The sequence below is a fragment of the Muntiacus reevesi genome, chromosome 15, assembly GCF_963930625.1.
Source record: "Muntiacus reevesi chromosome 15, mMunRee1.1, whole genome shotgun sequence".
NCBI classification, from domain to species: domain Eukaryota; kingdom Metazoa; phylum Chordata; class Mammalia; order Artiodactyla; family Cervidae; genus Muntiacus; species Muntiacus reevesi.
In genome coordinates, this window is record NC_089263.1 from 32,902,070 (window position 1) to 33,478,785 (window position 576,716).

Below are 576,716 nucleotides of genomic sequence, written 5' to 3' on the forward strand. Positions count from 1 at the left end.
ACCACAATCAAGGTCACCAGCCCTCACTTCTGTGATGCTGCTAATTCTGATGCATCACCAGTGTCTAGCTTCTCCTGACTCTGATGCTCTGCCCCGGGGCACAGGCACCAGGTTCCTGTGGACCAGAAGTCTGCCTGAGCGATCAGGTCAGGACTGAAGTTCCTGGTGGGGTTTCCATCCTAGAGCTTGTCATGGTTTTGTGACTTTCCAGACAAGTCAGGAGGTCTTCCAAAGCACACAGGTTGAAAGCAGAGTAAGAGATCGAGAGGAACTGTGTTCTTTTGCACTGGTGTTTGGTGTGCAAAATGTTTTCTTGCCAAAGTTCTGCTGCTGAGGTTTATTATTAAGGAAGTGTGCTGAGCTGTGAGAAGTGGTGGAACTGGCTTCTGAAATGGTCATGAAGGGAACTGTCCTCTGGACGTGGACATGGTGAGGGCTGTAGAAATCTTTCCATCAGGGCGGCTGGCAGCAGACAGCTGCCTTGGAGAGCTGACTGGCAGGGAGAGGCTTGGAGGAGAGATGGGTCTGCCCTGGGAGTTTCCTGGGCATTCCTGACCTCGGCGGTGCTTTGGTGGTTGTTCTTTAGTTGCTCAGTCATGTCCAACTCTTTGCGACCCCATGGACTGTAGTATGCCAGGCTTCCCGGTCCTTCACCACCTCCTGAAGCTTGCTCAAACTCATGTCCATTGAGTCAGTGATGCCATCCAACAATCTCATCCTCTTGTGTTCCGTTCTCCTCCTGCCTTCAATCTTTCCCAGCATCAGGGTCTTTTCCAATGAGTCAACTTTTGCATCAGATGGCCAAAGTATTGGAGCTTCAGCTCTGGGGCTCAAAGTAAATATCACACAGAGGAGGGCTTCACGGTGGCTCTTGCACTGCTCTCTCCTCTCCCCCTGCCCCCACCATCAAGTATTCTTTCCATCTGGCAATGCAGACATTTAATAATGAGACTGTTATCCCTGAGAACATATAAGTAAGGGATAATTCATATGGGTATGTGGTATCAAATTTAGAGGAAATGACTGAATGTTGTCAGAGATGTATTGTTAAAATTTTGTGAAAATGACGTGCACTGAACTTTAGGCAAATGACTTTTTGACAGGAAGTACCCATAAACAAAACAGACAAATTTGCCAAAGCATATCTGTGTAGAGCCAGTTGGATTTGATACGTGTGAATGGATCATTTCATGTCAGATTATGGAAACTGCAACAATTCAGGTGGGAAATGAAACACTGCAAGGAGTAGTTAACATTTTGATGGGTGTAGAGCATCCTAGCTGATTCTCTACAGTTACCTTAAGGTGTTAAAAACTTGGGTTTAATTATGTTACTTCAGAAATTCTGTATTTCAATATAATATTGATGCATTAGTCATGGGTAAAAGGGTAAAAGGCATTTTATTTTAGTCAACATATTGTGTGGAGTTTTGTTTAATTTTAGAGTAACAAACCCAGAAGGAGATTCTCATCACAGTGAAAATGAGAACAACGGTCTACAGCACAGTGAGGGAGGGTATGGGAAAGGACTTTGGAGAAAGACTCTGGCTGTCCATAGACACTTGGGTTGTTCCCATCTCTTGGCCATTGTGAAAAGTGCAAATTTGATATGGGTGTTTGTTAGATATTTTTAAGAGAGTGAATCTTCTTTTTTCTTTCTTCTAGTACTTGCATGGCTTGATTTTTAAGAGTTAGATCTTTGATCCCATTTGACTGTTATCTTGGATTATGATAAGAAGTATGGACCCAACTGTATCTTATTCCCCAGTGATTCTGTTTTGTTTCAACGACACTGATTAAAAGTTTATTGTTTCCAAGTGGTTTGACAACTGTTCACCAATCCTTGTTTAGAATTTCAGTTGTTCCTTTGGTTTGCCTATCCAACTCATCCTTCTCACACCAACGGTACGTGGTTTTGGGGTACACTTTAATACCTAGTTTGGAGTCTCTTTATTACTCTAGTGGGTAGAGAATAAAAAGCCATACTCTAGGGAGAGGTAGGTCCCTCCATCCCTCCCCAGGCTGTGGGTAGAGGGGACACAGAGGAATGGGTGGCTGGGAGGAGGGAAGAAGCTCATGCTGACCCCAGGATGGTAGGAATCGGGATTCACTTGTCCTGGGAAAGAGGCCCCATCTTCCTGATGAAGCTCGCCCTCATTCCAGGCACACTTTGTTGTGCACAAATAATGTTTAATGAACACATTAGAAATCAGTCATTTCCACTCCAGACAAGGATGTTTATTAAGGCTCTGGGATCTGCTCTGGAGCTGGGATCTGCTCCAGAGAAGGAGAGTCAGTCTCGTGGGATGTCACTCTGGTCTCCACTCTTAGAAGCGTCTCATTGTTCTCCTTATCCAGGGCAGGAAGCTGGAAATTCTGGTGAAGACTGCTGGAGGGGTCCCCATCCTGTCTCCATAGGAGACAATGCCCTGGGCCACATTGCTACACACGAGGGGGCCTCCGGAGTCCCCCTACAGGCAGAGGAGGGAAGGGACACTCCGTTTTCCAGGACTCCCCACTCCTGTTGCCCTCTCCCAACCCTCAGAGAAGATGGGGGTTGAGGAGAGCTGCTTGCAGTGCTGGCTGTGTGTCAGATGGGAGGGTGGTGGGGTGCAGAAGAAAAGCTTCTGAATGTTCCCATCACTGGGCTTCAGCCCTGACTGTGGTTGCTTCCCCAGCCCAACCCAGGTCAAGGTACCTTCACCGGCCCCAGGAAAACAATGCACATGAACATCCTGTGTGTCTGGTACTTCTCCAATTCTCCCAGAGACCAGATGGATGGGGAAAAGCCCCGCTCCCCACCCCATGTCACTTTGGTGTGGACCCCAGGATGCAGCCACGGAGATGGAATCTGACCCCCTGCCCATTCTGCCCAGGGCCCCCTGTCTCGGGCACTGTCAGCAGATCTTACATTGTCTTACCAGGAAGGTGGACTTCCCCTCTCTTGGGTCCCCCACACAGATCTGCTTTTGGCCAGTGTAGAAATCGAAGCGACTGTGACACTCTCCATCCCTCTGAATTGTCAGCTGCACCTCCTGGAGTGTGACTGCTCTCCTGTTCAGTCCGGTGAGGCCCCAGCCGGCCACAGTGCACTGGGTCCCAGGGTCCAGCATTTCCTGTGTCTGAGGCAGAGCTACCAGCCTCACGGCTTCATTCTGTCTGACTCTGTACGCCAGCTGGCAGGAAGCGTGCGGGCACTCAGGGACTGTATGCTCACCCCATGCCCACCACCACCCTGGGAGTCGGCCCTGATTCCCCCTCCATGGTCCCAGGACACATGAAGCCCCCCAAGCTGGGAGAAAGTCACCCAGCTGAAGAACCAGAGGGTCGGTACCTGCAGTAACATGATGTCATTCCGGTTGTTCTGCTGATTGTATCTGGGGTGGGGGAAGGGTCTGAGAACAGGGATGCGCTGCTGCGTCCATTCAGAAGCGGTGACACTGTGGATCCCCAAGATGACATTTATTTGGCTGCAAAGGAAAGGGAGCCTAGAGGTAGGTTTGAGCTGCAGGAACTGCGGTCCCCAGTACAGGTCAAGTGACTGCCCAGGGTAGTGAGACCTCAGCCAAGGGAACCAGGAGACAGGAGGGCTCTGGGGCTGAACTCGATGCCTCAGGTCTCCCCAGCCTTGAGATGGGGGTGGTGGGATATTCGGTGACCTTAAATTTTGCCTCAGCTACAAGAAATTGAGAAAGAGCTTGAATTCACACTTTGAGCCCCATGGTGTATCTTCCATCTCCCCCTCTTATTCTTTCTCAGATTCTCCTTTCTATCCATTCACACAGGCCTTCTCCTGGTCTTTTTTCACCTGTTCATTGCTAGAACACTGACTTCAGTGGCTCCTCTCAAGAACTCTTCTGGACCTGCTTTGCCGGTGCCTAGAAGATCTTTAATTTCTCACCTTCCCAAACAGCGAGCTGCCGTCATCACAAAGTCTTCTCGCACCAGGAACCCCCCACAAATGGTCAGACCCGCTGGTGTCAGGGTCTGAATATATGCCATGTAGGGGTGGGAATGGGGCCTGGCCTCTCGGCCTCCGATGATGTGCCCTGGAAGGAAGCACTAGGATTATCTCTGCACTGGCAGGTGTGTGGACATCAGCTTGGTGGCTCCAGAAAGACTGGAAGTTGGGGAGCAGGAGAGATGCTGCAGGGGCAGGGTGAGCTGGTGGTTGGTGAGATTGGGGTCTGCAGGGCGCAGAATTGGGGGAGGCTCCAGGACCCTGCAGAAAGTGCTGCTGGCTCTCCATCCAGCCTCAGCACCCTCCCACCTGCTCGGAAGGAAGGGCCAGCTGCAGGCTCCCTCACAGGAGGGTTTCTCTGCTGTGGGGATGGCAAACCCAGAGCCCTCTGGAGGGGCCCGAAACCTGAAGTTCTGTGACACTTTCTTCCTCAGGGAACTTTCCAGACGTCTGTGAGTCCAGCTCATGAATTTAAGGATCTAGAGATGAGCTGATGGGCCCGCTATTGCTGTATGTTGATCTCCTAGGCTCTGACACAGGGGCTGCAAATTCAGTTCAGAGACCACATTTATATAGCAGGTAGTATGTACCAGGGCGGCTCTGAGAGCTTTATGTACACTCTGTCACTTAACTCTCATAGTGACTCTCCAGGTCAGCTTGATATAATTTCTGCCCTCAGAATCTGAAGCTGAGAAACTGTGAACTCATGCAGGCTGCCCAGTGATACAGGGCTAGCAAGTGTCTGGGCAGTCTGGCTCCAGTCTATGGGGTGGAGTTGGGTCCCTGAGGGTGGAAATGGGCACTCACCTGCCCGAGCCCTGGGGAACAGGAGAAAGGCCACCAGGAGCAGGAACGGCCGCATCTTCCCGGCGAGGCTGCCCAGTCAGTTGCTGCCCCTACTTCCTCCTGCCAGACTTTGAGCCCCCAGGAGAGGAAGGAAAGGTGAGGGTGGGGCGTGGGGGTCCAAGAATTCACAGTCCCATCTCCTGCTGCTGTGATAAGTTTCATCACCCAGAGCTGCCCAAGAGGCTTGCCCACCAACTGCCAGGGACCTGGGGGAAGGCAGTAACTGAAGCCTTCAGTGCAATAGCCCGCACAGCTGCTGAGTCAGTGCCGGCCACAGAAACGGGAGCCCAGGGCACTGGGGTGGGAGTGGGAGTGGGGCGTGGCTGGGCACTGTGCCCCAGAACCCCAAACCTACCACATTCAATGATGTCCTCACAGGCATCAAAGCTGGGACCTGTCTACTTCCTCCTTCTCCCTCGGGGAATGGAACCTGCGTGTCTTCACCCCCTGGTCCTGAGCCCCACCTAGGCCCTTGCTGGTCCCACTTCTTTCTAGAAGCTCTCAAGCGCCCTGAGTAGCTCTGCTCCTGGGGGGTGGAGGGCACGGCCAGAGAAAGAAAAGGAAGAGTGAGGCTCTGCCACTGACCATTTCTCTCTCAGGTCACTTGAGCCCCCAACAAGCTCTCAGTGAATCATGACGCTGGGGACGTCTTCTATTCTTCTGCCTCCTACTGAGGTGAATGTTTTTGTTTCCCAGAAGCTTCCTTGCCTACAGAGAAAGCCCAATGACTTGATTTTGTTGACAGCCCTCAGACCCTGTGGAAAAGCATCTCAGATCCTATCCATCCATGATAGGCCCGTCAACCTAAACCCATCTCTGCTCCACGGGCACTAGCTCCTAAGAAGGAGGCACCTCACTGCTGTGCTCCCTCTGAGACATGAAGAAGGGGACACTCATCATTGAGAAAAAAGGATGGGAGAGTTCTGCAGAGTAACACAGGAGGTTGGCAGACACACTTAAAATACTTGGAAGGTTCTGTGTTGCCTTAGAAAGCCCTATAATACAGTAAATGTTTGCTAAAATGTCAGAATTGAAAATCAATACAGTTCTCAACCTTTTATGGATTGTGATAAGCCCACTTGAAAAAATCTTATGAAAATTAATGATCTTCTCCCCATATACAAATATACACATCTTGGCGCTTATTCTCAAAGCTGCAAAGAACTTAATTCCTTACCTATTACATTGTAAATGATTGCAACCTCATGAAATTTCCTTATGCATCTCAAAAAGATATAGGCAGAAAACAGGAAAACAAGCAAAAATAGTATAACTACTTTACTTAGTGTCTTTGGGTAATTTTAATTTATTGTTATGTAAGCTTTCTAACTGTTTATTTTGTCTTTAAAATGTTACTCTAATCTAAACTATGGGGGAAGTATGAAGAACAGAGTGTCCATGTGGAAAAAGGAAAGTAAAATTTATTCAGTATGAATAAATATAAAACTTGATTATTTAAAATAAGGGAAAACACTTTTAAAAGAAGAATTTCTTTATAAACTTAATAGAGGGAAAATTTTTAAGATACAGAAAGTGCTAACCAGTAATAATTACAAAGTAAAAATAGATAAATCTGCATAAAAATGTATTGGGTGTATATGAATAGAAGTGGGGCTCCCCTGATAGCTGGTAAACAACCTACCTGCAATGCAGGAGACCCCGGTTTATTTCCTGAGTCAGGAAGATCCCCTGGAGAAGGGATAGGCTACCCACTCCAGTTTTCTTGGGCTTCCCTGGTGGCTGAGATGGTAAAGAATCCACCTACAATGTGGGAGACCTTGGTTCAATCCCTGGGTTAGGAACATCCCCTGGAGAAAGGCATGGCAACCCACTCCAGGATTCTTGCCTGGAGAATCCCTATGGACAGAGGAGTCTGGCAGGCTACAGTCTATGGGGTCACAAAGAATTGGGCACGACTGAGCGACTAAGCACAGCATAGGATGAATAAAAGTGAAATTCTGATTATCCAAAATATTATTAAGACAGTGAAAATAAAGCCACAGGGTGGGAAAAGATATTTGCATTAACTGAGAAAGGGTTTGTGTGGGGGAGATATGTGTGTGTGTGTGTGTCATATCTATGTTATCTTACACGTCATTGGGAAACCAATAGTTGTGAAAATCTACATGAAATTGACAAATCCCTAAAAAATATCTTATTGAAATATACCCAAGAAGTTTTAATTTTCCTCTAAACATTAAGTAAACTGATTCTTTTTTCAAAAACATTCTATCAAGGACAGCCCCGTGCTCATAAAGCTTCACTGAACATCTCAACAAAATATTCAAAGAACACTACACAATATTTTCTGGAGAGGAGATGCTACCTATCTCCTTTATGAGACTAGCAAAGCCTCAATGCCAAGCCCAATAAAGACAATATGGGAAAGGAATATTACAAGCTAATATCACATGAATATTGAGGTATGTCGAATAAGTCAACAAGGAAAAGTAATATATCATGACTAATTTGGATTTATCCTAGGAGTGGGTGACTTTTTATTCAAACCCAGTTGCTGTAAAACAACAGATTGATTGAAAAAGGGAGAAATGCCATATGATTATTCAATTGAAATAAAACAAATGAACATTGGTGAAGTTCATTAATGAAAATTCTAGCAAAGTATAAATAAAATATTATGTTTTTAACCTGATAAAATGTCTCCATAACAAGCCCCAGCAATCATTATACTAATGTTGAAACACACAGTGCTTTTGCTTGAGAGAAAAACAATATAAGGACATGTGGATAGCCATAATCACCATTTCTCTTTAGTATTATACTAGAGATTTTACATAGTGCACGTAAGCAGGAGATAGAAATGAAAGGTATAAGGTCATGAAAAGCTGGAATAAAACTGAATATTTGAGATGCTATTGTGTATGTAGAAAATGCCCAAGAACTTGCAGCTCAACTATTATAGTTAATAAGGCAGTTTGACAAATTTGCTGGGCCATAAAACCAACTTAAACATTAATTATATTTTGATATATACTATAATACTGTTGCAAATGTTGAGGAAGTTAACATTTCAATCATGAAAATTATCAACTAGATATAAATCTAAGAAAAAGATGTGCAAGATCTCTTTGGTGAAAATATGTATAAAATTATAAGAAGAGACACTTAATAGGACCTAAACATATAGATCTTCCATGGTGGTGTTTGAAAGAGAAAATTTTTTTTAAAGTCAGTTCTCCAGAAAGTGTTCTATAGATTCATTGCACCTGAGAGCTATTTCATAGAACTTAATTGATTCTAAACAGATATGGAGAAAGCAATGGCCAACATTAGCCAAGACAGTCTTGAAGAATAAGAATAAGATGAGAGGTCTTATTCTAGCAAATGAAGTCACGGTAATGAAGATAGTGTGGTACTGATAGGGGCATAGACACATAGATTAATGGACAAAAAATAGAGACCCCACACACATTTAGACACTGATACACACATATTGAATGCTTGGTTTATGATGGAGGGTTTATGTCAGAGAGTGAGGAAAATACTTTTTTTCTTTTTACTCTTCAGTAAGTGGTTCTAGGACAGTAAATGCCTCTATGATGTCCGATAAGAACACATATTTCTATTTGACCCTTATTTCACACCATATTCAATAATCTGTTTTATGTGGATTATGGATCCAAATGTGTATTTGAAAATGTAACAAAAATTTTATGATAGGTAAGTATTTTTAATGCTGTATACAGAAGTATTAATCATTAATAAATGGAATGGTGACTTAGACATCAAAGTAGAAACAAAAGCCAGAGTTTACGGATTAAAGAGACCATTTGGGTAGAGAGGGGATATATGATGGTAGAGAGAGGTATGTATGCTTTTATTTTGTATTTTAATGAAAGGTGACTGAAACGTTAGAAAGTTATTTTCTAACAAATAGGATGGTGATATGTTTCACAATATCCATAGCTGGTTACATCTACTTTGGGCTGTTTTATTACATTTCCGTCAGTTACAATGTATTTTTCCTCTCTGGGATGTTGGGACACTTGATCAGGTGTTCCCCATCTCCTTCCTGGCTCCAAACGCCACCAACAGTCCAAGTCTTCTGGGCAGGCAGTTGTCCGGTGGTGCTGGGTCACCTCCCTTCCCTCTTTTTGCTGCTGCTTTGGTCAGAAACCAACGTAGTTAGTCTTGACTTTGTAGGAGACCCGAGTACTCCTGAAGCATTCTGGAAATCCTCAGGGCTGCCTTAAAATCACTTAGAAGGATGTTTTGGAAGCTCCTTGGGGACAATTTTACTGGTCAGCTTGTGTTGCCCCAGGACTGTCGTCCCACCACACGTGCAATGAAAGACAAATGAAATGGAAACATAGCACTCCAGAATCTGAGATGCAGCAAAAGCAATTCTAGGAGGGAATTTCAGTGCCACACGGGCTTTCCTCACAAGATAAGAAGCAACTCAAATAAGTAAAGCTACCGATCATCAAAAGGCGTTTGGAAAAGAAGAACCAAGTCCAAATTCAGGAGAAGGAGGGAAATAACAAAGACCAGAGAGGAAATAAAGCAGTGAAAGCAAATAATGGAAATAAAATCAATGTAACCAACAGCTCATTTTTTTGAAGGGACAAACAAAATTCATAAACTTTTAGCCAGACTCACCAAGAAGAAGAGAGAGAGGACCCAAGTAAACAAAATAAGAAATGAAAGAGGAGAAATAGCAACTGGCATCACAGAGATACAAAAAGTCATAAGAGAATACCACAAACAGCTATATGCCAGCAAACTGGTCAACCTAGAAGAAATGGACAAATTTCTAGAAAGATACAACTTGCCAAGACTGAGGCAAGAAGAGATGGATAATTTGAGCAGACTGATTACTAGTAGTGAAATCAAGTTTCTAAATAAAAGCACTCCTAGCAATCAAAAGTCCAGGACCAGACAACTTAACAAGAGTATTGTACCAAAAATATAATTAGGAGTTAATACCTATCCTTTTCAAGCTATTCCAAAAGTTTAAAGAGGAAGATGAACTCCCAAACTCATTGCATGAGGGTATCACTGAAAGTGAAGTGAAAGTGTTAGTTGCTCAGCCGTGTCCGACTCTTTGTGACACCATGGACTGTAGCTCGCCAGGCTCCTTTGTCCATGGAATTCTCCAGGCAAAAATACTGGAGTGGGTTGCCATTCCCTTTTCCAGAGGATCTTCCTGACCCAGGGATCGAACCTGGGTCTGCTGCATTGCAGACAGATTCTTCACTGTCTGAGCCACCAGAGAAGCCTGAGAGCACCATTACCTTATTACCAAAACCAGACAAAGGTGCTACAGAAAAGAAAAAAAAAAAGGAAATCTTAGGCCAGTAGCTTTGATGAATATAGATTTGAAAATGCTTAACAAAATATTAACAAACTATATCCAACAACATATAAGAAGGATCATATAATGTGATCAAGTTAAGTTTATTCCAGGGACACAAGGACAATTCATCATTCACAAACCAATGGATGTGATACACCATGTTATCAAAAGGACAGAAAAATCACATGATCATCTCAATAGATGAAGAAGAATCATTTGACAAAATTCAACACCCGTTGATGATAAAAACTCTTAGTAAAGTGGGTATACAAGGAACATCTCTCAACACAATAACAAGTTCAGTTGAGAATGCCCATTTCCATTTAACATAGTATTGGAAGTATCAGCCACAGCATAGGATAAGGAAAAAAAACAAGCATCTAAATTGGAAGTGAAGAAGTAAAACTGCAGATGACAAGATACTTTATATAGAAACCCTAAAGTCTCCATCCCCAAACTATTAGAAACAATAAATGAATTTGGCATAGTTCCAGGATACAAGATTAATACACAGAAGTCTGTTGCTTTTATACACACCAGTGATTATCATAAAGAGAAAATCAAACCATCCTATTTAAAATAGGAAGCAATTTTAATCTATTTAGAATAGATGCAATTCTATTGCATCAAAAAAATAAAATTAAGGAATAAACTTATCCAAGGAAGTAAAGAAAACCATAAAACATTGATGAAGGAAATTGGAGATGATAAAAAGAAATGGAAAAATATCTGGTGCTCTTAGAGCAGAAGAATTAATACTGTTAAAATTACTTTACTACCCAAAGCAATCTACAGACTTAATGCAATCCTTATCAAAATACCCATGACATTTTCCAAAGAACCAGAAAAAATAACCTTAAAATTTACATGGAACCACAAAAGACTCCAAATTCCCAGGGCAATCTTGAGAAAAAAATAGCAAAGTTGGGAGTTACCACCCTCCCTGACTTCAGACTGCTCTACAAAGCTACAGTAATCCAAATAGCATGGTGTTGCATACTTAGTTGTGTCCGATTCTTTGTGACTCTATGGATGGCAGGCCGCCAGGCTCCTCTGTCCATGGGATTCCCCAGGCAAGAATATGATGTGGGTTGCCATTTCCTCCTCCAGGGAATCTTCCCAACCAAGAGATCAAACACAGGTCTCCTGCATCTCCTGAATTGGCAAGTGGGTTCTTTACCACTGCGCCACCTGGTAAGCATGTTACTGGCATAAAAGCAGACATACAGATCAATGAAGGACATAGAGCCCACGCACCTATGGTCCATTAATCTACCACAAGAGAGGCAAGACTCTGCAATGGAGAAAGACAACCTTTTCAACAAGTGTCACTGGGAAAATTGGACAGCTACATGTAAAAAAAAAGGGAGATGAGATACTTCCTCATATCATATATAGAAATAAACTCAAAATGGTTTACAGACCCAAATGGAAGAACTGAAACCATAAAACTCATAGAAGAGAACAAAGGCAGAACACTGCCTATTGTAACAATATTTTTTTGGATTTATCTACTAAAGCAAAATAAATATAAGCAAAAATAAACAAATGGGGCCTAATTAAACATAAAAACTTCTACATAGCAAATGAAACAAACTAAACAAAAGAAAAGGCAACCTATGAAATGGAAGAAAATATTTGCCAGTGATATAATTGACATGGGATTAGTATCTAAAATATACAAACAACTCATAGTGAAAAAACAATCAACCAAATCAAAAAATGGGCAGAAGACCTGAACAGACATTTTTTCCCCCAAAGAAGACATACAAATGAATAATTGTCACATGAAAAGGTACTCAGCGTCACTAATTATGACAGAAATGCAAATCAAAACAGCAATAACATGTCACCTCATACCTACAGAAATGGCTCTCATAGAAAAGTACACAAATAACAAACGCTGGAGGCGACATGGAGAACAGGGAACCCTCCTCCTCTGTAAGTGGGGATGTAAGCTGGTACAGCTGCTATGGAAAGCAGTGTGAAAGTTCCACACCAAGATAAAAACAGAACTTCCATATGACCCAACAGTTCTAATCTTGGGTCTATATCCAGAAAAAACAAAACACTAATTGAAAAGGGACATGTACCTCTGCACAACTTACAATAGCCGATATTTGGAAGAAGCCCAAGTGCTGATTAACAAATGAAATGATACAGAAAATGGGGTATACCTATACAATGGAATATTACTTGGCCATAAGAAGAATGAAATTCCACCATTTGCAGCAATGTGGATGAATCTAGAGAATATGAAGATTAGTGAAATAATTTAGAAGAAAAATTCTATATATCACTTATATGAGGAATCTAAAAAATATTCCAAGTGCATGTATATGCAAAGTTGAAACAGACTCACAGATATGAAAATCAAACTAGTGGCTAGCAAAGGAGAGAGGGAAGGGGAGAGGCATTTAGGGGTATGTGACTAAGAGCCACAAACCACTGTATACAAAATAGATATGCAACAAGGATATATTGTACAGCACAGGAAGTTACAGCCATTATCTTGTATAACTTTACATGGAGTATAATCTGCAAAATACTGAATCATTATGCTATACACCTACAACAAATAATGTAAATCAACGGCACTTCATTAAAAAGATATAAAAATCTAAAATCAAAAACAAATAAATGAAAATTTATCTAATTAAATCTGATTTTTCTATAAAAATAAGCAGAAAAAATGGAGGGCCATGATCCTTCTAAACAGCAAACAGTATTAAGTGCTGGGGTAGAGAAGATCTGGCAGTTTAGCAAAACCAGACCGTATGTCCCTGTGTTCCGGGGACGTGGGTGAACTGTGCCGTTCATCTCCCTTGAGTGCAGCTGTGCCTCGGTCACTGTCACAGCAAACGAGGGGTGAATGAAGTGCCATGAGCCCCATGCAGAGCTGGAGCAACTCCCACGCTTGACCATCTAGTGTCTTCCCTTTCCGGGTTTGGCACAGATGAACATGGGGAGCTTGAAAGCGTCTTTAGGGGACCGAGTCTGGATCCCTTAACTTTGGGCTGACCATGTAATTTATTGCCCAAACCAGGACACTTGAGAGTGAACGTGGGCACTGCTCACCAGGAATGTTCACTTGGGACGGTCACTGAGCAAAAGGGAGGATTCTACTGTGCCAGCCATGATGTGCTAAAAGTGACCTGTTAGAGGGGTCAGTTATCTTAACTAACACATCTGCCAGCTTACTTAACCCTGCCTTTTCTAACATGGAGTTTTTAAAAATACAATTATTTTATGAATGATACATTTTAAAATAGTGAATAAATTAAAAGGAGAAAGAAGAAAAATGCCAGCCTTAATTGCACCATTTAACTGACTACTGTTAACAGATCTATTTTTATCCAGGTTTTTTTTTTTTTTATGACTTAGCAGCTTTTTTTTTTTTACTTTTATGATTCTTGGTATTTCTATGGTATCACAGTAACCGATTAAATATTCTATATGACTTGACATATCATCTTGCTTGAGTAATTAACCTGGGGCCCAGGCAGGAGTGGTCCCTGCGTCTGTGTGGGGCTGCTTCCCAAGTCATCAACCCCTGTGGGTGCCCCCACACCCCCCACTCCCTGACCATCCTGCTGAGAGCAGCCAGGGCAAGAGTGACCCAGAGGTTTCTGTAGTGGAATGAAGGGCTGGTGCGACAGGGCAGGCCCTGTAGTCCACGCCTCCCCAAACCTGTCTGAGCTTTTCAAAATCCAGGTTCCTGGGCCCCACCTCAGAATTATCGATTCTGAAACCACCATCCAGGTTTTTTACATGTTTATTTTATAGGTGTGGTTATAATACGTTCAGTTTTGAATCCTATAGTTCATTCAACAAACATTTTCCTCATTTTATTAAAGAAACTGTTAGTGAAGATCATTTTAGAATCTCATTCATATTTTTAAAAAGACATTTAAGTTATCTAAATCATACATAAATGTTATAGAAAAATTAAATAAATGGTTGTGTAGGAAGCGAAAAAGTCTACAAGGAAAATGTATGTATAAGCAAAAATTGACTGTAGTATGTATGGCTCTTAATCTGCTTTTGACTTAAATCTAGTGACCATTCTTTCATGTGGTCAATTGCAATTCTTTATCATGACTTTAAAATTTCCACTGCATTCAAAGCGATGAAAATTTTTAAAAAGCAAATCCCCATTTAATTCTGGGTTAATTAGTATTTCTTAAGATTTGACCTGTGTAATTTTTTGGGCATTACCTTCTGCACTTTTCCTGGTAGAGTTGGTGGTGACATCAGATTCTTCTTTTCTTTTTTAAAGGATATTTGCGTACAAGGTGTTAAGCTACATTTTCTCAGTGTCTATTCTAAATCTTACTTGTATCGTTTGTGTCAATCCTTTCCAATCATATAAATAAAGATTATTAATATTTAAATTTTCATTAATTAGTGAGCTTTCACTTTTCCCCAAATATTGATTCAGTTATTTAAATGATTTTCCTATTAATATTCTTAGCCTAGTTTACTTTCTTTTGTTTTCTCTGCCTAGTTTTATTTCTTTTGTTTTCTTAGCCTGGTTTTCCAGAGTAGTGGAAAATGTAGAAAATAACGACTGCATAATATATAATGCAAGCATGCTGTATCTTACCATCTCCCTCTTGCAGACTTTAATACTGATTCTAATTTGAGGTCTATTATTAAATAATGGTGTGATGAACATTTATGTGAGTAACCCCCCTACACATACACACACACACACATTTTAGATAATATGTAGGTTAAAGTCCTAGAAATAAAAATCATTAGATCAAAGAAAGAAATCATGTAAAAATATTTGGAAATCATTTTTAGGAAATATACAGCCTCAAGTAGTCCCATGATCATGACGCTACAGCATCGTAAGGTAAGAGTTTTTCTCCCTAATATATCCCATATTATGCTAAATGATTCCATCAGGTGGAAGGGGAAGACTAACGCGTCTGGCACTGGCTCTCAAGGGCACACATCTTTGCCTGGGGCGGGGGACATCCCTGGCCACTCTGCCTGACTCTCTGGGCTTCTGTGGAGCTCTTCACGACTGGCTTTCTGGGCTCTCTACATTCCTTTTGTGAAGACATCTCTGAAGAGTGTCATCATTTACTGCGGGGACCCGAAGTTGTCCCCTGGCTCATGCACTCCTTAGCCTTCTCTGGTTCACCTTCATGCATGCGTTCAGCTCTTTGCTCACCCGTGCCCTTGCTGGTACTGTGAGCCTCAGGGAAGACTTGGCAGGTGGATGTCGGGATGGTCTTGTGTGAAAAATAAGTGTCTATTTGTTTTTCACCTTAGTTTTCGATATGCTGGATTTTACTTCTCATATTCATGTGATTTGTTATTTTTAGTGAAGTTCCTTCTCTTTGCTGTGTTTCTTTTTGTTGTTGTGAAATTTCTTCTCTTCTCACTCAATTCAGTGTTTGCCCAGTTACCATGAATTTGATGTGTTCTATCATCCTCAATTCACTGGTGGCGCTGTTTAAAGGATTCAAGACATCTGGGTCACAATGAACTGTCTTACCGTTTAAATGTGGCATCTCGTAGATTTGCAAACTGAGGTTCATGCTTCCACATGTAAGATAACAAAAGAGGCAGTTCCAGGGGTCTCTTTCCTCCCTCCCCTCCAGACATGGACTCCATGGAGCACAGACTGGAAACCCCAGGACCTGTGGGTCTCCAAGCCTCTCCTAACTTCACACTGCCCTTCTGGAATCAAACAAGATTATGCATGTGAAACTCGAATGTACAGTCCATCTAAAATACAGAGAAAGTAATTATTTTCAAGACAAGATTTCTTCCAGATTCCAAATACAGGAATCTTCTTCCTGTGCCAAACTGAACTTCCTTGTGGGAGGAGAGGCACCACGGAAAGTTAAAGGAAGTTTCTCACCACTAAACGTTTCCTGATGGCAGAGGCAGAGCTTGTTATGTTCTGGCACAAAGAGGAAGATCAATACTTGCTCTACTGATGGGTGGCAACGTGGTACTTCCCCGCCCAGTGGCCCTGCATCCCTGGGGTCACAAGGCTGCCATAACCCGGTTGCCAGCAGGGGGAGGCAGAGGCCCAAAGCCAGGCCAGGCTGAGAGGGCTGAGGCCTCAGTACCCCAACAGGCCTTGGTGGTGGTTGAGCCCCTGGGGGATGTTGGGCTGGACCCAGGCCCTGAGGTGGCCCTTCCCAGGTGGGAGGTGGGTCCTGGCTCCTCTGATAAGCAGAAGTTACTGGTTGGGAGGTTAGGTATGGCAGGGACACGTGAGGAGGAGGATTCTGTTAGGGAGATGAGAGGAAGGGTGGCTAAAAGCCAGGTGAGCTGGAAGGGAAAGGCGCTGGTGGCTGGGGCACTCGGGCAGAGAACAGGGGCTGGTGGTGGTTGACATGCAGGGAGCAAGGTTGACTGCGTCTCGTGTTGGGCCTGGGGCAGGGTGTGGAGATGGGGCCTGGGTGAGGCTGAGGGCCGTCATGGGAACATCTCAGTCTCCTAAGCTCTAGGCAGTCCCGGTGTGGGAGCAGCCTGCCCTCACAGGAGAGAGAGATGCCCTGAAAACAGGAACCCGAGTGCCCATAGATGGCCCCCTGCCCTGCTGGGTCCCTGGAGTTATTCTCCTTCCTCTGACCGTGCTTTGCTAAATTGTTGAGGGTTTGGTGACAGTGCTTGGCTTAGAGAAGGTAAGAAATTTCTAATACCCAGAGAGGACCATTTTGGGGGAGAGTTTGTCCTTTTTAATGAATTGCCCTTAGATTCATCCCTGGTGGAAGGCTAAGCACCAGAGTTTTTTCTTGCTTTGGCTAAGCACCTTATCATTTTCTCAATGATTTCCCATTGAGGAATCAATGAGATTCTATACAGACAGCATGGGATGTAGGGACGAGTGAGGGCCAGGGTGGCTTAGTGGGAAAGAATTCACCTGCCAAGCAGGAGACTCAAGAGATGCAGATTCGATCCCTGGGTCGGGAAGATCCCCTGGAGATAGAAACGGCAACCCACTCCAGTGTTTGTGCCTGGAAAATCCCATGGACAGAGGAGCCTGGCAGCCACAGTTTGGGGATCGAAAAGAGTGGACACGACTTAGTGACTTAGCAGCAGAGGGCGAGGGAGGAAGGAGGAAGTAAAACCCAGAACTGACAGCAGAGGGTGTCTTGGAGCAGCGTGGTTATGTACTGAGGTGTTTCCATGAATAAATAGGAATTCAGTCCCCATCGCTTTAGAGATCCCATTTATTGTGGCCCTGTGATCCCACTGCCAATCCCTATGGGATTCTTGCTGCTGGCCCAGGACAATGGTCAGTGCAGACAAAGGTCAGTCTCAAGCTTCTGTTAGAGGTCCTTCATTGTTCTCTTTATCCAGGGCAGGAAGTGTGAGACCTGGGTGAAGACTCCTGGAGGTATCCCATTCATCTTTCCATAAGAGAAAGTACCATGGACCACTTTTTTACACACGAGGGGTCCACCGGAGTCACCCTGTGGGCAGAGAGAAGGGCTGAGCAGGCCTCCTTGGGGTTCTGTGTTCCCTGCCTCCCGGCTGGGTGGTCTCAGTCAGGGGTCGTGGGGAAGACCCAGGCGCAGGGAGGCCTGGTCACCTCCCGGTCTTGGGGCTCCAGCCTGACTCTGACTGTTCTTAGCAGCTGGACTCAAGTCTACCTTTCTGTCAATTTTGTCCTGGAAACTCTGGTGATAAGACAGCTGTGGGATGACTGATGCTTCCTGACCCATTCAAGGGAAAAAAAAGCAAAACATTGGATTCAAGGACCAGGCTGCCAAAGCTTTCAGCTGAGGATGAAGATACGGCCTCCTGTGCATACCTCCTGGGTCTGTGAGCTTAGATGCGGGAAAACTGACCTTGAAGCCGGTCTTCGCCTTCCTTGGGTCCCCGACACAAATCTGGGTGGCTCGGCTGTAGTGGCTGGGGTAGAGGGTTTCGCACACCCGATCCGCCTGCACCGTCAGCTCTGCCTCCTGCAGGGAGGTGGCTGGAGCGCCCAGGGCCACCTGGCCCCAGCCGGCCAGACTGCACACCTTTCCTGGCCTCACCCGGGCCTTGGTCCTGGGCAGACTAAGGGCCTTCACAGCTGACGTCTGCTTGGCCTTTCTCTCCAGCTGGTGGGAAGAGACAAGAGTCCGGCTCAGCCAGTGGTCCTCTGGCCTGGATGCCATGATGAGGCTGCATGGACCCCATCTCTCACCTCTCCCCCTGAGACTGGTCAGGCGGCCAGGATGGGAAGGAGGAAAGGGGCAGGAGCTCCTGGGAGGGCAATGATCTGATCTCAGGAGGGCAGGGCCAGTGGGGCGTTTTCCTTGCCTGCAGTAGCATGATGTCGTTGGAGAAGTTCTTAGGATTATAGTCTGGGTGGCGGATGGCTCTCCTCACCTGGATGACCTGCTGGGTCCTCTCCTGCTGTTTGATGTTGTGGGCGCCCAGGGTGACGCTCATTGAGCTGCACGGAGGGCAGAGCAGGGGTGTGGGGATCATGGGGTCACCGGAGATACAGCCCAGGAGCTGTGACAGGCAGCTGACACCGGGCAGGCCAGCAGCTGAGGGGGAATTGAGGTGAGAGATGGTCCTGGGGCTGAGTGACCCTGGGCCCTGTGCTTCTCGGTGACATGAGGGCAGGGCTCCCGGGAGCTTTCTCAGCAATACTGTGAAGTGACTCTGAGCGTGGGTTTTGGCTCTCATGCACACTCTCATCCTTCTCTGAAGCTTTATTTGGCCATTGTGGGTCAGCCCTTCTCAACCCTGTCTCTTGTTCTCACCTCCGACCCACTGACCAAAAAACTTACCTGTCCTGTTTCTCAGCCTTTCATCACCCTAGTCCTGCTCATGAAATGGCTTGTTTGATGAGCTCTTGTCCTGATTTCCAGGGTCCTGGGGTGAAGGAGGGGTACCCCTGGGCTCAGCTCCTGGGGAGAGGATGGGTCCCTGTCCAGGCATCAGGAAGGCTGACTGGCTACTGCCCTCACCTCCCTCTGCAGTGAGCAGCCGTCAGAACAAAGTCCTTTTGTATGAGGACACCGCCACACCTCTTCCAACTCTTCTCATCCAGAAACTGAATGAAAGCCATGTAGGGGCGGGAGTGGGGCTTGGCCTCGTGGCCCCCAATGATCTCCTCTGAAAGAAAAGGCTGAAAGATGGGGAGATGTGAGAGGCTATGGTTAGAGGGGAGGTTCGGGAAGGTGGCAGTCAAGGTGGGTGAACGGTGCCCAGCAGACACTAGGGGAGAGTCCCCCGGGGTCTCACTGCAGTGGGATAACCTTTCCTGATCCCCAAACCTCAGTATTGTTCTCCATGCCCTGATTCCCACAAACTTATGGAGGGGCCCGAGACTGCCTTCCAGAGGGTGGAGCCCAGAAGTTCATGGATGGGACCCCCTGATGAGCCCTCATTCTCATGGAGTCTCCTACCCCTCTGAGCCTCTGCTAACATCCTGATTGGTGCCATTTTCTAATAATCCACCTATGAGATTATGGAGTTGGGTTTTCTAAAATCCTCATGTCTTAGGGCATAATGCATCCCAGGATCTCACTAAACATCTGTTGATTGCACGCGTGAATGACCTCCAATTAGCTTTTGGCTGAGGTTTGGTGGTGATAGTATTGGTGGGATTTAAGACCACAGGGATGGGGGAGGACCCTGCCAAAGACAGTGAGGCAGAAAATGAACTGCTTGCAGCCTGGGGAAGTATAACGACACCCAGAGAGCTTAGGGTACTGTATCTAGTCATTTCAGACCAAGTACACCCTGTGGTCCTCTCCTGGGCAGGAGTGAAGGTTGGGGGAAACGGACACGTTTCTCTGGTTCTTAAGCTGGGTCCACTGACAACCCCGTACTGTGGATGGTTAGTCTGAGTTGTCCTTTCCTGGCTGGAGTGAGGAATTTTCTTACTTGTGTTTTGTAGCTTCACATCCTCCACCAAATGCACAACCCACTTTACTGGTGGTGAGAGAGAGGCTGAGAACTACAAAGCTTTTAGTGAAAGCTTGCTTTCTACCATCCATCCTTGCTGAGTGTCTATGCAGGATCGAATGTGTAGTCTTGGTTGCAATGGGAGCTGGTTCAGACATTGGAGCTGAGCAGAAGGACCAGGACTGAGGGAGGTTTAGTGAGATGGGCTAGCCTGTCAGGAAAGGGATGGTCACTCACCTGTCCCAGCCCAGGAGGCAGAAGAGAGGCCATCAGGAGCAGGAGTGGCTGCATCTTCCAGAAGGTCTGCCCAGATCACAGCTGTTGGGGTTTCTTCCTTCCAGACACAAAGTACAGAGGAAGGAAGGAGGGGAGGCTCAGGGCCCCACAGACCTCCCCGAGCTGTGCTCCCCCCAGTCGGGTGTGAGCACGCCACGTGTGCCCATGTTCTCTGCTGTGGGATAGGTGAGAACGACGGTCACCACACTTGCACTCCCACTGCTGAGTCACAAAGCAAGAGGAAGAACAAGAAAGTGGAGGCTGGGGTGCAGCTAGGGGAGGAGCTGGGTCCCAGAGGCCCTCAGTGACTGAAGCAAGAGTGTCTTCATTTCTCCCTTCTTGGGTCTCCTTTGATTCTGGGGAAAGCATGCAGAATTACCCAATAGGTGAGCTGCAGGGATAACAGAGACATGGCTCCTGTACTTGAGAAGCTTGGGGGCCGGAGGAGACCTAGAATCTGTGAGTAGAGATCACGTGGGTGAGGACTATGGCGTGGGGCTCTACTTGGGCCAAGTGTGAGGCAGAGACTGGACTTGCTTTAGGAGCAGAGAGACCTGGACTCATCCAAGTGCCCCAAACATCAACCCCATCTCCTATTTTGCCAGGGTTCTAGCCTCACATTTTTGGAGAATTTAGAATCTCCTGTTTAAATATAAGTATTCTGTAAAAAAGAGAGCCTTTCTTATCCCAAAATTCTGAATGAAAGTCCTGAACTTGATATTCACTGAACCAGAAAAAAACCATCACTGGGTCCTTCGGCAATGAGGGACATGATTGGGTTGTGCTGAGGTATCCAGCACCCCTCAAGCTCACATGGGGGCTGTCCCATCTGAATCAGGGTGTTTGTGAGTCAGGAGGGGCTTCCTCTCCAGAAATGCTGGTGAGTGGTGAAGGGGAAACAGATGCCAGTCATCAAATACTTACTCCCCACTAAGTATTCCCTGTCCAGAGTCCAGAGAGGCACGTCTCAGATGTCTCTGGGCCAGGCCATCCTAAACATGTGCAGATGACCCAAACACTCTCACCAGCATGAGGACAGAAGAAAGAAATGAAAAGGATGGCATGAGGAGCTCTAAACAACCCAATCCCATGTGAGTTGAAGCAAGAGCATCTTATGAATAAACAGAAAAACAGTGGAAGGAAATATGCTTAAGCATTAATGCTGATGACCTGGGGGTGGTGGAACTGCTCTTCGTTTACTTTTCTTACCCATTTGTTCTGTATTTAGTTGTCTTTCTGTGATGAATGTGCAGAGGAGTCTGGAGGGCGACAGTCCTTAGGGTCACAAGGAGTCGGACGCGACTGAAGTAACTTAGCACACTTGCACGCGATGTGTTGAATATGTTCCATTTATGAGGAATATCTTTTGATAAATATGTGTTACTTTCTACCCAGAACCCATTGTGCAATAGTTGAAGCCCCCTCTCCATTCAAATGTTCACCAAGCCACTTCTCTTAAGCCCTCTCTAAGCTGCATGTCTCAAACTGAGGTTGCTTTTCTGAACCTTGTATCAAAACTTCAGCACTTGATAAAAAATACAGGAAGAAATGTACCCAATAACTATAGGCTATAGATACTCTTTGATACTTTCAGATACCTTCAAACCAATGCTTTTCCTTATAGTGAGTTTCCTTTGGAGATAAATATATTTATACACAAACACACTTGGGAATGATGAAGGTGGGGAGCCGCTGGCTCAGCCCAAGGTGGAAGAGCTCCCTGAAGGTCACCTGGGGCTGAAGGAGGATGTGCCCTCAGGACACCGGAGGCTGCACAGAGCCCTGGGCCCAGGACTCCAAGGCAGGGCTGTGACAGGCACTCAAGCTGGGCCTAGGAATACTGAGGGCCTCCAGAAATTTCTCAGGCTTCTGAGCTCTGCCTCTCTGACACAGGGAGGGGACACTGTATGGGGTGAGCTACACCTTTGTAAACTCCCCCATTTCTGTTAGGGTGGACAAGTGCCCCCCTGCCTCAACCCTCAACCTCATGTGGCCCTCCTTCCAAATCTGGATCCTCTTGTTTTCCCCCAGGGCACTGGGATGGGGGCGGCGGGTGGGGGGGAGTAGGTGTGGACGAGGAAGAAGGCATGTGGATGAGACACGAGGGTTGTCAAGAAGAGGGTCGTGTGTTCCTGAGAGGGGTCTCCTTCTCTGATGGAGCTCACGGGCAGCCTGGAGGGCAGCTGGCCCTGGGGACATGTGACTGGAGGGAGCTGGCTGTCAGTGCAGCAGGAGTTTTTATTCCAGAGTTGGAACAGGGTGGTGTCTTGGAGGCGGAAGCCAGTAACAGATCAGAACTATAAACAGGTCAGACACGGCAGGTGCTGAATGAATATGTTTAGGTAAGTAAAGGAGGAATCCTTGATTTCTGCTCAAGAGATGGAAGTTTATTAAGTTTCAGGCAGCCTAACTTCTAACCACTTTTCCCAATGCCACCATCCCAGGGAAAATAGACGGATCAGTCCTTGGAGAAACCTCAGTCTGGTCCCTGAAGTTCGTACTGTTTCATTGTTTTTTGGATCCAAGGCAGAAAGCTTGAGATTCTGGTGAAGACCCTTGGAGGTGTCCCATCCTCTTTTCCATAGGACACAATGCCCTGGGCCACACCGTTACACACGAGCGGGCCCCCGGAGTCACCCTGTGGGCAGAGAGGGCAAGGACTGAGCTCACCGTCTTCAGATCTGTTCTTCCTGCCACCCTGGGGTGGGTGGTCTCTGTTAGGGGCCCTGGCTGATACAAGGCTCTTGTTGGTCCTGAGGTTTCAATCTGGCCCTGACAATCCGCCTCCTCCCACAGGAAGCCTCTGCCCATGTGGGACTTTGAGGCAATGTCCATCCCCCAGGGCCACCAGACAGAGACAGGACAGGAGGACAGGCTGGAGACACAGGACAGAGCTCGTTCCCACGGCCTCGGACCCAAAGACCAAGGCTTTGCATGGATAGTACTGGGAATCTCACCCTAAAGGAACTCTTCCTCTTTCTCGCGTCCCCTGCACATATCTGGGTGGTGGTGCTGTAATTTTCATAGCGAGAGGTGCATTTCTCGGTCCTTTGGACTTCAAGCTGTACCTCCTGCAGTTTATTTGGGCAGTACATATCCACGTCAAGACGCCCCCACCCAGCCACACTGCATAGCATCCCTGGATTCACCGTATCCCAGTCCCTGGGCAGACTGATGGGGCTCACAGCAGTGGTCACATTCGCCTTCCTTGTCAGCTGAAAGCAGAGGAAAGGCATTCTTACCTACTGATGGCCACAGAGACTGCAGGACGGTCGAGGGCCTGCCTTCTTCACAGCCCTGGGACCACAGAAGGGGTCACAGAGGAGGGTCTGGAATGAGGTCATGGGAGATGCAGAACCCAGGAAGGAAGTGTCCTGGGGTCATGCAGCCACATGTCCCACCTGCAGTAACATGATGTCGTTGGTCACAGTCTTGTCATTATAGCGTGGGTGTGGGATGGCTCTTCTCACTGCGATGACCTGCTGGGTCCTCTCCTGCTTCTTGATGTTATGTGCCCCCAGGGTTACATTGATTGAGCTGCACAGAGAGCAGAGAGGGAAAGGGAGTCACAGGAGAAACAGGCCAGGAATCTTAAGGAATGCTTGGGACAGAGCGGGACTTAGGGAGGGGAGAATTCTAGGCGATGCGCCCTGGAGCTGAGCATCTCCGTGCTGTCTGCTTCCTGGCAGCCTGGGGAGGGTAGTAGTTCCTGGAGTCCACATAGGGTGTTCAGTCCTGCACAAGTTTGACTGTGTCTAGGAAAATGTGAATTTTTCACACGTGCACTCTGGGCTCCAGGGCGCAACATTGGCTTCCTTCCATATTGTGTTGGATCAGACCCTCTCTCCATGCGTCAGTGGCACTGACATGTCCCTCTCTTGCCAAAGCTCACCTGTCCTCCGAAGAGCTTCTTACCTTACCTGCTGGCCTAGGTCTGCAGCCCCTGAGAAGAGGGTTCCTGGGAGGGCTCAAAGAGGGATGGGGACCCGGGCACTGCTCCTCACCTTCCCAGGCAGTGAGCTGCTGTCAGCACGAAGTCCTCACGCACGAGGAAACCCCCACATATGTGAGGTCCCCCTGAAGTCTTGAACTGAAGATACGCCATGTAGGGACGGGAGTGAGGCTTGGCCTCATGGCCCCCGATGATTTTCCCTGAAAGAAAGACACCAGTCTGCCCGCTGTGCTCATGGAGCCAAGGCTGGGGAGGGGAGATGGGTTCATATTTGCTCGTCTTTGACCTGAGTTAGAAAAGTTGCTGAAGATGGGCCAGAACGAGGGTGTGCATGAGTGTAGCATCTGAGCAGGTCTGTCCATGTGGGGAGGGACTGGGCCTCTGAGGGTGGGACCGTTACTTACCTCCCTCCCCAGTGGAGGACAGAAGAAGGGCCGCCAGGAGCAGGAGCAGGAGCAGGGCCATCTCTGCAGGAAAGCTGCCCAGATCTGAGAGGCTGCTACTTCCCTCTGGCCTTTTAACCAGTGTCTCCTCCCCATGTTGTGGCTTTTCTCACTTGAGATCTCTGAAATCTCACACCTCTGTCTGATTAGGTCCTGGGGTCTGAGTGGAGTGTGTACTCTGTGGTCACTACAGAAGCGCCCATCAGCTCTTGGCTTAGAGCCATCACTCTGCAGGAAACAAGAAAATCACTACAAGTAGAAGTAGTGAGACCTTGTATCAACAAATACCAGATCTTTGCGCCCCAGCATTCTGGGTCCCATGATGAGAGATTCATGACATAGAAGTCTTCATTTCTGTGGTTCTCTTTCATCACCAGGGTGATTGTGTATTGAGGCCTCTTTGTATGAGAAATTTGGAGGTAAGCTCTCTCACTGCTGGTGGAGGAGACAAAACTATCAGGGTCAAACAAGGATGGTGAGAACCATGGTGTGAGATATACAGGATGGTGTGTGAGAGTGACGCTGAAGAGTTATTAAACAGTTATTAAAGACTGAGTTTGTTTTTTTTTTTAAACAGCGACGTTGCTTTCCCCATGAAGCTGCATGTGGCTCAGGATACAGTGTGGATAGCACTCCTCTGCTCCTCTTAGTGTCAGGGAGGTTTGAAGCCTGGGTGCTGAATTACTTGATGTCTCGCTCACACTTGCCCAGTGGATGGTGCTGGCTGCTCACTGGGCATGTTGGTTTCTCTCCACGAGGCACCTCAAGTCACCTCTGTTTCTGGGATTGTCATTCTCCCTCACACATGACATGTTGTTGGCTTTCTCCCAAATAAGTATCTGCCTAGAAATAAGCCAGGCACAAGCTGGGCTCTTTTAATTTCCTAAATTTTGATGTCCCATGGCTTCTATTCTACCATATCCCTCTGTTTGAGGCAATCAAGAGCTCCCAGCAGATTAAAAAGGAAGGGCCCTAGATTTCATCTCCCAGCAGGAGTCTTGCAGTCAAGGAAGAAGAGCCTGTGGGATGTGAGTTCCACGTGAAGTGAGAATGGATGCCAGGGAGGCAAAGCAGAATTCCCCCACCACTACCCAGAGAGTGGCCTTCTGATGTCCCCGTACAATTTGCTAACCAAATTATCCTGGTCATGTCCCAATAATGGAAAAGGTGGAGAGAGTCATATAATTGAAAACATCATGGGGCCTAAACACCTTGATCTCAAGTGTCTTCTAAAGCAATGAAACCTTTGATTAAGAAACAAAGCCCACTGCTTATATGGATTCTGGCAGGGGAGCACAGTTAACCAGGGCACGGTGTCCAAGCCAAGCCCACGTGGGGTGAGAATGTGTCCACACCTGGCTTCTCTCCTGTGTGGACACACGTCTCACCCTACACCCTGCATTGGACATCCTGGATCAGGTAACAGAATATATGTGAGGCAGAGAATCAATGTCCACGTTGGGTAAGGAGGGTGTTCACAAAAGGGATAGGTGGTTTCTGATCAAGGGGGATTTATGGGCCTTCTTGGGAGTCTGGGCAATCAGGTGGGGTTTATCAGAGCAGGACAAATAGGGTAAGGTGGGCTTTGATAGGAAGGGGCTACCTAATGTGCGTCACCAGATCCTGGGGTGTGGGGATCAGGGGATGCACTTGGGGATGATGGGTGAGAGATTGCTTATATGTATCTCTGCAGATGCTAATCAGATAAGTCAACTTATTAAGACTACTGAGCTAGGTTTTTTACTGAGGATTAGATGATAATTGTGGCATCAGTGTTAATTTCCTGGGTCTGAAGGTTGGATGGTGGCTATGTATGTCCTTGTTTGTAGGAATTACATTCTATAGTATTTGAGAAGCAATGGAGTGCCGTTTCAGTAACCTATACTAGCAAACGGTTCTGGAGAGGAAAACTTCTTGCATTGCGATTGCAACTTGTCTATGAGCTTGAGATTGTTTCCAATTTAAAAGGAAATCTGTACCTTTCACATATATGCCAAAGAAGCTGAAGTTGAATGGTTCTATGAAGACCTAGAAGACCTTCTAGAACTAACATAAAAAAAAAAAGATATTCTTTTTATCCTGGGGACAGGAATGCAAAAGTAGGAAGTCAAGAGATACTGGAGTAACAGGCAAGTTTGACGTTGGATTACAAAATGAAGCAGGGCAAAGGCTAACAGAGTTTTGTCAAGAGAACACAGTGGTTCTAGCAAGCATCCTCTTCCAACAACATAAGAGACGACTCTACACATGGATATCACCAGAGTCAATAATGAAATCAGATTGATTATATTCTTTGTAGCCAAAGATGGAGAAGCTCTATACAGTCAGTTAAAAGAAGACCAGGAGCTGACTGGGCTCAGATCATGAACTCCTTATTGCCAAATTCAGACTTAAGTTGAAGAAAGTAAGGAAAACCACTAGGTCATTCACATATGACCTAAATCAAATCTCTTAAGATTTTATAGTGGAAGTGACAAGTAGATTCAAGAGATTAGATATGATAGATAGAATGCCTGAACAACTATGGATGGAGATTCATAACATTGTACAGGAGGTGGTGATCAAAACTAACCCCAAGAAGAAGAAATGCAAAAAGGCAAAATGGGTGTCTGAGGAGGCCTTACAAATAGCTGAGGAAAGAAGAGAAGCAAAAGGCAAATGAGAAAAGGAAAGATATAGCCATCTGAATGCAGAGTTCCAAAGAATAGCAAGGAGAGATAAGAAAGCCTTCCAAAGAGATCAATGCAAAGAAATAGAGGAAAACAATAGAATGGAAAGACTACAGATCTCTTTAAGAACATTAGAGATAACAAGGGAACATTTCATGCAAAAATGAGCCCAATAAAGGACAGAAACGGCCTAATAGAATCAGAAGAAGTGGCAAGAATACACAGAAGAACATTCCAAAAAAGACCTTAATGCCCCCAGATAACCATGATGGTGTGATCAATCACCTAGAGCCAGATGTCCTGGAGTATAAAGACAAGTGGGCCTTCAGTTCAGTTGCTCAGTCGTGTCCAACTCTTTGCGACCCCATGGACTACAGCATGCCAGGCCTTCCATGCCATCACCAACTCCTGGAATTTATTCAAACTTATCCCGTTGAGTCAGTGATGCCATCCAACCATCTCATCCTCTGTTGACCCCTTCTCCTTCCACCTTCAATCTTTCAAACATCAAGGTCTTTTCCAATGATTCAATTCTTCGCATCAGGTGGCTAAGTATTGGATATTCATCTTCAGCATCAGTCCTTCCAATGAATATTCAGGACTGATTTCCTTTCAGATGGACTGGTTGGATCTCCTTGCAGTTCAAGGGACTCTCAAGAGTCTTCTCCAACACCACAGTTCAAAAGTATCAATTCTTCGGTGCTCCGCTTTCCTTATAGTCCAACTCTCACATCCATACATGACTACTGGAAAAACCATAGCTTTGACTAGATGGACCTTTGTTGACAAAGTAATGTCTCTGCTTTTAAATATGCTGTCTAGGTTGGTCATAACTTTTCTTCCAAGGGGCAAGCGTCTTTTAATTTCATGGATGCAGTCGCCATCTGCAGAGATTTTGGAACCCCCAAAAAGAAAGTCTGTCACTGTTTCCATTGCTAAGTTATTCCCATTCCTAAGTGGGAAGCATCACTATGAACAAAGCTAGTGGAGGTGATGGAATTCCAGTTGAGCTATTTCAAATCCTAAAAGATGAAGCTGTGAAAGTGCTGCACTCAATATGTCAGCAAATTTGGAAAGCTCACCAGTGGCCACAGGACTGGAAAATTGCAATCCCAAAGAAAGGCAATGCCAAAGAATGTTGAAACTACCACACAATTGCACTCATCTCAACACTAGCACACTCACACTCTATCCCCAGGTTGTGTCTTGGTGTCTAGAGGTCCCAGGTCCCCAGGTCCCAGATCTTCAGCAAACACACTTCTCCCCAGATCCAAGCAAAGTAGGCTGTCATTCTCACCTGAAAGGAAGCTTTCTTTGTCTTTGGATCCACCATACCTAGTTGGATGGCATTGGTGTAATAGCAGTGTAAGTGGGACTCACACATTTGATCCTCCCACATGGTCAGCTTTACCTCCAGCAGTGAGTTAGGGTAGGTGCCCATAGAGTCCCTCCCCCAGCGGGCCACAATGCATGTCTATCCTGGCTTCATGCAGGCCATGGCCCTGGGCAGATGGAGCTGCTTCACAGCTGCAAGTCTGCTTAGCCTTTCTCTCCAGCCAGACAAGAGTCTGGCTCAGCTGGTGGTCCCTGAGCCTGGACAGGGCAGTGATGTTGATGTGACTCCCCTCTCCTGAGCCATAGGGACTGGTCAGGTGGCCAGGATGGGAGGGAGGAAAGGGCAGGAGATCCTGGGAAGGCAATGATCTGATCCCAGGAGGGGAGGGCTAGTGGGGCATTTTCCTTGCCTGAAGTAACATGATGTCGTTGGAGAAGGTCTTAAGATTACAGTCTGGGTGGCAGATGGCTCTTCTCACCTGGATGACCTGCTGGGTCCTCTCCTGCTGTTTGATGTTGTGGGCCCCCAGGGTGATGCTCATTGAGCTGCACGGAGGGCAGAGCAGGGGTGTGGGGATCATGGGGTCACCGGAAATACAGCCCAGGAGCTGTGACAGGCAGCTGACACCGGGCAGGCCAGCAGCTGAGGGGGAATTGAGGTGACAGATGGTCCTGGGGCTGAGTGACCCTGGGCCCTGTGCTTCTCGGTGACATGAGGGCAGGGCTCCCGGGAGCTTTCTCAGCAATACTGTGAAGTGACTCTCAGTTTGGGTTTTGGTTCTCACTGCATACTTTCAACCTCTGATGCTTTATTTGGCCATTGTGGGTCAACCCTTCTCAACCCTGTCTCGTTCTCACCTCCGACCCACTGACCTCAAAACTTACCTGTCCTATTTCTCAGCTTTTCCACATCCTCAGTTCAGTTCAGTTCAGTCGCTCAGTCATGTCCAACTCTTTGCAACCCCATGAATCGCAGCACGCCAGGCCTCCCTATTCACCACCAACTCCCAGAGTTTACTCAAACCCATGTCCATCGAGTCGGTGATGCCATCCAGCCATCTCATCCTCTGCCATCCCCTTCTCCTCCTGCCCCCAATCCCTCCCAGCATCAGGGTCTTTTCCAATGAGTCAATGGACTTTTCACATGAGGTGGCCAAAGTATTGGAGTTTCAGCTTCAGCATCAGTTCTTGCATTGAACATTCAGGACTGATCTCCTTTAGGATGGACTGGTCGGATCTCCTTGCAGTTCAAGGGGCTCTCAAGAGTCTTCTCCAACACCACAGTTCAAAAGCATCAATTCTTCAGCATTCAGCTTTCTTCACTGTCCAACTCTCACATCCATACATGACCACTGGAAAAACCATAGCCTTGACTAGACAGATCTTTGTTTGCAAAGTAATGTCTCTGTTTTTTAATATGCTATCTAGGTTGGTCATAACTTTCCTTCCAAGGAGTAAGTGTCTTTTAATTTCATGGCTGCAATCACCATCTGCAGTGATTTTGGAGCCCAAGAAAACAAAGTCAGCCACTGTTTCCACTGTTTCCCCTTCTATTTCCCATTTCAACACCCTAGTCCTCCTTTTAAGATGGCTTGTTTGATGAGCTCTTGTGATCTTGAATTGTCAGTATCCTGGGGTGAAGGAGGAGCTCCCATTGGATCAGCTCTTATGGAGAGGATGGGCCCATGCCAGAGCCTCAGGAGGGGTAGGTTAGCTGTTGATCCTCATCTTCATCTGAACGGAGCAGCTGTCAGAACAAAGCCCTTTTGCCTGAGGACACTTTCTTACCTCTAACAACTCAGCCAAAAATGGGTTGCTTGGGGTCTGGGGCAGAGTTAAGGCACCTGAAGAGCTTTGGGTGCTGTCATCTAGCCACTTCTGATCAATCACACCCTGGGCTCCTCTCCTGGGCAGGAGTGAGGGGTGGCAGACACAGAAATTTCATGGGTTCTTAAGCTGGGTCCACTGACAGCTTCCATACTGTGGGTAGTTTGTCTGAGTTGTTCATTCCTGGCTGGAGTGAGGGATTTTACTTACTTGTGTTTTGTAGCTTCACATCCTCCAACAAATGCACAACTCACTTTCCTGGTGGTGAGAAAGACTGAGATCCGTGAAAGCCTGCCTGCCTGCCTGCCTGCCTGCCTGCCATCCCTCCTTGCTGAGTGTCTATGCGGCATCAGACTTGTAGTCTTGGTTGGGATGGGAGCTGGTTCAGGAATTGGAGCTGAGCAGAAGGGTCAGGACTGCAGGAGGTTTAGTGAGATGAGTTCCACCCTCAGGAATGGGGACAGTCACTCATATGTCCCAGCCTGGGAGGGAGAAGAAAAGCCATCAGGAGCAGGAGTGGCTGCATCTTCCAGGTTTGCCCAGCTCAGAGCTGCTGGGGTTTCTCCCTTCCAGACACAAAGCATAGAGGAAGGAAGGAGGGGAGGCTCAGTGACCCCCAGACCTCCCCGAGCTGTGCTCCCCCCAGCTGGGTGTGAGCACGCCATGTGTGCCCATGTTCTCTGCTTGGGAGAGGTGAGAACGACGGTCACCACACTTGCACTCCCACTGCTGAGTCACAAAGCAAGAGGAAGAAAAAGAAAGTGGAGGCTGGGGTGCAGCCAGGGGAGGAGCTGGGTCCCCAGAGGCCCTCAGTGACTGAAGCAAGAGTGTCTTCATTTCTCCCCTCTTGGGTCTCCTTTGATTCTGGGGAAAGCATGAAGAATTACGCAATAGGTGAGCTGCAGGGATAACAGAGACATGGCTCCTGTACTTGAGAAGCTCATGGGGCTGGAGGAGACCTAGAATCTGTGAGTAGAGATCACGTGGGTGAGGACTATGGCGTGGGGCTCTACTTGGGGCCGAGTGTGAGGCAGAGACTGGACTTGCTTTAGGAGCAGAGAGACCTGGACTCATCCAAGTGCCCCAAACATCAACCCCATTTCCTATCTTGCCAGGGATCCAACCTCACATTTTTGGAAAGTTTAGAATTACCTCTTTAAATGTAACTATTCTGCAACAAAGGGAGTTTTTCTCATCCTACAGTTTAGAGTGAAAGTCCTGGACTTGATATTTATTGAAACAGAACAAACCCCCACTGGATCCTTTGGCAATGAGGGACATGATTGGATTGCGCTGAGGTATCCAGCACCCCTCAAGCTCACATGGGGGCTGTCCCACCCAAATCAGGGTGTTTGTGAGTCAGGAGGGGCTTTCTCTCCAGAAATGCTGGTGAGTGGTGAAAGGGAAACAGATGGGGGTCATCTAACACTTACTCCCCACTACTATTCTCTGTCCAGAGTCCAGAGAGCCATATATCTGGGCCAGGCCATCCTAAACATGTGCAGATGACCCAAACACTCTCACCAGTATGAGGAAAGAAGAAAGAGGAATGAAAAGGATGGCATGAGGAGCTCTAAACAACCCAATCCCATGTGAGTTGAAGCAAGAGCATGTTATGAATAAATAGAAAAAAAGTGGAAGGAAATATGCTTAAGCATTAATTATGATCTGAGAGTGTGAAATTCTTGGTAATTTTTATTTTCTTATACATATATATATAAGTATATATATATATATATATGTTTTAGTTGTCTTTCTGTGATGAATATGTTCCATTTATGAGGAATATGTTTTGATGAATATGTGTTACTTTCGACCCCAAACACATTTGCAACAGTTGAAGCTCGCTCTTCATTCAAACGTTCAGCAAACCACTTCTCTTCAATGCTCTCTAAGGTGCATGTTTTAAAAATGAGGTTGGTTTTCTCAATATGCACCTGTATCAAAACCTCAAGATGGATGAAAAATAGAAGAAAAAATGTACCCAATAACCTATGGCTATAGACACCTTTGAAACTTTAGGATACCTTCAAATTCAATAATTGGTTTATGGTGCCTTTCCTTTGGAGATAAATATGTTTACACACACACACACGTGTGAGCAATGGAGGTGGGAGAGGCTGACTCAGCCCAAGGTGGAAGAGCTCCCTGAAGGTCACCTGGGGCTGAAGGAGGATGTGCCCTCAGGACACCAGAGGCTGCACAGAGCCCTGGGCCCAGGACTCCAAGGCAGGGCTGTGACAGGCACTCAAGCTGGGCCTAGGAATACTGAAGGCCTCCAGAAATTTCTCAGGCTTCTGAGCTCTGCCTGCCTGATGCAGGGAGGGAACACTGCATGGGGTGAGCTACACCTTTGTAACCTCCCCACTTCTGTTAGGGTGGACAAGTACCCCCCTCAACCCCAGAGCTTCTCAGGTGGCCCTCCTTCCAAACCTGGATTCTCTTCTGATGCCCCCTTGGGCACTGGGATGGGGAATAGGGGAGTAGGTGTGGTTGAGGAGGAGGGCGTATGGATGAGAAATGAGGGTCATCAAGAAGAGGGTCATGTGTTCCTGAGGAGGGGTCTTCCTTCTCTGATGGAGCTCACAGGCAGCCTGCAGGGGGAGCTGGCCCTGGGGACATGTGACTGGAGGGAGCTGGCTGTCAGTGCAGCAGGAGTTTTTATTCCAGAGATGGAAGGTGAGGGTGAGAGGGGCGATGTATGTGCTGGAGGGGGAAGGCTGGTGACAGATCAGAAATGTGAACAGATGTTTCCCTGGCAGAGTAGGTACCTAACGAGTATGTGAGTAAAGGAGAAATCAGTGATTTCTACTTAAAAGATAAAACTTTATTAAGTTCCAGGCAACCCTCCTCCACCCAGTTTGCCCAACACCTCTACCCCGGGTAAGATGGAAAGATCAATCCTGGGGGACCTCAGTCTGGTCCCTGCAGTTTGTACATTTTCATTGTTTCTTTGATCCATTGCAGAAACCCTGAGATTCTGGTGTAGACATCTGGAGGTGTATCTGCTCCATAGGACACAATGCCCTGGGCCACACCATTACACACGAGTGGGCCCCCGGAGTCACCCTGTGGGCAGAGAGAGCAAGAGCTGAGCTCACCTTCTTCAGGTCTGGTCTCCCTGCCACCCTGGGGCGGGTGATCTCAGATAGGGGCCCTGGCTGATATCAGGGCCTTCTTGGTCCTGAGGTTTCAATCTGGCCCTGACAATCCGCCTCCTCCTGTAGGAAGCCTCAGCCCATGTGTGACTGTGGGGCAGTGCTCACCCCCCAGGGACACGGGGCAGAGACCAGATAGGAGGACAGACTGGGGACACAGGGATGGGGTTTATTCCCCCTGCCCCCCGTCCTCACAGCTTGGCTGTGCCCAGGGCTTTGCATGGATAAAGGTGTGTTACTCACTTCCATAGCATTCTTCCTCATCCTTGGGTTCCCCACACATATCTGGGTGCCAGTGTTATAATGTTTATAGTGAGCTTTGCATTCCTCATCCCTTTGGACTTCAAGCTCCACCTCCTGCAGTTTGTCTGTGGTGGGGCCATTCACAGAGAGGAGTCCCCAGCCGGCCACACTGCACAGCATCCCTGGTTTCACCGTATCTGAGCCGCTGGGCAGACCGATGGTGCTCACACTGGCGGTCACTTTGGCCTTCCTCTCTAGCTGAAGGCAGAGGAAAGGCATTCTCACCTATTGATGGCCCACAGAGACTGCAGGACATTTGTGGGGTTGACTTCTTCTCAGTGCTCAAACCACAGAAGGGGTGGTACCAGAGGAAAGTCAGGAATGAGGTCATGGGGGATGCAGAGCCCTGGGAAGAAAGTGTCCCAGAGTCAGTGCAGCCACGTGTCCCACCTGCAGTAACATGATGTCGTTGACCTTTGTCTTATCATTATAGCCTGGGTGGGGGATGGCTCTTCTCACCCGGATGACCTGCTGGGTCCTCTCCTTCTTCTTGATGTTGTGGGCCCCCAGTTTGACCTTAATTGATCTGCACATATAGCAGAGAGGGAGGGGGAGTCACAGGAGATACAGACCAGGAGCCTGAAGGACAGAGCACTGCTGGGAACAGGGCAGGACTGGTGGGGAGAGAATTCTAGACGATGGACCCTGGGTCTGGGCTCCTCTGTGCTGCCTGCTTCTGGCAGCCTGGGAAGGCTGGTAGTTCTTGGAGTCCATGGAGGGTGTTCAATCCTGCGCAGGCTTGACTGTCTCTAAGGAAAACGTGAACTTCTCCCATTTGCACTCTGGACTCCAGGGTACAACCTTGGCTTCCTTCCATCTCAGGTTTGATCAGTCCCTTCTCTCCATGCATCACTGGCATTGACCTGTCCATCTCTCCCCAAGGCTCACCTGTCCTCCGAAGAACTTCCTGTGTTACTGGTAGCCAAGGTCTGCAGCCCCTGAGAAGAGGGTTCCCTGGGAGGCTCAACAGAGGGATGGGGACCCGGGCACTGCTCCTCACCTTCCCAGGCAGTGAGCTGCTGTCAGCACGAAGTCCTCACGCACGAGGAAACCCCCACATATGTGAAGTCCCCCTGAAGTCTTGAACTGAAGATACGCCATGTAGGGACGGGAGTGAGGCTTGGCCTCTTGGCCCGCGATGATTTTCCCTAAAAGAAAGATTCCAGCCTGCCCGCTGTGCTCATGGAGCCAAGGGTGGGGAGGGGAGATAGGCCCAGATTTGTTGGTCTTTGAGGGAATTTGACCCAAATTCAGAAATTTCCTTACATGGACCAGGGGCCAGGTTGTGCATGAGTGTAGCATCTGAGCAGGTCTGTCCATGTGGGGTGGGTCTGGACCTCTGAGGGTGGGACCATCACTCACCTGCCTCCCCAGTGGGGAACAGAAGGGCCGCCAGGAGCGGGAACAGGACCATCTCTCCAGGAAGGCTGATCAGATCTGAACAGCTGCTGCTTCTGTCTGGTCTTTTAACCCTAAGTGTCTGCTCTGGTGTGGTTTTTATCACCTGAGACTTTTCTGAAAGCCTCACACTTCTGTCTGATCAGATCTTGGGGTGTGAGTGGAGTATGTACTTAGTGGTCACCGCAGAGGCACCCATAAGCTCTTGGCTTAGTGCTATTACTCAGCAGAAAACAAGAAAATCGCTACAAGTAGGAGCAGTGAGAGGTTGTATCAGCAAATACCAGATCTTTGAGCCCCAGCATTCTGGGTCCCGTGATGAGAGATTCAAGAATGTCTTCATTTCTGTGGTTCTCTTTAGATCACCAGGGTCATTATTTATTTATTTAACAATTTTATTTCATTTTTAAGTGGAGGAAAATTGCAATATTGGGATGGTTTCTGCCATACGTCATAATGAATCAGCCATAGGGATAAATGTCCCCTCCCCCTTAAACCGCCTTCCCACCTCCCTCTCCATCCCACCCCCATAGGTTGTCATAGAGCACTGGCTTTGGATTACCTGCATCGTGCAGCAAATTCCCCCTGGCTATCTATTTTACATAAGGTAATGTGTATGTTTCAGTACTACACCCTCAAATCATCCCACCTTCTCCCTCCCTCACTGTGATCATAAGTCTGCTCTTTATGTCTGCATCTCATTTGCTGCCCTGCAAACAGAATCATCAGTACCATCTTTCTGTTACATAGAAAGAGTCCACACATATGCATTAACATACTATATTTGTCTTTCTCTTTCTGACTTACTTCACTCTGTATAATAGGTTCTAGGCTCATCCACCTCATTTGGATGGATTCAAATGCATTCCTTTTTATATCTGCATAACATTCCATTGTGTATATGTACCACAATTTCTTTATCCGTTCATCTGTTGATGGACGTCTAGGTTGCTTCCAAGTCCCATCAATTGCAAGTAGTGCTGCACTGAACTCTGGGGTATATATACCTCTTTCAATTATGGTTTCCTTAGGGTATATGCCCAGTACTGAGGCACTGCATCATATGATAGTTTTGTTTCTAGTTCTTTAAGTAGTCTGCATACTGTTCTCCATAGCAACTGTATCAATTTGCATTCCTACCCACAGTGCCAGAGGTTCTCGCTTCTCCACAGCCTCTCCAGCATTTATTGTTTGTAGATTTTTTGATGATGGCCATTCTGACTGGCATGAGATGATACCTTATTGTAGTTTTGATTTGCTTTTCTCTAATAATGAGCAAAATTGAGCATCTTTTCATGTGTTTAATAGCCATCTGCATGTATTCTTTGGGGAAATGTCTTTTTAGTTCTTCTACCTTCTTTTCAACTGGATTGTTTATTTTTCTGATATTGAGCTGCATGAGCGACTTGTATATATTGGAGATTAACCCTCTGTCAGTTGTTTCATTTGCTATTATTTTCTTCCAATCTGAAGGCTGTCTTTTTGTCTTGCTTACAGTTTCTTTCATTGTGCAAAAGAATTTACACCAGGGTCATTGTAGATTGAGATTCCCTTTGTGTGTGAGACTGTGGGAAGCATTGGAGATAAGATTGCTTGCTTCTGGTTGAGGAGACAAAACCATCATGATCAGACAAGGATGGTGAGATTCATGGTGTGGGATGGACAGAATGGTGTGAGAGTGATGCTGAAGAGGGCTTATTCTCATTACTAAAGAACTGAGTAGTTTAAAAAAGAACAGCAGCATTACTTTTACCCATGAACCTGCATTTGGTCAAGGTACAGTGTGGATAGCACCCCTCTGCTTCCTTGGCATCAGGGAGGCTTGAAGCCTGGAGGCTGAATATCTTGAAGGCTCGCTCACCTATGCTGAGTGGATGCTGCTGGCTGTTCACTGGGCGTGTTGGCTTCTCGCCGTGAAGGTCTCTCAAGTAGTCTTCATTTGTGGGATTGTTAGTCTCCCTCACAACATGATGTTGCTTTGCCCCCAGATGAGCATCTGCTAAGAAATGAGCCAGGCACAGGCTGGGTTCTTTTCGTTACCTAGACTTTGATATCATAAGGCATCTGTTCTACCATATTCCACTCCTTGAGGCAATCAAGAAGTCCTACCAGCTAAAAAATAGAAGGTCTCTAGACCTCACCCCCATCAGGAGTATTGCAGTCAGGGAAGAAGAGCCTGTGGGAAGGGAGTCCCACATGAAGTGAGAAAGGATGCCAGGGAGCCAAAGCAGAATTTCCCACCACTACCCAGAGAATGGCATTCTGATGTCCCTGTACCATTTGCAAACCAAATCATCCTGGTCATGTCCTCAAACTGGAAAAGGTAAAGAGAGTCATGGAGTTGAAAATAGTGTAGGTCCTAAACATCTTGATCCACCCCCCACCCCCGCAAAAGCAACAACATGTTAAAGAAACAAAGCCCACTGTCCATAGGGATTCTGGCAGGAGAGCCACAGCAAACCAGGGCGGGGTGTCCACACCAAGCCCGTGTGGGGTGAGAATGCGCTTGTGCCAGGCCTCTCTCCTGAGTGGACACACTTCTCACCCTACTCTAGAGGGCAACCAGGATCAGGTAACCAGAATACGTGTGTGGTGCAGAGTGGATGCCCCAGTGGGGTGAAGAGGGGGCTCACACACGGGATGAGCTACAAGTTGGTTTCTGATCAAGGGGAATTTATAAATTCGTGGGTTTTATAAACCCACGTAGGCCTTCGTGGGTTTGGGGGCAGTCTGGTAGGATGTCAGAGCAGAACAAATATGGTGAAATGCCTGTTGGTACCAAGGGACTGGCTGGTGTGGATCACCAGAGCCTAGGTGGGGGCACCAGGGTCTTGCACTTGTGGAAGAGGGGTGAGAGGTATGTTATATATGAATCTTTTTGTAGACTAATCAGAAAAGTCGATATATTAAAGGTGATGAGCCAGATTTCTCTGTCTGAGGATTAGATGATGACATCGATGTTCATTTCCTGGGTTTGATGGTTTGAATGTGGTTCTGTAAGAGTATCCTTGTTTTAGGAATCACACTCTAAAGTATCTGAAAGGCAATGAACCACCATGTTGGTAACTTTATTGCAAACGGTTCTGGAAAACAAAAGTTTTTGTATCATAATTGCAGCTTTTCTATAAGCTTGAGATTGGTTGAGAACTGCAGTCTGTACAGAGACTACCCTGGTGGTCCAATGGATGAGAACCCACCTGCCAGTCTTCCTGGTCCAGGAAGATCCCACATGCTGCAGAGCAACTAAACCTGTGCACCCTGTGCTCTGCAACGAGAAGCCACTGCAGTGAGAGGCCCATGCGCCACAGCTAGAGTAGGCCCGCTCTCAGCAAGTAGAGAGCCCATACGCAGCAACAGAACCCATCACAGTCAAAAATAAAAAAATCTTTTAAAAACTGGGGATGTGTACCTTTCACCTAAACAATAGCCAGTTTGAAGATAATTGAAAAGAAAATCTGTACAGTAGCAACAGAGGAAGACAAGATGCTTAGGAAAAATTTAACCAGAATTGTAAAAAACATATTTGTGCAAGATGTTAAAGTACTTCTGAAAAACAAAACAAATGTTAAAGTACTTCTGAAAAAAGCAGACTTAGAAACATCAAGGTGTTCTTAGTTCTTGGATCGGATGGATCTATACCAAAAAAGGTACTGATTCTCCCAAAGATAATACATAAGTATGATATAAAATAATATAATGTGATTTTAAAAATCAATCCAATTTTTCCCTTGATGTTATACGAGTCCTAAAGAATCTCTGAAATTTCTGAGAAAAATCATTGTGAAAGCATCACTAGGGAAATTATGCCCCAAAGAAAAGGGAATAGTATGGGAGACCACCTATTGGAGTTTAAAAACTACTAAAGTTCTTTCTGGAAGACAGTGTGGAGCTGAATGATGAACAGACAGAGAGACTAGTGAAACAGAATGGAAGAACTCAGAAATGTTCAGAAGTGTATTTGGAAATGTAGTTTCTAATAAGATAGCATTTTGAATCATGACGGGAAAAATGGACTTATAACAAAGATTTTTGAACAAGTCATTTGTTAAGAGATTAAGTTAGAGTAACACGTCATAGAAACCACCAGAATAAAGTTTGAATAGGTATTTGTATATTCAAATATACAGCATAAAACCATACATGCACTGGAAATAAGCACAAGGAAATTCCTTTATAGATTGAGAGTGGGAAAAGCGTTCCTAGTAATGACTGGAAATCCAGAAACATTCTAAGAAAGGCTGATAAATAAACTATGATTTGAAAAAACAACTTGTAATGTTTCTATATAAAAAATGAGTACAAGCATTTACAGGCAGCAAATTTGTGAAAAATTATTGCAACATATGTCACAATTAAGTTCATGTATCTATTATAATGTACAGAGATCTGTAATCCAGAAAAAATAGACCAAAAACCTGATAGAATGAATGGGCAAAAGATCTGAAAGTTCACAGTAAAACATATATAAAAACTAATTAAGAGTTTCAACTTCACTGTTGCTAAGGTAAATAGAAATAAGGAAAAAAGAAAATAATTATTCTACTCTATGTTATCTCACAGATGGCCAAAAATTCTACAATTAAACAACATATACCATGGATAATGCTTTTTTTTTAAATTGAGGTTACAGGATACATCTTTGTTGTTGTCCCATAAGTTTGTCTTCCATCCATGTCTTTATATTCAAGATGTTTCTCCCATACATCGCACAAAATTGGACTTTGCATTTTTTATCTAGACTGACAGTCTCTGCTATTTGGAGTATTTAATCTACTAAAATTTAATGCCTCTACTGCTAAGATGAGATTGAAGAACATTGCATTACTATTTGATTTCTATTAATGTGATTTAATTAGATTAACAATTAAAATTATAATCATTATATAAAAAATTGATAATAAAAACAAGAGAAGCAAAAGGCAAAGGATAAAATGAAAGATATCCCCATCTGAATGCAGAGTTCCAAAGAATAGCAAGGAGAGAAAAAAAAGAAGTCTTTCTAAGTGCACAATGCAAAGAAATAGAGGAAAACAATAGAATGGGAAAGACTAGAGATCTTTTCAAGAAAATTAGAGATACCAAGGGAACACTTCAAGCAAAGATGAACACAATAAAGGACAGAAATGGCATCAACTTAAGAGAAGCAGAAAATATTAAGAAGAGGTGGCAAGAATACACAGAAGAACTATACAAAAAAGATCTTCATGACCCAGATAACCATGATGGTGTGATCAATCACCTAGAGCCAGATATCCTGGAGTGTGAAGTCAAGTGGGCCTTAGGAAGCATCACTACAAACAAAGCTAGTGGAGGTGATGAAATTCCAGTTCCAATTTCAAATCATAAAAGATGATGCTGTGAAAGTGCTGCACTCAATATGCCAGCAAATTTGGAAAACTCAGCAATAGCCACAGGACTGGAAAAGGTCAGTTTTCATTTCAGGAAAGGAAAACCAAGAAACGAAAATGTACTGTTTAAAAAAGGAGCCCAGCCACATACATATTCAGCTAAAGTATAACATTTACTTTGAGGAAATGGTTCTCTGGTTTGAAAAAGTTTAAGAACATTTGTTGCAGACTCTTGTCCTCCTTCGAGAGATGAGGGGGGACAGAGTCCCACGGGGGACAGTGAGCGCCTGGAGGTCCCGCAGAGTGAGGACGGAGCCTGGGCTCAGCCAGGCCCCCTGAGAGTCAGGCCAGCAAGAGGACTTCCATGTTTTCTTCCCCTGCCCACTGATGACTCCCTGCCACCCCTGGACAAGACAGGAGCCTCCGCTCAGATACCTCCCTCCACACACAGCGAGCCCCTGGGCTCCCAAGGCAGCCGTCCTCTGACATGTACTCAGACAGCTTCCTGGGGAGCTGGTCTGTCTGCTCACGGGCACAATCAGAAGGAGGTGGGTAAGCACCTGAAACATGCTGATTTCTTCAGATCTTCTCCATAGAATTATCCCTCACCCCCCACCTTTAAGGAAACAAATCTTTCCTTGCTTAAATATCTCTGTAATGGAAATAAAACATGACATGCAGTAAAACGTCTCTGTACACACCACTAAGGAAATTTCTCTACTCACCAAGGCCTCTCCCATCACTTTTCCTTCTGTCCAGACTTGCAAGAAGAGTCAGGTACCAGCATACTGGTAGGGAATTGACCAGTCAGCTATGGGGTTGATGGGCCTAAAGGGATTCACATCCTTGCTGATTTGTTTTGGGAATGTGCCCTGGAACAGGGATGGCTCTGCCTTTCCAGCCCATGACCTTGCTGCTGCCGGTACCACTCAAGATCTAGACTTGCAGAATATCAGGGTTTATTTCCTATCTCCTATTTCCTATCTTCATATCCCACCCAACACTACTTTTGGTCAACAAACACCCTGCTCCATGAAAAAAATTCAGCAACTGTTTCTTTTTTTCCAGAGGAGTATTGCTAGACTACATTCCTTCTTCAGTCAGGAGGCTCAGTCAGCCTGTGTTACTCAGGTAGGAAAGAAAATCACATCTAAGCATGTAGTGGTCAAATTAATGAAAGTCAAAGAGAAAGAGAAAAAGTTGAACATAGGCAGGGAAGAAAAGAAAATACTTTAGGGGAAACAACAATCACAAGCTTCTTATCAGAAATCAGTTCAGTTTAGTTCAGTCGCTCAGTTGTGTCCGATTCTTTGCAGCCCCATGAATCACAGCACACCAGGCCTCCCTGTTCATCACCAACTCCCAGAGTTTACTCAAACTCATGTCCATCGAGTCAGTGATGCCATCCAGCCATCTCATCCTCTGTTGACCCCTTCTCCTCCTGCCCCCAATCTCTCCCAGCATCAGGGTCTTTTCCAATGAGTCAACTCTTCGCATGAGATGACCAAAGTATTGGAGTTTCAACCTCAGCATCAGTCCTTCCAATGAACATTCAGGACTGATCTGCTTTAGGATGGACTGGTCGGATCTCCATGCAGTCCAAGTGACTCTCAAGAGTCTTCTCCAGCACCACAGGTCAAAAGCATCAATTCTTTGCTGCTCAGCTGTCTTCACCGTCCAACTCTCACATCCATACATGACCACTGGAAAAACCATAGCCTTGACTAGATGAACCTTTGTTTGCAAAATAATGTCTCTGCTTTTTAATATGCTGTCTAGGTTGGTCATAACTTTCCTTCCAAGGAGTAAGTGTCTTTTAATTTCAGGGCGGCAATCACCATCTGCAGTGATTTTGGAGCCCAAAAAAATAAAGTCTGACACTGTTTCCCCATCTGTTTGTTTCCACTGTCTCCCCATCTATTTGCAATGAAGTGATGGGACCAGATGCCATGATCTTAGTTTTCTGAATGTTGAGCTTTAAGCCGACTTTTTCACTCTCCTCTTTCACTTTCATCAAGAGGCTTTTTATTTCCTCTTCACTTTCTGCCATAAAAGTGGTGTCATCTGCATATCTGAGGTTACTGATATTTCTCCAAGCAATCTTGATTCCAGCTTGTGCTTCATCCAGCCTGGCATTTTGCATGATGTACTCTGCATATAAGTTAAATAATCAGGGTGACAATATACAGTCTTGATATACTCCTTTCCCAATTTTGAACTGTTGTTCCTTGTTTGGTCTAACTGTTGTTTCTTGACTTGCATACAGGTTTTTCAGGTGGCAGGTAAGGTGGTCTGGTATTCCAATGTCTTTAAGAATTTTCCAGTTTGTTGTGAGCCACACAATCAAAGGCTTTAGCATAGTAAATGAAGCAGAAGTAGATGCTTTTCTGGAATTATCTTGCTTTTTCTATGATCCAACAGATATTGGCAAAATTTGATCTCTGGTTCCTCTACCTTTTTCTAAATATAACTTGCACATCTGGAAGTTCTCAGTTCACGTACTGTTGAAGCCTGGCTTAGAGAATTTTGAGCATTACTTTGCTAGTATGTGAAAAGAGTGCAATTGTGCAGTACTTTCAACATTCTTTGACACTGCCAAAGAATGGATTCTAATTGCCTTTCAAATAGGTGTTCCTACCATCTGAGCGTGTGCAAGGATGTTCCTGCCTGCTATCTTTAGAGTAAAACAAATAAAGCTGCCCATGTTCCTTCTCTTCCCTCCCTGCTGCCCCCTCCCCCAGGGGACGAGGATGCGCCAGTGAGCAGAGCAGTATCTTCTTGTCTAGAGACCAAATGGCTGATGTTCAAGAGTCACACATAACAACATCCTATGAGTGCAACCAGCAATAAAAATAAACACAAATTTTGTCCCTGTGGACTACCCACAGAGATGTAGGCCACTCAAGTGGACTCATGAGAGGGAGGGAATATGGACAATTTGGATGATATTGACACTGTCAGTTACAGCTGAACTGAGATGATAGAACCCCTATTGTGTCCACTGTACAACCATAATGTCCAGCACTTAGTAGGTGCTCCGTCAGCATTTGTGTTGATGGATGAAAACCAATGGGCTTTTCAGTCCTACTAAAGACAGGATACCTTTCTAACTCAAAGGTCCCAGTGACCAGCAGGGAATCTTGGCCCAGAGGCCAGCAGTACCTAAAGGGACAGGCTGACAGGGACTCAGACTACTGAGCCATCAGAAGTCAGAGGACCCTGAGCACATGGGGGACACTGGGCTACATGTGAGGGGTTGAGCTGGCCCTGCCCAGGTGAGAGATGGGGCCCAGCGATCTGGACCTGTCTGGTACAGCACAGGCCTGGTCCCTCTGATCCCTCTCTGCCAAGGCATGAGCTGGGTTGGCACGTCAGTGGTGAGGCCCTGCTGGGACCTCATGGGGCTCAAGTATGCAGGGTGGGAGGGATATGAGGAAGGGGTCAGCAGAAATCAGTGTGGTCTGGAGGGGACTGGAGCTGGTGGCCCTGCTGAGGATATGCGGTGATGGGCAGGGACAGAGAAGGAGGGGAGGCAGAGGAGACTGGAGGCAGAGCTGGGCCCTGGGCTCTGAGCAGGGCAGAGCAGGACACTCTGCCTGGGTGAGATGGAGGGGCTTCTCAGGAGACCAGCCCTGCTCTGGGCCAGCTCCCCTGGCTGTGGGGGTTACAGGTCAGCTCAGGTAGCCCCCCTCCCCAGTAGGCAGGCCTCTGTCCTGGAGTTGCAGCCCAGGCTGTGCTCTTGGTGTCGGGGCCCCATGGTGTGATCCACTCCCTCCTGCCATATACCCAGAGCAAGGAGTAAGGAGCTCACCCTGAGCCCCAGGACCAGAGAGGTTCATGTTTTCCCCTGACGGTGCTCAGCTTCAGCCCTTGCAGGAGGGCCGGCCCTGGAAGACAGGTGTACGTAAGCAGACCTGGGTGACAGCTTTGCATGGGGTTTAGGGGAAGAGATGGTGGGAGGGGGAAGAGGAGGAAGCAGAGAACAGCAGAATTCTCTCATTTATTTTCCAAGCACAGACTAGATGCCCGTGAAAAAGAGTCAGAGAATAAATAAGCAAGCAGCCCTTCGAGCTCAGCTGAGAGACATTTATTGAGTTATGGACACAGCCGCAGTGTGATTCTGGATCAGTCCCAGGGAAGATGGTCTGGTTCCTGCGGTCAGAGGCTTTTCATGGTTTTCTTTATCCAGGGCAGGAAACTTGAGAGTTTGGTGTAGGCCCGTGGAGTTGATCCATCTTTTCGTCCATAAGACACAATGCCCTGGGCCACATTGCCACATATGAGAGGGCCCCCAGAGTCCCCCTGAGGACAGAGAAGGGGAAGGACTGAGTCTGCTCTCCTCCTGGTCCTGCCCTCTCTCCCACCCTGCCATTTCAAGACCCCTCTCGGAGCAGGCCACTTTGCAAGGCCTCCATGTGCGAGACAAGTGGGCAAGGCAGGTCTATGGGCCCCCCGGCTGCCAAGCCCTGACCTGGATATTGCCCCTGCTTCACTTCCCCCAGGGGGCAGCCCCTTCTCTGCTCCCGGGTCTCTATCCTCTCCCTCTCCAGACGCTGAGGGCTATTGGCTCCAGGCTGCTGTGAGAACAGGGAAGCAGGTGGGAAGGCTGACATTCATCAGGGAGGGGGCATTTAGTAAGCAGGTGGGTTCCAGCTTTGAGCAGGCACCAGGACTGAACCACCCCCCACTCAGGAAGCCTGGTTTTCTAACAGCTGTGCCTCAGTGCCTGGCAAGTTCCCCCTTCTGGAGGAGCACCAGGTTGGGATTCACTGTAGGTCTTGTATGACTTGCAGAGGCTCTAGGCACTCCCAGCTCTGGCTGTTCCCCCTTTTCCTCCTGGATAGAGGTCCCAGCCTAGAGGGTGAGGTGGTCCCCAGGTCCCCAGGTCCCAGATCTTCTGCCAACACCCTTCTCCCCAGATCCAAGCAAGGTAGGCTGTGATTCTCACCTGAAAGGAAGTTTTCTTTGTCTTTGGGTCCCCCACACACAGCTGGATGGTGTGGTTGTAATAGTTGCGTAAGTGGGACTCACACTTTTGATCCTCCTGCACGATCAGCTTTACCTCCTGCAGTGTCTCAGGGTAGGTGGTCATGGAGTCCTTCCCCCAGCCGGCCACACTGCACGTCTGTCCTGGCTTCACCCGGGCCATGGCCCTGGGCAGACTAAGGGGCTTCACAGCTGACGTCTGCTTGGCCTTTCTCTCCAGCTGATGGGAAGAGACAAGAGTCTGGCTCAGCCGGTGGTCCCCGAGCCTGGACACGGCAGTGACACTGACCTGTCTCCCCTCTCTCCTGAGCCACAGGGACTGGTCAGGCGGACAGGATGGGATGGAGGAAAAGGGTAGGCGGTCCTGGGAGGGGAAACGAGCTGATCCCAGGAGGGCATAAGAAGCAGGGTGGTTTACCTTTAACAACATGATGTCGTTGGAGAAGTCCTTATCATTATAGTCTGGGTGGGGGATGGCTCTTCTCACCCGGATGACCTGCTGGGTCCTCTCCTTCTTCTTGATGTTATGGGCCCCCAGGGTGACATTGATTGAGCTGCACAAAGACCGGAGCAGGAGATGGGGGTCACAGCCCCAGGGTTGACAGCCCTGGAGCCATGAAGGGCAGGTGACTCCAGGGCAAGACTGCCACTGAGGGGAAATGCGGGTACCAGGAGGGCCCTGGGGGCTAAGCTGTCTGCAGTGTCTGTTTCTTGGCAGCCAAGGTCAGATTCTGGAGCCATTGTGAAGGGCACAGCTATTCCCCATGGGCAGTTAGCCCTAGGAAAACATGTGAAGCTGCATCAGTTTGCATTCTGATATCCAGGCGTGCCCTATGTCTAGTCTCTCTCACTTCAGCAATGCCTCAGGCAGTGACCTTCCCTCTTTCTCACCCTCTCACTCTCCAGATGCCCTCTTTCTTGCCCTCCCAGGAGCCCTCCTGTTAGCCCTCCTAACAGCTCCTGGAGAAAAAGGCAGGGCTCCCTGGCCAAGGGTGTTCAGAAAGATACCGGCTGCTTGCTGCTCCTCACCTTCCGTGGCAGTGAGCGGCTGTCAGCACGAAGTCCTGTCGAACCAGGAACCCACCGCACGTCATCTTGTCATCCTGAATCCAGTACTGAAGATACGCCATGTAGGGGCGGGAGTGGGGCTTGACTTCATGGCCCCCGATGATCTCCCCTGAAGGAAAAGTGCTGTTCTGCTTGTGTGCACCCACCGAGTGTACCCTGTTGGCATCGGCTTCATGCTCAGAACTCCTGGGCACTGGGGAGTCCAACCTGGAGTTGGTGAGGCAGGAGGAGGCTGGGAACAGGGCTCCCGTTCCTCCTCTAAAGAAGAGTAGCTGTCTGGGTCTGCGAATCTGTCTCCCGCACATAATTGGAGGTGAGCATAGAATCTGCCTGCAATGCAGGAGACTCAGGTTTGATATCTGGGCTGGGAAGACCCCCTGGAGAAGGGAATGGCAACTCACTCCACTATTCTTGCCTGGAGAATTCCATGGACAGAGGAGACTGGTGGGCTATAGTCCTTGGGGTCACAGAGAGTCAGACAGGACTAAGCCACTAACACTTTCACTTTTCATACCTGTCCTAGGGATAGCAAAGTCCTAGAGGCTTCTGAAAATTCCTCTCCCACCTGTGCTTCATTCCAGGCAAGTTTCTAAGGGCCCCATTACCCTATTTTATTCAGGATAGCCCTGTTTTCCAGGGCACAGGAATTCAGAGTAGGGACCTAGATGTCACCATAGCCTCTTTCCCAGGTCCTGACTGGTAGTAAACGCCCAGTGAGTATTTGTTGGCTGCATGAAGGAGTGACCATGATCCTTCTGCACCTTCCCTGCTCACAGTGGGCCTCTGGATGGGGGCCTCTGCATAGGGCCAGTTCTGGTGGGCTTCTGGGAAGCAGAGCAGTTCAGGTCTACCAAACACTGGCTTCATCCTTGAAAGAGAGGAGCCCCTGATGGCCTGGAAAGGGAAGCCAAGTTGGGTAAAAGGCCTTTGGGTCCTGGGGATTGAGCAAACACAGAGGCACAGGTCTGCCAAGCAAATGCTGAGGGAACTAGAAGCAGAGGCTAGACCCACTCTGCCCTCTTCAGGGGCAATTTAGTATTTTCTTTTCTCCAGTTTGCGACCATCTGCCATCACTTCTGGGAAAGTTCCACTTTCCAGATGGCAAAGGTAGGGCTGGAGGAGGGGCTGGTACCCACTGGCTCCTCTTGAGAGCAGGCTTTGCTCTGTTGCTCCTGCTGGCGTTTTATCCAGCATCATACTCCCTGGTATGAGGTGGGTTGGAAGCTGGTGTTCAGAATGTTCCCAGCTGGTGGATAACTGGATCAGGGACGTGCAGAATGGGTGGGACCTCTGTGCCACCTGGAGATGGGGTTGGGCCCCTAGGATGGAGATGGTCACTCACCTGCCTTTGCCCTGGGGGTCAGGAGAAAGGCCACCAGGAGCAGGAGTGGCTGCATCTTCCTAGAAAGACTGCCAAGGTCAGAGATCCTGGCACTTCCTCCTGGCTGTCTTTCAGATCCCCCAGCCTTTTGGAGAGAAGCGCAGAGTTAGTGGACTCAGTGATCTTGTGTGTTCCCCTCTGGCTTTGCGATGCTTTATCCTAAAGGCTTTCTATGAAAGCTTACCCCGCCCCCACTCCATCTGCCTGATGACGTTCTCTGGGTGGTTGTGTGAGAAACATACAGTGACCACACCAGTACCCACAGATGGTGACTCAGAGCAGACCACTTGTTCCAGCCCAGAGCAGGAACCCAAGAGAACAAGGTGGGGACTGTAGGGTGTGGTATCAACCTGTAGAGGTAGTAGAGCCCAGAAACCAGAGTCCCCAGTGGTAGAACCACCAGGGCCTCATTTCCATGCTGCTAAGTCTACAGGATAATTTCTTGAGCAGATATGGGTTTAGGCTCTTCTCTATGTTTTGACCAAACACACTGGAGATGTGTCTCCTGCCCTTAGAGAGCTGACCATCTGCTGGGAGAGAAAGAAACATCCATGACCTGAGTGCAGCATGGGGACGGCCATGGTTCAGGGGTGCACAGAGCTTGACTGCCACCTACTAAGTCCATGTAGTCATCCACTCCTCATCTTAACTTCCTTTCTAAGACATGTGCACCCACGACTGATTCATGTCAATGTATGGCAAAACCACTACAATATTGTAAAGTAATTAGCCTCCAATTAAAATAAATAAATTTTTAAAAAACCCACCATTTAAAAAAATTACAAATGCTCAGAGTGATCGAGTCCATTTCTCTTGTCCATGTTTTGCAAACAAAAGGACTGCACTTGACATTTATTGGCCTAATTTAATGAATCACTATGACTCTAGAAACTGAATCTGCAGATTGATGTAAGCCTAGGTCATTTCTCCTTTGGGTAGGCTGTGGTGGGTTCCACCTAAACCACCTGGACTAAGACAGGGAAAGAGCTGGTTTGCCAAAGGAAGTTTGGATTACTAAGTTGCCTATGCCATGTGAAGTAGGAAAGCATGCTGGGTGACCAAAGACCAATAATGGTCCTTTGAGTATTGTCCGTGCTGTGTCCAGAGAGCCACGCTGCAGATTTAGCAGGCCAGGCATTAGAGCCTCACACTGGCTGAACAAACTCTGCTGAAGAGCTTGCTGTATGGAAATAGAGGACGGTTCTTTCTAAACAGTCCAAGCCCGGCCCTGTTCATGAACAGAGAATCTCTGAGTCGTTAGAGTCTGGGGATGTAAGTGTCCATCTAGACGTATTCTGTACTTTACAGCTTTCTGAGGAATATTATGCATCAGAAGATGTAATTCCAGGGTAAATATCCTCCTTATCAAACCAAGTACCTTATTGAACCTCTACTTATTTGAACTTAGTTTGCCCACCAGTAGAAATTTTTAAAATAAAATTAGCTTTGCTATTTTTGTGTAGTATATGTTCATTAAGAAAATTTGGCAAGTAGAAAGGAAAAATATTACTCATTTGCTTATGTCTCACATATAGACTATTATCATAGGCAGTGCATTTAAAATACTTGGGATGATATTAGGAAGTGTTAGGAAGTGTTCCCCCTTCTCTAATTTTTTGGAACAAGTCTGGGTAAGACTAGTGTTAATTCTTCTTTAAATGTTTTATAGAATTCACCAGGGTAGCCTGGGATTTTCTTTGTTAGAAGGTTTTTGATTTTTGATTCAATCTCTTTATTTTCCTAAGTCTGATTAGATTTCCTATTTATTTTTGGATCAACTTTGGTTATTTCCGTATTTCCAGGGGGTTGTTCATTTCATCTTGATTTTACCTAATTTGTTGGTGTACAAACATTGATAGTATTCTCTAACAATCCTTTTAATTTTTCTTAAGCTGGTAGTAATGTCCCCTTTTTAAAATTTCTGATTTTAGTAACGTGAATCTTCTCTCTCTCTCTTTTTGTTGGTCTAGCTAAAAGTTTATCAATTCTATTGATCTTTTCGAAGAACCAGCTTTTGGTTTGTTGATTTTATTTTGATTATTTAGCTCTAATCTTTAGTATTTCCTTCTATCTGCTGGCTTGAGTTGTTTGATCTATTTTTAGTTTTGCTAGGCTTAAAGTTGTGCTGTTAGTTATAAATGTTTCTTCTTCTTTAATGTCCTCATGTATAGTTATATATTTTCCACTGAACATTACTTTTACAGCATCCTATACATTTGGTATGTTGTATTTTCATTTTCACTTGTCTCAAAGTACTTTCTAACTTTTCTTATAATTTCTTCTTGGGCCCACTGGTTACTTAAAGATTGTGTTGTTTAATTTCCATATATTTCCATGTTTGTGAATTTTCCAGTTTTCCTTTTGTTATTCATTTCTAGCTTCCTTCCATTGTGGTTTAAAAAGATAATTTGTATTATTTCAGTCTTTTAAAGTGTATTGAGAAATGTTTTATGGCCTAAACTATGGTTTATCCTAGGGAATTCTTCATATGCCCTTGAGAAGTATGTGTAGTATAATTGGTTTACAGATGTACTATTTACTACCGAAAGTAAGGTATTGAGGTCTCCAACTATTTTTATAAAACCATTTCTCTCCTCAATTCTCTCAATGTTGCTTCATATATTTTGGAGTTCTGATGTTTGGGAGTTATGTCTTCTTAATTTATCTTTTATCAATATATAACATCCTTTGTCTCTTTTAGCAATTTTTCACTTAAAATCTATTTTATCTAGTATTGGTATAACCATTCCAATTTCCTCTTGATTACTATTTGCATAGCATATCTTTTTCCATTGTTTCATTTTATCTTTGGATCTAAAGGGAGTCTCTTGCAAGCTACATAGTTAGATCATATTTTTAAATTCATTCTTCCAATCTGTCTTTTAATTGGTTAGTTTAATCCACTTACAATTGAAGTGATTGCTGATAATGAGGGACTTACTTTTGCCATTTTGCTATTTGGTTTTTATATGTTTTATGTTTCTTCAAAATTGCCTTCTATTGTGTTTGATCACTTTTTTCCCTAGTGTGCTATTTTGAATTCCTCTTCATTTCCTGTTCTGTATATTTTAAAGTTACTTTCTAAAAAAAATAATAATAATAAAATTACTTTCTTAATGGTTACCATGGTTAATGCCCTAAGTTTATAACAATATACTTTGAATAAAGATCAATTTAGCCTCAACATTATACATTAATTCTGCTCCTATTTAGTTCCATCACCCACCTTGTTATTGTCGCAAATGACACCTCTATACATGTGTGTCCATTAACAGAGGTTATAATTACTGTCTTATGCATTTATCTTTTAAACCATATGAGAAACAAAAAGAAGTTACAAGCCCAAAATACAAACACTAGATTTCACAATTATCTATGGGGTTATTTTGACCAGAGATTTTGTTTTCTGCATTCGGCTTCAAGCTGCCATCTGCTGTCTTTGTGCTTCAACTTAAAGGATCCCCTTAGCATTTCTAGTAGGGCAGGTCTGTCTGCGTGCCGCACTGTACTCTGTCACTTCAGCTGTGTCTGACTCTGTGACCCCGGGGACTGTAGCCCCCAGTCTCTTCTGTCCATGGGATTCTCCAGGCAAGAATACTGGAGTGGGTTGCTGTGACCCCTCCAGGGGATCTTCCCAACCCAGGGATCAAACCTTCAAGTCCTGTGTCTTCTGCATTTCAGGTGAATTCTCTTCTGCTGAGCTGCCAGGGAAGCCCAGGACAGGTCTACAGGGCAGTAACAATGATTAATTCCTCTAGCTTTTGTTTATCTGGGAACATCTGTATTTCTTCATGTTTGGAGGGCAGCTTTACCAGATATATAATTTTTTGTTGCCAGATCTTTTTCTTTCAGCACTTTAAATATGTCATCCCACTGCCTCTATGGTTGTTGATGAGAAATTGGGCATCAATCTCATTGAAAAGTCACTTGTCCATAAGTTATCACTTCTGTCTTGCTGCTTTCTAGATTTTGTCTTTGGCTCTTGACAGTTTGGTTGTAGTGTGGATCTCTTTGAGACTACTCTACTTGTAGTTCGTTGGGCTTCTTTGTTATGTATGTTCCTATGTTTCATCAAATTTGGGATATTTTTAGCCATTATTTCTTCAAGTTTTTTTTTTTTTCTGATCCTTCTTTCTTCTCCTTTTGTGACTGCCTTAATGAATATGTTAGTACATTTAATAGTATCTCATAGATCCCTTAAGCTCTGTTCATTTTTCTTCATTCTTTTTTCCTTTCTGCTCTTCAGACTGAATTATTTTATTTTCCCTCCAAGTTCACTGATTCTTTCCTCTGCCTAGTCATATCTACTGTTGAAATTCTCTATTGAAATTTTTATGTCAGTTATTGTGCTCTTCATCTCCAGAATTTTAATTTATATCTCTTTATAGGCATTTTCTACATTTTCATATATTTTCCTGATTTGCTTTAGTTCCTTTCATGGTTCCTTCAGCTCTTTGAGTATTTTTTTTTCTTTGAATATTTTTAAGACAGTCAATTTAAAATCTTTGTCTGGTATAAACAGTGTCTGTGTGTTCAGTCGCCAAGTTGTATCTGACTGACTGTGATCCCACAGGCTATGGCACGCAGCCTCCTTCTCTGTCACCATCTCCTGAAGTTCATGTTCATTGAATACGATGCTATTCAACCATCTCATCCTCTGTTGCCCTCTTCTTCTCCTTTCAATCTTTCCCAGTATCAGGGTCTTTTCATCAGTCTGTTTGCATCAGGTGACCAAAGTATTGGAGCTTCAGCTTCAGTATCAGTTCTTCCAATGAATATTCAGGGTTGATTTCCTTTAGGATTGACTGGTTTGATTTTGTTGCTGTCCAAGGGACTCAAAAGAGTCTTCTCCAGCACCACAGTTTGGAAACATAAATTCTTCGGCTCTCTGCCTTCTTTATGGTCCAATTCTCACATCCGTACGTGACTACTCGAAAAACCATAGCTTTGACTATATAGACTTTTGTCAGCAAAGTGATGGCTTTGTTTTTTAATACACTGTCTAGGTTTGTCATAGTTTTCCTGCCAAGAAGCAATCATCTTCTAATTTCATGGCAGCAGTCCACAGTGATTTTAGAGCCCAAGAAGGGGAAATCTGTCACTGCTTCCACATTTTCCCCTTCTATTTTCCATGAAGTAATGGGACTGGCTGTCATGGATCTTAGTTTTTTTAATATTGAGTTTTAAGCTACCTTTTACACTTGCTTGTTTCACCCTCATCAAGAGGCTCTTAAGTTCCTAATCTCTTTCTGCCATTAGGGTGGTATGATCTGCATATCTGAGGTTGTTGATATTTCTCCCAGCAATCTTGATTCCAGCTTGTGATCCAGCCCAGCATTTCACATGATGTACTCTGCATATAAGTTAAATAAGCAAGGTGACAATAAACAGCCTTGTCATATTTCTTTTCCAGTTTTGAACCAGTCAATTATTCCATGTAAGGTTCTAATTCTTGCTTCTTGACTCTCACACAAGTTTCTCAGAAGACAGGTTAGATGGTCTGATATTCCCATCTCTTTAAGAATTTTCCACAGTTTGTTATGATCCATGCAGTCAAAGGTTTTAGCATAGTCAGTAAAACAGAAGTAGATGTTTTTCTGGAATTCCCTTGTTTTCTCTATGACAGAGCAAATGTTGGCAATTTGATCTCTGGTTCCTCTGCCTTTTCTAACTATCCTCAAAGATATTTTATATCAAATTCTTTTTTTCCTCTATGAATAGACCTTACTTTCTTATTTCTTTGTATTTACATATTTTCATTGAAAATTGGGTTTTTTTAAATTGGAAGATAATTGCTTTACAATGTTGTGAGGGTTTCTGCCATACAACAATGCAAACCAGTTACAAGTATATATATATATCCCCTTCCCTTTGAGCCTCCCTCCCACCACCCCTCATCCCAACCCTCTAAAACTGGAGATTTTGAAAACAGTACTGTACTCTGGGAATTACACTGTCTCCATCCCCCAAGGATTGTATTATTTGTTGAGTGGTACCATCATCCATCTGTCTAGTGACTTTTCCAAACTATTTTTGCAAGTACTATATTCCTAGCTTGTGCTGTCACTGAATTCTCTGTTACCTTATCTCTGCCTATTTGTGCCGGGAAGGCTGGCTCAATCTCTGTAAGTACAGAGCCATTTGTGAATATTTTTCACGTGGAAAAGAGCATGACACAGGAACATTCCTAAGACCCCCTACCTGGAAAAAGCCTCAGTGAAGAGGCTAAATTTTTTCCTTGATGTGACCAAAGGGAGCCATGGTAAGAGATGGTAAAAAACCATCTGTGGCTTGAAACTTTAAGATTCTGTGTCTAAGTAAAATAAGTAATAATAAAAAAAATATTCTCTGGAAAAGGCAAGCTTCAGTCCACTGAACCAATGAAAGAAAAAATATCTGACGCTATAATGCTGGCTAATGGTTTTGATCACTGATCATAGGTCCTCACTCCAACCCTCTGCATTAGCCTCGGCTATGTCTTTCATGTTACACATCAGAAAGCTAAGATGCTGAGAAGTAAAGGAGCTTTTCTGACTTCACTCAGCTTGAAAGAGTGGAGAGATCTGATTGTAAAGTCTGCGAACTTATCTGTAGCTCTACAAACTTGACCACTTCCTATATTGTTTTTTCCTATATTGTTCCCTTTATATTCTGGGGAAATGTTAAGGGGGTGCTGAATAATAAAAGTTTCTATCTATATCTCTAATGTATGAGTCTGATTCTCTTGGAAATAAAAGGTACGTCAGTGGCTACCATATTGTGATGGAAAGTTCATTTGGATCATACATTCTCTGTGAGTTTATCCTTTGAACCCAGATGTTTTCCCCCAACACACAAAATAATGTCATGCCTTGCTCATAATGGGTAATCCCCTTGGACTTTAACCTCTCATAATTAGTGCCTACTGGAAGTCGGCCTGGCCATTTCTTGCTGGCAGTGACAATGACATGATATTGCCACATTATCGCCTTCTTACATTCATGCATGACATTTGAAGTCTGTTGCTATAAATCAATTTCCCTGAGCCTGATCATTGTCTTGTTATACCTAAAACCAGAACCTATAGGCATAAGGGTTCAGAACTTGGCCTCAACTGATCGACCATGAGTCCAATTCATGTTGGTGAGGAGGGATTCCTGCCTCAGTTAGGAGTTATCCCTGCATTTCTATTAGGAGTCTAGGAAGATAGTCAGAATGTCTGGGGTGTTAGTATAAGATCAAAGACAGTTTTAAGGAAAGACCTGTCAGTGAAGGAGAATCTAAGTTATGTGATAGAGTGGGGAAGGGGTACTTCCGTTTTGTCTCTGTAGTAATGATGAATTGAGAGGGCAGGTTTGTGGAGAGAAAATTTGTACAGGGCAGATATACTTCCATGGGATTTCCAGAGTTTGGGTAAACACTAGAACACCCTTTAATTTTTCCTTGTTGCCTACTCTAATCATTGTTTAACCAATAAAGAGTAAGTTCTGGATTTTGCATTGGAGATAATTCAGTAAAACTCTTGAGTGGTTAGATATCTGGAGTAATGAGTAGGGAGAAGATTATAGAGGAAAGGAGAGAAGAAGTTGACTTGAGTGAGAACAGTGTGCCGGCCCCCAGCAAACTGGGGGGCAAATATAAAAATACAGAACCTGAAAAACCAGTTTTTGTGCTTCTGAATGGGAATGAGACAGAAGAGTTTTGTGTTGTGATGGTGCCTTTGATGTGACCTTGAAACACACTTAAGACTCCCCCCCACCCTCTACTCCCCACTTGAATCTTTATCTCCCCAATATCTTTGTCCACCAGACCATTTCCTTTCCCCCAAAGCATTGTGTTCTCACAAGAGCTAAAGGTCTCACCTCAAGTTTCTGGAGTAAATGGTTTCTTTCTCCTCCCATCTCACTTGGGGTCTCACTTGGGGTTATGCGTTTTCTTACCATATCTGTACGGGATGTGACAAATGGTTTGGTTTGGGGTAGGTAAGAGGGATGCTGTTGAATCATTTCGCAGAACTTCCAGTATATGACTGCAAAACTGTTCAGTCTTTCTATCTCACAGTTCAGGGCACATGCAACTAAGTGTCACATTAGATTTGGAAAATCTAATTCACACCTAAGAATTTTTGTGTCACATCTTCTGTCTTTCAGTCTTGGTATGTCATCTCCTAGTTGGAGATACCCACTACTATCATGTTCTCTCTTTATGACCAAGTACCAGGGAGCCACAGTGGAACTAAGCAAGATGCAGAATATTCTACTCAGCCAAAGTCTGCCCTAGAGAAATCAGGCATTGTAGAAACCTGCTGCTCTGCTGAGAGCACATTTTACCAGTAGGACTGTGGCGGGATGATTTCCTGTGATGCCACACTGCTGTGCGGAGCACACTGCTCTGCCGTGTCTGACTCTTTGCAACTCAATGAACTGTAGCCCGCCAGGCTCCTCTGTCTGTGGGATTCTCCAGGCAAGAATACTGGAGTGGGTTGCCAAGCCCTCCTCCAGGGGATTGAACCCAGGGCTCCCGCTTTGCAGGCAGATTCTTTACTAGCTGACCTAACAGGGAAGCTCAATGACCATATTAGACTCTCTGTATTCTCTATTATTCATTCATCAGAACTTCCAGGATATGACGACAGAACTCTAGATATATTTTACGTTCCCATACTTCAGGTTTCTAAAACTGAAGATGGAGGATTGTTTGTTCCTGGACCATGCTTAATACATCAAGGCATTGAACTCCACCTTTGAGGTGTTCCAGTCCCATTGGCATCATACGCTAAGATTTTGGCTGGGCAGCTATGAGCACCTTAAATACCTACACATAAGTATTCACAAGTGATACTTGATAACTTCTGAAAATATAGTGGGAACCAGAATCAGTGAAATTAGCATTGGCTTGTGTCCTGTGGCTTGACCCCTTTCTCTCAGAAACCCCATCTTTGCTACTGTCTTACAGGGGCAGGGAGGTCAGGCTTTGCTCTTGACCCTATAGAGGATAAAAGAGAAAAGAGGAGGCAAATCATATCCTAAAAGAGTGTCCACCCTGGGTTCTGCTCAGGGTCCAGAAGAGAGGGTCTTCAATGAGAAGATAACTCCCAGTTGACTCATGTCGGAAAAAGTGGACCAGGATATGGGTGCATATCATAGAGATCTTCAAATATTTTGAGGCTACTTGGTGTTTCTTTAAAAATGATTTATGTATGTATGATTTTTGGCTGTGCTAGGTCGTTGTTGCTGCACCGGCTTTTCTCTGACTGCCGCGAGTGGGGGCCACTTTCTAGTTGCAGTGCTTGGGCTTCTCACTGTGATGGCTTCTCTTGTTGCAGAGCATGGCTCTAGGGAGTTTGGGCTCAGTAGTTGCGGCTCCCAGGTTCTAGAGCACAGGCTCAGTAGTTGTGGCACATGGGCTTAGTTGCTCTTAGCATGAGGAATCTTCCTGGACCAGGGATTGAACCCATGTCTCCTGCATTGGCGGGTGGATTCTTTACCACTGAGCCAGCAGGGAAGCCCTGGTATTTTTGTTTTTTTTAACCCTAGTATAGTGTAGGGGAAATCAGGGGAGAGGGAAAGCAAACAGCATTAATAATAATCCACATCATAGTATGTCCCAAAGCATGTGTAATTTGTATATGTTATCCCATTGAATTCTCCACCTTCTGCCTGGGCGTTATTGTAAATCACATTTTAGAATGAAACTGACTCAGAGGTATGAAACGATGTGCCTAAGGTTACATGATTACAGAAAGTGTGTGTACACACACACACACACACACACACACACACACACAAGATGTGTGTCTGGCAAGCTGCACACTTTCCTCTATATCAATCTTAGAAGCGGTGGAAGTCACAGCCGGCAGATTTCAGCTCAGCAAGCGAGAGTGTTCTGACAGAGTTCTCTTGGAATGGCCTCTCAGATGCTTTGTCTGCAGGGTATTGTTGCAACAGAGGCTGGAAAAGACCTTAGTCAGGAGGACTAGGAGGCTAACGTGGACGTGGGCATGCAATAAGTTTTAAGACATTTTGCTGCCCTGAGACTTCATCTCTTAGTAGGAAGAGACCTGGCTTGGGGTTCGGAGCCTTGGTCTCCTGTTCAGTTATGTAGCTCAACTGCCAGTCTCTGGGCCTTATGTCGTCATCTCACAAAAGTGGATTGAGCTATAGTAGAGGCTTCTGAAAGACTGTTAACTGTAGCAACCATTCCTTAGGTGGATTAAATATGTGTCATGGTAGCTTTTTGAAGTCAAATATCTATATCTATACTTATATCTTATATCTGTACCTATACCTATGTATATAGCCACAGGTATACATTTTGTTTCATATACAACACTTTTCAAAATTTTATTTTATTCTTTCAAAATTATTTATTGATTTGTCTATGCTGGGTCTTAGTTGTGGCATGTGGATCTTTTAGTTGTGGTATGCTTTTAGTTATGCCATGTGGGATCTTTCACTTTTAGTTCAGTCGCTCAGTCGTGTCTGACTCTTTGCGACCCCATGGACTGCAGCACGCCAGGCTTCCCTGTCCATCTCCAACTCCTGGAACATGCTCAAACTTGTGTCCATCATGTCAGTGATGCCATCCAACCGTCTCATCCCAACCAACCTGAAAAGCCATTCCAAAAGAACTCTGTCAGACACGCTCCTTTGCTGAGCTGTGGGATCTTTGGTTGTGGCCTATGGGATCTAGTTCCCTGAAAGAAAGTGAGGTCACTTAGTCATTCCAACTCTGTGGTCTGATGGACTGTAGCCTGCAAGGTTCCTCCATCCATGGGATTTTCCAGGCAAGAATAGTGGACTGGTTTGCCATTTCCTTCTTCAGGGCATCTTACTGACCCAGAGATTGAACCTGGGAGCCGCACAGCAGGCAGACTCTTTACGGTCTGACCCACCAAGGAAGCCTCTGACCAGGGACCGAACTGGGTCCCCTGAATTTGAAGCATGGAGTCTTATCCACCAGACCACCAGGAAAGTCCCTATATACCTTTTTATATGGTTACATATACACATGTATAAATATGTACATGTATATTTGTGTGTGCACGTTTGTATAGTTGTATTTTTGTTTGCTTTCTTCTTTTTCTTTTCTGAGCATGATCTCAGTATATTTTAGAAAATTTATCAATAGAGTGCAATGTATAATATAAAGGAATTAGTAAATTTCATAAACTGAACATATGCATGTAGCCAGAATCCAGATCAATAAACTAAACATTACCAGCCCCATAAAACCCCACCAGTTTGCTCTCCATTTGATGCTGAGCAGGGGTCTGTGGGAGTCCTGGGCATGGAGGCCTTTTTGTCCCCCAATCCATGTAGCCAAGACTCCAGGCTCCATGACCTTCTCTGAGTTCCAAAGGGCAGAGCAGTTTGCTAATCAAGGGAGGAGCAGCCAAGAAACCACCTGAGGCAGAAGCTCATCAACATTAGGAGATGGACCACCTAGGACCCTGCTGGTGGCTCAGACGGTAAAGATAAGAATTTGCCTCTAATGCAGAAAACCCAGGTTTGATCCCTGGGTCAGGAAGATCCCCTGGAGAAGGGAATGGCAACCCACTCCAGTATCCTTGCCTGGGAAATCCCATGGACAGAGGATCCTGGGGTCACAGTGCAGTTAACACTTTCACTTAGGACCCTGCACACACCCTGATCTGGTCAGCAATCCCCCCTTTTAAAACTGCAGAAGAAAGAAAATTACAAGACTGTTGCTGGATTGATCCTTACCACATACTCCCATCTGACTGTATAAACTTTCCCTACCCACCAGGAAGGGAGACACAGTTCTTGAGGTGCCAGCCTACAGTGTTCCCCCTTTGCCTGGCAAAGTAATAAAGCCACACTTTCCTTCTCCTCCATAACTCTGTCTCCATATTTCTGTTTGTCATTGGTGCACAGAGAGCCAAGATTTTGGCAGCACATTCCAATCCACTGTCACTCAATCCAAGCATTAACTTGTCTTCAAGAAAGATAGATCAGTTGTACTTATTTTTGTACTTTTTATGACTGGAAACACTCCGTATGTATTCCTCTGTGTCTGGTTTATTTCACTTACATTTTTGAAATGTATCCATATTGTTGCTTCCCTGATAGCTCAGTTGGTAAAGAATTCGCCTGCAATGCAGGAGATCCCGGTTTGATTCCTGGGTCAGGAAGATCCGCTGGAGCCGGGATAGGCCACCCACTCCAGTATACTTGGGCTTCTTTTGTGGCTCAACTGGTAAAGAATCTGCCCACAATGAGGGAGGCCTGGGTTTGGAAAGGTCCCTTGGTGAAGAGAAAAGCTACCCACTATAGTATTTCGGCTTAGAGAATTCCATGTACTATAACGTAGTCCGTGGGGTCACAAAGAGTCGGACGCGAATGAGTGAGAAATTCAGCAACTAAAGTTAAATGAAGTCATAAAGATGGGGCCCTAATCCAATTGGATTAGTATCCTTAGGAGAAGAGGGACCGGAAAACTTGTTCTCTCTTTCTCTCCATACACATACCCCAAGGAAAGGCCATGGAAAGACAGCAGCTGTCCATAAGCCAGGTAGATACCACACCAGAAACAAAATCAGCTGGAACAGAAATTTATTTTCTCAGTCCTGTAGGCTACAGGACCAACATGACTGTGCCAGATGAGTGATTCCTTCAAATGTCTCTCTCCTTGGCTTGGAGATGGCCATCTTCTCCCTGTGCCTTCAGAGTCCTTTTTTTCTATAGAGCTATACCCAAGTTTTCTCTTTTATAAGGACACCAGTGATGGATCAGGGCCTACCCTCATGATCTCTTTTTAACTCAGTCATCTCTCTAAAGAGTCCATCTCCATACAAAGCCACATCCTGAGCTACTGGGGATAAAAACTTTTTAACATGGGAATGCTGGGGCTGGGTGGAGCAGGGGAGGCGATACACCTGCATGGTGCCGACCAAACAGATAAAAATGAAGCAAGGATCAAAGTTACTTATTTGACCAACAATTGATCTGGTTCCTTATTGAAATTCTTCAAGTCTTTTAGAATTCAAATTTAGGAGGTATTGTTCTGACCTCAGATTAATGAAGACTATCTTAAACATGTATTGATAGCCTAATGATAAAAGTTCTAATAAATGGACCAACTAAGGTATATAGATTTTCTAACACTATTCAGTTCAGTTCAGTTCAGTTGCTCAGTCGTGTCCAACTCTTTGTGACCCCATGAATCGCAGCATGCCAGGCCTCCCTGTCCATCACCAACTCCCAGAGTCCACCCAAACCCATGTCCATTGAGTTGGAGATGCCATCCAACCATCTCATCCTCTGTCGTCCCCTTCTCCTCCTGCCCTCAATCTTTCCCAGCATCAGGGTCTTTTCAAATGAGTCAGCTCTCCGCATGAGGTGGCCAAAGTATGGGAGTTTCAGCTTCAACATCAGTCCCTCCAATGAACACCCAGGACTAATATCTTTTAGGATGAACTGGTTGGATCTCTTTGCAGTCCAAGGGACTCTCAAGAGTCTTCTCCAACACCACAGTTCAAAAGCATCAGTTCTTCGCCACTCAGCTTTCTTTATAGTCCAACTCTCACATCCATACATGACCACTGGAAAAACCTTGACTAGATGGACCTTTGCTGGCAAAGTAATGTCTCTGCTTTTTAATAGGCTGTCTAGGTTGATCATAACTTTACTTCCAAGGAGTAAGCGTCTTTTAATTTCATGGCTGCAATCACCATCTGCAGTGATTTTGGAGCCCAGAAAAATAAAGTCTGACACCGTTTCCACTGTTTCCCATCTATTTACCGTGAAGTGATGGGACCGGATGCCAGGATCTTAGTTTTCTGAATGTTGAGCTTTAAGCCAACATTTTCACTCTCTTCTTTCACTTTCATCAAGAGGATTTTTAGTTCTTCACTTTCTGCCATAAGGGTGTTGTCATCTGCATATCTGAGGTTATTGATATTTCTTCTGGCAAACTGGATTCCAGCTTGCGCTTCCTCCAGCCCAGCATTTCTCATGATGTACTCTGCATATAAGCTAAATAAGCAGGGTGACAAGATACAGCCTTGATGTACTCCTTTTCCTATTTGGAACCAGTCTGTTGTTCCATGTCCAGTTCTACCTGTTGCTTCCTGACCTGCATACAGGTTTCTCAAGAGGCAGTTCAGGTGATCTGGTATTCCCATCTCTTTCAGAATTTTCCACAGCTTATTGTGATCCACACAGTCAAAGTCTTCGGCATAGTCAAATACTCTAGAAGTTTATTTTTCACACCTCTAACAGTTTCAGGACAGTATACATGACTGGCAGGGTGGCTTTCCTCTAAGCAGTTAATTTGTTGGCAGCCCTGCCATCTTTAAAATGTGGCTTCCAAGATCCCCTGGGGATTTTCTAACCTAGTCAACTGGAAGAGAGAAAAGAGCTTGGAAATGTGAGAGGGCTTTGGGGGTCAAGCCAGGAAATGACAGTCATCATGTTTATTCACATTTCATTGTAGAACTCAGCCACCCAGCCCCATTTAATAACACAAGCTCTGAAATGTAGTCTAGCTGTGTGCCCAGGAAGAAGGAAAAAACACATTTCTGATAAATTGGTAGCTATCTGCAACGAGACTCAAAATTCAGTAGTGATAAAAGATTGGTAAATATAACTATATTATGATTAGAAAAGACAAAAAAGAAAAAAATAGGAAGGAGTTCCCTGGTAATCTAGTGGTTAGAACTCAGCACTGTTACTACTGTGGCCTGGGTTCTGTCCCTGGTCGGGGAACTGAGAGCCTGCAAACTCTGTGGCATGGTCAAAATTTAAAACAACAACAACAACAACAACAAAAAGGAATTCCCTGGCAGTCCAGTGGTTAGGCTTGACTCTTTCACTGCCATGGCCCAGGTTCAAAGTCGTGCAGCGTGGCCGAAAAAGAGAAACAAACAGTAAGAAGATAGGAAATCCAGTGCAGAAAGATGAAAAGATACTAGATTGCATTAATAATAAGAGAAGTGGAAACTAAGTCACAGTCAGATACATTTCACAGCTTACAGGTAATCAGATCTTTCCAAATATGTCAGTATCAAGCATTGACAAAGATGTAGAGTGGCAGGAATTCTTCATCTATTGCTGCTGAGTGTATAAAAAACCACTTGGCATTGCTTTTTAAAGTTAAAAATATATGTATCTTGTTGCTAGGCCCTTTGACAGGGAACTAAGAAGCAAGGTTGTAGGCAAACTATAATTTTTCCTTCATGGTCTTATGCCCCTTTAAGACTAAAAGCTTTAGCAAGTGGCCTCTGTCTTCTTGTGAGGAGGCTTGAGTAAGAGGTTAAAGCAGCAAATTGTCCACCTTCTGCAACAAAGTAGAATCTTTAGAGAGCTTTATCTTTTCCAGATCTGTCTTCAAGGTTTGTGAGAAATTAGAAGGACCCTCAGTAAAACCCTGAGGCATTACTGTCCAGGTGAACTGATTTTTCTTCCCAAATGAAGGTAAAATTATTGGCTAAGCTTCATCAACTAGAATTCTAAAGAAGGCACTGCATAAGTCACTTACAGCAAAGGGTTTGCTTCTTCTAGTGGGAATGAATGTTAGGAGCTTATGAGGGTTGGGAGCAACCGGGTGTCAAGGGAGAACAATGTTGTTTATTGCTTGGAGGTCCTGGACCTCCACACTCAGCCCTTTTTATTCTCGCCGGTAAACTGGGAGAGTTATAGGAACTAGTACAAGGATGATGAGGCCTTGAACCTTGTAATCTTCTATTATAAGCTCTATGCCTTGAAGGGCTTCCTTACTCATGGGGTATTGATTAATTCTGGGAGGAGGTTTTAAGGAGTCTATTTGAATCATGATGGGGGCTGTGCTGTGAATTTTGCCTACATTAGTTGGAAATTTGGCCCCTTAAGAAGGGTAGTAGCTGATTCACCAGGGACAAATGATAAGGCATTTCCAGAATCAGTTCTAGTATCATCAGAGATGGAGCAAATAAAGATGTCAAGGGCCATTTAATTCAACTAGTGGTGAATTGTCACATTCTACCATGACATTCTAGAATTATTTTACCCCTTTCTGGAGAAAGAAATTCTGGCATGATACTTCTCAAAGAAATCTTTGTCTGATAAATGGATGAGGGTGGATAAATTAAGGAGAAAGGGGTGTGTATCTCTCAAAAGGTCTAAATAAAATAGAACAAGTTCATTTTGAGGCTCATTAGAGATTCCTACTACCTGAATTGTTTTGTACTCTGATGCAATGGCTATTGTTTAGTAGTGGGGTCAAGCACCAAGAGGGTGGCTCTGGTGTCCGTTAGGACTAGAAGAGACTCATCCCCAAACTAGGGAAATATTTCTCTAAAGTGAGGAAGAGGGAGGTTGGGAGGAGCTCCCGTAGTCCCTCGGAGCCTTGTCATTGAGAACTGGGAGAAGATTTGAAATGCTGCTTAGATTGCTGCAGGTGTCTGAAGCCCTTACATTTGTAACAATCTCTTTTCCAATATCCTGACTTTTTGCAATAATAGCAGAAACTAGGAGGGTTTGGTTTCATTTCGGGGCCTTCATCTGCTGGGGTTGAGGATTAAGAATTTCAGTTCTCTTCCTTTTAAGTGATTCATCTAGGGTGCAAGAGAGATGCTTTGCCAGATTAACTGAATCTGGAGTGGGCATAGTTTTCTATTCAATCCTGGTCCTTTTTACTTGAAAGGAAAGGCCCTCAGTTGAGCCCTTGAATCAATATAGACTTAAAGGTTACCTAGGTGGAATCAGTATTCGAAGGAAAATCAGAATTTAAAAAAGAAAATAATCTGAAGCCAATAGTAATAGTCATCAAGAAACTCATCAGATTTTTGTGTGGAAGCCTGAATTGTGTTCCAGTCAACAGGCTTTAGGAAAGCCCCAAGAATTGCCTGACAAAATTACCTAAAAATTTCCTTAGCCTGATCCTATAATAAATTGTTGGGCTATTATATATAGTTACTAATACAATTCCAGAGACCTTCCAGGATTTTTCCAAGTACCAACTTCCATCCAATGCTGGGCCCAGCCCTCTCTGACAAGCATATAATGTAGCTGATAGAAGTCAGAGAAACCAGGTTGATAAGTTTGAAGGTCTATATTAAATTTCTCACCAAATCTGTAAAGATCTTCAGTTGATTCGGAAAAATCTTTTGGTCTCACAGTTCAGCTTTAGTCCAGGGAACATAAGAAATTCAAGGTTTAGCCTCTGGCTCCTCAGAAGGCTTAATTTTTAAGGGGCAGGTTCTCGTAAGTTTAGAGGAAAAGGGAATGGGGAGAGTTTCAGGGGAAAGGTAGGTTTGGCAAGAGAATCAGTAGGGGGAATTGAGGGTATGGAGGGGGCTTAGGTGGCCCAGGAGGGAAGGCGGATGATGGTCCGAGAGGCGAAGCCTGAGACAAAGAAGTCACGGAAGAAGAGCCTGAGGTCAGAAGCCATGTCGTCTTTCTTTACGTGTTGCTCTCCTCAGTGAATCTTAAAATCTTAACTGGCAGGGAGGCAATTTCAGGCTTTAGGAAGCTTTGAAATACCAATGGAGGTAGGAACTCCATTCAGTTTTGGAAATTTTAGAGCTGTGGTTTTCCAATTCAGTTTTTAAAAAAGTTAAGTCTGGGATATCTAAAGGTATTTGTCTTCTAAGCAATCTGGCCTTTGATTTTGGTGCTGTCTTGGGGCAAGAGGGATATAAGTCAAGGCCCGGGGTCCAACCAGTGTGGAGAGTGAAGAGTCCTTGTTCATCTGGGACCCTGTGGGCTGTCCTTTAGCTTAAACATGAAGCAGCATGAAAGCCTTGGTACTGAGCAAAGCAGGAAAAAAAAAAAAAGAAAGAAATAGATCGAGAAAGGGAAAAATAACCAGACTCTGAGGGCCCGCTTTCCTGATGATTTATAGCCCAGGGTGTCACTGGGTTTCAAGCAGCAGTCTTGATTTTCAGGTGGTTCACAGGGGAAATGCCTCCAGGTGCCAGGCAGATGTATTAGTATTCCTCTGTGAACAAGCTATGTTTAGTCTAAGCCTTGGGAATCCTGCCATCTCCTACACTGCCCCCCATCACCCCCACCAAACACACAAATCCTTTTATAATGTAATAAGCTGTACCTTGTCAAGATGCCAAAGAACACAGAAAACATGACAATGTGAATGCAAGCCAGGAGCAATGACTCTTAGAAGGTTCTTGAGGGTTTGGAATTGTCTGGCACATATTTTAGTACAAACTTCAAAATAACTGAGGGAACAGGGAAATATGAAGTGTCAGTACAGGTCTGATAAAGGACTAAGCAGTAACAAAATATGAAATAGGAACATACAAAACTAAATGGATGGTTTGCTCACAGACTGAAGACAGCAGAATTGTTAACTAGAGGAAATATCAGAAGACATTATTGGGGTACAATGTAGGAAAAATAGAACTAGTCTTGCTTTGACCAGAAGAAATAACAGAAGAAATTATTACAGTACAACGTAGGGAAGACAGAACTAGTCTTGCAACTAGAAACTATTAAAGGAGCATGAATACTATTTAGATAATGATAACCACACTTTCTAATAGCACTTAAAAAACAGGGTAGAATTAAAATGCAAAAATTTTGGGAGAAGATAAAAGAGATTAAAAGTCCTGTATTACTTGTATTTTCAGGAAGGGTAAATCTATTAATTAAACTTAATCATTGATAAGTTAAGGAAACATGCTGTACTTTTATGTAACCACTGAAATAATATATAAGTGTATAACTTACAAATTAGCAGAAGGCAGAAAAGGAAAGGTAAAAAGTAATCTATTCAAGGAAAGATAAGAAAGAAGAGGGAAAACAAAACTGTAAAATAGTTGGTACAAATACAACTCATAAAGTAAGAGTAGATCTAAAAGCAAGTATATCAATAATTATTTTAACTATAAAAATACTGACTGTTCCAGTTAAAAATCAAAGAATATCAGATTAGCTATGAAAATAAAACATAAACACATGTTCTGTGCAATAAACAGGTTTAAAAAATTGAGAGGAAAAGCAAGGAAATGGATACAGTGTATTTACAGTAACCACAGAAAACCTTCACAGGAAAAAAGAGGTGCAAATATTTACTATCAGAAACTTAAAATGTTGTGTGTATATATATATTTTTATATATATAAAATATATATATTTTACCAGTGCCGCAGACCATTGAAAGATAAGCCAAGAACATAATGAAAAACTTTCTGCTAATAAATTTGAAATTTTAGACAAAGTAGAAATATAACTATCTAACACCTACTCAATAGGAAATTGCAGACTTTCCTGGTAATACTGGATCTATCAAAGAAAATTACATCAGCAATCAAAAATTTTCCAAGTGACTTTGAAGTCCTTACTGTATATTTCTTTTGGAATTCAAGGAAGGAAAACTTTTAACCTATGAATTTTTCCAGAAAAGAGAAAAAGAAGAAAAACCACCCATCTCACTTGAAAAGACTTCCATAGTCTTGATACAAATAACAGATAAAGAAAGGAAATTTACAGGTTAATCTCATTTGTGATTCATAGACACAAAACCCTACACAAAGTATCAACTCTTGAAAGTAGTCTAACAATATCTGAAAAGGTTAATACATTATGAGCACTGTTAGGTTTACACTGATATAGATCTCATTTAACCTTAGATCAATTAATTTGCCACTCATCTAAGAGGAAAATCATATTATTATCTTAACAAACAGAAAAGCATTTGATAAAATTCAACATCTACTGTTGATAACAAAGATAACCTGTTAGCACACCAAAATGTAGAGAAGTTTCTTTAATCAACACTATCTTTAAAACCTATAGAAACTGTTTAGTCAACTGTTTATCAAGTAAGGAAATTGGGGTTTCTTTCTTTCCCACAAGAATGCAAGAAAGCCCTTCTCTCCAGGCTGTTTTTGCACACAGCATGTAATGCTGATATTCTCCCGGCTCTTTTCCATGGAGACTTCCCTGGGGGTCCAGTGGCTAGAGCTCCAAGGTCCCAATGCAGGGGGCCTGGGTTCGATTCCTGGTCAGGGAAATAGATCCCACATGCTGATATTCTCCCAGCTCCTTTCCTTGGGAAGCTTGAGTTTAGAAAATATCTTAAGTGAGGATCTTTCAGGAAAGTCTATAGATTAAAAAACAATGGGGGGTGGGGGGCGAGGGAGGGTGTTGTAAACAGTAGATCCAAGGGAGAAACAAGGCTGAGAACGAGATGAGGAGGGTTTGCAGCCCCGTAGGCTCACTTTTTGTATTTAATCCCAGGTCTCGGGACTGGTACTCCGACTGTGAATGTGTGCCCCTGCACCTTTGGCCCTGGGATTCTCTTGTTCAGGGGACAGCATCAGAGCACAGAGGCCAAGCTCTGTTCCTGTTCTTTTAGGGCACACCTGCAAATGACCATGGGTTAGTGAGTCTAGGTATAAATTCCTGATGAGACAGGTTATTATGATGGTCCCTCACTGAGCTGGGTAACAAAAAATTTTGCTTCTTCTCCATGTTTTGGACAGCCAGAATCAGAAATTTGGGGGACATCAGGAGGGTAGTAGTTTGGGTTCAAGGGATCTGTTTATTTTTGAAGAAAAAAAAATGAGAAGGAAGGACTGATATTCCCAGTTATCTGAGATATTATTCCCTTTGGATAACCCCTTCTTGGCACTCTCCCCAGGAAAAGTTTGTAACTTCATCCTTATTGTCCAGGGCCAGGCTCTCTAATTCACTCCCTAGCTTACTGATAAAGCCCCTTTCCCATGACTAAGCAAGTTGGGTTTTCTTTTCTCTCTTTTCTTCCTCTCTCAGCCGACACCCTATTTTACAAGTTGGCCCTCCATTTTGAACTTGGATGAAACAGTACCCCATGCGGCTTTGAACTTGGCTTTCTGAGTGGCAACTGAGGGACCAGATGACATTAGCCAGCCAGCTACAACTTCATTCCAATGTCCATGCTGTCATAGCTGAGAGTCAGCCAACCCCCAACATCCCCACTTCTGAAAGTCTTGATTTTGCGTTTCTCAAAATCTATGTAAGACTAGGGCTTTCCCAATGGTGCAGAGGTAAAGAATCCGCCTGCAATGTAGGAGACACAGGAGACGCAGGTTTCATCTCTTAGAAAGATCCTCTGGAGGAGGAAATCTCAACCCACTCCAGTATTCTTGCCTGGAAAATCCCAGGGACAGAGGAGCCTGGAGGGCTCACAAAGAGTCAGACACGACAGCAGCACAGCACACAGCATACGTGGAAAATGAGTTTTTGCTCGGTTCAGAGACACTGTTCTTTTTAAATACGGTTCTCCCTTGCTTAGTAAGCCATAATTCAGATTTTTGCTTCAGACATTGAATGCTGTATCCTTCTTGTGACACTCCTTGGGATTAATTGTTCTGGAGAAGTCCCAGGGTCTGAGTGACCAAGCTTATTGAGCATCTTGTCTTGTCTCTTAGCAACTTGTGAAGTAGTGGCTGGCTGTGGTAGCATCACATATCACAGGTCCCACTGCATTGCATCTTTCCTTAACTCCATTTTTTTTCTTTACTGTCTCTGCCCTGGGCTTGCACCTCCCAAATAAGCTGTTATCCCTGTAATCTTTGCTTTAGGCTCTGTTTTCCACAGGAGTCAGACTGCAAGCGTGTCTGACTCTTTGCAACCCCATGGCCTGTAGCCCACCAGGCTCCTCTGTCCATGGGGTTCTCCAGGCAAGAATACTGGAGTGAGTTGCCGTGCCCTCCTCCACGGGATCTCAACTCAGGGATCTAACCCACATCTCTTACATCTCCTGCATTGGCAGGCATGTTCTTTACCACTAACTCCATCTGGGAAGTCCCAGAGTCAATAAAGTACAATTTGTACAATAAAGTACAATTTGTGGCATTTTTTTTTTCTCTCTTGTATCTCCAGTTGAAAGTTAATACTCAGAGGGAGTCTTTTTGTAAATTACAAAGAAGATAATCCCCAGGGATAAACTTTCATTAAAATCTTTCCTCCTCATGTTATCCCCTCCTGCTAGTCCTTGGATATTTCTCCTCTCTGTTTATACAAAGTTTATGATAGAAGGTCTTTTCTTATTCCTTTTTACGGTCTGTTTCTGGGTGCCCAACCAGGAATTTCACCTAAGTACTTTCTGTTGGTAAAGTCAGCACTGCAGCCTCATAAAGTGCATTCGGAGATTCTCAGCCCGGCTGAGGGATCTCAGCCTGTGTCTTCTAAAGGCAAAGCGTGGCATGGGGAAAATGGGATGTCTACACTGGCAAACACTATTATATTAACTACAGAGTTGGGGCTCAGGGCTATGGAGTCACCGGAAAAAATGGCTGGCCTCAAACGAGGTTGTATTTTCCTCCACGCTTCCCCATTCATTGTTCTTCTTCTTTTATAGTTATGTGATTATTTAATCAGTGACAAAAAGAGGTGAAGAATAACTGAATGTCCACTCTGGTGTGCTCAACAACAGCCAACATGGACAATCCACATGTAAAGCTTTACTTAATGTTGTCAGGGGACAATGGGACGATAAAAAATGAGGCAAAGTAGAAAAGATGTGAACTTTAAGGCTTGGGATGACCTTGGACTAATAAGGAGGGGGGTAGTGAGAAATAAGCTGATAGTTCATAAATTTCTTAGCAAGTACTCAGAAGACAGTTGCAGAATCAGTGAAAGAAAAATTGACTGTCTTTCCAGGAGCTTCTTGGGATCTCCAGGGAGTCAGGCTTGGAGGAATCTCTTAGAAGTGATTTGTTGTTTCCAAGTAATTTTTTTTTTTTCATTTTTCTCAATCCATGCAACAAAAGCTTTATCTCTTATTTGTTCCATCTTTCTGTTGATTGTTTCATTTCTGGCATTTGATCTCATCCTCTGCCTTTTTTGGATTACTTTTAAATGGTGTGAAGTGCAAACCCCATTACCTCCCATTATTAGGTTTCCTTTCTAGGAGGATGACATTCTAAAAGCAAAGACCAATTGTGCAAACTCAGTGTTGCCTTTTTACATGAAAATTCTCATATTTAGGAATTTCACTGGATTCCCTCTTTCCTATGTAATTTCCATCCTTGGTTTTCTTTCATTATATAGAGTACACCATGCATTTGATGTTCGACATCAGTGTTACCTTCTGACATCTTGCTTCTAATCCAAACTCTAGCTAGACTGAGGGAAGGAGAGTACATAAAATGCACTCAGGGAAACCTGTGATGGGCAGACAATGGGAGCATTATGAATGGGGTTCATAAGTGATAACCCTGTATTATAGGATCCAAATGGAAGATAGACATTCCAACCTGACCTAATCAGTTATCATACAGCCTTGACATTCCTTTCTCTGCCCTAAATCTGATTAAAATATTAAGATAATCCCTTGAAAATGTGTCTTAAGAAAAATACAAAATTATTAGGGGGTGAGTTAAGGCTGAGAACTCATCTTCATTAGTCAATAACCACAAACTTGCAATTAGCTTCTGTCACCACAAATCAGCCTTCTTGGTTCATGGTGTCGAAAACACCGTTGACTCTTTGTAGCCATTGTAGCCATAGTGGGAACCTCATGAAGAGTTCATTGTGGGTCTTAGATCAAAGACAGAGATGCTATTTCCTGAAACCTCTAAGGCTTTCCACTGCTTCAACTGACATGGGAAGCCAAATCCTAGGGACACTGTGTCAAACCTCCTTAAGGGAAGGGTTTTAAAATGATACAGGTGAAGAAAGAAAGTTCAAGTCTGAGCAATTCCTTCATTCAGAAATATGTATTAAGTACTATTAAGTACTTTTTCTGTGTATGACATTCTACAAAGCCCTGGGAATCAGGTGGTGAGCAATAACATATAATTTCCCATCTTGAGGAGACATACATTAGCCCAATCAACACACATGTATATGATGATGAATGGTGGCAAATACTCCCGAGGAATAAAAGTTACTGGAGAATATAACAGGCTAACCTGAGCTTTAATAGGTGTTGGGAAAGACCTTCTTGAGGATGTAAGATTTGCCAGACATGTAAACATATACTTGAAGATGGGAAGTATTCTCTGATATGTTCAAGTAATTATCTTGAGGTGGTCACACACCCTGAGGTTATGGAGGGCCTGAGCATCATGAGATATAATGAGAAAATTCACTAAAAGTTAATTTCTTCTGTTTTCAAGAATCTATGTGGAATTCAAAGATGAGGCAGAAATGAATAAATTGGAGTCTTTGAAAATTCAAATCTTCTGTTTAACCAGAGGCATCATAATAGTGCAAATAAGCTCCCTTTGTATTGGCGAATGATGTTTGCAATATTTATTTTAAAATTGATATCTAGAATATATAAAGGGTTTCTCTGGTATTTCAGTCAGTCTACCTGCAATGCAGGAGACCCGGGTTCAATCCCTGGGTCAGGAAGATCCCCTGGAAAAGGAAATGGCAACACACTTCAGTATTCTTGCCTGGAGAATCCTATGGACAGAAGAGCCTAGAGGGCTATAGTCCATGGGTTTGCAAGATTCAGACATGACTTAGTGACTAAACCACAACCAGAAAATATAAAGATGTCTTTAAAATGACTGAAAAAATGACTCAAATGTAAATGTGCAAGGGATATGACAGTTCACAGAACAGCAAACTCAGATGACTAATAAATAGTTGAAAAGATAATAAACCTTACCAGTAGTCAGGGAAGCAGTAGGAAAAATCACCATTTCACACTTGGTAGACTGACAAAATGATTAAGCTTTACAATACCAAGTATTGTTGGGTGTAACACTTGAAACAATAGCTTTGTGGAGCCATTGGGTAAAGTCAAAGCTAAGTGAAGGTACATATACTTTATAACTCAGCCATCCTACATTAAGGATATACCCCAGAGAAATTCTGGCTCATGTAATCTTTACCTAATTCTTAGGTAAAGAATGCTCATGGCAACTTTTTTATCAGCAAAAACTGGAAACAACTTGAATTTCCTAAGAATGGATAAATAAATTTTGCTATCTGCACATGTTGAAATATTATGCATCATTAAAATGAATAAACTATATTTACTTGTATCAACACAGTTAAAATCTCAAAAAAATATATCACTGATTTGTTTCTTCCAGGGAGAGAAACAGGATGACTAGGAGTCAGAGGTGAGAGGAGTATTTTAACTTTTTTCTGCTTTTGGTGCCTAAATTTGGTACCAAGGAAGCATATTTCTTTTTGGAAAAAATACAACTACTCAATAAATGTAATTGGATAGTAAAAAGTATGCAGAGAGCTTTTCTTGGGGTTAAATATAGGATGTATTATTTTTAAAAAATTTTAAAAACAGACACAATGAAAATCAACCAGCTCCCTTCTGCTCCCTACACAGTTAGAACAACCTAGACCGCTCACAGTTTAACTCACTGTTCCTGCCACTTTGGATTCCAAACCTGAGCCACTGTATTGGCCGGAAACCAAAGCTCTTGATTTTCTTCCAATATTTGCTTCTGACAAGAAAGACAACATGGGAAGAAAAGTAAAGTGACCAGTGAGATCCTAGAACCTACACGATCGGGGAGAGGTTGTTGATCGCTGGGTTCTTACTCTCCTTTCCCTGCTGAGGGCAAACTCCGGGTGTGAGAGCAGCTCCTGTCCTGGGCAGCCTCCCTGGAAAGCCCAGCTCCTCTGGTTGACCTTGTCAGCTGTTCTCCTTCCCCCTCAAGCTTGTTTACTTTCTCTGTCTGATAATTATCACAATATGCTGGCTGAGTTGGAACAAGGCACTTTGCTGAAATCTGTTTATATGTTGTCATAATAAGTATAGAAATTGGCTGAGCAGGCTGTGACCTGCTCAGATCTCTAAACCCTGATCTGCGTGAGTTCTGCACTATAGTTGGTGTGTCTTAGGCACCTCTAACGGGAGGATAAAGTTGCACGTCTGTTCTCTATGTCTGTGAGTCTGTTTCTGTTTCATGGATATGTTCATTTATGCCATATTTTAGGTTCCACATGTAAATGGTAGCATATGGTATTTGTCTTTCTGGCTTCACTTAGAATGATAATCTCTATCTAGGTCCATCCACTTTGCTGCAAATGGCATCATTTCATTCTTTTTAATGGCTGAGTGGTATTCCATTGGATATATGTGCCACATCCTCTTTATCCACTCATCTGTTGATGGCCATTTAGGTAGTTTCCATGTCTAGGCTATTGTGAATAGTGCTGCCCTGAACACAAGAGCACTTGTATTTTATTTTTTTGGAATTATAGTTTTGTCTGGATATATGCCCAGGAGTGAGATTGCAGGATCATATGGTAATTCTATTTTTAGATTTTTAAAGAACCTTCATACTGTTTTCCATAGTGGCGGCACCCATTTACATTCCCACCCACCAACAGTCCAGGAGGGTTCCTCCACACCCTCTCCAGCATTTGTTATTTGTAGATTTTTTAATAGTAGCTGAAAAGGTCTGTTTTATTGTTTCTTCCTTCCGGGGAATCATCTTGATCTTTTAATGGGGAGTGGTTTCTCTGCTTCTTTATCTTGCTTGCATTTCTCCTCCTCACTGAGTTTCAGGGAAACAATGCTCTGCTGAGGTCTTGGAGGGCTGTTTTTGTGTGGGAGCCCCTCTGTAGCCTATGTGAGTAGGAGATGTGGCTGGTGGTGTAACCACAGCCCGCCCTGACTGTTGAATGTGGCCTCCTCTTTGCTCTGTGGCTGTCACTGCCCTGTCAGGGGCAGGGTCTGCTCTCTAGTTATTGTCGTAGAAGCCCCCAGATCTGTTTCTGAGCTGCATTTCTGAGCTGCAGTGTGAGGTAGTCAGGATCGTAGGCCTCTCACTGGGAGAGGAGCCACTGAATATTCCTCTGCCAGAGTCACGCTTCAAATTTCTTAGAGAAGCCCATGGAGAAGCAAATCCCCCTTTTCTTAATCCATTGAATGCCTCTGAATGTCCCAGCCTTCTGCTGGTATGTCGTGATGTCTAAGGCCTGGGGCCACTCTATCAAGAACCTTCAGGTCAGAATGAAATGAACCAATTTGGTCAGAACCAAATGGTCTTCTGCCCCCAGGGCCTGCTCACAGTTCCACCTGCTCAGGAACCTGCTCTTGTTTCTATCAGAGCCTATGTGCCTTCTAAATAGGTTGGTGTCCATGTTTCCTGAGTGTCTGACCCCTGGAGGTGATCTTGAACCTGAAACAGAGAAGGTCTAACGTCTCAGGAGGAAGATGACCAAACTCAACTCTTTAGGTGACCCTAAACTGTCCCTGCCCCATTTTTTGTCCTCGTTTCATTTAACAGTTTTGTCATGGTCCCTTTTGGAGTTCATGCCGTTTCAGGTGGGCAGAATCCTAAAATGACCCCCAGTGACTCTCATCCTTGTTTAAGCTCCTCTCCTTTGAGTGTGATTGTGATTATGTTATGTTTTATGGCAAAAAGGAGATGACCCAGGTGGGCCCAACTGAATTACATGAGTTCGTCAAAAGCACAGCGCTTTTTCCATCTGGTTGCAGAGGACAAAGTCATAGAATTCCCAAGTATGTGAAGTGCTTGATGTATCATTGCTGGCTTGAAGATGGAGGGGACCACTTGGAAAAGAATGAGGGCAACTTCTAGAAATGGAGAGCTTCCCCCTGATGATAGACAGCAAGGAGATGGCACCTCAGGCCCACAGGCATCAGGAACTAAGTCCTGCCAACATCCTTAGGGAACTTGGCAACTAATGCTCCCACAAGACATCCAGATGAGAGCCCAATCTGTCTTACAATGTGATTTGGCCTTCAGAGACCCTGAGCACAGAACCAGTTGAGCCCACCCAGACTTCTGGCCTACTGAATGATGAAATCATCATTGGGTGGTATTTTAAGCTGCTAAATTTATGGCAACTTGTTACACAGCAACAGAAAAATCTCCCTCCCGCGTTAGGGGGCAATCCAGCTTTCCCTTCATAGAGAAGCCTTGGGGGAATCAGCAATCCAGGGAGGTATGAGCTGTGAGATCCTTGCAGTAAGAATGGAATAATGATGACCAGATAGTACTTAGTGAACATCTATTCTGCATCAGGCACTATTTTAAGTGCTTGAAATGAATTCCTTTACTCCTACAACAAGCCTATGTAGTTGCACTATCATTAGCACTATTTTAGGATTTCCCTGGTGGCTCAGAGGGTAAAGCATCTGCCTGCAATGCAGTAGACCCAGGTTTGATCCCTGGGTCAGGAAGATCCCCTGGAGAAGGAAATGGCAACCCACTCCAGTATTATTGCCTGGAGAATCCCATGGATGGAGGATTCTGCCCATGTAGCCCATAGGTACAGTCCATGGGGTCACAAAGAGTCGGAAACAACTGAGCGACTTCACTTACCATTATTTTACAGTTGAGAAATCTGAGGGACAGCCAGGTGAAGCAGCTCTTCCAAGGCTGTGGATTTAGACAGGAGGGTATACACTTAATCCCTACACAGAAAATCTTTATCCAAGTCCAAATTCCTTTGGGGAAAATGTAATACATTGTGTGTGTCCTTGCGAATGCCAAGCTCCCTGAGCATTCTCTCTACCACCTGCATGGTGACTGTCCCCTGGTCTTACAGCTGTCCTGATCTCCAGGACAAGGTTGGCTCTCCTGCACCTCCTAGGGGTGGTGGTGAGAGTGAGCAGTCCTACGTGATTTTCGTGTGTCAGGAGTATCCTTGAGCAGCATTCTGGGCTTAACTGGAAAAGTCTCAGAAAGAAGTTCTACACTTCACTCAGGCTCCCACTGGCAACCAGGCTAGTCCAGGAAGGAGAAACATTAGGTCAAGGGATGAAGGAGAAAGTGAGGAAGTGGTGTAGCCTGAGGATTTTAGAAGCTTGCCACTGTTGGGACCTACATCCTGAGATTCTGAGGGAGACTGCTCCCGCTGTGGCCCAGGAGGGGCCAGTCGACTCTGCCAGGTAAGTAGTCCAAAGACTACTTTAATCCAATAAAAAAAACTCCCAAGCAGGGTCCCTACCCCTGGCTGGGGAGATAGCATAAGACCACAGCTCTTTAGGACACTCTGGTGCAGAAGCTAAGTGACAGGTGTGACTTTCCTCACTGACTCTTCAGCTGCCACCACCCAGGACTTGCTGGGGTGGGGTGGGCTAATTATTTCCTGTGCTCAACCTCAAGGCTAGTGCAGGAGTCTCCTCCCTGGTAACACAGTAACCACAACAAAACATCTCCTGCAGCTCCAAGCTCTAGCAGTGTCTCATTACATACAGGTGGCAAACTGAGGCATGCAGTTTCATTTCTGAGTCCAGCCCTGTCTGTTTTAGCCGATAAGTTTTACTAAGATTCCCCCAAGCAGTTCCCAAGTGTTCCTAGCTCCTGCTTATATCTGCATTTTAAAAATGGAGGCTATTATTTGTAACTGGCACTGCGAGTTTCCTGCCCAATGTACATCCCTGCTTCTTCCTCACTCAGTTTAGTTCAGCCACTCAGTCATGTCGGACTCTTTGCAACCCCATGGACTGTAGCATGCCAGGCTTCCTTGTTCATCACCAACTCCCGGCGCTTGCTCGATCTCATATCCATTGAGTTGGTGATGCCATCCAACCATCTCATCCTCTGTCATCCCCTTCTCCTCCTCTGTCATCCCCTTCTCCTGCCTTCAATCTTTCCCAGCATCAGTATTTTTTCCAATGAGTTAGTTCTTTGCATCAGGTGGCCAAAGTATTGGAGCTTCAGCATTAGTCCTTCCAATAAATATTCAGGACTGATTTCCTTTAGAATGGACTGGTTGGATCTTCTTGCAGTCCAAGGGACTCTCAAGAGTCTTCTCCAACACCACAGTTCAAATGCATCAATTCTTTGATGCTCAGCTTTCCTTATAGTCCAGCTCTCCCATCCATACCTACTAGAAAACTCATAGCTTTGACTAGACGGACATTTGTTGGCAAAGTAATGTCTCTGCTTTTTAATACACTGTCTAGATTGGTCATAGTTTTTCTCCAAGGAGTAAGCGTCTTTTAATTTCATGGCTGCAGTCACCATCTGCAGTGATTTTGGAGCCTAAGAAAATAAAGTCTGTCACTGTTTTGTTTCCCCATTTATTTGCCATGAAGTGAGATGGGACCAGATGCCATGATTTTAGTTTTTGAATGTTGAGTTTTAAGCCAGCTTTTTCACTTTCCTCTTTCACTTTCCTCAAGAGGCTCTTTAGTTCTTCTTCGCTTTCTGCCATAAGGGTGTTCTCATCTGCATATCTGAGGTTATTGATATTCCTCCCCGCAATCTTGATTCCAGCTTGTGCTTCATCCAGCCCAGTATTTTGCATGACGTATTCTGCATATAGGTTAAATAAGCAGGGTGACAATATACAGCCTTGACATACTCCTTTCCCAATTTGGAACCAGTCCATTGTCCCATGTCTGGTTCTAAAGAACCCCAATTTTGTTCAGAGCAGAAATACAATCAGCTAAATACATTCCCCCTCCCCAATTCCTTTGCATGTAAGGATTTATGTGTGATGGTCTTACCCAGGAGAGCCACTGAGCGGGTTTTCTAGGAGAAATTATTCAGAGGGCATCTTGTCTTCAGCTTTTTATCCCTTCCTTTCATGCCCAAGAAGTGGCACTACCTATGACACGTGACTGTGAGATGATAAGCTGGAGGATTTCTCCCTTCCCTCCTCTCTCCCCCTTTTACTGGTCCACTCTCTCTCCATCACAATGTCCTGTTTCCAGTCTACCCATGGAATAGCTGCTGAGGCCTGATGAATCACACTCTGGGATTTCCCTCCCATTGTACCTTCCAGACAGTCACCAAGAGAATATGAACACTGCAGGGAACCCTTGAAGAAGACTGCACAATGAGGGCAGACGTGTCCGTAGTGACTCCTGCCCCCTTTAGTGAGGACACGTGACCAGAGAGAGCTCTCCCAAGCCCCTGGGTCTGGCTGTGTTGAAGACCCTGGAACTATGACAAGACCCTCATGTGAAGCCAGTCCCAAGATTGGCTAACTAAGGTTAGATTCCCTGCCAGCTCAAATCAAAATTACATCAATTTATAGAAAGTGAGAGGTGATACATTTCAAATTCTGGAGTTTTAAACTTTTATAGATGTATATTCATAATTTTGAATATCTAGACATGCTTTATATCATACAATACTTTTTAGTGAAAAAAAATCACTGGACAATCTAAGAGGACCTTCAGACTAATAAGAGAGTTCAGCAGCATTTCTAGGTACAAGATGAACATAGAGAAATCAGTTGGGTTCCAGAGACCTACAACAGTCATAAAGTATGATTTTTATAAAGGATTTTAATTAAGATTGGAACAAAGTCTCTAAGGTATCTTGGCATAAAAACAGGTGTGTGAAACTTTTGTGGAGAAAGTTATTTTTAAAAAAGAAGAAAAAATGATGAAATACACTTTATCCTTGAAATAAAAGATTCCATATTCTTAAAGATGTCAGTTCTTCCAAAAGTAACTCACAGATACAACAAAATTTTCATCAAAAGTCTAACAGATAAGGAGAACTTAGTTCTTTATCTGGGTGCTGGTTACGCAAGAATGTTCAGTTTGTTAAAATCCATCACAGTACACGTGTATGATCTGTGTGGTTTTCTCTTTGATGCAGTGCTCCCAAAAAATTGCTAATGAAAATTGATAGTTTTGTTTAAGCAAAACCAATAAATTACCATGACTGATTTTTAAAGAAAAAACCCAACAAAGTTTCTCCAGCAACTTAAGTTGGTTTTAAAATTTCAATAAGAAACTAAATGGCTGAGAATAACCGAGAAAAAATAGGAGAAAAATAAGACAGGAACTTACCTTACCAAATATCAATGTTTGTTACAAGACTGTCATTATTAAGACAATGAAGTATTACACAGGGATTTAAAAAAGACCAGTAGAAGAGAGTCGAAAATTCAGAAACAGGTCTCCTCATATAAGATTCCATAGATGACAGAGACATGAAAAATTAGTGAAGAAAAGATGGACACTGATCAGTGGTACAGGACAAGTGTTATGTACGGGGACAAAAATGAAATTACATCCCCCATTCATACCAAAGATATAAGATTGTTAGTGACCTGAATGTAAGAAACAATTTTTTTACAAGTCTAAAAGAAAACACACAATATATTTATGACTTTTGGGTTCAGAAGTTTTCTTAACAAGACAGAAAAAACACAGATCATAAAAGAAAATGCTAATATATTTGCCTAAGTGAAGAGAAAATTCTTCACACCTGAGAAGCCATTAAGACAGACTAGCCCGCTCAGACCTGTGGCCACCATGGCTCCCGGTAATCAAGACAATGTTAAAAAGGCCACACGCAGGTGCCGTGGGCAGGGCCTGTCCAGGAACCAGCATCCAACAGATGAGGCCACCCTGGGAATATTCTGCAGAGAGTGGACAAGAGCAGCCTGCTCTGGGAAGTTCAGTCTGTAGATGGCGGAATCAACCCTCCTGTCTGTGAAATGTAGCCATGTGATTGAATCCCCCTCCCTCAATATTAATTTAGGAGCTATACAAAAAAGTTCAATTGGTCTCTTGCAGTTAGAGAACGCCTCCTATTCCCAAAATTCTTATCCATGCCAAATTTCACCTTCAGCTCTTATTGACCCAAGGGATAACTGTTAACCACTGTCCTATTACACAACCTTATTTACCGTAGCCTAAGGCTTAGGGTGTTTATTTGGAAAAGGAAATATCCCCAAACTAGTCCATCGCGCAGACTTTAATCATGTCTGAAATTTCCCAGTTTAGTGCTTGGAACAAAACTGAGGCTTAATAAACCTGTGTGAAACTAAATGACTATAATGTCAAAGAATCTTATATTTGAGAATATAATAAATATTAAAGAAATTTATATAAGAAATATAAATATTTATTTTATATTATATAATATATATTATATAAATATATATATATATAAATATATATTATATAATATATAAAATTTATTTTATATTATAAAAATATAAAATCTAAAAATATTTTCTTATTTATATAAGAAAATAAAAATTTCTTACATTTTCAACATGGAAAACTAGGTACAAAAAAATACCCCTATACGCCTACCCAGATTAAACACTTATCAAGTTTACCACGTTTTCTTTTTAAAATGCCATTCTCAGTATTATTCAGGCCCTGAAATTTGTTCCAGTTTTCAAACATCAGAAATAATTTGGAAAAAAAGTATGACCCGGCTTTGTCAGCCACAGCATCACATCTCTTGTGACATATCAGCGGGTTCTCCAGTAAGCCCACCACAAACACCTGGGATCAGATGCCAAGGAAGGCGAAAGAGGACCCCTCTTCACACTTCATCGGGTACAGAAAGATGACATCTCAGCAGCTAGGGCCTGTGGTCAGTCGTTTCGGTGACGCGCTAACACATGTAACATTTTTTACCACTCTGGCATGTTGGAGAAGGCCGGCCACAACAAAGCAAAAGCTTTTCTGCAATGTGAAAATCGACATGCCATACTCCACTTTGATTAAAAACAATGAATGAAGACAAAGCCCACACCCATGAGAAAACTTTTCAAGTAAGAATGATCCAGGGCCAATAACGGGATTTCTTCAGCAGGGGCTTGTATTCCACTCCATTTGTGCCCAGGGCTCTGAAGAGAACATGGGCTTATAGAGTCAACCTCCACCTCCAGCCTGACAACCCTCAAGCCTACAGCTGAAGTGCAGACGTCTCTCCCAGCTCTAACCTGGTGATCCTAATTGATTTCTGGCACCTTCACCTGGATGCCTTAAGGACACATCAGACTCAAAGGTTCAAAACTGAACTAATTACTTCTACTTCCTCTTCAGACAGAGTTTTCTTAAAAATCCCAGTATCCTAAGATTTAACTTTCACAAATGATTCCTAAGTGACTCTGAAAGTCCCGACTTTTCCTACTGAGGCAAAATTTATATAACATAAGATTATACTTTGTAAAGTATGCAATTCAGTGACATTTAGTTTATCCACAGTGCGGTGCAGCTATCACTACTATCTGGTTTCATCACCCCAAAAGGAAATCTCATAACCATTAAGCAAGTCACTCCCCATTTGCCCCTCCCTCAGCCCCCAGAAAACCTTAGCCAACTTTCTATCTCTATGAGTTTGCCTATTCTAGATGTTTAATGTAAATGGAATCAGGTAATATGTGATATTTTATATCTGAATCCCTTAACTCAGCAAAACATTTTCAAAGCTCAACTGTGTTGTAGCATCAGTAGTTCATTCCTTTTTATGGCTGAGTAATATTCTTCTCTATGGATATACCACATTTTGCTATATTATCCACCCATGAGTTGATGAATGGGTTTCCCTTCCTGCTATGGCTATCCTGTGTACAAGTGCTTGTTGGGATACTTTGTTTTCATTCATTTTTCCAAGGAGTGGACCTGCTGGGTCATATGACAATCCTATGTTTAACTCATTGAGCAACTGACTGCCACACTGTCTTCTTCCGTGGTTGCATCATTTTACATTTACGTTGTACATTTGGCACCTCCACAGCAATGTAGGAGGGTTCCGATTTTTCCACATCCTTGCCAACACTAATTTTCCTTTTTAAAAATTCTAGCCATCCTGGTGGGTGTGAAGTGGTACTCATGGTGGTTTTGATTTGCAATTCCCCTAATAACTAATGACCCTGAACATCTTCTCAGGTGCCTGCTTGCCGTTTGTCTGTCTTCCCTGTATCCAACTCCTTTGCCCTGTTTTGATACAGACCCTGACTTTTTATAGAGACCTGGATTTGAATGTTAGGCTGCACGCCTAGGGGTGTGGGGTTGTCACTTATTTGAGTGCCCTGAAGGTGCCAAGAGGGAGTTGTATCTCTCCCATTCTTGTTTTCTTGTTCTCTTTTCAAGAAGGGAGTAGTAAAGAACTTTATTCAAGGCTCTAGTGAATCTTTTTTCCTGATCAAGGCACTACAATCCACATAGCTGTCCAAGTTAAAAATCTGCAGTGACCCTCAGGTCCTCTCTCCCTCACTGCCCTTCACTACTCAGTTACTATGTAATACTAGGAGGAGCCAGATTTCACAACTTTAGAAACAATACTAAAATTTAGAGAGATGTACTCTTGGAATGTAACCTTAATCCTGGCTTCACTTTATATTAAAACCCTTATTTTCCCTTTATTTCTAATTCTTCACATCAACGTTTTGTTTTCTCATACAAAATTTTGCAAGCTACCTCGAATTTGCTTTTTAGAATCCAAAATAAAGGTTAAAAAATCTTATATAGTTTAATCCCTATGCAGTGCTATAAAAACAAAACAACTTTTATTGTTCTGCTAGGTATTAATGACATACATGCTTATTTTGGAAATTTTGAAATTGGACCCCATAAGTAAATAGGTAAGAAGGGTAAAGTAAAAATCTACAAACTCATCATTAACTACCATTAATATTCTGGAATGTGGGTCACAAAGAGTCAGATACGACTGAAGCAACTTAGCATGCATGCATGTATCCTTTTGGTCTTATTTATCATCTATCTAGCTAAATTATTTTTAAATTTTTACTTTAAAATTTGAAAATTTTCAGTTCTTCTTTTTAAAAATACTGAAGTATAGTTGATTTACCATATTCTGTTTGTTTCAATGTACAGCAAAGTGATTCAATTATATATATATATATATATATATATATATATATATATATTCAGGTTATTTTCCGTTATAGCTTATTACAAGATATTGAATATAATTCCCTGTGCTATAGAGTAAATCCTTGTTGCTTATTTTATATGTAGTGGCATATATCTCTTAATTCAATGCTCATAATGTATCCCCCACCCCATTTCCCTTTTGGTAACCATAAGTTTGTTTTCTGTTTCCATTTTGTGAAAAAATTAATTTGTATTTTTTTTAGATTTCACATATATTATTACATGATATGGCATAACATTTGTCTTTCTCTGTCTGACTTGCTTTACTCGGTATAATAATCTCTAGGTCCATCATGTTGCTGCAAATGACATTATTTCATTCTTTTTTGTGGCTGAGTAATATCCCATGGTATATACACCACATCTTTATCCATTCATCTGCTGATGGACACTTCGGTTGCTTCCATGTTTTGGCTATTGTAAATAGTGCTGTAACATTGGGGTACACGTATTTTTTTGAATTGGAATTTTCCTCTCTCTTTGATATATGCCCAGGAGTGGGATTGATGAATAATACAGTAACTCTATTTTTAGTGTTTTTAAGGAAGCTCCATGCTGCACCAATTTACTATTCAACCAACAGTGTAAGAGGGTTCCATTTTTTTCTACACCCTCTCCAACATTTATTATTTTAGCTTCATTATTTTAAATGGAATTTTATTGTAAATTATTTTCTATAACCTACAATTTTAAACTAAAAATGTATCATAACCTTTCCCCTCATCATTAACTGGACTTACATGCTTATAAGTTTTTACAGTGGTGAATATACTATTATTTATTTAATCAACTACTTATTTGCATTTTTCATTGTTTTATTAACACTTCTGCTAGAAACACCCTTATACCTACAATTTTGCCCTTATCCATGACTTAATGTTTTTGATTATATCCAAACTGGGTGGCATGTGTCAGTGATGCTATTTAATAAATGTTCTTCTGATTGTTGAGTGGAAGACTGAAAGGGCAGAGGCTAAAGAAAGACTCCCCAGAAGATATCAGCGCCTGAAAAAAAAAAAAAAAAAAAGATGGTTTGAGAGAAGTTAGGGTTTCTCAGAGAAATGAAAGTGGAAGTGACTGAGTGTGTGAGGGAGCTAGATTCAGATTCTATGTAACTGAGGCTAGAAGCCAAATGGGGTGATGCACCTGGGCCCAGCCAGGAAGGTGTCTTACTCCCCTAAAGACTAGAAGAGGCACGAACACAATCCCTTTTATTCAAAGTGTCAAAGTGGAGCAGTGGATTTTGGCCAAAGGGGCAGGGATTATTGCCAGAAGAGAGAGGAGGTCAGAGAGAGAGCGCAGAGTCTCTGCCCCAGCTCAGCCTGCAAAAGAGAAAAGTCATGAGTAAAGCCAGAGATATTCTTTTCCCTAAAACTTGGAAGGGAGACACTGAGGCCGCAGCAGAATTGCCGCTGGAATATCCAAGGCCTTTACCAAGGACGGGGGTGAGGGAGAGATGCTGACACCAGCGAGCCACGTGACGCCATGGGGTTTGGGTGCTTTCAGAACTTCAAAGAAAACACAGCCTTCTTTCGGTCTCAATGGTCCGTGTCATTCGTAAGACATTAAAGAGGGTGCGGGCTGCGTGCTGACACCACAGAGCGGGTGGAGGTGCCTTGTGTAGCCTTGCAGACGCCCAGGCCAGGCAGGGGGGAAGAGAGCTGGAGCTGAGTGGGTTGGCAGAGCATTAGTTTGGGAGCACTTGCAATACAACTCCTTTCAGGGACATCCAGGGATTATGAGGCTGGAAGGGGGAGAATGTGAGTGAGGTACCTGGAACCTGAGGGTTCTGTGTTCCAAGCCACCAAACACAGCTGCCTCGGGGACCCGAGCATCAGCGCAAGGGCCTGACAGCGGGCACGTGGGGTGCAGGTGTTCCTGGAAATGACGCCCGCCTCTGTGTGGTGTGTGCGCACACGCAACCGCAGGTGGGGGAGAGGCGCCTGGTGAGTCACTTGTCAGAAGCCCCTCGTGACTGATCAGAATCCAGAGGTGAGTTCTGAGTAAACTCAGCCTCTGTTTTCATTTTGAAGTGAGTGAGGGAAGCTGATTTTCCCCTCCACCCCCATTCCTACTGCCCCCCACTCTAAGGGTGGATTCTTGCCCTTGGTTTTGAATCAGCTCTAATGAAGCCCACTCAGCACCCGCCTTCTCTTCAAATTAGAGCATCAGTGAAGGTAGTGAAGAGGAGAGGGAGGGGAACCTGGGGCCTGATCCACTGCTGAAGAGGGGTGTCTCTGAGTATAAGTAAATATAAAGGGGGCTGGTGGAGAGATTGGGGTGTCAGGAGGGGGACAAATGCATTAAGTAAGGCAACAACCTCTAGGGGTCTGAGTTGGTCCTAGAAAAAGCCTCGAAAGCCCAGAACCAGATGTGGTAGCTTCCTGTTTGACATTTCAACACAGCTCCACAAAGAGTAGCAATGCTTATCAGCCACAACTATTTGCTTGAATTTACAGATTAATTGGGGGAGAATTGCAATCTTTAAAATATTAAGTGTTTGAAACTGCAACATTTAGTAATATTTTGGGGTCAAGTAAGAGAAACCTATTCAGTAGGGCAGACAATAATGGTTTAGGTTTCTCATAGGATAAGCAGTCTGGAGGTGAGCAGTCCAGGGCTGATGCAGTGACTGCACAGTATTTCTCACAAACAGAACAAGTTTGACTTCTATCTCTATATCTTGGTTTTTCATCACTATGTTTATTGCTTCCATGTCACAAAATGGCTGCAGCCACTCCAGGCATCATATCTGATTTCTATAAAGAAAAAGGAAGAAGACGGGTGATCCCTGTTCCAAGAAAGGAAAACAAATAAACAATAACAACAACAACAAAACTATTCCTGACACCTATTTACCTCTCAATGGCCAGAACTTTGTAAAAAAGTATGCTTATCTGCAAGAAAATTTAACAAAACACATTTCCATCCCTCTTTCTCTAAATTTTTGAATTTGTTAGCAGAAAAATAAAAGATGGTGAATAGATCTCAAGCAGGTAATTTGTAGATTTGCTATGCCATCTGTCAACATTATATTTTTCAATGGTCTTCCTTAATGTTCTTCATAAATTTTTATTATTTTAACCTTCATATGTTTTACATATCTTTGTTAGATTTGTTCCTAGAAATCATACAATTTTATTGCTATTGTGTTATGTTCTTTAAAAATACACATTCAAATTAGTTTCGGTATATGAATTCATTTTTATATATTGATCTTACCAATTAGTTTTTTTAGTTTATAGAGTCTCTTGTGTCGTCTGTAGAGAGGTAGACTGTTGTATCATTTGTGAAAATTGACTATTTCATTTACTTTTTCAATCTTTATAACATTTACTTTGCTACTCCCCTTTTCAGCCTTATTAAGTTAGGACCTCAAATACAATTTTGATTACAAGGAATTCTGGAGAGGTAAAGCTTCTAAGATTATACCATTCAGAAATTTTCTATTTTTTTGTTAGTTGTCATCTATGCAACTAGGGGTGGTTTGTATTAGGATAGCAGCCACGGAGTTAGAGAAAAGGGACTAGATTGTTGAGCTATTTAGGAAATAGAGTCATAAGGACTTGTTGATTGACTGCATTTGTGGGCCAAAGAAAAGGAAAGAACTGGCGAAAAAGAAATATTTTATTTTGACATAATTTCAGGATTGCAAAAACGTAAGAATAGTACAAGAATTTCTGAATATTCTTCACCAAGATCTCAGATGTCAAAATTTTACTACGTTTGTTTTCTTTTTTCTGTCTCACTTAAAAGTAATTTGTGAATATATTTCCTTTTTATACCTAAATCCTTCAAGGTGTTTCCCCAAAAGCAAGGAATTTTTTTTGAGTAGAAAATTTAAAAATTAAAAATAGAAATTAAAATTAACATTGCCACAATATTATTATATAATCTACAGGGCTTATTCATATTTCTCCCATTGTTTCAATAATGTCCTTTATAGCAAAAAAAGAAAAAAAAATCCAAGATCATGCCTTGCATTTCATCTCCTCTCTCTTTAGTTTCCTTTGCTCTGGAGCACTTTCTGAGTGTCTTTATCTCATGACCTTGACAGTTGTTCAGAGTACCAGCGTTATTCTGTAGAATAGCTCTCGGTCTGGGTTTGATGTCTCCTTGCGATTAGATCCAGGTTATGGACTTTCTGCCAGGATATTGCACACATGATGCTGAGTTCTTTGCAGAACATCACTCCAGGAGGCACATGCGGTCAATTAGTCCCATTACTGGTAATGTCACATTTGATTCTTCAGTTAAGGTCATATCTGCCAAGTTTCTCCAGTAAATTAGTAAAGTTAACCACTTCATCTTTGCAGTATATAGGTTTCTTGTGGGGAGATACTGAAACCATGTCATTCCTCAAATCTTCACCTCAAAAATTATTATTGGGAAGGCTGCCAAATGGTGATTTTCCTATTCTATCATTCTATCTGCATTTGTTAGTTGACTTCCTTATATAAGAAAAAGCTGTTCTTCTCTCCTATTTATTTGTTTGTATATTCATTTATTTACATCAGCACGAACTTATGATTTTATCTAATCCTTTTTGGTCATTTGTTCTGATGCTCAAATTGTCCCATATTTGAAAAGGGGGTCACCTTTAATGTCTAGGTGTTAAATAACTAATGGGTGAGGTTGCATTTAACTGAAACTAAAGAGAAGGGGGAAATGTTTCCCATTGTGGCTTTAATTTGCGGCCTCTCATTATTTGTGAGCTTTGTTTTACTTACATATGCTTATCTTTTTTGGTGAATTGTCTGTTGATATTCCATGTTCATTCTCCTTACTGTTTAGGGATGTTAACTCTTTGTCTGACATAAACTTTACAAATTGCTGAGAGGATACAATAAACTAGGAACTTTATCAACAATACGTTACTTAATCCTCACGACAGCCCTCTGATGCATTATAATTTTCATTTCATAGATGAGAAAGCAAGAGAATTTAGAAATAGGACCCTATGCGTTAGCAACCCAGGAAAAGTCACAACTAAATCCAAGTATGTGCAATACCAAAACTTCGAGCCTTCTTTACTTCTTATTCTGCATGCTGGGAAAATTTTAATTTTTTTAAAGAAACCTAGGAAATCTAAGGTCATCCTCAGAGTCCTCCTAAAATTTAAATCACAAGAGCAGTCATTGAAATTACAACTTAAATTCAGGTCTAGCACCTTAGCCTGAGATGTCTCCTTCCATTGATGACCTGGTAGCACTCATACTGGTACATCACAGTGCATGTGGAACACTGCAAAATAAATATACAAAATAGGTGTGTGCTCACATTCAGTCTTGTTGGGGATAAAATGACACCCGGCAGGCACCTAATGAACTTTATACACTTCATATAAATAACATGGGGGGTTGATGTAGAATACTGGGTGAGAAAAAGCAACCTGGGAAGGCCTTGAACTCCAGGAAGCCACCCAGCCCCTTTACCTGGGACATAGAAGGTTCAAGAGGACGGTCTCTGAGACCCCTTCTGGTCCTGAATTCCTGGGATTCTCCTATTTCCCCATAATAGGCACCTCTTGATTTCCTTTTTGCTTACTTTCTTATTTTACCCTCTTTTTAAATTTTTTTCCCCTTTATGCCTTTTCTTGTTTTCCTTTTTCTCCTCTAATGAATATTAGGACTGACCGGGGTTTCACTTTGAAAAAATCCTGTCCAGCCCTGTTACACTCTGACCAAAAGAGCCACACGACGGTGGCCTGGCGGCTGCTTTCCTGGATTCAAGGTCCCAGGAGCCCCGGTTTACAAATTATGGGAAAGGGACAAGAAGGGACCTGGGAACTCGCTCCATCGTCCTTTTCAGTTCCTCCGCGTATTGACTGTTTGCGTGGCGCCCTCTTGTGTCCAGACTGAGTTATTTCACTGTCGAGTACCAAGCATTTTTTTCCCCCCACACGAGGGAGCAATTCTAGGGAAAAAAGCTATTCATAGAAATTTTACTAATAATAGTTTTTCTGAATTTCAAGAGAAAGGTATATTCTTAAAACTTAGCGTATCGAATTTATTGAGTAGAAGGTCAATTAGAATATTGGAAGAGAGTTTTAGTTACTAAACTATTAATGAGCCCATTGGATACAGCGACAGAGGAAGCGTCTATTCATTCTTTCCTCATGCTCACAGCTCTTGGTGTGGAGATCCCCACGTGTGTGCAAGTGTTTCGTCTCATTTCAGCCCCAAATAGCTGAAGATATTATCTCTAGCCTTGGCGTTTCCTCTGTGGTCCATTTGGCCTGCCCAAACTCTCCATATGTGACCAATAGGCATAAGCATCCTGGGTGAGGTCTTGTGCTCAGTCGCGTCCGACTCTTTGTGACCCTTTGGACTCTAGCCCTCCAGGCTCCTCAGGCCCTGGGATTTTCCAGGTAAGCATACTGGAGCGGGTTACCATTTCCTCCTCCAGGGGATCTTCCTGACCCAGGGATGGAACCCACATCTCCTGTGACTAGCATTCCAGGCAGATTCTTTACTGCTGAGCCACTGGGAAAGCCTTCAGTTGAAGTCTCTCCGTCATGTTTGACTCTTTGAAACCCCATGGACTATAGCCCACCAGGCTCCTCTGTCCATGGGATTCTCCAGGCAAGAATACTGGAATATGTTGTCATGCCTCCTCCAGGGGATATTCCCAGTCCAGGGATTGAACCCAGGTCTCTCACATTGTAGACAGATTCTTTACCATTTGAGCCATCAGGGAAGTCCAAGAATACTAGAGTGGGTAGTCCATCCCTTCTCCAAGGGAACTTCCTAACCCAGGGATCAAACCAGGCTCTCCTGCATTGCAGATGGATTCTTCACCAGCTGAGCTCCCTGGGAAGCCCCATTTCCGCCATACTGGAGCTTGTATGAGATGACTGGTAACTGGAAGCCCCTAGGTAGCTTCAGGATACAGAGTGGTTACCAGGGGAACCAATCATGTGATTAGGGGGTTAGAAGTTTCAGCCCCACCCCCTGACCTCTGGGGAGGAGCAAAAGGCTTCCATTAATTACCAATGGCTCATGGCTTAATCAATCATGCCTATGTGATGGAATCTTCTTAAAAAACCCCAAGTGAAAGTGTTTGGAGAGCTTCTAGATTGGCAAACATAGCCATGTGCCAGGAGGTTAGTGCTACCCAAATTCCATGAAGGCAGAAATTTCTACACTCAGGGACCTTTTCAGACCCTTCACCCTAGGACCTCCTCATCTAGTTTTTTACTTATATCCTTTATAATATCCTTTAGAATAAAATGGCAGTAGTAAGTAAAGCGTTTCCCAGGGTTCTGCAAGACATTATAGCAAATTATTGTACCTGAGTGGAGAAGGAAATGGCAACCCACTCCAGTATTCTTGCCTGGAGAATCCTGTGGACAGAGGAGCCTGGTGGGCTGCTATCCACGGGTCGCACAGAGTCAGACGCGACTGAAGCGACTTATCACGCATGCATGCATTGGAGAAGGAAATGGCAACCCACCCCGGTATTCTTGCCTGGAGAATCCCAGGGACAGGGGAGCCTGGTGGGCTGCCGTCTATGGGGTCGCACAGAGTCAGACACGACTGAAGCGACTTAGCAGAAGCATCATTGATCCTGAAAACCCCTGATCTTTTAGCCAAATCAGAGAGAAATAGGAGTAACCTGGGACCTACTAGTGATTGGATTCTGAAGTAGGAGACAGTCCTGTGGGCCTGAGCCCTTAACCTGCAGGTCTCACTAACTCTGGGTTCTTAGCGTCAGAATGAATTCAACTGCAGAACACCTGGCTGAATGCCACAGAGAACTGAGGAATTATTTCATGAGAAAAACTTACACACTTGGTGTCAGAAGTGTTGTGAGTAGAGAAACAGTCTTCCTTTACTTCGTCAAACAAGAAAAGGGATGAGAGGCAGACTTGGAGCTTTTCATTTCTTTCGACACAGAAGGGACAGAACTCTTACGGGGTTCTGGACACCGTGATAGGTTTGGGGGGCCATTGAGAAGACGGTCCTGCCCTACCTGCTCCCATCTCGTCTCCCCTGCCTTTGTGGCTGTAGGGTCTTCTGTCTGCTCTGATTGGCAGGGAGACATGTACGCTGAGAAACGTCACGGCTCTGTAGAAGGGCCAGTGCCTGGACAGTGTGGACGGCTCCTCGCTGCCTCTGCGACTCCTGGCACCCAGGGGCCCTGCCCGTGGTGGACCTTGATCCTCTCCCTTCTGGTTACGGAGGACATGCGAACTGCCCTCCCATACTCTTGGCTCTCTGTCCATCCTCAGTATCCTCTTCAATGCTGGGAAGCTGGACAGCCCACACGGGCCACCCAGGGCATTTCTGATCCCTCCTAAGGGGGTATGGATGGGAAACCACCCTAATCCCCCAGTTCTTTTCTTTCTTTTTTCCAAATGAATATCTAGCAACTCTTTATTGTCTCCTATTAAGTAAAAATGAAAACTTGAGTCCCCTAAAAAGAATTTTTAAGAAATTTTAATGTTTAAGTTATGTTACCTTTTTTCAAAAACTTATAGTTGCAAAAGTTCTTATTACTATGTATTGGATCTCCCAGTTCTTCTGTGCTCAGTAAACAAATGCCTGGAAGGGCATCTGGAAGTGGGAAGGGGGCAGGCTGACCTGCATCACCTTGATGACAAAGGATGATTGGCGTCAGAAGTCATTTTCCAAGCAGATTAAATGTGCGTGAAACTTTTCTCCTCCAGACTGCTACTGACTGAGTCACCATAGGAAGAGTGGGCTGTAGAAGGGAAGAGGGAAATGAGAAACCATGTCACGGCCTTTTCCCATTTGCCCCTTTCCAAGCTCTCCTTAAATTTTCAGTTTCTCTTCAGTCATTTTCCCTATCTAACATTTTGTTTCAAAATAAGCTGGAAAAATTTTGTTTTTCCTCTTTAACATTTTGCTTATCCTGTAGTTTATTGAGCTCCAGGGAATTTATGCTCTATAAATAAATAAAGGTATTATTATAACGCAGCTCTATTCAGAGCATTCATTGAAGGAGAACAGTGACATTTTTCTTTATTTGCTTAGAAATGTGTTGCAGTCACAGTAGCTCTCCTCCTGCTTTGGATTAATGGCATAATTATTCACAGTGGGCAACAGGGATGGAATGAGTTTGAACTTGGCCTGAATTAATACACTAAAATATGCCTCCTGTTCTCTCTTATTGCCTAATTAATTCTGAATTCTGAAATTCCCTTTGAGCTACCCAAAAAGCATGGTCACTGGATTCTGGTGCAATTATTCTTTCTTTGCAATAAAAATCAAGTGATCTGATAATTATGGGCTGTTTTGAAAGAGAGTATTTCAAACATCCTGGGAGGGAGAGCCAACATCATAAGGGAAATTTCTGGAGGTTTTCTTTTGTGGAGAATCTGTATGTGATGGGTGTGTAAGAGGCTGAACTTGGCATGAGCCAGCCCCTTCTCCCTTGCTCTCTCTTCCACTCTATGGGGATGTATATGTGGATCCAAGATTAGGATTCTGCCTAGTGTCTTTGACTGATTTTCTTCCTGAAGTTTTCTACAGAGATTAAGATCCCAAGCATTAGGTTCAGGACTTGAAGGAGAGGCCTGAGCTATATGGCATAGAGGGCACTTGGGAGAAGGCAACGGCACCCCACTCCAGTACTCTTGCCTGGAAAATCCCATGCACAGAGGAGCCTGGTGGGCTGCAGTCCATGAGGTCGCGAAGAGTCGGACACAACTGAGCAACTTCACTTTCACCTTTCACTTTCACGCATTGGAGAAGGAAATGACAGCCCACTCCAGTGTTCTTGCCTGGAGAATCCCAGGGACAGGGGAGCCTGGTGGACTGCCGTCTATGAGGTCGCACAGAGTCGGACACGACTGAAGTGACTTAGCAGCAGCAGCAGCAGCAGAGGGTACTTGAACACAATTTAAATTATTTGTCATTCTTTGTCTATGACAGGATCCTCAGGAAACTATGGGGGAGAGGATAATTGGCACTGAGGGATCTTAATTATTTATTATACTGTATAATATCAATATAAAATATAAACAATATCAATATAAAGACTAGAATATAAAATCCAGCAATATTCATCACTCACCTGAGCATCAAGTTTCTTATCATATGCCCTTGAAATGATGGCTTCCTATTGGACGTTCCCACCAACATACAAACCTTATCTATTATTTCTTATATGGAAAACAAAATAAAACAGAATTTCCTAAACCTCTCAACTCATTCCAGTTACCTCTCCATGTCTCTGATTCTGTTTATGGAAAATTTATTTTTAAAATGTCATTTATACTTCTGGCTCCCAGTTCTCACCTCCTATTCTATTCAGTTCTTGTCAATTAATTTTTCCACAATTCACTGAGCTCACCTTTGTCAAAGTCATCGATGTTCTCCCTCCTGCTGAATTTAATGTCATTTCTGTCTTTTTCTTTCCTATACCCTCAGGTTTATTTGACATCACGGACTTTGCCTATTTTCCTAAGGCATTTAAAATTTTTTTAACTTGGGATAGCTCTCTGGGATAGCTCTTTTGTGACTTTCCTCTGATATCTTTGTCTGTGGCTTTTCAGTCTGTTTTCCTGGCCTCTCCTCTTCCCCAGGATTAGCCTTTTTCTTTATGTATACTCACTTCCTAAATGATGTCATTGGGTGGTATGGCCTTAAATACATTACTTGTACATTGACGACTCCCATATTATCAACTCTTTCTACAACAGCAAATAACTTCAACATCTCAATGCCTTACAATAGACACGTGTTTCTTGTTAATGTTACATGAAGGCTGTGGGTCAATCACGGCTCTGCTTGACTAGGCTGGACTCAGCGTGACTTCTCATTCCAGGTTGAATAGTCCTTTCCTGGACTGTTTGTTCTTGTGGTGGAGGGCAGAGGTGGAGACAGCAACACAAACCATGAGATCACATTTAAAGCTTTGGCTCAGACATGCCCACACCCTCATGTGACCAAATCATATCTGTATCCAAATATGTAAGATGGAGATGTATTTTCCCCTGCCAAGGGTGCACAGATAACTCACATGACAGAAAAAGAGTGAGGATGAATCATCCTCTTAGAAGACAGGAGCAAGAAATGGAGAACGATAATCCCATCCATCATTGATCATATACATTTACTTCCCTCCTGAGTACATCACATTCTTGACCACAGAGAAATTAGTCTAAGGGTGGTTTTGCATTTCAGATAGTCACAGGCTGGCAGCACCTCTGACAGTATAACTCTCTCAGGCACTTTATTGTGTTTGTTTAATCACCAAGTCCCCTACCTGTGAGCCTTCTAGTTGCGAACTTTCAAACGTGCGTCCACATGTCCAGCCACGTGAGTTCGCGCTTGTGTGTCTGACGTCGTACATTGTCAAACGTGTGCATTCTTTACAGGGGTTGTGCTTTTATGTATTTTACTGTACAGTACTGTCTAGACTCCAGTAGTACAGTATCTTTAGTTCCAACCTAGGATATCCAGAACCAAGCATAACAGCCACGGCATATTGCGTTAGTTGGGTATCTAGGCTAACTCTGGTGAACTTAGAAACAAACTGGACTTATGAATGTGCTCTCAGAACTCATTTTATGTAGAACACTTACTGTATTTGATTCTGATTGGATCCAATAGACACAGCCACTATTTTCTTCAAGCCATCTCTCTTTCTCTCTCTCAACTAGATTTTAGGTACTTTGAGCATATCATGCTTCCATGGGGACATACTCTGATCTCTTTCCCTGAACCATATTTCCCAATGGGATAAAATTACCAGGATCCACTTTAATCACATCAGAAATCTTAACCTCAGTCTGCTGGCAACACCCTTGGTTTGGTCTTTGTCATGTGATATAGCATTACAAGATCTTCTTATTCCAAAGAATATCCTACTCAGTTTAACCTTTTACAGGTGGGATGTAGGCATGGTTTCACTTTCCAACCTCAAGGACCCAGAATTTCTGAGCTTCCTACTTTGCTTTTCATCCATTGAAACAGGGAAATTCTCTCTGAGCCCATCTCTTACTCATGTTACTAGAGTTTCCTCTTTCAATTTGTTAGCCCATATACAGCAATTTGGGGCCACCAGGTGGTCAACAGTAGAGAATCCATCTTCCAAAGCAGGAGATGCGAGTTTGATCCCTTGGTCAGGAAGATTCCCTGGAGAAGGAAGTGGCAACCCATTCCTGTATTTTTGCCTGGGAAATCCCATGGACAGAGGAGCCTGGCGTGCTACAGTTCAGGGGATCACAAAAGAGTCAGGCACAATTTAATGATTAAACAACAAACAGTACAACAATTCCATTAGAAACAGTAGACATCAAACCTTTCACCACTGCCTTTCCTGGGTCTTGCTCTTCATAGCCTCCTCTTCAGACTCCTATAAGCAGAGTACACATGGATGTATCACCCACTTTCCTCCATTTCCATATGATGTGATCCTCAAATAGTAAGGCCTGGGAAATATCAATATATCCATGAAACAATGAACAGCTCTGTCACCTTTATTTTCAGACTTTCTCGATCAGCACTCCCAGCCTCGTCCTCTAGGCAGCAGCTCCTCCCTGCCTTACAGAGCAGCAGCCCAAGCAGGTACTCGAAGCTTAATTGATCTGGATGTTTGGAATCAAACTTCATTAGCTCAAATTACTTCAGTTTGCCTAATTTGTTTCCCTATGTGAGCTCTGATAAGCTTGGTTTAACATCTTCTAAACTGTGGTGTTTATCATCATCAATGCCTACTCAAATTACCCCTGTGGAGTAATGGACCAGGAGAAAAATGGTTTAAAAGGTATAGCTATTTCGTGCGGATCTTTCTACACACATGCATGGAATGTGAAATACAAGTCACAAAAGAAGTATATTTACTTCCACAGGACAACTTTACTTTTAAAAATTGAAAAGCAGTCAGAAAAATTCTTTCAATCATTAATAATTTGGTTAAGTGTTTTGAATTCCATGAATTTTGAGATTTTTTTTTCCTACATGTAGATAGGGATAAGTCCACTGTTTTGTTTTTCTTCCAATCTGTTAAGAGACTTTTGATTAACCTGGGCCTGTTTTTGTGTTTACAAAGACATATTTGTGTTTGTGGGCAAAATATCCATCTGAAAAGAGGTGTGTCTCCCTAAGAATGACTACTGATCCATCCCAAGTGCAGAGAAACTTTTGGCATTGTTCAAAATCCTATCTAGTGTCTGGAAGGAACCAGAAGCAATGGTTTTTAAGGAAGGGTGTAGAGGGGGAGAATTTCTTCTATACATCTATGTTTAATTCCACATCTTTTCCAAAAATTAAAAACAAAAAACTGCATTGGCAGTAACAATCCTAGATAATCAGTGTTCCCTTGGTGCTTAGGCTTGCTAGCTGTGCTGGGTATGCAGCTTCTATATCCCTGGAGATCTAGGTACCTCGATTTCAGTGCATTGTAGCAGACAGGTCGGTGTTTCAGAGTTTATCAACAGCCTGTCCATTTGTTCTTTCTCAAGCACAGACATTGGGAGGGAGAAAATGTGGCCATCACTAAGAACACAGACACCTGCTTTAACATCATCACACTTATCTCAGTAATTATGTGTCCTTCTAGAACCTGGGACATCCAGATTCATTCTGTGCAAATGCTGGAAGTTATGGGCTCCTGGTCAGGTTTACGGTCTCTCTTTTACACCGTCCGGATGATCTTTCTGTGTTGATAAAAATCCTCATTTTCTTGCACTCCATGGGTGTACCCACTTACACTAGAAATGGACAAAAATAGGAAATTCAGATAATTAGGAACATTTCTTATTTTTACAGTTATATAAATAATTGTATTAATTCCAGATGTGGCTTGTGTACCAGGTACCCCTGGATGGACTACATGGGAGTATAAATGATGTCGGGGGTGATTGTGGTCACAATGACGTGCATATTGTGGCTTGGTTGGTTGATAGCCCTTACCAATGGAAGTTAGAGAAACATCTGTCCAGCCCCTTTCAAGCCTCCACTCATAGCTGCTAGCTTAAGGAGCTCCCAGGGGGCACAGTTCTCTTAAGAATCAATCTTGGAGACAGTGCTGACTGTCCAGTGTGATGGGTGAACTGCTTTCAACCCCCCAGGGCACCCTCTGTGCTTCATTTATTCCAAGCCTCTGTCCAGGCACTTCCACAGGTCAATAGGCACAGCCCCGGAGCTCCCACCTGCTCAGGAAATGCTGAGCGCCCTGCTCGTCAGCCCTTGCTGCTACCTTACATGGTCAATGGACAGGGAGACAGCTGCCCTCTTGCTTAGGTTCGACCCTCAGATCCCTCAGCAAAGTTGCATAGGCTCAGGGTTGCCATAGAGCTTTTACTTTTTAAAAAACTGCCTTATTGAGCTATAATTCATATACCATATAATTTGCCAGTGTAAAGTTCAATTTTTTGCCTATTAATTATCTTTTTCACATTAAAATTATTTTTCTAATTGAAGGATAATTGCTTTAGAGAATTATGTTGGTTTCTGCCAAACATCAACATGAATCAGCCATCGGTATACCTATGTTCCCTCTGTACGTGAAACAATTTTCCATCTCAACAATATTTAAGGGTACAATTCAGCGACATTGATTACACTCTAAATTTTATGCAACTGTCACCATTATCTATTTCCAAACCTTTTAAAGTCATTCCAAGCAAAAATTCTAAACTATTAAAAAATAACTCTATTTTTCTCTCCCCTATCCTCTGTTAACCTTTAATCTATTGTCTGTCTCTATGGATTTGCTTATTCTAGGTACTTCATGTAAGTGAATAATACAATATTTATCCTTTTGTGTCTGGATTCTTTCATTTAGTATGATATTTTCAAGGTTCGTGTAGTTTATCACAGGTACTAGAGCTTCATTTCTTTCTATGATTGAATGCTATTCCATTATATGGACATACCACATTTCATTTATCCATTCATCTGTTGATGGACACTTCAGTTGTCTCTACGTTTTGGCTATTGTGAATAATGCTGCTGTGAACATTGGCGTACAAATGTCTGTTTCAGTCCTTGCTTGCAGTTCCTCTGAGTATATGCTTAGGACAGGAACGCTGGATCATAAGGTTATTCTATATTTAGCTTTTTGAGGAACTGCCAAAGTTTTCCACAGCGGTTGCACCATTGTATATCCCTGCCAGTAATGCATGAGGGTCAGTGCTGTTGCTGTTATACAAGTAATATTCCCCATCCTGTGAACCCTCTCCACTCTGACTGTGTGCTTCCTCAAATGCTCATGTGGCAGGATCAGACCTGGAAACCACGGCTCTTGACTTCCCATCCAGTGCATAATTCAGATTGGATTATCATCTTTGGATGACAGTCCACTGTACCCTTCAGCTCTCGTTGTTTGGTTTCTTTCCCTGAAGATTCCAACCTGGCTTGTGATTGCACCCCAGGACCTCCGGTGAGGGTTGGAAAGGAGTCCTTGCCCGATGTGGGGGATGATTTGTCTAGACCATCTCCACTTGTCTATGTATCTTGCTCCTCTCTGTTTTTCCCTTATTAAAGTCTTCACCCTTTTCCTTTGCTCCCAGCATCCTTTCTTAGGTCTAATCACTTACTTTAGCTGTGTTGTCGCTGTTGCATTGGGCTCTCTTCTCTCCCCCCAGGGCCCCACTGGGCAGATCAATCAGAAGCTCAGCCTGGACTGCCCATCCTTGTGCTGGGGGACTCCACCCAGGAAGGCTGAGACTCGCAGCTTGGCTGCGTATCAAGGAGAGAAACATGGATGGGCATGGAACAGGTTTTTGGGTTCAGTGGCCCTAAGATACCTTCCAACCTTCAGAATCCACAAACCTCTAGAACTCTATTCATAACAGGAAAATATACTTCCATGTGGCATTGAACCAAATTAGAGGAAATGCATTGGAAAGGGGACAGGCTTAGGTGTAGCTTGATTAATTAGGGGCCTGTATCATGCATTGCAGTACCCCTTCACTGCTCTTGCTGTGGTCCTACATTAGCATTCCGCTGTTGCAGAGATTTAAATAGTACCTGTTCCCCTGAAGGCAAACTTCAAGGTCCATTCATTTGCTGTGGATTAATATTTTTCCCAGGGGATAAAGTGCTAGACTGTCAGCCCCTGGGCTTGGAGAGACTGCATTTACACAGTACAAGCAGAACCTAAGGCAGTTTCCTTGTCCCTATTTTTCTCTGCACTGGGACGGAGTTTTACACTTCCCATGCTTCCACTGTTTAATGGGAATGAGGGTGATGTGGTCTTTGCTCTTCTGGGAAAACTTCACATAGAAGACAATGGGACATCCATCTCTGTTTCAACCTTGCTCTTGTTAAGAAAAAAAAAAAAATGCATGGATTTCCCTGGTAGTCCAGTGGTTAAGACTTTGCACTTCTATTGCAGGGGGCATGGGTTCTGTCCCTGGTCAGGGAACTAAGATCCCACATGCCTCACGGTGTGGCCCTAAAAAGATTTTTTTAAAAAGGAAAAAAAAAATCAGATCACTGAGATTTTGTTGTTGTTGTCGTTAAGTAAGAGAAGGCTAAAGATTGGAAAGTATAAGCAGCAATGGCAGGACTCCACATTTGTAGAGCTTAATACATGTTAGAGCCTTTTCATACTTAATCATTTATTTCATCATAAATCCATCTTGAGTGGTTTTGGTAGGACAAAACCTGTTATACCTACCTTGTGTGAAAAGCATGTGTCATTTCAGCAAACAAGTATTGGGTACCGACTAAGGTTTTCTTTCTAATGTTTATGGAGTGCTTACCATATGCTAGGCAGGTGCTACTTGCTGCCTCAACTAATGTCCAAAGTGACCCCATGAAATAGATCCTATTATTAACCCTATCTGGCAGATGAAGAAATGGAAGCACAGAAAAATGATGTGCTTTACCCAGGATGTTAGTAAATGGCAGAACTAAGATCTGGGTTGTGGGGTCTGACTCCAGAACCTGGGTCATGGGCTGTTCTGCATCTGACAAATTCACACTATGAATTTCATGAACAAATAGTTATTCATTGCACTTGAGAAATGCTGTAAAGGACGATGTACTGTGAGGAAAGAAAATAAGGGTGATAACTTAGTCTGGGGAGTAAGGAAAAGCTTCCCTAGGAAAGTTAACACTTAAGTGGAAGCCGGAAAGTACAGCAAAGCGAGACAGGTGAGGGGAGAGACAGCCAGACAATGAGAAAAGCCCAGGCAAAGGCTGAGCGGAGGAAGGAGGCTGGTTCTTTGAGGGACCTGAAAGAGCCTGGCTTCTTCACCGAGAAATATGGGGGAGCAGGAAGAGATGAGGTTGAAGAGATACAGCCAGAGATGACTTTGTAGTCCATAGTAAGGATTCTGCTGGGTCTCAGAGCACAGGCCATCAACCTACTGGACTTATCAAGTTCACTGTGGCTGCTGTGAGGAGATACGGGCCAAATGCAGAGGTAGGGAGAATGGTCAGGAGACGGTTACAGTTCCTGCTGGTGAAAGGCTGGAGATGGAGAGAAATGGGCAGGTCAGGGGGCCTTTAGAAGGTAAAGTCTCAGTGCCTGTCAGCAGGAAGGATGGATTATAAGGAAATATTTTTACAAGGCGTTCCTTCACCAAGTAATCCAGTACTAAAGTCATCCTTTTTTCATTTGGGAGTGATATTAAATTCTGATGAGAGTAAAGGTGGAATGGATCAAGATATGACCCATGTAGAACCTCTCTTCTAGTGCTATTACGTCTTCAAAAGGAAGGAGATATATTTTCCACACTTGTAGTGACTCTGAAAATATTCCTTCTGGGGGTGGGGAGGGATCAGGGAATCCTGTAGGTGTTTGGAGGATACAACAAAAAAGTGAAGAAGCTTTGTAACTGTGTGTTGGTGTGTGTGTCTCTGAGTGTGTGTGTGTGTATGTGTTAGAAGCCAGTTTGTGAAAATCAGATCACAGAACTCCTGAGAACAATTACAGGCAGTGTTTCTAGGATGCTGTAAGAGCCCATATGAAAGGAAAGAAATCAACTGCTTGCTTGAACTTAAAGGATGTGCTTTAAATATTTCACTTGAATTTACTAGATATTTTGCCATTGAGTGGATATAACCTAGTCTAATTTTGTCCTAACTTGGCACCCATCTATTATTACATCCTGGCTAGTGATAAAGTGGATCATCTTATATAGTTTTCTAGTAGTCTCATATTTGAGGTTGCTTTGATCATTTCCTTCCAAGCAGTAAAATTTCATTGGTTGCAGGTCCTAGAACTATCCTGACTCTTATTTGTCCTCTCCTTGTGGTAGTGATAATAGCTATAGAATAAACCTAAAATAGCACATCCTGGTGGGAGATGCTGCCACATTCCAACAAAAGCCACCTAAGTTTGAAGGTTTTGGTTCTGCCAAGTGACTACTTATTTGATAAACTAGAAAGGGAGGCAAGTCATTGCCTCAAAAAAAAGTGCAAGTGGGTGTCAGGGTCTTTGTCACCAAGCTGTTGCTTCTTCTTCTTTTTTTGTTAAATTAATTAATTAATTTTACTTTACAACATTGTATTGGTTTTGCCATACATTGACTTGAATCTGCCACGGGTGTACATGTGTTCCCCATCCTGAACCCCCCTCCCACCTCCCTTCCCATCCCATCCCTCTGGGTTATCCCAGTGCACCAGTCCCGAGCACCCTGTCTCATGCATCGAACCTGGACTGGAGATCCATTTCACATATGATAATATACATGTTTCAATACCATTCTCCCATATCATCCCACCCTCGCCCTCTCCCACAGAGTCCAAAAGACTGTTAAATACACCTGTGTCTTTTTTGCTGTCTCGCATACAGGGTTACCATTACCATCTTTCTAAATTCCATATATATGCATTAGTATACTGTATTGGTGTTTTTCTTTCTGGCTACTTCACCCTATATAATAGGCTCCAGTTTCATCCACCTCATTAGAACTGATTCAAATGTATTCTTTTTAATGGCTGAGTAATATTCCATTGTGTATATGTACCACAGCTTTCCTATCCATTCATCTGCTGATGGACATCTAGGTTGCTTCCATGTCCTGGCTATTATAAACAGTGCTGTGATGAACATTGGGGTACATGTGTCTCTTTCAATTCTGGTCTCCACAGTGTGTATGCCCAGCAGTGGGATTGCTGGGTCATATGGCAGTTCTATTTCCAGTTTTTTAAGAAATCTCCACACTGTTCTCCACAGTGACTGTACTAGTTTGCATTCCCACCAACACTAGAAGAAGTTTCCCTTTTCTCCACACCCTCTCCAGCATTTATTGCTTGTAGACTTTTGGATAGCAGCCATCCTGACTGGCATGTAATGGTACCCCATTGTGGTTTTGATTTGCATTTCTCTGATAATGAGTGATGTTGAGCATCTTTTCATGTGTTTGTTAGCCATTTGTATGTCTTCTTTGGAGAAATGTCTGCTTAGTTCTTTGGCCCACTTTTTGATTGGGTCTTTTATTTTTCTGGAATTGAGCTGCAGGAGTTGCTTGTATATTTTTGAGATTACTCCTTTGTCTGTTTCTTCATTTGCTATTATTTTCTCCCATTCTGAAGGCTGTCTTCTTGAATGGTGTTGTTTCCATGTGTGAGAGGAGCTGACCCATGAGACAAGAGAGGTTGCCTTGAACTTCACCACATTAGGCCATGACACAGAACCCAAGATGAGCAAACACATCACACAGCCCATAAAGCCCACCCAACACCTTGAAATCACTTTGTTGAAAGAATCCTTCATTGTGAAATTTCTCCAAGAAATGTGATCTGCTTGATTCCATAATAAATCACTCTGTACTTTTTCAGCGGACAATATTTACTTGATTTGAATAAATGGCTAGTGACAGGCATAAGGAAGCTCCTCGTTAAAGTGCATCAATTGATTAATGACTTAGGCCCGAATCACGTTACAGCTCTTGGCTGCATTATTAGTCATTTCAAAATAATGGCTTCTTGTCACTTTACAATGCAATTTCCTATATGGAAACTCAGTTATAGTCACATAAACTTGGAAAGGTTAGGTAGCAAGTAGGTGACTTCACTTGCTCTGTGACCATACAGTGACTTTGACTTTGCAGGAAAAATTTATGAAGTGCTTGGACAGGGTGCCCTTAGGAGCAATCCCCAGTGATATGTAAAATCATAGAGCTGGGTAAATCCTTAGATCATTTCCTGCCAAAGCCCTTAAAGTTACAGAGGAGGAAACTGAGGTACAGAAGTGACGTCAGGGCTGCCCACCCTGTGTCAGCATTTTCCCAGATGACTCTGCTGTGCCTTGTACTGAGCTAGGTGCTGGAAAAACTTATGACTTTGGTCTTAAGTCTACCCTCTAGCGGGGGAGATAAAACTTCACAAAAGCATTCGAAGATAGCATATGGCAATATATTAAAGCAGAAGCAAGTGTGGCCCAGGTTGAGTTTTGTAGCCGTGCTCCGCACTGGGGTCATTCCACGTGCCAGGGTGGAACATGGAGCAAGTTCTGAGGCTGAGCAGAGCAGTGAGACCATCGTCCCCCCATGCAACACAACGCTGGGCCGTGTGTGGCTTCATTCTGGGTCACATATGCAAAACCGCCAGGAGAGTCAGAAACTCACACTTAGAAAGAGCGTGACTGTGAGATCAGAGAAGCTTGAGGTTCCTTCCACACGAGAGTTTCTTCCTCTTCACTCTGGAAATGTCTCTACAAATGGAAGATTGGTACAGTACACCAGTTAAGAGCATTGTTTGGAAGGCCAGATGGACAGATAGGAGTCCCAGCCCTGCCACTTTGTTATTGTATGACTTTGACCAAATTATCTCACTTGAGTTTTATTTCCTCATCTGTAAATGCAAATAATAATTAATGACTGCCTCACATAATTTTGTGAAGAACAATTGAGATAACGCATAACGCACAGCCCCATGTCTGATAAGAGCTATGCTTATTATGGGGATCCATTATTAATAGACCCAACTTAACTATGCTGTTTCCTCATTTGCTGCTAGCAATGAGAGAGAGGAGAGAGAGGGTGTGTGTATGTGTGTGCTTCCATAAACCATGTTCTGGCTATGCTAGCCATCAAGGAGCGAAATCTGGATGTGAAATCCAACTGGTTTTACAATGAATAGCTCTTTAAGTGGCCCCAAACAGCAAATGATGTTAAGATGGAAACAAGGAACAAGGAAACCATTTGTAAGTGGTCCTGTCTGTTGTTAGATGTTTACCAATCAGTTTCTTTTTTCAGGCCCAGAGGAAGCCTGTATTTCCCAGACTCTCACTGGTGAGTTCAGACAATGTGACACATTCTGTCCAATAAGATGCGGGAAGGGGTGATGTGCTCCACTTTCAAGTTGAACATAAAACCATAGGTGTGATCCCCTACTCCCTCCACTCTTAATTCATCTCCCGTGGTCACGTGTTTCAGATGGAATAACTACTATGTAACTACTAACTGGAAAGAACACACATCCCTGGGTCACTGCGTGTAGGGGTCTCAGCTCCACAACCATGTTAACGGTCAGTGAACCCTCACATTGCTGAAGGAACTTAGAATACATTCCCTAGATTATTTATTCTCTGTGAGCCATTCATGGTCATCATTCAGTAGCATGCTTCATATTTCTGCTAACTCTTTATCCATTTGTGCCTACCAATGAACATTCAAACTTCTCTCTTCTGTAGTAATCCAGAATTGTTTAAGGTAGATGATGAGTAAATATTTTTATTGGGATTAAATAGTGATCTTTTGTGGTTATCCATTTACTTCTTAACTCAGATTAGATTTGCCTTTTCATCACTGAGTATTATATTGGTGGTGGGTTTGTCATAAATAGCTGTTGTTATTTTGAGATATGTCCCCTCTATACACACTTGGGTAAGAATTTTTATCATGAATAGATTGTAAATTTTATCAAATGCTTTTTGGCATCTATTGAGATGATCATGTGCTTTTTATCTTTTGTTGATGTGGTGTATCACAATGACTGATTTGCATATGTTGAACTATCCTTGTGACTCTGTGATGAATTCAACTTAGTCACGGTGTATGATCTTTTTTATATGTTGTTGGATTTGGTTTGCTAACATTTTGGTTGATAATTTTTGCATCTATATTCTTCAGAAATACTCATCTATAATTTTTTTTTTTTTTTTTTTGGTAGTGCCTTTGTCTGATTTTGGTATCAGGGTGATGTTAACTTCATAGAATGTCTTTGGGAGTGTTCCCTCTTCTTCAGTCTTTTGGAAGAGTTTCAGAAAGATCAGTATAAGTTCTTTTTTGTGTGTTTGGTAGAATTTACCTATGAAGCCATCTGGTTCCTAGACTTTTGTTTGTAGGGAGGTTTTTATTTATTATTACAGATTCTATTTCACTTGTGATAAATCTTCAAATGATCTATTTTCTCTTGATTAAGTTTTGGTGGACCATATGTTTCTAGAAATGTGTCTATTTCTTCTAATTTATTGAATTTATTGGATTATAATTGTCAGATTAGATTTGGGAATGATTAGAATTGATGTCAAAGAAGGTTTTCTCTCATCCTCCAAACCCACTTCCAGTATTGAGTAAATGAGAAAGCTGCAATAGTTTTTAGTTGTCTAGGATAACCTAACTCACTGGTGGAAGCATGAGGATGTGACTTTTCAGTTCAATGCTCTTTTCACTGCCGAGTGCTGCCTCCAGTCATCTAATGGGGTCAGGAGGAAGTAGGACACAAAAGAGTAAGTTCTGTAAGGGAAAAAGTGCCAGAAAGTATCAGGAGAGCAAAGTAGACTCTTGCAGGGGAGGGGTATAGAATTTACAGGTAAAGACCACAAACAGGAGGGGAGATATACAGCTAAATTTGCAGGAATGGAGGGACAGTTTCATATAATTTCATTCTTGCTAAGGCCTGAATTGATTATGGCACATGACATGGTCCAAACACAGCAGAAACAATATCACATGTCCCATAAACTCTTCTACAGCGTGACCTTATTATATCCTATCAAGAGATGGTGTCTAAGTCCTCTGCCTTGACTTTGGTCTGCCAGTGACTTTCTAATGATGAACAGAATGTGTCTGAAGTGATGTGTGTGACTTGCAAGGCTAAGTGCAAAAAAAACATGCAGCTTTGTCCAGCTCTCTTTGAATACTTGCTGATGGAACAGCCAACCTTCACATAGTCAACCTCCACATAGGAAATATAGCCACCCTGAACCCATTTTATATATATATATATACACACATATATATGACTCCAACTGAGCTAGTGGAGGTGATGGAATTCCAGTTGAGCTATTTTAAATCCATAAAGATGATGCTGTGAAAGTGCTGCACTCAATATGCCAGCAAACTTGGAAAAGTCAGCAGTGGCCACAGGACTGGAAAAGGTCAGTTTTCATTCCAATCCCAAAGAAAGGCAATGCCAAAGAATGTTCAAACTACTGCACAATTGCACTCATCTCAACGCTAACAAAGTAATGCTCAAAATTCTCCAAGCAAGGTTTCAACAGTACACGAACTGAGAACTTCCAAATATTCAAGCTGGATTTAGAAAAGGCAGAGGAACCAGAGCTCAAATTGCCAACATTTGTTGGATCATAGAAAAGGCAAGATAATTCCAAAAAAAAACTTCTGCTTTATTGACTATGCCAAAGCCTTTGACTGCGTGGATCACAGCAAACTGTGGAAAACTCTTAAAAAGATGGGAATAACAGACTGCCTTACCTGCCTCCTGAGAAATCTATATGCAGGTCAAGAAGCAACAGTTAGAACCAGAATGGAACAACTGACTGGTTCCAAGTTGGGAATGGAATAAGTCAAGACTATATATTGTCACCCTGTTTATTTAACTTAAATGCAGAGTGCATCATGTGAAATGCCGGACTGATGAAGCACAAGCTGAAATCAAGATTGCTAGGAGAAATATCAATAACCTCAAATATGCAGATGACACCACCCTTATGGCAGAAATCAAAAAGGAACTAAACAGCCTCTTGATGAAAGTGAAAAAGGAGAGTGAAAAAGTTGGCTTCAAGCTCAACATTCAAAAAATGAAGATCATGGTATCTGGTCTCATCATTTCATGGCAAATAGATGGGGAAACAGTGACAGACTTCATTTTCTTGGGCTCCAAAATCACTGTAGATGGTGACTGCAGCCATGAAATTAAAAAACATGTTCCTTGGAAGAAAATCTATGACCAACCTAGATAGCATATTAAAAAGCAGAGACATTACTTTGCCAACAAAGGTACGTCTAGTCAAAGCTATGGTTTTTCCAGTAGTCATGTATGGATGTGAGGGTTGGACCATAAAGAAAGCTGAGTGCCGAAGAATTGATGCTTTTGAACTGTGGTGTTGGAGAAGACTCTTGAGAGTCCCTTGGACTGCAAGGAGATCCAACCAGTCCATCCTAAAGGAGATCTGTCCTGGGTGTTCATCGGAAGGACTGATGCTGAGGCTGAAGTTCCGATACTTCGGCCACCTGATGCGACGAACTGACTCATTAGAAAAGACCTTGATTCTGGGAAAGATTGAAGGTAGGAGGAGAAGGGGATGATAAAGGATGAGATGGTTGGATGGCATCACTGACTTGATGGATATGAGTTTGAGAAATCTCCAAGTTCTGGTGATGGACAGGGAAGCCTGGCCTGCTGCAGTCCATAGGGTCACAAAGAGTTGGACACGACTGAGCAACTGAACTGAACTGAGTGACCCCTTTGACAGATACATGTAGTGGTAGTGATGTTTTGGGACTTCTAAACCCAGGAAGAGGACCTGGCAGCTTCTATTTTTGCTCTTTGGAGGAGACTAGTCTTTATGAAGAGAGTCCAGCTATCCTTACCTAGATGGCCATGCCAGGAGAAGCTCAGCCCTGCCATCTGGAAAGGCCAAATGGAGGAGAACCCAAGGCTCTGGCTGCCAGCCCCGGCTGCCAGCCCATGCCAACCTGCCAGTCCTATGAGTAGGGCCATCTTGGAAGTAGATTCTCCCACTGCAGTCAAGCTGCCCCAGTGCCAGCTCATGGAGCGAAGGTGAGCTCACCTATGAGACCGGCTCAAATTGCAGAATCACGAACAGATCAATGGTATAGTGGTACCGTGAATTTTGAGGGGGGCTTGTCGTGTAGAGACAGAGAACCAAAGTAGTAAGAAAAATGAATAGGGCTGGCCCTGTACTTGAGGAAGTAGACCAAGTAAATACCAGGGCAGAGGCTTAGAAATTCAGGGACAGGCCAGAGCATCAGATTCATAAAGGTGGCTGAGAGAGATAAAACAGTTTCCAAAAGGAGAGCCTGTAGCAAAAATTAGACAAAGTGGAAGAAGAGAGAGCAGGGCCAAGGAGACGATTGCTGAGACAATGGTAAATGAAGCAGGTTTGGGATTTTCTTAAGCGTCAGGTCAAAGATTTAAATATTCTTTTCCATTATGGTTCATCATAGGATATTGAATACACTTCCTTGTGCTATACAGTTGTTTATCTACATTTAAAAGTTTACATCTTTTCCCGAGGGGCAATAGGAACATCACGTTCCCCAATTGATCTTGGTCCTCCTATGCCCACGGAGGCTTGCTCCCTCTCATTTTCTTAGAACACCAGCTCATCCTGATAATGATTAAATATTTTGATATATAAATTTTTGAGTAATTTTTATTGACATGGTAAAATGTTCACAATATCATTTATTTTTAAAAGAACCCCAAACCAGCTGTATGCCTGAAACTAACACATCGTAAATCAACTATGCTTTAATTTTTAAAAAGGCTAAAAATGGTTTAAAAAAAGAGAGAGAGAGAAAGAATCCAAAACCATACAATATCCACAATATTTAAATATGTAATAAGACTGGAATTTTCATTATTTTAACTGCTGACAGTAACATTCCTCTTAGGGGGCAAACTACCCTTGCTTTAGAAAATAACTTGACATAAGTCGTTGGGTTAGAAAGGAGATCTGGGGGTGGGAGAGCTCAGAGGAGCTTAAGCAATAGTAGGAAGCAGCTAAACTGTTCTGCAAGAGGCAGGTTCAGGGAAGGATGGCAAGTGAGGTCCTCCCAGGCTAAGGAAAGTAGGGCCAAACGTGGCTGGTGGGGATTCTCTGGCAGAGAACTGTGAGAAGGGCCTGGCTGATGTCCTACTTGAAGCTGCTCCATGCAGTGTATATTTCTCCTCACCAGCCTTCACCTTGACATAGGCACAAGTGTTTCTTGTAAGTGAGGTTGTGCGCATGTGTGTGCATGCACATACACAAGTGTGTGTATCGGGGTAAAGAGCAGAGATAGCATTTGTGGAGGTAAAAGCTGGACCTAAGAACTGACGATCAAGGAGCAAACTTCTCAATCTGCAGGAATTGAGGGGAAGGCATTGGACTTCTATAAGGAGTGGAATGGGGTTGTTATCATTTTACCTAGACCTCAAGATCTGTAGCTATATAGCTAGAAAGAAGAATCAAATGTTAAGATGAGTTGTCTCATGGTAAGGATAATTTTCTTCTTTAAAACTTTCTCTATTATCCATGTTTTCTACAATGAGCATTTATTATTTTTAAAGTCAAGAAAAAAAAATTTTAAACGGACTCATTCTGAACCTCCCTGACGTTAGCCATCAAGTTAGGAAGGATTTAACAAATCAATCTCACAGTGAGAGTTAATGACTAATAAGGAATAAGACCATACTTGCAGGAACACGCACATTTTCGCAGGGGACTCCTAGAGACAGCAATTCTATAGGACAAAGGAATATAATTTCAAGGAGAGTAAGACAAGCATGATTTGAACAAAGCAGCTCTTTGTTCTACCTGCCTGAAGACTAATCTTTTCCTTTAGCTAAAAATGTGGATAAATCCTGAAATTGGAGGAGAATTCTATTTCATGAGTGATGTCTAAGGAAAGGAGAGATCTTCAAGGTCTATATACACCTTCCTGTGGAAATTCTGGCTCTGTTAGGGAGAATAGTGGGTCTTGAACTGTTATGGATTATTTTGTATTGGAATTTTTTATTAGATCTTGGGAACATTAGTCTTCCTTGCCCTCCAGTGTGGACAAAATCCCAAATAACTAGAAGCCCAGGATTTATGGATGTACCATTCCTGAGGCCAGGGACCCAGGTACAGCCCTAGGTCCTAGCCTGAGACATACAAAAAGATTATTATTATTAATGACTATCATAACTACTGATAAATGTTTACAAGAACAGGTCTTGTTCTAATTTATTTATGTTGTGTATGTGTGAACATTTAAATTCTACTCTCTTAGAGAGGAGGGGCAGAGAGGGAGGGAAACAAGGAGTTTTGAGGTTTGTAGTTTTTCTTCTTCCTTGTTAAGAGGATGCAGTAGGGGTCAGTAATTCTTTCAGAATTCAAGTGGGGACCCCCTGGAAGTGAACCAAAAGACTTCATGTTTCTCTAGCACATGAATAAGGGATTGGACTCTTGGCATCCCCACTCCAGCCTCACACATTAGATGGATCTTTTGGATCAGTCTTGCTTTGGGGTTTCCTTTGGAAGCATTTGCACTTGGGAAGCACTAAGAGGTTCTTCTAAGAGGCTGGGAGGCTGAGCCTGTCCCCAGAAAGGCTGCTCCCATCCGGCAACACAAGAGGGCAGTATTTCAACAGGCCTGAGATTTCGCATGCATCATAGCGTGTGCATCCACTATCTTCAGCAAAAAGCCCCGTTGGACTGATTATTTCAGCTCAAGAATTTCAGAGTCCAGGGGAGGATGCATTTTAATGACTCCAGGGAACGGATCAAATTAAACACATTATCCCGGATTTTCTTCCTCGCCTCCTCTCACCCGCCTGCTCCGCGGCGTCTGTCTGCGCTTCGTGGGTCTCAGCCCCCGCCCTGAATCGGCGTCTCTGCAGAGCCACAGTCCTTGCTAAGAAACCAAGGGCCAGAAAAGGAACCAAAGGCCGGAAAAGGTTTCTGCCTCTTGTCTTGGCGCAGATTCTCCAAGGTCACCTTCCAGCAAGATAAACTCAGGAATCCCTGAAAGTGGCCTGCCCGGCCAGTATGTCTGCAGCTGGACAGGGAAAACCAAGCTCAGGTCCCACAGCTGGCGCATACTTCTGTTCTACACACTGTTGTAGGAGCTTTACATATATTATCTCTAATCTTCCCAACAGCCTTGCAAGAAAAATACTTTTGCCAAAAGGCTGGTGAGGTTTAAAAAAAAAAAAAAGAGAGGGGTTAAAAAAAGAGTCCAATATCAGGAAACTAGTAAATGCTGAGCTGGGGCTTAACACCAGGATGTCTGGCCCCAAAGCCTGGAATATACATCTCATTTGTGTACTCAGTCATGTCTGACTGTGCCCCCATGAACTGTAGTCCTCCAAGTTCTTCAATCCATTTGGGGCTCTCCAGCCAAGAATACTGGAGTGGGTTGCCATTTCCTCCTCCAGGGATCTTCCCAATCCAGGGATCCAACACAAGTCTGCAACATCTCCTGCATTGGTAGATGGATTCTTTACCACTGAACTACCTGGGAAGCCCACAGAATATACATAGCATTCTCCTAAAACTGAGTCCCTTCTTATCCTTGGTAAGTTGCCCATGACACTTGGCTGGAACATGAAGTGCACACACTAAATGATTTCCCTAGTTGGGGGCAGAGGGGCAAGCTGCTTCTTTGGGTATCTTGGGTACAAACTTCAAGTTCTTTTCATTCTTATCCTCTGCAGCTCCTGGAATATCCTAGCATTTAATGGGTGCTCAGTGTTGCAGAGACTAACTTGCATTTAAATTCTGTTACCACCCGTTGGATTATTTGACAGATTTACTCATGATTTTAAGTTTTTTGTTTCTCTCACCTATATAGAAATTGTTTTTGCCCAGCTTCTTGTAAAAACACTCTCAGAAACCTGCAAAGAAGTGTTGTATTTGCTTTCTCAGCTTTATTTTCACTGATAAAATATATAAGTGATTTCTAAAAAAAAGAGAAAAAAAAAGAAGCAGAACTAATCAATCAAAACAAACAGCTGTAATCTGATTTTAGAACAATCTGCATGATAAGAGTAGGCCGAGGAGACATAATTTCCTATCACAGTGGGATAACATGCAAATGGAATTTAAACTCCAGGCTCCTTCCCCTCACAGAATGTCAGAGAAGTACCCGGCAGAATGTGTTTATGAATGGAAAAACCAATGGTGTGATATTTTCTCTTAGGTTATTCTCAATCTCGTTTTCATAAAGGGACAAAATAGCTCTAAACATTTCTAAATATTTCACTCCATATGGCCTGAATCCCAAACTTAAAAATATCTACCAACTGCCCACAGGGAAGGTTTTTAAAAGAAAAAGAAAGAATCCATTTTGTTGGAAAAATCTCCTCAGAAAAGTTTTCCCAGGGTGGAATATGGGCTGCCTGCCTTGTTGTATCCGTTCATTTGAAGACTGGACAGTTAGCGGCGGTGTGAAGGTGTTGCAGTAGGTGGAAAGTTGGACCAGAGAACCCCTGGGGAAGGTTCTGAGATTCTTGTGAACGAAGCCCATGAATGGTCATTGCCTGGAGCCTTAACAAATTCCACCATGTTATTTGGTGAAACACCCGGAGCACTGGCCAACCCTTTCTTGTGCTGTGTGAGAGGACTATTCAACCTTCCCCAGAACCATTTTCCAGCTCCTGCAAACCAGGGCAGGCCACAGGCTGTGAATCATACTTCAGAGAAGAACGAGAGAAACTGCAGTCATTCAAAACGGGTCCCCACCGAGAGAAATGGGTTAGGAAAGCGTAGCTGTACTTAAAGCGAGAAAGCTCTGTGGTTCTCCTCACTATCTTGAAAACCAGCTGGTACATGACGGATGCGATTTTTCAGCACAAGCCCTGTAATTCTTTCCTTCAATGTGAACCCAAACCCCGTGTCCCTAGCAAGGGAACAGACAGGCCGATACACTGATGCACTCTTGCAAGGTCTGCAGGGCGCTGCAAGTTTGTGGTCACTCACAGATGAGCAGAGCAGCGGCCCCCACGTCAAGCGGCACCGGACACTTAATTTACTGTCATCCTTTCCTTCACCTGTTAAATACTGCGTGTCTGCGATGTGCCAGGCACTGTGGCAGGTGTGTGGGGGAGAGCAGCGAGCAAGGAAGATGAGGTCCATACATTCTAATGGAAGAGACAGTAAAACAATGAATAAACAATAAAATAGTAGTAATAACTGATATGAGGGAAATAAAACATGGAAGTTGGATAGAGAGGTTCTGGGTAACTTCTTTAGTATGGCCATTGAGGGAAGCTTCTCTGAGGAGTGGGTTGAATGAGAAGAAGCCAGCCAGACATAGAGCTGGGTAAGAACATTCCAGGCAGAGAGAAGAGTGAATTCAAAAGCCAAATGGTGGAGGCCTTCGTGGACTGGAGAAACAGAAAGAAGGCCAGTGGGGCTGGTGCATCACGAGTGGAGAAGACTGGGTGTGAGATGAGGTCAGTGGGAGACGCAGCTGTGATATAACCAGGAAGCGACTGAATCTCGACTGCATTTTGGACTGTGACACCAGCCTTTTAAATTTTTTTTAAACAAATAAAATCTCTTTTTATTATGAGACATAAAATTATTCTGTCAAATTCCTATGAAAGCATCTGAAGACGGGCCCTCAGTTTCTGAACTTGTATGGTTGCAGACAGGCGCCGAGTTTCTGGATCACTCTGAGTACCTGGCACTGGGGAGCTCAGCCTTCCTTAGTTTCTCCCCTGATTCAGTTCCCTAAGTGGTGTGAGGTTGGTTAAAAAAAAAAAAAATTCTTGTCCTTCATCAACTTTGAAAAAACAAACATATCAAGCATCCATTTTCTCTGGGATATAAGTGCAAGGCCAATATTTCAAAATCTCCCCAGCACCGGTAATTTTTTCCATTATATCTCTAAAACCCATCTGAGGGTTTTCCCTCAGAGTCCCATCAAATCACTCTGCTGATCTGAACAGTTTTTAAAACATCATATTATTATAGCTAACTACGAAACAGCCCAGAAAAGGAATGACATCAGTGGTGGGTTTTAGTACCTGCTGAAGCCTCAGGCTCTGCCGCACACAGCTCCACCTCACTAGCAAGTACATTTCCTCCCTGCATTTTCCATATTACATTTATATCCTATTTATAAAGGTACATAGAAAATTATTAGTCTTAGAACACAGCTTTAGATAAGAAACAACCAAAAGACATCTACAGAGAGTCCCTGTGGGACTTGATTCTTTAGAAGGTGGTCTGCTCTCCCATGGGGCTTCCATTGTGGCCCAGTGGTGAAGAATCCACCTGTCAATGCAGGAGATGCAGGTTCAATCCCTAGGTCAGGAAGATACCCTGGAAGAGGAAACGGTAACCCACTCCAGTATTCTTGCTGGAAAAATCCCATGGGCAGAGGAACCTCGTGGGCTCTAGTCCATAGAGTTGCAAAGAGCTGGACATGACTTAGTATGCATGTACTCTTCAACCATGTGCTACACGCATGCTAAGTTGCTTTAGTCACGTCCGACCCTATGCAACCTTATGGACAATATATAGCCTGCCAGGCTCCTCTGTCCATGGGATTCTCAGGCAGGAATACTGGAGTGGGTTGCTGTGCCCTCCTCTAGGGGATCTTCCTGACCCAGGAATCGAACCTGTGTCTCTTATGTCTCCCTGCATTGGTAGGCGGGTTCTTTACTACTAGCACCACCTGGGAACCACACTTAATATAAAATCACACTTAATATAAAAAAATAAAATATTCACATTCCTGTTGGCCTTCATCTTCCACCTTCCTCTGTGGCTCTTTCATTTTAGAAAGAAGTGTCCTCTCTGCTTTGATCTCTGCCCTGCGTCCAAATCTTACTGTGAGCTGGCTGCCAACCAGTCCTATCAAGTCATCCCAGGTGGTGGTTCAGCAGCCTGGAGTTGAATCCTAGCCCTGCTTCTAACTAGCAGTTTGTCTTAGACATGCAGCTTAACTTCTCCCAGTTAGAGATCATTCATAAGACCTCTAGACTTGCTTAACAGCCAGCACGATCATTTGGCTAGACTGGATGGCGAATGGTTATCCTTGCGTGGGGCAACTCTAATGGAATGGGCATTTAAAAGATACGAGAGACACCTTTGACACAGTGTGGGCAAGCCTGTGTATTGACATAGGATCCAGAAATATTCATCTCTGTGCTCGCTGGACTTTGCTGTATGTCTGGACCCTTCTCTTAGATAGAACATTCAAATAGGAAAAGAACGAAATGATTAGTATTCATTTTTGTTTGACTTCCAAACCAAGTGCTTAAGAATTAAAAGGAAGACCGTGAGAGGGGCAGGGCATAGTGTAGGCCCTCACAAAGGTTAGTAAGAGTTGGAGGGTGAGGCTGATGGCCGTGTCTTCCTCTTCAGGAGAGAGTATGAGAGTCATTTGGGGTGGGGAGGGTGAAGGAATCAGAAGGTGATTCTGGACACAGCTGTGGAGGTGAAACCACATACAAGCCCCTGTGTCCTTGTCTTTGGAAGTAAAATGCTCTCTCAAGAGTTAATGACTGGGAAATGTGAAGACGAAGAAACAGATAATTGCTGTTGGGCTAAGGAACTAGTCACAATTTAGACTATAATTCCGCCATGTAACAGAATCACCAAATTTGCCTGAAAGATACAGATAAAGGCCTGATGAACATTCTTAAGTTGTTTTTACCAGGAGATGAAAACTGCTGACCACAAGAACATAGACCCCAGACTGGTTAAAACCAGAAGGTTGATGATGCTTGAAACTTCACCTTGATGCCAATCAATCCAAGAACTGTCCACCAGCTGATCACACCCTGCTCCTTGAACACTATAAAACTCCCCTACCCACTCCAGGGTGGATCACATGGTCTTCAGGGCATTAGCCCATTGTGGTCCCCTTTGCCTGGCAAAGCAATTAAAGCTACTCTTTTCTACTTCACCCAAAACTCTGTCTCCATGTTTCTGTTTGGCCCCGGGTGAACAGAGGCCATATTAAGAAGCAGCTGACTGAGGTGAGGGGGCCCCACAAATGGAAGCAATCACTAGAGAAAGCAATCACAGCCCAGTCCGCCGCTCTGCCCACTGCCTGTGGCTTTTCAGCAGACGGATGCCCACGGGACTCTCAATGTGGCCGAACCTCCCCCCAGAGGTTCCTGGGTGGGACATCTGTCACCCTTGTCATCATTCCAGGACCCTAGCAAGCTCCTCCTTCAGGAAACAAAGCAAGGGACGGAAGCCGAATCTGGCCTCTCTACCTGACACTGAGTTGAAGCTTGGAGGTGGAGTTTTGGGTGAAGTAGAAGAGTAGCTTTATTGCTTTGTCAGACAAAGGGGACCACAGAGAATGAATGCCTTCAAAACCACCTCCGCCCTAGAGTGGGTAGTGAGGAATTTTATAGTAATGGTTCAGGGAGGGCGTGATCAACTGTGGACAATCTCCTTTTCTGGGGGGATGGGGTTGGAATTGCTTTCATTGGGTGTTCTGTCCTCAGAGGCAGCCAAAGCCAGGCGCTTCCACCTGCCACCTGCCTGGGTTAGTGGAACATTCAAAGCTCAGTCGAAGGGCGGAGGTGGGGGTGGAGCTGCTGGGGCCGGGGGGTGGGGTGGGGGGTGGAGAGGAGGGGATGTCGGGCCCACGATGGGTAGAGGCCTGCAGGAGCCCAGCCATTCCTGGCCGGCATGACCGAGAGCTGAGCAGTAGCGAGACTTTCACCAGGAGGTTCAGTCTCCCACCCCAGGTCTGGGGCCTTGAGTACTTGGGATGCAAAAGGGGACAAAAAAGGCACTTACTAGGGAGCTGAGGCTGGAAGGCTGAAGCCAGAGGCCTAGGGTCTGGGGGGCCTGGCCTGGGCTGGCTGGGTCTGCAGGGGGCCTCGTCTTCGCGTGGGGAAAGCCTAGGAGAGCAGCCTTCCTGAGCAGCCTAGGAGAGGCCACTGACCATCCCCACACAGCCCATGGAGCCAGTGGGTGGGTCCTTGAGACAGGAGAGATGCTGGTGTGGACATTTTTCTGATTGGTTGGTGGTGATGTAAGGGGTAGTTACCGTCATCAATCTTCTGATTCCAATTGGTCTGGGATCTATGCTCTTGTGGGCATTCAGTTAACTTCTCCTACCTGGTGTGGGTTTCAGGATTGCAAAAACAGCTCAAAGGCACTATGTATATTCTTTGAGGGGGCAACCAGGACCCTGGCCAAGACGGAACTATTGTTCTTATTTGTTTTTTTCTTCCTCCCTTGTCTCTGCATCGTTTCCCTTCCCTGATTAGCAACTGTTTGAACCTTTTTGTTGGAACTCCGGGAAGGTCTTAAAGGCTGAATGAAGCCCATTTCCTATTATCAAGAAAAAAAGGGGGTACACAAAAAGACGTTTGTGCCCAGGAGTCCCATAGGATCCTGCTGGGTTTCAGGACCTTGACTACAGAGGGGTGAATGGTGTAGAAAAAAAGCAGTGCTGAGACCTGTGTGGGGCTGCGTCATGGGGAAAATTGACCTTATTACACATTCTCTGTGATCAATTATGATGACTGGCGCTGGGCGGGGAGGATGATGGAGTTTGAAGGAATCCAATATATAACATCATTTCCCCTAACATTTGGAGTGCAGATGTATCTTGAGAGGCAGACAAGCAGTTGAATTTGGGGAGCCAGAAACATGAGACTTTGAATAAGAAGTTTTAGGCCTTAGGTGAAATAAACATGAGTCACGTTGTTTTTTCTTGTTTGTTTTGTTTTGTTTTTTGCTCTGGGGGTTTATAGGACTTTGTTGTGACACATGACTGGTTTTTACAGTTACGTGATTGTCTTTTGACCAGTGGGGTTGGACCGGCAGCTTAAGGCTTTAGATTTTAGTAAGCATAGTCCAGTGGGATTTTGACCTAGCAGTTAATGGCAACTAGCTGTTTGTAAACAGGCAGGACAGCAAGTGCCAGCCTTACAAACAGGCCGGAGCTGCACCGGCTTCAGTAAACACAAGGAGCTGAGGCAAGGGTTTTGATTAGAGAGAAAAGAAAATGTTCTTAGATGTCAGCTTTTAAGGTGAGGGAATGAAACAGTTTTTGTTGCTGTTGCTTGCCTGCAAGTCTATAATCTAAGACTTTCAAAAGCAAAAGAAGTTACCTTTCATGTGTCCTAAAAACCATTTGTGTGTGAGGTTCTCATTTTAAAAAATGATGTGCCAGGTATAAACAGGGCTAGATCAGCCACACAGCTCCCGTTCCTATTGTATTTTGAAAACTCAACAGGACTGTAACCAAGTATAGATGGGGACATCATAAAATGATAATGTGGTCACCAAAAGGGCATACCCATTCTAAAAGATTCTGAACCTAATAACAGAGTTCACTCGCTCGCCACAGGCTGTGGGAGGGGCTGCTTTAGGTGGATCTCACCAGCAGGGAGGGGAGGGAGGGGAGGGGAGGGGGGGAGGAGGGGAGGGGAGGGTGGGGGCTGGGGAGGGGGGAGGGGAGGGGTGCTCCCAAGTTTGCACAGGTGTGCTGCTCTGGGCTGCAGGTGGCCGTTCCAGGTGCAGTGGCCCACGGCTGCCATCTTGAAGAGCCAGGGGCAGGGCTTTTGCGCAAGGTCTGCAGAGCTGAACTGTTGGGCGCAGCCGTTTTGGGAGGAAGAACTCTGTCTGGTCTGAGGCCTCGGCCTGGAGCACCCTGTGTGCAAGTGAAACTAGACGGAACCCAAAGGAAAAACAAAAGGTTAGACTTTGTTTTACTACTCAGATGCTATTGTTGTTTCCCCAGGAATTGTTAATGAGCTTTTTTGATTTTAAGATTTTTAAGATGTTAAGATTTTTAAATAAGAATTCAATTCCTTTCATAGGCATAGATTGTTTTATCATCTTTGGTTATCTAACCATGGTCATTTGGTCTTAAAGAAAGTGCCTGTTCCTTTAAGCTGTAGAATTTGACACATGTTGTTCATTATTTTCCTTTCTTATCCTTTTAATATCTGGAGTGATACCCCTTGTGGTTCCTGATTTTTGTAATTTGTATTTTCTCTTGTTTTGGTTTGTCTAGTAAACCTTTGTTAAACTAAAGGTTTGTTTATTTTATAGATCTTTCAAAGAATTATTATATCAGTTTCCTACTGCCACTGTAATAGAGTACTGCAAATATAGTAGTTTAAAACAACACAACTTTATTACCTTAGAGCTCTGGAAGTCAGAAATTAAAAATCGGCCTGGTTGAGCTGACGTCAGGGTGCTGGCAGGGCCCATTCCTTCTGGAGGTTCTGAAGGGAACATCCATTTTGTTGCCTTTTTTCAGTTACTGGAGGCTGCGTGCATTCTCACTGGCCCGTTACCACTTCCTGCATCTTTCAGCTTCTTGTTTCTGTTATCACATCTCTGGCTCTGAACATCCTGTCCTCTCTAATAAGGACGCTTGTGATTCCACTGGGCCCATCCAGATGATCAGGATAATCTCTCTGGTTCAAAGTCTTTAAGTAATCACACCTGCAAAACTCCTTTTACCAGCTAAAATAACATATTCCCAGTTCTAGAGATTGGTTAAAACATGGGCATCTTTAGAGGGCCATCACTCGTCCTGTTACACTCAGCTCTTGATTTCATCACTGTTCTCAACTGTATGTCCATTTCCTATTTTATTGATTTTCAATGTTTCTCTATTATCTCCTTCCTTCATTTTGCTTTAGATTAACTTACTGTTTTCCTTTATAAGGTATAAATTTGGATTTTTTGATGTATTTTTTTATATTAAAACATTTAATGCTATAAATTTCTCTTTAAACACTGCTTTAGGTATGTCTCAAATTTTGGTATGCTGTGTTTTCAACTTCATTCAGATCAAAACCATTAGTTTTTTTGGTGATGTCTTCTTTGACCCATGTGTTATTTTAAAAATATGTTCTTAATTTGGAATTTTCTAGGTGCATTCCTCTTGCTGATTTCTAATTAATTCTAAGTGTGTGCTAATTTAATCCTCTTACATGAATTTGAGCCTTTTAAATTTATTGAGACTTATTTTATGACTCAGAGTTTTGATGAATGTTATATGATTGGAAGCATTTGTTACGCTGTTTTAAAAAGAATATGTATTTTCCTGTTTTGCAGCAAATATTCTACTAATATAAATTAGGTCAATCTGACTGAGAATGATATTTAAGACTTCTACATCTTTACTAATTTTCTGTCAATCACTGGGACAGGTTTGTTTTAATCTTCAACTGTAATTATGGATTTCCCCCTTTTTTTTAGTTCTATACATTTTTGCTTCATGGATTTTGAACCTCTGTTACTAGGCTCACACCCATTTAGAATGGGTATGTTCTTTTGGTGAAGTGACCACATTATCGTTGTATAACATCCCTTTCTGTTCCTGGTTATAGTCCTGTTGAGTTTTCAAAATACAACAGGATCAGAAGCTGTGTGTTTGATCTAGCCCTACCTATTTATATCAGGCACATCAATTTAAAGTGAGAATCTTACACATAAGTGTTTTTAGGACCCAAGAAATACAGCTTCTTCAAAGTCTTGGATTGTAGATCTGCAGCCAAGTGACAACCAAAATTGTTTCATCCCCTTGTTCTTAAAAGCTGTGACATTGGACTGAAAATGCATCTCTGATAGAGATAGTGGATACTAAGTAACTGGGTGGAATCCTGTTTGACTTCAGCAGGACTCCAAGGCAAGTGGAAATTAAGATGTTTTCTGTATATTAGATTGTACATAAAGTAAGACCTACTGCCTAAATGGCCAACTTTATTAGAAAGGAGTTAGGTTTCAAGCTCCACACTCTAATTGCTGGACCAATATTTGTAAATGACCTTCCCATCCACTCCCTTTAACTTGGATAAAATGGTGCCATAATTGGCATGTTCCTCCAACAAAGACACAGAATGAGCAGCATCATGGCAAAACTGCAGTCAAGGTTCTGTCTCATTTCTACTTGCCCTCAGATATCACCGAATCTCTGCTGTGGTCTTTGGCGATAATAATTAAAGGATGGGGGAATAGAATTTTGTCTGGGATATCTGCTAATTCTGTGGGTTGAACTGTTTTCTAAAATAAGTGGGTGTGAGATGCGTACTTTTGGTAATCTTTAGTGTTCTCTTTGGTCTCTGCAAAAGTGAGGTACATATGAGTACCACTGAACTTTTAAGTTCCTAAGATAACTGCACCAATTTTAGTGGAAGAGAATTCAACTGCAACTGCAGTCCTACCCAAAGAGGGATATTCTTCTAGGAGAAGTCAGAAAAATAAGAAATACACAGGAAAGGATTTGGGACTTTAATTTTTGGGGGCTTTTAACACAAAGGAAAGGTAGTTTGATTTTAGACTTTAATATTCAGAAAATTTAATGTTGGCACTGTAACTTTACCCTGGGAAATTTGTGATAAGAGAAGGTTTATATTCAAACTTGGAATATTTTTATTATAGGCATTTTATTGGGCTATCTTAATGTTGTCATTTCATTTCATGGAAGAAGCTCTAGTGAGCTCTTTTGGATGACATGGCTGGGCTTAATTTGGAATGGAAAATAGAAAATAAGGAGTGCTTGCAGCTAGTATGGCTTTTGAGTTTTAAAATTTATGTTATGACCTACTCCGTAGATTTCCAGGGACATAAATCATCACTGTGCATTAACAGTGCTGTGAAAGAACAGCAGTCAATATTGAGAGAGAAGGCTCATGAGCTGAGGGCTACACTATTCCAATAGACTGCTGATTTTTTCCCTGGATGGAGTGTCACATCTCTGCTAGACCATAGAATCAGGGGTTAAACCCAGTGAGTTAAGAAGGGGGGGGAAAGGCTGAGGAAAGAAAGGAGGAAACACTCCTTTTCTTGATTCCACCGCTTGTTCAAGGTTGAGAACCATTGCATTAGAGCAATGATTCATTACCTGGGAATTGTTGGAAATGCAGAGTCCCAGGCCCCACTCAGCCCCTCTGAATCAGAAACTCTTAAGTGGACCCAGGAGTCTGTGTTTAGAATAAGCCCTCCAGATGATTCTGACAACATGTTCTGCTTGTGGGCCGCAGCCGTGGAGTAACTCTGCTTGTCTCTTGCCACCTTCTTGCCTATTCCTAGTGAGTGGGGGGATGGTGGGGGTGACCTAGCAGATTAATATATTTGAGAGAAGAAAATGGGCATGTGAGGCACTTTTGGCACCCTCTCCTTTAGACTGTTCTGTTTCTCTTTCTTTGGAAATGCCTGCCTATGGAGAACATGCTGTGTGAGCCTATCCCCACTCTGTGGGAGGCTTGAAGGTAAGGCAGTACTTGCATTCAGGGAGGCTTGAAGCCTGGGAAGTTTAATTTAGGCAACAGTGATAAGTCCATTTGCCTTTCATGCCAAGCCAAGTGCCCAAGAACTGTTATCATTAACATCATTTCCCTCCATCTGACTCTTGTGTGTCTTTATCTCTCAGTTGGTTCTGAATGTGGGCAGGGAAGAGGGATGATATTTATTAGGCCCCTCCAATTATAGGGCTTCCCTGACAGCTCAGTTGGTAAAGAATCTGCCTGCAATGCAGGAAACCCTGGTTCAATTCCTGGGTCAGGAAGATCCGCTGGAGAAGGGACAGGCTACCCAATCCAGGATTCTTGTGCTTCTCTTGTAGCTCAGCTGGTGAAGAATCCACCTGCATTGGAGGAGACCTGGCTTTGATCCCTGGGTTGGGAAGATTCCCCTGGAGCAGGGAAAGGCTACCCACTCCAGTATTCTGGCCTAGAGAAGTCCATGGACTGTATAGTCCATGGGGTCACAGAGAGTCAGACACGACTGACCGACTTTTCTTCTTTCTCTCAATTATAACCTATGGGAGGTTGTGGCACGTTTGTCATCCTTGAATTAGGCTAATTGAGATGCTTTGATCCCTATTAAGTGCCCTGCTCTGTGAAGGTGCCCGGGTGTGTGGATAAGGAATGGGACACAAACAGAAATGACTTACCATGTTGTGTCAGAGCTTCCTGGTGGCTCAGATGGTAAAGCAACCTCCTGCAACCTGGGAAACCTGCCTTCCATCTCTGGATCTTCAATCCCTGGAGGAGGGCATGGCAACCCACTCCAGTATTCTTGCCTGGAGAATTCCATGGACAGAGGAGCCTGGTGGTCTACAGTCCCTGGGTCACAAAGAGTCGGAAACAACTGAGCACCTAAAGCCAAGTTGTGGCAGAGCATTCCCAAACAGTCCACTGCCATGAATTCATTTGTTGGAACAGAGTCAAGAAAAATATTCACATTATAGGCTGGAGGCTCTCCGTTAGAAATTAGTCAAGAACAAGAAGTGACAAAGACTCAGTTCATTATGTTGTCTGTTACACAGGTGTGTATTCAGAAGTGGGGCTCATGTTCCCTTTCAGATTCTCTGTGGAATATGTATTGAATACATTACTATCCATTCATGATGACAGATAATCAAGGGTCAGCCAAACTTAGATCTAAAATGGAAAGATTTTCAAAATTGGATGAGAGCAAGCAGCTGGAAAGTTTCTTCAATCTTATTTCATGGTTTATGACGGTAAACATGTAAATTTCCCCTCCTATGATAGTATTTTGTGATTGATTATGCAATTACTTTTCTTTTTATAGCCTCTGGGTATCTAAGATTAAGTTATTTACATGTCAATAAACTCTATATATTTTCATTATTTTGACAAATCTGTGCTACTTCCTAAGGTGAATTATTGAAATTCAGAGGTGGACACAGCCTCAGGGAGGAAGATAAAATATCAAGGTAGTTAAGTGCGGTTAATCTTTTCTCAGGGGGTTCGCCCCCTAACTTTTTTGCTAAAGTAAAATTTTTCAAAATCAGGTTTTACAGGGAATTCCCTGGTGGTCCAGGGGTTAGGACTCTGTGCTTTCACCGCCCTGGCCTCCGCTCAATCTCTGGTTGAGGAAATAAGATCTCAGAAGCTGTGTGGGGTGGCAAAAAAAAAAAAAAATCAGATATTATTGTTATTAATATGCAGAACCTAGGAATATAAATAATCTTGCATAATTGCCCATCAGGATTTTGTGTGAATAGACTCAGCACCGAGGCCCACCTTCAGAATGGATTAAATAAGAAGGCCAAAAGCAATGGCAAGACCATTAGGGGTTGACACCTAGAGAGGAAATCAGATCAGAAATTTATGACAATTTGTCCTTGACTTGTAAACATGTTATGCTGACTGTGTTCTAAAACTTCATTTTTGTCAGTTGTTTAGAACTTAAAAAGGGTGAAATTTTATCTACAAAGATGAGGGCCCTGTCTAGTCCACTCAATCCATAATTTGCACATTTATAATGAAATATTATATACTTGCAATAAAAGCAGGGTTATTACTGTAACAGTAGTAACTTAGCCCCCTCCCAAAGGAAATAATGAATATAAAATAGCTGTTGCTTATTTTGGATGTTTTATAGGATAAAGGGATAGAAGAATAATTCTGATAAAATTCTGAACAGGATTTCTGTGCATTTTCAAGTGTTCTAGAATTTGATAACACTGATACTTTCAGGGTAGTTTTCTTTAACTTAAAGTTTCTAGGGAACTTGAAGTAATCGGCTTTTCATTTTTGAAGACAAAGTGCCTCTTAAGAGGGGAGAAAATGTTTCCCTAGGGTAACCATGCCAGAGTTGAAAGAGAGGGCAGAAGGGAGGGATTGAGTTAAAGTGTATGTGTGTTGATGTGACAAATAGAGCTTCTTAGATAGAGTTAACTGGGTCTGCAAGCAGGAAAGTCTAAAGAAAAGTGGGAAGGGTAGCATGGGCAGTCACTTGGAGTCTATTATAAAAGAAAGGAAAGAACATGCAGTTAAATGAGATCGATAGGTGATTTATTAAATTGCCCCTGGATAGTGTCCGTCTAGAACTGCATCTCTTCCTGATTTGGGGGACAACTCAAGTAGTCTCCTGGTGGCTGGCCCATTTGTGCATATGGGAGCTCATATGGAGGATGTTCATAACTAGGAGGATGTTCATAACTAGCAAGCAAATTGATTTGCATATCAACTAGACCAGTCAAGTTTTGGGCATGACTGTTCTTTGTACCCTTGGTTATTATTCAGAGGTGAATCAGAAGCTTCTGGATCTTTATGGTGCCTTAGAGCCTCCACCGAATTCTTGGTCTGTATCGATTCCTCTCTCTCTGTATGGGCTCAGCCAGCATCTCATTGGCGGGGCAGTTAAAGCATCAAGGGGAAGAATTCCTGCCTTCATACACACTGCTCATGAATTTTCAAGTGTGCCTGTTGGCTGCTGATAGTGGCAGCTTCCTTAGACTTCCTACAGGATAATGTTCTTGGACACGGTTGCTAGAGAGGCAGCAAATGAACTGAACTTCTTGTCCAGCACGTCAGATCAAAAGCAAACGGGCAGGGCTGTGCCAAGTTGAATTCACAAAATTGGTCCCAAGGAAATGAATGCAAATAGAAACCTGGCTGCTCTCTGCAAGGAAAGACAGTCCCTATCTGTTCTGTGATGACACCTGCTGCAGAGCAGGTTGTTCTGCATCCGAAAACCAATCTGAGAAAAGGCAGCCACTTAGGAGCCAGTGCTTAGGCAGGTGTTCTCAGTGATAGGAAACTGTCAGTCATAGCCAAGTGTCAGAGAGGGTCTCAGCTGACAGATCAGAATCACTTAAGCATTCACTGCTGCTGCTGCTAAGTCGCTTCAGTCGTGTCCGACTCTATGCGTCCCTGTGGACAGCAGCCCACCAGGCTCCTCTGTCTGGAGGATTCTCTAGGCAAGAATACTGGAGTGGGTTGCCATTTCCTTCTCCAGGCATTCACTCCTGAAGTGCAGAGAGATAAGTATGAAGCGCATGTATTTTTTAGGGATTCATAATTAGCAATCAAATTCCTTTTGTAAATAGAACCTGGCATTCCTCTATGCAATGCTTTAAATTGCCTTTTGATAACCAAGTCTTATAGAGTGGGTTAATTCTGAGTCACTCTTACAAATGAGTTTCCTGAGACCTTCAGAGGAAAGCCTTGAATCCAGCTGAAAGAGGGACAATCATATTTAGATGGAAAATCTGATCTTCCTGTCTGATAGCATCTGTCATTTCTTATTTGCAAATTAAACTTTACAAAAATCTCTTGGAGAAACTCAGTGATAAGCTTTTATTCCTTTCCTGTGAATATCAGCAGAGGTAAAAGGCTTTATCCCAAAAGTAACACAGATAATCTGTCCTGATTAATGTGGCTTCCCAGGTGGCGCTAGTGGTAAAGAATCCTCCTGCCAATGCAAGAGTTGAGGATTCCTTGCCTTGGTGGGGAAGAGCCCCTGGAGGAGGAAATGGCAACCCACTCCAGTATCCTTGCCTGGAAAAATCCCACAGACAGAGGAGCCTGGGCGGCTACTGTCCATGGGCCTGATTAATAGCCAAACAATTTCAGAAACACAAACACACAGAGTGCCTTTTGCTGCATCCTGATTCTAGTCTGCTCTACTGAAGTCAGGGCTCTGGGACACCACTGAGCCATTTTTACGAAGGTAAAATTGTTAGCAGTGCCTTGGCATTTGGGGTTACCAATTATTCTTTTTCTTCTCTCCTGCCTTTTGTATTATCATTCTGCCTTTCTTTCTCCTTAGGAAGCAGGCTTCCAAATCATTCCAGTGATGATTGCTAATTGATGGGACCTGTCCATTTGAGGATTATTTTGTCTTCTTTTCATAAAGTTCCCTAAGGTCCTAAGTCATAGGCCTGGGGTAATTTCCCCACTGTCCTTTATCCTCTCTGAACATCTCTGACATCTAGCTTTGTACAAAAACTCGCTCACAAAATTGGCACAATCACTTTGTAAAGCTGTTTGGAAGTATCTGCAAAAGTTGATCATATGTGCATTCCTTGACCTGGCAGTTCTACCACTTGGCTTGTACCCAACAAAAATGGATATGGCGGTGATGGTGGTTTAGTTGCTTAGTTGTGTCTAACTCTTGTGATCCCATGGTCTGTAGCCTGCCAGGCTCCTCTGTCCATGGGATTTCCCAGGCAAGAATACTGCAGTGGGTAGCCATTTCCTTCTCCAGGAAATCTTCACAACCCAAGGATGGAACCCATGTCTCCTGTGCATCTCCTGAATTGCAGGTAGTTTTTTTTTAACCTCAGTGCCCCCAGAGAAGCCCCCCAAAATGGGTATATGTGCACACAAAAGAAATATACATGAGTGCTCACAACAGCACTGTTCAGAATGGCAAGAAGCTGGCATCAACAAGTTTACCATCATGTTATTGATGAAAAATTGTGATATATTTATAAATAAAATAAAAATATGAGAATGAACAAACTGCAGCTAACAACATGAATTACCATCACAGAAATGATGTGAACCAAGAAAAGTTGGACACAAGAGTAAAGTGTGTGTGCATACCTCAAAAATGGCAAAACTGGTTTGTGGTGTTGGAAGTCAGAATAGTAGGCATGGGGGTCAGAGAATGACAGGAAGGAGACACCACTGGGGCTTCTGGGGTACCAAGAAAGTGTGCTTCTGGATCTAAATGCTAGATGTACAGTTGTGTTCACCTGTGTGCTTTTCCATTTGTATGTTATACTATAACAAGTGTATATATGTGTATGTATACATTTTACTTTTTAAAAATAAAGATTGAAAATCACTTTGAGATACAGTCATCTGTTTCCAAAAATAGAACCGTTTCTCTACAAAACTTAGGCAAACAGCAAGCTCAGTTCCACCACTGAAGAACTTACACTTAGCTACTATCTTCAGAGTCCTAATTATTAGTGTCAGTGTTAAGGCTTTGCACCTAGCTAAAAGCATTTCTAGGATTGGTAAGCATAATACCTACAAAGATTCAAATATTTGAGAGCCTATTGAGTACCAGGTGTTGTGTCAGGGGTTAGAACAACAGATAAGACCTAGATCCGTTGTAGAAAATTCCTTGTCTGGTCTATTTCTAGATTCCCCTACTCTCCTGTTAAGCTCTCCCCAGGCCTCGTTCCACACATTTTGCTGAGCCTACCATGTTTCTCCTACTTCCTCTCTTTTCTGCTGTGAGTACATCAACTTTCTACTCATGGAGCCATACTGCACTGGAGTTGAAACTGCTAGGGCACTAGGGCAAGAAACCAGCTGAGAAGTGGATTCTGGATATCTCTAGAATGTACCTCTCTCCTCTCCACGATGCCCAGATCTCAACCACCTCACAATGCCTGTTCAGCTCCTTATTGCCAAAAACTGATAACCTTGAAAACTCAGCTCTGATATTCACAATTCTGCATGGTATATTAATCTTTCAGGCCACTATATGACCAGTTAACACACCAAGGAAATTTGAAGAATTATGATCAAGTGGCAGAAGACAGCATCATCCAGAAGTGCTTACTAATAAAGTAAAAATTTCTCAGAAATACGCTTATTGTTTATATACTGAATTATTCTAATCCTGTTGTTCCAAACCTAGACCTCTAGGTAGGAACCAGATCTTTAAATTATCTGTAGTATTTTTTTTAAAGCCTCACAGAAGTTGAATTCTCACCCACAATAAGCTTTACAGGCTAGGTAAAAGGTAAAATTTTAGATTTGATTAGAAATAATCTTTTTATAATAAACTTAGTTATTGCATGTTGATCACATATTGGCAGTTTTCAGTGACTATGATAAATGCAGACTGGTAAAGGAGTTAATAATTGCTTAATATATGACGTTTTCTTGAAAGATCAGGGTCAAAATGTGAGTTTCCTGAAGTTAATAAAATCACAAAATGACACATTCTGGTTTGGCAACTACTGATGGAGTTGAAATGACATGCCCTACACTATAGGGCCAGCAGAGGGCGCCGGAATTAAGTGATTCCTTAGAGCCATTGTTTCAGGAGCACCAGGTAACTGAGGAGAAGGGGATTGGAACCGAGGGAGAGGCACCTGCAGGCTGGAGTGTGGCTACGCTGGGATGGCAAGTCCATTTCATGTAAGAGTTTTTAAGGAGTAGGAGACGTAACACGCAACAAGAAAGGAACAGTTTTTTCATGGTGGCATTGTTTTTCTTATGGTCTATAATGCCTCGCAGTTGTTCAGAGACAGACCATCTCTCCTGCTCGTCCATTTAGGGTGTAGCCCCATGGATAAGCCCACGTCTGACCTCCTGAGGTGTCCCTGTCATCTAGAGGAGCAGGTCTGAACATGTTAAAACAGTAGAGCTGTTTTGGCATTTCTGGGCTTGGTTCTTCTTCTTTCTCTCTCTACTCTTCCTCCAGGGATGACCCTGGCAAAATTATTCCAGGCATTAATAAGTAGGAGAGGGAGGTTCTTTATGGTGAGGGAGTATAAATCTCCCACCGCTTCCTGCCCCAAATGTATAAACCAGGTGCAATTTGCCCTGCCATCCTGAAGGAGGCGCTGTGGGAGGGAAAGCTCTCAGTCAGACCGGTCTGGACTCCATCATTTCATTTCCTCTACAGGACTGATTATCTCTTTCTGGAGAAACTGAGCGTGGGTCATCTTGTCTCATTGCTTTTTATAACTGCACATTCCACTGATTACAGATTCACAGCGGGCTTCATTAAGGCACTTAACCTACTTAATTACAAGATTTCTCATACTCATCATTTCCCCACATTTTAAACGTTTGTAGGGCTCTCAAATTTGTTTACTCAAGCTGGATACTTGACTTCGAAACTAATTTTATGTATTTGAACTCTAAAATGTGTTTTTTTCCTCTCCTTTTGTTTTGAATAAGTGCCACATGATTGGAAATGTAACTCTGTGTTCTGAGTCCATGTAAGGGAACTAGAGTGGGCAACCCCTTCTATGGCATCCCTCACAGCTCAGTCATCTTCCTCAGGTTTGAATACTTCCCAGGATGGGGGCAGGGCAGGGTGCTCTCACTCACAGAGCAAGATTTTGGGTCATCTGATATTAACTAGAAATCTGCTTTGAATTGTCTAACAGTAGTAGATGCCACTTCTCATCTTCTTCCTCTCAATTGTACTTCAAATCTTTGAAAAGTATGATGAAAGAGTTAGTCACTCGGTACTGTCTGACTGCAACCCCATGGACTGTAGCCTGCTAGGCTCCTCCATCCATGGGATCCTCCAGGTAAGAATACTGGAGAGGGTAGCCATTCCCTTCTCCAGGGGATCTTCCTGACCCAGGGATCGAACCTAGGTGTCCCACATTGCAGGCAGATTCTTTACTGTCTGAGCCAGCAGGGAAGCGCTATCCAATTTCCCCCTAGTTTTCTCTTTCCTGAAGACTGAACATGTCTAAGATCTTTAACAACGTCTCAGGCGGCATGGGCTTCTTTTCTCCCCTTTGTCATCATGATCAAAAGTTTTCTTTGTCACTAGCTCTTCAGCTCTGTCCATATCCTTGTACTAGACAAGGAGATGGTTAGATTTTTGAGGATTCAAGGAGCTTAGTTTGGTAGAGAGGTGAGTCATAGGGCTGATCGTGGGGCTGTGTGATTTATAGCAAAGAGAAATCCAAAAGTCAAACGACCTTATGCAAAGCTGGGATCCAAGGCCAAGCTGATAATTCAAACACAGCATTTGAATCTAATGTAACTGGACCAAGAAGCAGAAACCAGCTAAGAGGTGGGTTCTGAGCAGAGTGCAGAAGGTCCCTGACAGGCCCTGTTGTGTCACCCTAGGGCGGGGAAAGGTCTCTATGTGCTTGTTTCTGTTACTGTATCCTTATGGGTTTGACCACCTCTCTTAGCTCTCAATGCATCTTCTAAAGACTCAACCAATGGTTGCTGATGATTTCTTAATGATGGACACCTGGTGATAAAGGTGTTCTTTTTATGGTTAGATTTTTCTTTTCTTTTTTTTTTTTAGCTCAGTAAAGATTTGTGGCTTTTCTCTATCACACAGAGGGGTGTGCATGGTGGTTTTACTGATACCACCTATGACATGAAATGTGTTTTACTACTACATTAATTCTTCAACTCTCTGACACCAAGTTTCTATCCAAAAATTCAGTACAGTTTTGACACTACCCAGATCTAGCAAAAGACCCCACAAGTTAAGGGCTCAGTCCCACAGGACTGCCCTCGCTTCACACATCAACTGCTTATGGGGTGCCAAACGCCTGCATTTTTATCTCACTGAATACAAATTTTGGGGTTCCCGTGACCCACCATCAAGATTGATAGTTTGCTAGAATGACTCATAGAACTCAGGAAAATAATTTACTTAAATATTTGCCAGTTTATTATAAAGGACACAACTCCAGAAATAGTCAAATGGAACAGATACCTAGGCCAAGGTATGGTGAGGAGGGGCTTCCAGCTTCCAGTTGCTCTTAGGGCATATCAGTGTGTTCACCAACCCAGAAGCTCTCTGAATCTCTTTGTTCAAGAGTTGTTATAATCCAATCTCCAGCCTCCCTCTCCTCCCCAGATATTGGGGTGGGATGGATCACTGTGTTTGGTCTTTCTGGTGACTCATCCTCATTTGGAAGCTCTCTATGATCCTCCACTGTGAGTCATCTCATTAATATAAAGTCAGATATAGTGGAAAGAAGCTCATTGGAATGACAAATGATACTCTAACCCTCAGGAAATTCCAAGGAGCTCTGGGTCAGGAACCAGGGATAAACATCAAATATACATACATATACATACATACATATATATATATATGTATGTTTATGTATGTATATACATGTATATATATGTATGTATATTTATATATATATAAAACACCATTTTACACCATAGGATAACAGGGCTTCCCTGATGATAGAAGACCTGGGTTTGATCCCTGGGTCTGAAAGTTCCCTTGGATAAGGGAATGGCAACCTACTCCATTATTCTTCCCTGGAGAATTCTATGGACAGAGAAGCCTGGTGGGCTACAGTCCATAGGATCACAAAGAGTCAGGCATGACTGAGTAACTAACATTTTCACTTTCAAAGAAACAGAGCTCCGTTCAGATTAAATCAGCTGCTTATTAGATGGGGAGCTTCCCGTTAGAGGGAAGTTCAGGTAAAGATCGGACCCTTTCGTGCTGTTATGGGGGAGACACAAGCATCAATGGGGATTGGACTTTGTGGTTGTTGTCAGGCTGGTCACGAATGCGCAGTCTCTCCTCCCAGACGCCAGTGTTGCATGGTTTTTTGCCAAAGAAAGGAGAGCAGAAGTGATGTGTGTCACTTCCCAGCAGACTCTCACTGCTTTAGTCCCCATGGAAGCAATGCCAAAGGAATGCCTCTGGTCAGCCTGAGGCTCTGAGTCACCCCAGAGAACAGAGCCCCTCTGCTGGCCTGCCTTGGATGTGTAGTAGGAGTGAGAAATCAGTTTAGTTGTTTTAAATCACTGAGGTTTGTTCCCAGAGCATAACTCACTCTCTTGACTGGTCCTACTCTTATGTTCCCATCCAGGCCCATGAGCCTGATTAAAAATATATATATAACGTGGTTGAAGGGGATCTTTCTGGGAAAAGGGGAGAGGGTCCTTTCTTGAGGGTTCTGGGGAAGGTGATGACATGTGAACATCTCACGGAAACATTATGGAGAGGAAGTCCCAGTCAGATGGTAGGTTCTCACAGCTTCTTGTTGGCTCAGGCCTGTGGGCTTCTAAGGAAACTTTGCTGTTTCAGAAAAGTTAAGATAAATCTCTTTATGAACTTGTGATCAGTAGACCATGCTGAGCAGGGCATCCTGTGCCAGACAAAGGCTCCTGATGAGAGACGGATGAAGGTACAGGCTCCCACCTGGCCAAGCTGATTGGGCAGCTATGGGGTTAGTGAAGAAAGGGACTCTGCCTGGGGCTAAACTCCAAAGTGTGACTCAGAGAACTAGTGGCAAGAGCCTGGGGGCGAGGACTGCTTTTTCCTTTGGATGAAAGTATGTGACTTTGGACCATGACTTAGTCTGGCTGAGCCTTAGCTGTCTCATAAATAACAGAGATGAGAAAACCTTCCCTCCTGCTTCACAGGAATTTTATGGTGATCAGGAGATAATGTGCCTGGAAGTGCTTTGTAAATTGCAAATCACTAATCAGACATCAGAGGCTGTTGCTCTTGTTCTTCCATTAATATTCTCAGCGTCTGCTTGCTCTGCCTGCTCTCTTTCTTTTATATGCCTTGGGTGATGTTCTCTAGATACAAGGCAAAGATCATAGTGGTAAGCTCTTCCATTTAACAGCGCTCTCACATACGCAGTCCTACCCTGCGTACCCCATTACTAATCTTGCAGAAGAAATTTCTCTCTTGGTTTAATAACCTGAATTCCAAAAAGCACACATAGTCCTTAAACCGTTTTTGATTGATGTTTACATTTGAGAAACTCATATTAAATCCCTCCAAATCAGTACATCACGCTTAATAAAACAGCATGGAGGAGAAGTTCCAAATATAATTTGCAGAACCCCAGAATTCTGTGTTTTGGAAAGCACATGCAGTGTCAACACAGCCTTGCTGGCAATGAGGGGATGAGTCACTAGTTACACAAAAACCACCGCTTGTCAGCAACCCTGTTAATCGTTTGGTGATGGGGGAAGGATGCTTAATTTAAGAGCTTCCCGTTCTAACATGTTACTCATAGGTGCTTTAGTTTGGCTTTAGGATAGTGCATGGGTCTCTCAGGTGTCACAGAGGATAAAGAATCTACCTGGCAATACAGACGATGCAAGAGACACAGGTTTAATCCTTAGGTTGGGAAGATCCCCTGGAAAAGGAAATAGCAACCCACCCCAGTATTCTTGCCTGGGAAATTGAACTGACGGAGCCTGGTGGGCTACAGTCCATGGGGTCACAAAGAGTCAAAGAATGAGTGACTGAGCACAGGACAGTGAATGAACATTTTGATTCCAGGTACACTGCTAAGTTTTCCACGTAAAATTTTAAGAAAGAGGCTCTGTATTGGTGTTTTCTTGCAGAAAAGTCCTAAGTAGATTACTAAATCTAAGCAGGAGAAATAGGCATTATTATTATTTGATTTTGATCCTCCTCATTTGCAAAGTTCAAAGCATGAGGCTCATGGGAGTTCAGGAATTTTCCCCAGAGTCCCACAGCTTCTTGGGAAGAATGAACCCTAGCCAGTTGTGTCACAACTGTGCCTAGACCTCGGCTACTGTCTCTCCAGGTCTTGCTGGGCTGGGCGGTGTTCTCCTTGTGGGCTCTGTTGGAGGCCGTGTCTCTGTGCACAGACAGCTCTACAGAATGAATCTCCAGCCACCACCCTGCCTGCACCCAGCCCTGGGAGAGCTCAGGTACCTGGGGGATGACCTCTCGAGTAACGTGGACACGACATGCCATGTCTTAGCTCAGGGCGCTATAACAGTTCCTACAGACTGGGTGGCTTAAACAACAAACATTCATCTCTCACAGTTCTAGAGGCTGGAAATCCAAGGTTAGGGTGCCCACTTGGTTGGATTCTTGATGAGGGCTCTCTTCTTAGTTTGCAGTTGTATCTTCACATGAGGAAAGAGCAAGGTCTAGTGTCTTATAAGCACACAAGTCCCATCATGAGGACACCACCTTCAGGACCTCCTCTAAGCCTAATACCTCCCAAAGACGCCACCTCCTAGTTCCATTGACTGAAACTTAGGGTTTCAGCATATGAGGAGGGACACATACAGCCTGTCACATCCCAGGACAGGTTTGTATCTACACAGATACCAGCTAATCCTCCTTAGTAGCATTTTCTTTGGCTTTCACTCTGTCGGTAAGCCTGAGTTCTCAGATTAATTAGCCTTCGGGAGATAGTAGACATTACGAAAAAAAAAAAATCACACGAGTCAGAATGGTGGAAAGTCATATTTTAGATTGATTGTGAGGGAGAAAAAAGAAACCCAGTCAATTAATTTAAACAAACAAAAAGAGGATTGGTGGCTATGATTTCCATCGACAGGTGAATGGATAAAGAAGCTGTGGTACATATATACAGTGGAATATTACTCAGCAATAAAAAGGAATGCATTTGAGTCAGTGCTAATGAGGTGGATGACCATAGAGCCAGTTGAGAACAGACTTATGGACATGACTGAGGCGGGGATGAAGGAGAGGGTGGAATGTGTCGAGAGAGTAACATGGAAACATACATTACCATATGTAAAATAGATAGCCAATGGGAATTTGCTGTATGGTTCACTGTATGACTCAAGGAATTCAAACTGGGGCTCGGTAACGACCTAGAGGGGTGGGATGGGGAGGGAGGTTCAAGTGGAAGGGGACATGGTAAACCTGTGGCTGATTCATATTGATGTTTGGTAGAAACCAACACAATACTCTAAAACAATTATCCTTCAATTCAAAATAAATACTTTTTTAAAAAAGAGGGTTGTTGGGAAGATGAGGTGATAGCTACAGAGCCCATGGGCTGGAAGTGAAGCCAGGGCTCTCAAAGGATCTAATGCAGGTCCAGCTGGCCAGGCAGCAGCTTCCGCCTCTCTTTCTTTGGTGCCAGTCTCTTCTGTGTTCCTCTGGGCAAGTGTTCCTTGCCTTTCTCTGCTCTATTTGAGCACAGGTTTAGTACAGCCCCCTCCAGCCCTAACTTTAAAAGTTCCTAACAGAAGGTAGTAATGGCCTTTGGGCACCAATTCCAAATTCCTGGGAGGCAGAAGTGACCTGATGTTACTTGGGTCAGATGGTCACCCTGATCTGATCAGTTATTTGCATAGGAGGGGTCATGGATATACATGACTGTGGAGGTCCACCCCTGCCAGGAGGTCAGGGTGGACACACAGGAGCTAGAGATTTGGTTGAATAATGATCCCCCCAAACAAAAAACAATTACAGACATGTTCTAGATTCCCCTCTTGGTGCCAAGGGAAAATAGAAAAAGGAAAGAAAGGGGGAAAAAGGCAGACATGGCTTTTAGTTATATCAGTGTGTATGAAGATACATGTGTATTTATTAGGGATACATAGACATAGCTCTCTAGACCTTTAGGATTATGTTCTTAGCTAAGTAGCAAAATTTCCTTTAAAAAATGTTTTTCTGTGTCTTACATTTTTGGTGGGTGGGCAGACTATGCCGTGTGGCTTGTGAAATCTGAGTTCCTCGACCAGAGATTGAACCCAGACCCTCAGCAGTGAAAGTGCAGAGTTCTAACCACTGGACCACTAGGGAACTCCCAAGACTGTATTCTTTAATAAAGTGAATCCTTCTCTCCACTTCTTTTCTTTATACCAGTTTTATTGCCTTGGGTAGAAGCCTCGTTCATTACTGAAGTTAGCAGGGTATATGTCAGTTTTTTGGGGTGTAGCTGACCCAGATGAAGGCAGTGCACAGGATCAAAGTCAAGTAGGGTATGAGGTGACGCCTGAAAGATAGTCCTGTCGTCTCATTCACTGCGCTGTGTCCCCAGTCCTCAGTATCAGAACTGGACCTGGTAGAGAGTGGGCAGTCAATAATTTCTGAAAAAATGTGAGTGTTAGTTGCTCAGTCATCTCCTACTATTTGCGACCCCATGGACTATAGCCCACCAGGCTCCTCTGTCCATGGAATTCTCCAGGCAAGAATACTGGAGTGGGTAACTCTTCCCTTCTCCAGGGGGGTCTTCCTGACCCAGGGACCGACCTGGGTTTAGGGTGAAGCCTAAACAGTTCATCACAACCAAGTAGATAACCAGAGCTAAAATTAGAACATCAGCCAGAAAGACCACAGAGTGATGAGATGTTAGTCCAGGAACAGAGGTAGCAGTCCCCCAAACTCGCTATGTGCTCTCTCCCTAACACATTTGAGGGTAACGTGAGGGAGGAGGGAGGACAGATTGCATTTAAAGAGACATGGGCCGGGCAGAAACGATGATAACATCTTTTATCTTTAAAGTTGCTTTTATCCTTGTTCATTTCCTCTTTCATTTACAAGCATCTTCAGGGCCAGAATAGTATCTGATTTATTAATCTATCCCCCTAGCTCCTAATAATAATATGCAGACAGCTTACATTCAATAAATATTGGTGGAATGAATTATTACATTAAAATTTTAGGGAGCCAAGGGAAAAAATACTCAATTGATTTGATATAGTATTTTTAGTGCAGAAAGTGAACTTAAATAAATGTTTTTGTCCTCAAGAACTCAGATACTTATCAACAATGTAAGATGTTAGGAAATAATTGTTTAGTTTTTAATCTTCTTTTTAAAAAATATCACCTGTAAACAGATAAATTTTTCTTGAAGTTTGACATGCAACTGATATTTACTTTTTCATGTTGAATGACAGCATCCTCCTAGCTTAATTTCTACTCATCATATTTACCGTATATTTTGTGTACTGTACTTTCAGTCAAATGACATGAAGACTATCTAAATGATAGTATTTCTATCGAAGTTTTGGTTGTAGCCATTACACAAAATAAGCTGCATCTAATATTAGCTGGAGCAATTTATTTTTTATATTGAATCTATATCCTATAAACTTACTAAATTCATTTAGTAGTTCTAGTAGCTTTTTTTGTAACTTCCTTAATATTTTCTATATATGATCATGTTATCTGTGAATAAAGACAATTTTACTTAACAGTCTTCCAGAAAAAAGCAAACACTCTTTAGGGGAATGCAACAAATCTAGGTTACCAATGTTCATCACATAAACTTACAAATGTTCATCACTTAATTAAAAGTTATTAGATATTAAAAGAAATAGGGAAATGCAACACATAATCAGGAAAGGACTCAGTCAACAGAAACCGACCCAGAAATAATAGAGTCAGTAAGCAGACAAGGACTTCAGCTATTATATATCCTCAAGAATTTTAAGGAAAACCTTTACATACTTACATATGTATGTAAATACCTCGTTACATATATAATGAGAAGAAACAAGGAGAAACTGTGTTCAGTTGCTCAGTCATGTCCAATTCTTGTGATCAGCAATGAGTCTGACTTTCTGCAAGCCTGCCAGGCTCCTCTGTCCATGGAATTCTCCAGGCAAGAATACTGGAATGGTTTGCCATGCCCTTCTTTTATATATATATATACAAGAAGCAAGTGAAACTTCTAGAAATGAAAAATATAGTCTCTCATATGTAGAAAAAAAATACTGCATAGGATTAACAAAGGTATTCTGTTGGCCTCTGTTCCTCTAGGACCTTTGCAAGTCTACCTTCTGTCTCTTGAATTCCATCTACCGCCTCTGAACCGAAACAGCCTCAGGCATGACTTCCTTCTGGGATCCAGGAGGCAAGGACTGAGGGAGGTTGGGCTGCTGTCAGACCCACCATCTACAGTGTTTTGTGATCCTTCCTCATTCTGCAACGTTTGGGGCTGCTTTCCACTCTGTATTTGCCAGAGGAGGGTAGGGGAGGCAGTTTAGGTGATATGTCTATAACTTGCTTTGATGTGACACTTTTTCTTGACACTGTTTCTTTATACCAGTTTCCAGTGTTACTGAACAGCTATTTCATGGTCTTCAGTCACTTCTCCTCTAGAAGACGAATGATAGATTCACAGATAGGAGCCTTGGGAGGACTCCTGGTCTCTGGTTGGGGTTTGCTCAAATCCTCTCTCTATATACATTTTTATGTAAAATATAACCATTTGGCTTTTGCTCTTAGAACTAGGGCAATCAGAATCTTGATTACAGACACAATTGTTGAAAATGACCTTGTAATATCGCACTGTTATAGGTATATACAGAGGAGATGAGAATTGGACCATAAAATCTATTTCCCAAATTTCAAAAAAGTTCTTCCAGTATTTCTGGAAAGAGCTTGTGTGACTAATAGGCTATAAATAAATATAACTTTGATGCATTATGCAGCATGTAGTCTGAGACAAATGAGACAAATAGATGCTCTATTCAGAATCATCAGAATCTTGAATGATAAAGTTCAGCTAAAGCATATGTGATTTTTTTTTCTCAACCCTGAGCACATATGAAGGAAGTACTTTTAGATAACCCTTTGTGTACAGTTGTTAAAGTGCATGTATTTTTATTTCTTCCTTTTGTAAGACACAAGAAAAATTACAAATTTACTTTAAAAATTCTAAGAAAATTGGTAAGCATTCCCCAAAATGTGTTATTGGGAGAGGGTTCCCCTTGAGTCATATTATATAACCATATCTATCTTGTTTGTTTTTTTACTAGTGTTTTAATTTAGTTTTAATAGGTAGTGTATTCACATGATTCAAAAACCATACATATGTAATTGTATACATGTGTTATGTGTGTGGGCACGCATGTGTGTACAGTAAAGTGTCTCTCTACCAACCGCTGTTTCCCATCAGCTCAGATTTGTACCACAAATGGCACCACTATTATTAACTGCTTATTTAGCCATCAGGCACATCCTTCTTCAGAGTCAAGCTGTTACCAATATATATTCTTATTTTCCCACCTTTTTACCCAATGGTAACATACTGTTAGACTGTTGTGTACCAGTAGCATGCCAAAGGCAGAGTGGTGGAAGTGTCCCATGTAGTCTAAGAAATGTCAGCACTTGTCTAGAACTTAGACCAATAAGAGTTTTGAAAGGAGTGTTGAACTGCATTGCTTAGAATTATTACTATATGGTTACTTGTTTTTTTAAAAAAGACCAATTTTTACTCCATTGCTTCCCCAATAGCTCAGCTGGTAAAGAATCTGCCTGCGATGCAGGAGACCCCGGTTCAATTCCTGGGTTGGGAAGATCTGCTGGAGAAGGGATAGGCTACCCACTCCAGTATTCTTGGGTTTCGCTTGTGGCTCAGCTGGTAAAGAATCCACCTGCAATGCGGGAGACCTGGGTTCGATCCCTGGGTTGGGAAGATCCCTTGGAGAAGGGAAAGGCTACCCACTCTGGTATTCTGGCCTAGAGAATTTCATGAACTGTACAGTCCATGGGGTTGCAAAGAGTCGGACATGATTGAGTGACTTTCACTTTCAGTTAAAAAGTTGATTTAAAATTTCTACAGGTAGTAAAGCTTGGACTGCCTACATCAGCGACACAGTGCTCCCCCCTACTCTGGTCCGAGTACATCGGTTTTCTCAAAAGTCTACAGACCTTTCCATATTAGTGGAGAGAGAACTCTGTTTTTATAGCTGCATAATATTCCATTGTGTGGAGGAGCAACAATTTATTTACCTAGTCCATCTAGGACAGTGGGTGGTCTTTTAGGGTTGTTTACAATCTTTGGTTTTTACAAAGTATGCTGCAGTGAACAACTCATATGATGTAATTTTGCATACATGTGGAGTATCTGTAGGATAAATTTTCAGTTATGGAAAGCTAGGATAAAGGGCCTACGTGTCTGTAATTTTGACAGAAATTGGTAAATTTCTGTCTCTAGGAGAGAGTAAATTTACTGTCTCATTGCAATATGCAAGACTGCCTGGTTCCCCACACCCTGCTGAGAAAGCATGTTATCAAAAATTGCTCTGTATTTGCTAACCTGATAAGTTAGGAAAGATGCATCTCAGTATATTTTTAATTTAGATTTTTATTCTGATTGCGTTTGGGCATCATTTCATGTCCTAAAGTGGCATTTTATTTATATTCCTCTTCCTGTGAACTCTTTCTGTGCATGCTTTCCTGAGTTTTCTGTCGGCTGATTATTCTTTTTGAATCCATCTCCAGGAGTTCTTTTCACATCACAGAGATTAACCCTTTGTGATATGTGTTACAACTATTTATCCAGTTTATCATTTGTATTTTAACCTCGATTGTGGTATTTTTGATCACGTAGAAGTTGTGTGTGTGGGTGGTTCAGTGTGTATGCAAAATTGAAGTTATCAATATTTTCATTATGAGTTTGGGAGTTTGAATCTTACATTTCTCCTACGAAGATGCCTCAAGGTAACCAAGTAGTTGCTGAGGGGAAAATTTTCTTTATGGAAATACTTCATGTAATAAATAGAAAAGGAGTGACAGAATCAGAATATCACCTGCTGCAAGCCTTAATGGGGACCCTGATAATCAATGGCTGCTAACATCACAAATAGGGAGAAAAGCAGGCATTATTGCCTCCTATAGCAATGATAAAATCACTGATGAGCAGATCTTGGCAAACTAGTAAATCTGAATCTGATCAAGCCTATAGCTATAAGTATCAATTTACAAAAAACACAGATGAGAGTGAAGGATGAACAAAAACATTTCTTCTTCTCCTTGGAAAATTTATACTTGGTGGTGGCTCAGATGGTAAGAATCTGCCTGTAATGCAGGAGACCCAGGTTTGATCCCTGGGTGGGGAAGATTCCCTGGAGAAGGGAACGGCTACCCACTCCAGTATTCTTGGCTGAACAGAGGAGCCTGGAGGGTTACAGTCCATGGGGTCGCAAAGAGTCGGACACAATTGAGCAACTTCCACTTTTTTCACTTAGCTGTGTTTCCTTGAGAACAAGCTTCTCTTCCACCACAAGTCTGAGAGGCCACATCTTAAGCTAACTCCATCCTGGAAAGATCAGATTAGCCAATTGTTGGGTTGTCAAAACATTTTATTTCTTCCTGGTTAATAACAAACTTGGGCCCTATGACTCCGTGGGGGAAAGCAATATCCATTTCCAAGGACTCGTGGGGAAAATTGTCTAATGAATTGCATGGGCCCTATAAGCTCAAGTCTTTTTTCTGAAACCCTTTCCCTCTGTGCCTATAAAGTCTGCAAAGTAAACCCTTATTAAACTGATAGCTTTTATTCAAAACAGTCCACATTTCAGAGCAACTGCTATTCCCCTGCCAACTAAATGCCCAATTAGTCTTTAATAAAAACAGCAACTAGTACAGTGCCCAGTGAGGAAGGTATTTAACAAACCCTTTATTACCCAATTCAGTTAGCCTGGGTGACCTACATAATGTTTATGCAATTTTTTTCTAAAATAAATACTACCCATGAGTTGACTATCATAGGATTATCTTGACCAACTCTTTTGTTACAAAGAAGATTAATCCACAACTAGAAAGGCCTTATTCCTTTTGTCCTCACAGCTATCTCTGTCAAGAACAGGAGAACCGGTCATCGTTGTCATTTTAACATAGACTCCGTTTAGGGCAACAGTTACCCAAGTTTCCCTTCTTGGTCCCAGTTCCTACGTGCCTTCTCTCCAAGGTGTAAGGAGTGCAGGCAGGCAGGGATAATGGTCTTCATTTCAGCATCAGCACAGAAAACACCTGAATGGTAAACTCCACAGGAACACGTATACACAAAACGAACACTAGTATATTGGGCTTCTTAAAATAAAGTTATAACCAAGAGGGTGTCTTTTAAGTGAAATATCAAAATGCATATTCTTCAGTGGATTTGCTGGATTTCTTAAATCAGCATTTCAACAATTTTGAGCTTAACTTTGACCACCAGTTCCTCCTGCCAGAAAGCAGGCAGTAGTTCTTTATCAAGAGGATCTTGGTACAGTGTCCACGTCCTCCTTCTCTATCATTGTGTATTGATATTTTGTCCTTTAAAAATTTATGTTGCAGAGGACTCAGAAGATTCCATCCTCAAGGTATTCAATGTACAGCTCTTTGGTTAAGAGAGATTTGCTATGCTTGCTAGGAGCCTGCACGTGGTGACAGACAGGCTGTTTTCCTCTCACTGTTACTGTCGGCTTGGAGCTTGAGCACAGAGCTCTTGGCTGCGCTCCTCATCCCCATGTGCTGCCTCTGCACGCATTCAGGGCAGACCGTTCCCTACCATCCTGTTGTCATTCCGATCAGACCTGCATGGAGGCAAGTGCATGTTCGTATTTTGGGACACAGCATACTGTCTTGGAAACAGCATGGAATCTGGGATTGAAAGACCTGAGTTCAAATCCCAGTTCTGTGGCTTACCAGACAATTGAGCAATTCAATTCCTGTTTATGGTCCCCACTTCCCAGATCTCTTAAATAGGAATATTACCAACCTTGTAGAATTTTGTGAGGCTCAAGTGGGAAAATATGTAATAGTTCTAATATATGGTCCGTGCTTAACACTATTTTATTGATTATAAAACACACCATTATGGGCTGATCCTGGTTTTTTGGGGAGCAGAATTTAACATTAGAAGTATATGTGCCAGAAAATCCTGTGCATCAAAAGAGAGTTGGTGATTTGGAAAAGTGGACAAGGGCAAAAATGGGAGTATCGAGGGTTCCCAGGGAAAGCTTCACCTAGCTGTGCCTGACCCAGGAGATAGAAGACAACCTGAAATTACCAGTTTTTTAAAACCATGATTTGGTTTCCTGTGTTTCCTGACTTTTTATATAGGGCTATTTTGACTACAAGTTAAAATTAAAAAAAAAAAAAAAAAGCACCATAGTGGGACCATAGTCTGGTACAGAGAGCCCTTCCTCCTGGGACACGGGGCATGGCCGGCAAGGTGGCTGCCCCTCGCTGTCACACATTGCAAGTTTGCGGGGAGCCTGGTGTTAAACCAGTCGTAGACGACCTGCTTCTGGGTCGGGATTTTCATATGAAGCAGAGCAACCTCCCTGGCTGCCATCTACTGAAAGGTAGCCCTTGACACAAGGGTTTGTAAAAAGACAAAGAATTTAAAAATTAAAAGAAAAAAGAAACCAAGAGATTTCAAAGATAAGTCACAAAGTCCAAGGTGAAATTAGACAGCCTAAGACTGCTGCCCTGGTCTGGGACACCTGCGTGGCTGGCTTCCTAGACTCTTCTCCAGACATTGGGACAGATACACCGTCTCTGTACTTCTTCCCTTCTGCATTAGCTGCTTATTCACACTCGGGGGAGGTGGGACAAAGGGGATTGAGGTTTGGGTGTGGACCTAGGGGAAAAGGAACGTGGTAGCCCCCTGTTCTGCTTTGATTCAGGCCCTAGGTCTGTCTCTAATCTAGACAAAGAAATTCCCTGGCCACAAAGGGGCAACATGGACTTGGAGATAGCCACTGATTATGCGATTGATGTACTCAGGAGCCTGTTTCCTGACTTGTTCCAATGCCTTTCCTTTGCAACATCTGGTGTACCTGCATGAAAGAAAAGACAGAATGGAGTGAATCAAAAAGAGTCAGATTAGGAATTTCGATGGTTGAAAGGGACAGAAAGACAATCTTGTAAGTCAGAGACATCCAGAAGCTCTGAAATAAATACGTGCTGTCCCTTAGTTACACTTAGAAGACACGCTACCCCGCTTTCTCTCCTAGCCCCTCCTTTTCCATCACTCTAGCAACACTTTCTTTTATTCTAATTCTTTAAACGTTCAAGGATGTTTCAGATTGTCTAAGAGAGATGCTAGGCATAACTTCTTTTCCATCTTTGGTAGAATAAATGATCTCAGGAGTCTGCTGAGAGAACCTTTGAGCTGAACATCCATCAGACTATTTATATCCATCAAAAACGCATCAAACTGTTTCCACATCCATCAAACCATTTACCATGAGACAGCCTGTGGCATCCCTCACCAGGGGACCTCAGTCAAGAAAATGGAAGAGGGATGAGTATGAGGGCCAGTGGTGGTTCAGTCTCGCCTCAAGAAAGCAATTCTCAAAGAAGAAGCAACTTCTTACCTCCTGAGAAAAGGAATCAACGGGGCTGCACTCAGGAGGAATGGAAACAGGTAGGCATGGTAAATAAGACAGACCAGGGTGCATGGGCTTGGGCCTGGGCCAAGGGTTTCACATTTTAAAGGTCAACATGACAGCAGAATAAGGTTTTTGTCTTTCTAAGGTTAAGCTCAACTGGCTGTATCCTGAAGCCGGGGCACCCCCAAGGGGCATGAGATTCTTTGGGAAGTAATAAAATGATCTCTCTACCTTTCACTCTAAGCTCTGAAAGCTCCCAACTTGCTCACCAAACTGCTGCATTTTGTGTTTGCTGATGCAGAAGAATAGCACTTCCCTATAGCATACCACCAGATGGTAATTGGATCCTAATAATAGAACAAAATACAGAGAATTCCCACTGCTTGGCTAGGTTTTAACTGATGTGACAGCAAAGAGCCAGCCCTTCCATGGTGTGCCTATGTGGGGAATTAGCTGTGAAAATTCTGGCCTGTTAAAAGTCTCTTAGAAACTCTGAGTTGGGGAGGAGTCACACAGTTGCTGGTTGGGGTGGCCCTGGGGGCTCTAGCTTTCTCTTTCTAGGTTGCCTTTAGATGATTGCCTGCTCCTGGTAGTTTCAGAAATCCCCATGTGAATTTGGGCTTCAACATTTGAAGCCAGCTCTTTTCTCTTCTCGGCAGTCTCAGTAGGGGGCAGTTTTCTGGAACCAGTGATTCAGCCTCAGGAAAGAATCCAATTTCTCTCTTCACCACCACCCTCAGACCACATTCCAAGGATGTGGTGATGCCGGGAAGGCCTCTGCCACAAAACATAAAATACCTTGGGTGAAATTGGTTTTTCCCTGGGATCTTGATTCAAATTTCTGGAAAAATGGGAATTGTGTAATTTGGATATTGGAATAAGTGACCTGTTGTTTAGTAGCTAAGTCATGTCTGACTCTTTTGTGACCCCATGGACATCTCAATTTATCTCTGCTACCGAGAGGACATTTTTTAAGGGAAGCTGCTGAGCATGAGTAAGTCTTAAGAAACTTGGACTCCCCTGTAAAAAGAAGGCCACCTGATTAATGCTATCTCTGTTTTCCAGAGATCATTTCTGAAAATACACCCATGATAGCAGTCCGCTAGATTAGGGCCCAACTACTAAAGACCTAGGACTACAAAGGCACCTAAGGCTATCACTGATTTTTTGATTCATCTAATAATATTGAGCATTGGCATTTGCTTGCAGTGGTGCAAAAGCCCTCCTATCCTCCTCCACCCAAAAATCTGGGCATGAGATCTCTGACCTAAAGAAATCTACAACTTGAATCAAAGACTGGGCCTCAGAAATCACATAGACCAGCCTTCTCTTTTTGTAGTTGAGAAAAATAAGGATCAGATAAGTAAAGTGACTGGTTCAGTCTTGAAAATAAGTGGTAAAGAGCCAGGATTGACACTAATAGCTCATTTTCATAATTATAACCACAATACAAATCTAGACTGTATGTGCATACCACAATAAACTGGAAAAGGAAGGAGGAGGTGAGAGCAGGCAGAAGGCCAGAACTCAAATGTCTTCATGTCTGACCTCTGTCGTGAACCTCAGGAGTGACTGTGGACAGCCCAGCCGCTGGTTTGGAGGACTTGAATGCAAACGCTTTACAACCTCTTTACTGTGTAGGTACTGAAAGACCTGTCTAAGCTGAGCAGTGAGGGAAGGCTCCTGGAGGTAGGAACATTTGAACTAGACTTTGAAGGTTGGCTACAATTCAGGTGAGGAGCAATAGTTGAACTAGCAGGCCTAGCCTGGGTCAAAAGATGAGTCCTCAACATTTGTAGAAGGACTGCAGTTAGCATGAAGCCTGGCACCCTTTCAAATGTGGCTAGAGTGAGAGCTAAATGTCTTATTCAAGAAAGCTGTTAAAAGTGCTTAAAGGCATCAGGCATTAATCATCAATATCAAGAGTGAAAAAATCAATTATCTGAGGAGGTGGTAGGAATGACTCAAAAACGTTCCATTTATAAAGTTAAGTTTTGCCCTGTGTCTGGGTGTTGTTGTTGTTCAGTTGTGTCTGACTCTTTGTGACCCCATGGACTGCAGCACGCCAGGCTTCCCTGTCCTTCTCCATCTCCCAGAGCTTGTTCAAACTCATGTCCATTGAGTCGGTGATGCCATCCAACCATGTTGTCCTCTTTCATCCCCTTCTCCTGCCCTCAATCTTTCCCAGCATCAGGGTCTTTTCCAGTGAGTCGTTTCTTCGTATCAAGTGGTCAAAGTATTGGAGCTTCAGCATCAGTCCTCCCAATGAATATTCAGGACTCAATTCCTTTGGAATTTCCTTTTGATCTCCTTGCAGTCTAAGGGACTCTCAAGAGTCTTCTCTAGCACCACAGTACAAAAGCATCAATTCTTTAACACTCAGCCTTCTTTATGGTCCAACTTTCACATCCATACATGATGACTGGAAAAAACCATAGCTTTGACTAGAAGGACCTTTGTCAGCAAAGTAGTGTCTCTGCTTTTTAATATGCTGTCTAGGTTTGTCATAGCTTTTCTTGTAAGGAGTAAGCATCTTTTAATTTCATGGCTGCAGTCACCATCTGCAGTGATTTTTGGGTGTCTATATATATGCAACTATATTCTGGGATCCATTTCTGTGGGACACCAAGACAGTTTAAAGACTGGTATAATAATAGAATTCCTGTGTTGATTCTGGAGACTGAATATGAGCTTAGAGGAAATATCTGGTGAAGAATAGAGGTTAGCACTCATGAAGCTAGATGTTCTTTGAGGGGCTTGTGTTAGTGAATAAATTACTTCGGAAATTACATATACAGATGTTTCCTGCTTAATATGACCTAATATGAGATGTTGGCTGCCTCCCTTGAACCAACCCCAAAGATGTCACATAAACACGTTTGATGCATCTAATAACATGGCAGTAATAAATAAAGGGATGAATGAATAAAAGATCCTGGGGAGGCAGAATGTGATGGGGTTGCAGGCTGTATGGTGGGGCAGTGGGAGGAGTGACTGGGGGAGATGAAGTGTAGGGGGAGAGAGTGTGTAGAGGGAGAAAGGATCTGGTGCCACATTGGAAACAGAAGGTTTCTAGCTGTATCCTGCTCATTCTCTTGCATTGCTGGAGCAGAAAATTGCTTGCCAGGCTGAAAAACAGCCTTGCTGTCCCCACACCAGCTAGAAGCATTAGGGAATATCAGGGAAGTACTGGAGCCCACCTGGATGAAAAGCATAATAATTAGGGCAGCAGAAGACCTGGAAAGTTCCTTTTCCAGGCCTCCCCAACTCCATAATATAAAAGCTAAGAGCTTGAGTTCTAAAGCCAAGCAGGTCAGACTTTAATCTTGGCTCTACCATTCGCTTCTCTGTGACTTTGGGGAAGTTACTTGCTTTCTCCCTGGCTCTGCTTTCTCATCTCTAAAATGGCCATAATAATACTACCTAACTCTTAGGGTGGTTTAAAAGCTGAAACACATGTAAAAGTGCTTAAACCTGGACTGATATGTACCAAGTGCTCAAGAAATATTAACCATTATTTTGAAAACTGAAGGAACTTCCCTTAAGGGTCAGTGTCACTTTGGGGGAACTTGGGGAGTGAATGGGGAATGGTGGAGTCCAGAAGTATGTTCTCCACAATACTGACTGTTTTCCTAAGTTCACCAGAAAAGGCACAGGCAAGAACCTGAACTTTCACCCTTTATTCTGGACACCCACTGTCAGTCAAGGCAGTTGAAATATCCAGGGTAATATGAGTCATGGGGAAGAGATGGCAATAAATGCATACTCTCAAAGAAAAGCTACAAAAGGAAAACATACAGCAAAGGATGTAGAATTAATAAATCAGACAGAATCAGATTTAAAAATAAGCATAGGAAACACCCTCAATAGGATAAAGGAAGATTTTGGAAAACATGAACCAGGAACAAAGAAAAACTGACTGAAGATGCTAAGAGTGAAAAATAGAGTTGTTGAAATAAGGAACTCATTGGATTATTTGGATAACAGAATGGATATAGCTATAAGAATGAACTGAAAGCTAAGGTTAAGAACTCTCCTGGAAGATTTTAAGAAAGATTAAAACAGTTGACACTATAAAAGTGAAAGCCAAGAGACATGGAGGATAAAAATAGAAGTTAAATCTGTATATTAGATATCTCAGAAGATATATTAGATATCTCAGAAGAGAGCATAAATACATATAGGGAAGAAGAAAAAGCAAGAATTTTTCAGAATTTAAAGAAGGGTATGATAGCTTTTGCAGTGATGGTCCCCAGGTTATTTCAACTCGTTATTCCATGGCCTGTGGCATTTTTTTTCCCCTGTAATTGTTGTGTCTGACTCTTGGCAACCCCCCTAGACAAGAATACTAGAGTGGGTAGCCATTCCCTTCTCCAGGGGATCTTAAAACTTTAAAAATGTTATTATCAGAATACTGGGTTTCCCAGGTACCTCACTGGTAAAAATTCCACCTGCCAATGCAGGAGATGTGAATTTGATCCTTGGGTTGGAAAGATCCCCTGGAGAAGGAAATGGCTACATACGTCAGTATCCTTACCTGAAGAATTCCAAGGACAGAGGAGCCTGGCAGGCTATAGTCCATGGGGTCACAAAGAGTTGGACACAACTGAGCAACTAACACTTTTTTAATCATAAAAATGAGGGTAAAATAATCTCAGACAGACCAGGCTCCAGAAGATTTAACACAAGAAACTGCTCGAGAAAACGATTTAAAAATTATTTCAGCAAGAAAATAAACTAAAATTAAAGGCTGTGGATGTGAGGGTGAGAAAAAAACAACAACAGTAAATTTAAGTTTTGTATGAATGAGCACTGAAGAATGAAAGAGAGAATGAAAGTGAGAGAGGGAGGGAGTGGGCATATTTTTAACAATCCAGAAGTAAAATTTTGGATGAGAGTAATAAGAAAAGACTAACTGACATCATGGGTAAGTGGTAGAACTCTAGAATCAGATGCTCTGGGTCTAAATCCTGCCTTGGCCATTCTAGCTGTGTGATTTTAGATGAGTTATTTAGCTTCTCTGGGACTCAGTTGCCTCGCTTGTAAAATAGGATTTATGAAATAGAACCCATATCATAGTATTATCTTGATAATTTTTTTTTTCAGTGGGTTTTGTCATACATTGATATAATCAGCCATAGAGTTACACGTATTCCCCATCCCGATCCCCCCTCCCACCTCCCTCTCCACCCGACTCCTCAGGGTCCTCCCAGTGCACCAGGCCCGAGCACTTGTCTCATGCATCCCACCTGGGCTGGTGGTCTGTTTCACCACAGATAATATACATGCTGTTCTTTCGAAACATCCCACCCTCACCTTCTCCCACAGAGTTCGAAAGTCTGTTCTGTACTTCTGTGTCTCTTTTTCTGTTTTGCATATAGGGTTATCAAAAGAGCTTAGTTTAAAAGTCCTTGGACTCATACCTGGTTTATAGTAAGCTTTCAGTAGATGTTTGATGTCGTTATTAATATGGGGAAGGGGCTAGAGAAAGATGGGAAATAAACAATGAAGATAAATGATCCAAAGAACCATATTAATTTAGATAGAAGAAAACATTTTGAAGAAAATGACTTGAATGATATGAGGATCCTGGATGCAAAGTACCAGGGACAGAGTCTCATTCCCTTAAGGCGTTCCAGGGAGGGCCAGGTTCTCCGTAAGGAATGGCTCACAGTTTCCAGGGAAGTACAGCTCCAGAAATAGGACCCAAAGGTATAAAGGTTCCTGAGCCTGTGTGTGGTACAGTCACAGGAGGGCCTCTCATTTCCAAGGAGAAATGTGATCTTGAAAGATGACGGTCAGCAAGGGTGACCCAGGAAGCATCTGCCAGAGGGGGCTTTCCCTTTTTTTTTTTTTTTTAATTTATTTTTATTAGTTGGAGGCTAATTACTTCACAACACTGCAGTGGGTTTTGTCATACATTGACATGAATCAGCCATGGAGTTACATGTATTCCCCATCCCGATCCCCCCTCCCGCCTCCCTCTCCACCCTATTCCTCTGGGTCCTCCCAGTGCACCAGGCCCGAGCATTTGTCTCATGCATCCAACCTGGGCTGGTGATCTGTTTCACCATAGATAATATACATGCTGTTCTCTCGAAACATCCCACCCTCACAGAGGGGCCATTTCTTAAAAAGAATTTAAAATTAACTTTTACTGGAGCATAGTTGCTTTGCAATATTGTGTTTCTAGTGTACAGCAGAGTAAATCAAATATATATACATATATATATATATCTCCCCTCTTTTTTGGATTTGCTTCCCATTTAAGTCACCACAGAGCAGAGTAGGGTTCCCTGGGCTATACAAAATGTTCTTAATTAGTTATCTATTTTTATATAGCATCAATAGTTTATATATGTCAATTCGAATCTCCCAATTCATCCCACGCCCCCTCTCACCCCTTTGTGTCCATAAATTTGTTATGTATGTCTGCATCTGTTTCTGTTTTTCAAATAAGATCATCTATACTATTTTTCTAGATTCCACAGATATGCATTAGTACATAATATTTGCTTTTCTTTCTGATTTCACTCTGAATGACAGTCTCTAGATTCATCCATGTCTCTACAGATGACCCAATTTGGTTCCTTTTCATGGCTGAGTGATATTCCACGGTGTATATGTACCACACCTTCTTTATCCATTCCTCTGTTGATGAACGTTTAGGTTGCTTCAGTGTCCCGGCTGTGGTAAATAGTGCTTCAGTAAACATTGTGGTGCACTTGTCTTTATGGGTTATGGTTTTCTGTGGGTGTGTGCCCTGTAGTGGAATTGCTGGGTCACATGGTATTCTGTTTTTAGTTTTTTTAAGGGATATCCGTACTGTTCTCCTCAGTGGCTGTATCAATTTACATTCCCACCAACAGAGCAAGAGAGTTCCCGTTTCTTCACACCCTCTCCAATACTTACTGTTTGTAGATATTTTTGTGATGGCCATTCTGATGTATGTGAGGTGTTACTGTTGTAGTTTTGGTTTGCACTTCTCTAATAATTAATAAAGTTGAACATCTTTTCATGTGCTATTTAGCTATCAGCATGTCTTCTTTGGAGCTATGTCTATCTAGGTCTTCTGCCCATTTTTTGATTGGGTGGTTTGTTTTTTTGATACTGAGCTGCATGAGCTATTTGTATACTGAGAGCGGCCTTTCTGAATAACCTGCTCTGCAAAGAAACTTCAGGACTTTCACAGATCTCTAGGTGGAGGGCAGGAGGAGAGAGAAACCTAGAAATTACTAAAATTCGATTTCCTACCCGTTCAGAGAGATGGGAACCTCAGAGCCAGCTTCGTTAAAGCTGACTTCCTGGTTTTTGAATGTTCAAGTTTGTGCAGTAGGAGTCAGATGTCTGTTGGAAAAGCAATTCTTTAACTTCCTTGTTTATTCTACGTTTCTTCCTCTTCCTTCAACCCAACCCTATAATAGTCACATTTGAAGTCATCTCTAGGAAGGAATGCATACTATTTTCACCGGATTCAGGAAATGGCATTAATTACTAAAATATCTTGTGACTACAGCTGAATATTTTAATCACATTAATGTGAGTTACCATATGACCATGGGCTCCAACTTGGCTACTATCCTAAGGTTCCAAGCAGTGTTTCTTTAGAGTGAAGAGATCTTTCTGCACCCTAACTTGAATGTCAGGTAAGAAGATACTTTGGGTCTCAATTTGGTAGGAAAGGTGATAGTGATCAGAATCCACAACCCTCTTAGAGAACTTCTTGAAGAGGTCACCACCACCACCACTTCCACTGTCATTATTCCCCTGGTTGCACCTCTGATTCAAAAACCAGTTCCTATTTTTAAACAATGTCTATTGGCACCAAACACTTCCCTCCTGTATTTATAATTTCACCAACAACTTTAAATCTCTGATCACTTCAATTCCAACCGTGGTTTTGTAGGACTTAGCTCATTTAGAATAGCCACTATTTGAGAAAGGCTCACTCATGCAGAACTTCCATCAGACTTTCAAAATGTGTTATCGTGAATTACCAACTAGTATTGTGTTACACACTGGCCAATTTCATATTATAGCTCCAAAAGTCTATGCTCTGCATATTTTATTGTGTGATTTTGAGCAAATTAACCTCTCCATACAGATAAAGATATAGTTTCTTTATCTGTAAAGTGGAGGAAGTAACAGAATTGATTTTTTACGATCATAATGAGGTTTAAATAAGATAATACATGTAGAGCATTTAGAAAAGTGACTGGCTTCTGGTATTTTACAGTAAGTGCTTAACAAAATATTTTTACTCATAGCATTGGTGAAAAGGGAGATATTTTTATTGGACAGGGTCCAATAGGGAAAATAGAAGTCATGCTAGGTAGCCTGGGAATGAAAAGTCTTAATATAGAGAGTTAGGGGGTCATACAACCACTGGAATTGCTAGGGGAGCCAAGGTTCAATGAAACCATCCCCTAAATCTCAGTCTGAAGCATTTACTGGGAGTGGGGGGTATGCTTCTCATGAGCTCACCAGAAATCATGGCAATTCTCAACAATTTCTGGGGCATCCCCACCAATGATTTCAATCTAAGTCATGATGAAAGTACAAATATCAAGAGCTTGCTGGGAAGATGCAGAGAATCCCAGGTTGCCACTTCCCACAGAGAGCAAGGTCTCATCTTCTCTCCCACCTACATTCTCAGATGGGAGCCTCTAGGATGTAGAACTTCAGCCAGCAACCAGAGGGAAGGGGATTCTTGGATATGTAGTTCCAATGCTTTGTTTACATCCACACTAAAGCATTAACCAGAGTTTTTCTCAAGTGGCCCACTGAACTGGTTTCTCTTCTTTTATATTCACTCCACATAAAGAAGAGAAAGAGTCTAGAAACAAGAAGTCCCAGCATTAACTGAGATTTTACCATAATCTACCTAGACTTCTTTTTTTTTTATCAGAAAGAACTCTTCCCATGATGTAGGGGTATATTTCTTATTAAAATAATGATGGCTTGTATTTATACATCAACTTTTAGTTTGTGAAGAATTTCCATGACTATTATCTTTTACCTTCACAACAACCCAATGAGGTGCCATATATATATTTACACACATACACAGTCGATTTAAAATATTGTGTTAGTTTCTGGTGCATATAGAAGTGATTCAGTTATATCTTTATCTATTCATCTGTTGATGGACATTTATGTTGGCTCCATGTCTTGGCTATTGTGACTAGTGCTGTTATGAACATTGGGGTGCATGAATCTTTTCAAATTAAAGTTTCCTCCAGATATATGCCCAGGAGTGGCATTGTTAGATCATATGGTAACTCAATTTTTCTGTTTTTAAGGAGACTGTACTGTTTTCTGTAGCGGCTGTTACTTTTCCACCAACAGTGTAGGAGGACTCCCTTTTCTTCTCACCCTCTCCAGCATTTGTTATTTGTTGAGCCTTGTTTTGTGTACTAGTATCTACTCTATCCTAGAGAATGTTCTGTGTGCACTTGAAGAGTGTGTATTCTGTTTTTTCTTTATATATAATGTCCTGAAAATATCAATTACATCTAGCTGTTCTATTGCATAATTGATTATCTCTGTTGCCTTATTGATTTTCTGTCTGGAAGATCTGTCCATTTATATCAGTGGAGTATTTGAAGTCTCCCACTATTATTGTATTCCTATTAATTTCTCCCTTTATGTCATTTAGTATTTGTTTTATGTATTTAGGTGCTCCTGTATTCAGTGCATATTTGTTAATGAGTGTAATATCCTCTTCAGGTACTGATTCTTTTATCATTATACAGTGTCCTTTATCTATCTTTGTGGCTTTTGTTTTAAAGTCTATTTTGTCTGATACGAGTATTACCACCCCTACTTTCTTGTCATTTCTGTTTGCATGAATTATTTTCTCCATTCCCTCACTTTCAATCTATAGGTGTCCTTCATCCTAAGGTCTCTTGTAGGCAGAATATTGTAGGCTCTTGTTTTATTATCCATTCAGCCACTCTGTGTCTTTTGATTGAAGCGTTTAGTCCACTGACATTTAAGGTAATTATTGATGGATATGTATTTATTGTCATTTTAATCTTTGCTTTCCTATTGATTTTGTATTTCTCCTTTGTTCCTTTTCATTTTTGTTTTTCCTTTTGTGGTTTGATGGTTTTATTTTGTATTATGCTTGAATTTTCTTCTTTTTGGTTTTTGTGAATCTGTTGTATGCTTTTGATTTGTGGTTGCTCTGTTTTTTCAAGTATTCTAACATAGTAAGTCCCCCACATACTAACCTTCAAGTTGTGAACTTTCAAAGGAATGACTGTGTGTCTGCATGTCCAATCACATACATTAGTTCCTGTGTCTGGCGGATATGGTCACATGTGTGCACCCTCTACAAGTGGTTCTGCTTTTGTCTTTCTGTTGTTCAGTCACTCAGTCATATCTGACTGTTTGTGACCCCATGGATGGCAGTTCACCTGGCTTTCCTATCCTTCACCATCTCCCAGGGTTTGCTCAAACTCATGTCCATTGAGTCGATGATGCCATTCAACCATCTCATCTTTTGTCATCCCCTTCTCTTCTTGCCTTCAATCTTTCTCAACATCAGGGTCTTTCCCAGTGATTCAGTTCTTCACATCAGATGGCCAAAGTATCAGAGCTTCAGCTTTAGCATCAGTCCTTCCAGTGAATATTCAGGGTTGATTTCCTTTAGGACTGACTGGTTTTACCTCCTTGCTGTCCAAGGGACTCTCAAGAGTCTTCTCCAGCACCACAGTTGAAAAGCATCAATTCTTTGATGCTCAGCCTTCTTTATGATCCAATTCTCACACCCATACATGGCTAAAGGGAAAAGCATAGCTTTGATTATATGGACTTTTGTTGGCAAAGTAATGTCTCTGCTTTTTAATATGCTGTCCATTGCTTTTGTGTACTTTAAAGTACTGTACTGTATAGAATACAGTAGTACAGTATTGTTATTTCAAGTCCACGGCATTCAGAAGCAAGTGTAAAAGCAGTGGTGATGTAGCTGGTACTGCTAAGAAGCACCGAGTGATAACAATGGAAACAAAGGTGAAAATAATTGAGAGGGTGGAGTGAGGTGAGAAGATGGTACCTCGTTCTTTCACAGTATTACAGTTCTATGTAGCTGATCATGTTAGCTGGGTACCTAGGCTAACTTTGTTGGACTTACTAACAAATTGGATTTAACAAACGTGCTCTTGGAATGGAACTCATTTGTGCATAGGGGACGTACTGTATTATATCTCTTTGATTTCAACTGGAAGCTTTGTAGACTCAGTATCAAAAAATTTACATTTTCTTAATCCCCTCCCCCATATTCTATGATTATGATGCTCTCTTTTGCATTTTCATGTTCATCCTTTAGCTACTCATTGTAGTTATCATCATTTTCACAAGTTTAAAAAAAAAAAAAAAAAACCTCTCTATGTACTGGCTTACTTAAGTGTATCTCTTTCCAGTAGTGATTTCTCTTTCCTATGGATTCTTGTTTTTTTTCTACTTAGAGAAGACCTTTCAATATTTCTCTTAGGATAGATTTAATATTGCTGCATTCTTTTAGTTTTGCTTGTCTGAGAAATTCTTTATCTTTTCTATTCTAAATGCTAATCTTGCTGGGTAGAGTATCCTAGGTTGCATGTTTTTCCCTTTCAGAACTTTGAATATATTTCACCACTCCCTTCTGGTCTGTAACCTTATTGGGGAGAGAGGGGTTCCCTTGTAATTAATTCTTTGTTTTTCTCTTGCTGCCTCTCTTTAACTTTTGCCATTTTAATTATAATATATCTTTATGTAAAGCTGTTTGGGTTTATCTTGTTTGGGACCCTCTGTATTTTCTGTACCTGGATAACTGTTTACTTCTTTAGATTTGGGAAGTTTTCAGCCATCATTTCTTAAAATACATTTTTTATCTCTCTTTCTCATTCCTCAAATGATGTGGATTTTATTAATCCAGGGACACAAGTGTGAAAACCAAGACTCAGAGATTCCAGTAGCCAAGACCTCTTTAGAATCTGCCTTACCACTGTATTCCTTAGTGAAATAAATGAATAAATAAACAAGTAAGAAGAGCCTATTTGTCCCAAAGATTAAAAAAAAAAATCCAAACCCAAAATTTTAGAACTATATTACTGCTGCTGCTACTGCTAGGTCACTTCAGTCGTGTCTGACTCTGTGCGACCCCATCCCTGGGATTCTCCAGGCAAGAACACTGGAGTGGGTTGCCATTTCCTTCTCCAATGCATAAAAGTGAAAAGTGAAAGGGAAGTCACTCAGTCATGTCTGACTCTTTGTGACCCCATGGACTGCAGCCTACCAGGCTCCTCCGTCCATGGGATTTTCCAGGCAAGAAGTACTGGAGTGGGGTGCCGTTGCCTTCTCCATTAGAACTATGTTGCTAATGTTAAATATGTTTCAAATATATAAGTTGTAAATATCGTTTGTCAAGTTATAATCAGACTGAGAGAATATTAAGTGCAGACAGGATTATACAATCCAATCTCTTTAGTCAAGGAAAGCTAAACTTCTTGCCTAAGACATATCGCTTGAAAATAATGGATTTAGAACTTAAATTTAATGGCCTGGACTCCAAGATTCAGTGATAGTTCTTGACAAGTTGACATAAACTTGGTGTATTGCAATGATGGTTTTTGCTTCTGAGATTACCTCCAAAGTTTTGTATTGTTCTTTCTCCACTTCCCATAAGAATTAAGGATATCAGATTCCTTTATGCTAGACAGTAACTCTGTGATTAAACTCGGAGGCCCAAGCACAAAGTTTTGGCCAACAGTAATATAATCCAGGGCAGGAAGTTAGCCTGAATAGGTTCTAAGGAAGATAGTTAAAATATGCCTCAAACATGCTGAAAACAGCTGCACCAATTAAAAGGCAATTAAATGTGTAATAAATGGAAATGCTACAAAATTGTTCTGTTAAAAAGTCTAAATGAGAATTGCTGGGGTGTACTCACTGAGTGAAAAATGTGTGTGAAGAAGATGGTTATACCCGTTTTTTAGCTGATGTGCTTGCTGCTCCACAATACCAGTGAGGTGGCTTTCAAAATGACGGCTCAAAAACAGTTCTTTCCAGAGTGTGAGAGAGTGGTGTCATTTCTGCTGGCCCTGCCCTATAAAACACACAAATGTGAGTGGGGTGGAGAGTGGAAGGAAACAGTGAGAAGAAAACTGCTTGGCAATTCTGCCTTGACACAAAACCTGTGAATCTGAGCATTCAATGGTTTGAGGGGTGGGACAGAAGCAGAAGAACATGAAAATGATGTTTTGAACCAGGAAAATGAGCTAATAAGAACTTTACAGATTGAAGCAATCAATACTCCTTTTGGAGTAGTGCCATCTCATCTTTTCTGTCTGATTTCATTACTCCATAGTTCAGGGGGGAAATGCTCAGGTTAAATCCTGATATATCAAATATTTATCAACCCGTTGTATATTATAGGCCTCTCTTGGGCACCAGATAACAGGCTGAATCAGTCATCATTCAATCAGAGGAACAGAACCACTATTCATCATAGAGCAAAGCGTTTATCATAGAAACTAGACTTAACTCAATTATGGTAGGTTCTGAGGAGGGTGAAGGTCCAGAAGTGAAGTTGGAGGATCAGAGGAGTCAATATCCAGACTGTATGAAATGCCAGGCATGTCTGACCTTTAAAATGGGACTTAGCAAAGGAGGTCATGGGAGGCCTGTGGAAAGCTGTGCTAGTAAGCGTGTGGGGAGGACCTGGAGTTATCTTTGGTCAACAGGATCAGCAGTCAGGAAGAAGAGGTGAGGAAAGTGAGGACAAGCTGGACCCCACTGACTCTTTGGCATACTATCCTTATGACCTTCACCAAGTATATCCCATGGAAGTTACTCTCTGGACCAACTCTCAACCAGAACCATATAAGGAAGGGATTTTAGCAGACAATTTAAAGGAGTTGGTGCAGGACAAACTGCCCCACAGGGTAAGCAATGAGCATTGGCATGATCTGGTTTGGAGCTGAGACTTCAGGTTGCAATGCAGGGTGGGAGAGAGAGTAGGGAAGGAGGGAGAAGGAAAGGAAGACCTAGAGCCAGATCAAGATGTCAAAGGGACAGGTCATGGAAAACTTAGGTGATCTGAACAAGTATATTTCTGGGAAGATACAACTAACTTTATTTCACTGTGGTTGCAATGCTCATTTAAAGGACCCAGTTATGTTGGCTTGAAGGAGGGGCATGTGTTCCTAGATGTTGAAAGAGTTCTCATCAATTAGAACAGCTTGTAACCTGGTCTATATATCAAGACTTCTCCCTGTCAAAGTACCAGGACAGGTGACAACATAGAGTTGGCTGGAGCCATGCAGATTCAAGTATCTCTCAATAACAAAGACATTTTTTCTACCTCAAGTTTGAGTGACAATAAAAGGAGGTGCTTTAGAAGGGCTCAATCACATAATGGATGAATTCTATACAAGCTTAGGTAGGTAGGTAGGTAGGTAAAGACTTGCTCAGTGCTCAATTGCTAAGTCGTGTCCAACTCATTGCAACCCCATGGACCGCAGCTGGCTAGGCTCCTCTGTCCCTGGGATTTCCCAGGCAAGAATACTGGAGCAGGTTGCCATTTCCTCCTCCATGGGGTCTTCCCAACCCAGGGATTAAACCCTGTCCCCTACTTTGGCAGGCAGATTCTTTACTACTGAGCCACCTGGGAAGCCCAGATAAAGACTTACAGATATATAAAATAAGCAGTATACTAATAAAATGATAATGCATTCACCAGCCACCATTTCTTTCTAAATCAAGCATTTAACTACTAACTTAGGTTATTATACTAATTCAGGTATGGACACTTGTCCTGGAATGGATAAGAAAATATTTTCATAGGGGTTGTCCTGGATCCTGCAGGTAGTAAGTTAGAATACCAAACCCACATGAGGGCAGGCTTAAGGTTACAAATTCTCAGAGGAAACCTTCTGTAAATTTCCAACCAAAATCCATGTCAAGATAGGTCAGCCTCTTTGTCCTCCTTTGGTGAGATGACTTTTTTTCCCCTATTGTGTCTTTTCTCTAGGGTTTAGGCCTTTGAGGGACCTGAATTTATGCGGGACCTCCCACAACCTCAGCAGACATGAGTTTGAGCAAGCTCCAGGAGATAGTGAAGGACAGGGAAGCCTGGTGTGCTGCAGTCCGTGGGGCTGCAAAGAATTGGACATGACTTAGCAGTTGAACCACTCCCATGACTTACTTTGCATGGGCCTAAGGCTTTATCTCAGAGAAGGCAATGGCACCCCATTCTAGTACTCTTGCCTAGAAAATACCATGGATGGAGGAGTCTGGTAGGCTGTAGTCCATGGGGTCGCTAAGAGTTGGACACGACTGAGCGACTTACCTTTCACTTTTCACTTTCATGCTTTGGAAAAGGAAATGGCAACCCACTCCAGGGTTCTTGCCTGGAGAATCCCAGGGATTGGGGAGCCTGGTGGGCTTCCATCTATCAGGTCGCACAGAGTTGGACACGACTGAAGCAACTTAGCAGCAGCAAGGCTTTGTCTCCTTCCCCAGCGCTACCATTAAGATCTAAATCTTAGTTCCTAGTAAATGGGCTCCTATTTTGGTTTACAGCTCTGCTTACAGGATCCTCTTGGGGTTTCTCTACTTCCTCCTGAATTCAACCAAGCCTTTACAAAATAGTTGATATATTTTGTGCTATATTTCTAGGTGTTTTGCGCGAGTTGTTCAGCGACTTAAGAATTACAGATCCCTGGGCGATGAAGTTGCTTAGATAATAATGGAAATGTCTTCTGGCTGGTGCACAGAAGAGGAAGTGTGTGGCAACATCCCCAACCCCTTATTCTAAATGTATCATGTGGTCAGGGTTCTTTGAAATTTGAAAGACACCTTTTGTTCTCAAGCTTTCATTCTTTTATTGAATTTGTTGATAGTGAGAAATCTAATCATGACTCATCTCTTTGAAGGCAAGGGACCAACCTGACCTTGGTTTAGTTGTCCTGGTGCTCAGCTGTGGCTTTGACACTCCAGATTAATGTTCTGTTGAACAATGGAGATAATCTCCTGGGAATTCTTGGATCTAGCAAACCATCTGCTCTTCTCTCTGGGTGCACTGAAGATAACCCAGGCCCACAAGTCGATGTGCCTTTTTAGCTTAGGAACCAGTCAGTACCTAGAATAAAGGAACCGGAGTGGAAAATCAACCCCCCCACCCCCACTCCTAGCTGGGAACATTTACATGGAGACCTTGACTTGCTCTCCCTTTTCATTTATTCAAATGCTTCTTGCCTGAAAGTAATAAGCATCTCTCACCCGAGAAAGAGTACACAAGTGGAAAACAAAATATATTAAATCAATAAATATTTATTATGCATCTTCTTTGTGTTAGGCTTAAGAAAGAAAGGCCTCATAAAACAGATCAGAGGTCAGAAGAGACTGGCAGATCATGGGCTGCTCTGGACCCATGCTTGCTAGCTGTCATAGACGTGGTTCTCACTGGGGACTGAGGAACCCCAGGGAATATCCTCTTGCGTGTATGCAGCATCGAAGAGCTGAGATAGGTGTCTGGGATGGGAGTGGGGGCAAATGTACTGCCTTGGTCTCCCAGAAGAACGTCCTGTTGAAAACCTGATGCAATAGTCAGAAGCTCCTCTAAAATCAGATGATGTGTGCAATGAAAGTCTCAATTCTATTCATTCTGTGACAGTACAAACACAACTTCAGGAGGATAGGAAATAAATACAAATAATGACTATGGATGCTGTTTTGTACTTTTAAGTTACAAGTGTAACTCTTCTTTATTTATTTTACCATTTTATATGCCTTTACCATCCACTTGATCGATGGGTGAGTATAGGCTTCTCAGTTCCCTCATGCTCTGACCCTGGCACAAAGCCCCACAGCATCTCAACATCACCATTCATTCTTCTTGTTTCTCCATCACCTTTGCTTCCATTAGTATTCAACCAATGGTAGCATAAAATGTTCTGAGCACAGTCCTTTCATATCGAAGCTTTATAGAATGCTGGTTCTCTCTACTAAGAAGGGGTACTTGTGAGTAGGGATTACATGAGATTAAGCAATGTGATGGAGTATGGTCTTCATGAGGTTAGGTCAGCATCTACTAGTGCTGTATATCTAGGATGGTAGTCTCCAGTGCCTGGAAAATAGTCACTGCCCAGCAAATACTTGTTAACAATATGAATGAGTGAGTGAATGAGCGAGTGAAGAGGGAAAGGAGGAGAGCTATAAGAAAGTCTATTGCAGAGAAATTTAAGAAGCATCTCCCCCACAGTAGGATCTTTGGGGTAAATAGGTATACTAACTACATTTTCTTATTTTCTATATTTTTGATGTTCTGGGTTCTGGGGTCTCACTAACTGCCCCTCCCAGGATTTGTTGTTGTTGTTTAGTTACTAAGTCATGTCTGACTCTCTTGTGACCCCATGACTCTTTTGAGACCCCACCTTGTTCCTTGCGATTTCCTAGGCAAGAATACTGGAGTGGGTAAAGCCAGTTACTTTCTTCAGGGGACCTTCCCAACCCAGGGATCAAACCTGCATCTCCTACATTGGCAGGTGGATTCTTTACCACTGAGCCACCAGGGAAGCCCTTCTTTGGGGTAAATAGCTTTCTTAGGTTTTCAGTTGAAAAATACAGATCTTCTGCTTGCGAGCAATGAAATCCATCTAGGTTGCTGACACCCAAGAACAGCTGGGCATAAACTCAGGCCCTAAAGCTATGCTCATGAAGAAAGACAGGGAGTTAAAGCTGGCAAGAAGTCAGAAGAAGTGTGCAGAAGGATATAATGCATGCTCCTGCAATGTCATCAGCATCGTCAGTGGTCTTGGCAACAGCACCACCGGGCAAAATATATTAAAAGTTCACACACCGAAGTGTCCTGCTGAATACTGCAGAAACAAAAAGACTGACACTGTAGTCTCAACTTCTGTAACTCAACCTGATATGGGCCACAACTCACCACTACTAGCTGTGTCTGCACTTCCCCTCCCCTGCTAAGAGATACTGCCAGCCCTCCCCCTTGCCAAGATCCTAATGAAATCATAGGTTGATTACATGCAAAAGTAATAGCTAAAAATAAATACAATTTACATAAATAAAACACTATAAATATATAAACATAAAAAGAGCTGAACATAGAAATACAGAGTTTTGTATTGAGATAAACTGAAGTATTTTCTTTCCACAGTAGAAGGAGGAGGAAGTGGGTTACTTAGGGAGAGGGGGTGGGGAGGAGAGAAGGAGGTCTGATGGAGTAGGAGTTAGGAAACCCAGTAGTGAATAAAACTTGCCCAGTCATAAATTCCCTTGAGCTGGATCTTCAAAATATCCCCGTTAACAAAAATAAAGCACCCACAGATGTTCAATCAGTCTAAGCAGTTGATTTGCTGAACATCTAAATGTTTCCATTATGAAAAGGGATACTTTCTCATTCAGAAGCAATAATGAGCTGTTTCCCATTGATTCCATTGAGAGGGAGACTAAGGGACTTCAGTAATTTCTTTCCTCTGTGATATTACTGTGATTGTAAAGTTAAAAGTTAATGTTAAGAGTTAAAGAGAAGCCCATCCACCTCCACCCACACACTCATGCCATGGCTGAGGTAATTCTTGTGCTGAGTTCCTGTAAGATCTCACTCCCCAAAATTTCTCACTTCAATCTGACTTATCTTTCCCAATTCCATCCCTGAATGTTTTTAAGATACAATGACCCTGAAATTTAACAAATGCAGAACCACCACATTTTTATTTCTGAACCTTTCTGCTCACTTAAATCCCTGTTTTCTTGGCTTCTTCCAACCAGTTCTCTTGCTACCTAAGGTCACTTCTCATGTCTCCTTTAAGAGAACCCTCCTCTTTGTTAACTTTAAATGTTGTTGTTCTCTGGCACCATCCTTGGCCTTTCACCTTCTCACTGTCCACTTCTCACTGTCCCAGGAGATCTCATCACTTCTCATGGAGTCTCGAGGTTAGGCTCCTCCCCCAGATTCATCATCCTAAAGTCAACTACTCCGAGGGTATTTTCAACCCAAACTCAAGATGTCTAAAAATGCTCCTTCATCCTCTTTTCCAAAATTCTCTTTTTTTTTTTAACCTCCACCCAGTCAGGCACTCAAACTAGAATTTGATCCACATGATGGTATGATAAACTGTCTTCTTCACTTCTACTTGGAAAAACTGAAGGAACCACATCTGTCCTAGAGTTCTTACAGGATTGACTGAAGCCTTTGTTTATTTATTTATTTAGATTGTATCATCACTCAGCTCCTCCCTCTCCCCAGTCCTGTACCCTTCTGCTCCCGAGAGCATTTTCTAATAAATGTCTCATTTATTAGAAAATAATAAATTTAAGTATAAATACTTTTAATTGAATTTATATTTTATTAAAAATAATTTTTATAATAAAAATAATTATTTACATGCTGATCCCTACTATAAATTCTGCTTCCTGATGAACCCAATCTGTAATGTCCCTCTTTTCCAACATAATTCTTACTTATCCTTTAACAGCTCAGACCAGAGACCCCTGTGTGTAAAACCTCCTCCGACTATACCCATACAATCTTCCTTTCCAGACTGGGTGAGTTTTCCTTCATAAGTGTTTCCATGACATCCTGCCTATGATTCTATCACCTCCATCACAGAAATTCTCTCTGTCTGTCTCTCTCAATATTTATCCATTCAACGTGGTATTCTGCATTGAACTGTGTGATTTTTATGTTGCACAACTGATTATCCCATAGCCGAAGAACAAGTACTAAATTATGTATTCGAGATCTGACTTGTATTCTCAGCTCTCCTAGTAAATTTTCTGTTTGCCCTTACCTTTGTGTGTGTCAATTTGTATAGCAATAAAATAGGAACCAGTCATCTGGTTCCTTCCTCCCTTTCCCAGTGAGTTTTCAATCTCTCATTATCATTGTGATTGAAGGACTCCAGGCAGAACTCTCTCAGGGGTGGTTAAATATACTCTCCACTTAATGTTCACCCATGCAGCCTTCCATAGGGTCAACATGAGAGCTAACTGTTTGCAAGGAGACAGGTACAGAGCACCAGGCCGGGGATAAGCTCATATCAGCATGAGTGAGGGATTTTCTGAGCCCCAATTTAATGTTTAATCCAGATCATTAATTAAGCACATTTAAATATAATTAACACTTATGCTTTTGTAACACGTTGCATATAAGCACATTCCTAAACCTCAAAAAGAACTCCTTTATTGCACCATGAAATCCAATTTAGGTTTGGAAAATTGTAATTCTATATACACACTAAGTTAAAGTAGTGAATTGGCAGTTTGATTTATGTAATGACGCTTTATGCATTTGATTGGTGTGGGTCCATTCCCTGGGCACCTGTGTAGTAATATTTAGCTGTTAAATGTTCAAGGCAGAGGCTCTGACTTCTTGGAGGGCTCAGCAATGTGAAGTCACTTCCTTAGAGCTCAGCTTAAAATGGTAGTTAAGTACTGACAATTTATTGAGCTCTTGATGTGAAGAAACGACTCATTGGAAAAGACCCTGATGCTGGGAAAGATTGAAGGCAGGAGGAGAAGAGGACAGCAGAGGATGAGATAGTTGGATGGCATCACCAACTTGATGGATATGAGTTTGAGCAAACTCTGGGAGATGAAGGACAGGGAAGCCTGGCATGCTGCAGTCCGTGGGTCACAAAGTCAGACACAACTTACCTACTGAACAACAAGTGTGGGTCAGGCTCTGTTTTAGCCACTTTGCAGCTATTACTTTACTCCTTCTAATGCAAAATATCTTACCCCTTTCATACAGACGGTGAAACTGGTGCTTATACTGATTACTAGTGAGCAGGATGTCAACTTATATAGGCTATGAGAACCAAGAGAACTAAGCTCTTTTCAAATTTGCATTTAGCCACAACACATTGTTAGCTTAAAATCAGCCCTGGTGGGAGTATTTGCATCACAAAAATTGGCACATGTTACAAATTAAGGTCTTGCTTATTTAACAGTCTGTTGTTAAACATTTACCGTCACACCACAGTTTGCAGCTAATAACCAGCTGAGCCAGGATTCAAACTCACATCTGTCATTCTCCAAACTCTTGCTCTGCTCCCCTGTGTTAGGAGAAGCCACAGGCTGATGTAGTGCCCAGCTCCTTCCTAAGGCTCTGAATGAAGCTCTCTCTTCTGAATACCCCCCACCCCCACCACTTCCCAACTCAATTCTGCTAACTCAGAATAGGAAGGAAAGTTCAGCCAGGGGCTATCCAGAATTCCCTTTATTCTGTTTTAACTCTTGCCAAAGAGGAAGGTCCAGTGGCGAACCTGTTAGAGAAAAACCAAAGAGACCAAGATAATTTGGATCCTGTTTGTTCAGTTTCTGTGAATAAATGCAAAGGCAGAACTGAGTAAACCGTTAGTTCCCACATGCTTTGAGGAGCCCCACTGGAGAGCTCTTTTTCTTGGCAGTGAGGAGAAGGACCCCATGGAGGCCTTAATCAACACCATCTAATTAAGGAGATGGAGTTTAATCTCTGGGCCAAGTGTCCATCTGCTTCCCATTTCCAGTCATTTAGCACACATTAAAAGTGAACACAACATAAACTCGGAACCACCTCAGTGATGCGTTACGTTTCCAAGACAGGCAGAAGATTAGAAAGTAACTTCAAAAGGGGTAACAAGAGAATGGACCGAATGTCCTGCTAAAAATCTGGAATGGACTGGAGTCAGATAAAGAGAAAATGACTGTTAATAAATAATGTTGTTTTTAATGACACTGGACTCTCCACTGGCTGAGATAAGCCTAAAAGACAACATTTAATAGATTTGCATATTCATTTTACATGTATTTTATAGTGTTTTAGTCCCATCCTTGACTTAAATTATTCATCTTTTTTTTTTTTGGAAGATAGAGACCATGCCTATTAAGTCTTTATAACAATATGTTAAGTATTATTTTTTCACAATAAATAGGTTCTTAGAATGGGTTGCCTGGTGGTAGTCTCAGACTTGCCAAGCAACATTCTTCAGGGTCATCACTCTGTCTATCACACAATGACAACCTTCCCACAATTCTTGAGCTTTGCTCCTGCTAACTCTGCTTCAAGGGCTTCACTGGTGGCTCAGTGACAAATGATCTGCCAGCCAATGAGGACATGCAGGTTCTATTCCTGGGTTAGGGAGATTCCCTGGAGAAGGAGGTGGCAACACACTCCAGTATTCTTGCCTGGGAAATCCCACGGACAGAGGAACCTGACTGGCTATATATTACAGTCTATGGGGTCACAAAAGAGCTGGAAATGACTTAGCAACTAAACAACAACTCTACTTCAAAGTAAGGGAGTTGGGATGATCAGGCTGGAGCTGGCATTATTAGCACAAACCTATGTTCTGCTCACACCCAACACAGAAACTACCATCTGTGACCCCTGTGGAACCCACTGCCTTCTCGGTCAGTACAGGATGTGTGCACCACCTGTTAGGAACAGCCCAAGCCCAAAGGCAGGTATTGAAAGACAGAAGAGGAAGACTGTCTTTCTAACAAATCTAGGAAAGTGGGGTCCAGAGGAAGTATTTGCCCTTTCAAGACTAGCAGTGAACAGATTAGCAACACTAAGAACAGTTCAAACTTTAGTCGTAGAGTGGAATGAAAAACAACTTCATTTCCCATTTCCCCCAGGAATATCTGCTCTCTGATAGGGTTTCTCCTTACCACTTAGATAAAAATCTACAGCAGATTCTCTGATTTTTCAGTTCATTCTCAGGTAAGGAAAAGTTCTGTGACCACTACATATTACAAAGTAACACTAACTATCTTGGAAACTAAAATTTATTGTCTAAGAGTCAGAACTCCTGTTTCCTATTATCCCTGAAAGAATAATACTTAAAACTCCTCTGTCCCCAGTTTGGCATTGCTGATGATAGACCACTTTCAATGGAAAGAAACATGAGATGGGAGCGACTGAGTGGCTGGATTTTTCTTTCTTGATTCTGCCATCACCCTACTCCACTCACAACTTGCTAGTTGGGACTTCTGTCCCCCTCCAGCTCTGGTGTGGTGAGGAGGGACAAGAAGTTGGGAAGGTCTCACCTGATGGGTGAAGTCATGAGCTGGTACTGCTATCCCCCGGTCTGGCAGATGCTCAGCGCTCTCTTGCTTTAGTGAGAACCTCCAGTAGGTTCAGTGTTGCTCATTTCTGATCTCAGGGTCGATTTGTTTGTTTTGTTTTGTTTTGTTTTGGGAGATGCTGTCATATTTATCATAGTTTGCTGAAAGTTTTTATTTTTGCTATAAATGACTGTTGAATTTGATAAAAATTGCTCTATATTCATTGTGATGATCAAATGATCTTTTTCCTTTATTCAGTTACTATGTGAATTACATGGATTGATTTTTAAAACATTAACAATTGCACCCTTGTGCAATTGTGCATCCACACAGTCAGGATGTTATTCATGGTGGTTTAGTTTGCTAAGTCATGTTTGACTCTTTGTAACCCCAAGGACTACCGGGCTCCTCTGTCCATGGGATTTTCCATGCAAGAATACTGGAATGGGTTGTCATTTCCTTCTCCAGAAGATCTTCCCCACCCAGGGATTGAACCTGGGTCTCCTGCATTGCAGGCAGATTCTTTACCAACTGAGCCACCAGCATAGCTCAGCAGGGTAACCAGGATGTTATTATCCTTTCTTAAATCATTGGATTCAATTTGCTACTACTGTGTTTAAGATTTTCAATCTATACTTTTGAAGAAAACTGACATTTTTCTATCTTGCAATGTCTCTATCAGGTTTTGTTATTGTGGCTATGATGTCTTCATAAAATGATTTGAGAAGTACATACTCTCTTTATATTCTCTGGAAGAGTTTATGTAAGACTGTTGTTATTTCATCCTTAGATGTTCAGTAGACTTCACTAGTGAAAACATTAACTTGGAGATTTCTTTGAGGGATGAATCTATTTATTTTGGATTGCTTTGTGGGTTCTTTGGAGATTCCCTCATTATTGGGGACTACTCACTATTCACCTGTGAACCTCTGCTTCAGGTGATGCACTTTTCAGTCAGCTGCTTAAGACCGCTGTATTAGTCTCCTTGTATTGTCATAACAAAGTATCATAGGTTGGGTGGCTTACGTAACAGACACTTATTTTGTCACAGTTCCGGAGGCTGAAAGTCCAAGATCAAGGTGCCAGCAGGGCTGGTTTCTGGTGAAGGCTCTCTTCCTTGCTTATGCATGACCACCCTCTCATTGTATTCTGAAGTGGGCTTTCCTCGGTGCACATGAGGGAAGAGAAAGAGTTCTGATCTCTTCCTGTAAGGACTCCAGTCTAATAGGACAATCTAATAGGATTGGGGCCCCACCCTTATGACCTCATTTAACCTTAATTACCCCCTCAAGGCCCTATGACACATGTATTCATATTGAGCTACAACATATGGATTTTAGGGGACACAATTCAGTCTGTTACAACCCCAGTTCTCTATGACTGCCACACAGAATCTCTCCAGTTCTTTCCCCACAGCCCTTTCCCCACAGGGCTCATGGGCAGAGTCCCTTTGAGGTGGTTCTGGTCTCTATCTCTCTCTCATTCTCTCTGTCTCTCCTTTTACCTCTGGTGCACAGAAAATGTCTTCATCTTAAGTCCTTCAGTGGAGGGAATGAAACTTACTCCCAAACAGGGGCCTCATGGTGCTTCTGCTAGCCTCTAGTGCCTATAGATTTCTAATCTGTCCAGCAAACACCAAGAACTGCTCCCCAAGGGGCTCACTTGAAGCCTTCTGTAGGACCCTTCTAACACCTTTGTCACTAAGTTTGAGGGTAAGATGTCAGCCTCCCTCATGGAGGAGGTAAAGATGTCCACAGCTCACTAACCTCCGGATAAAAGCCTCTCTCCAAATCCCACCTTCCCTTTTGGTCTCTTCAACCTCTTTATAGGCTGGAGACAAGTAATGGGCTAAGAGTCACAGAAACTGGCTTTCACATATTCCTATTTCCAGTTTTGCTTAAGTGGTCTAGTAGTACCTTTACCAATAAACGTCTGTCTAGTCAAAGCTATGGTTTTTCCAGTAGTCATGTATGGATGTGAGTGTTGGACTATAAAAAAAGCTGAGTGACGAAGAATTGATGCTTTTGAACTGTGGTGTTGGAGAAGACTCTTCAGAGCCCCTTGGACTGCAAGGAGATCCAACCAGTCTATCCTAAAGGAAATCAGTCCTGAATATTGATTGGAAGGACTGATGCTGAAGCTGGAACTCCAATATTTTGGCCACTTGATGTGAAGAACTGACTCATTTGAAAAGACCCTGATGCTGGGAAAGATTGAAAGTGGGAGGAGAAGGGGACAACAGAGGATGAGATGGTTGGATGGCATCACTGACTTGATGGAATGAGTTTGAGTAGGCTCCAGGAATTAGTGATGGACAGGGAAGCCTGGTGTGCTGCAGTCCATGGGGGTCACACAGAATCGGACACAGCTGAATGACTGAACTGAGCACCTACAGTCTTGAAGTCTTTGCTGACATTGAGACTGTGTCCCATCTTCACCTGCTGCTATATTAGCTAGCTGTAAAACTCTCTATATCAACAAGTTGTATAGACAAAGAATATAGAGATGGACAAACATTTTAGACTGGGACAATTTCTAAATAACGCACATCAACTATTTAAAAAAATACTCTACAAAATTTAAAATCTATCATTATTCCTCTTTCTGATAATGTCCTGAGTTTATCTCAGAGCTTAAAAAACTCCACCAGCACTCAAAGTAGACAGTTTTGCATCTTATGGTGCCAGACTCAACACTGGTCTCTATTTAAATCTCCCTTTGAAAGTGAGGACCTAGGAGACTACATTTGTCTTATGATATCTCTTTCTCAGATCTCAAGTCCCCTACTCCAGTGTTAGAAATAGACTGCTTTTTTTTTTTTGAAACCAGGTCCTTTACTCATGGTTTCTTAAGAGGCTTTGGCCATTTTGCAGAGGAAATAGATGAGAGCTATAAGTCTCTGACTTTAAAAATTTTAGGGCAGAGATGAGACTCTAACCAGAGTTTGGAGAGACAGAGAAAGGCATTCCAGGTCTCAACTAGAGGAGGAGCAGAGGGAGGGGTCTCCATGGCTGGGCACAGGAGGCAATATTCAATAGAGCAAAGGGTCAGAGCAGAAAAATTGGTGGAGTAAAATTTATAATTATCCATAATCTTCTGAACCTTGACCTACCTAGTTTTGAGGTTATTTGAAAATGTATGTCAGAAGCTGTTACTATGGACACAACTGTTTTTGTTTAATTGAAGTGTAGTTGGTTTACAATGCTGTGTTAGTTTCAGGTATAAAGCAAAGTGATTCATACACATATATGTGTTTATATATATTCTTTTTCAGATTTATTTCCCATATAATTATTATACAATATTGAGGATAGTTCCCTGTGCTATGCCATAGGTCCTTGTTGGTTATCTATTTTGTATATAATAATGTGAATATATTACTCCCAAATGCCTAATTGATCTCCCACCCCAGCCTTTTCCCTTTGGTAACCATAAATTGGTTTTCTGTGTCTGTGAGTTTGCTTCTGTTTTGTAAATAGATTCATTTGTATCTTTTTTTTAGATTCCACATATAAGTGATATCATATGATATTTGTCTTTGTCTGACTTACTTTACTCAGCGTGATAATCTCTAGGTTCATCCATGTTGCTATAAATGGCATTACTCATTCTTTTTTATGGCTGGGTAGTATTCCATTGTATATGTATGTATATATATATGTACCACATTTTCTTTATCCACTCATCTGTCTATGGGCATTCAGGTTGTTCCATGTCATGGCTATTGTAAATAGTGTTGCAGTGAATATTGGGGTACATAAGTCTTTTCAAATTATGATTTTTCTCTGGATAAATGCCCAGGAGTGGGATCTTTGGGTCATATGGTAGCTTTATTTTTAGTGTTTTAAGGAACCTCAATACTGTTCTCCATAGTGGCTGTACCAACTTGCATTTCTACCAACAGTGTGGAGGGGTTCCTTTTTCTCTGCAACCTCTCCAGCATTTATTATTTGTAGACTTTTTGATAATGGCCATTACGACTTGTATGAGGTGATGGTGATACCTCATTGTAGTTTTGATTTGCATTTCTCTAATAATTAGTGATGTTGAGTATCTTTTCGTGTGCCTTTTGGCTATCTGTATGTCTTCCCTGGTGGCTTAGACGTAAAGCAACTGTCTGCAAAGCAGGAGACCCAGGTTCAATCCCTGGGTTGGGAAGATCCCCTGGAGAAGGAAATGACAGCCTACACCAATACTCTTGCCTGGAAAATCCCATGGATGGAGGAGCCTGGTAGGCTACAGTCCATGGGGTTGCAAAGAGTTGGACATGACTGAGCCCCATCATTTTCACTTCATCTCTTCTTTGGAGAAATGTCTGTTTAGATCTTCTGCACATTTTTCAATTGTGTTTTTTTTTTTTTTTTTTTTTGAGCTGTATGAGCTATTTGTATATTTTTGAGTTTAATTCCCTGTCAGTTGCGTCATTTGCAAGTATTTTCCCCCATACTGTAGGTTGACTTTTTGTTTTGGTTATGGTTTCCTTTGCTGTGCAAAAGCTTGTAAGTTTAATTAGACCCCATTTGTTTCGTTTTGGTTTTACTTCCATTACTCTATGAGATGGATCCAAAAATATATTGCTATGGTGGATACACTTGATTTTAAAACTCTGGAATTCTTTGTTATGCTAAGGTAGTCTTGTATTGGGGGAACTGTTTATGCCACCAGAAGTTCTATATAAATTCCAGTTTAGTGGCAAAGGATCTATGGCTGATGAGTCCATTCCCATGATTTTACATGGAGAAGAAGCAGTGGATGTAGGATGTACACAGAATACAGTTTTGAAAGATTCAAAATATTAGGAAGATTGCGTTGCAAGAACTAGCTTCTCGTTACCTTAAAATGTTGTTAAGTTCTCCCACGTGTTTTCCTTGTTCAGAGGTTGGGTGGTGCAACCCAGTGACTACTATGGGTGAGGCATTATGCTGGCTCCAAATAGATGGCCTTGCTTATGGAGAGAACACAACCAACCATCATAGGGAACAGCGGAAATAATCATATATTTGATAGGAGATAGTAACAGTGTACTTTTGCAAAAATACATTTTAAAACTTTATCTTTCTTTTTCAAGATGATCTGTGCTTCAGGATATAGCTTAAAAGAAGAAATGATAGCATGGGCAGTTACTCAGGTGATGGTGGATTATTATAGGCTATTGGTGCAGTGGAAGCAAGCTAGGGTCTTTTAACTTTTGAGGGGTAGTGGATGAAAGGGTAAGAGATCAGGAAAGAGGTTAAGAAAGACAATGAGGGAGGGCAATTCCTCACATCCACGGTTGCCTACACTCAGTTCAAATGTTCTTAGTGAAAGAAGTTGCTCTGAAATGAAGAGTTTAGCAGACAGTTTTGGTGTGAGCTACTGTAACTGAAGCACCCCAGACTCAGTGGCTTAAACATTGTGTGTGTGTGTTAGCTGCTCAGTCATGTCTGACTCTGTGCGACCCTTTGGACCGTAGCCCTCCCTGTTCCTCTGTCCATGGGATTCTCCAGGCAGGGATACTGCAGTGGGTAGACGTCCCCTTCTCCAGGGGATCTTCCTAACCCGGGGATCGAACCCGGGTGTCCTGCTTTGCAGGCAGATTGTTTACCATCTGCCTGCGGTAAAACCACCAGGAAGCCCAACCGGAATTTATTGTTTCACAGTTCTGGAGGCAAGAAGTCCAAGTGTCTACTGGCTTGGTTCCTTCCGAGGGCGGTGAGGAAAGGAGCTGTACTGGGTTTCTCTCTTTGGTTCATAGATGGTCATCTTCTCCCTGTATTTCTCTTCACATCAGCTTCCCCCTAACGTGTCTCTGTGTCTACATACCCACTTTTTATAAGGACACAGTCATATTAAGGTGCATTCTAATGGCTTCATTTTAACTTTATTGCCTTGGTAAAGACCCTATCTCCAAATAAGGTCACATTCTGAGATATTGGGGGTTAGGACTTCAAAATATGAATTTTTGGTGGGGAGAGTCACAGTTGAACCCATAGTGAACAGGTAGCCTCAGTGAAGGATGCTGATTCATCCTTGAGGCTCCAGGCTTGATCACATAGCTCACTCGTTCACAGAAGAAGGGACAGGGGGAAAACAGGAGTCAGGCCATTTGACTTTACTCCCCATTCTGCCCCCTATTATCCATATGGCCCTGAGCAAGCCCCTTCTCGTCTCTCAGTCTCTGCTTTGTCATATAGAATATAAAGGAATTAGTTCTGACCTTCTATGGTTTTAAAGAAAACTGCAAGAAAGAGTCAGGAAGCAGGCAGCCTGTAGCTGCCCAGTGGAACTCAGAGACACACTTTTGTCTCACAGAACCACCACTCCTGTCCAGGCAGAGATGTTAAGCCAATTAACACTGGGCTCAGGGTAAGTGTCCTTTGAGTACTAAGCAGATTTTCAGGTGGTCCAGCTCTCTTAGAATACAAACTATATATTTTCCTTGGCTGACTTTGTTCCTCTTGTAAGCTGATGAGAGGATTATTGCTGAGAGGCTTTATTGCTGATCTTTGGGGAGGCAAAGTAAAGTTAAATAAGAGGACTGAATCAATATAGCATCATTTCTGCTCACAAGGACTTAGACTCACAGGCATGAAAACTGGAGCCGTCAATGACACCTGGACCAAGTTCCTTGTTTTATAGCTGGGGTACCTGAGACCTCAGTATCACTTACACCGTTGTGTAGAGGGAACATTAGGATTACAGTCCAGCTGTTTGAGGCATGATGCTACGTTTCCCCTATAGAAAGGAGAGTAGGTTCTTGTGTCTATGGAAATTAATATTTGAAAAATCATTTCTGCTTTTTGGGCCAACAAGTCTGGGAGTGTCTGCCACGCTCAAGAACCAAGAACCAACTTTTCTGCCACTTTCCTAAGAGCAGCAGTGTGGTGGTGGGGCCGGAGGTGAGCCAACCATGTTAACCGACCTGACCATTTTCCCCAAAGATTGGAAATTGGGTTTAGCAATTCCAGTGTAGACTTGGCCCCCCTTCAGCCCTAAAGCTGTGCTGTGGCCATCTTCCATCTACCAAGTAGGCTAACGGCACACAAGGATGGTTGTTGGGGAAGAAGAAATGTGAGATGGAGGGACCCCCTCTCTCTGGTCCCAGGGACTTTCGTATCCCAATGCAGTCCTCTCAGAGGCTCTGCTGCTTTCCTGTCTCTAAGGTCTATGAAACAACTATTTCTCAATATGAAGCATCCTCCTTCCACCACCCCCGCACCCCCCCCACCCCCACCTTAAACTGGTTTGAATTGAATTAGTGCTGTTACTTGCCATCAGCAATTTTTACTAATATGGTACCTTCTTATCTTAGGAAAAGAGTCATCTTTAGGAGTTGAACACATCTTTTATTTCCAGTTAGTTTAATGGACGTGCTATCACAGAGGACTAACGTTCTCTTCAGCTCCTTCCGAAAGCCAACAGAGTAGCCATCTTTGTCTCTCTCTCATCCAATCAATTGCTACATCCGGACAGTTTTTCTTTCATAAGGATTCTCGAACCTATTGCCTTTATCTGTAACTAATGTCAATGAATTTAGGACCTTATTTCTTCATGCTGGGCATTTGCAATAATCTCCTAATGCAAGTCTTATCTCTTATTTTCAATATATTGTCCCTTCAGATGCAGCTCCTAAAACTCACTCACTCTGGCTCTGGCTCTACGTGTTAAAGTGGCAGGACTTGAGCCACCAACATGACAGTGCTGGCAAGGGGCTAAAATAGTAGATTATTTGCTATTGGCACACAACCAGTTACCATACATTTAGTAGCTTAAAACTACATGCATTTCTGTATGTGAAACTACATACAGTTCTGTAGGTCTTGACAAGCAAACTTGTTGGGTTCTATGCTCAGGGTTTCCAAGGTCAAGATCAAGATGTTGGCCAGACTAGGCTCTTACCGGGAGGCTCTGGGCTAGAAGCTTCTAAGCTACTGAGGTTGAATTCAGCGCCTTTGCAGCTTTAGATCTGAGATCTCCATGTCCTTGATGGCTATCGGCTGGGGGGTCACTCTGCTCCAAGAGGCTACCCACATCCTTCTCACAAAGTCCCTCCATCTTCAGAGCTCACTGGGGCATCAGGTCCTTCTCATGCTTCCATCTTTGACTTGCCCTTCTGCTACCAGCTGGAGAAAACTCTGCTTTTAAAGGGCTCATGTGGCTAGGTTAGGCCCACTCTTTCTGATTAGCAATCTTAATCACATCTGCATATGATATAGCATAATCATGGGAATGGTATTTTGTCAGATTTATGGGTTCTACTTACATTCTTAGTGGAGAGATTATACCAGGCCAAGGGTCACTGGGGTCATTCTTAGAATTCTGCCTACCATAGATAGGGTCATGGGTGAGACTGCTCACCTAAGCAACTTGGGAGAGGTCAGATGTGGGCAGTGCAATGGACTTAAGCATGGTTTTTGGTTTTTTTTTTAAAGCATGGTTATTGACTTGTGTCTGAGAGAAGTCAAGACAGCCATGGCGTCAAAACTGGAGACAACAGCTGCATTTTTTCTGCTGTGTGTGTGTGGTGGCAGAGGCAGTATAAGGAAAGAGGTAGTGGGAGGGAGATGTGCCATGAAGGGAAGGCAGTGGAGAGTTATTTGTTACATTAGCCTGATGAGCAGATGGCCTAATGGGTCTAGAAAGAGTATTTCTTTTTCCTGGGGCAATCAGAGCTCCAGGAGTCACTCTCCTGACCAAATTTTTCAAGTGTTCCCATATCCCTCAGTCTGGGATTCAAAGCCTTCCCTTTACAATTTTCAGGTTACATTTCAGCCTTATTTCCTCACAGGTTCGTCTAAGGCATCATCTCCTGAGGTCTGGTACATGGTGAAATTGGTAACATGGTGGTTGATGCCACTCTGTTTCCCAAGAAGACTCATGGGGTGTGCTGTTCGCTTGCTGAATTTATAGCGATCAGGGTCCACCTCCAGTCTGGAGGCTTGCACATTTGATTCTGTCAACACCTTGAAAACAGGCCATGCCTGGGGTAGAGCTCAAACAGACATTAAAAATTTTTACCACTATGTCTCCTTTGCTGCATGTACTGATCGTTGCCTCTCCTCCACCGGTTCATCTCTGCTCTGTCTGGAGCATCTAGCCTCTCAGCTTTGGTCCAGGAGGTACTGCTTCCTGAGCCCTTGTGAATGGTCCCCTTTCTCAACAATTGTAGTGGAACAAACTGCCAAGTAACAGGACCAGTGAAAATAGAAAGTGAAAGTCACTCAGTCCCGTAGAGCCAAGGAGGAAATGAAAATGCCGTCCTTTTGTTCAGCATGATTAAAGATTTCAAGATGGTGTTTGCAGAGAATTGAAGTCACTGTGAAGATCAGAGCTTAGTAAGCTGCCCTCACTTATAGGGCTTCCCTGCTTCTCTCCACCCTCATTCCTATTCATATCCACTTAGTAGGTTCTCATAAATTGCTTCTGAATGACAACTAAAACTCTCATATGTGCTGGAATGATATGGTGCTCTCAAAAGTTCTCTAAATTCATGAACATTGCCTTGAGTGAAGTCTTGGCTTAATGCATGCTATAAAAATGATAAACAGATGTGTCTGATATTTCAAATAGAGGATGGCAACTCATCCAGCCTTTGAAATATGGAATATTGACGGGCCAGAGCATGGAAACAGCAAACAGTAGGGAAGACCAAGGACCTATTTTTGGAGCTACAAGACCTACCTGGGAAGGACAGCAAAGTGAAAAAGTGGAAAAAAAAAAAAAAAAACCCACCTAGCAAAAAATCAAGGCTTTTAGACTTTGGATACTTGCTTTTTCTGAGGGTGCCAAAGGTATACTCCAAAATGCCTTGGCATGGTGGGGCTGGGTGGAGGAGCAGGAGAGGCATGGGACAGAAGTTCTGTCTTTAAAACATTTATCTAATGATCTTGACTAATTAGCAAGGTTGCATTGTGCCTGCCCCTCCTGGGCCTGACAGGACAGCGAGAATTATGAAATGGCCACTGGCAGATGAATGGGGATTGCCTCCACCATCTGTCTTCCAAATGATCCTGTAGGTACAGCTATTATTTCAGTCAGACACTGGCAGTCAGGCAATTGTTCATAGCCTCTGTGAAGAATAGCGGCTGTCAAGGGTTTGGTAGGTGTTACAACTTCCCACAGGCCCATTTTCAGGTTGTCTGAGACATTAAAACACAGAAGGGATGCTGGGCCTGTGACTGACTGGGAACTTTCCCTGGTCTTTTCCCCTCTCCTCTGGCCCCCTACTCTCTTCCTATATGCCCTTCTTCCCCACTCCCCTCCCACTTCTTCTCCTCACCCTTTTCGCCTCCTCTCTCTTTTCTTATTTTCCTTTCACAAAACTATACAAATATCTTGGGAGAAAAGTTACTGTTGCCTCCAGGAGGCCTGGAGTGAAGAGAAGTGGGTGTTGAGATAGCGTGTGCAAAGGATACTAGACAAGAACCTCTGCAAACTCTGCCAGAGGTCAGTCTGAAATCCCTGGTGGAATCCCAGGGAGGGAGAGATACAAAGAGAAATTCAAGAGCACAGAAAGATGCTCCCAAAGACATGCAGCATTAAACATTACTTTGACTGTGGCTAATAGGTTGGCTGGGGCTTCCCTGGTAGCTCAGTGGTAAAGAATACTCCTGCCAATGCAGGAGACATGGGTTCAATCTCTGGGTCAGGAAGATCCCTTGGAGAAGGAAATGGCAACCCACCCCAGTGTTCTTGCCTGGGAAATTCCATGGACAGAGGAATCTGGTGGGCTACAGTCCACAGGGTCGCAGAGAGTCAGGCATGACTTCGCGACTAAACAATGGTAACAATGACAAGTAGTTGGCTAGAAGACACGGAGTCTTATCAAAATCACCTAAAGGTAGGAGTGGATTTGAGCACACTTGAGAGTTTCCCATTGACAAATGCACTCATTTATCAGTGTTTTAATTTTCATCCCTTTATGGACCACTTTGAGTGACATGATTTGACCTATGCCTGGTTTGATGTGACGTGGATTCAAAGCCCCACACATAGCTCTCATCTTCACACTCCAAAGCAGCCCCCTGGCACAGACTCAGGATTAGATAGGGCCTCACTATCTATCCTCTCTGGAGCAGGAAATGTCTTTAAAAGGATATCATCTTGACAATCAAGTTCAAGGGTAGAATCAAATGATCGCTCTTTAAGCTAGGTAAATATGGCAAGAAACCTAGAATGCACTGTCTTTTCCTTTTGGTATTGCTTCCAGTCTTATAATTTCCCTCTCTAACTCTTTGTCTTCTTTCTTTCCCCAACTCTCCACCCACGACCACCATCCTGCTCATTGTAATGCTTCAAAACAAAACAAAACAAAAATCCTTCTCCTTGGCTGCTTCAGCTGCAGGAGGTGTCATACATTAAACTCACTGTATCTAATTAGACAGTGCAGATAATGTAAATTGTTTCCTTGTTTCAGCTTTGCCAGGAAGAGAATCTGAATACTGTATGGCAAGTATTGTTGAAATGCCTGTTTTACTCACAGTCAATCAACCTAAACTTTCCCATCCAAGTACTAACCAGGCCCGACCCTGCTTAGCTTCCAAGATTAGACGAGATCGGGCGTGTTCAGGGTGGTATGGCCGTAGACCTAAAGTTTCTTCTACAAAGATTTCAGTGGCCTCTTTTCCTAGACAGCATGATTTTTCTTTTATTTATTTTTCCAAACCTTAAACTTTTAATTTTGTGTTGGAGTATAGCTGATTGACAGTGTTGTGATAGTTTCAGGTGCACAACAAAGCAACCCAGCTATGTGTATGCATGCATTCATTCTCCCAAACTCCCCTCCCATCCAGGCTGCCATGTAACATTGAGCAGAGTTCCCTGTGCTATACAATAAGACTTTGTTGGTTATCTATTTAAAATACAGCAGGAAAGAGAAAGGGTCCTTTAGTCTGGTCTTTCTTTTGAGGAGAGAAGGTGTGGGAAAGCATTTCAGTAACATTTGTCATTCATGTATGCTATGAACTCAATGTTTCATATGTTGAAGCCCAAATCCTCAGTGGGATTTGGAGGTAAGGCTCGGGGGACATAGTTGGAGTTAGATTAGTTCATAAGGGTGGGGCCCTCATCGTGGAATGAGTGCCCTTATAAACAAAGGAAGAAACAAGAGAGCTCGCTCTCTGCCATGTGAGGAAACGGTGAAGAGGCAGCCTTCTGCAAGGTGGGAAGTGTCTTCACCAAGAGTCAAGTCTGCCTGGAGCCTTGTTTTTGAACTTTCCAGCCTCCAGAGTTGTGAGATATAACATTGTTTAAACCACCCAGTTTTGTTATAGCAGCCTGAGTTAACTGAGACAATGTGTTCATGCAATGGGTAAACACACATATGTTATTTACTAACGCGTGCTCTTAGATATGCAGGCATAATTGAAATTCAGTCTCGGTGGTATAGGAGATGGCTGTTTAACAACAAAGGCAAGTCACATTTGTAATTTACGGTGGAATGTGCCAGAGTATAAGGAAAAGCAATGGAAGTGTGTAAAAGAGGCAGTCAACTTCAGCTTTGTTGCTATTGTTCAGTCGCTTAGTTGTGTCTGACTCTTTGCGACCTCATGGACTGCAGCACACTAGGCTTCCCTATCCTTCACTATCTCCTGGAGCTTGCTCAGACTCATGTCCACTGAGTCAGTGATGCCATCCAACCATCTCATCCTCTGTTGTCGCCTTCTCCTTCAATCTTTCCCGGCATCAGGGTCTTTTCCAGTGAGTTGGCTCTTCACATCACGTGGCCAAAGTATTGGAGTTTCAGCTTCAGCATCAGTTCTTCCAATGAATATTCTGAACTGATTTCCTTTAAGATTGACTGGTTTGAATTCCTTGCAGTCCAAGGGACCCTCATGAGTCTTCTCCAACATCACAGTTTAAAAGCATCAATTCTTCAGCAGTCAGCCTTCTTTCCCCATGAGTAGTATGAAAAGGCAACTTCAGCTTAGCAAAAAGAAAAAATCAGGGTGAATTTTGGGAAAGCAGAGATGTTGAGTGAAACCCTGAAAAATAGACAATATTTGAATGCTGATAGCATCCTGGGTCCAGGATACATTGTAAACAAAGGCCAGGAGGCAAGAAAAGCAATGGCCTCCTGTGGTAGAATTATGATTGCACATTCATATGTGAAAGTGAGGAGTGGGTTGAGCAGGTGGTTGAGGTTAGGTCACATAGAACCTTGCATGCCAGACTGAGGAATTCAGATTTTATTTTGCAGATAATGAGGGTATTCTAAAGGTTTTTGAGCAGAAAAGTGACGTAAATGAGGGCTCTCAAAATGGTAGCCAAAGAACAAGATGTTACCTACTGATGTTTTTTGTTTGGCTCAGATGAGATGGTTCAGGTACATATGATTTCTCTCTGAAAAGGTTGGAGGATCTGATAGGACTCACCTGCTTCCCATATAGGTGAAACTAAGTATTGGCATGCCCTTTTAGGGTATACACACTTCACATTTGGTTAGCCACTGTCCACATCACTCCTGATGGCCTTCTAAAAATCTATTTCATTCCATTTTATTCTCTCTTTGGCCTCTGTTGGCCTAAGAATATGTGAGCTCTGACTTAAATGATCAGATATGGTTTCTGAAGATGAATCTGACAATACTCTCAGGCAGATTTGGATAGCGGAGGCTGGAAAATGCTATTGCAATTCCTAATCTCTTGTACACAGCTCCGAGTTCATTTTGGGTTGTGTTCAATTTGTGTGTTTGCCTTTCCCACCTGAATAGAAAGTAGAACTATTTGAGACTGAATATGAATTACCCTATTATGCAAAATATATTGCATACAGTAGATGGTTGATAGATGCTGGCCAATTAGAGTGGTTCAGGTTCACATTGGTGAGGGTCAGAGCTAGGTCAGAGACACTGATGGAAAAATTCACGCAGGAATGACTGCATGTAAGACATATGATTGCCAGATTTCCACTAATTGAAGGAATCATAGTAATAAAAATATTAACTCTCCTAATGGTCTAACAATAAAATTTTATCCTCACACAATCCTATGGGATATGTACTATTATTCCTAGTTTATGACTGAGAAGAGGGAGAGGGGGAAGGAAAATCAAGGAGAGCTGGGTTTTCAGCCTGAGTAGGATGTTAAGAGAAGGAAAACAGGCTTGTGAGGACAGAAGATGAATTCAGATTTGGACCTTTTGAGCTATGTGGAAATTTCCAGCAGGAAGTCAGAAACTCAGTTCTGGAGTTCAGGAGAAAGGTCAAGTCTACAGTGATATTATTGTATACATGAACAGAGGAAACTGGCAGGCTACAGGCCGTCTGGTTGCAAAGAGTTGGACACGACTGAGCTACTGAGCGTGCATGCCCGCCCACACACACACACACACACACACACACACACACACACACACACACACACAGAAATTAGCTTGTGATTAAATCAGAAAGAAGAGAGGGGAAGGACAGAATTTTTAGAAAACTATCTCACTGGGGGTGGGAAGAAGGCAAGTTGGAAACCTTGAACATGGAAGACTCCAGTGTGATCATTGGTGGGTGGGTTGGGATGTCCCTGAGAGTATTCCCAGCAGCGTGATGGCAAAGAAAGCAGACTTGTAAGGCCAAGTGAGTCAAGCCCACTCACTCTTGATGTCTGTTGTGCAGAGGTGGCCTGCTTGGTCACTCAGTCACATCCAACTCTTTGCGACCCCATGGACTGCAGCCTGCCAGGCTCCTCTGTCCATGGAATTCTGCAGGCAAGAATACTGGAGTGGGTTGCCATTTCCTCTTCCGGGGGATCTTTCCAACCCAGGGATCAAATCTGTGTCTCTTGTGTCTACTGAATTAACATGCAGAGTCTTCACCACTGCGACACCTGGGAATTGCAGGGGTGGCAAGAAGGTGGCATTTTAATGGTAGTGAAGGCAAGAAAACATTTTCAACAAATTTCATAATAGAGGTGGCAAGTCTTTTTCCTCTGTGAGAAGGAGAAGTGAAGCAGGGGAGACTAGAGATCTAAGAAATGAGGCTGTTGTTGATGGACTAAGAAGGAAGGGATGAAAGGCTCCAGAAGAGGGGTCCTCATTAAACACGTGTAGGGGCATTAAGGTTGGGAGTGCAGGAGATGCATCAGAACTTAGATGAGGAGGTGGGGAAAGGGAAACGATTTTTAAAGAGGAAAGTCCTGATCTTAGCAAAGTAAGAAATTAGATCAATTGCCAAAAGGAAAGTGTTAGGCCAAGTGTTAGTCTTGGAGTCATGTGAGATTCTTTGAGGCCCCAAGGAGTATAGTCCACCAAGCTCCCCTGTCCATGGAATTTTCCAGGCAGGAACATGGGAGTGGGTTACCATTGCCTTCCCTAGGGGATCTTCCCAAGCCAGGATAGAAACTGGGCCTCTCCTTCATTGCAGGCAGATATTTTACCATCTGAGTCACCAAGGGATTTGCTGAGAGAGGCTGGGGGAGAATGGTTACAGGCTGGAACAGACACTGTGCCAAGTTGCCTGAGACTCTACTGAGATGTTATATTAGGCAGGATCCAGGCAGGAAAAAGAAACCATGCTGGTTATTGGAATAGGTAGAATTTAACATAAATAATTGATAATTAGTTGAAAGTAGTTAACTGCTAAGGGCGCCAAAAGCAGCAGGTGCAATGTTCACAGAGTCCAGCTCCAGCATCACAAGCAGGGCAAAAAAGCATGGATTTGGGCTCGAGAGACGATTAACTGATAACTGGCATAGAAGAATGAAAGGGTTGCCAGACACAGCAGTTAGTGCTTAGAAAAGGATTATTTCTTCTTTCCTTTCCAGATTCAGAATCCCAGAGAATAGAAAGGACTAGAGCCAAGGAAAAATGCATTGCCATAGAAAAAAGTGGATGGGAACAGTGGAGTGTCTGACTATATTAAATATAAAATGGGAATGTACAAAGCAGAGTTCATTTACTTGTTGGTTTTGGGGAATTAACTGACCCCTGGTAACTGCTTTTCTGCCTTCCAGAGTTGGAAAAACTGACTAATAATTCAGCTATTCTAATGAGTGAGCTAAGAAACATCAATCTACCTGTGGGTACAGTGTGGGGTGGTCACGAGAGGCTGGTGGTTGAAGACCAACAGCATGAGCCTGGGGCTGAGTTGGGGGTAGGTTCAAGTGATTCAAATCCTGATAAGTGTTGAGAGCTTGCTTTCAAAATTATAGTCTCAGTTTATACTCCTATTCCATAGTATTTGATTATCAAGTGCCATCAAGTCACTGAATGCCCCTTTGAAAAAATTTTGCGTTTCTCTAACTATGAGTGAGGCTGACATATTTTCATGTGTCTAGTTATTTGGATTTTTTTCCCTGTGAATTTCTACTGGTCCCACGTGGGAGCTTTAAGTGGAGGACAGGTTCATATACGTCATACGAGTGTCCTAAAAGCCTGGTAAAATCCTAGGTCCCGATGCAACCTGGTGAACTAAATAGGCACGGTTCCTGACCTCTCAGGGCTGGGTGTGGGCAAGACAGTAAAGAAAACAAATGTATAAATACAGATCTCCATCAATTCTCAGAAAGGAAAGAAGAAATGCTGGGAGAAGGAAAGGCAGGGGATCTCCTTTAGATATGGGATCCGGGAAGTCTTTTGAGAAAACTTTAAAAAATTTATTTAATTTTTTGTAACTTTAAGCTTTTTATTTTGTATTGGGGTACAGCTGATTAAAAATGTCGTGGTGGTTTCAGATGAACAGCGAAGGGACTCAGCCCTACATGTACATGCATCTGTTCTCCACACTCCCCTCCTATCCAGGCTGCCACGTAACATTGAGAAGAGTTCCATGTGCTCTACAATAGGTCTTGGTTCGTTATCCACTTTAAATATAGTTGTGTATACATGACCTTCCCAAACGTCCTAACTATCCCTTCCCCCGGCAACCATTCTAAATCTGTGAGTGACTGACGAGACATTTAAGTGGAGACTTGATAGACGAGAAAAGCTGAGCCATGCGGAGATTTGGGGAAGAAAGTGTTCTTGGCATCAGCGATACCATGTGAAGGTGTTCAGCTGCAAAAGAAGCTGGCATGGTTGGAGAAGAGAAAGGTGGGCAGGCCAGTGAAAGCACAGTGAGTAATGAGGCGGGATGTAATTCCCTGTCCTGACTGAATTCAGGGGGAGAGACCTCTGAACAGGCTTAAGCAGACCTGAGCACTATAGTCAAAGCTTGCTTTTCTTAGACAAAAACCCACAGTGAAAGTTTAGGCCTATGTCTGGTGCAGGTTTGCTTGTGGAATTAAGGCTTGGAAGGCGACATCCGCCCAGGGTCAAGGTACTGTTGGATCATTTGTCACAGAGAGACGGGTTTGAATGGCTTCCAAAGAATCCGTCCTTTCCCCTAACTGCCCCCACCTGTCACGCACACTTTGTAAGGTTGGCATTTGGTGGAGTTAACTGCTCTCCTTCCGGTGGCAATATCAGCCTCCTTGTGCCTCTCATCCGCCCTCATTCTACCTGGGGGAGGAAGAACACCCAACAGGGACCTGAAGGAAGCCCAGGGCTGGGGGTGTAGGCTGTGGTTGGTACCTCTTCCTCCTTGTGAGGTCCTCAGACTTCTCTCATCTAACATAGCTGGTGGGAGGCAGGTACGTGAGGGCTGCTGTGTGTGTGTGTGCATGTGTGTGTGTTGAGGGGGTGAGCACTCACCTGTGGTAGAGCCCAAAGGAAAAGGAACCTGAGTAGGTGGCTCAGACCAACTCAGCATTAAGCCTGGGTGGAGACAGGCCCACTTCCAGCCCTTTATCTTGCTTTTTCTAAAGGGAACGTAAGGCCAGTGAAACACCCCAAAGGGGAGTATAGAGGTGACTGCCCCAGTCTCCCCTTGTCGGGATAATAATGCTGTTTCTTGTGAGTGGAACAGGGACAGGGAAGTCTGGCATGCTGCAGTCCATAGGGTCGCAGAGTCAGACACGCCTGAGACACTGAACAACCGCAGTGAGTGGAGCTGAAGTGTGCAGTCATCGCTGTGTCTGAAGGAGCATCCTCAGATTACATCCTTTCATCAGCATCCTGTCTGTCTAGCATAACTGTCACTGCTTTCACATTGACTCGTGAAATCCTAAGACCTGGACCATTTCTGTGGTCCTCTGTCAGCCTTAACGCTAGGACACCCAGACACGGTTAGGACGTGGACATGCCTCCAGCTCATCCTTGGCCCTGAACAGAGTGTGTTTCATTCTTTTCCTGAGTCTTCCCAGGTGGGTGGAGAGCAGTTTCTATATTGAGAGTTACTATATATTAATTTTCTACACAGTGAGAGGTACCTGTGGTCCTCGGGTGAACTGCATCCAGGAGGCTTGAGCAGGGTGCTCTCTTTGAGTCCCTGAAATCCTCCCCGAGTCCCTTCTCTCATGGTTGCCTCTAAGCCTGGCTGTCCCCTTCCCCCCTTCCCTGAGCAGTTTGGGACCATCTCTCCCTCCTGCCTTTGTTTCATCTCCCAGATGGCAAGTGGCCTCCAGCTGTCTGTGGGGAACTTTTTTCCTTGGGAAGAGAGGGTAGGGGAAGTGATGGCACCATCTAGTACTAGAAGGATGGACCTGTAGAAGAAAGAGGGGTGAGATATTAAAGGAATCCCTTCGACACTGGGTGGGAACAACTGAAAATCAAGGTTTCAGTAAGTAACCCACACTTCTTTAGCACTGAGCTCTTCCCGGTGCTCTTTTGAGGTCCATACATCTCATTTTACTTACCGAGACTCCGAGGCAGCCAGGGTGTAGATTATTTTCCTTTGAAACATGAAAAACCAGACACAGAAAAATTATGCAATTTGCCTAAGGACAAAAAGCTAATGACAAAGTCAGGAAGCTCTCTGCTAGGAGGAATTTTAAGAAGAAATATGCATGGCCTATAATTTGTTTTAAAAAAATGCATAGTGCAATTTTTAGAAAAGTAAAATTTGGGATTTGGGGTGGGGCAGATCCACTGTTTTAACTAGCCTGATCCTTCTTGTCTGGGACAGTCCTTTACAAATGGTGGGTTGGCTTGGACATCATAAATAATAGCGCCATGACAACAGTGGGGAAACAGTATGCTGACATAGTTTTTCTGGGGCCTTCTTTCCTTCTTTTAGCTGAATGTCAAAAGATGTTTCCAGAAAAGAAATGCTGTACATATGTAGGCCAACCTTGAATTTCTTTTTAAAGAGTGGTATGAATTTCTGCTTAAAGGACACATCAAATAATCACCCAGACCATAAAATCACGCATTTCCATTCCGGTAGTTGATGACACAGACACTAAAGCCAATGTCTCTCAGTCCTTGTGAATTTAGTCCTTTTGGAAATTTCCTCCAGAAAATGGTCACCCCTGGGTGCCTTTAGGCTAGAGGCCTCTTCTTTATCCCCAGGCTGGGGTACATGAAATGTCAAGGGATCTATGTCCATAGATCATAAAAATGACCAAAGATGCACAGACGGTCTGCCCCTGTGCCAACATGGATTTAAGAAAAACACATCCATTCTTCTAGCCAGCAGCATGGTCTGACAGATGTCACCAGCCTGCAAGGTTTACTGTTTTATTTTGGATCCATCACAGAGACTAGCTTATAGACAAGCCGACATACACGGAGCCTTATGTGCTAAGCACGGAGCTAAAGGCTTTACACTCACTATTTCATTGAATCCTTATGATAGCCTGTAAAGTAGATAGCCACTCCCATTTTAAAGCTAAGAAAACAGACACAAAGAGAGTCAATAACTTGCCCACTGGTAAGACCGGAACTCAAAACAGGGCAGGACCGCAGTGCAATGCGGCTCCACCACAAGGGGGCGCCCTGCCCACGTCTTCTCCTGTTAAGGGTGTGTTTTATTTTTCCTCCCCTGGGGCGTCGGGTGGAACATGGCTCATACATTGTTCTTTCCCACAGTTTCTTTCTGTCCAAATGCTGAGGCTATTTCCATACTGGAGAGTTTCAGACCAATACACACGTGTCCACCAGTATCGTTCACTAACTCCAGGTCTGAAAAAAAGCAAAACTCCTTGAAGGAAGCTGCTGTACCGTGAATAAACAAAGCATGTTTGGTAAGTAGGAACCAGATTCTCCTTGCTGGGGCAGTAAAAGAAAGGATTGGTTTAAAGAAAAACTAACAGAAAGCTTCAGGTTTCAGTTACCGAGGATGTGGTCTTATAATTAAACAGAATTTGGTGCCCCAGATCAGAGCATATAATAGAAACTTTCTTCAGAAACTGAATCATCCAAGCCATGTTTTAGCTCTCGGGGTAGACCTGAGGTCTCATGGGCTCATTTCCCTTCTTTCTGTGTCATCTGACAAGAGTAGCAAAGCAATTGGGGTATGACATCACAGGACAAAGGATTCTGTTCAGTGTGACAAGTGACACCCGGGACTTGCAGGAAAAGCGATTCCTGTCCAGCCTCTGACACGTCTAGGTGTGAATGGTGATAGCCATTGAAACAGGCATCTTTGAGCACTTAAAAGACAGAGAAAGAATGTTTCATAGAAACACCGCCACTCCGTCTGAGAGAATCCATAGCATTTAAAATGCCTGATAGACAACATGTCAGGGCAGCGACAATACACCTCAGTCATCACGTTAGAATCTCTCAGCTCTGTCCACTCTTCCTGTGGGAAGCGGCTCTGCCTCACCAGCTTACCTCCAGCAGTGCCCAGTGGGATGGGCCATCAAAACAGCCCCCTGAAGACCTGCGATGACTCATCAGCAGAAAGAAGAAAATGTGGCAGAAAACTTCAGGGGTCGGGGCGGGCGGGGGTGGTGGTTTGGGAAGTGAAAATACGACTCAGGAAATCTTGAAGCTCCAGATGAGGCTCAAGGGAGAAAATATAATGGGGGTCAAGGCAGAAGGTTACACTGTGGCAGTAATCGAGCTTAAATGCAAGTTATGTTTAATTTCCTTGACAGCTTTAATTTGCTGGTTTACATCTAGCAAGTGTCTGGGGAAGCAAGGCACCCCACTCTCCCAGCCTGCTGGAGCCATTTTAATTTCTTTGCAAAAGACAAGATGCCTAGGAGCACCAAGAAGGCAAAGTTGGGAATAAAATGTATACATTTTTCATAATCTCCCCATGTAACTGACATGAAGCCTCGGGGGAGGAACTCCCCTACACTCCTATAAACCAGCACTGTAGTACAGGTCGCAGCTTAGGAGGGGTTAGCTTAAAGCAGAATTTGAGAAGGTTTGGTAAGCAAGATGAAGGGCCTGGGATGGTGAGAGGGGGTGATGTCTAAGTAGAGATCAGTTTTGCATCAGACTGGCTCTGGCTGTACAAAGTTATTTTATGTGTATGTACACTTTCTGGATTTTCATAAAGCAAACCAAAAGGAAATCCATCTTCTGTACCCTCTGGTTAAAAGACAGCTGTTAGCACATTCACATTTAGAGAAATAAAGACGTACCTTGTGGGTGGGATGTGTTCGTTTTCGACGTCTGTCTTCGTATTTCTCATGCTCTGCTCATGGCCCACCTGAGGTACTTTCAAGTTTCACGGATCCCTGGAAGTACTGACTTCTGCCAATCTATGTCCAGATGGGCAAGAAGGGCTCATTAAGGGGCTTCAGGGGACTGTAACAGGGCCGCTCAGCTCTTTTTAAAAAAGTTCTATTGGAGTATAGCTGATTCACAATGCTGTCTTCATTTTAGGTGTATAGCAAAGCGATTTAGTCATACGTACATTCATTCTTTCTCAGATTCTTTTCTCATATAGGTTATCACAGAATATTGAGTTGAGTTCCCTGTGCAATACCTTAGGTCCTTGTTGGCTATCTACCATATATATTGATAGCAGTATGTGTGTGTTAACCCAAATCTCCGGATTTACCCCTCCCCTCTCCCACATTTTCCCTTTTGGTAGCCATAAGTTTGTCTTTGGTATCTGTATGTCTGGTTCAGTTTTGCAGATAAGCTCATTTGTATCATCTTTAAAGATTAGATTCCAAATATGAGTGATATCATATCATATTTGTCTTTCTCTATTGGATTTACTTCACTTGGTATGATAATCTCTAGGTCCATCCACGTTTCTGTAAATGGCCTTACTTTGTTCTCTTTTATGGCTGAGTAATATTCCATTGTCAGACTTCCCTGGTGGCTCAGACGGTAAAGCATCCACGAAGGGGACGACAGAGGATGAGATGGTTGGATGGCATCACCGACTCAATGGACATGGGTTTGGGTGGACTCCGGCAGTTGGTGATGGACAGGGAGGCCTGGCGTGCTGCGGTTCATGGGGTCGCAAAGAGTCGGACACGACTGAGCGACTGAACTGACTGACAATGTGGGAGACCGGGGTTCAATCCCTGGGTCCGGAAGATTTCCTGGAGAAGGAAATGGCAACCCACTCCAGTATTCTTGCCTGGAAAATCCCATGGACGGAGGAACCTGGTGGGCTACAGTCCATGGGGTCACAAAGAGTTGGACACGACTGAGCGACTTCACTCACTCACTCAATATTTCACTGTATATATGTACCACGTCTTCTTTATCCATTCCTCTGGTAATGGACATCTAGGTTGCTCCCCCGTCTCGGCTATTGTGAATAATGCCCCAGTGAAAACTGGGCTGCATGATCATTTCTAATGCCAGTTGTGTGCATACATATGTGGATGTGCATATTTATGTTCCACTACCACCCAGGTCTGTCCACTCCAGGGGAAGAGGCACACAGAATGAATACCATCAGGAAATCATATGGAAACATTTGCATTTGTTAAGACATTTGTTTCTGGTATGTTTCTCCTCCCTCTTCTCTCTACCTCACCCTGCCCTCAATACGCTTGCTTAGGCAGACAGATGATGATTGATAAATCAACACAGTTGAACAAGGCAAGGGTCAGAGCCACTTCCCAAATAATCAAAAATCTGCCTATAACTTTAGAGTGTGCCCATCACTTGACACACATGTGGTTGGTTAGATCTGGATTCAGTCAGTTGTGGGTCTTGTAGTACTGTTGTTGGTTAGCTGATAATAGTGTCCAACTCTATTGCAAGCCCACAGCCCACCAGGCTCCTCTGTCCATGGGATTTCCCAGGCGAGAATACTGGAGAGTGTTGCCATTTCCTAGTCCAGGGGGTCATCCTGCTCCAGGAATCGAACCTGCATCTCCTGCATTGGCAGGTGGAATCTTTACCACTGAGCCACTTGGGAAGCCCCTTGTAATACTGTACTATGCAACTATTAAACAAAACAAAACAAAACAAAACAAACCCACATGTATATGAACCCGGGCAACTCAAACCCATTATTCAAGGAACAACTGTAGTTTTTCCTAAGCGTGTTCTCATTGACAGCAAGGAGGAAAGGTATTATTGATTTTAAAAAGACACTTGTATTAATTCTCCCATAAAATTTGAGTTGGTTGTGGTATAATTGCTAACAAAAATTACAGTAAGAGTAAAGATCATCTTGGCAAGTAAGTGGGTTTATAATTAGTTCACCAGAATAGTGCCTTTAAATACCTAATTATAATAACTTACAGTCAGGGCATCATCCAGCCAAACCATCTCTCTATCCTTTTCTCTCCTCCACCTGCGGTTCTCCTAGGAAATATTTCAGGCCGCCTGCTGCACTGTCTATGCCAAACCAGCCATCACCAAAGTCACGTCCCTTGAAAACAAATGGGGCAATGTCATAAGCTGCATTTGCTTTTGCATAAAAATAAACTGACATAATTTGATCAGGTCTTCTTTCCAATTTAAAAGGACATGAAAATAGTCTGCTCAATGAGGCCACATGCAGTAATATGGACTTGAGCACATCACTAATATCAGCAGAAAGCATTTAATCTACTTAACTGCTTGCCCATGAGAAGAAATAAAAGACCTAAACTGTTACTGGATAGAAGCTTATTGCGTAACTAGGGCTAGTTAGCTCTTTAGTCTTTTTTTTACATTTCAAGTTCTCCCACTGGAATGACCAGAGGGAATGTTATCCGCATGCTAACCCCAGTTCTTAGTCTCCTGGAGGCACACAAGATCTTCCCATGAGCATCAAAAATGCGATGATGCCTACCTATCTGGTAGAGTTTTCGAGATTTCCCAAATAACCAAGAGAAACGAACTTTCATCACAGAGGTAAAATATTTAATGACAAAATTAGAGTTTGCTGTAATAATGAATCACAGAGCCGGTGTTACTCATCTCTGAAAGGAACAGAAATTATGTTTGACATCTTAGAGAACTTCTGAAGAATTAGTAACTGTACAACAGACAGCAGTGTTACAATTCTAAAAATTGAAAGCGAAACCTATCTTTAATATTGTTTATTGAGGGCATTCTGTATTTTTACATAAATGCACAACCTTTGTTAGCCACGAAAGTAGTATTAAGACAGATTTCACCGAAATTTTAAGTCTAACACATAATCTTTATTTTTTTCAGAGCTTAGAAAAAGTTAACTACTGCTCTTGTTACATTTTACAAATACATTCTTTAATATGAAACATTAACCTGAATCACTACTTCCTGTATATAGGTACCTAATAGTACTAGGGAAGAATACTACAGCTACATCCAGGAAGAAGTGAGAGCGCTGGGAAGACTCTTTTCGAGTTGTCAGTTCAATCTAAGAAATCCTTCACAGAAACGTATTTCCAAAACTCAATAGTGAGGTGCAGAAACGAAACAAAGAAATTAAATGTCTTTTAGCAAGCCACTGAATTGGTCCCAAATGAATTGGTACCACATAATGTGAATCGTTTTAGCAATTTCCTCTAGGTTAGGTTGTATTAATACTTTGTATTGAGGCACCTTCTACAAAAGGACACCAAAGAACCTCACATGTGTCATCACAAGGCTTGCTTTTCTGCAGTCAGGAGGTCTAGAAGGGACTGGGGTTGCTGTTGGCCCTTTCTGAGGGTGGAGGCCTAGGTAGGCCTTAGACACAGGGAGGTCAAGGGTGTGACCACAGCCTGGAGGCAAATCAATGGAGGAAGCTAGTGATGGTACAGACAAACTTTCTTCAAATCAGGATGTCTTCCAAAAGACTGAAGTTTAAAAGGATAAGCAGAGAGTGAGGAAAGAGGGGACGATGTGGAATACTTATATTTATGAAGGATAGCTATCACAAGTTTACCAGAGAGGAAAAAAAAATCTCACATTTCACAGTATGCTTATGCTCACCCTCTGCTACTTTAGAAGCAGCTTCACAAACACTGTGTTGTTAAATACTTGGCAACAAATTTTATTTTTGTGTTTGGCTGATTGTCAGGGGTTTGAGATTTACTCTTCTAATTATTTATATCAACTATCTATCTCTGAAGCTAGAATTCAATTTGGGAAGACGCATACGTGTGCCCGCGCATGCTTTTACTAAACAGAGGTCTGCAAAGAAAACCTATCTGGTGTGGTATTTTCAGCTTTTCTTAGAAATTATAAATGCTTCTAATAGTACTCACCAGATAATAAGTTCCTTGCTTCTTTAAAGTTTTAAGACACCAAAAGAAAAGTACAAAATATTATAGTAAACATACAGTTTACCCTATAAATTCTACAGAGAGTTTCCTTGAACTGGATCATCTACCTAAGAGGATTCAGAAATTCTTCTCTGGCAAATCTCACCTCCCTTTTGACACATACTGCCTAAGATCATTTCCCCCCAGTAGCCCGATTTTCCATCTCCCTGGCAGAGCTTTAGCAGGAGAACTTAAGCTATTTAAATCAGCATAAATAATCCCAAAGTCATCCTATGCTGCTATGTAGAAGCTACAATACACAGGGGCCTCAGTCGGCTCAATAGGTAGGAAGGAATAGAAAGGGTCCTGATTATCCAGGCAGCTTAAAAATCAATGCATCACAGCGGGAGGCTGAGAATGTATCTGGGATGTGCAGCTTGCTTCCTTGTTTCAGAAAGACAAAGCACAGCTTTTATAGTTAGGATTTTAACCCTCTAAGAAACCGAACTCTCAGACTGAAAATCTGGGTCCATGTTGAGTGATACAAAATCAGGAGCTGTAATGAACCAACTTCATTCATTCTGACTATAATGTAAAGGCTTCAAGACTATACTGTTCTGTGTCAGATGAGGCAAGTTGCAATTGCCCGGAAATGCAATTTGTCAAGACGCCCGCACTTTCAAATTACATTAAATAAATAGACAGCAGTAACAACATCAAAGCCTCCAAAAATCAGATATTGAGAACTGAAGGCCATTTCCTAAGGACATCATGAGGGCGTCTCTAAACTCTTTGTGTAAAGAAAAGAAAAAAGACTTTAAATATATTATCTTTTCACATTATCATTTACACAGACCTTTATCTGGACAAATCAATTCTTGATAAAAATCCAAGCTCTTTTCAAAATCAGCTACCACAGTTTGGGACAATGACAAAGACATGTTCATGAATTCACATTAGTTTTTAAATAGGCTTTTCCTTAGGTCTTTAATCTCAAATTTTTATCCTTCATACGGTAATTCTAAATGATCAGCCTGGAAACAAATAGTGGAAGAATTTAAACTATAGCTCAGAAAGTAGATTTCTATCTGTGATTCTTATTTATTTTTCTGAATGCTGGTGATGGCTCATGCAGAAAATTACTACACAGAAAGCAAAATCAAAGACTGCTGTTTCTCCTGATAAATCCAATTGTTTTCCATAATACAGATTTGTCTCAGGATATAGAATCTTAACCTTCAAATTAAGAGTAGCTAAGAACCTGAGTGAAACCAACCTGCTTGACTTTTATTTCAAACCAGGAACAATAGCATCTGATGGCACATTAAAATGTCTTCCTGCTTAATATCAGGAAAAAAAATACGGTTTAGACCTAGCTCAATATATCATTTGGTCCAAATTTCATATTCAAACTACCCAAAAAAAAAAAAAAACCCTTAAAAAAAACACACATACGAACACACGCATACACACAGTCAGAAAAAAATGAAGCTGATACTATGCAGCATTTCTTAGCAAGATTATTAGGGAAATGTATTAATATAAACACACCATCTTTTCTCTCATATTAACATCTGAAAAGGAAAAACCATCTAAATGTCCATATTTTGGTGGGGGTGGGGGACTGGAGAAGCAAGCGGAGGTCCGGAGTTTCTGGTAAAAACTGCTGAACAAACTTCAGTTTCTCTTAAGAGGTCTCTGGGAGAGGCAGTTTCTCAACATTTGTGCTTCATGGCAAGCTAGGGAGAGAAAGGGACAAATGTGAGATGTTATCGGCAGTAGGGAGAGTTCACTGGTTGCTTCTTTCCCAAATCCACGCTGAGTAGCAGCACCAATATTTTCTTTGCTGCGGCAGATCACCACTACTGTTCACAGTGGCACCAAGGAAATGTGTAACGTTCCCTACAGTCCACCGAGCACTGCAGTTGTTACTCCAAGCAGTGCAGTTGTCAGAGCAGTCTTGCCGGTGAGGGTGTCCAAGGAGGGTGGGGCTCTATGGTATTCCTTCCTGCCACTGAAGGAACAAACGGAAGAGGCAAAGTATAGGCAGAATGAGCGACCCACCCTAGCATAGCAACAAAGGCGTCTGGGCTTCCAGGTTACTAGCTATCCAGGAAGACCACTCTTCAGTTTTAAGTGTTTACTGACATCTCAAAGTATTAAAAATCACCAACTGTAGAGAAACAATCTGCAATAATCCACGTAATATCCTGGATGTTCAACCAGGTTCGAGGCACTTGACAATTAAGACTACGTAACCAACCAGGACTGAACAATAGATCAAATTCAAACCTTGACTTGCTGCTCCCTCTGGTATTTGAAAAATGTGGTTCACTGAAATGTTAGATCTTTATAAATGGAAACACCAAATACCACTGTATCAGTCAATAGTTTCCCAAGCCCAGCTGGAGCCCATGATGATGTATTTAAGGAAATGTATGCAGGTACAAAACATAAAATTAAATGTGATATTGCCTTCCTTAGCCAGATCCTTTCCAAGGAGCCAGTACACTGATGTGAAGCAGAAGGCAGGGTGGAAGCTGATTCCTTGGGTGTCTATAGAGTTTGATATTAGGGATTAATCCCTGAAGTTGGAGCTGGACTAGAGGTAGTCACATTGTTAAATTGATCTCTACTTGGGGGCTTCCCTGGTGCTTCAGACGGTAAAGTATCTGCCTGCAATGCAGGAGACCCACGTTCGATCCCTGGATCGGGACAATCCCCTGGAGAAGGGAATGGCAACCCACTGCAGTATTCTTGCCTGGAGTATCCCATGGACAGAGGAGCCTGGCAAGCTACAGTCAATGGGATCGCAAAGAGTCAGACACGACTGAGCAACTAACACACAGTCTCTACTTGGGAAACCTCAGCTCAGAGAGCTTCAGGTACCCGTGTCTGGTGAAGCCAGCCTAAGTGAAGCCCTGATGGACCTTTGGCAGTGCTGATGCCAAGAGCACGTCAGCCGTCAGACGGTGTTTGTGAAGCCCTGAGCGTGTCCACACTGCCGTGCTAAGTGCTGTGGGTTCTTGCCAAGAAGATGGCACAGCTCCTAACTCCTGGCCTCCACGAGCTGATAATCCAGGAAACACGGTGGCAGGTCCAGGACTCTTCCTCTGATCCGTCCCGCTCCCCAGCCACCTTTGAGCCCCTCCACTGAAAGGTTTCCACTTCTTGCTCTGTCTCTAGTTTTAATACATTATTTAGCAATGCGAATCATTCAAAATCAACACAGAGCTGTTAAGTGTGGTGCATAATGAATACCAACCATAAATATTTGATCAGAGCTGCTGTCTTGTTGTTCACTGAGCTATTAACCTTCAACTAATGGGCTTGTGCCAATTTACTCACAGTCATTCATCCTCAGCAGCGAGCGTGCTGCTCCTCACACCAGCCCGGTTACCTCTCCCGGGCAGCTGGGGTTGGCGCTAAGGGGAGCCCCGACCGGGCGGGGCTGTGCCAGCTCAGTTTCACAGAAATACAGCTGGTTTGGACGTTTTGCCATTTAAGATATTTGTGTAGAGAGTGGCATCACTTCCATTCTACCTCATTTTGTTTTCTTTCTTTAATTTCCTGGGAGTCAGAAACTTTAGAATATGGAAGGCAGGTGCTTTCCATAAGCACAAATGTGCTTATGACCTTTAAGTCACAGTACTGTGTCTGTGAAAGTGAAAAGTGAAGTCGCTCAGTCGTGTCCGACTCTGTGACCCCGCGGACTATACAGTCCATGGAATTCTCCCAGCCAGAATACTGGAGTGGGTAGCCTTTCCCTTCTCCAGGGGATCTTCCCAACCTGGGGATCATACCCAGGTCTCCTGCATTGCAGAATTCTTTACCAGCTGAGCCACAAGGGAAGCCCATGTCTATAAATATCTCCAACTCAAATGCTTATGAATTAATGTAGAGGGTAAGTTAAAAATTTCCTTTCACTATATTCTGTTTTCTTATCTCATGGAAAGCTTTCTCTTTCCAAGCTGTGTAAATGACTCCATCTAAATAATAATGACAACAGTAATCATAATAGAAAATACTGTTACTCATACAGGAAAAGTGAAAGTGTTAGTCCCTCAGTCGTGTCTGACTCTTTGCAATCCCATGAACTGTAGCCCGCCAGGCTCCTCTGTCCATGGGATTCTCCAGGCAAGAATACTGGAATGGGTAGCCATTCCCTTCTCCTGGGGGTTGAACCCAGATGTCCTGCATTGCAGGCAGATTATTTACCATCTGAGCCACCAGGGAAGCCCATACAGGGGGATTCTTTAAGGGGCCTGGACTCTTGAGGTCCCTTCTGGTTCAGACACGCAGGGAGCAGATGCTGGAATAGGGACAGAGGCAGTCATTCCCTGCCGGGGAGGGAAATGCCACTTACCACTCGCTTCCCCACAAATGTGGGCTTGTGCAGAACAGGGCAGATCCCTGTTCTTTTCTGCAGGAAATGTCATCTGAGGATGCCTAGGTGTGGGTATCGCTGTCGCCTGCTGACTCACCAGCTGAGGCGGGCATCAAAGCAATGAACACAGTGCACCGTTGTGCTTTTTAAGTGGTGGAGAGTTAGCAGGCCTGCTTTGTGGCTGAGCTGGACTTTCCTAAGGTCCGAGGCTGTGCCAAGCTCACAGCTCAGGAAGGAACTGCGCTTCCCCAAGCCGGGCTGAACAAAGCTGGGAGAAGAGAGGGGTGCAGAAGCATTTCCATCATCTCTACAGGAGACAAGCACCCATGTATCTTGATGGCAGGGTCCTGCAAAGGTGATCCACTCTCTAATGTACCAGGGTAAACTGAAAAAGCCAGAGAACCTCTTCTATTGCAATCCATCCAGAAAGCGTGCCTGCCTCTCCAGCCGAGGTGGCATGCCCTTGTTCAACCAGGGAGCCCAGAGGAATGCTCACCCAGAACTGCCTTTCTTGTCAGGGCTCTGACATGAGCACTGTGTCTTGACTTTTAAACACAGCCTATACTTTCTGAATCAACACAGACACGTTTGGGGTGGCGGAAGACCTGGGTTCCACCTCTGAACGCTCCTCGCCAGCAGGCCTGGCGAAGGCTCGGCCAGCAAAATGACATCTTCATGGTCAGCGTATGCCATGGGACAAATCAGGAGTCCTAGTCCCTGGGAAAATAGCCACACTTTATCTATAGAGGTCAACCTCCTCGTTAGGAATACTGCCAATGCCGGTGATTCATCAGCGCACATCCTCAGTTTTAGAAAACTGCAAGTCTGGTTATAATAGTGTCTCTCTCACTCCCTCAAGCACATTAACGGTGCCCGCACCCCCTTACACCACTCACGGAAGGGGAAACCCAAGTAAGTGGAGACTGCCCCCTACTGCGTCTTCTCCACGGAAGGAGGTAACTAGCTGGCGCCAATCCTTCCAGCAGTCAAAGCCAGAGAGCCCTGTGTCTTTGGTGGTCTAATCAGTTTCTGTTCTGACAGGTCCCCTCCTTAAGGGCTGCTCTGTGTTTAGAAAGTGTTGGCATTCAGCAGGAGGCCCTCCCACCCCACACTGGAGGGCACAGATCTTCACCACCAGTCCCTCCCCATCCCTGTGCTGGGGTCCTCAGTCACATTTTTCCAACCCCCCCAGACAGTGCTCATCATGCAACAATGGTTTAGAGCAGGCTCAGCAGAAACCATTTTTATGGAAACAATTATAATTGATATCAATTAAGATTTATATGCCCCGGGTGCGGTGCTAACCGATTTATAGGTTTGAATGCATTCAATTCTCTCAACACTTTAGGAGAAAGGCACTATTATTAGTTAGTAGTCCTTACTAATGAGGAAATAGGGACTTAGAGAAATTAAGCCCCTGCCCAAGGTCACTGAGGTGGTAAATCAAACAGCAGATGTTAACTACAAACCATACTGCCTTCCCAACCACCTAGCACACTTGGCCACAGTCTCAGGAAAACTGGGTGAGCAGGGCCAAGAATTCTGGCCATCTGCTTAGGTTATCCAACCCCAGGTCTGCACGACCTTCTCTGAGGTGGGTACTGACACGGATGACCTCCAGGTATTGTCTACTCTGCATTAGGAAGAGCGATTTCACAGACTTCCTTAGTAATCTGGTTCATGTTCTAATCATTAACCTTAACTCTTATTTTAGCAGAAAGTTATCAGTGCACTATTGAGTGCTCTTTTCTGTAGGACAAGACACAAGAGAGAAGTGCTACAGTATCACCCCCTTCCCACAGTTGAAGACAATTAAAAAATAATTCCCTTTAGCCTTTTCTTCCCCAAATCAACACTGTTTACGTGTTTCCCCAGACTTTCACTGCCCTTCCCTCCGTTAAATCACTACAGTCAATGTTGCTATAAATGCAGGTGGGTGGGAAATTCTAGCTTCTCCACTCCATCATTATTTCTCTATTATGAAGGCTGCAGAAGAGGTGAAGGGAACCATAATTCTGAGCTCGTTCCCTCTGTGACAGCCGTGGCAAACCAGGCTCTGGCCCCGAGCAGGGCTGCAGGACAGTAACACGCTGTCGTGACACCACAGACAGGTCTGTGCAAAGAGGGTGCAAGGGAAGGCAAGATGCAGCCACACGGATCTGGATCCACGGTGGGGCCTGGGCTTAAGCTTTCAGAAGGGACCAGCCCAGCTCAGCTGGGGAGATGGTTCCTGTTACTTTTCAAGTTGTCCTTTTCTGTTTTCTCAGCAAAAGTGGGCTTTTCCTTTGAAGCAAATTCATTTTTTTCTTCCCCTAAAGGTCACCTGAAAAGCCTATCTTGAGAGGCCAGATCATGTCTCTGACACGCCAACCATTATCAGCAAACGTTTCTGGAAACCTAAATTCAAATCACCAGCCAGAAAAGAGCTGCCCTTTGATCCAAAGCACAAGAACAGTAATAAATCCTCTTTATCACCTGACCAACAGGGCCTCACTTTCCTGTCGTTTGTGACTGCCTTAGATAGCTGGCTGCCAATAACAACTTCCCTTTCTGAAAGGCGCATCATTTTCAGGGCGTGTGTGAGTGTGCATACCTGGGGTATGTGGGAAAGGCCATTCTCTGCACTCAGAGGCAGGTGGAAATTGTGCAAGCAGCTTTATATCAGTCAGCCTTAGAGGTCCAAGGCCCCTCTGCGGGGAACACTGTCCCTGAGGTACCCTGGGACTACAGTTTGCTTTTTATATGGTAAAGAGATAAGAACACAGGATGCTGGGCTCATAACCAGCATGGAAAAGTAAGCACAAGAGCCCACAGTACACTTTCAAGCCCTGGCCAAAAGAGGAGGGATATTCTGAGACCTGCCACCTCCCACCCCCACCCCCATCCTGTTCCCTGAAACTAGGGCCTTAAACTTCCAGGTAGGAGCTAAAGATGGTCCACAATTCCCAAAGATATGGGATCAGAGTCAGGGATGATGCCAGTGGAAAGGAGATAACCAAACATGTAAAAGAAGAACGCTTCCACTGCACACACAACTTAAGTAGCAGAAGGAAACTACACAGGGGAAAAAAAAAAGGCTCGATTTTGTACTTCATCATGGCAAATATTGGAGAAGGACATGGCAACCCACCCCAGTACTCTTGCCTAGAGAATCCCACGGACAGAGGAGCCTGGTGGGCTGCTGTCTCTCGGGTTGCAGAGAGTCGGACACGACTGAACTGACTTAGCAGCAGTAGCAGCGGCATGGCAAACATAGTGATGGAAAAGTTCCGGGCTCCGAAGCGCCCTGACCACCCAGAGCTGAGCGCTCCGCCGCGCGGAGAGACCCACCTTGTGTGCGGTTTCCGCAAACTGCTGGGCGCTGTTCTTCATGTCTTCCGTCTTCTCCTCCGCACGGCCTAACCGCTCCCCGCGCTCGTTCAAGGCCTGGCTCGCTTTCTGTACTGCGCTGGTCACGCTGTCAGCGGCTGAATGGAGGATGCTGTTTCCTGAAAGAGGACAGCAAAAGCATCAGAAACGAACTCGGCTGACCTGCAATGACAGTATCCCCTCCACGGGTGCTGCTAAGTCGCTTCAATCGTGTGGCCTGCCAGGCTCCCCTGTTCATGGGATTTTCCAGGCAAGAACGCTGGAGTGGGTTGCCAGGCTCTCCTGCTGGGCATCTTCCCGACCCAGGGATTGAACCCAAGTCTCTTCTGTCTCCTGCATTGGCAGGTGGGTTCTTTACCACTAGCGCCACCTGGGACGCAAGCAAAGTGGGTCAGACTCTGGAAAGGCTTTGAGGGTATATGAAACGACTTGGCTTTCCTTCTGACTCGGTCCAACTGTCACACTTGAGGAAGACCACCCACTGCCTGCAGGACCTGGGCAAGTGCTGAAGGCTTCTCTGTACGCTGATGCTGACAGCACTCATTTCCATTCTGTTCTGTCTGGTGGGGCTCAGAAGGATGGGGTTCATCTGGATTTAGGAACTGATGGAAATCCTAACAAGTTCAGAAAATGAGGCAAGCTCAGTGAGACATATCTGGATTGTATGAGCATTTCCTCTTGAGCTGTGTTTAAGTGAATCACCACAGGAAAACTGGGGATCCAGAATGTCTCTAGATACGATGCTCTGTATTCCTTTCAACTCTTCCCTTCCATTTTACCCCCTTCTCCCTAAATGTATGGCCCCATGCAAGAAGCTGTGGATCAGAGTTCACAGGAGGTACGTCAATTCCCAACCTTGAATCCTGAGTCATGGCCTAGTTGGTTGGTCGTCTTTGCCTCTAATGTCAAGTATATGAAATATGGGACCTCAGCACTGCGCAGAGCCAGGGGGTAGAAAACTGAGGGCAACCTGTCCTAGAAGGGACTTAGCACTCCCAGACTCATGAGCGATGACACTAAGAAAGTTAAAAACATCATCATATTTCAGGTGGTTATGCATCCCTGACATCCCACGTACCAGGACTAGAAAAGAGAATTCAACAGTGAAGAACTGGCAGATGCATAACCCACTGAGACCTAGCAACTTGCAAAATTGCAACCAAAGGAGATTTATAGCTGTATTTTGTTAACACTGAGTGGAAGATATTTAAATGGCATTTTATGTAATAGCTTTATGTCTTTGAATAAGTTTATTACATCATTTAACTTTGTATCTGGGATGGATACACTGAGCTACAGACAGCTTTTAATAGAAATGTAATTTCCACAGGTCTCAACTGCAAAGGCTTCCTCATTTCTCCTCTGTGGGAACAGCCTGTGGTTTGTGGAAAAGGAACTCAGGCAAAGAAAGTGCCTGGCCCAGAGGAAGCACTTTGTAAATTGTTTTCCATTTTTCTTCTCTAGGGGTGGATTTCAAGGGCTTCCATCATGCACTAAGGGGAGAAGAATGGAGTTAACTTACTGCTACTCAAATGCATCACCAACTGCAGGAGCCAAGATACGTCAGCATGATTAGTAGGGACCAGAAGAGATGTGGCTCTGGAGAAACTGATTATCTAATGCTGGGTTGGAATGAAAGGCTGAGGTCTTCAGAACAGATTTAAGAGGAGAAATCTGGTTTCCCTTTGCTTTCATATCAGGGTTATGATTATAGCCCTGGGCTTTCCTGGTGGCTCAGATGGTAAAGAATCTGCCTGCAACTGCATGAGACCTGGATTTGATTCCTGGGTCAGGAAGAGCCCCTGCAGAAGGGAATGGCAACCCACTCCAGTATTCTTGCCTGGAGAACTCCACGGACAGAGAAGCCTGGCGGGCTATAGTCCATGAGGTCATAAAGAGTCAGATAGAACCGAGTGACTAACACTTTCACTTTCACCACCACTTAATATCTAAATAGCACTTTGCAATCATAACGCATCTTTGTGAATATTATCTCACTTGACTGTCACAAAAATTTTACTGAGAAGGCTGAGGTTAGGTGAGATTCAGTGACTTCTGTGAGATCATATCACTAGGGAAGGGACATAACGAGCGCTAAAACCTGGTTTCCCAATGACTTTTCCTTATTCTGTACCTTCCTCTTTGCAGGAATGGCATCAGTCACAGCAAGCCATCACTATGACAGAGTTGTGAGCAGACCAGTATAGATAGGTTGTGACAAGTTATTTCCCAAGGTAACACCTGACTGTTTCTGTCATAAATATGTTCTTTTGGTAAATGAAGAGTTATCACCTAAGCTGCATTGCAAGCCAGGTGCTCCCTAGCAAGAACAAGCCAAAGAGATGGAATGGGAAGATGGAGAAAGAACTGAAGGCGCAGAGGGGTGGGGAAGAGGGCACAAGAAAATCTCCTTCCCTTCCTTCTGCATGCCCACAGCTTAGCAACCAGAAGCTAGAGAAAAGATGGGGTGGGGCATCTGAAACTTCATAGCCAGGAACAGATGCATTAAACCAAAGGGACTTTTAGCTACCAAGATTTTGGTAGGGGGCTTCCCTGGTGGCTCAGATGGTAAAGAATCTGCTTGTAATTCAGGAAGACCCAGGTTCAATCCCTGGATCAGGAAAATTCCCTGGAGAAGGGAATGGCAACCCACTCCAGTATTCTTGCCTGGAGAATTCCATGGACAGAGGAGCCTGACGGGCTACAGTCCATGGGGTGACAAAGAGTTGGACACGACTGAGTGAATAACACTAGGTACCAAAAATTTAAGAGGGCATATAACCATATTGGATAGTTTTTTCCCATCAAACTGACCCTCGTGATGCCCTCAAAGTTAGACACTCCTTGAATGAATCTGCTCTGCAGAAACCATAGCACTTTCCTCTCATGACTTCCTTAATTTTGTACAAGATATCAGGTCAACACTGCACCTGGTTTTATATGATACTGTTTAACCAGCAGGTGCTATAACTAAAAGAGAACCAAATGCTGTCTTCATTATTCAGTGATGACACTGCCAACCACTATCAATAAAAAAATCCACCTTCAGTTATTTTCAGCCATGAAAATGGATTTGAAATATCTCATCGCCCCAGCTGAAATGTCCTCTACCAGCTTCAATTCTACCCATATTCCAGGCCTGGTGAAGTCCCATCGCCTTTCTCTAGCTTCAGGTCTATTCCACTCTCAACTTCCTAAGAACTGTCTCTAACCTCATTAGGTGACTGGTCAAGTACAGTCATGGGCAATTCTTCCACCTCATTTCTTCACCTGTAGATGCAGTGACTTCCCGGCTGGATTATCAGTTCCCTTAGGGGACCCTTGAACCCTGCTGATCATACCCTAAATCTTGAATCTTCCTCCTCTAGGTTTCCTGAATCTTCAACCTTCCTCTTCCTGCTTTCTTACTCTCTTCCCTCTAAGGACCTGCGAATGCTCTAACCCCAGGGTTCTGTCCTTGGCCCTCTTCTCTTTCTCCTTCTGCAGACTCCCCCCGGGACAGTTTTACTCAGCTCACAGCTTTTAATGACCAAATTTCTGTGTTGGTTTTTTTTTTCCCCCTAGATTGTGCTGCTGAGACTCCAGATCCATGTTTTCTTACCAGGCAACTCCAGGTGAGTCACCCAAAGTCATCCTGAATTTAGTATGTAACACTTGACCCCATTATCACACCTGTTTTCCCTTTGGGGTCCCCTACTCAGTCAGTAACCCCACTATTCTGCCCAGCGTGCTCCTCAAATCAGAGTCGAGTCCGGATTTCTCCCTTGCTTTTACCACACACAGCTAAAGGTCAATTTGCTGTCCAGCTTGCTACTCTCTGCCCTCTTTGCTATCTTCATTATCTCTGTATATTGATCCAGTCCCTCTTGCCTTCAGAATTACAGCAACAGCCTTCTCTCCTTGGGTGTCCCCACACCTTTTCTGATCCATCTTCCACACATTTCTACTGAAAACTTTTAAAAAGGCAAATTTGTTACCATCTTCTCACTGATTCCAAGATAAAAATGAGACCTCTGCCCTGCCGATCTCTTTGAGCTCACCTCTTAGAATCTCATTCATTTTTTTTCCTGTCTAGCAATCCTCAATCCCATGCCTTGCCAAGTTACCTAAATTTTCACAGATGTATCATGCGTCTTTTACCTGTATGCTTTCGTGCTGTTACCGCTGCTTCTCATCTTAGCTTTCCCACTTACTTCTATGTGCTTCAATACACTTCAGGGCTCTTTCCTAGGAAAGCTTGTCATGTTTAGCCCACCCTAAATCATTGTTGCCCCCAAAATATACATTATAAGACTATGTCTATTTCAAATGGTGTATTTATTATAATGCATGTAATTGCTGGGTATCTACTGTGAGCTCCTTGAAGCAGGGGCCTTCCTTACTTTCTGTATTCACAGAATATAGGAACCACTCAAAAATATTGGCTGACTTAAAGCAGGAAAAATATATCACCCTTCTAATGATTTCTCCGTGGCTTAGCAGAAACTTGGACACATGATTGATGCTGTTACATGATCTAAGTAGGTCCTAAAATCCTAAACTTGCCAAATGACTAAGGATTTAGTCTGTGTCTGATGCAGCCAACTATCTCATCTAGAGGTGGTGTCGAGAGTTCAGTGAATTAAGTCAACAACAAAATGCAAACAGGGGAATGCTTCTGCTATAGTAAAGATAGCATTTATATAAAAAAATCTGCTTCAAAATAAACAACTATAAGGTATAAAAATAGCAATAGCTTTTAAATCCAATGCAAAAATAACAGTGAACTGAACACTTACTATGCTCTACGCTCTTACTATAAAATCTGTTCCTCACAACAACCTTACATGTTGGCACATCATTCATCCCATTTTTATAGATGGGAGCACCAGTGGACACAGAGGGTGAGCAATGCGCCAAGGATCACGCAGTAAGTGAAGGGGAGAGCTAGGTTTTGCACCCAGGAAGCCCAGCTCCAGAGCCAGTTCTCTGACTTACTGGTATACTGGCTCTCCATGGGAATGTTCCTGTATCTGAGGTTAGGAATACAGTCTGCATTAACTGTATGGAATGGAGACTTCAGTGGAGCAGTTCCTAAAGCATTTCTTAAATCCACAATACAAAAGAAAACATCTTATTATTACAAGCTAAAAAAAGCCACTTACTATAGAAAATTTAGGATACATATTACTATAAAAAGGCAATAAAATCGTGTAATATTCAGTTCCTTAGAGATAACCAGATTTACATTTATGGTACATTTTGTTCTGGTAATTTTTCTGTAGATATTTTTCTAAACCAGGGTTGAGACCATACTGAATGTTTAGTACTATATCCTATTGTGGATACTTTCCCATGTCATAAAAAAGTTCTTTGAAAATACTATTTGTAATGGCTACCTAACACTGTTGTAATTTATTCAACTGTTTCCTTATTTGATAGTGAGTACATGTCCAAAAGTGTTTGCTCGCTCTTTCCTTCCTTCCTTATGTATTTATTCATGTTTCACAAGCGCACTATTATATTTCAACTTCGGTATACAGGGCAGTGTGCTCATCATCAAAAGTTTACTCTCCCTTTGTCACCATACAGATGACCCCCTTTATCCATTTCACCTTCCTCACTGGTAACCACTACTCCGTTCTTTGTGTTTGTTCATCTATTTTAAAAAAAATTTTAACTTAAATATTCCACATAGGAGTGAAATTATATTGTATCTGTATTTCTCTGACTTATTTCACTTAGTGTAATACCTTCAAGGTCCATCTGTGTTGTCACAAATGGCAATATTTCATTTTTTTATAGCTGAGTTCCATTGTCTACACCCCCCCATATCTTTTTTATCCATTTATTCACCATATCCTGGCTTTTATAAATAATTCTGCAATGAACATAGGAGCGCATATATCTTTTTGAATTAGTGTTTTCATATTCTTCAGATAAGTAGCCAGAAATGGAATAGCTGGATCATATGGTGTTTTATTCTTAAGTTTTTGAGAATTCTTCATATTGTTTTCCATAGTGACTACACCAATTTACCTACAACAACAATGCATAAAGGTCTCCTTTTCGCCACACCTCTAACACTTATTTCTCACCTCTTTGAAAATAACCAGTCTAATGGTCATGAGATATCTCACTGTGATTTTAATTTAAAATTTCCTAAATAACTAGTAGAATTAAGAAAAACAAGCCCATTTACCACTTACCACTGCAACAGAAAGAATAAAATACCTGAGAATAAGTTTAACAAAGGCAGTAAAAGATCTATACATTGAAAACTGTGAGACCCTTTCGAAAGAAATTGAAGGAACAAAGACAAGGAAAGATACTCCATGCTCAGGGATTGGAAAAATTACAGTTAAAAAAGCCATTACCTAGAGGAGTTTACAGCTTAAATGCAATCCCAATGGCATTTTTCGCACAAACAGAACAAAAAAAATTCTAAACTTTGTGGAACCACAAAAGACCCCAGATGGCCAAAGAAATTCTAAAAACAGAGAACAAAGCTGGGGTTATCCCAGTCCCTGATTTAAAATTTTACTGCAAAGCTATAGTAATTGAAACAGTATGGTACTGGTAAGAAAACAGACATACAGATCATTGGAAGGAAACTGAGAGCTCAGAAACAAATCCATACATATGTCAGTGACTTATACAACAAAGAACATGCAACAGAGAAATGGCAGTCTCTTCACATAAATGGTGCTGGGAAAACTAGACAGCCACATGCAAAAAACTGAAACTAGATCACTATAGTATACCATAAACAAAAATCAACTCAAAATGGATTAAAGACTTGAATGTAAGACCTGAAACATAAAACACTGAGAAGAAAACAGTATGCTCTTTAACATCGGTCTTAGCAATATCTTTTTGGATATGTCTCCTCAGGCAAAGGAAACAAAAGCAAAACTAAATGGGACTACATCAAACCAACAAGCTTCTGCACAGCAAAGAAAATCAACAACCACAACAACAAAAAACCCCACAAAGATAATTTGCTGAATGGAAAAGATGTTTGCAAATCATATATCTGATAAGGGGTTAATACAGAAAATATGTAAAGAACTCATACAACTTGATAATGGTAAAAAACATTCTGATTTAAAAATGGGCAGAAGTTCTGAATAGACATTTTTCCAAAGAAGACATACATACAGATGGCCAGCAGGCACATGAAAAGATGTTCAGTATCACTAATTATTTGGAAAGTTTTGCTTTTTAAGATAAGGCTAAAGTTACTTTCTTGCATTTACATACACACATATAACATTTGTCCATATCTGATAGTTCCTAGAGATTAAACTGCTGGTTTAAAGGACATACATATTTTTTGAGGATATTGTTGCATGCTGAATATTGCTTCCCTGAAAGGCTCATTCAGGGTTGAAAACTATTCATTTGAGGGCATGCTATATTGAGTGCATGCTTTGTGAATGCACTGTTATGTTGACAAACTGGCAGAGTGCCTTTCAGGGAGTGATTTACATTCTCTGATCTTAAGTTTCCTCATCTATAACATCTACCTCATGTGGCAGTTGTGGAAATGAAGATGAAGATGTGTACAAAGTACCTGCAGTGGATGCTCAGTCAGTGGATGTTTGTCCCTTCACCTCCTTAAGACCACATCTGCTCCCTAGAGCTTTGGAAAAATTGCACAATCCCACTATTTGTTTGCATGTCTCCTTCTCTGTCATCTTGGGGGCTAAGTGTCTTGAGTCTCCTCGGAGCCACTTGGATCTTTGTATACTTGCAGTGTGCAGCTAAGTGTGCTGATCAGAGCAAGCTGAACACATGCTCATTAAATCAAGGTGTGCACTGAAAAGAAGGATGCTTAACTCAAAAGTTGGGGCCCAAGCTGTTGTGCTGAGTTACATCTGGAAATAAAACAGTCTCCTGAGGCAGACAGAACAGTAATTCTCTTTAAATAGGCAGGAAGCATATTAATACCCAAATTTATGCTAGCAGTCTGAGAGAAGGCTGTCAACCTCTGCAAATAATGTCAACTACTGTTTGAATTGTACTCTCTGAGAATACAGCATAGACCAGTCTTCACTGATGTTGCATTCACATCAGTTCCACTCAATACGTGCTTTAAAAAATATTATGTTGGCATCTTTTAAGTGACTGAGAAGACATTACTCAGAAAGCAACTTGAGATAAAGTGCTAATATTGTATTCAGTTACTGTTTGAACACAATTAAAAGAAACATATGTATAGAAAAATGAGGGGAAAAGAATATGGTATATTGAAAAGCAACAACAGAAGAGAAAGGAGAGGAGGAAAGTTTTTTGGTTTTTTTTTTTTTTAAAGCACAGAGACCACACCAACAACTATAATTTCTTTATATCATCCTAGACTTCAGGTTGTATCTTGGTAATCAAAACTCTTCATTCTACAGCTAGTAAAGAGGCAATTTACATAGAATTTTCATCAGCTACTTCCTCCATCATATACATATGTAGATATTTGAAATATAAAATGCTCATCCTATTTGGAGAAAGCAGGAAAATCGTCTCAAAAATAAATGATTGATAAACCATCTATACTCAGAGTTGAGGAAACATGGTCATCCCAGGACACTCTTTTAAGACTAAAATCTGATAATAGTTTTGAATGGACTACTTGTATCCTATAATCAATCTAACCACTGAAAAATAACTGTACAATAAAGCCCCATTTATCCAAGCTAACTGAAAGGAGAACTAATTGTGAAAAAAAATGGATTTGGGTTTTAATAAGATAAACTCAAAATACTGGCAGGGAGATCAAGTATATGAAACTGTTAATAGGCCAGGAACATTAGTAACCTTCATATTGCATCATCAAAGTATTAAATAATAATTTATTCCTTGAGTAAACAGTCCTTATTCTATTCTTGTCTACAGTATTAATTTTTTTTAACCAAAATATTTTTAAGGTTCACTTAAGTCTGGTCCAGTATTAGTGACATTCAAATTAATTTTTTTAGATACCAATCTATAGGATTTATCAGATGCTTTTTCTTTCCCTTTTCTACTTACAATCTTCATTGCTCAGCATCTCTACCATGAGAACTCTGTCTTTTACCATATAAACAAAAGACAAGAAAAGTCATATGGAAGCTTGGTTTCCAGATGACAGGGTTCCTTCTCAGTGCTAAAATTGCTCTGACTCATGTACATACCATTCTGCTTCCTGAGATGAGTAGAAACCTCAATTTCCATAATTCAGTGGTATTTCCAAGGAAGTTTGGCTGACTGTGACTTGTATTAAACATTTTATAAATGAACAGCAATTTAAATAATAATGATATTAACATCTGAAAAGTGATTAAATGCAAAGTCCTACATAGTAAAACAAGTTGGTTCTTAATTCACAGACTCCATTAATTACCTGAGAGCTTGGGTAAATTACCAAGTTCCCAAGTTCTTTCTACAGTACACCGACTAATCAATATTAATCGCATAGCTGCATCTCAATGTTGAACAGCCTCTAGGATCCCCCTCTGAGATGGGAGATTCTTCCAAACTGTTAAATTTCATTCATACTTGTGTGGCATTAGTGACTCATCAGATAAATCTTATTACAAATCCAGGTTATGATCTGTCATAGCAGCTTTCCAAAAGTAACAGTTGTTAACCCATGCTGGACACTGAGGCAGTGTGAACATCAGCCAGTGGCAGAAACTGCTACAATTCACTGAATGGTTATGTACTGTGGGCATGTACAAGAACTATATTTTTACCCTACTTTACAATGAAGTGCTCAGGAAGGGGAGATAGCTTGCTCAAGATCACCCAGACCTTGACCTCAAAGTTCATTTGTAAAAATCATTTTTAAAAAAATAAAAACTGTACATTTTTAAGGTGTACAACGTGATGATTTGACATACATACACACAGTGAAATGATAACTGCAGTGAAGTTAATTAACACAGCCATTTCCTCACATAGGTACCATTTTTTCCTTTTTTATTTTTGTTGTGGTGAGAACACCTGAAACCACTCTTCCAGCAAACTTCCAGTATTCATCTAAGTCCTCATACTGTGCCTTAGATTTCTAGACTTATTCATCCTACATAACTTCAACTTTGTACCTTTGGACCAACACCTTCCCTTCCCCCCACCTCCCTGCCTGTGGAAGCAAGGCACAGAAAGGAAAAAACCTGCATGATCTCACTCATGTATGGACCCTAAAGAAGTTGAATACGTAGAAGCTGAGGGTTGACCTCAAAGCTCTGACAACACAGTGTGCAGTGAATGACTTTATGAAATGCTGATCTGGTTCCTTTATTGCAGAACTTTGGAAAACTTTTAATATGCTAATGTAAATTGTTAATCAAAAGGAGGCAGTGGTGGCGGCAGGAAAGATCTGCTAGCAGAATTCCCCAGCATATTTACAGGTTCTTTTTGCACAGATTGTCTTAGTAGGGTGGATTTCTACAGAATCTGTTTTGGGAAACGCTGCAACAAAGTATACTGATTCCTGAGTTAAAGGAGGAAAAAAATAAATAAATCCAGGCTGTCTTCATCAATTTAGCAATAGTTGGACAAGTCATATAATTACATTGAAGAGGCTTGGTTTATAGAGGCAGCAGAACAGATATAGCACGCTGAGTGGCAGTTCCAGAATTATCTTTTGTCTTAAGTTGGTGGCTAATTTCAGGGACCATGAAGCTTATTTGTTTCCTGCAGCTGGATGACAAAGAAAAATGGACTCAGCACTCAGGAATACTTTGTAAACCCATAAACTCAAAAGTCTACTTGAAGGAGACCTTGGAGTTATCTACTGCCGGCACTACCAAAGGGAGAAGAATGGACCATTCTGTCAGACAGTTCTCTTCTGCTGGCAATGTTAAAGTAGTTTAGTGGAACCTCAGCTTGTTCCCAGGTCACAGGCATGCACTAACGACTCAGGAGAAAACCCAGTGGCCCCTTCCTGTCCTATAAAAGGTATGAGTTCATACCCTCCTTTCAATTCACTGTCCCAATATTTTCAACAGCAAGAGTTAAACATTAAGGATTTTATTAATACGTGTCCTTTAAACACTTAAGATATGTAAAGAAATTCACCAGTTCTTCAGCATTTGTTTAAACCTGGTCCTTAAGAACATGTTCTTCCAAGAGTTACAGGGCATAATGAGAATGATTTCAAGGACATTTCTTTTGGCTCTCTTTTCTTCTCAGAAGGGTGGGTGAAATGCAGCTTCAAAGAGGGAATTCTGAAGTTAACCACCTGAAATGACTCTAAACTTGGTGAAACTGATTTTGTTCTCTGTCTTTGGAATGTATGGCAATAAACCAAGTATAATCCGCAGCTCTCAGCATTTATTACAGTTGGAAGTGAGTACGTTTTACTTTAAAAACCATAATTTCAAGTCCTCGTACAGGACTGGAAAAGGTCAGTTTTCATTCAAATCCCAAAGAGAGGCAATGCCAAAGAATGCTCAAACTACTGCACAATTGCACTCATCTCACACGCTAGTAATGCTTAATGCTTAAAGTAATGTAAAGTGCTTAAAATTCTTCAAGCCAGGCTTCAGCAATACTTGAGCTGTGAACTTCCAGATGTTCAAGCTGGTTTTACAAAAGGCAGAGGAACCAGAGATCAAATTGCCAACATCCGCAGAATTGTAGAAAAAGCAAGAGAGTTCCAGAAAAACATCTATTTCTGCCTTATTGACTATGCCAAAGCGTTTGACTGTGTGGATCACAATAAACTGTGGAAAATTCTGAAAGAGATGGGAATACCAGACCACCTGACCTGCCTCTTGAGAAACCTGTATGCAGGTCAGGAAGCAACAGTTAGAACTGGACATGAGCAACAGACTAGTTCCAAATAGGAAAAGGAGTACGTCAAGGCTGTATATTGTCACCCTGCTTATTTAACTTATATGCAGAGTACATCATGAGAAATGCTGGGCTGGAGGCAGCACAAGCTGGAATCAAGATTGCTGGGAGAAATATCAATAACCTCAGATATGCAGATGACACCACCCTTATGGCAGAAAGTGAAGAAGAACTAAAGAGCCTCTTGATGAAAGTGAAAGAGGAGAGTGAAAAAGTTGGCTTAAAGCTCAACATTCAGAAAACTAAGATCATGGCATCCGGTCCCATGACTTTATGGCAGATAGATGGGGAGAGTGGAAACAGTAGCTGACTTTGTTTTTCTGGGCTCCAAAATCACTGCAGATGGTGATTGCAGCCATGAAATTAAAAGACGCTTACTCCCTGGAAGGAAAGTTATGACCAACCTAGACAGCATATTAAAAAGCAGAGACATTACTTTGTCAACAAAGGTCCGTCTGGTCAAGGCTATGGTTTTTCCAGTGGTCGTGTATGGATGTGAGAGTTGGACTCTAAAGAAAGCAGAGTGCCGAAGAATTGATGCTTTTGAACTGTGGTGTTGGAGAAGACTCTTGAGAGTCCTTTGGACTGCAAGGAGATCCAACCAGTCCATCCTAAAGGAGATCAGTCCTGGGTGTTCATTGGAAGGGCTGATGCTGAAGCTAAAACTCCAATACTTTGGCCACCTCATGCGAAGAGACTCATTTGAAAAGACCCTGATGCTGGGAAAGATTGAGGACAGGAGAAGGGGATGACACAGGATGAGATGGTTGAATGGCATCACCGATTCGATGAACACGGGTTTGAGTAAACTCTGGGAATTGGTGATGGACAGGGAGGCCTGGTGTGCTGCAATTCATGGGGTTGCAAAGAATCGGACACGACTGAGCGAATGAACTGAACTGAACTGAATGAAATGAACTGAACTGAACTGAACCTTCTACAGTGTTGCTGGTCAAAACAAATTCTGTTCAACATGGGCAGTCTGGTGCTTGCTAGCTGTGTGGCCTTGAATAAACCCTCACCTTCTCTTTCCCCACCTGCCAAGGGGGCTGGTCTAGCACTGACCTCAAAAGATGGTTGTGAAGAATAAATGAGGTTGTACAGGTGGGACACTTAGAACAGTTTTGGGCACATAGCTGACACTCAACTTTAGCCATTACTAGAGAAGGAAACTGTGGTCATCTGGCAGTAAAGAGTTTTTCCATTGAGCTTTCTATTTCAGCTCATCTTTCCTTCTCTACCCTCACTAACCGTGAACATGGCTGAAGGAAGAATCTACTCCCACTGTGACCTCTCCTACTCCCAGATACTTTGCATTTTTAGTAAAGTGGCCTTCCCCTCACTCCTACTCTCCTAACACCATCTCTTAAATTCACCAGTGACTTATCAAGTCGATTGCCTATTTTGTTTCCTCCACTTGGCCATAGGACCACAAGTGGGCTGACTGAAAAACTGCTCTTTCCCTGGGCTTCTATAACACTGTTTCTTGATCTGTATCCTTCCCTCCACCATCACTTTGATTCTCCCTATCAGTTTCATTCCCTTTTGGTTAGGGCTATAAAGTCAGAGAGGTCTGAGTTTGAGTCTGTCTCTACCACGTACTAGCACTGTGACCTCAGGTCAGTTATTTAATCTCTATGAGCCTGTGTTTTTCTCATAAGCACAACAGCTATAAAAGCAGTATACCTCTTTTTCATAGAGTATGCTTTGAAAATTAAATAAAATATATACTTATGGTGCTGGTAGTGCAGTATGAACTTAACATACATGGCAGTATTAGAAATATCTGATTCATTCTGCAGACTTATTGTAGAATAAACATGGGCCAGACACAATCTGTACTTGTCTGCTTTTCAAAACTTAGCTTAGCATTAGAGGCTAATTAGTCCATTCTTCCCCTCTTCACTCTCCATCTGACATTCTCCTCCTCCTGAATTCACTGTTAATAGCCCTTCTGTCCATCTAGCATCCTACACTCAGTTCACCTTTAACTCTAACTCTCCATAATACCCTGCATTGAACTTTCTATGCCATCCAGAGCACTTATCTCAGCAAGGGCTCTTCACCCAACTGTCTACTCTATTTCTAGTCCTCATCAGGTCATACTAGACCATCCCAGGGGCCTGGGTGGTTTTCCTGGCACTGGTCTCTCAGCTCTCTAACACAGCATGCTCTTCTTTCCGTACTGCTAACCTGATTATGGTCCTTTCACATCTCAGTCCTTTGTTGACACACTCATAATACAACACAATCAATTAAAGTGTTTCTTCCTTATCTATTGCCACACGACTTATCTGCCATCCCCAACAGACTCCAATCTCTATTGGCTGCCTAATTTTTCTTCACAAATTTTAGAAAAATCATTAAAATTTCATCAGTCTCTTACTATAGGTAGAGTATGTGATAAAAAATTTTGGAAAAAATCAATGTGAATAACAAAGGAACACCATGCCCAGCTCTGTCCCTAAGGGTGTCCAAACATCGGCAGTAGCACTTTTTTTTCCCCAATGATAGTTAACGCAAGCTGAGCATTTAGATTTTGGTGACTAGAGCTCTTTTCTGCTAGAAGAAAGCAAAGTCTTTTGGAAAGTAGTGGATTCCATGCCTTGGGGCAAGGAAAACACAGACAGATCTGAAATATCTTATTGCCAGACAATAAGGATACCTTCAGTGATGGTAGGGATAGTGCAAAAAGAAAAGAGAAACCAGTTTAAAGCAGGTCTTACAGGACAAGTTGTGATATCAATTGTGATGTTAGAATATCAACAGCAATAAAAGGTATAAGAGGACAATAATTACAATACTTTTATATAACCTTGTGGAAGCCATAACTGGTTAATGCTGAGTTAATATTAAATGTACAAAAGTGAAGTTGAAATATGAAAAATGAATATAATTGGATATTATTTTATTGATTTTATTAAGTATTATTATATACTTGTATATTTTATCTCTTCTATGTATTTATATATAAAAGTATAATCTGTCTTTATCTGTGCCAGTAGCAGTAGGTAAATATAGGAAACTATGAGGCAGTCAAAAGAATTAGAAACTGTTCCAGAGAGGACTGATGGGTGTCAACGGTCAATGCATTCTCTTTAGAAATCTGGCTATCTGTTAAGAATAGATCACACGGGCTAGGAGCAGAAAGCGCTGGGTAACTTGATAAATTACAATAAGATAGTAATGAGGCATCTGTATGTTTTTATTAATGCTCATACACCACATAAATGTATAATAGTGACATGGTGGAGGATTACGTAATGCTGGCCAAGCAAAGGACACATGGATCTGGGAGAAAACCCATTACTGACTAGACGGCCTCACTTAAAAACCATGGACTTTACTGTGCTTCTGATGTGAATCGTCAAGTTCAGTTATAAAATGGGGGCCTGATGAGATCTCCAGGGATTAAGTGTGAATAACTTTGAGAAAAGAAATCAGGATGTGCCCCCTCCAGAAACCAACTGTTTGGTAACCCAACTCTTCTAGACTCAGGAAGCAGGAAAATAAGCACTTCCGTTATATTTGAGAGATCTAATGAAAACGCCTTAAACTCGTTGTATTGCTGGTTCATTACAGGCTTAAATAAAATATTCTTTTAAGTATGTTATTTGTGCATAGGTCTTATCTGTTTGAAGTATCTAAAGTATTCAAAATAATCAGACCCATTAAATTCTGATAAACAATGTGTAAAAGCTTTAGAAAATCTGATTTTCCAAGCTTTGTTTGGTAGGAATATTTACTAAATTAAAGCATGAAACAAAGTGAAAATAAAAGTATTTTCTCTCCATGCACAAAATTCCCCCATCTTTAATGAATATAATAAATATGTTAAATATACCATCTCTCTCTTGCCTCTGAGCCTTTGTACACTCTGCTCATTACTCAAACCGTGATGCCCTTTCTTTCTTTGACCACCTGGTAATGTACACTCATCAGATGTCACCCCATCTTTTCTAAATTTCCCTGCCACTTTATTTATTGAAGTTTTTAAAAATCATCTTTTATTTGCCACAGGCACAGTAGCAGGCTGGGAACACAGTGCTAGATAAAACAGACAAGCCCTCCCAACACACACCCATGTCAGGTGAGGAGCTCATCTAGAAACAAGAGGCAACTTATTTACAGCTTAAAACAGTATATGTGTAGGAGTGTATATATTATGTACACACACATACACAATTTAAAAATACTTCTAGGCAGTTAATAAACAATGTGCTATGATAGTGAATTCAAGAGCAAGGTTACTGACTTAGAATCGGTGAGGGGAAAAAAAAAATCAGTGAGGAAGACCTGTTGGAAGGGCTAATGTTTAAGCTGTGATGTGATAATCCGGGACAAGTCCATGTGCAGAGGTTGAATGGGCGAAGGAAACACATGTGAGCCATGAGCCAAAAGATTGGTGTGGCTATAAAAGGGGGAACGTGGTTTGGGATGAACCTAGGGAGAGAAGCAGGAATGGATTATGTAGGGGTTTATTGATCCTGTAATGAGATGGTTATTAAGTGCAACTAGTAGCCACTGAAGGATTTAAAATGGGGGTAACCTGGACTAAGAACGTTTCAAAAATTCTTGCTCTAGCTATAGCCTGGGAACAGAAACAAGAGAAAAAACAGAATGAATAGGAAGTTACTGTGGTGACTAAAGTAAGAGATAATGGTGGCCTAACCTAGAATGATGTCGGTGGAGATGAGAGCCATGGACAAATTTAAGACATATACTGAGGGACTGCACATGGGAAGTGAGGGAAAAGGAATAACAGGGAGTGAACCCCAGGTTTCTGACTTCAGCAAGTGGGTATATAGTTGTACAAGTTACAAGACAGAAAAAGTTATTGGAAAGGCAAATTCCCTTGGAGGGTGAGCAGATATGAGAACCAGGCATTTTATTTCAGATACTGTTATACTTAAGTTGTCTTTGAAATATTCAAGGGAAGTCAGTAAGCAAAAAGATATCCCTACATGAAGCTCTGCAGAGGAGTCGGGGATGGAGATAAACTTTCTGAGTCATGAGCATAGAAGGAGAATGGGAATGGGTCAACTTACCTAGAAAGCGACACTAGAGAGAGAAGGGAAGGGGTCCCCAAATAACACCTTTAACAATTTTAACATTTAGAGTAACGTGAATGTAAAAGTGCCTGTAAAGCACATGGAGAAGAAATAGCCTGAGAGCCAGGAGAAAAACAGGTGAGTTTGGCAGGGTGGAATCTAAGCCAGGACAGCACATCAAAAAGGCAACCCTCTTACACTGTTGGTGGGAATGCAAACTAGTACAGCCACTATGGAAAACAGTGTGGAGATTTCTTAAAAAACTGGAAATAGAACTGCCATATGACCCAGCAATACCACTTCTGGGCATACACACTGAGGAATCCAGATCTGAAAGAGACACGTGCACCCCAATGTTCATCGCAGCACTGTTTATAATAGCCAGGACATGGAAGCAACCTAGATGCCCATCAGCAGATGAATGGATAAGGAAGCTGTGGTACATATACACCATGGAATATTACTCAGCCGTTAAAAAGAATTCATTTGAATCAGTTCTAATGAGATGGATGAAACTGGAGCCCATTATACAGAGTGAAGTAAGTCAGAAAGATAAAGAACATTACAGTATACTAACACATATATACGGAATTTAGATAGATGGTGGCGATAACCCTATATGCAAAACAGAAAAAGAGACACAGAAATACAGAACAGACTTTTGAACTCTGGGGGAGAACGTGAGGGTGGGATGTTTTGAAAGAACAGCATGTATATTATCTATGGTGAAACGGACCACCAGCCCAGGTGGGATACATGAGTCAGGTGCTCGGGCCTGGTGCACTGGGAGGACCCTGAGGAGTCGGGTGGGGAGGGAGGTGGGAGGGGGGATCGAGATGGGGAATACATGTAACTATATGGCTGATTCATGTCAATGTATGACAAAACCCACTGAAATGTTGTAAAGTGATTGGCCTCCAACTAATAAAATAATATTAAAAAAAAAAAAAAAAAAGGCACTCCACTAGTACTGAGATAATTCAATGGGGGAAAGAACAGTCTTCAATTAGATGTACTGGGGCAACTGGATAGTCACATGCAAAAGAATGATGTTGGACCTTACCTCACACCATATACAAATTTAACTCCAAATGGATCAAAGACCTCAACATAAGAGCTAAACTATGAAACTCAAGAGAAAGCCCAGGCACAAATCTTCCTCATCTTAGATTAGGCACTGATTTCTTAGACATGGCACCAAAAGCATAAGGCACAGAAGAAGAATAAACTGGATTTCATAGAATTAATAAGATGATCGTGCTCCCTCTTCCCAGCTTTTCTAGCACTTTATTCATGTATCCATTACTATATTTAACACATTATAATTATCAGTTCAAGTGTCTGTTTAACCAGTTAGACTGCAAATGTCTTACATTTCTTGACTTTCTCCTCTTTGTATATTTGGTGACAAGGAGAGCAGCAGACCTATACATCTCATGCAATGTATGACTGGTACTACTATATGCAAATAAACACATTTTGCAAATATGAAATAAGGATACAAAGGGTGGAAAATAGAGAGACACCTCACCAAGGAGAAAGAACATACCAAGGCTAAGATACCACCAGGGGTATCTTAAATGGCTGACTTATGCGGTCCAAAGGACTGAAGAACTGGAAAGAAAACTTCCAATTACTGAAAGCTCTTCCATCTGACAGTCAGTCCTTAAGCTGGCAATGTGACGAGAATCAAACAATGCACCATGGGAAACCTCTTATCTTGAGCAGGAGAAATAAGACAGATGAACTTCCACAGACAAAGATAACCTTGCTGCTAAATTTCAGGTGAAATATGCTGAACATAACAAAAATCTTCTATTACCGTCACAGGGGTTACTTTAGTACCGAATTAGGTCATTATTGCTATAGTTAAATCCTATTCTTTAGGAGATAAGAGAATCAAGTCAACCTGCAGCCTTAACCTATTTTCTTTTATGTTAGTGGCATCTGAAAATTTCAAAGTTTGGGTCTATTATGCTTCAGACATGGTCATAGAGGGCAAGAGAATTCAGCAGACAGTTCACTGAACTGTTTCTCTTTCTGACTTTGCCCTGTACTGGTACCTTTATGAACTTGAGAGTCATTTAATTTCTTGTTTTAATATAGTGAATGCAAAAGCAGAATCCCATTGCACAGACAAACTGGAAATATAGCAGTGAGTGGGCATAAGACATATGCTGACATATGTCAAGTACAATTTTTGTCCAGGCTGATAGTAGTACCATCTCTCTGGCATCATACTTAATTTTGAAACTTATAAGAATTCCAATGGGCTTCATGACTATTCTGTTATTCTACAATTTTAATGTATTTTGTTTGATTGCTACTGAATTCCTGTGATACATTTTACTTCCTAAGAATGCTTTGAAAATTGCTGCCAACTGGTCATTAAAATCTACTACAGTTATCACCAGCTGAATCAAATTACTCTCAATTTCATAGAGGAGTTAATATATACTGTACCATCTTAAACACAAATATTTTCAATCCATATTAACAAGATACAAACTGAAAGAATGCTCAACCAACTGCAGACCTGGATATCCATTATGAAAGCTACCAACGCAACCCATTTCCATTTGCACTCTTATTATTTGGGACCAAGACTCCCTAAGTGCCTGCTATGTGCCAGATTTGTGCTAAATGTTTTACATCCATTATTCTATAAACCTTAGTGGCTACCCTTTAAGACAGATACTCTTATCCCCCTCTTAAAACTGTTGAAACACAGAAATTCACCTAAGATTATACTGCCAGAATCTTGATTCAAATTCAAGTCTGGGTGACTCGTACTATGACTATTTTTTGCTATCAGAGGAGTTTCCAAAGTTTCTTATGGGTACACCTTGTGAGGTGAAATCATTTCTTCCTTTTTTAATTTACTCTTTAATCCTAGTTTTATTTACTTAAAAATTTTATTGGCATACAGCTGATTTACAATGTTAACTTTCTGCTGTATAGCAAAGTGAATCAGTCATACATATATATATATATATATATATATACATATATCTCCATCCACTTTCTTTAGATTCTTTTCCCATACCAGTCATTACAGAGTATTGAGAAGAGTTCCCTGGGCTATACAGCAGGTCCTTACCAGTTATATACTTTATATACAGTAGTGTATGTATATCAATCTGAATCTCCCAATTTATCCCTCCCCCTCGTCTCTCCCTAGTAACCATAAGATTGTTTTCTGCCTCTGTGACTCCATTTGTCTTATAAATATGTTCATTTTGTACCATTTTTTAAATTCCATATATAAGCAATATCCTATGATATTTGTGCTTCTCTGTATGACTTTACTTAGTGTGGCAGTCTGGATCCATCCATTTTGCTGCAAATGGCATTATTTCATTCTTTCTCATATTCCATCAGTAATAGTCTACTGTATAAATGTACCACATCTTAAAAGTACCAAGAGCAGGTTTCATTTGCCCCAACCCCATGATGTGCACTTAGACTTAGGATATGAACATGACATCCACGTACTGTTTTCCTTTTTTTATCATCTTGGTAACCTAAGCCACAATTTTTCCTCCTGGTATCCAGTCCTGATCCCATTCTGTCTATGCTTCCCACAGCACCTTTAGCATTTCTATGATGAAGTATTTATTATGATCACCCAAACTGTTGGTCTACTTTTTGTACCTATTATTGATCACAAGGGAAGCCCCTTTATTTATTTTTTTTAGCATTTCCGGGTATGATGTCCATCATTTATTAGGTGTCCAAGAGATGCTTGTTGAATGGACAGTGAACTGAAAATGTTTTCGGTTTTACAAAGCTGTGATGAGGTTATTATTTATGCCCAAATCCTTATTTTCATTGGTATGGATTGTGCTATTCTAAGCAGCACACTGAAAGGATCAACTCCTGGACATACTGAAATAAAATTCTAGTTTTACCGCATTTTTCTAAATTGTTTGGGATTTCTTTTCATTCTGTCAAAGATACAATAATGTACAAAATACAAGATCAGGATATTTGATTGATATGGGAAATGTTACTTTCAAAAGAAACAGCACTATTTCCAAAACCGTGTTATGGTTCTGGTGGGGAAAAGATGACACACACAGTGAGTGAAAACCAAAACAGATTTTGCTTCTTCCTGTGTTTACTCTACTTAGAATATGAAGGAAGGCATGTTTTTCACACCTCCTGTTTAAGTACCACACTTTTAAAAAGGATTAGGCATTGAAAACTCAATTTAGAAGAATAAACTTTTTGTATATTTCATCCCTTGCCAACAAACAGGTTAAACTGTTAACAGAATGATATCTAAAAGATAAAAAAGTTTCTATCAATTTAAAAATATTTTTTATTTCACTCACTGGGTTTTCCAAGTATCATTATAACCCACTTGCAATCTTTGTTGGGTGAAGGGTCTTTATATCTTGAGGAATAAATAATCTTTATACTTGTAAGGTATGTGACTGTTACCTATCATATGAATAATGCAGAGGCTAATGCTCCTTGACATTTCCAAGGCAGACAGACCAAACAGTGCTGAAAAATAATGATGATCTGGTTGGGGTGATGATAATGAAAGGAAGTAAGATGACCAGTGATGAGACTATTGCAAATATTTCAGGAAAAGATGACAAGGACCTGAGCTATTATGGTAAAGATGGAAATGAAAAAGCTGAGTTTCAAGAGACATAGAAGGAGCACCCACGGTAATGGAGAATGGCTTGCTAAAGAGGACTTGTTTACAGACAAGGTATCAGGGGTTTCTAAAGGGAGAAAGCAGAGCCTTTGCGTTGGTAACTTAATATATAACACCACCAGTTCAAGCTACCTGACTGAACATTGTGAATCTCACAAAGAGCTTCTTTATGATATACACAAAGGGTTTGGTAGAAATAATGGTAGGTGTTGACAAAACTGTGTTTCATTTTCCTTCTTCCTGGATACATAGAAAGCATTTATTTTCTGGCCTTTCTTACAGTTAGACTGGCAACAGGGCCAGTAGGTGGTAAGCAGAAGCAATGAGTGCCTCTTCTGGGTTGAGGTTAAGAGAGGTCCAGGGTGGCCTTGGGGGCTCTCTTTTCCCTCATGGAATTTGATTCTGAAAGGCACTTTTTAAGACAATGGATCAACAAGATGCAAGCACACTGGATCTTTAAGTAATCACTTAGAAGCTGCCCTCAAGCAAAGTTAAATTCATAGAACTTGTGAGAGTGCGAAATAACGTCTTATTTATGAAGCCACTGTGATTCTACCGTATGTTTGTTATCGCATCATAACCGAGTGTAGTTCAGACCAATAAAAGGAATGCTATTCACATTCTTAACACATTTGGAGGAGAGTATCCAGGTTTAGAAGAACCCCCTTTAAAATGTTTTATTTAACTAAATTAAGGGTTCTCTCCTTGGGCTGTAGATGGCTGTCTTCTTGCTGCCCTCACACAGTGCAGAGAGCAGGCACACTCCCTTCTAAGGAGGGCACTGAGCTCCTCATGACGGCTTCACTCACATGACCTAATTATCTCCCAATGGCCCCATCTCTTAATACCATCCCACTACAGGCTGGAGTTTTAACATCAGAACAAACATGCAGCCCATAATATTATCTAATTAAAAAACACTGAATTTTATTTTAGAAAGTTCTTTTTTACTTACTTCTATACTGTAAGAACAAGAAGTAGAGCTTCCCAGGTAGTACTAGTGGTAAAGAACCCTCCTGTCAATGCGGGAGATGTAAGAGATGCAGGTTCAATCCCTGGGTTGGGAGGATCCCCTGGAGGAGGAAATGGCAACCCACTCCAGTCTTCTTGGCAGTGAATCCCATGGACAGAGGAGCCTGGCAGGCTACAGTCCATGGGGTTGGAAAGAGTTAGACATGACTGAAGCAACTGAGCAACGTAATTTTATGGTTTGAAATATAGAAATGGACTTTATAGATTAATACTAATAAAACTATTATTAAAATCTCATTTCCACCTTGAATCTGTAGCTGTAGCTATTCTTAGTAACATCATTTAAAATTTACTTTTCTCTTATGCAGTGTAGATTCAAATACCATTTTCTACTTGCTTTCTTATAAAAACTGTACCCATGGGTAACCTTAAAGAAAAAATGACAGCAAGGTAAGAAATATTGTACTGTACAAGTGAGACCATATACTGCAGCCACCATGACCGTTAGGACTGGACACATAAGCAGAGAGAAGTGGGGTGCTAGCTGTCACTCCACTCTTCACTGCCACTCAACCAAGCCAGCAACAATTACCCTTGCTCACCTTTTAGTGATGACAGCTTGAATGTACATTTGAAATCATACGGAAATTATGAATAATCTTCAATATGATTATTGGCAACATACAAAATGGTACCACTTGATTCAGTACACAAAGGGACTTTGTGAGTGTAAAATATTTATTTTGCACTCAAGACCTGGTCAAAATACTAAAGACAAATAGCATTTGAAAACTCATAACTCTGAAGTGAAAATCAAAACCAGTCAAGAGGGTATCTATCAATCAATAGACTAGAATTTCCTTATGTTAGTTCTGTTTATAGGGAGAAACTGGGCGGAAGTGTGTATGGATCAAGGTTAACAAGTGAAAAAGGAAGATGAATAGGCAAAGATATCTTTTTCATGATTCTTTAAGTCTTCAGAAAAAAAATTTAGCTTCAAGTAAAATCTTACATGAGTCTAATTAAGAACTTTTACTGCAGGATGAAGCTATAATTAAAGTTTTCCCTTATATGGCTTACTAACTTGCAGCTGCAAGCAGAATGTTTTAATATATCATCATATTGGCATTAGTTTGACAAAATGCAGTAATCACTGCCTTTTGTGAACTAGAAGACATCAAGAACATGAATATTTTAATTCATGTTAGTTGATACAGACATAATTATTAGAAGTTACAGGGAATCTTTGGCATTGCAATTTTTTTTTCTATTCTTTTTTTTTTTTAAGGTAATTGAATGCTTTGCTCATTTTGAGTAAATGTAACTTGACACAAATGATCTAAAACAAGGAGTTGAAACAGCAGGGAAGATGGAAGAAAATAGGACAAATTCCTAGGCTCTGTAGAACACAGGAAAATTTTGCATCCTTAAAGATGAAAAGGAGTCTGAGAACTATGCAGGCAGTTATTTCCATGGAAATATTTAAATGCATACATTTGTTAAGAAGCTAGACTACTATCTTTCTTAGCTTAAGTTCAGGAATAGAAGCAGATCCATCATTAGTTATTTGATAATTTATTGCCACCTAACTATACCCTCTAGTCATGTGAGAACTGGACCATCAAGAAAGCTGAGCACCAAAGAATTTATGCTTTTGAATTGTGATGCTGGAGAGGAGCCTTGAGAGTTCCTTGGACTGCAAGGAGATTAATCCATTCAATCCTAAAGGAAATCAACCCTGAATATTCATTAGAAGGACTGATGCTGAAACTGAAGCTCCAATACTTTGGCCCCCTGATGGGGATAGCCAACTCATTGGAAAAGACACTGATGCTGGGAAAGATTGAGGGCAGGAGGAAAAGGGGGCAGCAAAGGATGAGACGGTTAGATAGCATTACCCACTCAATGGACATGAATCTGAGCAAATTCCAGGAGATAGTGAAGGACAAGGAAGCCTGGTGTGCTGCAGTCCGCAAGGTTGCAAAGAGTTGGACACAACTGACTGAACAACAATTGTACCCTTAAATGGGCACAATCACATGTGAAGTTCTTTAACACACTCATTTTAGTCAAAAGCAAGAAAAAGAGGCGGCAAAATGTTCTGCAGCTTTGAGGGTGGTGGGCAGGAGGAATGGGGTGAGCAGGTTGGAATTGTCAGTCCCCAATCTTTGCTGAATCCAAGTAGATTACCTGCCAGCATAGTCACCCAGAGCTCTGCCACACAGGGGTTTGGGCTCACTTCCGGGAGGGCTAGAGCAGAACGTGTTGGCAAAATTACATAGAAAGGCAACAGGTGAGAAGGAAATATAACATAATACTAGTTATTGCTCAAGAGGTTTAGGCTAGTCCACTGACCTGACATGCCTCTTTATCTTGGACTTTCCCACCTGAGTGAGGTTTGCCAGAAAGACAAGGTCATCTCCAGAAAGCCTAAGTGTCAGCAAGTGGCTGGTGAGCTGAGGGTGGCTGGAAAAAGGAACTAGAAAGGAAGAACCACAGCTAAGGAATTCTCGGAAGCTGGCAACCAAAAGAATCTTTTCCTTCTTGTTCAATTCTGATCAAGGATCTGGAATCAGTTTTCCAACTGAGAGATTTGCTGGCTTTTAAATGAGCAACAGACATATTTGTTGTGGTGTGTAGCCATGGAAATGGACAGGATGTCTGCAAGATTGGTGACTGGTTGTCTCCAGACTCCTCCTTACCACCCAGGAGGCACATACGCCCAAGGAGCCCCAGCGGGCCTGGAAGGAGAATCATAATGTCCAAAGCTGATCTCTCCCTCTTTTGCCATCACTCTCTGACAAATGGTGACCAGGAACTTCCTTACTCAGGGGAGTGTCAGTATGTGCTTTATGCTAGAACTGTCTATAACCTCCATGCCTCTGTCTCGGCAGCTGATGACATCACACACCATCCCTGGGAAGACTTGAGAAGAGTATTGAATGCTGCTGGAAATACAGTGCTTTTAAGTTGCTAAGTGCAAAACTCCTGGTTGACCTTAACTCATTAAAAGCTGAATTTGGCTGACTAAACCTCTATTCATAATAAGCTTTTATCTTTATTTCTGTTCATTTTTTAAAAAGTGAATATGCAGGGAAGAAACACTCATACCATAGATTTTTAGAAAATAAAGTTACTAACACACACATACACATAATGCTCTCCCTTATTTAATTCTGACTTCCTACCCCTTTAAACACTCCCAACAGATTTAAATAGTGATGTTTTCAATAAGCAGAGATTAAAAATTCAGTCTGAAGAAAATGAAACAAAAAAATACAAAGGATAGAAAAAAAAAAAGACAGCCCAGATCATCTAAATCCATCAGTGAACTCCCTTCTCAACTGGGTACCCAGGAAAGCAACCCCACAGGGACTTGAGTTCTGTGATTATGAGTGAAAGTTGCATTGTCTGTTCCTGTCTGCCCTCCTCCTGTTCTGTCCCCTAATTTTAGACATACTGGCCTTGACAGCATCCCTTAACAAAAAGATCAGTAGCAAGCTCTCAGGTCCCAAATCTGATGTTTCCCTCGCTAAGAGAAAGGAGTGGGATGCCCTACCATCTTTTTGAGGGTTGACAGCTTTTATGTAATCACCAAAATCATTATGGGGGACTGGGGCCATATTACTACCAACTTCTTTCTAATTACATTACTTTTTATATTTTCAAAGTACACTAAAGCCTATGATCAAATGCATCCCAAAATTCTGTTTTTGACTAGCTAAAAGTTTACTGAAAACTACTACTCTAGGGCAGAAGTCTGCAAAACTCTTTCTGTAAAGAGCCAAATACTAAATATTTTAGGCTTTGAAGGCAATACTGTTCTGGCTTAAGTACTCAAACTCTGTTGCAGTGTGAAAGTCAAAAGCAAATATGTAAATTAAGGGGTGTGATTGTATTTCAATAAAACTTTATTCACAAAAACAGCCCTGGATCCAGCCTGAGGCCTGTAGTTTGCAGATCTCTGCTCTAGAGTCATAATTAATTAGTCAACTGGGTGGTACCAATACACAACCAACTTACTCAACATGAGGTGTTTGATCTACCTTAAAAAAAAACTAACATAGGCAAAAGAGAATTTTGCTTATAATCTAAATAAACCAAAATTTGGAATACATGATCTAGCAATAGGGAATTATACCCTGCCCCCACCCCCAAAATTCAGTGAATTCTAATGTTGAAAGAATCCAATTTCCTAAGAAAGTGACTGTTCTAAAAACCTAAGAAGTATGGTAACCATACCTATGGTATATTTGATAATTCTTTTTTTTTTTTCCAGTGGGTTTTGTCATACATTGATATGAATCAACCATAGAGTTACACGTATTATATTTGATAATTCTTGAAAAATACTAATAGTTAATGTGTAACAAACTACTCTGTCCCAGACACTACACAAAATGCTCTATAAGAAGTAACTCATTTAATCCTCACAACAACAATAACAACAACAACAACACTATTATTATTCCCATTTTACAGAAAACTGAAGGCCAGATAAATCACTTAGCCAAGATCATAAGGCTAGTAGATAAAACAGGTGGGAGGTCAAACTCATGCATTCAGCCCTTCCCCTGAATCTGTGACCTTAATCACTACTCTTCAGAGAGCAAGAGGGAAAGGAAGGTAAGTCAATGGTTAGCCCTGGGAATTCTGCCTCATAGAGAGATGCTTGGACCTCTCTGTGGATCAGCAAATATTTGCTGACTTTTAACTATATGTTGGATGGCATGCCTAGTGTTTTACATATATTATTTAATCCTACTAACAGTACTATATGGGAGGAGCTATTACCCCATTTTAATAAAAACCGTGCCATAGGGAGGTTATGAACTGTCTAAGGAGTAACCTAGTTAGTGATGAAGCTGTTTATGCTAGCTCTGTTGAGATGACTATTTTCAAATAAGATGATCACTTCCTAAACAACTATTTGCAGGAGGTTCATGTTACTGAAGAGGACCATATTCCAGACTAGCAGGTGGCAGGTGTTCATACACATACAGGGTTGTGTATGTGATAGAGGCCTCTTGAGTCTTTACTTTCCCAAATGAGATCTGTACCACAGGGTTGCATAGAATTGTTTCCTTCCTCCTTCATCAACAGACTGATTCCTGAAAATACGGCTGTGACTGTGATTCTGTTCAGCCCTTTTTTCTTGCTTGTCCAGGCACTGTGCCAAGCTGAGTCCATCAAACTCCCAGAGCTTTCTTGGCATCTGCTCATTGTTCAAAAAGGGATTGTTAGCATACACGTTGGACCATTTCATTCTCCTGGCTTTATGCCTTGTCTGAAACCACAGCTATGACAGCTCTCTCTGGGGGTCTGCCTTGACCTTTCCTGTGTTTGTCAGCCCTTCCCCGAATATAGGGGTTTATAATTAGAGGCTGCTACTCATCTCATCTGAGACAGTTTGCATCCTACATTCTCCTAGCTGATTTTAGATAATATTCAAATGAAGAGAGAAAAATCTCTTTTCTTATTCTATCATTTTAAAACCAGAAGTTTAACAGATGCAACTATGACTTTTTCCCCTATCAAAGTCAAATTAATTCAGCAATTCTACCATTCTCAGCACAGAATTCAGCGTGGATTAACTAGCTACTGAACATACAGCATATACACCTTATTAATTATGTCTAGACTTTTGGCTCCAGTTTTTTAAAGGAAAGTGTGAAAGTCACACAGTCGTGTCTGACTCTTTGTGACCCCATGGACCATATAGTCCATGGAATTCTCCAGGCCAGAATACTGGAGTGGGTAGCCTTTCCCTTCTCCAGGGAATCTTCCCAACCCAGGGATCGAACCCAGATCTCCCACACTGCAGGTGGATTCTTTACCAGCTGGGCCACAAGGGAAGCCCAAGAATACTGGAGTGGATAGCCTATTCCTTCTCCAGTAGATCTTCCTGACCCAGGAATTGAACCAGGGTCTCCTGCATTGCAGGCGGATTCTTTACCAACTGAGCTATCAAGGAAGCCCAAATATCCAAAATAATTTTAAAATAATCATTAGACAATTAAGTTTGGCAATGTATTTTTACTGTATTCATGATCACCACTGTTTTTCACATCCTATTCCTTCCCATTGGGTTCCCTTGGCTTTATGTTGAAGTACATCATTTAGTAGCTCCTTCAGCAAGCTTGGGAGAGGGAGCAAAGAATCTTTTCCTGGATGAAAATATCTTTTTTCCCTCTCACTTCTAAATTATTGTCTAGCTGGGTATGGAATTGTAGAATTAATTTCTAGAAATTAGATTATTAACTTGTGGCACCTCTTGGTGCCAGTTAACAGCCATCAGTTGTCCTTCCACTGTAGGAAACTTCTGTTTTTAGTATCTTTGAAGATTTCCTGTTTATATCCAGGTTTTACTCCATGATGTTTTTGTCCAGATACAGCTTCATTTAATTTTCAAGTGTGGCACTTGTTGTTATTCTCAACATGAGTCTTCAGTGCTGGAAAAGTTTTAGCCCTTATCTTTCGGCATATTGCTTTCCCATCATTCTGATACCCTCTTTTTCTCATACTCTCGTAGAAAATCCCATGAGATGAATGGTTAGAGCTTCTTCTATCTCCCATGCACAGCTGCCCCTCTATAGTCTTCATCTCTCTGAATTGCATTATGGGTGAGTTTCTCATTATTTTCCAAGTCATTAAGTCTTTAACTATAGATAATCTAGAGTTTATTCTAACAAATGGGTGCGTTTTTTCATTTCCAGAATTCTTTTCTCTCCACTACCTCATCTTTTCATTGAGCTTTGTTTTTGCTTTGTAACATCTTGTTCTTTTTTTCTAATTCCTTTATTTTTTGAGTATCACAAGCATACTTTTTTAAAGTCATTTTCAAATTAGTTTCATTTGGAGTAAATTCAACTCCCAATTTTTTTTTTTTATTTCGCATGTATTTTAGAATTTTGGTTAGTGCATTCTTCTCGAGTGGGAAATTTTAATTTCTTCTCCCTTCTCCTCACTACCATGGTCCTTTCTCTCCTATGTGCAGCTTTATTGTTTCTAATATTGGCCCCTAAGACAATCAGGACTTAAAGTGATGATGTGAGGCTCCTGTCCTGGATGCTGTTATGGATATTGCAGAGTCAGTGCTAAGCCAGTGGGCATCTGGCTCCAGGTCATGGGTGGGAGATGCTGTTTGCTTTCTGTTGCCTCCCCAGGAATGCAGATTCTCATAAGCAACTTCCTCATAGGGCAGTGGATCATGGCTTGTTTGTAGATCCCTTGCTTGGGCAGAGAGGCTTTGATTCCAAACAGCAAATGTGGCTGTGGTCTTTTGCTTTCCTTGGGGGTACTTAGTCACTGTTACAGCATGAAATTCAAACTACCTCTTTCCAGACCTGTAGCCCAGCAGGCAAGCAGCTTCATTCCTACTGTTTTGTGACTCTGTTATGTTTCTGGTTTATGCATACTTAGCTTTTTTTCTGAAAGTGATTATTTCTTTTTAATTTCCTCTATCTTGCAGGTAGTGGTGCTGAAGGAGTCTCAAAATGTGAATTCACGTTAAACTGTGCCAATATTCAATTTTTAAAATATTCATTTTTACCAGTATAAAAATCCAAAAACTCTACAACGTTCAGCAGTGATAATACTTATTTTTCCATTTGTTCTCACCAGGAAACAAAGAAAAAGCTGATTATATCTTACTGACAGATTCTCTTATTTGCCTAGGCCTGGTTGGTTGAAAGTTCAGGTCAGTTCAGTTGCTCAGTCATGTCTGAGCAACCCCAGTCCTTTGCGACCCCAAGAACTGCAGCACGCCAGGCTTCCCTGTCCATCACCAACTCTTAGAGCCTACTCAAATTCATGTCCATTGCATCAGTGATGCCATCCAACCATCTCATATTCTGTCGTCCCCTCCTCCTCCTGCCTTCAATATTTCCTAGCATCACTCTTTTCCAATGAGTTGGTTCTTCACATCAGGTGGCCAAAGTACTGGAGTTTCAGCTTCAGCATCAGATCTGCTAATGAATATTCAGGACTTATTTCCTTTAAGATTGACTGGTTGGATCTCCTTGCTGGCCAAGGGACTCTCAAGAGTCTTCTCCAACACCACAGTTCAAAAGCATCAATTCTTCTGTGCTCAGCTTTCTTTATAGTCCAACTCTCACATCCATACATGACTACTGGAAAAACCATAGTTTTGATTAGACGGACCTTTGTTGGTAAAGTTGATAGCCCCAAATGAACTTCAATTTACATTTCTTAACAGGAAAAAACAGTTGAGAGTTGAGAAGCATAGCAAATCAGTGTTTCTGTTTATTTTTATCTGTATTAGGAACTTTAAATTTCTGTAGTTTTTAACCTAATCTTAATCAGAAATAAATCCAGCTATTTGTGCTTGTGTTTATTCAGCTTTTAAGAGATGAAGCTGAGAAGTATAATAGTCCAAAAGAGGAAGTCTTAATTTTGGAATTTTCTTAATCAACAGTGAAGAAAGCTTTACCACATTTTCCCAAGTCTGTTATTTCCCCAAAGAAGATACATACACCATCTATTTTCAAAGGCTGCCTTACCTAGGACTCCATCTTAGTTACCTATACATGTTGCTGGCCTATAAATGTTTATTACACAGAAGAGTTGGATATAAATGCACCATGCTTTATATAACATACATATTCCTGAAATTTTATGCATATCTTATAATTCAACAAGTAAAGTTGCATTTTCCTTTTAAAGTATAATATGATCTCAAAGAGTATTCCTAGAGGAAAAGAAAATAGATATGAAAATAGACCAAAAGAAAGGACAGCATTAGAAGAGTGAACTTAGTAGAACATTTAACTAGAAAATAAATCAACAGTGATAAAGAAATGAATCCCATAATTCAAATGCTATACTGAAAACACAACACTGACCAATGTCAAGAATTATACTAAGCTGATGAAATGACGATAAAATCTCATTTTGTTGGAGGATCACTTAAAACCTTTAGACAAAAAACATGCATTGAAAAGATTCTCTACTTTTCTATAATGGGGAAGAAGGAAAGATAGATTTTAGGAATAGACAAATCTTAACTTTCCTTAGAGAAAATCTGAGATACCAAGGGAACATTTCATGCCAAGATGGGTACAACAAAAGGACAGAAATGGTAAGGACCTAATAGAAGCGGAAGAAATTAAGAAGAGGTGGCAAGAATACACAGAACTGTACAAAGAAGGTCTTAATGACCCGGTGCTCACTAACCCAGAGCCAGAAATCCTGGAGTGTGAAGTCAAGTGGGCCTTAGGGAGCATCACTATAAACAAAGTTAGAGGAAGTGATGGAATTCCAGCTAAGCTATTTCAAATGCTAGAAGTTGATGCTGTGAAAGTGCTGCACTCAATATGCCAGAAAACTTGGAAAGCTCAGCAGTGGCCATAGGACTGGCAAAGGTCAGTTTTCATTCCAATCTCAAAGAAAGGCAATGCCAAAGAATGTTCAAGCTACCACACAATTGTTCTTATCTCACATGCTAGGAAAGTAATGCTCAAAATTCTCCAAGCCAGGCTTCAACAGTACATGAACTGTGAACTTCCAGATGTTCAAGCTGGATTTAGAAAAGGCAGGGGACCAGAGACCAAATTGCCAACATCTACTGGATCATATAAAAAGCAAGAGAATTCCAGAAAAATATCTACTTCTGCTTCATTGACTATGCTATAGCCTTTGTGTGGATCACAACAGACTGGAAAATTCTGCAAGATATGGGAATGCCAGATCAACTTACCTGCCTCCTGAGAAACCTGTATGCAGGTCAAGAAGCAACAGTTAGAACTGAATATAGAACAAAAGACTGGTTCAAAAATGGGAAAGGAGTGTGTCAAGGCTGTATATTGTCACCCTGCTTATTTAATTTGTATGCAGAGCATATCATGCAAAATGCTGGACTGGATGAATTACAAGCTAGAATCAAGATTGTTGGGAGAAATATCAATAACCTCAGATATGCAGATGATACCACCCAAAAAGCAAAAAGTGAAGAGGAACTAAAGAGCCTCTTGACAAATGTGAAAGAGAGAGAAAAAGCTGGCTTAAAACTCAGCATTCAAAAAAATAAGATCATGGCATCTGGTACCATCATTTCCTGGTAACTAGATGGTGAAACAATGGAAACAGTGACAGACTTTATTTTCTTGGGCTCCCAGATCACTGCAGATGGTGACTGTAGCCATGAAATTAAATGCTTGCTCCTTGGAAGAAAAGCTATGACAAACCTAGACAGCATATTAAAAAGCAGAGATATCATTTTGCCAATAAAGGTCCACATAGTTGAAGCTATGGTTTTTCCAGTAGTGATGTACGGGTGTGAGAACTGGTCCATAAAGAAAGTTGGGTGCCAAAGAAGTGATGCTTTCAAACTGTGGTGCTGGAGTCCCTTGGACAGCAAGGAAATCAAATCAGTCAATCCGAAAGGAAATCAACACTGAATATTCATTGGAATGACCGATGCTGATGCTGAAGCTCTAATATTTTGGCCACCTGATGGCATGAGCTGACTAACATTGGAAAAGACGCTGATACTGGGAAAGATTGAAAGCAAGAGAAGAAAGGCATGACAGAGGATGAGATGGTTGGGTGGTATCACTGACTCAATGGACATAAGTTTGAGTCAACTCCAGGAGATGGTGGAGGACTGGGAAGCTTGGCGTGCTGCAGTCCATGGGGTTGCAAAGAGTTGGATATGACTTAGTGACTGAACAATAGCAACAGCTCCCTTTATTATCTACATAGCTTAAGACATATAAAGTAATGTTAAGAGACTCTGCTTCTTTATCTGTAAATGATAAACATGAACTAAAAAATATTGTCTGGCACAGACCACCAGCCCAGGTTGGATGCATGAGACAAGTGCTCAGGGCTGGTGCACTGGGAAGACCCAGAGGGATGGGATGGGGAGGGAGGCAGGAGGGGGGGGTCGGGATGGGGAATACATGTAAATCCATGGCTGATTCATGTCAATGTATGGCAAAAACCACTACAATACTGTAAAGTAATTAGCCTCCAACTAATAAAAATAAATGAAAAAAAATTGTCTGGCATATAGTAGGAACTCAATATGGTGACTATCAGTGTTATCATCATTAACTAACTTTTTTTCCTAGAAGAAAAATGCAAATATGAATACATATGACTTCATGTCTACTATATCTGATGTAAGGGATGCTGAAAGCTATGCATACGTCCACTCCCTCCTCTGCGTCTGACTGGAATTCAGATTCGATATTAATACAATAGAAAGGAAGGCAGGACAACAGCAGGAAGGCAGAATTTAAAGAAGAATTTCTTATAATATATTAATATAGTTATAACAACTACCACTACATTTCACAGTACTCCCTATTTACCATGCTAAATGCTTATAAATGGGCCTTATTTAAAAATCTTACAACAACCATATGGAATAAGCATAATTATCCTGTTTAAGAACAGGAAGTCAAGCTTACAGTTTAAGTAACTCATCCACAGTCGGTAAATGACAGATCACAAATTCAAACCCAGATCTGTGCAAAGTCTTTTCCTTTCCAGTGTGTAACATACCATGCTGGGAAGACAAAGTTTAAGAACCAACACTACACTGAAGGAAGAAAACACCCTAACCAATACAGAAAACTGTTGAATTAGTATGCGAATTGCACTTCGGGGGCTCATGTTAGATCACTTCTAAATGAACACTGAATTAAAGAGATAAATCCAACCAGTTAATGTGAACTTATCTGATGAGTATGTGTTAAATACACTTGACCTTGACATTTTATATGAAAGCTGAAGAGGAACTGTCAGTCTCAAGGGGAATGTCACCAAGGTATTTACATGGAGGACATTAAGACCACTTTCTGAGATGGAAGTAAGATAAATATCAAAGAAAAGGATGATTTTTAACAAAACCAAATGTCCTACAACATTTTCATCATTGAAAGCTTTAAGTACTAAGATATCCTAGAAACTTGTAAAAAAAAAAATAAAAATAAAAACAAAACCTGTGTAATTATTAAGGAAAATCAATTCCTTAAGTGAAGAGAAAGAGCCAAGGTACAAATATCCCAGTTGGTAAAGTAAGGAGCTACAAGATAAGCCCTTTCAGCCATTTAAGTACTGGGTCTTCCTAAAAAGCTTACAAGCTTTAAAGTTTAAATATCTTAAATTATAACAGATTAGTACAAGTATAGAAAGTATTTAAAAGTATATATTATGAAAGGAAAAAGATTAAATGTAGGGCATTATTATACAATAGTGTATATTATAGCCCTTAGAAAAATAGTACAGTAGGCAGAATATCAGCTTCACAAAGATTTCCACGTCCTAATTCATGGAACTTATGCATATGTTACCTTACATGGTAAAAGGGACTTCGCACCTATGTGTAAGGATCTTCAGATGGAAAGATTATCCAAATTACTTGGGTCGACCAATATAACCACAGGGGTCTTGATAAGAGAGAGGCAGGAGCATAAAAAGCAGAGAGAGATTTGAAGATGCTACACTGGAGATTCTGAAGATGGAGGAAAAGGCCCCGCACCTTGGAATACACGCAGCCTCCAGAAGGTGGAAAAGACAAGGAAACAAACTCTTTCCTAGCACCTCCAGAAGGAACACAGCCTGATGACTCATTCCAGATTTCTGACCTCCAGAACTACAAGATAATAAATATGTGTTGTTTTAAAGCCACTAAGTTTGTGATAATTTGATAGAGCATCATTCGGTGATGACCAAGATGGTAAATTCATTGCAGACAGAAAAAAATACATTTTACTCAGTAACTCTTAAGATAAACATTTGCTTTTTTTAATTGAACTTTTTATTTTGTATTGGAGTGTAATCAGTAACATTTGCTTTTAATGATGTAAGCCTTTAAACAATTATACTCTATTGTGTCTTATTCAAGTTTGAAAGTCAAAAGCTTAGAAAAAATAGACAAGGATTATATACTGACACCACAAAGACCTTCTCAAAATTATAAGTGTTTTTCCTCTTCTTTACTTGGTGTCCCAAAGACCCTAAAATTCCTAGAAGCCAACAATCGGGACCAGCTTTTGCCTTTTATCACCAGATGTGTGAATCTACTCTGACCTTGTGAAAAACATCTTTTATTCCCCTCTTTAAGTCTCAACCTCTTATAATGGGAACTGGAAAGAAGATCAATAAAATCAACCAACTGTGAAAATAAGGTCCATAGGATGGAGCGAGACACTGATAAAAGAAATAATATATAATAGCATAAATAGTCACAAGGAGATTAGGTCTGGTGCAATACCTGTATGTGAAGCATGTAATGCCCCCGATTTTTACCCACCACACTCTATCCTGTTTAATTCTCTGGGAGATAAGAGACATGAAGCTGATCCTGACCAGAATGTTCGCAACCACGTTCAATGAGGGGTGTATTCATTCCACTTGAAAGGTCTTTTCTACAGGGCATGATATTATGAATAATTATGACAACTTAGATTTTCTCAAAGTATGAACAATCAGCTTCTGCTTAGGTGTCTAAACTCAGAAATACTCTGAGTCTTTCTTACTACTGTTTTTTTGGTATGACTATGAATTTAAATATGGGTTTCCCTAGTGGCTCAGATGGTAAAGAATCCACCTGCAGTGCAGGAGACCTGGGTTGGGAAGATCCCCTAGAGAAGATAATGGCTGCCCTCTCCAGTATTCTTGCCTGGAGAATTCCATGAACAGTGGAGCCTGGTGGGCTACAGTCCATGAGATTGCTAAGAATCGAACATGACTGAGTGACTAACACCTTCATTTTTCATGAATTTAAATAAAAGAAACATAAATAGTTGCTTTCCCACCAGCAGCACCTACTAAGTTTAAAAGGCACGCATTTGTCACCTTGTAACCACTCATAAGTTAGACAGAGTAAACAAATCCCTTAGCCAATTAAGACTTGTCCTCATTCTTTTCTTAAAACATGTTTTACCTCAATATAGTGATACACTTACTTGATTGCCTTCCTGACACTCAAGTGTTGTAGTTGAAGTGTTTGTGCTCAATATGCTCTCACAGTTAGGAAATACTGAAGATACTCTTCCGTTTTCACAAGTAGGACCCACTGAATGTTTCATGGAACCTATAGCAGCATCACCTTTGGATGTTATACTCATATGAAGCTAGAACAAAACCCAAGCAAACCAACCAACCAAAAGCTAAGGGTTACCTTCCATGCTCATTTACCTGACAGTGAGAGGAGGGTGTGATGGATAAAGGTGAGTCAGAGCTTGTAGGCAAGGGTTTGACAAGGGATCCTTTGTAGAGCAGTCACTGCTATTACTAAGAAAACCATCAGACAGGTCAGAGAGGAGGCTAAATTTTTATTTATTTATTTCATTAATTTTTATTAGTTGGAGGCTAATTACTTTACAATATTGTAGTGGTTTTTGTCATACATTGACATGAATCAGCCATGGATTTACATGTGTTCCCCATCCTGATCCCCCCTCCTGCCTCCCTCCCCATCCCATCCCTCTGGGTCTTCCCAGTGCACCAGCCCTGAGCACTTGTCTCATGCATCCAACCTGGGCTGGTGATCTGTTTCACCCTTGATAGTATACTTGTTTCAATGCTATCCTCTCAGAACATCCCACCCTCACCTTCTCCCACAGAGTCCCAAAGTCTGTTCTGTACATCTGTGTCTCTTTTTCGGTTTTGCATATAGTGTTATCATTACCATCTTTTTAAATTCCATATATATGCATTAGTATACTGTATTGGTCTTTATCTTTCTGGCTTACTTCACTCTGTATAACAGGCTCCAGTTTCATCCATCTCATTAGAACTGATTCAAATGAATCCTCTACATAGAAAATCCTAAAGACTCCACCAGAAAATTACTACAGCTAATCAATGAATACAGTAATGTCACAGGATATAAAATTAACACACAGAAATCCCTTGCATTCCTATACACTAACAATGAGAAAACAGAAAGAGAAATTAAGGAAACAATACAATTCACCATTGCAACAAAAAGAATAAAATACTTAGGAGTATATCTACCTAAAGAAACAGAAGACCTATATATAGAAAACTAAAACACTGATGAAAGAAATCAAAGAGGACACAAAGAGATGGAGAAATATACCGTGTTCATGGATTGGAAGAATCAATATTGTGAAAATGGCTATACTACCCAAAGCAATCTATAGATTCAATGCAATCCCTATCAAGCTACCAATGATATTTTTCACAGAACTAGAACAAATAATTTCACAATTTGTATGGAAATACAAAAAACCTCGAATAGCAAAAGCAATCTTGAGAAAGAAGAATGGAACTGGAGGAATCAACCTGCCTGGCTTCAGGCTTTACTACAAAGCCACAGTCATCAAGACAGTATGGTACTGACACAAAGACAGAAATATAGATCAATGGAACAGAATAGAAAGCCCCGAGATAAATCCACGAACCTATGGACACCTTATCTTCGACAGAGGAGGCGAGGCTAAATTTTTAAAGCAGCACCTTTTCTAGTTCTTGAGACCCAGAGCTTCTTATGTTTTTTCCATAAATGGGAGCCTTTGGTCTGCTGGTGTCCCCAAAAGTCAATGGTAGATTCCTGTTAATGTTTTTGCAGGAAACTGCTCAAAACCAAGCCAAAGACATTCAGACCCAAGACTGAGCTTTTTACCCTGTGCACATTTAACCAGGGATCTCATGTTTGATTACTAAAGAGCTTTAGTGGAATATCTATACTGATTACTACTTTCATTTGCACTTAACAGCATTTTTATAAGTAGAATAACCACAATAAGACATGAATCCTTGCAGGTCTTTTAACTGTTTCTTTAGCAGCTTGTCTCATATTTTTTTCTGTTTGTATCTTTGAACAGCTAACCTAACATTATACCTGGGAGTTGTCCATCTCAACATTTCTTAAAGTCCTAATAACTGGCCATCATAAAGTTTACTTATCTACATAACAGTTAACTTATTGTGTTTTCCATATTAGTTATGATAGCTAGAAACTGGGATGCCCATGAGAGTTGCCAGATAAAATGTAGGATGCTCAGTATAATCTCAATTTCAGACAAACAATGGATAATTTTTTGGTTGCCCCAAATACTGCATGGGGTATACTTATACTAAAAAGTTACCCATTGTTTATCTTATACTCAAATTTTATTGTGCATCTTCTACTTTTGCTTCCTAAACTTGGCAATATTAATGCCCTTGCCTCTTGCATGGCACCTATAAACCCAACCCTGGGTAGACATATTGTAAATAGAAGGGTGAGAAATGTTTTGGTCTTATAAATCTGAAAAGTCTTCAACTTCAGATTTACATCAATGTCTAAATTTCAAGTAACTACTTATGGTAAATTTAGAGACTTAGTCTTATTTTAATGATCAAATACAAAGCTGGAATTTTTGAAAGGGTAGGATATAATGTGAGGGAAAAAAACATCATCTTATTTACCTTTTCACTAAAGGTTTTAGAAATCTCATACTCCTAGGTAGTTGTTCAGGTACTACACACAAGTTCCTTACCTCTATTCCAGGTAAGGAATAGGATTATTCCTTAATAGGATTAATCCTTAATAGGAATTATTATCCTTAATAGGAATAATCCTATTCCTATTATCTGTTCTATCTGTACTATCCAAAGGATGTGTGCTGAGTGGGTTTCCCCAGAGTGGGAATGAATTTCACAAATCATAAACGACCATTTTTAGACCCACTTACTGTTCTTGAGAATTCACAGCTTCTCGCCACTAAAATTCCAAGTAATTTTTAGTTCTTGATACTTCTATGTTACAGCAGAGCAGCAACTGTTAAAGGCCAGGTGATGGTGGAGTTTTTATCGGTCTATGTGAAGTAGGAAAAATAAGAACCAGAACCAGATGTAGTAATTTTTTCATAAAGGTAAATGTTTCCAATTTAAGGAATAGCCCTTTATTCTCAGAGATATGTCCTGTTTTATCTTTTGGTATTAAAGAAATTTGTTTCATGAAATTATGAAGATTTTAGAACATGTAGCAAAGTAATTGGTAAACTTAAATCTCCAAAATTCTTTTAAAAATTGTACTTCTTTGTAAATCTAGAAGTATGGATAGGCATCATGCAGCATGCCTTTTATATCTATTTTGGAAAATACCACTTCATGACTAACAATGTTAAACAGTTTAACCTCTAATATATGTGTGTCCTTTTGGGGCTGTGCTAAGAGAACTGGACTCAAAGAAATGCTCTAGGTTGAAGATATGTTGGTGGAAAAAGGACATTTCTATGCTCTTATAAAGTTCAGAAAATGTCTTTTAAGGTTTTTCTTTCCTACCAGAAGATCTGAATATTGTGCCCTGATCTCTGGTACAGTATCACTCAATATTTTAAACATCGTTGTTCTGGTAGAGTCAGCGTAACATATGCATTCTATAAATGTCAAACATAAAATGCAACACATTCAGCATTCTATAAACCATGGCAAACAACTCAGCATTCCAGACATTTGAAATATTTATAATATAGCTTAGCTCCTTCCCAGCTGGAACAAAAAAAGTTACTGTGGTTTGTTTTTGCAATTCTTAAGGCCAAACATGGATCAGGCAAGTTTAAGAGTATTTTCTTACTTCTTTCATAAGAAAGGGCTTTGATAAATATCCTGGAAGACATCATGATATTATGAATAGGTATATCATAATTTCCATGTTTTTTTAAACAAAATATTCAGACATGTACTAGCAGTTTGCAGAAATCTCATCTGATTGAATATTTTAAAATTCATTTTAATCCCCACACCATTCCTTTAGGGTATATATTGATATCCATGATACAAAAAAGCACAGAGAGGCTGAGTATGAGGTAAATATCTTAGAGAAGGTTACAGAGTGATAACCATCAAAAACAGGGGTAAGTGAATCTAGTCTGCGTTCTTTCCACTATATCAAGATGTGCAATTATGTGTTCTGGTTGATTATGAAAGTGAAACAGATCTCATCTGTTTCAGATTATTTAACCATGGGATAGACAAAATATGTTCATGATCCTTGTCATGCCAATAAATGATATCTCGGAAGTCCTCACGTGGAGCTTTAGTTTGGTTCAAGATTTTGATGGAGAGAGATGATTCAAAAAGCACTTAACGCACGAAGTCACCCCAGGCTCAGGAGGACTCCCCATAACCCACCAGCTGTTTCACAGCATGTATTTCAGTGTAGCTTACAGTCAGTGAGCAATGAAAAAGAGAAAGTAAAAAATCACATCTGTGACCCAATTTTTCTTTAGTTACTACTCATTTTCATCATGTACAGAATTGGATGGAACCTAAGGAGCTAGTCCCTGGTTACTTCAATTCTCTCACTGAAAATAAAAGCATCTGCGTTTAATTCACCTTTGGGGAATAAGATAAAGTTGAATGACTACCAGAAAACATGAGAAAGCATACAAAATGTCCAACATAACCGTTGGTAATGTTGTCCTAAATTTAAACAACACATACATAAAAGAATCAGATAAAGATGTCATAGCTTCTGCTACAACGTCCTGCTCCTAAGAGCACTCAGCCAATGTCAGATGGTTGTTAGCAGTTTGTGCAGCACCGTGTATCTCAATTGTGTTTGACGCAGTAGTTACACTAGGGGGATCCCAATAACCAAAACAAAAAAGTCCCCAAACTGGGCTTTTCCAATTGTATATTTTAAATATTTGTACTGTTATTCTTACTGATGTATAATCTTTGGTTTCTATTTTAAATTTCTTACTCTCTCCAAAATGTTTCTAAAAAAGCAAGTCTTATATAAAATATCAAGCCCTCTAGGAAAAGATGGTATTAGCTGCAACAAAAAGGATGGAGTGATGAGAGAGTGGTGGCTAAGTCTGTACATGTTTATGGTTAATATCATTAACAGACATCTACAGAGAACTGCCAGATGGAATTTTAAATTTGAGTCTCATACATATCTTGTTAAATGGGGGCTATCTCCTCTTCTGTTTGAATCAACACAAGGAAAAGAAGCCTGGGTTTATTGAGGGAACTTGAAAGTCCAGGTCTCCAATGAATGGACGCGGAATAAATGAGAAGCCCTGAGCGTGGTCGAGCTCCATCCCTCATTAGCTGTGGGATCTCAGGCAATTCCTCATAAATCACTTTCCTTGTTTGTACACGGTAAAGGATAACTGAAGTTTGTTCCTTTGTTATTTCCTAAAGGGTAACAAAAACTCACTGGAGGAACTATGATAGGGATTCCTCTAGATCTTAAGAACTATTGGGAAACTTCCTTACTCTCTCACAACAGTAAATGATCTAAGCAGCCCGGCCTCCTCCTCTGCTCTCTATCTACATGCCATCAACAACAGTATGGTTTTTTTTAATACAGTTCAACTTGGTATGTGAATTGTAATCACTAGTGCACGTCTGCTGAATCCCTGAGCATGTTAAAGTTTTAGTGGTGGGGGCAAAATTACACACGAATGTATCCTTGAGAAATAAGAAACTCTTTATACTGTGCCCATGGTAAGAGTATGTGTAGGAGTGTGAGGTTCACATCCCACAAAACTATTATTCATTGACAGAAAACATCAAGACACGGGGAAGAAATATAAAAATCATGGCAAATATGACAGATTCTATTAGCGCACTCTATTAATATATTTGGATTAAGAACGACCATATACATCACTTTTGTTTTTCCATAACAATCCTCTTAGGAAAGATAAATATTGTATTCTAAAGCATATACACAGAATCTGAAAAATGGTACTGAAGAATTTATTTACAGGGCATCAGTGGAGAAACAGACATAGAGAACAGACTTGTGGACACGGGGAGAGGGGAGGAGAGGGTGAGATGTATGGAAAAAGTAACATGGAAACTTACATTACCGTATGTAAAATAGAGAGCCAATGGGAATTTGCTGTATGGCCCAGGAAACTCAAACAGGGGCACTGTATCAATCTAAGAGGGGTGGGATGGGGCAGGAGATAGGACGGAGTTTCAAAAGGGAGAGGATATACGTATACCTATGGCTGATTCATGTTGAGGTTTGACAGAAAACAGCGAAATTCTGTAAAGCAATTATCCTTCAATAAAAAAATACATTAAAAAAAAAAAAGAACACTCTTAGGATGCATACATTTGCTCTGTGTCACCATCTGTCACCTCACCTTACACATGCCCACACCCAGGGCACTCACAAGGTAAAATATTCGCACACGTTGCTCAGGGGTATGCTCCTACATTGACTGGGAGAAAAGTACAATACAACGTCACAGTCTGCATCCTGAGATTCTGTTCCACCCCAGGGGACTCCAGAGGAAAGCCATTCGGTTCTCCTTTAGCATATCAGGGCTTCCCTGGTGGCTCAGCTGGTAAAGAATTCGCCTGCAATGCAGCAGACCTGGATTCCATCCGTGTGTTGGGAAGATCTCCTGGAGAAGGCAAAGGCTACCCATTCCGGTATTCTGGCCAAGAGAATTCCACGGACTGTATAGTCCATGGGGTCGCAAAGAGTTGGACATGACTGAGTGACTTTCACTTTAGCAAACCAATCGGCAGGGGTGAATGAGGGCTACCCTGCTATGAAGGAGACATCAGAGACATATGTGTCCCTGGAATTCTAATAGAGCTCAGAAGACTGCACTTTATACCCTCATCTGAACGTCTGCAGTTTGACGGACAATGCTAAAGAAATACCCCGTGGTGATGATAAAAATACATGACACTTACAAATAGTCTGCTTTGTGGAAAAACAATCTGCCACATTCCAAATTCTGAATATAGCTGAACATGACAACATTGAAATGACACTGTCTGGATTAAGTGTTGCAAGAGAGAACTCACTTCATCCTGCCCTTATGTGCCTGTCAACTATTAACTATCCTTTTAAATGCAGCTCAGCCATCTCCTTGGTGTATCATATTTTTTGATATCTGTTTACACCTGATGACACCCTCCCCCCAGGAAGGTAGGTAAAGTTGGCAAAGGTGCCCACCTGGTTGTTGGATGTCCACAGGTAGCTCAGGACCTGACAGGCAGATGGTGCTGAGTAAATGCTTATGTGAACAACTGGGCCTCAAACCATCTAGATGACCCACACAGAACAGATGAAAGAGGGAGAGGTAATTGAATGAGTTAGCCAGAAGTGCTTGGGCTCAGAACTCAAGAAAAATGTAGGACATGCTTCAGTTTAAACGGAACCTTGCCTCAAGGAATAAATTACTTTCTTTCTGCAAATAATTTACCATACTTTCTAAAAAAGAAAATAGGTTTACAAAGTATCTATTTGGTGGTTCTAACACAGAAGTTGCCAAAACCATTAAAGATTTCCTTAGTTCACAGATTTGGGCATAAAAATAATAGGACAACAGTAATCATTACAGAAGGTCAGTGTAAATAACAATGGGGAACTATGTGGGATTTGATCACATTTTAGTAAGAAGGATGCAGAGAGCAAAACAAAGTTCCCCTTGGGACCCTGACTTAATATAACAGGTCCGTTATAAGTAAACTGACGCTACTATTTGGGGCAGACCATGCTTTTTTTTTTAAATAAATTAAATGAAAGTAAATCTCTCTTCTAGAGTCTAAAGTTCAACATATGTGATTAATTCCTTCGGGCATCTTTGTAGCACAAATGTATCATCATAATAGTGGCGGAGCTGATTTAGTTGCTAAGTCATGCCTGACTCTTGTGAATTCACAGACTGTAACCCACCAGGTTCCTCTGTCCATGGGATTTTCCAGCCAAGATATTGGAGTGGGCAGCCATTTTCTTATCCAGATATGACAGTATATCATCTATACTATCAACTCTGCTTGTAACAGGCAGAAAAAAGCTACTATCTTAGAAAAAGTAAATATGACCTATATGAAGCAAAGACTTCACCTTCAGGGTCCTGTTGTTCCTAATGCTACATGACATTCCAGCAGCCAGACTGGCTCTACACCTCTGCCTTCTATCTTTGTAGGTGGCTTGGTAGCTTAGCGACCCAGAAACTGAATGAATGACTTTGTATTTTTTAGGGTAACTGACCTTGAATAAACTAGTAGAGAGGTAGAGTGGAAAGTAGAAATGACCAAGGCTTGAGGACAAAGTCTTCTAACCATCCAAAGAAGAGAAGATGGCTGAAAAGATGCTGACTGAAGAAACCAATGCTTCCTGCTTCACACCTGCTCAGAGCATCCCTCCCTCTTTCAATTTATGGGGGTCTTCACAACTGCAGACTTTGGACATGTCTCCTGGATCCTATAACCAACACCAGAAGATCAGAGCTCCCAGTCTATCCTCTGGAGATAAGAAAATAACATCTTTGGAGGAGAGAATTTGAAACAAGCCAAAGAATTTATTTCCATGTAACCGACTTTCCCCAAGGGAAGAAGAAACAGCTAGCCATTTGGAATATACACAATCAATAAATATAAGAGCAGAATTTCATGGAATTGTAGATACGTAAATGACAATCCTATCACAACTGGTATTAAAGAACGTGTGGCTCAGTCAGGCAGATCTTTTCTTCAAAATATCATTCAAATGGCTTCAGTTTTCCCAAGGACAGGTGAGACTAGAAACAAAGAACCTAAGAGGCCTGGTGAGTGGCCAGGACTCCAGCATCTTCCCCACTGACTAAAATAGCCTCACTTTCATCTCTTTAATATGTTGAAATTATTATGAACCAAAACAAAGAAGAAACAACAAACAAGATGATTTTAAAGGCCCTGATGATTCCTTCATTCTTAGGGCAGAAACAAAAGTGCTTAAGTTATCATATTAACTGTATACTGCAATAAAAGAAGGAAAAAAGTTAAAATTTCTCATATCTCTGACCCTCTCCACTTAGCTCCCTTTTTTAATACGTAGGAATGTGCTGGCTAAAATATGTCCCGAAATTCTTAAACAACTTTAGGGAGCACCATTTATACCAAAGAGAGTATCAATGATGTTCCCTGGAATGTACCACTTAGTGGCCCCGAAAAAGATGTTCTTAGAGAGGGCCTGTGTTTGAATTTTAGCTCTACCACTTGAGGACAAAGGCTATATGACCCTTGGCAAATTATTTACTAATCCCTCTGATCCTATTTCCTTCTCAGTAAAACAGAGATAATAAATTGCATTTCCAAAGGCTGGTGTAAAAACTAAATGAGATAACATATGTACAGAACGGAGGTGGAGGACAGCACACCAACACTTATCAGTTCTCTAAAATTAACAAAATCGATCACATTTCACAGTGGGAAAAACAACCACGTCTAGCACTTGTGGCCCATACCATAAGGACAGACCAGAAGATTTTTGAAATTTGGAATAGATCTCACCTGTTGAAGCTGGGATTGGTACCCTAAAAGTTAAAGGTGTCAGAATGCAGTGACCCGAAAACCACACAATTTTTCTCTCTCTGAATTGTGATAACTGGCAGAAAGGAAGCCTAATCAGCATGCTAATTAGCCAGGGTGTGCTGGTACAACTGTTATCAAGGAAAGACAACTGTTTAAATAAGACAGGCTGTCCTCATCAAGGACTACATGCTGCCAACAAACTACAACGTGCTTAGTTCCAGCGTTTTGGCCTTCCTTGGGAATCTAGAACTAGGCAGTATCTAACTGCACTAAATCTTCTATCGGATTATTAAATTAAGCAGTGATTAACATATACAATAAAGCCATACCTCACGAATTATAGATTCTCAAATGACAGGCCTGCCAGATTTTAGAACTCATTTAGACTAACCTCCACATGTTACATCAGGGAAAACGGGGGTCTCAGGAAGAAGAGAGACACATGGTCAATTCTGGACTTGGTCTCATGAACTTTTTCTTACAACAGGAAATCAGTCTTCAGTTTTATACACTACACAGACCAACACTTTAACACTGAATATGCAGATTCTTGCTCAACTAGCATAATTTGGAGTTCACAGGGTGGTGGAAGATATCAAAAGACTGGGTCAATGACAGAAGCAGCTGGCAGGCTGCAGAGCGTGGGACCCGACCCAGCATGCACGCACCCAACAATGCATATGGAAAGGCTGTTAGGGACCTGCCAGCCTGGGGTTTGAGTGGTGGTGATTAGGGTCTGTTAAGGGGCCAACTATAGAATAACTCCACATCCAGGATGCAGAGAGTGACTAGCTCAGAGCAGATACTCAGTACCTACAGACTGTGTGACTGGCAGATGAGCCAGGAGTGAATGAAGGAATGAAAGGGCTGGTTCTGAGAGAAGCAATGAGAGCTTCAGGGACAACAGGAAAGAGGGCTGCCCCTTAGGAGAGGAGGAAGGGAAGTTCCCAGAGCTGTCCTTAACCTTCGCAGGACAGTGGAGTGAGTCTGTCCCCTCCCCCGATCCACACACCCTGCTTCCGCCTCCCATTTCCATTCTGAGGAAATGCAGTCCTCCCCATGGAACCACTTCTGCTTCTGATGCTCTCTGCCTCCCGGATCGCACCTGGAGGAGTGGAATGCTCCAGGGAAGTCTGTCTCCAAGGGCAACAGAAATTTCAATCCATATGTCACACTGTTTTTTTAGAGGAGGCTCTGCTCAAGTGCTAGCGAGGCAAGCAGCTGACCATACTACACTGCTCCCGATGGGGAAAATGCTTCATAGCATGAGATCAAGAAGCAAATTTGATTCTAGGATGGTACAGAAAATCCTAATGAAGAATGAGGGAAAGCTGGAATTTCCTTCCCAATTTTCCATTCCCTGAAAATGTGGCCATCTGTGGTCCTCAGCCTGGGTCCTCTGACCCTTGGCCAAGTCTGTTAAGACTGGACTTTCAAAGCACACTTCATTTGAACAGCACTGGTGGCACAGACATGAGAGAGGGTTCTACCTTATTATATCTTCCAAATAGTAAGAGGTCAGTGTTTGACATTTCTTTCAACATCTGTGTCTAATAGTTTTTTCACTTTTGTTTCATAGGATGCAGCCACATTAAAGAAAATAGGCACTCATCACCTCTTGCGTTTTTCTAGGACTAAATAAGGAAGTTATAACACAAAGGTCTGCATCAGCATTTGAGAGACTTTTCAAGGTTCATATGATGTGAGCAACTTCCTATGTCAGAGGCACACTGACACTTTAGTGGATAATAATGAAGTACTGACAGTGTTTTCTCCCACCACATCTAGTGGACTAATGGCAAAGAGACAGCGTGCATAGCAGCCATTAGGACAGGATGATGGATTCTGCCTCATGTTCGTATGAAAGATATATATAGCCCTAGGGGAAAACGTAATGTCTCTAATGTGACCTTCACTTGACATTTGATTAAGACAAAGTTGGTACTTTTTTTTTTAGAAAATGCTTTCAAAACCAGGAGAACATACCAGTGAGAAGACCAATGATATACACACTCTTCCTCAACTCAGAGTGACTGGCAAGGCTTTATACTTTTAGCAGTTTCAATTCTCTAAAAAGAAATGCCACCTAAAAGAAACGTGCTAAGCACCCTCTAAACATTTCTCATTAACTTGCCCTTACTGGTACTTGCCCCTATAAGGCTGGCTTACAGCTCTCATCCTAAGTCAGCTTTGCGTGCCATTTAAGGAATAAACGAGAGACTGGTTGCTATTTGAGAGAAAGGAACTAGATCTGTAGGAACATTCATATCAATAGTTGTAAAACATCATGAGAAATACTAGGAAAAAAGCAACTCTAAAAGTGTCCTGTGATGAAATGATAGAAATGGGAGAGAGGAAACCAAATGCACAAGTTTTTCTAATGGAGGGACAAGCTTCCTCTCCTGGTACAAATAATCTTAGCTGAAGGGTTAATTCCTTTAAAAAGATCAGTTTTTGGATAAGAGTGAAAACACAGCCACTGTGTCTTTAGCATACAAAGAACTCCCAGAATGGTCCTCAGGCGGTCCAGCTCTGAGCCTCCGATTCTTTTTTTCTGGTCTTTCATTATGCTGCTGAGCACCTCTTTATGTAAAAGCGAATGGAAGGAAATGGACGGCTAGTCATTCAAACGCCCACTCACCTCCCATGATCTTGGACTGGCAGTTAATAAACTCCGGCTTCCTGTCTGTGAGGTAGCGCTGGCAGGTGTGGTGGAGGATCTGGAAGAAGGTACATTTTTCTGAGGCTGTGCTGGCTACCCACTGGTCAAAGGCATTTTCAAACAACAAATCAAACTCTGCAGAATCCTGGAAAAGACATTGAAAGAATGAATGACCTCCATCTATAAAAACTGCTGCTTCCAGTTTACCATATTAAGACATAGAGGCTAAAACACCTTTCCGAGATTTTGTTCCTAATCACAGGGTTCATCTTGATTAGCACCAAGGGGCACAGAGAGTCCACCTTTCTCTTTTTATCAAGCAGACCTCAAGTCTCACAGTGTTTTGAGATGTCCCCAAGAAGCTAAGAGCACAGAGGTCCCTTTAGCTTAACCGCATATCAACTTGTATCATATTTCAGACTACACATGGTCTTTCCCATTACTCAGAAAAGGATTACTTCAGGTTCCTGGCACTGAACAATATTAATCTTGTCCCTAACCTTTGGTAGGGAAAGATTATGCCTTATTATTGTAGTGTATAGTTATATTTTACATTTCATTTTTCCTCATCATTGATATATCTTATGGTTAGTGTGTAGCAAAGGGAATTTACTAGAATACATAACTCTACCATGAAATGTTTCATTTATTAAATCCAATGGAATTCTAATACATCATTTTTAAGGTGCAGTTCATTCATTTGATTTTTGGTAAATAAACCTCATCCCTGATTGCATTAAGAGATAGATGGAACTTTGATGAACATGGTTTTTCATATTGATAATCACAGATGGGATTATCTGAGCTCTGCACTTGGTACTTTGCTCTTTGCACTGGAGGCAGCTAGCATTTCTTATGCATCTCCTTAGGTGCCTCTGTCCAACATGATAAAAAGGTTTGTAATCTCCCATAAGACAGGCACAGGAATCAGAAAGTCTCAGCCACACAACTGAAACAGAGAAATAGCCTTGTCAAAAACGACTCAGACGCCCTCCACTCTGCCAAGGTCAGTGAGGGAGTCACTGTGGGGAAAGGACACCGCATCTCAGCACTGGACAGCTCACTCACCCGATTAGGATCGATGCCGTTAACTTGGCGAAGCTGCTCAAGCATCCACTGTGACCGCCGCACAAATGACGTGGAGCCTTCGAACTGCTTGACCTTCGTAATGGATGCCTGTGTGGGTTTCTTGTTGGTCACTGCCAAGGAAAGACCAGTCTGATCAGTGAGTGTGCAGGGTGCGTTGGGTTCCCATCCACAGCTGTTTCTAGCATATACCTACATGCATAAGTGCAATAAAAGAGGGAAAAAATGACACATTTGTATGTGTGTGTGTGTGTGTGTGTAGAGATAGATAAAGATACTTGTGTGTGTATATATACATGTGTATCTGTGTGAATATAGAGGGGAGGAAGAGAGAGGGAGTGGTAAGTGCAGAGACAGAAGGAGAGAAAAACAGAAAATGAATGAATATGTGTGCCTTTAGTGAGAGGCGAACTCAAAAGGAATGGAAGTTATAATCTGCACCCTCGAGCAGTTACAAGATAATTGTAACTGTAAGGGCAGCTTCACTGATGTCTTCATCCACTCACATTGAACACGACAGGGACAATCAATAGCAAGCCCCTCTAATGGAGGCCCCAAATGCACAATGGCTAGCAGGGAAAGCGGCTCAAAGGGCTGAGAGCAGCAGGCTGGGGTGGCTGGGAACGGCTACCCTCTAAAGGTGTAGTGTACTGGTTCCCCGAGGCAACTACAACGCATATTTCTAATGCTATAGTCCAGCGTAAGTATTCCAGGCTTCAGTGATAAAACAAGAAACACCTCATTCAAAAAACAAACAAACAAACAAACAAAAAACCCCAAAACAACAAACAAAAAAATCATTTGGCTTTATAGTTCAGTTCAGTTGCTCGGTCGTGTCCAACTCTTTGCGACCCCATGGGCTGCAGCACGCCAGGCCTCCCTGTCCATCACCAACTCCCAGAATCTACTCAAATTCATGTCCATTGAGTCGGTGATGCCATTCAACCATCTCATCCTCTGTTGTTCCCTTCTCCTGCCTCCCTCAATCTTTCCCAGCATCAGGGTCTTTTCAAATGAGTCAGTTCTTCGCATCGGGTGGCCAAAGTATTGGAGTTTCAGCTTCAACATAAAGTATAGTGAGTTTGTATCTAATCTGCATCTGATTATAGCCCCCGTCCTTCCACATATGAATTCCTTAAGCTGCTACAACTGCAGGCCTGCCGCAGTTCCTCCTCCCAGCCTCGTCAATTCTCCCTTCCGCACTGAGGATGGCCCTTCTCACCTCTCAGACAGAGGTCAATCACCAGCCAGCAGGACAGAGTCACTCAGAATACTTGCCTGTCTGCTTACTTCTTGACTTAGGGCCTCAAGGGAGGGGAGGTAATTAAGTATTTTTAAAGGATTTTCCTCAAAGCTCCTCCTGAGCTCTGGCTGTAGGAATTGTAAGTTTAAATAGAACTGATGCTATTAAAGGAAGCAGGAACAGTGGAAAGCACTTCTCGTAATGAATGCAGTCCTAGTAAGCCTGTACCTCAACGCTACATTCTTTCTTACTTTCAAAGCAGCCCACAGATCCCACACTTTGAAATAACCATGCAACGCTCAACAGATGGCAAAACAAATCCTTGTAGGATGAAGGACAGAAAGTACCTATGACAGTTATGGTTGGTGGTAAGAAGGCTCTCCTTCACACATAGCAGAGTTTAATCACAGCTTCAGTTGTCTGGGGTCATTTAGGCAGGAAAATAGTGACCTAGAGGGGAAAGTGACCAAAGATATATGGGCACCCCGCCTTTAGGTGAGAACCCTATGGTCTAGGACTGGGCTGTTTTTAGGATCTCAGTTCAACCTTCTCTTTTTGTTCTTAACCAGAATTTAGCAAACATTTTTTTAAAAATTTCAATTAATGCTTAGGTTTAATGCCCATTATTCAGTTATATTTTGGCTAAAGGCTTATGAACATTTCACACCAACTGCATTTACTTTCATGGTTAAAAAGTCATCACCCCTTAAACATCCAAGATCAAGGAAATGTTATCATCTTCCATCCACAAATGGCCTTTCTGGCCTACAGTTCCACATATAAGCGTGGTTAAGTCCATGAGGAACAACCATTCCCCCCACTAAATTCATGCAGTATTACCAGTCTACCCAGGGCTGTCTATCCACTTAATTCATTTATTTTGTGTGTCTATGTGACACAAAAGGGGCTCTCCTAAATTTCTCTGATAGTCATACCCTGCTCTGCTGTTTTAATAGCAAAGGAAACAACACCTGGAATATATGTGGGTCCTAAAATGTGCTTAAAAGATTAAAGAATGCTTTGCAATAACAGGAAAACGTGGGTTCCTGTATTAGACCCACATCCCTAAACACACAAAGAGGATTTCCTCCTTTGTTTATGTAAATAACATGACATTTAGGCATCCTGGGAAACATAAAGATTTCTCCTTCTGACTTCAGTTAACTCTTATTTTTATTACTGGTCTACTTATTTCCAACTAATTTACAGCATTATAAAAGTTCAAACATAATTCATGATGGTTGTAATTATTGGCATGTTTGGGACTGACATTTTGGGAAAGCAAGTTCCATTGGAAGTTTGTCACTGAAGATGAGAAGGGCAGGAACTCCACCCACCCAACAAATGCCCCATGGGATTGTTCAAGAGCGATCACATTGCTTCATGGTCATTTTTAACAGAGGCAGATATGACTTCATCCAATCCTGCTTTTTTTACCCTCTATTAGTTTACTCCTTGCCCAGTTCTTGGAATCTGATAATTTTCCTGGGCACTGAGCCCGGTTTAGTTTAATTTTTGTTTAGTGTTATTATCTCCAACATCCCACTTTCTATTTTGAAGCAGGTGCCTTAAAATTATATTATTATATACACATTATATAGAATTAAATGAAGACATCCCCCTTCTGAAATCAAAACACTTGCACAATCATGCCATTGCCAAACTTTCTGAGTTCTGTGTTTGAAGAAGCCATGTTTTAACCCCTTTCTATTTTCATGTTTTCCGGATCCACAGCTGTTAAAAATCAGTCAGTCAGTCAAATTCCAGATGTCTCGCAAAAACAGCAATTCACCTTCTCCTTCCCAAGGAAAGCTAATTTACAGCACACTCTGGAAAATGCAACCAAATGATCTGGATCAGTACCACTGTAGGGTAGATTTCATATTCATTATTTGGAAAAACTTTAAAGGTGAGATAATCAGGGCATTTTGTCATAGCTTCATCATTCATGAGGAAAAGGTAAATATACAAGCATTTAGAGAGGGTATGATGATAATCCCAGGTAATACTGCAGACCACCCAGAATCAGCCCCATCCCCTAATTTTCTACTCCAACCCACACAACAAAATCACCTGGGAGTTTTACAACAAAAATACCCAACACTGTCAGTCAGAATCTTTGGGGATGTAGCCCTGGCATCCATATTTTAAATCTTTCCAGTTGACTCGGAGGCACTTTGAGTGCTAAGAGCCACTGAACTATGTGCTTACTCATTTAATAAATATTTATAGAGCATTTATTAGATGGAAGATATAGAAGGAAGTTTTGAGGATTTTGAGGATTTTTCAAATATTAAGAAAGAAGTGGTTGTCAATCAATAACTGTGGTGAGGAGGAGGTAAGAATGATGCTACAGAGAATAAAGCATAATAGAATATATGACACAGGAGTCATCTGAGATGTATGTGGGGGGGATTTAAGGACCAAAGTAGAGCTGGGGAAAGTCAGGGAGGTTTCATGAGGCAGCCACATTCTGGGCAATATAACTGTGATTTTCCCCAAATTGGCCTTTTAACCAGCTTGACCATTCAAAATGGAGTACATAAGACTGAACCATCTTTTAAGAACTCTTTGCCAAAGCAATCTTGAGAAAGGACAAAGCTGGAGGTATTATATGCCCTGATTTCAAACTATACTACAAAGTTATAATAATCAAAACTGTATGGTACTGGCACAAAAAAAGAAAGAAAGAAAAAACAGACAAAAAGATCAATGGAACAGGATAGAATCTAGAGATAAACTCATGTATATATGGTCAATTAATTTCAACAAGGGATCTAAAAATATACAGTGGGGAAAACACAGTCTCTTCAATAAATAGTGTTGGGAAAATTTCCACCTTGCATCCATATGCAAAAGAATAAAACATCATTTACAAAAATAAACTCAAAATGAATTAACATCTTAAATGCAATACCTGAAACCATAAAGCTCCTGGACAAAAACATAGGCAGTATACTCTCTGACACTGGTCTTAGGAATGATTTTTTGGATCTATTTTCTTAGGCAAGGGCAACAAAAGCAAAAATAAACAAATGGGACTACAAAACTAAAAAGTTTTTGCACAGTGAAGGAAAACATCAACAAAATGAAAAGGAAACTTACTGAATGGGAAAAGATATTTGCAAATGATATCTCTGATAAGGGGTTAGTGTTCAAAATATATAAAGAACTCACATAACTTGGTATCAGAAAAAACAAACAATCCTGAATAGACAGTTTCCCAAGGAAGACATAAAGATGCCAACATACACATAAAAACGTGTTTAGCATCACTAATCATTAGGGAAATGCAAATAAAAACTACAATGAGATATCACTTCACACTGTCAGAATGAATGTTATCAAAAAGACAACAGATAACAAATGTGGGTGAAGATGTGCAAAAAACAGGACTGCTGGTTGGAATGTGAACTGCTGCCATCACTGTAGAAAACAGTATGGGGGTTCCTCAGAAAATTAAAAAACAGAACTACCATATAATCCAGCAATTCCACTTCTGGGTATTTATCCAAAGAAAACAAAAATGCTAACTTCAAAGACATATGCACCTCTATGTTCATTCCAGTATTACTTACTATAGCCAATATAATGAAGCAGGCTAAGTGTTCATTAATAGATGAACAGACAAATCAGATGCTGTATACATATACAGAGGAATATTACATAGCCATAAAACAGCAAACTTTTGCCATTTACAACAAAATGGATGGACCTAGAGGGTATTATGTTAAGTCAAATAAGACAGAGAAAGACAAATATTGTATGATTCACTTATACGTGGAATCTAGAAACAAAGCTAACAATCAAAACAAAACAGAAACAGATCCATGGATACAGAGAACAAACTGATGGCTGCCAAAGGGGAGGCAAAGGGAGGGACTGGATGAAACAGGTGAAGGGATTGAGGGGCACAAACTTCCAGTTATAAAATAAGTCATGGGGATGTAATGTACAGTATAGGGGATACAGTCAATATCATCGCAGTAACTTTGTATGATCAGTCAATTCAGTCGCTCAGTCATGTCCGACCCCAGGAACCACAGCACGCCAGTCTTCCTGTCCATCGCCAACTCCCGGAGTTTACTCAAACTCATGTCCATTGAGTCAGTGATGCCATCCACCCATCTCATCCTCTGCTGTTCCCTTCTCCTCCCACCTTCAATATTTCTCAGCATCAGGGTCTTTTCCAATGAGTCAGTTCTTTGCATCAGGTGGCCAAAGTTTTCGAGTTTTAGCTTCAGCATCAGTCCTTCCAATGAATATTCAGGACTGATCTCCTTTAGGAAGGACTGGTTGGATCTCCTTGCAGTCCAAGGGGCTCTGAAGAGTCTTCTCAAACACCACAGTTCTAAAGCATCAATTCTTCAGCGCTCAGCTTTCTCTATAGTCCAACTCTCACATCCATACATGACTACTGGAAAAACCATAGCTTTGACTAGATGGACCTTTCTTGGCAAAGTAATGTCTCTGCTTTTTAATATGCTGTCTAGGTTGGTCATAACTTTTCTTCCAAGGAGCAAGCATCTTTTAATTTCATGACTGTAGTCACCATCTGCAGTGATTTTGGAGCCACCCAGAATAAAGTCAGCCACTGTTTCCATTGTTTCCCCATCGTAAAGAGTTAAACACATGGTTATTGGACTTATCATGGTGATCAATTTGTAATGTATATAAATGTTGAATCATTATATTGCATGTCAACTATACCTCAGTGAAATAAAAATTTGATGGCATCCCAAGGAATTTAGAATAAAACCCAAGTCCCTTACCGTGACCTGTAAAGTCCTAGATGATCTGGCCCTTAAGTACCTGTTCATTCTCGTCTCATTCCATTCTCCCTTTTGTCCCCCAGGCTCCAGTCATCTTTTCCTCCTGGGAGACAGCAACCGCTGTGTACCCTTTGCAAATGCTATTCCCTTCATAGAAACTCCCTTTTCCTATGTGTGTGTTTGAGAGTATGTTTCATTGTTGTCTCTTGCTCACTGTTCTGATTTCAGCTTAAATGTCATCTCCACTGAAAAACCTTTTGTGATTATTGTATCCAAGCAGGTTCCCCATCATGTTATTTTTTTCACTGAACTCTGTTCATTTCACAACAGGTTTATTTCAAGCCTGGGTAAAATATTCAATGTTTGCTTCTCTGACATATTTGTGAAGAATGAAAATCAGATTGTTATTAGGTCCATCTAGTTCTAAAACACAGAAGATACGGCTAAATCCCCACAAAGATCAGAAGTAGCGATGTAGGATCCAATACACAAGCACTTTAAATTTTTTAAAACTTTTTAAACATAGCTTCTGTTTTTGTTTTTTTTTTCTCTTGAACTTGACAATATCTCTGTGACAGAGGCAGAGTTACTGCTATGATCACGTATTATATTTATGGACAATGAAATTGGGGCACAGAAAGAGTTGACTTTCCCAAGCAATACTGGTAATAAATAAAAAAACAAACAAAAAAAAACCTGTGACCTAAACAATGAACTAAGAGTCTATGTCTACTGCTCTTTTCACTACAGCTTTTTGCTACAATGTCAAATGTCACATTTCATTGGGTGTTAAAGACTATCACAACAGAGAAGCCATTTCCAGAACATCTATAAGACCACTGAGACATGTGCATTGGGACTCACTCAATAAGTCACGTTTTGGGGTTACCCAAGCCTAATGCTTCTTCTCACTCCTGGCCTTCACTGCTTTCTGTGGTGGTATCAGAGGAAGACAGACGCATAGGGCAAACCAAGTGCATGTCTTTCTACTACCAGTTCTGACAAAAAGAATCTGGTTTTCATTGCCTCCATGCCTCCTCCTTTGCCTTTCTGGAGACTTGATCTACATCTCGGCTGTAGTTAAGAAGCAGTGATAGAAACTCTTAGGTCTAGAATATCATTACCATCATTACTCAAGTGGTGTAACAATCTCTTTCTCATGAACTAAAGGCCTAAAGAGTTAAACGATCCGGTCGTGACACATCATTCAGAAATAAGACACTTAGCTATAGTCAGAGTGGAGACCACCAGCTTCGTTTTTGCCCAATCAGAAAATTCTATGTAATCAAAACCAGATAAGCTAGCCAACAGTAAAGCACCATGTAGTCTGATCAGGACTGGTCTTATATTAAGTCAAGAATTGGTGGAAGAGCGGGACAAAGGCTGTCATCAGAAACAAAAACCAGGAACACAAGTTACTTGCATGTGGTGCAAAACGGCAGAAGAACACATACTCTGCTGGGGATTAAGAAGCTGATTCTCCATTTCAAGGTCCAATGGTTTTGCAATTGCCTTTTTTTTTTAAAGTCACTCTTTCCCCTATAATCTCATTATTCATAGTATCATTTCTCAATTGCCCCAAAGAGGAAAATCAATTTTACCCCAAATACAAAAGATCTAGTCTCAATCCTAATATATTATGCTAAAGAAAACAAGAATCAGTATTTAAATAAAATAACGACTCACCACTTCTATATTCTCTATCTAAACATTCCTTTTTAACATTAAACTCAAATTGAATCTTCTTATAACTTTATGTAGTCATTTCAAAAGAAAAAAACAAAACAAAGGTGCTAAAGAACAAATTGCATTGATATCCTCAATACAGTCTGATGATTAGGCTAAGGCAGCTAAAATGCAGAATTTACCATTCGCATGTACCTAAAATACTTAAAAATGTCATCATGCTTAGCCCTCTCTCAGGCTTTTTTTTTTTTTTTTTAAGTGGAGTGCAGTTTATTACACTGGCGGGTCCAAGGCAGTCTCCTTTTAGCCAAGGATCTCACAATCTTGTAGTTGAGGGAAGGTCAGCATTTTCTGGTATGCCTTAGCCCTCTGCTCTAGCTGGAGTCTAATGGTCAGATGTTTTGATTTCAATAAGAGTGCTGATGTGAAATAAACAATTTGGAACAAGGAAAAATAGTGATGTCTCTATAGAATCTCATCAGGGCTGCTCTCTGACTGTGTCAGAGGTGATAGACATAAAGGAAAAAAAAAAGAAAAAGAAATTCGCTGAGATGTGATTCAGGAAGTAAAAGCAAGAATAAGCATGCCTTCTGGGGGCAGATGTGGTGAAGAGACGGGCTGAGAGGTCATGATGAGAAATGATTACTTGGAACTGTTTTTCTTAAGCTTTTCCCAAACCCTAATGTATGATAATTCCAGGTGAATTTCACAGTTGTTCAGTCAGTCGCTCAGTCAGTCGTGTCTGAGTCTTTGCGATCCCATGAACAGCAGCACGCCTGGCTTCCCTGTCCTTCACTATCTCCCAGAGTTTGCTCAAACTTATGTCCATTGAGTCGATGATGCCATCTAACCATCTCATCCTCTGTCATCCCCTTCTCCTCTGGCCCTCAATCTTTCCCAGCATCAGAGTCTTTACAAATGAGTTGACTCTTCCCATTAGGTGGCCAAAGTATTGGAGTTTCAGCCTCAGTCCTTCCAATGAATATTCAGGGTTGACTTGCTTTAGGATTGACTGGTTTGATCTCCATGCAATCCTAGGGACTCTCATGAGTCTTCTCCAACACCACAGTTCAAAAGCGTCAATTCTTTGGCACTCAGCCTTCTTTATGGTCCAACTCTCACATCCATATATGTCTACTGGAAAAACCATAGCTTTGACTACATGGACCTTTCTTGGCAAAGTGATGTCTCTGCTTTTGAATATGCTGTCTAGGTTGGTCATAACTTTTCTTCCAAGGAGCAAGCATCTTTTCATTTTCATGGCTGCAGTCACCATCCACAGTGATTTTGGAGCCCAAGAAAATAGTCTGTCCCTGTTTCCACTGTTTCCCCATATATTTGCCATGAAGTGATGGGACCAGATGCCATGATCTTAATTTTTTGAATGTTGAGTTTTAAGCCAGCTTTTTCACTCTCCTCTCTCACTTTCATCAAGAAGCTCTTTAATTCATTTTTGCTTTCTGCCTAATGGTATCATCTGCATATTTAAGGTTGTTGATATTTCTCCTGGCAGTCTTGATTCCAGCTTGTGCTTCATCCAGTCTGGCATTTCACATGATGTACTCTGCACATAAGTTAAATAAGCAGGATGATTATATATGGCCACAGTATCTATGGAGAAATAAATTTCTCCATAATTTATTTATTTAGGATGGTAGCTGCATTAACAATTTTATCCAGTGAGATGGCTGAATATTTACAATGCTTAGAAGCAAAAATATCCAGATTGTTATCCCAAATACTTTCAGATCAGGGACCCATCATCACTGCTACAGTGAGTGGGGAATGAAGCCCAGTGCCCTCCACACAGGGTTGATCATTTGCTTCTCACACTACTTCTCAAAGTGTATCATAATTTAGGGACACAGTCGTTTAGCCTCCACAGGCTACCAAATTCCACCAATTCATGAAATGGCCAAGTGTGTTTCTGAGGCCCTATTCCTCTCCTTCCATCTTAGGTCCTGGGAGATCACTGGCCAGAATCCTGAAAGAACCCAAATGGGCCTGAAAGGGTAGTCTTAAATCTGATTGTTTTTAGGAAGAAAATTTTAATCCAAGCAAACAACATCTACAATAACAAAAATGGTGGCATTTCAGCCACAACCATCAAGCCAATAAGGACAAATACAGGATGTCCTATTAGAGTTCCTACTCCACTAACCCTGAAGGGGAGGGAAGGGGAGAGTCAATGAACAGGGCTTTAAGGCTTGATTCTTAAAGGCAAACTACTATGGTCTACAGGAGGGATAATCACCAAGAAAGGAGCTTTCCACACAAATGTTTCCTTATTTGATATCACTAGTTCTTAGGGCTGTATCTACATCATGTTCTCATCTCCAGACTGGAGGAGGAGGAGTAGGCTCAAAGTCTAGGAAATTTTTCCAAAGGAATATCAAAAGTAACTGTATGGGAAACTTCTTGTTTTTTTGTAAATAAGTTTGGATGAGTCCTTCAGTAGAAAGAGAAGAACATCTTTCATCATGCATTCTTCAGGAAGGATGCTTTTAAAATGAAAGTACAGCATCAAACCAAAGTAACTGACAATTACACATTTGCAGAGTAAGCAAACCCCTAAACTAATTCAGTAGGAAGTACTAGCTATACTAGCTGGTTTTAATATTTGCAATTACCCACAAGGAGACAGAATTACTTTTGCAATGTACAACTTCAAAGCCTCAGGCCAACATGAGCTCCATGTTAAAAAACCTTCCTGGAAATTTCCTGGCAGTCCAGTGGTTAGGACCTGATGCCTTCATTCCTGGGTCCTGGGTTCAATCCTTGGTGGAGGAACTAAGATTCTGTGAGCCTTGTGGCACAGCCAAAAAAGCAGCACACAAACCAAACTTTGTGATCAACATTTAAAAACAAACAACATCTAGCCCCTCCTAATTATAACCTTTTTACCCTGTTGACAATGTTACTTTAACATATGTAGATTTTCATTGTGAAAGGGTATTCTACATCTCAAGTCAATGACAGGCTCAGGTACACCATAGGTAGTCTTGGGAGTTCAATCTGTAGCTTGCAATCAGGAAGCGTAATCCCCAGAAGGTGTGAGCTCCCTGTCTCAAGATGGGTGCTGCCCTCTCGAGACAAGCAGCAATGATGCTCATTCTATTATAAACCAATACCTGGTACCAGTCCATATAACACACATAAATGAACAAGCCAATCAACAAAGGGCTCTCTCGACCAAAGGAAGCAGAGGAAGAACGTCCAAGACCATGAAGAAGCCAACAACTTACATCAGGCTCAACTGTTCTGTTTCAAGATCAAGCCACGGTTTTAAGGCATGTAAACTGTTTTTTCACTAGAAAAGAGGGGCATCCTGGCAATGAAGGAGAGCAGAGAAAAAGGTAATAACCAAGAATTTACAGAAATATTAGGGGACTAGAAGGAAAAAAATGCTGTGGGTTCAAGCCTTTGAAAACAATCTTTTTTCCCCTGCATCCTTATTCTAGCAGCATCTCTCTTGCAATTCTGTTTGTCTCAGCCTTCTTGAAAACATGACTTTACGCCTGAGATTCAGCCACCCAAGGTTTCCATTGTGGTTGAATTTTTAGATTCCTCACTTTCCCCCATACACCTGTGGGGAAAAAATCAATTTGCATGCATTTTGGGTAAAGGGTAAACATACTATGAATTATAAAACTTGGTTAATGCTATTATTGTAAGTTTATATTTTATATGGAAAGGGTATAACATGTCTGATTTATATAGTGTAACCTTGAAACGAACAAACACACTCATCCAAGCCAGGGAAATAAATGCCTTGACCTGTGAGAACGCTGACGGCCTTCTGAAAGAGATTAAATCCAATATGAAATACTGTGGTATCCAATGAAGAAAACAGAAAGGGTTAACTACAGCCATAAAGCCTCATTCTGTTCTTACTTCCTAAATTCTGGAAACAGATACAAACATCATTTTTGATCTATTCTTAGGAGATTTACAAACAGAGGATCTAAAGACAAAGGCATCAAAGCAGAGGCTACCTGACTCAAGAATGAATTAAATTACATTACAAGCACCTCAAAGACTGGGAATGAAACTCAAAAAAGAGATGCTTTTAACATGACACTTTCCTTTCACATTATCTGTCATATACAGAAAAGGTACTGGCCAAGGGGCAACTCTCTTTAGGGAAATGTCATATTTGGTAGAAATTCAATACATATTTTACCAGTAAGAGCTGTTAAGAAGCATTCTTAGTTCTCAAATGCCCCTTACAGTGAGAAGAGATGGAATCATTTAGCCTTTCAGCAGCTGTGAAGCAGAAGCCCTTATGGACCACCACCCCACTGCAACCCCAGTTCCCCGCACCCATGTGAGGGGAGGGCCCAGTGCTCTGCTCCCGGACACAACTCCACCGTTGAGCACATCATATTAATATTTAGTCTAAAGGAACCATGGAACGATGTTATGTAGATATGGGTCACCTTCTATGTGAGAAGAGTAACACCCACCCACAAGGAGACTTCAGAGAGAGACAGAGAATGAGCTAATAGACCAGGAACATACAATAACAACATGTAATACCACTAGGTTTCTGGAGAAATCAGAGCTGCCGTGACTCAGCAAACGCATGTTGTCAAATATAATGACAACTATCAGTCAAGTAAAGACAGATTTATCTGCTCTCTCCGCTTTCCACCCTTTTCATTACCACCATTTACTCAATACTTTTTAAAAAAATTTCTCCCATTTATTTTTATTAGTTGGAGGCTAATTACTTTACCTTTAATAGTACATTTGATGTGAGGGCTTATATCACTGAAGTTCTAGAGAAAGTGAATGATGTCACGAAGAACTTGTCACTTTCACTCTTTACTGTGAAGGGAATAAGATCTAGCAACATGTTTTAGGTAAAGTGAAAGTTGATCAGTTGTGTCCGACTCTTTGCGACCCCATGGACATGGAATACAGTCCATAGATTGCTCCAGGCCAGAATACCAGCGTGGGTAGCCTTTCCCTTCTCCAGGGAATCTTCCCAACCCAGGGATTGAACCCAGGTCTCTCGCATTGCAGGTGAATTCTTTACCAGCTGAGCCACAAGGGAAGCCTAAGAATACTGGAGTGGGTAGCCTACCCTTTCTCCAGCGGATTTTCCCAACCCAGGAATTGAACGAGGGTCTCCTGCACTGCAGGTGGATTCTTTACCAATTGAGCTAGTTTTAGGTAAAGTGAATGTTAATTACATTAGTGAAAATTATCTGTGATTCAAATTAGCTGGATTTATTTTTGTAAACTCTAAGTGACATCTACTAAAGCTAAATACCCATATACTATGCTGCTGCTGCTAAGTCACTTCAGTCGTGTCCGACTCTGTGTGACCCCATAGACAGCAGCCCACCAGGCTCCTCCATCCATGGGATTTTCCAGGCAAGAGTACTGGAGTGGGGTGCCATTGCTTTCTCCGCCCATATACTATAAGACCCTGCAATCCTAACCCTATGTCGACACAACAGAAATGAAGGCTACATCTACCCTTCTGCCTGAAGCAACCCAAAATGGACAAAGTGAGTGAAACGGAATGAGAGTGGTCTCTGAGAGACTGGAAAGCTTCCCTGATGGCTCAGATGGTGAAGAATCTGCCTGCAATGTGGGAGATGTGGGTCAATCCCTGGGTTGGGAAGATCCCCTGGAGAAGGGAACAGCTACGCACTCCAGTATTCTGGCATGGAGAATTCCATGGACAGAGGAGCCTGGCAGGCTACAGTTCATGGGGTCACAAAGAGTCAGTCAGGACTGAGCAACGTTCACTTTCAGCCCCACAACTGCCCTCCTTTCCTGGTTTGAGAGTGTTTTCCAGGCTGTAGTGTGAGGAGGAGGAACCCAGGTAGGGACTGCCGGGCTCTCTCCACTAAGACAAGAGCTGAGCACCCAGGGAGACCAATGTCCTTAAAATTCTCAGGACAGAGCAATGGAGAGTGAGAACTTCACACACACAGAACTCTGGAGACCTGCAGAGATTCAGCCTCAAGTATTAAGCTGAGTACTTCTCACCACAGGTATGTGAGGAAATTACCTGAGGTCAAAAAATGAACCACTCAAAATGAATAGAGGGAATAGTACTCCATGAGTTAGGAATAATTAGCCTTAGGCTGAACAGTGCTCTAGTTTCACTTACAAATGACAATGGTGCATGAAGTTTATAACATATGGAAGAGTGAAAAGTGTGACAACAGCAGCATAAAAGTCAGGATGGGAGTAAGGGAAGTGAACTATTGGGAGGTTCTTACTCATGAATTACTGTATTATCACTTGAAGGTGAAACATGTTAAGTTAAAAGATATATTCCATAAACTCAAAGGCAATCACTAAAATAAATCATAGAGTCATGGTTATGATGCTAGTTTTATGTGTCAGTTTCGCTACTGGATAGGCCATGGCACCCAAGCATTAATATTTGGTCAAAGATTCTTTTTGATGTTTCTGGGAGGGTGTCTTTGGATTAATATTTAAATTGGTGGACTCCCCATGACGTGGTTGGCCTCATCTAATTAGCTGAAGGCCAGAACAGAATAGCAGATTGACTTGCCCAAGGCAAGAAGGAATTATAGCTTTGAGAGTTGAATTGTAACATTAGTTCTTTCCTGGGTCTTCAGCCTGCCAGCCCACCTGCTCATTTTGGACTTGACAGCCTCCATAATTGCATGAGTGAATTCCCTGTATAAATATAAACATATATACTATAAATATTTATATAATACTAATATATACACACATCCTATCAGTTCTGTTTCTTTGGAGAATCCTCACCAACACAATAGCTAATAAGCCAACAAAGAAAACAATTTCACTCATGGCAACAGCTGCAAGAATAAAATATGAACATATTTAGCCAAAAGAGTACAAGGCTTGTATAGTCAAAACCACAATACGTTACTGAAGGAAGTTAAAGAAGACTTAGATAAAAACATCTTGTGTTCAAGGATTAGAAAACTTCATATTGTTAAGTATGGCAATAATCCCCAAATTGATCTATAAATTCAAGTGGACAGACATACTGTGGTCATGGGTTAAAAGACTCAACATTATTAAGATGTTGGGAGGCAAGAATAGACAAGGGAGAAAAGACAGTCTTTCCAGTAAGTGGTGCTAGGAAAAGAGGGCAGTTACATGTGAAGAATGGGATTAGAACATTTTCTCATACTACATGCAAAAACGAATTCCAAATGGATTAAAGACCTAAATATATTAATATATATCTCACCCCTTGCTAAATTACAGCAACCACCTGGCATCACTTTTCCAGTTCTTACTGGACCACCACAATGAGAATTCACCTCACACCTGTCAGAATGGCTATCAGCAAGAAGTCTACAAATATCAAATGTTGGGGAGGATGTGGAGAAGAGGGAACTCTTGTACACTGTTCGTGGGAAGGTAAGCTGGTATAGCCACTATGGAAAAGAGTATGGAGGTTCCTCAGAAAACTAAAAATAGAGCTATCATATGATCCAGCAACTCAGCTTCTGGGTATATATCTGAAAACAAAAAAAAGAAAACGCTAATTTGAAAAGATACGTGCACCCCACAGCAGTACTGGGGCTTCCCAGATGACGCTAGTAGTAAAGAACCTGCCTGCCAATGACAATGCAAAAGACATAAGAGACACAGGTTCAATCTTTGGGTTGGGAAGATCCCCTGGAGAAGGAAATGGGAACCCATTCCAGTATTCTTGCCTGGAAAATCCCATGGACAGAGGAGCCTGGCAGGCTACAGTCCATGGGGTTGCAGAGTCAGACATGACTGAAATGACTTAGCATGCACAGCAGTATTATTTACAATTGCCAAGATATGGAAGCAACTCATATTAGTAGCATATTAGTGACTGCCTACACATATTGGGGTGATAGTATGGGAATGCCTGGGGCCAAGGAGGATTACCAAGGGGTACAATGAAACTTCTGGGGGTAATGGATAGGTTCATTACTTTGATTGTGATGATTCTGCAGGTGCATACATGAAAAAGTTACTAAACTGTACCATTCAGATATGTGAAGTTATTTGCATATCAATTATACCTCAATAAAGCTATACAGTCACAAAACTAACCTATGGCAACTGTGGTCAAAATAGATGGAGGTGATTACCTTTCTGGGGTGCTGGATATCAACTATATTTTGATATAGTTGATGCTTATATGGTTTTACATGGAAGTGCTAGTTGCTCAGTTGTGTCTGACTCTTTGTGATCCCAAGGACTGTAACCCGCCAGGCTCCTCTGTCCATGGATTTTCCAGTTCAGAATACTGGAATGGGTTGCCATTTCCTTCTCCAGAGGAATCTTCCTGACTCAGGGATTAAATCCATGTCTTCTGTGTCTTCTGCATTGCCAGCAGATTCTTTACCTGCTGAGCCATCAGGGAAGTCTGGTTTTATACACATGTAAAAAATTCATTGAAATATACACTTAAGATTCATATACCTTACAATAGTAAGTTATACCTTAATAAAAAGTAAACCAGGGACTTCCCGGGTGGTCCAGTGGTTAAGACTCTGTGCGTCCAATGCAGGGGGTGCAGGTTTGCACCCTGTAAGGGTGCAAATGCAAGACCCCACCTCCTAATACCATCACGTTGGGGGGAATATTTCAACATATGAATTGGGGCACTCACTGCAATTCTGATACTTCCTTTTATAAAAATCTACTTGCAAAGCTCTCCAAGTGGGCTCATGATCTCCTTTTCTGCTCATCTCTTTTGGAAACTTTCTCTAATTACCCCTACTTTTAGTTGAAGCTTCCATCACTCCCTCTTTTCAGACTTCTCCTACTCTGCCTGTGAGCATGCTTAATATTTTCTTTTTCCTATGAGAATCTCCTGTGGGTAAGGCCAGCCCTAAAACTCCATCCACTCTTTTGAGAAATGTGGTAGTGAGAGAAAAAAGTTGTGTGTGCCGAGTCCTCTACTGCTTCTTACACATTCGCTGCTTATCCCATCGCTTCCCTACCTGCTCATCACTCTCCAGAATTTGCCCCTGGAAAATTAAAAAAGTCTCCAAACAGTATTACCCAGTGGCTTTTCTTCTGTCATTATTTTCCTTGTTTCACTGCAGCACTCCCTATAATCTAGACACACCCAAAACAATCCTTCCGACATTCTTTGGACAATACAAGCCTTTTGGGTACAACGACTAATGACAAAGCTCAAAGATGCTCAAGCACTGGACATGTTCAAGGATGAGAAAGCCCAGGGAAGGAAAATACTAAGAAGAGGAAAGAATGAGTGAGGTCACAGACACAAGCAACTGCCAGATCATGAAGGCCTTGGTGGACAAGGCTTTGTAAGCACGAAGCAGGAATATAATCTGATTCGCATTTTAAAAATTCCTGGCTAACTGTTGCAGGTCATGGTCATGGTAGGAGGGTGCAGGAAAGCAGGAAAATCCCTTAGGAGCTTCTAGGGCAGCAGTCCAGGAGACAGGTGACAGTGACTTAGACCAGATGACAATAGGACAGAAATACAGAAAAGGGGACAGTCTGTTCACTCTCCACAGCTGTGGATCCCCCAGAGGAAATCCTCAAGGTCACTCACCAAGTCCCAAACACTGTCCTACTCTTATATCTTGTGTACTGTCTATTAAACATCATACTTTATACTTTTCAGAATAAAGATCACTCTGATTTCTACTTTTATATATCCGTATGTGTTATCTACCTACACGTTATAAACATCCTGCGAATAAAAGATGATGTCTTTGCCTACTTCAGGAGGGCAACCAACAGAGTCCTAATTCAATCATGCATCACATGAAATATCTCCATTCTGATATATTCTGAAATATATCCATTCAGTGATAATCAAGTATTTACTGTAGGTCCTAATGGCTGTGGTTAGCAACATCTCACCTACCCTAATCTCTTTTTTTAGCTGTGTCTCTGTTTTTCTTTTTTTGTCTGGAGTCATTTCAGGCAATGTCAGAGAAGGGAACAAAAAAAAGAATAACCAGGCACACCTGATTACAAATTCTGACATGTGGTAAAGAGCTGCTTCTCTTGCACAGAGAGCCGGCACCTCTGTGACTTCTGCTGCAAATTCCAAGGTGGAACACATTGTTAAGCACTTCATTAGTATTTATGGAACAGCCTAGGAATCATTTCCGAAATAAATGATGCCACTTGTGTTAAATGAGTCCTTCCTAAGGAAAATCCCAGGGGATCTTTCAATAGCACAGCCTTAATGAAGATTCAGAACAAAAAGAGTAAAATGTCTGATCCTTTGATGTCGTGTAAGTAGCAATATACTCATCTTCCTCCATACAACTTCCCACTGACCATCTCCACATAAATCACAACTGGCAGACAAACAGCCTTAGAGAGATGAGGCACAATGGTGGATACATGAGCTCTTCTCAAAACTCAGCTGGTCACAAAGTCTGCAGGTCTCCACTTGCTCGTTCCATGGTACCACTCCTCTCCCTCGGACCTACAGCCTAGACCAAGGGCAATTCTGACTACGCCAACCTGCATTGGAGAGCAGCGGCCGTACTGGATGGGTTACTCTGTGACAGAAAAAGATGTAGCTACTCTCAGTATATGTTGAGCGTGGTCACTAAACCTGTGCCCAGGGGCTTAGGGATATAGTTGAGTTTTCCCCCTACCCTTCAGTTCATTCACTGTGGTGTGCAGTTCTTTACTGTTACTGGATGTTACTGTGCATCATCACTAGGAAAGTAAAGCCATTATAAAGGATGGGTGGACACATGTATACCTGTGGCTGACTCATGTTGATGTATGGCCTGGGGTCAATTCCTGGGTTGGGAAGTTCACCTGGAGGAGGGCTTGACAACCCACTCCAGTATTCTTGCCTGGAGAATCTCCATGGACAGAGGAGCCTCGTGGGCTACAGTTCATGGGGTCGCAAAGAGTCGGACACGACTGAGCGACTCAGCACACACATCACATGGCAAAAACCACCACAATATTGTAAAGTAATTATCCTCCAATTAAAACAAATAAATTAATGTAAAAATGAACAGCAAGAGCAAGCAGAGCTAATGTCAGGTGACAAAAAACTTATTGAAGGATCATGCAGGCCAGTCAGTAGACTTGACTAACTTAGAATTCTCAAACTCCTTGCATGAAATTAATTTGGCACCAAAACCTCACTTTACTTGGACTGAAATTTGGAGCCAAGATCACTGATTGTGCATTGCAAATTAACTTAAATTTGTTGTAAAACTAAATTTAGCCCCTTTCACCAGGGGCCAAATGTGTGAATTCCTTACATCATCAAAATACAAAAATTATAACTTCTACTGACCCCTTTAAAAGCAATATTTTGCACTCTTTTAGTGTACAAGCTAAAGCTCTATTCAGTTTAGGACATTAGTTTGATAGAACTAAAGCTCACTTAGACTATCTGTGCAGGTGTGATGGGTAGTTTGCCATGGTTTCCACAAAGGCCACTGAAAGGATGGATATGTACGGCAGGTCTTGCTCTGTCAGATTGTACATTAGGAATGTGCCAGATGATGATGTGAGTGGTCCAAAGGTCACCTGAACTCTTACAGTGCGATGAGCAGCTGGATATTTACTACCTGTAGAAGCAGATGATAAAAGATCTCACCTCCAGCGCATGGATCACTGCACTGCGCTGCTACTCTCCAGTCAAGGTTCACTACTGGATGGTAACCAGAGGGACTGGGATAAGACCAGGTCACAGTTTTTAAATGTCGAGATCACTCACTCAAAAACTCTGACATCTTCCCATAACCTAAGATGCAGTCCACTCAAATGTCATTGCCTAGGACCATGGACTCAAAAATACTCACCCGGCTAATCAGAGGCAGTAACTCTTTAAGCATCCGCTTCTATAGGACACATGAGGTAAAGCAGGTACTGCATCTGCATGAAGGGCTTCACCTGAGATCTGGTGCCTCTTCCTGTTCCCCTAGTGTCTACAGGGATCAACTGCCCGATTATCTCCCCAAACATCCTAATGGAGGACGACTTCCTAGACTAGGTACAAATTTGGACTGATTTTTTCCCCATGGTCAGCAGAGCCATTCCCTAATCAGCCCTTACTGAGCCTTCAGCGAATCTTACCACCCATGAGTTCTGACACTTCTGTGAAGATGGAAAACTCTCCAGAAGCTAGCAATATCAAACAAATGGAGAAACAAAACTATGCCAAGATTCCCACAAAGATTCATGTCTTCAAATTCAACTTTTGGTCTATTAGCATATTCACAGATTCCTGGTCTCTCTCAGTTGCTATAATTTCGTATCTGTGGTCATTGATAACAGATGATGCTGGACATGCACATTTTGGAGTCCTAAGTCACTTGTCACCCTATACAGATAGATAGATGAGGTCTCAAGTCAGCACAGAGTTATAAACACTAGCAAAACTGTGCCAATTCCACGAAGACTTTGAGGAAGTGACTAACACACGCCATCAAGGGTACTTTAGCATCTGATATTGTTACAGGAATAGAATTAATGTTTCTCTTTTATCTGCTTCCTCTGCTAAGGAGGTCCATGATGTCCCTGATGGTTCTACAAGGAGAAGTCAGTGTCCACCCCAGATGTACTGCACAGGTTACCCTCTTGACTCCCAGCCACCATCTCTAGATCCTCACAGTTAGCAGGAAGTCTTGCTTCTTGGCCTTTTGGCTAAGATCAAGTGTAGTATGGGGGCTTCCTAGGTGGCACGGTGGGGAAGAATCTCCCTGCCAATCCTGGAGACGCAAGAGACACAGGGTCAACCTCTGACTCCGGAAGATACCCTGAAGGAGGAAATGGCAACCCACTCCAGTATTTTTGACAGGAAAATTCCACGGACAGAGGAGCCTGGAGGGCTACAGTCCATGGGGTTCCAAAGAAATGCAACTGAGCACAGCAAGAAGTCTATGCAAACGGCACTATGTGGGAGCTGCTCCCATTGGCGTCACATGCAGAATGTCACATGCTGTCACATGTCACATTGCTGTCACTTACCTGTCCTTCTGAAACCCTAATAACTCAAGTGTGGATTGTGGAACTTATTTTCAGAAACATAAATGTTCAATTCTTTAAGGAATACAATGCAATGGACCCAAAGCGTCCCTGAGTACTGACTGCCTGGCTGGTCCTCATCTCTCTGCTCTCATGTTCTACTCCACACGTTCAAGACTGACTCCACCAGGAGCTTGGCCCCACAAAGTGCCAGGTTCCCCTCAGGGCCTTGCACACATCCTAGCCCACCTGTCTGTGCACCTCTGCTCACTCTGACTTCTCAGCCTGGGAGACTTTTAGGCCTCCTCCTGCACATCTAAATTGCTCCCATCTTTCACAGGCCAACATCAGATGCTCCCTCAGCCATGTGACTTTTCCTTGGCACAAGATGTTTCTTCCCAAAATGTCCATGGCATTTCTCTGTAACATTCACTTTAGGGTTTTGATGTATTAAATCTAACCCAGGAGCACAAAGGAAGTACGCTGTTTGCAAGCAAACAAGTAGTCCTAAACTGCCAGTTATCTTTTTTTTTTAATTAATAGATTCAACCGTTTTTTGTACACATCTTACCATTCTATTCATTTGCTCAGGAAGCATTTCCCCCCCCACAGGTAGTGGAAGGAGAAGCTCCAGCCACATTTGTGATGAACCAGCAAACATTCTAGATTCAGGAGGCTCCCTCAAATGAAAATGTATTCCTTGATATTACTGCAGTGGGATTTTGTTGTTGATAATTAGTTTTTGGCACTCCAGGCAAAAACAGGATACAGTTCTTGCATCTCAAGGGTTTTCAGGGTGCATTTAGATGGGGAAAAAAAAAAAAAAAACCCAAGCAAGAAATGGTAGGTAGATTTCAGTGACCATGGATGGTTCAACAGGTCAGAAGAACCAAGCCAATGTTCAAGAGAGGCACCTTCTAAAAGAGACCCTAAATATGAGAAGCAATGGAATCCCTCAGTGAGGAGTAGGAGGACACACTCAGGAGAGTCACTCTTTCAAGGGCAAGGATGGATGTCCCAAGGCCACATTTCCAGAGACAAGAAAGTCAAGGTGGAAATGACCACAGCCTGACTGATTTGGGATTCTGGTGAAAAGGACAGATGAGAACAGTGACTTCCGTGTCTGGATGGGAGCCATAGAAGGAAGCACAGGCAAGGTCACTGCCTTCTGCGTGCCGTTTGTTTTATTTCCTTTGTGCTGGACCGTGATCCTTAACTTTCTCCCTTCTCCTGAGGGCTCCTTTGGAAGGAGGCTCATTCTGCAGATGAAAGTCCATTTCATTCTTCACCGACTACCAGGAACAATGAGGATGTAAGGGGAGAACTCATAGGGACGTGTCTGAACACAGCAGACACAGCCGCATCCGCCCGGACTCCTGTGTGCACTCTTCCTAAGACAATCTGTCTAGAGATCTGCAGCCCAAAGCACCCCCCCCCCCCGCCCCCCATGAACAGCTGAGGTGCCTATTCTTGCTGATGGGCAAGTGCTGAAGATCTCCATCAATTCTGCTGCCCTATAAATGAGACAGGGAAGCATTCATAGGATCCCAAACTAAAAGGAGCATATTCTGAGCACTCGGAACGGGAGTAGTGGCAATTTTTGAGTGAGAGAGATGGGGGAGGGACCTGTTTTGTCCTTGGTAAAAATACTCACTCCTCTCTTCCTTCTGAGGAAGGAAGATTCACTGGCTAGTGGTCTGAACTGAGAGGGGCAAGCTCCAGGTTGTATATCTAAGTCTGAGGAGAGGAGAAGGGTCATTCAGATTCTGGTGTCCAATGCTTATACCCTGATGTCAGATTTGCATTATAATGGAATGTGTTAGGAGACTAGCCTCCTTTCTTGTTGTTCAGGCATGTTGAAAAGAGGATTGCTGAAAGCCCCTAGCTCCACTTCCACTCACAGGTATATGCCACAGGTTCCATCTCATGCATGTCATCTTGGCCACCAGGCTTGACAGATTTCTGACAGACACAGCTCACATGAGCTCCTAATGTCAACAAGCTTTGTCCACCAAATATAAGCCAAGCAAAAAGCCAGTATGGTTCAGCACTGTCACGGGAGAAAGGTCATCTTAATTGAAAGTGTAAAACTAATCAAAATGGCTAGTTCTTCAGATATGAGAAAAGGGTTGCTTGCTGAGGCAAAGAAGTCAAAGAGAATTTATGTGAGAATACAGAACAAGTTTTAAAGGAACTTAGGGAAGTTCCTTTAAAAGAGTCATAGCTCAACCTGTTGTCTGCTGAGAGAGAGGTGATGCTCCTTCCTGACACCCTGTGACCCATCTTAAAATGGTTCTTCAGTGAACCACCCTGCAATTCCTCACCTGCTCCATCGTGGACCAGAACAGCATTCCAGGCTCAGGATTTGGCTTAGAAACCAAGCGATCCCTCTGTGAAAGAAGAAGCTGTTCTCTGTGGGGATGAACTTTACGGTAATGCACTGGCCTAGAGCTCACTGTGTCCCAGCAATGCTTCTGAGGGAGGGGGAGCTTCAGTGAGAGCACTTGACCAGGGGAGTCAGGGAGCTCTTGTCTCGAGCCCATCCTGCCTACCTGTCTATGGGCATTTCAGTCTGTGTGGGTCTCAATTTCATCATTTCTAGGATGAAGATACACTAGGAGAATGCTGTGTGTCCCGCTCGGCTTTAACATTCTATAGCTCTGAGACACGAATGTACATTATGATGCCTGTTCTCTCAAGTGTATGTATCTCACTGATAGAACAAGCAACAAAAACATTGCACAGATAAAAATAGTAAGATTGATCTTTCTGTGAATGCCACGAATTAAATCAATTAATTAATGAGAGAGGAAAGTATAAACTATCCATTCACTTTAAAAGTTGGAAACACAAAAGGATATCTAGTTGATGTTCTAGATTCTGAGATTCTTCATCTAAGAGATTTTCAGTCCCGCTGTTTTGCCGTTTTCCTTTGCAGGGCTGAGGAACCCTAGGGATGAGGCAGGGCGAGGGGTGGTCTCTTGGTAGGGAGGGAGTGTCATGGTATGAGAAAACTCTTCTTTGGGGAGTGGCAAAATGTTACTGCTCCTAACTTTCCTAAATTCCCCTAGAGGGAATCACAGCTGAGTGTGAGATGTTTATGTAAATTTGCTGTTTGGCTTAAAAAGAATTTAAACTGCCAACACTTGGATCAGAAAGGAGTGCGACTATTCTATTCTTCTGAGAAAATCTGAAGGCATAAATAACCTTCATTCAACAAATATTTACTGCGTGCATACTGAAGGCAAAGTGATGGATAAGCGGTGAGGGAGGAGGGAGGAGGGGAGGAGATGAGTTGGAGGGGGAAAGAAGGACAAGGTGATTCAAGGACAGCCCTACTCCTCAGGAAGCTTGCCTTTCAAAAGAGAAATGACAAGTCCCTAAGTGCTCAAGCACAAGGCAGAGTATGATAAATACCATGATATGGATTTCTTATCACCAGCAGGCGTGTAATTAGGCGTCTGGAGGAGGGAAAGAACACCCATTGAATGGAGCAGGGCAGTGGGGTGAGAGGTGGATTTCAGTAAATGCAAGATGGCTTTTTATGAAAGAAGTGTTATCTGAGTTGTAGCCAGAAGGATGGATAAGGCTTATGAGCATCAAGGCAAGGGAAGCAAAGCAGATCTGATTCAGCCCTCAAACCATTCTTGTGCTTCCGTAACTAAAAAGATGGGCCCTCTCGACTGGGAACTAGAAGTAAGACCACCCAGAGAGCAGCTGATTTCTTTTAGATTATCCTGACCTGGGATGAATCTTAAAACAACCCATTTCCTGGCCACAAAATTCTGGATCCACCTCAAACTCAATGTTTAGGAAGTAATTTTGTTAAATACACATTTATATTCAAAAGCACAGCTCCAAGCTTCCTGGTCTTGTTTCCTGGCTTCAACACAAAGGGACGATTACTTTCTTGAAAAGGAAATGATTCCAGTGCCCCTGCCCAGGTTCCAATGACTGACTCCTCCTTGCCCTCGATTTTCTTCCTCTTCTTGAAAGGGTACCCACAGTTATCATTCACACTAGTCCAGGACAAAGACACAGAGTTTGATGGAGAAGCAAAAAAGGTGTGCTATGCTCCTGTGTAAAAGGTGGGAACCATGTTTCTGAGCGAGAATACTTATAATCCTACTTACCTTGAGATCTGCCATCCATTACTCATTCAGCTGCAGGGCTGGGTTCATCTCATTTTAAAATGTTAAGAGCCCCAAATGGTTATTTAATTGAGATTGCAAAGGCACTTACTAGATTCTAACAGCTTCAACAGGTAATGTTTAAGAACATTAAAAATGAGAGCAATGATGAATCAGATGCAAATGAAAAGTCAATGAATTTTGGCACTATAATTTAACACACAGCTAACTAGTGTTTTGAGCAGAAGATGTTGAGCTTGGTTGGTTTTCTTTAATTTTCTTACATGCCAGGGGTTATCAAAATATTTTACTTTTTTAAACTTGTCTTCCTTTCCTCACAAAACTCCACCTTAAAAGTGTTTAGTTCAATTCAGCAGGAATATGTCTGGCCTAATATGCACTTGGGATTGCTTACACCTACAGGAGATATCATTGCTCCCCAGATGGCACTAGTGGTAAAAAAACACGCCTGCCAACGCGGGAGACTTCAGAGACGCGGTTTGATTCCTGGGCTGGGAAGATCTCCTGGAGAAGGAAATGACAACCCACTCCAGTATTCCTGACTGGAGAATCTCATGGACAGAGGAGCCTGGTGGGTTATGGTCCATAGGGTCACAAAGAGTCTGACATGATGGAAGTGACTTGGCACGCACAGGGGAAACCAATGAGTCTGAATGCTATGAATATGACATGATTCAACTACCAAAAGCACTTTAGAACCTGTCCCCAGGTACCCAGAAGATAATCAACTAGATGGTTGTCAATCAAATGAATGATCCTTTCCTGATGATCTTGACCAAAGACATCAAAGCCATTTATAACACTGGCAGTGCCTATTGATTCCTTAGTCTTCTCAAAATTTTATTTTACTTATTTGTATTTTAAGTGGGTAAAAACAGTCACATAATTCAAAATATATCCCAAAGTAGAAAAAAAATCCAAAAACATTGATTCCAAAAGACACATGCACCCCAACGTTTACAACAGCCATAAAAGGAAGCAATCTACGTGTGTATCAACAGATGAATGGACAAAGAAAATGTCATATATACACAATGGAATACTACTCAGCTATAAAAAAGAATGATATTTTACATTTGCAACAGCATGGGTGGACTTGGAAAGCATTATGCTAAAGTGAACTAAGTCAGACAGAGAAAGGCAAATAACGTATGGTATCACTTACAAGTGGAATCTGCAAAATACAACAAACTAGTAAATAAAACCAAAAAAAAAGCAGACTCACAGATAGGGAGAACAAAAGAGTGGTTACCAGTGTGGCAAAGGCACAACACAGGGGTGGGGAGTGAGAGGTACAAGTTACTGAGTATAAAGTAGCTTCAGTGATATATTGTGCAACATGGGGAATACACCCAATATTTTACAAAAACTGTAAACGGAGTGAAACCTTTAAAAACTGTGTTTAAAAAAAACCCCTCCATTGGGGATTAAACAAACAAACAAAATAAGAATAATATATTGAGACATCTTATTTCCACTTCTGTGTCCATCTACTCCATTCCTTCCCTCCTCCCCTGCCCTCCTGCCTGAGTCAAATTCAATAACTGCTTTCTCCTTTGGAGGCAGTTTGATATCTGCTTGAATAGATTTATGTGAGCAACACAGACTAGTAAGGGAGCTATTATGCCTATCCCCATTCTTACTGAAATGAAACGGTGAACAAAATAGAATGACTATTAAAAAAAAGTGCACTGTACCTAAAGTTCTCCTTAGAGTGTGCTCGATCCGGACCACCACAGGCCTCAATGCTGAAACTGACAAGCATGAGAAAAGACTACTGAGTCTATGTCAGAATCAAAGCGTGGGACTCTCTAAAAAGACAACAAAGAAAAACCAATGGCCAAGTAAATTTACACCACAGGAGCCACGCCACTGCAGTAGGCCAGAAGACAGCTTCCTTTTAAAGAAAAGAAAGGAAATTTCTATCCATTCAATTTATCACCCTTATGAAAGAAATAGTCATTAAATATTATAAGAAAATAATATGTTAAGATTCAGTTCATTATGGCCATTGATATCTTCTCCATAGCTTTTATATAATGTGAATAGAAGTCTTCCTTCTTTAAAAAAAAAAAAAAAAAGGAAAAAAAGCATAGAGCCCAAGTGAAGGAGTTCTGTGCCCTAATGCTTTTTCCTATAATCCATTTTGCTATTGGGGCAAACGCTTAGTATCAAGATAGTATTGATCTAAAATACACACACACACATCTCCTGTCCTCTTTCCTGTTCCATGCTGGCTCTTGACTCTAGATCAATATTTCTTTTCATTCACACTCTGCGATCTCATTTGGTACACTTCTACTTACTTCCCTCCATCCAAGATAACCTACTCTCTGGGTCTGTTTGAAGGCAATTCTATTATAGTCCTAAACCAATTATTTCAAGGGGAGATGAGGAAGAAAGGAGACACAGTGTACAAACAACTTGACAGAATCCATTTTCTTCCTCTCCCTTTAATGTTCCTGCCTTTCTTTCTCTGAGTTCCCAGCACCTGGTTTACAAAACAGAAGCAGGATCCTGCTTGGCAGAACTGTCCCTGTGAACACTACAAAGCCCCACAGGGATACTGATGCTCATACAATCGCTGGGCGCTCCTGAGGGGCTCTGGAGGGGGGCACACTCGCCGCTGGGGGTGTCTGGCTGCCCCAGCTCCAGCCTACTCCTGACATGGGGGCAACGCTTACACGATCTGGTTCTTGTTCCCTTTCATTCTCTCAGTATGTGCTGTCTTCATTTATTCAGTGGTGACTGCGTCTGCCACTAGGCTTCACAGCCCTGTGCTCTGAGAAGGGTGGGCGAAAGACCAAGAAAAGACAAGGTGGCGCTGACATTTATCTCCTCATCGTGTTCCAAGTAATTCTAAAGGGTACTGCGAAAACACTTAAAAAAACAACAGACTTACTAATTCACTATATTGTTCAGAATATTCCTTAGGGAAACTGGCGGCAAGTTCCTGACCTAGGTCCCACCAGGAATTCTCCTCTAATATTGAAGAGAACAATGCGGTGGCTAGGAACAAGATCAAACATTTTGAACATTTCCCAGAGAACATAAAACCTATTTCTAACCCCTTCGGGTACAATAATGCTTAGTTCATGTCCACACTTCTCCTCTGCCACAGGTAAGGCTGAGGTCTGTCCTATCAAAGGACAGCTTTTGTGTTTAAGGTGCACAGAGGAGACTCTCAGAAGAATGGCAGAACCTCTGAATGTCAGAGGTGGGAAACATACAATAGGAAAAGATAGGACCTTGGAGTGCTGGGACCTGCAGTCCAGCTGTGTGATTCACTGCTGCCTGCCATCTGCTGCTGGGAAGTTCAGCCCTGGGTGTGAAAATGACAGGTAAAGTTAAACACAAGAGCAAAGATCTGGAAATAGACCAGTCCCTACTAAGTGTGTTAGTTGCTCAGTCGTGTCTGACTCTGTGACTCCATGGACTGTAGCCTGTCAGGCTCCTCTGTCCATGGAATTCTCCAGGCAAGAATACTGGAGTGGGTTGCCATTTCCTTCTTCAGAGGATCTTCCTGACTCAGGGATCAAACCCTGGGTTTCCTGCATTGGCAGGTGGATTCTTTACCATCTGAGCCACCAGGGAAGTCCAATGAATAGAAGAAACAGATATTAAAAATGACCAAATACATGAAAGTGGGTCATGAATGGATCAATGATGAGGACACATCATGAACTAACAATTATGATGAGCCTACTTCTGCATACCCCAGTCCTGCAAAGAACAGAGTGGGGAGCTGGGATGACCAGAGGGCAGAGGAGAGGAGCAGAGCCAAGTGTGGGCACTTTCAGTTTTTGAAAGGTTAGATGAGTCACATTTCACATGCTCTTCCATATTCATCCACTAACAGGATGTTTTCTCATCACTTTGTGAATCTCCAAAGCAAAGATACGGTTTGGATACTACTCAATTGCTTTGCTACCATTGTTCTCACAGTCTTTTCCTTCCACCCGTTTTCTTCCCCAAATACTGAACTTAGAAGGTGAGGTTACCACCAGACAGCTGTCCAGAGATCTGATCTTCTAGATTTTTCTGCAAATCTGAACAGAGGAAAAGAGTAGACATTCCAGGGGGAAAGGCTCAGGCTGTCTTCGGTGACTGTGGGTCATTATTCCAGAAGCAGCATTCTCTACACTGTCCTCTGAACTCTCTGACTTCCTGAACTTGCTCATTTTCAGCAGGCCGTGGTGGGTGGCCAGTGCTCCCAGCAGCACACAGTTTACACTGGAAGACTCCAGAAGGTTATGGCAGGAACATGAGGCCCCGTGAGGGAACCGACCAAGAAGAGAACGCCAGGCAGAGTTTGAAGCCTCCTTTCAAAGCATCATGAAAAGGCAATGAGAATTTACAGCAGGGCAATGATTGCAATAGGACAAAACATGAAGAATGACAAGTCAAGGTAAAACAGCTGAGATGACTTCCCCATGGAGCATCTCTGATTACAGAGATACAACTCACACTGCTGTCCCTTTAGAGCCACTCCTGACATGAGGAGTCTATGTGGGCTCTCGAGGACTTGTCCAGAATTCCCTGGAGGTGGGGGACAGACCACAGAATTACTGGGGGGCTGTTCCCAGCATTGATAAGGATACATTTCCAAAAGCTGATAATCTGAGCTAGTACATTTGGGCAGGAGCCAGGGAAGTCCAGTCACCGCTCTGGACTGCAGCTACCAATTGGGTAGGAAAGACAGAGGAACTGGGCCTGCAGGGGTTAGAAGTCAGCTGGAGCAACAGTGCACAGTATAGACAATTGAATATCTCCATTAACAGGAAAGGTTCATTACAGTTGGCTCAGAATTGGCTACTAGTGGCCCGCAGACAGAAAGGTGCAAACAAGGATGCTGGCTTTCTCCTCCATACATTGGCAGGGTTCTCCTCTGGCTGGTACATCTTAACCTATCTCAAGACAGTTCTTACCTAAAGCAGCCACTGCCCATCAGCTCATACCCATCATCCCTCTTCTGGATGATGCAGCATGACAAGGGCCTTCCCATGGAAAATGGACCTAGTCCTAACCTAACTGACGTTGAGATGCCTGACTCTCATGCCTGTGCATCCTCCTAGGACCCAGAAGCTGAGATGAGTACCCTAGCTGCAGCCTGTCCCCATCTATCTCTTGAGCCCTACTTCTTGCCAAGCCTGCAGTGACCAGCACTTACTCAACCCTTTCACATGCTTCAGTGGGGCTTTGTTTATTTAATCTTTCTCTTCCAGTTTCCTACCCTATCCACAGTTGTTCTCAATAAAGCTTCAAAAAAAAAAAGAAAGAAAGAAAGAAAGAAAAAGCAAAAGAAAAGAAATACACCCCAAATAGATAAATAAATAGAACCTTTGTATCAACTCTTTCTCTAGTTCCTAAATGGTTCCATACCACCCCTCCACCATCAATACAATTGTTCATTTGTTCATGTGTAATCAGCTCCACTTTCTACATAATTCAAATTTATATTCCAAAAAGCTATTATAGTTTTTGAGATGTGTCTATTCTTTGAGCCTGTAATACCATTTCCAGAAACAGCTCCTGAGGAAATAATAGTGAATGTGTACAAAGTTACAGTTACATGGCTACATCATGACATTTTTTATAATAATGAAAGGTGGGTAATAACTTTCATTTCCAACAATTAGGGATTGGTTAAGTATATTCTGGCCTGATTTCTTATAATGGAATATTATGCAATAATTATAATGCTACAACATATTTAATGACTTGGAAAGCTGTCCATTAGAAAAGGAAATTATGGAATTATATGCATATGTAGCTTATAAAAGCATACATATTTAACTCTATATGAAAGTATACAAAAATACAGTATTCCTCTGAGTCTTAGAACTGAAAGTCAATGTTTTTAAATTTCCCTGTACATTTCAAATTTTCTACAAGCATCTATTACTTTTTACTAAACTTCTAAATTTAGAATAGGTTTAAATTTACAGAAGAGTTGTGATGATAATACAAACAGTTCCTTTGTACGCCACACCCAGTTTCCCCTGTTGCTAACATCTTACATTAGGGGGTCCATTTGTCAAAACTAATGAGTCTTTATTGATCTATTATTGGGTTAAGTCTACCTTTCATTCAGATTTCCCTAGTTTTAACCTAATGTCTTTTTCTCTTTCAGGATCTATCAACGATATCCCAAAAGTAATGTCAGGTACCATGAAGATAGTGATCATAAGTGATGAAACCTCAAATACCTGTAACTGCTAAGGTGTCTGCTTTAAGCAAATTAACGAGACACTGGAACTCCTTATGCCCTACCCCTTCTCCCCTGGAAGTCTCCAAGGTGAGGGGCTTACCTTGTGGCTCAGACGGTAAAGCGTCTGTCTGCAATGCAGGAGGCCTGGGTTCGATCCCTGGGTTGGGAAGATCCACCGGAGAAGGAAATGGCAGCCCACTTCAGTATTCTTGCCTGGAAAATCCCATGGGCCTGGAACCTGGTAGGCTACCGTCCATGGGGTGGCAAAGAGTTGGACATGACTGAACGACTTCACATTAGACATTTAAAAAGTCTTCCAGAACAAGTTCTGCTTAATACAGAAAAATGACCCACTGCCATTGCTGACCTGGAATAGGTTCATGAGTCTCCACTGTGCTGTCTGGTTTGGGGAGCTGACTCGACCATATTTGTTCTCCCATAGTGTCTACTATGGGGGACCAAACCAGTCAATCCTAAAGGAAATCAACCCTGAATATTCACTGGAAGGACTGATACTGAAGCTGAAGCTCAAATAGTTTGGTCACCTGATGCAAAGAGCCGACTCATTGGAAAAAACCATGAGGCTGGAAAAGATTGAGGGCAGGAGGAGGAGGGGGCGACAGAGGATGAGATGGTTGATGGCATCATCTACTCAATGGACATGAATTTGAGCAAACTCCAGGATATAGCGGAGGACAGGGAAGCCTGGCATGTTGCAGTCCATGGAGTGGCAAAGAGTTGGACATGACTTAGCGACTGAACAAGAACAACATGGTATCTACACAGCCCTGGGACTCTTCTGCAAAAGTGAACAGAAATGTCAGACCATCCGCCTTAGAAAGAATATTTTGAATTGGAACTTTCAAAATATTTTGAATTGGAGCTTCCCACAACACATGCTCTTAAATAATTGTCAAAGGATAGAACAAAATAATAAGCTAAACTATGCTTAAAAGGAGGGAAAACTAAAAAACACAAACCTTGTTTTATTAAAGGCTGTCTTCCTCTTTAAGATAGAGTCAAAATCACTTTTTAGCATGTAATGTTGTGCTCTCTTTGCAAAAAGGGCATTTTTTATACAGAAGAAAAAGAGAAGGCTTCAGTAAGCCACTGAGATTCAGTGGATCTCAGCGCCTACGTTCTGCAGAGTGAGACAGGCTAGAGATTCATATATCCCATTAAAGGTATACTAGAAAAAACCCAGAGCCATTTCCTCCTGTCAAAACATATTTATATCTTCAAATAAAATTTTTTAAAATTTTGGTTAAAATGATCTGAAGGAATGGTTGCAGCTTCTAGTTTCCATCTTCCACTCATAATGGAAATGCAGGAACAGAAGGCACCTGTATCTCCATTTCTGAATCAACAAATTTTCATTTTAAATTTCAGTGACATTCTGAATGAATCCAATTTTGACTCATTTCCCAGAGGGCGGTGATTCTCAGATAGCTCCCCTTGCCAAAGGCAAAAACAACAACAACAACAAAAACAATGTTTCGCCCACTTGATCCAGGAGTGGATGAAAGATGAGGAACATTTGCTGACATGGCATTTCAAACACTGAACCTCTATGTCTTTTCCCCAAACATTCACACAGAATGCATTGGCACCAGAGGGATTCTCCTGGGAAATCAATTGTCAGCGATAACTTTCCAAAAAGATGTATATATTCAATAAGCATGCAGATCTATAATATTTATTTTTAGTACATCTTGAAACTCTCCATGTTCATAGTTTTACCCCATGAAAAGTACACTTAAAAATGAGATACTGAATTTTAAGTCTCCATACTGTATACCTTGATGTGGGCTTTTGCCTTTGTGTCAAAAATTACATGAGAAACAAATATCTTCAAAATTTCGCAGGGAGAAAAACATAAGGAAGTATGTCTTGCACCGTTTTGTTGGTAATGCAAGTTACAAACCTCCCTTCCCAGGTTTTCTAAGACTGACTCATTGCTTTCTCCTCAGTGCCCTGCCATGGTAAATCAAAAGCAGAAACAGTGTACCCATTTGGAAGGAAAATGTCCCAAGGTTTTAACCTGCTTCTTCAAGGTAAAATAAAACTCTGTGCAGTATCCCTGGAAATCTGGAGGACCACAAGTTTCTGTGCTATTTCTGTTCTTCACTTTGATGTGAAGTACTGCTTTTTAAAAAACCACAACTGATGTCTTTGAATGGAGAGGTTTTCTGAGCTGTTTGCCGTCTCTTCTGGGTGCTGCTGAAAAAAAGGCTGGTCTTTCTCGGGTGAGTCTCTATGCCTCCAAAATAAGTATCCAGAGCAAAGAGCTTGTTTTCTATACTCAAAATCTGGCATATCTAAAGGACGGAAGGCAGACTGCTAGGCTGCGCAGGCTTGCTACAGGAGAGGCGCCTGGGAACCCTGTGAATGCCTGGAATGGACAGGCCTTAAGACTAGCACCCCAAGTTTTCCACCTTCACAGTGGGGATGCAAGAAAGGGTCAGAGAACAGACGATCTTCCCAAGATGGTGAACCCTAGTACAGCTCTCAACTTGTTTCTTCTCGAGAAACTTCTGGTTTCTGGACTTGTAAAAGCAGCTTGACCTATTAACCCACACATGAAGGACACTTAATTCTCTCAGCTCATAGCTCAAGGTTTGCCTTCTCCCTAAAATCCTCCCTCTTCAGTCCATTCAGTCCAGACTGATGTTTTCAAAATATCTTTGACTTCTAAGTACTTTCAGGTTGAAGAGGACCCTGAAGAGCCCTGACTGTGTAAACTCCCTCCAGGATATCTATGTCGCTTGAACTCATCGAGTGAAAGGATGTTCACCACTTCTTGTACAGAAATAGACAAAACACGGCTCTGGAGTCCCAGAAAATAAATCTCGCTTGACTTTTGTTTACTATCCTTAGCTATGTGAAATTAATCTTCATGAATTTGCTCTTTTTCAGGGTAAGTGTGCCTAGCCTCTTCATCTGTGATCACACACTACTTACTTATATTGCTCTAACACCTGATCTCCTTAACCAGACTAGAATTTCCTACAGGGTAGGACAGTCTGACAAAGGCTTTTTGTACATCATTTGCTGAATATTCTACTAGCTCCAGTGGAGAAGGAAATGGCAACCCACTCCAGTATTCTTGCCTGGAGAATCCCGTGGACAGAGGAGCCTGGCGGGCTATAGTCCATGGGGTCCCAAAGAGTCAGACACGACTGAGCAACTAAGCGCGCACTTAACTAGCTCCAATAGCTTAGAGTTCATAAAAGGAGGAAAGAAGCATTAGCTGTTTTTGACATTTTACTCTTTATACAATCTTCGATTGCTGCCAGATTTTGACATGGCACAGTGGTTAAGAACATTTTGCTTAGGAGCCTAGTTCCAAGTCCCCAACTTGCCCCTTCTTATCTGTATGATTTTAGTTGAGATACTTAACGTACAAAAGAGGAATGATAATGCTGCTGCTGCTGCTGCTAAGTCACTTCAGTCGTGTCCGTTATGAGGCTCATAAATAAGCTAATGCATTTCATGACCTGAAATACAGGGCCTGATATGTATTAAACACTCAATAAACCTTTGTTATCATAACAATCATCTCTGGGAAATCTCTGATATCTAGAATGCATCCACAGTTCATATCAGACATTCTCATTATTTTATTCTGGAACGTTGGTGGTATTACTTGCCCTATGGAATGCCAACAATTCAGTTCACTATTATGATTTGTTATTTAGCTTTAACCTTTAAATAATTATGCGTCGTCCAGCACCTCATGAACTTTTATTTGACACCCCAAGTAACACCACCATGATTCTGTCTCATTTTATTCTTGTACCACATGCTAACTCAGAATTGAAAAAAAACCAAACTACCAAGAAAAAATTTGAGAAAGACTTGCTTGAGGTCAAGCAACTAGTTCATAGATAAATCTGGATTAAAATACAGGTTTTCCAACTCAGTAAAAAATAATTGCTATTTCTTATATCCAAATAGCCATTAAGCTATCCTTTACTCCCTAAATCTTCCCCGAAGAGACAGCAAAACACATTCAGTGAAAACAGGAAACCCCTTACACCAAGTTTCTATACAATTAATATGAAGGATAGACTCTGGTTCATCTAATATCTTCCATGCCCTAAGTGATGCCAGGGCTCAAAGTATGCAAGAACACACTTTGGCTGAAATGAGATTCTACTTCCACAAACTTAGGAGTGCTTGACAGTAGACCTCAGTGAAAACTCCACTCAACTATTGTGCTCAATATACCACTTATCTTCCCGTTGGTGCTTTGTTTCCTGACAGATTTTTTTAAGTGTACCTTTTGTTAAAAGGGAAGTCATGTGTCTATTCTAGTTTTTTTTTCCTCAAAATCAGCGAAACACTGAACCCATTAATCTATTATCACTAGGAACCAAGAAATTTCAAACAAACACCATGATAATTAGAACACTTGCTGCTGTCAATTTCTCCCTTCCACAGTTCAATTTCAATTTCTTTCCTCTTAGTAAGAAATAAATAAGTTTATGTTTTAGAGGAAATTCACTCTCCTCACCTGCTTTCAGCCCTCCTTCCTAAAATCTATATTTGGATTCAACAGTCAAGGATCTAAAACATTAATGGGCTTTCCATCGAGCCATTCCCCTTTTTCTCTTTTTGTTTTGCAAATAGGGCTTATTAAATCTTTACTGTAGGCACCAGGAAGGAATAACACTGAGAATCTGCTGATGTGAAAGGTTTCGCTGAACTCAAGCAAATCATTTTTGATTTGCCACAACTTCCCAGCAGTAAATGCCAAATATGCATGCTGTCTGGATGGCAAATATAAATTCCCATCACATAAAACATAATAAAAGGAAACCAAAGCCCCATTCCTTTTCCTACCCTAAGGGTTTATGGCAGAGATGTGGACTGCAGATGCTTTCCATTGATTACATTCAAGTCATTGTGAACAATGAATCTTTGGTACTAGTGCAGCTTGAAGAAAGTCCTACCAACAGTGAGGGAAAGAAATTGGTGTATATTTTAGGGCACACAGCACTTCTCTCTCTCAGCTATTCTCCATTCTATTTTAAGCTTAGACACACATACACACACTTAAATCTAATAACACACAGCTTAAAAATACACAGTACACAATTATGCTTAATAACTGAGTGATTAGTAATTAACAACAAATCAATATCCTCTATTCCTCGTGAGTCACAAAATAGTTAACTACCTCGCAGGTCCAGATCATGGACATACACCTGTATTAACAGTCTTTCTTTAATCTGCCTAAAATGATAGTATTGGAGCTTTGTTTGAAACAAACCCACAAGGAAACAGAAAATGGGAGAGAACATACATGAAAACTTTGCAAGTTACAAATGGTTAGTGATACCAAGAAAGCTGAAACTTAAACTGGCAGTGGGGAAAGGCTAGAAACTAAATTTAAACAGAGGCCAATTTGTGATAGACAACCTCCCCTCCCAAAGATGAGAATTTTAAGGCATCAGGTACATTTGAAAGTAAGAGTAAAGATGGAGCTAAAATATTAAAAGGCATGACTGAAAGACTATTCTAGAAGCATTCAGATGGCCCATCCCCGTCTCTGCTCTTATAGATTTGTGCCTGACTTTCCCAAGCCTCTCTGTACTAGACACAGTTTAGGGTGAGACAATGTACTAAACATAGCTACTGTTGCTTTTTTCTTCATGGAGAATATTTACACAGTAATGCTTAGACTTCCATTACAGTTTTCATATTCAGCATCCAGGATCCTGGTAGCCAGCCCAACCAGCAGACTATTAGAAATATTTCTCTTGGGACTCTAACCTGGATAAAAAGCAAACTATAAAGATGCCAATATCAGGGGATCTCCCGATGGAAGAGCAAGCTGGACCACTTTACAAGGAAGCCCAGAGGTAACAGGATCCAGCAACATGTTCACAGCTTCTAAGTGGCTTTCAAGGCACAGATAGTCAGGAATCACTGAGCCAAGTCTTTAGTACCAAAGTTATAGACCCAAACAGACACTCAATAGCAGCTCGAAAAAAACAAGGACTATGCTGTAAGAAGAAAACTTAAAAGAAAAAAAAAAAATCTATCATAAATACCCTCAATAATCTACTGATAAAAACAAGAGGACACTATAAGATAGGAGCATTCAGAGAAGAAAAACATACTTAGATATTATATGCATATGTATACATGAATTAAAAACTCAGTTACTCAATTGTAGGGTTAGAAGCTAAGGTGAAGGAAATCTCCTCCTAGAACAGAGCTGGAAGCCAGCCAAAAAAAAAAAAAAAAAAAGTAAAAAGAAATTAGAGAAACAAATCCAGGAGTGTCATACTGTAACAGGTCCTTTGTAGGCAATAAAATCCATTCTTGTTAGTTTTCAGCAAAACTATTTCTCATAACACATTAAATGACATAATCACTGGAAGGGCTAAAGAAACAGATTTGGGGTTGAGTTTTCTGGACAACTCCCAAACTGCACTAGAGAACCAAGTCACAAAGAAAGCTGCCACCACTTGTAACATCAGGAGACTCCCTTCCTAAGTGGCAAACTGCATGTAGAGTTGCTAAATCGAGAAGCAGGTTACCGTTGCCAAAATCAGAGAGGCACAGCTATTGTTTGGCTCCAAAGTCAGGCTGTGCTTGCCACAACCCATATAAGCAAAATGAATGGCAAGCAGCCTGCTTCTTTACCCTCACAGAGCTAATAATCAAACACTATGATGTTTGCTAATGCTGTACCACGATAAAAAGCCTTCATGACCATGTTTGCTAATAGAATAGGAAGATGTACAGTTGAATCTAAATCATATCCAGAACACTAGCTGCAAGAGAGTCTGAAAATATATATTAATTTTCCAGCCTCTGAAGTACCCAGAGGTTAAACTAGAAGGAAGTTAGAATGGATGCAAGGTAATTCATTACATCTCTCTATCACAATGTTCTCTACATATGAATAACAAAGTTTCAGAAAGAAAGAGAGGCGAGGGAGAGGGGGAGGAGGGGGGAAAGGGAATCACGTTCAAAGTGATTAAAGAAAATTTGAAAGAAATGAATTTCAATACTAAAGGAGGCCACTGAGTCCAAGTATAATAGATGAAAAGAAACCACAGTGAGACACAGCATTGTGAAATTTCATAACACTGGGGATCAAAAGAAGATTGTACAAGCTTTCAGAAAAAAAAAAGAATATAGACATCATATAGAAAAGACCAATAATTTGGAAACTTTTGGACTTCTCAACAGCCATACTGGATGCTATGATGCAATGGAGCTACATCTTCAAAAATTTCAAAGGAAACTCATTCCACTTTGGCATTTTATACCTAGCCAAGTTAGCAAGCAAGAATCAGGGCAGATTCACAACCTTTGCAGGTGGACAGGCTGGGCTTGGTGTACTGCAATGACCAGGCTCCATATTGACCACCATTCTGGGACTTCCCTTTACCTCTCTCCTGTGTTCAATCTGTTCCTTGTACCTCACTTCCCTCTCTCATTTAAATCCTTGTTCTTAAGGAATTTCCTAAGGAAAGGAAAGGCTTATAATAACTTTTATGCACAGATACCTTTGTGCAATGTGTTAACTGGGGCTCCAAATAAGGTCTAAAACCAAGTCAGGATAAAAGATGGCCTTCACCAATCGTGGAGTCCTTCTAACAGAAGGACTCAAATCCCCATGCCAAATTAAAAGATAAATTTAGTGAAAAACTATTTCTTTTCTTTTGATATCTGGATCATAAAATAATGTCCTGAACATACACTGTTTCTTTCATCTCATGACCTTTAAGCATGAATTTTCCTCTTCCTGGAATGGCCTTCCTGCCCCTTCCTTTTCTGTTAACTCTGAGTCATCCTCCTGAGACAGCTCAAAAGTCATATTCTCTGGATAGCCTTTGCACAACTCCCAAATCAGACCAGACCCCCTTTATAAATGCCCATGGTTCTCAGTACTTTTCCTGGTACCTACTCTCAGTGTATAGTTACATATTTCTGAGATTATTTGACTGTGTACCCCCCCCCACACACACACACCCTTTGCACATTAGGTCTTTCTTTGTGTCTTTTGCTCACCTAAGGGATCACAGTGTCTAAAGCAATGCAGGCAGGCAATGAACACTTCATGCATAAATGAGTAAAGAAAAAAGAAAGAAAAAGGTAAGTAGACAGAGAGAAAGGGAAGGAAAACAAGAAGAGAAGGAGGGAGGGAAGAAGGGAGGATAAGAGGAAGGCAAAAGAAAGAAAAGTTCTATGTACAAATCCTGAGTTTAGGATTTATTTTTAAATTAAATCAACTTTGTATTAAGTATTTGTGTATCTGTCTGTTTACTTTGCTTTAGAAATTTGAGAGGTTGCCAGAGGACTTGGGAAATGGGCCAGATGCTCCTGTCCTCTAATGGGAAAATCAGAGAAAGGAAGAAAATATGGGGCTGCATCCTCAGAAGGCGATCCTGATTCTGGGCCAGCCACAACACACCAGAGACAGTCCCTCTCTCCAGAAGAGCCATGCAAAGGGCAGGGCCCATTCCAGGGCCACATCACCCTCTGTGAGCATTTGGAGCGGACTGTCAGAGCAGGTGTCCGTCCCTGCACTTGGACTCAGGTGTCGTCCCAACAGCCCTGAGTGGCTCTGCAGCTCCCACATGCCTCCATCTGGCCCGCGGCCCCAGAAGCTGCTGCGCCTCAGATGCCACCAGGGAGGATAATAAACGTGAGGCTCGCTGCCAAGATGTCACCGAGCAGGGGCTTGGAGGGAACCAGGAGGGAGCCGAGTGGACCCTGCACATTCTCAACTATCAATTACCGCAAATAGAACTCCCACAGTCCTGGAAAGGGAGCAAGACAAGCCTCATTTTTCACATCCCATTGCTCTAAAGAGCTCTTTGGGGAAATGTGCAGTAAGGAGCAGGGCCCAGAAACGGCACTTTCAGCAGCAAGGTGCGCTAGGATCTCAGCCTCCAGGTGATGGTGTAGGGCAGCATACTGGCTCAGGTGTTGACAGAGATGTTGGTTGTCCCCAGACAGTTAATTATCATCCAATGGTAGAAATATTTATGGAGAAGAGAAAGAACCTGACCTTGCACATGATAAAATATAGCTCTAACTACATATATATATGTATATGTGTGTATACATATATGTATTTTTTCAGATTCTTTTCTATTATTTGTCACTGCTGCTGTTGTTGTTCAGCTGTGTCCGACTCTTTATAACCCCATGGACTGCAGCACACCAGGCTTCCCTGTCCTTCACAATCTCCCAGAGCTTGCTCACACTCGTGTCCATTGAATTGGTGATGCCATACAACCATCTCATCCTCTGTCGTCCCCTTCTCCTCCTGCTCTCAATCTTTCCGCATCAGAATCTTTTCCAATGTGTTGGCTCTTCCCATCAGGTGGCCAAAGTATTGGAGCTTTTCCATTATAAGTTATTACAAGACATTGAGTATAGTTTCCTGTGTTATACAGTAGGTCTTTACTGGTTATCTTATATATAGTAATGTGTGTATGTTAATCCCATGCTCCTAATTTTTCCACTTCTCCTTTCCCCTTTGGTAACCCTAAGTTTGAAGGGTTTGCAATGGCATGGGGGCATGTGTGTGCTCAGTCATGTCTGACTCTTTGTGATTCCATGGACCATAGCCCATCAGGCTCCTCTGTCCATGGGATTCTCCAGGCAAGAATACTGGAGTGGGTTGCCATTCCCTCCTCCAGGGGGTCTTCCTGATCCAGAGATTGAACCCACATCTCCTGTACTCCAGGTGGATTCTTTACCACTGAAACACCAGGGAAGCCTAAATTCACTTTACAGATGGAATAATAAAGGTACACAGAAATTAAGGAATGTGTCCAAGATCACACAGCTAGGATGTGGCAGACCTATGATGAGAACAAAGCCATTTAGCTTCAGAGTCTGTGTTCTGACTTGCCAGGTGTCAGAGATCCTCTGACACTTAAGAGGGATCCTCAAACACTTAAAGTGTCAGAAAGAATAGTATATATAGCAACAACAAAATGCTATATATGCAAAATGAGGTGTATTTAAGATGGATGTGTGATCTCCAGTTAGAACTAAACTCTTGTGAGTAATCACCAACAAAGAATCCTAACAAACAGCAATTGGGGCAGGCAGGGATACTCCCTAATACCATATTGCATTGCCCTGGGTTCAAATGGGAATGAAGTATATGCCCTCCCCCACTAATATTTTCCAGAAATTCCAAAGTGAAAGAGTAGACCTCCCTAATGACATTCAATATAAAAACATAAATCTCAGTTAAGGAACAGCTAGCTTTACAGTAAAATCTGGGCTTGCAGTTCAATCCATTCATTTCTCTTTTGTGGCAAATGACATCTTACAGAAAGACCATAAAATATAAAATCTTAACAAAAAGACTATACCATTTGTCTTTTGGACAAATGCCATCTTACACAAAAAGACCATATAACAGTAAAATATAAATAAGAATAAAAATCACAGTCAAGGATAATAAAAATATGCAAGCAGCATCAAACCAGAGAAAAAGAAAATGATCTATATCTCTATGGTAAAAGCAGCATGGGCCTGATTAAGTCATGTTGGAGAATTTGGTCTTTGCTTCAGAAATTAAACAGGACTATTATAATTAGGTTTGTATTTGAGAAGTAAAACCTTCCTGGCAGAGGTGAGGACTTCCTGAATAGAAAGGGACAGAAAGACAAAGATCAATTTGGCAAGCATCTTGGGGTTTTACAAGAGACAAGATGTAGGTCTGAAACAAACAAAGCAACAATGAGGAGGCTTTGATGACTGGCTTATATATAAAAGGTGAAAAAGAAAACTAGATGACCAAGTTCAATTCTAAGGTTCCTAGCTTAGGGAAAGAGATAGAGGGTGATATAGTCAGTCATTAACGGAAGGGAAGCCAGGAGGTGCTGTGTGGACCTGGATTCAGGTCAGGTGGAAACATTTAATAGGCAGTCTGGCAAGGCAGAGTGGGCAGAGGACCAGAGACAGTCTAGTTAACTGCAGGAGAAAACAGGGCAGGCCTGTCTCCTAGGAACAAGAAGTTAATGTTGGTTAGAAGAGCTCTAAACAGATCCCACGTCACCAAATTCCCAGAGTATGTGGCATTGTCTTTGGACTACATCCATAGTCTGAGAATTGGCTTTGCCCAGATGTGTATGCTTTATGGGGTATTTGTTTTCTTATATCTGACAACTCTGCTCACGCTTGAATAACTTCCCTATAGGCCAGTGGGGCAGGGGCCCCCTGCTCCTCCAGCCTCAGGAACTCTTGCATTGTGCTACAAAGTGGCAGCTACCAAGCAGAAGGAGAATATAGCTTCCTGCTTGCATAACTCCCTTGAAACTTTAAAAGCTTCCCTTTCTAATGCTACTTTTTATTTCTTGTTTGTTGTTGCTTTTTTTTAAATTTTCTCCAGCGCCTTCTATCTCACACGCCAGTAGCTTTATGATATTTGCCTTGAGCCTATCTGGCAATTTTTCTCTGCCTCTTGGGTATTAGTTCTGACCTCTAAAATAAGATTCGAAGTAAATAATGCCAAGTCAATATCTATTTTCATCTCAATCCCAACCACTGTCAGTATGTCAAGTACCTCAATGCCTCCAAGAAATGCTTTCCTCACTGAAATCAGTCTAATTTATAGTTGGTCAACATAGTCGCATTTTCCAATATCAACAGCAAAGGAGCAAGATACAGAACATAAAAGTGTCCAGATTCTTTCCTTCTGAAACAGCCCTTTGATTGACTACAGCCATGTAACTAATTTAAGAAGTAACAGGAAATTCCTTCATGTTAAGCTCCTTGTCCCTTTCTATCTGTCCCATTAAGAGTCATTAGAAGTGATTTCAATGTAATGGGCTTATAATCTATCTCCTATAGATTGTTGCTCTTTCTCTCTGACTTAAATCACAGGCTGGGCACACTGCGTCTGTGCTCAGGGAAAGTGCTCTCGAAGCCTTCCTTCTCTTTTCTAAAGAGCTGTAGTAGCATCCAGGCACTCCCAGTGGTGTGTCCTTGTATTGGGCAAGCTGCCCATGTGCCAGATGATGTCTCAGAGCAGTCCAGATACACACAGAATTGAAATTATACTCATTCACACACGATACACTCAAAGATAGAATTGAAAAAATAAAAATTCTATCAAATGTACAAGAGATAAGGCACTGTTCCAATCACAATAGTGAGTTAAGCCACCAAGAACTTTCAAAGTGGCAGCTGGAGCAGTGATAGAACGTGGGCTCTGGAGTCAGCTCACGTGGGCTGACATTCCTGCCCCACTTCTCATTCGCCGTGTTACCATGGACACACTTGCCTAACCTCTCTGGGCATGTGGGTCCTCACTAGTAAATGAGGCAATGAATATACTTCCTTTCAGGGCTGTCTCGAGGATTAAACGAGATCATTTATGTAAAGTGATTAACAAGGTTCCAGCATACAGAACTGCAGAACTCACTGAACATCAGTTACATTAATGTTTATGAACATAATTCTTATCAGAAACCAAAAGAGAAGAGTCTGGGTATCTTTGGTAGGCTGTCTCCAACATCAGAAATCCAAATGCAGAATGGGCAGGAGAACTTCTGAAATGACTGTCTTGAGCAGAGGATGTCATAGATGAATTCTTCAGCCCTTCAAGTTCAAAATCCAGAATCCTCAGATTCACTTCCTGACAATCTGCTGGCACTTTTTGGCTTGTTTTGAATGGGTCATGGTTGTTTCCCACACTTTGATGATCCCAAAGGCACAACTGACTCCAGTTTTGCTCTACCAAGGAACTGCCTATATACTTGTTACTAGACACGATCTCCTAATTGCTGTCATCTGTTGTAAATTTAATTTCTAGTGGAGTTATAGAAAAGAGAAGAGATAAGAAAAATAAAGAAGCACTTGTATGTGGACTGATGTTAAGGGCACAGTGTGGTTTTAGGTTCTGATTCTGGAGTCCTGGGGCAGCTGCTTCTTTTTTTTCCTTATTTATTTTTGACTATGCTGAGTCTTCATTGCTGCACAGGTTCGTCTCTGGTTTTAGTGATAGGGGGCTATTCTCCAGTTGCTTGGCTTCTCACTGCAGAGCATGGGCTCTAAGGCACATGGACTCAGTAGCTCTGGTTCCTGGGTTTAGTTGCTCCATGGCATGTGGGATCTTCCTGGATCAGGGATCAAAGCCCTGTCTCTTGCATTGGCAGGATTCTTTACCACTGAGCCACCAGGGAAGCCCTTGGGGCAGCTTCTTATTTCAAGAACAGAATCTGCTGTCAAGCTCCTCATAGTCAAGGAGATGAAATAGAGCAATTTAAAGTATTAGAGGGGCTTCACTGGTGGTTTAGAGGTTTGTGTGTGCATTAGTCACTCAGTCGTGTCTGACTCTTTGTGACCCCATGGACTGTAGCCCACCAGTCTCCTCTGTCCATGGAATTCCCCAGGCAAGAATCCTGGAGTGGGTAGCCATTCCCTTCTCCAGGGGATCTTCTCGACCCCAGGGATCGAACCTGGGTCTCCCACATTGTGGACAGGTAGATTCTTTACTGTCTGAGCCACCTGGAAAGCCCCAAGGGGCTTATTAACGTTCAGTTACCTGGATCCCACTCAAACCTGCTGAGAAAGAATCTCCTAGGAGAAGGGGGAACACAGGAATTTGTATTATAACAAGCAGGATTTCATGCACATAAGGTTCAAGAACCACTATTCTAGGGCTTCATAATTGAGTAGAGAACACACACATACAAGCTAGTCTAATGCCAGGCAGTCTTTGCTAGATGCCATAATAAAGACAAGGAGTACAGAATCTGAACAAAAGACAGTGTCATCCCAAACAGGGAAATCCAGGAGGACTTCCTGGAGGGAAGCGTCTGTAGCAGTGATGATGAATAGCAGAAAAAGAACTGGGCTGGGAACAAGAAGCAGTGGAACACAAGTATGTCACCGAAAGAGGGAACCAGCTAAACAGAGCCCCCAGGAGTAAGTCTGGAATTTGTTGGAGCAGATAAGTACACTGGAGCTTGGGTCCAAGTGAGTGGCTTGTGGGGAGGGGGTTACTGGACTAGAGACAGGATGGGAGGCCTTTCAATTATGCTGGATAGGGCCTGGGTTCCAGAGTCTCTGCCAGGAACTGCTGTGGACAGCTTCTGTAGAGGGGTCATGAGCGGATCTGAGCACTGAGAAGCTAAGCCTGGTCTGGTGAATCAAAGGGTAACTCAGACCCATAATCCCTTATCCATTTTCCAAAACCCAAAAAGCCTTGGAAACAAAAAGATGGTTTTGTACTTCAACTGATGGAAAACCTGCCACAAAAGGAAGTGGGGTTACCTATAGCCATTATTTATCCAATTGACTGTGAATCTTTATGAATCCTGTTGCAAAAATATTAATGTCTCATTAGGGGTGCTGCCCCTAAGCCTCATTTGGGGATATCATATTTAGTTAATATACTATGTACAATTTCAAAATACATCTGGGAGTAAGGTTTTGATAAAGAACCACAGACCTTTATGGGCTTCCCTTGTAGCTCAACTGGTAAAGAATCCACCTGCAATGCAGGAGACACCAATTCGATTCCTGGGTTGGGAAGATCCCCTGGAGAAGGGACAGGCTACCCACTGCAGTACTCTTGGGCTTCCTCAGTGGCTCAGATAGTAAAGAATCACCTGCAACATGGGAGATCTGGGTTTAATCCCTGGGTTGGGGAGATCCCCTGGAGGAGGGCATGGCAACCCACTCCAGTATTCTTGCCTGGAGAATCCCCACGGACACAGGAGCCTGGTGGGCTACAGTCCATGGGGTCGCAAAGAGTCGGACACGACTGAGTGACTAAGCCCAGAACAGCATGGACCTTTACAAACAATGGGGAGGTGTGCAGCCTGTGATGCTAAGAAACCAAGGAAACCTTTTAAGAGGTGATAGAGAAGTGTGAATCATCAGTGCCATCTTTCCTGGCAACCAATATTCCAGGACCACTTACCTGATGTGGAGGTTTGTGTAAAAGAAAATGTGCTTTTGGAATAGAGCTTCCCAGGTGGCTCAGTGGTAAAGAATCCACCTGTCAGTGCAGGAGACACAGGTTTGATCTCTGGGTTGGGAAGATTCCCCTGGAGGAGGAAATGGCAACCCGCCCCAGGATTCTTGCCTGGGGCATCCCATGGACAGAGGAGGCTGGCGGGCTACAGAGTTGGTTGCAAAGAGTTGGATAGGACTGAGCGCACAGGTATGCCTTTGGACAGTTTGATACTTAAAATTCCTCCTCATTATTCTTATCAGTCCTTACCTCCCCATTTCTCCAAGTATACACAAGCAAAGCCTAGGATGCTGCAGAATGAAAAGCAGATGGTGAACCAACATAGACAGAGGTCGCTCTACCTTTACACAGCTCTCTGTGTGCATGTGTGTCTCTTTACCTCAAACTCAGCAATCTCGAGGCTGCAGAGCTCCTTGGAAATCATTTAGTTCAACTCGCTCATTTCCCACATGAGGAAAACGATGCCAGAGCAGGTAAGTCATCTGCTAGATCACTCACATCAGAGATTTTCTCAGAGTTTACTGAGTACTGCAAGTTTCCAGCTCTGACCACAGTCTCTTCTAGAGCAAGGAGTCCGTCTACTGTGACTAGACACTGCCTTGAACAAGGGAGTATTTAACAAATACTCCTTGACAGTGATCCTCGTTAGTATAATTGCACCACCAGGGAATATTACTGAAACTACAGGCTTTTCTAACGAAGGACCAAAATGTCAAGGGATTTAGGTTTAAGTTTAGGCTATAACAATGACTCATCTGAAAAAGAAAACTAAGGAAATAATCAAAAGTGGTTGTTTTCTTTAAAAGCATTAAGTTTCTATAAAGCATTAAGTGCTAGATAAAGACAGACAGGTGCACATACTAACTCTTAGAAACCAGAAGGACATAGAACTAGACTAATTGCCTAAACTCCACAAAATGAAGAGTTTCTAAGCTTAGAAATTACAGAAGAAATGACAATAGAAAAGATAACTGTCTACATGGCCATCTATTTTTGTACGGTTTTGAAAGATAATAACCAAAACACAAGGCAAAAATACAAGGGGAAATATTCTTAGCAAATATTTCATATATAGGCTGCATTCTTTTCTTTCAAAGAACCCACACAAATTAGTGGGAAAAATACCAACACTCTTAATAAAGGACATAAAACAGATATTTCCTAAAGAAGCAAATACCTTTACTAAGCAAACCCATGACCAAATGTTTAGGCATTGAACAGTGAAACATAAATAAAAACAGTAGTACTACAAAAGTTGCCTACAAATTGGCATTGATTCAGAAAAATGCTAATAACCAAATGCTGGTGGAATATGATGAAACAGACATCATATATTACTATTAGCAACAATTCTGGAAAGTTACTTGGCAAACTCTAGTTCTTCAAAATGCTCATATCCTTTGGAAACCTAGCCTACAGAAATAACAAAATCTGTAAACTTAAGCTTGAACATGATATTTACTGCACCATTATTTATGGGGCTGAAAAATCATAAACAACCATGATACACAACAATCTGGCAAAAGATAAATAAATCATGATGTATCTATTCAAAATGATTATGCAACCAGTGAGATGCTATTTAATTAATCCTAGGTAATAACAGGAAAATGCTTATGATTGTGATTAATGAGAAGATTAGGAATCAAAATGGTTTATAAAGAATGATTATAACTTGGAAAATAAATGATGCTAACCTATGAATAGAAAAAAATCAAAGCTTGATTGGAAATTTTAAAAAATGATTATATCTGGGTGGTGAGCATGTAAGTCATTTAATTATTTTCTTCTTATTATTAACTTGTATTTTCCAAAATATCTTTGGATATTTTGTATAGTTTGACTTGGAAATTTATTTCAACTAAATTAAAGCGCTGTATTAAAAAAAAGGTAAATAGTGATTTGTTTTCCTTCACATCCAGTAAGAATGTCAAAAGATACTTCTTAGGAAATTATTTTAGAAAAAAATATTTTTAGGAAATGATTTTTGAAAGCTCAAATTAGCATAGCTAATACAGAGATATCTTACTTAACCCTTAAGAGAAACTGCTGTGTGCCAGGAGGAATCGGAATTGCTTTCCTGCCTCACTGAATCATGGTAACAAACTGGTGAGAGGGGGTGTTATAGTTATCACTATCTTACAAAAGGCACTGAGAAAATGGGTAACTTACTCAGATGTCACACAACTAACTAAGAATTCTGAGGGATGCTCTTAAACACATACTACGCAGCCGCCTATTGACCTCTGACCTGAGAGGTCCTTGGATATCATTAGAACCAACTCTCATAAAGAAAGAAGTACCGAGAATTTAAATAACTTGCCGTACAGCAATTACCCAATAGGCAAACAGAGCATTTCACTTTGGCCACCTGACACAAAGAGCCAATTCACTGAGAAAGACACTGATGCTGGGAAAGATTGAAGGCAGGAGAAGCGGACAGCAGAGGATGAGATGGTCAGATGGCATCACTGACTCATTGGACATAAATCTGAGTAAACTCAGGGAGTTACTGAAGGACAGGGGAGCCTGGCATGCCGCAGTTCATGGGGTCACATGCTGAGCAGCTGAACAACAACAGATCAGAGCACTGTGTTTTACAGATTGTAAATTACAAACGGCAAGAAAGGTTAAAATATATGCACACAGTCTTAGTGCATCTGCTCAATTTTGTTTCTAATGTAAAAATTTTCTTTTTCCATCTTTTTAGGATCTATATTAAGATATGTTTCCCTGAAGTCCTAAGTTTAGCACATCTCAAGTTCTTTCCTCTCAGTTCTATTGGAGAGCTACATTTCAACCCTGGTGGGATAATGCTGTCACAGAAATGTCTTTATCAAAGCATCTACTGGGTATGGTACCACCCCAGGGTCTATAGAAGAGACTCCAACAGAACTTTGAGCTATAGGAGAGTTGCAGAAGAGTCAAAAGAAAATTTGCCAACAGCAAGAAACTAACTCTGAGTTTGCTGATTTTCTAGTCTATCATGAGGTCCAAAATCAACTCCAGGTTTTCCTCCTCACATCTGATACAGATTAAGAGAGTCAGACCCCTGTTGGAAGAGCTCTGCACCGAATAACTGGGCCAAATGACAAGAGAAACTTTTGTAAAATTGTTCCCTTGAGCTACTGTGGCTTAGTCATGCCTAATTTTTTCAATGTGCTATTTAGAGATTTCTGGACCTGTCCTCATGGGATTGAAAGAGGAAAAAAATGAAGTCCATATCAGACTCTGAAAATGATAGGATTCAACGATGTTACCATAAAAATAATGAAAATGAATTCTCTCTCCATCCAACTTGAAGCATTAACCTGGCCTATAAGGCAAGTATACTGTATGTCTTCTCTAAAGGAACTGGACTCCCCACTGCTTTCCTTTCACTAAATATCAGAAATAAATGATGACCAGCAACATCTAAAGCAGAGATGAAGGCAATAAAGATCAGGATGTCTGCTTAATTGGGAGAAGAAGGAGCAATTCTGCTTGTGGCAGCATAAACTGTATTATCCCAGGACAGACTGAGTCTTGAAATTTATAACTTAAAGCAAAACATTTATATTTAAAAGTCAAATCTCAAAACTAAGAATCAAATTACTAGTCTTATTTTAAATAAATAGAGGAAAAATAATTTATTTAATTGGCCTGTATAGGTTTTTTGTTTCTGTTTTTGGCTTTTTTCCTATTAAAAAGTAAGATTACATTTATAATTAAAAGTCAAATCTCAAAACTAAGAATCAAATTACTAGTCTTATTTTAAATAAATAGAGGAAAAATAATTTATTTAATTGGCCTGTATAGGTTTTTTGTTTCTGTTTTTGGCTTTTTTCCTATTAAAAAGTAAGATTAAGTATAGAGTATATTAACATTTTCTTTCATTATGTTTTCTACAATTAAGTTTCTCAAATCCAGTCTGATGCGAACAACTATTTAAGATCATTTAGACATATACTTCTTTTAGATTAAAAAAAAAGAATCCCACAACATGCCCACCATGATGTCATGCATGCATTAATGAATGAACTGCATGCATTAATGAATTTATTTAGTTAATAAATAAAACTGGCAGTACCACATGAAGGCTATGATTTGGATCAACGAAAATATTTATACCTCTCCAAGTGGAATGCAAAGCGTTACAAGTACTTGGAAAACTGTTGGCAGTTTCTGATAAAATTAAACATAACATTCCTATGACCCAGCAATTCCACTCCAAGCTGTGTACCCAAGAGAAATGAGCTCACATCAAAGACTGAGAATGGAATGTACAAAGCAACTTTATTCAAAATGATCAAAAACTGAAAGCAACCCAAACGCTTCATGAGTGAGGGAAGGGATAAACACGGTAGTGCGTATCTATACGCGCGTCTCTACTTCTCAGCAGTAGAAAGGTTCTATACACCAACACAAGCAACCATGTAGATTATTCTCCAAAGCATACTAAACGAAAGAAACCAGACCTAACAGAGTGAACCCACACTGTATGATCCCACTTATATGAAGTTCATCAACAGGCAAAATTAATCTATAGTGAGAAGAGCCAGAATGGTGGTTACATCTGAAGACTGAGGCTTTTGGAAAGGGGAACAAAGGAGATTTCTGAGATGCCAAAATTGTGTTCTATATCTCAGTCTGGTGGGTATTCAAATGGATGTTCACATGTGTAAAACATCATTAAGCAGTACACTTGAGATGTACACATTTCACTGCACATGTGTAATCTTTCAGTAAAATAACAAACAACACTGAAGACATTGGTTTTCTTTTCTCTTTATGAATGAAAGATTCTATAAATTCTATAGTACTTTCCAATTTTCAAAAGTTTCACATGTGTGATTTTTTTTTCATCTTCTACCCTGATACTTGCCCCCGCCTCACCCTCACCACTGATAATCATTAGTTTGTCCTTCATATTTGTGAGTCTACTTGTTTTTGTTTTATTCCCTAGGTTGTTGTATTTTTTCTATTCCACCTATAAGTGATACATAGTATTTGTTTTTCTCTGAATGACTTACTTCACTTGGCATAATGCCCTCCAAGTCCACCCATGTTGCTGCAAATGGCAAAATGTCAGTCTTTTTTATGGGTGAGTAGTATTCCACTGTATATGTACATCTTCTGTATCCATTCATCTGATGATGCACACTTAGGTTGCTTCCATAACTTGGCAGTAAATGATACTGCTATGAACATTGGGGTACACGTATCTTTTAGAATTAGTGCCTTTGTTTTTTTGTATATTTACCCAGGAATGGAATTGTTGGCTAACATAGTATTTCTATTTTTAGTGTTTTGAGAAGCCTCCATACTGTTTTCCATAGTGGCTGCACTAATTTACAATCCCACCAACAGTGTACGAGAATTCCCTTTTCTCCAAATCCTGGTCAACAGTTGTTATTTGTGCTCATTTTGATGATAGGCGTTCTGACAGGTGTCAAGTGATATCTCATTGTGATTCTGATTTGCATTTCCCTGATGATTAGCAATGTTGAGCATCTTTTCAAGTGCCATCTGCATGTCCTCTTTTGCCCATTTTTTAATCAAGTTTTTTTGATGCTGAGTTTTATGAACTGCTTACATATATTGGATATTAACCCCATATTGGTCATAATATTCGCAAGCATCTGTTCCCATTCAACTGCTTGTCTTTTTGTTTTGCTGATGGTTTCCTAAGCTTTGAAAAAGCTTTTAAGTTTATTTAGGTTTCATTTGCTTATTTTTGTTTTAATTTCCTTTGCTTTGGTGGACAGATTCAAAAAATTTTTTTTAACATTAAATAATTTGATATTTGTGCATCCAAAAGCTTAAAATATGATTACAGGTAAGAAATACCTTTTTTTTGGCTAATAAAAGGGTAACACTTTAGCTGCAAGAATGTCCACTGTAAAATTGCTTCTTACAAGTAAAAATTAGAAAAACAAATCTCAGCGTTCAGTGATAGTTTTGATTATGGGTACCTTAATGTGTTAGAATACTATACCTGATGTAAACAAAAATGTTACCGTAATATATGCCATAGACAAGGAAAGATAAAATCTAGCAAAAACAAAAGCCAGGTGTAACAACATTTATGGTCCCTTTGTAACTCATCCAGCCCAGCATTTCTCATGACGTGCTCAGCATATAGATTAAACAAACAGGATGACAGCACACAGCCCTGTCATACTCCTTTCTCAATCTTGAACCAATCAACTGTTCCATACAGGGTTCTATCTGCATGAATTACAACCTGGAATCAAGATAAGCAGGAGAAGCATCAACAGCCTCAGATATGCAGATGATACCACTCTAATGGAAGAAAGCAAAGAGGAACTAAAGAGCCTCTTGATGAAGGTGAAGGAGAAGAGTGAAAGAACCAGCTTAACACTAAATACAAAAATACTAAGATCATGACATCTGGCCCCATTACTTCATGGCAAATAGAGGGGGAAAAGGTAGAAGTAGTGACAGATTTCTTCTTTTCGGGCTCTAAAATCACTGCAGATGGTGACTGCAGCCATGAAATTAGAAGATGTTTGTTTCTTGGCAAGAAAGCTATGACAAATCTAGACAGTGTGTTGAAGAGCGGAGACATGACATTACCGACAAAAGTCTGTATAGTCAAGGCTATGGGCTTCCCCAGTGGTCACGTAGGGTTGTAAGAGCTGGACTGTGAAGAAGGCGGAGCATTGAAGAATTGACGTCATTTCGAACTGTGGTGCTGGAGAAGACTCCTGAGAGTCCCTTGGACAGCAAGCAGATCAAACCAGTTAATCTTAAGGGAAATCAATTCTGAATACTCTTTGGAAGGACTGATGCTGAAGCTGAAACTCCAGTATTTCAGTCATCTGATGCGAACAGCTGACTCATTGGAAAAGTCCCTGATACTGGGAAAGACTGAGGGCAAAAGGAGAAGAGGGCATCAGAGGATGAGATGGCTGGATGGCATCACCGTTGCAATGGACATGACTTTGGGCAAACTTCAGGAGACGGTGAGGGACAGGGAGGCCTGGCGTGCTGCAGTCCATGGGATTGCAAAGAGTCAGCCACCACTGGGTGACTGACAACAACAACAACATGGTCCCTTTTGTACAGGTATGTTTGCTGAAAAAGTAATGTTGAATATAAGAGGCTTTATTTTTAAGTGACATCATTTTTCAAGTCAGAATATCAAGACAGAGTCTGCAAGAATGTAAAGTAATAATAAAATTAGACACTGTGTTTATTTTTTAAAAGTATAAAGAGCTAAACAGAAACAGTCTTGAGGAAAGCAAGAAAGCAGCAAGGTACTGGTTGCAGAAGGAGTCCACTGTGGCTGCTTCACCAACCACTTAATTTTCCTCACTTACAGATTTAAAGTAGTAGGATGTTTTTTTGAGCAAAATCTGAACAAGATCCCCTATACATAATACAGGTAAGAGCAGGGGTGGATGGTGGGCACACACACACTCATAAAACCCTTCTACCCACTTCCCCCCTCCAAATAGGTAAGAACAGGCTTGCTCTGGTAGGAGGAGGGGAAGGATGCTGGTCTCAGGAATCATGCTTTGCTATGCCCTGACGTATCTTCAAGTCCCAAATGACACAGTGTGAAAATCAGCATTCTATGAGACAAAGTCAAACTTCAAGTGTTAAATGTTCCACACCTTAAATCTAACTTGAAGTCTTCTTTCCTCCTTCACCTATGAATTCGATCTTATATAAACCTTTTTTGGCATAGAGATCTTTGTCAAGACTGGCCTACTTACTGATACCAAGGATGCCTTGTATATCCCCGATTCCCTCTGGACCCCAAGGCTCAAGTGCCCACCCTTTACTATATGACCGCTTATCCTTGAAGGCTCAGCTAAATATCCACACCTCCTGGTATAACTTTCCAAGTAACACCAACCTGGTGAGAACTCTCTTTCCCAGAAAGATCTCTATGCTATAGTGAAATAGCCATTCGCTTGGCTAATTAAATTAAAAATTCTCCATTAGTTATCTATTGCTGATAATGTAATAAATAACCATTCACTTAAAGCGTCTGAAAACAACACAATCTTACTACCTTACTGTTGGTTAAAAGTCTGCCATTGGGCCAAAATCAAGGTGTTGGCTTTCTTTCTAGAGGATGTTTCTCTGCCCTTTCCAGCTTTAAGAAGCAACCCATATTCTTTGGCTTATGGTTCCTCTTCTCCATTTTCAAAGCCAGAAATGGTTCTTCACTTTTAGGGAATATGACTAGGTTGAACCTACCAGTGAAAAACCTCCTCATCTCAAGGTCTTTAGTAATATCTGCCAAGTCCCCCTTGCCATATAAAGTTACACAGTCATAGGTTCTGACAATGAGGGTTCAGACATCTTCAGCGGAGCCATTATTCTGCCTACCACAAATGCTTCTTTAAGCATCCCAAGAGTGAGGACCACCTCGCTATCCTTTGGGTAACTTTACAGTGCTCCAGATGGCTGACAACTGCTTATCAAATATTCATTGAAATCTTTTGATAAAGTACTGATTACCTACACTACTTGTCTATCTCCCAGTTAGTCTTGGGGGACTCTTGGTTGAGTTCAATAAGGTCTCCTTTCCAATCAAGGGAGAAAAATATGAGGAAGTTAATCAAGAGATAAGATGTGGTAATATCTCCCAAGGTGAGGGAGCTTGATGAGAAAAGTATAGCAGAGTTTGTGGAGATTATTCCTTCATTTACACCTTTTTCTGTTTGTAAATAATTCCATGGGCACTTTGTATAAATACCCAGGATTGTGGCAGGTCTAAATTCAACCAGGAGATCCACCCTAGAATTTTCACCAAAGATCACATTGAGCTAAGCAAAGGAATTAATAATTTATTTAACTCTGAATAGCTTTTGCATTTAATTTGAACTCCAGTGTATCTATGAGAGATATCTAACAACAACATTGAAAAGTAGCTTCCAGCAAGCAAACCTGTAAACATTTTATCAGAGATTCAAAAAAAAATGTTTTATTAACCAAGGTTTTAAAAAATTGAACTCCTCTGAATTATCACAAGTACACTGGTCTCCCTGTAAGATTTCCAGGTCTGTCAGAGCTCTCATTTTTGGCATTTGCATTTGATATTTGGTTCTTCTTGGCTTTTGGTGTTCTGTTGAAACACTGCTGAGCATGGATTGGACAACCTGCTCAGAGACTCAAGGTAACACGGGCACACTTTGGTACTTGGGCTCCTGTCTAAAATCTCTCCTCTTAACTGTGAAAGTGCCTGGCCAGTGTCTCTCCAGGGATCCTTGACACACTGCTTTACGTTATGCTTCTTTAACTTCGCATTTTATCTCCTATACTATTTTAACTTGAGAAGAGAATTTTCATCTTGATTTTCTGTACAGTCTATTAGAGAAAGTTCTCTATAAATACATTTTTCCTCCACTTTTATCAGAATGCAATTAACATATAGCACTGTATAAGGGGTACAGCATGATACTGTGACTTAATACATTGTGAAATGATTATCACAATGCTTAGGGACCATCCATCATCTCATATAGATACGAAATTAAACAAACAGAAACAATTTTTTCCTTGTGTAAATGAGAGGAGATATGATGAGAACTCAGGATTTACTCTTAACAACTTTCAAATATAACATATGGAAATGCTACTTACATTTAGCATATTATACATCACATCCTTAGTGCTTATTTATAACTGAACTTTATACCTTTTAATCACCTTCCTCCAATTTTTCCTTTCCCCACTCCCTGCCTCTGATAACCACAAATCTGATTTCTTTTTCTATGAGTTTGTTTTTGAAGTATAATTGACCTACACTATGCTAGTTCCTGGTAAACCACATAGTGATTCAATATTTCTACACATTTCAAAATGATCACCATGATAAATCTAGTTACCATCTGTCACCATAAAAAGATCACATAATTATGGACTATATTCCCTATACTGTACATTTCATACCTGTGACTCATTTATTTCGTAACTCAAAGCTTGTACCTCAGTCTCCCTCACTTATTTCTCCCCCCACCTACCCTCTTAAGTTCTCTATAAATATTGGAGTGATGTGTTGCGATTGCAACATAAATGAATCTCCAAATTTTAATATGCTTAAAAGTTCAGTCAGAGATGACCAGAACAACCAATGTGAAATCTCTCTACTGTGAAAAAGAAAACCTACACAATAGGAATGCTTTATTTTGTTATCTGCACCTTAGGGATGTAACACAGAAAAGTAAAAAAAGAACATGAACTTCAAAGTTAAAAACCCAAGTTTAAAGCAAAGCTTCACCATTCACTCCACTTATAAATGTGGACAAACTATCTATCATCGAGTTTCAGAGTTCCATCTATAAAATTGAGGATAGTGCTCACTTCATAGAACATATTCTACCCTTAAATGAGAATTTATATATATATTATATATAAAGCCTGTATGTGTCTATACTAGTTTCATCTTTCCTATTGCGTTTCTCTCTCCTGTCCCAACCAGGTTTTGATACAGTCCCTTGGAGCAAGAACAATGACATTCAGTCACACAACTCAAGCGCTGGCCTCAGGGCACCATCAAAGGCTGCCAGACGCTTAGCACCAGAATAGCAGGCTTGTGAGTGACCTTGTCACTCACTCATACAGAACCAACAGAGTTGAGGAGCTGAAATAAAATATGTTCCCCAAATCCTACATGTCCAGTCCAAACACTGACCGCCCCCCACCAGTTATTGAACTGGTTTTATGGAATAATGCAGGTGACTACATCCCACTACAACTTCACACCTACATAGTTAGGTCAAGCACCCCATCGAAGTGATAGGGAGTCAGGGCTCTAACACTCCACTGATTCATCTAAAGCAGATCTATTGACTATAACCAGTGGCTAGAAAGTTACCCGTCATTTGAATACTGGCTGTTAAGAGGATGTTGAAAGACCCAGCCTGAGGGTTTTGAGAACTGGCTTTGTCATGAGTGGCAGTGTGGATGCGGGTAAGTCACTGGTTTTCTCTCCGCCTCTGTTCCCCAAATATAAGGCCATTCTTTCCAAACAGAGAATTCTGTGATTTATTGGAGTCGGTCATGGTTTTATGGATTCTTTTTTAATTGACGATCAGAAAAGGGACAAATGAGTACAATCTAAAAAATAAAACTAGTGAATATAACAAAAAAGAAGCAGACTCAAAGATACAGAAAACAAACTAGTGATGACCACTGGACTGGGAAGGCGGAGGGGAGGTATAGAGAAATGAGATTAAGAGGTGCAAACTATTATGTATAAAATAAATAAGCTATGAAGATATATTGTTCAACACATGGAATATATCCAATATTTCATAATAACTACATATGAAGTATAACCTGTAAAAATTGTGACTATGCTGTATATCTACAACACTTAATATTGGATATTAATTATACTTCAATAAAAATATAATTAGGGAAAAGGTACAAACTAGCAGTTATAAAATAAATCACAGGAATGTAATCTACAACACAGGGAATTAGTCAATATTTTATAATAACTCTGTATGGTACATAATCTATCAGTTCAGTTCAGTCCAGTTGCTCAGTCGTGCCCAACTCTTTGCGACCCCATGAACCTCAGCATGCCAGGCCTCCCTGTCCATCACCAATTCTGGGAGTCTACCCAAACCCATGTCCACTGAGTTGGTGATATCATCCAACCTTCTCATCCTCTGTTGTCCTCTTCTCCTCCTGCCCTCAATTTTTCCCAGCATCAGGGTCTTTTCCAATGAGTCAGCTCTTCGCATGAGGTGGCCAAAGTATTGGAGTTTCAGCTTAACATCAGTCCTTCCAATGAACACCCAGGACTGATCTCCTTTAGGACGGACTGGTTGGATCTCCTTGTAGTCCAAGGGACTCTCAAGAGTCTTCTCCAATACCATAGTTCAAAAGCATCAATTCTTCAGTGCTCAGCTTTCTTTATAGTCCAACTCTCACATCCGTACATGACCATTGGAAAAACCACAGCCTTGACTAGATGGACCTTTGTTGGCAAAATAATGTCTCTGCTTTTTAATATGCTGTCTAGGTTGGTCATAACTTTCCTTCCAAGGAGTAAGCGTCTTTTAATTTCATGACTGCAATCATCATCTGCAGTGATTCTGGAGCCCAGAAAAATAAAGTCAGCCACTGTTTCCTCTGTTTCCCCATCTTTTTGCCATGAAGTGATGGGACCGGATGCCATGATCTTAGTTTTCTGAATGTTGAGTTTTAAGTTAGCTTTTTCACTCTCCTCTTTCACTTTCGTCAAAAGGCTTTTTAATTCCTCTTCACTTTCTGCCATAAGGGTGGTGTCATCTGCATATCTGAGGTTATTGATATTTCTCCTGACAATCTTGATTCCAACTTGTGCTGCCTCCAGCCCAGCGTATCTCGTGATGTACTCTGCATATAAGTTAAATAAGCAGGGTGACAATATACAGCCTTGATGTACTCCTTTTCCTATTGAGAACCAGTCTATTGTTCCACGTCCAGTTCTAACTGCTGCTTCCTGACCTGCATACAGGTTTCTCAAGAGGCAGGTATGTGGTATGGTATTCCCATCTCTTTCAGAATTTTCCACAGTTTATCATTACACAGTCAAAGGCTTTGGCATAGTCAATAAAGCAGAAATAGATGTTTTTCTGGAACTCTCTTGCTTTTTCGGTGATCCAGGTGATGTTGGCAATTTGATCTCTGGTTCCTCTGCCTTTTGTAAAACCAGCTTGAACATCTGGAAGTTCATGGTTCACATATTGCTGAAGCCTGGCTTGGAGAATTTTGAGCATTACTTTACTAGAGTGTGAGATGAGTGCAATTGTGCGGTAGTTTGAGCATTCTTTGGCATTTCCTTTCTTTGGGACTGGAATGAAAACTGACCTTTTCCAGTCCTATGACCACTGCTGAGTTTTCCAAATTTGCTGGCATATTGAGTGCAGCACTTTCACAGCATCATCTTTTATGATTTGAAATAGCTCAACTGGAATTCCATCACATCCACTAGCTTTGTTTGTAGTGATGCTTCCTAAGGCCCACATGACTTCACATTCCAGGATGTCTGGCTCTAGGTGAGTGATCACACCATCGTGATTATCTGGGTCATGAGGATCTTTTTTGTACAGTTCTTCTGTGTATTTTTGCCACCTCTTCTTAATATCTTCTGCTTCTGTTAGGTCTCTACCATTTCTGTCCTTTATTGAACTCATCTTTGCATGAAATGTTCCCTTGATATCTCTAATTTTCTTGAAGAGATCTCTAGTCTTTCCCATTCTATTGTTTCCCTCTATTTCTTTGCACTGATAGCTAAGGAAAGGCTTTTTTATCTCTTCTTGCTATTGTTTGGAACTCTTGCATTCAAATGGGTATATCTTTCCTTTTTTCTTTTGCTTTTTGCTTCCCTTCTTTTCACTTTTAATCTATAAAAGTATAAAAATCACTATATTGTATACCTGAAACTACCATAATAGTATATAGTTTATAGTATATAAAGTATATAGTGTATAGTTTATAGTACTGTAAATCAATTATACTCCAATACATTTTTAAAAAGAAGAAGAAAAGGGACAGATGAAAAACCATCTTAAACAGGATTCAGACTTAAAACATTTACCCATCCAGTTTTGGGGGTTATTTATTTGAAAGTCTCTACGGTGGCTCAATCATCTGAAGGCTTGAGTTTAAATTTCAGTCTTGCCTGTGGTGGCTCAGATGGTAAAGAATCTGCCTGCAATGCAGAAGACCGAGGTTCAGTCCCTGGGTTGGAATAATCCCCTGGAGAAGGAATGGTAAATCCACTCCAGCATCCTTGCCTAGAAAATTCCATGGACAGAGGATCCTGGCAGGCTACAGTCCATAGGGTCTCAAAGAGTCAGACACGACTGAGAAACTAACAGTTGCACTTTGTACACAAGGGAGTCTGAGTCAGATTATTTAATTTTCTAAGCTTTTATTTGTGCATCAATAAATTGGGCCAATGTAGTCTATGTAGAGGAGTGTCATCTTACATGAGGAACATGATCATGAAATGCCTGGAGAGCAGCTGACGTTCAGTACAATTCTGCTGAATCTGAGTTTTGCTCTGCACTCCCCCTTCTCTGCATCTGGTCTTTTGTTCTCCTGTCCCAGTCCATCTAAGAAGCAAACCTAGAGAACCTACAGGAAGTCTGCTGTTCTGATCTACAAACAACATGGAACTCTGGCTCTGTGACCCATGGAGCACAAGTGCCAAAGGAGGAAGAAAGCCCATGAGGCTAGTTGTCCCAGGCTAGTTCTACATGTTGTACAATCCTCTCCCAGCTGGAATCACTGTTGTTTCTAGAACGTTGGTTTTCACTTACTCCAACAAATAAATACTTAAGACATTTGTGTGCTAGTTCCTCAACAAAACCTTGGGCGGACAACAGAGGGTCTGCTTATGGTTGAAGCTCAAGTAGCTGCTGGCTCCTACACCTGAGCACAAGGACACATGCCCTTTGTAGAAGATGGTGCCTAAGTGCAATGGGAGATAAACTGGGCCATGGAAACCCTCCTATCCACTGTAGCAAGTGATGGTGATGGAAACTCGAGAGTAAAAACTTGGAATAGAAAAAATGGACACATTCACAGAACATTCATTGACCATTTCTAATGATCATTTCTTTATTATATACTTTCTCTAAAAGGTGAATGTATCCTGATTAAAGATGTATTTCCACTGCTCCAAATAATCAGATTTTCTTTAAAAAGTCCATGAATGGTAATTCTATCACCCTTTTATTTAGAGATCTGAGAATGGTCTCTACTCTTATCAATTCAAACATTAATGCTATAACATGAATATTATATTTAAAATTTGCATATAAATTGCCCCATTAGACTAAAAAATACACCTGGTTAAAGACATATCAATGATATTCCATAATATATAAAAATTTAAAAACCAGGTATGATATATTTGTACATTTTAATTTAGTCTTTTTTTATGATGCTATTTTAATGATTTTTATGTATAGCAATCCAATCAACAGGTCAGAAAGAGTGACTGTCTCAGCTATCATTGATTATGATCTTTTGTGTGCAAAAAGTATATTTAGATTTCTACCTTACAGAATTTCAAATACTGTATTTTTCAGCAATATTTCTCTTTTTTATCTGACATCTTATTTTTTAAGTCACTGGATTTTGATATTTTGAAGGATTGCTTTGTTAGGAAATCTAATCTGAAGATGGAATATTTGTGACAAATTTTAAGGTAAAAGCTACAGGAAAAATGAAGGATAGAGCTGAATCACAAGGTTTTCATACCCCTCACTAGAGCAAACCTTGTTAAGCCAATTCCTAAGCAGGCAGGTTTGACGGACGCTTTTTCTTTTTCTTTGCAGACAACTGATAGGTATGTGTGCTCAGCTGCTCAGCTGTGTCCTGCTCTTTTGTGACCCCATGGGCGGTAGCCCACCAGGCTCCTCTGTCCATGGGACTTCCCAGGCAAGGATGCTGGAGTGGGTTGCCAATTCCTCCTCCAGGGGATCTTCCCAACTCAGGGATCAAACTTGCGTCTCACATCGCCTGTATCAGCAGGCAGATTCTTTACCACTGTGATACCTGGGAAGCCCAGGCAACTGATACAGTAGAGAATTATTAGGTCAAGGAGATGAACTGTCTACTTCACTTTTTCTCCCGAGAGGAAAAACAAAGAAATCAGAAACTATTCAAGAACAGCAAAGATACAGATTTGGAAGCATTTAAAAAATAAATTTAAAAATATATATGCATAAATTAAATGTTTATTTTGAAATTTCTAACACAAGGAATTGCTTTAATTATAATGTAGCATATAAACAGCATCATACACAGTTGTCTATATCTATGCAGTATCACCTCAGTTATATAAAAATGCCTTGGAAGCATGAGGAATGATTGGAAAGACACACTAAAATGTTAGTATTTGAAATTGGAATTTCCAAGAGTCTTCAAATTTTAACTGATTTCTCTTCTTCTCTATAATTTTTATTTACAAAATTTTTAATAATGAAAAGGTGTTGCTTTTAAATTTTAATGTAATTAATTTTAAGCTAATTAATGCAATTTTTAAATTAAAAAAACTAAAGTTAGTCAGTGTGAAATGTCATTGTATTTGAAGGAGTTATACCAGTAACACTCTTTCCATGAAAAAGATACTGATTAATCTCTCTTTTTAAAAAGTTCACAAAATCCTTTTTTCCCACTTTTGGCAGGTGCTTCCTTCTATTTCCTCTTCTGACTCTTCCTCCTGTTAACTCTCTGAATGTTGAGCATCCCGCATCCCAGATCTGTCTCTTGGCTATACTCTCTTCCTATGTGATCTTAATTATCCAACTTAAAGCAACGTTATGCTTTAAGCATCACGTCAACGCTAAATCATCCCAAGTCTGTCCCTCCAGCCCACATTTTCCTGAGCTCTGGGCTGCAACTGACGAGCCAACAGTCCAACCAAGGTGTCCATCACAGATCTCTCCGGCGTAACACTGCCAAACAGCATCAGTGATTTGCTATCTCCTCCCTTTTCCAGTCTATCCTAATCCACACCTCCTGGAGTCTTTCACCTTTACAGTAAATGGTATAACTAATTTAACTCACAGCACAACAGTAGGAATTATCTTGACTCCATTCTTTTCCTACCCGTCTCACCCAAATCAATCCATAATTGACTTGTTAGTGGCACCTCAACATATATCCCGAATCCACCACTTTCCATCACTCCTGTGGCTTCCACTTGGCCACAGCCAATCATATCTCAACTGAACTCTGCTCCAGTTGCCTAAATGGTATACACTGTGACCCCTTTTGTCTTCATGGTAGCAGGAATATAAAACATGTCATGTTATATCTTTGCTTAAAACTTCCTCCATGCCCCGTCATCCACATGATAAATCTAAGCTCCAGATCATGCTCGACAAGGCCTTATGGGCTCTGGACCCACCGACCAACTCAATCTCATTTCCTCTCCACTCCCATTGTGCTCCAGACACACTGACCTTTTTTGGCCCTTGAATTACATCTCTTTTTGTACCTTCTGCCTGGAAAGCACTTTTCTAAGACTGCCTACTTAGAAATGGTCCTTCGCCTACTACTCCAACCAAACAGATCTAAAATTTCCTCATAAAGCTTAGGTTGTGCCAGGACCACCATGCCAGCAGCTCTCTTGAGGAGACCCCAACAGCCCTGGAGGAGTATGGCTAGGCTGGGCCATAGTGCTGGCACAAAGCAGCTCGTCACTCCCAGCTGTCAGGTTCCACTCTGGGCAAACCCCATCACCCCTAGTAGCTAACTCAAGATTATACAGCTCAAGGACAATGTTAATGGGATTTGGCAGAACATAAAAGGAAACCAGAAATTACAAAGGAAAATGCACTTGAAATAGAGACAGGTAAAATACACAGTAGTAGAGTCTGTGCCAGCTAAATGCATCAAACCATGTTTGCATTTCTGTGTGATCTTTAGGGAGAAGCAGAAAAGAGATGCAGAGTCACTGAAGTATGTCTAAATTTGTTAGAATCTACATTGAACCTGACTCGATTCCTGGAAAATCAGAATACGGGGCATCTATAAGGATCAAAGATGCTCTGTGCCAGTTACATGGGTCTAGCCTTCAATAAGGTCTATTTACAAACTCGAGGCCTGCCGACCAGGAACCCAGCCACAGGCGCCAAGCAGTCCCGGCAGCTCGGGAGCAGACAGCATTGCAGTCCACAGGGCCCCAGCCACATCATCCTGAGTGACTCTCACAACTACCCTGAATCTTCCTTCCATGGCTTTATCCATTGGAAACTGATGTCCCGGGATTTTATGTAAATCCACGAACAATGAGCTACAAAGGTAAGATCAGACATGTCTTTATACATAAAGCTGTGGTCTAGGAAAGGGTGGTGTTTTGAATTCAGGAGACGGGCTTGTCCTGGTCCTGTCCTCCACCAGCAAGTGTGACCTTGAGCAAGTCCCCTAACTAGGCCTTCGTTTTCTCTTGCATAAAAATGGGTATAATAATAGCTGTAGCTCCAGTCCAGGATTGTTTTGAGGAGGGGCTGTGACCTCTGATCACAGCTCCTCTGGCTCACACCACCCATACACACTGTCGTGCAGTTCTCCCCACACAAAACACATTCCTGCCTTAAACCCCCCTTCACTTACTGATCCCTAAAAGGCACTTCCCTCCATACCCAGAGCCTGTCCGTCACTTCCTTGAGAAAGGGAGGAAGGCTTACATGTCCTCATAATAGAGAGACCTTCTCCAACCACCCTGAATAAGACCGTGGTCTGTCTGCAATCCACACTGCCTATTCCTATTCCCCTACCCTGTTTCACAGTCTTCCATGGAACATACTTCTCCATCTGACATGTGTGTTGGTTTTTCTGTTTCCTCATAACTAGATTGTCAATTTTACAAAAGCAGGGATTTCAGTATACTGCCTGGCATCCCTGAAGCCTAGTGCAGTAGCTAGCACAGGGCAGGCCTTTAAATAGTGAACTAATAGAGGAAAGAAGTGACTAAACTAATTGCATGAATGAATGTATTATGTTTATCACCTTCTAGTCCCTTCTGGGTCTGATTACTATAAGACAGGCGACTATAGCATTCTTGGTATCAAAATCCATGTCTTTAATCAGAGTAACCTTTGCAGCTCACAGTTTTGTATATGATAGCAGATCACAAGATAGAAAACACAGACATATATATGATAATTAGTTATTAAAGGCTGATTTTAACAACATAAATTTTAGCAAAGCCCTCAAACCTTCTACCTCTATTGCTTACACCAGAGATGTTAAAAAAAAAAAAACCATCACCACTCAGAATTGCCTTGGCTGTGAAAAAGTCAGAAAGTAAACATAAAATTCCTCACAGGAGAGGAATCTCACAAGAGACAGACAGTCGAAGAGTTTCTGAACAATTCAGTGGCCACCTCTGAGAAGGAAAGAAGGAAAAAGAATAAACGGTGGTGATAACAGCTTTGTTGTTTAGTCAGTAAGTTGTGTTGAACTCTGTTGTAACCCCACGGACTGTAGCCTGCCAGACAGTCCACAGAATTCTCCAGGCAAGAATACTTGAGAGGGTTGCCGTTTCCTTCTCCAGGAGATCTTCCCAACCCAGGGATTAAACCCAGATCTCTTGCGTTGGCAGGTGGATTCTTTACAACAGAGCCACTAGGGAAGCCCAACACAGCTTTAGCTGTATCCATAACATTGAGAGAGAAAATGGAGAAAACCTGGCAAAATATTAAATCTGGTAGCTTTTATCACTTTAAGCTGTTTCATAACTAGAGGGGGGAGGAAAGGAAGAAAGAATTGAGAGGAGGGAAAGAGGGAGTAGGATGTCTCCATCACAGAGACCAGGATGCGCCATCTCAGTGTCTCAAAGACGGACAACACCTTAAGTCACCCAGATCAACCTGGGTGCCTGCCTCACGTCTCTCTTCCACTGTCAAGACCTTCTTCCATTTCCTGCAGTGAGCACCCCAAGCTTGTATTCTATTCTCATGCTCATTCCAGCAGGTTCATGTGCAACACAGGACCTCACAGAGCGCAAAGCCCAGAAAAGTTCTTCAGTTCCTCCTTGTCTCCCTCTACACATGTGTATGCTTTTGGGAAACACTTCATTTAATTGAAATCAGCCTCTCTGTTGACTTCTAGCCATTGGTCCGTGTGCACTCCAGTCACAAAGCGCTCCTCAATCTTCCTGACCACATGGCAGCTCTCCAAACACTGCAAGACAGCAAGTGCACCCCCTTGATTTCTTTCCACGTTAAACTTTACTACCCTGTGCATTGGGAAGAGAGAGCTCACCTAACCACCAACAGCAGGCCGTATCTGGTATGCAAGGACCATCATATTGGTATTCTGCACGCATGTGGGCATGCCCAGTCACTTCAGTCGTGTCTGACTCTTTGTGACCCCATAGACTGTAGCCTTCCAGGCTCCTCTGTCCATGGGATTCTCCAGGCAAGAATACTGGAGTGGGTTGCTGTGCCCTCCTTGGTATTCTGCATGAGTAATGTTATTTTCTATGTACCCAATCTGAACGAGAAATTCATGGAACTAAAACATTTTTTAACTGCTTGAGATATGAGTGAGATTTGAATTTAATGTGACTGTTATGCTATAGCTTTAAAAGTAATTTTAACAACACAAAGATTAGTTTTTTTCAATTAAATAATGTAAGTAAAACCTATGTTAAGATATGTAAGGTATCTAGGTGGATGTTATTGAAAACACTTGATAGCACCTTTTGGTACTGTAATAGGCAGCACTGGCTGGGTGAGATTTATAATGGGTGACAAGGAATGAAGTCAAAGAAATGTGAAACAGAAAAACTAGCATTTGCCAAATAATTGTTAAAACCTTCTATGACTAACAGTGTATTTCAGTTTGCAATTTAGATGTATTTCCATCTATTTAAAAGTTATACGGCCTTGTCTTAAGTGCAATACTTTATCTAAAGGTTTAAACAACAATTTAGTAAAAGAACAAGATGACTTGGAATGGCAATGGTTGTAAGTGATTGAATATTAGTGTGCTAGATTAGAGCTACTCAAAGAGTGGGCCATGGACTAATACGGAGACTAGTATGCTCTCTGGTCCTATTCTGTAATAAGAGAAGAAACTGACGATGAATCTTCAGAAACTTTTGCAGAACTTGGATGGAGTAATGTTATGACTGTTGAATCTAATAACACTTTTTGAAAAAAAAAATTTGCATGTGTCTTTTTTCATTTCATTTTTCTACCAATTCATTTTTACTCTACTAAAGCAATGGTCCAAGCAGACTGGGAATTCAAAAATGGATCCTTCAGCACACAGCTATTTTGAGAAGCCAGCACTAGATTAATTGGAATTTGAGCTTTTTTCCCTTCTGAAAGACAATTTTTTTCTTTGCAGTCCTGAGTTATGTGCCCAGTTTGAAAGCTGCAAACACCTACATGGCCAGGAGATGGGTGTAATGAGGGAGTAATGCACAGAATCATTAATGCATATGAAATTCAAATTATCTTAAAAGATGCAGAACAAGAGAACTTTCACTGAAGGATTCCACAAAAAGAAGTAGCTCCCTGATAGCTCAGTTGGTAAAGGATTCGCCTACAATGCAGGAGACTCCAGTTCGATTCCTGGGTCGGGAAGATCCCCTGCAGAAGGAAAAGGCTACCCACTCTAGTATTCTGGCCTGGAGAATTCCATGAACTGTATATATAGTTCATGGGGTCGCAAACGGCTGGACACAACTGAGCGACTTTCACTTTCAACTGTTACAGTCGCTCACTCCTTCACTGGTCAAAGGGAAATTACTCCCTCCTGGCTGGGGGGGGCCACAGTCCTAGAAGCAGGAAATGAGGACCACTTAATAAAGAATGGGTCATTTCTGTTCATCCTGGGCTACTTTCAGAAGCAAAAGATCATATTCTCATTTAGAACCCTAGCTCACAGGTACACTGACAGGAAGGGGAGGAAGGTCTATAAGGCAATTAGTCTTCATTAGAAACATTTTAAACTAAACAGTCAATTTAAAAAGTGAATTGCTTTGAAGTAGTCTACAATTTCCATGTTTAACCTTGTGTTTTAAAGGCATCAGTTAAAAACAATGAGTGATGAAATCTTTTCGGTCTTTGAAAGAACTCTGCTGTCCTGCTTCATATCTTGTGTGCAGAGTTGTGCAGTGATGTCCAACTCTTGTGACCCCATGCATGGACCGCCAGGCTCCTCTGTCTGTGGAGATTTTCCAGGCAAGAATACCTGAGCGGGATGCCATGCCCCTCTCCAGGGAATCTTCCCAACCCAGGGATCTACCCAGGTCTCTCACATTGCAGGTGGATTCTTTACCATCTGAGCCAGCAAGGAAGACCAAGAATACGGGAATGGGTAGCCTATCCCTTCTCCAGGGGATCTTCCAGACCCAGGAATTGAACCAGGGTCTCTTGCATTGCAGAAAGATTCTTTACCAGCTACCAATTTCAAAAAAGCACCACCAAGGAAGTAGAAATGGGATAAAGAGGTTGTCAGGACACAGGTTTGAGGATGCAGGTAAGGATTCAAGAAACACTGCGGCGGATGGGCAGCATGGCCCCCCTTCCTCCTCTGTGCCCCTTGTTTTGGATGCCAACATGTCATTCCTTTTTAGCTGCTCAGGGTTACTGGGATTTACTGAGTCTTAAATTATGCATCATTTTCCACTGTTATTTGGTAACAGACAGTACAGCTGGTATCAGAAAATATGCCACTGTGATGGAAAAAAATGAAGTTATTTAAAATTAATTTCTCATGGATTTTTATCTTACTGATACTTTAATTTCCGGTGGCTGAGGTCAATATTCTTCTAATTAATCATTTGTCATTCCAGGACTATCTTCCAAGTTTGGGTCACAAGATGTATTTGAGAGTATTTCTTGATCCTTCATTTATTTTTCAGTACAACAGATTAGTACCACTTCATTATTAATATGGACGGCACCCTTTAACACACTCTCAGTCACAAGACTGAGATGTGAAATTTATATCTTGGAGAGTCAAATGGTTAGCTTTGTGTTTTCCTTTTTTTTTTTTTAAACTGAATTTCAAAATCCCAGGTGATGCAATGATTTCTTTTACTGTTCTTTGTAAGTGAATGGAAGGAAAATCTATGAACTGATGACAACTATACATCTTCAAACACAGACTGACTATATCATCCTCCTTCCTAAAGAAGTTATTCATCCCTTTCTTCCCTCACTTAAGATCACGAGATAAACCTGTGTTTATATATATATAAACCTAGGTTTATAAACCTAGGGCCTTGGCCCCTCACAGCCTTGGTGTGGTTCTCTCCAGAGGTCTGTCTCTTCCATGATCTTTCTTGTATGAGTTGCCACAAAGACTCTTTATTTTGCTTATCTTTTGCATTTAAAATGTACATTCAAAGGGTGGCCCATGCATAATTCTCTGTTGGAGATTTGCAATGATGGATCAAAATTTAAGAGCTTGCTTTGGCACATTTCAGTATTTGATTTTGCATTTCAGTATTTCACTCAACCATTTCCAAAGGATGTGGCTCTTAGCTTCACAACTTTTGCTCATTTTCAGAAAAAAATTTCCTTGACTGTTACAAACCTAAGTACCAGGCAGCCGGATGGCTGCAGTGCAAAACATTACTCTCCCTCAGCTTTCACCATTATTACCAGAAGTTATTTATCACAATGCTTGGGTCAACACTGTCTTTTCTGAGAAGCAGAGAGGGGACTCGTGGATGACGGCAATTTGTCAGGTTTCTCAGAGCTTAACAAAAACATACAACTGTGTTTCCCATCATTACTGTCTGCAGAGGTCAGGCATGGAGTTCCCAGCATTCCTGTGAATGCTGCAGCATTGAGATGGAACAAAAATGACTGTGTGGAGATAAGGGCACAAGGATAGGGCGTGGAAACCACACGTTGATAGAATTCCTTCAGCTACTAGGAGAAGTGAGGTGTTCAAGAGCCAAGCAGACAGTCCGCCAAGTTACCAAGGTGATACATACAGGGCGGGGCTTAGGTTCTTTCACAGCTAAAACAATGGAACTACCGCTACACCCAGTAATGATGATTGCCATTACTGTTACAGTTGCAATATTCCAACCTAAGCCAGTCACCAGAAGGAACTGGTTTTTACTTATCAAAAAAACAAACAAAAACCACATTAGATAAATCATTTGGACTTTTAAATATAGTCCAGTAAGAGAGACATACAAATTTTTTTTTCATTTATTTTTATTAGTTGGAGGCTAATTACTTTACAATATTGCAGTGGGTTTTGTCATACATTGACATGAATCAGCCATAGAGTTACACGTATTCCCCATCCCGATCCCCCCTCCCCCCTCCCTCTCCACCCGATTCCTCTGGGTCCTCCCAGTGCACCAGGCCCGAGCACTTGTCTCATGCATCCCACCTGGGCTGGTGGTCTGTTTCACCATAGATAATATACATGTTTTGATGCTGTTCTCTCGAAACATCCCACCCTTGCCTTCTCCCAGAGTCCAAAAGTCTGTTCTGTACTTCTGTGTCTCTTTTTCTGTTTTGCATAAAGGGTTATCATTACCATCTTTCTAAATTCCATATATATGTGTTAGTATGCTGTAATGTTCTTTATCTTTCTGGCTTACTTCACTCTGTATAATGGGCTCCAGTTTCATCCATCTCATTAGAACTGATTCAAATGAATTCTTTTTAACAGCTGAGTAATATTCCATTGTGTATATGTACCACAGCTTCCTTATCCATTCATCTGCTGATGGGCATCTGGGTTGCTTCCATGTCCTGGCTATTATAAACAGTGCTGCGATGAACACTGGGGTGCACGTGTCTCTTTCAGATCTGGTTTCCTCGGTGTGTATGCCCAGAAGTGGTATTGCTGGGTCATATGGCAGTTCTATTTTTAACTTTGCTTCATCCTTCTAGAGAAGAAGCTAGGTGACAAAGACTTTTTCTTTAAGTTATAGAAATTAGCATAAACTATGAAGTGCTGATGCATTTATACAAATAAACAATCTTCCTCTCCTTTTTCCTCCCCTTTCCAATCAATCCTCACACATACAACCATATAAAATTGTAGTTGACTGTCCGTATCCACCGAAATTCATTGATGCAGAGGGCTGACTGTTATTGTGCTCGGCCATTCTACATAAGGCATTTGAGCATCTGCAGATTTTGGTATCTGCAGAGGCTCCTGGAAACAATTGTTCTGGGATACCAAGGGATGACTGTAGTTCCAATCCAGCTCCAAGACAAATAATCATTACCAGGCAAAGGCGGAATTACAAGTGAGTCACTGAGTCAATCAATCTCTCCCCTTTCCCTCCCTGGCCTAAGTTTTACATAACAAAAAATAGATAAAATATGAACCTAAAAGAAAACTGCAGTGATCATAAAAGAACCAAAAAATATGCTTTAAACTTTCAGAAATTCACTGACATTTCAAAACTGGTTTCATAATAGCATTCAGCAGACAGGTGCATGTCTTTTAAAAAAAATCACTGTTTTAACTATGATGGTTAAAATGCAGCTATAACTTTGATTTTGAAGTAACTACCAGCAAAAACTGGAAGAATCTAATAGATAAACACCTTGGTCAGAGAGAGATCAGCCTTTCACTGAAAGAACTAAGGCAAAATCACTCCCAAGAAATGTAACACACAAGGTCTTCCACTGCAGTGTTTGGTTAGATGTAAGTTTCATGATAAAAGAATCAGATGATGTCTGCCTAAATTGCTATGAAAGCTTAACTGAGCCTAGAGAAAAGTAAAATTGACCAATTAGAGGCATCTAACTCTTACCTCTGATTCATAAATCAGCTAGCTGACTAAAACAGCCAGATGGGCATTCTTCTCAAAGCATAAATCACATACACCTTTTAGACGCATGACGTGGATAATACACCAAAAGACCAGAGACATCACACTAACAACAACTGGAGTATATCCATCCAGGGTTTGCAACTATCTAACTAGTCACAGCAAAATTTCTGATTAAAGACAAATTTTCATTTCTTCAAGAAACTGAATTCCTACCAGACTGCAGCTGCTGGAGTATATCTGGAATAGACTTGTTTTGAAGCACATGGCAGAAGTATTTTGTTTTATTAAAAACATTTTTGTTTTGGTTTCCAGAAAATGTAAGGGAAAACTCAGGGTCTAGATTAAAATGCCTCCAAATCACCAGCTCCTATGAATTCCCCCTAGAATCTCAGATGCTAGGGAACCTGACTTCTCAAAATGTGGTCCGTGGGCCAATAGCATCTGTACCTTTGAGAGATTCTGCATACTGAATTAGAATTTTAATAAGATCTCAGAAGACTTGCATGCACATTTAGGTTTGAGAAGCACTACTTTAGGGTACTGGTCCTTTATAGATTAAGGATCTCTCCAACTTAGGAATCAGAGGTAGTTAATTCCTGAACACCCACATGACCATTCCTAGATTATACTTACTTTCCAGGGACATCCTATCACAGATAAACTAGGGATAGCACAGAGCAGTCCTAAGAAAGGTTGAGAAAAATCTGTCTCTGCACAGGAAGCAGAGTGTAAGGAAGCCAGAGGAGGAGGGAGAAAATGCACTTGGACCCCTGGTGCACTTGGTAATTTCCAAGGAGTTAAGGAGTTGAGCAACTCTAAACTAGGAAGGAAAAGGTCACACTGAACAACTCCAACAGGCTTCCACATCATGGCAACTCATGCAATGATACTGTACAAAAAAATCTAATACGGTCAGGAACGCAACCCAATCTAGAGGAAAAGGGGAAAGGATAAAGTAGCCAAAAGCATGTTTGATTTGCTGTATCTCATACACATTTTGACAAGGTAATGCAATCCATCTGGGAACAGGGGACTCTATATGTTCTTCACTGAAGCCTGTGAGGAAAGGCTGTCACCAGCAGGGCAAGTTCCAAACACGGAACACAGCAGCAGCAGCCTCCCCAAACACCAGCAATATCGCAAACACCCAAAGATAATCCACAGGGGTTAACATTTCCAATTAAAAATTAACTGTATCCAAGCCCTGGAAAAACTAGATATCCGCATGCAAAAGAATGAAGCTGGATACCTACTCCATACTATACACAAAAACTCACTCAAAATGGATCACAGACTCCAATGTAAGATGTAATACTTAAAAAATCCTGTTATAAATCTTTGTGGTGTTTGCATAGGCAACAGTTTCTTAAGTAAGGCACTAACAGCATATGAGATAAAAGGAAGGATAAATTGGACTTCATTGAAATTAAAAGATTTTGTGCTAAAAAAAAAACCACCTTCAATAAAGTGAATAGACAATCCATAGACTGGGAGAAAACACCTGCTAACTGTGCATCTAATAAGGGATTTGTAACCAGAATATAAAGAATAACTAAACAATAAAAAGACGAAGCAGTTTTAAAAGTGAACAAAAGATCTGAATAGATACTTATACAAAGATATACAAATGGCTAATGAGCACAGGAGAAGATGCTCAACGTTATTCATAATTAGGAAAATAGAAATCAAAACCATAATGAGATATCACTTGATATCCACTAGGATGACCAAAATAAAAAAGACTAAAATATGAAGTGTTAGTGAGGATGGAGAGAAATGGAAATATTTGCTGACAGGAAAGTAAAATGGGGCAGCCCTTCTGGAAAACTATCTGGCAGTTCCTTGAAATGTTATATCAGTTTATACAGTTATCATAAGATCTAGCAATTCCACCCCCAGGTAGCTACCCAGGAAAAAAGACACATGTCCTCACAAATACTTGTATACCAATGTTCATAGCGCCACTGGTCATGAAAGGCCCAAAGTAGACACAACCCTATATTAGTTTCCTGTTGCTGCTATAACAAATTACCACAATCGTAATGGCTTAAGGCATAGGTTTATTATATGAGAGGCTACAGGTCTCACTCCTTTCTGGAAGGACTTAGGGAAAATTCATTTCTTTCTGTTTTCCAGCTTCTAGGATTCACTCACTTCCTTGGCTCATGGAATCTTCTTCCTTCTATCTTCACAGGCAGCGATACTGCCTCTCCTTGATTCTTCTCCCACAGTCACACCTCCTTTGACCAAAGACAGGAAAAACTCTCCTCTTTGAGGGAATCATGAGATTAGATTAGGTCCACCAGTTAACTAAGGGGGGGTGTGTGTGTATGTGTGTGAGCACACACAGTTGAGTCCAACTCTGCAAACGCAAGGACTGTAGCCTGGCAGGCTCCTCTGTCCATGGAATTTTCCAGGCAAGAATACTGGAGCAGGTTGCCATTTCCTTCTCTAGGGGATCTTCCTGATGCAGGGATTGAACTGGTATCTCCTGCATCTCCTGCACTGGCAGGTGGACTCTTTACCACTGCACCACCTGGATGATCTCATCTCAAAAGGTCCTTAACCTTACCTACACTGGCAAAGTCCCTTCTGCCATGCCACAGGACATGGCATCTTTAGGTACTATTATTCTGCCCTCACTGACTCAAATGTCCATCAGCTGATGAAGTAACATACAAGTGGAGGTATATTCCTACAATGGAATATCACTCAGCAATGAAAAGAAATGGAATACTGATGTATGCTACATTAAGGATAAACTTTTAAAACATTATGCTAAATGAAAGCAGTGGTCAAAAAGGCTATATCATTCTATTTATATTGAAATGTCCCGTAAAGGCAAGTTGACAGAGACAGAAAGTAAATTAGTGATTGCCAAGGAGTGAGGAGTGTCTATCAAAGGGTATGGTTTTGGGGGTAGGGGTGTGATAAAAAGAGCTATGAAGAGACAGTGATATTCTAAGAAGTCTGTGAATATATTAAAAATGGAATTATACACTCTAAATAGGTAAACTCCATGGTCTATGACTTACATATCACTAAAGCTATTTTTTAATTAAAAAAAAAAAAAGGTAGGTGGCAATAAGGGGACAAAAGAATGGCCTCTGCTGACTTTATTTAAATTGTCAATACTAACTTACAGTCACTGTCAAAGGAGTTGGAATCACAGGGTGTTCATGATGTGAGGAAGCCACTGATAACTCAAAGAATCATGAAAACATCTAATTTTTTTAAATGGTGTGATTTTTCTTTTTAAAGAAAGCTAAACAAAAAAATTAATTGCAGGCATAGAAAATCTTGTTCAGTTGGTGAAACAAAAGAAAGGAAAAAAGTTTAACTGAAATACCCTAGAATTGGCAGTCTCTTAAGTTGCTCAAGAATAAGGATTTAGCTATTCAATACAAACGCTTTATTAGAACACATAGCTTGAATTATGCATCATTCTAGTACTGTCTGCTCCCTTCTGATAGCACCCTGGACCACCACTGACTGCTGACAGATGAAATATGGGAAAGCAAAATCATAATGATGCAAAGGGCCAACTCATCAGAAAAGACTCTGATGCAGGGAAAGATTGAAGGCAGGAGGAGAAGGCGACGACAGAGGACGAGATGGTTGGATGGCATCACCGACTCGATGGACATGAGTTTGAGCAAACTCGAGGAGATGGTGAAGGACAGGGAAGCCTGGCATGCTGCAGTCATGGGGTCGCAGAGAGTAGGACATGGCTGAGTGAAGGAACAACAAAAATCGTAACATCTCACATGTGAATATTAATTGCCAAATACTTGGTCTAAATGTTAAGCTTTGATTTTATTCTAAACTAAGAGCTTAAAAGAAAGGAACTTTTCCCCAACCGCACTATGAAGTAAAGCAATGCTTCCCAACTCCAAGGCCACTGGCTCAAGCTCCCACCTGGAGAAGAGCAGGTGCTCTGAATCTAAGTGTGTGCTCCCGATGACAGGCTGCCAGTTGCCAAGGCAGAAGCAGTATCATGTACCTGGCCTCACCCTCCTCCTTCCCCTGGCCCGCTGCTGGAAATGGCATATGTCAGGGCTGCCTCTGTTGCCTGGCTTACTTATGCACAAGTGCACTCAGAAATCAAGTACTTTCAGAGCAATTTCTGCCTCACATGCTTGAAATAACTTCATTATCAAATCTCATTCTGACATGGGCACATGATATAGTAACTACTAGATCACATTGAAAAGAAGGAAGAAAGATCTCTTGGAACAAAAAAATTACCCCATGACAAATACATTGGCGGGAATGTACAGTGTTTCATTTCTTAGTTCTTTACAAAAGCATTTTGGATGTTTTAACAACTGATGAATAAATGGAAACTGACCCTCCCCCGCAAAGAGATTTTAAGTTACTTTTAGGGTTCATCAGACTGCTTTAAAGAAGAATTATTTCTCTTCAGAAAGATTCAACAGGATTTTCTAAAACCAAACTGCCCTCAAATCAGGTTAAATTCACATATTGCTCCTACTTGGAATGCAGAGGGAGTGAATTTATCTCATCCACAGTGATTTTTAACAAACCTGTGAGTACACTTCACACCTGTGACTCTAATAACCTTCATTTTCTTTGTGTAAAACAGTGATTTGGTTAATTAAACAAACGTATACTTGTTAGGAGAAACAGGAGTATGAAAAGGGGCATGGTTTGCCTGTATGTGTCTACGCAAGCATGCATACATCATTAAGGATGGGCTGGGGGGGTGATAGTGAGGTTCATCTCTTACAAATCCTGACTTACTTACAGGGCCCAAGGGCTGAAACTTTGAAAATATGCTTGTGAACAGAGATAAGTTAGGTCAAACTGAACACTACAGAAGCTTCATTTGTGTCCTGCTGAGGAATATAAAGTAAAATATAGGAGAGGAACCCTCAAAAGAGTTTAGCTTTCCAGAGATTTTGATATCTAGAAACTTGAAAAATTCCTAGGTATAGCTCTCAGTCTTCCTACTGTAAGGGAACAGAACATTAAACAGAAGCCAAGTGTCAAAAAGCATCACAAATCAAACTTGAAGCTCACAAGTGTACATGCTCCCAGTATTCAGAAAGTAAAGAATCAGAACCTCAATACCCAAAACATGCTGGAGGAAGATATGTAAATGGCTAGTGTTTGTACACTAAATTAGGCTTTAAAGGAGGTATGTTGCATGTTTTTAGAAAAATAACAAGACTATCATTTACAATTCCTCTGTAATGCCTTTTTTTCCCTAGCAATTTGAAAACATTTGCTCATTAAAACCCTCGACAATCTTTAATGTTTGATCAACAACACTACTTAACATTTTCTCTTTATTGCTTCCGAAGAGAGAAGGTCATTTCTCAGGGGTTGTGCTATATACTTCCTTGCTGGTAATAGTTTATCTTTTTCCTAGTTTAATGAGAATGAAATTCAAGGTTCCTGAGGAAGTACACATTTCTAGACAGTCTTTTTTTTTTTTTCTCCTGTTTAATGAAATGCTTGCCAGAGGTGATGGCTGATTTTACGTGTCAATCTGATGGGGCTAAGAGATGCCCAAGCAGTTGGTAAAACATTATTTCTGAATGTGTGTGTGTGAGAGACAGAAAGAAATAAGCCCTGGAAGGGGTAGCAGATCACCCTCACCAATGTGGGTAGGCATCATTCAATACCTGAAGGGCCTGGATGGGTGAATTCTCTCTCTGCCAGAGGTGAGGCAGCCATCTTTCCCTGCCCTCTGACATCAATGCTCCAGGTTCTCAGACCTTTTCTCAGGTCTGAACTAGAACCTAGCCACCTGCTTCCCTGGGCCTCCAGCTTGCAGATAACAGATTGTGGAATTTAGCCTCCATAACTGGCTCCATAAACAAGCCAATCCCTCATAATACATCTCTCTCTGCTTAACTGTATGAGGGTTTCCCATGGGGGCTCAGTGGTAAAGAATCTGCCTGGCGATGCAGGAGACACAGAAGATGCGGGTTTGATCCCTGGGTCGGGAAGACACCCTGGGGGAGGAAATAGCAAGCCACTCCAGTATTCTCACCTGGGAAATCCCATGGGCTACAGTCTGTGGGAGTCACAAAGAATCGGACATGACTCAAACACAAGTACACTGAACATGCATTTAACTATATACATCCTTCTGGCACTATTTCTCCGGGGAACTCTGATTACTACACCATACCTTATCTGAACTGGAAAAATTCTGTTAACCAGGCCTTTACTCCAGTGGCGTCCCTCTGCTCCCGGAGGACCTCAGCAAGCCCAGTCTCCATCTTCTTCACCTGCCAATCGATCCCCAACGCCTCCCTCAACATCGGATCCCTCAAGCCCGGGGCATCTCACATTCTCTCACCTTCAATATCAAATGTCCTAAGACAGCTAACTTTTGTACGATGAAGGGCCTGCAGTTTCTGTTTAGGAATTGTCTTTTCCTGCCAACATGGTCTGTTTCACTTGTTTCCAGGAAATAGGGAAATGGAGCTTAGCAGAGCAGCACATGCCATGGCCACCGGAGATGACCCAGACACGGGATCCAGAAATCTGGCACGTGGGATGCACTGCTGCTGGCAAAACAGAAACAAGGCACCAGAGGCGGGGCTCAGTACTTAATAAATCTGGCTCTGGAGTCAGAGAGACCCGGTTTTAAACAGGCTCTGCCTTTTTCATCACTGCCACTCAGCAGACAAGTTGGACCGTCTTTTCAAGCCTCATTTTTCCCATCTGTAAAATGGAAACAGCACATTCACCTCACAGGGATGTGGTAAGAATTCAAAGAAATATTTGCGATGTACTTAATTACATTAAATACAAATTAAATACTTCTAATGTACTTAATTACACAAGCTGTACATACCAGCTCTCAGCAAGGTGAGAAGGACTACTGTTCTCACCCCACTGAACAAAGCTGGCGTGAGCTATATCTATTTGATGGCCCTTCAACAGTTTAATAAGGTGCTTAGAGCAAAGTGTAATCTCCATGGAGGAATTTATAATTATGGCCTAAGAAATGTAATTTCACTTGTAATTTCATATGTTCCAGCATTTGCAAACACATGCAGAAAAGCATTGGCTTAATTCAACCCATTTAAAATCCTTTCTTTCTGGCAATCAAGTGGTGTCCTAAGTTCTTTCTTGTTTAAATGTAATTTCATTGTAAGAAGGTAGGCAGCTAGACCAATTCAGGGTTTAAAATCCAACTAGCATTAAAGCAACAGGACTCGCTATCGCTTTTTGCTACCAGTGGAAGGCCTGTCCCTGTTACTCCAGAACAAAGATCCACAGTGTCAGGGGGACACACACATAATCCCCAACAGCTCAGGAATGTCAGCCAGCAAATTACAGTCATTTTCTCATAAGAAAGAAATCGCCCCCATCTGCCTATTTTAACCTATTTTATTGACTACTGCCCTTCCTACTATATTTTTAAATAAGAGCATGACTCAAAAGCTCCAACACTTCCTTTTGCATCTCAGCTATTTCTTGTTTCAGAGTTGGTCTGAGGTAGGAGACATTTGGGCCCCTGCGCTAGACACCTAGTGTTTGATCAAGTGGAATAAACTTCAAGCTTTGTTCTCATTCAGACACTGAAAGGACAAAGCTAGTGGCAAAAGCTGAGCTCTGCTACAGCGAAGAGATAAGGTGCCCGCTCTGAGGTCAAGGAAAGACTCCCCTGTCTGCACATGCGAGGTCAGCCTTCTTGGGGGCCAAAAAGGGAGGAGGCCCCACCCCATAATAAGTGTGGACATGTGCCTGCAGGCCTCTGTGGTGGCATCCATCTTAGAAAAAAATTGCACAGACATCTTAGGGAGGGTCTGTGGACCAGTCAGGTGTGAAGAAAGAAACAAGATAATTGTCCAAACTTGCCGATGTTCAAGCTGGATTTAGAAAAGGCAGGGGAACCAGAGATCAAATTGCCAGCATCTGCTGGATCATCGAAAAAGCAAGAGAATTCCTGAAAAACATCTACTTCTGCTTTATTGACTATGCCAAAGCCTTTGACTGTGTGGATCACAACAAACTATGGAAAATTCTTAAAGAGATGGGCATATCAGACCACCCGACCTGCCCCTTGAGAAATCTGCATGCAGGTCAAGAAACAACAGTTAGAACTGGACATGGAACAACAGACTGGTTCCAAATGGGGAAAGGAGTAAGTCAAGGCTATATATTGTCACCCTGCTTATTTAACTTATATGCCAAGTACATCATGAGAAATACTGGACTGGATGAAGCACAGGTTAGAATCAAGATTGCCAGGAGAAATATCAATAATTTCAGATATGCAGATGACACCACACTTATGGCAGAAAGTGAAGAACTGAAGAGTCTCTTGATGAAAGTGAAAGAGGAGTGTGAAAAAGTTGACTTAAAACTCAACATTCAGAAAACTAAGATCATGGCATCTAGTCCCATCACTTCATGGCAAATAGATGGGGAAACAGTGGAAACAGTGACAAATTTTATTTTGGGGGGCTCCAAAATCACTGCAGATGGTGACTACAGCCATGGAATTAAAAGACACTTGCTCCTTGGAAGAAAAGTTATGACCCACCTAGACAGCATATTAAAAAGCAGAGACATTACTTTGCCAACAAAGGTCCGTCTAGCCAAGGCTATGGTTTTTCCAGTGGTCATGTATGGATGTGAGAGTTGGGCTATATAGAAAGTTGAGCACTGAAGAATTGACGCTTTTGAACTGTGGTGTTAGAGAAGACTCTTGAGAGTTCCTTGGACCACAAGGAAATCCAACCAGTTCAATCCTAAAGGAGATCAGTCCTGGGTGTTCATTGGAAGAACTGATGCTGTAGCTGAAACTCTAATACTTTGGCCACCTGATGAGAACTGACTCCTCTGAAAAGACCCTGATAATGGGAAAGATTGAAGGCAGAAGAAGGGGATGACAGAGGATAAGATGGTTGGATGGCATCACTGACTCAATGGACATGAGTTTGAGTAAACTCCAGGAGTTGGTGATGGACAGGGAAGCCTGGCGTGCTACAGCCCATGGCGTCACAAAGAGTCAGACATCACTGAGCAACTGAAATGAACTGAATTGAATAAACAAAGACCCGGAAGGAGTGTTCTGTGTGACTTACATCACCTCTTCTCTGTGCTCTTCCTCACTCAGCGTATCCAGTATTTCTGCCTAGTTTCTAACTTACTGGGCTCCTCACTCAGGATGCCCACACCCTTTCTCTCTAGGCAGGTATTTCTCTCTGCCTTACTTCTGCGTTAAATAAACTGTTCCGTGTGTTCTCCCATACACTGTGCTGTGTCTCTAATAATAAACTTTGTACCTGTTTTTACAGTTTTTGCCTCCTTGAAACATTCTTATTTTCAAATGGGGGGAAGAGTCAGGGCCACTTTGCTTCTAGTCTCTCGCCCCTGGTAGTTTAGTGGCTAGGACTCTTGGTTTTCATCTAGGTTCCCCAGGTCTAATCCATGGGCAGGGAACTAAGATCTCTCTTCAGGAACGCTCACTGCTCTTCCTTTGAGATCAGCTCCCCCCACCCTCACGCCACACACACTCTCTCTATCATTGGGTCCCTGTCCTCCTCTCTGCTGCCCGCTCCATCACCCTCACTTGGTAAGACCCCCAGTGGACTCCCACATTCCTCTAACCTTCATCCTGTTTCTTCAGGTCACCACGTATCATGTTCCTGGCCTTGCCAAGACTCCTTTCAGCCCTCAGTTTACCTGGGTCATCCTTTTTACAAACAACTGCATTTCTATCTCTGCCTTACTTCTGTGTTAAATAAACTGTTCTTCTGGAGAAGGCAATGGCAACCCACTCCAGTACTCTTGCCTGGAGAATCCCATGGATGGAGGAGCCTGGTAGGCTGCAGTCCATGGGGTCGCTAAGAGTCGGACACGACTGAGTGACTTCACTTTCACTTTTCACTTTCATGCGCTGGAGAAGGAATGGCAACCCACTCCAGGGCTCTTGCCTGGAGAATCCCAGGGATGGGGGAGCCTGGTGGGCTGTCATCTATGGGGTCGTTAAGAGTCGGACACGACTGAAGCGACTTAGCAGCAGCTGTGTGCACTCCCATACATTGTGCTGTGTCTCTAATAAACTTTGTACCTATTTTCACAGTTTTTGACGCCTTGAAACATTCTTGCTTTCAAATGGGGGAAAGAGTCAGCCACTTTGCTTCTAGTCTCTAGCCCGTGATGGTCTGGTTCTGGCTTTCATCTAGGTTACCCAGGATGGATTTCTTAGGTTTCTTCCTTTATTCGCTCAGCAGTCATCTCACCAGAATGAGTCACCCTCCAATCCTTCTATCTGGCCCTCTGTCCTTTTTTCATCTCTTTGACTTCACCCCTCAATTCCTCTTCTTCACTCTTCCCTCTCTCCTGATGGAAAATCAGCACACAATTCAGACCTGAAAGTCACCTTAGAGTTCATCAAAACCAATGCCCTAACTTATCTTACAGATAAGAACAATGATGCTCAAAGGGACTAATCACATAGCAAAGCTGTGTGATCTGTATGTGGGGGAGCCAGGAGCAGCTCTGACCACATTTTGATTCCTGGTCAAATGGGTTCTCTGGGCAGAGATGTAAAATAAAGAATGTGTCAAGTGGAAGGATACATTTATCTAGTGTCCTGGCTGGCTGCTGGAAAGGGCAGCATTCCTGTGAACTTAAAGGAAATAGAAGGCTGCAGAACAAAAGATGCATCCTAGGAAGAAGTTTAAAAAAAGCAGAATTCCACTCATCAAGATTTAGTAAGGAGAAGGTCAGAGATAAGAAAGGCAAGAGATTATGTCTATAGAGATGATAGCCTCACTGTGGCAAGAGTGAAACAGGTCCTTGATTTTAAAGAGAGGAAAAATAATGTCATTGACAGTTCTGACAGATGAGAAGCAGCCGCAGGGTCAACAGTACTTTTGACTAATGAACATGCACTTTAGATGGAGAAGATGATTCTGACCATTAATGAATTTAAATGGAAGAATGACCTGTCCAGTTTAATGATGGACTTATTTATGACACAGATTCAAGCTATTTTGAATTCAGTATTCTAATCTTTAATCTAATTTCTCTCTTAGCTTAAAAAGAACACCTTCTTTTCACTTACATTTTAATATGAAATTCTGAAATTCAACATGTGAAATAACCCATAGCAAACATTTCATGTATCCATTCCTGATCACATTTCCCGTGCTGCCAGCAAATTCAACAAAACCCTGAATTTGACATGAACAACACCTGTGTCATTATACTTATGTTACTAATGCTAGCCAACCCTACCCAAACATTTTTTATTTTTGTAAACTATATATAAATAGTAGCACAGAAAATATTTCCTTCCACAGCAAGCTATTTTTGTGTAACATTATGCTTGTAAAATTTATTCATGTTGATTCTGTAGCTTTAATTATTGTCATTGGTGCATGGTATTCCATTTCACTAAAATAGCACAATGTATTCATTCATTTTCCTATGTTCAATGTTTCAATATTACGAATAATGCTGCCCTGAAAATTCTTTTTCCTGTTTCTTTATGAACATGTTGGTTTCTCTAAGATGGAGCTAGTTGCCGAGCCCTATAAATACATCTTATACTTTTAGGATCTATTGCCAAATGGTTCTCCAAGGTGGTTGAACTGATTGACATTTCCATTCAGGAGTAGCTTCCTAGTGGTGCTAGTGGTAAAGAACCTGCCTGCCAATGCAGGAGACATGAGACACAGGTTCAATTCCTGGGTCAGGAAGATCCCCCGGAAGGAGAAAATGGCCATCCACTGCCATATTCTTGTCTGGAGAATCCCATGGACAAAGAAGCCGGGTGAGCTACAGTCCATGGGGTCACAGAGTCAGATACAACTAAACCGAAAAGTTTCTTCCAACCTGAGGAGTGTGAAATGGCATTTCAATTACATTTTCCTGATTACTAGTGGGACTGAGCAGCTTTCACGTGTATTGCTTATTTGCATTTCCTCCTCTGAGCTATCTGCCCCAAGCCTTTGTCCAATGTCTACTGGGTTGTTATCGATTTGTGGAGATTCTACTTCTATGCTGATCCTTTGTCAGTTACACAAAGGGGCAATTATCTTATCCTTGAATGCAGCGATCTCTTCACTTTGTTGATGGTACCTTTCCATGTACGAAAGATTTTCACGTTAATGCAATCAAATTAATCTTTTCCCGAGGAGAAAAAAAAAAAAAAAAATTAATCTTTTCCCTTATGATTTGCCCTTTTTCTAGTTGTTTAAAAAATTCTTTATCCTGAGGAAATAAGTACAGACTTCTACATATTCTCCACTAAAAGCTTTAAGGTTTTGCTTTTTACATTTAGATCATCAGTTTACCTTGAATTGATTTTTGGTTTTGCTATGAGTTAGAGATCCACTGTCTTTTCATTATACACAATTGAAAGTCATGGTTCCAATTATTGAACAGTCAGCCCATCCTTGCCCCACTGACCTGCAGTGCTAGTTGTTAAATATCAAGTTTCCATCTGCATGTAGACCATCAATTTATCTTATGTTTTCACTCTACTGCATTAGCAGTCTTGCAATTTTGTAGAAATGGCCCAGAAAAGTTTTTCTTATTCTGGGATAAATAGAGACTCAAACTATAATGAATGGAGATGCTGAATGGTTAACAGGCACACCCACAATGAGCTAAAGAACTCATTTCCAACCCAGCAATGCAACCATTCCTCTGAAAAAAACCACTAAAATCTCAAATTCCAAGGGAATTTAGGTGCTAGGTACTAGTACTCTGCTTATCACATTTATTAGAGAAAAAATAAGTGTGGCAATGGTCATGATCTAGCTTTATTTCTTATTCATTAATTCTGTGCCCTAGCTGGTATTTCTACAATCTCACTAGCCATCTTGCTACCTGCCAATTTCTTCAAAGAATTCAATAAGACAAGCACTTGTTTACCTCCTATATATTCACCATTGTGCTGGTATTAAGGGAGATCCAGATAACTAAGACCCATCCCTGGGTCCTGGGGGCATGCACTCTCAGTTGGGGACACAGACAAAGTCATAGCTGAGCAAGTGTCAGATTATTACAAGCAACTAGCTAGAGAGATACACATACAGGAGGGAACAGTTAATTCTGCAAAAGGGGAAATTCAGGGAATTGTCAAAAGGAAGCGATACCTACTAACTTCCTTTGTTTTTAACAAATTTCTCCAGAAAAGTTACAACTAAGAATCAATTACAATAAAGAGTGGATACCATTGTACCATGATACTCTTCTGCCCATTCCTTTAGCAGGTTGCAGTACAGTTCTGCATTCAGGGTATTCTGCTCAATTTGAGAAACTACTTGCAGTCATAAAGGCACCCCCATCTTTGTAGCGCATGACATGCAGAGATGTGGAATTACACAGGGGTAAGACTTAACCTTTGGATATCTGAGCTGACTCACTGGAAAAGACCCCTATGTTATCTGAGTCAACTCACTGGAAAATACCCTGATGCCAGGAAAGATTGAAAGCAAGAGGAGAAGAGGACGACAGAGGACCAGACGGTTGGATGGCATCACCGACTCAATGGACATGAGTTTGAGCAAGCTCTGGGAGATGGTGAAGGACAGGGAAGCCTGGCGTGCTGCAGTCCATGGGGTTGCAACCGAGCAACCAAACAACAAACAACAACAAAGCAGTAGAATATCATTAAATGGTAAATTTCCCCCAAAGTATTTTCATTTAATTATTCACAAACTGTAGTTTAGACAACAATCCTCTGCTCACTGCAAAACACAACTAGATAAGGAAGCGAGCTGTACCCAGCTGTCCGCATCACACAAAGCACAATGCACTCAGACAAACACAAAGAACCCAGGGACCTGAAGATAAGAGTATTTCCTCTCATTACTAGAGAACTTATACAACTAATTCCATTCCGGCACAAGCAATCACAGAAGCAAAACAACTAAAGTAAACACTGGCTAGAAAACAGTATTAAGAAGGTGCCACTGCTGCTTGGGTATTTGGCTCCACAGATGTTAAACTGTAAGAGCTGGGGGAGAAGGGAAGTTTCGGGGTCAGTTCTGGGAGCCACCCTCTCCCAGAGGAGATACCAAAAACAGGGATCTCAGGTGCTTTCTCCACACTCAGACACTTCTCAGCTCCAGGGGAGTTTTGAGTCATGTCTTAGAAACCAGCAATGCCACTTTTAATGTTTAACAAAAGCATCTATATGGAGCAAGCAAAACAGCAGTAACTGCTTAACCAATTTACTTTACAAACACTGAACAAGCTCGTGCACAACAGGTTTTTTAGCTATTTCATAACCTGCAAATAAATTGCATCATCTCTCAGAAATAAATTTTATCATCTCCCTTTCCCTAGGTAAAAGAAGGAAAGGGAGAAAAATCCAACTGAAAAACAACTCTCTGATTTGTTTGGACATTATCTCACAACACGAAGAAAGCAGCATTTCACCTCATCTTTGCCTCAACTATGTCACCTAGAAACCTAGTAAGGTGCAACTGTTTCCCAGTGGCTTAGACCTAGAGCAGAGATGCAACAGTACTGTTACAATGGAAATATTTCCACAGGGAGGGCTCTGCCACGTTCTCAAATATTTCTGCTCTGCTGCCTGCCTAATTTTATTCAATTTTTGGCAAGAAGCTTTTACACTTGTTTCTTTCCACATTTCTTTTTTGGATAAACAAACAAGCAAGCATTCATTTGATTTCCCACCAGTCCAGCAAAGTCCTAATGAAAAAGGGAAAGGAAGGGGAAAATAAATTCCTTCTAAATCTAAAAGGGAGCAGAACACAATGGGAATTTCAAGTAGGTGGTGAAAATTAGGACAAGAAGTGAGGGCCTAATAGGGGAGAGAGAATTCACTTTCTGAAATTGCTTCTCTAGATGTCCTTGGGTTTGCAGCACTGTTCTGCCTGGTCAGGTATGGATACCACTTCCCCCAGGTAGGAACCATGGGGCTAGTCTATTGCCCAGTCTTTCATTCAGGCAACAAACAATTTATCTTAGGCAAGTTAAAGAGGTGTAATTTCATACATTTTACTCCCTGTGATTATTGAGAAAAACATAGAGGCTAAGGATTCTATTAGTACTCTGCTATGGTTTTTTTTTTTTTTTTTTTTTTTTTTTTAGTGCTGGTATCTACAGTTGGAGAGTAGAGTTGTGAATAAATAAATGATAAATTAACATTTAAAAAATATTTCCAAACTTGGGAGGGGGTGATCAATTAGAAGTTTGGGATCAAAGATGTATGTTTTGCTTAGGCACCCAACCATGTCCAACTCTTTGCGAATCCCTGGACTGTAGCCCACCAGACTCCTCTGTCCATGGGGATTTTCCAAATAAGAACACTGGAGTCACTTGCCATGCCCTCCTCCAGGGGATCTTCCCAATCCAGGGATCAAACCCAGGTCTCATGCATTGCAGGTAGATTCTCTGCTGTCTGAGCCACCAGGAAAGCCTAAGAATTCTGGAGTGGGTAGCCTATCACTTCTCCAGGGGATCTTCCCAACCCAGGAATCAAACCGGGGTCTCCTGCATTGCAGGTAGATTCTTTACCAGCTGAGCTACCAGGGAAGCCCAAGGTACATCTACTGATTTGCCAATAGGAGAGCTGGCAATGGTTCAGAAACAGACGGTAAAACATAGCTGCTCGGTTCCTACTCCAGCTCTAGGCTAACTGGCTGCATCAATGTGGCCAAATTACTTCAACTTTCCACACCTGGCTCCTCATCTTTAAAAGGAAGGTAATAATCTGAACCACGCCATGAGGCATAGATCAAATGAGCTAATACACATGCAACACTTGGAATATTACTTGGAACTGAGCAAGTGTGAGCTCTGGAAGGCTAGCTCGTCTATATCCTTTTTTGAGAATAAAGTTTCTGATTGCTACTAGCCAATGTTGGTTCCCTAAGTGAAATTCAAGGTTTTTGGTGGATAAGAAGAAGTAAAACCTTGTGTGTAGAAGACTATAACTGAACATTAGAGGCATAGGGAAGCCATAATGGATGAATTGCTAGTGGTCTTCTCTTGCTATGAGAATGATATTCAGGAACTGCATGAAGAATTAGGTGTTTGTGAGCCATTACTGAAGAAGAATGTTTATGAACATGTGATGTGCATGAGTGATGGAGACCACCTCGTGGGTTTCCGCCCCTAGCCCTGGCCCCCACCCACCCCTGGAGGGTCCTTCTGCCCCCACAGTCTGTCTTCCCTCAAATGTTAGTCTCTAGCTCTCAGTGGCTGAGGGTGTTTCTTCCTTGGCCTCTGGGCTGTGTTGACATCCTTCTGAAATAGAATCAAGAAAAAGTGAGAATATTTTTCATGTTATCTATAATTGCCAAAGGCAGGAGTGTATTATGTTCAAAATCCTTTAAAAACCCTATGAGTGTTATCACTCAAATCTTGATTTGCAGAGAAAGTTTTTCTAACTATCATACTCTGCAATAATCTTTTCTCTAAAGACATCTTCAAAGAACAGTTTATTTATTTTCTAATTCACTTCTGATACTGTCCTTTTTCTCTGCTTCTGTGCTGTGTTAGACCCATAGTCCCTCTCAGTCCAAGGGATGGATTGCAGTAGCTTTCCTTCTGGTGTCATTAGCAGAAATGTCAACCAGATATGTTTGGAGCTTATTTATCATTATTATAGTCTCCCTCCCTTGAGTGTGCTGTATTAACATTTACAATGAAATAGTCCCAAATCTTTCTATTTGCAACTTAACAAAAAGTCCTTTTTCTCTAGTTCTGGAGAACTATAATTAATCAGGGACTTAATTCTCATTAATCTTCGTTTACTGCACAGACAGCCTTTTGAATTACTATCCAATGTGGTTACACTTCTGTGCACAAGTGAGTGGAGGGAGGGCTGAAGAAAAAGTAGAAAAATAAAACACAGAGGTGCCCTGAGATGTCCTGCCTATTGCAAAATTGTCCCTCCGAATTTAGAATAATCAAGCCCTCATCAGACTGATCTATCAGCACTCTGAGACTTCTCACTTTCCTCAGAAAACCAGGCCTAATTGATACAAATACACACCATTAACAACTGGAAAATTAAGAACTATGTACAGTTACATAGAGTTCAGTCACAAAAATGACTAGAAAGGGGGGAGAGAATGTTCTGGAATGTAGAGACTTCCGGTCACCTTCATTAACCTTGCTCCCTTCTCAATGTTTCTAAACAAACCAGTTGTTGTCAGGGGTTGTTTTGTGGGCCCCGCCCCCTTTCAATTTTTGTTTTTATTCTCATCACTGCCATATGCTAAGCTGCTCATTTATAATTTTAATAGTGTCTCTAGCTCATAAACTCATTATTTCTGTTCCTACTAGCTTAATAGTTTATTAGCAACCTCACACTGTGAACACAAATTAGAACTGGATAACCTACCCGGCTTTTGACACCACTTTCCAGCTTTTTAGCAATCACTTCATTTACTGATAAACCTATATATAGAAAAAAGACACGCATAGCAGAAATAATTTAGTATCTTGGTGATTAAAGCAAAGACACGTAATCACCAGCTCAGAGCTTCCAAGTCGGCTTGGCAGTCCTCATATTTGATGATTGTTTATTACCTGAGACCAGGCACTCCCAGATTTTTAAACAATTCTAGTATTCTGGCACATGAATATTTAAAAAAGAATAGAGATTTACACTGTTCTTTAAATTTACCAGAAAATGAAAGTAAGCTCTCTGAACATCAATCTATGTGGTTCCCATGGGTTGGAAATTAAAACCCAACTCAGGCACTAGACTAAAACCAAAATGGTGTGACATTCTATAGGACCAATGGATAACAGAAGCTATCAGGTACAGGTTCAGCAGACCAACAAAGGAAAACATGCCCTGCAGGGTTCCAAACCTCACCCTGGAACCCAGCAGAAAAGAGGAATATGCTCCAAAACAGAGAGCGAACACAGGCCTCCAAAAAAAAAAAAAAACCTACTCTTTACAAATCTACTCTTCACTAATCCCAAGAACAGACTGGTTATTTTGAATAAAATCTCTAAATTTGGGGGAAATTATTCTCTTTGGCAAGTCACAGGCATTAAAAAAAAAAAAATAGTCATTCCGAAATCAAAGAGTTCTCGGAAGCCTCTCACCCTTTTCATTCCTTGGCCCTATAGACGTTGCAAAGGCAAATATCTTCATTCCATCTCTCCACACGCCTGCACTGAGCTCAAACTGTTTCCCCTTACATCAATTTAAGGTGTGAGACACACGGGCTGGATTTCTGAATATCCCTGTTCGCTTATGCCCACATCCAGTCCAAAGCATTTCCTTTCTGGGATGGCAAATTATTTTGTCTCTCACTAGAGGCCGCCGAGATTTCAAGTAGTAGTTGGCAGTTCTAAAAGCCATTTGTGCCCGTGTTGGCAGTTTCAGGAAATTTCACTGTTGAACTTCCCAGGAAGCTGATAAACATCTGTCCGGTTTCGCATTTAGATTGTCAGTGCCAGGAGAACATACAGCACAAATGGAATTTCTTCAGAATAGATATTTATACGGGCAACAAAACACTATGGATTGTATCAGCTTGAAAAGGCTGAAGGGGAGAAAAAATGTTCCTACAGAGGAGGGGCGAGTGACCTCTGCTTCACCCTGGCATCATTCAATAAGCTTCAAGGAAAACATGTCCCGCTGAACTTTCCCTTCCACCCCTCGGATCCCAGGCCCCAGCAAAGCGCAGTCTGGGAGAGATGCTAGCAGTGTCACACCAGAATGGCTTCCAGAGAACCTAGAAAAATACATAGCCTCCTACTCACAAGGCAGCACTTCATTACTACACAGAAAAGAACAGGGCTGTGTCTTCAAGGTAGCAGGCTGAACTTTTAGAGGCACTTTAACTTACAAATATTCCCCAGGCCACAGGTACAGAAATTCAGTTTGGTTTCTTCAAGACCTGCTCTGTTAGCACAGAATGAATCCATGTTTGAAAGCAAATCCACCTGAGGCTGTGACACATCCCTCTGATGGCTAATCACACAGCTTGGTTAGAGCAGGCCCAGGACAAGTTACTCGGGGATAACACGGCCCACACTCCTGCACCTGCACTTGTCTAAAATCACGGAAGGTATTTTCATGGAATTTTCATTTGTCCCTTGAACTTGGGATTTCTGAAGAAAAGCCACATTTCCCTCAAAAAATAAAGCACATCCCGTCTGATGCAATCATGACCACACACTTTTGAGACGAGCATTGTGCTAGTAATGACCCAGATTTCATGAATACAACTTTTATCTGTACATAGTACTCATGAAAAAAAATTCTTTCATGATGACTGCTGGGGGGTAGGGGGGGTGCTCTGTGCCTTATTCTCTATAAACTAAGTAAATCATGTCATTATTCTGGTGATCACACCCAGAAGAGTTTCCACCATGATGAACCAGTAACATGAAAAAGAATATTTCTTGAGATATTCTACTTAGATACAGAGAAGGGCTGGTTTACTAAAATTACAACTCTATGAAAGAATGTGGGGAAGGGCTGAAAAGTGTAATAGGATTGAGTAACAGGATTAAGGCTTTGGCTCTTTCCTAAGAAAAATTTTAAATGGTTATTACACTGCTATTTGAATAAATGCAATTAAAAGAAATTACCTGGAAGTATAAAAATTAATACCTTCTTGTTTAAGCATATTCTGCATCCTCAGAAAGCTGTTGTTTAACTCCACCTCCAAGAGGAAAAAGGCAAATATTAAGAATTATTGCCCACTTTCTCCCTCATTCCCTTGAGTGTTCACAAAACTTCTCCTGTAGACAGGTTTTTTTCTTTGCAGCGGGGGCGGGGGGAGAGAGACAAAATACATTTTAAAGACAGATTCATTCATTCAACCATATTCACAGAGTACCTATCATGTTTCAGGTCCTGGAGAATGGGAAGCAGGACAGTGGGATGGGTGAAAAGGGGGAAAGAAAGGAACCTCTCTAGAAGACTCATCTTCCCAGAGAGAGATCCTGCACAATCGAGACCAGCATTTTAGAAAAAGTGATATTCACACAGCATTGAATGAAACTCATTTAGTAAGGATGAAGAAGTGGAAACAACAAATGCAGAATTTTTAGGCACACTCAATTTCTTAAAGCAATCAAACACTTCACCATGATGAATCCTGCAAAACACCTCTCCACTGGAGACAGACATCACTGAACACCACTGATAATAAAGGAATCTTCACATTAAAAAAAATTAATGAATTTTGGGTAATGGAGAAAAAGGCAGAAGATACAGAAAGGGTAGAAAATAAAGTTGAAAATGAACTGAAGGTAAAATGCCAAAAGAGAGAGAGAACAGATAAAAAAGAAAATCCAAGGGAAAAAAAAAAGAACAACATATGCCTGATTTATGTAAAAAAGAGCTCACCAACAAATAAAGTCAAATTAAAGCAAAACAAGTAAGAATGATCTGAATTTTAGCAGGAAAAAGAAAACACAGTAAACGAATTGTGAGAGGAAGTAAAATTTAAGATAATCCAAGCTGAGAGGTCAGATGCATTGTGCATTAAAAAAACAAACAAAAAAAAAACACTTCTAAAAGCACAGGAGTAAACATGTCCATAAAAAATATAAAACTTCTATTTTTAGAGTGCTTCCCAGGTGGCACAGTGGTAAAGAATCCTCCTGCCAATGCAGGAGATGCAAGCGACTTGGGTTTGATCCCTGGGTTGGGAAGATGCCCTGAAGAAAGAAATGGCAAGTCACACCAGTATTCTTGCCTGGGAAATCCCATGGACAGAGGAGCCTGGTGGGCTACAGTCCATGAGGTCTCAAAGAGTCGGACATGACTGAACATCTGAGCATACATTTTTAGAATACACAATTATGGAATTATAATAAACTTGGAATTATAGAATTAGAATTAACTAGAATAGAATTATACTAGATTGTCTCTTCTTTGATGTTTTTTCTTCAGATCCAAGATTAGCCAATGAATCTCCACCTAGAAAGACTTTCTTCTCAAATGTTGCATTGGCCTTGGAAATAAACACTTTCTGATAAACATGCACCACAAAACAACTCAGTATCCATGCATAGACCAGAGAGATATAACGTGGCAACTCTCATTCATATCTATTTTCACAGGAGAGATCTAGCCCAGGAGTCTAAAACAAATGAGAGAAATGGGAGAATGTTTGCTGAGCAAACTCCAGGAGATAGTGAAGGACAGGGAAGCCTGGCTTGCGGTAGTCCATGGGGTCACAAAGAATCGGACACAGCTTAGCGACTGGATGACAACGCAGAGTCACAGAGTACATGCGAATCTGGCTTTGGTTTAAAAGTGTAGCTTTGGGCTGGCCAGGTCCAGATGTCTTTGAACTTAGCTTAGTTTTGTGTCTGTAACTGATTAGCTTTGTTGGCTAGAGACCTGTGTTAGGTCATAGTCAAGCCTGAGGGCCATTTGGGAGGCTAGTGGCTTCTTACTGTCTGTTTCATGAGTTCCAACTTGACTTGAGCACTGGCCCTTTGCCTTTTCAACACTATTGTGTATGTACACACACATGCACACATGGACCGTGGGCAAAAGAATATGGGTGGATTGCTTCTTATCTCACCTAGGGGATGGAGAGAGAGAGAGAGAGAGAGAGAGAGAGAGAGAATTAATTGCTCAGTCATGTCCAACTCTTTGAGACCCCATAGACTGTAGCCCACCAGGCTCCTCTGTCCATGGAATCCCCCAGGAGCGGCAGGCTATCTGGATGCTGAGTTGGCAATGCCGCCTCAGAGGGAAGAGAGTTCTAGTTTGTAGTAAGATGGAGAAATGGAAATATATCCATAGGAAGAATGTAAAGGAAAAAAAATTCACATTCACTTTGCAAAGCCCTGACCTTAATTTTGGTTTTTTCATCATATTCAGGTCACTATTGATTATCAAGATGTACTGTGATCAATGTAACACTAAATAAGTAAAGATATCATCATTTAAACCATGACAGAATGCTTTTTGACCACACACTTCTATTTCATAGCCATGCCATCCAGCATGTGGGATCTTAGTTCCTCAACCAGGGATTGTACCCATGACCCCTATCTTGGGAGTTCAGCGTCTTAAACACAGGACTGCCAGGGAAGTTCTCAATTTCTTTCTAGAAGAGCTCTTTTTGCTTTAGATTTATCATAGATCACATTTCTCTGTTTCTATGCCTTTATATATACACTGAATGGCATAATCTTTTTGAAGGCAGCTTACAGGGCAATTAAAGCCCATCTACCTTAACTGATGTGATGACAATATGGGCAGTTATGCCCAGTTCACACAGCAATCACATTTATGTCATGACTGCCACTTGATTGATAACAATTTAAAGATGTCACAGACTCTAAGACACGCCCCTCCTGCAGAGGTAATAAAATGTGGAAAATAAAATTTTAGAAATATAAGAAACATAGTAATTTATAGTATCATTTCTGGCTATAGCTGATATGTTTTAAACATGTGAACATACAGAAACATGATAATTAAACAATTCTTTTCCTGGCTGTAAGTTTTCTTTTTTTAATATTCCCATTTGACGTTCAGCTTTATTGTCCCTGTGTATGTGTGTGTGTGCACGTGCATGCACATACAGCCATTCAACTGAGATAAAAGGATACTGCCTGTGTACATTCAGGTTTTCAGAGATTTGGGTAATCATTTTGCTTCCAGTATTCTGGGCTTTATGTATAGAAGGCATTTTAGAACTGCCAGTCAAAAATCACTTAATACTCTACCACTTTACAAATGCAGTGCAATGTTAATTAGGTGCAAAATTATACACAAAAATTCTGCTTAGCTTTATGTGGGCAAGAAAATAATTCATCTTGTTTATCTACAAAGCACACATTGTACCAGGGAATGGAAATCACCTAAAACTTCATATAGGAGAGCATCAAGGCTAGATCCTTGTATTTGGCTATTGGACAGAAAACACAAAATATGCAGGGAGTGTGGAAATCTCAACATTAAAAAAAAAAAAATACAAGAGTAATATTAACCACAGTGTGTAAACAGATAACTGTAGGAGAGCTGCTTAATAGGATGCTGTGCCCTGCTTACCAACACTGAGAATCGCTTATCTCCTAATATCTCTGTAACAGCTATTAATAATACAGTCATGCAAAGATTTAGTCTTTCAAAAGACTCCACTTCTATCTTTGATGATTTTATGATTGCAATATTTAAGTACATACTTTATCTCTGCTAAAAAATAAATAAATAACATTCATCACAAAAGCCCTATCTATTTTATGTTAGACACTGTTCCTCCATTTCTAAGACATATAAAAATCAGTATCTATACCAAATCCCCTTCCCGATTCTAAGGTCCAGAGGAAGCCATTCTCTCACAATTTAATAAGGAAAACAACAAAAAAGACAAAACAATGCTAGCTCGTTATGCCAGAACCAAACTGCATTATGAGAATGACATTTGGATTTTTAAATACTATCTGCTCCTAATCGGGGCAAGGCCTGGCCTTCCTGGAAACAGAGCAGCAGAAAGCATCTCAGTGGTGAACCACACCCAAAAGCTTTCACAAAGCCCCTAAACATCAAGTCCTCTCCCCATTAGCCAGACATTCCTATTTGAAAAGTCACCATGCTTATTTAAGACATGGGCTAGCTCAGTTTCTGCATCAACACTTGTTCAACATGCTTAAATAAGCCTCGCTGGTGAACTACTAATAACAAAGTAGGGTGTTGATATGCAAGGGGAGAAAGAGCACTTATGTAGTCAACTCCAGGCACCCAGAAAGCACCATAAACCCAGAACTGAAAAAATTAGGTGGGTACAAGGGATTGAAAAGCAGAAAATTAATTACATCTCAACATTATAGGAAAAGAAAATAACCACACTGCACTTATTTGCCTTTCTCTAAACAGGTACGATTGATTTGGATCAAGCTAAATACCAAGATGTTTTGCTGCATTTGCCTAATAACATTTACATCCTTCATGGTGATCTGGTGGCCAAGGCAACAGAGATAATGCATCAGCAGACCATATGGACGAACGTAATTCTGGCTCGTGGCGTCTGAGTGTCTTCATGACTTCTATTCTAGTTTGATGTCTTGTTTCCAACCCTGGATGCTCAGTTAGACAACTGAATAGCAATGGTTTCCTTGGGAAACAACAGAGATAAATGCAAGATGTTAACAAAAAGGTTCCATTAGAGGCGGTTACACAACACAAGTGTTATGTATGCTTGGAGTTACAACTTTGTTGGGCTTAATCTGAGAAGTGAAGATGAGGTATTTTCTGTTGCTTTGAAGATGGAAATGGCCATTATCTCTAAGTCAAAGCTATCAAGATATGTTTATTGAATTCCTACTATGTATACTGCATGTGTAATATATGACGATGTTACAACACTAGAGCTACCCTGTCCAACAGAATAAAACATGAACAACATTCATTTTTAACAGCTATATTAAAAAGTAAAAAGAAGCAGATGATGTTAATAATTTATTTCAATTAATCTAACAGGTAATACATATTAAAAGGTTGATGAGTTATTTCACATTCTTTTCTTTTGTACTAAATCTTCAAAATCTGGAGTATATGTTACTTACAGCACAGCTTACTTGGGACTAGTTTTAATTATAAGTGTTCAAAGTCATGTATAGCTGGACATACTGGACAGCACATCCCTAGATATAAATAGAATATAGCAAATTGAGGCCTCTTCCACACCCTTTAGAAAGAGAGTGACTGTGTTGCCTCTTTGCACAGCTGTCTTAAAAAAAGTTTGTCATTACTGACCTCCCACACTCCAATCCCCAAATACTGCTCTCTTTTTGAAATAGTCATTTTTTAAAAATAAAGTTGAAAAGTGATGAAAACCCTAGAGATTAACTTTGGAGAATGACCGGCCTGTCCATCCAACTGGTACCTAAAGAAGAACACCCAAATGGGGTGAAAAAAGATGACCTTTACTGGGATGATTTCCAATATAAGATAAAATGAAAAAAACTAGTACTTAGAAAGAATAGAGGATGGTTCCATTTCTAAGACTTTTACTTCATGTAGGCACAGGTAATCTTGGTGAGAAATATGACTGCTGAAAGGGACAAGGCAAATAAAGCAGCTCAGAATTGTGATTATGGAAAATCAACATTCATAATGAAAGCATTCAGCCAGATGGTAGATCCCTGGGTGAGAAATGCATGAAGTGTTTATATAGTCTGTGGTTAGGATGATGTTCATCTTCCCTTTATCCTGAATCTGTCATTGGCTGGTTTTCATTATCGCTCTGCTGGCTTCAAGCTCGATGCCTCATTTCTGACCTTTCAGGAAATAGGCTGACTGTAGACTGATAAGAACTGCAGGTCGATTTTTATGCTGGTATGTATCAGAAACCTGTTGACCTGCAAGCAAACCTTTCTCCACAATCAATCCCCTTCCTTTCCTGGCTACAGTAGCTTCCCCCACTCCACTCTGCTTCACTCCAAACCCAAACAGACACTAAAACTAAAGAATCATATGGGGACCAGTCTAGTAGAGTCTATTATGTCAGCTGAAGAGATGAAAAACACAGCTATGACATCTGACAACAGAGGCAATTTCTTTACATTTTATCCATTAATTCAGTTAACATTACTGAGCAAATATTTTCTATCAGACACCAGGTTAGACACCATATTTAGGATGCTGAATAACACGTGGTCGTTAACCTCAAAGCCCTGCCATGCAGGAGAAGAAACGACAAGGAAACCTGAACTGCAGGACAAGGAGACAAGGATGTACACGGATACCATGGGAGCACAGATGAGGGGCATCCACTCAGGCCGGGGGCACTCAAGCAGGCATCTGAGAGAGACGACATGTGGGGGGAAGCTGGAAGGACTCACCAAACTCAGCTGAGTAGAGAAACAGGAAATGCAATTAAAGGAAGATGGAAGAACATGAACATTCATCAGATTCATCAATACAACTGACAACGACATGAAGGTTGTATGTGGGGTTAGGCACAACAGTGGAGGTATTAATAATATATGAATGTCAGAGGGTTGTGAGTAATAAAGAAATGAGCAAACACCAGCTCATCACCAGCTTCTCATTCTAAGTGGAGTTCCAACTTTTGTCCAGGGGCTGTCATGGGGTAGATCCTGCTTCCGTGAGCTACATCAGGTTCACTGCAATGAATACAGAGCCCAGTGATGGGTTCTGCCCACCAGGGTCAGGCCACGAGCCCTCCACCCGGTGCACCCCCTCTCCTATTCCTGGGTGTCTGCCCTTGCCTGTGCTGGTCCTTCCTTTTCCCTGTGGGCTCCTTTCTCTGCCTTAGCGAGTACCATCTTATGTACTTAACTCAGGAACCACCTGTGTGAAAGCATCCCGGGGACTAGTGCAAATTAAAGAATGAGGTAACACTCCCCCCCAGCCTCTGAGAGGCCATCAGAACAGGACCAGATGCTGCTGGCGGAATGCCAACAGGCCGCCATGCCGCACATCTGCACAAGTTCCTCCTTGGCACATTTGTCTGGGAGAGGGGCTTACTTCAACTCATCCTGTGTTTGAGAAAGGAGATTGTGAAGACACTCTCTGCTGAAGAGAAGAGAGAATGGAAATCGGAGGGTGGGAACACCTTGTCAACCTGTAAAGAGCAACAATTCAATGAAACTGCAGGATGGAGCATGATGGAGCTAGACAGGATTCCTAAAAGAAAATGAAGGGAAACAGAGGAAGCAAAAGAAAACTGCAAATCAACTCTTTTCAAGTTTAGGTCTTGAATGACTTTTGATCCCATGGGTGGAGACCTTCACAGTGAAAATGAGATCAGAGGCATGCAAGTGGTGCCATCTGAACCCCATTTATAGGGGAAAATTAGAACCATACTTCACAGCGGACTGGATAACCAAATGCAAACTGCCAACAAGTCCATCCTTAGGAGGTGGAGGGGTGAGAACAGGAGGTTTTGGTCCGGAAATTGGTCACTCTCAGTAGGTGAAGGTGGGGAGGAGGAGGTGCGTGAGAGAGCTCCCCAGCGGTGCCAGTGTACCCGCCACATACAGCCTCATCACTGAGTGGATGAGGCTAAGGACCCTCAGGGACCACGGTGGGTGGGAGACAGTGTGTTCCCCAGAAAACTGTCATCACGATGCATGACATATTCTCTCTCATTCTTCCCAAGAATAATGAAATGGCCAGAATCCAATGGTTAGTCATTTTATCCTCACGCTTTTGTCACTGACAGTTTTTATTTTTTCTTCAGTATTTATTGAACACAGTCACCTTTGATCTGAGGGCAGGGAGTCCTGTGAAGACCACAAAAAGAGCAAGTCAATTACCCACAAATGGCACAAATCTCCACAAGGGCTAATGGGGTGATTTGCACCCTTTTGGCCTTTTCCCAACGCCACAGACCAATAGCTAAGTGCATATGTAATTGTTTCTGAATTGATTGCTATGAAGCAGAGAAATCAAGAAGGGTACACTTACTAGTGAAGAAGGAAATGATATGGCCCCAGAAGAAAACAGGGTCAGAGAAAAATCTGAAGTTAATTAGAATCAGTTCTTCAAGGTGAAGACCCTTTCAGAAAATGTGTACGTTCACTCTCCAGGGGATGACAGGGTTAGCAGTCTACCATTTTCTTCTCAACAGATCCCTGATTTGGGGGGATGGGAAGGTGGCGCTGTGCTTTCAGCCTCACTCAGGGCTGAGCGTTGGCCATGAGACTGAGTCTTGACCAATGAAAGGCACTTGCTGGCCAACTGGGTTTCTGGGAGAGCTCTTTGAAAGCTGACACACTCCTCTCACCTCCTGGGTTGCCCTTTCTGCCTTCCAGAAAGGCAGGTGTGACCCTGCAGGTGGTCCACTCCCCTTGCAAGCACAAGGCAACTCAAGCCAGAGAATACAGACAAAGCTGAAAGGCAGAGGAGCGGTGATACCAGCCCTGGACCCCTAGGTGAAAAAACGCACACCCAGTTTATCGAAGCCACTGTTTATTCAAGCTTTTCATTATGTACAGTAGAAAAAAAGAATCTTAAAGATAAATGATTCTCAAAGTTCCATCAGAATCAAAACCTTACACTTTTTACATCTCTCAGTTTTATGTTCTTTATGCATTTCTGTAATTAAACTCTTTGGTATAAAAGGTACACTGAATGAAAACTGCCAGGTTTCATCCTGAACGAAAGAAGGGCATTTGAAAACTTCATTGCTATGGATAACAAAGACCAGTTTTTCTTCGGGACTGAGCTGAATATATTTAGGACAATGCACGGCTATATAATTGGATTTTAAGATTTAGAAAGGAATAAAAATTGGTTTCGCTAGTTACTATAATGTCTCTATCTTGACCTTCACATAAAAACCAAAAAAAATCTTGAACAGTAGACACTCCAGCTCTGACTCGGAAGTACCAAAGATCTGGAATGAATACCTGTTTTCTTACTTTAAAAGATTTCTAATTTAGGGATTCAAACTTGTTCCTTATGTATATAGAGTTCACTGAAATTCATTTGTCACTTTTTGTATGAAGTCACATGAATTTGTTACATGCTTTGTTTTCCCTCCCAAACAGAACTTAGGGCTTTTTTTTTTTTTTTTTTTTTTTTTCTGCTGCTTCTGACTTTCTTCATCTTTCTTTAGCCAGTCAAAAATGTAGCTTCCTCTCTAAGAAGAGGTCAGAATATGCAACAAAAAGCTCTCAATTCAAGGAACTAATGAGTAAAAGCAGCCTGACAATTCACTTTTTTAAATATTTGTGTATGTGTAATAGTAACAGTAGGAGGGATGCTATGGAGTTCTGTCAATGCACAGAAGGTCTGGGCATTGTCAATCTTGGGTGTGCTGACCCGAGAGCTGCTCAGAATACAACCACCTCAAATGTGGGTAGGCAGGCTGGCTCTCAGGCAGAGGTAGATAAACACAGCTGTTATTCTTCCTGCTTTAAAACCCCCAATGAAAACGTTCTAATTAAAGTTATTTTAAAATGCATCCAAGACACAGAGGGATTCACACTGGATCTAGGAACAATCAAAATGGGCAAAGTCAAGAGAGTAGACCAATAAAGGTCGATGGGTCAAAAAAAATAATCTTAAAATGTTTGCCCCAGTATCTGGTGGACTGGATATACATCCCCTCAGAGACAGTGTTTGACCACTGGCACCTAATAGAAAACCAAGACACTATAGGTCTGAAACCAAATAAAGATAAATTCAACTACTCGTTTCTTTAACAAATAGTTGAGTCTACTCGATAACAAATTTATGAAAGAAACAAAGATGAAAAAGCATGTAACAGCACCATTTATGGAATATTTTCTGTATTCTAGGCAGTTTATATAAATTCTTATTACCATAGATATCATGTAAAGTAATCATAGATAATCATGATGGTGTGATCACTCACACTCACTACAAACAAAACTTTGTCAACAAAGTCCATCCAGTCAAGGCTATGGTTTTTCCAGTAGGCATCTATGGAAGTAAGAATTGGACTATAAAGAAAGTTGAGTGCCGAAGAATTGATGCTTTTGACCTGTGGTGCTGGTAAAGACTCTTGAGAGTCCCTTGGACTTCAAGGAGATCCAACTAGTCCATCCTAAAGGAGATCAGTCCTGGGTATTCACTGGAAGGACTGATGTTGAAGCTGAAACTCCACTACTTTGGCCACCTGATGCAAAGAGTTGACTCATTTGAAAAGACCCTGATGCTGGGAAAGATTGAGAGCAGGAGGAGAAGGAGACGACAGAGGATGAGATGGTTGGATGGCGTCACTCACACAATGGACATGGGTTTGGGTGGACTCCAGGAGTTGGTGATGGACAGGGAGGCCTGGCGTGCTACAGTCCATGGGGTCGCAAAGAGTCAGACACGACTGAGTGACTGAACTGAACTGAAAGTAAATGTACTAGTGTTAGAAATAATCATCCCTAACATTTACTGATCAGAGCTCTAAGAATGTAGAAAAAGAGAAGAAGTATAAGAAAAGAGTACCCCAGGACAGAGCCAGAGAGAGTCTCCAAATTTAAGAAGATATAGGAAGGACATCTGTAGTAGAGACAAAGATGAAAGTTAGTGATGTGGTAGAAGGATAAGCAAGAGAGTATCATGTGTCTAATCTCAGAAATGATTTCAAGGCAAAGAGATGTCAACTGTGTTGAAAACTACCAGCAGATGAAGTGAAGAGGAAGGGAAAGCTAGCCAATGGGTTGGGTAGCACAGGGGCTCCTGTCAGGAGCAGAAATCAAGTGGGGAGGGTCTTGGTCAAACTGAAGTGTGCTAAAGGGTGAATGAAGGGTGAATTAATAAGTACTCAAAACAATTGCAGATATCTATCCAGGTAAATGAGGCAAAGAAGAAATGCTGGCAGGAGGTCTGGGGTCATGAAAGGATTATTTTTTAAATGGAAGACCTGAAAGTATGTAGGTGTACCTAAGGGAACAGTTTCTTAGAGTTGGATGAAGAAAAGATACCAGAAGAACACGGAAGTGAAAGTCGCTCAGTCACATCTGACTCTTTGCCACCCCATGGACTATACAGACCATGGAATTCTCTAGGCCAGAATACTGGAGTGGGTAGCCATTCTCTTCTCCAGGGGATCTTCCCAAGTCAGGGACAGAACCCAGGTCTCCCACATAGCAGGCAGATTCTTTACCAGCTGAGCCACAAGAAATCCCACCAGAAGAGCATAGTCCTTGAAAAAGTAAGATGGTATGGGATACAGATGAAACACAGAGAAGGACTAGCCTTTGAAAGGAAACAAGGAGACAAAGATAAATTGGGCCAGGATATTTTAGTAGTTGGATAAAGAGACTAGAGCCTTGTAACTTAAGTTATATAATATGAGCAACTGAGACACTGCTCATAAGTAACAACCTAAGAAAGTATAGAAGACATAGTGGATCACTATCAAAGTCAAGTGCTTATTAAATACTAAACCGAAAGTGGCCCCATCTATCAGCAAAAGTCTCCCCAAATAATATAATCTTGATTAACAAGGTGAAACAGGTCTTCTGAAGTAGAAAGTAAAGGGGAAAAGCACTATTAATTACATAGAGCTCCATATGTGAAGGGAAAGTGAAAGAATCTCAGTTTTCTGACTCTCTGGGACCAGGCTGGTTTGAGCAAGAAGCTGTGGCTGTGCTCAGACAAGAGTGAGAGCCACGATGGGAACAGCTCACAGAAGGCAACACAGATGGATCTCTGAACAAAATAGGGACCAAGAATGACGCGCCGACCGAGGCGGCAATGGAGAAGAAATGAAAAAATCCAGAACAACTGTGACAGAATGCCAAGGAGACATGATGTACACGTGCCCAAGATGACACAAAAAGACCGATTACCAACAAGAAAAGTCACTGCCAACTATGGCGGGAAGAATCCAGAACTGGAAGAATATTATTCACACATCAGCTACACAAAACAGAGATGTTTCCATACAGAAAACTTCCATTCTTAGACCGTGAGCATTCTTCACGCAAGGAGGAAACTGACTCAATATGAAGACTGAGGAGTGTGCTGTTTGACACAACAGTAAATAGGCAGTGATAAGGATTAGAAAATTACAGCTAAAGTTTAACCAAAATGAAGTCCAGATCCACACACTGCCCAGTTATAGGATGATATCACCGTCTGCCAAACAGGCTTCATGAAAGGGAACACCTTCTCCCAGCATGACACTTCCCAAGATGTACTCTGATTTACAAGGATCCTTCATCAGAAGCCTCATCTCATTAGATAAGCTTCTATTTCTACACAGATTGATTTTTGCCTTCGAGAAGATCACTCAGATTTTCACTAATGAGTAACAGCTTCTTGGGTCAGATCAGTTTCCAGCCTGAAAACAAACCTTAATATAAAAAATAAGTTTCCACATGCAGTCTCCTTTGCCCCAGTCTTAAACAGAAGGCCCAAAGCTCTACATCCCTGAAAGTGGGAGTGAGAAAAGATGCCAGATCCCACTTCTTTGGCAGATAACAAAAATGCATGAAGAGGACTCACACTTTGAAAAAGTCCTGAAACGTGTGAAGATCCATTTTTGAACTCACAGTGGAACCTGATAAGAGGGCAAGACTTCGTTGAGACTTCTAGAGACTTCTAGGCAATGGTTCAGCCCTGCACTTGGCCCCAAAGGCTCTCAGAGGGGAAACTCTAATGATGATGAAAAGCCTGGATATTACGCCTTTTAATGAAACTCTGAGCCCACCTCTCCAACTCTGGGGATCAGATGCTTTCCACAAAGGATCTCCAGGAAGTGACAGGAGTCCAGGCTATGGGGCAGGCACTCTGAAGCCCTGTGCCACTGAAGTGTCTCACAGTCAGTACCAGGACCTCTGTGGTGGATTTTCTGAGCTTAAAGAACTCTCTTGAAATAGAAAAAAACAAAGAGGAACTGCCTTCTGCCCATGTGCACCTGGACAGCATCTTCAATGATTCCCAACAACCCTTCTTCCTCTTCTGCTGCCACCTTGGCAGGACTCTCCCTGATTAACCAGAGGACCAATAAGGTGTACAGTTTTTCCCTAACAAGACTTTCAAAAACTAATAGAAGGTGACAGAGGAAAAGAGAAATCCCTGTCTCTGAGTGCAATTAAAACAAACAAAAAGAGCACGGCGTTATTGACTCTGTCACACATAACAGTCATGAATGTGGCTGGTTATAAATTACTCAATGATATTGCACAGACTCCTAAGTGCTAAAGGAGACGGGTCTTTACCATGTTACAGAAACTGGCTCCATAGCATAAAGTGGCGTGCAAGATCTAGCGGGCATGCTAAAGCTGATCCTACCTTCTTCTTACTACCTTGGTGCAAGACTTGATGCCCAGGGTCCAAGCTGATGATCAGTGGAGAAGGGGAATGCACACAGAGCAAATGGAAAGATGAAGAAAGAGCTAAAAGTAATTCTAGGGGGAAAGGCATGAATCCACATGAGTGAGGACTAAATTCAAAGGAGAAGGGCACAGAGGAAGCACTGGAGGAAACGTATTTTAGTTACAGGCAAAAGCTGGTTACATACTGCTGGATTCCTCACCATACGATGCCATTATTTTGACATCTAGTATCTTTTATTTAAAAGCATTAATACAAATATAAAATGCATGGGCCAGAAAGTAAGCTTTTCTCTAAACTGAGTAGTGATTCTCTCCTAAGTTTAAAAGTTTTCTTTAATCTTCCTAGTTTCAGAGAAATGCAGAAACTAAAAAGGATTCCACAGAAGAGTGAAATAGACAACTGGAAAGATGAAAAGGTGCTACTTGGGTTAGGCACTAGCTGAGCTTGAAAATAAAAGACAGAGAGTCACGACTTCTAGAAGTTCTTCCCAAAGGAATAAAGGCAAACAATTTTCTATTTTCATCACAGTGAGAGAGAGACACCCAGAGAATATGGTTATAAACAAAGACTTGGATACTTTATAAATGGGAAATATTCCTCAGATGGAGAATGCATGACTTTGGCCACTAGCGTGGTCAAAATCCATTTCCTTAAAGTTTCAGATTGCTAAAAACAGTAATGTGTTGCTAAGTTTTGTATCTAGGGACTAGAAGAAATGTCTTTCTTACACCTGTAAATTTTCAATTGCAAAAATTCAGTTAGTAACCCTACATGCCTAGCAAGTAATTTATAATTAATAATGACCCCATATGTAAAGGGACTACACTTTATACACTGCTGTTCAGAGTGTACATTGGTAGTGGAACACCTCTTAGAAACGTGTTTGGCAGATATACTGAAGTTGAAGAGGTACATACTCTTCTATATAGTCATCATATTCCTGGTACATACCTCACATGAATATGAAGGTGCACAGTCGCCAAAAGACAAGAACATGTTCAAAGAAGCACTATTTGTAACAGCCAAAAACCTGGAAAAAGTCCAGGCATGGATCAAAAACACAATGAAATGCACTTCAAACACGCTGCATCTGTGCTCTCCTCTCAGGATCACTGGTTTGGAGGGGAGGAGGGATAAACCAGGAGCTGGGGATTCACATACATGTACTCTTATATATAAAATAGATAACCAATAAGGACCTACTGTATAGCACAGGGAACTATACTAAATATTTTGCAAAAACCTCTAAGGGAAAAGAATCTGAGAAAAATGTTATGTAGCTGAATCATTTTGCTGTACATCTGAAACTAACCCAACACTGTAAATCAACTATGCTTCAATTCCAAACAAAACACAAAGCAGAATGAAAAACCGGGGTACAGGTTTTACAGTAGAATAGTACTTAGTAATGAGAATGCCCAAATACCGCTACATGCAACAGGGTGGGTGAACTGATCTCACAAACACTACTGAGAGGGAGAAAGCAAGCACTAACTAGAAAATACTCTAGAATTTCCTAAGTTCTTAGACAAGCAAATCTAAACTGTGGTGCTGGAAGTCAAAATTCTGTTATCTGGGAGGGAGGGAGGGGTTGACAGGAGGGACAGAGGAAGTTTCTGAGGAGCTGGTAATATTTGGGCTCCCCACTGGGGTGCTGGTTATACAGAAGTGTTCCCTTTGGGGAAATTCGTTGGACTGTACACTTAAAATCTGTATACACTTTTATATGTAAATATAAATTTAAGAAATTAACAACTGTACTCTTTAGGCCTTATCTCAATCTCAACTACAGTTGCATGTAAACATGAAGTATTATATAGGTTAAAAAAAATTCTATTTTTTACAGTTTATTCAAATTTTCACACTTGATTGAAATTTATATACATGAGAGATAAATGTATATGGGGTAATGGGGAAAGTTGAACACCAGCTTGATCTTTGATGATATTAAGGAATTTGCAGTTGTGATACTGGTACTTTGTGGCTCTTAAAGGCTGCTGTCTTTTAGATATATACGTACACACACACATATATGTATATATGGGAATATTTAAGAATGACATAAGATGATTCAAATAAAAATGGGTCAGCGAGGGGAAATGGATGGGAAATAAATACAATAAGACTGGCCAGGAGAGTTAACTGTTAAATGTTGATGATGGGCATATGGGGTTCATATTCTTCTCTCTACTGTTGTGTATTTCTAATTTTCCATAAAAAATTTAAAAAGTAGAAAATCCCATTCAGAAGAATAATAAGCTTATTTCAAGCTTGTAGACCAAGTGGCCTATTTTAGTAAATACACATAAATAATGAATACATGCTAGCATAGTTCTCATGTATTATATTCATATTATATTCACCTATTAACAGCACAGACTTTTCTTCTCTCAAATGTTTTCCAAGCTTCCATAAGGTTCATTCCTAATTTTCTTCACAACTAAAAAGCAAATCTGAAGATTTTACTTGGCTACTCCCAAGCATTATTTTATATTTCTCTTTTTGAGTTATTCTAAACAAAACTGAATTTCTGAAGTGACAGAACTGTGCTCTAATCATGTTCTACAAGCAGCACTTAATGTTCCGAATCATAAAAATTTAACCCTGACCCCATAATTAAGGCTCTCTTTATCATTATAACAAAATTATGAGTTGAAAGATTTTTAATTATTGTCATTCAAGAAAAATATACCAGGAACCAGATAAGTACCTCATCTGATTAGGCATAGGTAGAAAAGGTATATTTCCCTCTTGGTTTGGTTAATGCTATCAACAAATTTCATCAAACAAGCAAAATAAGAAAAGATACGAGCAAAGGACACTCTGGCTCAGAAGAAGCAGCCACGCCATGAAGCTTGTAAGAGTGAAGAAGATTCCCCAAACACACTTTAGTTTTTACATACTTGGGAGCACATGCAAAAATGCTCCAAAGGAATCAGATCTGCTCCTGCTTAAATTTCTACTAAATTTCTGACAGACAGCATGAAGATAAGAATAATGTCTTCTGAATCTCTGATAGCACGCCTTTGTGTCTAAAGGAATAAGCTTTGTCTAAATGTCTAAAATTTTGACTGCTGATAATACAGAATGTCTGATAATACATAATAAAATGTTAACAATATATAATAAATGTTAAATGAATGAAAAGCTAACTGGGACTAAAGGGTAGCCATAAGGCTTAAGACTTGCTGATACTCGTAGCAGAGGTTAACATCATTTTCAGAATAGACAGAGAGAGGCTAAGGGCATGAAGCCAGGGAGCATGTAACAAGTACTACCTGCTCTTCTTGGGTGGGATGGTGGGGCCTCAGAGAGGGTTGGAAGAAGAGGGGGCCCCAGGATGGGCTGAGCATCCTTGCAAGGGCTGACAACTCACAAGAAGAAAGGGGACAGCAAGCTGGTCACGGGCTCTTTGACATGAAAGTAGCCAGTTATTTTCCAAAGAAAACAGGCCCACCTACATATCTGGCCTGCATGGAGGGGGCTACCGAAGCTCCTTAACTCAGGGATCAACAAGGAAAATAAAGTTACTTCAAATCCTAACTGCTGTCTAAGGTTGATAGGTCCTAATCATGACTCTGGTTGTTTCATCTCCATTTGGGGTTAAGATGGGTTTGGGCAAGTCTTCAAATGGGCTTGGTTAAGCAAGGGGAGCGGGTAGCAGCTTGAAGAAGCCCTGGATTGCTCTGCATAATGGCCAGGGGAGAAGAAGGTCCTCTAAGCAGACTCTACACTCTTTATGACAAGGTGGCTCTCGGAAGTCCCATGAGGCCTTGCAGCCTGGGCTCGGGAACAGGGGTTGCCTTACTCACTGTCAATACATGATATGAACATGCTTTCCCAGCTCTAGTAAGGAAACTCCATGGCGTCTACACTGCTCACTAACGCCCTTTGCTAAGTCAGTGCCCTAAGTGAAGGCCTCATGGAGCACTGAGGCATGAATGTGAGTGACTCCAACCCAGTTATGACCACAGACACGGAACAGGTAAGAGCAGAAGCAGGTAAGGAGACGTCAAGGGCTGTCTGGGTCCCACGGCAGTCTACCACTGCGGAGAAGGTGGGGCATCTTTCCTGTAAAGTGAGGTTGCTGTAAGGCAGTACTGCAGATGGACTAAAGTAAATGATCAGTAATTCCCTCTCAGCTTCTGGGGACAGAGGGATATTCTCAGAGGAGAGGGACACAGCCTGTCATGGAAGCACAAAAAGCAGTGGCTTCAGGAAGAAGCGTGGAAGTTAAATGCTCGGGCTCTGGAGACAGAAGGAGTTGGTTGGAATTCCTGCTGCAATATTTATGGCTCTGTGGGGTTAGGCAAGGTACTGGGCCTCCTGCTGCTTACTTCCCTCATCTAAGCTAGGGGCTAACAAGCACCCGTGCCTCTCTCAGAGGATTATATATAAACATGCATATATTATAATCCATATATATACACATACACAATCCATATATATACATATATAGATTAAATGAGATCATGCATGTAAGCTGTTTAGGCCAGTAACTGGCATACAGTAAGTGCTCAGTTAACGTTAGCTATTTGTACTGATTGCTGTTTCTATCTGGAAGTTCTTTTATGTTCAGTTGTTGGTCTATAAAGGGCTTCCCAGGTGTCACAGTGCTAAAGAATCCATCTGCCAAGCAGGAGACACAGGTTTGATTCTTGAATCCGGAAGATCCCCAGCAGAAGGAAATGGCAACCCACTCCAGTATTCTTGCCTGGGAAATCCCATGGACAGAGGAACCTGGTGGGGCTACAGTCCTCAGGGTCGCAAAAGAGTCAGCCACGATAGAGCGACTAAATAACAACAACAGACTGGTTTAGAGAAATTAAGTTGAACATGGCAGGAAGGGAGAGTAACATCCTTAGTAGGATGTCTAATTGGTCATCCCCTTCCACATGCTCAAAGGACTAGTGGGATTCTGGCAGATGTATGTCAAGGTGGTCAACCCCCCAGGGCTGCTGTCCCACTAGACACGGGAGCACCCTGTCTGATGCCCAAGCTTCCACAAGCCACACATCCAAATTCCCCTGCTCCGGCTGCCATGACAGCCACCCTCTGGCTGCACCTTCTCCATCTTCACCACACAGGTGGAAGGAAAAGGCTTAAGGCTTATCATCCTTTTGGATCTGGCCTCTGGGGACCTGGCTGCCTCCTCTGTTGATTGGGACAAAGAGGTTGGAAGGTAGGCACCCCGGCGACTTGCGACACATCTGCAGGGTGAACTGAAAGCACAGACCTCTCACCAGCAGCACCAATCAGACATTCGGTCTGAACGGCCAAGTGAGACGGAGTCACAGCCCTCAAGGGCAATAACCTGGGCACCAGGCCTGTGGTGGGGCGCAGTCAGTGGCTCTGGGGAGGCAGCGAGGCTGCTCCTCAAGACACAGCAGTTCTCAGTCTGCAGGGGTTCCAGGGTCCAGCCCTGCTTCCCTCCGCAAGTTCTCCACAGAGACCAGGGCCAGGGCCCCAAGCAACCAGGCGGACCAGCAGAAGACGACAACCACAGTAGCGGCAGCTGCCATGCAACACACCTACTGCGTGCCAGGAAACATGCCAGGGGCTTCACACGTGCCATCTCTAATCTGTACAACCACACGAACACTCAGCCTTATGGCTGAGGGAAACGAGGCACAGAGGGGGAAGGTACTTGGACAAGATCACAGGGCAGGCATCAGTTAAGACTCACACCCAAGCCTGCTTGGCTGCAAAGCCCCAGTTCTTCTCTCCACTACATCGTGCAGCTACTGGCTGTCGATCCCCATGTGGATCCAGAAGCATAAGAGGGCATTTAATTTCCAACAGACAAACAACTGAGTAATTGAACATGAATTGCCAACCAGGTATTTGCCAAATACCATTGCCAACTAGGTATTTGCTCGTATGGGTCAATGGAATTAAGGGGCGGGAGGGGAGTCACCTTTGAATAGACTGGAGTTGCACAGAAAAGTTAAGCCCTCAGTAAGGAGGACCAAGTTCCAGAGGCCTGCCCATCCACAGAAGACGGCTTGCCACTGCCTATCAGGATGGAGGCAATGATCTCTCACCAGGGACACAACGCTACAAAGTCCTCAGAGGCAGGCTTTGGCTTTTAAAGCTTTTAATGACAGAAGAAAATCCAAATGAACGGCATTAGTTTGCATAAAAATGAACAAGGAGAAAATAGAATGATAAACCAGAAATTGGCTTTCAGAGGTTTCTTTTCTATCCTTAAAGCCGGTTATCAAACTGCAGGGAACCCAAGTTCTTTGGGGACTGACTGCCCAGCTTAAAGCCATGGCTGCGTACAGACTTCTGAGGACTGCCTGCTGCCTGTGGGGGTTTAAGGCTCGCCACCCAAACAATGACATTTTAACAAGAAGAAAATTAAAATTGACAGTGTATTAGCTTAAAAAAATAAAAAAAATCATGCTAAACGACCAAGCAAGTGTCTGTGTGCTTCATTCTTGTAACACACAGATTGACTACACCTTCTAAACAAGATCCTGAAACTCCGCTCTTAACAGGGCCAGCACTCCTGCTAATGCCAGGGCCATGGCACTTGGGGTCAACAGGTAGCATAGCCATAAGGCAGTCAGGGTGGGTCCCACTGTGTTCCTCCCTTGAATGTACTGCCGTTTAAGCATCCAGGGTATTCTCAGGGCTCTTAAGCTCTCTGAGGATGAGCTGTGTTTTTCACGATTCTGTGCGTGCATACAGACTATGCTTAGTCTGCTGTTGACCAGCATTTACTGAGGTCTCTGCTGTGCCAGCCTCTTGGCAGGGGAACTTAATTTCCACGGCATGCCCACAAGGTATGAAGTGTTCCCACTGCCGAGTTGAGGTAGGTGGTTCACACAGGTCAGGAGTATCCTGTGGCCACAGTTTGAATGGGATACGGCTGAACTTCACACAGAGCAGTGTCTGAGCCCTCCTATGCTTTCACGACAACAAACTTTTCAGCATATTTAATGATGGTAAGTATCACCCTACCTCTTCACTTTAAACTGAAACTTGTCCCTCATTTACTCTTCAGAAAAGACTTAATTTCCATCTTCAGAATGGATACTTTTATACACGTCGGTATGGCAGTGACAAAACTTGTGATCAAGCTCCAAAGGTGTGTCAAATTCCTTGGACAAGAAACCTTTTTGGCCCCTCCACAAAATTTCCATTCCTGCTGGAGGCATGTGCAAAGTCACCACCTGCTGCTTCCTTGCCTTTTCTAGTTCGGTCTCTGCCAGATGACCAGTGACTCTTATTTCTTGTCACCAATAGAAGAACACTTTAAAATGTCAGATGAGGATGATGAAGAAATTAACATTTATTAAGCATTTATTATAGTCTGAGGCCAAGCAAGGTGGTTTATATATCTCATCTCAAACAATTTGTTCAATTCTCATAATAGTCCACCAAGATAGCTAATTTCAACCACTATTTTACCTAAGTGGGAACAAGGCTCAACGAGGCCAAGCTAATTCTGTCTAGGTTACACAGGTTAAACAGCTAGTGTGTAATAGAGCCAAGATTCAAATCCATATTTTTTTCTGTCTCCAGAATTTTTGTGCTTACGCAGGGCTACTTCTGGTCACTTGGATCCTAGAAATGGATGAAACAGATTATGCACACAGAACTATCACTTGATTAGCCATTTCTGGGCCCCAGGCTTTCCCCACTCGTTAAAAAAGCCTCAAACCAGGAGGGCTTCTGCAACTTATCACAGTGTATCTGACTTGCCAACATACACAGACAGCTCTTATCTTTACAAGATCTATTAGACACTTAGGAAAATGATATTCTCCAGGGTACCTCTCATCAAAGTAAAACTTGAAAGTTCTAATTGGACTCAATGTGGTTAGGCTAAAATTAGAGTCAGCCAACTCCTAAGTCTAAGTAAATCATTCCAATCCAAATCTTGTTTTCAATACTGCACAGACCAACGTATTTATGATACTAACTACACTGTATCATGCCAAGTGCTGTATCCTTAAAAGACTTTGAGTACCACCATCCTATTCTTGCTTCTTGGTCAAAATTAAACTAGTCACAGGGAAATGTAAACGGATTCCAGCAAAATTCTCCCCCACTTGCTTGCGACCTGTGAGGTATCTCTGGTCCAGATTCAAAAAGCTCATTTTATGGGGAAGAAGATTTCTTTCTTCTTCTGACCTCAGCATTCACAGAGCTGTACTGTAGCTCAAAATAAAGTCAGATTTTGGAAGGAAGAGAGTTTGAAATATTATGTAGAAAAATCTTGGCAACAAAACCTCTATCATATCACAGTCTCAAAGCCAGAGAATTTTATCTGGAAGACTGGCTAACAGTGATTTAAAATAAAAAACACCACAAACACACTTTTTGAAACTGAAGGCATTTATAATTTTAAGTGCCCTTGGTTAGGAAGTCAATTTATGAATATGAGTGATGTAAGTCTCCTTAGTATCAAGTTGCATTTTTTTTTTCCTGTAATACTTGGTTAAAAATGCAAAAAACCAAGAGCAGCCAAATTAAATGAAATCAAAGTCCATTTAACATGCTGTCCTCTAAAATTCAAGGTAAAAACTGTCATCATTCAAAAGGTTCCAAGCAGGAGTCCTTAAGTATTAATGTTGAGCAAATGAATGAATGATTCTAATACAAACATAAGGAAATTGGAATAATGCTTATTTATTATTAATTATTATTATTAAAACATCTATTACTAAAGTTTTGATAATAAACACACATGTTTATTCAGTGTGTATATCAACCCCAGATATAATTATCTGAGAAAGTATAAAAATGCACAAAAGTGGTTGTTCAGTAAATGCTCTACCATCATTGTCACCAGTAGTCTTAGAGGGGTTACCATGTTTTGCAAATACAAATGCCCTCAGGGAAGGTATTCAGACCACATGTCAGTCTGTAAAGGTTTTCATAATTTATATTATTTCTCTCCTAACATCTCAGATCAGTCCCTCTGAGGAATTGTCTTTTGAACAGTATGGGTGAGGGGGAAGAGTGATTTCAGAGTGAGGAAACAGCAGTCCATAGTGATGGGTTGCAAAAGGAGGGTCTGGGAGGCAAAGAATATTAGTACCTAAGAAGAGGTGAACAGGACCCCTGAAGTGAGACGTGATAGAGAAAGGGGGGATGGGGGATGGTGGTGGTGGTAAAGACCATCTTGAAAAACACACAGAAAATCGAACTCTAACTCAGACTTATACTATTTCTGGAAACAAAAGTGATACTTTTAAAAGTTCTAAATCCTATAGAAAAGGGAATATTCTGACTTCTGTTTGCCTTTAAGTAAGGTATGATACATCTGAACGCCTTTTGGAAACTTAGTATTTGAATTTAAGTTCAAAAAATGTCTTTCCCAAAGAACTGTGACATAACCATTTTCTAAGGAAATGAATGGTCTCTACAACTCCAGCCAATGAAGTGTAACAAGTGATAAATAAAGAAAAATAATTATGTATGAAAGAGGAAAGTCACTAACCAACAGAACTGCTCATATGGGGGCAAAGAATGAGGCTCCCCTGGATGAATCCATAAACGTCAGGTCCAGAAAGGAAACACAGGTTTCCCTTTTTCAAATAGGACAAAAGGAAAAGAAGCTTCCAAACTAAATCAACCAGGTCGGACCTGATGATACTGTATGGCTGTTTAGAGCCACGCAAATCACACCTAATGTTAGAACCGAAACATGTAACTTCTCAGACAGATTTCGGGTTCCAAAAGAAGAGCTATCGTCTGCAACTACCAAGAGCCACACACCCTTGGTAGAGTGCCAAGACCCTCACCTGTGTTAGGACACTTAGCTGGCACAGCAGCTGGCTCTTACCGTCTGAAAATCCGTGGAATCACTGCGGGTGGATGAGTGGGACTTAGACTGATTTCAAAGGGCAACTCCATTCTCACTGCTTTGGGCAACTACCTCTGAAGCCAGAAATTTTACAACAGTAGATTATGGTTCACCAGTTAGAAGTAGTTGTTATTGTAGCAAAAGCTTCCAACCACCACAGCTCTAGCTGGGCCTCTCCAATCATTTTTGACTATGCATCCCCTCAATAAAAAATTATGAGTATTAACTGCCAATACAGCCATACTTGTAAATTACAGGCTTGAACTACAGCCCTAAATTATAGCAATTATAAAGCATACAGGAAAGACATAAATTAGAAAACAATTACATTTTAAATAAAAATCCTAACATTTTCTTCTCTTAACCCAATGGATCAGGCAGTGCATCACATTTGGAGACAATGACATCTTGGTTTTTCACCTCAAAAATACTCTCATGGAGCACTCTCCACTTTATGGGTCCCCAAGCCCAGGAGAAAGTGAGAGAGAAGTGAGATATGCCTACACACTTGGCCGTTACAGGTAACCCATGCCCAGTTTTTTTAAATACCCAGGCCCTAGAAGGGACAAAACCACTTCCTTGATTGGCACCCGACAAGCTCTTTCCAAGAGTGAGTGATACAAATTGTCCTTGCATACTGATGTGAAAAGGCACGGCACGGAGATATATTTTCCAGTGCAGTTTAGCTACGGATTCCATCTCTGTCTCATCTAACCCCAGAGTCACTCCCAAAGTCAAGGTCAAAAACAAATCTGGTAAGAAGATCTGGGCATGCTTTCTTCCTTCTTTTGCTGGACTGCAGTGATTCAGTGACGTTAGACAAGCCATCCAACACACTGGGCCTCATTTTTCCATATAAATGTTGGTGCTGTATTGAGAATGACTAAGGATTCTCCTAGCTATAAAATTCTAGAGTTCTAAAAGAAAACTTCTAAGATGCTAGTTTCCCTCATCCTATTTGCTCCGTAGAGTCAAATGTTGAATCTAATAAAATGCCAGACGTGAATCATTAAGGAAATGCACTGACCTAGGAAAGAAAGCATCATGTTTGGCTGACATTTATCACTTCCCCATCCCTCATCTAACAACAATATAGAAGATGCCAAATCAATTAGTACATGAACCAGACCAAAAAGATGAGGCAAAAAGCTCTCTCTTTGAAGGAACATGAGGGCTGACTCTAGGTAAGACACATACCTTCTCTCTTTCTCTCCAAACATAGATGTGTGTGTGTTTATATGTGTGTGTGTGCATGTATGTGTGCATGCGTATGTTAGAGAGACCAGTGAGCACACATACACCTGCAAATGCACATGAAAAATCACATAATGCCTTAACTCTAAAGGGAGCAGGCATCTTATGTACCTCAAAGAGAACTTGATCTAGAACTATGGTACATATCATGAAGATGATTAACCAACTGTTAGGCACACAAAGTCATAGGGTGTTTTACTTTTAGAGAGCTCTGGCAAACATGGGTTTTGGGATAAGCTCATTTTGGCCCACAGAGCACTGAGATTCCAGTGGCCTCCACCATTTAGAAGCAGTGTGGAGATTTCCTCTCATAAGTTATCTGTGTGTGCCTCAACTTCCTCATCTTGAAGATGAGTATTTTTTTTTTTTTAAGGCCAAACCAAGTTCCTTATTTCTCACTGTGAAAATGTAAAAAACAAACTATCCAGCAACAGATGGTTAAATACTCTATGGAACCCAAAATCCCTTTAAAATGAAGCTTATAAAGTCTGTAAATTATTAAAAATTGTTATAAATGAAAAAAAGAAGGCAAACTTGTACCTAGACTATTGTAAAAGGTGGAGGGTATTAAAAAATGTCAAACTGAAACAGTCAAAGTCACAATTTTTACACGATTTTTCCCATTTTTTCCTCTTTTCTGGTGGCACTTTGTTTTTGATAAAGAACACACTTATATTTATAGGGAGAAATACAGTTAAAAATTCATGAATCAAAAACATTTTTTGATTCACAAGGTGGAAAGGATTCTAACCAAAGAAAAAACTTGTGTAACTGCTGATGACTCATATTAGCCAGAAAATCTAAGAGGACAACTCAATTCTATTGCTTCCTCTTACAAGAATAGAAACTTGGATCTCCAGGAATCAAGCTTGGATACACTCTTGTCATCTTGAATCCACTTGCTTCTCAGTGCAGCATAATCTGTTAAACTGATATAAACATCAAAATGTAGTTGGGCATAAGGTCTACACCCTAAACGACATATGAACCACATGTGGTGGGTAAAATATAATCTGTGTTAAAATGATGTGTGAGGGGGAGGGGAACATAGTATGAATATTTTCGGTGAGATTTTTAATAAAAATGGAGTCTCCATTTTCCCCTTGAAAGCTAGCTTTGAGGAAATGTAGAACTAAAAATGACTACAGAGAGAAAAGAGCATTCAGGGAAAGTTTTGATTTATTCAGTGCTCATTAAATAATCATTTGTTCTCCTGTAATATGAACTCTTTCTTTAGGAGAAACATTCAGAACTCTTCCGAAAATGTGAGATAACAGCATCCCACTGTAGGTTACAATGGAAGCATTTAGAAACTGCTCGTTTTTGATGATTCTTCAAGGGCAAAAGACTCAGAGAAATCTACATTTTCATCTGGGCAACTGGGCCATTAGGAGAATAAAAACTGCTCAGTAACGTGATGAATTCCAAGGGAATTCAAAGACCACCCAGCAGCATCTTAGTGTGAATAACAGCAAGTTAAAAAAAAAAGAAAGAAAGAAAGAAAGGAAACAGTCCAGCTCACAGGCCAGAACTCCAAACCAGAAAGTGAGCCCAAACCAGCAATCTCAGCAGCAGAGGGATTTTGCCTGATTCCCCTGATCCTTCCTCTGTTCCACAAAGGGAGGCGGTGTGTACACACAGATCCTGCCCTCTAGGGGCTAGCAGTCTGAAGAGGTAAAGAAAAAGCAAACTGACAAACACAACTTAGTGATGTTAGCACTATCATGGAGATGGTACAAGAGACCAGAAAGAAAAGTGAGCTAAGCCCAGAGCACAGTAACTAACTGGTCATCTAATCTCAGGTAACCCTCACTGTCCTCGTGGTCACTTATAGCTTCTTCTGGAAAATTCTTCTTGTGCTTGAGCATGACTGTACCTGGCATGGAAATATCACCCTATTCATATTCTTTCTCTCTCTAAAGGAAGGATAACAGGAAAGAGCTGGGCAAACAAGAACCTGATCTGGGCTGCAAAACTGGGTCCACAGGCGTTTGTACCAGCCTCTCCCACAACTGCTGTTTGCTTAACAGTGTACTTGATTGACCCTGGAGAATGTTTTGTTTTATTTTGCTTCAATTTTTCTTTTGATCCAGTGAAGATAGGTGTAGGAAAATAACATCTCCCATTTCAGGAACAGGAATGTCACAACTAAGCCAGTTCTATCTGCCTACAAAATGGAATAAAGGGGCCTCAACACAAGGACTTCAGCATCCAATAGACCCAACAATGCACAAATACTCATGAGATCAGAGTGAATGACTTCAAAGTCTCAGAAATGGAAGGGCAGAGAGATGTCCCCTAGTATCCCAGTTTGGAGTGGGAATAATTTGGAACAAAGTATTAAGAGAAGCGAAGTTTAGAAATTGGGAGTCAGAAAGACCTTGAGATCCCTGGCAGGGTGGGACATAGAGGAGGCGAAAGCGAACTTGAGAGGGAAAGGGGAAAAGTGTGGAAGGAGAGGCGGGAAAATCCCACAACAAATCTGGGTTTTCATGTGATTTGTGTCTCACATGACATGGGTCACAGAAGCCTATCAGACATATGCTAACATGTTTTCTAAAAACTGCAGACGGATTATGTCTATATGGCAAGAACAAACAAATGCCCCACTGAACGACAAGGTAATAATATTGCTCATGGAGCTGAGGACCTTCTAGCAATCGGGCCTTATATACACACACACAAAGTTCAGTTAACTGGGGATATGAATATTATTTCCATTTTATAGATGAGAAAACTGAGACTCAAAGACTTGAAAGACCTAGTAGAGCCAGTATTTTACCCTGAGTCAGTCTTACGCCTACACCCGTGTTCTGCACAGCTAGGCTGGGAGAAGGCAGGGAGCAATGGGGATGTGAGGTGGATGCAAATGCCTCTGACTACAGCTTACGAAAGAAACCCTGATGACCTTTAATACACAACACAACGGCAAAGAACACTAACATCTGAAAGGGGGAAAAAGCATGGCCCCCAAAGAACGCACCTGCAGGAATTAAAACTCCGCCTGCTGCTAGGCTGCTGTTTAGGACGTCGGCCAGGTCCCCAGCGCCTTGCCAGCCACGTTCCAGAAGGAGCGCTGCCTTAGTTTGCAATCGCCGGAACCACCGCTTGCTCTACCTCGCAATTAGTCAAAGCTAATCAAAACGAACACAAGTGAATCAGCTGTGAAATCCCTGTTCTTCACCATGGGCTGTCTGGTGGGAGAGAGCACAGATGGAGTTTCCTTTTTAAAGGAAATGTTTTGGCACTAGCCTCTGTTAAACAGTTTTCCCTTGTTTCCATCTGGTTTTAGTATTGGAACACGTACATGAGAGAATGGAAAAAGAAAATTCTGTTGGCGTGCTAAACCACTAGAAAAGCTGAACTGGTCGACAGCACATCCTCTCAATCCTTGGAGACTAAAGCGCTTTGTGCAAGGAATGTTGTCACATTGTTTTTAAGGAAAGGGAGAGTTTGGTTTCTTGGTTCCAGGCCTGTCCTAAAGTTTTGTTTTTTTTTAATGTGCACAGATGGGAGGGAGAGGGACCCAGATTTGAGTCTCAGCCTTATCACCATCTAGCTGCCAGTCCCTGGGCAGTGTTGCAACCACTCTACACCCTGGCTAGTTCCTGTAAAGTAGAAACTGCAACAAAAGCCATGTCACAGGCTATTGTGAGGCTTAAGTGAGATAACACCTGTTAAGTGCTTTGTTCTCCATTTTTGGACTCTCCTTATTCATAAAGCTTTAGAAAAGACAAGTGATTATTACTACTGCTTTTCACAGGAAAAGATCTAGAACCATCGAGGAAACTCTAAAAACATTTAAAGGCATCTACTTGTTTTACTGCATAACTGAAGAAAAGTTCATACATGGCGGTGCTCATGTCAGGAGCCTCTCAGAACTTCCCTGGGGAATCAATCTTCTCTAAGACTCAAATACATCCTCTGACACTCTCACTCCAGTGTGGGGCTTCCTTAACAGCCCAGCTACCAGGGTAGAGGACTGTCACGTTCCAACCAAAAACCAACCAAAGCCTAAACTGGTAGGAAAGTAGAATAATCCCAAAACATGATTATCTCTAGAGCTGGGTGAGGGAGGGTGGGAGAAGATGCTTGGTTTGGGAAGACCTCTCTCATACAACTCTTATGCCTAAGAGACAGACAGACAGAGCAGCACAGTGCCTAAGGAATATTGGCCTAGAATCAAACCACCTGGGTTTAAATCTCTGATCTGTAACTCACAAACCCATGACCTTGGGCCAGCCAATTGACTTGCGAATGCTGTTTCCTCATCTACAAAATGAAGATGGTACTGTTATCTACCTCATAACATTGTTAGAAAGAATAAATAAGTTAATATATGTAAGGGGCATAGAACCATGCCCAATATATTGGTCAATTTATTGAGTTCCTACTCCTAAATCAAAGAGGAGCTAGTGCTCCCCTAACTGTACGGAGCACTGAAGCATGCGATGGATTCACGTAGGTGCTACACTGAAGGTTATTTACAAATAACACCTGCTGGCAACATCTACTCAGCCAGAAGATGTTTCAGAAGAAAACCCTCTCTTTTAAGTTCATGTAACCAACCAGTGGTCACATACGGTTGTGAGAGCTGGACCATGAAGAAGACAGAATGCCCAAGAATTGATGCCTTTGAACCGTGGTGCTGGAGAAGATTCCTGAAAGTCTCTTGGACAGCAAGGAGATCAAACCAGTCAATCTTCAGGGAGATCAACCCTGAATATTCACTGGAAAGACTTATGCTGCAGCTCTAGTAGTTTGGTCATCTGATGCAAACAGATGACTCACCAGAAAAGTCCCTGATGCTGGAGAAGATCGAGGGCAGAAGGAGAAGACGGCGTCAGAGGATGAGAAGGCTAGATGAGAAGCATTACGGATGCAATGAACATGGGCAAACTCTGGGAGATGATGAGGGACAGGGAGGCCTGGCGTGCTGCAGTCCATGGCGTCATGACTGGGAAACTGAACCACCACCACCACCAAGGAAATCATCCTCGCAAACGTTTTAATCCAATCTGTCTCCACACATATCACAAAAGGGCCACATTCTCAACGTGAAGTATAACAGAAGACATTATAGTTTTCTAAATAAAAAAGGATGTGGAAAGATTCATATAATCAAGACACTGGAAATAACTTTGCTTTTTATTGCACTGTCTTCTAGAGCTACTTACAGTTTTAGGCCTGGATTTACATGCCCAATCTCTATAATTAAGAGATAAAAGCTTAACCCTGATGTATTTCCCAAATGGAGGAAAGTCTATTACTCAAAAACCTCAGAAATGAGATAGAGGACACAGTACAGGTCAAAACTGTAGATACAGTAGAGATCAAAGCGGTGTAATGTCTTTATGAATTCTGAAGAGTGGGGGAGAAATTTGCTCTTTAAAACATGGTTCGCCCTACACCACACCTGCCTCTTGGGGAAAAAAGGTGAAGTGCTTTGGTAGTTTAGGCGCAGCCACTGGGGTGACAAGGACCAAGTGGATTTCAGTCACTTGAAAAGTGGTAACTTGGACACCTCTGAAGAACACTGTTGCCTTCTTCTGGGAAAAGAAATATATACCACCTAAATAAGTTAGGGATGTTGTGAGGATTAACTGGAATTAAAACAAAACAACAAAAGAGACAGGATGATTTTTATTTTCATCTACATAATATCTGAAAGATATTTTCAATATTTACTACTTCTATAGTAACGAATACAAATATATTTCACTATTATAGTTGTCTTGTATTGCTTCTTTCACTGCTAATAGCTTTGTCCATCTCTGAGTTCAATATAGATTTCTCCATTTTTCCTGGATAAAACCTCTTGGAAAGTGAGCTCACCACTCCTGAATAAATCATTTCTATCAAGGTCAAATTTCATCTGTCTTGTATTTTTCCTTCTCTCTCCTCTAATACCTATAGATCTTGAGATGAGATCTAGTTCTGAGTTTAGAAAAGTAGATAGAAAGAATTTCTTTATTATGTCAGATCTCTGACGATTACTTTTGGTTAAAGTAATTCCAATAGCAACTATAAAGAATGTTTTCAAACTCTCTTAATTGTTTTGAGTATCCATTTGGATTATTAACAACTTGAATTTATCCCTATGTGATATATATGAAACAAGAATGAAATATGCTATTAAAATTTTCAAGAGGGTTCAGAATCCTAGACCCTCAGAGCCCAAAGGAAGCTTTAAAACTTGTCAAATAAATTGAATCCCAACAAAATTCAAAACTTTGACCATGGCCAACCAAGAAGAAAGAGACCAATATGTATTCTTTAGATAGAACTGAATACCAAAAACATACTATTATGTCAGGTATACCAATAAGACAACCCAGAGAATTCCCCAAGACAGTGAAATTTCTCAACCTTAGCTTCAGTATCGCATGCATACCCCTTTCAGATAAGTTTCCCCACTAGCTCTTGTGCTGTATTTAGTAGGGCCTAAGTGGAACCAGGGCATCTGTAAAGTTCTAGAGGTTACTCTAAGAAACACCTAGGACTGGTAGCCATGGAGATAAAGAACATTACTGCCAAGACCGATGCTAACCCACATCATTACCTTCCATGGGATCTATTTTACATAAATTATTTCATCAAAGATCATTCAGGACTCTCTTTAATAAGAAAATTTTGCTCTCTACAAATCTAAAATCATTTTGAAAAGATTAAGATTCTCAGTTTTAACACAATATGTAGGAGAATGTATTAATCACAAAATTTAAAGTTTCTTCATGCTTCTTCTATGGAGATAATGAGCAGCAGCCAAGGAAACATGTTTACCCATTTAAAGATATGAAGGGTAGCATTATACATTATGCATACTGAATTAAAACAGGATCAGGAAAAATCGATTTTAAACATGAAATTATGGAATGTTCAGTAGGTAACTGGCCTCTAAGAGTAAATTGATATTAACTTCTTAACAAGTTTCTAGTTTAGTCTTATAGGCCTAAATATCATGCAGGGGGCAACTGACTACAGAAACAGTTGCAGGCAAAGCTTGCTTCACAATTTGAATGGGCCAACAGTTCCAAGTTATAAAGTCCACATTGTCGTCAGGTATTTAGTAAGCTATGCATTTAAATAAAGTTTTGAACTTGTCAACTGAATTGAATCCCAGCAAAATTCAGAGCTTTGACCATGGCCAACCAAGAAGAAATAGACTAAGATGTATTCTTTATATAGAACTGAGTACCAAAAGCATACTGTTAGGTCAAGTATATGACATAACTTATGTCAGTAAGACAACCCAGAGAATAATTCCTCAAGACAGTGAAATAAAAACATATGTTCACATAAAGACAGGTACATAGAGGTTCATAACAATTTTATTTGTTATTTATAATAACAAAATGTCATAACTCAGATGTCCACCTATATGCAAGTGAATAAAAAATTATTTTATAACTATGCAGTGGAATACTCACCAGTTGATAAAATGACCCATCAATGCTTCAATTTAAGCATCTATTGAGTCTATATTTGGCAATGTTCCCAGTGCTACAAGGAACTGGGAACACACTGACACACAGATCAGATCAGATGGAAGCACAGGTTTGCAATGATACACAGCTGCTTCTGTCTGACGGCTCAAAAGACCATCTAGGACAACTTCTCATACCTATAAAGGAGAGGGTAGTTCTGGCACAAACTGAGATAAGACAGTTAATTAATTCTTATGATCATCCCACTAGTGACTCTGTAAGACATCTTTGAGAATCAATTTTTTCAAGATATATTTACGTATAATAAAATGTAACCATTTTAAGTATGTATTTTGATGAGTTATGAAAAATGTACGCACCCAACTACCACCACAATCAACATATAGAACACTTACAATATTGCAAGAAATTCCCTCATGTTCCTTTGCAGTCAGTCACCAGCTCCACCACCTGGCAACCACCAATGGGCTTCCTTGTCACTATAGCTTAAGTTGTGTCCATTCTAGGATTTCATACAAATAGAATCATATAGCATGTGGTCATTTCTGTTTTTTTTTTTTCTTCACCCAATACAAGGTTTTTGAGATTCATCTATGTTGCTACATGTATTGATGGTTCATTTTATTGCCAGTTAGTATTCTACTGCATAGTTATAAAAGAATTTGCTTATTCACTCACATATAGGTGGGCATCTGAGTTCTGATTTTTGGTTATTATAAATAATAAAACTGTTATGAACTTCTATCTACATGTCTTTATATGGACATGTTTTTATTTCTCTTGGGTAAATGCCTAGGAATAGACTTGTTGAGTCATATGCATGCAAGTTCAACTTTATAAACAACTGTCAAATTGTTTTCCAAAGCAGTTCTATCATTTTTACATTTCCACTAGCAAAAATGAGAGCTCAAATTACTCTACATGTTTGCTAACACTTGGTATTGTCAGTTTTTTAAATTTCAGCCATTACTGAAAAGAAAAAGTGGAAACCAATATTTTAGAATGTTAACCACAGAGGCATCTCAGTATAAGCATCTGTATACAATCCAAGAAGTCAGCCAGCAAATCCAATGAGAAACACTCAAATTCTACCCCACAGCTCCATGAATGAACTGGAGAGGTTCTCTCCTTGTGTGCATGCAAGCTAAGTCGCTTCAGTCACGTCCGACTTACACAATTATAACATAACTCAAGAAAGAGTTTATTTCCCCTGATCCAGCACCATTTTGGATTCCCCTAGAGGATACAACCAATCTGAAAAATAATAAGTCTCTTGGTCACAGGCCTCTCCTGCTCAGACTGCCAAACACAGAAAAAATTCACACAGAGAAGCATTAGTAAAAGACATTCAATATACAAAACACCCATGCTTACATGCATACGTTGGCAAGCTTTGAAAGCTCTGATGGTCTTCTCTTTAAAAAAAGAATATAACTCTTTATGCAGATGAAATGTGGTTAAAAATTATTTGCAGACATTGCCTTAATTTGGACAAATTTTGCCTGTTCAACATGGAGAACTGGTTTTTATCAACCAAACCACAGGAGTTGAAGGGCTTGGACTCCCAGAAAGCACAGGAGGTTCGCCCAGGGCCCTGCTTCCACTGCAAAGTCTCCTAGGTAAGCTGAGATACAAAGACTAAACAGGACTGAACAGGAGAGAAGGAGGAACTCAGAATCCAGCTCACCTTTCACAGAAGCCGCCCTTCCTTCTGCCTGGAATGCTCCCCACACCCACACCACCTATTTTCAGAACCAACGAGCTCTACTTTTTTTCCTGCAGTTCTGGGTTCTCTCAACAAGCCAAATCCTCCTAACACATGCTTTCTAATCATTATATTTTTCCTCTTTAACCTTTTCACAGTTAATGTTTATTTCGGTGAGTAAAATTTTAATGACTACTGCTCCTTCCCCACTGAACAAGGTAAGCGTCATGAGCTTTTCTAACTGAACCCCCGCTCAGTATATAAAAATTCCTTAATAAAATTTTCATAATTAATTACTTGTTAATTAAAACAATGCTTTATCAGAGATGTATTGATAGGCCTCTATGCTTTGCATAAGATAGAAACTAAAGGTGGCTGCTTCTTTCTCAATTATAAGAAAATTCAAACTGCAGAAAAACCATGGTTGTCAAAGTTGCCTGGCCTTCTCCTGCCCCAGTTTCCATTAAACCCGCTGCTTCAGTGTCAGATCTGCTTTGTCAACCAATCCTCTCAAAATTCAAATCCATGAAAAGGATGAAGACTTTCAGAACTCAAGACTCTCCTACATTAGAATGCCACAGAAAAGCAAGTCTCATGGTTTCAGACTTTCAACCTGAAGGTCCTGGTAATTTATAAATGAAATGCAGTTACCCAGTAAGTCCCCAGTTATTATTCGCTATGGCAGGGGAAATGGTCACAGTCTTTCACTAAGAGGAGGCTGTTAGAGGACCCAGGTAACATTGCCGACTTCACGATCAGCAATAGGCTGACAATAGCACGTGCTTTAAAGGTAAACAAAACCACCCTCTTCGGACTTCCCTCGTGGCCCAGTGGTTAAGACTCCATGCTTCCAATGCAGGGGGCACAGGTACAACCTGTGGTCAGGGAACTAGGATCCCACATGCCACCCGGGTGAGGCCAAAAACAAAAATGCCCTCTTCTCATCCACCTTTTCTGCAACTACTTGTCTTCAAGAAATCTCAAGGGAACGTTGAGAGAATTGAGCTTAAGAAAATTAGAATCACTATGCGTCCATGCTCATCCCATGTTCAGCCCAGCTCAAATATAAAACAAAACAAAATTTAATTTAATGCCTTCTATTAACCATCAGTACAAGCAAAAACTCCAGAACTGAAATTTAAAGATGTGAAAATGCTTTTAAGACCTGAACCTCATTAACAAAATACTAGGAAGGTATTAGGAGAGGCTACTGAAGTCTTGAGTCCCTATTGCATAGCAAGCACTGCCCAGCACACTAAAGGAATGCAAATGTCTTCCAACCCATCGCCAATTTTATTAACCTAATCACTACCGGGATTAAAGAAAGACCAACATTTCAGGGTCAATCCTCATTCTAACCACTGAGAAGGCATTCTTACCAAACAGCTCTCTGTTTCCATTTCATTTTGAACTAAGGCACAGTCCTTCTGTTATCTTTACATCTTCTTTCTGGAAAAAAGCTATCTCTACCCTGAAATAAGTTCTGATAAAGAAATGATCAAAGGCTTAATTCTTAAAAAAAAAAAAAAAAAGAAGAAGAAGAAGCAGCAGCAGCAGCTAAAAATGGGTCCAAAAATAAAGTTTTATTGCCAAGTCACAACTGGAGAAACTTAGGGGAGAAAAAAAAAAAAAAAGATGAATAAAGGCAAGCCTAATTTTTCCACTGCCCAGTTACAAGAAATATCAGAAACATTACAAATGTTCCAGGTCCTCAGATTAGCATCACCCATAGCTCCATAGAAAACTTATCCAAATTTTATCTCAAAAAACTTGGGATGAATCCACAGTAAGTTCCACAGATCTCCTACAATCACAAACAGAAAGAGAAAAAAAAATAATCACACAAAATTCTAAGCTTAATGGAACAGATGCCTCTTTCTGACAAGGAACAGCTGTCAGGCAAAGCTGTGATTTATGAACTGAGTCTACTTTCTCACATTCCATACGGTGTCGATATTTATCTTGAGACCAACTATTACTGATTATTGGCAACTGTTGAGAAAAAAAAAAGTCCGTGAAACTCAGGCTGCTGGTAGTAGTAATTATCCAAACACAAGGAGGTGTTCTAAAACAAAAATCTCAAGAGGATAGCCCACTTTATGTCAAGGCCCTAGTGAAGGGAAAGCACGGACAAACAGATGCTCTTAATGAAATGGAAAACACATTAAAACTGCACTTCATTACCTCTCCATACAAGGCAACCTCCAAAGTCAAGATGTCAGGAGTCTCTAAGGGTCAAAGAAGACAAAGACAAACAGGAAGAGAGTGGAAGGGCAGCCATGTTCCAGCCTTGAACGGTAACCCTCCTGGACACTAGAATTAACTGCTTTAAAACAGAAGTCGTTTTTAATAATATTCATATCCAGTTTTTATTACCTGACAGGCAGATGTAAGTTAAATATTCGCCTTGACCTCCAGTTGCCAAGAAAGGAATCTTTTTCTTTGTCCTCCTCTTGACCTGGACAGCTCCCAACATCCTTTCATCAAGAGGTGCAAAAATTTCCTTGCTGATCGCAGATTTGGCACTCATTGTCAACCCAGTAACCAGGGCACACAGTGGGTTTTCTAGAGAAGAAAAAGAAAAGGCGGGTTGGAATTGGCAATATTGTAAAGAGACATACAAGAATGAGCAGTAGATTATGATCCAACAACCCCACTCCTATCCAGTAAAGACAAAAACTCTATTAACAATATAAATGGCCATCAACAGATGAATGGATAGAGATGATGTGGTATAGAAACGCAGCGGGATACTACTTAGCTATAAAAAATTAAATAATGCCATTTGCAGCATCATAGATGAAGCTAAAGATTATCATACTCTGTGAAGTAAGTCAGAATGAGAAAGACAAGTACCATATGATATCCCTTATATGTGGAATCCAAATAAAAAATGGTACAAGGGAGCTTATTTATAAAACATACAGACTCACAGACATGGAAAACAAACATATGGTTGCCAAAGAGGAAGGGGTAATGAGGTATAAATAAAAAATTTGGGATGTGCAGAAACATAGATAAAATAGATTAACAACAAGGACCTAATATATAGCACATGGAACTATATTCAATATATTATAATAACCTATAATGGAAAAGAATCTTAAAAAGAATATATATGTGTGTGTGTGTGTGTGTGTGTGTAACTAGGTCATTTCATTGTATACCTAAAACACTGTAAATCAACTGCAATGAAAAAAAATGAGCAGCAAGTTTATTTGCAGTTGAGGTAATTTTCAATTTGTGGTTTAATCTCTCACTTGCTTGAAATGAATTATATATTTCAATCATTAAAAGCAAGGCCTTCACATTTATAGTAACTGAAAAAAATTCAAACAAAAAAGGAATACAGATTTACTTGCTGAAAATGAGAAATTCAACACAAAGAGATGAATAGCACAAAATGGGATCTAGAAAGTGTGTCAGTCTCCACCCTAACTGCACCTGACTCTGACTAGCAGGTGGAACCTACCCCATTCCCATTCTACAAGGACCATGATTCCACCATTTTCAGTTGAGAAGTCTTTCCACTGTCAAGAAATCTTTACAGTCAAGAGGTTCACTTCGAAATCTCCTTGAACTCTAAATCTATTTCCCTAATTCTATTCATACAGGAAATAATTATATCATCTTCCACATAATAACTATATATGCAACAGAAAACCATTAATTTAATCACCCTTCAGCTGCTTTGGATCAAGTAATTAATCCTTATTTATTAGCCTCTTTTAATGGGTCCTATTTTCCAGGACTCCTCTGCCTCTCATCACCATGCTCTGGACCCTCGACAAATTCTCCAGTTTCCTTCAGCCAAAGTGGACACAGACTTCTAAAAAAATATCTGACCAGTGCCAAGTGTTTTGAAAATGTTACCCAGAAGTTTTCACATGCTATGCTCCTGTGGTTAACTGGCACTGTGTGCCCAATAATTAAGAAAATAAAGCAGCATGTTGCTGACTCACAGTGGGTCCCCTCTCTCCCCAATCCCTCAAAGTTACACATACACAGTCCGCGTGTTATATTTAGTTTTCCAAGCTGTATTCCCTAAAGGTCATAATTATGCTTATTTATGTCTATTACATTCAAGGTCAATCTGAATTTTAACTATATATCATCCAAAAAATCAACTGTAACTTGAATAAACGAGTCATTCTTTTCTATGCCATCATCCCAGTCATCCTAGACGTCATCATCAATATCTTAATCAGTAATCAACATTTGTTCAACAAATGACAAATCAAAACTAAAGGTGCAGAGAAGGCCAATGGGCTGTACGAAGTGTACATGCAGAGGTCATGCAGGCTGTACAGAGGGTGCAGAGACCCTGCAGAGGGATCAATCATACAGCTATATATGCCAACAGCAGCTCAAAGAGCTGCTCAGTGGATTGCCATTTCCTTCTCCAGGGGATCTTCCCAACCCAGGGATCAAGCCTGTATCTCCTGCATTGCAGGAGGATTCTTTACTGCGGAGCCGCCGAGGAACAGCTGAATGTGCTAAGCAATATTATTGTATCAATGCTAACTAGGAGTCCACACACACTTAGACATACTTTGTCACCAACTGTCATACCTCCCATCGAGTCCTGTAAGGGCCTTTCACTTTTCCTAAAAATCATTTTCTCCCCACTAAGAGGTCTACACCCACTCCCTCTTCCCTACCAAGATGGTATGTAATCCTACATTCTAAGCTGTCTCGGGAATTACTCATTTCTCCAGGGTATCTCCCAGGTACATATCAGGTGTATATGTTCATAAACTTCTGATGGGTTTTCTCTTGTTAATCTTTTATTACAGGGGTCTCAGCTAAGAATAAAAAATCTGCTTGCAATGCGGGAGACCTAGGTTTGATCCCTGGGTCGGGAAGTTCCCCTGGAGAAGAGAATGGCTACCCACTCCAGTATTCTGGCCTGGAGAATTCCACAGACAGAAGAGCCCATGGGTTCTTCAGGCTCCAGTCCATGGGTTGCAAAGAGTAGGACACGACTGAACAACTTCTGCTTAGCTAGCAGCTAAGAATGCAGAAGAGTAAAATTATTTTTCCTCCCCTACAACCCATGAAAGTTCTCTCTCTTCCTGGTCCACAGCTTCTATAGGCTATAATTACAAAGCTTTCCCATCCAAGAAACCAGCCTACAATATGATTTGCAAGTCAAAGTGGCTGGCTGCCTTAAGTGGTAGTTGTAGAAACTAATCGCAGTTGGCTTTCTTCTCCCTCAAGCCTTTTCATGTATCTTCTTCTCCCTTTAAGTCATCTAACCCATAACCACTTTGTCAGTACACGATTACTGTACTGAGATGATCCTCCACCCACTACCAAGGGCCAGGAAATCCTCCTTTCCAGGAGGAGTCGTAAACTCCAAGGACCTCACAGAGGAGGCAGACGATAAGTTAAAGGGTAGAGGGGTAAGATGTTCTCGTTCTCCAACATGAACATTTTCGGTTTCCGGTACTTGGACTGGCACTTGCCTTGTGTGTGCAGGAGACAAGGAGAGGTGTAGGGACTCATTAAAACTGCAGATGCCCTATGGCAGTGCATTCACTATGCTCCAGGTGGATCTAAGGTGGTACAGCTGATGGCGCTTAAATAGTTCTCACATGAGAGGTAAAGGCCACCTCTGGTGAAACAGAGATACCTCCTATTTAGCTTAAGATGATTAGATAACTGATTCATCTAACCTCACTCACTCGCCACAATTCACATGCAGTCTTCTGATCATCTGTGGCACTGGCTATGACAACACAAGTAATCTGGTCTATGCGACAATCACATGCTCATTGCCAACAAGTAACCAGAATGCCTGGTTTTAGACTTCACCCTCTCAAGCTAGTTACTGTGACTTAACCCTGAGGTAGATACACTCAAAACCAGCTGATACTAAGCTTTAAGAAGTCTCCAAGTTAACAGCAAATAGGATACATCTGGGAAAACTTTGTGGGGGGCTTGGGGGGGCATGGAATTAGCTGGTCTCCCCTAGTGCATGGGAAATCGAATGAGGTGACCTCAAACAACCTATAAAGAAGAGAAATAAGGTTATTCTCTAAGAAAGGACTTCTGTATGCTGGCACTGTTTTTTTTGAAATTCCACAAATGCACCTTGACTTTCAGCTTTAACTAGATGACACTGATCATTCACCCAGCTCCCACTGACTTTCTGGTTTTAAATCCATGTGTCTAGCTGGCAACTGAGCATCTCCCTTAAGAGTTAATTTAGATTCCGCCCTGTCTCTCAAAACCTCCAAGTCTCCATAACAACTAATCAATCACCAAGTTCTGTAGATCCAGTTCAGTATTTCTAGGCTCCACCAGATCTTCTCCATCCTTGGAATCTCTACCTTCATTTGCATCTCCATCATCCCTGGTTTGAGTGACTTGGATGCCTCCTAGAAGAGCTCTAGGACCACTCCCATCTTGCTGCCATTGTCCCCCTACACTGTCCAGTGTAATATTCTAAAGGATAAATACGATTCAAGCTTCACTGTATTCAACTTTTTTTCCTCCAGGCTTCAGGTCCTAAGAGAGAAACATGATTTCCTTGACAAGGAGCTGAGGAATGCTATACATACTGAAACCAAATTAGAGAAATGTTAAATTGCTTCCCTTAAACTTCACAGTATTTAAGTACTCAGTGTTACAAGTTAGATGTTATTACACAATCATTAAACTTAGAGATACTCTAAAAGATGGTAACTGTACTCCAAAATCAAAAAATATCACTTAGTAGCAAGAAAATATGCAACTTGTTAGGCAGTAAAAATCAATTTTATTTTTTCTGGTGTCATAAGACCAATGAGATAGTGTGAGGTCAAATTTAGCTACTTTATAAAAATTTACTCAAGTAAATTTATAAACTTTATAAAAAGTATACTCAAGTAAGGGTTACTGATTATTATACTAGGATGGTGCAAAAGTAACCGCGGTTTTAGGATTGTTGAAGTTTGTCGGTTGATACTGGAATGCATTTTTTTTCTTCATTTATTTTTAACAGAAGGACAATTACAATATTGTGCTGGCTTCTGCCACACACCAGCATGGATCAGCCATAGCTACACATATGTCCCCTCCCTCTGGAGCCTCCTCCCTCCTCCCATCATATCCCACCCCTCTAAGTTGTCACAGAGCCTCGGTTTGAGCTCCCTCAGTCATATAGCAAATTCCCACTGACTATTTTACATACGTTAGTGTCTGTGTTTCCATGCTACTCTCTCCATTTGTCCTACCCTCTCCTTCTTACCCCACGGCCCCCCGAGTCCATAAGCCTGCGTCGCCTTTGCTGCCCTGCAAACAGGTTCATCAGTACCATCTTTCTAGATTCCATATATATGCATTAATATACCATATTTGTTTTTCTCTTTCTGACTTACTTCACTCCGTATAATAGATTCTAGGTTCACTCACCTCATTGGCACTGATTCAAATGTGTTCCTTTTTATGGCTGAGTAATATTCCATCATATATATGCACCACAACTTCTTTATCCATTCATCTTGTCAATGGACATTTAGGTTGCTTCCATGTTCTAGCTACTGGAAATAGTGCTGCAATGAACACTGGGGTATATATGTCATTTTCAAATATGGTTTTCTCAGGGTATACGCCCAGTAGTGGGATTGTTGGGTCATATGATAGTTTTATTCCTAGTTCGTTTAACCAATGCTTCAAAAGTTAAACGAATTGGGCTACAAAGTTTTGCCTTATCTGCCATATTCACCTGAACTCTCACCAACTGACTACCACTTTTTTAAGCATTTCAACAACTTTTTGCAAGGAAAATGCTTTCACAAACCAGTAGGAGGAAAAAAGTGCTTTCTAGGAGTTCATCAAATCCCAAAGAAGGGATTTTTACACTACAGGGTATAAGCAAACTTATTTATTATTGGCAAGAATGTGTTGACTGTAATGGTTCCTATTTTGATTAATAAAGATATATGTGAGCCTAGTTTTAAGGATTTAAAATTCACAGTCTGAAACCACAATTATGTTTGTACCAACCTAATAAATATGCAATTCTACTTCTACTTAAACAACTTTACTCTTAGAAAAGACAGTTCTCAGGATAAAAACTTTAGTCTCTCCATACATGTAAGCATGAGAATAAATTAAATAAATTAGGCTAACGTTTCAATCTATAAATTTTTTTCATGCAGTTCAACTACTAACTACTCTCAACTGAAAGTTCTTATAATTAGAATCTGAAAAGGGAGTTAGATAAGCCACTAGAATAGACAGATAACTTTAATCTGGTTATAACATTCAAAGTTGAACATTGCAATTACTACAAGTTCATCATTCTTTTTGGGTAGAAACAACAAGGGATAAGGAATGGGTTTGCCAATGGTACAAAACTAGATGGGGATGGGGAACCAAGCCAAGAGTCTAAATTTGAGACTTAACAGGATTTACAAGGATTGCGATTAAATCAATAAGTCACACAGAAAATCTGCTAGAAATATCCTAGAAGTAGCCAGAAACTTCCAAACAGGAAAAATAAAAATTTTAAGTATGTAAGCTAAAAATATTCCCTATTCTGTTAGAAAAAATACTGGAGATAGACCAAAAATTATCTTAAGGGGGGAATTCCAAACAAAGATCGTGTACGTGGACATCAGTTGGGATGCCAGGTCCTGACAGACTCAGGCAATCTGGGCGGGGGAGGATCTGGGACTTGTTTTCTTGATGATATCTTTGATGTATTATACTGAATAACCAGGTAAAGAACCACTATTTTTAAAAAAAATCTGTATTTAATGAATTATTTATACAATAAAGACTCCATAAACATATTTCAAGAGTACATGGCAGATGTTCTGTAAAGCTCTAGTAATGAGTCACTGAGGTTTGTACAACACTTCATGATTTATAAAACACCTCCACGCAATCCCAAGTACACAATCAAGACAGCAGCTAAATGTATCTTGCAAAGTTGGCTCTTTTGTAAATTAGGATCTCTAGGTATACGTGTTTATGAATGGAAAACTATGCCATTTTTAACCCACCCTTATTGATCTAAGGATTATGAAGAGGTATAATTACTTTCTTACAGAGATTAGTATTTGAACTGAAATTTTTTAAACCAACAACTCCACTACTAGAGAAAAAGGAAATGCTATATGTATCAGAGATGATGCATGCTTACTTCAAATCCATTTTTAAGAGTGAAACATTATAAACAATCTAAATACCCATCAATATCCAATCTTCATTGGTAAAATGAAGTATAGCCCTTCCAATCAATGGATTATCGATAACTTCAAGTCATTGGTAAAGTAAAGTGCAGCCCTTCCAACCAATGGATTATAAAATAAGTTCAAGATAGTAATTTGAAAAAATGACTGACATAATACGGAAGTTACAGAACAGAAAACGAGCTCATGAATACAAATTTGTATATATTGATATGCATAAAGAGGTTTCTAGGAAACCGTCTGCCAAATGTTAATCCGATTATCTCTGTATTTTGAAACAAAGAAAAACAGTATTCTTATTCCACTATAACTTGACTAGTGTGTTTCTTAAGAAAAAAAAAATGATTTTGAGGTACATTCTTTCTCCCCAAACTGGAAGGCACAGCAAAATGTATTTTATTGAGATCCAATGATCAGTCTGCCATCCAGACATGGTGTTGGGAATCCCAAAGGTGAAAGTGGATAAATTTACACCTTCAGTGAGTTGTGAGAAAGAAGAGCAGATGCTGTGAATGATTCCATCCAGGCCTGGAAGTGATTCTGGTGAGAAGAAAATGCCACCTTTCCTCTGAGCAAATGCAACTACATGCTAGGGCCCACAGCCTTGTGAGCAGAAGTTCAGTCGGATGTCAGCCCGCACCTGCTCCCTCAGACACACTCCATGGTCAGTTCAGGCACTCAGCGTGTCCAACTCTTTGCAACCCCATGGACTGCAGCACGCCAGGTCTCCTTGTCCATCACCAACTCCCGGAGTTTACTCAAACTCATGTCCATTGAGTCAGTGATGCCATCCAACCATTTCATCCTCTGTCGTCCCCTTCTCCTCCCACCTTCAATCTTTCCCAGCATCAGGACCACTGCAAAAACAGTACAACCACACACAGCAACCCTGGTCGTGACCCTTAGCTCTTTAAGAAAGGACAAGAGAAAAGTCTGTTCTACCATCAGGCTACCAAATACCATTAAGACCTGGCTGGCTTTCTCTTCCATGTGTATACTAAACCTCCTCTTGTAGGAGACATTACGTTCACAGGATCCTCCAAGCCAGTGACTCATGTCTGCTTCAATTATAAATCTAGACTATTGTCTTCTCCTCTTTCCTTGTTTATATGTTCAGTAAGCACATGCTTCTTGTCGGCTTAATATCCAAAGAACAAACCCTACTCTGCACCCAGATCACAGGACCTATATTTACAGGAGTTTATTTACATGGTGGGTGGACTTTTTTAGCTGCCTTAGAGATCACTTCCCTAACTTTAACAGATGATATGATAAAGCCAAAAAAATAACATTACCAACAACAAAAAAGGGTGCTGGGAATATGCTATTCGGAGGATTTGCTGAAGGATTTATTCTGTAATAGAACCTCCACATTCACAAGCTTAAATTTCCAGGACCAGCTAAGCTGGTTCTATAGTACCCATGTACCAATTCTGCAGTGATGGGGAGAAATAAAGTACCAAAGGAAAGGGCAATTTGGGGTGTGCTCATTGCATGATGACAGGATTATTGATCCAAAGTATGAGGCAGGCTTTAAAAATGAATTTAGGCATATCAAAGAAAGAACAGAGGATTTAGGGAAAACAAACTAAAAGAAGCTCCAGTTGTTGGCATTTTGCAATTTTCAAGTACTCATGTCATTGTGGTACCCAACAGCTAGCTGGCAAACCAACAAAACAATATGTTGGCCTGAGAGCATTGTTTATAGACAGCACTCATAATAGACAAATCTATTCCCACCAAATAGGGACAAAGCCACATGAGGACTGACAACACGAAGATAAACATTTTAATTGTGTGCCACGCTTGGTACTGTTTGCTGAATTAGAATGCTTCTTTTCTTCCTTGACACTGAAGATAAAAGCATAAAATAGCCTTTTTTGTATTTGTTAACTCAAATCTTAGGTAAATTATAAACTCTCTTGATTTAGCTATTTCTATTTTAGAACAGACCTGGAATATAATACTAGCCATTTAGCCATTGCGTGTCTACTCAAGTCGTGTCTGACACTTTTAAGACCCCGTGGACTGGAGCCCACCAGACTCCTCTGTCCATGGGATTCCCCAGGCAAGAATACTGGACTGTGTTGCCATTTCCTACTCCAGAGTATCTTCCCGATCCAGGGATCAAACCCATGTCCTCTGCATCTCTTGCATTGGCAAACAGCTTCTTTATCACTGCACCACCTGGGAAGCCCTAATGCTGATGGTCAATGGTCAATTTTTTAAGGGTATAAAATGTACAAAAAATGAAAGTGTAGTTAAAACGAGTTTACAGATTTTCTAAAAATCTAAAAGTAAGAGCAAACCTTCTCAAAATAGTCTCTAGATATAAATTCTGAGAGCATTTCCTCCTTGAATCTCTTATTTGGAGAATATAGTCACTTTAAAATTTTTTGAGATAGTTCAATTAGTTTTCTGTAATTGATGTTTTATCAGTGTTATACTCCGACATTACATCCTTCAGAGCAATGAGGGGTGCAAAATGTGACACACCCAGAAGTGCTGTTAGACATATTTACCTTGTCAATCTCAAAGACAAGGCACTCTGTCCTTCAGTGGTTCAGTTTTACAAATGAGATTTTCAATAAGGTCATTAAACTTCTCATATGGATTGAGCCAAGGATTGTCATTTCAACTTTAATCGGTCTTCCCAAGGGTCAAGTTCATGATTTTGTGCCTGTGTAATGTAATCTGAATGGGCTTCCCAGGTAGCACTAGTGGTAAAAACCTGTCTGCCAATGTAGGAGACAAGAGACACAGGTTTGATCCTGCGTCAGGAAGATCCCTTGGAGACTGGCACGGCAACCCATTCCAGTATTCTTGCCTGGAAAATCCCATGGACACAGAAGCCTGGGGGTATGGTTCACGGGGTCACAAAGAGCCAGACACGACTGAAGTGACTTAGCACATAATATAATCTGAACAGTGTTGGAAGATTCTCTCCCAGCTTTTCCCATTACCTCAAATTCCAACAGAAGACACATACAATGAAACAAAAGACTTTGGTATTTGCAAGTCCTCATTAACACATTTATATGTGGGAGAGGGGAGAGTGAGAATCCATTTCACAGATGAGGAAACTAAGGCTCAGAACAGCTAAGTAAGTTGCTCTAGACCGTGCAGCTTTTCAAGGACAGAGCTAGGATCTGAACCTAGGAAGCAAGATCCTTGGAGTGGCCTACCTTACCATCTCCTATTAAAGAAACAAAAAAGGCAGAGAGAGATGAGAGAGAAACACATTCCTAGTAGATCAAGACAAATTCATCTGCTTCACAGTTTGGCCTCTGATCAGCCTTGCTTTTGGTTGAACGAGTTATCATCGCTGCCCAGCTACTACAAAGATTACACATCAGGCCGGAGTTTGAAATCCTTTCTGGATATCTGTTCATCTTGGGTGTGCAGGTCACGCTGTGAAACTGGCAAATAGGATCACGTAATCTAGACAGAATAGAGCTTGTTTTGATTCCACAAACGAAAAATTGGGGAGTTGAGAGTGTGTTAGTGGAGAGAGTCTATGATAAATCTCTATCTCCAAAAATAGGACAGCGCCCACCGAAGCCTCACCACAGCTGTTCGTCAGCCTCCTTTGGAGACCAGCCGTTTACAACAGGAGCCAGCTCCCAGGAGGATCTTGGATGGCTGCCACTGGGCCGCTTTATGAACCTTGTAGGCTAGTTTCCAAACCGGAAAAGGCTGAAAAATGAAAGGCACATATTTCAAAGATTTCTGCTTGTTCTCAGGGGAAACTCCTCTTTCCACTTCCTGAGCTGTATTACCCCCTCTGGTATTTCAAAAGCACAGCTTGGACCCTCCTTGGTACCTCCTACCACACACACTTTCTGTACCTCCAATCTTCTGCTGCCAGTGCTTCAGGCAACCTCAGCTGCTTCCCCAACAGCAAAGCCCCTGGCTTCACCCATTTGAAAGGCTTGGCAAGAGGAATTCTATCCACTAGACTTTACTGAGGAAGATCTCAGCAAGACCTTCCAAATGAGCCAACCAACCACCACTGTTTGACAGCGTTAGGAGCCCTACCTATCAGCTGCCTATACTTCAGTTGAAAAGACATGAGCAAGTAGGTATGTGCGCATTCTTAAGCTCACACATTTAACAGCTGGAAGTTTAGCGATTGTCTAGCTCATTCAACTCTCTTCCTTGAATCGTAAGAAAACTGAAGTCCAGAGGGTAATATCCAAATCATGCAGAGTACCAAGGTCAAGATGAGGGCTAACCACTGTTCTCCACTTTGCTGGGATGCTCTTTAGAGTACAAGTGATGATAGTAATCCTGAGTTTGTGGAAGGTGAGAATATGTGGTATGTCAGAAGAGAGAAGGAAAGAGAGATACATCGTTTATTGCTGTGGGGACTCTTCTCTGATTCGTCCTCTTTTTCTTATGAATTGGCATGAAATTGAGTGTTGGACTAGAATATCCCTAGCCTATAGATTTGTCAACCTCAGTTTTTGGCTCTCACCTTCTACTCCCTTGAATTTTCACAGTGTGTGTTTCTCGTTTGGGTGTTAAGTCCAAAAGCAATGATGGCTACCCAAGTGGAACAGCTTGAGATAGTCCAAGAAGCACAGAATTGTTTTGGCCAAGCCTCAAGCCACAGGGCCCTGTGCTGGCCCCAACTAACAGGAGCCCGTCCTACCATCTCAGTGCTCTGAGCCACTGGAAGAACATGCCCTGGGCAAAGGCATGAGTCCATTACCAGCCTGAGAATGAATGTTCTGGATTGGAGGGCAGGGGGAGGTGGTCTCCTGAAAGCACGTGTTAATCATGCCCAGAACCTGGATGAGCCTCTATAAGGCTGTCTCAGTGCCTATTCCAGGCCCTGGGAAACAACAGGAGAGGAAAATAGGAATATGTCAGGCCCAGTTCTTGTCTTCAGAACTGCACTCTTAGCTTCAGTACAAAAACACCACCAGGTGCCTGCAATCTGTAATCAGTGCTCTATTAAAATGCTCTCAGAAATGCCGGAATTATCCTGATTTCCACACACAGCTGCAGAAGGTCCTGTTGGGTAACTGAAGAGTCTCTACAGGTTCACTTGAGACTCCCCAGAAGCAACAAACTAGGATGCCTTGGTTAGGATCCAACGTCCAATCAACAGTGAAATCTCCATGTGAGAGGGATGGGTGGGAAGGCAGGCATCCCTCCTTTATGCATCGGGGTTGCCACCGAACAGCTACGAATCCAGGTCAGACTCAAGGTCCATAGGCAAATGCGGATTCTGCCCCATTCAATCAGCTCTTCTGTCATTCAATGTCAACCCCTTTCTTGATCAGCATGTTCTAGAACACAGCTAACTTCTGACCTAACCAGCTGTGCAACGTTTGATAGCGAAGGAAAAAACCTATCAACTGAACACTACTCTAAGACTAACTCAGATTAACACTCGTGTCACACATCAACAAATTACACAGACATTCAAGCACAAGTAATCCAGCTCACCATTCAGAATCCAGGACCAGGACACAGTGGTCACTTCCCCCCCACACTCAATCTTACAGATGCTTGGTGGTGAAAAGAAGACTAGATCTGTCATCAGATGATCAGGTCTGAACTCTGTTTGCCTTTACTTGATGAATAAATTTGAGTAGAATTCTGTCTCTCTGAGCGCTGTATCTTCATCTTTAAGATGGGGTAGTGCCACCTACTTCACAAGACTGTTATGAAGGAGGAGGGAAATGAGCTTCATGGGTCAGCCTGCTCCTACCTTGAAAGTCAGACAAGCATGTAAGCATGTCAGCTTATCTGCAAAAGCATATACATATCACAGTGTATTTTATAAGGCTTTCTACCAGTGACATCCTATTTCATCTTCCCAATTTATGAAGAAGGTATCATTGTCTCTCCTGGACAAGTAAACAGAATGCAGCTCAGAGAAGGGACCTGCCTCTGATGACTCTGCTAGACTCAGCCAGAAAAGAGACGAGTTAGTTTCCTGCAATCCTGTCCTGTTTCCACTGCACCTCTCTGCCTCACCATATGGAACTACCAACTTAAGTCTGCCCAGTGTGGATATGGAATTCCCTTGTAGCTCAGTTGGCAAAGAATCTGCCTGCAATGCAGGAGACCCGAGTTCAATTCCTGGGTCGGGAAGATCCCCTGGAAGGAAATGGCAACCCACTTCAGTATTCTTGCCTGGGAAATCCCATGGACAGAGAAAAGAAAAGGCACACACAAAGGACAGAGCAGATCTGGGATAAGACACAGCTTCACTCATTCAATAAGCAACACTGTCCTAGCCATGAAGGACACTAAGGTCACAGCAGTCCTTACAACCTAGGGAGAAGAACAACCAACAGGCAAGCAATTCAGTGCAGCAGTTGAACAGAAATCAATTTAGACTGGTTTCATGGACTCAGTAATTAGCAAGAATAACACTATCATTCACCACTCAGTCAGAAAGGGAAGCCACATCACGTGGAGCTGAAGCTCTCCACACCTTTGAAGAGGCCATCCATCTGACTTTGATGACTATTTCTGCTCCACACACACTGTTCTGTATTATCAGAGGTAACACAGAAATTCCACCTGGGTCAGGACCTTTCCTTCTTCACACATTTACTGAATAGTTACCAAGACTTGGGCTCTGCGTAAGGGATGGAGATTATAGACCAGGTAGATCTATCCAACAGAAAGAGTCTAGCCAAGGAGAAGGAGAAGGACAAGGACAACGGCCACCCGTGACTAAATGAGCAGTCTGATGTTGCTGCTCCACAGCAGCAGAAGAGGCGAGTACTTTAATCCTTCAGAAGCTGGTGATCAGGAGCTACTTACTCTGTTAAGCCTATCTTTGAAATGTAATTAAAGAATTTAATTATATTGGCCTGCTGGGATTACACAGGGAGATCCACCTTGCTGGAAAGTTATGGAAGCTGTTGACTTTGAATGACCTGCCATATGCCTGGACTGACACCTGGGATCTGTGCTAGGGGTGTGCCCTGGACACTTCAGGAGAGATGGACACAGCTGGACCTAGGGTGAGTGCAGCAGACTGCCTGCAGGTACACATTCATTTCTGCACAGACCCTACACACTTTCAGAAAAGCAAGGGGGAACTCCAGGTACGTCGTGTGGTGATAGGGGGAACGGTCAGATAGGCTGCTACAGGGAAAAGGTGGCTGAGAGGAATATAAACTCCTCAGATGTCCTTTTGGTCTTGAGTTATGATGTGGGAAGAGGGGAGGTAAAAGGTAAACTTTTAATATGTTCATTCATCACCACCAGTTCACTGTGGTGGGAGTGGACAGACTGAGGTCATCAATGGATAGTTTTGTAAGCGTTCATTTTCTTGGTCCATGTACATTTTAAAGTTGCACATTTTAATGGAATCTGGAAAGATGGTACTGATGAACCTATCTGCAGAGCAGCAATGGAGACACAGACACTGAGAACTGACTTGTGGACATGGCTGGAGATGATAGAAAGGAAAGGGTGGGATGTACGTTGAGAGTAACATGGAAATATACATTACCGTATGTAAGACAGATAGCCAGTGCGAATTCCCTGTATGACTCAGGAAACTCAGGCTGGGACTCGGTAATGGCCTGGAGGGGTGGGATGTTCAAGTGGGGGGGGGGGCATGGGTAGACCTACGGCTGATACATGTTGATGTTTGGTAGAAACCAATACAATACTGTAAAACTATTATCCTTCAATTAAGAATGAATTTAAAAAAATAAAAATACATATTTTATGTGAGACAGATTTCTAGGGAATTCCCTGTGGTCCAGTGGTGAGAACTCTGTGCTTTCACTGCTGAGCACAAGTTCAGTCCCTGGCTGGGGAACTAGGATCCTACAAGGGGTGGCCAAAAAGAAGAAAAAGACTTCTAGTTTCTCCTAAAGATTGGGAAGTGTCAGCAACACTAGCCCTGCAGCTTTCTCTTCTCCTAATCCACCCCACTGAACCACACCCACACACACATACACACACACTGGTCAACAGCTCCCAATAACTGCTGCTGTCCTAAGGATCCCCAGCTTCATGCAGAGAGCTTAAATATATACTACTTGCATTTAAAATACAATTATATCTGGCCTTTCGCTCATAGCCTATGCAGCAGATTTTTTAGATGTTTGTGTTCACCTCAAAAATACCTAGAGAGCAATAAATGACATGGTGTGAAACCATCATTCTCAGGATAATCACCATCTTTTTTACACCTTGTAGGAAATACCTAACATTGCACATTGTGACAAATTTGATTTGTTAATTCTGTATCTCTGTGTGTGTGTGTGTGTGTGTGTGTGCATGCTCCTATAAACACAGAAATCCCGCTGTGGCTCTGGATAGTTGTATCCACTTGTCATTGGTAAGCCCTCAGCTCCAACCCAGCAAAAGCTGGGAAGCTCTGAAGAGAAAGAGGACAGGGCTGGGAACAGAAACTTTTACAAGCTAAATTAAGACTAAATAACACAGGCTGGGGGGGGGAGGAAAAAAACCTCCAATACCTTAATCAGTTTGAAGTTATTTGGTGTTGGTTGATGGCTGCACCATTCCTTGATACATACTTAGTTATTTGTGCTGATTTCCTCTATTCTAATTCTACCTCTCATTTATCATACAGTTCTCAATGATATGTAAATATAAAGACAGCTCACTGAACTGACTGAGATAGAAGAAGTGCAGATGATTAAATGTAAATGCAAAAGTCATGTCAATACAGTGTGGAAAACGGAATTTTTCTTTTTTCTTCTTCTCCCTATGCAATTAACTCAGAAACCACATGGAAATTAGCCAAGAAAGAATGCTCTGAAATAAACAAGCTTGATTACAGAATCCTAACCCCATAGATACCTGCTCTATCTATTACAAAATTAGAGTGCTCTGAACTCTTAGCAGGAGTTGAAAGTAAAAAAAATCCAAAAAGATTCTGGTTTGAGATGCAGCCACTGAGCTGATACTTTTATGCTATGTCACACCAATAACTATCTAAGAACTCATTAAAAAAAAAAAAACCCTCCACAACCAGAATTCAACAAGGAAAGACACAAAAGAAAAACAGAAGGAAAGGCATAGGGAGAAAACAGAAGAATCCACAGCATCGGTGTTTCCCAGAGACAGGTCAATCAGCAGCCTAAAAGACAACAAGTCTAGAGTAGCTTTTTACAGATCACGGAACTCATTTCACAGGTGAAGGGGAAAGGCAGCAAGCCAAGGGCTTACCAGTCAGGGTTCCTCCAATACATCTTACTGTGTCCAAGCATCTGGCCTCCCAATGCCAGCAGGAGGCTGCCTGTTACTGGATGTGCGCTCTATTCCACTAGGCAGAATATAGGCTGAGCTGGTGACCAACGTATGTATCTCGCCGCTAGATTAAGGGGTAGAAATTCCTTTTCCCTTTTTAAAAAATGAGCACACAACAGGGTGTGTTGAGTTAATTACATGTAACATTTAGTCCATGGATTCCAGAATGGCTAGACTGCACTGAGAGAGAACCAGAGCTGAAATGGACATCACTGAGAGTTGGGGATTCAGGTCACCTGATGGGGTCCCATGACTGCTTCTCAATGTAACAGCAGCTGACGATGACTTTTGAGTGCGTCCTGTTAGGAAAGGCTAAGTGAACGTGTACTTTTACCTGTGAAGACTGGGCTACGTTAGAAGAAGGTCTCTTTGGAACTACATGTAGGAAGTGAGTTATGAGCCAAGCCCAGAAGGCTATATTGGACAGGTCACAACTCAGAAGGCCTTGCTTCTCACTTTATGGTTATCAGGGGAGCTACCCAACTGCCTACTTTTATAAGACGCAAGGGTACATCTTCCCAGTCCCCAGGCCAAGCTGAGTGGAACAGGAAAAGGCCCCTGACACAGGAAGAGTCGATTTAGCTACAATATGTTCTTCCTTAAAAAGAGAAGCTGGGCCAATCAGATTCTAAAAGAAATAGCAAATGACCCAATAGTAGTGGGAGCTGAAGCTTTGTCTCATGATGCAGAGAGAGGCTGAAAGAAGACAGATTACATACAAGGCAAGGTTATAGAGGAAACCAACCTGTAGACTGAGCAAAGGATGGTGCAGATATGCAGAGAGAAGAAGAGGGAGAGAGAGACAGAGAAAAGGAAAGGAAACACCCAGAGCTTCCTGGGTGCACCTGGTTTTCCAGTTCATAAGCAGAGTTATGAAAAACTATTTTCCTAAAGTCACTGGTATGAGTCACTCTTACACACACACAAAAGAACTTACTGGAAGCAATGAACATTGGCAAGCAACTTAAAAGCTAAGCGTGTACCTCACTTTCCCTATGCATATGTTAGGCCTAACACCTGCCAAATGAGTTGACACAGCCCTTTGGGGGAGTATGGTCTGATTAACCTGAATATGTAATTTCTCATTATTGAGGGTCGTGGACAATAAAATGACAGCAAGTCCAGAGTTCTAAAGAAACAGGAAAACTTCCCTCGCCTACATTACAGGCGTAGCTCACTGAGCTTTTATTGTCCCTACAGGCAAGACAAATCCAGTCAAAAGACATATTAATGCAAGATGACTTCTGTACTTTATGTAAGGGGGGGAAATCAACCAATTCAAGGTTATGATTCCCACAAACTCAAACCACATTAAATATGTCAGCTAAAAAAATAAAAGAGAATGCCTAGAAGACAGACTTTGGTGACAGACAAGTAAGCCTCTGAGTACTGCCTTGTCTCATGACTGCACAACCTCGGGGCTCGTTCCCACACAGGACTTCCGACTCCAGAGATAGAGCCCCCGCCCCCCTCCTCCCCTCCACATCCCCGCCCAGCTCCCACGTGGCGATGTAGCACCCAAGGGCCTGCTGGCCGTGTCCCAGTATGCCCATTCTTCCTCCTGCTGCCTCTCCCCAGGCTGGGTTAGCTGCCTGTGTTTTGTATCACGTGTGAGGCTTTATCACTATGCCTGACACATATCAGGCAACTGTAAGTTTCTGCTTGTGGGTCTGTGTCTCCAAACAGATTCTCAGCTCCTAAATTAACCCAGGCCCCTAGCACAGTGGCTGGTATATCACAGGGCTGAAAAGGCCCATCTTAAATGCATGCCTTTAAGGCCCACGCTCCCTCTTGTCCCATCTTCTCTGGGCTGGCAGATTTCCTTACAAGGGTATTACTCAGCCCCGCAGCCAGGCTAAAGAGACTGCAGTGACCTTCTGCTAGCTTTTCTTTCCCTTGGCTCTGCTGCCTTCACACCAAAGACAAAACTGTGACCAATCCTAAGAAGGCGTGTTCTATGCTTTACATCTCCCCTAAATATATTAAACAGACTTAAAAAAAAAAAAAAAAAGAAAGAAAGAAAGTCAAAGATACGGTCTTACCAGCTTACATAAAACAGCTTCAAGACCATAACCCAGGGGTCAGCAACCATATAGAGCCACAGAATAAACAATTTAGGTTTAGAAGCCATAGGGTCTCAGTCATAAGTCCTCAACTCTGCTGTTACAGCATGAAAGCAAGCACGGGCAACAGATAAATGAACAGGCAGCCTGTGTTCCAGAAGAACATTATTTACAAAAACAAGTGGCCAATCCACAAGCTGGAGTTTGCAGATACCTAATTAACCCAATGCAACAAACATGTATCAAGGATATACACATATGCAAAACATCAAGGTCAGATGCTGAGGCGTGTGCCGCAGTGTCCCAGGCCCACATTATTCTCAAAGACAATCATCCATAAAGAATAATGAAAATAGGCAGACCAGATGAGTATGATAAAGAAGTTACCAGCAACACTCAACAGTCAACTTTTGAGCACCTGAACTATTGACCATGACCTTCTGTTGCAACCTCTCTGACCTTCACAGATGCCTTCAATCAACTTTTCTCCACTACCGTGTTTTCTTCCAAAATGCTATCACTCCTCTGGGTTCCGCCCTCTGCTGTCTTCTCTCCCTCTATAGTTTCCCTTGGTAATTTCATTCATTCTTAAAACTTCAAGTATCACCTGTAGGCTGAAAACCAATCACATCTACATCTTCTTCCCAGAGAGACACAATGAATTTCCACCCAATAGTGCAAAACTGAATAAATCATCTTCCCATAAACAGTTTCTAGTCTTGTGTTCTATCTTCAGTAAACAGCACCACCAGCCACCCAAGTCAGAAACCAGAAACACAAGCCTGCTCCTCCTCCTCCACTCCACTGATTCAGGCCATCATCCCTCACAATACATCAGTTGCCAAATCCTGCTCAATTTGACATTCTAAACCTGCATCTACCCGTTTCCTAGCCCTCAATCTGGCTGCCATCATCTCCTGTCTTGATAATAACCACTGAACCGATCAATGGGTATCCAGGTTTGCCTCCGTCCAACACACTGAAGTGGGTAGCGAGTCCCTTCTCCAGGGGATCTTCTGACCCAGGGATCGAATCCAGGTCTCCCACATTGCAGGCAGATTCTTTACTGCCTGAGCTACCAGGGAAGCCCCAGAGCTAGAGTTACTTTTCTCCAATGCCTGGGGCAGATTATTTACCAGCTGTCTCTCAGCCCAGGCCCGCCCTTTTGTATTCTGTTTTATGGTGCCAGAGCTTGAAATCTGCAAATCCCATTTTCCAGACTGCCTTGCAACTGCTTTCTTGTTCAGTTCTGCCGATGGGAGCCCCTGGCCGGAAATCAGAAGGCAGAGATAGGAGAAGGAATTCTCCTGTTTTCCAGCTCCTATCAGACTTCACAGTAGCAGCTGCTCCGGTTCCCTGTGCTTTCGCCGCTCTGTATACTAGCCATGGACCCCCTGGATGGGGGCGCACCGGCTGGCTATAAGGTAACCCCTCCTAGGAGACCCACGCAGCTCCTCAGCAGTGGGCAGGTCAGCTCTACAGTCGCCTCTCTGAGTTTCTAGGTTGTTAACCACACCCTGCTTATTTAACTTATATGCATCATTCGAAATGCAGGGCTGGATGAAGCACAAGCTGGAATCAAGATTGCTGGGAGAAATATCAATAACCTCAGATATGCAGATGACACCACCCTTAGGGCAGAAAGTGAAGAATTTAAGAGCCTCTTGATGAAAGTGAAAGAAGAGAGTGAAAAAGTTGGCTTAAAAGTCAACATTCAGAAAACTAAGATCATGGCATCTGGTCCCATCACTTCATGGTAAACAGATGGGGAAACAATGGAAACAGTAAGAGACTTTATTTTTGGGGGTTCCAAAATCACTGCAGCCATGAAGTCAAAAGACACTTGCTCCTTGGAAGAAAAGCTATGACCAACTTAGACAGCATATTAAAAAGCAGAGACATTACTTTGCTGACAAAAGTCCGTCTAGTCAAAGCTATAGCTTTTCCAGTAGTCATATATGGATGTGAGGGTTGGACTATAAAGCTGAGCACTGAAGAATGAATGCTTTTGAACTGTGGTGTTGGAGAAGACTCTCAAGAGTCCCTTGGACTGCAAGGAGATCCAACCAGTCCATCCTAAAGGAAATCAGTTCTGAATATTCATTGGAAGGACTGATGCTGGGGCTGAAACTCCAATACTTTGGCCATCTGATGCAAAGAACTAACACATTGGAAAAGACCCGATGCTGGGAAAGATTAAAGGCAGGAGGAGAAGGGGACAACAGAGGATGAGATGGGTGGATGGCATCACCAACTCGATGGACCTGAGTTTGAACAAGCTCTGGGAGTTGGTGAAGGACAGGGAAGCCTGGTGTGCTGCAGTCCATGGTGTCGCAAACAGCTGGACATGACTGAGCGACTAAATTGAACTGAACCACACCCACTCCCCTTTGCTCCCCCTACTCCCAGGATGGCAGCTGCTTCCTGGAGTTACAATCCCTATGTTACTTCTGCTTCCACTAGTCTTTCAGCCCTCTAATACCTTGTGTCTCCAGTTCCCCACATCTGATCGCCTCTATTTGAAGTGCCAGCCTAGCATCTGTTTTTTCACTGGATGAGGGCTGATGCAGTATGTGGCACAGGGACTAATTCCCAGGAAATAAACCCAAAACATGGGATCCTGGGACGGAGTTGCTTACATCTTGGACCATGAACAGTAATAACCTCATGCCTCCCAGTGAATTCCCTCGACAGCAGCCGCTGTAATTTTTACAGAGCATCTGCCATCACCTCGATGGCTCACCATCACCATCAGGAGAGCAAATCCCACGACGACTCTCAGGGTTCTAGAGCCACTGTTTCTCTCTCCAGATGCACTCCTTGCCACTCCTTCCTCCTCCTCATGGTCCACGCTCTAGCCACTCTGAACTCCTTTCCATTTCAGAAACACTCACCTCCTTCACTCTCTTCACAAAGCTGTCCCCAGGGTTGTATGTGGTGCCCCTGATCCTCTCTTCATTCAGTTAGCTCCTACTTAGCTTAGACGACACCTTCTCCAGGAAGCCTTCCCAGATTTGCATGCAGCCTAACTTCACCCATTACGGCCGTGACTCTGTATTTACTCTGCAGTCCCACAAAAAACTTGAATTCTGATAAGATAGGTAGTGTACTTATCTTGCTCACAGTTTTAATCCCACACAGCAGGTTTTCAATAGTTTGTTGAATGAATGAACAAATCTATAAATAAGAAGGTGTAGATTAATTCCTACGAGGGAGATTTGGGAATGCTTCTTAAAGAAGACAGGAATTTGCCCTGGACTGTTAGACCCAATTGCCAACACTGTAGAAAGTTTATAGAAGATATTATCCTTAGTTTGCACAGACTCGTAAAATAAGTAAAAAGATTTACTTTTCTTCTGGGGGTAGCCAAATTATCAAGCAGCTCTTGAAAAATAAGCTTCTTGGGAATAAAACATATCTTTGGGATTTATCCATAGGCAAACCACCTGGATAAAATGACCTGAGGACTCTCATGGATGTTTACCAACCCACACTTTCTGCTTTTAGAAGGTCTATCCAGTTTTCAACATCTGTTCCGAAGTAAAATGTGTATGAAATCCCCATAAACCTACTTTATTGCTTTCCTTTCAAAAACCTCACACAAACCAGATTGAAACTTCTTTAAACCAAGTATGTCATAAATCTGAATGTTACTTTCAGAACTCAGTAAATGGAAAGAAAAATGCTTCAGTGAGGCAAAGATCTTTCTATTGATTTCTCTATATAGATTTATTATATATACTGGAGCAGTGGTTCCTTATTGAAACTCATTCTCGCCACCTCAGATAGTTCAAATAGAGAAATAGCTAACTTTTCCTAAAGTTCTATAACTTTATTAGTAAAAGTACCAGATCTATGTGAATTTTACTTCTCAAAACTTATCTTTCACACTTTACATTTATGATGAAATAAACTGAACACTGGCCAAAAGCTTCTAGGTTAACTTTTTTAATGCTTCTTGGCCATTTAATGGGTTTATTTCTGCTAAGTAAACATCATAATATTTTGCAGTTCAAAGGTTTTAGCCCTTAGGAATTTGGTTAATCATTTCCTTTTTTCCTTGATCTCTTGGTAGCAACAATATACTCAGCACAGATTAAAGATGGCACACATTCTTTATTTATTTTCAGGTAATAATTTTATGGACTTCCCTGGTGGCTCAGAGAGCAAGAGACCTGGGTTCGATCCCTGGGTTGGGAAGATCCCCTGGAGGAGGGCATGGCAACCCACTCCAGTATTCTTGCCTGGAGAATCCCCATGGACAGAGGAACCTGGCGGGCTACAGTCCATGGGATTGCAAAGAGTCGGACACGACTGAGCGACAAGTACAGCACAATAATAATATATTAAGAATAGTCTTAAATGAACACTTAATAGTGTTAAAATTGCACAGCAGCACAAAAGGAGAAATCATTCCCTAAAAGCTGGTTAGCTTTTTTAAAACAGAAAGCTGTCCCCACTCCATCACTACTCTACTCTCTCTCGACTTTGTCAATGGGCTAGGGCCGGCCCTGACCTCTTCCTCCCTCATAGCAAATTCCTTGGGCAACTTGCAACTGTCAGCCTAAATGGTCTTGCTCCACCTGAGTCTCCCAGCTTCACTTCCCTACGTCCCATTCCAAGGAATCCACTAAGAACAACAATCTCCAAATCACTTCTCTTGTGAGTTTCAGTTAAAGCTTAATTATTTCACTCTTGGCATCATGTGGTTTCTTAGCTTCTCTCTTTTCAAAAAAGGGAAGGGAAAGAAAGGAAGCAGAGACATAGCTCTAGAATTACCAATACATGAATGAGTGGGGAGCACAGCCTTCCAGAGAATTAACAAAAAGTGAAAGTATCAAGAAAAACATTTAGGCCCCAGTTAGGTGGAAGGACTCTAGAGCCTGCAGATCTATGTTCCAGTCACAGTTCTGACAACTCTTATTCTTTCAGCTCATCACGTAATATGCCCCTTTGTGTCTGCTCTGGTCTCCTCATCTGTTGAGGCAAGTGTTAATATCCTGACCCTTCATGAAGTGTCATGAGTTCGAAATGAGGTCATTTATATGAACTGTTTAGAACAGTTCCCACCGTATTAACTGACTAGGTGCTACCTCTGATCAATTTCCTTGTATCCTAAAAAGCCAGTCTACTCATACAAATTAAAGTGGGAAAAATGGATAAGAAACGAGAGATATGAGAGAAGAAAAATGGTAAGCAGAAGGACATAAAGTAGAGAAGCCCTTTAGGTATAATGAGAAAAGACACTAAATGTGGATGTGCACAGAACGTTAGGTAGGGAAGAAACTAGGCCCAAACAGAGACATCTAAAGGTGAAGGAAGCACTGTCATCAAAATAGCCTAGTGGCTTAGCTATAGAGGCTTCACAGCTGCAAGGGCTCTCTTGCTAGGTCAGGAGTTTTCCACCAGTGCTCCTCCAAAGCCCCAGGGGTCCCACAGAGTCCCCACAGGAGCCTCCTGGAGATGGGGAGTGGGAAACCTCAGCATCACTTCCCACCCATCACTATTCTAGCTCAAATACAACAGCTCCACTGTTATCTGCTCCCAAATGAAACTATAAGTTCTTTTGACTAAAAGTTCTATTTCTAAAGAAGGAGAAGCATAGAAGGCCACTATCCTAGTCCAATACTCTCACTGAGCAGGTTAAGAGACTGAGACCCAGAGAGGGAACGTAAATTTATGTAAACTCACGCAGCACCTACATTTCTCCTTCAGGCCCCTGTGAGCTGTTTGAGGGCACCATTCATGGTTTACTATTTCCTGTTAATATTCCCGATGGCAGCACAGGAACTCAATGAAGGTGGCTGGTGTGAATGAAAAGGTTCTTTTCTTTCAACAGTCTTGCTTACACGGTCTCTGACGAGCAAGAAGCCACTGTAATTCCTATCCTTCTTCCTCCACAGCAAGGTGTTCTTTCTCCCCCTCTGGCTTCCTTCAGATTTTTCTCCAGCTCTGGTTTTCTGAAGTTGGAATAAGACATGTCTTACTATAGTTTAGGGGGGAGTGGTATTATGATATAATGGAATTTGGTCTTCATCCCTGGTCCCTGCCACAGAACTCCTGAAACTCCTGAAATTGCCAGAGTTAACAGGAGTGCCTTGTTATTCATAAAAAGTTCTTTCCAACCATCCCTGAGTTTATGCTAATAAGGTGACTCTTGTGGACTCTTAGAGATAGAGCTTCAGGATAGGGTCTGCTTGCCACAAAGACCAGAGCATGATTACAGGGTTGGAATTTTCAGTAGCACCCTCTTTGTTGACGTCCAGGGAGGACAGAAGGGTAGAGATTAAATCAACAATGGCCAATGATTGAGCCCATCGTACATATGTAGTAAAACCTCCATAAAAACCTCTAGACCACGAAGTTCAGAAAACTTTTGGGTTGGTGAACATACAAAGGTGCTAGGAGGGGAGCACCCCCACAGAGGACACAGAAGCTCTACACCCCACCCCCCCAATTTGGCTATGTCTACTCCTGAGCTGTATCCTTTATAACAAGCTGATAATTGTAAGAAAAGCATTTTTCCTGAGTTCTGGGAGTTGTTTTAGCAAATTATCCAACCTCAGGGACTTGGGGTTGTGGCGCCCAAGAATTTATTGTTAACTGGGCAGAAATATGGGTAGCCTGAGCTCTCCATTTGGTTGGCATCTGAATGGGGACAGACTTGTGGCATTGAGCCCTTCCCTTATCAGTTCTACACTAACTTCAAGAACTGGCATCAGAATTGAATTGCTGGACACCTAGTTGGTGTCAGAGAACTGGAGAATTCGGGTGAAAAAAGGAAAAGTGTATATTTGGCACAGGGGGTGGGGAGAACCCTCAGGTTATTTATCTCAACTCTCCTGAATGTGTGGCTTCCTGTCTGATCTTAGTTTGGGAAGGTTTTCAGCCCTTATCACTTCAGATATTTCTTCCGCTCCTTTTTTTTCTTCTGGCATTTCAATGGTACATATGCTATAATTTTTCATTTCATTCTACAGACCCTCTATGTTCTGTTCTTTTTTAAAAATGACTTTTTCTCTTTGCATTTCAGTTTGGAAAGTTTCTGTTGATCTATCTTCAAGTTCACTGATTCTTTCTTAGTCAATATCAAGTCTACTTACCGGTCTGTCAAAATTACTTTGCATTTTTGTTACTATATTTCTGATTTCTAGCATTTTCTCTTTATTATTTCTGAAATTCAATCTGCCTGCTTACATTACCCATCTGTTCTTGCATGTTGTCTAATTTTTGAATTAGAGCCTTTGACATACTATAATTCATTTAATTTCCTTGTCTGATAGTTCTAACGTCCATGTTGTTCGAGAATCTAGTTTTTGCTTATTGCATTGCCTCTACAGTACTTTTTCTTACCCGTTGGCATGTCTTGTAATTTTTTGTCAAATATGGGACAGGTCATATCAGTTGACAGGAGTTAAGAAGACCCTTAGGGTGATGATTTTTTATTTTTTCATCACAGTAACTATATTTAAGGCAGAGGGTAGCATTATGTTCTACAATAAAGCAATAAATATTCTTGAACTTATTAATCATTAATCTCTGTTCAAACATGTACCTACTGTTACATCTCTGGTCTAAAATGTACAGTCACTGAGTTAGTTTCTCAGGTTACACTAATTTATCCACATTACAAACTAGTTGCTTTTCCTGTAACTCGACATACAAAATGCTTGGTAAAAAAAAATTCTCCAAAACTAATTCCTTTAAGTAGATGAATCTGGCCCAATATTTTCAGGCCACTATAATGCCATTTAGGACAGTAAATTGAAATGCAGGAAAAATTTAACTTCTTCACTATTAATTATCCCAGACTATTTTGAGAAAAGATAATCAGCTCCATATTTACAACATACGTGCTTATAATTTTTAAGTAATTTATGACAGGAAGCCTATACAATTGAGTTTTTATGATTTTGTAAGTCCTGATAAAGAAACAATGGTTCCCCTGTCTTCACTAAGCCAGTCGAAGTTTAGCAACAAGTCAGCCAGCTCTGAAATGTTCACATCACAGATTCTTACATGTAAAGGTCAAACATGTAAAGATGATCTTTTGCTTCACTGACTTTTGGCAAAAGGATCATAAACTGACAAAAGAAGTGAGAAGGGCAAGATCAGAGAAAGGCTCTGGCCAGCTTCTTTCGAAGTCACCTCTCAGCTGGAGAGGAAGAAAAGGCCAGAGAAGACATGGAAGGTAAACTCACTGTTGCTCAAAGGCAGATATATATGCTGATGAAACCCCTAATTTCCTTCCTGGCCATTAGTGTCCTCAATCCTGTTCAGTCATCCTTCTGTTGTAGTATCAGTATTAAAATGTGCTCTTAAGAAGGAATATAAATCCCTGAGGGAAGGATTTCAGCTATAATTGCATTAGGGGGAGCAAGCTTCATTATGAATATGTAGACATCTCTTTTCAGAGAATTCTCTAGAACCTTCACTGAGTCAAGCAACACCTAAGATACCAACCTAGACACCAGGCAGATAAAAACTAACTTTTTGTTCTTTTATTAAATTGAGTGGTAGAGTACATGAGAGGACTCTTTTGCCAAGAAAAGCATAGGAACATGGTTCAGTATCATTTAATAGACATGAGCCCTACAAGTACTTTTGGAACCAGGTCAAGACACATCCCACTACACTCATATAGCAACCATTTAGCACATCACCACTTTCCCTTCTCAAACCTCAAGCTGGGTGACTTTTGTCATTAGCTAAAAGCCACATCATGAAATTAAACAAGATGAAACATCATGTGAATTGACACCAACATAACTGCAGCAGGAATGGAGATTCATCACGGAAAGAACTATTCACCAAACACAAAACTAGCTCACGAAGCTCTTCCAACATAAGAGATTTAAGTAATTAATCCATCAAACATTTATTTAGGCGCATATAATATATAAAGCACTGTGTCAGGCTCTGGGGTAAAGAACTAGGGGAAGAATACAAAGATAGCTGAGGTGTGGCAATCTGTGGATGAGGGTCTGATTGGATTAAGAATCACAGAGAAACAGCACTTGAAGTCAAATGCACCGCTTAGCTCTTATTAAAATTGCTAAATGCTGAAACACTTTTTTTTTCCTATAGGAAATCCATGGATTTTTTTTCTTCCAGTTTTGATGAGATATGATTGACATATAGCATGGTAAAGTTTAATGTGTGCAGCATGATGATTTGACGTACGTACATCATAAAATGATTATCACAGTAAGTTTAGTGAACACTCATCATCTCATCTGGAGAAGGAAATGGCAACCCATTCCAGTATTCTTGCCTGGAAAATCCTATGGACAGAGTTGCCTGGCGGGCTACAGTTCATGGGGTTGCAAAAGAGTTGGTCAAGACTTAGCAGCTAAACATCTCATATAGATACAAAATTAAATAAATAGACTTTTTTTCTTGTGATAAGAACTCAGGATTTACTGTTAACTTTCATGCATAACATACAGCAGTGTTAACTGTATTTATCATGTTGTACATTACATCCCTAATATTTATTTACCTTATAACTGGAAGCTTGTAACTTTTGACTGCCTTCATCCAATTCCTCTTCCCCCATCCCCCATGTCTGGTAACCACAAATCTGATCTCTTTTTCTATGAGTTCATTTGTTTTTGAAGTCTAATGGACCTACAATACCATGTTAGCTCCTGTTACACAACATAGTGATTCAATATTTCCATATATTTCAAAATGATTACTGCAATATCTAGTCACGATATGTCACCTTATAAATACATTCCATAGTTATTGACTATATTCCCTACACTGTATATTTCAAGCCTGTGACTCATTTGTTTTGCAACTAGAAGTTCGTACCTCAATCTCCCTCACCTATTTCTTTCCTCTTCCCACGCTTCCCCCCCAACCCCATCAACCACCTGTTTGTTTCTCTTTGAGTTTTCTGTTACCTTCAACTCAAGAGTCCCATTTGAGGGGGTCTTGTCAACTAATGTATTTGTGGACAAGAGGAGAAAAAGAAGAAATATCAGCGTCAGCAAGCATTCCCTGGACTCTACCCTCTATAGCCATCTCTAAGCAATGAATGGTGAGTGCAATAATGAACACATAGCCTGAACCTATGAGTACAATAACCACCTTCATTCAATAGCACTGATTCTGCCATCCAGGTGGAAACAACTGGATCCAATGTTCCCAAAAGTAAGAGTAAGGTCCTGAAACTGTGGTCCCTGACTCTCTGGTTTACCAAAGAATCAGTACTAATGAGGAAAGGCTAGTCACTGCTGAAATAGACCTCAAAATATATAATGGCTCAAACGCCTTAGAACGTTTTATCTGCAGAAGGGGATGAATGAAGTCTTCCTGTTCTTCACACTGAAACAGGGACTCAAATTGCCAGGCTCTGCCATTTTTATCAGGGTCATTCTACTGGCTAGAGCTCAGTTACATACTGCGCTTAAATGCAAAGGAGCTTGGAAACTGCATTCTTGCTGCAGGCTCGGAAAAGGGAAATGTGGGGCTTCCCTGGCAGCCCAGTGGTTAAGAATCCGCCTGCCAAAGCAGGCGACACAGATTTGATCCCTGGTTGGGGAAGATACCACATGCCACAGGGCAACAGAGCCCATGTGCCATAACTACTGAGCCTAAGGGCCACAATTACTAAAGCTTGCACACCTAGAGCCTGGGCTTTGCAACAACAGAAGCTGCCACAGTGAGAGGCCTACACACCACAGCTAGTGAATAGTCCCCGCTCACCACAACTAGAAAAAGCCTGTGGACAGCAATGAAGACCCAGCATGGTCAGAAATACATTTTTTAAAAAAGAAGAGGGAAATGTAGATTTTGGTGAGTAGCCAACAGCCTCTGCCCTTGTATTTAATGACTGTGCCCTCCCTTTCAAGCTTTCCCTTGCCCTCTGTGGATATGTATGGATGCATGATTACACACACGTCTATAAATGAAACTCTATGCAGTAAACTTTTGATTCCATCTATATAATAAATGGCAGGGAGCCTCATACAAAGATGGGTGACCATTTATTTAGAAGGAACAGGAATAACCTGATATTAGGATCCAGATGATGCAGCACATAAAGAAGCTTAGCTTCCTCCAAGAGTCACCCTCAGACAAGGGAGATAAATCCTCCCATGCCCACACTTCCCTTAGGGACCTTCTCAAGATCCATCCAAATAATATCCTCATGAGGGGCTCATCTCTGAGCTGGCAGAATACTAGTACAGTGTATGATTCCCCTGAAAAGGAGTAAAATGCTAAGTATTTCCTTGAGACCCTCAATGATTCCGTTTCTGGCTAAGAACCATCATGCCTTAGAATCAGCACTTTCATCACCAGCCCTAGAAGCTGACCTTCTTCTCAGAGCAATCTTTCACAAAGAAAACGTATTTCACTTCAAAGGCATTTTACACATTCAGCAAGGGATAGAAATCATGCTGCCCTCGAATTTGCACACCAGGCAACTGCTAACCCACCACTCCGAGGTTAGTTATCCCACACCCCCTCCAAAAGCAGCTAACTAAAAACCATGCCTCGGCAAAAGGAGAAACCAGCATACGTCAGGGCTTTCCTAGGCTATCTCAAATGTGCCATCACTGATATGCAAATAATCTACTATATACAAATATACTAGACTCTACACACTGCTAGCAAGGTGTACATGTGATTTATCATGTTATTCTCCACAATGCCTTGTCTAGATGCCATCAATCAGTAAACATTTGCTGAAAGAATAGCATCATTTTTAAAATTTGCCATCCTTAAGTCCTCTCCACGTGTCCACGTGAGGGCTGCCAGTCTGGAGGACTCATCTGTATGACTCACTCTGTACACAATCTTGCTAATAGGTGTGAGACAAAGGCCTTCCGACTGTGACAGTGTCAGTGCTGGTGGTGACATGACAGCACAATCGGTCACAACACATAAAGGACTGGTCTGTTTCATGCCTGTGGGGCTAATCAGTCACCGGAAGTAATGCAAGATACTATATGACTCCCTCAGCTCTATTCCTACCTCCATCCCTGTTTTAATTTTCTCCAGGGCTCATATCATGAATATATTTAACTTACTTGTATGCCTTTCTCCCCATAAGAAGCTCTGTAAGGACAGGGAATTATGTCCATGGTGTCTAGCACCCAAAACAGTGCCTAGAACACTGGAAGTACTGAATAAACTTTTGTGGCAGGAATGGATGAAATAAAGAAGATATTTGGATTCTTTCCTCCAAAATCTGAGGGTTTTAATCACCAAAGAAATGATGGCTGCAATGTTCCAGCATAACTGGATTCTTCTGACCTAGTCAGAACATCTCAGAAAAAGATCTCACAGACAACCCATTTGTTAGGTCATAAAGCAGGGCTTCTAGAAACCCAAGCTATTACCATGCCATCTTAAAGTCCCCACATAAACTGAGAATGGACAGAATCTCCAGGGTGGAGGTTTAGGCAGCCTTTCACCAACAAGGACCACGTGTGCCTCACTCCCTTTCCCCTCCAGAGACCTGTCCATGTGGCTGACACCAGTAACTGAGGCATGAAACCAGGGAGGAAGATGGGAAATTCCTTCTAATAGCTTCAGAAACAAAATTTCCTGAGTCTCATGTGAGCAAGGTGAATAAATCCTGGACCCAGCTCTACCCATGGGAAGTAGCCACAATTCATTTTTTTAAAAATTAAAAAAAAAACACAGTTCAAGTTCAAATTCTCAGCTTTCCAAACATGGCCATGACCTGATAAGATAAATTCCTTCAGGTTGTTTTAAAAAAAATCATTGAATGTTATTATTCATTTGCAAACTATTTCTTGATGGAACTTTAAAAATTTGCATTTTATTTCATTTTTGGCATGGGGAAAATAATGTCTATTGACAGTGATGAGCCTTGTTCATTCATTCTTCTGTGGACTCTCAAATAGTAATTAACACTCACAATGTAACAGTAAGAGAAATTATCAGCTTGAAGAAAACGTGTAACAATGATATTTTACACACTAAAACACTTTTGTACATTTTACATCTAAGTTTTTAGAATTCACATACTAAAGATACTGGGATCTAACAATTCATGAAAGAATGGCAAAATTTGCAAATCTCCAAAAAAAGAGTTGTTCTTATATCCTCAACCATAAAAATTTCCACAAAGACTCTATTCAAATACACTCTGATAAAAAGGTTTGCGTCAACTTTTTTTTTGTTATTTTTTTTTAATAAGTACTACTCTATAGTCAGCCCACCAGCCAGCACTGGCTGTATTAAACCCATCACTAGGCATGGGGAATACTGAAAGTCAGATATACCTTCACTGTGAGTTACTGGATAGACTCATCAGCAAAATACAAAGGACAGACTGAGTGACAGCTAAGATCGTTTCCAGCAAATTTGTTTTGTTTTGACTTCAGATTATAAATGATTTGACTTGTAATTTGATTATAATCTGATTTGACTTCAGATTATAAAAATGATTATAAAACTTTATGAGACATTGAGTTACGGAAAGCAGCAATGAAAAATTGAAATCTCTAAATTAGGAGTTTGAGATTAGCAGATACAAACGATTTTATATCAAATAAACAACAAGGTCCTACTAATAGCAAAGGGAACTATATTCAACAGTGTAATAAACCATAATGGAAAAGAATATGAAAAATAATGTATATTTAACAGAATCACTTTGCTGTACACCAGAAATGAACATGACATTGTAAATAAGCTACACATCCATTTCTTTTTTAATTTAAGTGAATTTTAAAATAGTTTGGTAAACAGAGGATTCTTCTACTGGTTTTTAATATCTGATGTTGTAAAACGTAAACATATGTCTTCCTATCTTATTTCCTAGAGACGTTTTTCCTCTTAATTTCATTTGCAGATAACCTGAGTTTTATGCTTTTCCATTTTCCATTTTATTCTCAAGGCAAGAGAGAGAAAAGTTGCACAAATTATACCAAACTATGCAATAAACAATGAAACCACATTTTTCTCCCAAACCTAAGCCCCCAAATGTCATGTTCTACATATCACGGAGCATAATCAAATGCATAGAAAAGCTTCTCTTTCTTTAGTGGAACAGAAAGCCAACAAGCCCAATCCCACTCACTAAGGAACGTGGCATGACCACAGTGCCACATACTGTTTGAGAACTCACTCCAACTTGGCATTGATCTTCAACTACACAGAGCAGCTTTTCCAGTCCCATCGGTTTCTGTAAAGCACCAGCATGCAGCCTTTTCATCCAAAACTACATCACACACACAAAAAACTTGCTTCTAGAGCCAAATCAAAATACTACACATTTGTACATAACATAGCATTAAATTTAAGCAACTGTGACTGCCACTATATGAGTTACAAATCACTTGAGGCCATCATTTATCTTTTCTGAAAGAGTGGCACTCTCCAGAGACAAATGCTGTTCTAACAGGCTATCCCCACCTTCCACAGCAGTCTAACTTTAGATGTGTTTTAACTCGAAAACACCTGAAGGGTACAAAACCCAACTGCTCCCAACTGTGGTTCACTGAGCTTTGGGGAACAGAGAATAGGTCTTCAGAGTTTCCAAAGCACACTGAGAGAGTCTAAAATAGTCTCCATGTCCTCACAGGACCCATCAGTATAATCCATCCCACCTCCAAATGCACTCCTGAAATTCTGAATTCTCACCATAGAGATTTTTAGCCAAAGCAGTGGTCACAAAGAGTTGTTACGTTTTGGCTCACTTTGATGGATATTCTCCCTTAGACCTGAAGAGAGATTTATGGACAACTCCAAAATGACCCGGAATTAGACACAGATAAAAAACAAAAATAATCTGGCCTTCATTTTCACTTCAATGAAATGATTCTCCAGTAAACTTGTTCAGGCAATTAAAATCAATTTCAATTTCCACTTCCTAGGCCTTGCTATTCTTTGTTCTTAAGAGAAAAAAGGACAGTAAGTAAACAAAACCTGAATTTTAAATCTGACTTCAAATTGCCTGAGGCTACTTCATTCATACATAAGTAAATAAATATGTATGGCATATACTAATAAATATCTCATGTTTTTATAGAGCATTCACCTACCTTTAACTCAGCCTTTTCGTTAGGACTGTACTTTATGGAAAACTCCACACACACAGCACCTTTCCTCCTAGTACTTCAAGGTCCTTCTGAAGGAACAGAACTTTCTAAACAGGAAACCAAAGTGTAGTGAGGCGGGGCCATTTTCCTCAGTGACACCAGAATCCAAAATTCCTAACATTCCCTAGTAGTAAGTTCAAAGCTTGCTTCGTCACATACCACATGCTCCCCATATGGAGATGGGTCCGTTCAATGAATTGAACATAATTTTTTTTCAATTTATTCAAAGTGACAAATACAAAAGAAAAAATTTTGCCATGACCCTATGAAACCTACCTTTCCACTTCATACTCCCGACTTGCCTGTATTCCGAAACTATCTTCAGCAATGTCAATGAGATGACTCGGCTAGACCACCTTACTTTGCAAATCCATTAAATCTAAACACAACAGGTCACCAAGAGCAGATATTTAAATCACTTCACTGGGACAGATTTAATGATGAGAAAAAACACAAACAAGCCTCCATGGAAAATGAGTTTTCCCATAAAGACAAAAACTTACATAGAACTCAAAATCTACTTTCCAGGAAAGAAACCTGTATTTCACTAAGAGCCCTGAGACTGTGGATGAATTCCTGGCCTCACTCCTCACCTGAACCCCAGAATGATGATGAAGCGCCTGACTGGTGATGTGAGCTTTAAACCAAGCTTCCTCCATGATGATACCTGACGCTGTCAGGGGCCTTCTTACTTTTGGCAGACACTCAAGCACGTTACATAAGGCTTCTCCTCTCCCGTACACACGCTAGCTTCAGAAAGCCCTTTTGAAGGCTTACTTCCTTTTCTTATGATGGAAACTCTCCTTTGTGCCTGGGAAATAAGTCAGTGTTGTTCATTATCCAAGACAAGCCGCAGTGACCGAGAATGCTGAACAAAGCAAGAGTGACTGAGTTCAGCTCAACAGAGTGAGACAAAGGAAAGATTTTCCCGAGGACCCAGAGCTGCAAAATTCAGTGGTTTTAACTAGCCATCTTTCAGAGATTCATGTACTATTCAGCGACGGAAAAATTATTATTTTTTGTTTTTTAAATTTAACTGACGTATAATTGTCTTACAATGTTGTGTTCATTTCTGCTATACGGCAAAGTGATTCAGTTAAACAAATATATATTCTTTTTCCTGTTCTTTTCCATTATGGCTTATGCAGGATATTAAATACAGTCCCCTGTAACATACAGTAGGATTTTGCTGTTTATCCATTCTCTGTCTAATAGTTTGCATCTGCTAATCCCAAACTAATGATGGAAAAACTGTAGTCCCAGGCTTCAGGCACCATTATTCAGCTTTGAAAATTGCAGGGTGCTTTCTTGTAGGATTTGATTCAACTAACTACAAGATGAAAGAAAGTTATTTCTAAGCTGCATGGTCAAGCAATCAATCTGACTCTGGGTTCAGAAATTAGTGGGGAACATTTAAGCCATTATTGAATTCCACAGGCCAAGCAAGCTTCTCTCCAGATAACTGAAATCTTTCAAAGTTAACATGTTAATGAGTTACCACTGCATTTTGAATTTCCCTACTGTGACCAGTAAAAAGAGAGGATTTTGTGCATAATTTGTTATTATATCATGGAGCCACAGCAACCACTCATCCTGCCTCTATATCCATTTTTCCTTTTTTGAGAGTCATTCCACTAGAGAAAGAGAACTGCTAATTTTGCTTGGTGGCTCCTAAAATGTACCTGTCTGGCATTTCAGGCAGTGTTTATAGCTTCTAAGCTTCAATCAATCATAAATTTTGGACATCAGTGATTGTTTTATGGAAACAATCCGTTGTTTATGGAAAAACTATGACATAAACATCTAGGTTCAAATTCTGGTTTTGCTATTTATTAGCTTTGAGATTTGGAGCAGATCACTCACACATAATAAAAAAAAGTTTCAAAAGCTGACTAAAAAAGGGAGCTAATTTACAAAGACAACAGTGATTCCATATATGTGGCAAGAAAAATGAGTCTAGAGCAACAATGGTGAAGTTATTTGGTTTTAGGACCCCTTTACATTCTTAGAGATTATTGAAGATTCTCAAGACCTTACCTTAGAAAATTTCAGGGAATATAAGGACATACACACCTATTCCAGGAGCCAAAAGGTAGCCTCTAGAAAACTCCAATAAATACATAAGAAAATAAAAGTAAAAGAGGTAAAGAATGTCTTAGGACTGTAATGAAAACTGTTTTGACTTCACAGATCCCTTCATAGGGTCTTAGGAGACCTCAGGCATCCTCAGATTACACTTTGAGAACCACTGACCTTGAATATCTTCTAGTGAAAGCAGGGAAACTGTCAGAGATCACTAGAATCACATCAAAAGGATCCAGGAGCCAGCACAAAGGGACTCCTACTGGCCAAAGATGGGACAATTTTGTGTCAGGAATAAACACAAAAGGTTAAAACACCAGTATTTTGAATTCATGAATTCTTCATGAATTACATATCTGTTTCTCTGACCTTCTCTCAATGGCTACTTTTTATGAACATTACTAATTAGTTGGCTAATGGAGCCAAGAACAGTTGACCCTTGAATAACACAGGTTTGAACTGTGCAGGTTCACATATATGTGGATTTCTTTCAATAGTAAATACTACAGTGCTACAGAAGCTGCTGTTGGTTGAACCCACTGATGGGAAGAGCTGGACTATAAATTACATGTCAGTGTTCAGCTACATGAAGGGACGGCACCCCTAACTCCCAGGCTATTCAGAAGTGAACTAACTACTTTAAAAACTGGTAAATAAAGAGAAAGAATGGGCATATCTTCCTGCCTTTCCCATATAAATTGTACCCAAGGAGAACCAAGTAGCTGATAAGCAGAGGTTACTCTTTATCAAAGTAGACCAGCTAATAAATGAAGAAATGATGGAAATGAAGATTTTGAAACCACTAATGAATTGATTAGGCAGTAAGGATCCCCATTAACTGTTCACATCTCTTTCTCACTCACACAACCACCCACACAGGGAACTAGTGTTAAATGCCTTCTGATCAGAGTACACAATACACCCACAGTATTCCTGAGCAAAAAAAAAAGGGAAACAAAATTTGAGCTAGACTCTACATATGACTATCAATTCCCAAGAAATGCAGTGGCTAGAGGAATATGTTAAGTATAGAAACATTTAACTCCATGGGGTGTTACTGGCAAAAGCCAACCTATGGACCAGAAAAAATGTTCTGGTTTGGCAAAAAATAAATTGCAAGGAATTTTAAAAAATAGTGAAGGATGAACCTACAGACTAAAGGGCCTGAAGCAACATGTCAATCAATTGCAATGTATGGACTTTATCTGGATCCTGATACAAAAAAAACTGAAAAGAAAAATAATGAAGAAAATGGATAAATCTGAGCACTGACTGGATATTCTATATTTGATTATATTATAGAAGTTCTTAAAGTATGATAATATATGACAGTATTAAAAGGAAAATAAGAATCTTTCAGAGATGTATGTAGAAATACTTACTAGTGAAATAATAGGATGTTAGGGATTTGCTTCTACATAGTCCAGGGTGAGGGAAAAGAGGTTGAGATCTAAATGAAGCGAGATGGCTATAAACTGACCATTGTTGAAGCTGGGAGAAAGGCACATAGGGTCCATTGTAATGTTCTATTTCTGTGTATCTTTGAAATTTTCCACACCGAAAACTAGAAGCAGTCATGAAAATGCTGCTTGTCTTCTCCATCAAGTCTGTGAGCTGGGAAGGCAGGACTTCTCTGCCGCCCAGCACGCAGCAGCCTGGAGCCTGCAGCCTGTCTTGGGGCCACCCCGCCACCCCAGTCGCCAGCTGACCTGTGGCAGGGCAGGTTCAGCAAAGGAGCCCTGAGCCCGCTGCCTCTGAATCTGAGGCCTCTTTCCAACAGAGCAGGAAATAACACTGCATTTACAGTGTGATCCTAACCGAGAAACAAACAAAAACTCAACACAGAAAAAGGTAAAGAATACACATGAAAACGGTAAGTTTTTTCCCTTCTCCTGGGTATAGGAACTATGGGAATATGCTTTTCCTCGCTTCTGTTTCTCTGAATTTTCCAAATGTTCTGCAATTACAATATTAGTTTGAATGTGGAAGGAAACCTAATAAACTTTTTCAATCATCTATAATAGCAAAACTCTATAAATAGCTGTTTTTCAATAGTAAGAATACTTTGTCATATTCCTGTGATCCTATCCATGGCTCAGATAAAGGAAGAATATTATATTAATGAAGAAAATATTTTAAACTATCACTGAGGGATTTTTTTTTAAGCTAAGTTATGAAGCAACAGAAAATTGCCCTTTTTTATATTTGGGAAAGGGGAGATATCCTTCATTACCTTTTCCTCTACAAAATAAAACAGAGATACTATTTTTTTAAAAAAAATCATACCTGGACAACCTATCCCTAGAAAACTTCTTGAGATTCTTCTAAAACCTCAGTTTCAGCATAGGAAGCTGGGGGCAAAGGGGGCTATCCGGGACCTAATGAAAGGCCTTCTGTCCAAATGCTGGACTGATCTGGAGATATACATCTGTAATTATCTATGTATCCGTACATCCCACCACCACCCTCCCCTCCCCCACCGACCCCACTCCTCTCCATCAGTTCAAGGAGGTGAAAGGAAAAGGCGGTGTAATGCCAAGATTCCACACCTGGTAACACCACATTCTCTAAGGGAAGCTGTGTCTCACAAACAAAAACAGATTTTTCTTTTCTAAATCAAATGTGACTTTCAGATAACGATTCTTTAAAAAGTAGGCAAGACCTTTGAATCCTAGGCCTGCTTCAATCATTTCACTTTGAAAATAAAGGAAAGAATATGTGCACCCATATCTATTAATAATTGAACATGAAAAGCAGTGGAAATTTGGCATGGATAATTGTTATGTTTTCCATACAGGTCTAATTAAACTTGATTTAGAATGCACACTGCCTTTTTTTTAACCCTGCTATTAAATAAACAAACAACAACAAGAAAAAAAGGCTGAAACTGCCACGTCTCTTGTGCTTTATATACACTGTGGGAGGCTGTACTCAGAGAGAGGGAAAAAGTTAAAATGACTCAACATATAGCTCTGTAACCTTGAAATTAAGAGCATGAGCCTTTGACTAGATTGCCAAGGTGAAAATCATCAATCTGTCATTTATCAGCTGCGTGACTTTGAGGAAGCTGTTTAACCTATCTGTGCAGCATGGGTTCCTCTTGCATAAAATACACAGTGGGAATGTCATAGAGCTCTGAGATGTCCTGGGATAAGAAATGGAAAAATGCTTAGGACAGTGCCTAACATATACGTGCTCTATAAACGCCACTTGCTGTTGCTATTATGACCTAATACACCTTTTTAAATTCTCTCATCCCCTTTTATCCCTTTTTCATCCAAGAAACAACAATTTTACAAAATTCCAATTCTTTAGCCTCATCAGTGAATACTGTAATCTATTTTAAACCTGGACTCTTCTATTCCCCCCAGAGCAGAAATTAACATTTTCTCTAGGGGAAAAAAAAAAAAAAAAAGCAAAAATAAGGATGGAATTATATTTCCCTTTACTTTGTCCCAGTCATGAGTGGTAGCAGATTCCTAAATCCCTGAACCTCAGCAATACCCAGAATTTAAGAGAGTAACTCCCTAATCCCCACAAATTTCTCTGAATTGGGGATCTAATTTCCAATTCTACCAATTTTCTCATGGCTCTTCTGAGAAAAGAAGTCACTCAGGCAGTCCATGACAATAAGAATGATGGGGGGAAATTTACATGATTCTAGAGAAAGGAACACGAATCTTAACAATATTCACATGTCACACACAGCCCTGGGCTTTCCCGGTGGCTCAGCTTGCACAGAAATCGCCTGCAATGCGAGAGACCTGGGTTCGATCCCTGGAGAAGGGAATGCCTAACCACTCCAGTATTCTGGCCTGGATAATGCCATGGACTGTATAGTCCATTGGGTCGCAAAGAGTCAGACATGACTAAGTGACTTTCTCTATACACAGAATTTACTGAAAAGAAAATTCTAGTGTGCTATACTAAAAGGGAGACTCCTGGATTGTGACATAGGACATGAAAAAGGAAAAGAAAAAAAAGCCCCAAGATCATTATATTCCAGGCTACAAGAGTGGGAAAGGGGAGATGGAATGAGATTCACACATGCTTTAGTCTCTAAAAACATGGGAACTGGTATGAGAGCTAAAAGCAAAGTTAGAAAAATAAATAAATAAATAAAAGCAAAGTTAGTAAGTCTTACATTGAAGAGGAACTGGCAGATAAAGGAGATAAAGAAATCTGAGGTAAGTACTGCCTAGATGAACAGTGTATTGTGTTGAGTAAGCAATAAACGGCTGATTAGCAAATGATATGAAATAGTCCTGTAACTGGACTTTCCTGGTGGTTCAGATGGTAAAGAATCTGCCTGCAATGCAAGAGACCCAGGTTCGATCCCTGGGTTGGGAAGATCCCCTGGAGAAGGGAATGACTATCCACTCCCATAGTACTGTTGCCTGGAGAATTCCATGGACAGAGGAATCTGGCAGGCTACAGTTCCATGGAGTCGCAAAGGCACAGTCAAAGGCCTAGGTATCTCTGATTGTATGTATTTGCACCCACGCTGAAGTGCATGTAATGAGACAAATTTTTTATCCACTAGAATTCTCAGAAAATAGGGAATACATATTTGTGCTCATAGTTAAGGTACAAAAGTTAGGACTCTTCTTTGTCCCATCATTGCCCCTATGTGGGCAGAACTTTGATGTTCAAGAGAGAAAGATTATGAAGGAGGGGTAGAATCAGTATAGCTGGGGAAGATCACACACATTCAACTGCAACCTTTCGAGTCCTCACAAGAGGCTATTGGATAGGGTGCAGTTTCCTGGGGAAACTGGTGTGGGAGGAAGTATTGTACTCAAAACACACATGAGTGTGAGTGACAGAACGTCAAGACACAGATGCTCAGTGGCAGAAGGAAGGTATGAGCAAGAAGACACAGGAATGGGTGCAATCACAAAGGCTCTGGGTTGAGCCAAGTTTAACTAAACATCTCCAAAGGGCAGAGAAAACCAGTTGGTACTCAGTCACCAAGATAAGAGGTTGATGGTATAAGGAAAGGATGCAAGTGCATTAGAAGATTGAGATTCCATGGGGACCTAAAACTTATGGGTGGCCCTAGGCCATCATGCAACTCAATGACTTACTAGGCTCTAAGGAATCCCCATCCAGGCAACAGGGAGCAGGAGGACTTAAACTGAACCTGGATGCCTCTCCCAAGGCTTGGATCACAGCAGACAGCTGAGCAGGAGCAGACAGCCAGCCTGGTAGTTGAGATTCCCAACTGTGAAACCAAACTGTGTGAACCTCAGCTTGCCATCCACCAGCTCAAACTCAGGGCTTGTTCTGTCGGCTCAGATATCCGACCCTGAACTTTCGCTCTTAGTGTGGGTCACTAACAGGTCTTCTCCCCTAGTAAAGAAACAAGGGATTTCTCGACAACATACATCCCCATGATGCTCTGCCCCCACGTCAATAGTTTCAGAAAACACATTCTTCCCCTGAATTTGGATGGATTCCGTTCTGCTTTGTCATCACTGTGCTGCATTTTTTTTTATATTACTGTTTTATTCTCACATCTTTCCTGCAGCGTATACAAGCAGGACTCCCAGAAGTTCTGATATATCTCAGATCGCCACCCCTACCAGGGGCTCCTCACTTGCCTCACCTCAGTCCTTACACAACTAATGCTGAGTGCCCAATCCCAGGCCTCGGCAGCGATGACCTAGAACCTGAGTTCCCACAGGACCTAGAGGCCTCTCTGAGCCCAGAGTCTTCTCTCTTTTTCAAATGCATTGTCAAGTTGTGACCTCTATTATGGGAAGTGGAAGTATGAACAGCTCACTCGTGTCTGACTCTGGGCAACCCCATGGACTGTTGCCCGCCAGGCTCCACTGTGCATGGGATTCTCCAGGCAAGAATACTGGAGTGGGTTGCCATTTCCTTCTTTAGGGGATCTTCCCAACCCAGGGATTGAATCTGTGTCTCCACGTTCCAGGAAGATCCGTCTGAGCCACTGGAGAAACTCTCATTATCCCTAGATTCCCACTCCCTATTGGTTTTCCAAGTACTGACCCAGAATTTAATTTAAAGGAGTATAGTGGCTGACCATCCAACAGGAGCAATGTGGCGAAATATCAGAGGTCAAACCGCTAAATTTATGCTACTCTGACATCGTCACCCAAGGTTAGGGCACCCAGACACTATCCCTTCCTTCTGTTTTTCTATATTCTTCCCTCAAGAGTGACTTTTCAGAGTCACATACCTTGGTCGGGTAGGAAAATCCTACTTTCAGTGTCCAGAGAGCTTCATCCTGGTCCCACTAAGCCAATATAAATGGTATGGCCCCAGGGACAGTCACCAACCTTTTCTAGGCCTCAGTTTCCTTCTATATAAAATTTTGGAGGCTGACAGCTATTTCCTGCCAGCTCTAACGCCCTGTGATCCTAAAGTCTCTGTTTATGCTTTGGCCTCGGTAGACAGAACTGCCATGACATGAAAATCCTGAGGTTCAATTCATGTAGGAGATAAGTTCTTACTTGATAAGCTTCTTTAATGTGGGATCTTTCTGACCCAGCCACCTAGACCCAATAAGAACAGCTACCATTAATAGCCTACCCTGTGCCAGGCAGTGTTCTTGGCAGTTTACAAGCTCAACCGAGGCTCTCCTAACGGATCTTTAAGGAAGAAAGGGCTCCTTGGCTACAATTTAACTCCCTTCTGCTCTGTTGAGCCCAAAAAGCAATGCTTGGTAAACTTACACCTCATCTCCCACTTCATAAGCTTTACAATATGGTTTTTCCAGTAGTCATGTATGGATGTGAGAGTTGGACCATAAAGAAGGCTGAGAGCCAAAGAATTGATGTTTCTGAACTGTGGGTGCTTCAAACTGTGGAGAAGACTCTTGAGGGTCTCTTGGACAGCAAGGAGATCAAACCAGTCAATCCTAAAGGAAATCAATTCTGAATATTCATTGGAAGGACTGATGCTGAAGCTCCAATACAATGCGAAGAACTGACTCACTGGAAAAGACCCTGATGCTAGGAAAGAGGAGAAGGGGACGACAGAAGATGAGATGGTTGGACGGCATCACCAACTCAATGGACATGAGTTTGAGCAAACTCTGGGAGATAGCAAAGAACAGAGAAGCCTAGTATGCTGTGGTTCATGGGATCACAAAGAGTCCAACACAACTCAGCGACTGAACACTACCACTACCAGCTAGTAAAGATGTACACAGAAGTACAGGAGAAATTAATAAGCCACAAGAAGACTTCTCTTGAGAATGAACTAAGCCTTTCAAAAAAAAAAAAAAATTCAAAAGAACAAAGCAGGTGGTTTAGCTATTTTGAGAGCAAGAAAAAATGATCAAGGCAGGGCCGAAACTATTGCTTGGGTAAAACAGTACAAAACAGCAGATGTCAAGGACATGCAGAGCTCATCAGCAATGCTTTGTTCTCTTTTTTGGAGGAAAATGAAGCAATCCTTAAAGGCCTGAAGTCCCAGACAGTAGAAACCAAGTCTCCAGACTCTTGAATACACCAGGATCTAAAGGAACTTGCAGACTGTTAAGACTTGAGTTGGATAAAGTGATTCTTGTTTTGCAAATAGTTTGAGGGGGAAAAAAAAAAATCCAAGGTCTCTCACAAACTTAACAGTCTATAAATCAGTGGGAAAGCTAACTTATTAAGATACAAAAACAAGAGACACAAAAGAATCACAGAAAAGAAAGAGCTAGCATCATATTGTACTTGACTTTGGCCTCACTGGCAGGGAAATAATGGATGAAAGATTAAGGAAAGCAAAGAGAAGCATTGGGATGGGACAAAGTACGGGAAAGAGTGGGGATGAATAAACAGGCTCCTTGGGAAAGAATAAGGAAATAGACCTTCAGAGAGCAGAGTGGTAGCTGGTTGGCAGCAGAGTTGCTCTGGTGCCACTCCACTCCGTAACAGAGCTCTGAGGGGTAGGGGACTTCTGCTATTACTCCTCACTGTCCTCAGCCTGCAAACATGGACCCTCCTGCCCCATGCTCTGTCATTTACCTAATCTTTTCAGAGTCGGTGATGAAGAGATGCTGCATCCAAAAGCCGACATGCTTCAGTTTTGTTTTTTTCTTGAGACTCTAGACTTCTTGCATCCTGATTACTCCGAGGATTTTCATCACAACCTTTGACTGTTTCAAGATTGTTGGATTTAGCATCTTATTAAGCCCAAACCCAAGCACTTTGTTTTTCCCCTGCTTGGTGAGCCTTCCAAACCCTTTTCCCTCTTAAGTATCAGCAACACTGGATCCTATGACTTACCATTCAGAGATGTATCTTCTTGATCTCTCAGACTACTGCTTTAAACTACCGACTGGTCAGCTTGCACGACTTCACTTAACTGCCAAGCCATGACACACATTACAAATGATGACAGATGTCTCTGATATAGCTTCCTACTTGCACACACCCTCCCTTCAAAGCAGAGAGTCACAGGGATCAAGTTAAACTTGACCTCTTAAAAGTTTTGAGTACACCCTCAGTCACCTTCAGAAGCAACACGACTATGGAAGGCAAGTGAGCACCAAATCATTCCGGCAATTTGATGAATTCAAGAGGTTTAAATGAGTTACATTTTCTGTACTAAAACGAAATGACTGAAGACACAGTTTTCCTAATATTATTCTTTGGTCATATTGCAAAAACAAACGTAGGCTCCAAACTGCTTCAATATACTCTTTCAGTGGAATCTCCATTAAAATCAAAGGGAAGGAGATGAAGAGGAAATGGATAACCTACTCTTATTAAACAGCAACCCAATTACAAATGATGCTGAACCCTGGCTCAAATCTTCCTTTCCTCTCTTAGTTCTGCAATGAGCAGGGGAGACCTGAATATCCAAAATCCATCGGGCTTCCCTGGTGGCTCAGATGGTAAAGCGTCTGCCTGCAATGCAGGAGATCCGGGTTTGATCCTTTGGTCAGGAAGATCCCCTGGAGATGGAAATGGCAACTCCTTGTTCCAAGTACTCTTGCCTGGAAAATTCCACGGATGGAGGAGACTTGTAGGCTACAGGCCATGGGGTCACAAAGAGTCTGACACTCCGATCTGTTCCCTTGCCTGCCTCACCTCCATCAAAACCTCTCCTGCACTCCCTTGACCCCATCACCCAGCATCCTGCCTCTGACTACAACATCCTCACTTAGGCTTCCTTAGTAAAACCCCCTTCATTGTGATCAACCATTTGGACCTCAACTGAGGTTTCATTTCACATCCCTCCTCACTCAACTTCGTTTCTAAAGGCCAACATCTCCAAAGAGCACCTCCATGACACTCTCATCAAGTGCCCTCAACTTACCTTGCTCAACCTTTTGTCCTTTCTCTTCTGCCAAACCCCGGCCTTAGCAGATGCCTACAGTAGCTCTTTCTGTGCCCAGAACTGAGCACCTGGGCACCGGAGAAAGTTACCCGCCATTCACGAGCACCAACCACAAACAAGTCCTCTACAATGCTGGGTGAACCCACCCATGCATTCTCCAACTCTTACATGACTTTCACCCCTTCTGACATTGACACCATCATCACCACCTAACAGAAATGAAACCCATGGGCCAGTAACCTCCTGTTATCAGACTAACTTACTTCCAGCCTTCAGCTTCTACCCTCCTGCTGCATCCAGTTCCCTCCTCTCATCCAACGTCAACCTCTCTACAGGCTTTAGATCCCACTCCATCTCACCTTCTCAGACTCGCGGAATCAGTCACCCCTTGTCTCTTCTCTCTATCTATTCAGTCAACTTCTCCCTTTCGACAAGATCCTTCCCATCAACACTTCAACATACTCGAGTCCTGTTTTTAAAGACTTCCACTCTCAACCTCAAATGTCTCTAGCTAGTGCCTTATTTCTTTGTTTCCTTCACAGGAAAAATAAAGACTGTTCTTCTTGGATATGTCCCATTTTTTCCATCCCATTCATTTCACAACCCATTCCAACCTGGCTTGGCTCCCCCACTCCCTGAAACAGCTCCAGACCAGATCAATAATGATCTCTTCGTTGCCAAATTCAAGTGAGAATTTTTTTGTTCCATTCTTTATCTCATTTGACATCCTGACAGTATCTGGCTATGTTGATCAATCTCTCCCTGAAATACTCCTTACTATGGACTCCTCAGCCAATGCTCTTTTCCCTGCCGCCATGGCTTCCTTCTCTTTGCAAGCTTATCCTCCTCTACCTATTGTTATAGGGTTCAGACTCTTCAAAGCTTAAACCTAGGTCCTTCTTCCCTTTTCATTCTATAGTTAGTTCAGTCGCTCAGACGTGCCTGACTCTTTGCGACTCCATGAATCGCAGCACGCCAGGCCTCCCTGTCCCCCACCAACTCCCGGAGTTTACTCAAACTCATGTCCATCGAGTCGGTGATGCCATCCAACCATCTCATCCTCTGTCATCCCCTTCTCCTTCTGCCCCCAATCCCTCCCAGCATCAGGGTCTTTTCCAATGAGTCAACTCTTCACATGAGATGGCCAAAGTATTGGAGTATCAGCTTCAGCATCAGTCCTTCCAATGAACACCCAGGACTTTAGGATGGACTGGTTGGATCTCTCTGCAGTCCAAGGGACTCTCAAGAGTCTTCTCCAATGGCATAGTTCAAAAGCATCAATTTTTCGGTGCTCAGCTTTCTTTACAGTCCAACTCTCACATCCATACATGACCACTGGAAAACCATGGCCTTAACTAGACAGACCTTTGTTGGCAAAGTAATGCCTCTGTTTTTAATATGCTGTCTAGATTGGTCATAACTTTCCTTCCAAGGAGCAAGCGTCTTTTAATTTCATGGCTTCAATCACCATCTGCAGTGATTCTGGAGCCCAGAAAAATAAAGCCTGCCACTGTTTCCACTGTTTCCCCATCTATTTGCCATGAAGTGATGGGACCAGATGCCATGATCTTAGTTTTCTGAATGTTGAGCTTTAAGCCAACTTTTTTATTCTCCTCTTTCACTTTCATCAAGAGACTCTTTAGTTCTTCTTCACTTTCTGCCATAAGGGTGGTGTCATCTGCATATCTGAGGTTATTGCTATTTCTCCCAGCAATCTTGATTCCAGCTTGTGCTTCCTCCAGCCCAGTGTTTCTCATGATGTACTCTGCATATAAGTTAAATAAGCAGGGTGACAATATACAGCCTTGACATACTCCTTTTCCTATTTGGAATCAGTTTGTTGTTCCATGTCCAGTTCTAACTGTTGCTTCCTGACCTGCATACAGGTTTCTCAAGAGGCAGGTCAGGTGGTCTGGTATTCCCATCTCTTTCAGAATTTTCCACAGTTTATTGTGATCCACACATTCGAAGGCTTTGGCATAGTCAATAAAGCAGAAATAAATGTTTTTCTGGAACTCTCTTGCTTTTTTGATGATCCAGTGGATGTTGGCAATTTGATCTCTGGTTCCTCTGCCTTTTCTAAAACCAGCTTGAACATCTGGAAGTTCACAGTTCACGTATTGCTGAAGGCTGGCTTGGAGAATTTTGAGCATTACTTTACTAGCATGTGAGATGAGCACAATTGTGCGGTAGTTTGAGCATTCTTTGGCATTGCCTTTCTTTGGGATTGGAATGAAAACTGACCTTTTCCAGTCCTGTGGCCACTGCTGAGTTTTCCAAATTTGCTGGCATACTGAGTGCAGCACTTTCACAGGATCATCTTTCAGGATTTGAAATAGCTTAACTGGAATTCCATCACATCCACTACCTTGGTTCGCAGTGATGCTTTCTACGGCCCACTTGACTTCACATTCCAGGATGTCTGGCTCTAGGTGAGTGATCACACCATCGTGATTATCTGGGTCATGAAGATCTTTTTTGTACAGTTCTTCTGTGTATTCTTGCCACCTCTTCTTAATATCTTCTGCTTTCATTCTATAGCAGCAGCTAAAAGCCAACTACCCACGGGGACAAGCAAGTCATATAATTAAGTGAAACAAAGTCAACTTTCACTTTCCTCTCAGGTCAACAATTTAAAACACAGAAAGACTTCTCTAGGGGTACAGGGGATAAGAATCCACCTGCCAATGCAGGGGGCACAGGTTCAATCCCTAGTCCGGAAGGTCCCACACACCACGGAGCACCTGAGCCCGAGTACAACAACTGAGCTGCTGTAGCCCGCACACCTACAGCAAACGCTCCGCGACAAGAGATGCCAAGGCAGTGAGAATCCTGTGTGCCGCCAAGAGTAGCCCCCACTCACACAACTAGAGAAAGCCCATGCACAGCAACAAAGGCCCGGCACAATCAAAAATAAAAAATGAATACATAAATAATTAAAAAGAAAAACAGCAGAACTGGCAGGATAACTGGCAACAGATCCAAGGCATCGGGGTGAGATCACAACAGAGAGAGGTACAGACTAGAATAAAGTGGAGGGCAGATACTCCTTCTACAACAATTCCTTTGTTCAAGCCCAAATCCTGATCTACAAATGAAAATTCACAATTTTTAAATCTTGGCAATTAAGATTTCTTTCAGGTGCAAATAAAAGAAATCCTGGGTTACACAGAAGGCAGAATGCACTGGCTCAATAAACTGCAAAGCCTAGAGGTACAGCTGGCCACTGAGTTTAATCAACATGATCAGAACCAGTTTCTCTATCTGAATTTTTCATGTCCCTAATTCTCAGATGAGATCTACCCTATGGCAGCAAGACCACTGCTAGCTCTCCAGACCACCTCTTGCCAGGTTTAAGCAGAAAACAAGGTTCTCTTCTGGAGCTTCCCCTACCCCCACACTCCCCGCCCCCCCAACCATCCCTCAGTCTCAAGATCTCCTCTGATTGGGCCAGCCTGGATTACAAAACCATTCTTGAACCAATCACATGGCTAGATGATTTAGGAATGACCAGCCAGCCCTGAGTCATATAATTTATTTGGAGTCAGGGGAAGGGCCTTATATAAGACTAAGGTCTGAGGTTGGAGGACAAGGAATTTCTAAAAAGGAAATTAGGGTGTTGCCATCAAAAGAGAAAGTATATTCGAGGGAGCCAAAAAGCCATAAACATGCTACAGCAACTTGTTCAAATATTTTAAAAACACTACATAGGCCAAATAAAACAGGTTTGCTGGCTGAAGGTGGCTTGTCAACCTCCAGTTCCAATCCTTCTTTCCCGTTTCCTAGGTGATCTTATCCAAACTCAGGACTTCATCTACCATCTCTATACCCCAAATACCACATTTTTATCTCTGACTCACAAATTCAACTGCCTACTCAACATCTTCACTTGGATGCCTCAAACTCATCTCAAATTCAATTTGCCCAAAATGAAATTAATGCTCTTCTCACCCCCCACTCCCCTCCCATCCAAAATTGACCTTACTCAGAGTTCTTATTTGAGGTGGGGGTCAGAGGAGAAAGGAAAGGGAGGCAAGACCACTATGACTGAAGTACTCTTTGAAAGAAAAAACACCGTCTTTCAGGGAGCTGAACTGTAAGTCAACTGAAATTCTTCTGTTATTTCAAATATTTAAGAAAGATATTTGATATCTTTAATTCATCTAAATTTTCATCCTCCATCTCTTTCCAATTTATTTTTAAAACAGATAGAAATAAAGTATCATCAGAAATACCAAAAGCACGGACTTCATTAGTGGTCCAGTGGTTAAGAATCCACCCACCAATGCAAGGGACACAGGTTCAATCCCTAGTCCGAGAAGATCCCACATGCTGAGGAGCAACTAAGTCCATGCGCCACAACCACTAAAGTCTGTGCACCTAGAGCCTGGGAGCTACAACAAGAGAAGCCATCGCACTGAGCCCATGCACTACAGCAAGAAAAGACCCACTCAACGCAACTAGAGAAAACCTGTGCAGCAATGAAGATCCAGCACATCCACAAGTAAATATTAAATCTTAAAGGAAAAAAGGGGGAAAGACTGTCCAGGGAACTTGGACAGTGCCTTTGTTTGCCTATTTCTTGGCATCGCTGTAGTTTTCTAGCAAACATATCTGATTCAACCTGACAACAACTGAAGAAGTTGCTCAGGCAAATTATTACCATATTTCATCAAATTTAAGAAATCAGTGATTATGAGATGCACCATCATTTCACACATCACTATCAGTCGGGTCCAACTCTTTGCAACCCCATGGACTATACAGTCCATGGAATTCTCCAAGCCAGGATACTGGAGTGAGTAGCTGTTCCCTTTTCCAGGGAATCTTTCCAACCCAGGGATCAAACCCAGGTATCCCACATCACAGGCGGATCCTTTACCAGCTAAGCCACCAGGGAAGCCCGATATTAAACAAAAACAACACAAATTAAACCATAATCTATAATGCACTGTAAAACACATTTTGTTTTCAGATAAAAACGTATGTCTTAGAATCTTTAAAAACATTATCATAAGCCTCACTTTTCAGATAAGGGGTTCAAACACTTGACCAAAGTTATAATTAATAAGATGAAGACTGAACTTGAACCCACAGGGATTAGTTTCCTGATCTTTCTTTCCCCAAGTCTAGTCCCTGGATCTGAATAACCTTGAGAATTTCTTCTGGGGCCCCCAAAGCTTTTCTGATGCAAAGGTGGTAAAAGAAATCAGAACTGAATCAACTCAATAAATCCTTAAAAATTGATATGGACTCTAAGACTAATTTGGGCTTCCCTTGTGGCTCAGCTGGTAAAGAATCCATCTGCAATGCAGGAGACCTGGATTCCATCCTCAGGTTGAGAAAGGCTACCCACTCCAGTATTCTGGCCTACAGAATTCCATGGACTGTATAAGCCATGGGGTCACAAAGAGTCAGACATGACTGAGCGACTTTCACTTTCACTAAGACTAATTTAGACCTTGACCATTTCTGTAATTCCTAGACAGTCTAGGAAATACTGCTAGCATAAATAGCGATACGTACAAGGTATGTTAAGAAAAAGATTACATCATTAATCTCACTGCTAACTTAGTAGGGTAAACTCACAGTTGACAATTTTAAGTATGAATCATAAGATGGTTTTCACTTGTGAGGTGATGTTACTGGGCATCTAGTCAAGGTAAAACTTTCATTCCTTTATAATAAAATATGCCTCTGTAATGATTTTGTTTTCTTGTTTCAAAAATAACCATTTGGAAATGTGCCATGTTATGCCTAATTACTGCAAAGCAAATGCGTAAGCCTAATGGTTCCAATCAGTCTGTGCAAGAAGCCTTTTGATTTCAAGACCCAGCAACCTTTAAAAAGGAAAAGTGCTACAAAAAGCCAAGAAAATTGGTGTGAGATCTAAATAAGACAGAATAGGCTTAATTCATGACAGTTTTGTAGTTTAAATCTAATGGTTCTGCATTCATCTTCCCCATAGCACCCAGTGCAGTGTCGTAAACAAAGAAACTGCCTCATAAGTACATATGACAGGACACACAACAAGTAAAATGACAGTCCCTCTCTTTTCACAAATGTTCCTTCTTTCCAGGACTGTGTTCGCTCTGGAGGAGAAAGGGTTTAGCAAAACTTTTGGTGGTGCCTATTGTAAGCTTTGTGTCAAAGGTACATCAAATTTAATTCTGGAACTCCTCAAGGAGCTGACAGTCTCACCAAGTACAAATATAAAAGATATGCGGGTGGCAGATTACCTTTAGGTATGCTCAGTAACTGGACAGTATATTAAAATATTTTAATATCATGTTTAAGCAGGAACAAATATAGAATTAGGAGAGCTGCTATAGTCGGTTGCTGGATATGACCTTGGGCAAAAGTCACTTCTTGAAACGTTTCCTTAGTTATCACCTACGCATCCCCCAAGGTTACTACAAAAGAAATTAAGGCCGGAGAAAGTCTTCTGCAAATCCTAAAGCACTCCACTGCACAATATAAGTATTATAGGACTATTGCCCAGAATATTTCAACAACTTCCTTTGGGGGTCCCTTAAGATAATGTCAGAGGGCTCTAACTAAAATGCAAATCCAATCATTCATTCTCAGGTTTAAACAATCTTTACAGCCAAAAGATAAATTCTTAACTGTTTAGCTTGGTAGATAAGGCTTTTCAAGAACTGACTCCTCTGCAGCCCTATCTCTGGCTTTACTTTCCAAGTGAGTGAAAGTCATTCAGTTGTGTCCAACTCTTTGTGACCCCATAGACTATACAGACCAGGAGTTCTCCAGGCCAGAAAACTGGAGTGGGTAGCCTTTCCCTTCTCCAGGGGATCTTCCCAACCCAGAGATCAAACCCAGGTCTCCAGCATTGCAGCAGAGTCTTTACCATCTGAGCCACAAGGGAAGCCCAAGAATACTGGAGTGGGTAGCCTATCCCTTCTCCAACCAGATCTTCCTGACCCAGGAATTGAAATGGGGTCTCTTGCATTGCAAGCGAATTCTTTACCAAATGAGCTATCAGGGAAGCCCAAAGACCACAGCAAATACATAACTGCTCCCTGATTACATTCTATTCCATATTTATCTATCTTTGCAATTTTGGTGAAGTTACTGGCTGTGATTATCCTACCATAGCCAGGAACCCAGAGACACTAGTATAGCACTTTCTACGTTATCATGAGTCTCTGAGCTTCTCTTTCCAATGCATATTCAAAGAAGAATACCTGAATATTCATTGGAAGGACTGATGCTAAAGCTAAAGCTCCAAAACTTTGGCCATCTGATGTAAAGAGCCAACTCACTGGAAAAGACCCTGATGCTGGGAAAGATTGAGAGCAGGAGAAGAAGGGAGAGACAGAGGATGAGATGGTTAGATAGCATCACTACTCAACGGACATGAATTTGAGCAAACTCTGGGAGATAGTGGAGGACAGAGGAGCCTGGCATGCTGCAGTCCAAGGGGTCACAAAGAGTTAGACATGACTTAGCAACTGAACCACAACAACAACTGGGCTTCTCCAGGGCAAAGAGAGCCAATACTTTATTCTTCCCTGTTCTTAGCACAGAGTCCAACCCACAGCAGATCAGTAAATGTTGCTTAAATGACAGGCAAGGAAGATCCTCATTTGCATATCACATAAAGATAGTGCCAGTGGGAGAATATCAAGGGAAGGTTGTCAACTGAAAAAAAAAAAAAAAAGCTGATAAAATATTATGAAAGAAAGTGAAACTGTTAGTCACTCAGTTGTGTTCAACTCTTTGCGAGCCAATGGACTATAGCCTGCCAGGCTCCTCTATCCATGAAATTCTCCAGGCAAGAATACTGGAGTGGGTTACCATTCCCTTCTCCAGGGAATCTTCCTGACCCAGGGATCAAACCCAGGTCTCCTGCACTGCAGGCAGATTCTCTACTGTCTGAGCCACCAGGGAAGCCCTGATAGAAATATTATAGGTCCTCATCTCTTACCCAAATCCATAGGGCCAAAAGTATTGTGGAATGCAAAAATTCTGGCATTTTAGAAATATAATATGTACTTTATGCTCTCTGAAGTGTGGAGGTCAGTACCTCATACTCAAGAACAATAATACTTCCACACTAAAACTTACAAATAACCACACTAAAGGAGATAAGTGAAGAATATAAATAGAATCTTGCTCAAGGGAGGTCTTGCCACCCAATGGGTTACAACAGCTTTAAGAGCATTTTGGTTTTGGAATTACAGAGAAAGGATGGGGATCCATATTACCTGATATGTGTACATGGCGCCTTCATATCCATTTCTCATTTGCTCAGAAACTCACTACAGCAGGATTGACCTATATTAGGCAACAAGTAAAAGTGGCCACATACCCAAACAGCAACAGATAGGCTGTAAAATGTTCTAGAAGAAGTGGTTCAGAGGCACATGGAGGGTCTTCATCACTGGCAACTGCAGTAGCTTCTAAGAATATTAAGGGGAAAAAATAGTAATAATTGTTGGATCCAGCACTGAAAGACAGGTGAGAAAAGCAGCAATAAGCGGAGTAGGAAATGAATGTACGAATGATTGTGTAAGCACCATTAGAAACTCCTACCACTGATTTCTAAATGTAACTCCAATTGTGGTGGCAGAAATGTACATATACAGTGACATTCATCAGCCAAAATCAAGCTGCCCAGACCAACACACCTTGCTTCCGTACCAAAATAGAAACAGCAATGCATGCCCCCTGCTCTCCAGAACTGCAGGAAAGAACAGAACTGCATTTTTTTGCACATAATATAGATATATACACGTATTATTTTTTAAACAACTAGAAAGACTCCCAGAAAATTTTGTTTTAGAAACAAGCGTTTTCCTAATAAACTGATAGGTGCTTTCCTTTCTAAAAAGAAGTACTAAATAAGTAGGAAGAGAAAAGAAATTACATAATCCCATTTCCAGTGAATCCTAAGACCTAGACACACATTTTGTGGTTACTAATAAGAATCTAAATTTCTTATTCAGGGAGTGGGAGAACATTTCTAACAGGCACCTCAATTCTATCACACACCAAAGGCCAGCGGTAACAGCAGGAGCTACCATCTACCCTACCGAGCCCTCACTACAGACAAGGCAGGGTGTTGAGCCCTTTGAAAGTCCTTTTTGAAAGTCTCAATTGATCCTCACACTAATAATAGAACCTACCTTGTAGGATATCATTTTACATATAAGAAACCGGATCTTTCAATAAAGATCCCAGAGCTTTCAAGAAGGAAAGTCAAATGACTGCAATGTCAGCTCTTGCAAATTACTTGGTTTCTACTCTGAAAAATAAATGGCACAGCTCATTCTCCATAGCACATATTTCTATTCTCTGCTATAGATACATCTTTTCAGTAGCTATGTAGCATAAACAACCCTCTTGTCCACACCTGAAGTTTTTCCCATGTATCCCACCTAAAAATGTATTCTCTCTCCCTTTTCAAAAGTTATCTTCAAATGTGCTCCATCCACCCATCCATCCATCCTGTTTTGGGTACCTATCATATACCAGGCAACATGCTAAAGATACAAGATGTACAAGCCACAGTCCTATCCCTCAAATGTTCAGTCTATACATGCAAGCAAATAATCACACTTGAACACACTAAGTTATATATGGCAGAGAAGTAGAAGACCAACTCTGCCTCAGAGTACAAGTTTAACGGTCAAAGAAGATGTCAAAGAGGTGGCTGTATCTGAAGAATGACTGCAAGAGAAGGACGTTTTAAAGACAGAAGAATGGAAATGAATGATGCTACTACCATGGTACTTCATGCCATTCAAAATAGTATCCGATGACAACCAAGAGAGAACGCTGGGAAAGGATGAAGGTGGTCAATAGAGACGCAAAGGTCAACGTGCCTCGGCACAAAGATCAGTCTTCTGAGCCTGTCTGAGCTCAGCACCCAAGGCAGCACCCCACCCCAGAGATGGGGGGAAAGGAGGACATGGGGCAGCCAAATGGGCAAGGAAGCCAAAGTACTCGTCAGCTCACTAGGGGAGCCTGGTTCAACATGCTTTCCAACTCTCCTCTTAGCACACTTCCTCTTACTCCACAAGCCCTATGGATTCTAAGTGCTAGTGTCTTGCTCTTTTTTGAAGCCAATATCTGCTAGTTAATCATGACTCTTCAAGACCTTGAGTTGAGAATAAAATGCTGTTGCATCAAAGATTCTTCAGGAGAGGGTCAGCTCTAAAGACAGCACAGAAAAGAAGAAAGGCTCACTGAACTGGGCAGGAAAACAGAGAACTGATGTTAAATAGATAGCTTTTAAAGGGAAACAGCGAGATGACAGATCACCAGTTATAGACAGTATCAATATACCAGGGCACATGAAGACTGACAGACCTGGCTGGTTCTTATTCACTCAACCTGAACCTTTAAAGCAGTAATCCCCATGCACTCTGAAATTGCTTATCTGATTCAGGGACTCCAGTCTCTTCTTTAAAAGAAAAAAAACAAAGCTGTTGATATATGATGTGCTTTTTATTTTTAATTGAAGTGGATTTAAATCAACTGTTAATGAGAATTTCCTGACACCCTATCTGGTAATTAGACACTTCCTGATTTCCTACACAAACTCAAAGTGAAAAATCATGAGTCCAAGGGTTCATCCCTCACAAAGACCAACGTGACAGAGAAAGGACTGTGCATTTCAACACAGATACAATCTCCTCCAAGTGGACAGACATAATATACTGGTACACTTCAAAATTATTTACTCATACATATAAATAATACTGTCAAATTCAATAAATATTATTTATAGAGCTATAAATCATTATATTAATTTTAGAAGAAGACAAAATCATGGCTTGGTTTTCTCTTTGTACTGGACCATTTTAAAGCTTTGGTTACCATAAAGCCCAGGAAACACAAATACTAGGTGAGAACGACCTTAAACTGACTGCTAGATTTTAAAACAAAGCCTCTTAGAAATAGTTTACAGTTCTAGAAAATCACAATGAGCTGAGGAACAAAAGACAGAAATTAAGAGTCCTTGGTTTACTACTGATTCATGGTAGAACTGTATGGCCTCAATGCCCTCATCTCTAATAATAAGGAAATTTTAAAAGCTACGGGTGTTTACCAAAGTGAGCTCCTTATTACCAAATCAAGAGGCCTATTAAAACAAATCAAAACAGAAAAACTTCGAGGAAAACATTTTAGGATAAAAAGAACATTAGATACTTGCAACTGTAAGATAACCCAGGTGAGAAATGTTTACTGTCGCTCTGCCGGAGACGGTGACCTACATCCTAGAAACACAACCAGGAACTAGTCATTTAGTTACACCCACTCAGAAAATAAAAGACGTGGCGAACCTTTTTACCGCTCCCATCACAATGAACAACTTGTGTTTACTCAGCGCACTGTAAAATTCAAAACACAAAGTACTACTTGTAAGTTCCTTTCTCTTGGCAGGAGGTAAATAATAAGTTCAGACGTCCCTCAGCCAAGCCCAAAATCTGAGGTGTTCAACCTGCACACGTGCACGGGGTCACATATCTGCTGGGGAAAGCGGTAAAGAGGCTGCATCAGGTGTTCAGTCACCGAGGGACGGCAGCAACATCTGGCTCTTCACACCTGCTCTAGAATACTCTACGGGAATTAAATGTGATAGGAAAATGAGTAGCTTACCAGGGGAGGTTTCCATTAAAACGTTCTCACATTTCTTTCTCAGACACCTCATTTTATCCAGGGAAATCTGGGTGACTATGAATGAAAGCAAATTCTAATTTGTTTAGGAAATGGTTTTGGTTATCGGATTATCCCACAGCCCAGGGCTTTGCCCTGAAAACCAAGGCTGGGCAGGATCTAAGGTGCTAAGAATAAAGAAAGCATCAAACAGAGAAAACCATTCTACTGTGCGGTCTCAAGAGAAGTCCAGAGACTTCTTTGCTACCGCTTCAAGACAAGAAAACAGGTTGCAGCTCCTATGTTCAATATACTCAACTTTCAGACAGCATTCACAAGCTCAGTGGAACAGGGGATGGCTTGTTGGGGTCCATAAAAAAGAAGGGCGAGAACAAGCTTCTGGGATGGCTAAGCGTATTATCATGTCTCTTCCAGGCCCTTCACATCTCAGGGCTGGCTGGGTGCCCCAGGGTCTATCGGAAAGCAATCCTCCCCGGGGCACTCTTTTCAGGAACCATTTCTGAAGGTCTATATTACACACCAAAGCCATTAACCCACTCTAGTTCAGATAAAACTAATGGGTGATTTTTAAGATCGAGAATGAATGAATATTAAAGCATTCAGCAATATTCTGCCTCTTCTGGTCAGATCTTCTCTAAGTGCCCATTTGGAGAAAGATTTCCTACATAGAATAAAGTTTTCCATAGTGACATCATTCATGAACATGTCTTAGAAGATTTCCTGGGTGGCTACTTGCCAGTCACGAGGGAGGAAGAACAGAATAAAGCCTACAGGTCAGACTATCCATCTGGGTAGGACACCGGAAGGCCCTCAGCTGCTCCTCTGAACAGCAGGGCCCCAGGAATCATGTTTGGAAACACAGTTGCCCTGAAGCCTGACTCTTGAGTTCTCCCTTCCCTTCCCAACCCCCACCAGGCAGAGGACCCACCCAGATCCTAGAGTCTACAACCTGATCAGATGGAAACCAGAGCTTCGCCACCAGCGCAGTGTGCTGGTTGCAACAATTTTGTGCCTTTAGTAGATACAGCCAGTTTTCCAATATGGCCTTTCCAATTTATAGTTCCATCTGGTGTGAGAGTTCCATTGCTCCACATTCTTGCCAATACTTAGTTTGATAAGTCAGATTATTCTTAGCTCTTCTGATGTTGTATAATAGAGGTCCCTCATGGTTTTAATCTGCAGTTCTCTCATCACTGTAGGAAGCTTAGTGTCTTTGCCTATGTATTTGGCATTTGGATATCCTCTTCTGTGCAGTGCCTGTTCAAATCTGGAGGGGATCTCCAGAACTTATGTCTGAGAACCTAATAATCTGATCTCATTGACAGGTAACTCCCATCAGCATAGATTTCAAGGATTGTTCATAGATGAACAACACAACTGAAAAACAGGCAAGAGATATGAACTAAAGGCAAACATATTTTTATCAAATAACCCAGGAATTACATATACACCCAAACACACAAATACTAGAAATGCATACATATGTGCATCACCAAAAACATATACATGGGGATTTCCCTGGTGGTTCAGTGGTTAAGACTTTGCCTTTGCCTTTCAATGCAAGGGGTGTGGGTTCAATCCCTAGTTGGGGAGCTAAGACCCCTACATGCCTCGTGGCCAAAAAACCAAAAGATAAAACAGAAACAATATTATGACAAATTCAATAAAGACTTTAAAAATGGTCCACATAAAAAAAAATCTTTAAAATATATATATATACACACATACGCATATTCACAGTAGCATTATTCATAATTATTCATAATAGCCAAGAACAGGAAACAACTCAAATGTCCATAATCAGTAGTTGCGGTATGTTTATGTCAATAAACAGTGGAAAATAATTCAGCTACTGCTGCCTGCACAATATGGACGAATCTTACAATGTTGAGGGAAAGAAGTTAGGCATAAAAGAATACAAAGGGATGAATGTATTTACATAAAACCCCAAAATAGGCAGAGCTGATCTAGAGCCTGAAGAGTCAGGACAGCACCACCATGGAGAAGGAAGTTACATGAGGAGGCAGGCCTAAGGAGAGTTTCCAGGGCGCTAGTGGCTCTTCCTTTCTCGATCTTTGTTAAGAATAGATTGATGCGTTTGTGGAATAGAAATCCACTACACCGCACCCATGGAATCTGGGCTTCTTTCTGTAAGTTAAACTTAAACCATTTTTTGAAAAAGCAAACCCACCTGGATGCCTCCTCCTATGCAAAACCAAACAGGGCAAACTGATTTAGTTACCTTGTGGTATAAATTTATCTAAGCAGTCAGGTCAGATAAGAACAACAAGAGACACCAGGCCACGCTCCCTCACCGTTCCTGCTCCCAGCTCTGTCACTTGTAAGGCTGTGGTTCTGGGGGAGTTTGACTCCTGGGGTCTCTCGACTCATTGATAAAAACAGCTGGGAAATTATGAGACTCCGATGAGATATAATGAGAGCAATTTGTATTCATACGAGTGGTATCCCAATGTTGGTTCCCAGGACTATGGCGCATACCATAGCAGATGCAGTCAGAAAGCAGGGAGAACCTGGGGAGATTCAGGGAGACTTTGAGGAGCTGTCGGGGGTGGGGGTTACTTTTAAGAGTTTTAGGGGCCAGTAGCATAGGTTCTTTGTGAATTTTCATATAAACTCAAACAGGAGTTACTGGAGTCTTCTCACTGCTGGATCACTAGAGCCGCTCTGTAATAAGCTTTCTATTATAAGAGACACTTTTCAGGTCACGTTTGGAAATGATACACACGCTTCCCCCTGGAAGCATCAAACCTCCTTCACTCCCAGCCACACTCTCATTCTGTCTTGGGCTTCCACCTTCATGAGACTTACAGTTTTGCTGGGTCTCTCTATATATGTCTTCGGTCTCCTGAGTCCCAGGTTAGGAATTAGGCCTGTTTCAGGCAAGACTGGAGAAGGAAATGGCAGCCCACTCCAGTGTTCTTGTCTGGAGAATCCCATGGTCAGAGAAGCTCAGCGAGCTACAGTCCATGGGGTCACAAAGGGTCGGACAGGGCTGAGCAGGCAGGACAGCGCTTGGAAGAGCAGGTGCAGCCTCTCACAGCCCCGGGGCTCCTTTGGGGCCTTGGGCCAAGGACCAGCAGCCTCAACACTCCTAGAAGCCTGTGAGAAAAGTCCAGGCCCCACCTCGGTCCGAGTGAATCAGAATCTGTGCCTTAACAGGTGATTCACGTGTACTTAAAGGAGCGAGAGGCACTGACCTCGGTCACCCTGCCTTTCACCTGACAAGTTGAGAGGCCCAGGACTGGAGGCCACAGCCTCGCCCAGGTAAAGGGGGTTCAGTCTGACAACCCCTGTGTGAATGGCCTCCCCCCAGGGCTGGGCCCACACCCGTGGGCCATGGTGCTGCACCTTATTCTATTTTCCAAACTCAGGGTCACATTTTCCTGAAACTCGAAAGTGGGCAGGAAAGGGCAGAGGACAAAGGGGGTGGAGGAGAAGGGGAGATGGAAAGAAGGTGTGTCTGCCCTCATTTCTCTGCAGTGCTCAGGAAAGCCATTGGAAGGAAGAGGAAGGTAACTTGGAGCCCTGAGTAGCGAGGAGAGGGGTGTCTCCTGAAGCTAGGGGCATCTTCTGAAGCTTGGCCACTTGTCTTGTCCACAGAGAGCAGAACCTCTGAGACCCAAGCATCTGGTTCACTTCCAGCTCTCTACACGGCAGGTTCGGGTCTTACACAAATCACATCGAGATGGGCTGGGACCCGGGACGCTCTGCTGCAGTCCATGCACCTGGACAAACATCTCCTCAAACGACAAAATACAGAGAAACTTGAAGGGACTAAAAATATTACTGCTTGCATGCGCAGTAGGGGCAAATTTATGGGTAACATACAAAAAGACCAAAAATCCAACTGCTACTTCTGAAGAGCTGGGAGCAAAAACAAGGTGTGAGAAGCAAAACTAGAGTGTCGGGCAGGGTACTGCGCGTGCCACTTGCACTCAGCGCCACCAAAGGGATGGGCAAACCACCTAAGTCACCAACCTGACCCTTGGACACACCCCTACCCTCACCCCATATAAAGAACCAGCTAGCTCACCCGGCTCAGGGAGCAGGCAAGGGAACCTGTTACATCTTTTCAATCCCTCCTGTTTCAGCAGGGGCCACAATAAAGCCTTGCCTCAATTTCCTGTCTGGCCTCTGATCAATTTCTATTGATTAAGGAAGACCAAGAACCCTGGCTGGTATCAACATGACCTTTCTTGGCCTCAGCTTTTTCAACGGTCAAATAAGGATAACTAATAGTACCTACCTCTGAGAGCTGCTGGGAGGACGAAAGGAATCAGTATCTTAAGGGCTTACAACCATGTACTATGGTAGTACACAAGGACCTCTAGGGAAATGCTAATCAAATACGATATGGTCAGGAAAATTAATACACTAGACCAGAAGGGGGAATCCCAGAAGAAAACAGCTGACCAACTCAACCTATTTCTATTGATTCTCTCCTACATGCCAGACACACGAAGTCTCGGAGATAAAGCAATGAAGATCCTAGCCTCTGGAGGAGTTCACAGTCTAAAGGGGTTTGAAAGCAAGCCTTTTCATAAACAAGGTGTCTGAGTTCAGCATTCCTTGTTTCATTTTTTAAAAAATCAACCAGATAGACCAGGGGGTGTTTGGTTGGAAAGGTCAGAAAAGGATCTAGTTAAGAGGAAAAAGTCTCATTTTCCAGTGGATGACACTGAGAGAAATGTCCACTTTCTTAGCATTGAGCTCTATATATAAGCACCAAATTTTTACCCTCAACTTACTTTTTAAACTACTGTTATGGTTGCATAAGAATTTAATTTTAAAAGAACTTACTTCAGGAACACCAAGCTTTCTATACCTAGCTCCTCACTGCTACTTAATGATAGGATAGATTAAATTCTTCAAGAATTTAATATTAACTTCTCAACCACTAAATACTCCTAGGTGTCACCTTAGACTATCAGGCAACATATTCCTAAGAAATCTAAACACAAAGACCAGCTTGCTCATATCTACCCTCTCTGACCAACAGTAGTTATGAAAGGTGACTAGAGTGTAACACGTATTCACTGGCCTCAGAAATCAGATCATTTCCACTTCTGCCTTTGGGAAGGACAGAGTCATGCCTATGAAGCCTAATGTGTTCTGCTTCAACCTGAATACCTTATCTTTGATTGCTTGATGTTGGTGCAGGACCAGTTTAAACACTCAGCCCTGGCTCTTTAACAAAGTGGCCCTTTCTTTCAGCGCCATCAGACATTAAAGACCCACACCTGCCAATCCACAAAACAGCCAAACAAGGTGAAATAGGGCAAAATTACCATCCTTAGGAAAGCGGTGAATTTCAGGCTGTGAAGACTGGAGACGAGTTTAAGTCACTGCACGTGTGGTTTTGTTCAAATCTTACAAACTATTTGCGTGTAATTTCTTCCCCAGAGGAAAGTGACAAGGAGCCATCAACTTAACTCAAAGGTAAACACATGCTCTTATTTCCTCCCCCTTGGGACGATGACAAAGGAGACAGAAACAGAACAAAAGTTAACAGGCCACGGCTCACCTTATGTAACCCCGAGAGGACTCCGTTACCCAAGCCAGCGCTGCTGAATGACGGTCAACATTTCACAGAGCCCATCATCTTAGAGCGCAAATGCCCTCCCCCAGGCGCTGTTCATCTGAGCCTCAGACCAAGCCCACGAGACAGGCTGGCCGGGAAGAATTGGTTCCGAAGAGCATCAGGGGAAACTGAGGCTCGGGGAGGGCAGTGGCATAAGCTCCAGATGGGAGAATTACAGCTGGGGCCAGGACTTAGCTCTTAATTTTTCTTCTTCTGTTGTTCCCCATTCACCTAATTCAACTGAACCTTCCCAGAGTTTAACAGATTCACAGAAGATAAACTAATGAAATGCCCAGAATTTCTAAAGCCAACAACAAAGCAAATATTTTCAACCTGATCCCCAAAAATGTTCACTCCTACTGTGAATGAACCTCACCTGAGGTGTGCATTTTAGGTCCCTTCATTTCCTCCCATCTACATGAACGATGAACATCAGTGAGTGAGACAGGGAAGGATGGGCCAAGACAACCACACCAAGGAACCTGAGCATCCCTGAGCTGCTCAGGAGTGCCCTTCTGGTCAAAATAAATAAATAAAAATAAACCAATTTTATGAATGCAGAGTCAAGACCCAACACCTTGACTGAAAGTCAGACAGACTCAACTGAGACCAACACACTGACTTTACCAAAACCACAGTAATCTGATAAACTTAATAAGCAATTTAATGTTGTTCTGAGGATTAGATTCATACCCCATTCCCCTACAGCCTCTCTCCGCCACCCCGCCCTCACCCACACAAATCCAAAACTTCTTCAGGCACACTGGGCTGCTCAGTTGCTCCTAAGGTTCCTTGGTGTGCTGGTCTTGGAAGCCCTTGGCTTTCTTGCATATAATTTTTCCTTAGTCCCAATCATGGGTTCCTTAGCCCTTGTGGGAAGAAGGCAAAGAACATTTAACATTCTAGCTGCATGTCAGTTACTTTTCTACGAGCTAGGTCTTGCTCTGATCTTACAGGTAAGAAAGCTGTGGCTCAGATGTTAATTACCTTGCCCAAGTTCCCACAGCAAATTAATGGGGGAGCTACATTTCACATTCAGCTCTGTCCCACTCCGATGCTATATCTTCATGCTATATCAGCTTCGACTCACAGTGATCCATGGACTGGCAGCACCTGCATCAGTGGGAGTTTGTTTTAAGAGCAGAATCCCTGACCCCTAACCCTACCGAATCAGAATCAGCCTGTTAACAAGATCCCCGGGTGCTCCTTGTCTATGAGCTGGAGAAGTGCAGGTAAGCTACACCACACTAGGTTAAAGAGGTGAGAAACAGTCTCTCTCCGAGAGGAAATGCTCCACCACATCACAACTCCTGGACCCAAATACACTGGCACTTGTGTAGTGCTGAAATGGAGCAGGACCCTATTGTTCTCGACCCCCTTGTCCTCTGCCTGCCTTCTGTCTGTGGAAAAACTTTAGCCAAAGAATAAGCTTCATCAGAGCAGTGAGAACACGCAGAAACAAAGGAAAACAGTCAAAGGAGACCAAATAATAATAGTCATTAAGCATAGTCAAGGATGTTTAGTTCCTTCTCAAGGGCTATAGATAATATTCTGAGCCATATCCTGTGAGCTGTCATATAGATACTGAAACCCCCACCAGGTGGAAGAAGTTAAGTACACGATGATCAGACTGTAGCCATGACATCAGTTCAGTTCAGTCGCTCAGTCGTGTCCGACTCTTTGCAACACCATGGACCACAGCACACCAGGCCTCCCTGTCCATCACCAGCTCTCGGAGCTTACCCAAACTCCTATCCATTGAGTCAGTGATGCCATCCAACCATCTCATCCTCTGTCATCCCCTTCTCCTCCCACCTTCAATCCTTCCCAGTATCAGGGTCTTTTCAAATGAGTCAGCTCTTCGCATCAGGTGGCCAAAGTACTGGAGTTTCACCTTCAACATCAAACCTTCCAATGAACACTCAGGATTGATCTCCTTTAGGATGGACTGGTTGGATCTCCTTGCAGTCCACAGGACTCTCAAGAGTCTTCTCCAACACCACAGTTCAAAACCATCAATTCTTCGGCGCTCAGCTTTCTTTATAGTCCAACTCTCACATTCATACATGAACTGTCACAGTTCCAAGAACTGGCCTCAAGAAATGGAAACAGACCCTGGAACTAAAGATTAACTGTACTTTAAACAATCAAGATGATGCTGGTCAGACCACCGATGACAATTTCAAGATGACTGTCAGAGCTGACTGTGAGGTTCCTACATGTAGCCCCCTCCCTCAGCCTATAAAAGCTCTAACCCACTGGTTTAGGCAGATGGCCTCCCTCCCCGCTACTGCCTCACCCCACTCCACGTTGCCAGCATCCAACATAAGGCAAACTTTCCTTTCTACCAACCCTGCCGTTTTACTGGTTTTTGAGCAGCAAGCAACTGGACCCCATTTTTAGTTACAGTGTTAAGTGCTACATGAACCCTGTTTAATACATAGATTTTTTTTTTAAGGGTAGTCTTGACACAGTTCCACAACCACTTAGAAGATGATGCTAAAACGTTTACCACAGTCCAATCTTAAAGGAGAAGCTAAATATAAGCTGCCCAGTTGGACCTGCCCGTTGTTCTCCAGTGGATCACAACAAAAAAGCCTAAACATGGAGTTAGTCTTCTTTGTCGCCACAAACACGCTCCTATCTAAAGATCACAGGGAATTAGCCATGAAAACCATCCCAGTGACTCAGGAACAACTTGGAATGCAACCTTTTAATTCAGAGGAAGGACTCTAGGATGAAAGAGTGACAGAAAAATCCCAGAAGATTCAAAGACAAACAAACAGAAAGGAATTATCTAGGTACCTTTTATTTTTTTCCAAGAGCAGAAAACATGGCCTGAAATTGACAGTCTATTCCTGCATCTCTCACCACCTTTTTCTTATTATTTTCCTTTCACTTTACCCACAGTGGCATTCTTGCTTTTTTTTTCCTCTTGAGATGTTTACACACTGCAAAATTTACCCTTTCAAAGTATACAATTCAGTAGTTTTAAGGTATTCAAAGTTGTCCAACCATCCCAGAATATTGTCATCACTCCCAAAATAAATTCTATGACCATCAACAGCCACTCCCAGCCCCTGGAAGCCACTAATGTAACTTTTTATCACTTTGGATTTGCCTCTTCTGGACATTTAATAATGAAATCAAACAATATGTAGCTTTTTTCATATAACATGCTTTCAAGGTCCATCTGTGTTGAAGCATAAATCAAATTTCATTGTTTATAGATGAATAGTATTCCATCATTTGGATTTTGTTTATTCATTTATCAGTTGGTGGACATCTGGTTTGTTTCCACTTTGGGGCTATTATGAATATTGCTACCATGAACATTTGTGTACAAATGTCTGCATGAACATGTTTTCTATTCTCTTGGGAATATAACAAGGAGAATTGGTCATGTGATACCCTGACGTTTAACATTTTAAGGAACTGCCTATTTTCCAAAGCAGTTGCACTATTTTCCATTCCCATCAACAATGTAATGTGGGAGCATTCTGATTTCTCCACATCCTTACCAATACTTGTTATTAGACATATTTTTGATCATAGCCATCCTGATGGGTATGAAGTGGTACCTCACCGAGGTTTCAATTTGTATTTCCTCAATGACTAATAACACTGAGCATCTTTTCCTCTCCTTGTTGACCATTTGTATATTGTACCGAGGGGAAAAAATAAAAGAATATTTAAATCCTTTGCCCCTTTCTCAATTGGGTTATTTGCCTTTCTGTCTTCCCTGGTGGCTCAGTGGTAAAGAATCTATCTGCCAATGCAGGAGACACACGTTCAATCCCTGGGTCAGGAAGATCCCATGGAGGAGGAAATGGCAACCCACTCCAGTATTCTTGCCTGGGAAATCCCACGGACAAAGGAACCTAGTGGGCTATAGTCCATGGAGTCGCAAAAGAATCAGACATCGTGAGTAAACAACAGTTGCCTTTTTACTGAGTTGTAAGAGCTCTTTCTTCTTGCTTATTTCTGAAACTCCAGTCAAGATTCCCTCTTCAGTTGGATTTATATTTAAATTAATCCCTCTGCATCTTGAATCACTATTCCCAGAAAGCCTAGGAACACTTTCTCTCTAGTCCTATGCATCCCCACTTGCTTTCAACATGAGTGCTGGGCCCCTCTGCTTTACCCACAAAAAGCTCGCCTGTGGTCACAAGAACTCATCTGCTAGCTCAGTGAACTTACAGCATCAAGAAAGAACTTGACAGATTCTCTGACCTCTGCCACAGGTTCTGGCGGTCTCACTCTGGGCTAGGCACAGCCCTTAAGAATTCTTATGCGCTCTGAAAACTATTTACCTGCCGGCACAAGTACAATTTCACCCCCCTATGCCCTGACACCACCAACCTAAAACACTTCTCTTCATAACAGTACTACCCTTCAGTTCCAGCAGTTTCACAGTCGAGCCCCTCCACAGAAGCTTCTTCAGCCACCACAGCTAAAATAGCTTCTCTCTACTCTGAAATAAACAGGAATCATCTGGAGAGTTCATGCACCAATTAATACCCATAATTTATTGATGCCCTGATATTTTAGGGATAGACCAGGTGAAACCACCCACCCACAGATGGTGTTAAGCAATACTTTAGAACTGCTGGGATATGCTGATGCAGTAAAGGAGTCCTGGAAGATACACACGTAACCTCAAAAATGCTCTGGGAAAAGTCTCATTGGATAAATAGAACCAAGTTCTCTGATGTTGATATGGTTAAGTGTAGTACTTTTCAGAGTTTTTGATACAATGATGCACATGTTGAGAATCTCTGCAGAGGGGAAAGCCACTCAAATTGATTTGCCCTTTACAAAAACCCACCTATTAACATCCACCCAACAGTCTCTTCTTCCCAATACTCTGGTAATTGCTGAGCTAATTCAATGGCTGCTCAATTTTATCAGCCGGACAGCAGAAATCACATTTTCTACCTAGGTCAAGAACCAAACTTGTCTTAAGATGCCATTCACTGGAAGTCATGCCAGCTTACTGGAAGAGAAAAAAGAAACCATACATTGAATGTGTTTATAATTTTTCAGACCCATCTGGAATTTTGAAATTGGAAAATGATGAAAAGGAAAAAGGAAAAAAAAAATGGATCTTAGAAATGAGCTAGTGTGGAAAAATCTTGAGTGTCAGTTTAAAAGCATCCTTCAGGATGGTTGAGAAGAGCCTTCCAGGAACAGACCACAGGCTCTCTAGGACCCAGTGACAACAGCCCTGGAGATCAAAAAGAAATCAAGTCTCAAAATGATGGTCTCACAGCAGACTTGGACTAGGGTGCAAAGATATCAAGTGGTCATGTGCTGAGAGAAGTGAGCAACAGTGATAAGAAGCTTCCGCCACACTGAGAAGAAATCCTCCCAGCAAAAAGCAGGGGTAACACCCAAAATATAAACATCACGTTATGGAAGAGAATTTGAAAATAGAAATGTTCCCTACTCGTGTGAAGCAGAAGAAACCATTTATATTAGCAATTAGCAGATCTAAAGAATTACAGGCTAAAGACTGTGTCTTTACTGAGTGCTGATTATGGTCAGGAAGACAGGCATGGGCCTTGCAGTGTTATCTATTAAAACACTAAGTGGTACACTTGAGTTTTTGAATAGGTTTCTGATTTACTGATAGGTTTCTCTAGTGCTAATCTTGTTAAAACTAAAACAAAGTACAAATGGAAAGCTGAGATAAAGCCGGACAGTCAGCTGGGACTCCATTTGGCACCTCAACATAATAACTGGTTCAAGCGCTGACCCCCCTCAGACACACAGTTCATTTGGGTGTTACACAAACCTTATTCCTGCCCTTGAATGTCATCTCAGGAATCTCCCTGATTCCAGCAGATTCCTGAAGCCTCTCTGACACAAAGCAGCTAAAATTCAAGGCCACAACCTAGGCCATAAGTCATGGCGAAACGTCAGCCCAGGACCATAGCATGGGGAACAAGGAGATGAGTTTAACATTGGGGTGTGCCCAAGGAGTGGTTGGATTACCAGCTCAATCACACAGCGCAATACTGATGCTGCCCCGCGGCCCCTTAAGGCTGGCACCCCCCGTCTCGGAGAGTGAAAGGTAGTCTCCCTCAGTTACTACCAGCACCATCATCTTCCAGAAGAAATGGGAGGCCTTCACCAGATCTGACCACCACGGGACATCTGTCACCTGCCCCCAAGGCCTGGGTAAGCTGCCCCTTCAGAGAAGACACCACACACAGAAAATTCTTTTTAATCTTGCTGATAAGTGATTCACCTGTTCTCTAATCTTCAGGTTCAAGCGGCCAGAACTTCTTGCAGCCTCTTCACCACAAATGTCTGAGATCCCCAAAGAAAGGAAATCGGGTATTTACTGGATTTATCAATATCAAGGTCACCAACATGAGTCTATCCAAGAGTGGTCTGGAAACCAGAGGCTAAGTATTTTACAGTATGAAAAGAAGGGGTCTTTTTATGTAAATGTCATTCATTTGAAGAGTGATCAGATTTACCTAAAACTGGACAATGGGAAGTGGCACAGGTATCTGAAATAGAAACTGCTTGAGGCAAGTTCCCAAAACGCCCCGAAGAAACCCTGCCTCTATAGATGACATATTAAAATAAGGGCGTTTCAGAACAAACCTCACCTCTCTTGCATGGTCCCTGGAACGGCAGCACTGGCATCATCTGCAACTAGTTAGAGATGCAAACTTTTGAGATGCCCCCTTCCCCTAACCCTGGATCCAGAGAGGCTCCGGCAGTGCGGCCAGGAGCAGTGGCTTGACAAGCCCTCCAGGGAACTCGGGTGCTCCTGTTTGAGAACCGCTGCCCTAGGATGACGGAAGATGCAACATACCTGTGAGGAGGGGGTCAGGAACCTGATTAAACCCTTATTAACTGAGTGAGAGGCAATCTCACCTGTTTTTGCCTCTGATCAGCACTGGCCCTCAATCTCATAGACTGATTCCACTGATCAGGGGTTGAGTCCTTAGCTCAAGGTCACTGTTAAGAGACCAAGTCAGAGCTCCAGCCCAGGGTCTGCTGACTCCTTCAGAATCAACCTCGGTTCTCAAACTGGGGCCTGGTTTACATGCCAGCTCTGGGGCCCAGGACTCTGAACACTGTAAGGCACCCCCACCAGCGCCATCTCCTAATCTACACCATGCTGCTTCCTTCCGATAAATATGAGAACTGGAGCGTCGACTCTTTAAATCAAAAGGGAGATGGATTTAAGGCAAGAGAGGGGAAAAAAGAAGATAAAGAGTGATTCCAAGACACTGAGACAAGACACTGAGACACCTGAGACACCAAATTTTTGGTGAGCAGTGGGTAAGGGGAGAAGGCTTAGGTAGCTTGTCCTAATTAAAAGGATTAGTTAATTCAAAAACACTGGGTAAAGAGACCAGGCACAGGAAGACATAAATGGTGCTTTCAAGTTTTCTTAGCACTTTTTATGCCCATTATTCCCAAGTCTCACAACAACCTGCATGGAAAGGAGTGAAGGCCACTATTATCCCCATTTGACAGAAGAGAAAACTGAAGTTTACAGTGAATAACAGTTTGTCAGTCTGCACAGTAATCATGCTGGAAACCTAAAATTTGACCTCAGATCTAGCTCTAGAACCTGTGTACCAATACCAGGAGATTTCCACATTTGGCAATCTGCCCCAAAGCAGATTCCTCCACCCCCTACATCAGGAAAAAAGGCGAAGAGAAGAGCCTGTACCAGAAATGGTGAACCCCTAAAACATGGAACTTGAACAGTGTGTGGGTTCTCCTTTAAGAACTTAACACACAACCAACAGCCAAGGTGTTCAGCCAAGAGAGAGAGGGAAAAAAGAGGCATATTTCTAGCCTGCATAATCATTTCTGGACCAATTCCCACTAGCAGCCTTGGAGGCGAACAGCGGCTCACTGCCAGGCTGGAGCTCCTCCACCCCCCAGGTTATGACAGAGCAGCTCTGACTCGTGTGCAGACAAAACCCCAAAACTCAAAACAAGAAGTGAAAAAAGTAGAGCTAGGAGAAACCGTCAGCATCCTCCACATTGTTCTAAGCTATAGCACGGCCAGTTCCAGGGTCCTGGGGTCGCCTGGAACGCAATCTTAGGAGATGATAGGATGAAACGGATATTCTTGGGGACCCACCACCCTTACTCCTTCCCACCAGGTCCCTGAAGAAGAATCACTGAAAGGGGAGCGGGTTCCTGATAAAGTCCTTGGGGCTGGAGCCCAAGCCAAACACAACGTAGGCATCCTCTCCTAAGGACAGCATGTCAGCCCACGCTCTCCACCTGGCCCTCCCCTCCAGGTCCGGTCCTCAGCGAAGATGAACCTGGCGGGGTTGGTGGGGTGTTCAAAAGCTAAGAAAAGGCTAGAGGAAAAATCGGGCCATTCCCCTGAGCCACGTTCCGCGCCATGTGTGTGAGGCTCCATTCAGCGCGCACCATAAGCGCTCACTGGGAACCCGGCGCCCTTGGCCACGTCTAAGGTTGAGGAGGGGGCGTCGCCCCGCTAAGGGTCTCGGAGGCAGAGAGCCATGCCCTCCCGAACAGCCTACCTCAGCTTTGGCAGGAATGATTTTACTAAAAGAAGCTAGCCAGGAAAGCGAAGATCTGGGTGATTCGTGGGTTTCAGTCGGGGGTGGAGGAACTTAGCCCAGGAGCGCAGCGACCCCTCTCAGCTCCTCCACAATGGGGACCTCGGGGCGGCACCACCTGGACCGTGCTACCGCGGGGACAGTGAGGAAAGAAGGGCTCTCCCCTCAACTTTCTCGAAGCAAACTGCTCCGCTCTGCGGCTCGCCCAGCCCTGCCCGCACACCGGGTCCCTGGTTTGGTGGGGGTGGTGGGGGGTACGGAACCAGGGACCCGAGTCCCGCTCTGCGCGCACAAAACAGCTGCACCCCAGCACGCAGCCCCCTCTCCCGCCGCCCGCCAACTTGAAAGCATCTCCCTGGGAGCCTGCCTACTCCCGCCGCCCCGCAGCGGGGTCCCTGACCTGGCCACACGCATCAGACAGCGCGCCGGGCGCTCCAAAAGCCACGGCTGCTGCAGCCGCATCCCCCCAGCCCCGGACTGGCCTCTGCCCGGCTCCCCACGCCCCGGCCCTACCTTGCAGCGCGGGCTGTGCCCAGACAGTGCCAGTGCGCCGCACGCGTCCCAGCCCGCGAGGCTCCTCCCCGGGAACTGCCCCGTACGGGGCTCCGGGCTCCGGACGAGCTCTGCCTGCTCGGGTGCTGGCTGGCCGCCGCTCGCGCCTCCCGCGCCGGCTCCTGCTGCCGCGCGCGAGGAGGGAGGGGCTGAGGGGGAAACTCCCGGCAACTCCAACTCCGGGCGCTGGAGCTCCAGCTGCAGCCGCGAGCCCGCCCGCCCGCCGAGAGCGAGCGCCTGCGAAGCGAGGCTGCCCGCGCGGCCGCCTCTGAGCATGCCCAGTGCGGCCGTGGGCGAGCTCCAGCGCCCCGGCCCTGGGGCAGAAGGCTGAGCTGGGGGCCGGGGACCCGCCCCGAGCTCCCGAGCGCCGGGGGTGGGGCAGGGAGGGAGGGGCTGGTGCAGGGAGGGGACCCGGGAGCAAAGGGCGGGGTAGACTTGGTGTTCCGAGGGCCGTGCAAGTTTCACGGGTTTGGGGAAGTTTGTGGGTTAGAAAGGTGAGCTGCTTCCGTGAGCTCCTCTGCAAGCCTAGAAAGGACGGTGAGGAAATTTATTCTCCCGGAAAGAACAGGTGGACCCGGCAGATGGGTTTTATCCAGGGTACGCGTTCCTTCAGGTCTGGGGTCTCAAACTCAAGCGAGGGCCTGGCAGGCAGTGTCGGAGAGTGAAACGGCCAGGAGGCAGCCAGTGAACTGGAGAGAAGTCTCGAGGCAGCGAGTGAACTGGAGAGAAATCTCAAGGCAGAGCCACTGGGCTCCAAATTCCCTCGGGTATCCTGCAAGACTAGATTTTCTGCGTGTTTTCAAGAAATGAGAGAGGGTTTTTTTTTTTTTTTTTTTTTTAAGGTAAAATATCCTGATTTTTCGATCTTGATAACTAATTCAGTTTTTTAAAAACACTCTGGACCAACCAAAACATATCTGAGTTCCTTCTCTGCTCAGCCCCACAGCCGGCCAATTTGAGGATTGTGATTTCTGTGTTCTTTAAGCAAAGAGCAGTTGAGTGCCCACTGTGGTTTGGGAAGGCACTGAGGAACCCAGATGATTCAGATTCCCGTCAAAGTACCACCAGTTACTAAAGGAAATAGGTTTTCCAGGCAGAAAAGCGCTGTAGATAAAATGCTGAGGCATTCAAGAAGAGAAGGAAGATACTGATGTGGAAAGGGGTGTGAGTACTAACTCTTGGGAAGCATCTTAAAGTACCCAAGTGGAAAGTCACTTTGGGTCTGAAATGGTACTCTGCTGAAGCATTTTGGAGTCTAGGGGAAAAAAGAGGAAAAACCGGTAACATGACCTGGTTTTATTTTAAATTTTTTTATTTTTCAATTTTTGCATTCATTTTTAAAAATACTGCACTGATACGTTTATCTTGATGATTCTGTTCTTTGATGTCTGGTGAAATTTTGCAGCCTGCCTCACCCTAGGTCAGACCCTGCTGGGGTGTCAGTGGTAGTATCCTGGTCTGCTTGATTAGAATGTAAGGAACAAGAAACACCATACTGAATGGGAAAGAGGGTCGGAGAAGTGGATAGGAGCTGAGGCAGAGGATTTGGCTGCCAATCTGTGGAAGCTGAATTCATTTTGTAGGCTATGTGGCGCTAACAGATGCTGGGGGAAGAAAGTGACATAATCCAAACTGAACTTTAGGAGGATGGGCTGGGCTGCAGACCCAGGAAGGTGATTTGGAAGAGAAGAATGGGAGAAATGGGGATACCTAGGGCATATTCGGGCTTCCCTGGTGGCTCAGATGGTAAAGAATGTGCCTACAGTGCAGAAGACCTGGGTTTAACCCCTGAGTGGGGACGATCCCCTGGAGGAGGGCATGGCAAACCACTCCAGTATTCTTGTCTGGGGAATCCCCATGGACAGAGTAGCCTGGTGGGCTACAGGCCATGGGGTGGCAAAGAGTGGATACATCTGAGTGACTAAACATAGCACAGTGCAGGGCATATTCAGTGTTGTGGCTTTTCTTTTTTTTTAATTAACAGGATTTCCCTAATAAATTCACATGTTTCTGCTTATTTCTGGAGAGGCTCTTGGTAGGCTAGCTTAGTGCCAAGTAGGGCTCCTGGGTCTAAGCCTCAGCCATTTTCTACCAGGTTTCCATGGGCAAATGGTTCCACTTCTAAGCTGCAAATTCCTGGTCTGTGAAATGAAAAACAGTTCTCATAGCGTTTATGTGAGGATTTAGAGCGGTGTACGCCTAAAGGCTTTGAAAGCTCTGAAAATGTAAGCAAATATAAGGCATTATTCTCATCTACACATCATCTATATGAAATCTAAATTTAAACAAGGAAGTTCTATAGCTTTACAAAAATAGTCTTAGGTAGTAAGCATCTTTGATTTAGTAAGCTCTCTGTGTATTCAGAATTCTGTTTACAGGTCTTCAGAATCTGCTTTTGGGTAATTCAGTGATTTTGTGAATTAAAATGTCCCCGTACAGAAAGGAATACGTGAGGGAGATTAAGAGGTACAGACCTCTACTTGCAAAATAAGTGAGTTACAGGTATAAAATGTACAGTATTGAATATAGTCATTAACGATGTGATATCTTACTATGATGACAGATGGTAACCAGGCTTACCATGGTGATCATTTTGAAATGTATAGAAATATCGAATGACTATGTCATGTAACAGGAACCAACACAGCATTATAGATCAATTATACTTTAAAAACAAACTCAAAGAAAAAGAGATCAGATCTGTCATCACCAGAGGCTAGAGGTGGGGAGAAGGGGAATGGATGGAGATAGTCAAAAGTAGAAACTTCCAGTTATGAGATAAATCTGTACTGAGTATATAATGTAAACCATGATAAATATAATTGACACTGCTACATGTTATATATGAAAGGTAAGTGAGCAAATCCTAAGAGATCTTATCACAAGGAATTTGTGTACACAAGATGAGGGATGTTCACTAAACTTACTGTGATAATACTTTCATGATGTATTTAAGTCAAATAACTGTGCTGTATACCTTAAATGTATACAGTGCTATATGTCAGTTCTATCAGTAAAACTGGAACATGATTGTGACCGCCTTGTGGCCAAATTCAGACTTAAATTGAAGAAAGTAGGGAAAAACCACTGTACCATTCAGGTATGACCTAAATCAAATCCCTTATGACTATACAGTGGAAGTGAGACATAGATTCAAGGGATTAAATCTAATAGACAGAGTGCCTGAAGAACTATGGATGAAGGTTCGTGACATTGTACAGGAGGCAGTGATCAAGACCATCCCCAAGAAAAAGAAATGCCAAAAGGCAAAATGGTTGTCTGAGGAGGCCTTACAAACAGCTGAGAAAATAGGAGAAGCTAAAGGCAAAGGGGAAAAGGAAAGATATACCCATTTGAATGCAGAGTTCCAGAGGATAGCAAGGAGAGATAAGAAAGCCTTCCTTAGTGATCAGTGCAAACATATAGAGGAAAACAATAGAATGGGAAAGACTAGAGATCTCTTCAAGAAAATTAGAGATACCACAAGAACATTTCATGCAAAGATGGGCCCAATAGATGACAGAAATGGTATGGACCTAACATAAGTAGAAGATATTAAGAAGAGGTGGCAAGAATACACAGAAGAACTATACAAAAAAGATCTTCATGACCCAGATGACCACAATGGTGTGATCACTCACCTAGAGCCAGACATCCTGGAATGTGAAGTCAAGTGGGCCTTAGGAAGCGTCAGTACGAACAAAGCTAGTGGAGGTGATGAAATTCCAGTTGAGCTATTTCAAATCCTAAAAGATGATGCTGTGCTGCACTCAATATGCCAGCAAATCTGGAAAACTCAGCAGTAGCCACAGGACTGGAAAAGGTCAGTTTTCATTCCAATCCCAAAGAAAGGCAATGCCAAAGAATGTTCAGACTACCACACAATTGCACTCATCTCACACCCTAGCAAAGTAATGCTCAAAATCCTCCAAGCCAGGCTTCAACAGTATGTGAACCATGAACTTCCAGACATTCAAGCTAGCTTTAGAAAAGGCAGAGGAACCAGAGATCAAATTGCCAACATCCATTGGATCATCAAAAAAGCAAGAGAATTTTAAAAAAAAAACACATCTATTTCTGCCTCATTGACTATGCCAAAGCCTTTGACCATGTAGATCACAACAAACTGTGGAAAATTCTTCAAGAGATGGGAATACCAGACTACCTGACCTGCCTCCTGAAAAATCTGTATGCAGGTCAAGAAGGAACAGTTAGAACTGGACATGGAAAAACAGACTGCTTCCAAATCAGGAAAGAAGTATGTCAAGGCTGTATATTGTCACCCTGCTTATTTAACTTATATGTGGAGTACATCATGCAAAATGCTGGACTGGTTGAAGCACAATCTGGAATCAAGATTGCTGGGAGAAATAACCTCAGATATGCAGATGACACCACACTTATAGCAGAAAGTGAAGAAGAACTAAAGAGCCTCTTGATGAAAGTGAAAAAGGTGAGTGAAAAAGTTGGCTTAAAAGTCAACATTCAGAAAACTAAGATCATAGTGTCTGGGCCCATCACTTCATGGCAAGTAGATGGGGAAAGAATGGAAACAGTGAGAGACTTTATTTTGGGGGGCTCCAAAATCACTGCAGATGGTGAATGCAGCCCTGAAATTAAAGGACGTTTGCTCCTTGGAAGGAAAGCTATGACCAACCTAGACAGCATATTAAAAAGCAGAGACATTACTTTGCTGACAAAGATCCATCTAGTCAAAGCTATGATTTTTCCAGTAGTCATGTATGGATGTGAGAGTTGGATTATAAAGATAGCTGAGTGCCGAAGAATTAATGTTTTTGAACTGTGGTGTTGCAGAAGACTCTGGAGAGTCCCTTGGACTGCAGGGAGATCCAACCAGTCCATCCTAAAGGAAATCAGTCCTGAATATTCATTGGAAGGACTGATGCTGAAGCTGAAACTCTAATACTTTGGCCAATACTCCCACCTGATGGGAAGAACTAACTCATTGGAGAAGACCCTGATGCTGGGAAAGATTGAAGGTGGGAGGCGAAGGGGACAATAGAGGATGAGATTGTTGGATGGCATCACTGACTCAATGGACATGAGTTTGAGTGAGCTCTGGGAGTTAGTGATGGATAGGGAAGCCTGGCATGCTATAGTCCATGGGGTCACAAAGAATTGGACACGACTGAGTGACTGAACTGAACTGAAAACTGGAAGGGAAAAACAAAAGTCCCTGTACTAGTTTCTATTGCCACTTCCCCCTCTACCACCTTCCTTTTTATAAATCTTCCTTTTTATCTTTTGTTTTCTCAATATTACAGATCTAACTCAAAATGGCTTTCCCACCCTCGCCCTCACCCCCACCTCCCATACATGGGAGCAGACGTCATCAGTTGTAGTCTCTGCTTCAACCAGACACCTAGGACTTCCCTCATTGCCCTGGGAGATTCCTCCTGAAGGTGAATTCATTGGTTGCTGCATTCCTGAAGAACAGACCACTGCTTCTTTATGGGAAGCATTTTAAGCATGCAGACCTTGCAAAGAAAAAAAAAAACTTAGGTGTTTATATAAGAAGTTATGGAAAGAAGGAAGTACCTGGCCCAGGACCTAGCGCATAACAGGTAATTGCAAATATTTGCAGAATAAATAGCCATTTCCATCATCAAAATCTCTGGTATCCCTGTTTTGCTTCCCACAGTTCCTAAGAATTATTTTTAAAAATCACAACAATGATAAAAAAGGACAACAAGAAAAACAGGATGTAAACACTTATAAAGGGAGTGGTTTTGTGCTTTTACAAAGTAAAATGCTTTGTCTACTTAAATTTTAAATTAATTGTATTTGTTTTTTAATTATTTTATTATTTGTGCAATTAATACGTGATAATAAAAAAGAAGTTCAAGGCAAAAAAAAAAAAAAAAAAACTCACTAGAGAGAAAAAGTAAGTTTCCCTCCCCAAAAACTGCTATTGTTACCGCTTTCTTACATATAATGACAGAAATACCCAACGAGCATGAAAACAAGCATACTTGCCTTTTCCCCTTAAAGTCTGACCCTAAAACTATAGCACTGAAGATGCCAAACTGCAGACTTTTAAATGACTTATGTTCTGGAATAGAAAAGGAAACCATGAAAGTGGTTTTCTCTTATGACACAAGTCAACTCATGGCCATGAGGATACCAGATCACGTGGTGAACCTGAGCATTGAGTGGTACAAGAAAAACAGCTCAGGTAGGGTTCTCCTGAACTTTGCCCACTGTCAACCGCAGCCTAAAACACCAACACGTTTAGGTGTCCTAGATTGCCATTGCTATAGAAGGAGATACTGTCTAAATAACAAATGGGATGAATTGCCATGAAACAAAGAGCTTGACCTAGGGAACTGTGCATTATAACATTGCTATTTTTAACACTGTAACTTATGGTATAGCATCATCAATCACAGTATATCTTCAAGTCTGGTAAAATCAGTATTTAAAAAAATATCTTATATAGCATGGTTAATAGCTTTCCAAATTCTTCATTCCAAGGATGTGACTTCAGGTGAGAAATTCAGGAAGCCTCAATTTATCAACCTTTAGGCTGATCCGTGTGAAACCACTATTTTTGTTAGTCACAGTCACTTTATTGACAATTTCATATGGTTCAATCAACCAAAAATTGTACATTGTTTTTAGACCTGAAAGAGTCTTTCTTTAAATTGTGTGGCACACCATTCATTTTCCTAGAAGAGCTGTGTCACTAAACCAGCTCAGAGAAGCCTGTTTATTAATAATATTTGCTGTTTGTAGTGGTACCAGGATTGGGTGCACTCCGTAGAGAAGGGTCAAAAAGGAGGACATTTCTTTTCCTGTCTCAGTGAGTATAGCACCAGTCTTGGTCTTAAAATAGGTAAAAAGAATCTTTAGCTCCTTTCTGCTCCTTTTGTGCCTTTCCCCCAGTATTCTCCTAAAACCTTCCCTAGGTGCCTCTAGTCACCTATCTCACCCAGAGTGGCTGTTGCTTTCTAGTCTTAAAAATCAGCATTCTTTTAGTATACCACACATTAGAACTAGATAAAATAACTTGAGTAAACTAAATCACAATGGGATTTAGTCTCCCAATCATCTATGGGAGACTATCAACCTTTCTAAAGATATATGCAATTTTAGGAATATTTTGTGGTCTCAGAGGAACATTTCCATAATAAAATTCCACAGTATGAGGAGTGATAAGAGAAACTATCCTAGTTGTGAGGGGTAGAAATAATATATTGAAGAACTTTTATTCCTTTCCCTATCATTCTATAGTTTATCATTGATTCCCATCCACTGTCTTCAAAACTATAGATTCTTTTGATATTTGGGGTCTCATTTCACTATCCATAGTGATTCCCCTGGCAATAGTAGTGAGCATCTGCAGGCTAGGATAGATGTGGCTCTTGCTTGTAGGTATCATTTGTAGATCGGAAATGAAATGTCTCATTTCTAGTGTCATGGATGTGGTGGGGTACAGAAGGCCTGCAGGGCTTCCCTGGTGGCTCAAATGGTAAAGAATCCACCTGCAATGCAGAAGACCCAGGTTCTATTCCTGGGTTGTGAAGATCCTCTGGTGAAGGGAATGGCTACCTACTCTAGTATTCTTGCCTGGAGAATCCCATGAGCAGAGGAGGCTGGTGGGCTACAGTCTATGGGATTGCATAGAGTTGGACACAACTAAGCAACTAACACTTACACATGTATCAATGGAGCTTATGCCTGGGATCCTATTCTATTTCCTTCACAATTAGCCTTGTTCTGTGGTTTTACTTTTTAATATTTCTACCCAGTTTATAACTGGAGTTCATCTTCTTTTGTGACTGATTGCTATAAGATAACATTTTGTTCCTAATTTACAAACCCTCTAGTTTCTTTGTCTCCTGTGCTTGTGAGAACAGGGTAAATATTAACTATTGACATGAAACATGGTGGAACTGAGTCAACTGCCATTCATTGTAGGAGAACATTACTTAGAGGCATGACAAACAGCCATTCTGTCTTCCTTTCATCTTTATTTGCCTTCCATTTTCCTCAAAGCTCCTTTTTGCTTCTTTAATGATTTTACTTTATCCTCTAAGCTGCTTCAATTTTCATATACCAACATATAGATAAGACATAGAATAAAACAAGAAGCAGTTCCTTGAAAAAAATAAAACTAAAGAAGTTTTAGTCTTGCAAAAAGACTGGGCTATGTCCTGCACTTCATTGCTCTGTTTTTAAATAATTGCATACTATGGGAGAAAGGATATGAATTTTGTTTTATACAAATCATGTTTCAACCTGTGCTTCAACTCTTCTTGTTTATAGCCTTGGGCAAAGTCTGAATACTAGATTTCTTATCTCCAAAAAATGCACATGGTTTTAATTGGAGGATTAAAAAGGAGCACACACATAATATTTAGCATAGTACCTACCCACAGGAAGTGCTGAATAAATATTACTTTCCACCCATGACCACTATCTTGGTAACTTCCAGAAAAATGGGAGAGGGAAACCTATAGTATGTTTTGGATTTCCAAGCCAAGCTGTTTCTAAGAAGCCTCTGTGCTATAGCAATCATATTTTATCTCTACAGATGCAATCGAGCATTCCTGTTTTCACAAAAACAATTTTACTTATATAGAAGGTGCTTTTTATAAAATTTCCACCTTCTCCTGCCCAAGTGTCCTAGTGTTTTCACCTATTACTATTTCCAAAGAAAAGGCCTAAGGCTGGGGTGGGAAGGGGAATTAGTAGTTTAAAGATTTCAACATTTGTACTTATTAAGTTAGGACTCAGGATTTACTAAGACATACATAAGTTTAGACAGTGATTAGTTCTGAACTTCAATCACAAATATTCAGGTGTAACTCCTCTTCTCTCTTAATTTACTTGAATTAAAAATCCTTCCTGAATAATAGTATCCAGCTGAAAAATAAAAATCTACCAAGACAATTAACGATCACCTTCAGCTACCCCTCCACCTTAACTCAGACCTGGTTTGTTGTGTTAAATTCAGAGTTTGATAGACTGAAGCATCCTAATCAATGCTTTTGAAGGACCTATTTTTGTTTTAAAATGACTTTCTCCGCCAAGATCCAGAGAAGCGGCTAGGTTTTGAGCGAACAAAGAATTCCTTCTTCTGCTTACACACACAGAGCTGCCATCTCTCCCTGGCCTCTGTGCTGCTCGTTTACAGGATAGAATGGTGCAATCCGTTCACAAACTGAGGACAGGTCATCTCTGTTGCATCCGGCAGCTCTTCCCCTTCTGTTTGTTCTGGCCCCTGAGCCCTGCCAGAGACTGACTGTGAAAGCAGCTCTGTAATGCTGTGTCCCAGAGGCTCTCAGGCCATGTGGGCCTGCCCAGCCATGGGTGACCCTATAATTCCCCACTGACACAGCCTCACCTTGCCAACATGCAGCTTAGGGTTTTGCCAATGAAAGTGCACATTTCAGACTAGCAGCTTCAGTATTACTTAGAAGCTTGTTAGAGATGCAGATCTCTGTCTACCCAGACCAGGTGAATCAGAATCTGCCTTTTAACAAGATTGCCAGGTAATTCATCTGTACATTAAAGTTTAAGGAGCCCTGCCCCAGAACACCCAGTCAAGAAAGACAAGGAGAAAAGACAAGACATTTTAATGGTGAAACCTATTTCCTTTGCCCTGGATGCCCTTTCTTACTCCAATCCGCAGGCCTCATCTCTGCGTATCTAAATCCTACCCTGTTTTTCCTTGAGCTGTCTGAAGTGTCTGCTCTGTGAAAATCTTTACTGATCATGTCAGCTAGAGACATCTCCCCTCACTTATCTGGATTTTCCCTTTGGCTCCTATTGGGGTCTGTTTACACTGTGCAAGTATGTTTGCATGAGTCTAATCCATCCTGCTTGAGGCTTGAGATTTGCCAGAACCTTCTGTTTATCTTCTAGAGTGTCTAGCACAGTGGGCCCTGGGTTGGTGGTGCAGTGGGGGGAGCTATTTATTAGTTGAAAGGAAGGAAGGAAGCAAAGAAGGGAGGGATGGAAGGAGGGAAGAAAGAACTCCATTAGTGAAATAAGTATTTCTGAAAAGTTTAGTTCAGCCCCAGGGGTGGACTTGAGCCTGTTTGAAATAGAAACCCAGGAATCACATCATGTCCAGTCCAAAAGAACCCCCGTACACTGGGCATGGAACTGTCACAGTTTCCAAGAGTTAACTGGACCAGATTAGGTTCAAATCCACCCCATCACTGGAGAAGGAAATGACAACCCACTCCAGTATTCTTGCCTGGAGAATCCCATGGACAGAGTTGCCTGGCAGGCTACAGTCCATGGTGTCACAGAGTCAGACATGACTAACTAATGTGAGCCAACCCATCACCACACTCACCATCCAGAACTGGCTCAAAGCAGGCCTCTTTCTGGAATAGAATTACAATTCTATCTGCTAGGGCCTTCAGCCCCCAGCTTTAAGAAAGTGTGCTGCAGGCTCTGAAAGGATAACCTCTTCACCTGCTTCCTGTTCTATGTCTGTTTCCATTTGAAAGTCAATACACTCTTTTTTCTTTTAAAAAAAAAAAGGATTTAAAAAATATTTTTCAGAATTTAATATCTCTTAAAAATTTTTGATGTGTTTTTGTGGGTTTTTTTTTTTTTTTTTTTTTTTTTACCATTTTTAAAGCATTTACTAAATTTGTAACAATATTGCTCCTGTTTTATGTTCTGGTTTGTTGACTTCAAGGCACATGCTACTCTTAGCTCCCTGACCCGGGATCGAACCCTAACCTCTTGCATTGGAAAGAGGCGTCAGAATCATTGGGTCATCAGGGAAGTCTCTTTCAGATTCTAGCATCTTTCTTTAGAAAGAAATCTTTTTGAAAAAATATTTAGCGTTCCTAATTCAAGTTTCTGTAATGCCTCCTTGAGTAAAGGTAATCAGTTTCTGGCTATAAGTAATAAGTTAAAAGAACAAGTCATTTTATTGCTCTTGATAGCTGAGTCAATGAAAAACCTTAACTCTAGATCAGATTTATGATATCATATTCACAATAAACATATCTTCCCAACAGACATCCTGGTGTCATTATAATTTTACCACACATAAAATATAATGGAAAATGTTCCTGGGACTTAAGGACTTTTAAGAAATTAGACTTCACTAGTGTCAATACTGTTGTGACTCATACAATGAGCAGATGACCCACGTGGGGAGACTTTCCTGTAGGAGTGGAATTCATGAAGGGTGGGCTTGTTTTCTTTGATAAGCTTTTAAAAAGTTTGGCCTAATTAGTCCAGATTAGTCATTTTAGGGGTACTGTTATTTGTTATAATACTTTCAAAGAAATACTGGTGATCCTGTGGGTAGAGGGAATAATAAAATATTGTAGTCCTGTGGTCCCACCTCTGTGAGTTTCTAACAAGGAAATAGCTCTATTGTAGCATTGTTAGTTATAATAGCAAAAATAGGTAACACTTGTCACAAAACAGGAAATGGTTAAGTGTATTTTGTCATATATATTTAATAGAATATTATGTACATTTTATAAACAACACATTGTGGTAACTAACTAGAGGCTATTTATGAAACCAGCTTAATTTCATTAAAAGTTCAGCACATAAAGTTGTATAAATATATTATTTCAACTAATCACACACCCAACATTAAAAATTTATTCAGGCATTGTTCTAGAACTGGGATACAGTAGGGATTCCTGACATTAGGACCTCACAGTCCAATGCGGAAGAAAGTTATTAAACAAACAGATATACATTTACAAACTATGACTCATGCTATCAAGTAAGGGTGGATATATAATAGGAGAACTTAAGCTGGTTTGGGAAAGAGGGTGTTCATCAAGAAAAGCTCTCTGAGGAAATGAAGGAAGAAGCAGAGCTAGATAAGGGAGGACTTGGGGAGAACGTTCCAGACGGAAACAAAGAACAGAGGGGCAGAAACTCAGAGGTGGGAGAGAGCTTGTTGCCATTACAGAAACGGAAGGACTAGAGGGATTAGAGCACAATAAGGGGAGAATGGTGGACACTGGGGACCCGGTTCGTGAGACGCCTTCAGAATTCATCTTTTTGTCTCATGGGCAGCCACTGCAGCCTCTTGAGGGGAGAAGTAGCAGGAACCTATTTACATTTTAATACCTTCTTGTGGTATGTGGGAAATAGGTTAAAATAAATGAGTGGAAGAAGGGAAACCACTTTGAAGACTGTTGCAGTAGTCCACATGAGAGAGATGGAATGAGTTAGATGAGTTTTAAAACTGGGGCAATGAAGAAAAGAGGACAGATAAGAGTTATGATCTGGAGGTAAGAAAAATAACATTTACTGATGGACTGGGAGTGAGAATGGAAACAGTAACTATAACTACTATTCTTCTCTGCTACTCCCTTAAATCACTAGGTAAATAGTGATGTCATTGACATATTTGGTATAGTTAGAAACTTAGGGAGGAAAACTGAAAAATCCATTCTGGCCTTGAAGTTGAGATCTGGTCAGAGAACTAAGTGGAAGAGTCAGACAGATAGTTGTGTCTACAGGTTTGGAAGTCAGAAAATAGATCTTGTTGGGAATTACATATTTGGGAGCCTTAAGCATCTAGATGGCATTTGATGCCATTGTATAGAGTGAATATAGAATGACTAGGGAAGAAGAAGCTCATTTTCAGTCCTGAGGAAGAACACTGTTAAGAGGTCTTGTTGAAGAGGAGGAGCTATCAAAGGTGCAACTGGGCTGGAGAGATGTTGAGTAATTCTGGAGCAAAGAAAATAACATGTCAAGAAGGAAGGTGTAGTCATTGGTATTGAATATTACTGAGAGGTCAAACAAGACAGTGCATTCCCTTGGATAAGAATATTTGTTTTACTATGGTGGCAGGTTTAGAAGTATATTATTTTTAGAATGTTTAAGCTTTAATCATGAAAACCTAATTAATATCTAACCATTTTAATAGCATAATTTTAGCAGAATACCTGTAATACATTTATTTTACCTTAATGCCCAGACTCTTTGTTAATCAGTATTTTGCACCTATTTATTGTCATTGTATATATTAAACAATTAATTCTCTTACTTCCAGTTTAGAATTAAATCTTCAAAAGTTTTAAACCTAAGCAGCCATCTAGCACACAGCATTACTGCTAAATGCACAAAAGTCCCTGCTTTATGGATACCGTATAGGTTGTATAGTTTATTAAATGTAAGTTTTAAATAATCTATAACAAATTATCTATTTCTTTATTTAAATTTATAGAATTTTGCCAAAAGTGTCTCTTTTCTTGAAAAATAAAGCTACCTTATTCAAGTAAATTCTGGTCTTAATTTAACAGAAAATGCATTAGGCAAAGACTGAAAGTATAGTTTTGTTTTGTTTTTTTTCCACTTTCTGATATTATATTTGGAACCAAAGAAAGGAAATGAGCTGGTTTGAACAGGAACTAGTGTCTTCCCAGTTTCCAGGGGGCAGTGAGAAGAGTGGGATGGGGTAAGCCCTCTGCTGTCCACCCCCACCCTCCACTTAAATACCTTGGCTATTCATTTTTTTCATAATGACTCAGTCTCACCACCCTGTGGTCCTCAGGAATAGAAAACAAGAAAGAGGAAGGAGCCTCCAAAAGGACCGATTTCAGCAAAACTGACAGGACTCCACTCCCCTCCTCTAACTTTCCACTGTAGGCTTTAATTATATTGGTAGGTGGTATTCTCACCTCAAGCACAGATTTTTCTTGGCAAGAGTTCAGATTTATGCAGATTATCTTCTGTGACCATCTACAACTCTGTTATGCTTCCCAGAACCAGTCACTTCCATGCTGAAGGTCTCATGAGACAGCGTAGATCTCCATTGTGCTAGGTTGTGATTGTCCTTCTTTCTTCCTCTTACCTGTATCTTTGGGCATAATTCAAATAGGTGACAAGAGTATATGTTACCCTTCCTCTCTGTGTTATGGATGATACAACGTAAACTACACCACGCTGGGGATAAAAGCAGTAAGTGGGAGAGTTGGAGAACTCTGGCAGTTGGATGGAGATTAAGCACATTTGAAGGTTTTTACTCAGTAGATACTGTGGTGACAGAGAGGAGAGCTCTTGGGGAAGTATGATTGTATTTTTCAGTGACATTCTTGACTCCTGATTTTCACCTAGAGAGAATGAAATACAGTCATGTTTAACTTCCATTTCTCCTTTTATCCCTAGAGGATAGAGTCATAGAGGAAAAACACCTTCCTATGACTATCTTAAGATTTATCGTAAAACAGCTTCTCTTTTGGGAGAATTATTCAACTTACTTTGGTTGTTCTTAGGGGAGATTTGCTGTGAAGGTGTCCAGTCAAGTAAGCAGATACTCCTCAGCCTATGAAAAACTATACAGGTATACAGAATGCCTGCTCACACAGTGTAGTTCTGGCCTCACATATGGGAAGGTGGTTTACTGATAGATATATTTAGTGGGATAGGAAAGAGAGAAAAGGAAGACCAGACATTAAAGCGAAAATAGAATGTAGTGGAAATGCCCATTCAAGAACTGAGTTAATTTCTATAAACCCCCAAATTAAACTCCCCTGTTACAGATTTTTTTTCTGTACAGTATCTTATAGGTTACTTCTGGGTCACTGAAATAACTAGGAGTATTCTTTAACCAGTATTCAATCACTTTCCCTTCCCTTTGGACAGAATATTCTTCCCTAACCCTCAGGCAACATCATCTTTTAGGATTTGAAATAGATCAACTGGAATTTCATCACCTCCACTAGCTTTATTCATAGTGATGCTTCCTAAGGCCCACATGACTTCACATTCCATGATGTCTGGCTCTAGGTGAGTATGAGTGATCATACCATCGTGATTATCTTGGTCGTGAAGATCTTTTTTGTACAGTTCTTCTGTGTATTCTTGCCACCAGTATGATCACTCACACTCACCTAGAGCCAGACGTCCTGGAATGTGAAATCAAGTGGGCCTTAGGAAGCATTACTACGAACAAAGCTAGTGGAGGTGATGGAATTCCAGTTGAGCTGTTTCAAATCCTGAAAGATGATGCTGTGAAAGTGCTGCACTCAATATGTCAGCAAATTTGGAAAACTCAGCAGTGGCCACAGGACTGGAGAAGGTCAGTTTTCATTCCAATCCCAAAAAAAGGCAATGCCAAAGAATGTTCAAATTACTGTACAGTTGCACTCATCTCACACGCTAGTAAAGTAATGCTCAAAATTCTCCAAGCCAGGCTTCAGCAATACGTGAACCGTGAACTTCCAGATGTTCAAGCTGGTTTTAGAAAAGTCTGAGGAACCAGAGATCAAATTGCCAACATCCGCTGGATCATGGAAAAAGCAAGAGAGTTCCAGAAAAACATCTATTTCTGCTTTCTTGACTATGCCAAAGTCTTTGACTGTGTGGATCACAATAAATTGTGGAAAATTCTGAAAGAGATGGGAATACCAGACCACCTGACCTGCCTCTTGAGAAACCTGTATGCAGGTCAGGAAGCAACAGTTAGAACTGGACATGGAACAACAAACTGATTCCAAATAGGAAAAGGAGTATGTCAAGGCTATATATTGTCACCCTGCTTATTTAACTTATATGCAGAGTACATCATGAGAAATGCTGGGCTGGAGGAAGCATAAGCTGGACTCAAGATTGCTGGGAGAAATAGCAATAACTTCAGATATGCAGATGACACCACCCTTATGGCAGAAAGTGAAGAAGAACTAAAGAACCTCTTAATGAAAATGAAAGAGGAGAGTGAAAAAGTTGGCTTAAAGCTCAACATTCAGAAAACTAAGATCATGGCATCTGGTCCCATCACTTCATGGCAAACAGATGGGGAAATAGTGGGAACAGTGACTGACTTTATTTTGGGGGGACTCCAAAATCACTGCAGATGGTGATTGCAGCCATGAAATTAAAAGACACTTACTCCTTGGAAGGAAAGTTATGACCAACCTAGATAGCATATTAAAAAGCAGAGACATTATTTTGCCAACAAAGGCCCATCTAGTCAAGGCTATGGTTTTTCCAGTAGTCATGTATGGATGTGAGAGTTGGACTATAAAGAAAGTTGAGCACAAAAGAATTGATGCTTTTGAACTATGGTGTTGGAGAAGACTCTTGAGAGTCCCTTGGACTGCAAGGAGATCCAACCAGTCCATCCTAAAGGAGATCAGTCCTGGGTGTTCATTGGAAGGACTGATGTTGAAGCTGAAACTCCACTACTTTGGCCACCTGATGCGAAGAGTTGACTCATTTGAAAAGACCCTGATGCTGGGAAAGATTGAGGGCAGGAGGAGAAGGGGACGACAGAGGATGAGATGGTTGGATGGACATGGGTTTGGGTGTACTCCAGGAGTTGGTGATGGGCAGGGAGATCTGGCGTGCTGCGCTCCTTGGGGTCACGGGCAAAGAGTCAGACATGACTGAGTGACTGAACTGAACTGAACCCTCAGACTTGGGCCCTGTGACTTGCTCTGGATAATGGAAGTGAGAAGAGGCTACAGTAATTCTGCCTAGTTTTTGTGTTCCAATGATCTGCCATGAGAAGAACATGCCTTAGCTAGCTGCTGCTATTTATCCCAGAAAAATCATGAATGAAGACCTGAACCCACTTCAAAACCTGGCCCCAAGTCCAGCCATTCTGCTTTCTGAAGCATATCTTCACAGCAAAACCAGTCTAGATCAGTCAGGCCATAGCCACCAACAGATTCTTGAGCATTTAATGGGCATTCTTGCAGCAATGAAGGTATAGGGTAGTTTGTTATGGAACATTATTGTGCTGCTAGCTGTTTAATACATACCCTTGAAACGGCTCAGACGGTAAAGTATCTGTGCCTACAATGTGGGAGATCTGGGTTCAATTCCTGGGTCAGGAAGATCCTCTGGAGAAGGAAATGGCAACCCACTCCAGTACTCTTGCCTGGAAAATCTCATGGATGGAGGAGTGTGGTAGGCTACAGCCCATGGGGTCGCAAAGAGTCGAACATAACTGAGCAACTTCACTTGAAAGAATTATGGCATAAACATTAGCACAAAAGAGCTATTTGTCTATCTTAATAGTTTTCTATTCTAAGCAATAAAAGGGACAGCATCAGAGTCACTTAGTTATATCATTTAGTTTGAGATAAATTGGGCTCACTGTACATCTTTTTATAAAATGGGACTTATATAAATATATGCTGAATTGAAAATAAAGTCATTCAAACTTACTAAAGTCATTTCATTTTCAAATATTCTTAGCAGAAGAGCTTCCTAATACATTCTTTAAACAAGTGGTTTTGTGTGAATAGCAGAGCTTCAATAATGTGATTACTCACGATCAGTTCTCCATCCATCCATCCACCTATCCACATTTATTATTTTTGCAGTTTATATAGTCATCAGGGAACAATGCAGTAGATTTTAGTTAATTCAATAGAATTTAGGATTAGAAAATCTATTTAAATTTTAATATTAACATCATAATTGTTACCTAAATTAAATATTAAAAAGCTATTTAAATTTCATAAGAAATCTGTGATAATTAGCAAAATTAGGAAACAAGCAGAAAAGGAAAAACCCGCTACATAAGTGTACCACCTAGAGATAATTTTTGTTAAAGTTTCATTGTTTATCTTTGCAGAACTTCTTTTCTGTGGGTTCCTGCATGTATGTATTGTTATATACATTTCATTGCAATGGACTCATCCTTTGCATAAACTTTTATTACTACGTATTTTATTGTAACTTCTCTCCACGACAATAATATAGAACTACATAATCATTTTTAATAATTGTCTAGTATTTAATCAACTACATGCTCTATAATTTGTTAATTAACCTCTTATTTTTGGATGTTTGGGAATTTTAAAATTATTTTCCCCATTATAAATAACACTTGAACATTCTTGTTCATATGTGTTTCTCACTTATCAAATTCTTTCCCTAGAATCAGTTCCTAGAAGTGATATTGCTTATGTAAAGAATATGTACATTCTTAAGACCATTGTCAAGGTAAGCCCCAGAAAGGCAGTATGCATTTACATTACCTCTAGCAATAAGACTCCCCACCCCTGCCCCTAACACCCAGAATCTCAGTTCCCTGACCAGGAATGGATCCCATGCAGTGGAATCATGGAGTCTTAACCACTGGAACACCAGGGAAGTCCCAATAAGACTTTTACCATATCTTCCAATCAACAGTCCTGCCACTTTTTGAAAGATTTCCCGCCTCATTTGTTCTCTTTATATATTTACTAAATTCTCTACTTCCATTTATAATGATTTAAGAAATTCCCTCATTCCATATTTTCCCCCTGTTATATACAAGGAAATATAATGTAACTTAAGAAAGGTCCTGAATGGGTTAAAATAAGTAAAAATAATCATGGCAGCAAAGTAGTCCTCTTCTTCAGCTGAAAAGATGCTCTTAATTTTGGCCTCTAGATTCCCTGGAATAGTAGTTAACTAAATCATAACCCTTTACAATTTCACGATATTAAACAGGGCTTGTTGGAAGTGAGTCATTTTGTGCACACTGGGAGTTTTATGGTTAGTTTAATGTCATTGAATTTAATTAACTTATTTGTCACTTGTGCACCATTGCATCATTATACTTTGGAAAACTCTCTGCAGTGAGAGTGCTCTTAATACTGAACAAAAAATGCAGTTTCTCTCAGTTACAAGATCTATGTAACCAGTTTATCCGATGGAGAAACTGAGGCATAAAACAGTGAATTCTCCAGCAGCAGGAATAAAAAGTGTAAAATTATAAAGCTATGGAGGAAGAGAAAAATTAAAGGAACATTTTCATGTGAAACTCAGTTTTTGCAACCACTGATAGATGAGATCACAAACTAGTGCCAGAATTTTAAATGAGATTTTGCATGGAAGTGACAACTGGCATGGGGAATCACCTCTGTGCATCTCCAATGCCCAGAAATCACACAAGCACACAACAAAGGAATCCTCCTTCCTTGAATTTTCTTTTGACTGAAACATGTGCGATCTTGGTTCCCCTACCAGGGATCTAACTCATGCCCTCTGCAATGGAGGTGCAGAGCATTCACCACTGGACTGCCAGCGATGTCCCTTGGATGCTTTTAAGAAGGCAAAATTGAAAAAAAAAATATATATATATAGTATTTGAATATCACTAAATAAGCTGTTTTATATAAGAATACTACTAAATAAGCAGTGAAGATTATATGGAAAACCTAAAATCTCTTTAAAACCAACTCCTAAGTTGGTTTTTGCCATCTTAATCATTCATGTGTATTTGGAGGAAAATTAGAAACCTCTAATTGCAAAATTAGACAATTAGGCTTTAAAACACTTTCTTCCAAAATACTTTTGCACAGTTAATTTCTGATTTGCTTTTATAGTTCATCAAATTTTTTAAGCATTTGCATAGCACTTTATATTTCAAAGTGCTTACTTGACAAAATCACTAATGTTCTTCTATACAATGCTCAGAAACAATATCCTTTTAAAATAATTTGCACTTTAAAATATAGATCTCTCCTACTATTTCTTTATCTTCCATCATACATATTTTGGAGGAGTTCCTTCTTATTTAGATTTAGTTTGACAAATATTTACTGAATAACTACTTGGCACAATATTTTGTGTTAGAGTTTTGAAAGAACTAAGAGGACAGAGACAAAAAGCAGGTTAGCAATTGCCAGGGGCTGGGAGGGAGGCAGACGGGGAGTGACTGCTTCATGGATTTGGGGTTTCCTGTTTGGGTGATGAAAAAGTTCTGGAACTCCTTAGTGGTGATGATAGTATAGTCCTGTGAATGTACTAAATGCCCTTATATACTTCAACATTGTTAAAACGATAAGTGCCATGTACTATACCACAATCTGAAAAATCAGGCAGAAAAAAAATGAATCAGGGTCAATGAAAGAGGCACAAATATTTCACTTCAGAAATAGGTTTAATCAGGAAAATATATTTAAATTACCCTTCCAATATTGCTATTGATTTCATGCAGTAACTCTGTCACATCTAATTTATTAAGTATGTCTTATTAAGGCTATCACTGGCAGTCATACTTAACACTGAACAGAAATGCTGAAATGAGCAATAGGTGGTCCTTGCCTTCAAGTAGCTTTCAATTTCATAGGGAATAAAGATTAAAATTGTCTTCTACAAGACAGAGTGTCCAAAAAACTATGCAGGAGAGATAAATATAGTGCTAAGGAACTGAAGAAGACAATTGGTTATTGGAGAAAAGATCAGAGATGCAGAAGCTTTGCACTTGATCTTCAAGGATGGGTGTGACTATGGCAATCATGTAAGATGGTAACAGTCAATCTAAGTGAAGGGAAGAAGATATGAAAAAGTACAGAGCCAAGAAATGAAATGTGGATATGGGGAACAGGGAGTAGCCACGCTTGGCTGGGGACCAAGGTTTAGTAAGTGGAAATTAACAGTGGAAATTAAGGATGAGGTGATATCAAGGACTCATAGGATAAAACTGAAAACATTGAGAGTTTGAAGGTAATTTAGAAGTAATTTTTTCCCCAACTTTCTGCCTACCAACTGGGTCTTTCTTACAGCATCTGACAAGTGGCCATTCAGCTACTTTTGGAATTCCTCTAGTGACTGAGAAGTCACCACCTTCTAAGATAGTCTGGAGTGCTGTAAGATGACTAAAATTGTTAAAGTTCTCCTAGTGATTGAAAATCTGCCTCCCCACAATGTCTACCCATTTATTTTAGTCCTGCCTTCTGAAACCACACAAACGAAAATGATTTTTTTTTTTCATATCAGCTCTTCTAGTATTTAAATCAGGAAATATATACTCCTTTTTTCTTCTCTTTTCTAAATTAAATATTCCCAGGTGTTTAATTGTATCTCATAACATTGCTTCACTTTATTAAGACTCCTAAAATTCTTGTTAACCTCTTCTTCATAAATTCTTGAATTCCTAATTCATTGTAGCAGTCAGTACTGAATTTATTTCTCTAAGTCTGGCCTGAGTACCATCACTTCTGCTTCTAAAATTGCCGAAGATTCTATTCAAGGTTCTGGCAGGCACATCACTTAAAATGTATGTCACCAGTGTTGATGTACATTAAGTTTAGAGTCAGCTTAACACCTGCCTAAAATTGATTTTCGGAGTGCAAATATTGACAGTTCTCTCAATTCAGTATTCAATTGTCGAACTTCTATATTTTTTTTTTATCATTTAAAAACTTCATTCTGTTAGTTATACTATGAAACTTTTTAGGATCCTGATCCTGCTGTCTGATATATTTGTTACTCTACTGTATTCTTGCCATTCATCAATTTGGTAAGCATGCATTTGTTTTAAAATTTTGATTTATTAATTTTTGGCTGCATCGGGTCTTTGCTGCTGTGTGTGGGTTTTCTCTAGTTGTGGTGCGCGGGCTTCTCATTGCAGTGGCTTCTCTTGTTGCAGAGCATGGGCCCTAGGGTGCGTGGGCTTCAGTAGTTTGGTGCACAGGCTCGGTAGTTGGGGCTCACAGGCTCTAGACCATGGGCTCAGTAGTTGTGGTACATGGGCTTGGTTGCCCCATGGCATGTGGTATCTTCCTGGACCCTGGATCAAACCCATGTCCACTGTTTGCAAGGGGGATTCTTAACTACTGGACAACTAGGAAAGTCCAGTAAGCTTACTTTTGATGTTGATATTCAAGACATTAATAAAATATGTTAGAGAAAATTATAGAAGATATAGTTTTAAACAAACCACTCCATTTGCCCTCCAGGTAGACTTCAGTCATTAATTGGTCATTCCTAATTAGAAAGAAATGGTCTTTGAACTAATTATGGATTCGGTCAGCTATATTTTCATTCGCAAATATTTTAGTACTCTGTTTACAGATTTTATTGTGAAGTTTATTTTTAACTGCATTGCTAAAATTAACATAGTGGCTAGGAACTCAGGCTTCAGAGTTAAGATATTGGGACGGGCATACAACACAGCCAGCTACTAGCCATAACCTTGGGAACATTACTTAATTTCTCTGTGCTTCATTTTCCTCGTCTATATAATGTGTGCAAAAATGCAACCTACTTTTTTAATATTAAATGAACTATTATTTAGCAGTAGTAAAAATAAAAAAACTTGAGTTATTGCTGTTATCCTTATGGTGTCTTTTAAATATATTCACAAATTCTTTGGGGGCTTCCCAAGTGGCTTAGTGGTAAAGAATCTGTCTGCCATTCCCTGGAGGAGGAAATGGAAAGCCACTCCAGTATTCCTGCCTGAAAAATCACATGGACAGAGGAGCCTGGCTGGCTACAGTCCATGGGGTTGCAAAGAGTTGGACTTGACTAAGCAGCTAAGCACACAGGCACACATTTTTTATATTCCTTGCTCCGAGAGGTGAAGCTTAATTTTTCCCCCTTGAGTTTGGGTAGGGATTAGTGACTTGGTGACATTTAACCAACAGAATGTACACTGCTTTTCCACAAAATAGTATTGTGGTTACCTCCTTGCTGTCTCTCGGAAAGCTCAATCTAAGGCATGTTAGCTGCCATGTCATGAAGACTGGGTTAGTTTTCTATTTCTGTGCAATAAACCACCACAAGCTTACCAGCTTAAAATTTAACGGCACTCATTTATTATTTCTGTAGGTCAAGATTCCCACACAGACTGGCTAGGTTCTTCTCAGGGCTATTCTGAACAATGATGTTATATGTATAATATGCTTGCAAAAGGCAACTTGAACAACAACAACAACAACAATTCACACATGAAAACTACAAGTAGGGAGAGTATTTGGGTTGCGATCTACAACTCAGGATGGAAATGATTGTTCCCAATTGCTAATCTGACAATAAGACTGCATAGAGAGATAAGAATGGGAAAACACTAAGAAAATAGAACCTATTGGATTTAACAAGGTAAATTACTACCAAGCATTGATGTAAATTCCTGAGACTTTAGGAGTCAAGAGATATAAATATGAGGAAGACAAAGATAAACAGTTGACCCTTGAATAATTTGGGTGTTAATAATTTGACCCTGTATGCCATCAAAAATCCATAAATAATTTTATAGTTGGCCCTCTGTGTCTATGGTCTTGCATCCATGGATTCAATCAACTTCAGAAGCTGTTGTAAATGTTCATTGAAAAAAATCCACATGTAGGTGGACCTGGCAGTTTAAACCATGTTATTCAAGGATCAGTTGTACATGGGGAACATTCAATGGTGGTAAATGTTCAAGTTGTGTGTGAATGACACCCCATGGAAGTATTTAGGGGGAAAAAACAGAGCTGAAAGAAGAATGCGAAAAGATATTTAAATTCAGAAATCCTGAAAGTATAAAATCATAAACAGACAGAAATGAGACATTTTAAAAAGTAGGAGGAGGGTGACAAGAGTTCAGTGGGAGACTAGAGTTTCAAGGAGGAAGAAGGTGAGTAACAGTAATTTATGCCGTATCTCAAGATTAGGGATGATGAGGACCAAGAAGCTAAACTCCAAGTGTGTTCTTCTAGAAGTTTTATGGTTTCAGCTCTTACATTTAAGCTTTTAATCCACATTGAATTTAATTTTGAATATGGTGAAAAAGTAATCCAACTTGATTCTTTTGCATGCAGTTTTTTAGTTTCCCCAACACCAGTTATTGAAAAGCCTGTCTTTTCTCCACTGTATATTCTTACCTCCTTTGTTGTAAAGTAAATGTTCATATAAACGTGGCTCAATTTCTGTGCTCTCTATTTTGTTCCATTGATCTATGTGTCTGTTTTTGTGCCAGTATCAAACTGTTTTGATTGTTGTCGCTTTCTGGTATAGGTTGAAACAAGGGAGCATAATATCTCCAGGTTTGTTCTTCTCTCAAAATTTTATTGGCTATCCAAGGCCTTTTGCACTTTCATACAAATTTTATAATTATTTTTTATAGTTCTGTAGAAAATACCACTGGTATTTTGATAAAGATTGCCTTGAATCTGTAGATTACCTTGGGTAGCGTGGTCATTTTAAGAATATTAACACTTCTAATCCATGAACACAGTGTATTTTTCCATCTGCTAGCATCCTCTTCAATTTCTTTCACTTGTGTCTTAAAGTTTTCTGAGTACAGGTCTTTTATCTCCTTAGCTAGATTTATTCTTAGGTATTTTATTCCTTTTTGTTGCAATTATCATTGTGATTTTCCCCTTAATTTCTTTTTCTGATAGTTCACTGTTAGTGTGTAGAAAGGCAACAGATCTCTGTATATTAATTTTGTATCCTGCAACTTTACCAAACTCATTGATGAGTTCTAAGTAGCTCTTTGGTGGTATCTTTAGGATTTTCTGTGCATAGTATCATGTCATCAGCAAATAGCAGCAGTTTTACTTCTTCCTTTCCAATTTGAATTCCTCTTATTTCTTTTTCTTTCTGTGGTTAAGACTTCCAATATCATGTTGAATAAAAGTGGCAAGAGTGGGCATCCTCATCTTATTCCTGGATTTGAAAGAAATATTTTCAGCTTTTCACCATTAAATATGATGTTACCTATAGACTTATCATCTATGGTGCTTATATGTTGAAGTAGCTTCCCTCTATATTCACTGTGTTGAAAATCTTCTCCATAAAACTTCTATAGGAAAACATAGGCAGTATAATCTTGATCTTAGTAATTGGTCTTAGTAGTATTTTGGGGAGAGTTTTCTCCTCAGGCAAGGAAAACAAAAGTAAACAAATGGGACTACATCAAACTAAAAAGCTTTTGAGGACTTCCCTGGTGGCCCAGTGGTTGAGAATCTGCCTGCTAATGCAGGAGCCATGGGTTCAATCCCTGGTCCAGGAAGATCCCGCATGCCAGGGGCAACTAAGCCTGTGGGCCACAACTACAGAGCCCACGTGCTGTAACTACTGAAGCCTTCACGCCTGGAGCCTGTGCTCTGCAACGAGAAGCCACTGCGATCAGGAGCCAGCACACGGCAACTGGAGAGTAGCTCCCACTGACTACAGCTAGAGAAAGCCAGCACACAGCAACGAAGACCCTGTGCAATAAATAAAAATAAATAATTTTTTAATTAAAAAATTAAAAAGCTTTTGAACAGTGAAGGAAACTATCAACAAAATGAAAAGGCTATCTACTGAAGATGTTTATAAATGATCTATCCAATAAGGGGTTAACAACCAAAAGAATTCATACAACTCAACATCAAAACAAACATCCAATAAATATAAATTCAAAAATAAACAAATAAAAACAAACAAAAACCAACCTGATTTAAAAATGAACAGAGCATCTGAAGACACATTTTTCCAAAAAAGACATACAGATGGCCAACAGGCATGTGGAAAGATACTCAACGTCACTAATCAGGGAAATGCAAACCAAAGCCACAATGAAGTATCACCTCACACCTGTCAGAATGGCTATTACCAAAAAGACAGCAAAGAACACATGTTGGCAAGGATGTGGAGAAAAGGAAACCCTAGTACAATATTGAAAGGAATGTAAATTGGTGCAGCCATTAAGGAAAAGAATATGGAGATTCCTCAAAAAGTTAAAAATAGAACAACCATACAATTCAGCAATTCCATTCCTGGGTATTTATCTGAAGAATACTGAAACACTAATTCCAAAAGACATATGCACCCCTAGGTTTAGGACTTTCCTGGAAGCTTAGTCAGTAAAGAATCTGCCTGCAGTGCAGGAGACCCAGGTTTGATCCCTGGGTCGGGAAGATCCCCTAGAGAAGGGAATGGCAACCCACTCCAGCATTCTTGCCTGGAAAATCCTATGGACAGAGGAGTCTGGCAGGCTATAGTCCAAGGGATTGCAAGAGTCGGACACGACTTAGCGACTAAGCCACCACCACCCCTATGTTCAAAGCAGGAGTTCATTTAATTATAATAACCAAGATTCAGAAGCAACCTAAGTGTTCTTCAATAGACAAATGGACAAAGAATACATGGCATATATGTACACAATTGAATATTACTGAACCATTCAAAAATGAATGCAATCTTGCCATTTGGGACAACACGGATGGATCTAGACAGTATTATGGTAAGTGAAATAAGTCATATTTCACTTATATGAGGATTTCACTTATATGTGGAATCAAAAAAACAAAACAAATGAACAAACATAACAAAACAGAAACAGTCATAAATACAGAGAATAAATAGGTGGTTGCCAGAGGGGAGGGGCACGAAGGAAAGAAAGAAATAGGTGAGGGAGACTGAGAACTTACAAACTTCCAATTGCAAGATAAATGAGTCACAGGTATGAAATGCACAGCATGGGGAATATAGTCAATGATTATGTAACATCTTTGTACGGTGACAGATGGTGACTACACTTTCTGTGATGATCATTTTGAAATGTATAGAAATATCAAATCATTCTGTTGTATAACAGAAACTAAGACAGTATTATAGGTCAATTTATATTTCAAAAATAAGGAAACAAACAAACTCATGAAGAAAGATTTGTGGTTTCCAGAGGACAGGGGTTGGGGGGGGGGGTGGGATTAGATGAAGGCAGTCAAAAAGGACAAACTTATTTATCCAGTTATAAGATAAATAAGTCCAGGAGTGTAATGTACATGATGAAAAATAATTAGCACTTCTGTATGTTGTATACAAAAGTTAAGACAGTAAATCCTTAAGAGTTCTCATCACAAGGAAAAATATGTTTAAATTTTTCTTTTATTTTCTATTTGTATGAGATCATGGATGTTGACAAAACTTGTTGATAATCATTTTATGCTGGGGTGTGTGTGTGTGTGTGTGTGTGTGAAGTTGCTACAGTCATGTCCAACCCTTTGCGACCCTGTGGACTATACCCCGCCAGGCTCTTCTGTTCAAGGAATTCTCTGGGCAAGAATACTGGAGAGGGTTGCCATGCCCCCTTCCAGAGGATCTTCCCAACTGACAGATCAAACCCATATCTCTTACGTCTCCTGTATTGATAGGTGGGTTCTTTACCACTAGCACCACCTTAGAAGCCTGTCTTATGCTGTATGTAAGTCAAATAATTATTCTGTACATCTTAAATTTATATGGTATTTACTATATGTCAGTTACATCTCAATAAAACTGGGAAGGAAAAAAAGTCTTTAAGAGGTGATTAGGTTTAAATAAGGACATCAGGATGGGGCCCTATCCATAAGAAAAGAGACACAGGGGATTCATGTACACAGAGAAAAGAACACGGGAGGACACAATGAGAAGACAGCCACCTGCAAGCCAAGGAGAGAGACCTCAGGAGAGAGGCTTCAGGAGAGAGGCCTCAGGAGAGAGGCCTCAGGAGTGAGGCCAAGGAGAGAGGCCTCAGGAGAGAAGCTTCAGGAGAGAGACCAAGGAGAGAGGTCTCAGGAGAGAAGCTTCAGGAGAGAGGCCTCAGGAGAGAAGCTTCAGGAGAGAGGCCTCAGGAGAAAGACCTCAGGAGAGAGGCCTCAGGAGTGAGGCCAAGGACAGAGGCCTCAGGAGACAGGCCAAGGAGAGAGGTGTCAGGAGAGAGACCTCAGGAGAGAGGCCAAGGAGAGAGGCCAAGGAGAGAGGCCTCAGGAGAGAGGCCTCAGGAGAGAAGCTTCAGGAGAGAGACCAAGGAGAGAGGTCTCAGGAGAGAAGCTTCAGGAGAGAGGCCTCAGGAGAGAAGCTTCAGGAGAGAGGCCTCAGGAGAAAGACCTCAGGAGAGAGGCCTCAGGAGTGAGGCCAAGGACAGAGGCCTCAGGAGACAGGCCAAGGAGAGAGGTGTCAGGAGAGAGACCTCAGGAGAGAGGCCAAGGAGAGAGGCCAAGGAGAGAGGCCTCAGGAGAGAGGCCTCAGGAGAGAAGCTTCAGGAGAGAGACCAAGGAGAGAGGTCTCAGGAGAGAAGCTTCAGGAGAGAGGCCTCAGGAGAGAAGCTTCAGGAGAGAGGCCTCAGGAGAGAGGCCAAGGAGACAGGCCTCAGGAGAGAGACCAAGGAGAGAGGTCTCAGGAGAGAAGCTTCAGGAGAGAGGCCTCAGGAGAGAGGCCAAGGAGAGAGGCCAAGGAGACAGGCCTCAGGAGAGAGACCAAGGAGAGAGGCCTCAGGAGAGAGACCAAGGAGAGAGGTCTCAGGAGAGAAGCTTCAGGAGAGAGGCCTCAGGAGAGAGGCCAAGGAGAGAGGCCAAGGAGACAGGCCTCAGGAGAGAGACCAAGGAGAGAGGTCTCAGGAGAGAAGCTTCAGGAGAGAGGCTTCAGGAGAGAGGCCAAGGAGAGAGGCCAAGGAGACAGGCCTCAGGAGAGAGACCAAGGAGAGAGGCCTCAGGAGAGAAGCTTCAGGAGAGAGGCCTCAGGAGAGAGGCCAAGGAGAGAGGTCTCAGGAGAGAAGCTTCAGGAGAGAGGCCTCAGGAGAGAAGCTTCAGGAGAGAGGCCTCAGGAGAGAGGCCAAGGAGATAGGCCTCAGGAGAGAGACCAAGGAGAGAGGCCTCAGGAGAAAGGCCAAAGAGAGAGGGCTCAGGTTTGTCAACGAAATCTGCAACACCTATCTTGGACCTCTAAGTTCCAGAACTGTGAAACAATAAATTTCTTTTTAAGCCAAGGAAAAAAAAAAAAAAAAAAGAATGATATTGTAAGGAAGAAGAGTAGCCAGCGTATACAGTGTATTTCTAAGTGAAAAAACCTAGGGGAGCTGACAGAAAATACAACAAACATTTTTCTCTTAAAGATGAAAATGACTACTTTTCTGAAAAGTATTCCAGTGCTAATGTTCATCCTCTTTGGAGTAGGGAATCCTAGGAGGTTTCAGAGTGATTAGTTAAATATTTCTCTCAGTGGGGGTTGCTCATTTTAATTCATTGCCAGTAAGAATAATGTGGTACCTTATGTGCTTCCTGAATTATAAACTCTGGACTCACAATTTGGGCATTGGTCCTTCTCTGCTCTCAAAGCTACCTTGAAGATGTTCTTGCGACCCGCATGCTTGATGTCCATCCGTCGGGACACCTGATGCCTATCCATCCTGGTCACCATCACATATCAACCCAATTTCCCCATACCAACTGGCTCCTGGAAACCTTGGGGGGAGCAGGGACGAAGGGCCCACCTTATCCAAAGACAAGATGATAATATAACAGCAAAATGGGCACCGAGCTGAACCACAGCGAATGGTTCAAATAAGCACTTGCGTGCTGTGTATTTTATCCACTCCATGCCAGTTTTACTGAAGACGGTGTTTTTTGTTTTTACCTTTTTTTTTTTTTTTACAAATACACATCATTGATAATCTTATTATTCTCTTCTTTTTTTCTTTAGACTTTTCTTGATTATCTCAGGAAAATCGAACTCTCAACACCTCTTTCTCTTGTCCATTTCCCTATTTTTCCATTTAGCTAAAAAAATCAGACATAATCAATCCTTACAAAAGTGAGAGAACAGTAATTATACACCTCTGTCAAGAACATGGGGCTTCCCTGGTGACTCAGGGGTAAAGATCCTCTTGTCAATGCAGGAGACACAGGTTTGATCCTGGGGTTGGGAAGATCCCCTGGAGAAGGAAATGGCACCCCACTCCAGTATTCTTGCCTGGGAAATTCCATGAACAGAGGAGCCTGGAAGGCTAGAGTCCATGGGGTTGAAAAGAGTCGGACATTACTGAGTGATTAAACAACAACATCAAGAACATTAAACTTATATACTTTGAGGTTACATTACAGATTGTAAAGAGCATGGGGGTTTCCCTGGTAGCTCAGCTGGTAAAGAATCCACCTGCAATGCAGGAGCCCAATTCAAATCCTGGGTCAGGAAGATTCCCTGGAGAAGGGATTTGGAGACCTGGATTCAATCCCGGGGTTGGGAAGATCCCCAGGAGGAGGGCATGGCAACCCACTCCAGTATTCCTGCCTGGAAAATCCCCATGGACAGAGGAGCCTGGCAGGCTACAGTCTATGGGGTCACAAAGAGTCAGACAGCACACAGCACAGCTCAGCAAAGAGCTGGGGCCATTTACTTCTGAAGTCCACGAAAAGGAGGACTGTTGCTTTAGAAACAGGCAAAACATCTCCCTATACATTATCACGATCCTCGGGAGCATGTTTTCCCTTAAGCAGCAAAATTCTGATTCTGTGTGTATTCAATTGCTGACATTGCAGGAGTTCAATTTTCTACTCTTTTTCTTTGCTAATGTCTAATAATTCAGATATGTGATGAGAAAAGTAGGACTGTGTCCAGTCCAGAAATGTGGCCACTATCATCAGTTCTATTCCTAGAAGAAAATGCATTTTACATTTCTAACATGTGGTTTCCAAGTTTAGATCACAAACCATTTGAAAGTTGAAGACTGCTTGTATATATGTAACTAAAATATAGCTAAATAGCTTTTAACATAACCATTCTGAATTTTCTACTATAATTCTGCTCAATTTATTTTGCTGCACAGAGTCTCCACAATTCTGTGTTTAGGAAAGTGGGGGAAGCAACATGGTTACCATTATGTCCTTGGAGCAGGGAGGAAGAACTGTGTTTCAATTTCTGTTCAATCACTTGCATGCTCTATGGTTTCCTGGCTTTCATTTAACTACTCTTAACCCTAGTTTTCTATTCCATAAGATAAGAAATATGCAAGTACTCATCTCTTAGAGGTATTGTGAAGATTAAGTAAGGTCAATATGATAAGTTTGTCACCAGCAGGCACTCAACAATGACACTTTCTGGGCAGTAACATAGTGGCCTTTGAAAAAAAAATCATGCACCCATATCAGTAAAAATATTTTATTCATATAGCCCTTAATTATTTACTTAAAAATTATATACATGTTCCTTCTTGACTAGCATAGCATGGATGTAAAACATACATAAAAAGAAAATTTTAAAAGAATGACAAAGTTAAAATAAACATTGCTTTAAAATAAACAAAAACATAAGGGATAAATGAGATGGTTGCTTTTTAAATTTTTCAAACATTTCCAGATGTCATTGCAACTCCAGATATTTGCAATGGATTATAAAATTCCATTTCCAAGGTTTTTTTTTTTTTTTTTTTGGTATGTGTGTAGAAATAGAAATGTTAATGAATGACACACATTTTTAAACAAAATCACATGATGATATAAACATTTCTAAACACCCATTTTCAGAAGACTGTTTCCATAGTACTAAAAAAGAAGCAGTTACTATCTTACTCACTCCTAAAACTTCACCTTTACCTTGATGGGATAGATTCATTTTGTTTTATTTTGTTTTAGAATCTGTACAAGTCTTATTACTGACAGGCACTTGTCATCAGAGAAAAGATCAGCAAATTTTCTTTTTAAAAAAAATCTGCTAGGATATTGATTGAGCACAACACTGATTTGGGCACATCCATCCTGCTTATTGTCTCTGCCTCTTGTCTTTGACTGCCCTGTCTGGATGGGCAATTGGGGTTTCTCTCTTTGTCTCCCCCAGAGCATCACAGAAAGATCAGCAAATTTGGAGCACATTTCTTCTCTATGAAAGAAAGCTATATAATTCACCTTTGAAATGTTTTGCCACGGAGTAACCTGTGAACCTCTCTGCAGCACAAAATATTTTCACAGACATTCCTCATCTTATGAACACGTATTTATTTAACAGAGACTTACATGGAGCTTACTATTAATATTTTCCAGGCACTCTTTTAAGCCCTTTACAAATATTAACTCAGTTAATCTCATAATTACCAGTTCCATTTCATCCCCATTTTACAGATGAGATTAACCAAGGCAGAGACAAGTTAACAAGAAACTTGTTCAAAGTCAGGCAGGATCTATACTTGGCCATTTTGGCTTTAGAGACTCTCCTTTTAACGGTTAGATTCGAGTGCCCAGGGCTCTACTAATGAAGATTAAGTAACGTCGCTCAGTCCTGTCCGACTCTTTGCGACCCCACAGACTGCAGCCTACCAGGCTCCTCCGTCCATGGGATTTTCCAGGCAAGAGTACTGGAGTGGGATGCCATTTCCTTCTCCAGGGGATCTTCCCCACCCAGGGAAGGTTAAATACCTTTAATCACACTTAGCACTTGTAAACTACAATTTATTGAAGTTTGCTAGAAATAGAAAGTGGGTGAGGCTGTCAATACCAGTCCTTCTGTATCATGAAACTCCTTCACTTTCCTCCGCCAGCCTCTGGTGCTGTCCGTATGTGTGCTGTGACCATCCTTATAAGGAGTGAGCCAAGCGAAGGGCCTAGTATGATGGTATCAGTAACCTTAGTCTATCTCTTATTGTTTCTACACACGTAAGTAGATGTTCTAATACTGTCTTCTCCTCTAGTCCTCAGGGGTATGGGCACCTCTCTTTGAAGATAACCACTGTAGAATCTATATATATATAGAAGATGGGCTGAAAAGATCTGCTTGTGACTACTTTCAAAACTGGAATTTATGTCATGTGTAAATATACGAGGAGTGGTCTCTCTGGACTTATAGATATCCATATTTTTATATACAGAAATCAGGTTAGGTTATAATCTACTTGTAGAAATAAGTTTGTACCATATTAAGGGTGTATTTTGGAATCTGTCAAGAATGTGTCACAGAAAGTTTTCCAAGAATTTTCCGAAGGATAATGTGAAGCATTAAAATTAATTTATTGATTTTTCTCTTCTCTACTTCCAGGCATTGAAAGGAACTATTAGGTGAAAAGTCTTACAAGTAGTTCATACTGTTGGGTTGACTGGAGGACGTTAGATTCAAGAGCATTAAACAAATCTTTCACTTATGCTTCCCTTGTAGCTCAGTCGGTAAAGAATCTGTCTGCAGTACAGGAGACCCGGGTTCAATCCCTGGTTTGGGAAGATCCCCTGGAGAAGGAAATGGCAACCCACTCCAGTATTCTTGCCTAGAAAATCTTATGGACAGAGGAGCCTGGTGGGCTGCAGTCCATAGGGTCGCAAAGAGTCGGGCAAGACTGAGCGACTAACACTTACTTACTTACACATACTTGTGTTTCAGATTGGAACCTAGCTTTTTATTTTCAGTTCAAAGAAATCTTTTTTTTTCCCATTTATTTTTATTAGTTGGAGGCTAATTACTTTACAATATTGTAGTGGTTTTTGCCATACATTGACATGAATCAGCCATGGATTTACATGTGTTCCCCATCCCGATCCCCCCTCCGACCTCCCTGCCCATCCCATCCCTCTGGGTCTTCCCAGTGCACCAGCGCTGAGCACTTGTCTCATGCATCCAACCTGGGCTGGTGATCTGTTTCACACTTGATAATATACATGTTTCGATGCTGTTCTCTCAGATCATCCCACCCTTGTCTTCTCCCATAGAGTCCAAAAGTCTGTTCTGTACATCTGTGTCTCTTTTTCTGTCTTGCATATAGGGTTATCATTACCATCTTTCTAAATTCCATATATATGCATTAGTATACTGTATTGGTGTTTATCTTTCTGACTTACTCCTAGAGGAGAACATAGGCAAAACACTGTCTGACATAAATCACAGCAGGATCCTCTATGACCCACCTCCCAGAATATTGGAAATAAAAGCAAAAATAAACAAATGGGACCTAATGAAAATTAAAAACTTTTGCACAACAAAGGAAACTATAAGCAAGGTGAAAAGACAGCCTTCAGAATGGGATAAAATAATAGAAAATGAAGAAACAGACAAAGGATTAATCTCAAAAATATACAAGCAACTCCTGAAGCTCAATTCCAGAAAAATAAATGACCCAATCAAAAAATGGGCCAAAGATCTAAACAGACATTTCTCCAAAGAAGACATACAGATGGCTAACAAACACATGAAAAGATGCTCAACATCATTCATTTTCAGAGAAATGCAAATCAAAACCTCAATGAGCTACCATTACACACCAGTCAGAATGGCTGCTATCCAAAAGTCTACAAGCAATAAATGCTGAAGAGGGTGTGGAGAAAAGGGAACCCTCTTACACTGTTAGTGGGAATGCAAACTAGTACAGCCACTATGGAGAACAGTGTGGAGATTCCTTAAAAACTGGAAATAGAACTGCCGTATGACCCAGCAATCCCACTCCTGGGCATACACACCAAGGAAACCAGATCTGAGACACGTGCACCCCAATGTTCATTGCAGCACTGTTTATAATAGCCAGGACATGGAAGCAACCTAGATGCCCATCAGCAGACGAATGGATAAGAAAGCTGTGGTACATATTCACAAAGAAATCTTAAGAATAGTTCAATGTTCTATTTTTCTAGAGACTATCTCCATCTCTGGTCGTGGAACTATTCTTCTTGATACACTGGCTTTTATATTGTTTTCAAAATAAGAATATCTGAAGTTTGGCTTCCATATGACCTGGATTTTCTGGATGTTTAAGGATGACTTACATATTTATTTTTCATAAAATTATCACCATAGTATCATGATGCTGTTGATGTTATTGCTATGGATAAATGATTTCTTAGTTTGTTTTTATTCAGTACTATAATAATATAAAAACAGTTTAAGTGAATAGAAACTTTGGAATATTTAAATGTGACATGCCACCCTAAAAAATAAGAGTATCGCCTAATGCTAAGATGAACTATTATTTTGTCAGTTTAGGTTCAGGACGAGTCTGAGGAATTAGTCTACCAAATAAATTGTAATCCCTGGAAGGTAGTGTTTAGGTCTTTCTGTTTTCATATTTCTAGAATAAAATAGCTAAGCAGGGCCCCAGTAAATACTGTTGAATGAATGGATGGTTTTCTATCTGGGAGGTCAGATTTCCTTTAAGAATGCTAGAGGACAGACCTGGGCTCAGATATCCTTGGGAGGTTACATCTGCTTTAACATCTTTCTCCATGCTTTTGTTGACTGAAAAAAGATGTACAACTTGAGAGTTGCAAGTTAAGTTTTATTTGGGGCAAAATGAGGGCTGCAGCCCAGGAGGCAGCATCTCAGATAGCTCTGAGAGACTGCTCCAAAGCAACAGTGAGGGAAAGTCAATATATAAGGTTTTGGTGAAGGGGGAGTTCAATACCATGAAGCACTCATTTTACAAAAGGTTTTTAATTTCTCTGTAAGAGGAAATTAGTGTTCAGTAGTAAATGTTTCAAAATCTTATTTTATTTGGAAATGACTTAGCTATCCAATAGACTTCCAACACTTAGTTTAGCACAACCCTTAGAAGTTCAAGTTACCTCAATCCGGAGAGACTATTTTAGACAGATATTTCTAAAGCATAGTTATTCTTAATAGAGTTTATCTAAAGGCTCATATCTCATTTACTTTTTTTTAGAAGTTTCTTCACTTGAGGTAATTTCCGTGCTGACAAACTTATAACAGATATAATAATACTTAGCTTATATTAAACCTATGTACAATGAAAATATTCTACTTAATGTTAATTACTCTTAGACATGTCTACATTAGTTAGATCAACAAACAAATATTAGTATCAGGTATTTAAAACTGAACATTTCACAGTTCATGTAAACCTGAAATTCATTTAGGTTAATTTCTCTTGTATTTATAATTATTTAATTTGTAAGCGCTTACTTTTTTTTTTTTTTTAAGGACAATTAGATTAGAGCTCATTTACATACCAATCTCAACAATCAGCAATATTATCCAAGAAAAAAACAAAGACACACACTGAGACATATATATATATATCCAAATAGACACGAGAGATCTTATAGCTTTGTTTTCCAAACTTAGTTATTAATACTAGTTGTAAAAAAAAAAATGGTTGAAATAAGATTTTAAAAGGGAAATAAGATTTTAAAAGACTTTGTTCCACACCCCACACCCCACCCTTTTTTCCTTTTGGTTCCAAGAACTAGACATGGTCTAGATACAGTAATCCAGAGAGCTCTGGTCTAAAGGTATAAAGTCAAGTCGTTCAGTCATGTCCGACTCTTTGCAACCCCATGCTCTGTAGCCTACCAGACTCCTCTGTCCGTGGGATTTTCCAGGCAAGAGCACTGGAGTGCGTTACCATTTCCTTCTCCAGAGGATCTTCCAGACTCAGGGATTGAATCCGGGTCTCCCGCATTGCAGACAGACGCTTTACCGTCTGAACCACCAGGAAGCTCAATAGCACCAGGAAGCCAAATAAAGGTATCAGTTCAGTACAGTTCAGTTGCTCAGTTGTGTCTGACTCTTTGCGACCCCATGAATCGCAGCATGCCAGGCCTCCCTGTCCATCACAAACTCCCGGAGTTTACTGACACTCATGCCCATGGAGTCGGTGATGCCATCCAGCCATCTCATCCTCTGTCGTCCCCTTCTCCTCCTGCTCCCAATCCCTCCAAGCATCAGGGTCTTTTCCAACGAGTCAATTCTTCACATGAGGTGGCCAAAGTATTGGAGTTTCAGCTTCAGCATCAGTCCTTCCAGTGAACACCCAGGACTGATCTCCTTCAGGATGGACTGGTTGGATCTCCTTGTAGTCCAAGGGACTCTCGAGAGTCTTCTCCAACACCACAGTTCAAAAGCATTGATTCTTCAGTGCTCAGCTTTCTTCACAGTCCAACTCTCACATCCATACATGACTACTGGAAAAAACATAGCCTTGACTAGACGGACCTTTGTTGTCAAAGTGATGTCTCTGCTTTTTAATATGCTATCTAGGTTGGTCATAACTTTCCTTCCAAGGAGTAAGCGTCTTTTAATCTCATGACTGCAATCACCATCTGCAGTGATTTTGGAGCCCCCCAAAATAAAAATCTGACACTATTTCCACTGTATCCCCATCTATTTCCCGTGAGGTGATGCGACCAGATGCCATGATCTTAGTTTTCTGAATGTTGAGCTTTAAGCCAACTTTTTCTCTCTCCTCTTTCACTTTCATCAAGAAGCTTTTCAGTTCCTCTTCACTTTCTGCCATAAGGGTTTCCCTTGTAGCTCAGCTGGTAAAAAATCTGCCTACAATGTGGGAGGCCTGGGTTCGATCCCTGGGTTGGGAAGATCCCCTGGAGAAGGGAAAGGCTACCCATTCCAGCATTCTGGCCTGGAGAATTCCATGGACTATTCATGTAATAAAGGTATAGGAGGAGTTATTTCCTCAGGGTGAAAATTCTAAAAGAGATACAGGAGGAAGTCCTGGATATAAGGGAACTTCAGTCCATTTTCCTATCCTATGTTGATAAAAATTTAATATTTTTAGGCTATTTTTCTTGTCATTGGATCATAGCTATAGATTGACAGTCAAAACAACAAAAATAAATAAAAAAAAATTTTTTTCCCCCCAAGGGGTTCCCAGATGGAGTGTGGAACCTTAGAGTGAACAGTTCCCATACTAACTTGAGCAGTTTGTATCACATGCCTGTGCTCTCAAACCAAACCAAAATCACACTCAAAATGAAATAAAAGGCAAAGAGATGCCCAGAAATCAAAAGCCAAATGGCATAAATGCCAAACGTGACTACCCGGTTCCACTAGACCTGCAACCTGGCAAAGTCAGTGCTAGCAGCCTTTTTTAGTTTTGATAATTTCAAGCAATTTCTTGTTGGTTTCCTGTGAAGAAGTTACTCTATCTCCTGTTTTAGAAGATTCTAGATACCAGTCAAAGTAAGCATGGCCGGCCTTTTCTAATTGTGTGTGCAAAAATATCAATTTTGGAATATCGAAAGAACCCCAATTTGGTCATTTTAGGTTGAGATCTCTTTTAGTGTAATTTCTCCAGTTAACTAGGTACTTGCAAGTATGAGCTCTGTACGTATTGTACATGAATCTGGCTATAGTGTTAGTCAGAGGCTAGCTTTCTGATGACACACTTTTATTTCTGTTTTTGAGAGATTCACTTTCCCATATTAAGCTGAATTTTTCAGGGATAAAAATCACTAGTGAACTTGCATAGTGGGCCCATGTGCTTCTTGTGAGCTTAACTCCCCCAGGAGTTATTTCAGCTTGTCTTAGTGACTCGGATTCTGCCTCCAGCAACCTAAGACCGCCATGGGTGCTCGGGTTGCTGAATGTCCAGTTCTTATGTGCAACCCGCAGACAAGCAAGTACTTTAATTAATGAGTGGGTTTCCCTATGGGACTACTGCATGGGATGGGGAAGAGGCCTCCACCACTCCTGTAAATTTCTCAGTCACGTGAGAAAACTGAAACTGGCCAGGAGGAGTCTTGTCCCGTTTCTTCAGAACAAAACTCTCACGTATTTTCCTCACTTTCATCCTGATAAATTCTATAATGGCAGTCAAATTGAGGAAAAACATCAGATCAGCCTCTTAACCACTCAGCCAAGACCGTTCAGTCCCCTACAACAGAGAGACCTTGGCATCTTTCAGCCGAGGCCTGGGTATTCCTCAACTTTTTCCCAATCGAGTCCTCCTACCAAGTACCTTTCCACTGCGTGGGCAATTCTCCTGGCATCTTTCAGCCAGCCCCCACCCAGTATCTTTTGCCTGGGTGGAAATTTCTCAGTATCTTTCAGCCAAGCCCCACTCAGTGTCTAGACCATGAGTAGGTGTGCCCCGGATGTTTCACCCGGACCCCCCAGTATCTTTCCTACTGGGAGGGGGCAGGTAACCTGCTCCATCGCCAAATAAAACTCAGAATCTCAACCAATACGGGAGAGTCAACAACCAGGAGAGACTTACTCACATTCGTCTGCACTCACCGAGGACGTGGATGGGCGCAAGGGGCCACTGCTTGTACCAAAGCTCCAGGTCCTCGTGGAGTTCAGTCGAAGGAAGGAAGTCCTCTGGGTCGCTTCATCAGTCGCCATAACTGTCGACTGAAAAAAGATATACAACTTGAGAGTTGCCAGTTAAGTTTTATCTGGGGCAAAATGAGGACTGCAGCCTGGGAGGCAGCATCTCAGATAGCTCTGAGAGACTGCTCCAAGGCGGCAGTGGGGAAACGTCAATATACTAAGTTTTGGTGAAGGGGGAGTTCAATACCATGAAGCACTCATTTTACAAAAGTTTTTTGTTCGTCATGACGATCTGATGTCACCATGAAGGGATTTAGTGCTTCTCTAGATATGAGGAGATGCAAGGATTGAGATCATAAAATCTGTTCCTAAAAACATCCAACTGTCTAAAGACCTGTCCCACCAGATTCCCTGGAGCACAGAATGCCTCATTCCACCCTGAACTCCCTCGGGCTTGTTGAAGGTCAACAGCCATAGCAGCATGGGGTTCAATCTCCACAGAGGCAGATGGCAAATGTCTTTGTTGTTCAGCCGTTGGCAATGCTTTTCAGTTCAGTTCATTCACTCAGTTGTGTCTGACTCTGTGACCCCATGAATCGCAGCACACCAGGCCTCCCTGTCCATCACCAACTCCCGGAGTTTACTCAAACTCACGTCTATCGAGTCAGTGATGCCATCCAACCATCCCATCCTCTGTCGTCCCCTTCTCCTCCTACCCCCAATCCCTCCCAGCATCAGGGTCTTTTGCCCTTCAAGGGAAATGCTCTTGGTAAGTGCCAATTTGTAGTTGACACTTCAAAGAACCTTCTTGCTGACCCTGTCAACTTTCCAGTTTCTTCTACTTTGTTTCCTTCTAATTTCATGTGTAGGGGTCAAGAAGGATTTCATTATGGAAAAGATTATGTTTTAAAAGGGTGAGGAAAATTTCAATGTAGATACAAGTGCCTTTTAATACCCAGTCCAGTTAAACATCAGGCATTTGATCCTTTCTTATCTTATCTGCTTGTTTATCCATTTAAATTCTGCAGACTGTGACTCAAATGGAGGAACACAGTGTCAGAGAACAAAGAGTCTAAGTTCCATGATGTTCTCTCTAGAGCAGGGGTTCTCAAAGTGTGAGAGTCCTTTGTTTGGGCTGTGAACCAATCTAAAACAAAGCACAACCTTCCTTCAGTTTTTCCAGGTGGATAACACAATTTATGTGGGTGGTAAATTTGACTGTCCTCTCAAGGGCATTCTGAAGTTTTTTAATTATAAACTAAAAGTATATCTATGTTCTGCTATGAAGTCTGGCTGCCAGGTCTTGCTGAATTTGTAGTAGGCTCCTACTCAGAATGCAAGGAGTAGGATAGTTAATTCAACACGGATGAAATGAAGACTCAGCATTCATGTTCATGCTCTTTTTTTTTTCTTTAGCATAAATTGTGATTAGTTTAGTTTCATCATTATGCATTTATTTTCATTTAAGGTCACTTGATTAATCTCACAGTTGTCTAGTGTTTGGCCATTTTCCCCTGGCACTAGATTTCAAAGACATACCTGTAATCATTGTGAATAATCTATTCCTCTATTGTTAAAACACACACACACACACACACATGAATTATCTTTCTGGTGGAAACAGATGGATCAAGGAAGCTTTTACCAAGTTATCCAGATCATCCTGATTTTACTTACTTGTACTGGGCCCAGTTATGACTGATTCTAATAAAGAAGACATTCAAGTGTATATCAAGACTGCCAATAAAATTTAAAGAAAGGCAAATGACCCAACCCCAGATAGCAGGGATAGTAATATTTTGCATAAATAAAGGTAATGGAAAGAATATTGGGGATTGAAGAACCTAGGATCATTTTTTTAATATTGAAGGTTTATATCTACATTGTTAACTCACTAGCTGCTATCTATATGTAGCTATGTAAATTTCAGTGTAAATTAATTAAAGTTAAATAAATGAAAAATCCAGTCCCTTAGAGTCACTAGTCATATTTCAAAGGCTTCATAGCTTCCTGTACCTTCTGGTCAGATAATATAGATTTAGAACGTTTCTATCATCACAGAAAGTTTTATTGCAAGCACCTGTTTAGATCATAAACTATTTGAGCAAATTTTATTCAAGAACTAGCAGTGGTAGCTGGCAGAATGATACACGGCACTCCCAAATACTTCAGTTTAAAGAAGGCAGAAGAATACAGAGTACTATTCAATCCAGGATAAATAATGGAACCCACTAAATGGAAGAAATTGTCAGCTAACTCAAAGGTCTGGAAAAGTGGGATGTATTTTGTAGAACACTGGCCTAACCATTTACCTAAAGCAATGTCATGTATTAGTTGCAATGAAAACTTGTGGGACTATTAGATTGACACAAAAGTAATTGCAGTTTTTGCATTGTTTTAATTTGCCATTTGATACTGGAATACATTTGTAATAAATGTGGTTATGTTATACATCATTGTAATGTGCATTTCTCACCTTTTTTTTGGCTAATAACATTACTTGCTGTTTACTTTTTATTTCTTTTAAACTATAGAAATAATGTTAGACAAAAAACAAACTTGAGCAATTTCCTTATTGGAGTTCAAAATGGGTCCTAAAGCAGCGGAGACAACTTGTAACATCAACAACACATTTGTCCCAGAAGCTGCCTACAAATGTACAGTGTAGTGGTGGTTCAGGAAGTTTTCCAAAGGAGATGAGAGCTGTAAAGATGAGGAGTGCAGTGGCCGGCCATCAGAGGTTGACAATGACCAACTGAGATCATCATTGAAGCTGATCCTCTTGCAACAACACAAGAAGTTGCTTGTCCACCATTATATGGTCCTTTGATATTTGAAGCCAAAGGAAAGGTGAAAAAGCTTGGTAAGCGGGTGCCTCATGTGTGTGTGCGTGCCAAGTTGCTTCAGTCATATCCAACTCTGCGACGCTGTGGACTGTAACTCCCCAGGCTCCTCTGTCCATGGGATTCTCCAGGCAAGGATATTGGAGTGGGGTGCTGTAGCCTTCTCCAGGGGATCTTCCTGACCCAGGGATCAAACCTGCATCTCTTATGTCTCCTGCAATGGCAGGCAGGTTCTTTACCACTAGTGCCACTTGGGAATCCTATGTGCCTCATGAACTGACTACAAATATTTAAAAAAACCTTAATTTAGAAGTGTAGTCTTCTCTCATTTTACAGATCAAAAACGAACCATTTCTTGATCGGATTGTGACGTGTGATGAAAAGTGGATTTTCTACAACATCTGGCAACTACCAGCTCAATGGTTGGGCTGAGAAGATGCTCCAAAGCACTTCCCAAAGCCAAACTTGCACCAAAAGCAGGTCATGGTCACTGATTGGTGGTCTGCTGGTGGTCTGACCCACTACAGATGTTTGGTTTTCTGAATTCCAGAAATACCATTACATCTAAGAAGTATGCTCAGCAAATCAATGAGATACACTGAAAACTACAACACCTGAAGCTGGCATTGTTCAATAGAAAGGGCCCAATTCTCCATGACAATGCCTTACCACACATCGCAAACCAACACTTCAAAAATTGAATGAATTTGGCTACAAAGTTTTGCCTCATCCACCACTTTCACCTGACCTCTTGCCAACTAACTACCACTTCTTAAGCATCTCAACAACTTTTTGCTGTAAAAACACTTTTGCAACCAGAAGGAGGCAGAAAATGCTTTCCAAGAGTGTGTTGAATCCTGAAGCACAGACTCTTATGCTACAGAAACAAATATTTCTCTTTGGCAAACATGTGTTGATCGTAATGGTTCCCATTTTGATTAATAAAGATGTGTTTGAGGCTAGTTATAATAATTTAAGATTCACAGTCCAAAACTGCAATTACCTTTGCATCAACCTAATACTTAGGTTTGCAGGAGGAAAGAGTCTCACACTCTTTAAAGAAGTCTAAGCTTCTGAAATGCATGCTTCAAGGACTATTGCTTTTTAACTCTGGACTGTTCACTTGGTGGCTTTTATAAATAGATATCAAAATTATTTCTTCAGTTCAGTTCAGTTCAGTCGCTCAGTCATGTCTGACTCTTTGCGACCCCAAGAATCACAACATGCCAAGCCTCCCTGTCCATCACCAACTCCTGGAGTCCACCCAAACCCATGTCCATTGAGTTGGTAATGCCATCCTATCATCTCATCCTCTGTCATCCCTTCTCCTCCTGCCCTCAATCTTTCCTAGCATCAGGGTCTTTTCAAATGAGTCAGCTTTTCGCATCAGGTGGCCAAAGTATTGGAGTTTAAGCTTCAACATCAATCCTTCCAAAGAACACTCAGGACTGATTTCCTTTAGGATGGACTGGTTGGATCTCCTTGCAATCCAAGGGACTCTCAAGAGTCTTCCCTAACACCACAGTTCAAAAGCATCAATTCTTCGGTGCTCAGCTTTCTTTATAGTCCAACTTTCACATTCATACATGATCACGGGAAAAACCATATCCTTGACAAGACGAACTTTTGTTGGCAAAGTAATGTCTCTGCTTTTTAATATGCTGTCTTATTGATATATAAAATCAAAAAATGAGTGAAGCTATGCATGTCATGTGTAGGGCTGCTCATCATAGTTTGAATACTTTCTATATTTGGTGATTTAACACATTAAGAACTCCACTTTTCCAACACAGACTTTCTGACTTTGAAGATAAAACAAGTGTCTCAGTTTCCCTCACAGTTGAAACTCAACAAGTGACCCAGGCTCCACAAGTCAGATACATCCAGCAAGATATACTCACTGATGCCGGAACCCAAGGAAACAGGCTCCATGTGTGACTTTGGTTGCTGCTGCTGTTGGCGGTGCCCAGTTTTGACAGTAGTCACCACCACAGGCGGGGATGGGCAGGCTGAATATCTGACAAAGAGGTGGGCCTGGTGCCAGCTGCAGCAGCCATTTCAGTCAAGTTCCAAGGTTTAATATTTAGTGTTGGAGGTGGGGGCAGCCATTTCCTCCTCAGAGCAGTTCTGTAGTTTGGTCTTGAACATTATCCCTTGAAAATGTAACCTCCGGTCATTCTCCAGCTCTCTTTTTTTCCTATGATTTACCTGCATGCTCAGTCACTTCAGTCACGTCCTACTCTTTGTGACCCTATGAACTGTAGCCTGCCAGGCTCCTCTGTCCATGGAATTATCCAGGCAAGAGTACCGGAGTGGGTTTCCATTTCCTTCTCCTATGAGCTATAAAACCCTTCAATAAATCCTTTTTCTGCTTAGGCTTGCCAGAATGGATTCTGTGGTTGCTAAGAACTCTGGTGATATAGGCAATGATGCCAATTCATGTTTTGGAGTCAGAGATATGAAGTAGTTTGCTCATTATGCATTTATCGTGGGCCTGCCAAGCTCTGGGAGGTTGAGATCTCACTGAAGTTTCTAACTAGAGCACCTCCGTGAGTAGTGGTGGCAGGGAGAGATGAAATACAGGAAATGAGACAGGTGTTGGGCATGCTGAAATTGAGAAGAGTCTTCTTTCCTGCCATCCTAAATGCAGTCTGTCACCAAATCCTTACAACTGTATCTCTTAAATATCTTCCCCATACCTCCTTTCTCCTTTCATAGTCTTTCAGTTACTTGGCAAACATTCAACTCAGGCATTTGTTTTTCACTTAAATTATTGAAATTGCCAATTATAACAATAAGACCATGTAGTTCCTCACACCCCATGCTTTTATTTGTTAATGCACCTTTGCTTATGCTGTTAAAAACCTAGGTAACCCTGCTCTTCCCCTTATCTATGTGAACACCTCCTAGTTACACTTCAAGACATAGATTATGCCTTTCCTATTACACATACTACATTGTATGATAATTATGTGATTTTTTATTCAACTTACCATCTGGACTGTGAGCTCCTTAGGACACATTATCATGTTTTACTCATTGTTGTTATCTCCAGACTTTGTCCCAGTGCCTGGTATGCAATAGGTACATGATCTCTTGAGAGAACAAGGGACTTCTAATTTATTTATTATGTCTATCCCCTTGTCCAGCCTTCCCTGTTGGCTCAGCTGGTAAAGAATCTGCCTGCAATACAGGAGAGCTTGGATCAACTCCTGGGTTGGGAAGATCCCCTGGAGAAGGGATAGGCTACCCACTCTGTACTCTTGAGCTTCCCTGGTGGTTCAGCTGGTAAAGAATGCACATGCAATGCAGGAGACCCAGATTAGATCTCTGGGTCAGAAAGATCTCCTGGAGAAGGGAATGGTAATCCAGTAATTCTCCAGTATCCTTGCCTGGAGAATCCCATGGACAGAAGAGCCTCGTGGGCTATAGTCCATGGGGTCCCAAAGAGTCAGACACAACTGAGTGACTAACTCTTTTCTTTCATCCCCTTGTCCAGCTTCTTCAGGAGAGTACAACGTCTGGTGTATAATAAGGACTCAATAGCAGTTAATTGTGCACATTAATAGGTTCATATGGGCCATCTATTGAAGATGATTGTTAGCAATCAAAATTATGATTCTGATACTTAGAAACCAGTACTGGAGGTTAGAGTTTGGAAATGGTGAGGTGGTGGTTTGTGACAGCTGTGCAATGCTCTTTTTACATCACTGACCGTAGGGAGTGTAATTGACCAAGGGCTCCAGCTGCTACACTTTGAAATCCTTCCTGTATTTGCACGGAGGCCAACCTTACCACGGGCTGCTCCCAGGCAGTGAGTGAGTGCAGAAAGGAAATGGGTGTTCCTCTGATAAGAAACTGCTTTGCAGACTCTCCAGTGAACTTGCCAAACACTCACAGAATTGCATAACGCTCAGGATGCATCCACCGGGCCTTCCTGACCTCTCTGTGCCTCACTTAGGATCAGGCCAGCAACGCAGTCTGGTGGTTTTTCAGCCTCTATGAGATCCCTTCTTACTTTCCATTGCATCTTGGCTTTTACTTCTCGAAGGACCCCTATTAAATCCCACTTGAAGCAGTGAGAGTAGATTAGTTATTCAAGGAGAGCCATGAGCTGAGACGAGGTAAGAGCCAAAGAGAGATGCTTACAGAGCATGAATATTTGGGGAGTGGGAAACAAGAGTACCTGGGGAGAAAGTTAAAAAGAGTGGTCAGATAAACAGGCAGACAACCATGGAAAGTAGCGTTCCGGAACAGCCATCACTGAGTGTTTTCATTCCAGAGCTTTTTCCAGGCATGATAAAAGTTAAAAATTTACCAAGGAGAAATAAAAAGGCTAGAGAAATTAAAAGAGAGAGAGAGCAGCTGAGATCAAGAACTATTCAATTGGCTTTTAAAAATTCAATATTTTAAGACAATTAAATAAATAAATATTAAATAAATAATTCAAATAGAAGCAATATCACAATATCTTGGGACTTCCCTGATGGCTCAGAGGGTAAAGACTTAATCTGCAGTACAAGAGACACAGGTTCGAACCCTAGGTCAGGAAGATCCCCTGGAATATTCTTGCCTGTGAAATCCCATGGACAGAGGAGCCTGGCGGGCTATAGTCCAAAGAGTCACAAAGAGTTGAACACAACTCTTTAAATTAAATCATTAAATCATTACTTTGTATATGTTAAATTTACACAATAGTGTATCTCAATTGTATCTCAATAAACCTGGAGTAAATGAAATATAGACACATAAAAAGTTACATGAAAGTATAAACAAAAATTAATGAGTCATGGGACTTCCCTGGTGGTCCAGTGGTTAAGACTACGCTTTCCAATACAGGTGGTGCAGGTTCAATTCCTGTTTGGGAAACTAAGATCCCATATACCACGGGGCCAGAACACCAAAACATAAAACATAATAAATATTGTAACAAATTCAATAAAGACTTTTAAAATGGTCCACATGAAAAAATCTTAAAAATATAAATGAGTCACAAGTAATAAATTGTTAAATGTTCAATTATAGGAATGAACTCTAAGTGATGTAGGTATCAGAAGAAAGCAGTGGTCAGGTTGCAGTACAGTGGGGACTCCACACTTTGCTCTGAAAAGATATACAGCATCTGGATCACTAGATAGAAGAGTTATTCCAGTAATAAGGATCACTTAGAATATCTATGAAGAAACAGTTGAGCAAATAGAATAATGCACCTAGGTTTTTTTTCTGTGTTTTTTTTTTTTTTTAATACAGAAGAAAATGGATAAAACGGGAACTTCAGGCAGGAGAGGAAATTTATAGGGAAGACGTTATGCTTCATTTTGGACATGTTGAGTTTGAAGTGCCTGCAAAAAACCAACCATCTAAAAAGTGGCTAGAAATTGAAGCTTCATTTCAAGAGAGAAGTAAGAGATACAATTTTTGAAAAAAGATAAATTCATTTTTAAAAATCCCAATAATTTTATTTGTTTATTTATTTTTGGCTGCTCTGGGTCTCTTTTGCTACTCGAGGGCTTTCTCTTCTTGGGGGTGAGCAGGGGCTAGTCTCTAATTGCAGTGCATGGGCTTCTCACTGCAGTGGTTTCTCTTATTGCAGAGCAGGGTTTCTAGGGCAAATCCAGCTTCAGTAATTGCGGCACATAGGCTTAGTTGCTCCCGAGTCATGTGGAATCTTCCCAGACCAGAGATCAAACACTTGTCCCCTGCATTGGCAAATGGATTCATAACCTCTGGACCACCATGGAAGTCTAAGACATACAAATGTGCCAACCAATCACATGTGAGCCAATGAATGAACTTGAAAAAGAACATATAGAGAAAAGGGAAGGGGTTAAGGATGGGACCTTGTGAGGAATCTATATTTAAGGAAAAGAAAGAGGAGAACGGGCCAAAAAGGGAAACCTGATATGTGTCAAGAAAATAAAAAGGAACTCAGAGGATCAGAGAGCCACAGGGCCAAGGGAGGAGAGAATTTTGGGAATCAGGGGGTTGTTGGTAGTGGCAAACATATTAGCCAAGAAGGCTAAGAAATGCAGTGAGGTTGTTGGGTTTGTTTGGGGGAAATGAAATGATGCTCTTCAAGACAGCTATTTCAATAGCAGGCTAAAACCTGAAAATAGTACAGCAGTGGAGGAACCTTTGGGAAGTTAGGGAGGGAAGGCAAACCTCTCTCAAGAAGAATGATGGACCTTCCTGGTGGTTCAGTGGCTAGGATTCCATGCTCCTAATGCAGGGGCTCCGGGTTTGATTCCTGGTCAGGGAACTAGATCCCATATACCAAAACTAAGGCCTGGAGCAGTCATATAAATAAATAAATATTAAAAAAGAAAAAAAAAAACCACACATAAAGAAGAATGTTATAAGAAAAGGGGGATTGGTCTGATAGACTGAGAGATTAGCAGAGCCAAACAAGGCCTTTTTTCTCAGATGACTTATGGGAATGTTGTAGGTACAGAAGAAGTTGATTTTTTTTTTTCCAGGAAGAGATAGAAGATGCCAGAGAGAGACAGGCAATATTCAATCATGGGCCAAGATTCAAGAAGAGATATAAAGGCAAAGAACCAAGGCCGATTAGAAAACTTGAGGAAGAAATATCTGAGTATTCTTGGAAATTCTGAGGTTTATAAGAAAGAAAATAGGGAAAACACACATTGGAAGCCTTCCATCTTTTCAGCCAAGTCAGAACTCAGGGTCTGAGGACAGGTGAGATGAGTTCAGAAATGAAGTAAAGGAGGAACACAAAGTTTGTTATTGAGATAAGAAGAGACAGACACAAGATATAAGTATTTAAGGAATTGTCTACGTACATATCAGAGATGCAGTGTCTATGTGTTTAAAAAATTAATCCAGGAATACGTGTAACTCTAAGGCTGATTCATATAAAAAAAATTAATCCATTGTTATAAGATACCATCACCCAGAAATAAACATTAGGTGATGTTACAGTGGAAAAAGGGCTTCCCAGGTGCCACTAGTGGTAAATAACTCACCTGTCAGTGCAGGTAGATGCCGGAGACAAGGGTCCAATCCCTGGGTCAGGAAGTTCCCCTGGAGGAAGGCATGGCAACCCACTCCAATGTTCTTGCCTAGAGAATCCCATGGACAAGAAGACTGGTGGGCTACGGTCCATAGGGCCACCAAGAGTTAGACACGACTTAAGCAACTCAGCATGCGTGTACACATGCACAGTGGAAAAATCTTAAAAAGTCAGTTTTTAACTGGATAATGGGGCAGAAATGTGAGATAATTAGCTGACGGAGTCTTTGGAAGGGTATGTGTTCTTTGCCAGAACAACAGAAGTCACAGGGACACCAAGTTTGGGTAGAAGATGATGTATATGGCATTAGGCATTAAACTTGATGTGGGAAAATCATGAAATTCAAGTGATGGATTCCTATAACTTTACATAAGTGGAAACCTTGATGTGAATTAATGATCAGAGTGGGACAGTAAGTAACAGAGATGAGTGAAAGGAAGGAAAAGAATAAGGCAAGTACTAGTGATTGGAGACTTGGGGCAAAGCTTTTCAACTGTTTAGTGAGACAAAGAAGTCAGGGAGAAATAGAACAAGAAATGCATCAGTTTCACGATCAAGTACCTGGAAAGCTAGCCATTGATTTTCTTTAAATTGTTGCATTGCTTTCACAATTAATTTTGAAATGAATTATCCCACAAGACCACAAATTATTGCTCAGAGTCCTCTAAAGCGTTCATAACAAGATAGAGAAAGACTATTTTTTCCCCCATAACAAGATAGAGAAAGTGTTCAGGGGTAGAGTCTATGCAGAACTTAAAAATTTTCAACAACAAAAAAATACCCCAAATTTTCTCCTAAACCCTTTATAAAATGCTTCTTTTACTTTCATTGTTTTGATTTGCCATGTTGGATTCACTTCATTGTTTTTCACCAGACAATTTCTACAGGTTTCTAGGACAAGAAGATTTTTCCTTCCCATACATGCTTCCTGCCAATATATATAGAAGCAATATTTTTGAGTGTAATATTCCCTGAAACTATCTCGGCATTTTTGCTGAGAGACAGATTAATTTGGAGAGAGACTGACCAACAACAGCCCAAGAGGACAATATTCTTGAATGGATTGTGTCTAAGTCTTGGATTTTTATTTTGAAGTTCTGTATTTTTAATGGAGGCTCTTAGTTTTCTTGCCATCAATGTGTAAAACAAGCTACCAGTAGGAATAATTACAGCAGCTTTTGTTCATAAATTAAATGTTCTGGGATCATTACTGGAGTATATTTTTTCAGCACCTTTTGTGCATAGACGAAATGTCCTGGGATCATTATTAGAGCGTATTTACTAAGTACTCTCCCTTCCTGGGCTCTGTGTATAGCTGAGGGATAGATAATAAATAACAACACACTGAAATGCTCTTATCCATCTTATACTGACAGAATAATGCAGGCATATTGATGAGAATTCTTTAGATGTAACTAAAATATGTATTAATCACAGTTGTTACATGTGATTGGCAACATGCCGCAAAGTAGGGAAGTGACATTTCAGTATTTGGTTCCACATTTTAATGCTGCTAAAATGAAATTCTCTATCAGCTCTATCCCCAATTATTCTTACAACCACTTAGAGAGAGCTTTCTTTCTCTGAAATATTTTTCCTGCCTCTCAGTCGTGCATAACAGAAAATTATTCTGCATCTCATCCAAGCTTAAAAAAAAAAAAAATCCCAGTTTTAAGTGCATGCTTAAATGGTGCCAAGAGAAAACTCAAAATAGAAGCCTCAGGACAGAGAGAGCTCATTTTGTTCAGTAAGTTGAAATGTAGTATTAGAGGTTAAAATAAGCCCAACTGATGATCCAGGTTAGGATTCAAAATTTCAAGTTGAAACTTTCAAGGGGTGGGTAAGAAAGATGGAGCAAACAGTGTTGGCAGGAGGCTTCCTGGATCACTGTCTTCTGAAGACCTCCACACATGGATGGTGAGCGTGGGGACAGGCAGCGTTGCTAGGTAGGGCTGACTCAAATTTTTTTTTTTTTAAATTTTGTGACTGTTGTCAAGTGCATTTATCATCAAACAAAAAGTCTTCATGGAGCCACTATGATGCGCTCAGCACTGTGTGTAAGTGCCGCTAAGAGCTAAGATGATGAGGTCCAAGCTTCCATGCTGGGAGACACTAGGAGTGGAGTTGGTGGGTGCTGGAGGGAGCACGCAGGAGGCAGGCTCAGCAGACACCAGGCTGAGTAGATTCTGCCAAAATCGTCTCACGCAAGCACAGCCTGCTGTGCGCAGCCTCTCACTGCACAGTAACCCTGACAGAGGCAAGCTCGTTCACTTTACCAGAATGATCTGAGTGATACTGCTTGGCACACAGTGGCTCCTTGGCAGCCTTGTCTGTCCACCACCCGTCTGCCTTTACAGATAAAGTTAATGATGGCGAACCTGTGTGTCAGTATCTCTCAGGCACGCTTCAAATCTACAGAGACCTAAACCAAGTTACCTATCTCTGCTAGGATGGAAGAAAAACTACCACAGAGTGCTTATCAGTCTCCAGAAGTCACTTTCATATTTACCTGAAAATAATCTTAAGCAGGCAGCATCAAGAAATTTCAAAGCTAAGGATACCCCTTTACTTTTGTTTTGCTAGAATGACAAATTACAGTGAATATTCTTTAAGCCCTGAGAACCTGCTGATTGTGGGTTAAAGGTACGTATCTATGAGCTGAAGATAGAAAGTTTGATGTTAGTGTTGAAACTCAACCCTATTCTCTTTCTCATTTCATCATTATCAGTGAAAATGAGTTCCTGCAGCATGTTTCAGAACAGAAAACCCTCTTGGGTCACAGAGTTACAAGTAATTCATTCTAAGCTTCTATACAAAGCACTTTGCAATTTAGCAGAAGAGTGAAAAAGTTTTTTTGCAGTTCTAGTCTATATACTTGTACCTCCTAAGCCTATTCTTTTAATTCTCCTTTCCATGGTGTAATTGGAGAAGGGAATGGCAATCCTCTTTGGTATTTTTGCCTGGAGAATTCCACGGGCAGGGGTGCCTGGTGGGCTGCAGTCCATTGGGTCGCATAGAGTCGGACATAACTGAGTAACTCCCACACACACACCCACACAGTGTAATTGCCTCCTGGCTATTCTGTTTGGATGTCTCCAAGTTATCTGAGGTTCACCTCTGGACTTGAACTCTATATCTCCCCTCCAAACACACTCTTTCTTCTGCAGAAAATATCATAGATCATGGGTCAGGCCACTTAGCATGCACACAACACCTTAGCAAACTTCTACTCATCCTTCTTAGCCTTAGCCTAAAAATCACGTCCTCTCTTGTGACTTTCCAGCTCTCCCAAGTAAAGTTAGTTGTTTGTGTTCTTATTTTCTTATGCGACTTTTAAAAATACTTTCACTATTTTATTTACATACTGTGTCATGACTGTAGACACCTCAGATACAAGATTCTTCCATGTTCTTTGTAACCTTCCCACTGTAAGTGAGGCACAGCATAGTTTACACAATGAAAATGTTTGTTGAATCAATTTATATACATCTGCTACTGTCTTTGTCCTTGGGCTTCATGCATACATTTATCAAGGGCAAGGCATTTTGTTTTGCCATATTCTGAATGTCATTCACAAGCTGTTTGATCACGCTTAAGTCTCTTAAACACTTGGATTCAGTTTCCTCATTTATAAAACATAGAAGGGATGTGACTTTTTTCTTTAAATGATAATAATAATAACCCAGCATATACATATTCTTTCAAGTTTTTTCTTCCTCTTGACAAGCTGTTTTTAGAGGTCTGACTCAGAAGGATAGTTGAAGACAATAAAAGGTTTTTTTTTTTTTATTATTATTCTGAAGAAAAAAGATCTTAGGGGCAGCAGAGAAACTGTCTTCAACTATAAAAGGGGCTTTCATGTGGAAGAAGAACAACCATATGACTAAAGGAGCCAGAATCAGGACTGATGAGTGAAGATTATTTAAAAGTACCTCAAACATCAGATCAAGTTTGCTGTATGTTGTCTGTGTCTTATGTCCCAGAAATAAGGATATCAAGGATCAAGTAAAATACCTATGCCACTTCCCAAACTTGGAGACTTACATCAGGTTTTCACCACTGTATTTTGCCAAATGAAAAACAAACAAAGCAACATCAAAAAAGCAAATGGATTTTCTACTATGAGCATCATTTAATAAAACAATACGTAAGTTTACAAAAAATAGGAAAGGCATGAAAAAGAATAGGTCTTTTGGGGGTAAGGGAAGGAGTAACTTTACAAAGATACACACACACCCGAAAACTTTACAAAGATATACACACACTAAATTTTTGCTTAGATCTTGAAAATATCAACACTGATTCAATGAGTCTGCCGGTCAGCCTTTGATTTTCCATGTGCTAAGCTCCCTTTAAGCCTGATGTTAAATATAAGGAGTCAAGGACTCCGTGGACTGTAGCCCACCAGGCTCCTCCATCCATGGGATTCTCCAGGCAAGAATACTGGAGTGGGTTGCCATTTCCTTCTCCAGCGGATCTTCCCGACCCAGGGATGGAAGCCAGGTCTCCCAAATTGCAGGCAGACGCTTTAACCTCCGAGCCACCAGGGAAGCCCAACACATATACATAGAGATTTGCATATATACATATATATTTAATTTGGAGGCTTTTATAGTTCTAAGAGGGCTTCCCAGGTGGCGCTAGTGGTAAAGAACCTGTCTGCAATGCAGGAGACATAAGAGATGCGGGTTTGATCCCTGGGTCGATCCCCTGGAGGAGGGCATGGCAACCCACTTCAGTATTCTTGCCTGGAAAATCCCATGGACAGAGGAGCCTGACAGGACACAGTCCATAGGGTCATAAAGAGTCAGACACGACTGAAGTGACTGAGCACACACACACACACATAGATCTAAGAAGGTATTATTCTTTAAGTATTAAAAATTATGTAACCTGATGTATGGAGGAGGACATGACAACCCCATCCAGTATTATTGCCTGGAGAATCCCCTGGACAGAGAAGCCTGGTGGGCTATAGTCCATAGGGTCACACAGAGTCCGACCCAACTGAAGCGACTTAGCACGCATGCCATGTGATGTATAGTCATATTACTTTGACTTACTTTCTGTTGTCATTACATTATATTTTTTGGCCAAGATCCTTGATTTTGACATACCCTCCCGCATCCTATTATTTCTTGAATCTGTAAAATGAATCAGTGTTTGTTCTGAAATTCTGGGTGTACATATAATGCTGGGTTGTTCAGTTCAGTCGCTCAGTCGTGTCCAACTCTTTGCGACCCCATGAACCACAGCATGCCAGGCCACCTTGTCCATCACTAACTCCCGGAGGTTACCCAAACTCATGTCCATTGAGTCAGTGATGCTACCCAATCATCTCATCCTCTATCGTCCCCTTCTCCTCCTGCCTTCAGTCTTTCCCAACATCAGGGTCTTTTCAAATGAGTCAGCTCTTCGCATGAGGTGTCCAAAGTATTGGAGTCTCAGCTTCAACATCAGCCCTTCCAGTGAACACCCAGGACTGATCTCCTTTAGGATGGACTGGTTGGATCTCCTTGTAGTCCAAGGGACTCTCAAGAGTCTTCTCCAATACCACAGGTCAAAAGCATCAATTCTTCAGTGCTCAGCTTTCTTTATAGTCCAACTTTCACATTCATACATGACCACTGGAAAAACCATGGCCTTGACTAGACGGACTTTTGTTGACAAAGTAATGTTTCTGCTTTTTAATATGCTATCTAGGTTGGTCATAACTTTCCTTCCAAGGAGCAAGCGTCTTTTAATTTCATGGCTGCAATCACCATCTGCAGTGATTTTGGAGTCCCCCAAAATAAAGTCAGCCACTGTTCCCACTGTTTCCCAATCTATTTGCCATGAAGTGATGGGACCAGATGCCATGACCTTAGTTTTCTGAATGTTGAGCTTTAAGCCAACTTTTTCACTCTCCTCTTTCACTTTCATCAAGAGACTCTTTAGTTCTTCTTCACTTTCTGCGATAAGGGTGATGTCATCTGCATATCTGAGGTTACTGATATTTCTCCTGGCAATCTTGATTCCAGCTTATGCTTCCTCCAGACCAGTGTTTCTCATGATGTACTCTGCATAGAAGTTAAATAAGCAGGGTGACAATATACAGCCTTGACGTACTCCTTTTCCTATTTGGAACCAGTCTGTTGTTCCATGTCCAGTTCTAACTGTTGCTTCCTGACCTGCATACAGGTTTCTCAAGAGGCAGGTCAGGTGGTCTGATATTCCTATATCTTTCAGAATTTTCCACAATTTATTGTGATCCACCCAGTCAAAGGCTTTGGCATAGTCAATACAGCAGAAATAGATATTTTTCTGGAACTGTGGTGCTTTTTCCGATGATCCAGTGGATGTTGGCAATTTGATCTCTGGTTCCTCTGCCTTTTCTAAAATCAGCTGGAACATCTGGAAGTTCACGGTTCACATATTGCTGAAGCCTGGCTTGGAGTATTTTGAGCATTACTTTACTAGAGTGTGAGATGAGTGCAATTGTCCGGTAGTTTGAGCATTCTTTGAGACTGCCTTTCTTTGAGATTGGAATGAAAACTGACATTTTCCAGTCCTGTGGCCACTGCTGAGTTTTTCAAATTTGCTGACATATTGAGTGCAGCACTTTCACAGGATCATCTTTCAGGATTTGAAATAGTTCAACTGGAATTCCATCACCTCCACTAGCTTTGTTCGTGGTGATGCTTCCTAAGGCCCACTTGATTTCACATTCCAGGATGTCTGGCTCTAGGTGAGTGATCACATCATTGTGATTATCTGGGTTTTAAAGATCGTTTTTGTATAGTTCTTCTGTGTATTCTTAGTTAGGCTATGTTGTTATTGTGCTTCAAATTGTAGCTTTAAGAAAAACCTTACTGAACAGGACTAGGGCACACTAGGCCAGGAAACCTTTTCTTTCTCTTGTTGCTGTGGTTTCCTGCTTGATATTGGGTTGCTCCTGCCCTGAATCAGGATCTAGGATGAACCCACATGAATGTGGCTCTCCTGAGAGTGAGTGTCGGGTTGATTGACCTGAGACAGTAGCTGAAAGGAGAGCCTCTTAGGCAAGGGGGAAAACCACTGCTTGGATGAAAGGGTAGAGCATAAAGCCAAAGAGGTGGACTGACCTCTGTGCAGGTTAAGATTCATCCAGTAAATTATAAGGAAGTTTGGATTCCCAAGTTTATGAGATGTGGTGGTTAATTTGACAACTTATAGGAAGGCTGACACTCAGAGCCCAAGTTTCATAAAGTAGTAGTATCAGGAAATATGGAGTTTGCATTGTCACATTTTCTTTTTTTGCATTGTCACATTTGTTCAGTCAATTTCTCCTCAACATAAGATATTTTGACAGAAGGTGATTCTAGAAGCAGCATTTTATTTTTCTAGGCAACTAGGTTATACTCAGGAAGTTACATTTAACATCTTGTAGTCATAAATATAGAGCACCTTCTGTCCTCCACTCAAGGCTACTATAAAGATGTAACATAAATAAAGACTTTGAATTAAAATTCTCAATAGCTATTATGCATTATTAAAGTAACCTACCTTGTGAAGATAAGGAATTTGTCATGCTAAATGTCATTCTTGAGTTATAAAAACAATTAAGGGTAGTCATAAATTGACAAGTATCTGTACATATAATTGTATGCCTCAAATACATTTGAAAAATTAGGAGTGCTGGATTCCTTTCTAGGAATCAAGGAGTAAGATACAAGTGAATTATTTCCCTTTTCCCTTCTAAATAATACTTCAATTGAATGTGCAAAGTTGGTGTATTGTTCTCTCATCTTATGTATTGGTTTGAGAAGAACTTTTCACAAACTCTTTCCAGAAATTAGACTAACGACCACAGTAAAATCACCCAAAGCTTGTCTAAACCTGAGGAATTGCATTTATGGCAATCTTGATGTATATCTCATGGCAGCACAACTACGGGACTAAGGTTTAATGCTTTGCTAGAGTTATCCAGAAACCCCCAGGGTTCAGTCTGACACCCTAGAGAGATGCCTTGAAGAGATGCTTTCCTGAAGACTTTGAATCTTAACCACTTACCTTCCATCCATAGAGCTCAGAAGTCTTAAGTTTCCACTCACGAGAACACAGCACAATCATTTGTCTTCCTTGGAAATGAAATCCAAAGGGAAAGAAGTGGTTTTTAAGTCTAATACTGTATTCCTTAAAGAACTGAATATTGTCCTTAGCGAGGTTATCTCTGCTGTTGCTGCTGCTGCTAAGTCGCTTCAATTGTGTCCGACTCTGTGTGACCCCACAGACGGCAGCCCACCAGGCTCCTCCGTCCCTGGGATTCTCCAGGCAAGAACACTGGAGTGGGTTGCTATTCCTTCTCCGGAGGTTAGCCCTACCCATGTGAAATTGGGATTTTTAAGGGAAAGAGCTGGGTACTTTAAGTAATGAATCAGGGCAAGAATGTCCTTTCATCTGAAATGCTCAAAATTCGTGAGGTAAGTGTTGGTAGATGTGTGCATATTGTTTTCCCTTCTCTGCGGCAGCTGGGGGTGGTTTTTGTATTAACTAACTGCCCCATTCTCTGCCTCCATGTGGAAACCGTCTATACCCCTTGACTTAACTGTCTCTGTTTCTCTTCCAAAGAATTACAAATGATTGGAACTCTCTTATAATCTTTTCCCACAGTACTTCCTTTGGATGCGGCAGCAAGTAGCCTATCAATCCCACGCTGACCCGGACAGTGATTCTGTGATTGTTGTCGTTGGAGGCACCACCAGACCCAGGTTTTGTGACTCACAGTCAGGCGCTCGCCCTCCCACACTGCCTTGTGGAATGTGTTCCTCAATGCCTAAAATGACGCAGAAACCACTCGAAGCTAGCAGGACCAGTTCTCCTTGTAAAATCATCCTGTCTTACTGACGGAGGTCTAAGAACCCAGGATAAAAATTAAACTCAAAGCCAACTGCTGAAAGATCTTAAGGGGGCAGGAAGGAAGGTCTGCCTGGCATATGAACACTTAGAAATTATTACCTCCACTGACAATTTATCTGTTCCTATTTTTTTCCCTAAAGCACCCTCTTCCTGCTATGTCAGAGTCAGTATTATTTGTGAAGCATGGCAACTATTTTCCTTCCTTTCCAACCAGATTCCCAAAGTGGCTGAACTAATACTAATCAGAGACCGCCCTAGTTATTGTGTAAGGTACAGATTAAGCTACCAGCCTGGTGTGAGAAGAATGTCTGTTGGTTTCTCTCTGCAGTGCACCTAGGAGGAGGCCATGGCCTGGCAGATAATCCATATCTATTAGGGCAAAAATCAATGTACCAAATCAGGTAATGCCCTGATTGGATTTTCTCTACAGCAGAGCACAAGGGTTGCCCAGAGGAATCACCACTGGACATTTTTCTCCTTCAAATGTGAGGGCCTGGCTGCAGGTCAGCCTGTTGCCACCTTGATCCCCGGACAGCACGTGGCAGGAACTCTATCATTCTCCAAGCCCACACTGGCGTGGATTTAGATGTTGAACCTCATCTGCAGGTGTCCTTAATTTTCACTTTCATTATGTTTGTGTGTCATTCTGAGGTCAGACATACAACACAATATGGAGTTGATAAATCAACTAGATAAGTAAGGAGGAATTGGCAATATAATTTCGGCAGATTAGCCATGGCATTTATAACACTTAATTAATTGAATGATGTTGAAGCTGCACAGACTCCTCCTAAGACCATATAAACGTGTTTTGGTTGTTATAGTTGTAGATGGAAAGGTGGTAAGAATTTATTTGGCACATACTAAATACAGACCACTAAGCTGCATTCTGTACAGTTCTTTTATTTCTAAAGTTTTTCATGTCATGTACATTTTTGAGTTTCTAGCAAACATATGCTGAAAGAATGACAATTTGGCTTTGCCTTTATTGAGTAGATGACTCTACAATTTTGACTGTTATTTATGCTGTGCTATGTTATAAATCATTTTAGAAAATAATATATAGTGATGGTAGCTGTGTTTTCGCTTGCATTTTCTTCTTCATGTAAGTGATTTAAATAAATAAATAAGAGCGGGGGTAGATGTTTCCTGTCTTTCAAAAAGAATTACAACTTATCAATTAAAAAAAAAGGATGGGGAGATTTAAGCATCTTGCTATGGTTTGCAATTTAGGAAGAATCCCTGAGCCCACAAATTTAGGAAGCAATTGGTGATTCCAGACTTCAGCCCATTTTCACCTTTGTCCCCTCTTGAGAATTTACTGCCATTCCTCCCGGTTATACAATCTCCAGATTGACGGGATTTGGAGAGGTCAGACAGGATTGCTTTGTCATGGAGATTAGGCTAAAGCAAATTAATTCCCCTAACTGTGGGTGCTAGGGTAGGTGGGAGAAAATTTATGACTGAATCGTTTCCCCTCTCTGAAATAATAAATATTCTTCCCTGAGAGAAACCTTGTGCATTCAAAGTACTTTCTGTGAGTGCTTTGAACATGACTGCAGTTAGTGGAAAATTTTCCTTAATAATATGTATTTTTTCCCTTCAGAGGAAAGCAAAAGGGTCCTACAACTGAATAAAAACCCCAGCCTCTAACCTTCAGATATCCTTTGGCAGCTTAGCCGTGTATCTCTTGCTTTGGTCTAAACAGCTCTGTTGGAAGGTTGAGACCCGACATTTTGCGATGAGATAGAATTAGAATCTAGCTTTTCAGATGGGGATAAGGTCACTTCTGAAGGCCTTGGTGACAGGTCTCAGTGCTGGGGATCATCATGTCCTCCAGAGGGTAGGATCTCAAGAGCAGATAGACCAGACTTTAGCTAGGAACAGTGATGGGCGAGTCAACTCAGGATGCTCCACAGTGCAAGATAAAGGGCAGTTGGGGGAGGGTCACAAGCACCTTGTAAACTGAAAGAAATTTCTAGTTTTTTCCACAATACGAAGAAACAAAGTGGCATCAGGGTACAAGGGCTTCCCTGGTGGCTCATGGGGTAAGGCGTCTGCCTGCAATGCGGGAGAGCTGGGTTCGATCCCCGGGTTGGGAAGATCCCCTGGAGAAGGAAATGGCAACCCACTCCAGTACTCTTGCCTGGAAAATTCCAGGGACAACGGAGGATCCTGGAAGGCTAAAGTCCGTGGAATCACAAAGAGTCACACACAACTGAGATACTTTACTTCTCAGAGTATAATATCAACTGAGAAAATAAAATGCAGTAATGATAGCCATGACTGTATGGAAAACTGAAACTATGACTATTACTATTAAGGAGGACCAACCAACTAAGCAGATAGAAATTTGCCAAGAAATTCATTAAATCAGTAAGGAAGCACATAATCTGCACTTTTGCAGTATATTGGTAATTGTTTTTTTCTTGTATTTCTTTCTTTTTTTTTTAAACATCCCAGTGTATGTATGTGGCCGACGCTAAGAGGTCATCAGGTTCCACCTTTCTTTTCTAAAAATAATTAATTAATTAATTAGACTGCACTGCATCTTCACTGTGATTTCCAGGTGGTGCTTGTGGTAAAGAACGCTCTTGCCAATGCAGGAGACTAAAGGAAAATGGGTTCAATCCCTGGGTCGGGAAGATCCCCTGGAGGAGGGTGCAGCAACCCACTCCAGTATTCTTGCCTGGAGAATCCCATGGACAGGGGAGCCTGGTAGGCTCTAGTCCATGGGGTCACAAAGAGTTGGACCTGACTGAAGTGACTTAGCATGCACGCCCGGGACTTCACTGCTGCCCTGGGGCTTTCTCCAGTTGCAGAGAGTGGGGGCTACTCTCTAGTTGCATTGTGTAGGTTTCTCATTGCAGTGGCTTCCCTTTTGGAGTGTGGGTTCTAGATACCTGAGATTCAGTAGTTGCTGCTCAGAGGCACCAGAGCACAGGTTCAGTAGTTGTGGCACATGGGTGAGACTTCCTGCGGCTTGTGAAATCCTCCCAGATCAGGGACCAAACCCACGTCCCCCACATGGGCAGGCAAACTCTTTACCACTGCACCACCAGGTAAGTCTGTTAATTTCTCTTTTAAAGTAAAATTAGCTGTTGTTTCCTTACTGTGTTATTTCCTTAAATCAATTTGCAACTCTCACGCCTGGAGGCTTTTAACTCCTTTTCTTCTGACCAAATTCCAGGTAGAATCACATTCCAGAAAGTTTGAGTGGTTCTCCAGGCACCAAGCTATCCATTCTACCTACCCTCACTGTTGACTGAATCATCCCAACACTGTTCTGAGATGGTTTATAGTTGTTGAGTCTCTCAGTAGTGTCTGACTCTTTTCGACCCTGTGGACGGTAGCCCACTAGGCTCCCCTGCATGGCTCCTTGGAGATTTCTTCAGAGATCTTTTTAGGCAATTTATCAGAAAAGCTTTCATGAAATGCTTCTTGTTGTAACCTGGCTTCCTTTTACCACTGGGGACACTCAGCAGATTCCTGGTGCTCAGAGAGGCCAGTGAGAGTGAGGAGCCTGGAAGATTAAGCCTCGCGGGTCTCATAAGTCACTCTGGCCCCTTCATTGTGGCTCTGGGTGAGAATTCCTTGCCCTGAACTTCAGTTCTATAGAACCATAACTGAGGGACTTCCCTGGCGGTCCTGTGGGTTACGCCTGTGCCTTCCAATGCAGGGGGTGTGGGTTTGATCCCTGGTAGGGGAACAAAGATCCTGCATACTTTGTGACCAAAAAAAAAAAAAACAAAAAACAAAACCCCAAAATGTAAAACAGAAACAATATCATAACAAATTGACAAATTCAATAAAGACTTTAAAAAAGGTCCACATTAAAAAAAAAAATCTTTAAAGAAACAAGAACCATTATTGAAAGAGAGAGGATGAGGAGAGAGAGGGAGATAGACTGTATTTGGATATGTGAAAGAGAGAGACTGTGTGCATGTGTGTGTGTGCAGGTGTGTAAGAGAGAGATTAATTCAGACCATTCCCTCCAGCCTGCCAGTCCTCTCTGCTCTGGCGCAGAACTCTTTCCTTCCAGACATTTTATATGCTGTGATTGATTGACTGAACTGCAGGAGAATTGAATGCATTTATGGTACTTCCTCAGAGAAAGCAATGGCACCCCACTCCAGTACTCGCCTGGAGAATCCCATGGACGGAGGAGCCTGGTAGGCTGCAGTTCATGGGGTCGCGAAGACTTGGACATGACTGAGCGACATCACTTTCACTTTTCACTTTTACGCACTGGAGAAGGAAATGGCAACCCACTCCAGTGTTCTTACCTGGAGAATCCCGGGATGGGGTCGCACAGAGTCGGACACGACTGAAGTGACTTAGCAGTAGCATGGTACTTCCTATCCTATCTTGGGGTGTAGTCAGGCATGAGTGGATTAAGCACCTTGGGATGGGGCACATCAGAAAGGTAAGGACCCAGAACCCACCCAGGCAGGCCTAGGAGGCCCTGGAGGGCGTGCAGGCTGCTAGGCAGAGCGTGGTGTTGAGAGGGCGAGGAGACAGGCAATGATGTCATCTGGTGAAGCTGAGAGCATCAGGGAGGTCACCGCTGGAATATCGGTCTTCAAGGAGCAATGGAACCAGCACTGTGACTTTCTTTTCCTTAAACAAGGGGGTTCCCAGGTGGCTCGGTGGTAAAGAGTCTGCCTGCCAATGAAGATGTCAGTTCAACCACTGGGTCAGGAAGATCCCCTGGAGGAGGAAATGGCCAATCCACTCCAGTATTCTTGCTCGGAGAATGCCATGGACAGAGGAGCCTGAGCTCCAGTCCACAGGGTGGCAACGAACTGGACACGGCTGAGCTCGCAGATGCCGAGGGCCCAGCAGCCCGCGGCCGGCAAGCACCGCCTCTGGTGACAGAGCGCCACCTGGAGTTTGGCGAAAGAATTTCAGTCCCTAGGGAAGCTGCCAGAATCTGTCATAAATTTCTTTTAAAAATTAAATTTTTAAAATTGGAGGCTAGTAACTTTACGATATTGTGGTGGTTTTTGCCATATATTGACATGAATCGGCCATGGGTGTACATGTGTCCCCCAAGACGAACTCCCCTCCTCCCTCCCTCCCCATCCCATTGCTCTGGGTTGTCCCAGGGCTCTGGCTTTGAGTGCCCTGCTTCATGCCTCGAACTTGGGTTGGTCATCTATTTCACATATGATAATATACATGTTTCCATGCTAGTCTCTCAAATCATCCCACCCTCGCCTTTTCCCGCAGAGTCCAAAAGTCTGTTCTTTACATGTGTCTCTTTTGCTGTCTTACTTAGGGTCATTGTAACCATCTTTCAAAATTCCATATATATGCGTTAATATACCGTATTGGTGTTTTTATTTCTGACTTACTTCACTCTGTATAATAGGCTCTACTTTCATCCACCTCATTAGAACTGGTTCAAATGTGTTTTTTAATAGCTGAGTAATATTCCATTGAGAATCCCTTGGACTGCAAGGAGATCCAACCAGTCCATTCTAAAGGAAATCAGTCCTGAATATTCATTGGAAGGACTGATGCTGAAGCTGAAACTCCAATACTTTGGCCGCCTGATGCGAAGAACTGACTCATTTGAAGAGACCCTGATGCTGGGAAAGATTGAAGGCAGGAGGAGAAGGGGATGACAGAGGATGAGATGGTTGGATGGCATCACCGACTCAATGGATGTGAATTTGAGTAAGCTCCAGGAGTTGGTGATGGACAGGGAGGCCTGGCGTGCTGCATCCCATGGGGTCACAAAGAGTCAGACATGACTGAATGGCTGAACTGAACTGAATTGAATATTTCATTGTGTATATGTACCACAACTTTCTCATCCATTCGTCTGCCAGTGGATGTCTAGGTTGCATAAATTTAAGAGTTATTGGGAGAGGAATCTGGAAAGGGATTCATAGGTTGATTGAAGTGCTAGAAACAGGATCCAAGTCCAAGACTACATCCTAGAAAGACTCAGAAGCAGCACATGGAGGCCAGATTGTGTTATATTTGGGGGTTAGAGGCCTCTACCACTTACTCTCTGTATAACCTTGAACAAATTACTTAATTTCTTTGGGTGTCCTTGGTCTCTCTCTTCATTCTGTTTAAAATAATGATGTCACAGGTTTTGATGACTAAATGGGGTAACATCTAGGTGCATAATACTGATTAGAAACTATTCGGGGATAGGAACCAGTTCTTATTCTGATTTTTTTTCCTAGTGCCCTATACTGAGGCTGGGGCACAATAGACCTTTTAATATAAATGTGTTAAACTGCTTCATCACCTACCAGGTGACTGGCATACAGATATATTTAAATTGGTAAGATAGCTAAATTTGATCTACGCATGCATACATGCTAAGTCTCTTGAGTCGTGTCTGACTCTTTGTGACCCTATGGACTGTCGCCCACCAGGCTCCTCTGTCTGTGGGGATTCTCCAGGCAAGAATACTGGAATGAGTTGCCATGCCCTATTCCAGGGGATGTTGCCGACCCAGCTTGAACCTGTGGCTCCTGCATTGCAGGCAGATTCTTTACCACTGAGCCCCAGGGGAAGCCAAAATTGATCTATAGAGATCCACAAATCTTGCATTTGTGTATAATTCTCTTATCTATATACTTATCTACTGTCTCTCAGTTTTTGAAACTGAGTATAAGGTTGGGGCCAGAGAAGTGTAAGTGGCAACAATCCTGAGTCAGAGAGTGTGAGCCTCAGACTCTTAAATTCCTCTGGGCAAGGTCAGGGCTGCAGATGTGGGTGAGGAAGCCTTTAGGCAGTCAGAGAGGAAAAACTCTGAGAAGAGAACTGGACAGACTGTGACATGCTTGTCCTAAAACACCATCTCCACTGAAACAGTTAAAACCACAAAGTTTAGGGCGATTTTCCTCAAGAATTTATTGCTATTTATTTTCACGCTTTAAATTTTTTAAAAAAATGAGGCTCAGCTCCTGTCTCTCTATGAGAAGATTCCAGTTACATATTCATTGAGCTTCACCGTTTTCCTCTTTGCCCTGAAGGCACCTTTTGCAAGGGATAAGGAAGCCCTCCAACGGATTCTCTATTTTAATTGATTTTTTGGTGTTCCTTTGATCCAGTGAAGTGTAGAGCTGCCCTGCACTTCTTGGGGTTTAAGTGCGATCTTGAGTTATAGACGGCTTGGTCAACATTAGAGAACATGGCGTGGGCTGGAACCAAGGGCGTGGGTTATAGATAAACCTGAGTTGACCTCATGGCCCTGCCATTTACTATTAATAAATGTGGGTCAGGAAGATCCCCTGGAGGAGAGCATGACAACTCACTCCAGTATTCTTGCCTGGAGAATCCCCATGGGCAGAGGAGCCTGGCGGGTTACACTCCATAGGGTCACAAAGAGTCAGATGTGACTGATCTTACGCATGCTACTTCTCTTCTTTAAAGTCTCAGTTTACTTGTTGGTAAAAAGGGTTAAAATAAAGGTACCTACTGAGTAGGGTTATTGCGGTGCTTGAAGGAGATAACACCAGCAAAATACTCAGTACAGTGCCTGGGACCGTATACAAGCTTCATTCAGTTTTGCTGTTTATATACGGAAGGTAGAAGGAAAGGATGTATGGGTGAGGACAACCATCTAGACCATGGTGGGGATGAAGAAGGAGCCTGGTGACCCTCTGGGTTGGGTTGCATAGAGTATGGGGCCCAGAGGAGTGGTGAGAAATATGCAGAGGGTATGATTGGTTAACAGAGGGCTTCAGAATTTAGTCATGGAGGTTAACTAGATATAGAAAGTCCTGAAGTTTTTTGAACATATTGTCTTGCAAAAATAGTACCACACAAATTAAGGATTTCCTTTTAGAAACCATGAAATTCCTTTTATCCATTCCAGACTCTGTAGAGTAAGAATGTTTCTACTCATTTTGAAGATGATGATGTTGTGGCCCAGAGAGATTAAAAACTGGCCCATGGTCTCCTTGTAAATTCACCTCACCTCTTAGGTTGGCGTTAAATCAGCATGTGTTAGGTAACGCAGGGAGGGGGATAGGAGACAGCCTGTAGAAAGTACTTTACAGGGAGGTATTCAGCAAATATTAAGTCCCCTTGGTTCCGTGTTAGTGTTAAAGACTGGGTTTCTGCCTTACTCTCATGACTGAGCTCCAGCTTTGCCCACCCCCATGGACTTTGGTCCTTCCCTGCCTGTGTCTGTGTGGATCCCCTCTCAGAGCCTAGTAACTTTCAAGACTGAGTATCTGCCTCTGGACCTGGCCTTGGCTGTGACTGCACCTCCTTTTTGACCTTTGGGTGGAGCTGCTGGCCTCTGCCAGCCTGTCTGTCTACTTGGATCACTACCTGTTACCTTGCCCTAGCCTCTTGCTGGGACACCCCGTCTGATAGTCCCTTGATATGACTTCCTGCGTGGAAATTCATCCAAGTATCTGTATCCAGGTGACAGGTGGGCCTGGTTCCTAGACCCTGAGCTCTATCAGCCTGATTTGTCCCTCTCTTTCCAAGCTGCATCTCCAACAGCAAAGCTTGCTAAAGTAGAGATGCTTGGGCTTCATTCTAGACCAACTGAATCAGTAGCCCCCAAGGAGTGGCCTGGGTCAGAAGAGGAGGATGTTGTTCCAGCTGTGTTGCAGGCAGCCCTCCAAGGAACACTGATGTAGGAACTTTGACTACATGGCTTCTAAGGCCTATTGCCAGTCAGGGAGCCTAGGGCTCACTCCCAGTTAGGTCAGGTTCATGAATTAAATTCAGGTCAGCACACTTTGTTTCCTAGGAGTTTCTAAAACTACTTCTTCAACAGAAAAATTGTTTAATGTCCCCTTCATATCTCTTCTGGATAAACTCATCTTATCAGTCTCACCTGGGAACTAGAAGTCCTGCAGGATAGCTTGGACGCTTTCCTGCTTCTGCCAGTAGCATTTCAACTTGTTCTCATTCTGAGGTACCTGTGAGGCAGGCCTCTTGCCATGTTTAAAGGCTCACCTTGCTTACAGGCTTCTGGACCTACGTTTGCTCTTTGCTGTCACTGCCTCAACCTAGTTTCAAGTTTCCTCTTAGAAATGATCACCTGTCCACATTCAAAGCCTTCTCTATCAAAGTCATTTCTTTGAACTGTTCTAAAGCATAATCTGGGACCATCAGAGATTTAATGTCCTTTAAAATACCGTGAAAAAAAGATAGTTTTGCCTAGATTGAATCCTCCAGATTCACTAGTTACTGGTCTAGGTCTTACTGATGCACTAAACCTTTTGTTGATGTGCTAAAACTTTTTGAAAATTGGTTTTATAAACTGAGAACCTTGGAAAATTTTAAACATCTTTTCATGAAATCACTTTAAAATTTTGTATATTTGTATGTCATTTTGCTGCACTTTTACATATGCCAGGGGGTACAGTGTATCAACACTAGTGATTTTATTCCTTTAGAGCATCTGTATCTGTGTACTTCAGAGAGCTCCTGTGAAAATAAAGAGTAGTTTTATTAGAGACCAATTTATTCCTTGACTATTTTATGCTACCCAAGAACAAGACAGGTTTTGTAGGTTCTGGTTTCACAGACATGCCAGTTCCTAACATTTTCTGTATCACAGAAATCACCATTTCTGAATGCATAATAATAATAAGAATGTCTTAGATTCCCAGTATAAGCAAGAATATCCTGGCATAAGTATGAAGTCATCAGTTTGCAAAGTACATGAAGTGCCGAGATGGAATTAGATGTGATCACTCAAGGCATAGGTGGACAAGAGGCCTTGGAGGGAGATACAGTATGTCACCATATCTCTGACCAGGGATATTATGGGTAGCTTGCCATATCAGTACCTTGTTTATCACAGTAAATGTTGTCCCCACCTATTTACGTTCATGCTGCCCTATCCTGCTGCTGTCCAGCCCAACCAGGTTTGGAAGAGAGAGAAGAAACAACTAAGTTGGCTTCAATTCTGGCCATGCTGGATGTTAGCCACAATAGACAGCCCCACTGAACACAGGTTTAGGATGTGGCAGAGCTTTCCAAGTGGCACAGAGGTAAAGAATCCGCCTACAAATGCAGGAGATGCAAGAGACCACATTCAGTCCCTGGCTTGGGAAGACTCCTGGAGGAGGAAATGGCCACCTGCTCCTGGACTCTTGCCTGGGAAATCCCGCAAACAGGGGAACCTAGCAGGCTATAGTCTGTGGGGCTGCAAAGAGTTGGACACGACTAAGTGACTGAGAACAGCACAGCATGTTGGAACATATAAGGGGATTTGGTTATTTGGCCCATAACTCCTTCTCTTCCCAGTGTTTCTCCAAACCAATAAAAATGTCTCTGGCACGACTCTAATGCAACATGTAGTATTTTCATGAATTTGTAGACCCCTTTAAATGGAGCAGTGAGAAAAGAGGTTGTTTTCTTATGTTTCGGGATGGAGCAATCTGGGGTTGAGTGTGGTCAGGATACAGTTTTGAAGTAGGCTTACTATAGTGGACTTCCATTTAATTCACAAAGGAAGCTGAGTAGGTGCTGGAAGAGTAACAGAGGTTGGGAGATGCTTAACAATTGGGAAGAACAGGGGTATGGTTTCCCTGGGCACTTCAGAAAGATAGTTCATATTTTTGTTGGAGACTATTTAGGCTAAGTTCCAAAAACAATTTACATGTTCAATCTGCTTTTTAATTTGTCAAAGAAATTCTGCAAGTTAATTCCTTAATTATTTGGCCTCAAAAGCAGTTAGTTACTCTTCTAACTATAGACCGTATATTAATTAAAGTGGAATTTATTTTAAAATAATAACATATATTTGAAATCTCTCATAATAATTCTGAGACAACAGAAGTGAAATAGGAAAAAATGTCCAAAAATATGTATACTACCTGTCTTTTACTTCATGCTAAAAAATGTGAATTTAAAACTAGGCATTAGTCTTCCAGTTTAATAGAAGGCATGCTGAAAGCCAAAGTCACTTAGTTGTGTCTGACCCTTTGTGATCCCATGGACTATACAGCCCATGGAGTTCTCCGGGCCAGAATACTGGAGTGGGTAGCCTTTCCCTTCTCCAGAGGATCTTCCTAACCCAGGGATCGAACCCAGATCTCCCACATTGCAGGCAGATTCTTTAACAGTTGAGCCACAAGGGAAACTGAGAAGTGAGGTACCTTATTGGTCCTCTCCTAACATTCTAGGAAAATTCCTTTGAAAATGTACAAGAACTTTTGTTGTTGTTCATTATAGCAGTTCTGATAATCAGAGTACCAGACAATCATATGTTGGGCTCTGGAGGATTTGCTCAAACTGCCACATCAGTGGTGTTGGATTGAGAAACACAGTCGTGGATTCTGTTTACTCCACCCTCTGTCCCGGAAAAGTACACGTCATCTGGCAGGAAAGAGCTCTCTGTGACTGTCACAGTCTGTTCCTAGCTCAGGGCTGCAAACCAGAAAGCCAGGCAACCACGCTTCTTTCTGCATGAGGACAATATTTTTTAGGCAGTCCGATGAGCCAGATTGCCTCCTCCTTTCTTTCTTCTCTCTTCTGTCTTGGTTAGAGACTACAGGTCTTAGTAGAAACTGCGCCAGATGTGTGATGCAGTGTGGGGAATGTTCGAGCGTAATTGGTGGGGGTACGTGGAATTGGGATTTTAAGTGTGACAGAGGGAGGCAGAGACCAGAGCCTGGAAGTGTGAGTGAGCGAGTGTGTTTGTATGCAGGAGGAGGTATGCAAGAGCTTCAAGACTTGTCTTTGGAAAGAGATAATTGCAGACTGCGCCTAAGTATTTTACGTAGTCAAGAGATTCTGGCGATGAGAGAAGGAGGTTCATTTATTTATCTAGCAAGTATTTCTGAGTACCTACTATGTGCCAGAGACTGGCTCTCTGGGTGGTAGAGAAACACCAGGGGAAAGGAGAATCTAGGGCCTGGTTCTTCTAGGCAGTAGGAGATGTGGGGCGGTAGGGTCGGGGTGGGGCAGGGAGACAGACAAAAATAAGTAGTCCATTGGAAAAGTATAATTTCTGATAATCATCAGTGCTTGAACCAAATAAGATAGGGTGATGTGGCAGAATGAACAGAGCTCCTCAGACCTATACACGGTGGCCCAAACATAGTCTGAGCCCAAGGCTGCAGTCCTTATCCAGAAGAAATCAGAACAAATAGGGTAGAAGAAACAAAGTTTGATTCTCACCACACTGTATTAAGCAGGTACAATTACTGTCTTGTTTTACACATGAGAAAAATAATCTGGGACAATGCGTGGTAAAGAAAAATTATTTGAAGAGTATATATACAAGCAGTTAATAAAAATTTGGAACTTGTTAACATTCATAAGTAATGAAATAAACACACTAATAATAAACAGAATGAAATTGAAAATTACAATTAGATACCATTTTCAATCAATCAAATTTGTGAGGATTAAAAAAAAGAAAGACCAGATTATTGCTAGTGATAGTGGCATAAATTTGACCCTCTCATTTGTTGCTGAAAAGAAGGTTAATTAGCACAACTCTTAAGTAAAACTATCCTACTTGTAGAAATAAATATCAAGGAAATTGCCAGAAAAGCAAGTAAAATTAATATACTAGATGTTAATTGCAGTATTATTTATAAAATCCCCAAATTAGAAACAACCTACATGTCTGACAATAGGGGAAATACTTCATGTGTGTGCTGTGCTTATTTGCTCAGTCATGTCCAACTCTTTGCTACCCCATGGACTGTAGCCCACCAGGCTCCTCTGTCCATGGGGATTCTCCAGGCAAGAAAACTGGAGTGGGTTGCCATGTGCTTCTCCAGGGGATCTTCCCGACCCAGGGATCGAACCCAGGTCTCCCACATTGCAGGTGGATTCTTGACTGCCTGAGCCACCAGGGAAACCACTTCATGTATAGAACCACAATATAATCATTAAAAATGATATTCACAAACATTTACTAATGACATGGGGCAATGTTCTTAAAGTATTAAATGAAAAGGTAGGCTAAAAGTTGTATACAAGGTATGATGGAATTTTGACAACAGAACCACCTGAGGTCCAAGACCTTACTAGAAATGACATTTCCAGCCTCCCTTGGCAAGGTGTAGCCCCACAAGCCAAGTTGTGGCCAATGCACGTAAGCAGAAGTGATGGACTCCACTTCCAGAACATCTTCCCAAAAGAAAGTGGCTTGCCCTCCAAGTCTTCTGTCTCCTTTTCTGTAGGTTGATATATGATGCAGCAGTGGGTGAGCCGATTTTGACCGGAAGGACGAGAACAACACTCTAAGTAATGACAAAACAGTAAGGTAGGAGCCTTGGTCCCTGAATGATCTTATGGAGTACAGCTTCTCCCTGAAACCAATCAGAGGGATCTTTACCAAAAGAAATAAAATTCTATCTCTCTCTTTTTTTAAATCTAGGTTCTAGCAAGTGATACTGATGAAGAGAAGGAAGTAAAGCTGCCAAGGAAAAAGACATGCCTCTCACTCTTCTGTTACTCTTTATTACCTATTGGCTTTTATACAACCACTTGCAGTATAAGAAGCTTCCCCTTCTCCCCAGATTGGAACAATTTATTAATCTATAGGGATAAAGATCAGACAGAGCCAACTGGATAAACTAGCACACACTATCCCACACTGCATGCAAGGGACTAGGGCCATTGTGATTTGGTTTTTGTTTAAGCAGTTGAACTAATATCCTAACTAGCACAGACAGCCAACTGTGTAAAATATATTAACATTTTCATTTCTTATAATTATTTCGTATTTTAGAAGGCTAGTTGTCTTAGTAATAACACTGAGTAGGAAGTACTGATAGAAGTTTCATTAATAAAAGCAGAATGTTTAACATCGTGGGTCTGCTATTCTGGCAATCAGATATACATATGTTTCAGGCAAGTAACAGATAAAGTTGCAAAAAGGGGAAAGCTATGATTAGGTCTGTAAGCTAAAACTTGGTCTCAAAGCTTTAGAGTGTTAGTGGTGATTTTTGTTTTCTACCCCCTGTCCCTTGCGTCAGTATGGGATAGTGTGTGCTAATTTATCCAGTTGCCTTTATCTTACCTTTATCGCTATAGATTGATAAATTGTTCCAATTTGGGGAGAAGGGGAAGCTTCTTATACTGCCAGTGGTTGTATGAAAGCCAATAGGTAATGAAGAGTAACAGAAGAGTGAGAGGCATATCTTTCTCTTTCACTTCTTTCTGTTCATCAGCATCACTTGCTAGAACCTAGATAAGCCTTCAGCATTTGCTCCTGGGAGGCTGTTAGACTGCTCTACAATGTCTTATTCTAACGAAGGAAAAACTGTGGTAGAGAGGGAATAGGAGGTGAGATTGGGGGGTGAGGACATAGGGTTTATATCCGTTTATATTGGAGACTGAATTATGAGGGGCTGAAGGTACCTAATAGAAGATGAAGTCCAAATCCCAGCTTGGCAGAGACAATACTGGCTTAGTGTCAGGTAGGTGTTGCGATCTAGAGGAAGGGAATGAGGTTCTTAAACTATAGGCAGAGGATGGGGCAATGAGGAAAAATAGTGTCCTCCAAGAATATCTTTTCAAGTATAAGGTAGAGAAAGAACAAGGACAAAAGCGCAACCTTTGGAGAAATCAGCTGGCTGGACAGAGATGAAAAGCAAGCCCCAATCCCTGACTCAAGCAGGGAGCAAGACTGTGCCAGATGCCACCAATGCCCTGCGGGTAGAGAGACAGACTCCAGGCATTCCAAGGGCCTAGGTGGAGGACATAAGAAAAGGTAAGAAATTCTCACATTTATTGAGCATCTAATGTTCACATTGAATGTTCCTTATAATTGGATTCTTACAGCAGCCCTGGGAGCACTCTTCACAGAAAGGTTTAGTGATTTGATCAAGATTATGAATTTATTAAGTAGAGGATTTAGGCTTGACTGAATCTAAACCCATATTCTTTCTTTTATGCCATTTTGGGGATTCTTCAGGGATTGCTGCCCAATTGCCCCTCCAGAAGTTGAGTGCTGGAAAAAATCAAAGATATTTCCCAACCTTGATGACTTGCAGGGTGAGAAATATTGGTCGATCCCCTGTAAGTTTCTTGTTAGTTCACAGAGAGGGAACAGGAAGCTTATCATTAGATGGGGAGCTGCCTATATAAGAACTGTATATACTTACATGGAAGGGTAACCAGGATATATTGAGTTAATAAGAACAACAAAAAAGGTATACAAAAGGTATACCTTTTCTCTGGGGCAAGGTTAGGGAGGATGCATACCATTTAGAGGTTATTCTGGAGCAGAAGGTAGAATGGGGAAGGGGTGGATGTGGTAAACTTCATCCCTCACACATTTCTTTATGGCTTGAATTTGGGGAGGATAAATAAAGAATAGTCAGTGACAGATCATTATCTTTCTGGGTCAGAGGCAGAGAATGGTGAGCTGAGCTCATGTATGATCCCAGACCAGTGTCTACACAGAAATACAGACATATACTGAAATCTGCTCCACTTAGGAGAGCCACTAAAATCTGCTCCAAGCAGAACTGCAGCTGGTAGAAGCAGAATCTGATTTCTTCTATGCACCAGTATGTTCCAGCCAGTGTTTCTAGTACCATTATTGTCTATTCTTCAGCAATTTCCTTGACTCTATATTTCAGAATGACCTCTTGTTTTTCCCTGAAGCAATTTGTTTTCACCTTTTCTTCCTCTCTATTTACATTTTAATGCTTAGTGGGTTCATGACACTGTACGATTCGTTATAATAGGTGCTGAAATACATGTGAAACTTTCATGAAACTTTTCATAGATGAATAAAAGTCAGTGCACCTGAGGAGATGCCTTTGGCATGTAACATATGAATGAAATTAAATTCAGAAAATAATGGCAGAGGTTAATTTTCTTTCAGTTGTATACATAATTGATTTCATATCTTCTTTAAAAAAAGTAAGGGTTAAAAGGAAGATATGGAAAACAATCAAGCTTGTGGTAACTTGCTACAGCAGAGCTGGGAAAGAGCCTATTATTCCCTGGCTTCTTCAGGGTAAATTGTCTTCTTGGTCTGACCCAAAGCCCTCAGGACCCTCTAACTTTACACAGTTTCCTCTGGGCACTAAAAATGAGGTTCTGAATGTGACCAGGAAATGGACTGCCCTGTTCAACCTGACAGTTTCATCTACGTATCTGCTTCTCCTTCAATTCCATCTGCGTTTTCCCTCTTATTTCCAACAAAGAACTCCTACTCAGCACCATCTCAAGAGTTAGAAACAGAATGACTGGGGCTACACATAAGATAATAAAGCAACTACTTGAGTTAGGATTGGTTTTTTTTAGGGCAGTGTCAGAGCTGGATGCTTGAGGCCATATGTAAGTTCAATGGGAACTGCTCAGTCAGAGTTTATGATTGATTATTTATAGTCATTAGAAGTTAGATTGCCATTCTGTGCTTATAGCAAAGTAGAACTATATTATGCTAGGTTTAGTCTAATAGATATCCGTGAAAATGACACTAGGGACTCAGACTCCATTCTCTAAACATAAAATAAGTCATCAGCAGATGAATTAGATGAATAAATATTTATGAGATAAGCTACCTATCCTAGTCCATTGAAAGTGAAAGTGAAGTCGCTCAATTGTGTCCGACTCTTTGAGACCCTGTGAACCATAGCCTATCAGGCTCCTCCATCCATGGAATTTTCCAGGCAAGAGTACTGGAGTGGGTTGCCATTTCCTTCTCCAGGGGATCTTCCTGACCCAGGGATTGAACCCAGGTCTCCCGTGTTGCAGGCAGACGCTTTAACCTTCTGAGCCATCAGTGAAGCTTTATGACTAATGTCCTAGTCCGTTAGTCATACACAAACTTTAAAAGACATAAAAGTCACCTGGGGACCTTGTTTAAAAATGTAAATTTCCAGCTCTGCTCGCAGTTATTCTGACTGAGTAGGCCTGGGATGTATTTTTGACATGTGCCCCAAGTGACTCTTATGCAAGTAGTCAGGGGAGCACACAATAAAAAAGTGTGGTGTTGAACAGAAGAAACTGCTTGGGACAGAGACAGACACCATTCATATGTTCCAGAGTTTTGACTTAAAGGGCTGTCTGTAATTTCCAAACATTTTTTTCCTGCTTTGATCCTCTTTGAAAGTGTTAGTTGCTCAGTCGTGTCCAACCGACTCTTTGCAACCCCAGGGACTGTAGCCTGCCAAGCTCCTCTGTCCATGGGATTCTCCAGGCAAGAATACTGGAGTGGGTAGCCATTCTGTTCTCCAGGTGGTCTCCCTGACCCAGGGATTGAACTTGGGTCTCCTGCACTGCAGGCAGACCACTCACCATCTGAGCTATGAGAAAACCCCCTCAATTCTCTACATTTATACATTTTTTCACCATTACTTCACCTGATAGGAATTTGAAGACTCTGGTGGGGGTGGTGGGAGAGGACATGCACCAGTGAGGGAGCTGGTCACACATCATAATCTCCAGGTGGGCATATGTAATCCCCTCCAAGATGCTGATAATGTTTCCTACTTCCCAATCCACTCACCATTAGGTGATTCTTAGCTTGGGGAGTAGCGAGTATCTCTTAGGGAATTTCTGGGTGTGAGGAGCCTTTTGTTAACACTCAAGACACTAGAGGACTTGCACTGTGGATGAGTAGCAGACAAGATCTTGGCTTTGGGAAGGTTTCTTTCCTTCGATGGTGGGGAGAGATACTCTGTCCCTTCTCCACGAGGACTTCCCCTGCAAAGTTTAGTCTTCGTTTGATCTGGGTTGGGGTGGAAGGTGAGGTCCCTGCCTCCAGTTATGCAATGCAGGTGCATTTCCAAAGGGTGGGTGCAGCTGGAGTCCAGTCCAGATCCCACTCACCAAACCAGATGTTAGAGCAAGGGCAAAGGCTTGAAACTGCGCAGGACCTTTGAGTTATTCTGCAGAAACAAAGACCCCCATCAAGATGGAGGATGATGACTACATGCTGACCACAAGCATTTAGACTCCAGACTGGCTGGAACCAGAGGTTAATGATTAAGATTCCTGAAACATCACCCTGTAACATCACCACCAGCCAATCAGAAGAAAGTCATATACCCTGTAGCCTTCACTCCCAAGGTTACCTGTAAAAACCTTTCTCTGAAAGCCATTGGAGTGTCTTTATCTTTTGAGCCTTAACTGCCTGTTCTCCCTGCTGGACCCTGCAATAGATACTGTATTTTCCTTACAATCTAGTGTCAGTAGATTGGCTTGTTGCATGGGGGACAAGTGGACCTAAGTTTGGTTTGGTAAGAGGCTAGCCAGAGAAATGGGCACCTTTAAAAGATCCTGCTAATTATGACCCTCCAGATGGCATACCCAAGGGTCTCTGAGTCTTAATGGTCTCTTTGACTTTAGTAAAAATAGGTCTTGGGGTGATAGAAAGAGGGAAGACAGAATAAAATGTAGGAAGGACTTTCTTTACTGTTGCATTTTCCAAGAGCTGGAAACTCTTGCTTTCCTGATAGTAATGGAGCCTTGTGAAGATCCCACCCATATGTCCTCCTCTAGGCCCTGTTCACCCACCCCTCGGAAAAACAAACTCTTAAGTGAGTGAGACATAAGCCCTTTGTGTCCTGTCAATCCTCTTATTTATCAATTTCAGCCTTATCGGCTAGAATTGCTTAATGCCTGAGGCCAAGGTAGTGCAGTATCTCTTAATTAACTAGTTGCAGACAGCTAATTAGTTTACTGCAGTATCTCGTCAGTATATAAAGTATATTGACTCAAAGTTGAACGTGCTTCTGAGGCCTTACAAAACATCTCTGAGGAGAGATGCCTTCTTAAATACCATGAATCTCAGGGCTCAAAAGAAGGTGGATAAGGGGGAGGTTGGAAAGAAGCAGGCTTGCAGGAGGCATGTTTCACTGTTCATGTCAACCCCTTTGTCTTTATATTTCCCATGTCAAAATGATCTCTCAAAAGTCCATAGAAGTATTTGCCTTTTCACAACCTGCTTGAATACGTAGGTTGAAATACTGCACCCCACCCTTGCTGAGTGGGCTCATGTCCCGAATTTTATGACTTTAGTGAGATTTAGAGAGCTTCCTGCTGCTGCCCATTGTAGAGGCCATTGGAGCTGCAGGAGACCTTTCTGATTCTTGATTTCAGTACTTGACTTTTGAGCACCTCCTGACCAGCCTCCTTGGTCCAGATCTGACCTTTCCTCCAAACTTGCTGGCTGAAGTGTTTGTAATTCCTGTAGAAGGCCGGCCACACTCTCCTTGTTCGAGATTAGCAGGTGCTCAGGAGGGTATTACAGATCATTAGCTACCTAATCACTGAACTTCTTAATTGAGAAATTCTCCCAGGTAGACCATTCATTGTGCTTTGCCTGTATGGCCAGGCATGTGCCAGGCACGTTGCAAAGAATCCCACTCATTCTCCACACTCTGTGGAGCTAGGGATCTGTCTCCATTTCCAGTTGAGAAACTTGAGGTACAGAGAATGGGATAACATGTACAAAGTCACACATCTTATTAAAAAACTGGACGAACACATAAAAAGGTAGGGGAGGAATAGAGCTTCAGAATGAAATGGGACTGCAAGGAAGCACTTCATTCCGAGAAGAAACCCTCATTTGGGAAGCGCGTGTTTTTCTCTCTGACTCCTCTGCTGGGTCAGCAGACCAGTGCGGCAGCAATAGTGGCTGGATTTAAACATGATTTTATTATCTTGGTCTCCCTTTACTCTTCAATTCTTTACAACTTGAAGCTGATCTTGGCCAAAATAGAGATTTCAGGCATGAAGTTATTTTCACTTTTTCTTCTCTTCTGTCAGTTTAAAAAATACCATAGCATCTGCTCTTTTTCCTTCTAGAAGGACATACTTTGTAGAGGAGTGTGGGGCAAGAAAAAAGCATCAGCAGATCAACCGAAGTCAGCACGTCTGCACCACTGGTTCACAATCTGGCAGCATGTAAGAATCACAGGGGGAGACTTCAAACATCCCCGCATCACAGTCACACATCCAACTTGCTAAATCAGTGTCTCCAGAGAAGGGGGCCAGGCACCAAAATCAGCATCTCTGTGTGTGGAAAAGGCGTCAGTGTTGTTTTTAAAGCTTCCTGGTATTTCGGTGTGTGGTCAGTTAGGAACCTCTGCTCCAGCAGTGCCCCCCAGCTTCTAATGTGTACAGAAAGCACCCGGGGACCTTGTTTAAACGCAGATTCTAACCCAGTAGGCCTGTGTGGGTGCCGAGAGTCTCATTTCTAACAAGTTCCAGGTGAGGCTGATGTTGTTGTTCTCCACATTTGGGGGAGCAAGGCGCTAGATCAGCGGTTCTCAAAGTGTGGTCTTCGGATCCGCAGTATCAGCATCCGCATCCCCAGGGGACTTGTTAGAAATGCAAATTCTTGGGCCCCAACCCAGGCCTACTGAATCAGTAGCTCAGGGGGAGGAGCCCAGAAATCTGACTTAACAATCCCTGCAGGTTATTCTGCAGTTTGCAGAACCACTGCCAGACAATAGTTCCTGTTTGTTTCAGAGTTCAGCTTTTGATAACAAGAAAGAGAACTTCCCTCAGCTTATCCAAGGCAATAGAGGAGGCTTTGGAGAAGGCAATGGCACCCCACTCCAGTACTCTTGCCTGGAGAATCCCAGGGATGGGGGACCCTGGAGAGCTGCTGTCTATGGGGTCTCATAGAGTCGGACCCGACTGAAGCGACTTAGCAGCAGCAGCAGCAGCAGCAGAGGAGGCTAATTACAAGAATATTTGTGGGAATAAGAAAACAGGTTTCATGGGAACTCAGGAAGAGTTGCACAACAGGATACATGTGACCAACCTCAGTGGCACAGCAAGGCTTCCAGGAACTGGGATGTGATCTAGGAGCACAGAGGGTGATTCAGAATCAGGAATGGCCAACCAGACTGACTCATGGCTTGTCCAGCTCTAGGAGATCGTGGTTTCTTCCTCTAGTGCCTTACTCCTCTCATAAGTCAAGCCTTACTCCTCTCATAATTCAACAGTTCTGTCTCTGCAGCAGTGTGACTTTACTGAAGTCCTGGCATAATACTGCTTGAATTAGAATTTTGGCTTATGATGTTGAGCATTTTACAATAACCTCTCTGGGCCTCAGCTTTCTTGTCTGAAATATGAGAAAATTAATTGTATTTATGTTATTACAGGATAATATTAAATAATGGATGTAACAAGGCTATCTTTTTTCCAGTAGTCATGTACAGATATGAGAGTTGGACCATAAAGAAGGCTGAGTGCGGAAGAACCGATGCTTTTGAGCTGTGGTGCTAGAGAAGACTCTTCAGAGTGCCTTGGACAGCAAGGAGATCAAACCAGTCCAACCTAAAGGAAATCAACCCTGAATATTCATTGGAAGGACTGATGCTAAAGCTGAAGCTCCAATACTTTGGCCACCTGATGTGAAGAGCTGACTTATTGGAAAAGTCCCTGATACTGGGAAAGATTGAAGGCAGGAGGAGAAAGGGATGACAGAGGATGAGATGCTTGGATGGCATCACCAACTTCATGGACATGAGTTTGAGCAAACTCTGGGAGATGGTGAAGGACAGGGAAGCCTGGTGAGTGCTGGCCCATGGGGTCACAAAGAGTCGGACACAACTGATCAACAAGTAAAGGATTTCCTGGGACCCAGTGATTGCTCAAAAAATATCAATAAAACTGTCTGTGTCTTTATTGTCTGTGTCTTTATATTTCCAGTTAAATTTTTTGCAACTGACTCTCAGCATCAGCCTTGAGTTCAAATGTTTGAGAAAGAGACACAGATTCCTGTTGTGAGTCTCTATGGTGGTTACGGGGCCGAACTTGCCCTCCAAGCATGTGTGGACATGCTGTGTATTTGCTGTTTGCGGTTAGGTGCTCTCCTCTAGCCCGCAATCCTTCACTTATTCGAGAAGATCCATTCATGGTATAACTAAAAAGAAGAAAGCATGTGAGACTTTCTATCCTATCAGGTCACTCGGCTGTTGCTGCTAAGTCGCTTCACTCATGTCCGGCTCTGTGCGACCCCATGGACTGCAGTCTCCCAGGCTCCTCCGTCCATGGGATTTTCCAGGCAAGAGTACTGGAGTGGGTTGCCATTGCCTTCTCTGTCAGGTCACTCTAGGGTTAGTCCAAGGCAGCCTGCCCTTCCTGGTGGTGTATTTTCTTAGCCTGGCCCAACCAGTCTAACTATCCACCTATGACATTCCGTGTCTGACTCCACAGTTTGGAAACCTATTTTTACTTGAACCAACAAGATTTTAACTTAGCAAACAGATTACAGAAGTGGAGATCCTGCCACACTATTACTGTTACTTTTGTCCCCTCTGTTTGGAATCACAGGGTCGCCAAAACAGGGAATTTAAATGAAAGTAGGATGTGATGCCCATGGATGGAAGCAAAGGGGATGCTAACCTAAGAATTAATACACATATTAAAAGAAAATCGTCTCCTTCCCACCTTCCCCGGGACTTTGAAAAGAAATACCTTTGATGTTGTTTTGGCTTGGAGAAAATAGGAGCTGATATTGGTCACCTAGAGACTTTCAGCTGGTTTCCTGCAACAAAGTTGTTGGGTTAATGTATTCAGATGTGTGGACTTCATAGTTCACAAACGAGCAGTTTTGTGATGAATTCTCTGCAGGTGAGTGGTCTTTATTTGACTACATGGTAACTTCTACCTCTTTCCCTGTTTACTGCTTCCTGAGTGATGAGATATAGCCATGCCAAAGTGTGAGATGTTTCCCTTTATAGTTGTAAATTTGCATAATAGCATTCCATTCTTGATCATCTGCTGTCTTTTCTTAATCCTTATGGAAAAGCACAGAGAAAATTGCATAATAATTATAATGAAAAGTCTTATAATGATCTGAGATCACCCCATGGCTCTGCTTCCTCTCCCCTGCACCCTGAAGTCATTAGTTTCTTATCAGAAAATTTAAGACCTGGAAAAGCTGTCTGGTTCAATATCTAACTCAAGTAATCTTGGGTTTACATAGATCCCTTTGAAATGAAGTAAATTCTTGCTGAATCTAAAGCATTACATCATATCATTCTTTATAATAAAATGCATTAAATATATAAAATATAAAGCTATATGTGTATATAAATCATGAAAACAAAAAGATTATAAGTTAAATATTAACAAAAATACAATCAAATGTTTCAAATTGGTGACATTAAAAAGGAAGTATTGGTTGAATTTACATTACCAGTGCTGGATATATTCATCAAGAGATGTATTGGCATAATTATGTGGATTTTCCAGACTATGTTCCATTATTACAGTATAGCAAATGTGATTCTCTGTGCTGTACAGTAAATCCTTGTTGCTTATCTATTTTATGTAGTAGCTTGTGGGTTTTAACCTCATACTCCTAATTTGTCCCTCTCTCCTTTGGTAAGTATAAGTGTTTTCTATGTCAGCATCTGTTTCTGTTTAATATATAGATTCATTTGAATTCTTTTTAGATTCCCCATATAAGTGATATCATATAGTATTTGTATTTTTCTGTTTGACTCACTTCGCTAAGAATAATATTCTCTAGGTCTACCCATGTTGTTGCAAATGGCAGCATTTCATTCTTTTTATGGCTGTGTAATAGTCCATTTTATATATACACACCACATCTTTGTAAGCCAATCTGTATGTATATGTTGATGGACACTTGGTTTCTTTCTGGGTCTTGGCTATTGTAAATGGAGTGTCTATGAACACTGGGGTGCATATATCTTTATGAATTAGAGTTTTCATTTTTTCTGGATATGTATATATACACATAGGAGTGGGATTGCTGGATCATATGGTAGTTCTACTTTTAGTTGTTTAAGAAACCTCCATACTATTTTTATAGTGATTGCACCTATTTACATTCTCACCAGTAGTGTAGGAGGATTCCATTTTCTCCAAACCCAAACCCTCTCCAGCATTTATTTTTGTAGACATTTTAATAATAGCTATTCTGACTGAGGTGAGTTGATATCTCAACATGGTTTTAATTTGCATTTCTTTAATAATTAGTGACATTTAGCATTTTTTTAATGTGCCTGTTAGCCATTTGTATGACTTCTCTGGAAAAATGTCTATTTAGGTTTCCTCAATTTTTGAATGAGTTGTTTATTTTTGTAGTTTTGAGTTTATCAGCTATTTGTTCATTTTGGATACTAAACCTTTTGTCAGTTGCATCATTTGCAAATATTTTCTCTCATTTCATAGGTTGCCTTTCCATTTTGTTTATGGTTTCCTTTGCTGTGCAAAAGCTTTTTGGTTTAATTAAATCTTGTTTTTAAGTTTTTGCTTTTATTTCTTTGCCTTGGGAGGCTGATCTTAGAAAATATTTCTATGGATTTATGTTAGAGTATGTTTGTGTTCTCTTCTAGGAATGTTATTGTATCCTATTTTATGTTTAAGTCTCTAAATCATATTGTGCTTATTTTTATAGTGTAATGGAGTGTTCCAATTTCACTGATTTTCACGTTGCTATCCAGCTTTCTCAACTCCAGTTGTTGAAGAGACTGTCTTTTCGCCATTGTATATTCATGCCTCCCTTGTCGAAAATTAATTGACCACAGGTGTGTGGGTTTATTTCTGGGCTGTCTGTTCTGTTCCATTAATTTATCTCTGTTTTTGTGCCAATACCATACTACTTTTATTGCTATATCTTTGTGGTATAGTTTGAAGTCTGGAAGGGTTATAATTCCAGTTTTGTTCTTTTTGATCAGGAATTCTTCAGCTATTCTGGGCCTTTTGTCATTCCATATAAATTTTAGAATTGTTAGTTCTAGTTCTGTGAAAAATGTCATGGGTTCTTTGATAGGGATTCCATTAAATTTGTAAGTTGCTTTGGGTGATACGGCCATCTTAACAATATTAATTCTTCCACTCCAAGAGCATGAGCTGTCTTTCCATTTCTCTAAATCATCTTGAGTTTCCTTTGTCAATGTTTTATAATTTTCAGCATATAGTCCTGTCCTTTCACCTCCTTGGTTAAGTTTATTCATGCATATTTTTTAACATGACTTTAAGTGAAATTGTTTTTTTCCTTTACTTTCTCCTTCTGATATTTCATTATCAATATATAGAAATCAACAAATTTCTGTATATTATTCCTGCTGACTTGCTGAAGTAGTTCTAATAGTTTTTGTGGGGGTAATTTAGGGTTCTCTAAATAGAATATCTGGAGAAGGCAATGGCACCCCACTCCAGTACTCTTGCCTGGAAAATCCCATGGACAGAGGAGCCTGGTAGGCCATAGTCCATGGGGTTGTTAAGAGTCGGACATGACTGAGTGACTTCCCTTTCACTTTTCACTTTCATGCATTGGAGAAGGAAATGGCAACCCACTCCAGTGTTCTTGCCTGGAGAATCCCAGGGACGGGGGAGCCTGGTGGGCTGCCGTCTATGGGGTCGCACAGAGTCGGACACGACTGAAGTGACTTAGCAGCAGCAGCAGCAGCAAATAGAATATCATGTTATCTGCAAAAAGGGACAGTTTTTGCCTCTTTCTCCTCCAATTTGGATAATTTTTATTTCTTTTTATTATCTGGCTGCTGTGGCTAGGACTTTCAATACTAAGTCAAATAGAAGTGGTGAGAGTGGGAATCTGTCTTTTTGCTAAATTTAGTAGGAAGGCTCTCAGCTTTTCAGCATTGAGTATTATGTTAGCTGTGAGTTTGTCATAAAGAGCTTTAGCTATGTTGAGAATGTTCCCTTTGTACTCCCTTTGGTGAGAGTTTTTTTTTTTTTTTTCCCCCATCATGAATGGCTGTTGAATTTTGTCAAATGCTTTTTCTGTGCCTATTGAGAAATAAAACTTTTGATTAGAGCTTTTAGTCCATTGACATTTAAAGTGACTATTGATAGGCATATACTTATTGCCATTTTGGGCTTCCCTGGTAGCTCAGCTGTAAAGAATCTGCCTGCAATGCAGGAGACCTGGGTTTGATCCCTGGGTTGGGAAGATTCCATGGAGAAGGACATGGCAACCTACTCCAGTATTCTTGCCTGGACAATTCCCATGGACAGAGGAGCCTGGCGGGCCACTGTCCATGGGGTCACGGCGAGTCGGACATGACCGAGTGACTAAGCACAGGATAGAACATTGCCATTTTAATCCCCGTTTTTCAGTTGTTTTTGTAGTTTTTCTTTGTTCAATTCTCCTTTTTGTTTTTCCTTTTTGTGTTTTGATGCTTTTCTTTTGTATTATGCTTTATTTCCTTTCTTCTTGGTTTTTGTGACTCTATTGTATATTTTTCATCTGTGGTCAGCATGGAGTTCAAGTATGTTGACCCATAACTATATTTATTTATTTATTATAGTTATTTGACTCAGCTGGGTCTTAGTTGTGGCACACAGGATCTTTTTTTAGTTGAGGCATGTGGGATCTTTAGTTAGACATGTGAGGTCTAGTTCCCTGACTAGGGATCAAAACTGGGCCTACTGCTTTGGGAACATGAAGTCTTAGCTACTGGACCACTAGGTCCAGCACCTAAGAAGTCCCTAGAAGTATTTTTTGATGTGTTTGTGGAGGAAGGTATGCTCGATGTCTTCCTACTCCACCATCTTCATCCTCCTCCATTGGCATAATTATGTTTTACTCATGACTGTTTTTCCTTTATTTTAATGATTTCCAATCATTATTTAAATTGCAGTCATTTTCATTATCATTCTTTTGCTATTTTAACAATCAAGTAACTTGTTAAAGTATTAATGGGTTGGTTAAGTCAGAGTGCCCACTCCCCACACAAAACTAGAAAGTATCTTTTAACAGATGAGTGCCTACTGCTTATTTATTGACCACATAAATGTGGCACTGAGCTGAAACATCGCTCAGTGCTCGGATGTTTAACTTATCAGCAGTCATGTGCCATAAAATGACTCAGTTCTCTCATGACTTGTCTCTGTTCAAATGGCTACAAAACTCTTGCATAATATATGGTAGAATCATTAGTTCTTGGCTTGGTGCATACCTGATTGTAAACACAAACACATACCCCTTGGAACCTCATATTCCTCCAGATGACATGAGCTAAATTTTTGTTTGTTATTGTTTTTAATTTTTTGGCTGCTCTGGGTCTTTGTTGCACACATAGGCTTTCTCTGGTTGCAGCCCAGGGGTTTCTCCAGTTGTAGAGCCAGGTTTAGTTGCCCCATGCCATGTGAGATCTTAGTTCTCTGACCGTGGATTGAACCCAGGTCCCTTGCATTAGGAGGCAGATTCTTAACCCCTGAACCAACAGGGAAGTCCTGACATGAGCTATGTTTGCATTGACTGTTTAGATTATCATCAAAATGAAAACACAGACTTATCATGGGTTTTGTGGATTTTAAGAAAATATTAGGGGCTTCAGAGGTCCTTGGACGCTAAGTCAACAAATACCGGTTGAGTTACTACCTAAGTTTTACTTCATTTCATTCTTATTAAAAAAAAAAAAAACCTATGAGGTAGACATGAGCATTAACACAGTTTCACAGATGAGGTATGGTGAAGTTAAGGAATTTTCCCAGTGTCATGTAGGCAGTGAGAGGAAAACCAGGATTCCTTCCCAGGTCCATCTGTGTCCAAATCCTCTCTCCGTGACAGTTTTCAATACCCCAACCCCAGAAAATCTGTCCAGAATCCTCAGGGTACTACATGGGAGTGATTATTGAGCAGACAGGGCCTCATATTTATCCTTTTTGCAATTTCTTGAGGAAATTCAAGGCAAAGGTGGCCACCATGAGATGAACTAGTACAGTGCCATTTTGCAGGGCAGAAGTCTCAGTTTTAATGAGAACTCATTTGCCCCACACCTAATTTCTCTCAGAATCAGCTCCAAAGCCATTCAGGCCTGATCTGAAGACTTTAGGCTGCACCTGAAGCCAGTGTTAAGATGTATTATTGGATAAGAATTGCTAATGTTGTAAGGCCTGGCAGTTTGCCCATTCATTCATTTGTTCATTCAATCATTGCACAGAATACCCAGCTACCGTTCTAGGAATTCTATCAGTATAAAAAAGGAACTCACAACCCTGATCTTATCATTTATAGAACCAGAACTTTACTCCTATCTCTCAAACCATTGGACATGAGTGCCTCCTTCTTTACATAGAGGGCATGGGTTTCTATAAAGTGGGAAAAAAGCATTGACTAATTTTGGGCTCCAAAATCACTGAAGATGGTGACTGCAGCCATGAAATTAAAAGACACTTGCTCCTTGGAAGAAAAGCTATGACCAATCTAGACCGCATATTAAAAAGCAGAGACATTACTTTGCTGACAAAGGTCCATCTAGTCAAAGCTATGGGTTTTCTAGTGGTCATGTATAGATGTGAGAGTTGGACTATAAAGAAAGCTGAGTGCTGAAGAATTGATGCTTTTGAACTGTGGTGTTGGAGAAGACTCTTGAGAGTCTCTTGGATTGCAAGGAGATCCAGCCAGTCCATCCTAAAGGAAATCAGTCCTGAATATTCATTGGAAGGACTGATGTTGAAGCTGAAACTGCAATACTTTGGCTACCGGATGTGAAGAACTGACTCATTGGAAAAGACCCTGATGCTAGGAAAGATTGAAGGCAGGAGGAGAAGAGGACAACAGAGGATGAGATGGCTGGATGACATCACAGACTCGATGGACATGAGTTTGAGTAAACTCTGGAAATTGGTGATGGACAGGGCAGCCTGGCATGCTGCAATCCATGGGGTTGCAAAGAGTTGGACACGACTGAGCTACTGAGTGGAACTGAGCTGAATTTTGGCATCAGATAATCTGGGTGGAAACCGTACTTCTGGTGCTAAAAGCTCTGAGTGGTTGGGCAAACCACTTCTATCCTCTGAGCTCATGTTTCTCATCTTTAGAATGAGAAGTGTATGCATGCTCAGCCACTTAGCCGTGTCTGACCCTTTGAGACTCCATGGACAATTGCCCACCCGGCTCCTCTGTTCATGGCATTTTCCAGGCAAGAAGACTGGAGTGGATTGCCATTTCCTACTCCAAGGGATCTTCCTGACCCAGGGATCAAACCTGAGTCCCCTGTATCTCCTGCATTGGCAGGCAGATTCTTTTCCACTGAGCTCCACCTGGGAAGCTCTAGAATGAGAATATTTGGTGAGAATCCACAGGTTTATTATGAGAGGTCCATGAGACCATGTATATAACAACATTAGGGACTTTGAAGCAAACACTGAACAAAGCCCTTTGGACGCTTTGTTGATTTTTCAACAACAGACCTGGTTATTATTCATTGTGTCCCTAAATACTTATTGAGTACCTAAAGAGTGCCAAGATCTAGGTTTTCACTGGAAATACCAAGATTAGATACAGTCCCTGATCTTAATGAACTTATTGTCTAGTTTCAAAAAAAAGTCAGGGTGTAATAAAATCATATGTATCACTGCAGAACTGTGTGCAGTGAAAGGAGGCCCTGATCAAAGTGTTGGGAGTAGGGCCATTGTGTAGAATAGAGAGGTGAGCTTATCTAGCAATAAACATCATGAACACACAGCAGCTTGGTGTGCTGGGAAAGGAGGTCAGTAAGATGGGGCAGCCCATGAGGCAAGGATCACCTAGGCAGATAGAACCAAGGTCCCAGTCCTGCTCGACTTTTGTTGTGTCATGGTTAGATACAGTCGTAATGCCCACCCATACATTTCCTTTCTACCCAGAACTGGAGAAAGTAATTACTTTGTGCTTATTTGGCATGCACTTTGAGGATGATAAACATCAAACAAGGTCTCTATGTAACTTGGATTTTCCCGATGTTTTTGCATTTGGGCGGCAGGCAGGGCTAGCTCTGAGATCATAGGGGCACCTTGGCATAGCATTTCTTCTTGCTCTCCTGGAGAGGCCTCTTTTCCCTTCAGCAGGCCCTGGGTTTCCTAGAAATAGATCACTGGCCACTGTATTGTTGCTCTTTGGATGACTTGCTTAGGCCCCTGGAGCTCGTCTACTGTTGGCCAAATTCACTATAAACAGTAGATTTTTACCCCTACAGGTCTTTAGGAAAAAAGTAACATTGCCATTCCCTCTGCTGAAGTCTTATGTCTGGAGCACTGAATGCATTAATCTGTCTGTTTGTCTGATTGACCTGGACAGAATATTTGGCATCTTTCACCCCCAACCCTATCGTCATTATTGCCTTGTGACTTTTGTGAAGAACGCAGTTCCTATTGCATTATTCTACAAATTCAATCAAATGATGACTCAGGCAGCATTGATATCCTCTGAATGACATTTTCAACAAATGCTCCCAACTATATGTGGATGGGATGGCATTATCCACAGAGCTAATGAAGTGCTGCTGGAGCCTCTTGTATTCTCAGTCCACTGCCTTAAACCCCAGGCAACAATTAAGTACCTGTGTATTGGAGATGATGAAAAGAGAATGTGAGAATCATAAGCTCTGTGAGCCCTTTTGATTTGATTTGACTACAACATGATTTCACGGCCTACTTCATAGCCAAAGGCCCTTCTTACAATTAACTTCCCCAGTTGGAATTTGAAAATGTCTGGGTAGTTCCTCCCATGGTCTAGATCAGAGGTCTCCCAAAATGCAAGATCACAATCCATTGGCAAACTAGAAAAGATGTTAGAACTCCTATATTTATTTAATTTCTGAAAAAGAGTAAAAGGAGCTTTACTCAGGATTCCCAGGTGGTGGCAGTGGTAAAATAACCTGCCTGCCAATGCAGGAGATGTGGGTTTGATCCCTGGGTCAGGAAGATCCCCTGGAGAAGGGCATGACAACCCACTTCAGTATCCTTGCCTGGAGAATTCCATGGACAGAGGAGCCTGGCGGGCTGCAGTCCCTGGGGTCACAAAGAGTCAGACACGACTGAGCAACTAACACTTCACCCTAGGCAGAAGAGAAATTAGTACTGCCCTCAACTGGCCTGGATGTAGATGGTCAGGGCACCCTGAGGGAATGGTGGGGCTTGCATAGTGCTGGTACCACTGACTAGTTTTCTTCCAGCATCTTGGTGTTCTCTTGCAATTTTTGTGAGCTTGGTTAAGCGAGCAAGGATCGTAAAAGACTTCTGCTTGCAGAGAACAAGCTAGTGGTTATCACTGGGGAAGGGGCAAGATAAGGATGTGGGAGTGAGAGGTACAGACTACTGGGTGTAAGACTCAAGGATGTATTGTACATCATGGGGAATACAACCAAGATTTTATAATACGTGTAACTGGAGAGTAACCTTCAAAAACTATAAAAATAAACATAAAAAATTTAAAAAGACTTCTCCTATGAATCATATAATGAAGTTAATATTAGGTAACAGTGCAAGGTCAGTGGCAGAGCTGATGACAAATGACACAAAGTTGACCCAAAACTTTAACACTATGAACAGACATGTTTGAAATATGGATTTTACTGTGGGCTGAATTGGCTTCCCTGGTGGCTCAGATGGTAAAGAATCTGACTGCCATGCAGGAGACCTGGGTTCTATTCCAGGGTTGGGAAGATCCCCTGGAGGAGGGCATGCCAACCCACTCCAGTGTTCTTGCCTGGAGAATCCCCTGGACAGAGGAGCCTGGTGGGCTACAGTCCTTAGGCTCTCACAGAGTTGGACATGACTGAAGCTGACTTAGCGCACACACATGGGCTAAATAGTATCTCCCCCTCTCGCCCCCTCATTCATATGTTGAACTTAGAATGTGCCCTTATTTGGAGATAGGATCTTTACAGAGGTAATGAAGCTACAGTGAGCCCATTAGGGTGGGTACTAATTCAAAATGACCGCCATCCTCATGAGAGAAAAACTGGACACAGAGACACACATAGAGGGAAGACCGTGCGAAGACCCAGGGAGAAGCTGACCGTCTATCAGCTGAGGAGAGAGGCCTGGAATAAATCCTTCCCTCACAGCCCTGAGAAGGAGCCCACTCTGCTGTCACCTTAACCAATCTCGGACTTCTGGTCTTGAGAACTGGGTGAAAGTAAATGTCTATTGTTTCAGCCACCTGAGGTAGGAGACAGACGGGCCCCAGGTTAGGCATTGACAACTGGCCTCCTGTTCCTACTTCCTGGGGTGAGATGAAGATGAGCTCTAGGCCAGCCATTCATCACAAGCCTCCGTTTACTTTTCCTGAAGCAAGAGATAAACAGGCTCTAGGACTACATATTTAAGACTGGACTCCTGCCTATATTTCAAGATATATGCTTTGATATAAGGGGCTTCCCAGGTGGTGCTAGTGGTAAAGAAACCACCTGCCAATGCAGGAGACTAAGAGACGTGGGTTTGATCCCTGGGTGGGGAAGATCCTCTGGAGGAGGGCATGGCAACCCACTCTAGAATTCTTGTCTGGAAAATTCCATGGTCAGAGTATCCTGGCAGGCTACAGTCCATGGGGTAGCAAAGAGTCCAACACGACTGAGCACACGCACAGAAAATTACAATAGATTCACATCCAGTCAAGATGAGGCAGTAGGTTTCAGTCATTATGTGTGACCCCCTGAAGTATTCATGATACTGTGAAGCCATGATGACTAAAAAGACATTTTAAACTAAGCTGGGAACAAGAGCTGCAACTGTATGGCTGAGCTCAGCACTGGGAGATGGAATTGGCCTTTCTCAGGGAACCACAGACATCTTTACAGGTGTCTGGCTTCCCACGTTGTGCAGCGGTAAAGAATCTGCCTGCTGATGCAGGAGACGCAAGAGATGCAGGTTCCATCCTTGGGTCAGGAAGATTCCTTGGAGTAGGAAATGGCAACCCACTCCAGTATTCCTACCTGGGAAATCCTATGGACAGAGGAGCCTGGAGAACTACAGTTCATGGAGTCAAAAAAGAGTCGGACACAACTGGAGTGTCTGTACACACACACACACATACACACACACACACGCACACCACACACACACACACCACACCACACACAAATATTCCTTGCAGTAGTGGGGTGTGCTGGTGTAGAGAATCAGTTCTCAACAGTGCCATCAAGTGGCAGAGAGAAGCAGTGGCAGCTATAAGCCAGTCTGGACTGGAGAAATGAAAGCTGAGAGGCACTGTCTATGGAGCATGGCCGCCCAGCAATTGGGGCCAGTGTGTATGTGGGGAGGATGCTTAAAAACGCTGATATTAGATAATGTTAGATGATATAAGACTTTGAGAAATTAATTGAAAAGTAAAAAGAAACAACTATCTGTAACTCAGTTTTGTAGAGCAGGTCTAAGTGGTTATGAATAACGGAGAAAGTAGAAAAATATGTGCAGTTCTAATGTGTTGACTTTCATCTCTCTAGAAAACTCAGCTATCCAGAAATTCTCATTCCCTAAGGTTCTGGATTGAGGATATTTTGTTTCAGGTTTTATCTGTCAGGGAGTGAAGTAAAATGATAGCATTTTTTATTTGAATTTAACTCAGATTCCATAAATCTCCGAAGGAGAAAATCTCTGATGATATTAGACATCTTGTCTATACCTGTTAACATATTTGTGTTTACTCCTTGGATTTCTTGTGGATGTGGAGGTATTTTGGAAACGGGATAATGAGAAAAGCATCCATCCCTTCAATTACTGACCAAATTATAATACATCTGTCCTCAATCAATCGTCATTAGACAAAATCGCAAATTTCAGTTAGAGTCTGGCCTAATAATGCTCTGGTCTGATAAGGAGTCATTGAAGAATGAACAACGAAGATGATGAAAGTTAGGCATGTCTTCTTTGTTAACTATTTTCATCATTCATCTTTGGCTTAGTATTTATCAGGTCTTGGAAATAAATCAAAACTTTGATTTGGAAGGTTCTACAATGGTCTTTTACCCCACTCAGAATTTTCTGTGAAATCCTTGACATTTTGTGACAGAAGTCACTGGATGCTGGATGTGCTAAAACATCCAGGAACATAAAACTCACTACTTTATGGGGCAGACCACCCACTGAATATCCAAAGCGGTCTTTTGGGAGCAGCAGCAAGGCAATGCTTCGAGTTAGTTAGAAATACTACGTCTCGGGCCTCACCCCAGGCTTGCTGGTTTAGAATTGTAATTTGACAAGACCCTCAGGAGTTTCTGTTCACTTGATGTTTGAGAAGTACTGGACTTCTCCATTGTTGAATGCTTTTGAGCATTAGAAAATAATGGCTTACTAAGACGTGCGGTCCTGGTGCCTCTGTGGACCAGTCCGTGTCTGCTCAGCCTTGTCTGGCCCCGGCCCTTGGCTTCCAGCCCCCCTTTCCTGTTGCTCCTGCAGTTGTAAAGTCTTCGACACTGCTGCCATGGCGGTCACTTTGCCTTCTCACCCTAGAGTTGTCCCTGGCCTTCCTTGGGGTGAAAGCTGGGCCCTGGCACAGCCTTTGTCACCCCACTATGGTGGGAGCTGGGGCAGTTCCAGTTCCTGGGTCTGATCCCACTGGACCCACAGGGGTTCTGGCTCTTGGTGTCCCTGAAGGGGCAGAGGAAAGCCACTCAGAAGCATAAGAGTATTTATGCCATATGGGGAGAGAGAAGAGATAGGAAGTATCCAGAAGTTAAATTGCTACCTCGTCCTCTGGCACTGGAGAAGGCAACGGCACCCCACTCCAGTCCTCTTGCCTGGAAAATCCCATGGATGGAGGAGCCTGGTGGGCTGCAGTCCATGGGGTCGCAAAGAGTCGGATATGACTGAGCGACTTCACTTTCACTTTTCACTTTCATGCATTGGAGAAGGAAATGGCAACCCACTCCAGTGTTCTTGCCTGGAGAATCCCAGGGATGGCAGAGCCTGGTGGGCTGCCGTCTCTGGGGTCGCACAGAGTCAGACACGACTGAAGCGACTTAGCAGCAGCAGCAGCCTCTGGCACTGGAACCACCTCTTTAGAACCATCCTGTGGGATCAGCTATGTGTTTTGAAAGTTGTGGGCAGCTTGCGAACACACTATCTTGTATTTGTTCTCCCTCTTTCCCTGCATCACATCTCTCATTAAAAAAAAAATATTTAAGTTTAGTTGATTTATAATGTGTTAATTTCTGCCGTATATCAAAGTGACTCAGTTATACATATATGCATATTCTTTTTCATATTTGTTTCTATTGTGGTTTATCATAGGATAAACCTTAGAGGTCCCAGTGCTATACAGAAGGACCTTGTTGTTTATCTATCCTATATATAGTAGTTTCCATCTGCTAATCCCAAACTCACAGTCCTTCACGTCTCTTTTCCTTTGCTTTTTTTCCTCTGAGATGGCACCCCCAAATAAAACAGTCAGACCTAAGCTTTGCCTTAAAGTTTGTTTTCTAAGGAAACCAGACTAAGACATCTGCCTTCTCTGAGCTTCACTCACTGCTTCGAATTCTGCCATCTGCGTATCTGTGGAGCAGCTGACATATTCGTACACCTTCTTCCTTCACATTCTAGAAGATGGCTACCACGCCCTCTGTCTTCTCGGCTGAACACTCTCAGTTCCTTAGAGGTTCCTCAAAACTGCGGTTTTTGGGTCTTGTACCATTGTGCTTTCTTTTAAAACTGGGACTCCTGAGGGTCCCTCCCAGTACAGTCAGTGTAGGGCTGAGCTCCTGTGTGGGGGCCTCATTTTTCAATTATGGTCCTTACGTCGCCATGAACATGGCTGCCTGAGCTGAGCCTGTTCCTGTGAGGGGGAGGTGGCTCTTGGGGTTGTGGTGATCTGACAGGAAAGTGAGCTCAGGGTAATTAAATTGCAGTGAGCCAGGAAGATCTTTGGTCTCTTCTGTGTCAGCTTCTAAAGGAGGGCCAGGCCACTTTCTTACGTCCCTTCAAAACACATTTGGGCTGACCCCAAGCCAGGGCGTAGTGGGAGGACGTGTTCAAGTCACTTCCCTGGGGCTGTACCCACCTCACGGCTGGGTCTTCATCTTCTATCAATCAGACAACCCAGAGCCAGAATTTGGAAAGCAGATTCCTGAAAAACATGAACAGTTCAACTTCATTTAGGATTCAGCCTCAGGATAGAAATGTAAGAGGATGATCTAAAAATCAAGGAAACTCTTCTCAGGTCTTGTTTTTCTGGATGTGTTTTTTTAAAAACCATATTTCCTTTACTAGCCCCAACTTTTAGGAACTTTTATGATGTACAGTGCTGCACCAGTTTTATGGAGAACACAGATGACGGTAAGATACAGGACTGCTTCTGAGGTCTTGTAACAGCAGGGAAATCGCATAACAAGATATAAGACACTTTTAGGAGTATGTGTGAATGCCAGACTAATTTAAATGAATTTAGAGGAGGGAAGACCTCTGACTTGGGGCAACCAGAGGGGCTCCATGGAAATTTCAGTGAAGAAAAGACCTTAAGATTTACTGTAGGACTGTTTTATTCTTTTTCAAACTGCATGTTTATTTTCTTTTTTTTTTTTTTTTTTTTGCATGTTTATTTTCTTATTATTTTTTATTATTTATTTTTGGTTGGGCTGGGTTTTCATTGCTGTGCGTGGGATTTCTCTAGTTGCAGTGAGCAGGGTCACTCTCTAATCGTGGTGCATGGGCTTCGTATTGCAGCGGTTTCTCCTGTTGCAGAGGCTCTTGTTGCACAGGCTCTAGGCGCTCAAGCTTCAGTTGCTTGGCTCGTGGGCTCAATAGTTGTGACTCAGGGGCTTTAGTTGTTCTGAGGTGTGTGAGATCTTCCTGGACCAGGGATTGAACCTGTGTCCCTGGCATTGGCAGGCAGATTCTTATCCACTGGGCCACCAGGGAAGTCTAGGATGCTATCCTTTAATTTGTGTAGCAGAAAGTTATACAGACCCAGTTCTTCAAGTCACTGGATTGTATTGGTATTTCCCTTATTCCTTAAGGCACAGGACATGCCATATTCTCTAATATTTGTAGAATGCTCTAAATACATTGGTACAATACTTCTCAGGGTCAGAAAAATTACATTTTTGTCTTTGGTTTAAGAGACTAGTGAATAATCTGTACTCAAAACCTCATCTCTCAATTCACAATAAATATTTTCAGTTTCATATCAGACTCCTGTGCCTTGGAGATTGGGGAAAGCAGGTTCAGTTATTGCTGGCATGTTTACTGAACTATTTTTAGTATGACAAAGGGGCCACAGTAGAGGGCCAGACAGGAAAAGTCAACCAGAGAGATCTGGGCAGGTATTTATCACTTTCCAGTGTGTAAGAGTTTATTATAAATGATTCATGGTAAGGCAGCATCTCTATGTTTGTTTCTCTCTGCTCCCAGCACACTCCTCTGGCTACTCGCCTTTTTTTATGAGTACATAGGTGCACAGAGAATGCAAATGGGTTTGTGTATTTTAAGGCCAACTTCACCATGCTCCTGAGGCTCCTGTACCTTCTGAGGGGTGGGATGAAAGGCAAGGAAGGCAGTGAGAACAAGAGCCAAGAGGCCATGGTTAATTGTTAAACAAATCCCAAAGCTCTCCCTGCTGTTAATGGCAATGGTGCCATGTCTTAAAGCTTTGGTTTTCCACCTGGGGTGTTCTACAAAGACCCTGAAATTATATTAAAATATTGTGTGCATTACAGCATCATAAAAGACTCTTCCCTTTGTCTTCACTCATCCTCTTCCTTTGCCAAGTCCTTCTGCAACAGCTGCTGTTCATGGAGAACTATTCTTGCTCTTTTAACACTTAGATGCTGTGCCCAGGGAACTAGTTTTATTCTCCTTTATCCATGCACTTTCACTCTTGCTCCTCCAACCCATTCTGCTTTCGCTGGCTAGTGAACTTAAAAAAAGAAAAATCTTGATCTACATATGGTGGGAAGGAGTGACCAAACAAAAACAACATAATGTATTTGAGATTTAACCATGTTGTTCTGTGTAACAGCACTTCATTCTTTACATTAACGAGTGGTACTTTGTTATATGGATAAACTTTTGTTTATCCATTTTCCTGTTAGTGGATATTAGGGTTGTTGCCAGATTTTGACTGTTATGAATAAGGTTTCTGTGAACATTTTGTGCAAATCTTTCTTGTGAACATATGTTTTTATTTTCTCTGGGTAAATACCTGGCATGGAATTGCTGGGTTGAAGGGCAGGTGCACATTAAATGTTATAAGATGTTGGCAGCTGCATTCCTACTTCAGTGTAACATGATATTAATTCCTCAGCTCTTCTAAAGCACTTGGGGATCCTCAGAGGAACAAGTCTATTAATGGAGAATGATTATTAATTAAAGTTTGTGACAAATAAAGTATGAGATTTTTATGTCAGAAATTCCAACTCTGCAAAGAGTCGTCTTAATTACCTAAAATTAAATAATTACCAAGGCATGCATAAATCCTTGAAGGTCAGTGTACTTCATGCAAAATCTTTAAGATTTTTTTTAAAAAGAAAATTATACCAGTCAGGGTCCAACTGGGAGACAGAAATCACACAGTTAAAGAGAACTTAATACAAATAATTGTAAAGTAGATGTAAAGCTAGTAAATAGCTAACTGTAGGAGAAAAAGAGAACAGTAAGGTAAAAAAAAAAAGCAGCAATTACAGAAAGTAACTATCTTCCCCCAAGATGGGAGGAAAAGGAAAAAAGGTTGGACTTATTAAAATTTAGTAGTTGGAGCTAAAACTTGGACCTTAGGGAACACAGTTTGGCTGAGCTTGGTGTCTTTGGGTTAGGAGGCTCTATGGCAGGGGTCTGCAAACCATGGCTCATAGGTCAAAGCCAGCTTTTTGTTTGTTTGTTTGTTTTGTTTTGTTTTGGTGTGGACTATGGATTAAGAATGTTTTTACATTTTGAGAACTTCCCTGACAGTTCAGTGGTTAAGACTTCACCTTGCAATGGTGTGGATTCAATCCCTGGTCAGGGAGCTAAGATCTCACATGCCTTACGGCCAAAAAACTAAGACATAAAAAAAACCCAGAAACAATATTGTAACAAATTCAATAAAGACTTTAAAAATAGCCTGCATTAAAAAAAAATCTTTTTTTGGAAAGAATGCTGTTACATTTGTAAACAATAGAAGAAAAATCATAAGAATAATTATATTAATTTCCTAAGGCTACTGTAACAAAGTTTCACAAACCGGGTGGCTTAAAATAACAGAAATTTACTCTCTCACAGTTTGGAGGCTAGAAATGCAAAATCAAGTTGTCAACAGGACTGTCCTCCCTCTGACACTCTGGGTAGGCCGCTTTCTCACCTCCTTCTAGCATCTGCTGGTGGCCCCGCAGTGGCTAAACTCCAGACTTTGCCTCCAGCTCCACACAGCACTCTCCTCTCGGTGTGTTTGTGTCTTTATAAGATGTTTTCCTCCTCTTATTAGGATATCAGTCATACTGGGTTAGGACTCACCCTAATGAACTCACCCGATCTTGATCCTATCTGCTGAGACCTTGTTTCCAAATAAGATCACGTTCACAGGAGAAGGGGATTAGGATTTCAGCATTTCTTTGAGGGGCATACAATTTAACCCATAACAATAATAATATTTTGTGAGACGTGAAAATTATATAACATTCGGATTTCGATGTCTATAAATCAAGTTATACTTGGCGTACTCATTCATTTATTGTCTCTGGCCGCTGTCACGCAGTGATGGCAGAGTTGAGTAGCTGCTACAGAGATGGTTTGGCCGGCAGAGTCTCAAATATTTACTCTCTGGTCCTCAGCTGCCAAAGTTTGCTGACATCTGTTCTATGTGACTGGGTTTGCAAGTGTTGAGAAAATGCAAATTGGGTTCTACTGCTGCTACTGGAAGGCCTTGCTACTCTTTAGAGGAAGTAGACAGGTCATCGTGTGAAGTGCAGCGGATCAGGAAACATAGGGTAAGCCCAGGGGAAGCCAATGAGGAGGAAGTCTCTTCATTCTCTTCCAGGCTTAGGCTCCCTATGTCACCCTCTGTTGGTGGCTGAAGAGGGAAGAAGCTAAGAAAATGGAAATGTGATTTGTGGAGTCCCCATCCTGGAAAAACAATACAGAGACAAGAGCAGATTTAGAACTTACAGGCAGCAGCTTACTACCTGTGCCCATGAAGTGAGTGAAAGTTGCTCAGTTGTGTTCGACTCTTTGTGACCCCATGGACTGTAGCCCACCAGGCTCCTCTATCCATGGAATTCTCCAGGCAAGAATACTGGAGTGGGTAGCTTCCCTTCTCCAGGGGATCTTCCCAATCCAGGGATTGAACCCAGGCCTCCCGCATTGCAGGCAGATTCTTTATCACCTGAGCCACAAGGGAAGCCCAAGAATACTGGCATGGGTAGCCTATCCCTTCTCCAGGGAATCTTCCTGACCTGGGAATCGAACCAGGGTCTCCTGCACTGCAGGCAGATTCTTTACCTTCTGAGCCACGAGGGAAGCCCAATACCTGTGCTCACACATATTTATTTATATTGATACATTATAACTAATGAAGAAGTATACATTGCTGCTACTGACCTTGTTTCTGTAACTAAACTTGAGGCCATAGCTTATCTGTATGTATATACCTATATTCATTATATATGTATATATATTATATATAATATATATTGTATACATAATATACATGTATATATAGCTTATCTGTATGTATATTCATATATTCATTATATATGTATATATGTATATACATATATTCATTATATATGTATGTATATACATATATTCATTCATATATACATATATACATGTATATGTGTATGTATATATGTATATATTTGTATATACATATATATATTCATTAAATTAATCATTTTGACATAATTATAGATTCATATGCAGTTGCAAAAAATAATGCAGAGCAATACTATGTACGCATTACTCATTATCCCCCAAAGGTAACGATACCAAGGCTTCCCAGGTGGCGCTAGTGGTAAAGAACCCAACTGCCAAAGCAGGAAACATAAGAGATATGGGTAACTTCTATCACAAAAGCTGCAGAACTGTAGTACAATATTGCAAGTGGGTATTGACATGGATGCAGTTAGGATGCAGAAGTTCTCATCAGCAGAGGATCCTTGGGCTGCCCTTTTATAGCTCTCCTTCCTTCCTTCCTTCCTTCCTTTCTTCTCCCTCACCCCAGCTTCCCCAACCCTATTCTTAGCCCCTGGCACTCACTAATCTGTTCTCCCTTCTATAGTTTTTCATTTCAAGGACATTAGAGGAATGGCATCATACAGTATATAACCTTTTGGGATTGGCTTTGTTGACTCAGCATAATTCTCTGGAGATGCACCCAAGTTGTTGCATTTATTGCTGCAACATTCCTTTTTATTACTGAGTAGTATCACATAATATGGATACGCCAGAGTTTGTGTAACCATTCACCCGTTAAAGGACATCTGGGCTATGCTTAGTTTTAGGCTATTACAAACAAAGTAGATAAAAACATTCTTGTAAAGGTTTTTGTGTGAAAACAAGTTCTCTTTTCTCTGATTTCAGAGAAAAGCAATGTATGAGCCCCAGTTTCTCTCCTTCCTTGATAGAATTTGGTGTAGTCATAATTTTTTATTTTAGCATTTCTGATATGTAATGATATTTTAGTGAGGTTTTAATTTGCATTTCCCCAATGGTTAATGATGTTATGCTTCTTTTCATGTGCTTATTTGCCATCTGTGTATCCTCTTCAATAATATGTCTGTTCATGTCTTTGCCCATCTTTTAATTGAATTTTTTTTATTGCTGAGTTTTGAGAATTAAAAAAAAATACTTTTATGTACTTTTTTTTTTTTTTTTGGACTTTCCACGAGGCAAGAAGGATCTTAGTTCCCTGATCAGGGATCTAACCCTCACACCTTGCATCGGAAGTGTGGAATCTTAACCTCTGAACTACAAGGAAAGTCAGGATACTTGTTTTTTTTTTTTTTTTTCATTTATTCTAAATACCTGTTCTTTGTCAGATATATGGTTTGAAAATACTTCCTGCCAATCTGTAGTTTTTCTCTTTGTCCTGTTAATGAAATCTTTTACAGAGCAAACATTTTAATTTTGGTGGATTCTAATATATCATTTTTTCCCCTTATGAATTGTGCTTTTGGTGTCAACTTTAAGAACTTTTTGCCTGTCCTAGATTTGGAAGAGTTTCTCCTATTTTTTTTATCTTTTCTAAAAATATCTAGTTTTACATTTCATCTAAGTCTTTAGTACATTTTGAGCTAATTTTTGTTTAATGTGTGAAGTTTAGGTCAAAGTTCATCTTTTTGGCCTATGGGCATCCAATTACTCTGGTTTTTTAAAAGATTATCTTTCCTCCACTGAATTGGCTTTGCACTTTTGTCAAAAATAAATTGGACTTATCTATGTGAGTCTATTTCTGAGTTTTCTATTCTGTCCCACTGAGCTGTGTGTATATTTCTCCATCAATACCATAAAGTCTTGATTACTGTAGTTATATAATAAGTGGAAATCAAGTATACTAATTTCTCCTACTTTCTTCTTTATATTTAAGCTATTAAACATTAAGCTTTATATTTAAGCTCTTACTGTTTTAGCTATTCTTTGTCATTCCATTTAAATGTTAAGATAATCTTGTCTGTAGTTAGATATTATCTTGCTGGAATTTCGATAGGAATTACATTAAACCTGAATGTTAGGAAGCCTGGGATTCAAGGTTCAGCTCTTTGTACGGCTGGGTTGCTTGTACCTCTCTCCATTGCTTATTTGCATAGGTGAACATTCGTGAAGATTTTGCTAAGAAACGTGTTTGTGGGTGCATGTGCATGTGTGTGAAGAGAAAGGGGGATAAAATAATACTGTTCTGATTGAGTGCATCTCTGGAGGTACAGGGTCAGGGACAAGCATCCCGGTGAGAGTCTGGGGTCCAGGTGATAAAGCTGCCAGATAGAACCTTTGGATATGGTCATCTTGACATCATCCATCTGGTTGAGGTAATTTGATGCAGCCACTTTAAAATACAATATCATTCTTGTATGAGCAACTTCTATTAGAAAAGATATTCCTATGTCTATTTCTAATCCCCATTCTATCTTGGCGGATTTTCAATTGTGTTTGCTTTTGTATTGACACACATTTCTGTCACCATCTATAAAGTTCTTAAGTTAATTAAAAATTTTAAAAATAGGGCATAGATTCACATGAATAAAAATATCAAAACAACATATGAAGAATTATACCTTATATCCTTACACCCATCCTACCCAAATCCATATCCATCCAGTTCTTCTCCACCCCAACAGGTAATCACTTTTGAATTTCTTGTTTATTTTTCCAGAGGATGATCTGCATATCTTTCCACATATGTGCTTAGCGTATTTACTTCAGAATACTCGGTCAATAAAGATGCAAATAAATTCAGGTTTGAGTTATTATTCATTACTTTAACTCTGACGATGGACATGATCTATGATCTCAGTTTTTTCCACTTTTTTTAAATGACGAAAATTTATAATGATGTATATTGACAGCCAAAACCTTTCTTTTTAAAACTTTGGCACATTTCCCCTTACTTTCTTATCTTCTATATAAATAAATACTATCCCAAATAAATCTGTTTAATTTTAGGCTTGAAGTTTCTTTATAAATTATATAATCTTATTTCCTCATGATCAAAAGAAGACAAGTTGCTCATTCAAGATCAGAGGGTCAGTTTGCAGCAGACCTGGGACAGACTCAGAGGCCGTCTTGGGTTGCCCTCTGCTCATACCCCTGAACACTTTCACTGCTGTGAGATGATTCAGATTTATTATTACCATGGCTGAAAGCCATTGGAAAAATGTTTCTGCCATCCATCTCAATCCTCTGCTAGTCATGTGGTCCATCCTTTAAAAAATGAGGAGTTCTTCTTTTTTGCTGACATGTTTTATCATTTTAGTTGTTTCTGCTCTCTTAGCATTTGCCCAGTTCAATGATTAATTCTCCAATCTGAACCCACTTAGACTGGGATAAGATCTTGCCATCCAGAAAGAGCAAGTGAATAATTGAAATTTTTATTCAGGATGAAACTTTTTTATTATATACTATTTATTATATATGATAGTTTCAACTTTCTGAGCCTCTTTTGTCAAATGCATTCTTCCTCATTATCTTTTTAATGTAACGTTTAATTTAAATGACCAGTCTTCCGTTCTAATGCACAAAAAGAAGTTGGCAGAGCCCTCAACCAATTATTGCTACTTTTCAAGTTGGGATTGTTTGTACTAATGTGGCGGTCTGACCCCTAGTGGCTGTAAGAAACAACTGCACTCTAATTGTAGGAGCAAAGTTGGACTGGATTTCATGAGAAGTGAATAAGAGACAATGAATTTCTCCTTGAAACTAAATAAATTAAAAATGAGATAAAATATGAGTTCAGAGAAGAAGTAATGATAAAAGGAAAATTCAGGAAATTCTGTGTTTCTATAGAAATAATTTCTGAGTCTCTATTTTTACTATTCTTTAGTCATATATGATCAGGCTTCTTTTATAAATATGCTTATGTTTCAAAAGGGCTTCCCAGGTGGCGCTAGTGGTAAAGAACCCACCTGCCAATGCAGGAGACATAAGAGATGCAGGTTTTATCCCTGGGTTGAGCAGATCCCCTGGAGGAGGAAATGGCAAGCCGCTCCAGTATTCTTGCCCAGCAAATCCCACGGACAGAGGAACCTGGCAGGCTACAGCCCAAAGGGTGGCAAAGAGTCAGACATGACCGAACGGATTGAACACGTGTTTCATAAACATAATTTCCATGTTCCATGTTAAGTTAAAATACTTAAATCAATTTTACTGTATTTATTGGAAACCAAAACTTGTTCTCTCTTCGTAGTTAATGTTTTTATCCCAGCCTGGCCCTTTCTAGTCTGCTATAGAATTAGAATCAAACTTAAAGGTGGCTAAAGTTCTTGTGAAAATCTAATGAAGATGGGAGACCCAGGAAGGGTTAGTGACTTTTCCAGAGCCACAAAGTGAACTGTCAGTAGATCTAGGCAGAAGTCTCTGATCCCAGAGAGGGTTCTTGGGCCCTGGAGGATGAGAAGGGAAGGGGGCAGTGACATAAAGCAGGGGAGAAGGAGGGTTTCAGGAGTTTCAGCCCAGGAAGAAACAAGTTATAAAAGGTGTATATGTATTATAGTCTGTGTCCACCATAAAAAATCCACACAGAGAGATGTTAAGTAAAAAGTGAAGTCTGCCCCTTCCTTACCAGCCTGGGCTCTTCCAAACCTACAGGCTACAAGTATCTAACGTGGAACTACCAGATATCTTTTTGTACTTACACACACATGCATACTGGAGAAGGAAATGGCAACCCACTCCAGTGTTCTTGCCTGGGAAATTCCATGGACAAAGGGGTCTGGTGGGCTACAGTCCATGGGGTAACAAACAGCTGGGCATGACTGCACGACTAAACAACAACAGCTCACACACACACACACTTTTTTCACATGTGTTCATACCATACATATTATTCTATAATTTGATTTAGGCACCTAGTAAAACATATTGGACATCTAAATCAGTAATTTTTAAACAAATTTAGCTGATTTACAATATTATATTAGTTTCATGTATACAACATAGTGGTTCGATATTTTTGTAGATTATACTCCATTTAAGGGCTTCCCTGCTGGCTCAGATGGTAAAGAATCCGTCTGTAATGTAGGAGAGCAGGGTTTGATCCCTGGGTTGGGAAGATCCCCTGGAGAAAGGAACGGCTACTCACTCCAGTATTCTTGCCTAGAGAATCCCATGAATAAATGAGTCTGGTGGGCTACAGTCTACGGGGTTGCAAAGAGTTGGACACAACTGAGCGACTAAGCGTATGCAGCACACAGTCCATTAAAGTTATAAAATATTGCTATATTCCCTCATTACATCCTTGTATCTTATTTTATACCTAATAATTGTACCTCTTCGTCCCCTTCCCCTATGTTGTCCCTTCTTTTCCTCCTCTCCCCCTGGTAAACCCTGCTTTGTTCTCTGTAACAAGGAGCCTGTCTTTGTTTTGTTACATTCATTTACTTGTTTTATTTAGATTCAACATATAAATGAAAGCATACAGTATTTGTCTTTTGCTGTCTGAGCTACTTCACTAAGCATAATACCCTCCAGGTCTATTCATTTTGCCGCAAATGACATTATTTTATCATTTTTCATGGCTGAGTAATATTCCATTGTGTACATGTACCATGTCTTCTTTATCCATTAAACTGATGATGGACACTTAGGTTGTGTCGATGTCTTGGCTATTATAAACATTGGTTCTATGAATATTGGCATGTATACATCTTTTTGAATTAGTGTTTTTATTTTCTTAGAATATATGCGTAGAAGTAAAATTCCTGGATCATACGATAGTTCTGTTATTTAAATTTTTTTTTCAAATCTGTACATTCTTATTGTGTGCTATTTAGTATTTTGATGTGAGGATGTGACCTAATTTATTAGCTCCTCTTAATTTACATATAGTTATTAAAATCTTTTTTGCTACCATAAACAGTGATGTAATGAACATCCTTGTACATATAACCGCAGACTCATACACATATATCTCTGGGGGTAAATTCCATTAAAGTGAAACTTTAGGCCGAAGCTTATGTTTAATTATAACAGTTAATAAAAGCACATTTTTGAAACTAATATTGTTTCACTCCCTTCTTCACAGTTCCCTTGTCTCTAGTTCCCCTCCCAGATCAGTGGCTTCATGTTTTTTCTCTTAGCCAACCCTGCCTTTACCTTTCGACAGTTTTTTTTTTTCCCTAAAGAATAAAGCCTTTTGCTATGAACTGCATCAGCTTTTTCTCCCTGTAAATTTTGCTGACATCTTCTCTCCCTCTCTCTTCCTGTTTCTCAGTGGAAGAAATAGCATCCTTCCCCCCTCCACCTGTATACTCTGTCCCACTTATAGTTTCTTTTTTTTTTTTTCCACTTATACTTTCTGGAACTTTCCTATCAGGTACCCCTTTGCCTAGTACTTCCTAACCTCTCCCTTTTCACTGTCTATTTCTTCTTGAAAGGGGAGAGGCTTATAAAATCCTCTCATTTAAAACATGTTTGCTAAAGTCTAGCTACCTAATAACTAGATTTGGGAGGTCCACTGTGGACAAAAGAACCACTTTGTCAAATAGTTTGAGAATCTTTCTACCGTTAGCTTCTTTTTGAATATTTAGAATTTCCTTTAGTTTGCTATATGTTCTGAAAAAGTTCTGCAATGCTGAAAAGAAATCTGTTTACTTTGGCTCACTCATTATATCTCCAATTTATTTTACTGTAATCCCCACCATCTCCCATTTGTTTTCTTCTGTAACCTTTTTTAACAACTATGAACACTTTTCAGGAAATTCTACACTAAGCCAAAATTTCCCTTGACTCTGACTCAGCCAACTCTATCTTTTCTCCTTTCTAAAGCTGAAATTCTTTAAAGGCAAGAGTGTATCACTTATACACATTGTTTTTCTTCCCTTTTGAACTGTTGGTTCCTAGTTAACAGACTGCAACATAGGCTCTACCCTGAGGGTTCTGCTGAGTTTGTTCTTCCTTTCTGCTCAGCAGAATGAATTCCCAGATCCAGGAGCTTTCAGTTCTCATCCTTCTTCTTTTTTTTTTTTTTTTTTCATTTTGATGTAGGAAACGATGCTGGAGAAAACTTTATCCTTCAAATTCCTTCTTTCCATACAGAAAAGGCAGGTTGCTAGGCGTTGCTCCTTTTCTTTTGGGTCTCTCCTTCCCACTTTAATCTTTGCCCCCTTTAGCTTTATGTAGTCATTTAGTGATATATAAGTGTGTGCGCTGTGGGGGACGCGGGAGATTGTGGTAGTGAACAGGACGCTGTCTGCCCTCAAGTAACCTCCCTATAGTGTGACCTGCGTGGAGAGAATATAGCCTTCCTTCTAAATATGGGCTTTCTCTAGGCCCCTGTGCCTGGTTCCCCCACTCCCATCCCCTTCCATTCCCCATCTTTTCTTTCCTTCTTTCTTCTGCATTCTCTCCCTGGTTACTTCATCCATTCCCTAGGCTTCAACTATACTGTGCATACAGATGAACCTCTCGCTTCTGATTACTTGTCTCTCAAATTGCAGACTCCTGTTTCCAAACACCTGACTGATTTACTTACCTATGTGCCAGGAAATGCCTTTAAAAGTCAGCACTTTGAAGATGAAAATTCTCTGCATGCTTCGCTCCACCTCCACACAAGGATGACCCTCCTGACCTTGCCGTCCTGCTGATGGTCCCGCTGGCTTGGCCGCATCCCCAAGGCCACAGTCACTGATGCCCGCTTTGTCTTTCCTGCCCATCCCGTCAGGGCCCGAAGAATCTGTCATTGTCTGGTCTCTCTGTTAGAAAATCAGCTTTCTCTCTCTCTGGATTGTTGAGTCTCCTGAGTGGGGCTCTTGAACTTGGTGTCCTCCACCCACTGTCTGTGTCTGTTCCAAATTAATTGCTTTTTGGCAGAACTTTGATTATATCTCTTATCATCAGCAACTTTTAATGCCTCGTTTTGTGCCTTTATAAATATAGCTTTTACCGTCTAACAGCCAAGGGTCTGCATAACACCCCTCCTGCTTTAGCTCATGTTTCCATCCTCTTCATACCTTGAAATCCAGCCCAGAGGCCACCTCCTGCAGAAGCCCTCCTGCTTTCCCCAAACAGCCCTGCTCTCACTGTCCTCTGAAGTCCTGTTGGCACCTCTTCTCTTATGACCTGTGCTAGAGTAATCTGTGTACTAATGTCATCTAGTCCTTTATGTCTCCTCTATTCCTCTCTTCATCACTACATAGGTGTTAATTCACCTTCTCGGAAAACTACAAGTGATTGGATGTTCACTGCTTTTCACACATATGTGTCAAGGGCCTTAAAAGAACCAGAGATCCATAACCACCCTTTGCCCCTCAGTGTCCTGCCTACATAAGAGGCCACCCCATTCAGAAAGTCACTGACCCAGACTTGACCCAGGACACTGGTTGGATACCGTGATGAGGAACTCTTTGGAGAGAAGTATCTCAAAGTACCAGCAGAATCTAAAGAGAAGACCTGGATCCTTGATGAAATCACTGTGTGCTTGGACCAACCTCAAGGCCACTTATCTTTACATTTCTTACTAAGAAAACTACAAATCTCTTGTTTCTAAGGTTTTTGATTTGATTGAAAATGGATATTTCCAATTGATGCACCTAGTGGTCAAAACTTCTTAAATCCCTTTCCTCACTTCTCTTCCTAAGTGTACCAACACCCTTTGCAGCTCTGTTCCAGCAGCAGGGGAGGGCAGATTGTGGCAGATCAGAAAATCTGCTGGGTGAGCTGGGTCCTAGCAGGGAGGAAAGGGAAGAAAAGGGTAGCCAGGGGAAGAAGCAGTGATTTCTCTGCAAGGTGAGGATCGTCTGTATGGTTCTCCTAAAAAAAGGGTGCAAAATTCAAATCCAAGTTCAAGAAGTATCCATCTGACTGGAAAGTAAAGTTGAATATCCAGGCAGTGTGTGGAGTAGTGGGAGTGGGTAATTGTCCCCAAATTTATTCTTTAATTATCTCTTATATTCAGATATTCTCCGTAGCTACTTCTTGGAGGAAGAGCTGAGTTTTTTGTTCTGGGTTTTTGACTGGGTTTTATTCTTAGAAGGACATTTCTAAGTTGATATGCTGTCATCATTCACCAGCTCCTACAGACTCCTGCCTTCCTAAAAATGTTTCTGACTCTTCTGTGTTCGTTCAAATGAATGTTTCATCTTAACCCATGGGTATGAAACGATGGACTTTGGCTGCTTATATTCATAAGAGCAAGCTCTGCAGGGCAGATGGCAGAGCCGGCATGATAAAGATGTGATCTGGGGGATAGAACTGAAGGCCAGAAGAGTCCCATGTCAAAGGTGAAAACGGCGTAGAGGCAGCAAAGAAAGTCGGTTGTAAAAATCCGTGGCCAGCTGTGAAAGAGCAATACCTGGATCCGCATTTGACAGAACTGATCCAGAGTCGGTGTTTCAGATGGAAGGTGAGCGGTTTGTCTGTCCCTCTGCTTTCTGCTTGACTAGAGAAAAGGCTTTATCGTACTGATCCCTCGGTAGGACTGGATATTGTTTTTCAAAAATGTTTAATGATTTCCTAAAGCTCCTTTGAAATAACTCTTATTTTTAATTTTTTGGAATAGACGAAATTTAAAAATAAGGGTTATTTCAAAGGAGTTCTGGAATAGAGAAAATTATTTAGAATTGAGAAAATAGTTTTTGGAATAGAGAAAATTATCTACTTTATTCCATGAAATTACTGGTAGATATGCTTGGAGCTGGGTGCTGACTTAGAATGGGCTGGTATCTTTCTTTTTGTTTTACACCCACGCAGGTTAAGTGAGGGCACCCAAGAGCACATGTTAGTGGCAGAGGTGGGAATACGGTCACTTCCTAGGGGCTCTGGGGTGGGTTCCCAGCACTTAAATGTAGTGGCTGAAAAATGTGCTTCCTAATCCCATATGTACAGAGGTTACTTCCTTCAAAAGAGTTGTGGAGCTGTGCCAGAGAGAAGGCAAAGAATATCCATTTTTCTCTTCTCTCCTCAGCCCTGCCACTTTCCCTATAATGGCTGCATGTTCTTAGGCCAGAACCATATAAAAATCAATCCCATTACCTGACTGCCTGGTGTGTTGGGACATCCAGCATTAAGAAAAATGTCGTGGGAGAGAATGGTGGCCTTTCAAGGGCTTTTTATTGATTTTCAATGAGTTTAACTGTTATCCCCAGGCTTTCAGACTCCATTATCTCTTCGTATTGAAAATTGATTATGCTTTTTGTTTTTAAGTGGAACTTGCCTGATGCAATGAAATCAGCCAGAGTCTGTCATGATGCACCAAGCTAGAGCCCTGAATGTGAGATTCACACTCCGGGTAGCCCAGAAGGAAGGAAGCCATGGGAAGAGGTAGAGAAAGAAAATGGGAACTAAGGGACTTCCCCGGTGGGTCAGTGGTTAAGACTTCACCTTCCAATGCAAAGAGTGCAGGTTCGATCCCTGTTGGGGGACTAAGATTACCTATGCCTTAGGGCCAAGAAACCAAAGCATAAACCAGAGACAGTGTTGTAACAAATTCAATACAGACTTTAAAAATGGTCCATATCCAAAAAAGAAAGAAAGGAAAATGGGAACTGAGAAAAGGTAATGATAAGTAGAACAACAGTTCATTACAGGTTTGGAAAGGAGTAGCCAAGCTGGGACACTGAGAGGCCACCTGTGCAATAAGACTCATCTCCCTAACCACCAGGTCCTCCGGGTGATCAAGAGAGATAAATCTAACGGTGCGAGTGCTCATGAGCTCTGATAAGGAAAAATAACTATTACCTTAGGTTCAAGGCTGTCCCATGCTGAGATCATTTGTGAAGACGTGAACCAGAAAAGGGAAAGAATTTTTCTACTAACTGGAGGGAATGATAAGCCACAGACATCTGGGGGGTCACTGGTCCCATCCGCGCCTGTAGGATACAGAGGTCCAAGGCCAGCATCAATAGAAATCACTGGAGCCAGGGGATGACTAGTCATAGGCAGTGGCTCTTAAGGTGTTTGATTAACCTTCCTTCACGGCACATCCCTTCCTCTCCCCTCCGCACCCCTGGAGACTCTGAGAAAGTATTTTCATCAAGAGCCTAATCCTGGTGAGGCTCAGGGACCATTTAAATGCCACATGTGGGCACTTCTGAGTATTTTGAAATGTTTAGGGAGAGCACTTACTATGTAAAAAAGTTGACACCTGTCTTACATGGCAAGGGCTTAGAGCAATGAGATTGGGATTGTTCTTGTACTTATGACTCTATTTTTGCTTATACAACCTGACTCCCAAGAGGGATGAAGTAGAATTATCCCTTAACCCCTCTGTTCAAGACCTTTATATTGTTTTTATCTGCAAGGATACCCTTGATGCTTATTTTAACTATATTGCATCTTCTATAAAAATTATTGAGTGGAAATATTTGTCCACCTTCTACCCACAGACGTATTTTCACTTAAGAACTGAGGAAAAGATGTCATAAATTTTGTTGTGTAACATTGATGTGTTCCCCCAAGCTATTACCCTGCATGTTTAACCCCCTTTGAACATATTTACCTAGCTGCAATTGTTTAAATTGAAGTTCTCCAAAATGGGCCACTTTCATTTCTTTTCTTCTCACACTAGCTTTCCCACCTGTTTCCCACATCACTGTGAATGATTATTCCATTGGTCTCCAGTCTCTGAACTTCTGTATCAGTACATAACTATTAGTACCTGTTATATGTAGATCACTGGGTTAAAATCTGGGGGATATGGAGATGTGTGGACACATTGGTTTCACAATCTTTTTAAAAATTGTTGAAGTGTAGTTTATTTACAATGTTGTGTTAATTTCTGCTGTACAGTCAAGTGACTCAGTTATACATATGAATGTGTATTCTTTTCATATTCTTTTCCATTATGGTTTGTCACAGGATATTGAACATAGTTCCCTGTGCTATACAGCAAGAACTTGCTGTCTATCCATCCCACGTATAATAGTTTGTCTCTGCTAACCCCAAACTCCCAATCCCTTCCTCTCCGTCCTTCCCTCCCCCTTACCAACCACAAGTCTGTTCTCTATGTCTGTGAGTTTGTTTTTGTTTCATAGATATGTTGATTTATATTGTATTTTAGATTCCGCATATAAGCAATAACACATGGTGTTTGTCTTTCTCTTTCTGACTTATTTCACTTAGTATGATAATTTTTTAGGTCCATCCATGTTGTTGCAAAAGGCATTATTTCATTCTTTTTCATGGCTGACTAATACTCCACTGTATATATGGACCTCATTTTCTTTATCCATTCATCTGTTGATGGACCTTTAGGTTGTTTCCATGTCTTGGTTATTGTAAACAATGCTGCTATGAATGTAGGGGTGCATGTATCTTTTTGAATTATAGCTTTGTCTGAGTGATTTCATAATTTTGATGATGAACTTGAGCAGCAACATCCAAGTGGTATGACCATTGGCAGTATGGGTATTAATGGAAAGGAAGCTGTGAGCATCACCCAGCTCCCCTTCAGAAAAAAGGTTATTCATCCTCCCAGATACCTGATGTGTTGGTTGCTGATGGTTCCCACCTGAGTCCTTCTCTGAGCTGCCTTGCCTGAGGGGGAGTGGTGGTTTCTGTGTGTGTATTAAGTCGCTTCAGTTGTGTCTGACTCTTTGTGACCCCATGGGCTGTAGCCTGCCAGGCTCCTCTGTCCATGGGATTCTCCAGGCAAGAACACTGGACTGGGTTGTCATTCCCTTCTCCAGGGGATCTGCCCAACCCACGGATCAAACCCACATCTCTTATGTCTCCTGCACTGGCAGATGGGTTCTTCTAAGGTATACAACCCAATAAAAAAACCGACCAACTAGAGGAAACAAAGTCACGACCTCCTTGGTTCAATCAGAAGAACTCTGCAGAGTTAGCATAGCTCCAGAGTCTCTGTGAGATTGGTACCCCAGCTCAGTTGGTACCCCCTCTGCCCTGTTCTCCTGCCCTCACATCACACAAGCATTCCTAGGAGACTTCAATATTACAACCTCACTTAGAGTTTTTATCTCCTAAGGCAATGATCATATCTTATCTTCTCCCCATCTTCCACCACCAATATATCAGACTGGTTCAAATAATCATAATTCAAACAAATTAAATCTGGCTTAAGCCCTGATGCTGGGAAAGATTGAAGGCGGGAGGAGAAGGGAACGACAGAGGATGAGATGTTTGGATGGCATCACCGACTTGATGGACATGAGTTTGAGTAAACTCTGGGAGTTGGTGATGGACAGGGAGGCCTGGTGTGCTGCAGTCCATGAGGTTGCAAAGAGTCGGACACGACTGAATGACTGAACTGAACTGAACTGAAGCCCTCCTAGCAGATGACAAGATGGGCATCACCACCCTCTTGTCCCTTTCCCCCTTTCTTCTGAACTGAGAACTCATAAGGCCTTTTTGAATGGAAACAAGGGTTCCACTTTCAAGGATGGAAAACACCTGAAGCTGCCGTTGCTGGCTATCACTCTTGTGCTGTTGGATTCTGACTCTCTATCTCTCCACATGGCTCAGCCTGCTGCAGTGAAGTTTGTGGCAAGCAGGTCCATTCCTGTTTGGGGTGAATCTGGTCTGTGGATGATTCCATTCTCTCAAACAGAGTTCTTGTTGCTGGGTTTCCTAGGCTGGAGCTAGGAAATTCCATTCAGTCATCCCCAGAGACCCTCTCCTCTGAGATCTTCTCTGAGACCTAGCAGAGGCTCTGAACCTGCCAACTTGTAACCCACTCCTATCCTAGGCTGGGAAAAATGGACTGGTTTTTTTTTTTTTTTTTTTTGAGATTACAGTAAATTTGGGCTTCCCTGATGGCTCAGATGGTAAAAAATCTGCCTGGAATGTAGAAACCCTGGGGTCAATCCCTGGATTGGGAGGATCCCCTGGAGAAGGGAATGGCAATCTACTCCAGTATTCTTGACTGGAGAATCTCATGGACAGAGAGCCTAGTGGGCTACAGTCCATAGGGTTACAAAGAGTCAAACAAGACTGTGTTTGAGTGACTAACAAACACATTAAATTTATAAATGTATTTAATGAACATTTATTTAATGTATTTAGTATAATTTATAAAGATGATATATTCATGATGACACATCTAAGAACAAGGAATGAATGTCTATTTCTTCAAGTTTACTTGTGTGTCCTTTAGGAGTCTTTATATATTCTTCTCATATAGGTTTTGAATACATTTTGCTTAGTTTATGCCTAAATATTTCATTTTATTGTACAGTATTTTGCTACATAAATTGTGTTGTCTCCTCCACTTATTCTCTAACTGGTATTTGTTGGGATATATCTTTTTTGTTTGTTTGTTTTACTATACTTATTATTATTTATTTATTACAATTATTATTATTAATCACATAAATTTGTCATGCTGTCCTAGGTTGTTACAAAGCTGTGTGTTCTTGCACTATTAGCTTACATTTGAGCATAGTGACTTCTCCCCGGAAATGGCTATTTTCTTTTCTTTTTTTTAAATATATTTTTCCATTTATTTTTATTAGTTGGAGTTAATTACTTTACAATATTGTAGTGGTTTTTGCCATACATTGACATGAATCAGCCATGGATTTACATGTGTTCCCCATCCCAAACCCCCCTCCCACCTCCCTCTCCACCTGATTCCTCTGGGTCCTCCCAGTTCACCAGGCCTGAGTACTTGTCTCATGCATCCAGCCTGGGCTGGTGATCTGTTTCACCCTTGATAATATACATGTTTCGATGCTGTTCTCTCAAAACATCCCACCCTCGCCTTCTCCCACAGAGTCCAAAAGTCTGTTCTGTACATCTGTGTCTCTTTTTCTGTTTTGCATATAGAGTTATTGTTACCATCTTTCTAAATTCCGTATATATGTGTTAGTATGCTGTAATGTTCTTTATCTTTCTGGCTTACTTCACTCTATATAATGGGCTCCAGTTTCATCCATCTCATTAGAACTGATTCAAATGAATTCTTTTTAATGGCTGAGTAATATTCCATGGTGTATATGTACCACAGCTTCCTTATCCATTCATCTGCTGATGGGCATCTAGGTTGCTTCCATGTCCTGGCTATTATAAACAGTGCTGCGATGAACATTGGGGTGCACGTGTCTCTTTCAGATCTGGATTCCTCGGTGTGTATGCCCAGAAGTGGTATTGCTGGGTCATATGGCAGTTCTATTTCCAGTTTTCTAAGAAATCTCCACACTGTTCTCCATAGTGGCTGTACTAGTTTGCATTCCCACCAACAGTGTAAGAGGGTTCCCTTTTCTCCACACCCTCTCCAGCATTTATTGCTTGTAGACGTTTGGATAGCAGCCGTCCTGACTGGCATGTAATGGTACCTCATTGTGGTTTTGATTTGCATTTCTCTGATAATGAGTGATGTTGAGCATCTTTTCATGTGTTTGTTAGCCATCTGTATGTCTTTTTTGGAGAAATGTCTGTTTAGCCCAGTTTTTGATTGGGTCATTTATTTTTCTGGAATTGAGCTGTAGGAGTTGCTTGTATATTTTTGAGATTAATCGTTTGTCTGTTTCTTCATTTGCTATTATTTTCTCCCATTCTGAGGGCTGTCTTTTCACCTTGCTTATAGTTTCCTTTGTTGTGCAAAAGCTTTTAAGTTTAATTAGGTCCCATTTGTTTATTTTTGCTTTTATTTCCAATATTCTGGGAGGTGGGTCATAGAGGATCCTGCTGTGATTTATGTCGGAGAGTGTTTTGCCTATGTTCTCCTCTAGAAGTTTTATAACTCATATGTGTCCTGTTTCATCTCATCTTTTCTCCACCTGTTCAAATTCCTCCAGCCCCTTAGGATGTATATTCAGTAAGATAGCCTCCATAAAATGCTTATCCTACTTGAATAAAATATTTTCTTATTTATATCCTGTATTATGTTTGTAAGTTTTTTTGGGCACCTACCCTACTGTATCTTGTTTTTTAATTATTTATATATCTGTCTTAATTTCTTATTTTTCCTCATTTTAAAGGTAACTACTTATCTTTTACCTATTTTTCTCTCTCATGATAGCCTCTTTCCTCCCATGCAGTAGAGAATATTAATTAATAAATTGGATTATTTGACAAAGAAAAGTTATGATGAACAAGAAATATAGTTTCCTGGGTGGGTACTGTATTCATTTATTTATTCAACAAAAGGCAATTGAGCATCTGCTATGGTCCAAGCACTGTTCTACTAGGCCACAAAATCTAAAACCTTTTTTGGAAATATTTTTTTCTCTTGAAAATAAAAATCCATTGACTTAAGTTTGGTCATAAATGAAAGAATAGGAAATATTTCTTTAAAAAATTAAGACTCTTTGGAAGAGCAACTATGTTGCTTCAATAATATTAAATTAGAAGCCTCATGGGAAACATGTTAGTGTGATGAGGTCCAGGACTGAGGTTTTGTTTTTTCATTGATTTCCATTGTATATGTGGGAAATTGTTTATGCTGATAAAAAGTTCCTCAGAAGATTGAGTTGAAGAAGGGTTAAGATACCCTCCAGCTCTGCGCTTGTGGTAAAGAAACTGCCTGCCAATGCAGGAGACATAAGAGTCATGGTGTTTGATTCTTGGGTCAGGAAGACACCCTGGAGGAGGTGCATGGCAACCCACTCCAGTATTCTTGCCTGGAGAATCCCATGGACAGAGGAGCCTGAAGGGCTACGGTCCATAGGATTGCAAAGAGTCGGATACGACTGAAGAGACTTAGCACTCACGCAGCTTAGAGAGCTCTGTAGCCGTCTCTCTACCATACATTATGCTTTACTGATGTCCAGTGAGTGATACTGCATGTGTATCAATCGGTTTTGAATTTTTTCTTATTTCCATCTTTTACTGAAGTCTGCACTATCCCTTCAGTAGCACAAGATTTACCCTGCTTATGGAAGTTCCCCATCCCCAAACCTTTAGTGTTCAATATTTTGTTCCCCGTTTTCTCCTTTTGTTTACGTCTTTATAATGATTAATTTCACTCATAAAGTTTTACTTTGCCAGAGATGTTGTCATTTCATATATAGGCCAATCAAACCCTTATCTCAAGACTTCCCTGGTGGTCTAGTGGTTAAGACTCCACAGTCCTACCATAAGGGGTGCAAGTTTGATCCCTGGTTGGGGAACTAAGATCCCACATGCTGTGAGCTAAAAAAAAAAAAAAAAAGCACTTTATTTCAATGATGATGATTATTCAAAATTAGTCAACTTTATTGTTTTTATAATGAATTGGTATTGAAGTTTAATTAAGGATCTTTATTGTAATAAAATGCCTTTTGATTTGTGAAGATCTTAGAAAAATGAATTTACAGTATATAATATTGTAATTTCTTTCTACTCTTTTAGTAGCTAATTTATTCTCTTCAGGTGATTTACTAATATGTATATTTTACTAAGGTCATTGTTAGAAATAGAAAATTTGTTTACTTCATTGGCAAATAAATATATTAAAAAGTCTTAACAAAGCTATTAATATTTTCATCTAGAAATAAGATGACTAAGGGCTCCAACTACATCCACTGGAAGCATTAATAAATCACCAAATTAAAGATTAGTATTTAAAGGAGAAGATAAATGTTTCTCAAAGTGTTGTCCATGGATCAGAATATCTTGCTGTGTCTGATCCATGTACATGATGAGTTGCTCAGTCATGTCTGACTCTTTACGACCCCATGGACTATAGTCCACCAGGCTCTTCTGTCTATGGGATTTCTAGGCAAGAATGCTGAAATGGGTTGCCATTTCTTCTCTCCAGGGGATCTTCCTGACCCAGAGATTAAACCCATGTCTCCTACATCTCCTGCACTGCAGGTGCATTCTTTACTGCTGAGTCACCAGGGAAGCCCATCTTGCCATGATGACTAAGAACTGTGCTTACAGGTGATTCTGCTGCCCACAAAAAGGCATCGCTGAGCTAAGGTTGATCAGACTCAAACAGATGAGCATTGAGCATTGCTTTCTGCTTTGTTCCCATTCCGGAGGACCTAGGTCTACCTTTCTATACCATCTGATCTACTAGGGAAGCCCTTGTCTACCTTTCTTAGAAGCAGAAACTATTAGGATACAGGGACCTTAGAGATCATCAAGTCCAGGAACATTATCTTATAGGCAATACCATCAAGGTTGACATAACTCAATGACCCAGTCGAAGTTCACATGTTAGAGTGGAAGACAAATAGATTCAAATGAGAGTAACTGGGGATTCCCAGGGCACGATAAGAGTAGTAACTGAAACCAAGGGTAATCAGTAGTCAAATCCATTTCACCAGGCTTCAGTAATCAAGAGACTTGCACGTCCTCCACGTGGCCGGGAGCCTAAACTAGATGTTTGCCCGAGTTGTTGTCCGGCAACTTGGAATCAGCTGTGTCCAGTTTCAGCTGAGCTGGTCAGACCTGAGAGGCCCGCCTACCTGACCCCCCAATTATTGGGCACGCCTGAGCTTCCTCCATGACCTCTTGACATCTGAGGGCAGAGAACTCCACCCTCAGTGGATGTGAAGCATCCACCAGTTTGCACGTGCGGAGGCCTGCAGCTTAGTTACGCCTGCGCAGAAGAGGAACATGCCCCTTTTCATACACGCGTTCGCCCCAGGCCCTCCCACTCCCCGTGCCCCAGGCCTTGCGTGCGGTCGCTCAGTCGTGTCCCACTCTGCCACCCCATGGCCTGTAGCCTGGCCAGGCTCCTCTGCTTATTCCTCATCCAGTGAATACCTGAAGAAGATTGCCGATGGGAGGCGGATCTCAGGCTTGTTTTTCAGTTTCCTCGCCTGACGGCCTTTTGAATAATCCCTCTTCCACTGCAAATCTAGGCACCTTGGCATGTTTTTCTTGCTGCGAGTGGGGGCAAAACCAGCCTGATGAGGTAAGGCAGTTGGTCTTGGTTCTGCCACGGAGTGGATCCGAGACCTCCTATTTTCGATTATTTGTCCCACCTCTCTTGTCCACACGTCCTCAACAGAGTTGAACAACTAAGTGAATATTCTGTCCTGTGCTAATGACTGGTGATGTGTTTTACGGGCTTGGGCTTTAATGATTTCCCCTTCCTGGTAATCCAGTAATTTAGTTACTTTGTCTCAGCAGTAAGTGAGAGGTATATTATGTAGACAATGGTGTGATAGCTGGAGTCTGCAGACCTGAGTTTAAGTCTTGGTTGGCAAATGTGATTAAGTCGTTGCTACTGATTTGTTTGCTGTTTGTTAGTAATAACTGAATGTGCGACCTTGGCGGAGTCTTGTTCTATATTTTCATTAAAAGAAAATTTTCCGTTAAAAGAAAATTTCTGCTCCTGAATTTACTGAAAGTATTCTTCAAAAAAAAATTAAGGTAATGCTTAGAAAAGTTAAAAATCACTTTATAATTGATGCTATTATTACCATTTATTGCTGAAAGTAATATAGTAATGCAACTGTTTTTAAGAATAAATCACTGATATCACGTGTCTTTTCCAAAAAGGACTTATGGTGCCTTCAAAGAGCATAATAAAACAGAAATAGAAAAATATCAGGACCAAAGAGAAAGGGAGGATATAAAGGTTGGAGTGCAGGTCTGCTCATAGAAGAGGACATACAGATATCCTAGGCATCACTCACATTAAGCCCTTTGATGTGCCTTCAAGCAGCTGCCACCTGAGGAGATGTGTGTCCTATAGCACTTTTAAAAATTGTTTTTTCGATGCTTAAATGAGGGCACTTGACTGGTATCAGGGAGAACTCTGCTGTGCCCTCCAACTGGGGCAGGGGAGCGGGTGTCTCATGACTTTGGTTTTTTCTCCGAGGTCTTTTTATGTTTCTAGGTGGAGGCAATAGTGTTAGATGACATTCTAATGAATGTACAACCCAAATCATACTTTCAGAAGTCTTTAAGAGATAAGTAAAATACATGAGGAGTATCTGAAAAATCTGCTTGGGGGATGCACAGCTGGGGAACAGGTAAACACAACTTTTGGTTCACCCTGAGCTCACTTCTTCGAAGAGGACATTATGTGACATCTTGTGACAGTCAGTTAAAAATGGATGAAACTAATACCTGTCTTTAGCACAAGATAATTAGACTGAATCTCTAGGATATATAACCACAGCTCACTGAAGCTCAGCTTTCACTGTCCTGATGGAAAGAAATGAATAGTGTGAAGTATAGGCAGAAGCAAAGGTAATAATTTGAAATTGAAATGGTAAGAGCCACTTTGAAAGTGAAGTGAAAGCTGATTGATTTCTAAGTGAAGAGAAAAAGAAGTGTTGTGGACTGAATGTTTGTGCCCCCCCCCCAACTCACATATTGAAATACTAATGCTCAAGGTGATGGAGGGAAGTGGGGTCTTTGGGAGATGATTAGGTCATGAAGGTGGAGCCCTCATGAATGGGATTAGTGCTCTTATAAAAGACTCTAGAAAGAACTCTAACCCCTTCTGACACAGTGAACAAGACACTGAATCTGCTAATGTCTTGATCTTGGACTTCCCAGACTCCAGAAGTGTGAGAAATACATTTCTGTTTAAAGCCAGTGAGTGTATAATATTTTGACTAAGGAAGCCTGAAGGGACTAAGACAGGAAGGAGTGAGAAATGAAAATAAAGACTCAGGATTTAGGATGGATTAAACGAAGTGTCTTCAGTGGGGGTGCAGGCAGACATGTACTGGGACTTCTCACTCTGGGTTTGACACTCATTAGATAAATACTTGGAGGGCTAGACTTTTGAGTTACTTCTGATCTATATCTGGAAAATGTCTCATGAATCTTAGTGTGAGGTCAGCGCTCCTCTTGGTAATAAGACTAAATGATAGATTTGGATAACATCTGAAGATATTTAACATTAACAGAAGAGAAGGGGGGGAAGTGCATTAGAAGAAGGTGGGAAGAAAATGAAAACATGAAAGTAGGAGGAGAGCATTTCACTCCGTATACCCTTATGCTATAGGGAAAATGTTTCTCAAACTCACAACATATAATTGTCAGTAGGAGCCGTAACATTTCTAACGGATTTCCATATGGTATTGGCAGAGCTGATCTGGGGACAAATATCCACTGCTATCAGGGTTTAAATTTACTCTCAGGGAATGAGACTGTTACTATTTCTAGTGTGGACTCTTAACTTTTTCCAGTTTGTTGACGACATTGGGAAAGAACTTTAGGAAAAAGGCTTTAAACTACAAGCCGAGAGTCTCCAAGACAAACGGTGAGGGTTAGCCATTGTCATCTGTCTATACAGAGTGCTCATTAGAAGGGCTCACTGCCCTGCTCTGTGGCAGGACCATGCAGGGTAATGTGAGATTGTGGGTTGCTTAATACAAGTGACTTCGCATGTGATGCCTAATAGCATGGTGTGTGCAGGAAATAAAAACTTATGACATGAGTTCCACAGTGACTTTCCACATTCTTCTGTATAAAGCCTCAATCTCCTGTCAAAATGATAAGCAGTCTTCTTTCTATCCTGGTAAAGCAATAGAATTAGTTGTGAATGCCTTCAGCTGTAAGAAATAGAAATCCTAACCAACAGAGGTCTAATAAAAAGACCTTTATTTTTGTCTCATAATGACAAGTCTGAAAGTAGGTCCTGGCTGGGGTTGGTTCAGTGGCTCAGTAATGTCAGTTATCATCTGGACAATTCTCTAGGCTTTGTCCCTTGTGGTAACATCTCCTTTCAACACAGGGGGTATAAAAGTGGTGGCATCAGTCATAGCTGAATCTTTTATTAAGAGAGAAAATTCTTTCTATTAATAGACCAGAGTATTGTCTTATACTTCACTGGTCAGAACATTGCAGGTGCAGTGTTTAGCTCCTTTAACCTCTGTAGGGAGTCAGGCCAAGAAAAATGAACTTGGTGAAGAGTGTGTTGGCCAACACATGGTGTTTGCTAGAGGAACAGACTCCTATTCACACTAAAATTCACTCATCAGAGACAAGTTTGTCTGTCAGCCTCCTGTTCATTCAAGCTCTTGTCCCATGAAGTGGCAGTTCATTCTTGCAGCCAGCCTTTGCTGAGAGGGTACCCAGAAGGGAGTGATAGTGCCCTGGAGAAGCATCGCAGATCACGTTGGTCCCCTGCAGGGCTCTGTGGCCTCCTAGGCAGCTGCAGAGCCATGTCAGGGCGAGCTAGGATTCTCCGAGAAGCGGTTGTTGCCTTAGGCCACTCTGCTCCTCTGTTAGGAATCACTGGTTCATTTTCCTTCCTAATATAAGCTCATGTAATCCTTATCTGTTTTTGAACATCCTTTTTTCCTATGGAGGGACTAATTTGACATGTGAATAAACTTCATGAAATTCCCTTGTATTACTTTCAAATTAGTTTTGCCCATAGGAAGACACACGTGGTAATTCTAATTTTCTCCAGCAGCTGTTTGAAAGTGCTCATGGATGACTCCACCAGCCACTGGAAAACTCTGCTGTTACAACCCTGGCCTCAGAGATGCCATGCGTTACCCCAACAGGCACTGAACAAAGAGCCCCGTAATTCTCCAGTGCTTCACCAATACCTCTGAGTGCCTCATAAACTGATTTCACAGGAACCTGAGCTCCATGGACAGCACAAGTCTCTGCTAAAGAACAAGGCTAGATAGACAAGTGCACGGCTTCATACTTAGTTATTAGAGGCTCAGCTTTCCTTTGAATCAGAATTGAACCCACACTAACTTATGTCTCTGCCACATGGAGTTCTCACCATTTGACCTCTCTTTCTCAGAGGAGTGAGTCTGCTTCTAACAGCCTGGGTATATTTAGAGAAGATTCCTCACTTTGGGGAGAATAGCAACTTTATACTTTATGGTTCTGTGTTACCACAAGAGCCAGAACAATAAAAGAATTCTCCTACCATAAATTCCTGTCTTTCCCTTGAATAGTTGCCTCTGGAAGCAATCTTGTTCAGAGAATATTTGTTTGGGACCTTTTCTATTACACTGATCTAAAGCATATGTGAGACAGTGTTTTTTTTTTTTTTTAAATATGCTCTCAAGGAGCTTATAAATGTAGGTAGGAAGGTAGGACATCCATTGTGAAGCCACATTGACAGTAAATGAATTGGGGGTGGAAGAGCAAGTCACGGCTCAGATGCTTCAGTCTCTTCAGGTTCTTACCAAGGTTTAGTAGATTTTCTTAAGTAGACTTTTTCTACTTACTATGCGCCCTTAGAACAATTACCAGAGATTAGATTTTTAACAGCTGAGAATGGATTTTATCACTGGTGAGATGGTTCATGGTGCTCACACTGCCATTCTGGAAGTTGATCTATTTACATAAACTGTTAATTCTAAGAGCATCTTTCTAATTTCCATATTGACTAGGTAAGTTAGAGCATGCTAAATCTCTTCAGTCGACCCCATGGACTATACGCTGCCAGGCTCCTCTGTCCATGGGATTCTCCAGGCACGAATACTGGAGTGGGTTGCCATTCCCTTCTCCAAAGTAAGTTAAAGCTAGATTAGTTAAATCATAGCCTGTAGGTTAGTTATCTGAAGGTTGTTGAAAAAAACCAGCTTCCTGTGATAGATCTTGTTTAAACAAACCAAAAATGTTTAAGTTGCTCTACCAAATACAGTTTCTAATAATATTCAGTCTCGAGGTTATAAGCCAACAGTCACGTAGCTGTTAAAAGAAATACCTCTTTTCAATTTTTCCTCTTAGTATATAGATGTATATAGACAAAAGCAATCTTATGGTCATGAGAAAGAATAAGCATGATTTTCACTTAAATTTTGTGGGAATTAATATGCCAATACTGCAACATTCCCCTTTATTTCTCATTTTCAACAAAGGTAATTCATAATCTGCTTTCCATTCTCAAACACTTATTTGAATAGATCTTAAGTTTTAGTTGCTATTGAAACATATGAATTATGAATAAAAATGTGGAGTCTAATTTATTTCTGAACTGTTTTTGGAGCAGGTGAATGACATAAATGAAAGCAGCATATTTGACTCTAGTTCTTGGGGGCAATTTCATGTCTGAAATCAGTTTCTTAATGTAATGTAATGTATCGACACTGAATCTTCTATACACCTCTGCTGCATGGGACTTACCAAAGAGAATTCAGTTGCAACCAATAGATGGCAATGCAGCAAGACCTATGCAGGGCTTAGATCACTTGGGATCCACATGGCAATGACTAATCCCAATAATCTGGCAGCTGTAATGTTATTAATATGTTATAACTCTGAAATAATGGAGGTTTGACTGATGCTTCCTATCAGGAAGCATGCACTCAATGCACTCAACCTTGAGTAGAATGCACTCAACCTTGATTGTTTGGAGAGAGCTCACAGGGTTGGTGCCAGATAAGATACAACAAAACGCCGAGTTCTTGTCTTATATCATATCTGTGCTCTGCAAGCTGATGTCCATTCCTTAACACTCCTGCTCCCATGAGAATCTTCCCATTCACCAAGCAGGCTGAACTTGAGAGAGCTAGACTTTAGAGCTTTTAGGCAACTTTTTCCTCATGGCAGAAAGAGTGGGATCAGATTAATGGTTACAAATTAACAGCATAGAATGTCACGCTCACTTTCTGTGAACAGTCTCTAATGAAATGAAATTGGGGATTCAAAACATACAGAAATCCCTGGGTTTATATCTGGCAGCACCATTTCATTCTTGACAGTTGAGCCTGTGTAGTGTTAATAATTAATAAGACTATTGGCTCTTCATACAGGAGGTAAAGAAATGTTAGATGATGACCGTTTCATTTCAGCCTTTATCCTTCTCAGCTTCACATCTAATTATCATATTCAGAGTTTCAAAGGAAGCCCACTCCCCTGCATGTATGTATTAGCCTCATTTGCCTGAACATCTGAGAACTGTTAATAGAACTGGGTGTTGAAGTCTACTTGCCTTTGCTGAGAAAAGCACCGTCACTCTGCCCCTTGGTGACCTCAATCCATATTTCAGTGGTTACTGCCTTTGTGAACAGTTTGTTGTAATTTTCCATTACCGACATCATGCTCTGCTCCTCTGTGATGTTGAGAAGACCATTAGCATTTCTGCATTTTTCTTTAAAGTCATAAACTGATAGGCTGGCATTATCAGCTTTCAATTAAATGACAGACTTGGGATAGCCAGGTCACTGGGTCTTAAAGTTTTGCAAGCTGTGCTTCACTTGCAGAGTATACACTCTTCCCACCCAAGCACTTTCCAAGGGGTGAAGGTGGGAATCTCTGTTACTCTTCTTTGTTCAGGAACATCAATCCCCGCCTTTGTAATTACTAAAGTTCTGTTTGCCACGTTGGCCAGGAGTTGTAGCAGGTGTGCCTGGAAGTAGAATGACAGGACCTCTGTCTCCCTGGGAGACCAGGCTGTCTACCATACAATTTCATTAAGCCATAATAGAGGACAGAATGCTATGTGTTGGATATCACTATGATGGTTCTTGCTGTCTTGAGAGTTTAGAGGTTACTTTTCACCAGGAGGATGAAGGAAAGTTTTATAGAGCGACATTTAACTTGTGTGATCATCTTGAATCATAATTGGGATTTTGACACTGACATGCAGCAAAAAGAATTTTAGAGGGGCAGCAATAGCTGGCTAAGTTGTGGAAAAACTCACTTGCCAAGCAGGAGACATGGGTTCGATCCCTGAGTCAGGAAGATCAATCCCCTGGAGAAGGAAATGGCAACCCACTCCAGTATTCTTGCCTGGAAAATCCCATGGACAGAGCAGCCTGGTGGGCTACAGTCCATGGGGTTGCAAAGGAGTTGGACATGACTTAGCAACTAAACAACAATAGTCAGAAAAACAAGGGGTGGAGAAAGTAGTGTTGGAGAGTAAAAGTGACCTATTTAGTTAAGGTGGATTGAGTTCGGCCTGCTAAGGAGTTGGTATTTAATTATGAGAAATAATTAGAGGATTTGAGGGAGAGAAAGTGATGAGTCCCTGGGGATTTCTAACACCTTACAGCTTTAGTTTCTCAGGCCGTAGCTTCTGAACTATTTTAGAGTTTAATTCCTTCTTTGAATTTCAAATTCAGATTTCAGCACTGTGTATATTGCTTGGAAGGAATTGTGGAGGATGGAGAAAAATCCTTGGGCTTGGGTTCTGTCAGCCCTAACTTGACCATCACAATCAGATGCTCTGATTGTCCTGGGTTATGTTAACTGACACAATTAGTGAGTCCAGTGCAAGACTGGTGGTAGATTGCAGCAATGCGTGTGTGCATGCACACACTCACACTCAACACACGTATTCTTTAGTTTTGCTTCTTTAGTCACTACCTTTATCTTTCATAATTTAAATTTTTTTTCTGTGTTCAGTTTGCCTGATATTGCCTCACCAACTTTGTTGCTACTTATCTTTTGCTACTTTTTAACTTTGGATTTTTTTGTATGCTTATATTTTAGAAATACATCTACAGATATACATGCTATATTTTTAATATTCATTTTTATAACTTTTGTCTTTTAACTGTAGAATTTAGCCTATTGACATTTAATGACTGACATACTTGGATTAAGTCATTCTGTACTGTTGTACAATTCTGTTTTCCTGTATTTTAATATATTTTATTAAATATAACATTTAATATGCAAATATTAAAATATGTAAAATTTAAAGTATTAAACATGTAAATATAATATTTATATTTAATATGTACAATAAATATTCATATTTCCCTTTTATATATAACTATATATTTATACACTCCCCCTAAATATGTTTCCTGGGATATGTTCTCTTTATTTCCTGTTTTGGGGGGATTGATTATGTCTTTTATAAGCTTCTTTACTAGTTTAGAATTAGTAGGACCTGTTTCCTTTTATTTTACTAATTTCCATGCAAATTTTAACATGAATTCCTAATTTATAAAATTCCATTAATTAGCACCTTTTTCCTGCTTTAGGACAGTACAAAATCTATAAAACACTGTAACTCAGTTTATCCCCCTCTCATTTATATGCTACTTTGTTATATATTTAAATTCTATTTTAAAAGAATCCTAAAAGGCTTTGTGATAATAATTAGTGCTTTATACAATGCTCATCTAGATTTGCCTCCATATTTAGCACTGTCTTTGCTCTTTGTTACTTCTTGAATCTTACACATTTTTATTTGGGATAATTTTCCGTGTGTCTGAAGTAGAAATCCTTTAGAATTTAGTGCAGGTTTGCAGAAGCAAATTGTCTTTATTCATCTTGAAATGTAATTTTGCTTTCAATATTGAAGGGTTTCATCACTGGTTAAAGAATTCTAGATAGGTAGTTTTTTTGCTTTTTTTTTTTCCCTAGCACATTGAATATATTTGGTTTCTAGCTTTTTGTTGTTGCTTTGAAACAAGGTGATCTATTTTATTTTGTTATCTGATTTAAGATCTCCTGATCATTGGTGTCCTAAAATTTTTCACAATGATGTATCAAATTGTGTAGATTTGTATGTAATATAATTAATGTATAAAAATATTTATGTGTTTTTTCCTTTAGTGTGTTTTTTCCTTTAGTGTGTTTCATATTTGCTGGACTTTCTGGATCTAATGTTTGGAGGCTTAAAAAAATTCTAGAAAATTCTCATACATTGTCTCTTTAAAAACTCTTAATTCTTCCTATTTTTCTGGAACTTCAATTAGTTGCATGTTATATTTTTCCATCTTTTTTCCATTTCCTTAATCTTTTTATGAATAATGTTCACATCTTTGTCTTTCATGCTGTGTTATGAATAATTTGTTTGGAATCATCTTTTAGTTCATTATTTCTCTCTGGCAGTATCTAGAAGGCTGACACTATCCACTGAGTATCAAAAATTATAGTTACATCTCTAGAAATTCTGTTATTTTCATATATGTATTTTCCCATTCTTTATAATTTCCTGGCTCATTTTCAACTTCCCATTTATTTCTGTAGGCTTTCCAGGTGGTGCTAGTGGTAAAGAACCTGTCTGCCAATGCAAGAAACATTAAGAGACATGGGTTGGATCCCTGGGTGGGGACGATCCCCTGGAGGAGGAAATGGCTATCAACTCCAGTATTCTTGCCTGGAGAATCCCATGGACAGCAGGTGGGCTACAGTTCTTATGTCTTCACAGAGTAGGACATGACTGAAGCAACTTAGTACCCACATATTGTAATCAGTTCAGTCAGTGAAGTTGCTCAGTCATGTCCAACTCTTTGCGACCCCATGGACTGCAGCATGCCAGGCTTCCCTGTCCATCACCAACTCCTGGAGCTTGCTCGAACTCATGTCCATTGAGTCGGTGATACCATCTCATTCTCTGTTGTCCTCTTCTCCTCCTGCCTTCAATCTTTCCCAGCATCAGGGTCTTTTCTAATGAGTCAGCTCTTCACATCAGGTGGCCAAAGTATTGGAGTTTCAGCTTCAGCATCAGTCCTTCCAATGAATGTTCAGGACTGATGTCCTTTAAGATGGACTGGTTGGATCTCCTTGCAGTTCAAGGGACTCTCAAGAGTCTTCTCTAACACCACAGTTCTAAAGCATTAGTTCTTTGGTGCTCAGCTTTCTTTATGGTCCAACTCTCACATCCATACATGACTATTGGAAAAACTATAGCTTTGACTAGATGGAACTTTGTTGGCAAAGTAATGTCTCTGCTTTTTAATATGTTGTCTAGGTTGACAATAACTTTTCTTTCAAGGAACAGGCATCTTTTAATTTCATGGCTGCAGTCACCAGCTGCAGTGATTTTGGAGCCTGCCAAAATAAAGTCTCTCACTGTTTCCATTGTTTTCCATCTATTTGCCATGAAGTGACGGGACCAGATACCATGGTCTTTGTTTTTTGAATGTTGAGTTTTAAGCCAGCTTTTTCACTCTCCTTTTTCACTTTAATCAAGAGGCTCTTCAGTTCCTCTTCGCTTACTGTCATAAAGGTGGTGTCATCTGCCTATCTGAGGTTATTGATATTTTTCTTGGCAATCTTGATTCCAGTTTGTGCTTCATCCAGCCTGGAATTTTGCATGATGTTCTCTGCATATAAGTTAAATAAGCAGGGTGACAATAAACAGCCTTGATGTACTCTTTTACTAATTTTAAACCAGTTTACTGTTCCATGTCTGGTTCTAACTGTGGCTTCTTGACCTGCACACAGATTTCTCAGGAGGCAGGTGAGGTGGTCTGGTATTCCCATCTCTTGAAGAGTTTTCTGCAGTTTGTTGTGATCCACACAGTCAAAGGCTTTAGCATAGTCAGTGAAGCAGAAGTGAATGTTTCTGGAATTCTCATGCTTTTTCTATGATCCAAAAGATGTTGGCAATTTGATCTGTGGTTCCTCTTCCTTTTCTATATCCAGTTTAAACATCTGGAAGTTCTCAGTTCATGTATTGTTGAAGTCTAGCTTGGAGAATTTTGATCATTACTTTACTACCATGTGAAATGAATGCATTGTGTGGTAGTTTGAACATTCTTTGGCATTACCTTTCTTTGGGATTGGAACGAAAACTGACCTTTTCCAGTGCTGTGACCACTGCTGAGTTTTCTAGATTTATTTTATTGTAACAGTTACTAAATTTTCTGTGTAGAGTAGCAGTATTCTGATACTTTTAAAAAGAAAATTTTAAAATAAAATTTTAAATTCTTTCAGGGCTTCCCTGATAGCTCAGTTGGTAAAGAATCTATCTGCAATGCAGGAGACCCTGGTTCAATTCCTGGGTCAGGAAGATCCCCTGGAGAAGGGATAGGCTACCCTCTCTAGTATTCTTGGGCTTCCCTTGTGGTTCAGCAGGTAAAGAATCCACCTGCAATGTGGGAGACCTGGGTTCGATCCCTGGGCTGGGAATATCACCTGGAGAAGGGGAAACCTACTCACTCCAGTATTCTGGCCTGGAGAATTCCATGGGGAATTGGAATATAGTCCATGGGGTTGCAAAGCATCGGATATGACTGAGTGACTTTCACTTTCACTTCACTTTCAAATTCCTTCAGGTCTAAACCTAGCATTTGTTGTATTTAAAATTTTGCCTACAGTGTAGTTTCCCTGTATGTTTTGTGATTTTTGACTAGAGCTGTTAATTTTATCTAAGGGAATATTTTTAAGGTCTCCAAAGACAGCTTGTGTTTGCAACTGCTAGTTCCATTGCTGATGGTGGATTAGTCACTAACTAGTGTCTGATTCTTGTGACCCCATGGACTGTAGTCTGCCCAGGTCCTCTGTCCATGGGATTTCCCAGACAAGAACACTGGAGGGGATTTCCATTTTCTTATGCAGTGAATCTTCCCGGCCCAGGATTTGAACCTTCATCTCCTGCATTGTAGGCAGATTCTTTATCACTGAGCTACCAGGGGAGGTCCTGCTAATTCCATTAGGTAATGGCCAATGCAGAGTCACTGTGAAATTTCAATTGAGTTTTGTTGCATGGTTTGGTTTGCTGCTACCTTCTATGAAATCTGGATTGTGGTTATAAGTTCTCAGGGAAACTTTCTCCCTGTTTTAGTGCCCAGTTTGAAACTATTTTTAGCCTAAGGTATCTCTTTTTTACCCTTACATTGGGGGTAAAACCCATTAGAATTTCAGTTTTATGGAGGAGAATCTTTTATAAGATTCCTTACCCTGTGTTTGCTTTGCCTTATTTCCTAAAACTTACACAGACTCCAAAGCAGGAGAATAAGGTCTTTAGGTTCAGCAGAAACCCTTTTGCAAAGCTGACTTAGGCCCTCACTTATCTCTTTACTTTCTTACTTTATTTTAGCCTCTGCTTGGTCTTTTTTGTGTCACTATCCCTTATTTTTATTAACAAAAGAAAATACGTGTCTTCTATCTCAAAACTGACCCTGTATATGACACTAAATGAAACCAAACCTGTAGTTACTTTGAACTTAATTTCTAATTCCTAGATAACTTTGCCTTCATAGGTTTTCTTCTCATAAAACACTGAAATTCAAGCTTTTGACTTTTTCATTCACTTTGAAAATCACTCCAAAAGTCAGTGCAGTACTTCTTTTGTCTTCCTGATGCATGGCTTGGAAAATTCCTTCTAAATAGTCCCTGAGAATCATCAGATTCATTCATAAAATTATCTAATGAAATTGTTAATAGGTATAGGAGGAATAGCTCAGTCAGTAAAGAACTTGCCTGCCGTGCAGGAGACCTGGGTTCGATTCCTGGGTCAGGAAGATCCCCCTGGAGAAGGAAATGGCGACCCACTCCAGTATTCTTGCCTGGAGAATCCTATGGACAGAGGAGCCTGGCAGGCTACACAGTTCTTGGGGTCGCAAGAGCTGGACACAACTTAGCGACTAAACCACCATAGGAAGAATAAGGAATGATTTGCTGGCTGTGCTTAGTTGCTCAGTCAGGTCCGACCCTTTGCAATCCCATGGGCTGTAGCCTGTCAGGCTCCTCTGTCCATGGGAATTCTCCAGGCAGGAACACTGGAGTGGATTGCCATGCCCACTTCCAGAGGATCTTTCCAACCCAGAGATTGAATCCGGCTCTCCCAAGTTGCAGGCAGATTCTTTACCATCTGAGCCACCAGGGAAGCCAGAGAATGATTTAAAAGTCATTAAAAATACTTTTGTGGAATTACACCTAATATGTTCTTT

General features: G+C 41.6%; 6 protein-coding genes across 15 annotated transcripts; all 6 read right to left on the reverse strand.

Moving 5' to 3' along the window:
- Nucleotides 1–2,326: 2,326 nt before the first annotated feature.
- On the reverse strand, nucleotides 2,327–4,822 carry LOC136147267 (cathepsin G-like). The gene is made up of 5 exons (XM_065906595.1): nucleotides 4,768–4,822; nucleotides 3,901–4,048; nucleotides 3,334–3,469; nucleotides 2,921–3,175; nucleotides 2,327–2,470 (listed from the first exon to the last, which is right to left on the reverse strand). Exons 1-5 carry the CDS (start codon nucleotides 4,820–4,822, stop codon nucleotides 2,327–2,329), a joined length of 738 nt encoding a protein of 245 aa, XP_065762667.1.
- A 12,605-nt stretch (nucleotides 4,823–17,427) lies between these two features.
- Nucleotides 17,428–20,302, reverse strand: LOC136147190 (granzyme H-like). 4 transcript variants are annotated; one of them, XM_065906458.1, is made up of 5 exons: nucleotides 20,249–20,302; nucleotides 19,069–19,211; nucleotides 18,410–18,545; nucleotides 17,950–18,207; nucleotides 17,428–17,571 (listed from the first exon to the last, which is right to left on the reverse strand). In XM_065906458.1, exons 1-5 carry the CDS (start codon nucleotides 20,300–20,302, stop codon nucleotides 17,428–17,430), a joined length of 735 nt encoding a protein of 244 aa, XP_065762530.1. The 4 variants fall into 4 exon arrangements, with proteins under 4 accessions (XP_065762530.1, XP_065762531.1, XP_065762529.1 ...); XM_065906459.1 differs by having other exon boundaries at nucleotides 18,142–18,207; nucleotides 19,069–19,229; XM_065906457.1 differs by having other exon boundaries at nucleotides 19,069–19,229.
- A 2,461-nt stretch (nucleotides 20,303–22,763) lies between these two features.
- Nucleotides 22,764–24,711, reverse strand: LOC136146964 (mast cell protease 1A-like). The gene is made up of 5 exons (XM_065906063.1): nucleotides 24,644–24,711; nucleotides 24,292–24,439; nucleotides 23,689–23,824; nucleotides 23,245–23,502; nucleotides 22,764–22,925 (listed from the first exon to the last, which is right to left on the reverse strand). Exons 1-5 carry the CDS (start codon nucleotides 24,702–24,704, stop codon nucleotides 22,764–22,766), a joined length of 765 nt encoding a protein of 254 aa, XP_065762135.1. The 5' UTR covers nucleotides 24,705–24,711.
- Nucleotides 24,712–33,426: 8,715 nt separating this feature from the next.
- LOC136146965 (mast cell protease 1A-like) lies at nucleotides 33,427–35,388 on the reverse strand. Its single transcript, XM_065906064.1, has 5 exons — nucleotides 35,337–35,388; nucleotides 34,975–35,122; nucleotides 34,365–34,500; nucleotides 33,915–34,172; nucleotides 33,427–33,582 (listed from the first exon to the last, which is right to left on the reverse strand). Exons 1-5 carry the CDS (start codon nucleotides 35,386–35,388, stop codon nucleotides 33,427–33,429), a joined length of 750 nt encoding a protein of 249 aa, XP_065762136.1.
- A 9,490-nt stretch (nucleotides 35,389–44,878) lies between these two features.
- On the reverse strand, nucleotides 44,879–48,186 carry LOC136147169 (granzyme B-like). Of its 4 annotated transcripts, none has more exons than XM_065906428.1 (5): nucleotides 48,117–48,186; nucleotides 46,736–46,883; nucleotides 46,125–46,260; nucleotides 45,669–45,926; nucleotides 44,879–45,022 (listed from the first exon to the last, which is right to left on the reverse strand). In XM_065906428.1, exons 1-5 carry the CDS (start codon nucleotides 48,169–48,171, stop codon nucleotides 44,879–44,881), a joined length of 741 nt encoding a protein of 246 aa, XP_065762500.1. In that variant the 5' UTR covers nucleotides 48,172–48,186. The 4 variants fall into 4 exon arrangements, with proteins under 4 accessions (XP_065762500.1, XP_065762497.1, XP_065762498.1 ...); XM_065906425.1 differs by having other exon boundaries at nucleotides 46,736–46,905; nucleotides 48,127–48,171; XM_065906426.1 differs by having other exon boundaries at nucleotides 45,861–45,926; nucleotides 48,117–48,171.
- Nucleotides 48,187–191,802: 143,616 nt separating this feature from the next.
- Nucleotides 191,803–448,226, reverse strand: STXBP6 (syntaxin binding protein 6). 4 transcript variants are annotated; one of them, XM_065906720.1, is made up of 7 exons: nucleotides 447,901–448,018; nucleotides 387,336–387,464; nucleotides 376,960–377,148; nucleotides 250,392–250,522; nucleotides 249,303–249,468; nucleotides 200,852–201,009; nucleotides 191,803–194,873 (listed from the first exon to the last, which is right to left on the reverse strand). In XM_065906720.1, exons 3-7 carry the CDS (start codon nucleotides 377,111–377,113, stop codon nucleotides 194,850–194,852), a joined length of 633 nt encoding a protein of 210 aa, XP_065762792.1. In that variant the 5' UTR covers nucleotides 377,114–377,148; nucleotides 387,336–387,464; nucleotides 447,901–448,018; the 3' UTR covers nucleotides 191,803–194,849. The 4 variants fall into 4 exon arrangements, with proteins under 4 accessions (XP_065762792.1, XP_065762795.1, XP_065762794.1 ...); XM_065906723.1 differs by lacking the exon at nucleotides 387,336–387,464 and having other exon boundaries at nucleotides 447,901–448,226; XM_065906722.1 differs by lacking the exons at nucleotides 387,336–387,464; nucleotides 447,901–448,018 and adding an exon at nucleotides 429,899–429,917.
- Nucleotides 448,227–576,716: the final 128,490 nt, after the last annotated feature.

Bases quoted from the DNA above. Each gene is read 5' to 3' on its own strand.
- LOC136147267 (XM_065906595.1), bottom strand. From the start codon at position 4,822: ATGCGGCCGTTCCTGCTCCTGGTGGCCTTTCTCCTGTTCCCCAGGGCT. The intron at 4,049-4,767 runs GTGAGTGCCCAT...GCTTCCTTCCAG, and splicing joins GTTCCCCAGGGCTCGGGCAG to GGCACATCATCGGAGGCCGA. The intron at 2,471-2,920 runs GTAAGACAATGT...CTCTGCCTGTAG, and splicing joins AGGGGAAGTCCACCTTCCTG to GGGGACTCCGGAGGCCCCCT.
- LOC136147190 (XM_065906457.1), bottom strand. From the start codon at position 20,302: ATGCAGCCACTCCTGCTCCTGATGGCCTCTCTTCTGCCTCCTGGGCTG. The intron at 18,546-19,068 runs GTGAGGGCAGTA...CCCTCCGTGCAG, and splicing joins GCTGCTCACTGCAGAGGGAG to CTCAATGAGCGTCACCCTGG. The intron at 17,572-17,949 runs GTCAGTTTTCCC...CTCTGCCCACAG, and splicing joins AGGCGAAGACCGGCTTCAAG to GGTGACTCCGGTGGACCCCT.
- LOC136146964 (XM_065906063.1), bottom strand. From the start codon at position 24,704: ATGGCCCTGCTCCTGCTCCTGCTCCTGGCGGCCCTTCTTCTGTCCTCC. The intron at 23,503-23,688 runs GTGGGACATGTG...CTCTGCTTTCAG, and splicing joins ACGACATCATGTTACTGCAG to CTGACAAGGAAGGCGAATGT. The intron at 22,926-23,244 runs GTGAGATTCCCA...CTCTGCCCACAG, and splicing joins AGAGGAAGAGTTCCTTTAGG to GGTGACTCCGGGGGCCCGCT.
- LOC136146965 (XM_065906064.1), bottom strand. From the start codon at position 35,388: ATGGTCCTGTTCCCGCTCCTGGCGGCCCTTCTGTTCCCCACTGGGGAG. The intron at 34,501-34,974 runs GTGAGGAGCAGT...CTATATGTGCAG, and splicing joins GCAGCTCACTGCCTGGGAAG to ATCAATTAAGGTCAAACTGG. The intron at 34,173-34,364 runs GTGGGACACGTG...CTCTGCCTTCAG, and splicing joins ACGACATCATGTTACTGCAG to CTAGAGAGGAAGGCCAAAGT.
- LOC136147169 (XM_065906425.1), bottom strand. From the start codon at position 48,171: ATGCAGCCACTCCTGCTCCTGGTGGCCTTTCTCCTGACCCCCAGG. The intron at 46,906-48,126 runs GCAAAGGCAGGT...GGTGCACACAAG, and splicing joins CCTTTCTCCTGACCCCCAGG to CAGAACAGCACTTTTCCTTC. The intron at 45,023-45,668 runs GTGAGAATCACA...CTCTGTCCTCAG, and splicing joins CAAAGAAAACTTCCTTTCAG to GGGGACTCTGGGGGCCCTCT.
- STXBP6 (XM_065906723.1), bottom strand. From the start codon at position 377,113: ATGAGTGCCAAATCTGCGATCAGCAAGGAAATTTTTGCACCTCTTGAT. The intron at 249,469-250,391 runs GTGAGTGAGCTG...TGTCTTTTCCAG, and splicing joins ACGGCATCGATCCTAATCGG to GATTCTGCAGAGTTTGATTT. The intron at 201,010-249,302 runs GTGAGTGGGCGT...GTCCTCTTTCAG, and splicing joins CCAGTCCAAGATCATGGGAG to GAAACAGCATCCTCCATTCA.